The 558,286-nt window shown below is 36.4% G+C and overlaps 2 protein-coding genes, 1 non-coding gene and 3 pseudogenes across 11 annotated transcripts; 2 read left to right on the top strand and 4 right to left on the bottom strand.

Annotated features, from left to right (window-relative positions):
• Positions 1–54,775: 54,775 nt before the first annotated feature.
• Positions 54,776–75,453, bottom strand: PRDM8 (PR/SET domain 8). Of its 5 annotated transcripts, none has more exons than XM_031664542.1 (5): positions 75,118–75,453; positions 61,322–61,460; positions 58,801–59,021; positions 57,581–57,812; positions 54,776–57,182 (listed from the first exon to the last, which is right to left on the bottom strand). In XM_031664542.1, exons 1-5 carry the CDS (start codon positions 75,325–75,327, stop codon positions 55,561–55,563), a joined length of 2,424 nt encoding a protein of 807 aa, XP_031520402.1. In that variant the 5' UTR covers positions 75,328–75,453; the 3' UTR covers positions 54,776–55,560. The 5 variants fall into 5 exon arrangements, with proteins under 5 accessions (XP_031520402.1, XP_009205130.3, XP_031520403.1 ...); XM_009206866.4 differs by having other exon boundaries at positions 54,776–57,179; positions 75,118–75,450; XM_031664543.1 differs by lacking the exon at positions 75,118–75,453 and adding an exon at positions 61,878–62,106.
• Positions 75,454–97,365: 21,912 nt separating this feature from the next.
• Positions 97,366–175,109, bottom strand: LOC101025134 (annotated as a pseudogene).
• Positions 175,110–180,352: 5,243 nt separating this feature from the next.
• On the bottom strand, positions 180,353–184,194 carry LOC101025838 (annotated as a pseudogene).
• A 6,097-nt stretch (positions 184,195–190,291) lies between these two features.
• On the top strand, positions 190,292–344,576 carry ANTXR2 (ANTXR cell adhesion molecule 2). Of its 5 annotated transcripts, none has more exons than XM_021938473.2 (17): positions 190,293–190,414; positions 192,173–192,244; positions 194,325–194,396; positions 207,585–207,666; positions 208,134–208,241; positions 208,389–208,457; positions 209,257–209,337; positions 227,615–227,675; positions 230,088–230,186; positions 231,962–232,031; positions 244,974–245,052; positions 255,639–255,734; positions 277,801–277,845; positions 278,695–278,787; positions 284,512–284,679; positions 284,976–285,056; positions 342,689–344,576. In XM_021938473.2, the coding sequence occupies exons 3-17, from the start codon at positions 194,332–194,334 to the stop codon at positions 342,725–342,727; spliced, it is 1,236 nt and encodes a 411-aa protein (XP_021794165.1). In that variant the 5' UTR covers positions 190,293–190,414; positions 192,173–192,244; positions 194,325–194,331; the 3' UTR covers positions 342,728–344,576. The 5 variants fall into 5 exon arrangements, 4 of the variants coding, with proteins under 4 accessions (XP_021794164.1, XP_021794165.1, XP_021794163.1 ...); XM_021938471.2 differs by lacking the exon at positions 190,293–190,414 and adding an exon at positions 190,491–191,415; XM_021938472.2 differs by lacking the exon at positions 342,689–344,576 and having other exon boundaries at positions 190,292–190,414; positions 284,976–286,427.
• LOC116274382 lies at positions 206,425–206,540 on the top strand (annotated as a pseudogene).
• A 65,508-nt stretch (positions 344,577–410,084) lies between the features above and the next one.
• On the bottom strand, positions 410,085–410,219 carry LOC116274324. Its single transcript, XR_004182951.1, has one exon. It is a non-coding gene; the product is annotated as a small nucleolar RNA SNORA75 (small nucleolar RNA).
• Between the last annotated feature and the right edge of the window lie 148,067 nt (positions 410,220–558,286).

Raw genomic sequence — 558,286 nt, 5'->3', positions numbered from 1 at the left:
GGGCACTTGAGCTTTTCCATCTGTATCTCTTTCCAGTTGGAATTACTCTCCATAATATTCTGTGGGAGGAGCTGCCAGCCTGAATTCTTCCTCCAGACGGAGATTGCTTTTCTCCTCTGCCCCATTGTCTCTCACAAAGCCACTCTCCTTTCCTTATATTATTATTTTCCTAGTCTTTGGGGGTCTCTTAGCATTAAATACAAAGGGAAATTGTGGGTGGATGAAAAAACCTGTAGGCAGGAAGGAGGACAGGCAGGAGAAATCATTAAGAGAACTTCTAATCTTGGATTCATCCTTGGTTTTTCTTTTTCCTGCACTCTCTGTATGCAATCCATTGGAAACTCCTTTGGCTTTATCTTCCAAATATATCCAGAATCCAAATACTTTCTACCATCTCCACTGCAACCCTCATCACCTCTCACATGGATGACTGCAATAATTGGTCTCCTTGCTTTTGGCCTTGGGCCCTTAAAATGTATTCTTAATGCAGAAATCAAAATAATCCTTTAAAAAGTAAAAGTCAGTTTTTGTCACTCCTCTTTCTTCTTTTCTTTTTTTTGACACAGTATCCCTCCATCACCCAGGTTAGAGTACAGTGATGGAATCACAGATCAATACACCCTCAACTTTCCAAGTTCAAGCAAGTGATCCTCGCACCTCAGGCTCCTGTGTAGCTGGGACTACATGCTCCCACCACCATTCCCAGATATATATTTTTATGTTTTTTTTTTTAGAGATGGGATCTTGCTATGTTGCCCAGGCATGGTTCCAACTCCTAGGCTCAAACAATCTTTCCACTTTGGCCTCCCAAAATGCTGAAGTTACAGGCTACATGCATGAGCTACTGAACCCGACCCACTCCTCTTCTTAAAACCATCAATCAATTCTTATCTCTTTCTTTCTTTATTTATTGAGATGGAGTTTCATTCTTGTTGCCTAGGTTGGAGTGCAGTGGCGTGATCTCAGCTCACTGCAGCCTCCACCTCCCGGGTTCAAGCGATTCTCCTGCCTCAGCCTCCCAAGTAGCTTGGATTACAGGCATGCGCCACCAAGCCCTGCTAATTTTTATATTTTTAGTAGAGATGGGGTTTCTTCTTGTTGGTCAGGCTGATCTCAAACTCTGGACCTCAGGTAATCCACCCGCCTCAGCCTTCCAAAGTGTTGGGATTCCAGGCATGAGCCACCACTCCCAGCCAATCAATTCTTATGTTATTCAAAAGCTAAAGTCTTTCAGTGATTATGAAACCACTACCTGCTCCCCGGCTCACTCCTTTCAAACCATGCTTGCTTCCTTGCATTCTTCAAACTCAGCAGCTAGGCTCTCATCTATCCACATTCACAAAGGCCATGTCCTCTTTTGGGACTGCTCATTCCCGATATATTTGTCTGGCTAACTCCTTCTCCTCCTTAAGTTTTTGCTCACATGTTTTCCCCTCAAACGATACCTACACCCTCTATACAGTCCCTCATATCCATAGTGCTTATCTTTTAAATTTTTCCACAGCAATTCTTTTTGAATAAGCAGTTACAGAGTTCTTACTATAAGCCAGATACTCCAGCACTATTGTCTTGTCTATTTTATACGTCACAAGAATACGAGGCACAGAGAGGGTAAATAACTTACCCAAGTCACACAGTTAGGAAGTGGTGGGGCTAAGGTTTGAATTCAGACAGTCTGGCTCTAGGAGTAATGCTTTTATAACTTTGTTTTGCTGCACTTATCACCCACTAACCCACAAGGGAACATTCTTCTGTATGACATTTATTGCTTATTGTCTGTTTCTCCCTGCTAGCATGTAAGCTTCCTGAGGGTAGAAATCTTTCTTTTGTTCACAAGTATTTACCAAACACCGAGAATGATGCTTGACACATTGTTGGTACCCAATAATTAGTCTTTGAATAAATAATAAACTTCAAGATTGAGCTTTTGCTCTCCATCTTGAGATACATTGTTTCAGGTTCATTGTCCAGAACTTTCACTTCTCAGGAACCTCAGCTTTACTCCATGTGGCTTCAGGCAGAGTAGAATGAGGAGAAACAGCATTCTAATCCAGATGTTTTATTTCAGCCTATAATTTTTGAATGCAGGAAATTTCCTCAGAGGTGCTGCTCTTATTTCCCTCTGCTTTTATTGTTTCTTTTACAACTCCACCTATCCCTCTCTATCCCATAAATGAAGTAGGTAAATGTGATCCAGGAAAAAAAGAAGTAGTAGGGTGTTCTTACACACACCGAAACCACTTAACCTTTTAACGTCATTTTCTACTTGAATTTCCTAGTAACAACATCAGGCAGATAGAGAGATTTTGAATCAGAAAATTGGACTGTTTGCCAGAAATGCCGCTGGTTCTTTGAGGTACCCACAATTGAAAACAGAACAAAGAAAACCTCGTCATCTACATTTCCTGAAAATGCCAGCAGAGTCTAGTAGAAGCCTGTGGTGCTTCAAAACTTAGTTCATTTTGTAAAGACAGCACGGGGAATATAGAAAGTGCTAGTATAAACCACTATACATGAAGTCTAATTCTGTAGCCCACTGCCACATATAAACATACACACACACACACAAAGCAGCTGCATAGCCATGGTCAAATTCCAAAGCCTTATTTTTGTTCTTTGTAAAAATGGGAGTTGTAACTTTTACTCTGGTATTCTTTGTTGTGAGAAGAAAATAACACACGTGTGACTATGAATGTGAAATCATTACATAAACATAATTATGTGGTAAGTATGTCAAAATAATGCACCTTAATCTACAAAAAAGCCTAATGAATGAGTATAAAAGTCATTTAATCAGTTCATTTTGTCTTAGGGAAATGCAAACAGTAAAGCAAATGAAATTCATCATCTTCTTTGCTTTTTTGTGGCAGAAGAGTTTGGTCCTGTAGCTTTTTACAAGGTTGATATGATTCTCTATTGGCATTTCAGCAGCTGAAAGACAGTTCCAGTGAACATTTGTGGATTATAGAATGAATGAAATTTATCTACCTTATTTTGAAGGACAACACTAAAGGAAAGGAAAGTAATTAAAGAAGTCCATCTGCATTTTCAACCATCTTCTTCAAATAGTAGTATTGTTGTTGCTCTTGCCAGAACCATATAAAGGTAGCAAGTGTCACCAACCTGTCATCTCTTTTGACTCTGATCCATATTGATAAGCTGTAAACTCTCTAAAAGAAAGGTAGTTCACTTCAGGTTTCCATGTCAGAATACCCTTGTAGCAGATACCCTCATACCACGGTAGTTAAAGCTATGTGTCTTAAAACAACCTCACATTGATTGAGTTAAACTTTGCAGTGGCTAAGTTGCAACAAACTTTAACCCGTTTTCACCTCTGTTTCTCCATTAGTAAAACCAAGATACAACCTTCTCAACTTTGTTTTCCTCATATATGATTACTTTTTAAAGTTTTAAAAAGTACTTTCAGGCCTCTTCATCTACTATGTACTTTGATTTGTTGGAGAAAGATAAGCAACAGGACTGTATGTTTACTATAACAAGTCATATTAGTAAAAGTTTTGAGCATGGCTAAGATTAAAATTAAAAAGATTACATGTTTTAAGAAACAGAAGAATCATAAAGAGTCTAAATCAGGCTGGGCACAGTGGCTTGTGCCTGTAATCGCAGCACTTTGGGAGGCCAAGGTAGGCGGATCACCTGAGGTCAGGAGTTCGAGACCAGCCTGGCCAAAATGGCGAAACCCCGTCTCTACTAAAAATATAAATATTAGCTGGGTGTGGTGGCAAGCACCTGTAATCCCAGCTACTGCAGAGGTTGCAATGAGCTGAAATCACACCACTGCACTCCAGACTGGGCAACAGAGTGTCACTCTGTCTCAAAAAACAAAAAAAAAGTCTATATCAATGTGAAAGACCACCATTGGTTTGTTAGTAACATTTGAAATTGCTATTAAGAATTTGTGGCTGGATGTGGTGGCTCATGCCTGTAATCCCAGCACTTTGGGAGGCAGAGGCAAGAGGATCGTGTGAACCCAGGAGTTAGAGACCAGCCTGAGCAACACAGTGAGACCCCTATCTCTACCAAAGATTTTTTTTAAAAAATTATCCGGGCCTGGTGGCATAAGCCTGCAGTCCCAACTACCCAGGATGCTGAGGTGGGAGGATCATTTGAGTCCAGGGGTTCAAGGCTGCAGTAAGCTGTGACTGCACCTGCTGCACTCCAGCTCCAGCCTAGCCAACAAAGCAATACCCTTTCTCAAAAAATAAAAATAAAAATAAATAAATAAATTGTATTACTATTACCTTTTTATTTATTAATAAGGCAGAGGGAAACTCTTACACTGTTCCCTTGCAATTGTTTCATAGTTAATACACTGCCATTGAAAGCAGGATTATTAACTAAGCAAAACTCTGGGGACTCTTCAGTTGGAGCTCCTTAAAGGGAATCACAAAAAGCTTCTTACAGGGAATGTTAATGCTGAGAAGCAGGAAACACTAAGGTCCTAATGTGAATTGACACAAGATTCGAGCATCTGACAGGAAGAAATCAGCACACGTCTAAGCATCAGCACTGGCAGCTGCTTGGGTGAGCTATGCAGCATCATCCCTCTCCAGCAGCACACCCGACCCTAGAAGATAAAGCACGCGAGCCTCCGTGACATGCACAACTCTCAGAACACTTCCTGGCTCTGCCACCTGGAGCAAGTTTCTTGACCTCTCTGGACTTCAATTTCTGCTTTTGCAAAATTGAAACGCCAATAACCTCTGCCTCGGGGAGTACTGTTTCAATTATTGTTGTGAAAATTAAGGAGCTAATGCCCATAAACAAATCAGTACTGTCAATTTCTGGGACCTTGTAAGCCTCACTGTCAAAACAGAATGCCTCTTTCTCCCCCTTGGAGATTCTGGAGGAGGGAGGGATTCACATTTCAATGCAAGTCAACAAATGTATCCAAATGGGCTTTCCCTCCCTAAGTCAGATTTCTTCAATCCAGTGAAAGATTAAAAAATGCTGTTTAATTTGAATGGTAAAAAATCACAAGGTGTTTCCTTTGTCATAAATATCAGAGATAATGTCATCAGATGACATACAGTAAAATGACAGGCCTCCAATTTAACAACAATGGTACACAATTTTTTCAGGCTAGGAAATAATGATCTCTGGCATCTTGTCATTACTGGAGTGATGACTTTCTGGTACCTCCATTATGTGTTCTACCAGCAAGTGTAGCCATATCTCTTCTAGATAACAAAGGTGCCTGTCAGGTAGTGCCAGAATAAAGCCTTAAAATGACACTCCATTTGTCAAATCAGTATGTTACAAAACACATTTTTCTTTTGGGAATTTCCCTAGCCTGTCTACATATTAAAGCCATATTAAAGAGTCCCTTTTGTGTTTGAAATGGAAAAAATCAGACAAGAGCAAATATTTTAATAGCAAGAAGGAGATTAGAGTTTCCATGAAACACACATAATCCTGTGCACACTTATATTTTACTTGTTGCTTTTCAGTATGAAGCTGAAAGAGCAACTGGACAACAGTAGTCAATGGTGTAAACTTAATTTGTATTTTCTTTTATTTTGGTTTTATTTCTTTTCAAAATGTATATGTAGTAAATGTCATTCTTTTGGCATGTGGATCTGAGTTGGGAAAAATTCTCAGTCATGTAGCTATCACCACAATCAATATCTTAATCTGGTTTCAATTAGCGCTAAGAAATATGTAACATAATTTGAATGATAAAGTGTGCCTGGCTCAGTCCTTCAAATGGAAAACATGAAGAATGGGGAAAAATATCAGAGGAAAGTTCTGTCTTCTGAGATATGCTTCTGTCTTCTGCAATGAAGCATCCACTTCTCACAATTTTTTTATTCATTTCTTCTCTTTTATTTATTTTTCTAATATCTCAACTTAAAAGCCATTTTCTCACAACAGCCTTCCCTGACTCATCCCCTACCCCAAATCTAGACGAATCTACACCTAAGTTCTTCCATGATGTGTTTCTAAGTGTTCTCTTCTTTTTAAAGTATCCCTTATTACCACAATTATATCTATATAGATATGTATATGTGTGTATATATGTATATATATAGCTTTTGTTGGACAATTTGTCTCATGTCTGTCTCCCACACTGACTCAGCTAATAAAGGAGTTGAATATTCATTGGTCCTCTATTCTCTCTAAAGAACTCCATTTGTTTTAACAATTCTTTTAAGGTACTAGGTCAAAAAACGCCTAATTCTTTTCATTAAATTTTAAATTAACCACCCACCCACTTCTATGGTAATTAGATAAAAGCTGTGAGAAGTAAGAGTCAGAGTGTATAACAGCAAATCAACAGTGTGATTTATAAAGCATGTAAATGAAGTTACATGTGGAACCTTCTTTATATCAACTTATTGCCCAACTAACAAATGACACAACATCTGCCTCTAGTCTCACTCCCTCTAGAGTTAGCCTACAGTCTACTGCACTTTTTAGTAGCTTTTACTGGACAATATACTCTAAGCTAGGCTGGCCCACAAAAGTTGGCCTGGGTTCAAAAACTGGCAAGAGAGGCAACTCAGATAATAGCAAAGGTTTCTTTCATTTTGCTTTACTACAGAACCCACAAATAAGTAAAGAGCATGCATCATATGAATTTATGAAGGACTGCATGTGACTGCTTATTTCTTCCTAAGTTCTTCATATTGGTTGGTGTGTGCAAAGTATGTTGATTTAGTCAGTCCTTTAAAGTACTAATGGGGTAAGAGGAGCCAAAAAATAAAAATAAAAAACTGAAAAAACAAAAACATAAGACTACCACCGTGTATGTGTTTTAAGGGAAACAGGCCACATCAGCACTGAAGGTTCTATCAACTAGGAATTCTTGCTACTCCACAATGAAATGCTCTTGAATTCTTATTTCCATCATCATTGACATGTAGCAGCCCAGTCATGGCCTACTATGAACTTTATGCCATTGGAGACTCTATTTTGTTTATTATTTAACTGAATCCTCATTACCTAGCATAATGCCTGCAACAGAGAATGCACTCAAAATATTTATTGCATGAGTAAGCAAATGCACTTATAAGTCAGTGCTAGTTCTGACTCTGCCATTGATTTACCACGTGGTTGGGCAAGTTACCCTCTCCATGTGTCAATCTCATCTATAAAATGTAAAATATGTAAAAGTTATTATTATTGTTGTTATTGAGACAAAATTTCCCTCTGTCGCCAGTCTGGAGTGCAGTGGAGCCATCGTGGCTCCCTGCAACCTCCACCTGCTGGGCTCAAGCTATCCTCCCACCTCAGCCTTTAGAGTAGCAGGGACTACTGGCTCACACCACCATGTCCAGCTAATTTTTGTATTTTTTGTAGAAATGGGTTTTTGCCTGTTGTCCAGGCTGGTCTTAAACTTCTGGACTTGAGGGATTCTCCCACCTCAGACTCCCAAAGTGCTGGGATTACAGGCATGAGCCACCACACTCAGCTAAAACCTTTAAAAACTAGATAGAGGCCAGGCAGGGTGATCCACGCCTGTAATCCCAGGGCTTTGGGAGGCCTACGCAGGCAGATCACATGAGACTAAGAGTTTGAGACCAGCCTGGTCAATGTGGTAAAACCCCATCTCTACTAAAAATAGAAAAATTAGCTGAATGTGGTGGCGCACACCGTGATCCCAGCTACTCCAGAGGCTGAGGCACAAAAATCACTTGAACCAGGCGGCAGAGATTGCAGTGAACCAAAAAAGCACCACTGCACTCCAGCCTGGGCAACAGAGTGAGACTCCATCTAAAACAAACAAACAAAAAACTAATAAACAGGATAAACAAGAAAAAGTCACTTATGCCTCCTGTTAATCTCAGGGTTTACTGATCATATTAAATTGGTTCAATTAAATTAAACTGTATTAAATGACAGAAAGGGTGTGTTTTAGTTCTAGTAATGCTGATTATTGATATATGGCTTTGGACATATTATTTAAATTGCATGGACCTTCATTTTCTTATATATAAACCTAGGAGAATAATGAAGATATTTCTGATACTTTTCAACATCAACATCAGATTATTCCAGTTTCTTTTACAGGTTTTATTTAAAACTATGAAAATTCTTTAATTAGGCCAGGCATGGTGCCTGTAGTCCCAGCACTTTGGGAAGCCAAGGCAGATGGATCACTTGAGGTCAGGAGTTTGAGACCAGCCTGGCTAATGTGGCAAAATCCTGTCTCTACTGAAAGTACAAAAATTAGCCGAGTGTGGTGGTGCAAGCTTGTAATCCCAGCTAGTTGGGAGACTGAGGTGTGAGGACTGCTTGAACTTGAGAGGTAGAGGTTGTAGTGAGCTGAGATCACGCCATTTCACTCCAACCTGGGCAAGAGTCAGACCCCGTCTAAAAAAAAAAAAAGAAAATTCTTGAATTAATGTCTTTTAACTGTCCAATTTCTAATGATCCTTTTTAAACTTAAGTGAAATTAATCAGTCCTCTAAACTTTATGAAGAAGATACAATTCATAGAAAAAAATGTTTCTGAAAAATACAATAGAGGTAGGTATAAAACTGGGAGAAACAAAGCATAGGGGGAAAATGATATCCCAGGAGATGGGGATCATTGTGCTTGCAGGAGGATTAGTATAAGGAAACACGATCACAGCATCTACTAAAACAAAAAGAAGAGTACTCTAACTTACAAGAGTGGATTAGTCACCATTTTATCTTCCAAACTTTTCATTTTTGTTCTCTTTGAAACAACAATTTTGGATTTAAGTAGAACAATTTTACTTCTCCCCGGACACGAATGACAGCTTTCAGTTCTGCAAAGATTTCTTTTAGCCTTTGGAAAAGTGCCAAAGATCCAGGATGTTTTCCAGATTTCAACCACATTTCTGACATCGTGCATCAAATAAGATATGACACATGGACAGAATGGGTTCCTAGAGGTATTAAAAAAAAAAAGAAAAGAAAAGAAAAGAAAACCTACCTCTTTGTTATAAGAGTAAACCTCTGTTAGACTGACAAGACCAGGCTGAGCCAAAATATCTTTAAGATTTTTCACGTTCTATTTAAAGGATATTGTTTTTTTTTTTTTTTTTGATGAAATAAAGTTTCAGAGAAGGTAGATAACATATCATTATTATTATTCAGAGCAATTCTATTGAGAAGCAAATTAGGTATGGCCCTACGGCCAGAAACTCATGAAAGACAGAAGAGTCATTGAAAGAAAACTAGAGCTTTATATAGTCACAAATGATCCATTTGAGAAAGAGAAAGTTGAGGCATTTTAGACAAACTTTTTATTCAGTGAACTTTCTTAAGCTTTCTGACTTAAAAAACAAAACAAAACAAAAAACTAGCAAAACAGGAGAAAAAGCACAGAAACAATGACAAATGTAAATGAGTGGCAGAAAGCAGTTTCTGGAAGATGAAGAGCAGAATGGATCAAGAAATGGAAAAGACAACTACTTTTGAGGTGACACTAATTGATTTCTAACTTTCTGTTTTTAATTTCTTTTTTATTTTTTGAGACAGTGTCTTGCTCTGTCACCCAGGCTGGAGTGCAGTAGCTGGTTTATAGGTCCTGCAGGCCTCGAACTCCTGAGCTCAAGTTATCCTCCTACCTCGGACTCTCAAGTAGCTGGAACTACAAATGTGAGACATCACCCTAGCTAATTAATTTTACATATAGATATAGATATAGATATAGATACAGATATAGAAACAGGGTCTCGTTATGTTGTTGGGGCTAGTCTAGAACTCCTGGGCTCAAGCGATCCTCCTGCCTTGGCCTCCCAAAGTGTTGGGATTTCAGGCATGAGCCACCATACCCAGCCAATTTCTAACTTTCTAATGAACATCTTCAACTACATTTCCCAAAGATTCCTAAAACTTTGCATGTCCTAAATATTCCATATATTTTCCTTTTTTAAACTTTTATTTTAAATTCAGGGGCATTTGTGCAGATTTGTTACATAGGTTTATGTCGTGGGGGGTTGTTGTACAGATTATTTCATCACTCAGGTATTAAGCCTAGTACCCAATAGTTATTTTTCATAATCCTCCCCTTCCTCCCACCCTCCACTCTCCAATAGGCCCCAGTGTGTGTTGTTTCCCTCTGTGTCCATGTGTTCTCATCATTTAGTTCCCACTCATAAGTGAGAAAGTGGGGTATTTGGCTTTCTCTTCCTGCATTAGTTTTTTAAGGATAATGGCCTCCAGCTCCATCCATGTCCCTGCAAAGGACTTGACCTCATTCTTTTTCAAAGCTGCATAGTGTTCTATGGTGTATGTGTACCACATTTTCTTTATGCAGTCCATCATTGATGGGCATTTGGGTTGATGGGCATTTGGGTTGGCATTCCTGTCTTTACTATTGTGAATAGTGCGGCAATGAACAAATAAGTATGTGTGTGTGTCCATATAATATAATGATTTATATCCCTTTGGGTATATATCCAGTAATGGGATTCCTTGATTGAATGGTAGTTCTGTCTTTGGATTTCTGAGGAATTGCCACGCTTTCACAATAGTTGAACTAATTTACACTCCCACCAACAGTGTATAAGCATTCCTTTTCTTCCACAACTTTACCAGCATCTGTTATTTTTCGACTTTCTAGTAATAGCCATTCTGACTGCTGTGAGATGGTATCTCATTGTGATTTTGATTTGCATTTCTGTAATGATAAGTGATGTTGAACTTTTTCTTCATATGATTGTTGGCCACATGTATGTCTTCTTTTGAAAACTGTTTGTAGTTTTGATGAAAACCTGAGACAAAGATTGGGTGTATTAATATATATTTTATTTGGAAGATTACTCTAAGAATCAGGACGAAAAAAGAGCTTTCAGAGAATGAAACCAGAAATGGGGGAAAAAAAAAAGACAAAAAAGGCAAGAGTGGGGTACATTATTCAACTGGTTACCAGCAACAGCAGCTGGGGCTCAGATCCACTGGGACATATTGGGAACCCTGTAGAAATTGCCTGAAAGCATTACCCCCGTAGGATGGGGAAGTAGGAGCAATGATCCATTATTTCCTCTTCCTCCCACTTCCAAGCTGCATCTGTGTGTTGGTTTGGAATACGTGCGTCTTAGAAGAAAGCCCCTGAAATAGGAAAGCAATGATGCACATCTTCTCATTAAGATGGGACCCTAGCAATGTGCATGGAACTGCTTACCAGACAGTGCTGAAATCACTTGGGCAAAGAAGAGATGGTGCAAAGTACCACAGTGTCTATTATAACCTTTACTTCAGATTGCTCCTCCCCATATATATTCACATTTTGTTTTCTGTGTGTTTGTTGTTGTTGTTGTTGTTGAGATGGAGCTTTGCACTCTGTCACTCAGGCTAGAGTGTAGTGGTGCAATCGCAGCTCACTGCAACTTCTGCCTCCTGGGTTCAAGTTATTTTCCTGCCTCAGCCTCCTGCGTAGCTGGGATTACAGGGGCATGCCACCACACCTGGCTAATTTTTGTATTTTGAGAGAGAGTTTTTCATCATGTTGGCCAAGCTGGTCTCAAACTCCTGGCCTCAAATGATCTTCCCACCTGAGCCTCCCAAAGTACAGGGATTACAGACGTGAGCCACCATGCCCAGCCTCACTTTTCTATTAATGCAGTCACCATTATCAAGTTGCCCAAGGCAGAATGCTTTGAGTTATTGTGTGTTTCCACATCCTTCAATCCCTCACATCTGTATCAATACGTTTTGCTCCTTCTGCTTTTTAAATTGTAGTAGATAACACTTAACATAAAATTTCTCATATTATCTACTTTTAAGTGTATAATTCAGTAGTGTTAAGTACATTCAGATTGTTGTGAAATGGATATCCAGAGCTTTTTGTTCTTGCAAAACTGAAAATTTATACCTGTTAAACAACTCCTATCCTCCCCTTTCCTCAGTTTCTGGTAACCACCATTCTACTTTGTTTTTGTGAATTTGACTATTTTAGATCTCGTATACAAGTAGAATCATATTTGTCTTTTTGTGAGTAGTTTATTGCATTTAGCATAATATCCTCAAGGTTTATCCATGCTGTGGCATATGACAGGATTTCCTTTCTGTTTAAAGTCCAATAATATTCTACTGTATATTCATTCAAAGTCCAATAATATTCTACTGTATGTCCATTGATGGACATTTGGATTGCTTCTACCTCTTTGCTATTGTGAATAGCACCACTGTAAGCATGATTTATTTTAACAGGTAGGTATATTTTTCATGTAGTGGTAACCATACTGTATGTACAATATAGTTCCTTTCTAATTTCAACATAGTGAACATCATCAAATTGAAAATGGATAATGTTAAAGTCCTGCATTTAGGCTAAAAAAACACAAGTTGCTCAAAAACAAAATAGATAATAGAGGACTCAACAAGGCTGTGTTAAAACAACCACAATTACAATACAACAAACATTTGCTATACTATTAGTGTAAATTTCATTGAGATAAGTCTTCTAAAAATCAGTTGCAATATTGGTATACTTTAAGAAAGATATAGATAAATGTCTCCAAAGCAGAATAACATATCTTAAACTGGAACCAGAGAATGACAATTAACATGATGTAAAGGATCTGAGAATGTTTTGTTTGTTCGAAAGATGTTTAGCCTAGAAAATAAAATATTTGGGGAGACCTTACCTTTTCCTGCAGATATAACTTTTTGACATTTACTTAGATGTATTCTCACTTTTTATCCAAATATAAAAGTGTGTACTTCTAAAATATTAGAGGATTTATTGCCATAACTTTATTAAAGTTGAATAACTTTACTAAAGTTGAATAGCTATTAACAAGATCCTTAGTGATTAACGTATGAAAACCAAGGGTTTCTTGGGTATAAGTTTGTCTGTGACTAGAAAATGAGCATACAATTTTCAAACCACAAGAAATTTTAGAAGTAAATGTATTTTCATGTAGTTATGAAACAGCATAGATTGAGCTTTATTTTTAAAATGATTTACATTTTAAGTATTAGATAATTGAATTTTAAAAGAAATGCAAACTTATTCAAACAAAAGAGATGTATATTTTTAAAAATGTAATGGACAGTTAGCAGTGTGTACCATCCTCTTCCATGTCTTTTCTATGCTATTATCCCCAAATACATAATTGGATTGTTAGTTTTAAGAAACTGGATTTTATAATACACGTAGTTATGCTTTCCTCACGTAAAAATATACTAAGGGCAAACTAGATCAATACATATGGATACAGTTCTCTTTCTTAAATATTTGCTTTATGTTCAATAGAGTTACATAGAATAAATATATCTACATTTTATAATCATTCAAGTTGTTTCCAATAATTTTTTGCCATTTGTTTACAATGCATTAATATACATTGGTGCATTCAGATGTACCAATGATTGTATTTCTGTGACATAGATTCCTAAAACTGGGATAGCTGGGTCAAAGTTTATGTGTATTTTATATTACACTATATATTGCCAGATTACTTTTCAAAAAGCTCTCCACAAACCCCTTGAGCAATGCATGAAATTCTTGACTCCTCACTTCTAAAGGAACATGGCTCTTCTAGATTTTACAATTTCATAAAAGTGTCTTCAACTATTTAACGAGCTTTGCAAATGAGATTAGACTATTTTTGTGTCACTCAGTATGTAGAACTAGTATAAAGGAAAGTAGCTTTTGGCTTAGTATAATTTTTCTAGCATTAGAGCCACTCATTAATGACATAGACTGCCTTATTAATAAGTTATTTTACTATTTTGGAGGCTGTGCTTTGGAAATAACCTATTAATCATCTTCATATTTACATTATAATGTATTGTTTATAGAGAACATTAATATATCTTGATTTCCATTTATCTATGGATCCCCACTAATCTGTTATTTTATAGATATTTTAAAAACAATTTTAGTTTATATTGATATAAATAGAAAATTTATATTAATCCCAAAATATTCTCCCATTTTCTTTCTCTCTCTTTCACATACACATCACCAGTCTTGTCCTTGACGCTTTGGAAAAATAGAATATTATGGGACATATTATTTATCTAGAAGTATGTAATACAGTTACCAATATCCTAATTAGTTATCTTTTACAGATCATTTACCGACTTAATATTCGTGGTAACATGTAAATGTTTAATTCAGGCATACCTGTAAACATAAAAGAGAGCTCTTTGTTTTGATACATTTCTATTATCCTAGATAATGTTAGTGATGTTGGAACCAAACTTTTAACCACTGCATATTCCTCCCTCCCTCCCCCATAACTAAATTTTTGTATGACAATCAAAGGAGAAGACTTTGAAAACAAGACAATAGAATATTTAATGGTTAGAATTTATTTTAATAGAGGCTGCAGGTCTTAGCCAGGAAAAGAAGGTATTAGAACAGTAAACACAACAGAACCCAGAATTTGATGGCAAAATACCTTGGCAACAATAAGAGTATACACCATCTCAAGGACAGATGACTTGATATTTCCCAGATGTCACTGTTTAGTGTGTCACTGTCCAGCAGCAGCCACTGATTAGAAAAAGTCCTTTCTCCTCCTGAAGGAGCAGGGCTGGCATTGAAGGCAGTAGGGGAGATGTTGGCAAGGTACTGGAGCAGGTGGCAGCAGCAGGTGTGATAGGCTAGAGATGACAAGGGCACAGAGTGTGCTGTTGGCAAGCTGTCGGTAACCAGAGTTCAGGAACTAGTGATAGCAGAGAAATTGCAGAGACGGTGGCACGGGGATAAAGAAGCAGGGCAGAACAGACTGTCATAGCAGGATGATAGGTACTCCCCCAAACAAGCACAAACAGGGAACGTGATGAGAGTGGAAGTGGTGGCCTGCAGCCCCAAATTGGCTTGGGAGGATCACACCATGATGACAGGGAAGCCTGCAGTACTCCAGCAGACCCGAGAGTCACCTAGAGCTTATATGCCAGAAGCCAAGTGATACACTGCAGTCACCATGGAGAGTGGAAAACAAAGGGAAATGAATCTTATCAATATTTTATTTTTCATTTATTGTTGATGCTTTCCTCTTTTTCCACTTGGGGGACAATAATCCAAAAGAAGCCCTTGTGTATCCACAAATACTCTAACAACCCAGAGTTCTTAGCCTAGAAATCAGAGATTGAACATGTTGTTAGAGCCCCAATTCTACAGCTATGTTGAGACCATATATCAAGATGGTTAATTACAAATGATTGTAAAGTACTTCTGTCATATGATTCAATTGAGTTAATATTTACCGATGCCAGATTGCTGCATTAAACTTCTAACAAAATAGCAAGTCACTGAGGATTCCTGCAATGCTGGGTTTGGGTCCTGCCCTGACACTATGTAACAGTACAATGTGCAGATATTTTAATTCAATGTGATGGAATTCCATCAATATTTTTTTATGTTTGTCTTGACAAATTGTCTCACACAAGAAGGTAGTCCTCAAGGAGAATAGTATTCCAAAAGCGTCAGTCCTGCTCAGGGGAAGGTTGAGTTGCAAAGCAGAGTTTCATTTCATTACCTTATGATATGTTTTCTGAGACAATAATAATTTGAAAGCTGTTGTTTTTAAAATGTCAACTTATAATGACAAAATTTTTTAAATGTACTAAAAGTGTTTACTAAAATAATAGTACCCAGGTATGATTCTGGGGGCTGGAGATATGATAATAAATAACAATAACAACAAAACAACTGTGACCTTTATGAACTAAATTCCAATAGAGCGAGGCAAATGATAAATAAATCACTTTTTAAAAAAATCTAGCCTGGCATAGTGGCTCATGTCTGTAATCCCAGCCTTTTGTGAGGCCCAGGCAGGAGGATTGCTTGTATCCAGGAGTTCAAGACCAGCTGGGCAATATAGCATGACCCCGTCTCTACAAAAAATAAAAAAAATTAGCCAGGCATGGTGGCACATGCCTGTAGTCTCAGCTACTTGAGAGACTGAAGTGGGAAAGTTGCTTGAACCCAGAAGGTTGAGGCTGCAGTGAGCTGTGACTGTGCCCCTGAACTCAGCTGGGTGACATAGCAAGACCCTGTCTGAATAGAATAGAATAGAATAGAATAGAATAGAATAGAATAGAACAAAATATTTTTCATAGTAAGCAGGATGGAGATATCAGGTGGGAGAAGGAAGTGTTGTTAAATAACAACTGGTGGTCAAGGAAGGCATTTTTAACAAATTGCCATTGAACAGAAACATGGAAAGTGAGGAAGCAAGTTGCACAGCCATGGAGAGAAAAAAATGTTCTGGGAAAAGATAAAATGCTTGATGTAGTCCAGGAAGAACAAGGAAGCCAATGTGATTGACAAAGAGTAAGAGAGAACAAGATTGGTAAAAGAAGAGGTTAAAGGAAAAAGTGATCACTATCATGCGTGACCTTACAGATAACGGCAAGGATTGCAAGTTTTATTATGAAAGATAAGGGACACCAATGAAAGGTTCTAAGCAAAATTACATGGTCTGAATTAATTTTCAAAATGATCTCTCTGGAGTTGGGTAGAGGATAGACTGTACTGGACACAAGGGTGAAAGCCAGAAGTTCTATTAGGAGACTATGAAATAATCCAGTCCTAAGAGAATGCAGCTTTGACTGATGTATTTGCATTGGAGTCGATTGAAAGGTTGGATGTTGGATACATTTTGAAGATAGAGCAGCAGGAGTGACTGATAGAAAGTGTACAGTACAAAGGAAACAGAGGAAGATAAGAATGACACCAAGCTACTTTGCAGAATGGGTCCATTAACTTAGAAAGGACAGATTGCTGGAAGTATAGGTCTAGGGGATACAATTAGGAGTTCTGTTATGGCTACCTATTAGGTAAATCCATGACAATGTTAAATAGGTGTTGATTACAAAAGTCTGGAGTTAGAAATTGATCCTAGAGATATAAATTCAGAAGCCATCAGCATATAGATGAAATTTAAAGCCATGAGATTAGATGAGGTCATCCAGGAAACTAGTACAGTTAGAAAAGAGATTAAAACATTTTAAAGTTAAGCCATGAATAAAATGAAAGCAAGACACTGAAAATCCCCAGTCAGTAAGGTAAGAGAAAACTCAGAGAGGTGACCAGCAACCAAGAGAAAAAATTATTTCAAGAAGCAGGAAGTAATCAACCATGCTAAATGTTAATACTTGTCAGATGAGAACTGACCATTAAATTTGACAATGATATACTATTATTGTGAGTGATGAGAAAGTTTGGTTGAACTCTCTGAGCTCAAGAGAGAGCAGAAAGAAAAGATTTGGTAATTTCTTGAGCAGAAAATTCTCTCATTCATGAATTTTGTTTTTTATTGGGATCAGAGAAAGGGGGAGTAGCTAGAAGGAAATATGGCAATGAGAAAAATCTTTTTAAAATAGGAAATATCAACAGTATGTTTGTATGAAGGTAGAAATGATCCAATAAGAAGAAAACTTGGGGATGTAAAAGAGGAAGGGGAGAGGTGCTGTGGAGGGGCAGGTTTCAGTGCATTGTCGTTAAGACAGGGTTTCTTTGTCTTGGCACTACTGACTTCCTGGACCCTCGACCAGACAATTCTTTGTTGTGGGAGCTCTTCTCTATATTGCAGGATGTTTAGCAGTATCTCTGCCCTCTACCTACTAAATGCCAGAATCACCTGCTCCCCATCATTGAGTTGTAACAACCAAAAATGTGTCTAGACATTTGCCCTTTGGGGGACAAAATCACTCCCGGTTGAGAAACATTTGTGTATGACTTGCTCTTAGGTAAAGGTACAGAGAGTCCGTCTATCATATCAGGAGGAAAAGCAGGTAAAATGGTCATGGATACTGGTAACCTTGAAGATGTAATAGTGGGAATATATGAAATTACTTCTGATTGTTTCTGTTTCATTTGAGAATGAGAATGGAAAAAAAATGCATTGGAGATTGGAGAGAAGAAGAGCAGCATCTAGGAGAGTGGGAGGGTGAATAGTCTAGGGAGTTATAGTTCAATTGCCAAAGAGCTAAAGGTAATGGTAGTAAATTTAAAGTAAAAACCAGTCAGCACGCTTAAGGCATTATATCTACGGTTGTGGGTGGAGGACATGATCATCAGAAGAAAGCAGATTAAAAAAAACTGAGAGGCGATAGTACTGAAGGATATACAATATGGAGATGGAAATAATTATGAAGAGAAAAAACAGAAGTAATGAGGGAGAGAGAGAACCAGGAAATAATATATGTAAGAAATAAAGAGATTTGAGCATCTGTATTGTCCCCAATAAGGAGGGTAGCAAGTGGTATAATCTGATGGCAAGAGGTCTGAAGTTGGGGGTTTTAGGAAGAAGTGAGGGACAGTGGTCTGGAAGAATACTTACCCCTCTTCTGGCCTAAATGGCATAAGAAGCATGAGAGAAACAGCTGTGACTTGAAAGGTCTGTAGGGGAAGCATGATCATTGAGGGCGAGCAAGGATTAAGTTGGGACAAGACGATAAAGGGGCATTTTTCAATGTCACTGAATATATAATGGATTTTTCTCATAAGGAAGTGAGTTCCAGAAGGCACAGTGGAAAATGAGAGGGAAGAAAGGGAAAACAAGGGTTAGATGAGAAAATGCTCAGAATTATATGGAGATGAGAGATTTCTTATGATGATGTAGTAAATTGGAATGTAGGGCATGATGGGATGAGTCCTGATGGTTTCCTGAAACAGTGTCTTTAAAACAGTTTGCTTTAAGCAGTACATTGTATGTGACTTCCAGTGCACACTTGCACCAAGTAATACTTAAGCTAGGCATGTGTCATACATTTGATATATTCTATTTTCTTTTTTCATCTGAACTATTCTCTTTAAAATGTTGCAAGTTACTGATTTGATTTCATAACCCACTAATAGACCACGCTTCGCAGGTTGAAAAATATAATTTTAAACAGATTGCGTGCAGGTGAAATTGTGAATGGTTGGGGAAATATGCTTTTTCCTTAAACACGTTTCACTAGTAGGGAACTAAGTACAACTCTGTTGTAAGAAATAAGAATTTCCAAATTACAGGTGTGAGCAATGTAATTTTTAAAAGTTTATAATTGAGTAAATCCGGAGGGAGGGATGGAAAACCCAAGAGTGACTTATTAACATAACTTTTGCGAATCCAACATAATGAAGAATCAGAGATGTAAACTCAATGTTCATTGTTCTCTAATTCTTCATTATGTCAGATTGACCAGATATCAGTGAGTCTCTCTTGGGTTTTCCATCCCTCCCTCCAGGTTTGGGGCAAGCTTAAGGTAATTTAGGGGACCTCAATTATTAGCCATTTGTTAATATTGATTGCCAGTGGAATGGTTATTGTCCTAAACTATTCCTTAACAGTTATTAAACCTCTGCTATATGTGTACTGTATCTGCAGTAGGAATCTGCCAGACACTGTTCTCTGTCTTTTTCCTCTCGGACAAAGCTACCAGAGTTTTACAGCCCCAAGATATTTCTTTCTTCATATATTTGTCTCCTGACTGAATGATTCTACAATGTCAGAGGTTGTTCTTTTAGTTTGTGGGTGGAAGTTAGTTTGTGGGTTGTTTTTTTAGTTTCTGCTGTTGAGTCTTTAAGACACCCAACCGATATCTGTGAATCCCCTTGTCTCTTTGTCTTCATCCACAAACCCTTTAACCTCTTCTAAGTGTTAGGGTTTTAACCACAAATCCCAAAAATATTGTATGCTGCTCTTGTTTCTACACAACCATATAGTTTCTCTAACTCAATAAGTGAAGAGTCAGCCACTTGCTTGTATGGAGGTCACAGAAAGAGGAAATATAGGGCTAAAGGAATTTAAATTAATAGCTCAAGCTCTTATTCAGTCATATTAACAACCTATTTGTCACTAATTTCTAATGGTGAGACATTTCTAACAAGGACCATATTTGGAAAATTGTAAATACACTTTTCTCATTTCTTTCTGTGAGCCGTTCATCAAGCTTGCCCAAAATATTCAACTGCCTGGGTATGGGAAGTAATGGTAAGGATTTATAGAAAGGATGAGAGAAAGAATGAAGTAATTCAGCAGTATCCTCCGCCTCGTCCATAGTTTTGCTTTCCCCAGTTTCAGTTACTCATGGTCAGTCCTGGTCCAAAAATAGTAAAAGAAAAATTCCAGAATAAGTAATTCATAAGTTTTCTATTGTATGACATTCCAAGTAGTGTGATGAATCCCATGCCATCCTGCTCCATCCTGCCCGGGACGTGAATCATCATTTTGTCCAGCATGCACTCTGTGCATGCTACCTGCCCTTAGTCACTTAGTGCCTGTGTTTGAGCAACTCTTATTTTATTTAATAAAGGCGCCAAAGCACGAGAGTAGTGATGCTGGCAATTCAAATATGTCAAAGAGAAGCCAAGTATATGCCAAACAGAAGTTGTTAATCTCTTACTGTGCATCATTTATAAATTAAACTTTATCATAGGTACATTTGTATAGGAAAAAACAATGCAGTATATACAAGGTTAAGTACTATCAGCAGTGTCAGGCATCCACTGGGGATCTTGGAACATATCGCCCATGGATAAATAGAGACCACTGTATTTGGTTTCTAACATGCAAAATGGGATTAGGCAGCAGGACTAATTAACCAGGATATAGTCTTGATAAACCAGGGTATCTCATCCTCAGCACTACTGACATTTAGAAATGAATATTTTTTGTTGTAGGGTACCATCCTGTGTCTTGCAGGATGTTTAGCAGCATCTCTGGCTTCTGCCTAGTAGCACTGCACCCCAAATTGTGACTACCAAAAATGTTTCCAGAAACTGCCAAATGTCTTCTGTGAACAAAATTACACCTAGTTAAAAACCACTGTGATAGAAGGTTTGATAAATTTCTTTAAGTTCTATTTAAGCTATCAGGCCAGATCTGAAGGACTTTATGACAGGATCTCCCCTAGAACGGAGAAAAGACTCCTTTCCCTTAGAGTAGCTAAGCTATAGAAAAAACGATATAACCTAAAGATAGGGAAACATGTACAACTAGGCAAAATTCTCCCCCAGTTTCCTTATAGCAGTAAAAATATTCTTTTACTTTTGGTCCTATTGCTATCCTCTGGAAATAAGTTTAATTATTTATTTAATTGCTACTCCATTTCATAACACTTCAACTACTTGAAGACATGTCCTTCAAGTTCTTCTTCTTTTTGAATTAATCATTTTTAATGATATACTAGTGAATTTTTCTTGAGAATAATTTTCATGGGAGCCCAGGAGAATAAAGTATAAGATGTCTTTATCTCTGTGTGAGTTAAAGCAAGAATATACATCCTGAAGGCATCTTTAGGCTTGCAACAGACATGCTTCTTAAGGCATTAACAATTTCCACAAATATTGGATAGAACAGAAGAAGAGATGTTTCTTCCATGAATGCATAGTTTTTCTTTGTTTTTTGTTTGTTTGTTTGTTTGTTTGTTTTGAGACGTAGTCTTGTTCTGTCATCCAGGCTGGAGTGCAGTGGCACTATCTCGGCTCACTGCAACATTTGCCTCCCGGGTTCAAGTGATTCTCCTGCCTCAGCCTCCCATGTAGTTGGGATTATAGGTGTGCACCACTGCACCTGGCTAATTTTTTTTATATTTTTGGTAGACATGGGGTTTCACTATGTTGGCCAGGCTGGTCTCAAGCTCCTGACCTCATGGTCTGCCCTCCTCGGCCTCCCAAAGTGCTGGGATTACAGGCGTGAGCCACCGCACCCGGCCAATGCATAGTTATCTTATACGTTATTGGCATCACACCAAAAGCAGAGCACTTCCTTCTAGTTTGCATTTTGGCAGTAGAAAGCCAGAATCCACCATCATGACTCTTTAATATTAAAGAAGTATAAAAGTTTTGGAACTGCCTGGGGCTGAGGTTGCCAGTCTCCTGCCTAAGCCCCAGTATTAATGGTCAGTGTGACCTTTACTCAGTGAGTTTAATATCTGATGTTTCTTCTTTTTAACAATAATTGAATCTTTTAGCCTTTATTCTTCAGCTGTAACATCAAGAGTACCACATGGAAAAATAACTAGATAATGATTAAAAGAATTCCAGCAGCAGTTATGAGAAATTAGTAATGGGGAGAATGTGCTGGAAAAGAAGTTAACAGTCACAGAGAGGAAGGTAGGGGGTTTGGAGGTGGAAAAAAGGTGGGGTTGACAGGGTGGAGAGAAGTAGAAAAGGAGTAACAACAGGAAAGTTGTCAAAAAAGTATAGGGTATGAACGTGCTTTCTCCCTCTTCTCTTTGGGAATTGATGACTCCCAGTCAGCTATACCAACCGGAAGGAAGGAGCAGGAAGGGAGAGGGTATGGAAGGACCTGAGAGTAGAGAAATTGAACACCTGAGAGAGGAAAAGGAAGGAAAGTGAAACCACAGAGAGAGGAAGGATGGGTGTTAAAAAGTATTCCAGCTATTGGTGTGTCCTAGCTAAAGTTATGGAAAGTTAGCAGAAGGAAAAGAAATAGGAATTTAAAATAGAAATTGGTCATCAGAATAAAATTTAAAGAAGGCAGCAAGCAGTGAAGTGTTTGTTGAAATTTACCTAAGAATAGATAGCTGAGACTCTAACAAATTATTTAAGTATAAAGATATATTTATATATTGTGTATCATGTAATTATAGATATGATATGTTATACAAAAATAATTTCCAAGAAAGTTCAACAGGGGACACAGTCAGAATAAAACTATGTTTAGAATTCTGTGAGCTATTCTACTATGTAAACAGGGAATGTTGATTCACTTGATTAGAAGTTAAGGTTGAACTGTTCTCCAAATTCTCCTTGGATTTTACCATAGTGAGAAAAAATATTTTACAGCAATTCTGATTTCAAGAATGAGTATATATAATTTAAATTTTGAAGGAAGGTAACATATAAAATATTTTCGAGAAAATTGGGGCTGACTGTACGTCTGGAATTACATCTGTAATTCCAGCACTTTGGGATGCTGAGGCAGGATGATTACTTGAGTCCAGGAGTTTGAGACTAGCCTGGGCAACATAAGAGAGACCCCATTTCCACAAAAAAATTTTAAAAAATAGTTAGCCGGACATGGTGGCATGCGCCTATGGTCCCAGCTATTTGGAAGGCTGAGGCAGGAGGATCGCTTGAGCCCGAGATGTCAAAGCTGCAGTGAGCCATGATCATGCCACTGCACTCCACCCTGTCTCAAAAAAAAAGTGGGGCTTGGGTTTGGTTTTATGCTATTTTTGGTTTTGTGTTTTATAACATCAAAATGCTAAGTTTGCTTAGCACCAGAGGCCTCTACAAAAGGACTGAACCTAATTACTCAGCCTCCTCTTTTCCTGTACTCTACATTAGACTAGTATATAACACAGGGCAAATTAAAAATGTATTGTAATAAAGAATCATTTATTTTAAAGTTATTTAATTGTGATTATAGATTGTGACTAGCTGCAGTTGGCTACCAACTCAACTGACTGTAATGACTCTGAAATGACTATTTTATTTCTTTACCATGAAGGTTTGATATTCCCCTTTAGAGGCTTTTAGAAGGGAGACTAATGTATAATTTTCAAAGAAGTTCTAATAAAAGTTTAAACCTTAGAATGGAAGAAATGAACAGGTTAATATGCTATTTAATGTATTATTTAGTAATTTTAAGACTAAAAAATATTTGTAGATCAGTCCCAGGGTTGCCATAAGGATCAAATTTTAAAACATATGTGAAGTGTTTTGGTAACTATAAAAACACTAAAGAAACTTAAACTGTATTATTATTCATATTTCTCCTGAAATGAGTCATTGTAGATGTTCATCACTGATACTTCAACTAAACAAGAATGTCAAATGATAAAATACAGCTGAAGAAAAACAATTCAGTTCCTGCACATTTAGGAAAAAATATGAAGTTTAGTAAACACTGTGAAAGCACTATAAAAGGGAAAGCAAAGAAATGTTTATCAAAGTTTCAAGAGGCAAAATGTTTACTACTGTTACTTTTATAAGGAGACAATCACCCACCAAACATGAAAAGGTATTAGTTTACTCTGGATAAAAACTCGTGCAGAAATAACTTGTATTTGTAGGACATATTTCAGAAAGAATAACAAAAAACAGACAAGCAATAGTTTTGTTGTAATGTACAATGTTAAATACTTTTGAAAAGATTGGAAAGTGTGACAGACTGCTTCATACAGATCATATGACTGATGAATAATAATGCTAAAGAGAAATTAAGTAAAATTAAAACACAGCAGTATCAAATAAAAGGTCAGTAAGCGGTGGAAACTAGCAGTAGAAAGTTAGTGTCAGGTGTGAAGGAAGAGTTTCTGGATAAAAGCTTCTTGAAAGAATAAGGGAAAAAGAGAAGAGGTAACACAAAGTAGAACAGGTTTGTCCTGCTGCATAGGCAAGCCAAGTATTGGCCTAATTCTTTGATTTCAAGAACCTTTGAAGTAGGGTGAATTTCATGAGCATGCTATCTGTGCAGCGTCACAGGGTCCTAGGCTCAGAAAGACCTCATGTTAGGTTTAAAGCTCTGCCGTTGCCATCTTGAAATTTTAAATAAATTTATCTCTAACTTATGTTTTGGAAATGAAATCTAATGGGACAATGGAGCTAGGAGTGTGTGCTCACCACTATTCCTTGCTGCCACATTTATATATAGCATTTGTGATGCCCCATGAGCATAGAATTCCAGTGGACTCAAAATGTGTAGTAAGTAGTTCAGTGAGACATAAAGGTAGTATGAGGTCAGTTTGTTACATCTAAGATTGACTAAGGGTGGGGTGGGGTTGTATGGGGGACTCGCTGAGGTCCCTGGGAGGCCACCCTTTCAGGTTCAACTAGAACTTTTTTGGAACGCAGAAAGAAGGCAATGGTGTTGGGCTGCTTTTTTCATATTAGCCAACCACCTATGTTGAAAATAAGGACAGCAGAAAAGGGAAAGATAGGACAGCCCACAATTCCTTTTGCTTTCCTTCCTTCCTTATCAGTAAGCCAAAAGTAGAATGTATTGGTAGAATGTGTATTCTTTAAGAAAGGACAGAAAAAAACGTGTTAGCTTTGTGCGGATTTCTACTGTTCTGGTAACAATAGAATACACACAAAATACAAAATAGAACTGTAAAATTTTGGTGATTCTGCATACACGTCAAATGGTCTTATATTTACATCTAAAACTGGCATTGCACAATATGAAGATAAGCTGTAAAATTTGTGCTAATGATTTTAAACTTAAAAGATTTTCTACTTAGAACAAAATTAAATACTAATGAAAACAGTATAAGTTGAAAAAGAAGCAGAAATAGAAGAAAAAACTTCATATTTGAATACCTTTAATGGTACTCTTTTTCTATTTTTTTTTTTTTTTTTTGAAAAAGAGATCTCACACTTTTATTTTTGCACTGGGCCCTGAAAATTGTGTAACCAGATCAGTCTGAGATGTCTGCACCACTTCTCAGCTGTAGCCTAAAATACCCGTTCACTTACTGGGACCTCAAACTCTGTTAAGATAACACAAAACTTATCATTCAATAATTACCAAGAAGCTGAAAATGCTAAAAGAGATGTAATACAAATAGAAGTGGAATTGATATTGAAAAGAGTGATCAAGTTCTAGCACTGTCACCACATGTATCTGGGAAAATTATTTACATTTCCTAGCCCTTCACTGCCTCAACTGTAAAATGAGCTAAATTATCTATCTATAAGTCCCCCTCAAGCTCAATGGAATCTGAAACTAAATCTGTATAAAGCACACAAAAATGACTAAATTGTAGAACTCTTTAGAGATTTTGAGATTATTAGAGAAAAAGACTCTTGATATCTGAAAGGGAAAAGAATTGAGGCTGGAGGAGATGAATTGTTTCACTTTTTCACAGGACCAGTTCTACAATTAAAATCTTCTAGTAAAAGTTTAGGGAAGAAGTAAATGGAGGATAGAAAGCACTACTGTGTATTAAACACCTGCTGAGTATTGGATACTGTTCATGTTATTCCTCTAATTTCTCACAACCAGTTCATAAGGTATATGCAATAATTGTCATTTTAAGAACAAGAAAGAAGAAGCTTACAGATTAAGTAAATTTCCTGAAGTCACATTGTCAGTAAAGTGGCAGGATTTTGAATCTCAGTTCAGGTGCCAGCAAAGATTATATTATTTCCACTATAATAGAGGAAAAAAATGTTTTCTAGAGAGACTGAATGAAAATATAAGAAATAAAAAGTTCAAAAGTTAAGTGCACAAGTAACATGGAGAAGGAAACTTATATGCTCATTCTGTTTTCGCTTTCTTAGGTGATAAATTAGGAGTCACAAAACTACAGGTTAACTGCATTATTGATGATACAAATTATATAATTTTAAATGTTTTGAATAACGATTGAAATGAAAATATATAAAAATCAAAGTCAAAAGAAAATGTAAAATCTATATATACTTTTTGGTATTTTACAATACTCATTTTGGGTGTATATTCATGTTACCTCAGAAATGTTTTAAAACTTAGGGTTAATTAGAATAATAGCTATACTCATTTTGAATTCATTGAATGATATTAAAATAGCCTGATCGTGTTGTTATTTTTTTTTAAATTGAAGAAACTATCTCATCCTGCAATGTTTTCATTTATATTTCTAAAATCTGTTCTTTGTAAACCAGCCCAAACCAATTATGCTAATTTCTTAAGAACATTGGTTAATTGGGTTTTCTTCTAGCCTTTCAATCCTATAATCAATGCAAAATATAACTGGAAAAGTTAAAACATCTGTAATTTTTAAGAACATCCATAATTTCTTCATTTATGGTCAAGTGGAAAAATAAGGCAGAGGGAACTGCTTGCCTAAATTCTCAAACTGAGTCAGGAACAGATTTCTAAGTTTGGTGCTTCTTGTGTTACACTGATAATTATTTCTGCTTGCTCATTCAAATCCCAGCTATATATCCTGTGGCCCAATCCTGTCTGGTTGACATTCAGAATATTCAGGTGAGCCAGGTTAGCCATGATCGAGTGATGCTGCACATACTTATCCTTTGACTTATCCATATTCCCTGTGTCCTCAGCAACACAACTGTGAACACTGGCAACGCAATAGTTATTTATGGCTAAGTTACTCAGTCTTAGTTTGCTGCTATAATACTTCATGAAAGTTAACTTTTTTAAAACTTTGAAATAAAAAAAAATTAGGCTTCCTTATTTGTAATATACAGCAATGTTACTTAAACAAACTAACTCACTGTGTTGTTCTGAGGTTTGAATGAGATAGTATGTGAGGAAGGCATTTGTAAACGCTAAAAGAAGCATTTTAACACTAAGCAATGTCATGGAAAGCCAACAACATTGCATAGCTTACAGCTATATTTAAAATTATAAGCTTTCTAGAAACTATAAAGTTTATATATTTCATTGGTTTACAGGGATGAAGTAAAAATTGATATTTTCTGATAGTTTTAAGAAAAATAAGCTTAGGTAAACATCCTATTGTACTATTTCCTGTGGTCAACAAATAGTCACTATTGGTCTGCTGTGTTTTTCTCTGTGTATTTAAGCTAAAATCTTTCTATCCAGAAATAAAAATTTAATTTTGAAGTCTTCTATTGACTATTGTATCTCATCAGGCTAACATCTCTTTCTGTCCTTTCTTTCATCTTCTGAGTCCACTGTCTCCATTTTCCTCCTACCCATTCACTTCTCTCCTTGCAACTCTTCTCTCAAAATTCAGTGATAACTTCCTAATTGCCAAATCTGAATATTTTAAATCCAGCCTTGATATAATCAAGTTTTATTGACTATTCAATCTTTCTGGAATGTTCTTCATCCTTGTTTGCCAAGGCATTCTCTCATAACACTCCTTGAAGAAGTCTCTTTATATCTTCCAGAAATTCTTGCTTGACTCCTCTGCTTCTTCCCACCTCCAAGTGCAATTTTTCTCTGAACCCCTACCTTAGTCCTCTTCTCTCCTCCATTAATCTTGGTATAATATAGTGAGAAGAACTGGCTTCTGTATAACACTAAATTTTCCTCTCTATAAGGATGATATATTTCTTTATTTGTTTAGCCTTTCTTTTATATTTCTTGATAATGTTTTATAATTTTCCTATTAGAGGTCTTGCATAAACACTTTTATTTCCAGATATTTGATATTCCTTGATGTTCACTTTGATTCTTATAAAAGTGTCTTTTTGTTCATTATATTTTCTAGCTTTTGCTGCTTGTATATAGGAATACAATTGACTTTCTATATATTGCTCTGAAATCCAGTCATTTTGATAAACTCTTCTATTCGTTCTAGTCATTTATTTGTGGACTCTTCTGGATTTTCTATGTACATATCTATAGCTGACTAACAGATTAAGAATAGTTAAGATACTTCTGAAGAATAAGGAAGAGGAATTTGCTCTATTAGATAGTGAGATTTACTGATAAGTCATAGTAATTAAGACTGTGCAGTACTAGCCCAGGCATAGATAAATGAATCAGTGAAACAGAATAGAGAGACCAGCAGCACGTATGCGTATTTAGCTTATGCTCAATCCAATTCTACTTTCATTCCTAAAATACCACTGAAACTACTTGTAAGATCCCTAATGATGTCAACTTGCTAAATATAATGAACAATTCTCAGTCCTGGTTTTTCTTCCCTTTTCAGCAGCATTGACACAATTGATCATGACCTCCACATGGAAGCACCTTCTTCACTTGGCTTCCAGGATAACACATTGGTTTGCTTCCTGAGTCACTAGACACTCCTTTCCAGTTATCTTTTCTGGTACCAACTTATTTCACCAACCTCTTACTTTTGTCATAAGGACTATCTGAAGGCTTAATCATTGATCCTCATCTTGTCTCTAATTAAATATTCTTTGCTGATGAATTCAACAACCCTCATGGTTCCCAACATTTACCTATATGTCCATGAATCCAATCCATGCTCCTATATCCAATTGCATATCCATACTTGAATTTTTAATAGAAATATAAACTCACTATGTAAAAATTTTACCTCCAGTTTCATTTCCCAAACTTGATTGACCTGAAAACTGCCCCTTCTCACTCGATGGCGGGTCTATTCTTCCAGTTGAACAAACTAAAAACTTCGGAGTTTTTAAAAGATGGATTTTAAAATATATCCGTCTTCAGTGTTCAGAAAGTAATCTCTAAATACCATTCCTTATTAAAAGAACCAGAGCTCCTTAGAGACATGGCCAATTGAAGATCTGGAGCAGAAATTCTGCTATCTTGTTAAACCAGAGTGCAAGGAAGCTGTCAAAGACCATTAAAGACTTAGGAGCCAACTTGAAGGCATAGCTATTGACAAAACTCATCAATAAGAATTATATACACAGTGGACTGAAACCTACCAAATATGTTTATATTACCAGTTTATTATGGTACTTCAAAAAAGCACACACACATGGTAACACACCTTGGCCAGTCATCTGTAGAGGATGCTAGCAAATCAACTCATTATTTTGAAAGCTGGTAAAAATAAGAATGTGAGATCAGGTTTTATTTTCCTGTACCTCAAAATAATCAAATAGTTAATTGGGGAAATTTTCTTCTCATGCAAGTTTTTTGTACTGCCTCATAACCTCTTGCTTTACTTTCTGTTCTGGCCATTACTCAGGACTGCTTCAGGTAGCTGTAACCTAAAAACACATTGCCTCAGCTACACCACTAGTCTCTTTCTGTTTTCTCTGGGGAGACTCAGTCACTTCAGGGTGGAACACTTGCTGAAATCTTCCTGGCACTCCGTACATACACAACCTAGAAGAAAAAAAGGTAATACCCCATAAATTGGCTATTGGCTAATGGAGGACCAGAGCCAGAGGATAAATTTGCCTATTCTGTCCTTGAAAAGAAATGTGTGAAATGCATTCTACACAGAGACTCAGGAAATCCAGTAAGATTGTATCTCAGCTGCCCACAGTGGTGGCCAACTCAACAGCATACCATTCTGTTGGCCTTCCTTCCCTCCTCTGTTATTCCCAATATTGTTTCCTGGAATCACCTTTTATAATAAATTATCAGCATCCAAGTCTTTGTCTCAGGCTCTACTTTCTGGAGTAAATGAGGAAAAAATAGAAATATTCCAGCTAATAATCGAAGAAAAAAACGTTAGAAGAAGAAAATTCCCATTTTAAAAATATCTAACAAAATACTGAGTCAAGGCAGTGACCAGAAATGGTCATTACTGTTCCTAAAAGAGATAACCAAACATGTGACTGCTGATAGGTGTTCACAAAAACCACCTATGAAGAATTCTGGTCAAGTCTTTAGATATTTAACAGCCAATTAACAGGAACTAAAGTTAGCAGAGGAACATGATTTAATGACACTGTAATAAAGTAATCAGAAGAAATCCAGGATATAGGAAATTTCATAGGACAAATAGCCCAGTTTCTTTATAAAATAAATTGCAAGGAAAAAACTAAGAAGAGATTTGTAGATTTTTGAAGATTTAAGAGGCTTACAAATCAGTTACAATTTAGTTATTAATTCAATCTAATTAAAAAGTTAGTACAATATAAGACAATAAAGAAAATTTGAATACTGATTTAATACTTGATGTTAAGAATTTAATCTTACTTGAAAAATGTGGTAGTCTATTTTTGTTTTAAAAATGTTCCTTATCTTTTAAGATTACATACTGAAATATTTATGAGTGAAATGATTTGCTGTCCGGAACTTGCTTCAAAATAATCTTGTAAAGCAAGGAGTGGGAAGTCGTGGATTCAAAAAAAGAATTGGTCATAAGTAAATCATTATTAAAGTTGGAAGGTGGGTGCATACGGGTTTATTATTCTATTCTTTGTATTTTTGTATATGTTTGAAATTTTGCATTATAAAAAGTATCCAGAATTTAATCATCTATTGACACTACTTTCACTATCACCAGCCCAGGTGGAGCTACAATTATCTCTCACCTGAATTATTGCAATTGATCACACTGATTTCATTCTTGCCCCCTTCTATAGCCTATTCTCAGCACAGCTGCCAGAGTAACTATTTTAAATTTAAATCAGATCAAGTCACTGAAGGTAGAATAGGGTGGCAGCAGGAAGAAACATTAGAAGTTTATTATAATAATGAAAGCTTGAGATCATCATGGCTTAGACCAGACAGGTTGGTAATGTCAAAGATGTTGAGATGTGAATCATATTCGGATACATTTTGAAGCAGAATCAACAGAATTTATTGATGGATTATACGTGGAGTTGGAAAGAAATAGTAGAATCCAGAGCAATTTCAAGGTTTTGACGTAAGTGTGAGAATAGAATTTATGTTTATTTTGATGAGGAGAACTAGTGGCAGAGTGTGCTTGATAGAGAAAGCTGCAATTTAAGAATTATGTTTGCATCATGTCAAATTTAGTTGTCTATTAGACAACCGACTGAGATGTCAAATAAGAGTTGGATACACATGTGTCTGGACTTTGCGGAAGAGATCCAAACTGGATTTGTCCATCTGTGGACATGTTTTAAAAAATGGGGCTAGATGAGTAAATGGAGATATAGGGGAAGTGTGATGCGGGACGGAACCCTGGAACACTTAAGAATTCAGGGAGATAAAAATACTAGTAAAGCAACAAGGAACTGGAAAAATTTTGAGTGAAGTTAGAGGAGTACTCAGAGAGGGGTGTTCCAGAAGGCAAAAGAAGAACATGTCTCATGAGTGAATCTTTCTTTAATAGAAAAAGAAACACAACTCATATGTAGGAAATGACCTTCCAAGTGCCGCTTGTGATAGGCACCCATACACGGCTAGGAATTTAACCTAAGGAAACAAGAAGGTTTGAATGCCTTGTGGATGTGTTCATTTATGTCACAAAAACATAAGGAAGAAAAACTCATTACTTGTCAGCTAAAAAAAAGGAAAGAAAATGAAAATGTTTCATGAAGAAAGAGTATATAGCAATGTCAGTAGCTTAAGTTAATTAAAAGCTGAGAAATAAGCATTGGATTTTGCAATGTGGTATTCAATATTGTCCTTGCTAAGAGCTGTGTCAGAGAAGCGGTGTGGAAGAAAGTCTTATGCAATGGAGTTAAGAAAACATGTGGGAAGACAAAGTAAGTAAAAACTAGTATTTCAATGAGTTTTGTTGTAAAAGAAAGCAGGGATAAGGGACAGTAATTAAAAGGGGATATGGGCCAAAGGAATATTTTTTAAAATTTTTACTTTTGAAGGGAGATATTGTCACATTTTTGTTTGCTGATGGAAATAATCTAGGAGTGAGAGAAAATGTGATGATTAAAGAGCAATAGAATAATTTCAGTGGCAAGTCCTTGTGTCAGTAAAAGGGAATGAGAGGAGGACACATCTAGAGAGCTTGGCCTCAGAGAGATGCAGAGATAATTCATCAAAAGGAACAGCTACAAAGCAGGATATATGACCACAGATGCAGATGGTTTATCTGAGACAATGTGCATATGAATTAAAAACAGAAACATAACAGGATTGCTGGGCAGCACTTAAGCAACAGGAGATTAATAGTCCTGAAGTTACAGTGAGACCGGTCATCATGGTTGCATATTTTTTTCAAACATGTTTGGTTGTGCTTGTGCTGGCATGTAGTAAGTGGGGAGCTGGATTTAACCTGGGTTAAGATTTTGCCTGGTGAGTAAAACAAATGCCTATTTCAATTCTAGAACATGGAAGTGACTGTTGAATCAATGCCTCAGCTTTTCAGAAGCATAATTTTCCTCTGACATTCAATACAGTCATGCCCTACATAACAACGCTTACATCAGCAATGGACTACGTATATGATGGTGGTCCCATAAGATTATAATACAGCTGAAAAATTCCTATCATCTAGTGATGACATAGCCATTGTAATGTCATATAATGTTACATTAGCTTTTCTATGTTTAGAATGTATATGTTAGCTTTTCTATGTTTAGACACACAAACACCATTGGGTTACAGTTGCTTGCACTATTCAGAACAGTAACATGCTGTACGGGTTTATAGCCTAGGAACAATAGGCTATAACACATAGCCTAGGTGCGTAGTACCATATAGGTTGATGAATGTATACCCTGGGATGCTGCAACAATGATGAAATGGCCTAATAATGCACTTCTCAGAATTTATCCCCATCATTAAGCAACTCGTGACTATTTATTTTCTATTTCTGGCACAAAATGAGCATTCTGTAAATGTTTGTTTAATAAATTACAGAATCCCTATATTGTCACTGGTTAGAAGTATTCATTATAGCAATGTCAAAATCAATATTGGACTACCTATTAGTAAATCTTAAGCATTAGTCTTCTTAGGGAAAATTAGACAAAGTATTATGTAGTTTAAAAGTGCATTTTATTTGATATTTTAATCAACACCCAGGTATATTCTTTACACCTGTTGCAATATAATTCATTGACAAGCAATCTAGAAAAATTAATTTCAATTAAGAGAGAATCTAAAGGTTAGCTGTTTCAGCTGCATCTGAATTTATTTTAGGATTAGTCCCAGCTTTACTCACATTAGATATCTAATAGACTAATTCATATTGTATGTAATTTATTTGGAGTTCCAGGCAACAAAATAATCCATTATAGCTGAACACTTTCAAAATAGTAATTATCCTATTTGACAAGAATGATATTTTATTGTTATATGCAAATTTAAAGTTAATACAGTGTTCTCTAACTTAATAAACAGTAGTTGTCACAACAGTTCAGCAAAATCTTAATAAGATATTAATATTTTCCCATTAAAATCATTAAAAGACACAGATGCCCAATACTTCTTCTATTCAACATTTTTAAGGTCCTACCTAATGCAATAAATCAGAAAGGTTAAATAAGAGGCTTATATTTGAAGAATAAATAAACAAAACTGTCATTATTTGATGATATGATCACTGACATAAAAGAACTATCTAAGAGAATCACCCATCAAACTATTAGAATTAACAATTAGAATTAATCCATTCAGGTAGACAGATGAAAGATCAGTGTTTAAAAATCTGTAGCTTTCCTTTATGCAAGCAACCATAAGAAATGGAAAAAGAATAAAAGGTTCTATTTATAAAAACAACAACAAACAACAACAACAACAACAACAAAACTGTAGCATGACTGGGAATAAACCTGACCAGGCCTGACTCAGAAAAACATGTTAACTGAAGAACATATATGACATATAAGTTCAGAGATACATTATATTTGGTTGTAAGAAGACTCAGCATGCAATTTCTCCCTAAGATTAGTACATGAATACAGTGTAATTCTCACTTTCAATATAACTTAACAAGCTGATTCTAAAATTGCTTGGAAGAGTATATGAGAAAGAGTAGCAAAGATAATTTGGATAAAAATGAAAAAGAAAGGGTTTGATCTGCTAGTTACCAAAACAGGTATTACTTTTTTAATACAGGGTTACACAGAAATACAAAAACAACAGTAATAATAGTATATCTACTATAAATAGAACAATAATAATTAATAGCAAAATGCCCAGGAATGATTCTATGCACATAAGGAAAGTTCACATGATGATAAAGGTGGAATTTTAAATTAGTAATAAAATGTGGACTATTCATGAAATGGTGTCAGGAATATCTGATATTCATTTTGGAAAAAGAATAAAGTTACATTCATACCTCACACATGAAAATACATCTCAGAAAATCTAAAGATCTAAACAACAATAACAATACAACTGTAAAATAATTAGAGGAAAATATCAGAGGTACATCTGTTTTGAAGATAGGGATAGCCTTCTTTAGCAAGCTGTCAAAACTGAAATTATCGGAGAAAGAATTTATATGTCTGGCATTATCAAAATAAAAACTTCTTTAAGGCAGAGAAGTCATAAACAAAATTAAAGCTCAAGAGATGGATTGGAAAAGTATTTGCGTGAATATAACAAATGTCTTCGATATTCAAAATCTTTTAAAATTAGGGATTAGTAAGAAAAAGCAAATCTTGCAATAGAAAAAAGTAGGCAAAAATATGAATAAGCGGTTCACAGAAGAAATACATATACCCAATAAACATATGAAAAGAAGATAAAATTAACTAGTACTAATAACTACGAAAATGCAATTTCAAATGTGAATAGCATGAAAATAAAAAATTTAAAGCTTTATGCTGAATGCTGGTAAGGGTGTAGGTTGTCTGGTATTCTACAAGAACTGTTAGGTGCAACCACTTGAGAGAGTTATCTGACAGAATCAATAAAATAAATGTCTCTTCTTTATAATCCAGCAATTGTATCACAATATGTACTGTAGAGAAATGCTTGATCATGTATACAAGGATATACACAGTCACATTGTTTGTAAGAGGGAAAAAGTAGAAAGCAACTAAATGTTCTTCACTAGAAAAATGGGTTAACTATGGGTACATCCATCGTCAAAGACAGTATGTGTAGTTCAAAAAAAATGGGAGAGATTTATAGGAAACAACATGTAGATATCTCCAATATCTATTATTGAATAAAACCAAACACATAGGAGAATTTGTTCAGTGTTACGTAACATTTATTTAAAATACCTGTGTACACAAAACAACAAAATACTATGATATACATTCCAAGTGAATACACATTTGAATGTAAATGTTTATCACAAGGTCTGAACAGGTAACACTGTTAAAATTAGTTATTATTTGTATAACAGTTTAAAGTCCATCTGATGTTTTAACTCTTTTTTTCAGATATTAAATATATTCTTCAATAAGGTCTTTCCAAAAGTGGTATAAATTATGTTAAAGTAGCCTCTGTTATAGTGTATTTAGATAGACAAGTGATAGATGAATGACATAAAGCGATAGATATTCCTTGGAAGGTAAGAATAAGCCTCTGTATGTGATTTTCCTACTAATGCCCCTACTGTATAGATAAATGAGATATCATACTATTTTTGAGTTTTAAAAGGGCAATTTTGTTAAATTTTTTAAATTACTGAGAAAATACTTCAGAATCAATGTGGTTATGAATACAGGAAATATATGTGGGCATTTAGGAAGCCGGAACACCGTAACCTTATTCCAGATGGCTTAATAGTTTACACGCAAGACTGTTTGAAATACTACTTTTTATGCACGAGTAGTGAAACTAACAACGTAATAGCAGCTTATGAACATTTTCATGCTAGTCAAAACCTCAAATGTAAGGAAAAAATGATAACATGTCCTTTATTTATGTAAACTACATCAGGCATTCACACTTTAGAACTATTGCTTTTTAAAATGTGGTTCAAAACATAGGTCTAATGGATCACCAGGGAAATTAAATCAAGATGATGAAAATAGATATTCAATTCAACAGGTGTTCATGCTGGGCATTTTTCAGCAGTACTGGTGTTTGCAGCAAGAAATAGAAATTAAAATGATACTTCTAAGTCTTAAGAAGGCTGCACATCTTCTGGTTATTTCATACTAGTACAACATTGTAAAGTCCATTAAAACTTTAGGAAATAGAAGTTGCTAGTATTCAAATAATAACATTTAAGTGAGCAAAAATAATGTAGATTTCATTAGGTACTTAAGAAGGTCATTTGAAATGTGACAATAGAAATTATACTTAAAAGATAAGAATATGTGACTTCAAGAAGCTACGTGAGGTGGTGCGCACCTGTAGCCCCAGCTACTCCAGAGGCTGAAGCAGGAGGATCTTGAGCCCCCATTCAAGCCTGCAGTGTGCTATGATCATACCTATATGTGTTCTAGCCTGGACAATATAACGAGACCCCCATTTTGAAAAAAAATGGAAAAAATAAAATAAAATGTGACCTCAGGAAATAAGAAAGAGTTCTTAGGAGTACTATTAGAAGGATTTTAGAATAGAAAAGTTTGAGAAATAGCAAAATTTTTCTTTCTGGAAGGAAACAAAAGTTCTACCTCTGGGAACAAGGACATATAAGAAAGACTCAATGATGAGAATCGAGGTTGAATTTTTCAGTTATTAAGGAAAATAAGTTGAAAAAGTGACCTCTAGTGGGCTCTTAGCTTCACTGATAGAGTAGGCTCTTTTAGTTTTTGAATAAATATAAGTTTTTATTATAAATATAAATGGCTAAGGGAATAGAATCTGGATAACATATTTTAAAAACACTCTTAGTAACATAACGTGTTTATTTTGATTGCTTTCCAAATTTTAAAATCACTGCTTCGAAAGGATTTCACAAATTATCTTAATACGATCTAATATATTTAAAATAAGATAAACTTTAAAAATTACTTTTCACACATGGCATGATATTTATTGGTCAAAAATGCATTTGCAGTTGACCTATGACAGATACAGATTAGATTCCTGAGAAATGAGTGATGGAATCGCATCAGCACATGCATTTCTGGGACTGATGTTTCATTTCTTTTGCCTTTCATATAGCTGGTCTGTGGCACACCTCTCCAAGACTGACCAGACAGCACATGCTGGCTTCCCGAATTCTAAAATAAGATTAATCCTCTGCAGCAGTCCAGATCCTCTGCTGCTGAACAAGTGCCATAAACCAGCACCAGTTGCTTCCTCACTTCAGGCTCTTAAAGGAAATCTATTTAGAAAGCTCACGTTGAAAACAAGATTTTGATTTACGGTAGTGTAATGAAATAGTAAAAATAGAAGAGATCTTCATTAAGATAAAGATGCAATTTCTCTTAAAAGGCATCATAAATTATGTTGTTTTTTTTAAAGATAGCTGTCTTTTCCAAAGAGTAAAAAAAAAAGATGATATTTATTAAATAAAAAGAGAAATATATTCACAAACTATGTTTTCATTTAAACATAAAAATCCCATGCAAGTTCTAAAGAGCATGTGGAAATATGCTGAAACATCCTGAACTATCATTTTATTCTCTTCCTAACATAGGAAAATTGTCATAAGGTTAGGGAATGTTTTAGAAGCAGAACTTTATAGGTCTTCCCCAACTAAATATTGCCATTTTGTGGTATTAATGAGATTTCAGTAACTGTTGAAAACTTCTGCTAGTTCAGCTCCATTCTTATTTGAAGAAATATGAATATGAAATGGGGGTGTGTAAGCTTAGTATTACTTAGATCTATTTTTCATATACACTTCAAACTTCATTCAGACAGAGATTGAATCAAACAAGGATTAAAATTTACCCTATTCTGCATGATTTCTTTTACTTCACTCTGTTGTAAGAAAGAAGCTGCAAAACCAGGAGGTTTTTTTTTTTTGTTATTATTAATAGCTACTTAGATTTTGATTATTCTAGGTCCTTTAGAAAAGAGGAGATCTGAAAGATTACTTTCAGGGATTAGCTGGTTATTTTCCAAAGTCATATAGATATTTGAAAATATTTTACATAGAATCATTTTTAGGGCCTTCATAGGATAATATGTCTTTATTCTTTTAGAATACAGATTCCTTAGTGACCATTTGATGACATGTCTCACTAGTGTATACAACCGCTCAGAATGCATCTTGCATCCTTTAGTAGCCAGCTTATCAGGACCTCCCATGCTGCTCACTCCAAGCATGAGTGAGCAAACAGGTCTGGCTGTGTGCCCTAAAGGCCAGCATTCCTGGGCTCCACCAGACCACCAGGGAAGGGATCTCCTGAGTGCTGAGATTCCAAACAAGTCTGGGGGAATGGGTTTTTACTCAAGATGTTTGGGGAAAATAAGGACTCTATTCTGAGGAGTAGAGGAGTCTATGGTTCACACCCCAAGTTTATTTGTCTTAGTTAATTTTCCGTCTACCATTTTCATGAAAATGAACAAGCTGTATCCCAGGACATCTCCTTTCATAGTTTCCCAACAACATCCTCTTTACTGAACTGAAAGAACACGGGAAACACCTCTCTTTTTATTCACAAAAGAAACAAAAGGGTTTATAGCCCTAAAGTTGAGAAACCGCAAGGCAATAGAAAATTCACAAAGGCCTATAGAGGGAGATTATGAAAATAATACCTTTAATATATCTAGTGCCTATCAGCCTATCATGTGACTTGGACTTCCATATTTTATCTCTAGTCTTTACTACAACCATATGTAGTTGTCAATGTTCCAGTTTACAGGGAAGAAAACTGAGATTCACATAAGTAAGGTGGCTTGTCAACAGCACTCATTCCAACAGAGCACAACCACTGAATGGTACAAGGAGTGCCACGGTCTTTCTGACTCCACTGTACCTGTTTTTGCTCTACTTCCCAAGACAGTCTAGAGGGGCAAAGAAGGGAAGTGGTCACTCCTGAAGGCATCAGGACTCTCAATATCTGAATAATCATTTTTATTAGCTGCCTAACCAGTAATTCTGAACCCTAACTTAACAAGTTCTGTCCCACCAATGTATTATACTTCAAAGAAAACAAACCAAACCAAACAAAAATGTGCCACCTGTGACTTTTGTCAGTCTACCTAGAAGTCAAATACATCCACTCAAATACACAAAGATATTAAAGATATCAAATATAATTCCCAAATGAAAACTCTGCCTTTAATGTAGATATAGAAAGCTTTCAAGAGGCTTGTGTAGGTTGTCGATTAATATACTTTTAGAATGCAACAAAAAGACAAAGAATTGTTATGCTTTGGGATATTGAAAAAGAAACAAAAGGCTTTGAATCTCTGAGGCATTTGTTTGAATTTAGAACACTAGAATATCCTCGGCTGCTTGCCAAATAAATGTTTGGTTGAATATAAATAAGCTTATTATCATGCATGTTTTTAAGTGCATACAATACAATTGAGGATTAATGAAACATTTTACACCTAAGCAGACTGACATTTTACTGGGAAAAAAAAGCATTTTAGTATGCCTATGTTTCTTACACATTTTTCTTCTTAACACTTTCCAAATTCTGAGTAGCAGCAGCATTTCCAAAGTACTTCATTACACTACAGCTTCTTACTATTATAAGCCACAGAAAATACATGAAATTTAACATGTATAACTTCAGAAATCTCTTCTCATTTACTATGGCAAAGATCCTTTAACTTTCTAAATTCACCTTCCCTGAAATGTGTATCAAATGAATGTGCATTTGAGTAATAAAATGAAAAAAAAAAATAAAGTCAGAACAAAGTTACCTTTTAAAGTATCCATTCCACAGGTCTCCACTTAGAATGCCTTCTTTAACTGAAATGGAATATTTTAATTATAGGTTATGCTATGGTTTGAATGTTCCCTTCAAAACTCATGTTGAGACTCAATCTTCAATGTGGCAGTATTGAGAGGTGGGTCTTTTAGGCGGTGACTGGCTCATGAGGGTTCTGCCTTCATGAATTGATTTATCCAGTCATGGATTAATGGATTGGTGGGTGAACATGATAGGGAAACTGGTGGTTTATAAGAAAAGAAAGAGAGACCTGAGCAAGGACGTCAACATGCTCAGTCCCCTCACCATGTGACGCCCCACCAAAGACAGTCCCCACCAGCAAGAAGGCTCTCACCAGATGTGCCTGATCCACCTCGGACTTCCCAGACTCCACAACTGTAAGAAATAAGTTCCTTTACTTTACAAATAACCTAGTTTCAGGTACTATGGTATAAACAACAGTGAATAGACCAACACAGATTACTAGGTAGGGCATCATCTCATCATTATGCTTGTTATTTGGTACTGCTCCACTAAAATTTAAGGAAATAATGCTATCTTAAAGAGAATAATAATGGTAATCAGTTGACATATGTATCTGTTCAAGGAACAGATACACTAAATTATATTGAAATTTAAGACATAGGTCAATCTAAGAGGTTTTTCAAACCTATTGAAATTGTTTCTCTAATGACATGTGTGATGACTTTCAATTTGCTCTTGTCACATCCAACTGTTGTTTCAGGTATGTAGTACCTCTTTTAAATATATATATTATATAATATATATTTATTATATATTTATATTATATAATATATATTATTTATATGTTATTATATATTTATATATAATATATATACAAAAAATATATAAATTGCTGAAGCTACCTACTTGAGTACTTTGAATACAATATATAAAAGGCTGGTGCCACAGATAAGGAAAGTGATGTGAGGCAGCTATACAAGCTGATAGAAGAAAGAGTATTTCACATTATAAACAGAAACTTTTACTTCTGAAACCAGTTGAATCTGATGACCATATAATTTGTGTAGAAAATGCAATTGAGAGAAACAGTTAAATATTCTAACAAGGTGGGTAGTTTCCAACTTCATATTTGGGACTCTATTCCAAACTTTATTTTTCCAAACTTTATTCGGAATAAATGTAAACTGAAAAATTAACCTTTTTTTCTCCTTTTCCTTTTTTTTTTTTTTTTTTTTTTTTTTGTGGTGACGGAATAGAAGGAAAAAGTGAGAAAAGTTACTAGAAATATTACAATTAGCCTCCCTGTGTGCCTTATCTCTGGACAAAGCCTCAAACAGAAGTTTGATATCAATTTTTTCTAAGTACTCTATTTTATTAATGATCATGTATTATAATATGCAGTTTCTCACAACTAATCATTTAAAAGTTGAGTGCTGATAGCAAACTTGCTCTCGGTAGTATGTCAAGATACCTACTAATTTACCATACTTCCTTATTTTTATTAGACTTATTGACATTTTCACATTAAGTTCATTCCGTTTGAAAGGGAAGTCATTTGGTGACACTTCTATCTTAATACTGTACAGAAGGAAATTGTATCCAACAATTGGAGCGAGAACAATTTGAAACTTAAGCTCCCTGTGTTACACCATCTGAAATAAAACCTTTTCAGAGGACATGCACATCATATGGTTAACTAATTAAGGATTGTGACATTCTTAGGACATACCAAGGGCTACTAAAAGGGAAGTGTCTTTAAACTCCCCTTTCCTTTCCTGGCCTATAGTAAGAAAGGCTCTTATAGAATTACCAGTAGCTAATATCATCCTCTATATTTGCTAAAGGTCAACAGGAGTAAATCAGTTAATAACAATTTCCTAAAAGTTTAGGACAGGAAACAATAAAGGATGCTATATCCAAATAAAAGTTGCAAGGATAACTTAGTTGGATAGAGTGTAATTGCTGAAGTTAAAATTAGCCAGGTCACCTTACTCTCATGGAAAAAAAAAAAAAAAAAACTCTGGAAACCTGGCAACCAAATAAATAGATAGGAAGTTCTTTCCCATTAATAAACTTCTTTTTAGTTTTATGCTGAAGTGTTATTTCAAGGAAGTACACCGAATAATTCACCAATACTACTTTCTAAACCAAGTTTGATCACTCACCTATTACAGAGACATAAAATGTAATAAATATAAGTGTATATTATAACTACATAATCTAATTATATTAAAATTGAAAATATTTTATAAATCGTATAGTGTAATCCCATTGTTTTAGATGAGGAAACAGGTCCAGAGATGTGACTTGCCAATGTTTGGTCAGCTATGTTTACATTGGCTGTTCACCATACTACTGACATTCTGTGGGTGGTAAGTATTTTTTAGATTTACCTGTAAGTGCTTTTGTCATTCTAGCTCAATGTTTTTGAGAAAGACTCTGTTAAACTTTATGGCTCAATATATATATAGCAGCAGCATATACCTTTAAGTGATTGCTAAATATGTAACTCAAAAGTTAAAAGTGATTTAGCAGCTAAACAGGAAAGATATATTTTAAATAACAAAGCGTAATTACACACTATCAAAAACCGTTTAAAAACATTTCTTGTGCTAACCATTCTGTGGTTTGAAACTTGAATTACAAGCAGATGATTCTGCCTGTCTTCCACTAGGTGGCAATGTATCTTTTTCTTTAATAGTCTGTTCTTTCCCAGGGTCTGATTTTAAATTTATCTGAGTATTTTGACTTTGAATAGATACGATGAAAGTTAAGATTGAGGAAACCTTAAGGAAGACACCTAAGAAATTGGAAAATATGAGGAGAATAGACAGGGTGATTTTATAAAAGCCTGGCATCAAAACTAAAATAATAGATTCCACTTCATATATGCTCATAACTAAAATTTACATTATATCTTACAAGATAACATTAAACATTTGGTAGTTTTTTGTTGATTTAATTGAAATTGGGTTTGCTATTCATTATTGGTAGCAAAAAGCACTGAAATTATTTCTAGTCCTACTCCTTCTTAATCCTTTTATTTAAAACATCATGCTCAAGATTAGGTCATGGTATTTTAAAAGGCATTACTTATTTCCATAACCTGTTTTCCGTCATGACTTTGGGGGAAAAAAAACTACAAAATCACTTATTTTTGTATAGTTAAGCCTTTATTTTAGTGTATTTGTGTCCTTACTTAGAGATATGTTGTTTCTGAACTAATTAGATGAACATTATTTTCTTCAAAGCAAGATAGGTTTCAGTAAACTATTTGACTAGTCTATTAGTTTCTCAGGGCTGCCATAACAAAATACCACATATTCGGGAGCTTAAACAACAGAAATTCATTTCCTCACAATTCTGGAGGCTAGAAGGCCAAGACCAAAGTGTTGGCAGGTTTGGTTTCTTCTGAGGTCTCTCTCCTTGGCTTGCAAACGGTCACCTTCTTGCTGTATCCTCACATAGTAGCCCCTCTGTATTATCTGTGTCCTAATCTACTCTTCTTATAAGGACATCAGCCCTATTGGACCAACCAATAGCCTAATTTTAAAGACCCTAAATCCAAAACAGTCACATTCCAAGGTATTGAGGGTTAAGACCTCAACATATGAACTTGGATAAGGGGAGGGGCATAATTCAACTCATAATAACTAGCAAGTCTGCATACACAGCATACTCCACATTTATAACCGAGGTATTGTGATATAGAACCAAGAACGCTAGGTTGGAAATTAGAATTCAAAAGCTGAGAAAAGTTCTTATAGATTATTCAATCCACTGGTTCTTTTTTTTTTTTTTTTTTTTTTTTTGAGACGGAGTCTTGCTCTGTCGCCTAGGCTGGAGTGCAGTGGCGCTATCTCAGCTCACTGCAAGCTTCGCCTCCCAGGTTTACGCCATTCTCCTGCCTCAGCCTCCCGAGTAGCTGGGGCTACAGGCGCCCACAAAAACGCCCGGCTAGTTTTTTGTATTATTTAAGTGGAGACGGGGTTTCACCATGTTAGCCAGGATGGTCTCGATCTCTTGATCCGCCCGTCTCGGCCTCCCAAAGTGCTGGGATTACAGGCTTGAGCCACCGCGCCCGGCCAATCCACTGATTCTTGACCCTTGATGCACAAAGATTTTTTTGAGGCACTAGCAATGCCCTAACAAAATACCCAGACGTTATGATGAATTAATTTCGAGAGGCACCAGTCATTAGTATGTTTTTAATGCTTTCTAAATGTTTCTAATAGGATGACAACGAATAATCATTGATTTAGACAAATATTTCCCAGAGGTGGTTAGAGAATCACCCAGAGGGTTTATTAAAACGCAAATCTCAGGCCAGGTGCAGTGTGGCTCTTTCCTGTAATTCCCAGAACTTCTGGAGGCCAAGGCAGGAAGATTGCTTGAAACCAGGAGCTCAAGAGCAGCCTAGGTAACAAAGCAAGATCTCATCTCTACAAATTTACAATAAAATTATCCAGGCACAGTGACATGCACTTGTAGTCCCAGCTACTTGGGAGGCTGAGACAGAGGACTGCTTGAGCCCAGGAGTTGGAGGCTGCATTGACCTGTAATCATACCACTGCCCTCTAGCCTAGGTGACAGAGTGAGACCCTATCTAAAAAAAAAAAGAAAGAAAGAAAGAGGGGGGCGGCCTGGCACGGTGGCTCACGCCTGTAATCCCAGCACTTTGGGAGGCTGAGGCGGGTGGATCACGAGGTCAGGGGATTGAGACCATCCTGGCTAACACGGTGAAACCTCGTCTCTACTACAAATACAAAAAAGTAGCCGGGTGTGGTGGCGAGCGCCTGTAGTCCCAGCTACTCGGGAGGCAGAGGCAGGGGAATGGTGTGAACCCAGGAGGCCGAGCTTGAAGTGAGCCAAGATCGTGCCACTGCACTCCAGCCTGGGGGACAGAGCGAGATTCCGTCTCAGAAAAAAAAAAAACAAACAAATTCAGGATCCTAGCTACTGCTGCCCTCATTCTGAATCTCCAGAAATTAGAGCCAAGTCTATTTACCACTCTCTCTAGTAATTATTACAAATTCTGAAGTCGGAGAATCTCTGATCTCATCTAACCCTCTTATTTACAGATGAGAAGATTGGAGTTTAGAGAAGTTAGTTCATCCAAGGTTACACAGCTAGGGAATGGTGGAGGCAGAATGAGAATAGATGTTCAATCTGATATCTAATCTAATTTCTTAGCAGGATTCTCTGTGCTTATAAGCAACTGTGTGAACTTGAGACTTTATTTAGCAACTGTGTACTGTGGCCCCAGAATTAGAGAGCACCTACTCTTTCTTTCAGGCATGTGCTGACACATCTCGAGGGCAGGATCATCACAGCTATGTTTATATAAGGGTTGCATTCCAAGAGCCCTTATTGTGTTTGGAGATAATAAGGAACATCAGAACTGACGGGTGATTGTGAATACTGCATTATACCTGGTGATCCTTTGGCCCCCCCTCCTCAGACTCAGGCCTGAGTCCTAGGTGAATGGACACTGCAGTAGAAAGTTAAGTGACATGAAGTGAATGGGAGAGTCTGTTTCCCTAGTACCAGAAGTTTCTGCAGCAAGAGTCAGTGGCGTCTGAATCACTTGAGGCCTAGAATCACTCACCATCAGAAAGTGGCAGCCTCCGTGCAGTCATCAGCTGTCAGAGAAGCAGCAGTAGTTGACTAGCAGGATGGAGTTGAGAGCAAAATGGTAGCTCAAGAGTTTTCAATTCTGCTGTTACTATTCATTTGAAAAACATAGCTTCAGACAGCTCTTAGGAGCTTGATGTCAGAGCCTGAATTGCTGAAGTTCGTGAACACATACATACAAATAAGTTGTGAAACCATTTTAGAAAATGAATGTATAAAAATCCAAAAAAGTCCCAGCACTTTCGGAGGCTAAAGCGAGTGGATAATCTGAGGTTAGGAGTTCAAGACCAGCCTGGCCGACACGGTGAAACCCCGCCTCTACTAAAAATACAAAAAATTAGCCCAGCGTTTTGGTAGGTGCCTGTAATTCCAGCTACTTGGGAGGCTGAGGCAGAAGAATCGCTTGAACCCGGGAGGTGGAGGTTGCAGTGAGCTGAGATCGCACCATTGCACTCCAGCCTGGGTGACAAAAATGAAACTCCATCTCAAAAAATAAAAAATAAAAAAAATTTTAAAAAATTCCTCAGAGGGTGATGACAGATGGAAACTCTAAATTTTCCATAGAGTTAGCTTAAACGTTTTCTTAAATAGGTACTTGCTCATGCAATTACATTTTTCTTATTCTTACTAATGACCCTAACTTGAGTGGGCAAGGAGGAGTAAAATGTGAAAATCAATCTGAAACAAAGAGAACATAAATGAAGTTTTTAAAAATGTCTGTATTTACAAACAACATAATTCAGTTTACTCTCAACATTTCTGGAACATAGCTATTTTCTAGACTGAGGTACTCTTACATTTTAATCTAAGTTATCATAGGGCTAGTTCTAACGTCTCTTCAGTGTTTCAAAAAGTGAGGATCAAGAACCACCTACTCTAAAATCATCTGGTGCTGGTTGCTGAAAATGCAAGATTCTAGGTCCCACATAAGATTCATCAAGTCTCTGAGGGTGCCTATGGGAAACTGCATTTTTAACAGCTACATTGGTGATTTAGAAAGGTATGTGTGTGTGATCTATCTCTACAGTGTCCTATGGATAGTATTACTTTTTCTTTCCTTTGTGAGCTCTTATTATCTATGGTTTATAATAAAATTTTCTGAGGATGGAAGTATTGGGGGAAAATTATCTTCTTTTTGAGTCTTTATGGAGTCAATAACATGGTGAAGTCATTGCCGGAGGTCCCCTCTTTTTAGCATCCTTATCTGATGTTCTATTTGGCCATGCGCCTGGGTCTTGGAGCAGGCTGCTGTAAAGAGCCAGTATGACAGGCACTCAGAAATTGTACATTAAACTTTAAATTTCTTCTGAAATGTATTCAAAGGAAAGTCCCCATCCCAGAGAAAAGAGTAACTTGTGAATATATATATCTGAAATATATATATGAAAAATATATATATCTAAAATTCCAAGTTTCTATTTCTGAGTTGTTATAAATAAATGTATTTTGAATATTTAAAGGATTTAAGAAATTCAAATGTGAGCTGCTGGCAATCATATAACTTGATGAGACTTGTTTTACCATGCTATTAGCTTTACTATGCATGGAATTAGATTTTTGAGTGTTAGGTTTCCTAAATATCTCCCTGGTTTTAAGTTTAGACATGTTTGGAGGTTTAATAAATACTTTCAGATGCAGCCTCAACGTCAAATGCCTCTGATTTGGAAGGAATTTTAGGCATTATTACCCTGGTGGAGAAGTACCTCTGCATATTGATGCTTCATCTTTACTTAGACTGCTCCAAAATTAGAAATTAAGCTTTAAAAAGCAAATGCAGAAAAAAATACCTTCATGTAAATTCAAACTTTTCTTTTTTTGGTTGTTTATTCACATCCAAAAGGTGGCACTTTTGGATACTACCTCTTTGTTGGAGGAGATAGAACTCAAGGAAATCTAAGAGAGCCTAAAGGTAAGAGACAATTGAAAATGGGAGGTTCTGAGATGGAATTTAGACAGCAGATCGAATGTCCATGAAAATAAGTTTCATGGCATTCACCATTTATCCACCTAGCCCTGCTAAAGCAAATAGGTAAACTGGCAGTGTCTATAAAAGCATTTTAATGAAAAAGTCAATTTACACCTCCCTGAAGGCTGACTTTTATCTTTCCAGGAAAGACCTTGCAGGAATATTTCCTTTGTTTTCTTTCCTCCACCTTCGCTTAGCCCCGACGCTGGATCTCTAAGCCTAAAGAAGAACTGAACATTATGGATATTAAAATTTTTCTAATTACATGATTTGCATCCATTTGGGAGCTGGGTGTCACTGTTTGGCTATGTTTGTCTTTCTCAAAGATCCAGTGAAATTTTGCCAGAGTGTAAAACAGGTCTTTATTCATTTGTTTGGGAGAGAAAAAGTGGCTTAAAAAAAAAAAAAGTTTCACACTTCACAAAAAATAAGTTGCACAGGCAATAGTATAACACCAACATACCCACTCAGAGATGAATCCTCAGAGAAAAGTGCAATCATGGTATGCCTGTCCAGATTTTAACCCTAGAAGCAGGTGTGCACAAGAGATCTTAGTCAATGGTGGGACTGATTTATGGATATCTACTCTGAAACCCACAGTAAGGCTCTTCTCCAAAGAAAATGCCAAAAAAAAAAAAAAAAAAGCGTGAGAGGAATTTGGAATTGGTGGCTGGACATTTGTGGGAAAAGAAGTAAAGGGACAAAAAGTTAGATAAATTCATCCCATGATTATTTTTCTTCCTAATCTCTCTCTTCCTTCTTTCTCTCATTCCTTTCCTTTTCTTTACCCCCTCTCTCTTCTCTTCTGTTCTCCTTCCTTCCTCCCTCCCTCCCTTCCTTCCTTCCTTGTTTCTTTTTACCTAAATAATTTATTCTCTAAATAATTTGGGAAAACAAGATATTGTATGCATTCTTCAAGTCGCCATGTTTTAGCAACATTAGAGTTCTTTGTGATTTTTAAAGTCATGAATTATTATTATTATTATTATTTTTTTTTTTTTTTTTTTTTTTTTTTTTTTTTTTTGAGACGGAGTCTTGCTCTGTCACCCAGGCTGGAGTGCAGTGGCCGGATCTCAGCTCACTGCAAGCTCCGCCTCCCGGGTTTACGCCATTCTCCTGCCTCAGCCTCCCGACTAGCTGGGACTACAGGCGCCTGCCACCTCGCCCGGCTAAGTTTTTGTATTTTTAGTAGAGACGGGGTTTCACTGTGTTAGCCAGAATGGTCTCGATCTCCTGACCTCGTGATCCGCCCGTCTCGGCCTCCCAGAGTGCTGGGATTACAGGCTTGAGCCACCGCGCCCGGCCATGAATTATTTTTAAAGATGCATTTAAAAACAGGAAAAAGCTTGAACTGGAGTGAGGGATCCGTTTTGATCTGTAGAGGGAACATTGTCTTCATTAAGCACTGAGCACAGCGTAGCTTTCTAAGCAAGGTGCCATTTGTTACATAGTAAGTAGGAAAAGGGATAAGCTTCTCTCCTGCATTGTAACCATACTTTCTACAGCATGGCAAATTATATCTAGAATTCATTTTATAGCCTTTTTCATCCTTAGCATTGGGCTGACTTACGATTTTTAAGCACTACGAACGCACTGTATTTATAATTTAAGATTATTACTGCTAAGCCAACTAAAAAATATATATATAGCTATATACATATAACTGTATATATATATAGTTTTATGTGAGGTGCATGTGTGTGTGTGGTGTGTGTATGTGTGTGTGTATATATATATATACAAAATGAATGAACCTATAGGCTTACATGATGTTATGTATCAAACATTTTTTCAGTGACTCTCCTGTAAGCTTGAGGCACAGAGAAAAGTCCTGAGTAATTACATGAACAACCACAAAATCAAGCCAGTGATTACTCCCACCTCTGGTTAAAAACGAGCAAAGATCATGAAAGTAAGTCAAGGTCATAAAAGACTTCTTATAGAGGTACGAGAACATTTTGATCACCTGAGAAAGATAAGTTGAGTCTAAAAGCATATCTCTTTCACCAACATGGAAGTCAATCATATTCAATAGTATAAAAAGCTGCTACATGTAGAATTATATTTGCTTTTCAAGACACCGCTATGTGATAAGCCCACAGGTGGTATTATTCACATGCTCAAGTAAAGGAAGCTAAGATAAATAAATGGAAAGGCCACAAAATTTGGAACAGGTCTCCTGACATAAGAGCCACTATTTTTTCATTACATTATTACATTCTCATCTTTCTGTTTCAGGGTGACAACCATACCGACTATACAATTCTGAAACATGATGGAGTGGGATTCTTACTAGCCCTTGGGTAGGCTGTGAGAATTAAGGCAAGTCAACATATGAAAAGCACTTAGAATAACGCCTGCCAGTTATGTGCCTGAGTGTGGATTAAAATGTATACGTATGTTTGTATATATAAATATGTGTGTCAGTTTGTAATATATACTTACATATTTGAACATACAGGCACATGCCTGCACATATGCATAGATTTATATTCTAGTGCTCACACCATTGAAAAGAGTCGGTAAATAATAATCAGCATAACCAGGTTCGCTATTCAAGTAGAACACCTGTGCCAGACCTCTAATCCTAAAGATTAAAATAAAAGAATTAAAATTTTTTTTCAGTTTCTTATTCACTAGTCCTGGAGAATACAGGTTTCTAAAAAGTTCTAAGTTCCATATCTAAAGTGGGAAAAGCAGAGGTTGCCTTAGGAATATGATCCATGAAGCAGAGAGGCAAAGAGCTCCAGCTCCTGCCCCGTCAGGTTACAAAGCAAGAAGGCAATCATTCAGGCCCACCAGCCTGAGGCATATGTTTCTGCCTCAACGTTCTGGGCCTTCTGTCAAATAAAATGCATTTGGAGGAGGAAAAGAGAGTGGCCCACCTTCTCACCCCAATCCTAGTTTAGCTCTTGGGCAGGCTAAATTTTCCACACCCCTTTGAGGTCATATTTCACCTTGGAGAAGAAAATGAAATTTCCAAGCTGGGAGAAAGTGTTCAGGAGGCAGCTGGGTTGTGTGTGTGTGTGTGTGTGTGTGTGTGTGTGTGTGGGGGCGGTGTATGTGTGGTGTGTGTGGCTTTGTGTGTATGTGTGTAGTGTGTGGTGTGGGTGTGTATGTACTGTGTGTGTGGTGTGTGTGTGGTGTGTCTATGTGTGTGGTGTGTGTATGTGTGGTGTGTGTGTGGTGTGTATGTGTGATGTGTGTCTATGTGTGGTGTGATGCATGGTGTGTGTGGTATGTGTGGTGCGTGTGTGGTGTGTGTATGTGGTGTGTATGTGTGGTGGTGTGGTGTATGTGGTACCGTGTCATTAGTAATGTATACTCATATGGTGAAGTATGGGGTGTGTGGTGAGTGTGGGGTGTGATGTGTGGTGTATATGTGGTGTGTGTGTGGTGTGTGTGGCTGTGGTGTGTGTGGTGTAGTGTGTGTGTGGTGTGGAGTGTGTGGTATGTGGAGTGTGTGTTTGTGGTGTGGTGTGAGTATGTAGTGTGTGTGTGTGTGTGGTGGGGAGTGTGTGTGGTGTGTGGAGTGTGTGTGTGTGGTGTGTATGTGGTGTTTGGTGTGTGTGGTGTGCAGAGTGTGCACGTGGTGTATGTGGTGTGTTTGTGTGGGTGTGTCAGTGTGTGGTGTGTGGTGCGTGTATGTGGTATGTCGTGTGTTATGTGTGGTGTGTGGAGTGTGTGTGTGCATTTGAGGGCAGGAGGGCTTTGGCGCCTGCCCATCTCTTTCAATCCCTGGGTGCTGAGGTCATCCTGGTGCTCAGCTAATTGACGGCGCAGCAGTGCAGTCTCCCTCTGGACTGGTACCGCAACCTTAGCAGTCAGTTGCCTAGTGGATGGTGAAGAGTCACCAAAGGAACTTTTTTCCAGAAAGTTCCTTTGGTGATGAAAAGCTCCAGAAGTGCTTCAGAGACGGAAAAGTGTGGAGGTGCGGAGGATCTAAGGGAAGAAGAAATGGGAGCTGCCATAGAATGAGCAGAATTGATTCCAGGACATGGAATTGGGCAAAGGGAGAAGAAAAGAGAAAATTTAACACTTCCCTAAGGATGTTCGTCGCACTCCAAGCCTCCGCGGCGCTCCGCGTCCTGGCTGCATCTCTCTTCTGGTCCCAGCGCTTGAGCGGCGCACTGTCTCCTGCACCTGAGCAGGCTGCACCGCCCCAGAAGGGCGGAGGAAAGTCCGGGCGGACCGGCGGTGGAGAGAGAGATGGCAAGCGCCGGACCGCGCGAAGAGGCTGCCTCGGAGATCCTGCCCTTGGAATGGGAGCGGAGGAGGAGAACTGCATTTCCCAGCCCTTTTCTCAGTGTGACTGGCCCTGGGTGTTCAAAGTTTCCCCGATCAGGGTCATGTTCCCTGGGCAGGGCGCCTAAGAAAACAAACTTAAAGAACCGGCCACGCGGGCCAGGGGCCGGGAGCCCGGCAGTGAGGACCGCAGGAGAGAGACTCCCTCTCCCACACTGCGCACCTGTGCTTACAACTAGCCCGCTCACGACTGAGGCTGTAACAAGCTGGACTTTGGGCGTCGCACGGCCGCAGAGCTTATGAGTGGGTCGCTGGGACCTTGGGAACTTTCCCGAAGAGCGTCCGGTTTCCACCTTGGCTCACCAAGGCCTGGAAAGAAAGATGTGTGTGTCCCTTCCCAGGCCTTCCGGTTTCCACATGCCTGTGGGCGTCAGGGGTACCCTGCAAGCACATCTTGGGAAGTACAGGTGGCCCCCACCAACAAAGGCCTCGGAGAAGTAGAGAGGCAAATGAGGCCAGGGACTCGGAATCTTCTGGGCAGACACGCCTGGAGTTCTCTGACCCCAAGTGCAGCTTCAGTCCTGGACATTCTTCCACTGATTGGGATGCAACAAATGCTGGTGCAGCAACCGCTTGGCTTTCAATGTGCCGTCTTTAGGACCTACGGTTCGGGCACTGGAAGTCTGGCCACCTGCCTGGACATCGTGGGACCAACTTGGCTTCATGTCTGCATGACACTGTGACCTCATTTTCTCCTCAGTTGTGAGTGACCTCAACTAGTTTAGCAGACGGGTGGAGTTATAAAATCCTAGAAACTCCCCTCTGAGAAGGTTCAGACGCAGGAGAGGGTTATGATATACCTCTGAAAGCTTGAAAATGCAGCATTAAAATAAAACATTTCTGAGTTTGCCTTGGCTGAAGGCAAAAGTAGCTTTGGGCACCCTTCCTCTACTACTTCCCGCCAAAATGGTCTTGTGGGCAGATTGAACAGCATAGCTACCCAGCCCGAAAGTGTCTGCCACTAACACACCTACCTGGATCGCCTGGACAGTAGCTCAGCCAAGGCTCGGCTTTCTTCCTGATCCTATGATTAAGTTAATGACCGTACAAAAGAAAACACAGGGGAGGCTCACCGAGTGCCTACTCGTGGCAAAGCGTCTACATGTACTCTTGAGAAAATATGATTCCAGCCTATAACTAAGTCAATTTCAAAAAGCAATATTTACCTTTTTCTAGACCTCATTTCATCCCTGTCTGAATCCTCAGTGGAAAGTAAAGCTGCTTTCCTGAAAAGGAGATTCCAGAAGGATCAGATAGAAAGGAAAAGGGCATTCAAGATTTTTTTTTTTTTTTTGAAAGGCCTAGGATAAGCTGTATTTGTTTGCTTGTTTGTTTCTTTTTGAGAGATTTTTGCTCCAGAGATCTAGTGTCCCAGACATGGACAATTTAGTCTGCCTATCAGCCATTGCGATTTAAGGATCTGTTGATTCAATTTGCCTCCAAATTTGCCTTCAATTTGCTTCCTTACTTCTTGTCATCAAATATCCTTCACAATCTTGACCTTTCTCTAGAAAGACCTCTTTGTGTTCAATTGGAGCCTGATTAACTCATCAGGGAAAAAAAAATATTTCCCAGTGCTAGAAGTACTTTCAAAAAATAGTAGAACCTGCTTTGCTTATTTTACAGATGAGAAAACCAAGCTGCAAATAAATCAAATTATGTCAACAAAGATGCAGGGTCACACTAGTTGTGAATAGCAGAGGTAGAATTAGAATTTTGGACGGTTCTCACCACATCTTGCTGGGGATTAGTGTTTCTGATCATCCACATGTTACCTAGGAAAACTGAGAGCAGGCCTCAAAGAAACGTAGCAAAAAAAAAAAAAAAAGAAAAGAAAAAGAAAAAAAAATTGCATGATCTTAAAGAACACCACCTGCTTTTTTAGCAATCTAGGTCACATTCCCAATAGGTACATCATTTTGCTCTATACTTACTCTTAACCTGCTCCCTGCCCTAATCATAACTTGCTTTGTAGATGTCCTAAAATAATGAAGGCTTTAATATCCTGTTAGGGAAAACCATTGCAAAGCCTGTAATGAGACCTTGTATACAACTTCCCACGTCAGACCTTTTCACAAGTATCCATCTTCCTATATAGGGGAGAGTCTTCAGGATGTGAAGAAAGGGGGAAAAAAATGACACAACTCCTGTGATAGCTAAACCACTGTAGTGCCTGTTTCCAGAGTGACTATGAAGATGCCTATGGATTAAGTGCATGCTATCCTAAGGCCTAAAGGATCATTGTTCATTTGGTTTTATGTCTAATGGTTACTGGTCGCATCACATACACCTAGACTTTGTACACTCAATATTTAACTAAGAATTATTATCAGTATGTAAAGAGTACAGAAGTACTTTTCACAGAGGGAAGAGTAGAAAGAGGAGGGAAATTGTCAGGTTTTTCTGTATCATAACGTTTCAGGACACTTTTTTTGCAGAGGCTATGCAGTTGTCAATGCCTTTATAAGGAAAGCTGGGCCTTGCAATACATAGACCATGATCAAACTATGGCCATTTCACCTTGGTTTTTAGGGAAACTCCCCCACAGGATCTCTAAATAGATTATGACAGAATGCCATTGTAATGACATTAGAGTACAAGATACCCTTCTATGTAGCCATCACTAGTAGAACCTAAAGTGGGCTTTTCCTCTGGTCTCACAGATCCCAGCCTGAACATTGTTTGTCTCAGGCCATTTGTGAAGATACTAATTATCCTGCTGCTGAAAAGAATGCTGGTGTCCCAGTGACAGGTTAGCTGCATGGCAGGCATCTTTGTCTAAATGATTTGTCTTTGATCAAGAGGTGCAACACTTTCCAGCTAAATATTTTCGAAGTGATAATAAAAACTTACCTTCTTTTAGGCTCAAAATTGGCTTAGAGTAAATAAATGCAAATGGTGCCAGGTTTATCATTCCTCTCTTATGCTGTTTCTTCCCTTCTTTTCAGGAATTCAGTGAAAATAAATGACATTTACTCAAAGTATAGTCCTTAGGTACAACAATAAAATTTAAAAACTTTCCAAATATTTGCTTTGAAGAAAATAGTCATTTATTGTCAAAGCATCCAACATACTCCGATAAACTATAAAGTTTAATAAATATTTCCAGGGATAAAAGAAACACATAACTATTCAGACTCCATTTCACTGGCACAAAATTACACTTTGTATTAAAAGGAAATACATATTTACATAATTGATGACATTCTTCATTGAAGTCCATAACCATTTCATTATACATGCACTTCCCCCTGGAAACTCAAATTGAATGGCGACCCCTTTTTATTCATTTTGTTTATTTTTGTAAGAACACAAACTATCATCAAGAAATGCAGAAAGCATCTCGCCCTCCTCCTTTACTTTATATCTAAAATAAATTTTGCCCTTACATATAATTATTACATCTAAATCGTAAGTGCTTAATAATTTAAGTAGAAACGTATGACAAATGCATCAATATGTTGCAATATATGACATTTTAAAAAATGTACCTTTGTTTTGGGGAAAGTGAAAATGCGTGCATTCAAAAGAAAACCCCCTCAAACAACCCACCCAATCAAAAATCCACCATCCTGGCTCTTGTGTGTGTGTGTCTGTGTGTGTGTGGGTGGGTGTGTGTGTCCCGGGTAAATAGTTGAATGACGTTCCCGGAAGGGGAGGACGTGTGTGCGCGTTGGGGGGGAGTGGTGAATGTATGTGTCTTTGTGCAGTGTTTCGGGGTGCAAGGAAGCGGTGGATGTTCTCGCGTGTTTATTCCTGCAGGTGGCTTGACTGTGCGTGCGCGCGCGCGGAAAGCTGGGGTCCTTTCCGAGTCAATTATGCGAGGTCATGTGCCTGGAGAGGTGGTGGCGCTCCCTGAAGGACTCATTGCAGATGGGGCACTTGAGTTTCTCCTCTCGCCGACGCTTCACCAAGGGCTCCATCGCATACTCCTTTTTGTGGTGCGACCTCATGTGGTACACCAGGTCGGAGGTCATGCGGAAGGAGGCGTTGCACTTGGCACACCAGTTCTGCGCGGGCAGACACAGCGAGGTGAAGGAGGGCGGCAGCAGCGTGAGCGCCGAGGGCAGCTGCAGCTGCAAAGGCCCCGCGGCCGCCGCAGCAGCTGCGGCTGCAGCGGCAGCGGAACTCTTGGGCCAGAACGCGGTGGCGTACAGGAAGGGGCTCTGCTTAGGTAGGCCCCCGCCGCCGCTAGGCAGGGACCCGCAACCTCCGTTCAGGTCCGCGGCCCCCTGGAGCTTCACCGCTAGAGGGTCCGCGGCGGCGGGGTAGAGTCTGGTGGGGCCCACGCCGTCGGCGGGGTGGCATGGCTCGAGCGCGCCCAGCTTCTGGCCCAGCACCAGCGGGGACAGCTGCGAGAAGGAGCGTGCTGGCTGTGAGAAGGCGCTTTTGCGCTCGTCCGACGCGGCGCCCTGGCCCCCGCCCGCGCCGCCTGCGGCCCCGGCGCCCGTGCCGCCCCCACCGCCGGTGCTGCCCGCGCTGCCCAACTGCGACACCGAAGTGAAGGCGCTGCCCCTCGCAGGACTGCTGCCCTCGAGCCGGCTGGGCAGCGGGCCCCCGGGCCGCGGGGCCAGCAGCTTCTCGGCGCCTACCGGCGACGCGGCCGCGGGTGTGGAGGAGCCGCCGCCGCCGCCAGCGTCCTGGTCCTCGGAGGCGACGCCCCCGCCGTCGGCGGTCCCCTCCTCCTGCAGGCCGGCCGCGCGGGTCGCCTTCTTCACCTCCACGAAGGCGCTGCGCTTCGCCTCGCCCGTCTCGGGACTGGGCGGCGCGAAGAGGCGGCCGTTCTCTTCCAGGCCGAAGTAGCTGCCCGAGGCTCTGTACTGCTGCGGTGTGCACACCAGATCCTCCTTGGAGGCCGGGAGGGGCCGCTCTGCGAAGCGGCCCCGGCTGCCTACCAGACCCGCGCCACCGCCGCCCTCCGCCGCCTCCTCCGGGAATTTCCTCTTTCCTTTGCCGCCGCCCGTGGCGATGCCGTCGGGACTCAGCTCCGCCTCCTGGTGGCCGCCGCCGCCGCCGCTGCCGCTACCACTGCTGAGGCTCTGGGCTGGGGAGCAGCTGCTGCCTCCCCGGGAGTTTTCCAGCTCCCTGGCCAGGTTGTGGAAGTCTGTGGATGGTTTCGCGCTGCTGCCGCCGGCGGCAGCGGGTGGGTTGCTGCTTTCGGGGGAGGGAGCTGGGTAGTGGTGGAGGGGACCGGCTTTGCAAAACTTGGGACCCGGGCCTAAAGGTGCCTCCTGCTGCTGCTGCTGGTCTTTGCCACCGCCGCCGCCGCCGCCCCCGTGGTCCTTGGTGCCCACGCCGCCGCCTTGCTCGTCTTGGGGGCTTATATCAGCGCTGTGAAGTCTCTTGGGGCAGCGGAAACGCAGATGCGCCACATAGGGGAACTCAAACTGGAAACGTTGGCTGCATTCCAGGCATGTGTAAGGGGACGACCCTGCTTAGTGAGCAAACACCACACACACACGCACGCGCGCGCACACACACACACACACACACGCACACCACATGATTACTCAGCATCGCCCCCAAGCCAGTTTGCCACCATCCCCTTGACAAATCCACCTTCATTTCTCAGGGCCTGAGTGCCTGAGAAAAGAATGACCAACCTGATCTAACTTTCCCTCCTGATTTGGGGGGAATACAGCAAACAAGTCAAGTTTCCTTGCTTTATCTTCACCTATCTGTTTAGCTTCGTTCCGAACTATATCTCAGAATCTTCCTATGAGACACCCAAAGGGAAGAAAGACGCGCCAACGCGCCGGGTGAGCCCCTGCCGCTCCCTGCGTCTCTCCCCCGCTAGTTAAGGGCCCACACGCCGGTCGCGAGCCAACCTACCATTCATTTTGTTGTGGGATCTAGAGGGGCAGAGCAAGAGTAACTCAGTCAGTTCTTTCCCGTACCAAACTAGTAACTCCTCGTCTTTGGCAATCCTGCGAAGAGAGCGGTAAAACAGCTGTCCGTTTTTTATATAGGCTTCAAGGTTCTGCTCTTCCTTATCTCTGGCCGACTGGACCAACCGCAGCCACATGAGACCTTCTGAGGAACCATTTGCTGCTGAGGTGTCTACCTGCGGTTTGAAATAGATGAAAAAAGACAAGAAGGAGAGGGGAGAGGGACCCTCATGAGAGAATGAAATCGGAAGAATCAAGACCATTTCTTCTATGTTATTCTTTTCCAAAAATTATCTGAGACCACGCTTCCAAAAATTTGGCCTAAGCTGGGACCTGTCCTCATGTTTGTAACCAGTAGGCAAGATAACCATCTTTTGAAACACTGCATCAATCATACAGATCATTTAAGTCACCGTTTTTGTATATTGGTTGAATACTAAATGAGGAAATTTCTTCTTAGAATTTAGTGTTAACGTCTTGAGAGTTTACTTCTAAGTTATCCCACATTACAAAGGTATGGAGAATTTTGTTTGTTTCAGAAATAAAGCAAGCTTAAATCTTAGAAATTACGCTATGGCAATCATGTTCCAAATCCTGGCTCGAACAATTAATAGCTTTTCTTTGTAAAGAAGAATAGGAAATGAGAGGCCTTTTATCTTCCAATTCAGACATATGGATTTAATGATGCTTTACTATCAAAACCATTAACATTTTTACTTAAATACAAACTCTGGGCACTAGCTAATATTACCAAAGAAACTAATGTTTAGGGGATGAAGTAGCCTCCTCAAATGGAAGGCAAATGTACCCAATACTTGTCAAAGAACTTGCAGAAACTAGTTAGTATGCAAATAGCCTCCGCCCCAGTGAAATCTCCCAGAGTTTAGGAAGTCATGTTCATCACCAGGATAAACCAGAACTGAAGCACTGATTTAGATATTTCTAACATTCCAAATCAAATTTTGTCATTTATTCCAAAAAATCAGTTGACAATAATTTGAGTTTAATTTTCCTTTTCTAATTTTTGATGTGTGAAATGGATTGCTTGCTTTATTGCATTTTCCACAGGCAAAACCTATCTCCACTTGTCAATAGAATTATTTTTAGTCCATTTCCAACAGGACATTACCCTCATACACCTACACAGCTCCAGCGGAGACTTACCCGAAAGATATAAGGTACTGTTCTCTTGTCAGTAGACTTGAGAGCTATGAAAGCTATGCTGTCATATAGGGAAGTATGGCTCAGGACACAGGGACCAAATATAGCATTCTCAGGGATGTCGCAGGTGGTGTAAACGCTGGTAAAAATATCTGTCAGACATTGTTGGACAGCCTTGGCATCTCCATCCCAGATGCCTCGCTGGATGCCTGTATCCTCCATCACTGGAGATAGACACACAGCACAAGAAAGTGAGTTACAATACTGCTTCTACTGCCATTAACCTAGGCAGAACTGTTCAAATACTAGGCAGATTTTCCTTGCACCTGCCTGATTTTTGCATAGCTCTTATTTCAAAATTATAGGAGATAAACATGGCATATTTTAAAGATGAAAACTAAGAGATACTTGTTAAAATAATTAGAATAGTGGGAAATCTGGAGCTGACTGCTTGGAAGAAAGAAAAGAAAGGGCTGGAAAGACTAGATCATTTTTGCATTACCTTGATGTTGGATTGGGTAGGTTTTGGAGGTGAAGTTCAAGGCAGAATATATATTATATATATATTATATTTATATATTATATATATATTTATATATTATACACACACACACACACGCACATATATTTTAACCAGCCTATAGACTTCCCTTACTGAAAGAAACTTCTAACCCTTGGGGAAAAGTGCCTCTGCCTATGTATTGAACTGGGTGCCCGGGAGCTGATTTTTTCCTTTTCTTCCAAAGAGGGGAGCAGCGTTAGTGAGCAGGCGGAGACAGCGGAGCATGGCGAATGGATTTCAAGTGGAGTGTCAGGGCCACTAATTCTGTGTCAGCTAACCTTTCTCTGCAGCCTACAAGAAGGGACGTATGTCTGCTCATTACCATAATCCAACACTGTTCCTCTGAGGCTTTAATTAAAAGCAGCAAGCAGAGGTAATTTTTTTTCTGGACATGCTTATTTATGGATGAGAGTGAATCCCGGTTACCTTGTTATACAAGGGGGTGGATTGAGTCACATGTAGCTCATGAAGTGAGCAGGTACAGGACAGGCCTAAAGTGTCCCCAGTCTGAAATACTGTGTGTAATGACTGGTAAATTTTCACTCCCCCTACCCCATATGACCCTTTTTGGGCAAGAGGGGGCAGCCCTCCTTGAGCACTCCTCAGTGGGCTCTCCAGCTGTTTAATCCACAGCAATTTAGAAAGTAATGCCCCAATGGAGGGTTCTCTATTAAGCTGTCATAAAGGGACATTTTCCTTCCTCTGGACACCCCATACAAGACTTATCATTAAAAAAAAAGAAAAAGAAAAAAAGAAACAGGTGTTTAAATTTTTTAACTAGCTTTGAACTAGCTGCATTGCTTAGTATTTCAAACTAATCAAAAGATTCCTCCAAGTTTGTTGTTCCCTGATAATGTCACCGTTGGCAATTATTTATGTATGTTTTGTATAATTAAAGTAACAGGAAAGAGTAGATCTAATTCTTTTCCTGCAAAGCTGTTCATTATGGAATAATATCAGTGACGTCTGTTTTTATTTTAATTTATATTAACCAATGAACCTTACACGTGTGACTACAAGGTGTGCTTTTTTCCCCCCATTCCAGCTAACATAGCCTAAAACTTTGGTTCGTCTCATTTTGCATTCATCCTCTTGCATCCCCCAAATGTCAAGTGTTGGGCTGTATCTACCAGACAGCAGAAATAAGGGAAAATATCCATAAAGAAGAAACTTTATTATTCTACATCATCTATCCCTGGACATTTTTACCCCATACAAGGTAGACATCCTGATTTTTCATTTCAAATTAAAATACATTTTAAAAAACCCATAACCTCTCATCTCATTTTCAACGGAATCCTATTCTCCTCTTTTCAATTTCCTTCAATTCAGCGTTTTATGCCCCAATTTCTCTCTTCCTTTTAAAAATCTCTTTCACACAAGCATTTCATTGTGCTGGGAGGTCGCCCCCGTCACTTCGGGCAACAGCAGGGACACAGTCATTAAAATGCAGTTCTACCTAACAATACGGTGAAAAGGTCCTCACTCCGCCGCGCTAATAGCGGTCGGAGTCGCCGCGCCAGCCGCCACGAGCCTCAAGCCCATCACAATGACCGCTGGGCAACAGCCTAGGAGCGCCCGCCCGCGTGCGATCGCCTTTGCCACCCAACGTTTCACAGCTCCGTGCCCCGCTCTGGGCCCAGGTTCTTATCCGCCTGCCCTGGGAATATACCCCAGAGCCGGCGGGGCTTTCTGAAAGCCGGTCGCTGCTGCCCGCCGCTAGCCCGTCCCTCTAGTCAGGCATTGTCTGGCGGCCGCGCGCTCCCCAGTCCCTGGCTTCTCCGGCAAAGTGCTCCCCACCCGCTCCTCCTTTTGTACAATATTCCTGGCAGTAGAGAGCCCCTCAAGAATTATTTTTCTCTCTCTTCTGGATAATAAGGAGACGGAAGACAAAATTTTCTACTCTTTCCACCAAACTGCCTTCCTCCCATCCCCCTCCCACATCAATGCAAATAGACTTACCAGGAATAAGGTCAGTATAGACTCTACCAAATAAGGCCACCTGGAACCCGGAAGATGCAATCGAGTGTTTCTTTTTGCCTATTGTATCAGTGTATTTCCATGTCAAGAGGTGTTGGTGTTGCCGTCTTTTAGGCTTTTCCTAAAGAGATAAGAGAGAGATGGAGAGATGGGGAGAAAAAGATTGGGGGGTGGAGGGAGGGAGGGAGAGAGAGAGAGAGAGGGAGACGGAGAAACGGAGAGAGTTGTACAGATGGACCCGATGCAGTGACTGACTGGCACGCAGACACACACTTTTTGTTTGCTGCACATAATCTGCCCAATGACGCGTGACAGCCCACGTCCCCTCCCTTTAACTCTTTGCTGGGCCAGGAGCTCCCTCCGGCGCCGCCTGCCTCGCAGCTTTTCCCCCCGGCCTGCCCGCGCCCCGCAGATCATGAGCGCCTACCCCGGGTGGCAACGCCTCTCAGAGAGCGTCCCGGCCCGCCTCTTCCTAAAGCTCGGGCCCTCTGGGACGGCTAGGAGGGGAAAATCGTTTCAGGATTGGAAAGGAAGGTACCAAAAGGATTGGAGAGGGCCTTTCCCCGTTTCACTAGGCACTTGGAGAAGCTATGACAGAGAGCTGGACACCCAGCGCGTGCGGACCCCGAGCGTATTTCCCCGGAGTCCACGTTCCGTGAAAGGGAGAGGGGTGCGGTTAGCCCCAGGGATTCTCTAGCCCTGGAGCCACCGCTGATTTGCGCCGCTAGTTGCCTGAGGTTGATAAACGGGCGTCGTCTCTCTTCAGGAGCACCAACACTACCAAGCTTCCCCCTGCAAAATTCAGAAAGGATGCGCTTTGGTGAGAACTTGGCTCAGCCTTCCCATGGCTCGGGAGATGAGGTTGGAGTGAGAATGTCACCAGACCTCGGAAGGGGACGTAACGGTACCTCCTAGTCCCAGGACACGGGTACGTGGGCGGAGGTGGGGTGCCGGAGGTTGGTGGGAAGAGCGCAGGTTAGTGGACTCAAACAGTTCCTGTTTTTTTTGTTTGTTTGTGTGTGTTTTTTTTTTTTTTTTTTTTTTTTTTGCCCTCTGCTTCGTGCAGAATCTGCACAGCCCCAGAGGGAGTCCTATAATGGGTGCTGTTGGCACTCTGAGGTCTTGGGGTTGCGAGGCAAGGGTGATTCAAAATAAAAATGATTATCAAGATGGGCTCCGGAAAGCTTTTCGCATCCAGTGGGTGGTGGAGGAGGGGATGGAGTTGCCAAGGCCGTCTCGGGAGCCTCGTTTGTGCGCTAAGCCACTTAGAGGCGCTGACTTGCCCCTTTAGTGCAGCAGCTGATGCTAATGACTTGAGGTCTTTAACAGCCTGCAAGTTGACTCCTTCAACGGGGATGCAACACCATTTCGCTGGGGCATCTCGGGCTTCTTTTTCACAGTTCAATTCTCTACTCCTAAGGGAAGAAAGGCCTTTGAGTGGTATAGATAGTTTCTCAACTTCTTCAGCCCCACCCACACCACCACTACTTTGAAGTGGGCAATCTGTCAGCATTAGGATAAATCGGATTGTGCAGCTGGCTAAAGTGGAGGAGGTACAACCACAACTTAAGGAGACAGCCTCCTGGGTGTTGTTTTTCCTTGTTGTTGTTGTTGTTGAAATAATGTATTTGGGGAGTTGGCAAAAAGCAGCTTACCATGTTAGTTTGATCCTCTCCCAGCTTTGAGACCCTTCTCTGGAACTCAGTGGAGTATGGAGGCTTGGACAGCCCGGTGACTGCAGTCCCAGGAGGCCAGGGGAGAATTTTCCTGAGGAGAAACAAGTGCAAGGACTTTCCCATGACGTTCATTTTCTTCCTTGTTCTCCGTCTCTCTCTCTCTCTTTCTCTCTCTCTGTGTGTGTGTGTGTGTGTGTGTGTGTGTGTGTGTGTGTGTGTGTTTCCTTCTCTCTTCTGGTCAGTACCCCATGCAAGTTCTGAACTGCTGCCTAGAACTAAGCTGAAATTCACAGAAGGAAGGGCTGTCAAATCCCCATATTTTGAGAGAAAGTGGGGAATTCCTTAGTTTTCAGGTTAGCTACTGACTTTTCAAAGAAAGCTTCTTGAAGTGCAGTTTTACATACTTTGGCTATGTGCAATTTTATGTACTTCAGCTAAGGGTGACTCCTAATGATCAAGGCTTAGTGCAATGAGGGCTCTCTCACATGTCTGTATATAAGAATCTGCAGCTGTACTGAGCTACCAATTGTCTTATAACTGATTGCTCCACTGAATACTAGATTCACTTCTTTCTCTCTCTCTCTCTCCACACACATACACACACACACACAAGCATGGACACATTGTCCCCTAATACTTCTTTAAAGAATGGGTGGAAGAATTAGAAATGTGAAAATAATGTCTCAAACATCTGGAAAATAAACCTCAGGTTTGAAGAATAGTGGCCAGAAACGTAAGTTAATTCCGAGTAGAAGAAATAAGAAAAGTAAAGGGCAGAAGAGGCATGGTTGCAAACAACTTCCAGTTAATAAAGAAAAGTAGCCATAAGAGAGTCATGCGGTCCCTTAGAAACTACAGACTGATAAATGCAATATGGTGTGTGAGGAATGGTGTTTAAGAACATAATTTCATTAATCTGTTGAACAGAACACTCCTTAGTGCTTTCTTTTGCTGTTATTTAGAGCATTGGAAGTTTATCTTTCAGGAAAAGTCATCTGTCCATGCAAAGCATTAAAAAATTACCTTACATATTGTAAATATATAAGCCTCTACTCCAGAATGTGGACATTTAGAAAATAAACTCTAAATGGAAGGCATTTTTCTTGTGCCTGGCCTTTCTCTTATTAGCTATAGAGACCATTTAAACTATGTTTCTTTTGAGGTACTAAAACCTTGACTCCAGTTTGTATAAAATAATGTTTTTGATACTTAAGTTCAGGGTGGAACAGCTTGACCTTTTTAAGTCTCAAGCTAGAAAACAGCGACGATTTTATACATCTGAGAAGGGAGTGATTTATTGAGAAACTGGCCAACAGATGCTTCATTTCAGTTTTACTTTTTTAACCTCTAATTAATGTTTTTCCTACTGCTTTCAGATAAAGATCCTTAAATATCAGAATTTCTCACATTTTATGAATCTGACCTACCCTTCTTATTATGAGTTAAATAACTGACATAACAAAACAATATAAGTAAGATTAAATCAAAGTTCTTACTTGGAGAGTTTTCTAGTAATTTAAGTGGTACACATTTTGCTTGGTAATATAAATGTCCTAAATGACAATCATTAATAGGGGATAAAGAAAATCTACAAATTATTTTTATTCCTGTAGAAATTTATGGGCTAAAATGGTACATAAACTACTTTGAAATCACTCTGCATTAATACTTACTGGAATTCACTGATACTAAATGAAGGGTTGAGGCATTTATTCAGCCTCAGACAGTACTATAAAAATGTACCTAGTCAACAGTTTTATGTAATTCACATGGAACAATGGGTTTATGCATATATTTGGAGCTCTCTTCCCTAGGATTTTATTTCCAATTAAGTAATTAGAAGAATGACAATGAAGAGTGGGCATGCTCACCTTGTTCCACTTTAGCAAGGCTCTTTGGAGTCCTGGCAAAAATACACATGTAAGAAACTGTAGTGTTATTTTGGAAGAGTGGGCTGGAGAGAGGTTGATAAATGATACCCGAGGTGCCTTTTATGACCAAAGTGAGAGGGTGGAGGAAGGGTAAGAAAGGGAATTTTAATTCTTAGTGAGTATTAGAATGGGAATACCCTTTTTCTTCCCAGGGTTGAAAAATGGAGCCCAAAATATTTCAACTTCTTTGATAAGAGGCAGGTAACATCTCCAAGAATAATTCACACAAAGATTATTATCCTATGAGAATGAAAACACACTGATTTTCTTTTTCTATATCTTTCTAGGTTCTGGCTTACCCACCTCTAACTCTATTGCCAAAGCACTATGCCAGCAAAGGCTTGATTGTCAAAAGAGTATGGCAATTCATGGTGAAAGGGGGGAAAAAAACCCACACACTGGAAGATAAGAGGATGCCAATGGAGCAGACAGTGGCAGCTCCTTCCTAAGCTTATTAATTTCCCACAGGGAGGTCTCTGGAAGGGGCTGTGAGGGTTGAGGGAGGCAGAGAATAGATCTTCAAGGAGGAGAATTGCATTACCTAGCCTCACCATTCAAAATAAGGAACTTTTTAGGGGATAAACCTTATTGACTACTTGTACATGAAAGAGAAACAGAAATGATGGGCTGGTCAATTAAGAAAAACACCAGGCCTGTGCAAAAAATGTTGTTCAGAGGGTTGTTAACTCATTTTCTACCACTTTGCCTTTATCAAGAGAATGATACGTGGTGGGTTTTTTAAAAAGACCCAGAGGGGTTGGTTTGTTTGTTTGTTTGTTTTACATGTTGGTGAGAAGAGGCATGCTTCTTAGTTGGATAAACAATGATGTGAAGGAGTGGGGTGTGGGGAGGGGTACTTGTTTTTTATAAGTATACACTGCAAACTCAGTTTGGGTCTGTTCCTCACACTAAATATTGTAGTTGGCTCACTGGGTATTACATAAGCAAATGTTTTCCAGGCTGACCCTGGGAAAGCCAGAGACTTCGAGTTGGGTAATTTTGTAGCCTGTGAGGAAGGACTTCAGGATCCCAACTGTAGGGATCATTACTCCTGACTCACACTTTTCTCTCTTGGGCTTTTCCTCATAAATGGTCCAGCTTTAAATCCTGCTGCTCCTGTAGCTACTACTACCACCATTATCATTACAATGATAATCTACCTTTCTCAAGTTTAAAACTTTCTCTCTGAGTGTTCCCAAGTTTTACTTACACTTCTGTTGGAGTTCAGCTGAGAATGGGATAGTCTTTGAAAGCTATATGTTACTCTCTTCCTCTCCTGGATCTGGGTTGTAGTCAACTGGCTTAATGGCCTCTGACTATGACTTTTAGATGGGCTAGCAAACCGAAGTGACATTGTGCAAAACTACCAAGAGATATGAAATAAGTGCCTCATACTCATCTGTGTGAGTGTGACCTCTGAACCAAATCCAATATCCACTATTTTGACCCCCTGGATTCTCCCAACTTCTATACTTCTCCCAAGATGAGTGTATAACGATCTGGCAAGAAAAGACCTGGATTTTTATCAAATCCATAGGTTCCAAAGTCCTTCCTAGACTCAGACACCACACCCTTTGAATGCATCTCAGTGTGAGGGGGGTTGGCTGGTTGTAGCCACGTCTCCATCAGTCACTCTGAACCTCCTTACCCTCTGGGTCAGGCTTTTTAGGCAGACTGGGGATCAGGGGATGTCTAGCAGTCTCAAATTGGTGTCCAGCAGTCTCAGATGAGAATTTGAGAAGTCTAACTCTAGGCCTTGGGAATGTGACAACATTGAGAGGCTCTACATCAAATTTCTTCACACAGCCAGGAGAATGGACATCATCCCAAGATTCAGTAACTCTGTGCCACCCTTTTCCTCTCTGTTTTAGGTGGATTGTAATTCCTCAGTTAAATAAACAGGCAATGATAGACACACAGCATATATATCCTGGGCAGAATACACTTCTTGGCATCTAATCCCAGTTAGCTTTCTGAGGCACGGACTGTGAGAATTTGGGCTGCTGGGGAAAAAGCAGCAGACAGCATGGCTCTTCTGGGAAAGGGGTCTAGGCAGGGGACACAAATGTCCAGTACTTGGAATAAACCCATGGTACACTTTCCTGAGGCCCAAAGAGAGAGATGTTTCATTTTCTCAAGGAAGAGAGAAGCAAGACAAAGAAAGTAAAAAGAAAGGAAGAAAGAGAGAGACAGTGAGGATTTGAGAAGTATATACCAGTTAGGAGCCACAATAGTGATGATTCACATTGTATTAAAAAGTCTTGGAAATATGGTTCAATTTCTTCACAAATTATCCTCCCGAACTGCTCCCTTGCTCATATTGCCAACTGAACTCTGAGTGAAAACTGTATTATTTCAGTTCAATTAATCCCAGGTGTTCTATGATTTAATCCAGGGATATTAATTTAGCATCAATGGGGGATGTCTCCCAAAACATTATATGAAAAGCTGTTAGTTCTCAGAAGATTTTCACAAACACTTGAAAGCTACCAATGGCAGTCTTTCCTCACTGCTAATACTTGGAAACGTGGTCTCCTAAAAAAAAATCAAAGATCAACATGTCACAAATGCAGCAACATCATGACTACTATAAACACTTCTGGACTTATATTATGAAGTGGAGGCAAGAATAGGCAAGGATTGCAACATATGTGTTCTCTTGAACTTGCGAGTGAAAAGCTGCCTCCCAGGCTGATTTGATAGTATCTGTAATGTAATATAGTAACCATGATATTATTCATAATCTCCTTTTAAGGAAGTTTAAATGAAAACTCATATTTTTAAAAGAAATAATACCCAGAATTGCTAAATAAAACACTCATAAATTCCTAAGAATAAACATGTTGAATATAATGACCTAGATGGTGAGATTTGCTAGGCCTAGAATTTAACTTAGGCCTGAATAACTTTATACCTGAGCAGAAATGGTCCTCTATGCATATATGGGTATGGGTGTGTGTTGAAGAAGGTTGGGGTGAATGTTGTCAAAGGCATCAATTAAAAATAAGTTGTAGGACTGTCATTTTATTTGGATGCTTGTCCATTAAGAAGCCAGTTCTCTTTTTTGGATGTTTTCATGTAAGATGGTATCGAGAAAATAGTTTGTGTGAAATCATTCAGGACAGCAGTTGGTCCCAAGGGAGCAAATTGAATAGAGTTGTAAAGAATATATCCTGAGTATAATGTTACTATCTAATATCTTGTGTGTGTGATCAGCTACCCCACAGCATTATCTATATTCTAAAGTCAGTTTAAAACTGAAGTCCTAAGACATCTGTGTTCCAGATAAGTGGGGTTCCCCTGAACTTTTGAAAATACCCTCGAGAAAGCCAATGCCAACGCACTGAGTGCAACGAGTTTTATTTTTAACCTGCGGGACTGAATTAGTGGCTCCTCTTCAAGGCCCCACATAGCTGAGTTTGAGTCCTGAGTTTGGGAAGCAAGACAAGGCACAGAAGTGCCTGCTAGACTCGAACACTTCTTGATGTCTACATTGTCCGGTGCCGATGTCTTAGTGAAAGGTACAGCCACAGAACTAAGAGTGCAGAGAAGGTCAAATGAGGGACTTCAATGTGGGCAAACCAGGTTTCCCTGGGAGAGATCCAAGGAGGGCAACGCCCCCACAGTGTCAGGAGGCGCAGACACAGATCACATCATTTGAGCTGATTCACCAAAGAGTGCAGAGCCCTGACACAGGAGGCGACCAGGGCAGAACAAAACAAGTCATCATCTGCCCGGCGTCGCCCTTGTAGGGGCACAGTGCACAAACCGTGAATGTGGGGCAGTGTAGGGCCAAGCTGCGCGCTTGGTACGCTCCAGATGAACCCTGGGCGAAGCAGGGAGGAAATGCAGTTCCCAAAGGCCCGCCACATTTCCCTTGTTCTTTAGCCTTCCATCGGCAATTAATGCCATCACTTGCTTCCCGCTAGGTGACCACTTTACCTGCGGAAAAGCGTCCCAAGGGCGGGGTCTCCGGGAACCTAACACTCTTTCCACCACCCTGTCTCCCTGCCTCTGTGCACGACCTCGAGCAGCTGGTCGCCTGATCTCGTCTCGCGGGGCTGGAGCCTGTGTTCCCATTTTTTACTAGCTGGGCTGCCGGTGACCTATCTCAGCCTTGGTTTTCCTCCGGTTGAACTAAAGCTGGCAAGAGCTGTCTCCCGGATCGCAGTGAGGACTCTAAGGGAACGAGGGCGAACGCGCTTTGGAAAGCCAGTTGCTGAGCAGATGGTAAGGGATCACTTCCAAAAGCCAGGGCTAGTTTCATTTCAGTCTTGGACACGAGATGGTCTCAATGCTTTCATTAATGAACATTCTCCTTAGAAGTCTGGAGAACTGACCCAAGAAGAAGGACCAACAATTCAGGCTCAGGAAAGCCCACAACTCCATAGGGGAACCAGGACTGCATGGGTTCGAATCCCAGGCCCCCCCAGGTAATTTAACCGGACTATACTTCAGTCCTTCATCTGTGAACTGAGGGCATAAAAGGGACCCTTTTCATAAAATTAGGGCTGAGTTGATACTTAGCAAGCAGAGAACAAGTCTTGGTACATACTAAATGCCCATTTCAGAGCTGCCTATTGTTACTAACACTGCCTTTGCTTCCTTATTAGAAAACTGGGAACTGTATTGTCCACCCACTTTCCAAGTGACCCAGCGAGGGCTGAGGATTTCCCGAAGTTTCTAGGGCGAAACGGAAGGAAAGGCAGTCATCCCTTCCTTCCTTCCCCGCCCGCGCCGCGCACCTCCCACCCCCACCCCAGGTTTAATGGAAGAGCAATCAGTTTGCTGCGGAAGGCTGGCCTGGTAGATTGATATTTGACTTCCATCCTCCCATGCCCATCTTGCGAGTTCTTTCTTTAGGCCTGGTGGAGGTGCGAAGGGTCAGGGTCGCGGTGCCACGTTAGAAACGCGGGTAAGTCAGGGAGTTAAAGGCTCATCCGGGCGACTCCGTGGGATGAGAAGCATGTGAACACGTTAATGGTAAACTCCAGCACCGCGGCCAAAAGCCGAGGTCTGGGGGTGAGCAGAGAAACCTGGAGGACCAGGCCTCCCAATGCTGACCAGGGCTCTGGGCCTCCTACAGCGCGCGTGACCTCCCCACTCCTGTGAAGGGCTGTGGCTCAGATGCGGACCGGGTGGATGGCTCCAGCCCTCGCCTACACGCCCAAGTACTGGAGCTTGGCAGGACGAGGTAACTAGTGCCCGGAGGCAGCAGCTACATCATTGGCACTGGAGCTTCGTGCAGGGCGGGTTCCCCCTGTGGCTGCCCTCACTCCTTGTTCCAGCGCCCGCACGCTGGCTTCGAGCGGAGCACTGTGGGCCGCATGACAGAAGGAGCCCCCTGTCTGGCTCCCGAAGCCCAGCGGAGCCTCCTTCTACTAAACCACGCCGCTTCCGCGCAGGCGCAGCCCTGAATGGGAGATTTACATTTTCCCCACGCCCACCGTCTCACGTTATATGAAACTTTCCGCCCAGTCTAGGACTGGGAATCAGGTCATAGCGGTCAGTTGTGGGTTCCCAGTTGCTCTTCCTTCTGAAGGATCCAAGAGGCAGTGGTTAAGAGTTTGATATTTGGGATTTTGAACACTCAGGTCTCAACCCTGGGTCTATAATCTCCTACCTGTGTGTTGAGCAAATCACTTAACCTCTCTGAACTTTAGTATCTTCATTTGTAAAATAGTAAAGACAACATCTGTTTCATAGAGTGGCTATGAATATTGCAGGTCAAGCCTGGGTTCAGATCCCAGCTAGGCCACTTGCTTGAGTTAGTTAGCATCTCTATGCTTTTAGTTCCTGTGAAGCAGGGGGATCTGTGAAATAGGGATATTATAATATTTAACATCAATAACATCATACGTAAAGGATCAGCATGTGAATTAAGTGTGATGAGGCTGGCAGAGCATTCAGCCTAGCACGAAATAAATGCCCAAAGTTTAAAGCATCTCAGTGTCCTCTGCTTTGGAATGCTGGGTAAATAGAATTTTAAAAATCTCAGCTCTCTCCTCCCACTTTTTTTCCTCTTTGGAGAGAAACAAGATGCAAAGATGTATGTCAGTGTGTGGGGTGGTAGTGCCTGGAGAGTTGGAAGGAAGTAGCTTGTGGCAGAAAGTTAGGGGACCCTTGTGGAAGTTGAATGCCTGTCCTCCTGGCCTTTTCTCTTTAGTGTTTAGATACAAGGTAAAAGAATTGAAAAGGCAGAGAAAAGGGACTCGGAACATGGAAGACACTCAACAAATGTTTCTTGAACAGAAAATGACATTTCAAAAATCAAGGAGACAAAGAGTCTGTCTGAAATGGGAATGGAGACCCAGAGTTGGGATTGACTACCATCTCTTGGTGCCAGGTTGCCAGTAGGCATTTGGGGCTCTATAGGAGCATTTCTGTGTGACTTTATGTTATAGATCTCAGGAAGGGGGCGTGATATTACTCTAGAAGAAAAGACTCTGAGGACTGGAGGAGCCGGAGGTTGCATCCCCTTGCATATAGAGGAGGGGCACAACCCAACAACAGACACAGAGTAAACCTGACTCAAGAGAAGTTAGAGAAGTAAAACTCAGGTGAAGAGAAGAAAAGAGAAACGATATGCACTATCTTGGGGCGAATTAGGCCTCCAGTATAGGGTTGGACTCTGTATATTCCCCAAACCTTGGAAATTCAATTTGGAGCCCCAAACCCTAAATTCGCAGACATCCCCTGATTATCTTCACAGCTCAGAGCCTCTCAAAGTAGAGAAGCATACCTGCATCACCAAATGCCCCATCATTTCCCCCTCTCCTTCAACACCAGTATCATCCTTCTTTTCTGTTCTTCATAGATAATAAAATAATGGACAATGATATTTTACCCATCAACTAAGAGGACATCCAAGAAAACATGGCCTGAAACAGCATTCAAAATGATGTTCTTCTGCTTTTTTTTTTTTTTTTTTTTTTTTTCCTGAGGGCAGAGAATGCTGATACAGCCACAACCTGGGGTATTTCGTAAAGTTCTAGCTCTTAGTCCACTATCCTGACTAAAAGGTTCCATTAGCAAAAAGGAGAATAAAATAAAACCAATTCCTCAGTGTTCTACCCCGGGGGCAAAGGAGACATTGGTGAGAAGGAGCCACAACTTGGAAAAAGATTTATTTTTCCTGGCCATAAATCTCATCCCTTATTCCTCTGCCCAACGAAGCATAATAAAGTCCTTTTCCATAAAGTATTCAGTATTAGAGCCACAAAGCTCCCCCAATCAGTAGCCATCTGCTTCTACCATAACTGCTGCTCCCGAAGCAGGGAAAGCAGCAGCAGAGAAAGGGCACCACTGTTAGGCTGCTGGACAAATGAGGAGCCTGAATAGCTTTGGTTTTCCTTGTGTATCTGTATCTATAGAGACAGGAGAAGAAAGGCTGCATTATATTGATACAACAATTGTAAAACAAAACACGGAAGAGGCATCTAAAGGGCAATATCGCATGCATCAGGGGTCCCCAGATAAAAGGGCACTAACAGATTTATAGAAACCTTTAATTGGTTTTCAATTGAAAGCTAAAGAGGCCAGGGTGTAGCTGTGAAGAGTGGCAAAGTGCTCTCCTTCAGCCCTCTGGAGGCGTGATCGATTTCATGAAGGGAGAAAAGAGGAGACCCTACTCACCCAGAGCTGCTGCTTCTTTGAGGGCAGGGAGAACTCCACATTAGCAACTTTCCTTTTTGGCCAGGGAGTTAACTGATCTGATCTTAACAATCTCTCTCTCTCTCTTTCTCTCTCTCTCTCTCTCCCCCCCCTCCCTTCTCTCTCTCCCCTCTCTTCCTTCCTCCCTCATTTCTTCCCTTCTTTCTTCCCTCTTTCAGACCAGTAGGTAAGTGGAAAGAGGAAGGAAAGGATGCAAAAGTAAATCTAACATTCCAGTTCTGGAAAAAAAAAAAAAAAAAAAAAACAGGCTCCTAATAAGGCCCATACTTTAAACCTGTTTACCCACTAGTAGGGAGGCCTCTGAAAGAAACAGGAGTCTGACTCTTATCCTACCCCAGCCTTCCTTTTTCTCCATTATTATACCAAACCAGTCCTTCCTTTTCTATACCAAACGGGAAAAGCTAAGCGTCACAGGAGTCTCTCCACTTAGTGCAGTGAGAAGTTTTCCCTTGTGCCCACCGGGTTTATTTCAGAGTGGATCTCTCCATTCAGCCAGTACCAAGCGCCTTTTCCTTAACCCCTTCCTGCGCAGCGCCGCAGCGACGGTGGACCCGGCCACAGTGCCCACCCATGCAGCAACCTCGGACGTCCGTCTGTCTGTTCCTAAAGCTAATTTATTGGCCTGACCCTCCATTATCATTTTCGGCTTCCTAATTAATCAACGATAAAAGGCAATGACGCAAATTACGATTATGAGGGAACTGGAAGATGGTTTTGAATAAAATGGGAGAAGGGAAATGTGATTAATTGAACGACATGATAGTGAAATCTCAAGTGCGAGAAACAGGCCCCAAGAGATCAAACTCTGAACTCATCCGTATGGCAGGTGCGCCCCTCCAGTTGTCCTAGTGCCCTCGAAAGGGGACAGTCCCTAAATTAAGTCACATGGGTCCTAAGCCTTCGGAAGAGACAGAACTGGGTTCCCACTCCAGCTCCCAACCACACTGTGCCTGAGGCCCTTCCTCCAATCCTACCCCTTTCTCCAATCCCCATCACTCACTTTGCCGCCGCCCCTGTCGACCTTCCGGGCTCCTTGCCGGTGAGTCCACTCCACTTCAGGACTGCATTTTTATTGAAGTGCACCCTATTATTTCGCTAATGAGCCGCGGGTCTCCTCAGTTTCCCTTCTGTCCTTGCACATTCCTCTAGCGAGGCTAACTCTGTGAAATTGCAGGAAAACAAGTCTAGTAGGTCAGAGATCGCATTTGCTCGTGTAAGGGATTAATAAAGCTCTTGTCTGATGCTGCTTTTTAGAATTACGTTCGGGATTAAAAGACAGACTCAACACAGGCACACATTTTGCATCCGCTGGTCGTTGTGATTAATTTTTCCGAGGGGATTTGGGCCGGGAGCTTACGGAACGTGCTCTCTGGGTCTAAAACCCGACGACCTGGGCGCACGGGCGAGCGGAGGGTCTGGGGGCACTGTGGGCACGCGCCAGAACACTGGGGGATTAGAGAGGACATCGGACGGGCCCGGAGATGCCAGCCACTGCGGCCTTTCAATGTCCCTTCCCTCCCCTTCCCCAGCCCCAGCGCAACTGCTTCTGAAAAAAACGGTGAAGACTGTCCGGGGAGGCTGTCTTTAGGGTTCTGGAGAGCGGTAGAGAGGGAGAGAAAGAGACAGAGAGAGAGAGAGAGAGAGAGAGAGAGAGAGAGAGAGAGAGAGACTCTTGACTGTCATGACTTTTCGGTGGGAGAAAGGGGCTCAGTACTAAGCCACTGAACTTCAAGCATCCGTCTTGCAAGGGAAATCCCCAGCTCTGCATTCCAGGGAAGCGCTGCTCCAAATGCATAACTCACCCCCCAATCAAACAGTCGCCGTGCCCTGTCCCTCGAAAAGAATAACTTCTACCTCTGAGAGCTGCCATTCTCAGGGCTGCTTTCGCGAGCACCCAGGGAGGCACCTAAGGAGAGGAGCCAGAGCCAGAGTCTGAGTGTGAAACACGTCCATCCCCTCCACACTACCTCCCGGCAGGCGACAAAACCTCCCCCCACGCCAGTGATCAGAAAAGAGAAGGAAAAGTGCCGGGGTGCAAGCGGGGAGGGAGGGGAAAGTAAGACAACAAGGGCAGAGAGAAAGATAGAGAGACGAAGAGAGGGAGAGGGAGAGAGAGAGAGAAGCAAAAAGGAAACGAGAGAGGAGTACAGTTAGAACTGAGAAAAATAGGGAAGGGGTGGTAGCGGTGGGCGGAGGGCATTACCGCTTTCCAGCGGAAGGGGGCATCTGTGGGGCCTAGGGACCGTTCCCCGGGGCGGGGGCGGAACGCCCCGGCAGAGCCAACCCGGTAGCACCGGCCCCAGGGTGCTGGCGCCCCCTTCTGGCTGCTGTGCGGCCGCTCCCTGCTTCTCGCCGGTGCTCTGGTCCAGAAACTTCCGCCCTCCGCGCCCAGGATGAAGGGGCAGAGGGGAGGAAGGTCAATAAAGAGAGAGGGTTGGGTACCGGCACGCTCAGGCTCCTCCTTCCCCGCCCTGCGCCTGCCCCGCGGCTTCCTTACCTGGGGATTGTGGGGCTCCTTCCCCGTGAGCGCAGCTACTGCGGGCCCCTCGGCGGCCGCGCTCCCACCCCAATCCAAGCCTGCCGAGGAGCCCGTCCGCCTTGCGAAATGGCCCCGGTCTCTGCTGCAGCAGCTGAGAGGGAGGGAGCGACCGCCGGCTGCTGCCGGGCGGCGTCTGGGGGCCGCGAGCCGAGCGCAAGGAGCCGCCATCTGGAGCCTAGGCAGCGGGCGGGGGTGGGGGTACAAGAGAAGGGGCCAGGCGGCTCGGCCCCAGGCGGGCGCGGGGCAGGGCTCTGGCGTGGGAGTGGCGCCCAGTCGCCCCAAGTACTGCGTGTGTGTCGCGAGAGGGGTGGTGTGGCGGGTGGGGGTGGGGGTGTGTGAGGGTCATGGCCCCTGGGGAGGAGGAGCGGAGGCCTGCCCTTCTCAAGTCCCGCGGATTACAGGGCAGCCCAGTATCCGCAGGTTTAGCGAAAGAGAGGGGACCATCCTGGTAACCACCAGCCTCCTCCTGTCATTCACCCTCTGGGGATGGAGAGCTGGGTGGGCGAGGACAACCCAAGCACTCCTACACGCTCACACACACGCTGTCCATCAGAAGTGGTTTGCTCATTTTCGTCTCTTCCCACTTTGTCCATCCCACTCCAGGAAACATTCCTCCCCAAACGGTACGGATTTTTGGACGACTCCACCTTAAGACAGCTACTTCAGCCAGAACGTGGGACAGGCACTAACAGGATATCACCCTTGGGGATAAACACTCTCCCGTTTCCTGTGTACGGTGGAAGAGGAAAGAACAGAAGCTGCCAAAGGGGTGGGGTGTGGGAAGTTCATCCTTGCACATTCAGACTAGGGAAGAAGAGAATATTAGGGACGGGAATGGGAAGTGTAGTTTTTCCCCTTCCTTCCTTTCATTTCAGATCCCATTAGTGCTTTTATTTCTTTAATTTTGAAAGCTATTTCCCTTTCTTGAATCTGGATGCAGGCAGGGAGCGAACTCAAGGAAATGATGAGCATGGAGGAGAGCCAGAGGACAGGGGGTTATGTCCTGGGAATTCAACCTCTCCTGCTTCGCCACTGTCTCCGAGAGAGATGCCCTGAGCCTTGGCCCAATGTAAAGGGAGCTGACTGGGTGTATGGGTGGTGGCGGGTGGTCTGAATAAGAAGTAAAATAAGGAAAGCCAGATCTACTCCCATCCCAAAGCATTAGAAGACACCCCTCCCCACCCCCCAGCTGTCTTGTGTCCGGCAGAATGGCATTATGTAAAAGATCTGGCATGTCACCCAGTGGCACATCTGGTAGGTGTAGATGGCATTCATTAGCACGGGGCTTCTACTCTGCAGCATGCCAAAGCTCTGACAGAGATGCCCGCTGCCAATCATTCATTGGCTGCCAATCCCCAAGCGCGGCCGGGCGGGATGGCTTCCTTCCACCCTGGCACCAGGAGTGGAGGAAACAATGTGTTGAGATAGAAGAGATGAAAGTGGAGCTGAGGATGCGAGGCACCCAACAGATGTATCCCGTGAGGAGATAACGGTGCTAAGAGTCATTTAGCAAGAAAGCATATGCAGGATCTCAGGAGGGAGGCTTGGGCAGGGGGTCTGCTTGCCTAGGACTGAGCTGAAGGAAAAGCAGGGAGCCCTTTCAGAAACCTGAAAGTTGAAGTTGCTTCTCTAAAAACACACGAAGACCAAAACCTCAACCCCCTAAGTTTAGGATTTCCCTCTGTCTTTGGTTTGTCACTTGTATCTCTTTTTATCTAGAAACCTAACTACCTTTGTAAAGGTCAACCTTTGTCATGTTTTTTTTCTGAGGATCAAGATGAAGAGCACCTTCCGGTTTTAAATTTTGCATAATTCTCGTTAGCCTAGTAATTTGGGGGCTAAGGGGAGGAAGATTGTCAGGCTATCTTCAGTGTATCATAAAAGGCAAAGGTCTTATTTCCATTCTTAGATTTTCAGAGGGGTTACAGATGAACAAAGGAAAGCAAGGAAATTATTAAAATGGCAAAGGATGATTAAATACAAAATCCAGGATAGAGATTGTCTTTGAGGTTGTTCTTTTTCTTAGGCTAGGTGGCAATTAACAAAGTGTTCAGTGTATTGTTTTTCTTTGTGCCATACACATACTTTAGATTCCTTTTATCTTTTCACAATTTAACAAAGCAACAACAAAACTCAGGGTTTTGACAGTTTGTGGAATTTGGTGTTTAAGTTGACTCTAACTTAAGCTCTTCAGTTTATATATATAATACATGTTTGTGTGTATTACCTACACAATTATACTCTTTGTAGTATATGTTATAAATTATTTGGGACATATACTACAAATTTATTCGTACTTTATCTAAAATTGAAACTTTAGTGGGCCACTACATATATTTATTTGCTAAATCTAGCAACCTTGGATATGTTGGCTCATGGTCACAATATAGCTGCTGTAATTCCAAGCATCAAGCCATTGTTTTAAACATGAAGAAAGGAACAGGGGCAAAGAGCTGTGGTTTGCTTAATCAATGAAAGGCATACTCTCACTTTCATTAGGCAGACCTGGATCACCTGGCCACATATACAGGCAAAAGAGTCTGGGAAAATTAGCCTTTAAAGTATAAAAAGATAGGGATAAGGGACTGGGGATGGTTGTTGGGTTGCAATCAAGGGTATCAGACAAAGAAACTGAAGATCAAAGAAGAGTTCATGTTAACATCAAACAAGACTATAGCTTATCAAGTTTTGTCATTGTTTTAAAAAGAAGTTTTCTGTTTTCATTATAGTGATTAAAGGGATACTGTTCTTGAGTTTAGCAGTTTCTTTGTGACTTTTATCAAATATTTCAAAATAAGGGCTTGGTCTTAATATGTTCAGAAGACAGCTGATGTAAAATTTATCTTATATTTAGATGAAATTAGTATTTGCATTAGTAGTATAATTAGAATGCACTTACAAATTTAAATGAAACAAAGAAAATGACTCATGGTGTTACAAGGACTGGGATTTGAATTCACATTCTAAGACTCATTGGGTGTGTGACTTTGGGTATTTTATTTATCTAAGTAATATTTCCCCATTTGTAAAATGGGTTAATGTTGATGCCTTGGGGGGTTATCATGAGGTTTAGAAGTCATGATACACATAGAAGGTTTTAAAATATGGCAATTCTCAGAGACCCAAGAGGAAACAGATTTCAGCCCAAATGAATCATATTAAGAGATGAGTAGTCTCCCTGTATCTGTAGTTCTGTTTTCTGCAGTTGGAAAATAGGTGAGTACAGTATGATAAGATATTCTGAGAGTGAGAGAGAAAGGAAGACTACATTTTCATAACTTTTATTACAGTATGTGATGGTTAATACTGTCAACTTGATTGGATTGAAGGATACAAAATATTGATCCTGGGTGTGTCTGTGAGGGTGTTGCCAAAAGAAATTAACATTTGAGCCAGTGGGCCGGGGAAGGCAGATCCACCCTTAATCTGGTGGGCACAATCTAATCAACTGCCAGCAAATATAAAGCAGGCAGGAAAAACGTGAAGAGGAGAGACTGCCTGGGCCTCCAAGCCTACATCTTTCTCCTGTGCTGGATACTTCCTGCCCTTGAACATCAGACTCCAAATTCTTCAGTTTTGGGACTTCTTCAGTTTTGGGGTCTCCTTGCTCCTCAGCTTGCAGACAGCCTTTTGTGGGACATGTGATTGTGTAAGTTAATACTTAATAAACCCGTGTGTGTGTGTGTGTGTGTGTGTGTGTGTGAGGCAAGGAGTTTACTGACTCTATACGTAATACCTTTGACCATATGTGGACAAGGAACATAATGAAGGTGATTGGTTACTCCTAAGTTCAGTGGACAAAATGATGAAAGAAATGATGAACTCAGGGATTCTGTCTCCTGGCTTCAGAAGCAGATACTGAGCCTCAAATCTGCTAAGCTTGCACTAAGTGAGAGTCTTATCTCCTGTGGAGAAAGAGCTAAAATTGTGGAAAAACAGACGCAAGCTCTTATCATGCAAGTGACTGACCTGCAACGAAAGATGCATGCACAGCCTTGCCAGGTGTCTACTGTTAAAGTGAGGGCATTGATTGGAAAATAATGGGACCCCGGAACTTGGAATGGCGATGTGTGGGAGGACCCTGATGAAGCTGGGGACACTGAGTTTGTAAACTCTGATGAACCTTTTTGCCAGAAGAAACAGATTCCCTATCCACACTAGTGGCAACATCCCCTCCCTAACCCAGGCAGCTATCAGCTTTTCCACCTTTATCTGAGAAGATAAATCCTGCGCTGCCTGAGGCAACAGTGATGGCCTCCCCTGATGCAGTTATCAGACAAGATAATGTTGATTCTCCTCAGCAGCCCCTCCCAACTCTTTTGTTTCTAGACCTATAACTAGGCTGAAGTCCTGGAGGGCCCCTAGAGGTGAGGTTGAGAGTGTGACCCATGAAGAGGGACACTATACTTGAAAAAGAACTGTTTGAGTTCTCTAATTTACATAAACAGAAATCTGGAGAACAGGCATGGATATTAAGGGTATGGGATGACAGTGGAAGAAACGTAGAGTTAGGAGTTCAAAAGGTTCAATAGTTTATTTGCATGGTTAGCTGAAATATGGATTAAAAGATGGCCCACTGCTAGTGAGCTGGAAATGCCTAATCTCCATTGGTTTGACATAGAGGAAGGGATCCAAAGGCTTAGGGAGATTGGGATGATGGAGTGGGTTAGTCACTTTTGACCTACTCATCCCAGCTGGGAGGGTCCAGAAGGTATACCCTTGACCAATGCCTTGTGAAATAGATTTGTGAGGGCGGCACCTGCATCTTTGATGAGCCCAGTAATTGCTCTTCTTTATATGTCAGATCTGACAGTGGGAACTGCAGTAACTCAACTACAAAATTTAAATACGATGGGAATAATTGGATCCCAAGGTGGCAGGGGCCAAGTGGTAGCACTCAATTGTCAAAGGCAAGGTAGGTATAGCTACCGTAATGGACAGCAGAGGCAAAGCAGCAATCAGAATAGTCTGACTCATGTAGAGCTCTGAGCTAATTAATCACAGTGTTCCTAGAAGTGAAATTGATAGGAAGCCTACTGTGTTCCTATTTAATTTATACAAGCAGAAATCTTCTAGGTTGAGTGGACAAAAGACTAATTTGAATTATAAAAACAGAGAATCATGACCCCTCAGTCAATTTCAAGACTTGGGCCAGTTTACAGACCCAGAACTCCTTGAATGAAGGAGAGGCCAGATATCCTTGAGGAAGGACCCCACTGCATGACCAACAGTTTATGCAGTGAATCTTTCTCCCATCCTTCCCCAAGGAGACCTCCAGCCTTTTGCCAGCATAACTGTGCACTGGGGAAAGGGTAATGATCAGACATGTTAGGGACTATTGGACACTAGCTCTCAGCTGACGTTGATTCCAGGGGCCCCAAAATGTCATTGTGGTCCTCCAGTTAAAGTAGGAGCTTATGGAGGTCAGGTAATTAATGGAGTTTTAGCTCAGGTCTGACTTACCGTGGGTCCAATGGGTTCCCGGACTCATCCTGTGGTCATTTCCCCAGTGCCAGAATGCATAATTGGCATAGATATACTTAGCAGCTGGCAGAACCCACACATTGGCTCCCTGACTGGTAGAGTGAGGGCAATTTTGTTAGGAAAGGCCAAATGGAATCCATTAGAGCTGCCTCTACCTAGAAAATTAGTAAACAAAAAAAAATATTGCGACCCTGGAGGGCTTGTGGAGATTAGTGCCACCATCAAGGACTTGAAAGACGCAGGGGTGATGATTCCCACCATATCCCCATTCGACCCTCCCATTTAGCCTGTGCAGAAGACAGATGGACCTTGGAGAATAACAGTAGATTGTTGTAATCTTAACCAAATGGTGACTCCAATTGCGGCTGCTGTACCAGATGTGGTTTCATTACTTGAGCAAATTAACACATCTCCTGATACCTGATATAGCCATTGACCTGGTAAATGCCTTTTCTCCATTCCTGTCCATGAGGCTCACCAGAAGCAATTTGCCTTCAGCTGGCAAGGCCAGTAATATACCTTGACTGTCCTACCTCAGGGGTGTATCAACTCTCCAGCTTTGTGTCACAATCTCATTTGGAGAGATCTTGATTGCTTTTCACTTCCACAGGATATCACACTGGTCCATTACATTGATGACATTATGGTGATTAGATCCAGTGAGCAAGAAGTAGCAAACACACTGGACTTAATGGTGTGACGTTTGTGTGCCAGAGAATAGGGAATAAATCCGACTAAAATTCAGGGAACTTTTATCTCTGTAAAATTTCTAGGGGTCCAGTGGTGTGGGCTCTGTTGAGATATTCCTTCTAAGGTGAAGGATAAGTTGGTGCATTTGGCCCCTCCTACAACCAAAAAGGGGCACAATGCTTAATGGGTCTATTTGGATTTTTGAGGTAACACATTCCTCATTTGGGTGTGTTACTCCAGCCCACTTATCGAGTGACCCAAAAGGCTACCACTTTTGAGTGAGGTCCAGAACAGGAGAAGGCTCTGCAACAGGTCCAGGCTGCTGTGCAAGCTGCTCTGCCATTTGAGCCACATGACCCAGCAGATCCAATAGTGCTTGAGGTGTCTGGCAGATAGGGATGCTGTTCGGAGCCTTTGGCAGGCCCCTGTAGGTGAATCACAGTGGAGGCCTCTAGGATTTTGGAGCAATGCCCTGTCATCTTCTGGAGATAACTACTCTCCTTTTGCGAGATGGCTCTTGGCCTGTTACTGGGCTTTGGTGGAAACTGAATGTTTGACTATGGGTCATCAAGTCACCATGCAACCTGAATTGCCTTTCATGAACTGGATGCTTTCTGACCCATCTAGCCACAAAGTGGGTTGTGCACAGCAGCATTCCATCATCAAATGGAAGTGGTGTATATCTGATCAGCCTTGAGCGGGTCCTGAAGACACAAGCAAGTTACATGAGGAAGTAGCTCAAAGGCCCATGGTCTCCACTCCTGCCATCCTGCCTTCTCTTCCCCAGCCTGCACCGATGGCCTCATGGAAAGTTCCCTATGAGCAGGTGACAGAGGAAGAGAACACAAGGGCCTGGTTCACAGATGGTTCTGCACAATATGCAGGCACCACCTGAAGGTGGACAACTGCAGCACTACGGCCCTTTCTAGGACATCCCTGAAGGACAGCAGGTGAAGGGAAATCTTCCCAGTGGGCAGAACTTCGAGCAGCCCACCTGGCTGTGTACTTTGCATGAAAGGAAAAATGGCTAGATGTGCAATTACATACTGATTCATGGACTGTAGCCAATGGTTTGGCTGGATGGTCAGGGACTTGCAAGAAGCATGATTGGAAAACTGGTGGTAAAGAAATTTGGGGAAGAGGTATGTGGAAGGACCTCTCTGAGTGGTCAAAAACCATGAAGATATTTGTATCCCATGTAAGTGCTCAGCAACGAGTGACCCCAGCAGAGGAAGATTTTAATAACTGAGTGGATATGATTACGTGTTCTGTGGACACCATTCAACCTTTTTCCCCAGCCACCCCTGTCATCGCCCTATCGGGCCCATGAAGAAAGTTTCCATGGTGGCAGGAATGGAGGTTACGCATGGGCTCAGCAACATGGACTTCCACTCAGCAAGACTGACCTGGCTGTGGGCACTGCTGAATGCCCAATTTGCCAGCAGCAGAGACCAACACTGAGCTCTCAATATGGCACCATTCCTCGGGGTGATCAGCCAGCTACCTGGTGGTAGGTTGATTATATTGTACCTATTCCATCATGGAAAGAGCAGAGGTTTGTCCTCACAGGAATAGGCACTTAGTCCGGATCTGGGTTTGCCTATACTGTATGCAATGCTTCTGCCAAGACTACCATCTGTGGACTAACGGAATGCCTTATCTGCCATCACAATATGCCATACAGCATTGCCTCTGACGAAAGCACTCACTTTACAACTAAAAAAGTGTCACAGTGGGCTCATGCTCATGGAATTCACTAGTCCTAGCATGTTACCCATCATCCTGAAGCAGCTGGATTGACAGAATGGTGTAATGGCCTTTTGAAATCACAATTACAATGCCAACTAGGTGACAATACTTTGCAGGGTTAGGACAGAGTTCTCTAGAAGGCCATGTATGCTCTGAATCAGTGTCCAATATGTGATTCTGTTACCCCCATAGCCAGGACTCACGGGTCCAGGAATCAAGGGGTGTAGGTGGAAGTGGCACCACTCACCATCACCCTAGTGATCCACTAGCAAAAGTTTTGCTTCCTGTTCCCATAACCTCATGTTCTGCTGACTTAGAGGTCTGAGTTCCGGAGGGAGGAACACTGCCACCAGGAGACACAACAACAATTCCATTAAACTAGAAGTTAAGATTTCCATCTGGACACTTTGGGGTCCTCCTACCTTTAAGTCAGCAGAATAAGAAGGGAGTTACAGTGTTGGCTGGGGTTATTGACCCACACTATCATGATGAAATCAGTCTACTACTCCACAACAGAGGTAAGGAAAGAATATGCATGGAATACAGGAGATCCATTAGGGTGTCTCTTAGTATTACCATGCCTTGTGTTTAAGGTCAGTGGGAAAGTACAACAGCCCAATCCAGGCAGAACTACAAATGGTCCGGACCCCTCAGGAATGAAGGTTTGGGTCACTCCACCAGGAGAAAAAACATGACCTGCTGAGGTGCTTCCTGAAGGTAAAGGGAATACACAATGGGTAGTAGGAGAAGGTAGTCATAACTACTAGCTATGACCACTTGACCAGCTGCAGAAATGAGGACTGTAACTGTCATGAGTATTTCCTCCTTCTTTTGTTAAAAATATGTTTGTGCATGTATACACTTATACTGAGAAGGTATCTTCATTTTATTTCCTTTTCCTTTATCATGTGACATAAGAATAATTGACTTCATATCAGTATTTAAATATTGTTAACTTTATGTAATAGTATTTGGATGGGGGTATTGGTGCATTTCCAGTTGTACAAGACAGTTGTATTATTTTATGCGTAACTATGATCTTATTATTGTCTTTATTTGAAGATTATGTAAGATCTCAGGAGATATATGTGGGTTCAAGTTGACAAGGGGTGGACTTGTGATGGTTAATGCTGAGTGTCAGCCTGATTGGATTGAAGGATACAAAGTATTGATCCTGGGTGTGTCTGTGAGGGTGTTGCCAAAAGAGATTAACATTTGAGTCAGTGGACTGGGGAAGGCAGATCCACCCTTAATCTGGTGGGCACAATCTAATCAGCTGCCAGAAAATATAAAGCAGGCAGAAAAATGTGAAAAGGAGAGACTGGCCCAGCCTCCCAGCCCACATCTTTCCCCCTTGCTGGATGCTTCCTGCCCTCTATCATCGGACTCCAAATTCTTCAGTTTTGGGACTTGGACTATCTCTCCTTCCTCCTCAGCTTGCAGACAGCCTATTGTGAGACCTTGTGATTGTGTAAGTTAATACTTAATAAATTCCCATATATATGTGTATATGTATATGTGTATATATATATATGGGAGTGCAGAGTATACTGTTATACGTGTTCTATTTTATCTTAGTTATTGTTCATCTCTTGTGGTGCCTAATTTATAAATCAATTCTTTTCAGAGGTATGTACATATCAGCAAAAACATAGTATATACAGCATTTGGTATTATCTGTGATTTTAGGCATCCACCGGTGGTCTTGGAAATAATTGCCTCTTCCTCAGGTAAGGGAGTGCTACAAAGATGTGGACCAGGTGATGAGAACAAATGAGAGAGTGAGGGACACAAGAACTAGCATAACAAGAAGCTCTTAGGAGAGGAATTAGTGTTTCTACAGTCTGCTAAGGACTGGAACCTTGGAAGAAGGGCCCAGTGAGAGATCTAGAGAAACAGCTACTGCCACAGAGGCAACAGTGTAGCAAGGAGAGAACAGGGAAGAAATAACTCATCTTTTCTCTTCTCACATGCTCCGATTTCATGTTGATGCCTTCCAATGGCCTAACCCAACTGGAAACTAACTAACCAGCAAGGTTCTGGAGCATGCTAACGAATCTGCTTGTGTCAGCCGCTGGCAATATAGAGCCAGGAGAGAAGGATAGAGACTGAATTTTGGAGAGACGTATGAAGAATAACCATCACACTACTATTATTAGTCACAAATAGAATTATCTGAGAACTCTTTCTGAAAACATCTTTTTCATGTACAATTTCAACTGCAAGTAAAAACTTAATGGGCTTTGTAAACTTAAGCATCCAAGCTTTTAAAGAATCATTTCTCAGAGCCCTCTGGCTGGAACATTCCTAGTGGCATTTACAAAGGGTTTCCAGAAATCTTGGGAGGCTTTGCAAGCCAAAATCTGGAAGAATTTGAGAATATGCTTTTATTGACTTCCTTTTGGTATCCCCAGGTCTCTCATCATTTGGTGGTTTCCTGTGTCAGCACCAGTCTTGCTATGCCTGGTTAGCCACTTGCTGATTGTTTTCAAGGAAGCCAGCCAGGCTTCAACAAAGGGTGACTACCTCATAACAAATCAGCCGCACAGCAGTAAGAACTCCTACTAATGGCTTCCCTTGAATTCACAGACTGTGTAGATTTTAGATTGAAGTAACATTTTCTGTTTCCAACTTCGCCATCCTTATCTCTTCCTCGTGAACCTGAGCTAACCCATAGACCAAATAATGGAAGAGGACAGTGGTGGAGAAGAATGCTGTCTTCCCTGAAGCCTTAGATTAAAATTATACTCAAGGCCAGTTGTCATGGTTCATGCCTGCAATCTCAGTGCTTTGGGAGACTGAGCTGGGAGGATAACTTGCAACCAAGAGCTCAGGATCAGGCTGGGCAACATAGCAATATTCTGTCTCTACAGTAAGTAAGTAAGTAAGTAAGTAAATAAATAAATAAATACATAAATAAAATTATCTGATTGTGGTGGCACGTGCCTGTAGTCCCAGATACTTAGGAAGCTGAGGTTGGAGGATTGCATGAGCCTGGGAGTTCAAGACTGCAGTAAGTTAAAATTGTGCCACTGCACTCCAGCTTGGGCAAAAAAGCAAGACCCTAACTCTAAAAAAAAAAATTATAGCCAATATCAGAGTCTTGAGTATTCACTGTAAACAGCCCAAACAAAAGCCTCATTTCTAAATCTCCTGGAAACTAAGAGTTTTGAAACTTGAGAGGACTGATATAAAGTTGGAAGTCACTGTTTTAATGGAGAGAGACAGAGTTAACTATAGGAAAACTGAAAATTAGGAATGGAAAGCAAAGATGAGTCTTGTAAGTAACATATATAGCTAAACAATAAATACAAGTGAAATAGATTGACTTCTAGAATGGCAGTGTGGGAAACTCTGCTGAGCCACTTCTCAGTGAAACTGGTGAAAATTGTGTATAAAGAAACAACCACTTAAATGCTCTGGAAATGGTCCTAAGGGCAAATGGCAAATAAAGAAATATCTACTCAAGGAAATCTATGAACTGGCAAGAGAGGTGAGTCTATGACATTTGATCTGAAACTACTACTTTCCTTGTCCCTCCCAGCTCAGTGAGGCAGAGACTGTACTCCAGACCGCTGCAGGTAAGAATATGACTCTCTATATTCCCCAGGTGTCAGCTACAGGGCTTTCTTTGCAATAGGACATAACTTGAGCTTTTTTGGTTCTGCCCCTGGCTGCCGGTTGCTAAGGCTAAGTCTTAGGTGAATACAATTGGGAGGAGGAAGCTTCCTTCTCCCACGCAACCCTTTCTTGTAGAAAGGAAGTTCTACCTTGGGTGTGGTGCATTGAAAATGAAACAACCTTTGCAAAAATTATGACAGTGAGAGAAATGTAACCTAGCTGACACTGTCATGCTTCTAACTTAACAAGCTAACTGTGTTTACTCATTCCTGGGCGTAGGTGGAGCTAATTGTGGAAGGAATTTAGTTTATAGTTTAACTTTGAAGAAAGGATAATACTCTCTCTAAAAATCTGACTCCCTCTGGGGACAGAAACCACCTTTGTAAAACTAATGAAAGACCAAAAGCTTAGGATTATGAGTGGGGAATGGATTAAGCTAAGATGTAGATGTAGTTAAATGATAACCAGCCACAGTTCCAAAGGTGACAAGATTTGTAAGTTCTCTAATTGCCCTTATAGATAACAACAGTATTGTGAAAACTCAATATTGGTCTTTGACGTACTTTTCAGACTTTTGCATTTTGGCAGACCAGTTGATGCCACCTGGATCTGTGACTCATACCAGGGAACTGGCTTAACCAGTCCTGTGACCCCCTACCCTGAGACTGACTCAGCACATGAAGACCATTTTGGATACACCTATGATTTCATCCTGAACCAATCAGCAGGACTTAGTTCCTCACCCCCTGCCTACCAAATTATCCTTAGCTTCTGAGCTTTCAATACTTAAACTCTTTCTTTGCTGCAGTATCTGCTGTTTTCAGGGAATTGGTTTTTCTGGGCAGTGGGCAAGATGAACCCACTGGGCTATTACAGGAATACTGGATCCCTGGGAGCCTTTTCTTTGGCCTTTGAAGTACAGTTCCACACTATGAGTGGCAAGCTGAAAGACCTGCAAACTGCTGCTTCTCCACAGTCCTCTCTCACCCCATCCACCAAGCATTCAGCTCTTAGAGCCATGGTGCCACTCAGAGAGAAGCTTGTCATTGTTTCTACCCCCAACTCTGGAGCTCTAGCTCAGAAATTTTGCCTAGAGAGAGAATCAGGCCATAAAACAGGCAACTCCTTATCTCTCCCCAAGGGAGCCTACTTTATTCCAAACAAAGGGTAGATAATTTTAAACTTAAGGGCACTGTGAAGAACAGTAGAAGTTGTGGCGAAAAGCAATTGAGAAGAAATTTGGGGACCAAATGAAAATATAGCCTAGACTGTATGCCAGCTAGTTTGTAAGAGAGAACTGGGAAATAAGATAGCTGAGAGGAGCTCTCTTGGGGTTAATACAAATAGCAAACACTGATCTCAGAAACTTTCCCATATAAAGTGTCACAATATGATTAGATTTATTTGTATATCTTTTTTTTTTTTTTTTTTTTTTGAGATGGAGTCTTACTCTATCTCCCAGGTTGGAGTGCGATGGTGCAATCTTGGCTCACTGCAACCTCTGCCTCGTGAGTTCAAGCGATTCTCCTGCCTCAGCCTCCTGAGTAGCTGGGATTACAGGTGCCTGCCACCATGCCTAGCTAACTTTTGTATTTTTATTAGAGATGGGGTTTCACCATGCCGGCCAGGCTGGTCTTGAACACCTGACCTCAGGTGATCCACCCACCTTGACCCCCCAAAGTGCTGGGGTTACAGACATAAGCCGCCATGCCCGGCCAATTAGATTTATTTGTAAAGAAAAAATTATGTTCCAAGGCACTGTTGCAAACAATTAAGCAATAGGCCAGAAATTAGTAGAGTTTAACAGTTAGGTGTAATCAGGGAAAGGGTGGGAGAAAGTCTTACCAGTACCACTATCATCCCAGGATAATTGCTGGATACACTCAGAACTGTGCCTCCCTGATCGGAGAGTATCAGAGGCTTACAATGGTGTGTATGTTGAGAAGTGAGGGAACGGAAGCCGGGGAATAGACTTCAACTAAAATAACAAAGCCCTCACTAAACAAATAAACAAGAAAATAATAATAGTAATCCTAGAGGGGGCGGCGTACCAGTTTCCAGAGTTGCTATGACATATTATCTAAAATGTTCAGTTTCTAACAACAAATTATGAACATGCAAAAGAATGGAAAAGTATGAATTGTATACTGGATGAAATACATGCAACAGAAACTACTTATCAGAGTAAATTAAATCAAAAAGAAGAGATCATCAGACTTGATTTAAAAACATGATCTAACTATATGTTGTCTGCAGGAGAAACTTTATATTCAAAGACATAAATAGATTGAAAATAAAAGGATTTGAAAATATCAAAGACCAGGTGCAGTGGCTCATATCTCTAATTCCAGCACTTTGGAGGTTGAGGTGGGCAGATCACTTGAGGTCGAGACTTTGAGACCAGCTTGATCAACATGGTGAAACCCCATCTGTACTAAAAGTACAAAAATTTGCCAGACATGGTGGCATACACCTGCAGTCGCAGCTACTTAGGAAGCTGGGGCATGAGAATCGCTTGAACCTGGGAGGTGGAGGTTGCAGTGAGCCGCGATGGCGCCACTGCACTCCAAACTGAGTGACTGAGTGAGATCCTACCAAAAAAAAAAAAAAAAAAATTCAGGCAAACAACAACCACAGGAAAGCTGGAGTGACTATAATAACTAAGTTAAACAGTTTTGCAGGATACAAAATCACTCTGCAAGAATAATTTGTATGTCTATACACTTACAATAAATAATATGAAAATAAGTAAACAATTTCATTCATATTAGCATCAAAAAGAATAAAATACACAGGAAAATATTTAACTAAGGAAGTGCAAAATTTACACCCTGAGTTACTACAAAATATTGTTAAAAGAAATTACAGAGGATTAAATAAGGGGAAAAACATACCATGGTCATGGATAGTAAGACTTAATGTTGTTAAAATGGCAATATAGCCCATCTGATCTACAGATTCAACACAATTTTCATTGGAATCCCAGCTGACTTTGCTGACATTGATGGCTGACTCTAAACTTAATATGAAATTGCAAGGAACTCAGAATATCAAAACAAACCTGAAAAATAATAAATAAGGAGAGCTTATATATCTTGATTTCAAAACCTACTACAAAGCAATTGTAATAATGACAGAGTGATACTGGAACAAGACAAACATTTTTGTTTATTTGCGTAGGTGCCATAGCAGAATATAACAGACTGGATGGCTTAAGCAACAGAAATGTATTCTCTCACATTTCTTGAGGCTGAAAGTCCAACATCAAGGTGTCATCAGGGATGGTTTCTGGTATGAACTTTCTTCCTGGGTTGCAGATGGCTGCCTTTTCACTCTCTTCTCCTGTGTGAGCATGCACTTGTGGTGTTTCTTCCTCTTCTTATAAGGATACCTGTCCTATTGGGTTCGGATCCTACTTTTATGACCTCATTTAATCTTCATTACCTTCTCAAAGGCTGTATCTCTAAATATAGACGGGCTAGGGCTTCAATACATGTATATGGGGGGCAGGAAACACAATTCAGTCCGTAACACAATGCAACAGAATTGAGAATCCAGAATTAAACCCATATCTCCATGGCCAACTCATTTTGTGAACAGGGTCCTAAACCACTAATAGGGAAAGAATAATCTCCACAAATTGTTCTGGGACAATTGGATATCCACAGGCAAAAGAATGAAACTAAACCCTTACCTCATACCATACACAAAAATTAACTCAAAACGGATCAAAGTTCTAAAAACTGAATGTTCTTAGAAAACAACATAGAGGTAAAATCTTCATGATTTTGGATTTTGTAAAGAATTCTATTACATGACATTCAAATAAAAAGCAACAAAAAACACTGAGAATTTGCAAATCATATATTTCATAAGAGTCTTATAGCTACAGTATAGAAAGAGCCCTTGCTACTCTATAATAAAAAAGATGCAATTAAAGAAAGAGCAAAATAATTTAAATAGACATTTCTCTAAAGAAGAATTAAAAGTCACTAATAGGCACTTGAAAGATGCTCAACATTATTAGTATTGAGGGAAATTCAAATCAAAACCACAATAAGGTACCATTTCACACATACTAGGTTGGTTATAATAAAAAGGACAGATAATAACAAGTATTGACAAGGATGTGGCAGTTCTTCAGAAGGTTAAGTTATCTTATGATCCAGAAATTCTATCCTTAGATAACATATTCAAGGGAATTGGAAAGATATGTTCACACAAAAACTTGTATGCCCATGCTCATAGGATCACTATTCATAACTAAAAAGTGGAAACAGCCCAAATAGCCATCAACTGATGAATGAATGAACAGAATATCATATAAGTATACAATGGAATAATATTTACCCATAAAACCTAATGATATACCACCACATGCTGCGACAAGAATGAACCTTGAAAACATACTAGGGAAAATAAGCCAGATACAAACTGACAAATATTTTATAATTCTACTTGTATGAAGTACCTAGATTAGTCAAATTCATAGAGGCCAAAAGTAGAACAGTGGGGTAAGGAGGAAAGGAGAGTTATGGTTTAGTGGGTACAGAGTTTCTGTTTGAAATAATGAAAAAGTTCTGGAGATGGCTAGTGGTGAAGTTTGCACAACAGTGTGAATGTAGTTAATGCCACTGAACTGTACACTTAAGGAAAAGTGTTAAAATGGTAAATTTTATGTACGTATATTGTATCACAACTGCGCACATTATAGGTGACAGAATATTTTTTGATGGGGTAAAAAGACATAATATATCTATAGTCTATCTAAAGTAGTGAAATACTTATTCTAAGTAGACTGTGCAAAACTAACATGCTATCTTATAAACCCTAGTGCATTTGCTTAAAAGCTATACAAAAAGATACAATAAAAAACAGTGGATAAACATAAATCATGAGCTACCACTTCACAACACTAGAATGGTTGTAAGAAAAAAAAAATAATAAGTGTTGGTAAAGATATGGTAGGTAGTTCCTCAAAAAGTTAAACACAAAGTTACCATATAATCCATAATACTAAAAATGCTTAACCTAAAATAGGAAAGAGAAAACAAAAGAACAGAAATGAGATACAGTGAACAGAAACAAATCATAAAATGGTAGCTCTAAATGCAAACATATCAATAATTATATTAAATGCAAATATTCTAAACACACCAGTAGAAAAGGCAGGGAAAAAAACCACTACAAAACAAATTTATGCTGTCTACAAAATAGTATGTTCAAATATAATTTGATGTAGATCAATAGTAGAATGATAAAAATGAATACCTGAAAACATTAATCAATAGAGAGCTGCAGTGGCTATATTAATACCAATATAGACTTTATAGCCAAAAAAATACCAGGGATAAAAGGATCAGTATATAATGTGGAAAGAGTCAGATTATCAATAAGATAAAACCATCTTCAATCAGTTTGCACCTAGTGATAGTACATTAACTTACACAAAACCAAAATGGACGGAAGTTAAAAGGTAAATAGACTAATATACAATTATAACTGAAGACTAAAATACTATTTTCTCAGTAATAGAATCACTAGTAGACCAAAAAACCAAGCAGGATATAGAAAAAAAAGTATCACTATTGAGCAACTGGATCTAATTGGCATTTGTAGACCACTCCCCCAAACAACAGCAAAATATACATTTTTCCACATGTATATGGAACATTTACCAAGATACAGCATGTCCTGGAACAGAAAAAAAATTAAGAAATTTAAAATATTTGAAATATATGAAGATATTCTCTGACCACAGTGGTTATTAAACAAGAAACAAATATCAGAAAACTAACAGGAAAATCTCTAGACCCTTGGAAGTTAGATAACACACATTGAAATAACCCATGTATCAAAGCAGAAATCTTGAGAGAAATTAGAAAATATTTTGAAATGAAGAAAAATGAAAATACATAAATTGTTTTTGATGCAGCTAAGTCAGTGTTTGGATCAAAATTTATAACAAGATACATATATCAGAAAAGAAGAGGTCAGGTGCAATGGTTCATACCTATAATCTGAGCACTTTGGGAGGCCAAACTGGGCAGATGGCTAGAGTTCAGAAGTTCGAGATCAGTCTTGGCAACATGACTAAACCCCATCTCAAGAAATATACAAAATTAGCTGCACATGGTTATGCGTGCCTGTATTCCCAGCTACTTGGGGGCCAAGGCAGGAGGATTGCTTGAGCTTGGGAGATGGAGGGTGCAGTGAGCCCTGTTTGTGCCGCACTCCAGCCTGGGTGACAAAGTGAGACTCTCTGAAAGAAAGAAAGAGAGAGAAAGAAGGACAGAGAGAGAGAGAGAAAGAGAAGAAAAAAGGACATTCTCAAAAAAAAAAAAAAAAATCTAATCTCCCACCTTAAACTAAAAACAAGAAAAACAACCAAAAAACAGAAATAGTAAAAATAACCACATGAAGTAAATGAATAAAAAGCAGAAACACAATAATCAATGAAAACACAAGCTGATTCCTTTAAAAGATTGATATAATTTAGAAAGCTCTAGCAAGATTTACAAAGAAAAAAGAGATAAGACACAAATTTCCAATATCAGGAATAAAAGAAGAGACATCATGACTGACTTTGCAGGCTTTAAGAGGATACTAAGTTAATACTATGATAAATGCAACAAATCTGACAAATTATGGAAAATCAAATTCCTTGAAAAATCTCAAATTACCAATACTTACCCAAGATGAAATACATAGCTGAGCAGTGCTACAGCTATTAAAAACTTGAATTCAAAGTTAAACAAAAAAATCTTTCTGAAAAAGAAATCTTTATGCTTAGGTGTCTTAACTGTTAAATTTCACTAAATGTTTAAAGGAGATATAACACTAATGCTAGTTAAATTCTACTAAATTTTTAAAGGAGATATAACACAAATGCTAGTTAAATTCTATTAAATGTTTAAAGGAGATATAACACTAATGCCACATATTTTCTTCCAGAATATGGAAGAAAGGAGATGTTTCATAATTTATTTTATGAAGCCAGGAATAAAATTCAAACAAAGATGATACAGGAAAAAAATTCCAAAGACCAATATATTCCTCATGAACATAGACACAAAGTCCCTGGTAAAATATTAGTAAATTGGACACAGCATTATATAAAAGGAAAACAGGAAAACAGCACTAATGAAAAATGCAGTTTACTCAAATAATGCAAGGTTGGTTCAATAATTGAAAAGTAATCTGTGTAACTCATCATATTGACAATCTAAAGAAGAAAAGCCCACATTATATCAAGTGATCCTGAAATAGCATTTGGCAATAATTGATGTACATTTGATACAGAAATAGACATATAATTTTTTTCAGACAGTCTTGCTCTGTTACCCAGGCTGGAGTGCAGTGGTGTGACTACAACTCACTGCAGCCTCCACCCCCCAGGCTCAAGTGATCTCCCAAATCAGCCTCCTGAGTAGGTGGAACTACAAGTGTGTGCCACCATGCCTGTTTTTTATTTTATGTTTTGTAGTGACAGGGTCTCACTATGTTGCCAGGGCTGGTCTTGAACAGCGCAGCTCAAGCCATCTTCTTGCTTCAGCCTCCCAAAGTGCTTCGATTATAGGCATGAGCTACTGCACTGGTTTATATTTTTAAAAAGTTGTATTGTTTACATGTATGCAATGCAACATAATGCTTTGATATATGTATACATTTGGAATAATTAAATCAAGATACTTAGCATGTACATCACCTAAAATACTTGTTTTTTTGTGGTTAGAATATTTAAAATCTACTCTCTTAGCAATTCTCAAGTACACAGTACATTATTATTAACTATAGTTACCATTCTATACAATAGATCTTCAGAACTTCTTTCTGCTGTCTAACTGCAACTTTAAACCTTTTGGCCAGCATCTTCCCATACTCTCTCTGTCCCCAGCCAGCCCCTAGTAACTACCATTCTACTTTCTACATCTTTTAATTCAACTTTTAAAGATTCCACATATAAGTGAGATCATACAGTATTTGTCTTTCTGTGCTGGTCTAATTTTACTTAGAATAATGTCTTCGAGTTCCATCCATGTTGTTGCAAATCACAGAATTTTCTTCTTTTTTAAGGCTGAATAGTATTCCATTGTGCATATGCACCACATTTTATTTATTCATCTGCTGATGCACACTTAAGTTTATTCCATGTCTTGGCTATTGTGAATAATGCTGCAATAAACACGAAAGTGCAGATATCTCTTCCACACACTGATTTCATTTCGTTTGGATATATACCCAGAAGTGGAATTGCTGGATCATATGGTAGTTCTATTTTTAATTTTTTGAAAAACCTCCATATTGTTTTCCATAATTGCTATACTAATTTACATTCTCACCAGCAATGTACAAGAATTCCTTTTTCTCTGCATCTTCACCAACATCTTCTATCTTTTTTTAAACATAAAAGGCATTATAATAGATGTGAAGTGATATATCATTGTGACTTTAATTTGCATTTTTCCTGGTGATTAGTTTCATAAACCTATCTCGGCCTGTTAGCCCTTTGAATGTCTTTTGAGAAATGTCTATTTGGGTCCTTTGCCCATTTAAAAATCAGGTTATTTGTTTTCTTGTTATTGAGTTGTTTGAGTTCCTTACATATTTTCGATATTATCCTCTCATTAGATGTATAGTTTGCAAGTATCTTATCTTGTTTCATAGGTTGTCTCTTCACTCTGTTAGTTGTTTTCTTTGCTGTACAGACCCTCTTTAGTTTGATAAAATCCAGTTTGTCTATTTTTGTTTTTATTGTCAGTGCTTTTGGGGTCATGCTCAAGAAGTCTTTGCCAAGACCCATGTCAAGAAGCTTTTTCCTCTATGTTTTATTCTAGTAGTTTTGTAATTTCAGGTGATGTATGTATATGGGGTGATATAAGGGTCTAATTTTATTATTCTGCATATGGTCTGTATCCCATTCTTTATAAAGAATTTCAGGCTGGGTGCAGTGGCTCACGTCTGTAATCCCAACACATTGGGAGGCTGAGGTGGGCAGATCACGAGGTCGAGAGATAGAGACCATTCTGGCCAACATGGTGAAACCCTGTCTCTACTAAAAATACAATAATTAGCTGGGCGGGGTGGCACACACCTGTAGTCCCAGCTACTTGGGAGGCTGAGGCAAGAGAATCGCTTGAACCCAGGAGGTGAAGGTTGCAGTGAGCAGAGATCATGCCACTGCACTCCAGAAAAAAAAAAAAAAAAAGAATTTCAGCAAGCTAGGAATAGAGGGTGACTTCTTCAATCTGATACAGAATTTCTACCATAATCTATGCTAACATTTTATTTACTGGTAATAGAATGAAAGTTTCTCTCCTAAAAAAGTTTTTCTCCTAAAAAAGGCAAGAATCCCGGCCGGGCGCGGTGGCTCAAGCCTGTAATCCCAGCACTTTGGGAGGCCGAGACGGGTGGATCACGAGGTCAGGAGATCGAGACCATCCTGGCTAACACGGTGAAACCCCGTCTCTACTAAAAAATTCAAAAAACTAGCCGGGCGAGGTGGCGGGCGCCTGTAGTCCCAGCTATTCGGGAGGCTGAGGCGGGAGAATGGCGTAAACCCGGGAGGCGGAGCTTGCAGTGAGCTGAGATCCGGCCACTGCACTCCAGCCTGGGCGACAGAGCAAGACTCCGTCTCAAAAAAAAAAAAAAAAGGCAAGAATGTTCATTCTCACCAAAATTACTGAACATCATCCTGGAAAACCTAGCCATTGCAATAAATCAAGAAAAACAATAAAATTAAAGATGTATGAGATGAGAAGGAAGAAATAAACTGTCCTTATTTGTATATGACATGATTTCCAACATAAAAATTCCCAGGAATTTATTTTTTAAATCCAAGGATGAATATGTAAGTTAAGCAGGGTTACAGAACACAGAACACAGACCTTGTTGTTTACAAGGTCAAAACTCAAAACAATCATTATTATGCACACCAGCAATGAACAATTTGATAACACAATTTTTTAAAAAAAAATTACAGAACTCCCTACAGAGAAGAAATACGTAGTAATAAACCTAACCAAACTGCAATATCTGTGTGCTGAAAACTACAAAATAGTGATGAAGGAAATCAAAGAAAATCTGAATAATGGAAAGATATGGCTTGCTCATGGATTAGAATATTAAACAGAGGAAAGTTGTTAATTCTGGTAAAATTATAATTTTGTGCAAAATTCTAACGAAATTTTTCTGTGTTTTTTTGTAGATGTAGACAAACTGATTCTAAAATTTTTCTAGAGAGACAAATAAATCAAAATGACTAAAGCAGTCTTAAAAATTAGAGAATTAATAGCACCTGACTTTTAGATATACTAAAAAACTACAGTAATCAAGAAAATGGGTATTAGCAAAGAAACAGACTCATAAGCAGTCTAGAGTAGTCTTGGAACAGGATAGACAATCCAGAAATAAACCCATAGAGGTATAATTATTTGATTTTTGGCAAACTTGCAAAATAAGTAAATAGAGAAAGAATAGGTTTGGTTTCTTTGAAAAAAAAAAAAAATGATGTTGGAACAATTGAACATCCACATGCAAACAAAGCATAACAAAAGGAAAAGTTAAACTTTACACTTATATCTTTTTTTTTTTTTTAGAAACTGATTTTTATTTTTCATCAACCTTATTTCCATGTTGCTTAAGAATCTGTGCAAGAACAGCTTAAGACCATTCGGTGGTTGCTCCTACCCATTCAGTGGCCTGAGTGGTGGGAGCTGCAGATCAGTCTTCCGGGGTAGGCTGAGTGTTCCAGTCTTCAGCAGGGAACTGCTGAATAGGCACAGAGGGCACCTGCACATCTTTAGACCAGTCTGCAATATCAGACTGAGTAGCAGTGAACTCAGGAGCTGGAGCAGTCCATTCACATGGAAAATCCTCTTTAGTCACAGCTTTTTCAGCAGCAGCCTGCTCTTCTTTTTCAATCTCTTCAGAATCTCTGTAGAAGTAGAGATCAGGCATGACCTCCCATGGGTGTGTATGGGAATTGGTGCCACGCATGGGCAGAACTTCCCAGACTGGTATCCATCACATCAAACCCACTGAGTGAGCTTCCTTGTTGTTGCATGGAATGGCAACGTTCACATAGTGCAGAGGAGTATCTGTGTTACATAGAGCAATGGTAGGTAGGTTAACATAAGATGCCTCTGTGAGAGGCTGGTGATCAGCCCTGGGCTCAGTAACCACAAGAAGCCATGGCTCCCGGAAGGCTGCCTGGATCTGGTTAGTGAAGGTTCCAGGAGTGAAGCAGCCAGCAATTGGAGTGGCTCCAGTGGCAGCAGCAAATTTCAGCATGGCCCTCTGGCCAGTATTCCTAGAAGATATAACACTGAAATCAGCAGGATTTTCAATGGCAACAATGGCACTAGCTGCCAGCAGAAGTCACCCAGGTCCTCTTCACATTTACGACGTAGATGCCATCACTTTTCCTTTTACAGATGTACCGTTCCATTTGGAAGTCAAGATTGGCACCAACTAAGTGGGTTCCTGCTGCAAGGAACTTAAGAACATCCTCCTTCATTTGCAGAATATCAAGGGCTCCAGATATTGTGAAAGTTTCCCTTTAAGTTATGACAGCAATCCACAACTAGGCTGTATGGACCCTTCTGTAGGTAGCGCAGAAAGGCTGTATCACTATTAATGCAAAGTAGATCATAGTTCTAAATGTAAAACCTAAAACTATAAAGCTTTTAGAAGAACACATGAGTTGGAGTTAGGCAAGATATCAAAGAGTTATCAGACAGATATCAAAAACGCTATTCTTTTATAAAAAAGATAAATTGGATTTTAATAAAAATTTAAACTTTTTGCTCTCAGAAGGACACTGTTAAGAAAATGAAAAGATAAGCTATGTACTAGGATAAAATATTTTCAACGTATATATCCAACAAAGGACTTCTGTCCAAAATAGAAAAAAAACTCTCAAAACTCAACAGTAAGAAAATTAAAAGCTCAATTAAAATACAGGTAAATGATTTGAGCAGATACTCAACAATGAGGATATATGGATACAAATAACTCCATAAAATGATATATAATATCTCACTATAGATATGAAAATTAAAACCACACAATTTTCAATATTAGAATAGTTACATTTAAAAATATTGAAAATACCTATTGCTGATGATGATGCAGAGAAATTGTAACTCTCATACATTCTTTATGGGAGTTACACGGACCTTGAAACTGAACAAAATTGTCCCCTATGTACTTCAAAATTAATTAGAACTGGTGACTCTTTATCCTTTCCAATTTTTCCCTTTGGGAATGAAAAACTTTATACTGTCTATATTTAATGTCTGTGCCTGTCTCGCCATTGTATTTTGGATTCAGATAACTTGCTTTCTTGTTTTACATGTCCACAGAAAGACAACTATTTTTTCCCAGAATGGATCATACCTAGTGATATGATTTGGCTCTGTGTTCCCACCCAAATCTCATGTTGAATTGTGATCCTGACTGTTGGAGGTCAGGACTGGTGGGAGGTGATTAGATCATGGTTCAGGCAGTCTGGAATAGTTTAGCGATTACAAAAAAAAGTTAAACATACACTTACATAACCAAGCAATCCCATATTTTAGGTGTTTACCCTAGAGATATGAAACATATTCACAAAATCTTATTAACTCACATTCACAGCAGCTGTATTTGTAATTTCTACAAACTGAAAACAAGGATAATGTCCTCAGTGGATGAATTGATAAACCACTTTGGTATATACATATAATGGAATACTTTCTACTCAGCAAGAAAAAGAAATAAACTGGTGATGTATACAATACTTGGATGCATCTCAAAGGGATTAAGCTGAGTGAAAGAAGATAATCTGAAGAAGTTACACACTGTTGTTTTTATTTAAAGCAACATTCCAAACAAAACACTGTAGTACTGGAAGGTGGCAACAAACATCTAAAAATATGGAAGTGGATACTCTATTCTCATTGCCACTTGTTGGGAGATTCAAGATACTTATGGAGTGATAAAGAAAAGATATGGACATGGGGTGGTAGTACCACATGCAGGCTCTTTCAGGACAATGCCTTGAGAGATTTGTATATTAGGAGAAGTCTCTCACTGCATGAAACTGTCAGAGGCTATGGTGTGGAGGCCACCACTCTGAAGGGAAAGAAGGCAGGGTACTTCTGTGGGAGAGGGCTTAGGAGACAGAACTTATGTGTCTAGATGATGTCACTCAGTAGCCCAGTAGGGATTCTCCAGGTGAGAGGGTTCCAGAGCATAGCAGCATTCTGGGATCTTTACAGATTTGGAGTTTATCCTATGACTAGCAGATGCTGTGTGCACTTTCATGGGGCATGCAAAGCAAACAGGCTCTAAATGTCTAAAATATGCTGATTTGTGGAATATTTAAAGCAATGAGGTATATGAAAATTTGAGTTTGGCCCTAGTATGCTTATAAATTAATGGATCCTTGCCTGCTGTGAAGAAATAAACAACCGAGGGGCTGATATTTAGAGGTGACAATTAGTGTGATTATATAACGATTGGTTAATGGGTAGAGGCTGGAGGAAATTAGGGTACATAATAAAAAACAAAACAAAACACACTAGATTGCCTTGAAGAGACTGTGGGTAGAAATCGGAATGTCACAGTCAATTCTGTTAAGGAGTCAGGAAATGAGGAATGTGTTATCAACATTGAAAACATTTTATATGTAACTGAGGAATTGTTACATAGTGGCAGAAAACTTGGCTGTATTCTGTTCTACAGTTGAGGAGAAAACAGAGATTAGAAACAATAACATTGAATGGGTAGCTAAAATGATTTCCAAGTAAAGCATTGACAGAGTGGCCTATTTTTTTTCCTGCTTAGTAAAAAACACTGGGAAATAGATAAAGTAAGAAAGTTAAGCAAAAGGGAATTTGCACTTGATAAATTGGGAGGTTATTGGTCTATCCAGATTGTAAAGCATGCTAAAACGAGGAAAGTCACTGTCAGGAAAGTGTGCAATGGAGAAGAGGGCAAGGATATGGTTGGATAAACTTTTACTGATGCACTTAGGTGTGTGATTATTGGATCCACTCAGCCATCTCAGTGGAAGCCAGGGATAGCGATGGGGTTATCCAGGAAAGATCTATGGAGGACTGTCTTGTCTAACGCCATAGACCCTTGTGACATACACAGGAGACCCACAAAGTTATTGAGAATGTCATATCAGCAGGAACACTCCTAGCTTAGACTGAAAGGAAGAGAGAAAGGACAACATGAGAGAAAGATATTGGGCTTCCAAAAACTATGCAGGCAGGAACCTGCAACTGCAAACATGCACTCCCACTTAAGAAAAAGGAATAATAACTCTCTTTATTATTCCTTTAGAGGAAACCCTGCAGGTGGGACAGAGGCCTGTGGAACTGCCACAATTTCAGATGGCACAGCATCAAGGCACAGAGCATTATTCACAGGCCTTGAAACCTAACAAAATTGTCCCATTTCAAACCAAATTGGAACTGGTGACTCCCTATCCCTTCCAATTTTTCCCTTTTGGAATGAGAAAGTTTATACTGTCTATATTTAATGTCTGCACCTGTCTCACCATTGTATTTTGGATTCAGATAATTTGTTTTCTTGTTTTACATGTCCACAGAAAGAGAATAGTTTTTTTTTTTTCTAGAATGGATCATACCTAGTGACACGGTTTGGCTTTATGTTCCCACCCAAATCTCATGTTGAATTGTGATCCTGACTGTTGGCAGTCAGGAGTGCTGGGAGGTGATTAGATCATGGGGGTGGTTTCTAATGGTTTAGCAGCATCCCCCCAGTGCTATCTCGTGGTACACTTTTCACGAGATCTGGTTGTTTAAAAATGCGTAGCACTTTCCCCTCTGTTCTCTCTCGTCCTCCTGGTCTACCATGTGAAGAAGGTGCTTGCTTCCACTTCACCCTTACACCATGATTAGAAGTTACCTGAGGCCTCCCCAGCCACACCTCATGTACAGTCTGTGGAACCGTGAGTCAATTAAACCTCTTTTCTTAATAAATTATCCAGTATCAGGTAGTTCTTTATAACAGTATGAGAATGAAATAATACACTCAGAGACTAATTTGTACCTGATTTAGTTGATGAGATTGGGACTTTCGAGCTGATAATATTTAGATGGGACTTTGTACTTAGAATGGATGATATAATGGGTTGAGACTTTGGAGGATATGAGTGGTATGAGTGTATTTTTTATGTGGAACAGGTGTGAATTTTGGGGGGCCAGAGGGTGGACTGTAGGAGTTTGAATGATGCCATTCTCAGAAGATATGTCTATATCCTTACCCCCAGAACCTGAGAATGTGACTTTATTTGGAGAAAGGGTCTTTGCTGATGCAGTTAAGCATCTCAATATAAAATCAACCTGGATTATGTAAATGAGTTCTAGATCCAATGACTATTATCCTTTTAAGAGATACACAGGAGAGCAACACAGATGAGAATATCATAAGAAGACAGAGTAGAGGTGGGAGTTATGCAGCCACAAGCCAGGAAATAACCTAGAGCCGTCAGGGAAGAGGCAAGGAAGAATTTCCCCCTAAAGCCTTCAAAGAGAATGACACCTTGATTTTGGACTTCTGGTGTCCAGAACTATGAGATAACCCATTTTGGTTGTTTTCAACCACGGTTTGTGGTAACTTGTTATGGCAGCCCTAGGAAACAAATACATCTACTTTGTTACATTTTTAGATTTAGAGCTCTTTTAAGTGAAGATCACACTGGTATTATAGAAGAACCCTCATGTACATTTGGTTTCTTTGTGTAAGTTTGGGAGCCTGGGATTCTTGTTTTTGAAATGATCGTGACAGAAAATACAGCCCTAAGTTTACACAGACTTCTTAATAGCCCCATGAAGAGCAACTCTTAAGAAAGCATAAGATTCGGCCGGGTGCGGTGGCTCAAGCCTGTAATCCCAGCACTTTGGGAGGCCGAGACGGGTGGATCACGAGGTCAGGAGATCGAGACCATCCTGGCTAACACGGTGAAACCCCGTCTCTACTAAAAAATACAAGAAACTAGCCGGGCGAGGTGGCGGGCGCCTGTAGTCCCAGCTACTCGGGAGGCTGAGGCAGGAGAATGGCGTGAACGCGGGAGGTGGAGCTTGCAGTGAGCTGAGATCCGGCGGCTGCACTCCAGCCTGGGCGACAGAGGGAGACTCCGTCTCGAAAAAAAAAAAAAAGGAAAGCATAAGATTCTATGTCACATCCAATTTGGGGTCTCATTGGGCAGAATAGGATTCTACCGAAAAGGTATGTTGTTTTTAATCTCCTTCCAATTCGTAGCAGGATTACTTCTACAATGGGAGGTCATTTCAGTATGTAGTTAGGACACAAGGTCAAGAAGGCAACCTTTCTGAGCTGGTTTTCTTATCCGTGAAATAAGAAAGCATTTGGATCTAACTTGCATCATTGTTTATTTTACATGAGAAAGAATGTGAACATGCTTTTTAAGCTATAACACACCACACAAATGTACTTTAAAACTTATTGATATTGCTAGATGATTTTAAGCTGAAATATTACAACATTTACACTTTATGCTAACATGTTTTCTCCCCCATTCCTATTTTATTAAATTAATTCGAACACTGAGTCATTTATCTTGACATCTTATCAGTTTCCACAGTTTTGCATCACTTGGCTATTACACACCATCATCCAAATTCAGATTAGGAAGTTTGCCTCTAGTTTTTGAGGCTATTGTAACAATGTTTGGAATATTGCAAATGAGCATTTTTTTTCTGAAATTAATATATTTATCAAGTCATTCCCAGTGGGCCATCACTTACCTGTTACATATCAAGCTATCTAGCTATTTTGATAATTTTCTTATTGATAAAAGGTTGGCCATGAAATTTTTGCTTGATTTGAGAAACCTAGCTATTCAATTATTATTGATTTTAATGTTATAGTTTCCCTGTGTTTAAGAACACAAACAAAAACCGTAGATATTAACTGAAAATCACAGTTAATAACCTGAATAAATGTTGCAAAATAATTTCTTATATTTGAATTTTTCTGTTTTAAACAGGATATTATACATTGCTGACTATAGCCTTCATGCTAATTAACTTCAATCAAATGAAGACTCTGATTCTAGCAAGAAATGTCAGAAAGAATAAGGTAAAAATAATATGTCAGCTTTCACTCTTCATGCTGAGCCTTTAGCTCCAAAATAATAGAATGAAAAGCTATGGAAATTCGTTCATGCAAAACAATTACTTCCCATATTTGACTCATTACCATATAGCCATGTTAACTCATGGTGGATTCATTTCCTTTATTTGCTTTCTCTGAAGGCATTTTTTTCACTTTACTGTTTACTGCTTGTCCAATATTTTGTTTTTTCTACTATTCTTTGTTCAAACTGCAAAAATCTGAAATAAAAATATAATATAGAAGTATAGGCATCAGCTAACATTTTCTATGGCATATGGTACTTCAGATGCCATATGTACCAGTGTTTAGTGATTCTGGCAAAGAGGCATAGAATGGTGAAATCCAACTGCCAGGATTGCTGAAAACAAATATGTAAATGCTCCAGGGCTTTTGTTATTCATAACATACCTCTAACACAGCACATACAATATGCTGTTCATTCTGTAACTAGTATAACTAATAAACCACATTTTTCTCTCTTATTTTTTAAGGCTTCTCCAAGTCTGTATGGTCTTCTGACTCTGACCTTCAATCTCACTACTGAACTCTGTATTTCAGGAAGCTCCTATTAATGAAAGAGGCCTAGGGGAACACATTCATCCTTTTTCAAGGGCATTTATTTATTTTTCAAATTAAAATCCAAAGTCTTTTGCAGGCTTCTCTGTGAAACAAAGAAAATGCACTGGGTATGTTCTGTAGACAACATGCAGTCATGAGGCGAAAGCAGATAACACCAGGAAAGGCAAATTTTGGCAGAAGAACAGAAGTTTCTTTACCATGGAGTGTCCTGTGGTCTTCCCCACACTGACGTTCCATAGGATGTAATGTAAGAGGAGGTCTACGGATATAACTACTTTTAAAACGCTAAACAATGAGAATTTTAATAACTTTTAGGCTGCTACAAGCATTCAAGTCCATGTAAAAAAAAATCACAATTTTGAGATAATCATTATGTAAGAAATAAATGTCAGTCTTGTTTTGTTTTGTTTTCTCTGCTAACTGCACATAGCTGATGGAAAATAAGCTCCTCCTTTCTGTTTCATAGATGGGCAGTCGACACAAAGTGGAAAGAACAGCGAGAGTACTTAGAGGTCATTATGTTCCACTTGTCAGCAGACAAGCCGTTTAACCTCTTTGAGCTTGTTTCCATATGTATGATGAGGATAATATCTTCCCTGGGGATATTACTATGAGGATAATATGCTATAATCTTTGTGAAAGTGCACTTATCTAGCATTTTTATTATTAAAAAGAAAGCATCTGTGGATTTACTGGTAGTTTAGAGATCTAAGGAGGCTCATACTACTCACCACTATTTTTCAGTACACACAAAAATATGGAAGGAATGTTGGAGATGGAAAATGGTGAATGTACCAATGAGACGGTCAGTGATGAGAATGACTCCTTCTGGGTTTAATTCTTTTAGGCTGAAGCAAATTAAATTGCCATTTATATAGGTCAAAATGATCTAATGTAAGACAAACTATTTGGTCATCCTTAGCTGTTTTGGTGGATTCCCACGATATCGCACACACACATGCTCACCTTTTCCTTTCAAGTTTCTGCAGTAACTATTAACTAGAAGAGCAGTCTGATTTCCATTTCTGTTTACCAGCTTCTTCCCTTTTCATCACCCGATTATCAAAGTATTTGATTATAACTCTGAAATGGTTCTCAAATGTGAACTTTTTATGTCCACTGCCACTGCTGCAGTCCAGCTATTTCTTGCTAAGATTGTTGAAATATTCTCCATCTAATATTGAACCTAATAATTCTCTGTGGCAGCAACAATCATAATTTGAAGGATTAGGAAGAGGAGTAGGAATATAGTTGGCAAGGTCAGCAAATTATCTCCAGGTTTAGTCTGAGATCCAAGATACAATTATAAACAGATGTTAAAGACAATAACAGAATGTTGGGAGGAAGAACTGAATACTTATGAAGAGGGTACTAAGAGTTGTTCTAAAGAGGAAAATAAGATCAAGAATCAGGAAACTCTAATATAAGGTAACGAGGCTGGGCGCAGTGGCTCATGCCCATAATCCCAGCACTTTGGGAGGCCGAGGTGAGTGGATCACCTGAGGTCAGGAGTTTGAGACCAGCCTGGGCAACATGGTGAAACCCCATCTCTACTAAAAATGCAAAAATTGGCCAGTTGTGGTGGCTCTCGCCTGTAATCCCAGCTACTTGAGAGGCTGAGGCAGAAGAAACGCTTGAACCTGTGAGGTGGAGGCTGCAGAGAGCCGAGATCACACTACTGCACTCCAGCCTGGTCAACAGAGCGAAACTCCGCCTCTAAAATAAATACATAAATACACACACACATATATATAACATACACACACACATATATATATATAGAGAGAGAGAGACAGAGAGAGAGAGAGAGTAATGAAACTTGCATTAGAACAACTATTAAAGTTGCCTGCCCTGTAGTCTCATCGTCAGTAACTGGGGTTTGGGGATAAACCTCTTCTTACCTATAGGTGACAATTGTCTGGAAGGAGTGATTCTATGGTTTGACCTTTATATGGGAAAAGTAGATGGAGCTATGTTATAGGGGAGCTTACGAAAAAATCCCCAAATGGGGCCTGAGATCTCTGGAATGCTATCATGTAATAATAATTTCCTTCCCATAGGTACAACAAGACTGATAAATCCAACTGTTTTTCTTAAACAAGGTGACCTAAGTTTGCTGATCTCTTTTCTGTAATGTTCTGTCACTAAATTGAAAAAGAAAAATCCTTTATAAAAGCTCCTTTTGTTTTGAAATTATATCCTATTAGTCTTTTGTTATGTTTAGATCTACACATAAAATAGGAAAAAATCATGTCTCTGAGTTCTAGGCAAGACAAAAGGAAGTTACAATTGAGTTTCATCACAGGTGGAATAGTTCCAAATGCTGCCTGGAAAAAATAGTAAATAATAATAAGTGAAGAATACTTTTCTCCCAGGTATAGTAGATAGGAAAAAACCTACAGAGAATTAGCAATTACTGAGAAACCATGATGACAACTCAGGGACTATTAACAATTAAAATTTTTCATCTTCAGACAGAGAATATGTCTGACTTAGAGGGGAAAGCATTCTCAAACTCAGCAGAAACAGCAACAAATTACTGTCCTGATTTTATTTATAAACCCATGTCATTTTAGATTATCTGTTCTAACTGAGAAATCCTTCAGTAAGAAAAAAAAGTAATAGTCGCAACAAAAGCTTTCAAAATAGGTTATCTCTGATCATTAGAAAGAAACAAAGTAATACAGACACACTCCAGAGAGTGGCATCATCCACCATTGATGGTAACAATTCTCAAGTGAGACTGGATCATGACACAGCTTAAATTTTTGGTAAAGAAGACAGACTTCAAAATAGTTACAAGCTACTCTCATGAACTTCTAATAAACACATTTTTGAAAATTCAGAAAGGATAGAGAAAAGTGCTTCAGAATAAAGTAGGGCTCTCAAGAACAGCAGAGAATCCAAGACACACACATTAATCAATAGATTAATTAATCAACAAATCAATTCAGTACCCTAGAACCAGCTTCTATAAGAGGCACTGAGGATAGAATAAAAACATAGCACAGAATCAACTCTCAAGAAGCTTGTAATCTAGTAGAAGAGGAAGAAAAGACTGAAATACTATGCAAGACTCATTTTAATCATGGTATGAGAAAAAGAGTGATTCATTCTACTGGACTTGGTCAGAGGAGACTTCACAGAGGGACACATATCTAAGCTTGATCTTGAGAGATGAATAGGAGTCTGTTTTTTTGGAGAGGAAGGGAAGACATTCCAATTAAAGGGAACAGCATTTAGCGGACTTAGAAGATCTGAAAGAGTTATATCGGAAAGAGCAGGACACAGAAAAACAGAACTTATGGAAACAGTGGGCTACAGCAAAAATGAACTTGGCCAATGAACTAAAACAATAGAAATTTTGGAGATTGGGAAGTGCAGTATTACTAATTTAAGAGCAAGAGAATTATTGTTCAACCAACAACAGGTTATCATATATTTCTAATTTTCCCTACCTCCTTATCTCTTCATCCTATTCACCTCCTGATGACCACCTCACTAAATGTTTCTGTAGCTAGTCTCCAAGGCACTGTAGCATGGCTAAACCAGCTGAGGGTTTATAAGCAACTAGCACAAGCTGCTGTGCATGACTCCAGGAGTTATACCAGGAACGTTTCTTGGGTGCCCCAAAGTTGTTGGGTCATGGTCCTTACTCCAGCCTAGTTTTGCCCATTCTTGAAATGGCCAAAGGGAGTGAATCTTCTGGTGAATTCTGATGAAGAGCAAAATACAAAGAAGGGCAATGGTATCATCGCTCATTCATAAGCAGAGAGAGAAATACATTGAGTAAACATTTTGTTCATCAACTAGAATACAAGATTATTAAATTTTATTTTAAATCATATTTTATTTTTATTGTGATTGTATCTTTTCTTGTAAATCATCTCCTTCTGAATACACATAGAGTTGATGATGGGAAGTAAATTTTAAATACAGGTAAGTTCTGTGGTGAGGAGGTAGGAGCTCAACATTATTCCATCAACGTGATGCATTTGCTAAGTAAATGTTTACCATTATAATGGCACATACATAAAAACTCAGGTACAAATGTTGCCAATAAGGACTTCAGAAAGCATTTCTATATATCCATTCTATAAAATAAATATAAAATATTTTATGGAATACTTACAAATACATACATGTGCTCACACACAACATACTTTAGAAAAGAACCAAACCCCTTTATGACAAATCTGCCAACAGAATAAACAATCTTGACTACAATGCAAAGCTTGCCAAGTCCTGTCAGAAAGCTCTTGTGCCTCAATGTAATTCTCGAATAGTGAAGAACCACTAAAATAACCCTTTCACTCAGACTCCTGTGATTCCCTGCAGGGAGCTTTCACTGCAGTTGTCACTGTGCAAAAGCAATCAAATTTAACATATAGATACAGGGAAAGAAGGCGTGTGAGAGCATATGTGTGTGTGCTCTCACATATGTATGTATGTATGTATATAGAAGGACAGCTGATGTCTCTGATCTAATAAAATATATATGAATAATTGGCAAAGGGGTCTGTAGGACTTCAATGTCTTTAGTTTTTCACCCAGTAGACTTCAAATTTTATTAGAGCTAATGGAGATTTTCATTGAGTTTATGTTCATGGATTTTTAAGTCCATATACCCAGCAGGACAAAATTATCATATAGAACAGTATTTCTCAAATGGTAGGTTGCGATTGATTAGGAGGTTATAAAATCTATTTAAAAAGTTGTGATCAGCATTTTAAAGATTAAAGTATAATAGAACAGAAAACTACAGAAAAGTATTATATATATAGTAAATGTAATTTTTTTGTGTGAAACTTTTAGTGTGTATATGAATATGTGTGTTTGTAAGTGTGCATGTATGTGTTTTTATTGGGCGATGATCTCCACTTTAAAATCTGAATTGTAATTTTAAAAAGTTTGAAATTTACTGACATACAGTGTCTCTTTTAATTCTGTGTTCAGCACAGTATTTTCATCCTGGAAACAATCAACTCCCTGAAGGCAAGTATTGGATGTATTTCATCTTTATACCCTCCACAGCCCCTGAAGTGCCATGCACTTAGTGGAAGATCACTAAAGAATTATCAAACAAATGTTGAGAACTTCAGATGGTTGTATTTAAAAGGATAATAAAGATAATAGTTTGCATTGATACAGCACTTCATACTTTTCAGAATGCTTTCCCATCGATGATCTCATTGATAATTCAGAACTATTCTGTTGGAAGGATTGCATTAATAAGTTTAATTATCTCCTAAGTGTGCTTCCTATTTCAGTGGTACACAATAAGATATTCTTTAAGTAGACCTTAACATTTATGTTTAGGAAGGATCCAGGTTTTATGGGACCTGAAGCTTATAGAATTTTGGAGACCTGCATTAAGAACAAGCACACAAAATGAGGAATAGAAATTTAGGCAGAATAGTAAATATTTATATATAAGGAGAAAGTAAATTATAAAGACTAAAGAAATGGAAAAGTTGGCAACTATTACAAACTATTAAATCCAGAAAAATATAAGTAACATGAGTTTTAAATCAATGGCTGGCATCTCTGTAATATTTTCTTTGTCCTTTTTTGTTGCACCCTTTGGTTTTTCTTTTTGAGACAGAGTCTCACTCTATCACCCAGTCTGGAGTGCAGTGGCAGGATCATAGCTCACTGCAACCTCAGCCTCCCAGGTTCAAGAGGTTCTCCTGCCTCAGCCTAGTTGCATACATTTTGATTGCCTCTCTTGTCACAAAAAAGTTGTAGGATTGTTTTTAATAAAGATAATAGAATATTTATTTATCCTAGCTAATTGAAGTTACTTTTTATTTTTGACAGGTTAGATGCATAGAACATCATCTATGATTTCATAGTCATACTTGCTATTTGTAGTACTCCTAAAATCTGTGCCTTTTAAATACATGAATTCGTATGAATTCCAATCTCTGTTTCCTCAGCTCAGCAATGCTACTGGCCTCTGGCTCTTCCCTGACTGTGGACTGTAAACTTTCTGCAAGCTGTAATCTAGTACAAATGTAGGGTTCGGTTTGGTTTTTTCCCGAAGTTTCAGAGATCACAGTCCTGTTTGGCCTGCTGACTCCTGTCTGAAAAGTATTTTTTTCATATATTTCATCTATTTATTCATGTTCTTCATGTTTAAAGTGGGAGGGTAAATCTGATTTGCATTATTTCATCTGGTCAACATTGGAAATCTACAATACCATTTTTAATTTCTGCATAGTATTCTGTTTTATAGATATGCCGTATTTAAACTAGTGACCTATTATTGGATATTTATATTTTTCAATAAAGAAACTTGTTTTGCATAAATATTATGAAAATATTATGCAGATATATTTCTATATGCTTTCAAATATTTCTTTACACAAAATTTCCGGTCTAAGAGTACACAATTACCAAGGATTTTTTTTTTAAATAAATTATATAGTTATTACTTACCTATCTAAAATAAGTGCTGGGATTCCTTAGGAACTAACTAAATAACAGTCTTCCTGACTACATAATTTTAAAACAAACTGATACATAATAAAAAGGAATGCCAGCTGTAAGCCAAAATGGCACCTTTGTTGCGTAGAGAAGGTAAGTTAGGTGGTGTGAGGGCTAAAGAAGCCTGCCAACTGAACACAGGGTAAGTAGAGTTGCGCAAGGACAGATAATCCTGGACCAGGAGAAGCTTCATCATATTAATTACTCCTCCAGAGACAGAGTTTACTGTCTGAAACTCCCAATAAAAGGCCACTAGCAATAGTTTCCCAGTAGGAAGGAGGAAGAAACTGAGCTGACAAAACTCTTGTTTATTTTTCCAAAATCTTCCAATCAGATAAGTCATTCCACTTCCTGGGACAGATGGTAGTTGTGTAAAAGATGCCAGCAGTTGTGCTAATTAAGGTCTCTCAATATGAAAGAAAATATCAGGAAGGGATAAGAAATGTTTTCCTGCTAATAATAATAGTTATTGATAACTTACTATGTACCAAACAATGCACATAATTTCATTAAATCTTTACCTTAACCCTATGAAGTAGATACCATTATCCTTATTTTATAGAAAGCCTTAAGGTCTGTACTGAGGGAATCTGGAACTACTCAGTAAAGTTCACAGTACTTCTCAGTGTGTCTTACCACTTTATCAAAAGTACTTAGGAAACCTTTAAATTATAGTAGATAAGACCATTTCTTAAATATGTGGAAAAGTATAACTTTTATTAAGTTGTCATGTAATTGAATTTAATTTCTGCCTAGAGCCACTGTTCCCAATTGATGACAGAAAACTTAATCTACTCCCATTAAGTTAAACCTAGAAATTAACGATTATTCTCAATTCAGATTCAAACTTCTACTCCACCCTTGTTTCCTGAGGTTGTATCTAAGCTCTGGAGGTTTTTGTTTTTTGGTTTTTTTTTCATCTTTACTTGTCAGGAATTCTATAATCACATGGAATTCTATTCTCTCTCTGTTAGCCTCCTCTTCCTTGTCAGGGCTAAGGGTAGGTGGAGAATGGGGGATTATCTAGCCTATCCCTGAACCTATTGTTTATGAATAATCCTTGGTTTTGTTGTTCAAAATAAACATTTTTCCTTCTTTCAAAGCTGTAGACTTTGTGGAATTTAAAGGTATATTAAAAAGTAATAATTAGGTTCTTGTTCTTTTTGTACCTCAAAGTAATGCTGCTCCTGACCAAATAGGGGAAGAGCAACAGGAAAACTAGGTAATAGGTGTGAGAAATGAGGAGAGAAACCTGTTATCTCAAAATATTAGCCTCTTTTGCAAACATGAGAACCTCTGGGCATGGGGTCTGGGATAATCATTTTAGCAAATTTTTCAGTTTGGCCCTGATCTCAGATGGACCTTACAGGATTGGTTTTTTTTTTTTTTTTTTTTTTCCACAGAGCCTTGCTCTTGTCACCCAGGCTGGAGTGCAGTGGTGCGATTTCGGCTCACTGAAACTTCCGTCTCCCGGGTTAAAGCGTTTCTCCCCCCAGCCTCCCAAGTAGCTGGGACTATAAGCACCCACCACCACATCCAGCAAATTTTTTGTATTTTTAGTAGAGACGGGGTTTCACTATGTTGTCCAGGCTGGTCTCGAACTCCTGACCTCAGGTGATCTGCCTGCCTCAGCCTCCTGAAGTGCTGGGATTACAAGCGTGAACCACCATGCCTGGCCACTCCAGAGGATTTTGAGGAGGCTAGGAATGACCTGATAGGTGTCATAATGATGTAAATACGTGGATGCTTAGATTAGAAATAAAAATATACAAATATAAAAATATTCTGATTTATCAGAATGTATGTGCTAGAAAATCAAGGCACTTTCTGCAAAATGTTTAGACTTTCTATCTTCCTCTGTGCTTTTTGCTGGATTTCTAGGTTTTCCCCTGTATATTTAGTCTAATTTACCTTATGTTCCACTTCTCCCTCTCTTAGATGAGAGGACTGGTTTGAATGGGGTGAAAAGATTAGTAATTATTGGGTATCTATGATGTTCCTGAAACTTTATATGATCTCAGTTAATCTGTACAACATTCAGTTAATTCTCAGAAAGGTTAAATAAATTGCTCAAGTTTGCACAGGTAGCAGGTGACAGAGCAAAGATTAAAATCCAACCTATCTGGTATCAAAGTCAGGCTTTAATTACTTTACTTTGCTGCTTTCCTTGACAGAGGATTTAGTGATACCGCTTGATTCCCTCATTACCAACATTTCTTCTACTTCCCATTCATATGGATGGCCTAATCCTCATTCTTCCTTTCCCCATACTAATTATCAGATTGCGCCTGTAAAGGAAATTGTATATATGGTATTATCTTTTCTGTTTTAGATTTCCGATAACAATACCATTTTTTATATAAGCTTTGTAAAGTCCTATATAGAGTCGTGATTCAAGGCATTGTAACACTGACATGGATTTGAAGCTCAGTTTCACAGTTGTGTGAGCAAGTTAACCTCTGAGATCCTCACATTGCTTTTTCTGGTTTCTGTATCAGGATCCATTTTGTAATATTTAATTCAATATATTTTAATGATTTCAATATATGTTTTTTTTTCCCTGAAACAAATTTCTTTAGGCCTAAATTATCTAGAGTTCCCTTTTATGTGGGATTATCTTTCTTAATAATATTTTGGTTCCGAGTGGCTGAATTGGTAAGAGAAGGCATAGGATAGATACAGGAGAAGTGAGTGGGAGGACAAGAGTTCCCAGAAAGAGGAAAAGGGACAGAGAAGGTTGTTATCCGTTTTTGGCCTGCTTTCAGGTTTCCTGAGGTTTGGAATCCTCTAGCTCATGGCCACTCCTTTCCTGGTCTCAGGTCAGTGCAGCTGGCTGCATCCCAAGGACCTTTTTGTCTATGCAGCCTGCTGTGCTGATGCCCTTGCCTTTTTCTTTCTCTACATCTCCGGAAAGTCTCTGTGTACATGTGCACTTCTTGGTGTACTCACGGGCTACATTTTAAAATAAATTACTTATCAAAAGCATTTTTCCCATAACAAGCAAAGAAAAGCATGGATACAGTTATTTCTTTGAACACATTAAATCTATATATAGTGGAGGCGATATTCACGTGAAAACTTCCCCTGGAGCCCCCTGTGCTGGATGGTATGGATTGTGCAGTGGCAGAATTTAAACTTCTAGTTAAAATTATCTCACTCTTTTCTGCCTTAAAACAGTCCTATCAAATATAACTACTCAGACATCTCACAGTTCAGCTTTCTTTGAGAATTCCTTCTTCTATTCTGCTTGAAAGGTGACATCTGAATTCAAGAGGACGTATAGGTCTTCATGGTCATAGGAGCAGTGGGGTTGATTTCAAATGGGCTTTAGTTTCTCCCTGGCTTCTGGGAAATGTTCTTTGTCCCTCATAGTCAAGTAGGCACTCTTCTGGAATCACCTGCCAAAGTCTGCATCTGATGAAACTTGTGGTGGGGTCTCTTCGCATGGCCAGTGAACAGGGATCCTCCACTTACAGAACTGCCTCCCCCTTAACTCTTGGCAGCATTACCAATCCTCAGCAGTTTCAACAATGATGCCACCACGTTTCTCATCCCCCTTAGCTGGCCTTCTGGCTCTTAACTTACTTACTTTACATGAGAATTTCTAAATCTCTTACAAACCTCACAAGAGAAAGATTCAGCGGGTGCTATTCCTGGTCTTTTCTTTGTGCCTAATGGGCACATGACAGATTCTAATCTCCTGGACATTCTTTTGTTATGCCCAGACCGTTTATTCCCCGAAGAAGACCACCAGAGTCCAGAGTCAAAGCTAAGCAGCAAGGATCTTTATTACAGGTTCAAACCTGGAACTCTCCCTCGCTCGTGAAACGAGACGGGCAGGAGAGCTCCCCCACTGAGCTCCGCGCAGTGTTATATGGTCTAAGAAAAGTGGGCATAGAGTTATTATACAAATCAGATATATGATTGGCTAGTGTTTGAACAAGGCGATTTGGCTAACTATGATTGGTTCCCGCCATTTCTGATATTTCGGTTCAACCTTTGAGGCGGGAGAACAGGTTTATGGCAGCCAAGAGTTTATCTTACTTAAACACGTCTTGTGACCTTGTCTCAGAACTTACAAAATCTCTGGTACGTGCAGAAAAACAGGTACTCACAGAACTTACGAAATCTCTGGTATGTGCAAAGATTAGAGAGCAGAACAAAAGGGTGTAGCGGTGGGGGGGGGGGCAGGTACACATCTATCTTTGTGTCCTTTCACTTTGTTAATGACAGGCAATGTAGGTGATGATCATGACAGAATCCTAAATGAGAAAGGAAAGAAACTTTTTATTTTCCTCTCTGCTTACTTGTATATCTTAGTATGCATTCCTCCCTTGAAACAAACACTTGAGTGCAATTAGCTTATCTGGGAGATAATCTGTGGAAACACTGGTAAGGGAGTGGGGAAGTGAGAGGAGGAAGGAAAGAAAGCCTACAGAGAGTGTATTACTAAGCAAATTATGATGTGCTTTAATAAAGGACGTATCCTCTTAGCCCTCCTGTGGAATATGACTGGTGGGTTCTCTGGTCATATGTAATAATGTGAGACTTTGGCCCCGTCATCAATACTCTACCAAGGCAATTCTAACAATTTTATCTCATTTATTATAGGCCATTATCATCTTCATGCTTCAAGGACTATCCCAGCAGCAAGATAAGATTGACTCAAAACATCTTTGCTCCCAGGGTCCTGATCATGGAAGAGTGTCTGCAGATCAACATGCTCTCTTAAACAGCTTTATATCTGCCTCTCGCTACTCTATGCTCACAGATCCATATTTGGTCATGATCTGAATACAAGTTCGTCAGCTGCTATTGTTTTGTTTTGTTTTTTTGCGACGGAGTCTCACACTGTCGCCTGGGCTGGAGAGCAGTGGCACAATTTTGGCTCACTGCAATCTTCACCTCCCGGGTTCATGCAATTCTCCTGCCTCAGCCTCCCAAATAGCTGGGATTAGAGGTGCACGCCATCACACCTGGCTAATTTTTTGTATTTTTAGTAGAGGCGGGGTTTCACCATGTTGGCCAGACAGGTCTTGAACTCCTGACCTCGTGATCTACCCACCTCAGCCTCCCAAAGTGCTAGGATTACAGGTGTGAGCCACCATACCCACCTTCAGCTTCTGTGGTTTTGGGGGTAAATAATCTTTTTCTTTTATACCAGATACAGTACCTCCTTAGTCAGAGTTAGGTTGAAAGTTATTCCTGATTGTTGATCTAAGTCTGTGGTTCTCAAAGCATAGTCTTCGGACCAGCAGTAATGCCTGGGAATTTTTAGAAATGCAAATTCCAAGTCTCATCCCAAGCCTACTGAATCAGAAAATCTAGAGATGGGGACTCAGTAATCCATGATTTAACAAGCCCTCCAGGTGCTACAGATACATGTTAAAGTTTGAGAAACACTTAACTAGGAGCCAAGACCAGAAATGGGAGCAGATCTTCAGAAGGTCAGGTATCATCTTATGGGGCACCTGCCTCAGATGAGACCTTTTCATGGTCTCCAGGTAAGGAAAGGCTGTCCTCTGCCCAAGAGCAGAAAGTTGCTTCTCCTAAGTAAAAAGTTTTGGGAGATTTAGTCGTTCAGTATATTCAGATATTCTTATTTTAAACTTTAGTTTTCTATTTTTCCTATCAGGGCCAGGACTATAACATAGGGAATGCTAATGGATTGTACAGTTAGCCTTATTTGTAACTTTTACTTTCCCAGTAAAATCCATAGCCTAATTTAGCAGAGTCCGTCCTCTGGCTGCTGGAGATAAGGGTCTCTTTAAGTACTGTCACACCAGACCAATGGCTTCCACACTGTGTTCTGAGTTGATAGTTGAGTGATGTGACTGTGTGATTTACTCTTATCTTCCTTTGCCACTTTTATGGCCCAAGAACACACAAACACCTCCACAGATCTTACTGTTTCCTTATCTCTCTCAAACCCTTGAGATATTGCACATACCACATATCCTCTTTCACCTGTAGTCCATCCCAATTCACCGTAAGTAAGGCTTTTTGTGTTGCTGGAGTACTATAAAAACTATCACCTTTCTGTTGTTGCCTTACTTTGGTTTCCTCTAGAAAAATATTCTAAAATTGGCCGGGCCCGGTGGCTCAAGCCTGTAATCCCAGCACTTTGGGAGGCCGAGACGGGCGGATCACGAGGTCAGGAGATCGAGACCATCCTGGCTAACACGGTGAAACCCCGTCTCTACTAAAAAGTACAAAAAAACTAGCTGGACGAGGTGGGGGGCGCCTGTAGTCCCAGCTACTCGGGAGGCTGAGGCAGGAGAATGGCGTAAACCTGGGAGGCGGAGCTTGCAGTGAGCTGAGATCTGGCCACTGCACTCCAGCCTGGGCGCCAGAGCGAGACTCCGTCTCAAAAAAAAAAGAAAAAAAGAAAAATATTCTAAAATAAAGATTCAATTGCAAGTAGATTTAGCAACCCTTATCTCATTGTCCAGATGGTGTCACATGGCCTAATTGTGCTGGTGATCATTCAAGTGAGAATTTAGTTTTCTTACCTGCTACCATGTGAAGCAGCAAGAGAGAATGAGGATAGGAGTGAATATTGGCTCAGCCTGTTATGCCCAGACCGTTTGTTCCCCAAAGAAGACCACCAGAGTCCAGAGTCAAAGCCAAGCGGCAAGGATCTTTACTGCAAGTTCGAACTTGGTCCCTCCATTCCACAGCATACAAGAGGGCCCCGAACAATGCGAGTGCTTGCTTTTTTTTTTTTTTTTTTTTTTTTGAGATGGAGTCTCCCTCTGTCACCCAGGCTGGAGTGCAGTGGCTGGATCTCTGCTCACTGCAAGCTCCGCCTCCCGGGTTTACGCCATTCTCCTGGCTCAGCCTCCCGAGTAGCTGGGACTACAGGCGCTCGCCACCTCCCCTGGCTAGTTTTTTGTACTTTTTAGTAGAGACGGGGTTTCACCGTGTTAGCCAGGATGGTCTCGATCTCCTGACCTCGTGATCGGCCCGTCTCAGCCTCCCAAAGTGCTAGGATTACAGGCTTGAGCCACCGCGCCCGGCGGAGTGCTTGCTTTTTATAGCGGGATGTAAACAGGATATGTAAAGTTATAGGGAACAAGGTAATTCTCTCGGTTACAGCATTACAATTGGTTAACATTCTACATTTAGCATTCCTTATCGGAGATCTCCCAGGTGATGTTTTTCTGAAGTTTGAAAGAAATATGGAGGAATGTGTTTGTGCTGGGCTCAGGAAGTTGGGAGATATATGGGGGATGTGCCTCATTCCTTTCAAGCCAAATAGCATTGTTTGCCACAGAAGGTATGTAAAAAACATTACCCAACTATACATATAAACACACACACTCACACATGCATGTCACTGCATATGTGATTTATTCTATCTTCTGTGTATATAACAATGTTTACCCCTTAAAATGTAGAGAGAGTAGGGGGATAGTGGTTGGTAGAAGAGATGGCAGAAATTATAAAAGTAAAGAGATATATGTCTGTATTTAGGAGAAGTGTTAGAGATGGTAGATGTGCTTCCCATATTCTAACAATGGTTGATGACTTTGGAGACGTTCCATATAGATTTTTCTTTCTTTACCTAAAAGCAGTTTTAAAGAGGCATCAGTGAAAAGCTGCTAAATTATAGAGAAAAAAATCACAGGAATGCACATTTTGAGAAATAGTGAGGGTGCACACAAAGATTGCTCAATAATGTTTACTGAACTGAAATGAGTTTTACAATTCTGTTGACGTGAGTTGCTTGGACTAAATCAGGAAGTTCTTCATTTCCTCATTAGGAAACTGTCAAGTCTCTGAGCCCAAGCCAAACCATTGCATCCAATACGTATGACTTGCACGTATATGTCCAGATGGCCTGAAGTAACTGAAGAATCACAAAAGAAGTGCAAATGTCCTGCCTCGCCTTAACCGATGACATTCCACCACAAAAGAAGTGAAAATGGCCGGTCATTGCCTTAAACGATGGTATTATCTTGTGAAATTCCTTTTCCTGGCTCATCCTGGCTCAAAAAGCTCCCCCACTGAGCACCTTGTGACCCCCACTCCTGCCCGCCAGAGAACAACCCCCCTTTGACTGTAATTTTCCTTTACCTATCCAAATCCTATAAAACGGCCCCACCCTTATCTCCCTTCGCTGACTCTATTTTTGGACTCAGCCCGCCTGCACCCAGGTGAAATAAACAGCCATGTTGCTCACACAAAGCCTGTTTGGTGGTCTCATCACACGGACATGCATGACAGAAACTATGAATGGTGACCTTTACTTACCTGATTGCCTTTCATGTACTAGAAATTGTTAGTAGTCTGCAAAAACTCATTTTAAAAAAAGTAAAATAAAACAACATAATATTAAACATATTAGATTAGAAAAATCAACTTGAAACTTGGCTTTAAAAAGGTAAACTCTTTCTGTATCTTTTTCTAAAATTTAACAATTATTAGCCCTCTCTCTTACAACAGCATAAATGTGTGTACCACTAATGTCCAGAATTTTTTTTTCTGATGCTGTTTTTCACTGAAGAGAATCATGACTCCTTGGAGGGTCGTTGTTTCAATGACTTGAAGCAGGAAAAAGTGAGGATTTGAAGCAATATGTCTGAAACATGCAGTTTTTGCCAGGGAGAAAATATGTTTTTACAAATGTCAGGGGGTGAAGCCTGAAAGGATAAAGGAGCTATCTAATGAAAAATCTACTGTTTAAGTTATTAAAAATTGAGCATCAAATCACAACAATAATTAGTAATTGACATACATTGTGTGAAAGCCTACGAATTCATAATAACATATCAAAAAAAGTTGTAAGTGTGAACAATTTGAAAACAACAAAGCAAGAGAATATAGCAGAATAGGATTATGTTTCAAAAATAATTTTAATAAGTAGAGAACAGTTTCGCTCCTTCCAAAAACATATGAATTTTACAAATTATAGTGATATATTTTTTTCTCTGGGTAAATATGAGTAATACACAGAACAATGTTTAAAACAATGGTCCCAGAAAAATAGGAATAAACAAAAAGTACTGATCAGTACTGGTGGCTACCCACAATCAACACCACGAGTCAAATTCTCAATAACCACATAGAAAGAGGGTTTAATTGCATATGCTGAGGTAAGTGTCTTACAGAGGAACTTCATCTTCACATGATTTACCCTTTATCTCCTAGGACATAAGACTTCCTGATGACTCTACTAATTATAGTGAGATATAATTGGAAATTTAATGATATCTTGGACCCAGCTAAGCTGTCCCCAGATTTCTGACCCACAGAAACTGTGAGATAGTAGTTTTGTTTTAAACCACTAAGTTTCAAGAATAATTTGTTATGCAGCAACAGTAATTAGTACACCAAGAATGATAATGTTAGGGAAATGAAGTTTAGGTGTATCTTTGTCCCACATCCCAATCAGGAATCTGTTGACAGATAATACAGAATTTGCTGCTTAGGCTAGAAATAGAACTCTTTTTCATTTGTGTCTGTTAAGATTTGTGCTAGGACGTTTTGTCTGCTAACCTCACTGTAACCCATAGATAAGAATAAGAACAAGCAACAGAGTAAGAAGAGAGCTAATAAAGAAATAAAATGTAAATATGTGGATTTTAAATTCCAGAAAAAATTTAAAATGCTTTAATTTTTTTGGTTTTTGTATAAGTGCAATAATAAATTCAAATTATTGTTATTTTGATCATGTGCTTTGTCTATTTCTGTGTAAGTACCGCGCGCTAACCGATTGCGCCACTGGAGCTCCTGCTTTGTCTATTTCTTAAGGAGTTTAAGCATTAGAGCATCAGGAGATTATAATATAGTAGATTTGTCTTAAATTGAATTTTGCAGTAATACAAGCAAATAAGTTTGTAGTCAATGTTCAAATATTTGGATAAATGTTGATTTATTAATTATGCAAATACAGTGTAGATATTTACAGGAATGATAATTTTTAATGCTTGAAAGACTATTACATGTTCAATGTTTTCATTAGACAAGTAAACTGGACATTAAGGATACTCTTATTGATACATTAAAGCTCCTTGGACATCCCTATGTTGTACAGGCTCAATCCACTTTTAAAATATATATTTTATTTATTTATTTGTTTGTTTACTTTTAAAGACAAAATCTTGCTATGTTGCCCAGGCTGGAGTTCAGTAGCTATTGACAGGCACAATCATAGTGTACTATAACCTTTAACTCCTGGGCTCAAATAATCCTTCAGCCTTAGCCTTCAGAGTAGCTGAGGCCACAGGTGAACGCCACTGTGCCCGACCAAACCCACTTTAAGCAACAAATACTTTCTTTTCTGTAGAGAAACTAGAAGTAGAAAAATGCTGAGAGTTGTGGGAGGTTGTGGGATAATTCATCTGGTGACAGATCCATAGCAACCGCTGTCCAGTCTGCTGGGGGCTGATAGCTTGCTCTTTCCCCAGGCCTGAGTCTCATTCTACATGGAGAGTACTAACTAGTATGACATTCATGGCCTCTTCCCATGGTGACATTCATGATCCTCTTCCTTACTCCTCTGCTACAGAAGAAAGAGTGACTTATTTGAAAGCTAAGTTTGGAAGGAAGAACTAGGAAAGTGTATTTTAGCCCTCTCATCTCTTATTTATTTTGTGATCTAGCTGCACATAGCAGTTTGGTGTTATGCCCAGACCGTTTATTCCCCGAAGAAGACCACCAGAGTCCAGAGTCAAAGCTAAGCAGCAAGGATCTTTATTACAGGTTCAAACCTGGAACTCTCCTAGCTTCGTGAAGCTTGAGCCGGGCAGGAGAACTCCCCACTGAGCTCAGCTATATAGTCTAGAAAGTGGGCATAGAGTTATTATACAAAATCAGATATATGATTGGCTAGTGTTTGAACAAAATTTGATTTGGCTAACTATGATTGGTTCCCGCCATTTCTGATATTTGGTTCCAACCTTTGAGGCGGGAGAGCAGGTTTATGGCAGCAAGAGTTTATCTTACTTAAAACACGTCTTGTGACCTTGCCTCAGAACTTACAAAATCTCTGGTATTTGCGTGCAGAAAAGCAGGTACTCACAGAACACGGAGTCTGGTATGTGCCAAAGATTAGAGAGCAGAACAAAGGGTTTGGTGGTACCCATCTATCTTTTGTGTTCTTTCATTGGCTCCTTCTGGCATAAGTTTTACAGGGCAAACCTTCGATTTCGGGAGGCTTATGGTGGCCAGTTTTTTTCTGTGACTGAATGAGTAAATGTGAGAAAAGGCCTTGACCTGTGGGGCATTCAAAGCAATAAAGGAGATATTTAAATTTCTGTTCTTGAGTTCTTCAGATGATCCAAAATGGGGGCTATGAAAGAAGGTGCTATTTGTTACTCCCATCCTAACATTGTTGTATGTTTAAACCATAAGAACATAGCTTAAAATTTACAAGGTTTTTCTGATTTGAATGCAGTTACTCACAAATGACGACAATTGTGATGTTATGTAAGTTCTTGTCATGAATGTAGTTCCTCTTCCACAGTTTCACATCTAGAGTTAGATTTGCATTTTTTTTCACCACAACAAGCACATATTTTCACAATTTTGGCAGAACTGTGTTATACTTTTCATCATTCTATGATTTCAGCTCTTTACAATATCGTTCTTAATGGATGAATGCTGTTTTTCTTTTATTTGTTAATGGCGTTCATGATACCCATGGTTATCATTGCTAAATGCTATTATGATGACTTGTCATTTTTTTTCAGGTGGAAAAATATACCGTTGAATGAGAAGCGTGTTGTTAAATCTGATATACAGATACTGTATTAGTTTGAGTTTCCTTAAGAAGAGTCTGAGACATAACTTTGAATTATATCAGTTTATTTGGTAGCGGTGGGGGGGAATCATGGCTAAAAATGAGGAGAATGAGGCAAGAAATGATGGAAAGTTGATAAGTGATGTATTATTGTGTTGGTACATATAGCTGGAGCTTGATCCTACTGGGCATCTTCTGAGGAGCCATGTAAAATGCACTCACAATTATCACTTCAAAGGACCAGGAGACTGTGAGGACAGGGGACAGGGTCCTTATTCTATTGACTGTCCTCAAATGGTGGAGGGTTAACTTCCCCCAACTTCTGGGCTGCCTCCTGTGGCAGCATAATGAAGAAAGGTGGGTGGCAAGAGCAGAAGCTTGAGACAGGTAAAGATGCTTGCAGCTTGCACAGGATCTGTCTTTCCACCACAGCTGCAGCTGAAACCCACAGGTGAACTGACAGGTTGTGGTACAAGGCTTACAAAGCATCTGCTCCAAGTATGATTCAGAAAATATTAAAAAGAAGAAAAACACTTGCCATGTTCATCCCATCAATATGTGGCTTAACTGTTGGCCTGGTATAACTAAAGAATCATTTGCAATGCTTTCAAATTCCAGAACTGTCAGATATATCTGTACGTTTGTATTTTTATTTTAGTCTATATCTATTTTTACACATCTAATTTATTTTAATCTATTTATCTATGTATCTATATATGTATGCATGTGTCTATCTATGTATCTACCTCTCTACTGACCCAGTCAAAAACTTTCTTTATATTGCGCTGACTTTGAGGGCATTCCCCAGGGAGGAAACTGAATGTGAAAACTTAGGTTATTTAGGGGTGGATGCTAACAAGAACCCCTTTCTTGGAGGCCAGTCGGAATTTGGATGGGATGAGCAATTAAAGCTCTAGAGAAAAAAGTCATTATTTGTAGGCCAGATTCTCTAAGTCCAAGTTTTTCTGTGCATATTTTTCTTCTGTTATCCTCTGGCATTAAATAAAATCTTACTGAAATGTTCTAGTTTGTTCTCTATTGTGCTCATGGATATTGTAATAGATTTGATGTTCACAATTGGTTCGTAATTTTAAGGGACCATAGCACTTACATGGTGTGTCCTAGTAGTAGTTTAAGAGTAAGGGAATCTGCAAGAGGAATCTCAGATTCACTACTGTGGAGATGGTCCCTTTTTTGTCTCTTGTTGAGAAAGGTAGCAGTTTTCTACAGGGTCTCACCATGAATAGTTAAAGGTCTTTAAATATTGTTTCACCTTCTACAAGAGTTGATTTAGTTCATCCATTTTCTAAACCACATTAATTCAAAACTGTGTTATACCCTGAAATAATACATGTAAGGTTTAATTCTTCCCCATAAATTGTTTTATTTTAGTGATCTATTTAATAATTTAGCATCAGGGATGGGTTCAGAAACCGGTCTTATTAACATCTTCATAAACTGTGGAAAAGTTTCAAATGTTCACATTGAAATTCCCAAGTTTGCCAGTGACCCTAAGCTCTTCTGGTTGATGAAAATGCCAAGCTGATGGAAATAAACTGCAGAAAGACTTCAAAAATTGATACATGAGCCACAGAAGGGACAAAGATAAAATAATGAGCCAATGCACTTAGAAAAAAAAAATCCAAACTATACTTGCAGAGTAATGGGCTTGGAGCTATCTATTACAATACGGGGATCACTGTGAACTCCTCTCTGAGGACAGGGAGGAGTCCATTAAAGGTTGATGGAATTCTGACGATCACAAGAAAGGGAAAGGAAACCAAATAGAACACAATGTCCTCTTACAGAAAATCAAGGTGCACATGTGTCTGTTTTTACAGTTCTGATCACTATATTCAAGAATATGACGAAAAGGAAAGCAAGAGGGGTAAGACATCTGAAACAACCAGGAAGAAGGGCCATGCTGCCACGTTAAGTGTAGACTAAAAAGATTTAAGCTCCAAAATGGAATGGCGAAGTTTGAGAGAAAATAAAGCCCAAATCTTCAAAATTGTTAAAGATTTTGTTTTGTATGTAAAAACCAGGTAATTATTGTAAAAGAGGCAAAAGAAAGAATAAATTGAAAGAATTTTTATTTGAAAGATTCAGCGTACGGCCAGGCGCGGTGGCTCACGCCTGTAATCCCAGCACTTTGGGAGGCCGAGGCGGGCGGATCACGAGGTCAGGAGATCGAGACCATCCTGGCTAACACGGTGAAACCCCGTCTCTACTAAAAATACAAAAAATTAGCCGGGCGAGGCGGCGGGCGCCTGTAGTCCCAGCTACTAGGGAGGCTGAGGCCGGAGAATGGCGGGAACCCGGGAGGCGAAGCTTGCAGTGAGCCGAGATCGCGCCACTGCACTCCAGCCTGGGGGACCAAGCCAGACTCTGTCTCGAAAAAAAAAAAAAAAAAAAAAAAAAAACAAAGATTCAGCGTAGAGTAGATGTATGAAACTCATTTCTTAGAGAGATAGTACCTGATAAAAGTAGAATTTCCAGAAAGAATTTAATAAACTCTTATAGTATGCAATTAAGTTGTTATTCAAGAAAAAATAATGTTTATTGGATTTATCTCTAGCTTTGTAAGCTGGATATTAATAAATTCTCATTTACTATCTTTTGGTGTTCACCAGAAACAGAGGTAAAGAGCATCTCCTCAGGGCCAATAGCTTCATGAATTGAGAAGTTAAAAATGGAGACGTGTAATTATTACATGAGTTTCTGAAACATCTGTCACATCATATTGTTTAGTTATTATTGAGACAAGGCAGTGAACATCCAACAGATTTAATCTCTGCAAAACACAGAAACATTTCTCAATATTTTTCTCTCTTAAGCAAATCAGTTAATTCTCATCTCAGGGAGATTAGCTAATATCAGAAAAATCTCTGCTTAAAACCTCTTGGAAACTCAGGAATTTCTTTATGATTTGAGTTCATGTGTTTAAAGTAACTGGAATACTACTTAATTGTTTCAGTACTACCGATTTTCAATAACTTATTAATAGTACCCCAGGGTAGAATTAGTCAACTATAGTGTGATGGTACTTGATGTTATTCAAAAACAATCTTAAAATAGTTAATTTGGCAGCTATGTATAGACACAGTCCACTTCTAAGGAAATAATACTTTGCTGGTTACAATCTATTCTTACTCCTTTACTTGATTTTTATGAATGAACCATAGTAAAAATGTGTCTAATGTGGGGAGTCAGCAAATACTTTTGAAAAGGTCCGAACAATAAAAACTTTAGGCTTTTTGTACCATGTGGTCTCTGTTGTAACTCTTCAGTTATGCCATTATAATGTGGAAGCAGCCAGAGGCAATACATTAACAATTAGGTGTGGCTGTTTGTTCTAATAGAACTTTATTTACAAAAGCAGGCACAGGCCAACCAATAGTAAATACATTAAGTTAAAGCTTATATTTCACAGGAAGCACCTTCGGCTCAACCTGTGTATACAGTAGGCTTTTACGTTTAAGACCGATTCTCTGCTGAGGATTATGTGTTTAAAAGATAATAATATGTACAGTCAGAGGGCCTGTGTTCGTGACTGTTCTATTTGCTAACCCTATGACTTTGAGGAAAAGGCTTAACTTTTCTAAGTCTTGATTTTTTCATTCTAACATGATTAATTGTGAGAATTAAATAATATTATTGAGAAGGATTTTGTAGAAATATTCTACAAATACTAGTCACTGTTATCGGCTACTCTGGGTCATTGGTTAACACGTGCCATTTTCCTCTTTTGTGAACAACCCTATTTGCTTATTAACTCCGTGTACTTCCCCTAAGTGAGAAGTCAGTCCAAGGAGGATCTGATATAATCCACTTTACTAAAAAAATTTAAATTATCTGATAATTTTAAGATTTTATGAAATGCATGTTTATATAGGAAAAAAATTCTAAAATACGTAAAAAGAGAAAATTGAAGTTGTAGTAGATGACATAAATGATAATAGGAATTTAAGAGGAAAAGGATGAGAAATTAGAGAAAATGAAAGAAGTGGAAGATGAAAGATAAGAGGCAAAACCAAAATAGAGCCAATAACGGGAGTATAGGAGAAAAATAATAAGGCAAAGTTAATGAAAGTAGGTCTAGTTGAAGGTAGGTATCAGAGCCTACAGGCAATGAACTGAATAGGAAGCTTGCAGGCCTGAATGTGTCTGTTCCCATTACCGGGGGTCGATCTTATCTCCTACATTTTGCTTTAGTTATTACACTTGAGACCTTCCCATTTGTCTGTGTATTTACTGACAGATATCCAAAGATAAGGTCCAGGGAAGCATTTCAGATAACAGCCCTCGGGTCTATTGGCTCTGCATTTCTAATCAGAGAAAACTTCCTTGACAAAAATCATGCCCGTGTGCCCTGACTACAAAATGAGTGAAGATAAATGAAGATTAAATAACAGACTTGTTAATCAGGATTTGGGGTAGACTTAAATTTTCACAGTCCATTTTCTCACTCTCACTTTCTCGCTCTCTCAAGCCTGTATTCCTGCTTATACATTCTCACAACACACATCCACTCCCACGCACGCCTGTCAAACTTTCTCTACCCAGATGGATAAAACGGACTGAAGTTGGGTGCACCAATGTGTCTTTTATAATCAGTATTCAGTGCCTCAGAGTCAGGCAAATGAGGAGAAAATAAAAAGCATACTTTAAAAAATCATAGAGAAATAAACATTCCTATTTTTCTTCCTGTTGTGACTCATGCTATCCTACCTAGGTACCACACTCATGTTAAGTGGATATTCAGTTCCACCATCTGACAAACAGAAGGTTAAAAGTATGATTGCTTAAGGAGAAACAAACAAGAGGGTTTTATTTTCATCTCAAAAGGAGGTATTTAAAATATGTCTCCTTACCCCCAAACATGGTTATTTTCAGTCACTGAATTATATGTGGACTTGGCTATACCAGCAAAAATATAAAAACACACTTAAGAATTATATCTTTTGGCTGGGCGCGGTGGCTCACGCTTGTAATCCCAGCACTTTGGGAGGCCGAGGTGGGTGGATCACGAGGTCAGGAGATCGAGACCACGGTGAAACCCCGTCTCTATTAAAAATACAAAAAAATTAGCCGGGCATGGTGGCGGGCGCCTGTAGTCCCAGCTACTCAGGAGGCTGAGGCGGGAGAATGGCGTGAACTCGGGAGGCGGAGCTCACAGTGAGCCGATACCGCGCCACTGCACTTCAGCCTGAGCGACAGAGCGAGACTCTGTCTCAAAAAAAAAAAAAAAAATTATATCTTTTGTTAATTTGCAATTTTAGTGAATATGGAAGTTTGGACTTAACTGAGAAAGGAAGGACAGTTAGATCTGGGGAAAAAGCAGATCAGGAGTGGTTTGACAAGAAAAAGGAATTGATCGCCCGGGAAAGAAACACTAAAAATTTTATGAAACACTTTCTATAGCATCCAAAGGGAGGACTTTTCAGAAAAAAATTAAAAGCAAAATATTAATACTTATATATATATTATTTTCTAAGTTTAAGAATGGAAAGTAATGTGTTTTGGATACTTCCTAAATATCTAGGGGAAAAATATACATTCTGGTGGTAGTACCACCTCTCTTTGCTTTATTTTCAGCAGTTCAGGTATTATTCTATAATGAAAAGTGGAATTTATTAGATACTGCTCCCAGGACCCAAATCTCCTATTTTAATGAGGTAAATTACTTTGTATTCTTCTTTTACAGAACTTCTATTTTTTGTTTCTGAATCGAAAACTCACTTAAGCACCTTCTGGTCAAAGAAAAAAAGATTCCTAGAACTATGCTTTGAGTAGGTACACTTCCAAAGGACGTAAATAGTCTATCTAATGTCCTCTATTTTTAACCCAATAGAAAGAAAAAGCAAGAAAGGAGAGAGACGTAAGTGTTACGGGTTTCCCCAGAACTCTCCTCACTCCAGGTCAGTTATGGTTGCTACCACCAAATAGAAGTAGATAGCACAGGTATACACCTTGACCTTTTTATTTTATGATTACAATAGGTTCTCATCTTATCTCTACTGCCCCCACGTCACTCATAAGACAGCAGTTTCCAAACATACCAAGATCACTATTTTAACCTGAGACTAGAAGCATGGAATGACCTGAATTGGATTGAAATTGGTTTTCTCTAGATTGCTTTTTAGATAATTATAGATACCTGAATTAATCAAAAACATGCGCTTAAGCTTTGCAGAGCAGCTTGTCAAAGTCTGCTGCTTAAGAATACCCTGTTTTTGCTCTTTTTTAAAATTCACTACAGAAGAAACATTCTTCTATGGTAACATATGATGAAAGTGACACTGATTTGGAATGTAAATATATGCAGGGTGTTTTAAACCGACAGCATTTTGTATGAAAAAAATACTTTAAAACATGTATACTATCTTTGAAATGCAATTGACAGAATAAAACAATAACAGTAATTCTATTCTAATTTCTAAAGTGTATATTATAAGGAGATATTCACTCAAGGATATAATTTTTTTGCCTTGTAAGAAAAATGTCAATATTTTAGTTATGTTTTAGTATTTGACTAAGAAATGAAGCCAGTTGAAAAATTGACTTCTCTTTAAATCAAATAACACAAAATCATTGATATTTGATTTTTTAAATCACACAGAGGATAATTTCATGTAGTTCAATCTAAAACATGTCTTCTTCAAAGAGACATGTTCCCCCCCAGAAAGAATACTTTAAAAAAATCACAACTCTTGCCAGGTGCGGTGACTCACATCTGTAATCTCAGCATTTTGGGAGGCTGAGGTGGCCTGATGGCTTGAGGCCAGAAGTTCAAGACCAGCCTGGCCAACATGGTGAAACCTTGTCTCTACTGAAAATACAAAACTTAGTCACGTATGGTGGCATGCGCCTGTAATCCCAGTTACTTGGTAGGCTGAAGCATGAGAATCACTTGAACCCCAGGAAGGTTCAAGTAGCCAGTGGAGGTTGAACCCCAGGAAGGTTCTCCATAACCAGTGGAGGTTATGGTGAGCAGTGATCATGCCACTGCACTGCAGCCTGGGTAATAGAACAAGATGCTGTCTCAAAAAAAAAAAAAAAGAGCAACTCTTTTATGCTTTACATATTTTGAATAGCATAAGGTTTTAAATTCTACTACTTGTAATTTATTAGATATGTATTTGTTCAGGCAATTTCCCAGGCTGCTTTGTGCAAATTAGAATGAAATATTTGGAATCCATATGGATTTAAGGCTCTAGTTTAAACTAACGTCCTCAACGTTTTTAAGGTCTTGAATACAGCCATTGGTTTGCCAGGACAATTTAATGAGTTTTATTACATTTACGCATCCATGTATCCACCATCACAATCAAAATGTAAAATGTTTTCTTCCCCCTACCTTCTGTTCCTTTGCAGCCAATGCCTCCATACCCAGAGGCAACCACTGATCTGATTTCTATCCCTATGGATTAATTTCACCTTGTCTAAAACATATAAAAGTGAGATGATATAGTATGTATGCTTTTGTTTCTGCTTTCGACCAGCAAAGTATTTTAGATTTACCCATGTTATTGTATCAGTAGTTCCTTTTTATTGCAATGCTGTAGCATTCCATTGAGTGAATGTATTGTTATTTGCTTATCCATTCACCTTCAGATGGACATATAGGTTCTTACCAGTATGGGGTTATTATGAATAAAGCTGCCATGAATAACTGTGTGTAAGACTTTGTGTCCATTTCTCTTGGGAATGTACTTAGAAGTAGAATTGCTTGGTCATAGAGTAAATGTATGTTTAACTTTATAATATTTTATAATAAATTTATAATAAATTATAATAAATTATCAAATTATTTTTTAAAGGAGTGATACCTTGATTTTTATTCCATAATCTCTGGATTCCTTTTCTTGTTGCCATTATAACAAATTATCATAAATTTAGTGCTTTTAAACAACCTGTATTAATTATCTTACAGTCCTGAAAGTCAGAAGTACAAAATTAATCTTAGGGCTTGTTCCTTATGGAGGCTCTGAGGATAGAATCCATTTTCTTGTCTTTTTTAGTTTCTAATGGCTACCTGCATGTCTTGGCTCACGATCACTACAGCATGTTGCTTCTGTTTTCGAATTTCCTGCTGTCTCTTTCATCTCTGAACTCCTTCTTTTGTGGAGGAATCTCTGTGATTACCTTAAGCCTGACAAGATAATCCAGGATATTCCCTTATCTCAAGATTCTTAACTTAATCACATCTACAAAGTCCCTTTTGGCATATAAGGTAATAGTCACAGGTTCTGCGGAATAGGATGTGGATGTATTAGTGGGCCATTTTTCAGCCTACCACAGGCTCTGACTTTCTAATTAAATAGTTTTAATCAGAATGCCCATTTAGTCAAAACTCTGAGGTACATACAAAGTTTTTGGTATAACCTCCTTAGGCTTAATAGCTACTATTAATTGATGGTTACCACATGCCAAATGCTGTGCTGAGTACTTTGCACATAATCTTAATTCACACAACTATTCTCTTATATGGTTTTAAATGTTCCCAGCTTAAGATGAAAATACTGTGCAGACTTTTGTACAAGGTCACAGCATAACAGAGCTAGGATTGAAACCGGTTACAGCTTTACATAAGGTCTACACTGTTAACTACTATGATTCATTCCATTTATCTCATTCTGTGTTTCTTACAATCTTTTTCCCTTACGACTTAGCTTCATCTCATAGGCATGTTTTTAAAGACTTGTATCAATAGCATTTATTTGTAACACTCTTAGTATGAAGCATTACGGCAGATACTGTTAGTAAAGAAAAAGGAATTGATGTAAGCAAATTGGGAGAGTTAAGAAGTATAAAGTATAAAAATTACAATAATGCAATATTTAGTAAAAGTACACATAAGAGACAGAAACAGAGTTCTGAGACTTCAAAGTAGAGAAATCACATTTAGTTTTATATGGGGATGGTGGAGGAGGAGTATTGGGAATCTATGGGAAGGCAGAGGGTACTCATTAAGAAAAGCCTCACAGAGTACGTACAATTATGAGATAATTTTTTTAGATTCATTGAATCTGAATTTAGATAAATCTAGATACACTTGAAAAAGGTATAAACTGTTATCTTTTACTGGGTCCATTTTAGCCATCATAACAACTTGTTTGTGTTCAATACAGTCTAAGTGGTTGGTAGACAGTAGTTAGAAAGCTACTAGATTTAATTATTTATAGCAGAATGATATCTGTAAATATTTCCTTATTTAGGTTGTAGACAATTGCCATAAGATGAGAAACACAAGAGAACTCAGCAAGACCTAAGTCAAATTCTTGACTATTCAGCTCCAAAGTAATAATAATTTTGATAATTTTAATAGTAAAAAAACTGCTTACCATATGCCACATACAGTCCTAAACACTGTACTAAGTGCTTAGCTTATTTAATCACAACAATCCTTTGAGACAGGAACCTTTATTATGCTCATATTTCCAGATGAAAAAACTAGACAGGGGTTGATTTATGTAATGTCAGATAGCTAGTAAACATTTACACAGAGATTTGAACCTGGGCATTCTGGCCCTTGAAACCAAGTGCCTGATCATGGCATATTACTGACTCTAAGAGTAGACTAAATAGACTATTAGCAGTCTACATCAGAAACTGTCAGCAATCCAAAAGCCAGTGCTTTTGATATACATAAGCCTTCTTGAGAGACAATATATTTTTCCTTAAAATTTCAAGAGGTAGGTTTTGAACATAAAGAGGTTGCAGGATATGTAATTTATCCTGTACATTATAGAGTTGACAAAAACGCAGGATGATGTAGGATCAAGGTATTTTTGGGTCACTCAAAGGAAATGAAATTCTGATCAGCTGATGGGGAAAGAAAAATCTGAGAAGACCCTATTAGGGCTTTAATGGGTGCCAGAAAAGGTCCTGCTTACTTCCATTCTGTGTAGTCTAAACCTCATAGGGAGGGCAAAAGAAAGTCTGGCTAAGGGTATGGATCCATAGCAGATGGAGCTTCAGAAGGTGCAACTGTCAAACCGCAAAGTAAAAGACGTCCCAAGTCCAACATCATGCCTGAGTGACAATTGACCATGACTGAAGGAGGTGTCTGATCATAGGTCCGAAGACAGCCTCTCAGAGCCCTGTGTGCCCTAGAAGCAAGGGCTAAATGTAGGCTGGTATATGACAGGATACACTGTCCAAGCCAGGACAAGCATCAAGGGACAAAATGGTACCCAAAGCCTGAATGAACAAAACACTCGGATGATGGCATACTTTATAGACATTCCAGTTCTGATCCTGGAGACAAAAAGTGAGTCTCCTAGAATTCAGATTATCCTTAAGGGGAAGGGAAAGAGGAAAAACATGAAACAGTTTTAAACCGAAAGAGACTGAGATATATCTGAAAGCAACTGAGTCACCTTGAATTAGCAAGGTTAATTTTTCAATTAGAACAAACTTGAGAAATAAATAAATCATTTACAGAAAAAACAATAAAAAATGCATTTTAGAAAATCTTACTTTTGTTGCCTGAGAGCTTCACACTTCTTCCAGGGAGAGAAGGGAAAAAAAAAAAAAAAAAAAAACCTCAATAAAAAAAAGGAACACAGTTACTAGGCTTAAAAAAGACTATTTTGCTATAAACATTCTTTCCTCAAGATTTTAGACTTTTTTTCATAGGTCAGGAAATTTCGTCCGAGTATATTCCAAGAGATTAATCTTACAGGTTAAGTCTTCTCAAGATCATTGAGAAGATTGTAAGAGGTTATATGTATGAAAAGTTAGTGGAAAGTACTACCTGTAAAACACCATTGTTTTCATTTTTTAATTGGCAAAGGCATGATTAGTGGCAAAAACAGGGTCTGTAAACTGTATTTCATTTCTTTTTCTATAATATCATAAACATTGTCTTCCATTTCCTCGAGACAAATTTTCCTTTTCTGCCCCAACTATTATAAAATGATAGTATCAGATAACAGTGAAAAGGAAAGAATTCAGGTTCATCAGTCTTTAAGTCACACAAAACAAGGCAGTATTAGGTGTCTGAGTAGTTGTTAAAAGCAGCTTGAATATGTGAGTGTCACTGGGCTGTGAATATTTTCTGAAGTTCATCATGTTGGCAGTTTAATGTGAGATATTTTATAGGGGAGGGGTGGGTAGGAGAATATGCAGAAGATCTAGCTTCTATTTCCTGTTGATTGTAATCACATTTGTTATTCACCTGCTTGAACTGCTAAAACTCTTCAGGAGCCTGATTGAAGAAGCCTCCTGTTAAGTGGAAAAAAGTCTCTCCTACTTCTTAGCAAATCACAGTAAACATGTCAACACATTATGGGATGCGGTAAACTTTTGAATATATGAACATCTGATGAAAAGATCTTTTTGATCAGAGCTTTTATGTTGGTTCAATAGGCAGGACTAGTTATCCGCTTTGTTTACTTTCAGGTATCTGAGGCAGTTATATACACATGCTGGGATTTGGGGTCAGCTCCCTGTGAAATATATGGAAACACATTTAACACATAGGCTTTTGAGTCTTCCCTCCCCGCCGATCCTAGTATTTTAAAACGGGATGTCCTGGCTCTAGGAAAGTGCCTCGATATTCTAAAATAGATACGTTAAATAGAGTACAAAAATGCTGTTAAACTTTTCTTCTGGGTGTTTGTAGCACATTTGTGCAAGTTGTAAAAAAAATTGTTTTGCTGAATTTTCTTTAGCACATTCTTAGTGAGAGAGTAATATTTAATATCACTGACAAATATATTGGGCATCTCTAGTAAGTTTTTCTAATTATTTGGATTTGTAGACATTCAGAAGTTGTCATAGCTATAGATACTGATAATTTAGAAAAGCAATCATTGCTCTGATGACCTTAGTTATAAGAATAAATATTCCTACTAATAATAACCACTGCTACATTTATTGAGCACTTATTATGTTCTAGGCATTGTTCACAACGCTTTCCATGCATTACCTCATTAATCACAACAACCTTAAGAGGTAGGCATTACTATTATTCCCATTTTAAAGATAAGAAAACTGAGGTACTGAAACGTTAACTATCTTGCTCTGGGTTACATGGCTAGTGAGTATTAAAGCTGTAATGTGAACAGTTACTCTGACTCTACAACCAGTACTCTTAATCACCAGGCTAATTATATTCTACTTTCTTCAGTTTTTATTTTTTATTTTCTGTTTTTTTCATTAGCCTCTCCAAATTCTCTTTCTTGCTTATCCTCTCTCTTTACCTATATTATCACCATCCCCATTCTTTTTAAGGGTATCCCTTGCTGTTCATCCTCCCCTTCTCATCCTCTCTTTCTTTCTCATCACACTACTTCTTTTGTCTAGAATTTCATCTTCCAAAGTCTTCTTCATGTAAAAAATATTTCACTAAACAAATACAAGTGTTTGTACTTGAGGTTTTAAACGAAGGCTTTGAAGAAAAGAACAGGTTAGAATTGTGAGACCGTAGGTTCTAACATTAAGAGAAATGAGGGAGGAGACATTTTACCAACATTTGAGTTGAAGCTTCATCCAGAGGTATTTAAGGCATTGAGTTTCCATGGATATCCAATGTTGTGGCCGCTAATGTCTTTTCTCTTCCCTGTTTGATTTTTCCAGGAGAATTAGGTGGCTGGTGTGGGGTGGGGGTAGGGGCAGGTAAGGAGAAGCAAAAATAAATAAATAACAAGGCAGGATATAGAGGTGATTCACTAACTGTCAGGAAGTTTAAAGTGTGAACAAGACTGGCAGTAGGAAGTGACTCACTAACAGGCAACCCAGGGGAAACTTCCCAAGAGCGAAGAGAAAAGTTAGTTGAAAGAGAGTTGACTGTTGGGATAATTATTAAAGTAAGGTCTTCAGTAGACACAGTACCTTGGGTTTGATGTATAACAGGGAGAGGCTATCTGCCCCCTGATAGCTCCCTTGTTTATGCCAGAGGGTTTTTTTTTTTTTTTTTGTATTTATTTATTTATTATTTTTAGTAATTCTTTTCTTTATTTTAAAATAAAAATAAGCTATAAGAAATAAAGTTAATATTTATCCAGAAGTCCTATGCACTAGGTACTTGATACAAATCATTTTATCTTAAAAATAACTCTGTGAAGCAGACACAAATATTATCTGTATTTTCCAGATAGAAAAACTGAGAAGTTAAATTTCTTGGCCAAGAATACACAGCTAGGATGTGGCAGACGCAATATTAAACAAGACATCAGGCTCCAGAGTCTACCAGACCAACCACTTTGCAAGATTGCCTCCCGTTATTAATAAATGACTAATTTCTTAGTGAAGGCATGAGTAGATAAGACTCTTTTTTCCCGTCATTTATAGAAAAGCTCAGAGAAAGAATGAGAGAGAACAACTAGAAAGGAGGAGGGAGGAAGGTAAGAGAGAGTGACAGTTGAACAAAAGAAAAGCGTGATGATACAGAAAATAAAAACAATCAATAACATTTTAATGTGTTTCTTTTGTTTCTGTTCCAGAAACTTTGTTAGGCAACTGTATACATTACTTTATTAATCACTACAAACACTTTTATGTGGATGCTTTTATTTTACCTCCTTATATTTATGAAGATGTTGGCATGGAAAGTTAAGTAACTTGCCCAACATTATGCAGCTAATATATGACAGAGCTGGGCTTTGAACTCAGGCCAGGGATCCTTTTCCTCAACCACATTACTGAGCAGATTGAAAATAAAATCCTAATGGTGACTGGGGTGAGGCTAGTCCTCTGTAAAGGCACCAAATTGATCACTGTTGGGGTCTCCAATTTTTTCTCCCCATTTCATAATTATAGTCTAGATGATCTGAACCCCTCCTCCCTAAACTGTCATTGAGAACCACATGGTCAAGCTTAGATTAGGAGACAGTATGGAGAGCAGCTGTTAAAATTTCAGCAGTGGGGTCTTCAATTTTGTAATATTTGATAGCCTTAATGGCTGTTCTCCCATTCCTTCTGCCCCATGAGTGGGTAGCAGAAATTCCTGAATGAGAACTGCAAGCTAAGAGTCAGGAGGACTGCTCAGTTGGAGAGTGGGCAATAAGACCCAGTGTAACACAGCACGAAAATAATTTTGGGGGAAAAGAGATGTTGGAAACATACAAGCTTCAAAGCTTAGAGAGAAGAAAATGTAGATTTTTTGGGGGGCAGGAAACAGTAGCTGATAGTAGATGTGGTTATGATGTCACCAGGACTTCACTCAAATTAACTCTTCATGACTTTACCTAGTGCCATAGATGAAAGGAAATTAGATTATCAAAGACTCAGGATTAGAAGCCAAAAGCACTATTTTATTCTAAGCTGGATATGGAAACAAGATAGATCAGACCACAAGGGTCTGAGACCAAACTTCACAGGCTAGACTAAGGCCTGTTAGTTGAAAAAGCAATACCCTCAGCAGGGAAAAGCAGAATTATCTGAATCTTGTAGAGGCTTGGGTCATGTGCAGTGGTTTGCATCTGATGACCACTGAGAATCCCAGTTACAAATACTTTCAAGGCAAATTATCCTCAGGTGTCAGGAACATTTATTAATTTTGTTCATCAAACATTCATGTTCTTACAACATGCCAGCCATGGTGCTAGGTGCTGGGTATATAGTAGAAAATGAAACAAATGTAACCTCTGCTCTCATGAAGTTTGCCATCTGGTGGAGAAGCCAGCAATTGAACAGATAAATACACAAAAACAAGTTTCAAATTATAGAGAAATGAAGGAAAAGTAAAAAGTGCTTTGAGGAGAAGAAAGGCAGGGACATTGTACTGAACAGAGAGAAGATTCAGATCTTCCTTCAAGAAAAGACTCACTGAGAATTTTTGCATCTATGTTTATTAGTGATACTGGCCTGTAAGTTTCTTTTTCTGTTGAGTCATTGTCTGGTTTTGTTATCAGGGTAATGCTAGCTACATAGAATGAATTTATGAAAGTATTCCCTCCTCTTTAATTTTTTCAAGAGTTTGATTAAGATTGATTATTCAAATGTTTGGTAGAATTCAGCAGTAAATCATCAGGTCCTCAGCTTTTCTTGGATGGGAGACTTATGGTTTTTATTATATTACTCATTGCTGGTTTATTGAGGTTTTCTGTTGCTTCATATTTCAATCTTGGTAGGTTTTATGTGTTTAGGAATTTATCCATTTCTTCTAGGTTTTCCAATTTGTTGGCATATAGTTAGTTGCTCACACTAGTCTTGAATTATTCTTTGTATGTCTGAGGTCTCAGTTGTTATCTCTCCTTTTTTGTTTTTGTTTTTATATATTTATTTGAATCTCTCTTTTTCTCAGTGTAACCAAAAATTTGTTGATTTTGTTAATCTTTACAAAAAAACATTTTGTTTTGTTGATATTCTATATTTTTTTGTGTCAATTTTATTTATATCTACTCTAACCCTCATTATCTCTTTCTTTCTACTAATTTTGGGTTTGGTTTGTTCTTGCTTTTTTCTAGTTCCTTGAGATGTGTTTTTAGGTTGTTTATTTCTCCTTTTATGATACAGGTGTTTATTGCTTTAAACTTCTCTCTTAGTACTGCTTTTGATGTACCCCACAGATTTTGGTATGTTGTATTTTCATTTTCATTTGTTTCATTCTTAATTTCTTCATTGATCCATTGATCATTGAGGAGCATGTTATTTAATTTGTACATGTTTGTGCATTTTCCAAGGTTTATCTTGTTATTAATTTCTAGTTTTATTCTATTGTGGTAGTAAAGATACTTGATACGATTTCTATTATTTTGAATTTGTTCAGACTTGTCTTGTGGTTTAAGATATAGTCTATTGTGAAGAATGTTCCAGGCACTAGTGAAAAGGATGTATTTTTTTTCAGCAGTTGAATAAAATGTTATGTAAATATCAGTTGGGTCTATTAGACCTATTGTGCAGTATAGCTCCACTGGTTCTTTGTTGATTTTCTGTCTGGATGATCTCCCCATTACTGAGAGTGTGGTGTAAAAGTCCCTTACTATTATTGTATTGAATTCTATCTTTCCCTTTAGATCTTTTAATGCTTGCTTTATATACCTGGGAGCTCTGGTGTTGGATGAATATATACTTATAATTGTTATATTCCCTTGCTGAATTGACCCCTGTATCATTATATAGTGACCTTTCTTGTCTTTTTTTACATTCTTAGATTTGTAGTCTGTTTTATCTGATAGAAACATAGCTACTCTTGATCTTTTTTGGTTTTCAGTTGCATGGAATATATTTTCCTACTCCCTCACTTTCAAACTATGTGTGTTTTTGTAGGTAAAGTGGGTTTCTTGAAGGCAGCATATAGTTAGGTCTTGATTTTTTTATATTCAGTCAATCTATGCATTTTACATGGAGATTTCAGACCATTTACATTCTATGTTATTGTTGATGAGTAAGGACTTATTACAACTACTTTATTGCCTATTTTCTGGTTGTTTTCAGACTTTTTCTTTCTTACTATATTCCTTTGTGTTGAAGTAGCTTATCTGGTAAGATGTTTTAATTTGTTACTTTTTATTTTTAATGTATCTGTTACAGGTTTTTGCACTGTGGCTATCATGAGGCTTATGAAAAACATCTTAAAGGTATAGCAAGTTATTTTAAAGAGATATTTGGATCACAAATAAAGTAATATAAACAAACAAAAGCACACACACACACACAGACAAATACTAGCAAACTGAATTCAACAATGTATTAAAGGCTGGGGGCAGTGACTCACGCCTGTAATCCCAGCCCTTTGAGAGGCTGAGGCAGGTGAATCATGAGGTCAGGAGATCGATACCATCCTAGCTAACATGGTGAAATCCTGTCTCTACTAAAAATACAAAAAATTAGCCAGGCCTGGTGGTGGGCGCCTGTAGTCCCAGCTACTCGCAAGGCTGAGGCAGGAGAATGGTGTGAACCCAGGAGGAGGAGCTTGCAGTGAGTTGAGATCATGCCACTGCACTCCAGCCTGGGCGACAGAGTGAGACTCCATCTCAAAAAACCAAACAAAACAAAACATAACAAAACAAAACAGTGTATTAAAAAGGTTATTTGCCATGATCGAGTTGGATTCATTCCTGGGATGCAAAAATAGGTCAACATATGCAAATCAATAAACATGATATATCACATTAAGAGAATCAATGACAAAAACCATATGATTATTTCAATAAATGCCAAAAAAGCATTTGATAAAATTAAATGTATCTTCATGGCAAAAAACCTCATCAGAATGGGAATAAAAGGAACATACCTCAAAATAATATAGGCCATGTATGACAAACCCACAGCTAACATTGTACTAAGTGGGAAAGAGTTGAAGACGTTCTACTGAAATCTGGAACAAGCTAAGGATGCCTACTTATACCAGTTTTACTCAACACAGTACTGAAAGTTCCGGCAAGAGCAGTTAGGCAAAACAAAGAAATAAAGGGCATCCAAATTGCAAAATAGTAAGTAAAATTAGCCTTGTTTCTTTAATATGATCTTATATCTGGAAAAAAACTGAAGACTTTATCAAAAAACTGTCATAACTTGTTAACAAATTCAGTAGTTTCTGGGTACAAAACCAGCATACAAAAATCAATAGCATTTATATACACCAACTAAGATACTTGATATAATTTATATTTCAAGTATCTATTTCTATTATTTCAAAACAATCTGAAAAATTAATCAAGGAAGCAATTCCACTTACAATAGCTACAAATAATGTAACATACTCAATCTAACTCAATCTAACCAAAGAATTAAAAAAGCTAAACAAGGAACACTATAAAACACTGATGAAAGACATTGAAGAAGACACACAAAAATGAAAAAATGTTCCATGTGCATGGGTTGGAAGAATTAATATTGTTAAGATGGCAAGACAACACAAAGCAATCCCTGTCAAAATACCAATGACATTCTTCACAGAAATAGAAAAAAATCCTATAATTTATTTATTGATTTATTTGATTTCCAACTTTTAAGTACAGGGGTACATGTGCTACATGTGCTGGTTTGTTACATAGGTAAACGTGCAACATGGTGGTTTGCTGCACAGATCATCCCATCTCCTAGGTATTAAGCCCAGCATCCATTAGCTATTCTTGATGTCCTCCTTCCTCCCACACACTACCCTCTGACAGGCCCCAGTGTGTGTTGTTCTTCTGCATGTGTCCATGTGTTCTTATCATTCAGCTCCCACTTATAAGTGATAACATGTGGTATTTGGTTTTCTGTTTCTGTGTTAGCTTGCTGAGGGTAATAGCTTACGGCTCCATGTCCTGCAAGTTCCTTTTAATGGCTGCATAGTATTCCATGGTATATATGTACCACATTTACTTTATCCAGTCTATCACTGATGGGCATTCAGGTTGATTCTACATCTTTGCTATTGCAGATAATGCTGCAAGGAACATACACGTGCATATATCTTTGTAACAGAATGATTTCTATTCCTTTAGGTATATACCCAGTAATGGGATTGCTGGGTCAAGTGGTTTTTCTGCCTCTAGGTCTTTGAGGAATCACCACACTGTCTTCCACAATGACTGAACTAATTTACACTCCCACCAACAGTGTAAAAGCATTCCTTTTTCTCCACAACCTCATCAGTATCTGTTGTTCTTGATTTTTCAGTAATAGCCATTCTGACTGCCATGAGATGGTATTTCATTGTGGTTTTGATTTGCATTTCTCTAATGATCAGTGATGTTGAGTTTTTAAAATATATCTTTTTGTTGTTGCTGTTGTTTGTTTTGTTTTGAGATGGCATCTCACTCTGTTGCCCAGGCTGGAGTGCAGTGGCATGATCTCCGCTCACTGAAACCTCCGTCTCCCAGGTTCAAGTGATTCTCCTGTCTCAGCCTCATGAGTAGCTGGGGTTACAGGTGCCTGCCACCATGGCTGGCTAATTTTGCATTTTTAGTAGAGATGGTGTTTCACCATATTTGCCAGGCTTGTCTTGAACTCCTGACTTCAAGTGATCCACTCACCTTTTTTTTTTTTTTTAGATGGTATCTCGCTTTGTCGCCAGGTTGGAGTGCAGTGGCGTGATCTTCGCTCACTGCAACCTCTGCCTCCCAGGTTCAAGTGATTCTCCTGCCTCAGCCTCCTGAGTAGCAGCTGGGACTACAGGTGTGTGCCACTATGCCCAGCTAGTTTTTTTGTATTTTTCATACAGTTGGGATTTCACCATGTTGGCCAGGATGGCCTCGATCTCTTGACCTTATGATCCACCCGCCCCTGCCTCCCAAAGTGCTGGGATTATAGGCAAGAGCCACCACACCCAGACTTTACCCACTTTTTAATGGGGTTGTTTGTTATTTTCTTGTAAATTTGCTCCTTGTAGACTCTGAATACAAGTTCCTTGTAGACTCTGAATATTAGTCCTTTGTCAAATGGATAAACTGCAAACATTTTCTCCCATTCTGTAGATTGTCTTTTCACTCTGATGATATTTTCTTTTGCTGTGTGGAAGCTCTTTAGTTTAATTAGATTCCATTTGTCAAGTTTTGCTTTTGTGGCAATTGCTTTTGGCATCTTTGTCATGAAATATTTACCCGTGCCTATGTCCTGAATGGTATTGTGTAGATATTTTTCAAGAGATTATATAGCTTTGGGTTTTACATATAAGTCTTTAATCCATCTTGAGTTAATTTTTGTATATGGTGTAAGGAAGGGGTCAAGTTTCAATTTTCTGCACATGGCTAGCCAGTTCTCTCAGCACCATTTATTAAACAGGGAATCATTTCCCCATTGCTTGCTTTTGTCAGGTTTGTCAAAGATACGATGGTTGTAGATGTGTGATTTTATTTCTGAGTTGTCTATTCTATTTCATTGGTCTATGTGTCGGTTTTTATACCAGTACCATGCTGTTTTGGTTACTATAGCCTTATAGTGTGAAGTGAGGTACTGTGATGCCTCCAGCTTTGTTCCTGTGATGCCACCAGCTTTGTTCTTTTTACTTAGGATTATCCTGACTATATGAGCTCTTTTTTGGTTTCATATGTATTTTAAAAGTTTCTTCTAATTCTGTGAAAAATGTCAGTGATAGTTTAATGGGAATAGCATTGAATCTGTAAATTGCTTTGGGCAGTATGGTCATTTTTATGATATTGATTCTTCCTATCCATGAGAATGAAATGATTTTCCATTTACTTGTGTCCTCTCTGATTTCCTTGAGCAGTAGTTTGTAGTTCTTCTTGAAGAGGTCCTTCACCTCCCTTGTTAGCTGTATTCCTAGGTATTTTATTCTCTTTGTAGCAATTACGAGTGGGAGTTCATTCATGATTTGACTCTTGGCTTGCCTGGTGTTGTTATATAGGAATGTTAGCGATTTTTGCACATTGATTTTGTATCCTGAGACTTTGCTGAAGTTGCTTATCAGTTCAAGAAGCTTTTGGGCTGAGACAATGGGTTTTTTTTTTTTTTTTTTTTTGGATACAGGATCATGTCATCTGCAAACAAAAACGTTTTGCCTTCCTCTCTTCCTATTTGAATACTTTTATTTCTTTCTCTTGCCTAATAACCCTGGCCAGAACTTGCAATACTATGTTGAGTAAGAGTGGCTAGAGACGGCATCTTTGTCTTGTATCACTTTTCAAGGGGAATTCTTCCATCTTTTGCCATTCAGTATGATATTGGCTGTGGGTTTGTCATATGTGGTTCTTATTATTTTGAGGTATGTTCCTTTAATACCTAATTGATTGAGAGTTTTTAACACAAAGGAATATTTACTTTTATCAAAGGTCTTTTCTGTATCTAATGAGATAATCATGTAGTTTTTGTCTTTGGCTCTGTTTATGTGATGAGTTACATTTATTGATTTGCATATGGTGAATGAACCTTGCATCCCAGGGATGAAACTGACTTCATCTTGACGCATCATGTTTTTGATGTGCTGCTTGATTTGACTTGCTAGTATTTTATTGAGGATTTTTGCATCAATGTTCATTGGGGATATTTACCTCAAGTTTTCTTTTTTTTGTTGTATCTCTGCCAGGTTTTGGTATCAGGATGATGCTGGCCACATAGAATGAGTTGGGGAGGAGTCCCTCCTTTTCAATGTTTTGAAATAGTTTTAGTAGAAATGGTACCAACTTTTCTTTTTTACTTCTGGTAGAATTCATCTGTGGATCTGTCTGGTCCTGGGCTTTTTTGTTTGGTAGGGTATTTATTACTGTCTCAATTTCAGAACTCATTATTGGTCTATTCAAGGAGCCAATTTCTTCCTGGTTCACTCTTGGGAGGGTGTGTGTGTCCAGGAATTTATCTATTTCTTCTAGATTTTCCACTTTATGTTCATAGAGTGTTTGTAATATTCTCTGATAATTGTTTGTATTCCTGTGAGATCAGTGGTGATATCCCCCTAATCATTTCTGATTGTGTTTATTTGAACATTCTCTACTTTCTTCTTTTTTAGTTTAGCTAGCGGTCTATTAATGTTTTTAAACAGCCAATTCCTGGATTTGTTGGTTTTTTGAAGGTTTTTTTCTGTCTCTGTTTCCCTCAGTTTAGCTCTGATCTTTGTTATTTCTTGTCTTCTGCTAGCTTTGGAGTTTGTTGCTCTTGTTTCCCTAGTTCTTTTACTTGTGATGTTAGGTTTTTAACTTGAGATCATTCTTGCCTTTGGATACAGGCATTTAGTACTATAAATTTCCCTCTTAACACTGCTTTAACTGCATCTCAGAGATTTTGGTACATTGTCTCTGTTCTCATTAGTTTCAAATAAATTATTGATTTCTGCCTTAATTTCATTATTTACTCAGGAGTTACTCAGGAGTAGATTGCTCAATTTCCATTTCATTGTGTAATTTTGAGTGAATTTCTTAATATTGAGTTCTAATTTAATTGTGTTGCGATCTGAGAGACTGTTTGTTATGATTTCAGTCCTTTTGCATTGCTGAGGGGTGTTTGACTTTCAACTATGTGATCAATTTTAGAGCAAGTGCTGTGTAGTGATAAGAAGAGTGTATATTCTGCTGTTTTTGGGTACAGAGTTCTGTAAATATCTGACAGGTCCACTTGATCCAAAGCTGAGTTCAGGTCCTGGATATCTTTGTTAATTTTCTCTCTTGATAATCTGTCTAATGCTGTCAGTAGGGTGTTAAAGTCTCACACTATTATTGTGTGGGAGTCTAAGTTTCTTTGAGGGTCTCTAAGGACTTGTGATGTGAATCTGGGTACTTCTGTATTGGGTGCATATATATTTAGGTTAGTTAGCTCTTCTTGTTGAATGGAACCCTTTACTATTATGTAATGCCTTTCTTTGAATTTTTTGATCTTTGTTGGTCTAAAATTTGTTTTTTCAGAAACTAGGATGACAGCCCTGCTTTTTTTCTGTTTTTCATTTGCCTGGCAAATTTTCCTCCATCTGTTTATTTTGACCCTATGTGTGTCTTTGCATGTGAGATGGTTCTCTTGAAGACATCATATCAATGGGTCTTGGCTCTTTATTCAACTTGCCATTCTATGTCTTTTAATTGGGTCATTTAACCCACTTATATTTAAGGTTAGTATTGTTATGTGTGAATTTGATTCTGTCATCATGAGACTAACTGGTTATTTTGCAGACTTCTTTATGTTGCTGCTTTATAGTGTCAATGGTCTGTGTATTTCGGCATGTTTTTGTAGTGGTTGTTAATGGTTTTTCCTTTCCATATTTAGCACTTCCTTTAGGACCTCTTGCAAGTCAGGTCTGGTGGTAACAAATTCCCACAGTATTTGCTTGTCTGAAAAGAATCTTATTTCTCGTTTGCTTGTGAAGTTTACTTTGGTTGGATATAAAATTTGGTTTTGAAATTTCTTTTCTTTAAGAATGTTGAATATTGGCCTCCAATCTCTTCTAGCTTGTAGGATTTCCACTGTTAATCTGATGGACTTCCCTTTGTAGGTGACCTAGCCTTTCTCTCTGGCTGCTCTTAACATTGTTTCTTTCATTTTGACCTTGGAGAATCTGATGATTATGTGTCTTGGGGTTGATCTTCTCATGGATTATCTTACTGGGGTTCTCTGGATTTCCTGAATTTGAATGTTGGCTCTCTTGCGAGGTTGGAGAAGTTCTGCTGGATGATATCCTCAAGTATGTTTTCCAACTTGGTTCCATTCTCCCCATTTCTTTCAGGTACCCCAATCAGTCTTAGATTTTGTCTCTTTACATAATCCCATATTTTTCAGAAGTTTTCTTCATTCCTTTTTGTTCATTCCATTTTCATTCTCTTTTCTCTATTCTTATCTGCCTGTCTTATTTCAGATAGCTAGTCTTCAAGACCTGAAATTCTTTCTTCTGCTTGTTTTCTTATGCTATTAATACCTGTGATTTTATTGTGAAGTTCTTGTAGTGTGTTTTTCAGCTCTAACGGGTTGGTTATATTCCTCTGTAAACTGACCATTTTGGCTGTCAGCTCCTGTATTGTTTTACCATGATTTTTAGCTTTCTTGCATTGGGTTATAACATGCTTCTTTAACTCAGTGAAGTTTGTTATTACCTGCCTTCTGAAGCCTACTTCTCTCAATTTGGTCACCTCAGCCTTACCCCAGTTCTGAGCACATGTTGGAGAGGTGTTGTGGTCATTTGGAGGAAAGGGGGCACTCTGGCTTTTTGTATTCCAGCACTTTTGCATTAATTCTCTGTCATCTTTGTGGGTTTATCTACCTTTGATCTTTGAAGTTGCTGACCTTTGGATGGGGTTTTTGTTGGGTTTTGTTGTTGTTGTTGTTTTCTGTTTGTTTGTTTTTCTTTTTATAGTCAGGCCACTCTCCCACAGGGCTGCTGTAGTTTGCTGGGAATCTGTTCTAGACCATAGCTGCCCCAGTTTTTCCTGTACCTGGAGGTATCACCAGTGAAGGCTGTGAAACAGCAAAGATGGCAGCCTGCTCCTTCCTATAAATGCTCTGTGCCAGGGGTTACTGAATTATTTCCTGCCTCAATGCTCCCATAGGAGGTGGCTGAAGACCTCAGTTGGGAGGTCTCATCCATTCAGGAAGAACGAGATCAGGGATTCGTTTAAAGAAGCAATCTGACTGCTTTTCGGTAAAGCAGCTGCGCTGTGTTGAGGATAACTTTCAGCCCTCAATTGGTTTGGGCTCTCCAGGGCCCACAGGCTGAATGGGCTGAGAAGCCTGAACAGCCAAGTTGGTGGCCTGCCTTGCTTCTCAGGTACTCTGTCCCAGGGAGAAATTAGAGCTTTTTTGGTCCCCTAGAACACAGGCGGTGGTGGCCAGAGGCCCTGGCTGGGAAGACCCAGCTGGGAGGACCTGCCACAAGGAGTAGCAGATTAGGGTCCTCCTTAAAGAAGCATTCTGACCACACCTTGACACAACAACTGTGTCATGCTGGAGATCCGCCTCTGCCTCTGTTGGCTTGGACTCTCCAAAGCCTGTAGGTTGGAATGGCTGAGTTGTAATCGTACAACCAACCCAGGTAGTGGCCCTTCTCCCTCTCCTGGGCACTGCATCCCAGGGAGAGATCAGAGCTCTATCTGTAATATGTGTGGGTGGTGGTGGCTGGAGGGCCTGGCTGGGAGGCCCTGTCCAGTGAGGAAGAATGGATTGGGCCTGCTTAAAGACGCAGTCTGGCCAAAATCTGGCAAAGCTGCTGTGCTGCACTGCACTGCTAGGGGCACCCTTCCTCGTCTGGACTGTTTGGACTTTCCAAAGCCCACAGGCTGGAACAGCTGAGTTGACCAAACAGCAGAGATGGTGCCTGCCCCTCCCCACAGTGACTCTGTTAGGTCTCAGGCAGGCTCCACCCTATTGCTGGTGGCTGGTTGGAATTCCAAGCCAGTGTGTCTTATCTTTTGAAGTGCTGTGGAAGTGGGACCTGCAGAACAATGCTGCTTGGCTCCCTGGATTCTGCCCCCCTTCCAGAACGTATGTGCAGACCTTCTGCCTTGCCTAAGTTGTAGACACGTTTGTTGGAGATCTCATCTTGGCCCCTTAAAATCCTAAAATTTATATGGAACCACAAGACTGAATAGCCAAGGAAACCTTGCAGAAAGAGAATTGAGCTGGAAATATGAAAATATGACACTACCTGACATCCAAATTTACTTCAAATCTGTAGTAACCAAAATAGCATGGTAATATTATATAAACAGATACATAGACCAATAGAACATAATAGAGAAACCAGATATGAATTCATGCATCACAGCCAACTCATTTGCAACAAAGGTGCCAAGAACATGCAATGGGTAAAGGAGAGTCATTTCAATAAAGGAAATTCAATAAACAGAATTTATAAGGAGTTCAAACAATTCAATAGCAAAAAACCAAATAATCCAGTTAAACAAATGGCAAAAGATCTGAATGGACATTTTTCAAAAGAACACATAAAATTGGCCAATAGATATATGAAAAATGCTCAACATCACTAATCATCAGAAAAGTGCAAATCAAAGTCACAATGATATCATCTCCTTAGAATTAAAATGGCTTGTATCAAAGACAGGTGATAACAGATGCTGGAGAGGATGTAGAGAAAGTTGAACCCTCATATATACTGTTGGTGGGAATGTAAATTAGTACAACCACTATGGAGAACAGTGTGGTGGTTCCTCCAAAAAACTAAATATAGAGCTACCATATGATCCTGCAATTCTACCACTTGATATATATCCAAAGGAGAGGAAATCAATATATCGAAGAGATATCTGCACCTTTATGTATACTGCAACACTATTCACAGTAACCCAGATATGGAATCAACCTAAGTGCTCATTAGTGAATGAATGGATAAAGAAAATATGGTATATATACACAATGGAATATTATTTAGCCATAAAAAATAAAATTCTATCACTTGCAGCTACATAGATAGAACTGGATGTCATTTTGTTAAATGAAATAAGCCAGGTACAGAAAGACAAATATCACATGTTGTCACTTATATGTGGGAGCTTAAAAAGTGGATCTCTTTAAGATAGAAAGTAGACTTCTGGTTACCAGAGCGTGGGAAGGGTAGCAGGAAGGGGGATAAAGGGAAAAGGAAAGAATATAAATGTATTCTTACATTTAAAGACTGTTTTTAGAGCACCACTGAACTGTACACTTAAAAGTAGCAAACATGGTATATTTTATATGGATGCTTTACCTCAAAAAATTTTAAAATAAAGAAATAATTTGCTGGCCAGTTGTGGTGACTCACACCTGTAACCCCAACACTGTGGGATGCCGAGATGAGAGAATCACTTGAGATCGGGAGTTTAAGACCAGCCTGGTCAACGTAGCAAAAACCCATCTCTATTTTCTAAAAAATTATAAAATAAAAAAGAAATAACTTCCTGCCAAGACTCAAGGTGGGTGGCTAGCTGGTAATCTTCAGCTTTTAGCTTCATAAGGATTAGCTTCTGCTTTGAAGAGGTGGCTCTAGTCAGTGGCTGAAAAAAGCAGTGATGTAAGGGATTAGCCATTGCTATCCAATGTGAGACCCTTGCAATGGACAATCTTTGCTCCAGGTGTGTTGGCCGGTTTGGCAGAGACTGTGTCTTCAGCATCATTGTCTGAAGCTATCTCTTGCTCAATCTTGCTTTCTTGGCTTTCCTATTCAGGCGTTGTCCTTCAAAAACCATTCACACTCCTAATTTCATCTCAGAATCTGGTTCCCAGAGAACCCAAACCAACAACAGACTTCACCTAGATTTGTGGGGAAAGAGGAAATGGAAGTCAACTCGAAGAATTGATGTTTAAGAATTAGCCAGGTTATGGGTGGGGGAAAGAACACTCCAGGAAGGGTTGGTAGCATGTTTAAAGACCTCAAGGAAGGAAAGAGTGGGAAGAACGCTGATATGCCTGGAGCATAAAACATGAGGGGAGAATAACCCAAGATGGCTGGGGATGTGGGCAGGGGCCATGATGCTAAGAATCTGGATTTCATCCTAAGTGCAGTAGGAAGCCACTGAAGCGCTTCCCTGTAGACAGGAAAGTATCATTATCAGGTTTGTGGTTTTATAATATCAATTTAGCTGCTATGTAAAATGTGCACTAAAGTCTGCCAAGAGTGGAAAAGGAGAAACCAGATAGAAAATAATTTAATTTTCCAAGGGAGAGATAATAGTGGCTTGGACCAGAATGGAGTGGCTGCGAGGATGGAGAAAAGTGAACCTATTCAATACGCACTTTGGAGATAGGCTTTTTTGAGTACTTCACCATCCTTGGACTTGTAACAGGTTATTTGTCTTTATTTTATCTAAGTCTAAAAGACTTGGGAAGAAATTTTCCCAAACGAAGTAATTCTAAAATACCTCATTTTATTTATAATTCATTAAAAATGTATTATGATTGTTGTAGAGTTTTAAACATTTTTTTGGATTCTTTTTTTCAAGAGAATCTAATACAGCTGGCTATACTTAGGTTTATTTATTTACTTTCATTTAAATTTTTTTTAGAGACAGAGCCTCTGTCTGTGGTCCAGGCTGGAGTGTGGTGGCCCAATCATGGCTCACAATAACTTTAAACTTCTGGGCTCAAGGGATCCTCCCACCTCAGCCTCCTGAGAGTAACTAGGACTACAGGCGTGCGACCACGCCTAATTTTTTTTTTTATTTTTGGTAGAGATGAATTTTTATCATATTGCCCAGAGTGATCTCAAACTCCTGGCCTTAAGCAATATTCCAGCCTTCACCTTCCAAAATGCTGGGATTACAGGCATGTGAAGTTAGATGCAGTTTAAAATTTTACCTTTTTGTATTACATTAAATTTATTAATTAATTTAAAGACTTTTTTTAGAGCAGTTTTAGATTCATAGCAAAATTGAAAAGTACAGAGAGTTTTCATGTACACCCTGCCTCCATACGTCCATAGCCTTCCCCGCTATCAACATCCCCCACCAGAGTGGTATATGTGTTACATTTCATGAACCCACATTGGCACATCATTATTCCCTATAGTTTACATTTGGGTTCATACTTGTTGTAGTAAGTTGCATGGGTTTGGACAAATGTGTAATGACATGTATCTACCATTATGGTATCATGCAGAATATTCTCACAGCCTTACAGGTCCTCTGTGCTCTGCCTATTCATCCCTCCTAACCCCTGGAAACCACTGATCTTTTCACTGTCTTCACAGTTTTTCCTTTTCCAAAATGTCATATACTTGGAATCATACAGTAAGCAGCCTTTTTAGATTGGCTTCTTTCACTTAGTAATATGCATTTAAGTTTCCTCCATATCTTTTCATGGCTTGATAGTTCAATTCTTTTTGAGTGCTCGGTAGAATTCCATTTGCTTGGTGTACCACAATTTATTTGGCAGTTTTCCTACTGAAGGACATCTTGGTTGCTTCCAAGTTTTGACAATTATATATAAAGCTGCTGTAACCATCTCTTACAGGTTTCGGTGTTAGCATAAGTTTTCAACTGCTTTGAGAAAATACCAAGAAGTGTGATTGCTGGGTTGTATGGTAAGAGTATGTTAGTTTTCTAAAAAACTGCCTAACTGTCCTCCACAGTGGTGACAACATTTTGCATTCCCCCCAGCAATGAAGTAGAGTTCCTGTTTCTCCACATTCTTGCCAGCGTTTGGTAGTGTCAGTGTTCTGGATTTTGGTCATTCTAATAGATGTGTAATGGTATCTCACTGTTGTTTTTATTTGGATTTTTCTGATGACATGATGTGGAGTTGATGTTCCTTCATATGTTTATTTGCCATCTGTATGTCTTGTTTGATGAGGTGTCTGTTAAAGCCTTTGGTTCATTTTGTAATTGAGTGATCTCTTATTGCTGAGTTTTAAGAGTTCTTTATATATTTTGGAAAATGGTCTTTTATCAGATTTGCCTTCTGCAAATTCCAGTTTCTGGCTTTTCTTTTTATACTCTTGATAGTGTCTTTTACAGAACAGAAATTATTTTATTCTAATGAAGTCCAGCTTTTTGATTCTTTCTTTTATGGATTATGCCTTTGGTGTTGAATCTAAAATGTCATCACCAAACCAAAGATCATCTAGATTTTCTCCTATGTTATCTTCAATAAATTTTATAGTTTTGTGTTTTACAATTAGTTCTATAATCTATTTTGGGTGAATTTTTGTAAGGGGTATAACATCTGTGTCGAGATTCATTTTTTTTGCATGTGAATATTCAGTTGTTCCAGCACTTTTTGTTGAAAATATTTTATATTTATTCTCACAATTCATCTTAACATCTTTTTTTTGAAACATTTAGGGAAGGATAGACAGATAACAGGTAGGAGATGGATGACTATATTTATGTGTGTGTGTGTGTGTATACATATATTTTATATATGTATACAGACACAAACACACATAAAGAAACATATATTCTAACAGATTGTTATGTACTTATGGGGTAATAGAAGAGACTAACTGAAACCAAGACTATTCCCCCCAAAACCAAGGTGCATAGGTCTTGCAGATACATGGTCTATTAATTAGTGTGGTTCTCATCATGGCATGCCTTCAAGCCAGACTTTAAGTAATTTGAGGGTAATTACCTGTGTGCCTGTGGAGTTATAGCTTCAGAACTTAGCAGGACAACCTGGTTGCTACTTTAAAGTTTATTTAAGTGCCTTGATCAGCAGTGGATGTTAGACATAAGATCACATAATGAAAGAAAGGGTTAAATTAATTTTAAAAAATGGTGCTGGCAGATGGATTATAATGTAATGGCCTCTAATTTAAAAACATCCTACCTTCTGAAGCTTGCATGGTAGTAGTTAAAAAAAATTAGGCATTCTATGAGGGATCACATAGAGGATAGTGGTCTGTCTTTTGTAAGAAGGTTTTCAGTAGATGTGCATATTTTTTCAATTATTTGTGTTCACAATTATTAAAGTCCTAGAGATGGAGTTTTAAAATTTGAGGCTTCTCACAAATACTTGAGAAAGTCAAAGTTTAAATAATTATAAAACGGTAGGATACATGTTATGGTTGACGTGTGAACAAGGAGTATATGGGAACACAAAGCAAAGTGTATTTACTTAGGTGTAGGTGGGACATCAGGAAAGACCACAATGAGAATACTTAATACCTTCTTGAAGGGTAGCTACTAATACAAGTTGGTTAAATGGGAATATCATTTATTTCCCATTAATGTCACAAGAAATTGCAAGTAGAATTAAGCATGAATGTGTTTCAGAAACTACAAGTAGTTATTTCTGAGATATGAAGTGCAGGATAGAGGGTAGTGGAAAATGATACTAGATAGATAAGGACTACTATACCATTAAAGGCTTCTTAAACCATGCTAAGGCAAAGTGCATCACTGAGGAATTTCAGATTATCCCACTGACAGTAATGAGATGGAGAGAGAGAGAGACTGGAGGAGCTTAGACCAGAAGCAAGAGTACCAGGTTTTAAGATTAAACATGTAATGATTAAAATGTTTATTTTGTCAGTGTTATAGGTCATTTAAAGATGAAACATTGATATCAATTTTTTCATTTTCCTGCTAGCCAAATCTGTGACTACTGTTATTTTTTTCCCTTTCCTCACATGCCCTTTCAATATGCTGTGCCTTGTTTTTAAAGAATCAACTTTTGGTTTGGCTGATCCTCATTATGGTGTGTTTGTTCGCTATTTCATCAATTTTATGCTTCATTTTCTTTGGGCTGATCTTTTTCTTCTCTTGAAATGAATGTGTATCTCATTGAATTTCAACTATGGTTTTAAAAAATATCCATTTAAGATCATAAACTTTGCTTTAGCGGTATCCCACAATTTTGACAAGCAGTACTTTCACTATTGTGCATTTAAAATATTTTCTAATTTCAAAATTTAATTTCTTCTTTAACCCTTTGACTATTTAGAAGTTTATTTATTAATTTTCAAACACATAAACATTTTTCCAGTAATCATTTTTAATTAATATTATAGGTTTTTAGTTTATTTTCATTGTGGCCTAAGAACATATTTTGTACACAATGTCAATTTATGTCCCAGCATATGGTCCTTTTTTGTCAGTGTTCTCTGGGTATCTGAAAAGAATATGTAGTTTGCTATTGCTGCATGCAGCATCTACTACATGACAAAATTAGAGTATTTTGTCATTCATGTTGATAAGTCTTTCATATCTTTACTAATGTTCTATTTGCATATTCTATTACTTTTGGAGAGAAGTATGCTGTAATATTGCACTATGAGTGTAGATTTACTTACTTCTTTTAGTTCTCTCAATTTTTGCTTATCATGTTTAGAACTAGATCTTCTTGGTGAATTAAGCTTTTTCTATTATTATGTCTTCTTGAGTCCTAATATTGCTTTTTGCCCTAAAACCTACTTGGTTTGATATTAATATGGGGATATCAGCTTTCTTTTGATTAGTATTTGCAATATATACCTCATTTTACTTTATTCTTATACATTCAATTTTTTCTGTTTTAATAATTTAATTTAATTTAATTTAAAGTTCCAAGACACATATGCAGGACATGCAGATTTGTTACATAGATAAACTTGTGCCGTGGTGGTTTGCTACACCCATCAACCCATCACGTAGGCCTTAAGCCCTGCATGCATTAGCTATTTATCCTGATGCTCTCCCTTCCCCCATTTTTATCTGTCCTTATATTTGCATTATCTATTGTAGTAGGTGGGTAGTTGAGTTTTGTTTTATAAATTCTATTCTAATAATCCTTATCTTTTAATTGGAACATTTAAGCTAGCCACATTTAATTCAATTTTGATATATTTTTGTTTACATCTACCATATTGTTGTGTGTTTTCTATTCATCCCAACTGGTCTAGTTTTCCTTTTTGTCTTTTTTTTTTTTCTTTTCTTCTTTGGATTCATTCAAGATTTTCCAATTTTTCTATTTTCCCCCCTGCCTTATCTTAAAAGTCATGCATTGTTTTATTATCTTTTGGTGATTATCCTAGAAATTAGTGTGCATCCTTAAATTATCAAATAAATATAAATTAGTACTTTCTTTTTCTCAATAATAGAAGGATCTTAGAACACTTTAATTCCATTTATCTCCCTCACAATTTTTATGCTATATTGCCATCTATTTACAATCTTGGTAAATTTTAAACTTCAGAAGACATTATTATTATTGTTGTTTGAACAGTTAATATTTATTTAGAGTTACTCATACATTTGCCAATTTGTGTTATTTTCATATTGCATTTTTGAATTTCTATCTGGGATGATATTTCCCCAGTGTAAAGAAAACTCCTTAGAATTTCCTAAAATTTGATATGGGTTTGAAATCAACACATCCTCTGTTTATATTTGTCTTAAAATAATTTTATTTCTCCTCAGTATCTGGAAGATATTTTTCCTTAGTGTCAAACTCTTTCAGTAGCTTGAAGTCATCTTATGTTCTTCTGGCTTCCAACATTTCTGTTCATCTTCCTGATTATCTCTCTCCTTTCCTTCTTGGTTCTCCAATTATACATATGTTAGATATTTATTTGTTACTCTTCTATGATTTTAATATGTTTTTCTTTCTCTTTTTTAAACACTTTTGTCTCTTTATACTCTCTCTGAATCTCTTCTTCTGATCTACCTTCTAGCTCGTTAGTTTTCTCTTCAACTTATATAATCTGCTCTAAACTCTACATTGAGTTCTCAATTTTGTTTACTGCATTTTTTCTTTTTAAAATGTTACTTTGTTTAGAATAAATTCTAGTTCCCTGTCAAAATACTTTTATTCTCTTTAACTTATCAAACATAGTTTTTTAAAGCTTCTGTTGGCATCCCATACCTCTCCTTTTATTTTTTTCATGTTTTTGTTTTGTCTTGTTTTGATTAGGTTGTAGCTTTTTTCTTATTAATTTAAATTGCATGTCTGTCATTGTATATGAAATGTTGTAGACATAATTTGAGGCCTGAGAAAGAGTATCTTTCTCCAGAGAGGATTTACATTTGTTTTTCAAATTAAAGACATTTTGCTATGCCTTTAATTCAGTTGGAGATTTTGGGATCATTTGAAGTTGGACTACAAAAGATCTTTTTCCTTTTAGCCATCACTGACATTGTTCCAACATTCTGAAAACAATATTTTTCCTCTCGCTCCACCACCCACCCCAAATCTTCAATGACTATTGTCCAGAGACTAAACTTTAAATTTCAGTGCTGGCATTCACAATTCTCTTAAATATGACTCCTATCTAGCTTTCCAATCTTATGTTCCCTTTTTCCTCAAAATATATTTTCATTTTGTGAGAAAAATTTATCTAATGCTCCAGGGATGCACTTCTACTCACTTATTTATTTTAAACTTTTATTTTATTTTTAAGATTTTTGTTCAACAGTAAGATTTAGGTTTCTCCGGCCTGAAAAGCTCTCCTCTGTCTTCCAAATCTTCATTATTTTCATTCTTCTATACCTAGTCCAAATTTAATTTTGTTTATGAAGCTATGTTTTACAACCAAGTTCATAGCATTATCTGCTTCCTACGGATTATTCCCTCATCTTTTACTTAGCAAGTATAAAGCATTGACCGTACTACTAGTACAAAAGCAAGAGATTTATTTTCCAAACTAAGTGTAGGTTTCCTTATGTCAGATACTTTGACTTATTCACCTTATCATTTCTGCAGCATCCAGAAATTTTGCATGTAATGGTTTTGTATGTAATAGTTACCTGAACCATGTAAATCTACCCTAAGCCTTCATGGTCTTCTTAAAAGCTGGTAGGGAAATTGGTCCAGGGTACACATTACAGCCTAAGTTAACCTTTCTCAGATTTAAGTAATGTGGGGATTCCTTCTAAATGAAAAAGATTATTTTCCTTTTTTATATAATGTGCTCTCAAGTCCTACATTAAGTTCTTAATTTTATATGTTGTAGTTTTTCTTCTAAATGTACTATGTTTAAAATAAATTCTAGTTTAGTATCCAAATGTTACACACTCTCAATCCTTCATAAAATGCTATAGCTGATTGCATGCCCGAAAAGTACTATTTTAGATTTTGCATCTTATTTATTCCTAAATTTATGTTTCAGTCTTCAGGTGGAAGTTAATTTGACAATATAACCTGGATTTCTCTTTTCTGCTTGAACATATGGTTTAAGAATCCTGTTGGTAAGCTTGCAGCATTTCTCTAAGTTTGAACTGATTTTTTGGAGCCATTCAACTTTGGTGAATAGCCGAAAAGAGAAGTAACAATGCTTGAGATATTTGGTTAATTCAGTGATCAGAAGATAGTCTTCTTCGTGAATTCCAAGAATTCTGGAAATTTCTTCTAGTTTCAGTAACTAGAAGAATTATACCACTAATATCTTTTGATTTTCTTTTGTATTGGTGGAGCAGATGCCTTTGGTTCTTTGTGTCACATCCTCTCCACCAACCTTAAATTTTAGCTGCGGCTGCCACGTTTAGTTCCATGTAAGTTCAGACTCATTTCGTGTTAATAGTATCCACTATCCTGTCTTTCTACTTTCCTTGTCAGGGCCTTCTACAAAGCTTTGGGAACCTGCTTGTGCTATTGGAAGTGTAGGGATATTAACACTGTGATGGTGGCCCTCCATCATTGGAGCTCACAGATGAATCCTTCAACCTTTTGTTTGTCACTGGACAGTCTGGAATGTGTTCTGTACATTGTTAAGATATTTTGAGGGAGTCAAGGTCCTATCACCTGCAATGGCAATCTTGCTTATAAAACTCTACATTGGGTGTTTTTTTTGCTCCACACACTTCCTCATCCCTGCTTCTAGAGAATATTTTTCGTATAAACTACATCTATCTAGGCCCTTATCTCAGCCTTTTTTGGTTTTTTATATATTCTCAACTCCTACATTAAGTTCTTAATTTTGTATATTGCATTCTTTCTTCTAAATGTACTTTGTTTAAAAATAAAAATTAAGACAGGCAGGTAGCCAGCTTTGTGAGTTTAAGGATGGACTACAACTACATTTATTTAACAAAAATGTACTAAGCCTACAGTATCTCCAGGTCCACATTAGAGGTTCTGTTGGAAATGTAAGATAAAAGAAAAGGAAGAATTTTTCTTCATCAAGCTTACATTTGAGTGCAAATCACAATCAAGTTCTCTAAGTTTCTCCACAATGAAGAAATCTGGATTAGGCTTATGAATAGGAAAAGTAGATGGAATTTAGAGAAAATTGGACAGAAATATCTAAAGCATGGGTCACTCCCCGATTTAGAAGGGCCTAAGTTTCTTCCTCACACATGGAGCAGCAGGAAGGCACTAGAGCTCTGGGAGAGAGAGACATGCCATTTCAGTTCATTAAAAGTCTGAAATGGGAGGGTGCCAAACTTAAGCTTTGTCCCGTCACTAACTTTCATATAGATCAAGCCTAGTTAACAAATAGGTAGTTAATAAATGATTGATGATCTACATACAGGTCAAAGCTTAAGTCCTTGTTCTACTGTTTACTTTGAACGTGTAATATAACCTCTTTGAAATCATTTCTACATCTATAAATAAAAATATCAACAGTATTGAATTTATAGGATTGTTGTACAGAGTAAAAAGGAATTATAAGTGAAAAGCACATCTTAAATTATAAAGCAAATATGAATATTTGCAAATATGAATATTGGGGGATCGGAGCTGCAAAATAATGTATCTGTTAAAGTCTTGGTTAGCAAATGTTCCTATAAGCATACACGGCTCTTGTGGAAGGTTTTATGGCTCTATTAATTAATCACATTTTGCTTTTTACCCCTTCAGCTATCATACTATTAAGTTCTATGTACCTAAATGATCAAACTATTTGTTAATTTTGACATCTGATATGGTTCTTACCAGTTTTCTACAACTTACGGTTCATGCCTAATCAGAAACAATGCTGAGGTTTCCTTTTTCTTTTTCTTTTTTTTTTAGACTGAGTTTCCCTCTTGTTGCCCAGGCTAGAGTGCAATGGTACAATCTCAGCTGACTGCAACCTCCACCTCCCGGGTTCAAGCAATTCTCCTGCCTCAGTCTCCCGAGTAGCTGGGATTACAGGCATGCACCATCACACCCAGCTAATTTTGTATTTTTAGTAGAGACAGGGTTTCTCCATGTTGAGGCTGGTCTCGAACTCCTGACCTCAGGTGATCCACCCTCCTCGGCCTCCCAAAGTGCTGGGATTACAGGCGTGAACCACTGCGCCTGGCCAATGCTGAGGTTTTCTTTTTGTTGTTGGTAGTGACATTGTAAATGTAAACAAGTGAAATGAGAAAACTGGCCTTTGAAGAACAACCATAAAACAGTATTCCCTTAATTTGTAGACAGTGGTGGGAAAGTCTGTGCCTCACTGATTTTAAACAGCATGGCTATATCACTATGCATATTTTCTTTCTTTTTTCCTCTGTGTGCTTGAGAATACAAAAATTAACAGAAAGCATCCCTGTGAATTATTGTCTTCAGAACTATTAAGCAAACAAATGAGTATTTCATAGACTTAACGTGACAATGAATTACACATCCAAAACGGTTGTGTGTGTGGTTTAGCAAAACAAAATTAAGAGTCATTCTAGGGAAGGACATTGCCACAGCTTTGGCATAATTAGGAATCATCATAATCAAATACAGGAAATTGGCACATCTGCTTTTCAGGCTGTTGATCCAACTGTGAGGCTGCCTGTGCACACTGGCACGAGCAGTTCTAATGCAGCTCGATGTGTTCTGCAAAGCTGTCTTTGCATAAATATTTACATAATTTTCTCCAAACACCACTATAAGCAGTTGTTTTTTATCACTTTTTCTCCCTTGGGTTATTATTTCTTGCCATACCTACTCCTGGTGAAGGAGTGATCACTTCTTTTTTTAAGGATTCCTCTTTCTTCAACAGAAGTTTAGAGGAAAATCTTATAACCTGAAAATTTCATAAAACAGCAATGAGAAGGAAGCAGTGCTTTTCATTTGGTACATTTTTCTAAAAATGCAAAAACAACAACAAAAAATACGCCCAGCCCAGCTGTGGGGAAGACAGAGCAGAGAAGCAGAGACAGAGTTTGAGTAAGAATCCCCTCAAGGTTTGAGATTAATAAGCACAGAAAGTCAAATTAGGTGAAGTGGATAGCATGGCCTTAAAGAAGCGATAACCCGAACTTAGGCCATGCCATTTGCTTTAGTGATTAAAGTTAAAAAATCTTCTACATAGGCATTAATTGAGGAGTTCTTTCACTTTTAGTCACATAATCTGCTAGTTTTCTTTTTATAAAGTGATCTAAAGGATCTCTCAAGTTTTGATGGTTTATTTTACCTTGCTGAAACTGAAGCATATTTTAAAGTGATACATATTTTATACTTTAAAGAATACAATTTAAAGAATCTAGCATCTATAGCTGGGCATGGTGGCACATGCCTGTAATCTCAGCTACTCAGGAGGCTAAGCAGAGACGATTGCTTGAGGCCAGGACTTGGAAACCAGCTTGGACAATATAGCGAGGCTCTGCCTCTTAAAAAAAAATTAGTCTTTATTTTTCAAGCATTGTTTTGCATACAAATACACAGTTGTCCTATTTTTATTATTGTAAGTTGATTTATACCATCTAAATCAAAGCAGATACACTATTTCATAATATTCTAAATATTTATAAGAAATCTCCAGTGTGGAAGGCATATTTTTCTGTCTTAATATAAACCCTTTGCCTTTGATACACACACTTGGTTACATATCCTAGTGACCTTGGCACTTGTGAATTTCAGGGTAGCATGGGATACATTTTTATAACCAAATTATTGGATTGTTTACACGGGGAGAGGTATGTTTGTTCTCCTTCCAAACGCTTTTGAAAGAGACAATTTTTCAATGATTTGCAAATAAGAAGAAAGGAAGGATTCTAAAAAGAAATAGGAAAGAAGTTTCCCTTTATGACTAAGACCCCAAAGCAAACGCAACAAAAACAAAAATTAATATACTTTAATTACTATACAAATTACTAACATTGGTAATTACCAGTTAGATGTTGTTAGTTATAAGTATATATGAATGCTAGATTGTAAATGAACTATCTGTGTGAGGTGCTTATTTAAAACTTTTTAGTGAGATTTACATAGTTTGATTTTAGAATATAAATCACTTCTCTTCAATGAATTCTTCTGTTGTAGTAAACTATACTGAATCATAAGAACATTTTCAAGTGATAGTCAAAACCCTTTTTTCCTCTTTTACTCTGCCATCCTTAAAACATTGGCTTTTGTTCCCATAGCACTTTCTTATGGGCCCCAGGTGGCTGCTGTGGAATTGGGCTCTGTTTGAGGACCCATTTCTGCTTTCTTTTAATCTTCTTTCTCTTGACATTAGGTTGGTGCAAAACAAATCCCGGGTTTTGCCATTACTTTTAAGGGCAAAAACCGTGATTACTTTTGCACCAACCTAATATCTATCTTATCTTCCTTATCCTCCACTCCAGGCTTCTTCTCCCTTCAGTTTTGGAGGTGGGCTGATGGCTCTATATCAGTAAATGGGCACTGGCTTCTTACACTTTGCCTGTGGAGGACTCTGGGAACTTAAGTACTCAAAATGATTCAATGAGTCAGAGTCAGATTTAAGAATAAAATCATGTGTATAGTGTTTGAGTCACAGTAGACCTATATTGATGACTCATTTAATCTTTTATAACTTTATAGAGTTTGTCTAGGCAGAATATTTTTGTATAATGCACATGTATACCTGTGAATATTTTTAAAAGAGTTGTATATGTGTGTATGTGTGGTGTGGTGTGGTGTGTGTGTGTGTGTGTGTGTGTGCTTACAAATTATTGCTTTCCATCTATTAACTAGATGTTAAAAGTTTCCAACTTTCTCTTTCCTTCTAAGTCCAATAATTCTGAGTTTTTTCTCATCTTGTTGCCATGACCTGGAGGTAAACATCTATGTTATGTTAAGTGGTTAGGGTTATGATCTAATTTAAAAGCTCAGTAATTGTCACCAACTTATTTGATTATATCTATATATCACAGCTAGCAATTCAGAAACTTTTCTGCTTGTATTTATTTAGAGCAAGATTTTTAAACTCCACATATATCTTATCATATTTGCATCTTATGATTATTATCATGCCTATTTCTACTTAAAGTTACTCTGAAAATATATAATATATACTTCAAAGTTTGAGAGGCAGTGGTGTGTGTTGGAAAGAGCTCTTTACTGGCATTTAGCATTCATGTCCAGGAGCCCCATTTTCTCATCTCTAAAATGAGGAAATTACACTACAGAAAATTTTAGTCAACATTTATTGAACAATTACGATGTGACAGGAACTGTTGTAAGTGTTGGTGAGAAAAACAGAAAGATTCTCAGATGGAGTTTATGATATTATTGGAAGAAGAGTCAATTCATATCACAATAAATCATTAAAAATCTGTACCAGGGAATGCACAGAGTACTAGGGCGCATAAGGGATACATTTATCTTTTTTCCAGAGGATGTCAGAGAAAATTTACTCCATTTACTTTTGGAGTAAATTATGTTCAATATGAGAACAAATAAGACAGTACTATAAAGGAGGTGGAGGGATATTTAAGATAAATGTCCCCTGATTACATAAAAATTCTATTATTGGGTCATTTCAACTGAATTTATAGGACATCAACAGTTGAGAGAGTAGAATTACTGATCTTTCAGAAATGTAGAACTTTGGGCTTAATCTCTAATGATATTCTTAATTATTTTTAATTTCCTGGTATGTTTTTCTTCTTTAAGAACTCCCTCTGGGCCTGTTAGTTCAGAAAAGGGATGTTGGTAATTTGAGCCACATAATTGAAGTAATAGAATTTTCAAGCTTGAAGGAACTGGCAAACTTGTTCAGTCCAGCCCTCTGATTTTGCAGAATGTTTTTTTAGTTATGAGAGATTAAGCAATGTGTCTACTAAGTTTTCATAGTCAGTTAGTGGTTGAGTTTTCACTAAATGTAGTTTCTAATTCCTGGCTTAGTGGTGGTTCAACTACCTCAGGGTTTCTTTTCATAGCGTGAGGATAAAAAAAATGCACATTCCGCAGTTATTTTATTATTTTAAAAATTTAACTGACGGTAAGAACATATCCATAGTATTTTTCCCTAAGTACCAAGAGGAGAAAATTATAAAAAGGAGTAAAGGTGGAAATATAATGAAATAGGTTTTTTGTTTATTTTGTTTTGTTTTTGGTTTTCCGGTTACTAGTTTCATCATTGTGACAGTTATAAATCTTTAGGATATGTTTCAGTGTTATTTATAAATCTATGCTGGTATTTTCATTGAGAAATAAATGTTTTTTTAAACCGGAGCAATTGATACAGATCTAATTTTCTCTTTTTCTTAGTACATTGATTTTGCTGATATCGTCTTTTAGGTTACAGATTATTTCACAAATTCTGTATCAATTTAGTTGGCCAATATGATGTGGTTAAGAGTTCAGAGTCTGTATATACACAATCAACTAAAGAGGGATTAAAGACTTAAATCTAAGACCTGAAACCATAAAAACTTTAGAAGAAAACCAAAGAAAACACTTTTGAACATTGGCCTAGTCAAAGAATTTATAACTAAGACCCCAAAGCAAATGCAACAAAAACAAAAATAAACAAATGAAATCTACTTAAACTAAAAAGCTTCTGCACAGTGAAAGAAATAATCATTAGAGTAAACAGATAACGTACAGAATGAGAGAAAACTTTGCAAACTATGCATACAAAAGAGGACTAATATCCAGAATCTATGAGGAACTCAAGCCAACCAGGAAAAAAAAAAAACAAGTAATCCCCTCAAAAAGTGGACAAATTACATGAATAGACACTTCTCAAAAGAAGATATACAAATGGCCAACAAACATAAAAAAAAGTTCAACATCACTAATCATCAGGTAAATGCAAATTAAAACCACAATAAGATGCCACCTTACCCCAACTGCAATGGCCCTTTTTTTTTTTTTTTTTGACAGGGTCCTGGTCCATCACCCAGGCTGGAGTGCAGTGGTGTGATCCTGACTCACTGCAACCTCCACCTCCTGAGCTCAAGAGGTCCTCCTGCATCAGCCCCCCGAGTAGCTGGAACCACAGTAGAGCTGGGTTTTCACCATGTTGTCCAGGCTGGTCTTGAACTCCTGGACTCAAGCAGTCCACCCACCTCGACCTCCCAAAGTGCTGGGATGATAGCATTGCTCCCGGTCCCTAATAGTCATTATTAAGAAGCTGAAAAAAAAAAAAAAAAAAAAAAGATTTTGGCACGAATGTAGTGAAAAGGAAATGCTTATACACTGCTGGTGGGAATATAAATTTGTATGACCTATGTGAAAAACAGTATGGAGAGTTCTCAAGAATTAAAAATAGATCTCCCATTCCACCCAGCAATCCCACTACTGGATAGTTACCCAAAGGAAAAGAAGTCATTATATCAAAAAGACACCTGTACACCTGTACCTCATCTATATATGAGTTCAGGGTCTGGCATAATTCTGGGTATAATTCTTTCTCCTTCCTTCCCTCCTTGCTTCCTTCCTTCCTTCCTTCCTTCCTTCCTTCCTTCCTTCCTTCCTTCCTTCCTTCCTTCCTTCCTTCCTTCCTTCCTTCCTTCCTTCCTTTTTCTTCCCTCCCTCCCTCTCTCCCTCCTTCCTTCTTTCCTTCCTTTCTTCCTTCCTTTTTCCTTCCTCCCTCCCTCTCTCCCTCCTTCCTTCTTTCCTTCCTTTCTTCCTTCCTTCCTTCGAGATGGAGTTTTGCTCTTGTTGCCCAGGCTGGAGTGAAGTGTGTGATCTCCGTTCACTGCAACCTCTGCCTCCCTGGTTCAAGCGATTCTCCTGCCTCAGCCTCCCGAGTAGCTGGGATTACAGGCATGCGCCACCACACCCAGGTAATTTTGTATTTTTAGTAGAGATGATGTTTCTCCATGTTGGTCAGGCTGGTCTCGAACTCCCAACTTCAGGTGATCCTCTCCCACCTCGGCCTCCCAAAGTGATGGGATTACAGGCATGAGCCACTGCGCCCATCCAAATCCTATTTCTTTATTGGTAAAATGGAGATGAGATTGTAATGAGAATTTAGAGAGAGAGGGTATGTAAAATATTTAGCCTAAGCCTAGAAAAGTGCTTACTGTATGTCAGTTGTTATTATTGTTATGATTCATAAGAAGTTAAATTCTCGGTAAAAATAATGGTTGGGGGTGGTTTCCAGAAACACTGCTTGCAGGAGTACTTGTCAAAGCCAAAAAAAGCAAATTTTTATATTTGTAGAATGCACCAAACCAGTTTTGATATTGATGTTACCACTGCTGTTGCTGGAAACCAGATTTAGTTTATGGGTCTTGGCTGCCAGATGAATGAACCGGAGAGCCAAATTTGTATAAGTGGGCCCCGCATGATTCCTGGGAGTGTCCGGAATGTGAGGAAGGCGCAATGTGTGTTACTGTTGCAAATCTCTCTTCCTGCCAGGAATGACATTATCCGGATAGCTTGGCCCAGCCTGGTCATCCCACCCTATTGGCAGCAGGACAACTGTGAGACAGAAACAGACAGCCTGAGCTGGGCGAAATCAGCCCCTGGGGAAAATGGAAATGGGGTGCAGAGAGCTTGTGGAAAGACGAATAAGAACAAGGAAGAAGTTTGGGTAGAGATGTGATAAAATAAAAACTGGAATACGGCATTCTAATTAAAAAGAGTGAGATAATATTTCTGAGATATTAATCAAGTTTTTCTTTATATTCTTTTTTCCTTCCCACCATCCTTTCTCCTAAATTAATCCTCCACTCCCTCCCTTCTTTCAGAATAATGCTGGTTGGCATGTGGCATATGAACAGATGACACTGAAGACCAGATTCTGCTTGTTCTCCCTTCACTGGTTCCAGATATACATATATATGCCTGGTCACTGAGGAAACCCCTATAATTGTAGATAAATATTAGAAAAGGGAATGGGGGAGTCACAGGATTAACTGAAATGGTTTTATCACTCCAGGGACTTTCTGCTGCAGTAGAAATTCACTAGTTAGAACAAAATAAATAATATGAAATTCTTGAATATCTGAGTTTAAGGATAAGGTTCAAATATGAAACACTTACACATTACATGTATTTTTCCTCTTGTCTTGAATTTCCAGATTCTGTCTCCTATAGACTGAATGTTGTGTCTACTTAAAATTCAGTGTGGAAATCCCAAACCCCAAGGTGATGGCATTTGAAAGGTGGGGCTTTTGGCGGGGGGTGATTAGATCGGATTAGTACCATTACAAAAAAAACCCCAGAGAGCTCCCTCACTCCTCTTACTATATGAGGACACAGTGAGAGAGTAGCCATCTATGAACCTGGAAGTGAGCCCTCGCCAGACACTGAATCTGCTGGTGTCTTGATTTTGGCCTTCTCAGCCTTTATAATGATAAGAAACACATTTATGTTGTTTATAAGCTACTTAGTCTATAGTATTCTGTTATCACAGCCCAAATGGACTGAGACACCATCTAAAGTAAAAATCATGTAAAATATCTTGAGAAAGATTCATATTTTGTGATACTTGTAAACAAGGAAGTACACGGAATTTTCTCATGAGGTTTTCATTCCTGTTCTCTATAATCGTACTGCTAATATCGATGCAGTGCAACAAAGCTCCGTTTGAAAACAACAATGACAATAACCCCCAGATCTTTCTTGCTAAACTGAACTAAACCTCTAACTGAGGGATAGGTCTTAGTACTCATTCATTTCACAAACATTTACTGAACACCAATTATAGGTCAGGCAGCATGCCAGGTACTGGGAATATGCTGACAAGAAGAATATGTGATTTAGGGAGAGGAATTGCTTGCAAGAAGACAAGCTAAGATTCTATGTGAAATAAGAGTGACGGGAGCATAGTTCTTACAAATGATTTTTTGCATAAGGTTATTTAATTATAGACAAATGGAAATGGGATAATCTGTAATTTCCTCTCTCAACCAACGTTCTCATTCCCTAAATAGCTTTGGATGGGGCCAACACACCCAGAACACTGTGGGCAAGTGTGTTTTCATTGGTTGATCTGGCTTGCTAATTCAAAGTATATGACCTCACTTCTCAATTACTCACTTAACATTCCAGTACATTTTGGGAATAACTGATAATTTTGGAAGCTGCCAAGAAGATGGATGAATGGTAACTGACTTCACAGATCTAGGAAAGCTGAAACACAACCTACCGATAAGCTAATTAAAATTGCTGAGCTCTGGAAATGCTCGTGAATGGAAAGTACAAGGTGTTTCTGAAGGTGAGAAAGCAGGGTGTGGCTGAAAGCAGGAGGATAGGTGGATAGTGTTATAAGGAGGGGTTCCGATTTCAATAATACAAATGGGGAAAATATGACAGTTTACATTCTGAAGTATGAGACCCTCAGAACCCTTTGGTGTATTTAACGTCCACAGCACTTGGGGCAAATTTATATTCCTAAGGCAGGAGATTGTAGAATTGTTCTCTGGGCAAATAAAAGTCTATGAAAAAGACTTACAGCTATTGCTAGTAATAGAGATCTTCTGGGAAGATGGGGGAGGAAAAATGTTATTAATGAGTTAAATTTCCATCTTTCATAGCGTGTAGTCTTTAGTGAAAAATCAGGAAATGTCACAATAAATATGTTATTTGGCATTACATATTATTTGAAATAAAGAGATGATATAAGATGCTCCTAAAATACTTGAAAATAGCTTTATCCATTTTCTTCCTCTTATCAAAGATTAGGGGTGGAGTAGAAAAATGATAAACATGTGTTACATTATAAAAATTTGACAATAAAAGAAATCAGGATAGTACCATCGAGTCAAACATATTTAGGTTCAATGTTCAGCTTCTTGACCTATGAGTTTTGTAACTTTGGTCATGTTGCTTAAGTTTTCTCACCTTCGTAAATGGAAAAATAAGATCAAGCACACAAAAAGTACTAAAAAAAAATGAGGCCTTTAGGGTTATATTAAGTGAAATAATGTATTTAAGTACATAGAGTACTAAAGTAAGTTTAATTAATACTATTATGAGAATGCTTTGTGAAAGATGAGAAGAAAAATTAACTCAGAGTAAGGGGAGGAATGAGTATTTGACTCTGAGTTCACACACACGCACGCGTGCGCATGCACACACACACACTATATACACGGAAGGGGAGGGGTAAGAACAGTAAAGCTTCTAAGGGCAGTTACATTTGTCCTTTATATTCTCTATTTGTCTTAAACAAACTAAGAGAAGCAATGCCAATTCTAGCAAGAAAGAAGAGAGATACATTTGGGAAATAATCTTTTGTTGACTTGCCTTAACTCCTCTGTGGAACAAGGAGTCATATAAATAAATTCAAAGGATTAATTATCTACAATGTTCCTGATTAGGTGCTAGTTGTAATTGTAGAATTGTATGGCTATTACATTTTATACAAATATTCACTTTTATTCTTTCACTTGATTTTCATAATTGCCCTGTAGAATAGGTCAGATAATTCTTTACAGTTGCCTTTGTTAGAAGGTAAGAAATGAGGAAGACTCAGTTTTACCCTGGACTAAGTAAAGGAGAAAAAATAGAAGAAAGAAATGGAGAGGAGTGGTAAAAAAGAAAGAAAACTATAGAAATTGCCTAAACATTAGCATAGCTAAGGAAGCAAGACAGAGACAATAATTTAGTTATGAGTAACTATTTTTATAACTCAGTGTGAGAAATTTTGATTAATTTTCAGTGAGAAGTGTAACTGCCAGATAAACTGCAATACTGATGTCACCTGGTTTTTACATTCTCTCCCTTGTTAAAAAAAGTTTCCAGGGAAATTAAAATTGGTTAGTAGAAATGCAATCAGAGCACAGTTATGGGATGACCTTAATGGCCATTGTCATTAAATTATGGTGCATGATGTCCCCGAGCAAGCTCTGAGGCTGTATTTGCCAACCAACCAGAATACCCATGTCAGCTGGTTAAGGCACCTTTATCCCTGTGTGGTGCTGAAACTGCACTGACAGAAGTGTGCCCTTTGACTTCATGCAGGCCATCTGCTGACACTTATTCTCCAGCTATATTTCAACACAGTTGGTGAGGTTAAAGCCTTCTCTTATATCAAATCACATTCCAAGCATGCCTTCTTGATAAACATTACACATTTTAAATGAAATTCTGAAAACTCAATTTCTGCAAGGATTAAAAATGAGTAATGTGTCCATATGGTTTTCTAATATTTTCATAAGTACATTAAAAAACACCCAATAATTGACTAAAATGAACTTGACTTCATTTTGATAAGAATGAAGCTAAAGACGATTGATCTATTGGATTAAACAAATATGGCATCAGAGCATAGGTGCTAGTGTCAGAATATAGAATACACAGTCTGTGACATTCTTTATGATATTGTGTATACATTTAAGATACTACCAAACTCTTTTAATCACTACCCTTATGGTAGAAGCTTTGTTTGTCTTAGCTAGTGAAATGTCACTTCAACAAAACCCAAAGAATTAAAAAAAATTACCCACATGCTTAGAAAGCAGAAAATAGCAAAATGTGGGAAAAAAGTCATCTTTGCAAGGAAAGGTCGGCAGAAACATATGGATCCCAAGTGAAATTAAAATAAGGTTTCTGTACAGACTAGATACTGTGGCAGATAACGGTGCCACAGGCCAGACAGAAGGTTCCCAAGGCCCCAGGCTGCTTTCTTACTTCTGCTCTGAAGACTTTATCCAACATTATTTTGGTGATAACACTTGTTATACATCCTCTGGATCCTCAGATGCTAAATCATCCTGTAATAGACTTCATCCAGGAAACCTAAAGGCCAACCATATTTCATCATTTCTTAAGTTTCAGTGATTATAAAACAGCCATCTGTACATGTCTGGAAGCATATTTTTATTTGGGTTATTATTTGATAATGTACAGACAATTCAGTCTTCAATCCTCCAATGTGCCTAGTAAAAAAAAGTCCACAGGAAATTTTTATGAGATTATAGTTTTAAGATTCTATTAATGTACATATGACATCATTTATATTACATAGGAAGATCATAATTACATAAAATGATAAATAATATGTTTATTGAAAAAATATTTGACTATATTATCTTACCGCATTTTTTAATTTAGTAAATTTCCCATGTGCTTAGATTTGGAGATCACATATAAAAATTCTACACAGAAAGTTCTGTCCTCCTGAAGCTTTCCATCCAAAACTTGCCCTTTTAATTCTTGTTTAATATTGACATATTACTTCTCAGTTTGTGTCTAGTAGAAGTTTTTATATCACCAACCAGACTCAAAGTAGGGAGAGACTGAGTTAGGTGCTATAAAAGTAGCTTTGAAATTCAGCCATAGCCAACAATCCCTCACCTTAACTACAGACCTTTGAACCTCCATGGCAAAAATATCTGACCCTAAGGCACCTGTAACAGGTGTCTGGTGTTCTGCCATTAGATATCATTTGTGATGACAGCATACATTCAGATACTGTTGGTCATTTTAGAGACGGCATAGAAGGAAAGATAATACCTTAAATATTTACATCATGCATATATTAGTGTGAATGTATTTTTCATCAGATTGTTTTCTCTTTATGAGCAAGAAACAAAGGAATGGGTACTTTCGTGGAAGCAGGGGAGAGAGGAGGTGAGAAGGAGCGTGGTAGAAATGTGATGTAGGATTGGGAATTAGCAGAGTGTTGAATATTGTTGTTCAGGAGTGGGCTATTCCAATCATGTTCCCAACAGGAAACAGTTGGAAAATATTTAAATTGGATAATTTAATGGAAAGGTGATTTAAAGAATTGGGTGGGAACAGGTCAGAAACGAGTAGATCGTAGAAGCAGAGAGCTGTGTAAAGAGGGCTTCCTGATAGAAGCTGTGCCTTTGACAGTGTGATGTGACAGCCCGCCTGGGAAGACCCTGTAAAGCAAGGGCCAAGGAAGACCTAAAAACAAACAAAACAAAAACAAACTACGTGCTGCATCCCATCAATAGATTTGCACTGAAATTCCTGCTTTGCAGTGTTCTTGCTAACTCTTGTACAAGTCATTTGATTCTCTGGGACTCAGTTCTCTCAGCCAGAAGATATTATACCTTTTTCAGGAAGTAATTTTGAGAATCAGATGACCTCATTTCTATAGAAGCTCCAAGCACAGAGCTTCAGGTTGAAGGATATCTAAAGAAATGTTTAATCTGAAGAGGATGCAAAAAATTTTTTTTCTGAAGCCACATCCTATGGCTAATGCATGGGATGTGATTTTTGTTTTCTTCTTTCATATTTTATTTTAGGTTCAGTGGGTACGTGTGCAAGTTTGTTTCATGGGTAGATCGTGTGACACTGGGATTTGGTGTACAAATGATTTGATCACCCAGGTAGGGAGCACAGTACCCAATAGGTAGTTTTTCAATCCCCACTCTCCCCATCAAGTAGACACCAGTGTCTATTGTTCCATGGAAGGTGATTAATCTGCATATATGTGATCACAGACAGATGTTTTAGAGATACATGTGTGTAAATCTGGTGTTAAGTCAGCAAAATTAGAAAGACAGGGTGACAGAAAGGGAGAGAAAAAATACCAAAAAATAGCTCCAAAGCTTTTGCCCAAATCATTAGGATCAAGAATATTAAATATTAAATATTAGACACAATTACAGGGTCCACCCTCCTCATAAACTGTAAATGGAATAGCTCCCAGCTTTTAGCAAGGGGGTGTTTGCAAATATTTTATTGTATTTCTTCAGAAATTTATTTTAGACACATAATTTTTTTGTCTACACTGTTGAATTTCTTACTAAGCCACAAGACTTAAAAACATTTTTTGCCTTGTTTCCCAATGGAACAAGGTTTCAGTTTAAATCCCAGCATAAACTTATGTACAAAGAATGTCAATGTACTTTATCTCCTACAAGTTACTCATGTAAAAAAATTATCAGTTAAAAGGGACAATACATGTCTTAAGTTTGCATCAGGGAAAAGATAAATTATTTGTTTGATCTCATGAGTTTGGTATTGTGTTATGATACCATCTAATATGAATGCAGTTTAAAATTCTATGTGAAGTCCTTCTGTTTTGACTGTCAATTCAGGGTAGAAAACCATTTTGATAGAAGTGTCATGGAAATGATGAATGGTGAAGATATCAAGTTGGTTAGCTAATTGTTTTGACTGCCACATGATTCTTCTTGTACTATATCATGCATGAGCAAAAAAGGCATTAATTCAAAGATCAGAAATTCAATGAGTTTTAAACTAATCACTTCAAGGTACATTGAATTTATCTGCAATAGACTCTACATATTGATGCTTGGATCTACTTGGCTCCTTGGGTTTATATTTAACATTTGTACCACAAAAGAGAAATCATTAATGAACACCTTTAAAATGCAAATTCGTCAAGGTCAGAATTTCACAAACAGCAGCTGGTTGGTTGGACCATGCACTGCATTTTATTTCTCTTTATTATTTCATTAGATTATCAATCAAAAAGTTTACTATAATTTTAAAATAATTACAGTCATTTTCAGCCTTTTCTTAGTCTAATTGTGGTAAATGTGAGAGCAAAATCTTTTGGACAGAGAGGAGATGGGAATATTATCAGCATAAACAGTACAAATATTGTACTGTGGGGAACTGAGATGTCCCAAAAAACTAGCTTGTAAGTAGAATTTTTGGAAAGTAAATCTTGTTCTCCCAGTCATACTCTTCATAAACAAAGGGCCCCTCTTTTTGTGAAAGACACCTTTTGAGGAATTTTCCCAGCATATCATCTTTAGGAAATGTCCTCTCAGTGTCAGGTGTGGGGTCTTGCATTAGACTCCAGTCTCATCCACAAGTCCTTTATGACCCCTTCTGTGGCTTCCATGGGACCCTTTTAGCTTAGTAAGATGTTTCCTTTTGTATTTATATAGTTTACACTGGTATCTGTTATTTACACTGGTATCTGTTATTTACACTGGTATCTGTTACTAAAATCAAATTTCTTTCTTTCTTGTGGGTAAAACCTATGAATTGAATTGAAAACTTTGGTTTAGAAGTGGCAGGCTCATTATTTACTGTCATGACCTTGTGGGACACTGCTCCAACAATGAGATTCCCCCAGTGCTCTTCTGTCTCAGCCTTCCCATCCACAGTCTCATGTACAACCACCGCCCAGTCTCTACTGCTTTTCCAGGCACAGCCGACCTTCAGACTACGCACACTCCTCTGAGGCATGGAAATCCCCTTGCCTTCCCACCCTCAGTGTCATTCTTCTGATTCGGCTTTTAAATGTACAATTTTGGATCCTTCTAGGTTTTCATATTTCACTGAGCACAAAATAAAAAGCAATACAATAATAGTAAATTTTACATGTTTGAAATATAATTTTCAGTGCTCTCAGCTCCTCCTCGTCTTTCGTCTTTTATTTGTCTTGCCACAGCAACCTGATGATTCTTCTTAAAGAACAGCTCTGCTCAAACCCCTCTACCACTTAAATTTATTATTCTATCTATTTTGTCTACACAAAAATGTTTGCACACTAAAAGGTTTTTAGCTAAGGTAGACTTTGGTAAACTTTTAAATTAAAGGCTACCTAGTAAATATTTCAGGCTTGTGGGCCACATGGTCTCTGCCTCAACCATCCAGCTCTGCTACTGTAGCACAAAAGTGGCCACAGACCATATATGAACAAATGGGCACGGTTATGTCCAATAATAAATCTGTTTTTTTTTTCTTTCAAAAACAGGTGGTAGGCAGGATTGACCTACAGGCTCCTACAGATTGGGCCTTATCCAGGTCTGTCAGTTTTATTTTCTATTTCATCCTTCACATACTCAGGGCTCCACTGAAATTCAGGTTCTGTTTGTGCTCATTAGGTACTCTGTACATTCACTGCTCTATGCTTCTGTTCCCTGGGATGGGGCTGGAGGAGGATGTAGGAAGACTGGTGTTTCTCGAAATATAGTTTACATAAGAGATGTCTTTAGGTTAACTTTAAGGTAATATGTTGTCATGCTGCTTGTTAAGTGTATGATGGCAATATACAGGAAAAAGCATGATAAAATACATGATTAAAGCAATAGTAAGACTATGAAACAGGTAATACTATTATTAACTGTAGAGAGGTGAGAAAGTAATCAAAGGGGTGCACCTTTTTAAAAAAATACTCGTGCTCTTTTACCTATCCCAAATAACGATGCCATCCTTTCAACTCCCATCCTCAGATGGAAGTTGTTATGCTTTTTCTTTCTAGGGTGTTTTCTTTCCTTCACCTGTGATAATCTTAAAACCATGACCCATCCTTCAAGATGCAGATTAAATTCCCTGTCCTCTATAAACCCTTATTTCTCCAACTATAAGTGATTTCTCCCTCTTGAGAATTCCTACTGCATTCCATCACATCATTTCAATCTTGGTATTATGGTTATTTTAAAATGTAGCTTAGCTCAATAACTAGAAGATCCAACTATGATATCTCACTTGCTAGACTTTGTATATTCCCAAAAGCACAGATCAGTGCTTTGCAGAGAGCAGGCATTAAATGATTAATAAATTTTTAAAATTTGTAAAAAATGATTTTCTTCAAATTAAAGATACTTTTGTTTGATGAGGAAGTGTTAACTCTGTATAAAGATCAAGGTCAAAAGCAAACCCCTGATTAACTAATCTTTAAAAAATATCCTCAGGCACTTGTGGTTCAGTATTGTTGAACTTACGTTGGTATTTTTGCTAGCCAAATTTGCTACATATGAAACCCATTGGCCATTTGGGGATTGACAACTTTCCTACTGCTCCTTGCGAAGAACTTCCCAAGAAAACTGGGATAGATAATCTATGTGCCATATGTGCTGTTAAAATAAAGTTGGATATGCACTAATCAAGTGGTTTCCATGAGAAACACAAGGCCTCCAAAATATAAAAAATCTTTTTAATTGTAGTACTTATGGTAGTCACTCCAAAGAGCAAAATTACATTTCAAACTTTTTTATCTTAAAAAGGGAGTTAAATATCTAAAGCTTAAATATCTTGGAGCAGACAAACTGTGACTGTTAAAAATGTTATATAAACAAGTTAGAAATAAGCAAAAAAAAGTTTTATCTCTTTTATGCTGCCTACAAAGTCTTTAAATTAGTGCCTAGACTAAAGGAGATCTTTTTTTTTTTTTTTTCTTTTTGAAAGTGATGAAGACATAGTTACAGGGTTACAGGGTGTTGCTATGGTTTGGATGTGCATTGTTTTTCCTCACCGAATCTCATGTGGAAATTTGATTTCCAGTGGTGTTGGGAGGTGGGGCTTAGTGGAAGGTGTTTGGATCTTGGGGGTAGATTCCCTCATGAATGTCTTAGTGTTACAGGTACTGAGTTCTTACTCTTGCAAGACTGAATTGGTTCTCAAGGGAATAGATCTGTTTCTGCAAGAGTGGGTTTTTGCAAAGCCAGGACCGCCCCCTGGGTTTGGACACTCTTTGACTGTGTTTATGTCTTCTTTGACCTTCTCTTCTTCTCTTCTGTGTTTTGACGCAGCACAAAAGCCCTCACCAGGAGCTGGGTAGATGCTGGTGCCATGTTTCTTGGGCAGCCTGCATACCCATGAACCAAATAAACCTATTTTCTTTATAAATTACCCAGCCTCAGGTATTCCTTTATAATAACTTCAAATAGACTAAGATAGCTGCCCTTCTCCCATGGTAGATTTCAGGCAAAGGAAAAAGGATAGCCAACCTTGAATTCCCTTACCTGAATGCATTGGCTAGGACCATCGTCATTTAGGTACCATTCCCAGGATAACTCAGTCTTTTTATTTGTTTCTTTCTTTCGAGGCAGATGATGGATATGAGGAATTAGGATTGAAGACTGTTAATTTTTAAAATTGATATAAAATACTTGTATATATTTATGGGGTATGGGTAACATTTTGGTTCATGCATACACTATATAATCATCAAACCAAGGTAATTGAGCTATCCATCCCCTCAAAGATTTACCACTTCTTTTGAATACCATAAATTTTCAGTTCACTCAGCATCAAAATATAGTGGGTTATAAACCAAAAATGTGTTTATTAAAAAGACAATGTATATAGAAGCACCTTAAAAAAACTACAAATCGTCATTTGAATTTCTTTCTACTTTTATTTTCCAAGTTTTATGTGATCACAACTTATAAAATAAACATGTCTATTATAATTTAAATTCCTCTAATTTATTCTATATTGTAACCTATTAGAAGTAGATACAAATATGCAATTTATTTGTTTAATCTGGAGTGGGATACTGAAAGATTACTTATATCCTTTGCAATTTTAATCATTCTTAGCTGTAACTTGTTTTGTTTCCCTTCTGAATTGTCTCTTGCTATCTATAAACAATCTCATTCTTTGTTTTTTTTTTAAATTTAAAATCCCTACGTCTGTGTTCTGTGTTTAGGTAGCTGAAAAGATTTTTTCTTGTCTTGCAAAATTCTCAAAGAAATTTATTGAATCTCTGCCTCCTCCTCCTCCTCCTTCTTTTTCCTTTTAAATCTAATTTTGCTTCCCTGCCTCCACCCCAGAGTATCCAAGTTTACAAAGGAGAGGAATAATATCAAGCGAATGCTATGGATAATTTAAAAATACAGTTACTTATCTCTTCCCTTCAATTTATAACTTTTTATTGTAATTGTAACTGCTGGTAAAATGACTAATTTAAAGTTCCTAGAGATTATAGAACCTTAAGACGTGTCAATGTCTTTCAAAACAGAATCTCTTCTAGCTAACTTAAATGAAAGGAATGTATTAAGAAGGATAAATAACTCAGAGTCATTTGGATTGCTGAAGAAGAGTGAGGACTGAATTTCAGGAACAACTCCCCAAACCACACTCCAGCCCTTGGCAAGGGAGGTGCTCGCTCTGCCATGCACTGCCTCTGAAGCAGCAAAAAAGACCCTCCATACCCTGCCTCTACCCTCATGTAATTGGGTTCTGATTCAAAATCTGGCATGAGTATATATGGGTGGATTCTAAACGATGATGAAATCTACCTCTAGGGCAGTCTAGGAAATGCCCATTTTAAAGCTTTCTCTGACATGCAGAAAGTCATCCTAGAGGAGAGTTGTATCAGTATTAATGAATTCATCCACAGTGACCACCATTTAAGTCCAGTTCTTTTCTACTTTCTTTGTTACCTGCCCCACCCCCTGCTGGGATACTGATAGGCAGCAAAATGACTAGAATTTAAAAACTGGGTTATGAACCAAGTGGTGTCAAGATATCTCAAGGACCTATGAGAAGAATAGCTACAAGATACATTGAATATAAAGGAAAGACCAATGTGAGCTGAAACAATTAGGTAAGGTTTCATAAAGAATTTTCACCTTTCCAGAATCTTTAGACAGAATTTAAATACTCAAAAAAGTATTCCAGCCTTCTGCAATAACACAGCTCAGCCAATGTTTAGTAAAACCTCTATTATATGTTTCTAGTAAATCACAATTCTTCTCCTTAAGAAATTAGTAACAGATTGGTAATGACTATCTGAAAGTACTATAATGTAAATGAAACAAAAACTTTTATGGCTGAAATTGGGGGTATGGACTGGAGATAATACCAGCAGTAATGGTGAATTGAAAAAGTTATATGGAAGAGAGGATATATGAAATAGGCCTAGAAGGTGAATAGTATTCTGGCTACATGAAATGGAACTTGAAGCCTGAAAAGCTTTTTTTTTTAAAATAAATGTTTAATTACATTTAAATAAATGTAACATTAAACATTAAAATAAATGTTTAATTTTTTAAAAAAATAAATGTTTAATTTAGGGATAATTTTAGATTTAAAGGGTTGTAAATATACTACAGAGTTCCTGCATGGGTTGTAAAAGGGTTGTAAATACACTAGAGAGTTCTTTTTGCCATTAACATCTGACATAACCATAGTACATTTGTTATAACTAAGAAATTAACGCTGGGCTTGGTGCGGTGGCTCACGCCTGTAATCCCAGCACTTTGGGAGGCCGAGGCAGGCGGATGATGAGGTCAGGAGATCGAGGCCATGGTCAAGCCCCGTTTCTACTAAAAATACATAAAATTAGCCAGGAGCAGTGGAGGGCGCCTGTAGTCCCAGCTACTTGGGAGGCTGCGGCAGGAGAATGGCTTGAACCCCAGAGGCGGAACTTGCAGTGAGCCAAGATGTCGCCACTGCACTCCAGCCTGGGCAACAGAACAAGACTCTGTCCATCAGTAACAGACTGGATTAAGAAAATGTGGCACATATACACCATGGAACACTATGCAGCCATAAAAAAGGATGAATTCGTGTCCTTTGTAGGGACACGGATGCAGCTGGAAACCATCATTCTCAGCAAACTATGCAAGAACAGAAAACCAAATACCACATGTTCTCACTCATAGGTGGGAATTGAAAAATGAGATCACTTGGACACGGGAAGGGAAACATCACACACCGGGGCCTATTGTGGGGAGGAGATAGCGGGGAGGGATAGCATTAGGAGATATACCTAATGTAAATGATGAGTTAATGGGTGCAGCACACCAACATGGCACATGTATACATATGTAACAAACCTGCACGTTGTGCACATGTACCCTAGAACTTAAAGTATAATTAAAAAATAAAATAAAATAAAGTAAAATAAAATAATAAAATAAAATATAAAAAAATAAAAAAAAAGAAATTAACACAGGTACAATGCTACTCTAATAGTATTGGCACTAGTTAATACTATTACCAAAATCACTTTATTATAATTTCACCAAACTTCCCCTAAAATAGTTTCTGTTCCACAATCAAATTCAGGAAACCACACATTCTGTTGTCATGACTCCTTAGTCTCCTCTTCCTATATAAATTTTGAAACGATCCTAAATTTACAGAAAAATTGCAAGAACAAAGAAATGTGTTTCCTGAATCATTTTTGAGACTGAGTTGTTGACATAATGGCCCATCATGTCCAAGTACTTCAGTGCTATTTCATCAAAAAAGGAATTCTTTCATGTAACCACCATATTTTTCCAGTTGTCGCAATAAAGTCCTTTAGAGCAAAATTATCCAGTCCAAAATCACATATTACATGTAATTGCCATATTGCCTTGGTCTTCTTTAATATGAAACAGTTTTTCAGTTTTTCCTTGATACATTGAAGAATACAGGTCAGTTATTTTGTAGAATAGCTTTCGGTTTGGGTATACATGATGCTTTTTCATCCAACTATAGTGGGAATATCACCAAAGTGATCTTGTATTCTTCTCATTACAACCAATCAAACAGAACATAACTTAGTTTTGTACCAATATTGGTGATGTCAATTTTGATAACATGATTAAGATAATATCTGAGAGGCTTATCCTATGTGAAGTTACTTTTTTTCTCTTTGTCATGCAAAAGTATTTTGGGGAGATAAATTATGTAGTGTTCTGTTCTATATAAAACTTTGAATTTATTCATGTATTTATTTACATCAGTATGAAATCATGGTTTTCTATTTTACCCAATATATTATAATCTGTTTCTATTACCATTAATTTTTAAAAACTTTTAATTCAGAATTAATTAGAGATTCAAAGGCAATTACGAAAAAAAAACCCACAGGAAGGCCCTGTGTGTCCTTCATCCAGTTCCCCCCTGTGGTAGATCAAAACTGGGAAAGTGACATTAGTACAATTCATAAAACTTATTCAGATTTCACCAGTTTTACATGTGTGTATAGTTATCTGCAATGCTATTACTTGTGTAACTTCATATAACCATGAAAGCAATCAAGGCACAGAACTGTTCCATTAAACTGGGTTCCCTAGAATTACCCCTTTATAACCACCCCTACATCCTCTCCCCTGAAATCCAAAACCCCTGGCAACCATTAATCTAACTTCAATTTCTATAATATTATTTCCAGAACACTATATGAATGGAATAATAATGTATATAACTTTGTGAGATTAGCTTTTTATGCAGCATACTTCCCTTGAGATGGATCCCAAGTTGTTGCATATGTCAATAATTTGTTCATTTTCATTGTTGAGGAATAGTTTATGGCATGGATGTAGCACACTTTAATCACTTACCCACTGCTAGGGTTTGAATGCACATGTCTCTCCAAAATTCGTATGTTGCAAATTAAACTTTAAGGTGATGGTATTAAGTGGTAGGGCCTTTGGGAGGTGATTAGGTCATGAGGGCTCTTTCCTCAGGGAAGGGATCAGTTTCCTTATAATAAGGTTTGAGGGGGCAGGTTCAGGCCTTTATGCCCTGCTTTCTGTCATGTGAGGATGCAGCAACAGGGGTTGTCTTTGAAGCAGAGAACCCTCGCCAGATGCCAACTCTGTTGGTACCTTGATCTTGGACTTCCCAGTCTTCGGAGCTGTGAGGAATATATATATTTAATCAATTATCCAGTCAGTATTTTGTTATAGCAGCACAAATTAAGACACTCACTGAAGGACATTGGGTTATTTTTGGTTTGAGCATATTATAAATAAAGCTGTTATGACCATTTATATGCAGGTTTTTGTGTGAACCTAAGTTTTGATTTCTCTGTAATGTCCACTAATGCAATTGCTGGGCCATATGGTGAGTCCATTTTTAGTTTTTAAAGGAACTGCCAAACTATTTTCCAGAACAGCTGTACTATTTTGCATCCCCACTGGCAATGTATGAGATACTCAGTTTCTCTACATTCTCATCAGCATTTACTGTTATCACTGTTTTTTATTTTGGCCATTCTCACAGGCATGTAGAAGTATCTCACTGTGGTTTTAATTTGCATTTTCTTAATGGCTAAAAATGTTGAATGACTTTTATGTATTTATTTGTCATCTGTATATCCTCTTTGGTGAAATATATGTTTAAATATCTTGTTCATTTTCTAATTGAATTGTTTCATTTTGGTGCTCATATTATCCTAGATTTTTTGGATTGGAGCTTCTTCAATCTGACTTCTGCATCTTTTGGTCATGCCCCATCATTCTTCGAATACCTCTTACTTTCTGGGACAAGATATTCTAAGTTCATTGATTCCTGACTCACTTTGAATTTAAGCACATCTTTAAGAATTCCTAGTTCACTTCAGTGGAGAGTGACATTTAAAACCAAGAAATAAGCATCAGGTATGCCCATTGCTGCTGTGGTTCTCAGGCTATTTAAGTAGACAGAGCTATATATTTGCATATACATGTACACACACACACATACACACACACACACACATATACTGTGTATACTGTTTTACATATATATACATAGCAGTAGCAGTCTCTTTGGTTTTGCTTTTTGAGGTTTCAATTACCCACAGTCAACTTCAGTCTGAAAATATTAAATAGAAAATTCCAGAAATAACAATTCATATGTTTTAAATTGCACACTGTTTTGAGTAACCTGATGAAGTTGCACACTGCCCTGCACTATCCCTCTCAGGAGGTGACTCATCCCTTTGTCTAGCATATCCACCCTGTATATACTACCCACCTGATGGTCACTCAGTAGCTGTCTCGATTACCAGATCAACTGTCCTGGTATAGGGATCACAGTGCTTGTGTTCAGGGAACCCTTGTTTTATTTTTATTACAGTAAATTGCTGTAATTATTCTATTTCATCATTAGCTGTTAATCTCTTACTATGCTTGATTTATGAATTAAACTTTATCATAGGTATGTATGTACAGGCAAAACAAGTAAATACAGGGTTTGGTACTATCCATGGTTTCAGACAACCACTGGGGGACTTGAAACATATTTCTTGCAGATAAGGGGGAAGGACTACTGCACTTGAACATACACTCACATCTATATCTGTAATTATATATATGAATTCACACTTATATCTCCAATTGCAAGCTAGCACCACAGGATTTATTCTAGATTTTTATATTTCATTATTTACAGCTTTCTTCTCTGATGGTAACTCCCATTATCTATACTATTTTGACTTAATCCCTTGCTATTGTCTGAAAGTTTACATCTCCCCCAAATTCACATGCTGAAACCTAATTTCCAATGTCATAGTATCTGGGCTGGAGCCTTTGGGAGGATATGCAGGTGAAGCCCTCATGAATGGGATTAGTGTCCTTTTAAAAGAGGTCCCAGAGAGTTACCTTGTCCTTTCTGCCATCTGAGGACAAGATGGCTGCCCATGAACCAGGAAGAAGATCCTCATCAGATGTCAAATCTGCTCGCATCTTGATCTTGGACTTCCCAGCTTCCAGAACTGTGATAAATAAATTTCTGTTGTTTGCGAGACATATAGTTTATAGTATTTTGTTAGAGCAGCCTGAATGGACGAAGGCACTTCCTGAGTGAACCAATTTCTCATCACCACTGTTGCCCTCTCCAACACAAATTCTCTCATTTTGTTTCAGTTCTGACATGAGCACCACCTTGCACTTTCACTCAGGCTCTGGCCCCAGTCATGAGCTGCCTCTTCCTACCCTGGGTGGACATTCTCCTCATCTTGCTTGAATCTCTACCTGTAGCTTCAGGCTTTACATACCTTTTCCCTCCACGTCGAAGCCTTTCCTCCTCTCTCTCAAGCTCTGACACGCTGCACTTGGTTGCCACCTAGGCAACCCACCTGTGCTATGACACACGACGCTGGGTGTCAGTCAGTCAGTCAGTCATTCCTTTGACAAGCTTCTCCCTGTTCTGAAGCTCTCCTTACCCTGCTTGTGTTTACATACTTCAGCTGGGCTCTCTCCCTGACCAGAATTCCTCTTCAAATGCTTTGGTTCTTATACCCTGTGCTTTGCTGCAACAGCCTTACTCACTCCTCTCATGCTCTGGCATCCTGAGACAGCTTCTGCCTTCCAGTGTTGACCCGCTCTCTCCCTGTTTATTCTCTGACACCCTGCGTGGGAATGACCGCCTGCATGGAGGTCCATGTTTGGGCTCCAAATACTCCACAGTGAACTTTCCCCCATGCAGAAGTCCTCCTAATTTTTTTTTTTTTTGAAGTATGGACTTTAATGTTTATTTACAGGACACTGCAAGATATGAAATTCCACATAGAAATAAGAAACCCATTCAGAGGACAAGCTTCATACAGTATGTACAGTTGGAACTGCTCAAATATAGTTTCAGTGTAAAAAGTGCTACAATAAGAAACCACATTTAAAAAGAGTTCTTAGCAGAGAGATAGTAAGACAAAATACCAAATATAGTGCACAACAAATACATACCTCAGCTACATGATCTAAAAGTTAAAGGTTACAGGAGTCCCACACTGAACTTGGAAGGTATAGCCTTCAGAGGTAGTCTCTGTCACAACATTTTGATCTTCCTCTTCCTTTACTGAGAAATTCTTCTCAATTAAGCTTAACAAAGCCTTATACACAGACTCATTTTCATGGTTTTGTAGAGCTTCAATGTGTCTAAGCCTCCACATTCTTCAATCATACTAAGTTTCTGTTTCACACAGTTTCTCAGCAGCCTGAAAGATGTTTGAAATGGCATTCAGGATAACCAGAATAATCTTGGTATCTTTGGAAGCTAAGAGGTTCATCAGTGGTGCTATTATGCCACAATGAATGAGGTATACAACCTGTCCAACTGTTCCACCACTGGTATAGCTGGTCATGGCACATACAGCTTCCTTCTGTGTCTTAAAATCTGCCCTGGAGAGAATGTTGTGAGGAATGGGACTAATCCATGATTCACAAATTGCTGTATCTGGTCCTGATGGACAGCTGTGATGTTTGACATTGTCCATGTAACTTCCTTCTGAATGTTAGTTTTGGGGTTGATGAGCAGGCTGGGGAAGACGGCAAGTGCTCCTGCATTGATCACAACCTGAGTCTCTTCATCTGTATCAGTGACAATATTCCTTGTGGGTCTTAGTACAGGAGTCACAGTTGGCAATTCAGAAGCTCCTAGAAGCTTCACAAGTTGGGGCACAACTCCTGTTTTCAAGAACATGTCAATTCGTTTATTTGGACCATCAGTAAGGTAGGAAGTAGTCCAACAGGTATCTGCTAATGCTTCTGGATCATCATGATGCAGGAGCCGAACTAAGGTAGGAAAAATTTGCTCAACAGCATCTAACAGGAACAGGTATCTGTTAATACTTCTGGATCATCATGATGCAGGAGCCGAACTAAGGTAGGAAAAATTTGATCAACAGCATCTAACAGGGGTGCAGGATTATTGTAGCAGCAGACGATTGAAAGTGTCCAGGTAAGATGACATAAGTAACCACACACTAAAGATGACATATCGGGAACTGCAAGAAGAACCAAGAGTGGGTCAACTGCACCATACTTAATAACCAAGTCTCGGAAAACTAAACCATCACCTGCAGTGTTTCCTAGAGTCCATACTGCTTGTTCACTGATGTGAGCCTGGGGAGATGCCAACAGAGAAATGAATGCTGGGATGGCACCTCCATCTACCACAGCCTTAGTTTATTCTGATGTCCCAGAAGCAATGTTTGTGAGTGCCCAAGCAGATTCAAACCGAATAGGACTACAATCAGTTCTGCCCAAGAAGGACACAAATTTTGGAATCAAACCAGCCCAGATTATGTTGCCTGTGGGGGACTGTTTTTCTCTAGAAAGCAGTTTCACGGCAGCTTGAGTAGCTTGGAGCTGACTTTCCACATTATTGCTATTTGTGCTGTTGACAATGTCATCAACAGACCAATTTATAGTGCCCTGGTTTTTGAGGTTTTCCTCCAGTAGAGAAGCAGCAGCATCAGGAAATGAGCTTGCATTTCTCCTCTTGAGCATTTGGTCATCCTTCTTAGCTTTCCTCAGCTTCACATTGACTTCTATTCTGTGACACCTCATTTCTGTGCTGTCTTTTCACTTGTTCTTGAATCTGTTAAGTCAGGCAGCTGGTATATTAGCATTCTCGTTGGTAGACATGGTTATGAGACAAAGGAAGGAAAGCTGCAAAGCCGGCTCAGGGTTCCACAGGAAACGATGCAGGGATCGGTGGCTGTGGGGCAGCTCCGCTCAAAGCGTCCACTTCGACTCAGCTCAAAGACAGTGTTGTTCTCCTGATCTTAATTATGGTCAGAAACCTCACCTCCTTCCCACCTCCAGGTAATCTGCTCGCTGGCTTATTTCTCGACTCCACAGGCTGGGCCACCTTCCCAGGTAGACACTTTCTTCACCCTTCTCAGCCTCCAATGCTTCACGCCAGGCTGTCCTTCCCTGCACCATGGGGACACTCTCCTTTCCCTGCTTGGCTTTGGGCACATTGCTTGGACTACTTTACTGTAGCCGTGCTCCACCCTAGCATCCAGTGCTTGGCCCACCTAATGGCTTTTGACCTGAATTGTTCAGTAAGAGAATGGAAGGCAAGAGAAAGAGATAGCATTTGATACCTAGAACACAGTATCAGGGAAATGGGAGTACAATACGAGGTAAATCCAAAAGGTATACTTGTGCATAGGAGGGGAACAGTGACTCTCATGGTTTCTCTGGAGCATCAAGTATATGAAGGGACTAGACTTGTTCAAGGTAAGGATACAAAGCTAAGTTGTAATGCTATCATGGAGGTCCTTCCATTGTTAGGAAACCGTATTCCATTGCAGTAACTAGGTAGGTGATTAATACGATTGGTTTTATACTTCAGGTGATTAATTACATTGAAGTATGGAGAAGGTATAGGAAGAATAGAATACTATTAGAGTAATTCCTTTGAGAATTGAGAAATTGACCTGCACCAAGGCTAAGGTAGAGGGCATGAGAGAAGCGATGCAGTTACATGACTTTAGCATTCGAGGATGCCAATCCAAGCCTGAGCTGCGTTGTGAAGGTCTGACATTGCACATGAGATAGGACTTTCATCAAACTAGCTGCCAGGTGTCTTGGCTTTTTGTTTCTTTGGATATTCTGGATGCTGTAGTTGTAAGTGCTGTAGTTGCCTCACCTAGATTCCTCCTTCAGGGCTGAAACACTAATTTCCCCATAGCCAGGATTTTTCTGTTGACTGCTCACAACTCTCCTCATAACTGCCCCAAGCTAAAAGAAGCTGCCATTGTTTAAGGTTATGCCTTCCCCTTGAGGAGGGGAAGCCCACATTTAGTGAGTGATCCATGAGAGGAAACAAAACCCTGGCTCACTTGTCTCACTCAATTCAGGGCAACTATGAAAGGCTATCACAGCTCCAGAGTTACCTTTGGTGGTTGGCTGAAGCCTCCTTTGGAATTCCATCATGGTTCAAGTTTCCTTCTGACAATTCCTGCTTCCCTCATCCCTTCGTTGAGGCTTTGCTACATGCCTCAATATACCTCCTGCATGCAAATCTCCGAATCTCAAGTCTGTTTCTGAGAAACTCAGTTTGAGACACATTTGGTCCCAAATGCCGATGTTAGTAATCATTCTCTAACATTAGTTAGCACCCCCTATTGTCATACATGCAGATATTAATTTAGACGCAATCGCACCTTCCAAAAGCATTTTATTCACTCTCAGGAGCTAGTTCAGACATTGAGGAAATCTAGTTCTTTAATGACTATACCTGATAAAAGTTGAAATAAGCTTTATCACTTACAGGTAGTGAAAATTTATTTTCTTCCTCTGAATCACTGTAGACATCATATAATGAATCACTTCCCATGTGACATGAATATGAATCATTTTCAGTGTGGTACTCAACTTCCAGGAGAGTCACGTCTACAGTCGTGCATGCCATAAAAGATGTCTACTTGTAAATAATATAGATTATATAATTTTTTACACATAAAGAATGCTTTTATTGTTGTTGCTTATTTGCCTTTTTGTTTGTTTATTTGTTGGGGTATGGGGTGACAGAAATAAATTAGCGATAGGAGATTGAAAATACAAACTGCTTAAGAAACAGTTTGTGTTTAAAACATTACCAGATACACAGTAGGTATCAGTAAACATTCGTTAAATATAACAAAAGACTAGTAAATAAGTAATTAAATGTAATTTAGCATGTAGTCCACCGGAGCTCTGCAGGTAGGGAAAAAAAGGACAATGATAGGGGGTCTAGTGAAGACTTTAAATCATCAGGTGTCAATCTCAAGCTATTCTAACTGCATTAAACTGTATTTAAAATGTTTTGAGGTTCATTAGCATTTTTATTAATAAGGTGATACATTCTAACACTGAGTTAGCAGTTTGATTTAATACAAATAATAATTTTCAAAGAGTGGGGGCATTCATGGATTGTAAAGCCAAATAATTCAGTGGACATACAAATAATTCGACAAAAGAGAAACATTTTAGATTTATTTACCTACATAATGCAATATAGAGTCTCTCTTTCTCTCTCTCTTAAAAAATTTGCATTATCCCTCCCATTCTTAATGGCCCGAAGTAGGCGGATCGAAAGATCCAGGAGATGGGAACCATCTAGCCAACCGGTGAGAGCCCGTCTCTACTAAAAATGCAAAAATTAGGCGAGGCATGGAAAGCCTGTAGTCCCAGCTAGCGGGAGGCTAAGGGAAAGGAAATAAGCGTAGACGGGAGGCGGAGCTTACAGTAAGAAGCAGGTAGCCTGCTACACTCCAGCCTAAATGACTAAAAGCGGGGACTCTATCTCAAGTTAAACTGGGGTCTCAGCTGTGCTGTCACGGGTACAAAGAGTCAGTTTGGAGACTGCACGCGGCTGTTCTCAGCTGATACAATTCCTGGAGTACTCTCACTGATGGAGGAGAAGGGAAAGTACTGCTGTTGCTACCAATTCTTTTTCACGGCTTGGAGAGATTTTCATGTCTGCTTTTGCTTTCACCTTCCCTCATTATTGCTTAGGAAAAGAATGACCAACAGTTTTGCTTGCCAGGAACTATCCCAGGGACTGCCCTAGTTGTAGTGTGGAAAATCTCATGTCCATGGGACGGAAGACACCCCTCAGTCTGTGACAAATTAGGACAGTTGGTCGCCCCAGTAATTAATGATCTTCTGATTAATTTTTATTAAATGAAAGTGATTTGATTAGTTATTGGTCTGGGCCAGATGAGGCCATTTTTTTGCTTTGCTGTAGATCTTACGCGAGCAAGCCAGTGAGATGAAAAATGCTTCAGGACTGAGATGAATTCTTTACCCAAGCAAACAGATAAACAAAAGAGTGGTACTATTTTTTGGTATGTCAATAATCTCTGCTAGCCTTGTACTCAAGAAAGAAGAACTGAGTGGGGGTACTCTCAGAAGGCCTGAGAATCTTGAGGAAGAATGAGTTTTAAATTCGAGGTGTTTTGCTTTAGTTTGAGCCTAGGACAAGGTGGATTCTTAGAACAGCTTGGGAAGTCCCAGAAGATGAGCAAGAAATTAGTCAAGAAGCTAGGGATAAAGGAAACCAACAAATATGAGTTTCAAAATACTTCCTCAGGAGGTTAGAGTAAATAGTTAGGATCATGTCTCATATTTCTTTGCCTTCTGTCTCCTTCTAACATGAAACTAATTGTCACTTTTTTTTAGCATACCTTTTTTTCCCCAGATTTTATTCAATAACATGCTGATGTGGCATATAATGTCTTTGATTCTATCTTAAGATTAAAGTTGAAAATGGAAACCAATTTCAACCAGCAGTGAGTAAAAATCTTTCAAACTTGAATAAGCTGTTGATAGAAATTTCCTGAAAATGTCAGCCTGTTTCAGTTCTGTTATGGGAGGTCAAGGAGATTTATGCATTCGGGTTGGACCCAAATGTGAAATGAGAGGTGGCAACCCATACTTGGAGACTGGAGGGCTACAGAAGTAATCAGAATGTCAGACCCTCAAGAAAAGATGAAACCAAGGAGGACAGAATTAAGGTGCTTTAAGGACTTTCTTAATTAGTCTTAGGACTAATTAAGGACTTTCTTCTAGGGCTTAATTGTTTGAAAATTATATTTCAAACATATGAACGGAAGTTTCCTCCTTACAAAAGTGAAAGTTATCTTCCATCTAGTTAACCCCTTGCCCCTAAGTATCTTCCTCACTCCATCAGGTAAAAAGTGGCAGATTGATGCAGTTGATAGTGGTGGAATTTCCATCCCCAAGTGACCAGTCGGCAAAGAGTGAGAAGGGATGTTAGCCACCCTCCATTCAATCTTTGACATTTGTAGTGAGCATATTTTCAAAATGGAGGTCTGCCTGTATATACTGAAGTTTTCATCAATTCGTAACTCTCAGGTTAGCTGTTATAGTGATGATGGTCCAAGGTACCATTTCATTTTGCCTTTGTTAAAATAGAGATGATAAGACTGACAGAACGTACTCTGTGTCCATAAGACATCAAATTATAAAGAAGACCTAAGACCATGCCAGGCAAACTACCACTACACTTAAAAAAATAAACTCTATTCTAACTGCCACAAGGGTTTTCTTTTTCTCTAGCATCTAAACAAACACTGGCCTCAAGATAACCAATATTGAAACAATTGCATCTTACTGGCTGCAAGACACTAATTAAATAATCCTCCACACCTACCCCTGTTCTATGAGCCATAATTACAGCTTTGACTGGACAAGAGACTGATTTTAATAACTTTCTCCTGATAAGAGACCACTGACCACAGACTGGTTCTGGCCGGTTTACAGAGGCTGTGGCACTGAGCGCCTTCATGTCTTCTGTTTCACCTTTTGACATACAGGGCCTAAATATAATACATTTAATTGTTAAGTCTCCACCTCAAAGTGAATATGAGACATAGGCAACATGCATGTTTATATGTTTAAAAGCATGTTTGCTTACTAAACATGCATGTTGTATATGTCCCATGTTCACTTTGATGTGAAAACTTAACCCACCTGCTTCAGAAATATGCATAGCTCATGTACCCCTTGCTTCAGGAATATTCGTAGTTCCTCCTATAACCTGTTGAATATGTATATTTGGCCAACTCATTCAGCATAAATTCCTGTTCCACCCTTACCTCCCTCAGAGTGCCTGCTTTTTATCTCTGCCAGAGGCTACACTTCCCCGCCTGTCAAGAAGTCCAGCCTGCAGCTGTAACCCTTTATAAGAAATGAAGTTCTCCTTTCCAAATTTATGAACCTCAGGATTGTTTGTCTCCTATCACACTCAATATAAAATATCTGAATTCCTTATCTCAGTAAACAAAGCATCACATAATCTGGCCCTTGCCTATTTCTCTTACATCATCTTACCTGTAAAGCTCCAGCCACAGTTTTTTCTTTCTTTTTTGAATATGCTAAGCTAATGTCTATGGACCTTTGCAGTAACTTCAAGTGTTTCCTCTTAGAGCTCTTGGAATGACTGGGTCTTTTTTGTTAGTCACCGAGTCAGTCATTCTTTATCATCACAATATTTTAAGTTTCTGCAAGCCACCTTTCTAATATGGACATGTTTTCCTTGCTTATGTATTTATTTCTTATTGTCTGCTTTCACTCTTCAGCCAGACTGTCAGCTTCATGAAGGCAAGGGCTTGTTATCTTGTTCTGTGCACTAACCTCCATTTCTGGAATGGTGCCTAGCAAATAATAGGCACTCAGTGAATCTTTGTTAAAGTTATTGATTTTTATCTTCAAAGAGCTGACATATCTGGTTGTATATCAAATATAATAAATGAAAAGTTAAATACATACGGCAACAAACAGAAGAGATGTATATGTAAGTACTACATAAAGCATTGATTTTGTTACAAATGAAAAGGTAGTAGGTTCTAAAAGCCAGTTTTGACTAAGGGAGGGCGGAAGTCACCGAGGTGAGGGGAAGACAGAGGAGGGAGGGAGAGCAGAACTAGTAGACAGAGGATTTGTGCACCAACTTGAGTGCTTGCACAAGTTTTGCAAAGGAGACCTAGCTTGCCCAAAGCTGAAATTCTCCAAAACTGGAGCTTGCAGGGAATGATAGTGGGCTGAAATATTTTGAGGTACAACTTTCCACTCCCAAAGAGGCTTGCTATACCCTCCCACTCCCCACTCTGGCCTTTCCTTGGCTTGGCTTTTTTTTTAGAAAAAAAAAAAAAAAACCCAAAAACTAAGCAGGTTTCTTTAGAAAAAAAAAGAGGAAGTTCATAAAGAGTGTGGTAGTAGGGGGTGGGGTGGAGTGAGGAGTGAGGAGGCCGTCACCTCCCATGGAATCCTTAGTCTTGGATTTGTAAATCACGCAAAGGGGCTGTTTTAGCACAGCTGCTAAAATAGGCCAGGCCTGCAGGATATACGGGTATGTCTAGTTTCTACAGAACTTTTGTTTTTCTAAACTCTGTCTTCCTTTTCCCAAATCTGGCAAGCGTTAGTCATCTTCAACTCGGCAGAAACCCACAAGTGTGCGTGTGTAGCTCGGAGGCTTCAGCTGGGGCCCCGCCCTCGTCCCCGGGCGCACACTGACACACGCAGCCTAGACCTGGCCCGAGCGCGCTCCTGGCCTCGGCGTGGGTTCTCTCCAGCCGGGAGTCCCAGGGCCAGCTAGCCTCCTCCCCTAAAGGGGACGGCCCGTCAGCGCAGTGCCAGAGTCCAGCACCGGGAGGAAAGTTTCGGAGTGCGGAGGGAGTTGGGGTTGCCGGAGGAAGGGAGCGGGAGGAGAAGGATCTCCACTCCTAGTTTGTTCTGCCGTTGCCGCGTCCCAGGGACCCCTTGTCCCGAAGCGCACGGCAGCGGGGGGACTTCAGCTCTCCGGGCGGGGTGGGCTCCAGGTCCGGGTCCGAGGCGGGCGCTGGAGGCTCGGCCCGAGGCCGGAGAGGAACTCATCTCGCGAGCTGTCGCCGTGGGCCCGCATTGTCTGCAGGAACTCTCCGGAATCGGGAGGGGGAGGACTGGATTGCGCTTCCACTGGGATTCGTCAAGAGTTCCGGCGGCAGCTGCGGCGGTGGCGGAGACTGCCTTTGTCCTCTCAGGACCTCCCTCTCTCCCTCCCTCTGTCAGCTGGTGGGTCCCGTTGCCGCAGGCGCCGGCGCCTCAGCTGCTCGCCGCCCCCCACCCCAGAGTGCGTCCCGGGTGACTCCCGGCACCTTTGCGACCCTCCCGAGCTGAAGAGACTGCGAGCGGGAGGGATTCTCAGGCCCCCGGCCGCAGGATGGTGGCGGAGCGGTCCCGGGCCCGCAGCCTCGGGAGCTGGCTGTTCCCCGGGCTGTGGCTGTTGGCGCTCAGCGGTCCCGGGGGGCTGCTGCGCGCCCAGGAGCAGCCCTCCTGCAGAAGAGCCTTTGATCTCTACTTCGTCCTGGACAAGTGAGTGTGCGAGGGACGTCCAGGGTCTCCTGGTGACGGCTGCACTGGATCAGCTGGGGCTGAGGCTGAGATGCGTGTGCGCGCCCCGGGGAGTGGTGTTGGAAACCCACGGAGGGGTGCCCTGTTGCTGTCTTCTTCCAAAGGGCAAGCGGTTCGGATCTGTGTAGGCGGAGATCAGCGGGGTGGGAGGTAGTGATTGGAGCCGTGGGCTACTTGGCTCTTTGGGGAGTTAGGGTATTCACTGTTTGCCAGTCTTTGGGCCTCTTGGGAAATGGGAATGTGGCCTGTTGCGGGCCAGCTCCATCGGCCACTTAGTCCTTACCCACCTCCTCGACCCCCGCTCGTATGCAGGCTAAAGTTTGCCTGGTTTTATCCTAATCATAGCGCTTTCATTGGAGCCAGGAAAAGCCTAGGGTTAACATGCCCAATGTGGTTTGCATTTCCTGCGAATTAAGGTTTCTGTGTTTACTCTGAAGAGCTGGGTTCCACTATAAACAATTAGCAGGCAGGTATTGCCCCCAGAAAATGAGCGGACTACTACTACTTCTTTTTTTTTTTTTTTAGATGGAGTCTCGCTCTGGGGCTGACTTCTTTAACTCTGGGTAGCACCAAAGTTTCAGCTACAGATACCCTTACTTAGCTTGACAAAGAGGCCAGGTGCCCCCATGTTCGTGACACTGAAGAAGGAACCATTTCAACATGTTTACTTTTCAGTTCCGTGTTTTGTTTCTCTGATCAGTTCAATTTCATCTTTCAGGTCTGGGAGTGTGGCAAATAACTGGATTGAAATTTACAATTTCGTCCAGCAACTTGCGGAGAGATTTGTGAGGTATCTTTCTTATTTTACTTTTCTAGGCAGTGGAGAAGTAGAGCAAAGTGTAGAATTTCCCTTTTCTGAAACCTTTTATGGGAAAAACTTTTCCTGAAATGTTACTTTTAAGTGCCTCAAGGTCGTTATTGCACACATGGTGTTATTAGGACAGCCCTTCAATCCTTGAGGGATTATTTCATCTGGATCCCAGAAACTTGGCTCAGACTCCGAGGAAGCATCTTCAAATACTCTTCCAAATGTCTTTTTCTTTCCGAATTTTCATCTGTTTTGAATTTCAGTTATGCTTTCTCGTAATTTATCACATTAAAAAATAAATTTTATGCGAATAGTATCCATAATATATTTTCCTTTCCACACATTTCTTAGCATTATAGAAGTCCTCATTAAAACAAACAAAAAGTGTTGGAAAACTTCAAATGAACATGTGTTAATAACCCACTACCAGAAAAGGCACTTGTGTGTGTGTTTAAAGCAACGACTTGTGTTTACACAATGTGTGGGTGTGTGGTTGGTTTAAAATTTAACTGTTCTATATATGCAATAAGCATCACCAGGAAAGACTGGTTTCCTCTCCTATAAAAAGCATTACTGGTATGAAATCCAGCTTACTCTCTTATTTAGAGGTAACTAGGAATTAGTGGCATCTCCAATTTAAAAATAACCTCAGGACACTAGGCTTCTGAGGCGTTGTTTTCCTTCTTTTTTTTTTTTTTTAAAAGAAAAAATGCAATGAGCAAACACAAGTTTATCAAGATAATGGAAAGGACATGAATAGGAACTGTATCATTAAATATTGCTTCTTTCAGTCTTGTTAGCCCAAATGTTTTCTGTAAAACAGGCTTGGATGATCAAAACATTTTGAAAGTCATGTTGCAAGTAACTTCAAACAATCTGTAGAGGCCTAGGCAATCCTTGCTTTCAGTTATTGGCAGCAGTAAAGTTATCCCTATAAAAATGTATGCCTGTCCATGTTCAATCATCAGTCCCTTGCTTAAGAAGCCAAGTTTAACACTCATTTCTGGACAGGGTCTGAGGTAAAACTGTCTAGGAAAGAAAAACAAACAAGATCCTATATCCTTAAATGTCAAAGGCAGAACAAACAGTTGTTTATAAATTTTCTAATTTAATCCTTCAATGTGCAAAGGGTGTCATGTAGATTCTGATCAAAAGCAATGAATCACATCACTACAACATTTTAAAGAAGCAAGCTCTTATCTTACTCATTGATCTGGTTTTTAAGTTGGAATTCTATAATACACAGTTGTCTGGCTCAAGCCTAGTTGCTCAGTTACTAACAATATATTGTAGGAAGTGAATAAGGGGTGACTAATGAAGAGACTGACTTTTATAACATGTAGAAGCCTTTGAGAGCATTCTGGTTTTCAGTTTATAGATTCTAGTTTCATATCTTCAGTTTTGGACCTTAGTAATAGTTGCAGAGAGTGTCTGAGAAGCAAGAGCCATTCTGTGAGAGAAATGCCTAAAACTTGAAAGAAATAGCTGACTGGGGCACTTGTTGCCAATGGAAAATAGGATGCTTGAGACTTAGAAAATAAAAAATGCCTAAGCAGAAAGTGATTTATCAGTTTCTTTCACATTCTCCATGACTCTTTAAGTAGTCTTACTTCAGGATGACTTTTGTATAGACTCATATCACAGTTATGGTCATTAAGTCAAACTGGGTACTCTCCAGCCCTAAGTATTGATAACCATAATCACTTTGAAGGGCCTGGCCTCCTTTAAAGGAAATGTTGTAGAACACCAAGGGAAGAGGAATTTTCTATGAAAGAATTTTACATCAGCATAGAATTTATCTTTCCACTTAGTCTCTTTCTAAATGCAAGTCCTTATGGGTCATGGAAGAGTATGTGAGTGCTGGGAAGCACTGACTAAATCCAACATGACTTATGCAACAATGTTAAGCAGAGTTCGTCTATTTACTTAGGAAATGCCATTTAAAAGAAGACTGGACCATTCAGGGAGACCAATTTTAAATGAAACTCCGTAACTATACATCTGTATTGTATCAGTATTTCTTTTTAAAAATGTTTTAACTGCCTCTTTTCTTATTTTGCAGCCCTGAAATGAGATTATCTTTCATTGTGTTTTCTTCTCAAGCAACTATTATTTTGCCATTAACTGGAGACAGGTTAGTGCATTATCGTTTCACTGCAGGCTTTTAGTAGAGATGAATTTTAAAGGCGTGATTGATATTTCCAAGTGGTGATTCAGGCCTCTCAGTGGAATCGAGCAGATGCACAGACAATTCACTTCTCTAATAGAAGGGAAAGGAGGTATGAGTACTATAAAAGAGCAGTTAATCTGAAAATCAATATCATTTATAGTGGCTGTGGAATGTGCAGTGAAATCTAGATCCCTGTCTTAGTTGTATATTCACTACTTCCTACCTTCCCCAGCCTCTCTGTTACTGTAAGTAGTTCTGCATTTTTCTTGTTTAGACATAATGTATTAATCAACCAGGAATTTGAAGAACATTGAGGGGGAGAAAGATATGGATCCTTTTGGATAATTTCCTAGATTCAGCAGACATCCTGGATTTCTGGTCTTTTTCTGAGGTCCACTGATGCTGAAAGTATTCATCTTTATAAAGGAACTTAGTATATATCAATATGTATATCAATATAACTCCATTATCTATCTATCTATCTGATCTCCTTAGTGCTTTTTAAAAGGTGTCTTTTTCCAAACCAATGTCACAGTGTTTCATAAGACCATTTCTATGTCATTCAAACAGTGTCAATGACAAGTTAGGAATAGTCATTGACATATTTTATGTTCTTTTTATTGTTTGAGACAGAGTCTCATTCGGTTGCCCAGGCTGGAGTGCAGTGATGCTATCTTGGCTCACTGCAGCCCCCACCTCCCAGGTTCAAGCAATTCTCATCCTTCAGCCTCCCGAGTAGCCGGGATTATAGACACATGCCACCACACCTGGCCAATTTTTATATTTTTTTTAGTTGAGATAGGGGTTTTACCATATTGGCCAAGCTGATCTTGAACTCCCGACCTCAAGAGATCTGCCTGCCTTGATCTCCCAAAGTGCTGGGATTATAGGTGTGAGCCACCACACCCCACCTCACTGACATATTTTAAAGAATGGGATCCATAGTGGGAGGGAGCTTTCATTCTTCATTTTAATGTCTACTTTATTTAACACAGAGTATGTAAGCTAGTTTTTGGCCAATAAATTCTTGTTGAATGAATGAATGAGTGGTTTCCTGTTATTTTGAAATAAAATTTCTCCGAACTGTAGTTTTAGCAAGGGAAGCTGGTATACTTTGTTTTGCATAATATGTGAATTTCTGAAAAGTTAACTGTAAAAACAGTTTTTTTGTAAATTAAATTTTCCCTTGAAAAGGTCAAGAAAGATATTATGATATCTAAAGAAGCTGGGGGAGAGAACTTGTTTATAATTCACTTAATTGATTTAGAAAATTATCCATATAAGATTTTAATCTTTGCGCTTTTAGTTTTCCTTTTCCTAGAGAGGAAATCTCTGTGCAGATGCTGAGTGCAGCCTAGGATCTTGTCTTCCCATTGATACTTCTCCTTTCTTTCTTTTTTTTTAAATTTTATTTTATTTTAATTTTAAGTTCTGGGAAAAATGTGCAGGGCATGCAGATTTGTTACATAGGTAAATGTGTGCCATGCTGGTTTGCTGCATCTATCAACCCATCCCATGCATTAGCTATTTATCCTGATGCTCTTTCTCCCCTGCAGCCCCCACAGGCCCCAGTGTGCATTGCTCCCCTCCCTGTGTTCATGTGTTCTCATTGTTCAGCTCCCACTTACAAGAACATGCTGTGTTTGGTTTTCTGTTCATGTGTCGGTTTGCTGAGGATAATGGCCCTCCTTACTTTCTTGCGTGGATGTGAATCTCATCAGGAGCCTGAGCCATGGTAGTCCACAACTTATGTATGGCAGCTTTCTACACCCAGTGATTTAACAGTTCTTGCCTTTAGGAAAATAAATTTTCTCCATTGCCTAGCTTAATTTCCAAAGAAACAGCTTTGGATCCAGCCTATCCAAAGAAAAAAAAAAAAAAAAAAAGAACCATTTTAACATTTATGGCATTCCTATATATAGAAAAACACTTAGCACCATGCCAGACTTGTAGAAACTCTCAGTCATTGATAGCTGCAAACATTGTGCCAGGTTCTTTGCTAGACACTTTGCATACAGTTCCTCAGCACTTTGAAAATGAAGTGTAGGTCACTGGGTGACCAGATTGGTGTTGCTTAGACATGCATGGAAGGGGTTTAAATCTTTAACCTGCGTTAGTGATTCTTCTTTCATCAATGGTTGAATCTAATAGGGGAGACACTGAAATAGGTTACAGAAAAGGCCTTTCTTTCAAGAGGCAGCATAATGTTGCAGCTAAGAGTCACTAGACCGAATCTACCTGCGTGTAAATCCTGGCTTTCCAATTTACTAGCCAAATGGTTAAGGACAAGTTGTTTAACCTCTGTATGCCTCTTGTTTTTCCATCTGTGTAATGATGGCAATGATGAAGATGATGCTAGTAATACCTACCCCATAAAATTGTTACATGTATGAAGGTTGATGAATGTGAAGTATTTAGAACAGAGTCTCGTATATAAGTTTTCAAGAGATAAGGGCTTTATCACTATTATTATCATCTGGAGCTAGGCATTATACAGTATTTTAATGATCAGACAAGAATCATGCTTACATAAAGAAAATATTGCCCTGCTTAAAAGGATTTATAATATTCCAAGAGGAATTTAAATAACACTATTTGCAAATTGTTTTATACATAGTTGGTTCCTCTGTCTCTTCCTAAATATAAAAACTTGAAGTTTTAATAAATTTCGCTATTTGTGGCATTTTTAATTAGTTTGGGGTGGCAGAAAATAACACTGAGAATGCCTAGGCTAGAGTTCCAGTTTGCCACCGACTGATTTGTAAACTTGGGGCAAATTGTATATCAGTGTATCAGTATGTATGTCCATGAAGTGCAGGACATAAAATCTGCCATGTTTTCTTAGAGTTATTGTGAAGATCAAAATAAGATAATGCATATAAAGTTACTTTCTATAGCATAGAACAACCTCCAATAAAGGACATTATTTTCTTCTTCTATATTGCTGTTTTACTAATTTTATTTAATTAAATCAGTAACTTCTCAAGATTCTGTGGTCCTCTATATTTGGATATAGGGTCACTTTTCTTCCATTACACACTTCTAAGTGTGAAGAAACAATTTGCATGTTATATGCAGATCAGTAAACAGATGTTTCCACAACTATTGTGAATCTTTGTTTCAAAGCCTAGAAATTGGAATTCTACATACAAACTATTAATATCTTGATGTCATGTATTACCCTCACAAATAGATCAGAGTGTGTGAGGAAAGCAAAGGTTAAGCAAAGAAAACCAAAGGTTAAGCACTGCAGGTTTCACAATTTTGTTTCTAGCACTCATAATTCTTCACAATCTTGGTAAATAGGTAGCTCCTTCATATTTCTCAGAGTGTTGCTAAAGATTCTCAGTAGAGATGAAGCAAGATTAGAAGGTAGTAAATACATACCACAGGGCTGTGTCTTCTGTTACGCTTTCAGCATGGTATCCGGTACTATGTAAATGTATGAATAAAGTAATAAACATGCCAAGAAATGATGTTATGCATTTTATATACTCATAACTTAAAAACCTTATTCTTTTCAATACTTTAATTTGAAACACTCCCTTCTTTTCTCTTGCTCTCATGATTTTTACCCTCCATATATCTGTTAGGCCATTCATCCACCTACCCACCCACCTACCTAAAGACTTGCTTATCTTATATTCAATGCATTGAGTACTGTGGAACCTGGGGTACCACAAAGATAAGTAATCTAGTGTGAGTGTGAGTAGAGGGATACACACACACATAAATAGCCCAGGGATGTATTATAGGGTTAGGTAAGAGAAAAATGCTAAGTGTTGATTCAGTATGAAAATACCCAGCCTTTCAATGGTAGAGAATTTGGAATCAAGACTAATAAAAAAGTATTTTTAGTTATTATTTTGCATAATTGGGGATAGTGAATTAAATTCAGTTCTATATCATGCTAATACTGTAACAGAGATTTAGTTGAAAACATTTATTGAACAATTATTATGCATCAGGCAGTGTGCTAAATACTTTCCATGCATTGCTTCACTTAATCCTTATATGAACTTCATGTAATAGATACTGTTATTACCTCAACTTCACAAATGAAGAAATCAAAACTGACAATGAAAAAGCTGCTTGTCCAAGCACACACAGTTAACAAGTTGCAAGCAGTATATTGGCTATAATAATCTTTTAAAGTTAAAGCAGATATTCCACTCTCATGCTTAAAACAATCTAATCACTTGGACTGGAAAGCTAGTGTTTCCCAAAGGCCTAAACGCCCCATCCTGGTGCCCCAGCCAGTCCTCTCCTGCAACATCGTGTGGCACAGTCTAGCTCAAGTGGTCTTCTTTCCATTCCCTGAACAGACTGAGCTAGTTTCCACATTAGGACCTTTCTCTGCTGTAGATCTGCCCCTAGCTGGCTCATTCTCGTCATTTAGGTTTCATCTCACATGTCACCCTTTCTGAGAAGCCTTGCCTGGCCACCAGGTCTAAAGGAACCCCACCTCTCCTCCCCAGTAATCTCTTACAATACTGTATTTGGTTATCACATTTTCAAGTTGTCCTGTTAGTTAATTTATTTTTATCTTAATGACTCTAATGTAAACATGAAAGCAGGAGTCGTCATTTGTCTTGTTCCCTCATGTATTCCAATACCTAGAACAGAGCCTGATGCTCAGGAGATGCTCAATAAATATTCATTGAATGAGTGATTGAGCTGATATGACTTCAGAACCTTAGTTATAGGCTGCCATCATAGATTGTCTTTTTTGTGAGTGTACCACATAATAAATAATTTTATATTTGCTATTTTTCTTATTCCTACTCTTACAAATCAATTATAAATATTTACAACTCCCTTTCATTACACTTGCCCCCAAATTGAAAATGTCCTGTACTTGTTTGACCTGAGCACAATAATGAATTACTGGGGGAAAAAAATGTTCCATAGGCAAACTTGTAGGAAATTATAGAAAAGTCACTTAATTAATTTTGAACAATATACACATTTCTATTATTTGAATTTTTTTTTCTAATTTTCTCTAATTTCTTAATTAGAAATTTTTTTTTTCTAATTTCTTAAAAGCTGAATTAAAATTTTACTTGTGGAAAAATTGTTCTTTATATATAGTAAGTAACTTATTAATTGCTACATTCTTTTTAGAGGAAACTTGGTAGTTTCTATAAGAGTCTAGAAGGTTCCTATCAGTAAGTCTACTTTCTGGGACTAGGTCCTACTGAAATACTAGCATTAGCATGGAAAGGTAGGGCTATATACAAAATTGGATACTGCAGCATTGTACATAATAGTGAAAAACTGTATTCAATTTAAATGCTTATCAATTGATGATACTATAGTTAAATTAGAACATATACATAGGATGAAATACTATGCAGTTATTAAGAAATCAATACATATTTTCAAGAAAATCTATAGGAGATATATTAAGTGTAAAAGCAAGTTGCAGATACTCAGTATGATTTTATTATTATAAAATAAAAAGAAAACAAAATCCTTAACTGTTCATATGTTGGGGGGGTGTATGTGATTGAAGATGCATGAAAAGAAGTCTAGAGAACATACAGCAAATTGTTAACAATGACACTGTCTTAGGCATGATATTGAAGGTGGGAAAATCCTTCACAATTTTAATTTATATATATGTGGTTTGATTTTATTTCAACAAGAATGTATTATTTATAAAAAAAGAATGCTGAAATTAATGTTACTATCTTGGAATCAAAATGGAATTCACAGGTTGGAAACAAGAAGCATTCAGGAATAGAGCATATTCAACCATTACTATGGAGAGTCCTGAGGTTTTCTGTTAATGAAAAGACCGGGATTGGACCTTGGGCGGAACAGGCATAGGAGCTACATACTAGCTGTGTGACTTCTGACAAATTACTTAACCTCTTGCTGCCCAGTTCCTGGGCCAGTTAATAAGAGTGAATTATTCCTACCATACAGCAATCTTGAGATAAGGAAATGTGCATGAGAAGGACTAACTGTGGTTCTGACACGTAAGAAGAACACAATGGGTATTTATAACTTTATCAATTCACTTTTATTTCTTTGCTTCTATCACCTATCTGCAACTACCTTTTAATTTTTTCTCATTTATAGTTTTTCATTTTCCTTTTCTTCTTGTTGTTTTGATGATTGGATAGGAAGGAGGCCAAGGCTAACATGGGGTTTGGTAGTTATCAGTGGACACCATCCTTATTTTCATCATGATGTGCCAGGATTCGAACAGATGTTTAAAGAAATCAAAGGACTATGCTCAAAGTGACACTGCTAAGCAGCTAGAGCCGGGGTTCACACCCAGGCCTGTTCTGAGCATGAGCACTTCACCACCACACTGTACTCACACTCTCTAGGTTCCCCTTCTCCAGGTTTCACATTTGTCAGAATTTGTCACAACTCAAAAACATCGTCATTCCCTAAATTTATTCTATTCTTAAAAACTAGCGAGGGGGTGAAAAGATGAGACAATAGTTGGGTTAGCTTAAAAAAAAAAATTCCATTAGGGAAGTATTTACTCCTGTTTTTAAAAGTCTGTTTTGACCACTCCTTGTGCTAACCCTGACGGGTCCAGGCAGGGGAGCAACTCAGATTCCAGTGATGGACATGTTAGTGGTCACTTTCACTGAAGTCCCACATTGTTTTATGAGTATGTTCTAGAAAATTAAGTACACTGTTACTCATGCCTGGGAGACAGACCTGGTATATGGAAGTGGTAAAATGCAGGGGTCGATTTTTTCATGATTTAGTAAGGCAGTAAGTGGGAAAATGGAGTAAAAATATGCAAAATGCAGCAGGCCTGAACTTCAGGTGTGAACTGAGTACCACACTTTGGTAGGTGCAGGCCAAATTGGAGAACACTTCTGACAAAATTCGGATTCTACGGGGTATTTTGTGAGCAGATATTTCTGGATCTATGACTGCTACCTTGGATTCGCTGGTCTGGACTCTGGACCACAGAAACCTTGGCATATGTTGGCATTAGAATGACATGTTAAATAAACAAAAGCATATTTTTACATAAACTATGGTAAGATATGGCTAAAACCCATTATTTCCCAGGATTATAGAGTGTATTAGTAATGTGTATCTTTAGAAAAAATCTTTCACTCTTTGAAACCTTTAAACAAATTTTAAGTTGAGGAACTCGGTGAGAACAAATTACTTGTTAGAGGTTCATCCGTTAAGCAGTATGTAGTGCAGTAGTATATAGTAACACAGTTAAATAGAGCAGATATATGTGAATGAACATATTTCTCTTAATACAGTTTTTCTCTGTTTTTCTTGGGTTAATTTTGTGGTTTATTAATGGAAGGAGACAATAGAAGTATCAAAGTTTATTGAGCAGGTACTATATATTAGATATTTTACTAAATTCTTCATATGCAGTATCTCAGGTAAAGTACAATTGTAAGTGAATTCTAAGTGAATTATAAATGATTAGTAATTTTGTATAGTCATAAATAACATCTTGAGAACATTTTTGTTTCATATTCTACTCAATCTATTAAATTTTACCCTAAAAGAAACATTTCAATTGGATGCTATTAACTGACTAATTATCATAAAATCCTTATGTATTACTACATTTTGTTTTGGAATTACTGTTTATTTCAAGCACATTAAGTCTCTGGCTAATAATCTATTGAGAGTAATGAAAAGAATTTACTTAGGATATAAATACCTATAGCATTCCTGCAATTATATAAATTGGCATTTGACAACATGAGTGTGTGAGTCTTTTTGTTTTAGTGGTAGATTATGTCTTTGGTGGCTTCCAATAAAGCATAGAATACACACGCACGCGTGCGCGCACACACACTTTTTACTTTTTAAAATCTAGGGCTAGGCCTGTGATTTATTTACTTCAATCAGTAGAATGCAGCAGACATGAACATGAAACTGCCAGTTTCAGTTCCAGGCTTAAGATTTATTAAGGCATGGTGGTTTCCTCTATCGTTTTCTTGGAAACCATCTGCCATATGAAAACTTTGACTACTCTGAAACCACCATGCTAAGGAGAAGCCCAACCTAGCCATGTGGAGAAACCATGTGGAGGAGAATCAAGACTGGTCAACAGTCCTAGCTGAGCTCCTAGGCAATAGCCAGTATCAGCACTGGCACCAACTTGCTAACCATGCGAAGGCATTCTGCTTCTAGCCATTCCAGTGGCTCAACTGGTGGCATGTGAAGCCTGAGAACTGCTCATTCAATGCACAGTGCCATAAGAAACAACCAATTTTGCTGATACCACTAATTTTGGGGTACACTAGACTCCCCTTATCTGAAGGAGGTCTGTTCCAAGAACCCCAGTTGATGCCTGAAACAACAGGTAGTGCCAAACCCTATATATGTGGTGTATTTTTCTATACATACTTATGATAAAACTTAAGTTATAAATTAGGCACAGTAAGAGATTAACAACCATAACTAATAACCAAATAGGACATTTATAACAATATACTGTAATGAATCCTTACAGTGGCCCCATGGGGGAGAGATTTATATTCCTATTTTATAAATGAAGAAACAAGGTTGAGCTTGGAACTAATCTCTATTCTGTCTATAAGCTCATGTAAATCTTCATCCATACCATCCCAGAAACTATTCATGGTTTAAGAGATTATCCTATTTACCCAAAACTCTTACACAGAAGCAATGACTGGCAAAATAGGTAATGCAGAACGCATTCCCATAACACAAGAATGTTTTAAAATTAGGTTAGATCCGAGGTTCTTAATCCTGGCAGCACATTAGAATACTCTGGGGAGTTTTCAAAGGCCAGTGATAACGCTGACCCATCACAAACCAGTGAAGTAGAATCTCTTCAAATAGAGTCCAGAAGAGTTTTCAAAAATCCCCTCAAATGATTCCAGTGTACAGCCAGGGTGGAGAACCACAGTGCATCTATAGAGCTTTATGTGAGTGACTCCTGGACTGAGTGCGAGGAATTCTCACATCACTGTGTAGAATGACAGTGTTCACATATAACAGATGCTCAACAGATGAGTATAGACTCATTGACTGAAACCCTGAAAGAGCTTTGAAATCTGGAAAGTTAAGATGATGTGCATTGGAAAGTTCAAGTACTGTACAGACACATCATAGAAAGAAAAACTAGGAGATACTGAAAATAAAATTATGGCTTCATTGTTAGTTAGTCAATTCAGGATTCTCTGCAAACTATTTTATGACACCATGATTTCAGCCTATCTTTATTTTAGTTATAATGCCATGCATACCTTCCACATACAAAGTGTTTCAGAGAAAAGTCACTGATATAGTACAGTGCATGGCAGTTGTGGTGGCTATTTTCCCTTCCCTTCCTCACTCCTCTCCTCCCCTCTCCTTCCCTTCCCTACTCTTCTCAGCAAAGAAATTAGGGAGATACAAACAGAGCTGAAAGTCAAAATTTCATACATTAAAAAATTAGCCAAGGCTGGACATCGCGGCTGAAGTGTGTAATTCCAGCACTTTGGAACGTCAAGATGAGAGGATTGCCTGAGACCAGGAGTTCAAGACCAGCCTGAGCAATATAGTGAGACCGCATCTCTACAGAAAATTTAAAAGTAGCCTGGTGTAATGGTATATGCCTGTAGTCTCCACTACTTGGGAGACTGAGGTGGGAGGGTTGCTTGAGTCCAGGGCTTTGAAGTTGCAGTGAGCTATGACTGTGTCAGTGCACTCCAGCCTGGGTGACAGAGTGAAACCCTGTCTCCAATATATATAAAGCCTCTAAATGAAAACAAGGAAAACACCATATATATATGGCGTTTGTGTGTCTCCTCTTTCTCTTCCTCTTTTCCCCTCCAGTTGATAATGGAATTTGGTGCCCCGATTCTCAATTAAAAAAAACCCAGGGCTTTAATATAACATTTTGTTTGTTCAATTCCTGTCTCTTTCAAAAAAGTATTTGAGGCTGCATAGAAATTAATAGTGTTGCAGAAAATTAATAAAATATAAAAAGAAGAGTGCTAAGATTTTGGAAAAGGGGGTGAAACACTATGATAACCACAGGAACTTAACAGAATTGTGTGAATGAGTTGGAAATTTACTGTGGGCTTCCCCAGTAGTCAGTGCAAGAAATAAGTTTGCATGGTTGTCAAGTGCTGAAAAGAGGAAGTACATAGCAACTACTTAGGGGTGACAAAGAAATTTCTGCTTTGAGACGTTATAGGGAATGATGCGTGTCATGACAGCAATATCCTTGACAACTGCTTCACAACAAATACAAAGTAGTTTCAATATTGCTTTTCCGTGTAGTTGAAGACGTAACTTTAAAGCCGAACTCAGTGAAGCTGATCTTCTAAGATGTTGAATTCCAGGAGTTGAACTTATCTTTATAACATAACCTTTCTTTCTTCTTCTTAAAATTTTAGTCATTTTCTCCCTTGCTTTCATTTAGAGGCTTTTTTTTTTTTTTTTTTTTTTTTTTTTTAACATTACAGTGTGGATGAATGATTTCTGTTTTTAACCTACCACATTATTTTGCTTTTTGCCCATTAACTGTTTACCAGTTGAAAAACTTAATATTTATTTTTAGTTGCTTGGGATTCTTTGAGGGTCTGAGATCTGTCTTCCCTGTCTTGTTTTGACCTTTGTTTCCCCTAAAGTGACACCTTGTTGATTGATAAGAGGCTGACAGACTTCAGGTAGTTACCCTGAAGGGAGTACAAGGCCAGGACTCACATGTGTTTTTCTTGGCTATGGAAAAGGGGCACTTTCCTCTTAGGATCATGCAGCTGGCTGCAAAAGTAATGATGGGATTAAGTGGAGCCTGGAATCTTATGGTGCAGGTATAGGTATGGAGAGAAAAACCACAAAGTACTCTCTCCTCCAGTGTAATAAGCTAGCACATACCTGCCTGTACCGAAAAAAACCTTGAATCCACGTTTGGCAAGTTCCTTTAGCTTAAAGTCTTGTGCTGGTGTTGTCTGGGCCTCAGCAGCAATTGTGAGCTGATTTGAACTGAATGGAGAAGTCTGTCTTATGCAAAATCTGTTTGTGTAAACTTGCATTTCACTTGTTGGCAGCAAACATTAATGCTTGAGGACACACTGCCACTCATTTCTGAGAAGCACCAAATATTTGACTTTTATCTGCATTCAGACAGAATCAATTTCAAGTTGTTTCTGTAGCTACCAAACATAAATATTTTAGATAAAACAAGCTTATGAATTACATAACTTATGCTATCATATTATAATTTTTTTATGGTATATTGAAAAATTTATTGAACACTTACTTTGCAAATGACATTAAAATAAGTACAGAGCAGGGGAATACATCATAAATAAAAGACACGGTAATAGCCTAAGGTAAACTTTCGGCATAGTTGAAAAGGGAATATTTAAATTAAATTAAATTAGTTAAATTATTAGAAAGTTGAATGTTTTTAGGAGAGAACTTTTTTATCGTGGTAAAATATGAATATGAGTATGGCTAGAAAGCTTGGGGTGACTCAGAAAAAAAGAGTGTCATGAACTTAAAGAAAGGTTCAGAATAGGTGGACTTTAAACCGAGTATTTAAAAAGACAATTAACAAGAGTTAATAGAGATGAGTGAACCAGGAAAGAGAAGGATTAGGGTCATACCTTGAACATTGTCTTCTGTTTCCTGGAAACTTTATGATATGGAAAACTTGCCTGGTGATATTTTTTATTGCGATATAAAAATACAATCAAGAAGTTACTTGTAAAACATGTATAAGGCTCTGATAATGGATTATTTATTTCAATTATTTGAAACACAATATTGCCACATGACAAAATGTTTTGAAATTTTTTTCGACGTTTTATAACAGCATGTAATATAAATGTATGCACACATATACCTATACATATAAAATGTTGTATATGGCCCTAGTAAGTTCCTTGATGTTAAGATGATACTTCTTATACTTAATCTCCTTCATCTGTCATCCTCAGTAAGAGTGAGTACTCTTCGTGTGTTATTTAAAATTTTATAATTCAGTTTATCATTTCAAGAATTTTAAAATGCACTTCTTATCACTTCTCAGCCTTTTGGCTAAGATCAAGGGTAGTATCCATTCTCACCAGTTTAAAAAGGCATTTTTTTTTGCTTATATTGAAAAAGTCTTAAAATAATATCTTAAGATCTTTTCTGATCTTTTAAATTTATTATAAAACAAGTTTTGAATTTAGTTTGGATAATTTTGCCACATTATTTTACTTATCTCTTAAGATAAGTGGTTTTATTTATTTTCGAGGAGGTTTCAAATCTGTATTTTAAAAACTCTAAAAATTGGGTCTTCCCTTAACTCATACACATAAAATAGCTCTTAATAATATTGTAGTCATACCCCATTTGGACAAACTCAGTTGGGATAGTGAATTAGTCATGATGAAAGAAATTATTCTATAGTTTTTAGTTGTTTTCATTCATAGTGTCTATTCCAATAATTTCGTTCATGAAAGAAATTATTCTATAGTTTTGAATTTTTTTCATTCATAGTGTCTCTTCCAAGAATTCATTACCTTCTGATTCATCCATCTATCCATGCATTCATCCATCTATCTGTCCGTCAACTTATTTTTTCATTCATTCATGAAATATGTATTAAGTACCTACTGTGTTCAAGGTAATGTGCAGGTGTCTGGATGGGTGAGAAGGTATCACAAAAGCAGATAAATCATGAGACCTGTGACTCTGGGAGACAGTAAGAAAAAATGTTAATTTCTGTAAGTAAGGGCTAAATAATGTGCTTTAGCAATTCGCAGATAACAAGGAAAATTTCCCACTTTTAGGGAGATGGAGTGAGTGTTTCAGAAATGCTTTGTCATTGAAGCTGAGCTACTCGATTCTTGTGTTTTTGTGGATGAGGGAAGGTATGTTTTACTCCTTTTAGGAAAACAAGAGTGATTGAAGATAGCTGATCTCAGCTCAGAAGGCCTAGAATGTGCTAAGCTTTTTCAAGACATTGTTAGCACATCAGTGCCTATTTTTGGTAGATAATATACAAAAGTTATTAAATACTTACTAACATGACAAAAAGTATAGAAAGTTATCTGCTTTCAAAGCCCATGTTCTTTCCTCTGCTTCCTACTGAAGAAAGCTTAGTTAATAATACTGCCATGTTTTCCAAGAAGCGTTTATTGTTATCTTTGCTCTTTGCTCATTTTTTCTTGTGTTTAATATTACTTTCAGAGGCAAAATCAGTAAAGGCTTGGAGGATTTAAAACGTGTTAGTCCAGTAGGAGAGACGTATATCCATGAAGGACTAAAGCTAGTAAGTTCTTTTACATTTGTAAGTATGGGAGAGAATGCTTTCTGTGGTGAAATATAACCCTCTAGCAAAGCTCAATAACCTCATTACATATTTATCTTAAAGTTTTTTAAGTGCTTTTAGTTGTTCTAGAGATGAGACAAGTAGAAAAAATTATTTACTCTGGTGATGAGAAAAATTAAGATGGCATTTTGCCTTTTAAGGAAGTTTCCATTTCCCTTGGGCCCTTGTGGTTATATTAAGATTAAGCAGTCACAGTTAAAAATCTATATAATTTAAAACCAATAGTAACTACTCTGTAATGTGAATATATGCATATTTCAAATAAAATAGTTAACACAAATTACCCTGTTTTAAAAGCTAGCCAGTAATATTTTGATTTTGTCAGACTTACAAATTCAGCTTGATGGAACATGCTGGTTAAAAGTTAAAATTAAATTGTGAGTTGGATAATTATTCTTCATTTTCAGGCGAATGAACAAATTCAGAAAGCAGGAGGCTTGAAAACCTCCAGTATCATAATTGCTCTGACAGATGGCAAGTTGGACGGTCTGGTGCCATCATATGCAGAGAAAGAGGTGAGTATTGAACTGAGACTGTTCTCTACACCCCGCTGTACATTGCTGTGTGTCTCAGAATGTATAGCTTGATATTTGAATAATTCACTTTCTCCCTCTCCCCTCTCTCTCTTTTTTTCTCTCTCTTTCCTTCCTTGTTCTCCATAGGCAAAGATATCCAGGTCACTTGGGGCTAGTGTTTATTGTGTTGGTGTCCTTGATTTTGAACAAGCTCAGGTGAGTTACAAGAGATCTGCAAACTTTAATCTGAACCACATAATTGTCTTAAGGATAGTTTAACAAATTCTTTTCACTGATGACATTGTGACACTGGTCGATTGTTAAAGATTATTTTTAGAAGTGGCTGTAGGTTTTGAGTTCTACCTTAATAATGTAAGAATTTTAATAGATTTTGTTACTGAAAATGAAACTTTAAATCTCTCAGTTGTTTGGTTTGGTAAACTAATATAAGATAAACATTTGGCTTGAAATGATACACATATTTCTTTTTAACTAAACTAATGAAATGTTATATATATAATATATAGTCATTCTAATGTTAGAATTTCTATTTTATTTAAAATTTGACTCTCAGGTATGCAGGAATTTCAGAAGTCCATCTAATGGAAGTCTGATCATTTTTCTTACAAAACCATTTTTTTCATGAGATTTGAGGGTTTATATATTTGAAAATATTTCACTCACGAAGTTATTTTACATTTAAATTTTTGCATGAGCATGGTTTAGACTCCTGAGTCTTATGCTGTTGACAGCTATTAGAGTTCTGCACTGTTGTGAAATTGCACTTGGGGTCAACGTAAAGGTACTCTGACTGATCTCAATTCATTTTGTGGTAATACATTTAGAGTAACACTAGTATCATCACCTTCAATTCCTGGCCTTGAACACAGATCACACTGGTAAATTAATCCTGTGGAGTAATTTTTCAGATGAACATAACTGAAATGTAATGAAGCTTATACACTGTTGTATGTATCAGCCATTCCTTAATCAAGTCTTCCTCTTCTTTCTAAAGCTTGAGAGAATTGCTGATTCGAAGGAGCAAGTTTTCCCTGTCAAAGGTGGATTTCAGGCTCTTAAAGGAATAATTAATTCTGTGAGTATTTCTCTGGGAGCAGGAAGGGGTCAAAATTTTGTATATTTTTTTAAACTATAAGAAGTAATCTTAATATCCAGTGCAGGTGGTCATTATCTAGAGGAAAGAGGTTAGGAAAGAGATTTGTTTAGTATTGCAAACAGTGTAATTCTAAAGATCTGAATTTTGTTTGTAACTGACATTTGGTATTAATTCTTGCATGTTGGGCTCTGTGAGACTAGGTTTGTGGTTTCAAGTTTAAGATTTTAAGTTTCAGACACTTTCACACTTTGATTATGGAGTTAACTGCCTTAATATCCTGAAAGTTTTATAGGTTTTACAGGAGAAATTTAAAATAAAAATTTGGAATGAAATGTGTGATAACTCCCTTCTCCAAATATAGTATCTGCTAACTATATCAGTCAGGCAACTTGAACTAGTGGCTATTTGACTGCATTTGTTGTTCTTTCCATTTAAATGATTAATAGTTTCACTAGAGCCCATAATATTTCTGTTTGGAATTCAGTTGTGCTGTCTCTGGTGATCATTAGAATCTGGGCTATCCTAAACAGGGTTTGGGGAAGGAGAGTGATGAAATGCAAAGCAAAACTCCTGGGCTTTCATAGCGGAGGTTTATGTTTCATTTTACTGCCTTTTGCTACAAGCACTAGGAACAGTTGCTATTAAGTATTTATGATATTTTGGTAAACACCATCCTAAAATGGAAGTGAATAATATATATTCTCCAAGCCAAAGCATTAAAAAAAAATCTTTAGGGGAAAAGTGCCAGTTTCTTCTAACGTTTGGTTCTGGGATTTTAAATTTCTCTTTAGAGATCATGTTTTTTAAAAACACAAAGTAAGATTTATTGAATTTGTTTTTAGTAGCATGTAGGCTTTTAAAAAAATTAATGGAGCTTTTCAGAGAAAACATAATTTGGTTCCATCACATATCCGTACGTCTAGTGGACAAACCAAATGTAAGTGCAGAATGGAACAGAGATTCAATTGTTTTTGTAGTTTACATATATTGTTGTGTTTAGGTTTTAGGGAAAAATTGCAGTGTAAAAAATAGTAAATAATTTTATAGCTGAATTCAGGATAAGTAAAACTGATACAACTGTGATTTAAGTTTTAAAATACAGGATACAGTACTGACAAAGTAAAAAGGAGAATAATTTGACCCTCTAAATAAACAAATCAGTGGATTGCATTTTAAATAGAATTTTATTTTGCTCTGGGATTTGTAATGATGTTTATAATTATACTGGGAAGGAGAAAGGACCTCTCTGGGCTATTCCTTTGGAATTTTTTTTTTATATATAAAAGGTTTAGCTCAGAATTACCCAAATGATGGATTAGGTTTCCAAAACTCTATCTTTATGGGTAATAGCTATAGATTTCCCCTTCAAGGAATTAGTAGCTGAGTTCCAGAAGACATTGTGTCATTGTTTTATTGTTTGTTTGATACACTTAATTCTTCTATATTTATTAGGGAACCTTTAGAATGTCATTTCTAAGTATGGCCATTTTGCCTAAAGTTCTTGATGGACTTTAGCTTCAGTTATATTGAAAGATTTTGCACGAAATTAGGAAAATTTGCATTATTTTAGCCACAATTTGCCAAGAAAATCTCTTGAGTGTTGTTTGGAGGGAAAACATGGGTATAGTTTTCATGTCGATACAGTTAAATTTCAGCTATGTGCTCACAGAGGAAAGAGTAAATTATTCTTAGAAAAGTCACCTTTTGGGGAAACCCTGTAGTATCTGGCAGAGTTGGCAGGTAGAAAGAAGGAGCCATTACAGACAAACCTGGTTTCGTTAATGGTTGAGATTTTTATCAATGTGATGATAGTTTGAGATTTTTGCCCACTCTGTAGAAATTAAAGGCAATGTAAGCTTTCATGTATCTTCAAGGGCAAAGATTGCTCCATCCCTCATAGTTTACAAAAACTATAATTTTGCCTTAAATTTGAATTGTACTTTATAATTGCACAGTACCATCTGATTTTTAAAATATACATATTTGATCTTTAAAACCAATATAGTGTTTCTATCACAGGGTTAGGAGAGATAGAAGAGACTATATTCTGTTCTGTATGATTTATCAAGCTAATGGGTGAAATTATACTGTGGAATGTATTTATGTAACGCTAAATCAATAGAAGAAATAAAAAATAATTTTTTTCCAGCTACTTGTTTTTAAAATACATCCAGTCTCATTGTCAGTGCATTAATTTGTTTGAAGTTAATCCTTGAAAAAAATCTACAACATGGTTTTTATTGTTTTGTTTGTTCTCGCTCCCCTCTAAAATCAAATGACCAAGATAGTCTGGTCCCCTTAATGTGTGAGATATCATATATTGTTAAGACATCATTTGTCTAGAATTAATTTCTTAACAGCAAAGATTAAGAAAGTTTTATTTTGGAGCGTTTCTTCATTGTGGTTAAAAATAAAGAAGAAACACTGTAGTAGTTCTGTCTTTTACAACTCAAAAATCAAGGGGCTGAAAAAGGCCTTTGTTATGAATATCCTGCATGTTAAAATTTTAATGCCTCCTCTAGCATGTATTTGATTCAGAAAATCATTTTAAACATTCTATTTTAATTTTGGGGAAAATGCATTGTTTTAGTATTGTTAGATTTCTATTCAGGCAAACATGGTATGTAATATTTTGGGGGAATAGTGATATAATTTCCAATCTTAGCTAGTTGCATATGAAGGTTTATAATTCAATATCTCAAATATATGCTGGAAGAAAACATTTCTTCTTTTTCTCCTTTTTTTCTTCAATGAGCTCATTCTTTCATTAGTTTTTTTACTGAGCCCTTACTATTCTTAAGGCATTGTGCTAAGGTTAGAAGAAGGGATGTAAACTTAAATAACACATATTCTCTCTAAAGGGGCTTGAAATTAATGATTATTTGAGGTTTGGAGTGTGGCAGTCCCCTGAAAGATTTACAAAGTGTTGTGGACATTTAGAGGAGGAAAATTTCAGAGAGTCACCCTAGGGGATAAAAAATAATCTTATAATGCAATTGGTGTTGAATGCCAATGTGACTGTAGTGTAAGGTGACATAAAGACAGGATAGGTTTAGTTATACGAAGTTATGGGAGGCCTTTGTGAAATTTGAACTTGACTGTGACAATTGGGATAGACTTAATCAGAAACAAAGAGCATAGAACTTCAAGAACTATCTGGGCTGAGTAGCTGAGGTGTAGGCTGGAGTGTGGTTTGACTAGGATCATAGAGGGTATGGGGGACAAACATTGACAGGTCTCCTGGATCCAGATTATGGAGACTTTCACATACTTGTTTGGAGAATTGGCTCTTATTTCATAAATAAGTAGGAAATTATGGAAGATTAATTTGGAGCATGGGATTTATATAATGGCCATGCAGGTTTAGGAAGAGTACTCTTATAATAATGTACAAGATGATTTGGAAGATGATGATGTCTTATAAGTCTTTTGCCGTTATCCTTGTGAGACACAGTGAAAGGAAGCCCAACATAGTGGAGACAAAATGAAGTTGGGAATAGGAAAACCTGGGTGTGAATTCCAACTGTGTCTCGCCAAGTAATCTGGGGTATGTCCTGTAATGTAATTTCTCTGAGTTTTAAAACCCTCAGTCAAATGGAAATAGTGATTTCCATTTCATTGTTTTGTTTTTTAAATTAAATGAGGTAACAATTGAGAATGACCTAAGTCAGAAGGGCTTGGCATTAAAACATTTGGTAGGAAGCTAGGCATGGCAGGAAACTAACCCGGGGCTAGTGATGGGGCTCCTGATCCTTCTTTAGGGCAGTCCACTGAGAGAGCTGACCCCCAGTCTACTTGAACAAAGTCTTAGGTACAAAAGGACATGGCACTGACATGTAAGACGATCAAATTTAGCATGTGAGTCATGACAGCAAGGATTTTTAGATAGTGTAGCACACAAAGTCAAGCATGTGGATGTGCTCTGGTACTAAATCCTCAAGCCGTAGGATCAGGACCTAGGCAACAACTTGGAAACAAAATTCAGTATTCCCACGACAAAAGCTATGTAGAATTTCTGGACCCCACATTCAGAGGAGAGACACAATTCCTGTGGTGGGACTTATAGTACTAATTAGAAATTCAGAGAAGAAACTCAGTAGTCTTGAAAGAAACAATGGATCATCATAGTTCCTTAGGGATTATTCTTGGCACTGGGATCCTGTCTTTCGCAATGAAACTAGGTCAAGGATCATGAGGGAAGCACCTAATAACCTCTTTATTCTGGCAAGAATCATGTCAGGAACAGGGTGGGGCTAAACCTCCAGGTATAAAATCTTTGACTGTTGTTGAGCTGGGCTCCGAGGGTCATGTCAAATATTAGCTGTCAAATGTTAGTTGTTACTATTAGTATGGGCAGTGAAACTGGAAGTAAAACGTTAAATCTGGGAAGCGTTAAAATATTAGTAGGACTTGAGAGCTCCCTTGCTATAGGGTTTGAGAGAGAGAGAGGAGTCAAAAGTAACTTGGGCATTCTGTCCCTGACTAAGATGAATGACTAAGAATAGTTAGAGGGAAAACTTTTTACAGAGGGGCAATCAGGATATTGTACAAAATGGAAGAAGGCATAGGGCAGAGGGAGAAGTTGATTTGAGCTTGAAAACAAAAGCCCAGTGGGGGATATCCTTTAGGGAGTTAGAGGCCAGGTGGAATAGAAAGGTTAGAAAACCTTAGGACTGAGTCATTTTGCTTCCTCTTTTTCCTTCTCCCCTCCCATTGTCCACAGACACAAGCACATATATATTCTATTTTCCATTTTTCACTGCAGATTATCTTTAAAAACTTAGAATATTAAATTATTTTTGTGTTCTTGGAAAGGTGATTGTATGGCTTATATTTGAAAATGAAATTTTATTTGAGCTAGTAAAGGTCAGACTGAGACGTGAGTACCCTGTGGGTTCTAGTTCAATGTTTCATAATGCAGAATGTGGAAGAAAACATTAAAAGTAAAAGAAAACCACAGATTGGTGAATAATATGGAAAGAATAAAAATCAAAATTTTCTGTGCCTTTCCTCCCCTTTTGTAAAAACAGGACCGTGGGATGTTTGACTATTTGGAATTATTCCCACATTTTTTTTTTTTTCTGTAAGAATACCTCAGAAAGTATTAAGCAGAAAGAGATAAACCAGTTGTGAAGCATGTTTTATAAATAACCCTGGTCCAGAAGAATTGAGAACACTACATCTTGGGTGATGGTAGTTAATGCCAGAGTTTCTAAGTTTTTAATGGGAAAGTATACAAGCATAAATAGGAAGGGAACGATCATCGACACATTTAGGACATTTAAATAAAACTCAATTAGATAGTTTCTAAAGGGAAAAGTGAAAGTTCAAAAAGTAGCTTCATTCATAGTGCTGGAGATATAAGCTTCATTTCACTTTCAGAGTGAAATTTTTTTCTCAGTAATTTCTGTTGTTGTTTGTTCTTAGAAAAATATCTAAAAAGAAAAGTGTCTAACACTATATTTTAATGGAATGAGAAGACATTGCAAACACATTTTCTCTTAAGGCAAATCATTTTCATAGAAGAGAGTACCTAATAAACATGCTGATAATACCTTAGCTTAAGTGATTTTAGCACACCCTGCTATGAATGTTGACCACTTAGTTGTGAAAACTTCTATTTGTAAAATCATGGTTTGATGAAAAACTCAAAGTCTGAGCAACTATAAAGATACATTCATAGGAAAAACAAAACTGGTAGGCCTTACTCAAAACTGGAAAACAATTTTCAGGACTCCTGTTAAAAAGGACTGGCTATAATGTAAGAATAACTGTATATCAGATTATTCTAGGCTTCTCCTTGTCTAAGGATCATTAGTGCTGAAGGTAGATGAGGTGTTTCATTATAATAACTTTCACATTAATTGTAGGAAGGTTGAAACTGTATTGCCCCAACTCCTGTTTTTTTCTTTTTTTTGTTTTTTGTTTTTTTTCACCTAATGCTTAATATAGTGTTGGGTAAGTAGTCATTGCTTAATTCATAGCTTAATTCATATTTCTGAATTATAAGTAAATACAATCTATGCAAGTTTAAAAAAATATTCTTATATTTTTATAATATAGTTATGGTACATTGGAGCATTAAAAATTAACCTCTGATTCCATATGCATTAGATAAGTAAATAAAATGAATGAATAAAAATCTATGCAAGTTCTTAAAAATATTTTTATATTTTTCTAATATAGCTATGGTATATTTGAACATTAGATAACTAACCTCTGATTTCATATAAATTTGATTTCATCCTCATATTTGTGTTTCACTGTATTGAGACACTTTTGATTTCCCATGACAAGAACTCAGTTAATACTAGTTTAAGGAAAAGAAAAAAAGAATGTTACTGGCCTTTAACTAGGTGGTCCAGAGAGGGAAATTACCTCAGGTACAGCTGGATCCAGGGAATCAATCATGTTGTTAGGGTCTTCTCTCTTAGTAAGTTTTGCCTATGTTTCTGTTTGCCTCATTCCTTGTTTAGATGAATGGTGGTGAACTGTAATTGCAAAAGGAGGCTTACCTGGTCCTCAGCAAGTACATTGGAAAGTGAGGGGTGTTGTCTCTGCATCAGCATATAGGGTCCCAGATAAGACCTCTAATAGATTCAGTTGAGTCATGAGCTCATTCCTGTACCAGTTCTGTTGGAGGCAAGGGAGAGAGGAAGAAGAAGGTACTATGATTCACAGCTTCACTAGGACCACATGGAGTGGAAAACAGTTTCCCAAATAGAAAGGGGAACTATTCATAGAAGTGTAGGGGTGCAAAAGTGTCCAGGGTGGGAACAAAAAAATCAGTAGCGATGACAGCTCACTATATTCAAATACATTTAAAATATTTTGACATGTTTTCTAAGAAGACACCTCATTCCTTCTAAATCCCACTTGAAAATAAACATAGAAAGTTTCTTTTAAATTATTCATTTTATTAACTGATCTTATTTTGGCCTCTACTGTCCAAAGCTGTATTTGTATTTGCATGAAAATGTTCCCTGATCATATTATTCTTTCCTTTTTTAAAAAAATGTGGTTGGGATTGTAGTTTAAGAAAATCAAATCCACTTTGAATAAATAAGTACAGCTTTGTGATAGTTTGTGAGAAAACTAAACTAAACTGATGACATTTGGCTACACAGATAAAATTAAATTCCAAATGTTAATTTCTTAACATTAACCTGTTGGACTATAAAAGGAGATGTCCTATAGAGGCTTACCTGCTCTTAGAAGCAGATTCAGTTGAGTGGAGGGAAATTGAAAAAGTGGAGAAATGGTTAATATTTGTGACCAAATGTACCATTTGGTGTACATTATAATGAGGGAAAATGTATAATTTCTCAATTATACTTCATTTTCCCCAAATATAATAATTCTCAGTTTATTCAGAAGCGTTTGTTGGGTATTGGGCTGTGTTCAAGACACTTTTCTGTGTTTTGTGTTACCAAAATGGATATGGCCCCCAGACTCTTCAGAGCTTACAATTTTTAGGATGTGTGTTTGGAAAATTAATAGAAGAATTAATAAAACATTTTTTTTCTATTGTTGTTGCATAGGGGAACGTTTCATTTGCCATCCTGGATTTCTGAAAAATCAAATGGAATAAATATAGACTTAGACTGCTTGGCAGATATACTTCTTGTCTTAGTAAAACAAGAAAGTGGACAAATAGGGCTAATATAAAATAATGTTTGCATCAGAGTGAAAATTATGCCACGAACCAATTTCTTTAAATTCTGAAATACTCCATTTATTGTTATTTTATCTCATAAACTCAAGGCATTTTTTATAGGAAACTTATTTATGTTCCTAAGCTATAGCATTAATGGATTATTTTGAGTTTGTGGTGACCAAAGACAACAGCAACAACAACAAAACCAAAAAGTAGAGGCAGATAAACTTGTTTCCAATCACAACCTATCCATTTTTGGCACTCTTTTCCATATTGTAATGAAAGAACAAGACTGCTAATATGAGTTATTTTAATATTAGAATTGTGAGATGTGGAAGAAAGTAAATTTTTAAAAAAGATTTATCATGTGGGAGTATGTTCATTGACAGTGTAATCAGAACTATCCATCTGTTTTGTTTGGAGCTCAGAAGAGTAAAAGACGATGATTATGATTTACCTTCTTCCACAGATCTCTTAGGGTAAAAGTTTGCTTAGAAATTTGTCATGTGTGCTTTTATTACTTGCTTACTTGCAAGGCAGAAGAGAATCCATATTTAGAAACTGGTCAGTGTGGTGTGTGCTGTATTGAACAACTGATATTTTGAAGCTCTAAGCATTTTTAAGGAATGAACTCAACCAAAACATGTGATTATAAAATAGCAATTGTTCTTAGTTGAAGCATTACGTCTTAGAGAAAAATATATTTGCCTGGGATGTTTGAAAGCCATAGAAAAAAATAAAAATCACACATCTGAATATTAAAAGATAAAAAGGAAACAAGACAAAAGGATGAGAAACACCTTTCCAGTTGTTTTTGCTACTTATGTTATGCAGTTGGATGTCTAATAACAAAAGTTTCATTTTGTTGGTACTTTAAAACTAATACTTTTCATGTATTTTTCCCTGATTTAAACTTGAAATCTTTTTTTTTTTTTTTTTAAATCTTTTGTATTGGGGATGAATCCTGTAGTATTTAAAGCTGCTCAATGAGTCAGAAAAATAAAATCTTGCTTTTTTAGACTTTATTACCCTTAGCAATATTTTCTGACATGCTGTGGGTCATGGAAATTGGCAGTTTCTATCTGTTAAGGCCACACCTAGAACACTTGTAAATTATCTGTGAAGATCGGTTGCCAATGATGTTACAGATCCAAAATCAGTGTCAAAAAAATCATTGCTGAGATGAATATTTAGAAGTTTTAATAGATTTGTAAAAATTTTGGAGAAGTTTAGGTAGCATATGTGAATGTATATATAAAGAAATAATCTATTTTGGGGAGGAAAAAGCCTTACTATTTAGAGTTGATCTTAAAAAAAGTTATTACAGAGGAAATTAGTTAATGGGATTTAATACCCTTTTTCTCATTTCATATATTCTACCTAAAATAAGACTTAAAAAAAAAGATAACACATATCTTAAGTTTTTTTCTTATCATGTTGTTTGTGTTTTCATTATTTTTGCATCTGGTCCGATATGCCTTATAGGTACTATTAATTGCCAAAATTTGAATTTATCCAAATAATATTTTTTCATTTTGCATAACTGAAAATGTGATTTGATTAATTCAAATAGCTTCTCAGTAAGCTCTGTATCTTTTTACATGCATAATTCTTAGTGTTATATGCTCTGTTTTTTATCTTATAGTATAATGGCCATGCTTCTTATTAAAAAGTTTTGCATTTACTTTTTAATTAAATAGAATAAACATTCATTGAGCAGCTGCTATTCATAAGATATTGTGCTATGTACTTTTTATATTAGATTGAATTTTCAATATGTAGTATTACTCATTTTAAAAGTTTTTATTTCATTCTTCTGGAATGGGCTGCATTCTATTTTCCAGATATAGGATCCTTCCTGTTGCCACTTAGGAATTAGAAAAAAACATATGGATTTTAAAATATGTCTAGGCTTATGTTAATTGTCGGAAGTGTTTTTGTTTTGGTCAAGCTGGACGGTTGATCTTCAAGTCCTAAGGTCTAGCTCCTAGATTTTTCTCTCAAATTCAACATAAACTTCAAAGACAACATAGGTCCTAAATAATATTTTGATTTTATCTCCCCATCTTAATTTATTGCATGATAAATTATTATCTTGGATCGACACCAATAACAACTCTCCACAAATCCCGTATTATTTTAAATACCAGAAGAAAAGGTCATAGCTATATCCATTGTATATGTTTTTCAGGCCATGGTGTTGCTTTTATTATTTCTTATATGTCCTACGTTTGTTATTATAGCATGTGTCTATTATGTAAACATATTCAGGAACTTACAAGATCTCAATCAAAGTATGATTCCACATGAATCCTCTAAGAAAGAAGTAATTAAGTCAAGGTTCTCACAAAACTCATGCCTTCTGATGATTTCTGGTTAATTTTGCTATGGATGTTTCCTTGATAATACCAGCAGTTTGTCTTTACCATCAGTTATTATTCAGTAGTTATAAAAACTTGATGGTAACCATGTAGACAAGCAAGATAAGAAACTTCTTTGTAACCAGTTGGATTCTTGGCGTATTTGTCCCTCTGACTCAGCATTGGTTCTCATCCCCCAGCAAACCTTGCCAATTCTAATTCTAGAGTGAATTTCTGCTTCTTGTCACGTAGAAAGGAGATTTGGCCTACGGTGAAACCATGCAACCTGACCATATTACACTAGATATAGACTTGATGCAAATTAATTTGGGACATTCCTAGAGTGTCTAGGCTTAAACACTGTTCTGATGCTTCATTCAAGTTGGGCTTCAGAGAAGAGACAACAGTGGAATCTACTTTCATCTGCTGCTAAACATCTATAATCTCAAGGAGGCCAGCAGGCAGGGCAGTCATAGCTGACTCTTAAGGCTGGATCTGGACTTGCTGCTAACTGAAAACGAACCCAGAGGGATACATAAGCAACTTTATCTTATCCTACACTTCTCCCTTGCCAAATAGAAAAATGCCATGAAATTAGTTAGCAGTGTTCACTGAACTATTGAGAGTATTTTGCTTATCTGAATTGTAAAAATAATGCTTCAAAATTTTATATGATCAGTTTGAAGCAACAGAAAATGTCATTATAATTTATAAGGGGTTAATGTTATTCTTCCATCAGCAGTTTTATCCCAAAAACTCTGCAAAGGGAAAATACTTGGGTTTTGAGTTTCTCATGTTAATACATGACAGACTTTTTACCATACATTTTAAAGGAGGCATTCAAGACACATACATCTTAAATAGGAGAGAAGGTTTCAATGAGAAAGGATAGTGACTATTATTGCAGAGATCAAATATTTAAAACTATCTTTAGGCATTTAATTCATGGGCACAATAGGTTGGAATGCAGACTTTTTATACCAAATATCAGAATTTAGAACTCAATATGTTTTTTAAAATTTTGTATTTGTATAAATTTTTGGGGTACAAGTATAATTTTGTTACATGGATATTTTGCTTCAGGATGAAGTCAGAGCTTTTAGTATGGAATAAGATACATTGTACCCACTAAGTAATTTTTCACCCTTCACTCCCCTCTCTCCCCCATGCTTGTTAACTCTTTTCTATTGTATATTTTCAGCAGACTAAAAGCACAAGTCTTACAAATAGTATTGTGTATACCAATAGCTATTTTGCCTAGACAGATTCCTCCTGGAAGTTCATACCTTTATCTTCTGCCTAACCTGTGCCCTATGAGAACAACCATAGGTTAAAAAGGTTTCAGATACCCCCTGATTCACAAGTATGAGAGGGAAAGAAACTAAGAAAGGAACAACAGAGAAATTGGTCTTACAGGTAGACCTGTTTTTCCAATATTGGGATCCCGTTTTAGAAGATTTTCCCTCATGCTGCTCATATTTCTCACTTTAAAATTGTTAGACTGCCTGAATTTCCATGCACAGTTATTTTTCATAGCTTAACAAACATCATTTTGAGTTTACAATATTAATTCACATATTCACATTCAATATAAAGTATGAATGAGTTCATGAGATAAGAATAGGTACATTGAAATGGAGTATTTTGGGAGATAAAGCAAACCTATATAGAGAGCATATTTAGAAAAGAAGTTACTGTGTGTGTCTAACAACCTAGGTGAGATAGTGAGGGGGAAAGGACCAAAGGCTAACATTCCATATGAAAAATTTACCCAATGTCTGCTCCATGTCCAGAAAAAGTGTAGAGAAGGAAAGAAAAACACCCCCTAACTTCGGCCTCACATTTCTGAATGTCTTTTCTGTTCCCAATTCAGGTGAATTCTAAAATTTTAGAACTATAAAACCTAGATGTCATTCACATAGTTAGTGAAGAAAATGTGTTCTAATATCAAATAACAAATTTAATTTTTATAAGCAGAGTTTTGCAGTTTTCTAAGTGCTTGTTGCCTTCCCAAACCAGAGTTAGGGCTTGTGGTAGCTTGTTATTCTAGTATGACTTCTATTGTCTTTTAGGTTCTGAATGAAGCTAAGAAGTAAAAACTACGTGTTTTTATCTGTGCAAAACAAATTTGAGGTAGAAAGCATTAATAGAGGTAGAAAGCATTAATAGAGTAAGACAAGAAAGAAACATAATAATAAGAGAGAGAGCCTTAAGTATTTGGCTATCCTATAAGTTACAAATTCATAGAATGATTAAACATTTTAATTTATCCAAAGTCAATGGCATTAGGAATTTAAAAACAAACATACTTTCTATTACAAAGATACATGCATGCTTATGTTTATTGCGGCACTATTCACAATAGCAAAGGCATGGAATCAACCCAATTGCCCATCAGTGATAGACTGGATTAAGAGAATATGGTACATATATACTGTGGAATACGCTGCAGCCATAAAAAGGAAAGAGATCATGTCCTTTGCAAGGACATGGATGGAGCTGGAAGCCATTATCCTCAGCAAACTAATACAGGTACATAAAACCAAACACTGCACCTTCTCACTTATAAGTGGGAGCAGAACAATGAGAACACATGGACACAGAATGGGGAACAAGACACACTGGGGCCTGTTGGGAGTGGGGTGGGGAGAGGGAGAGTATTAGGAAAAGTAGCTAATGCATGCTGGGCTTAATACCTAGGTGACAGATTGATGGGTGCAGCAAACCACCATGGCACATGTTGACCTATGTAACGTGTTGACCTGCACATGTACCCCAGAACTTAAAAACAAATTTAAAAAAATTTGAGAAAAAAGGAAAAAAAATCCCAACAAATAAAAGTGAAAGCTTAGTGATATACTTTTGAGGATAAGGAATAAGCCAGATTTTAGATTATTTTTGGTAGCATTACAGGAGTCCAGACAAAACAGGCAGATACATTTCACTAGTTTGTTAAGAGTTAGATTTTGTAATGGTTAGATTATCCATCACAAACCTGGAGGGTGGTGGAAAGCGCTGGCTAGAAGAATGGGGTTTGGACTCAATCAAACCTGGGGACAACATAGTTAAGAGCTAATTGTTCTAGGGCAGTTAAAAAAATCTTTCTAAGCCCCAGTTTCCTCATCTATAAAACATGGATAAAATATTTATTTATTAGACTTATGAGGATTAACTGAAAAAAATCATAAAAAGCACTTAGCATCGTTGCTGGAACATAAGTGTCCAACGAATGGTTACCTATTATGTTCAAAATTCTTTTGAATTTTAGACTACTGATATTTGTATTTAATTAAGAAAATTTGACTTTTTGTCATCTATGTTAGTGTTTGAGGACTTAAAACTAGGGATTAGGTAATAAGGTATTTTTTTTATTTGTAAATACTCCTTAATACTAATATTACTTTTTGGGTGAACAGATGCTTTGATAGTATACTTTTTCATGGTGATATCAAGTTCTTTGCCAATATGTGTGTGTATGTGTCTATGCACAGGCATATATCCCACAAAATATCAAATGATGAAATTTAGCATTTAGTGTGTGCATGACATAAACTACCCTAGTTTTATTAAGCACTTGGTTTATCTTTAAATTTGATCTATTGGTCTATGGTGCTGTTAGCTCTCTCTAACGTCAACTAAGGCTATATTTAGTAGAAACTATTTTCTTTTACCATTGAAACATAATAAAGACAGATGACAGCATATATTAGAGGAAAAGTCCTTACAATTTTCTCTGTTTGTACAAGTGATGGAGTTGCAAAGTATTAAAGATAATTTGTCATTTATTGTGGATGGGACACCTGATCCAATGTTCAGTCAGTCAGTAATATTATTTAATTTGGCAAAAATTAACTAGAGTGTTTAGAACATTTCCCCTCTTTGTCAGTTGTATAGAGATGACAGTTTTAATATAATAGACTCATTTTTGTTTATGCTATTTTTTTTGTTTCCTTTTAATTTTTATTTTAGATTCAGGAGGTACATGTGCAGGTTGTGCAGGTTTGTTACCTAGGTGTATTGCATGATACTGAGGTTTTGGGTACAGTTGATCCCATCACCCAGGTACTGAATATAGTACCCAATAGCTAGTTTTTCAGCCCTCATCTCCCTTCCTTCCTCCTCCATCTAGTTTTCCCCAATGTCTACTGTTCCCATCTTTATGTCCATGAGTACCTAATGTTTAGCTCCCACTTATAAGTGAGAACATGCAGTCTTTGGTTTTATTTTATTGCATTAATTCACTTAGGATAATGATCTCCAGCTGCGTTCATGTTGCCTCAAAGGACGTAATTTCATCCTTTTTTATGGCTGTGTTTTATTCCATGGTATCTCTGTGCCACATTTTCTTCATCCGGTCCACTGTTGAAGGGCACCTAGGTTGATTCCATGGCTTTGGTACCGTGAACAGTGCTGTGATGAACATGCGAGTGCTTTTTGGTGGAAGAATTTCTTTTCTTTTGGATATGCATCCTGTAATGGGATTGCTGGGTCAAATGACAGTTCTAAGTTCTTTGAGAACTCTCCAAACTGCTTTCCACAGTGGCTAAACTAATATTACCACTAGCAGTGTGCAAACATTCCCTTTTTTCCACAACCTCACCAGCATTTGTTGTTTTTTTGACTTTTTAATAGTAGCCAGTCTGATTGGTGTGAGAGTGTGGTTTTAATTTGCACTTCTCTAATGATTAGCAACGTTGTGCATTTTTTTGTATGTTTGTTGGCCACTTGTATGTCTTCTTTTGAGAAGTGTCTGTTCACCCATTTTCGTATCTTGAACATTTCAACTTGTATAATTACTTGGTGGGAATAGATTATTAACTTTTGTTTTTGTAAAACTGTTCAAAAAATTCATGGTGTAAACTATTTGCATTCAGACATCAAATTATTTTGATTTCTAGTTATTGCTGTCTTAATATTGGAACATGGTAAACTCTAGATGGAAAAAGACAAATTTAGAACAAATTTTACTTTCTAAAAAGGCATAAATTCTCTTCTTACTCTTCTCCCTCCTCTCTATTTTTCATTTGGAAATGGTTTTGGTGAAGTTTGTTTGAAATTATAGATTTCTGGATTTCCAGCATTCATAATTTATGGAAGAACTGGATGCTTTATCACATAAATTAACTTTATCCTGGCTCGTCTGTGTCCTAATATGATTGTTGGTTTTTTAATAAGACATTTTTAATATCCTCATTAATTTTTGTGTTCAATGTTTATTCCGTAAGCACTTATTGGTTGTACTGAAGGCACAAAACATCGTGTAAGGCCCTGAATGTGCTGTATAGTGTAATGCAATCTCATTACTTTCCTCAAAAAGTTTGTTTTCTAGTAGAAGAGGTGAGTTATGCACTCAAATAATATAATTTAAGGTCCAAAGAGATTTTTAAAAAATAAAACAAACTTTAGAGAGGAGCACATACCATGGAAATTCAATTAGATAACATTACATTGTGACACCAATGTTATACTTGTGCTCTGACTACTTGCTTTTCAATGAATGTGTTACCTGGGTCACTTTTCCATTCAATTATATTATTTTTAGAAAAACTTATTTGATTAAAAGAATTGATTATGAATATTAAATTAATGTAAATGTATTGTTATTAACAAATATATGCTATACTGTTTACTGCAGGATATATCTAACATTAGCTATCCTTAATCGCTGCTTAATTTAACTTGATTTCTTTAAACTCAGACTTTAATGGAACATAAATTGCTGAATCATCCTGAACCTCTTCTTTAAAATTAAAATACCTTATAGGGGATATACAGGGCCTAGCTCCAAAGATTCAGATCATCAATAGTCCTTGAGGGTGTTTGTTCTTCAGCAAATCTCCTTAGGAGAATTGCTCATTTGACCTTGCTTTTGGAACTCTCATTTATTTAGAAATGTTTTGATGGATTGGATCAAATTAAAAGACCAAGTCAACATATGCACAATTATCTTAAATATTGTGAAATCTGATTGACTTATGGTCAGTACTGGTAGAAGAGAGAAAACAAATATAATGTTACAAATTCACTGAAGTCATTCTGGATGCATATTTTTTGACATGATCTTTAGGAAATCCTTTTGTAATTTTTTGATTTACTTTATTCTAAGGAATTGTAGAAAAATGGTTTCTGTTGCCAATAGATGTAATCTTTAAATGTCTCATAATTTTCCTGGGTACTTGAAATATTTTTTCAGTAATGCTGATAAAGCTATGGCTAAATAACTAATAAAGAGATTGTAAACTGAAAGATGCAATTAGTCTCCTTAATAGATCTGTTTTAAGACAAATTCCTTCAGGACTGATAACAGACAAAATAGATTTGGGGGTTTTGTGTTTTCCTTTGACCTTTCATTTTGATGGTTCACTGTTGTCACTGTTATTTCAGATGGGCCAAAGCTATAACGATAATGCCCATTTTTGTTATTTGGAACATTTTCAGCTTCATATTCCTTTGCAGATCTTTTCTATTCTATTTCATTTGGAGTCTTATTATCTGAATTATGTCCAAATTTTTAAAGATGTTAGTGATTTGAGATACTACCCTTCCAAGAGGGCACATTAACCTTTAACAAGGATTCTTAATTCTTGAATCCATAAAAGTGAATGTTGGTTATTGTAGATAAAGTAGCAGACCAAGAGGAGGTATTTGGGTGCAGAAAGGTCTTTGAGTGCCTATGGAATCTCTTTGGTCATTTCTGGATTTAAAATAGGCCTCATCTGCAGTTTCTCAGATATAAAATTTTACAAGGTTTATTTTCTAATCACAAAATCCTTAATCACTATGTGAAAAGTTGAGTTTATTGGAAAGTCATCTTAAAAAGTACAAATGATTCCCTGTTTTCAGAGATGTATATTCAGCAACAACGTTCCATGATTTGACACAGTTGATTTTAGGGGCTGAGAACTTACAGTTTTGCTGTTATTAAAGAAAGCATGGAAAGCATGTCTATTTCCTGCTACAGTCCTTAACTTCCTATTCTAGTTATGAACAGGAGATGCTAGAAACTGCTGTACATCATCTGTCTTCAACCTCTGCCAAGAAAGGAATGTCAAGAAAGGCATTCTGGAGATCATCTGGAATTTGTCTGACTGACAATATCGTGCAAAGCAGGTCTAAAAATAAAGATAGGATTGTTGTCCATGAGGAGCAGCTTATTTCATCATTGTTTTTCAGCTGTAGCCTTGTCCCTTGTGTGGTGGTTTCTGTTTCTCAGAACAAGCTAAGAAGAGCAGTTCTGTTCCTGTGTTCTGGGAGTGCTTGAGTACAGAGTCTGTGTTTTTGAAAAGAATATTGGCTCATACAAGGAGTCTATGCTCTGCAATTGTAATTTTTTATGCATGTAAGAGGGAATAGCACCCACAAGAATTAAGCCTGAGAAATGGAATAGAAATGCCACTGTCCAATGAAGAGAAGTGCTTTTTACATTTTATCTTTATTTTTATTTATTTATTTGTTTGTTTGAAACGGAGGCTTGCTCTGTTGCCCAGGCTGGAGTGAAGTGGCATGACCTTGGCTCACTGCAACCTCTGCTTCCTGTGTAAAAGCAATTCTCCTGCCTCACCGCCCCCCGCCCCGAACAGCTGGGATTATAGGCGTGAGACAACATGCCTGGCTCATTTTTTGTGTTTTTAGTAGAGACGGGTTTCACTATGTTGGCCAGGCTGGTCTCGAACCCCTGACCTCAAGTGATCCCTCTGCCTCGGCCTCGCAAAGGGCTGAGATTGTAGGCATGAGCCACTGTGCCCAGTCAGAAGTGCTTTTTTATTGATATTATATTGAGCCACCACACCCAGTCAGCAGTGCTTTTTTATTGATACCGTATTGGTCTTCTTAACAGAAAATGTAACAGCATTACTAAACAGGGGGTCTGATTTGTTACCTTGTTTTTGCTTTATTGGGAAGGTCAACATAGATTTTGTGGCAGCAGGAAATTTTAGTTATCTATTCATACTCAAAGGTCATCAGACTTTGAGACAATGCTTACTTTTCCTGTGCTTATCTGAATTTACTTTAATCAAATAAGGATCCTACAGTACATAATCTTAAGATATACCCTGAAATACACTGCAGAAGTTTCCTAAGAACTTGGTAGCTATATACGCTATAGTTAATAGATTTTCTCTGCGATCTGTTGAAGTATGGAGAAGACCTCAAGGTTATTACTAATCTTATAATTTACTTAACATTGTAATTTAGATCTATAGCTTGGTAATCTTTTTTTTTTTTTTTTCTTTTTTAGATACTAGCTCAGTCATGTACTGAAATCCTAGAATTGCAGCCCTCAAGTGTCTGTGTGGGGGGTAAGTGTTTAGAATTTAAAAATACCATGTAAGAAATTGTATTTTTTTTCCTAGCTAAAATATATGATATGAAACTCATGTTGGAAAAAGAATAGCAAAATTAACTTTTTTGGCATCTTTTTTGTGTAAGAATTTTTAAATAATTCCTTGAAATATTTCTATTTTAAATTCAAATTTTTAAGATTGGAATGTTATTTTAAATAATGAGCATATTGTGTGACAGGCTTTTAGAATCTTCTGTATATTTAGTTCACGTTTGAGACCTTTCTTATGGCAAATAAAATAAAATATGAAATCGTTTCTTTTGTCTGATTATACAAACAGTCAGATATATGTAGACTTTGAGCTCCATGCTCTGATGACCTGGCCAAAGTACAGAATCTGCCAGCTCAGGGCACATAAGGAAGTGACTTATGGATGGATGGCAGGAAGGAAGCAGGTGGCTTCATCAGCTGGTGCTAAGCACATACTCAGGTTTTCACACCTCCCAGCCATCCTTGCCCAGACAGAGTGTGATTCTTTCTGGCCTATTTTATTTCTTTTTCAAGCCTGACCTACAGTTCATTTTAACCTGACTTTACTTTAAAAAGGAAAAATATTGGGTCTGGTGGGGGAGAAAATATGTTGTGTAATTTACCACAGAGCCTCCCAGCCTGTTGTGCATGATCTCACACTGCATCTTCTAGATTCCCTAATGAATGAATATGGAGATGTTTAAGGGAAGTAGTGCATCTGAACATCCCAGGGAAGGATTATCTTTCCTAAAAGTGAAGGTTAATACATTTCTAGACATAACAAAGAAAAATAAATGGAAAAATAACATTAAAGTAGTAACTATTGTGTATTAAACTCCTGTTTTGTGCTGAGTGTATACTGGGTTGTTTGCATTTATAATTTTACCTAATCCTTATAACAACACCATTTGAAAGTTTTATACATCCCTGGTTTACAGATGGGGAAGCTGAGGCAGAGACAGGTTCAGTACTTGCTCCTGGTAATTACCCTGTTTGACCCTTGCCTGTCTGACTTTAATGGCCATACTCTTACCGAATCACATTTTAAGTTTTATCTGAACTTTATTTTAACTTGCAAGTAAAATTCCTTTCATAACACAGTAAATGAAAAGTGGGTTGGCAGTAGTTTCTTGCATAGTTAATGACTATATTATACTTGTATTATGTTAGATATGAGAAGTTTTAGAGGATTGGTAATGTTAAATTAAAATGGAGAACAGGCCTGAAGAAGCCCCAAGCTGGCAAAAACACTTAGGCCTCATAAGTAGCCTTAACCTTACTTGATTTGCAAATATAATTGGAACTTAATTTGAACTGTTTATTGCAAATGCCTATATTAAGAAAAATAGAATTTAAGTGCAACCAATCAAAAACAACTAACAAATTTATATAACTAGGGACTTTCCACTGGGATAGACCAAATAAGGCAACTGTGTAACTGTAACCCATCAAATATTTTCTTTGGTTTACTTTCACGCTGGTTTTATAAAAGCCTCCCCCTTGTACTCCCTTGGTAGAGCGGTCAAACCACTTCTGATTTGGATCTGTCTAATTCAAGAATTGTCTGCTCAAATAAACTATTTAAAATTTTATTTGTGCTTCAATTTACCTTCTAAACAAGTGTTAATTGCTATTAAAATAGTTGATATACTATCTTGCAGCTTAGCAGTAAGCATTCATTGTCAAGATATTTGATCAGTTAACTTTCATTCCAGCCTATTCTCTCACTCTCCACTCTCTAACATTTTTTGGTGCTTGCTTCTATTATAAATAATGGTACAGTAAGTTACATCAACTTTTGCGACTGGCCATCAATTATTAGCAATCCAAAATACATGATCTTTTGATTATTTATAAGTTTGAAGTAGAAAATGAATAAGGATTAGTAAGGTGAAGAAGTGGTTAAAGAAGAACTCTGTATGGAACAGGCATAGATTAAAGAAAGTACTACATATGACTTTTCTAAGAACAAAGAACATACATAATTAATTAGTTTTATTTACATTCCCAAATCTTAATACCTGAGAGTACGGAAAAATAATGTTTTTTTTTTTTTTTTCCCTGGTATTTTCCTAAGGATGGAAATTGAAGAGGTTTGTATAGTATCTGTCTGGGAATGACTGTTAATGCTTTCATTCACAGTCACTACTGGGAATCACTTTGTTTAGAAAATAAAATAATGCATCCCCATGTGGCAGTGAATGGTATCTTCACTACATTTACCTAGTGGGTCTAAGAAAGCCAGCATAGTTGGAAATATAGAACTATGTCTTCTTTGCTATTAACATTCATGAAAATAATTATTCTATGCGCCTTAATGCTTTCATTTCAGCTTGTCTTTTTTTTTTTTTTTTGATAAAGCAGTGATTAAAATGTTTATTTTTCCTTTTACTTCTAGAGGAATTTCAGATTGTCTTAAGTGGAAGAGGATTCATGCTGGGCAGTCGGAATGGCAGTGTTCTCTGCACCTACACTGTAAATGAAACATATACAAAGAGTAGGTCCCCAGTAATCTCAGTGTTGTCTTAATCTCTGCAAAGCACATCAGCATCAAATGTTTTCTTTTTTTCTCCAACTAAAGCTGTGACATATTTTTTAATCAAAGAAGAAAGAAATGAAGTCTGAATGATAATACAGATAGTAGTGATAATTACTTAATAGTTATTTAATAATGGCAATGTTTGTTTATAACTTAATAAATGCTGGACCCTGTCCTAACTACCCTCATTGAAGAGATGATGGTTTGTGGCTAAAAGAATGAAATTACTTGTATGTGGTGACACAGCTAATAATGGACAGAGCTGATATTTGAACTCACTTTTCCTGACTGTACTCTGTACCTACTGCGTCAACCACATGATTTAATTGCTTCTTTCCTCAGGCTTCTTTCTTGTCACACTTGCCTTAAAATCTAATTATCTTTGGCTTCTCTCCTACTTCTTCCTTTTTTTTCTTTTTTTTTTTTTTTGGTCACTTGTATTCTTTATCTGATTTCCCAATAATTTGTTAGTTTATTGAAGATAGTCTTTTTTTGCCTTACAGATTTTTGCATCTCAGATTCTCACCCAGCATAGTGTTGGTTGATAATTTTCATATTTATTGAATTGAGTTTTAATTTTCCCTGTCCTTGACTTTTAAAAAAGCCAAGAGTAAGTTTTTATTTTCATTCTGAAAAAACCCTCCCTCTTAAATAGATCTTAGTTTTATGAGCATCTTGGGTATCTATATAAACGTTTTTTCTTATTAATTATTATATTGTCCTTCAAAATTTATATTGTAAGGCAGACTTTATAACTCTGTAAATTCTGGTAGAGTTATTTTTTTACATTCATCTGCCATTTTGCTGTTTATCTGAGTGTAAACACTCCAATTAACACAGCTTTGGCCATACACACAGTACCTATTCAATATGTGTTTATTGAATTAAAATGGTGAGGATCTCAGCATAGTAAATATTATAATTAATTCCTTTCTTTTCTATTAAGATCACAATTTTAGTAAGGCAAAAATTTACAAACTCTCTTCATAGTAGGTTCCACAATTGAGTAGGACAAATAATTTTATTTTTATTCAGTTGTCATTTGTATCTAAGCATTAGCTTGGCCTAGCTCCTTTTGATTACATATTTGAGATCATTATAAAATAAACGTATTTCATGTTTAGCTACATAAGATTAAGTTTGTTAAAGTAAATCCTCAAATAAATGAAATTGGTATTTTCCTCTTTTAGATTCTAGAAGGATCAATTTGACTAAGTAACTTTTCTTCATGTTTCTAGTCTAAATCATTTTTCTTGTATTTTATTAAAGTTACAAGGGCGATTTAAGTATACAACTTCATAAAATGCATTTATTTACTGTAGACACAAATGTTTTATTAAACTTGTGAAATAAGTTCATTTTCCTTTGGACATCTAACTTTCATCTTCCTTCATCTTTTCCAAAGTGTGCCTTTAAAATAATACAGAGCATTTATTTAAAAAAATCTGAGATATTTAAAAAATTTAAGATAAAATATATTTTATAGTATCTAGAACTTAGTCTAAGTCAAAATAATCCTAACTTATGATTTACCAGAACTATATGTCAACGGAGCATGTAATCTTTCTTTCCATTTTTCATTCCCTTTTACTTCTCTTTCTTTAGTTGTTTTATGTTAATATATCTAGTATTCCACATTTGAACTCTGATTGAAGCATGCTGTTCATATTATTAATGAAACTGTGTGAGATGCATAAAACCCTTTTTTAATTCAGTGACATTTTATTTTCTAGGTGTAAAACCAGTAAGTGTACAGTTGAACTCTATGCTTTGTCCTGCACCTATCCTGAATAAAGCTGGAGAGTAAGTACTTAATTTTAAAACCATTTTATAACATTTTTAGTAAAAAATTATTTAGAAATGGTGACATATACACTGGTCACTTTATTCTATCTTTTTTTCGATATACAGAGCATTAAAAACTAAGCCTTGGGCAAGCCACTTAGTACTAGCCAAGCAAGTTAGCACTTCAGCTATACTCTTAGTAGGTTGAAAATGCTAAAATGTGTTTTATCTAGTTTCTTCAATACTGATTAAAAAGGCTCTATGAATATTTATCTGGATGGGTTTGAGAACTCTTATTAGAACCTATAAATAATCAGAGCCATAAACGTTATTTTAAACACACACACATACACACACACAGAGTTCAAAAGTGAGATTTTCAATAATTACTATAGTATTTAATAAATATTGCTATTAAAGAGCATCAAGAACATGGCTAAAAAAAGGCACACCTTGCACTAGGAAATGCTTGTACATTTGTATTAACTTGTGCTTTGTGTTCCATTTCTGTTAAGGTCTATTTTCTCATCTTCTTTTGTGTGGCCAAAAAACCACGATATCTGCTAAAAAGAAAAATATATTTAGTTTGGATGAAGGAGTCTTATTTGAACTGTTTATACACAAATAATTCTACTGGTAATTTAGTGTCCCCATTTGTGATGTTTTTTCAGTTCTATGATGAAACAAATGATTACAAATAGTTCAAATATTCTCTAGCCCAACAGTAGAGCATGTTTAAGATAGCTAATAGCATACAGTCTTCTACGATCTCTTTATATAGATCTGATACTGAAAGCAGGGAAAAATTACATATACAAGGCCACAATCCAAAATCTGGATTAGTATTTAGAGACTGAAGATTATATTTTCCTCTATGGAAACTAAGAAAATCATTCTAGCATTTTTAAGCTGACTTGAACATTTATCTTTTGTGGATGCTTAAGTATTCAAGATATCTATCGTACATCACTTTTGGTCATGCAAGTAAGTTGGAACAGTATCAGCTTTCTATTTTAAATAGATTCAAAGAAGCTGCACAAGATAGCTTACAAAACTAAGACTATTATTCATTTTCTGTATCATGTAATAATTTAGTCATAGGTAAATTAAATTGACATTGGAATTTGAGGCAAGTCAGTTTCTTGTGGAGTCATCTTAACCCCAAGCACACCATAGGACTCGATGGCTTTCTGAGTAATCGTGTCTGTATTAGCCATGATGCATCTATTGACTTAAAGTTTAGTCTTATTTTATTGAATCTGTAATTCCAGGTTGGTCCTCCTGATTACTCCCCCAATCTATCTCCCAAACTGTATTTTCCATTTTAGCCATTGGCAGCTTCATCATTTTTGTTGTTCAGGTAAAAATCTTTTGAGTCATTATTGATTTCTTTCTCTATCTTAGACCCAGTCTATCAACAAATCTTCTCAGCTCTAATTTCAAAATTTATCCAAAATCCAATCTCTGCTTTCTACCTCTACTGCTACCATTCTAGATAAAGTAACTGTCATCTCTTGCTTAGATTATTAGTCTCTCAACTGGTCTTTCTGTTTCCGTCCTTCACAAGAGTGATCTTGTTAAAACAGATCAGTTTATGTCATCTCTTCACTTAAGATTCTTGGTGATGAGTTCTTTACCCCACTCGAAGTAAAAGTCTAATTAGTGTAATACTATACCAGGTTCTACAGGGTCTTGTCTCTCACTCCCTCTCAGACTTCATCTTCTATTTGCTGTTTCTACTCAGTTATGGTCACACTGGCCTCTTTGCTGTTCTTGACCACATCTGTGCACTCCTGCTCCTGCACTTTTGTACTTCTTGTTGCCTCTGCTTGGATTGCTCTTTCCCTGATCTAGAACTGTATATGTGAACTTAGTCTAAGTAAAACAAAAAAATCCTAACTTATGATTTACCAACACTGTATGTCAATGGAGCACATAAACTCTTTCTTTGAGTCTAGTTTAAATGTCACCTTCTCAGTAAACCCTTTTCTGATCACTCTATTTAATCATGCAATCTTTCTCTTTTGAGTCTATAACCTGTATACCTTTTTCATGTTTTATTTTTTCTCCAAAGCCAGTTGTTTGTCTGTTATTATGTTTCTACTTCCTGCTAGAACATGTTTTATCTTGTTTCTTGTTGTATTACTAGCACTTAACACAATGTCTGATTCATAGTAGATTTACTAAATGTTTGGTGGATAAAAGGATGAATGAATTTTTCTCAAATATTCTTGTTTACCAGTTAACATAAAAATCTGAAAGAGGTAATTTGATTGCTGGGATCAGGTACCTGTACCAGGATGGAGGAAAATGGTCAGAATTTTATTTTGGGGGCCATACTATTTAAAGCAGCAAACAAACAAACAAACAAACAAACAAACAAAAAAAACCCACTATTTTAAATAATAGTGACTAGTTAACGAAAGTAACTTACTTTCTTCTCTGAAGTAGTTATAAAATGCATTATGCCTTTTTTATCCCAGGCACTGATTTTGTTTTCTCTAGAATTTGCCTTTGGGCACAGTCTTCTTTTGAAGAGAATACCATCGAGGCTAGTGATATACTTTAATTATTTGTAGATAGGTTAAATACCCAGGAGATACATTTTAAAATCACACATAGCATAATAAATATCAGACATGAAAAATCATCATTCATTTAGATTTTGACATTAATATTTCACCTACAAGCAAACTGAGAATGTTCTGGGACAGAGATGTGTCTAAAAGAATTACTTTTGCCTTTCTTTCCTGGACCAGGTACATGATACTACTGAAGCAAAGCTTTAGATTTTATTTGTTAATGTACTGGGGTATTTGGGGACATCATTATTTATTTTACTTAGTATGTTGCAAGTAATTTGGGCCTTTCCTATGCCTTGAATTTTCTTCAGACACTTTTGTAGGTGATGAACTCTCTTATGAGATTGGATCGAAATCAACGCAATTGAAACAGTTTAGCCTTGTAAGGTGACTGATGCTTAATATGTTTGCCTAATTAGCTTTTGGCTAAGGATTCAGACCCATTAAGTAGCTAGTTAGTCTATGTTTCAAATAAACACATCTGGCCCAACAATGAATGAAGGTTTTTCCTGTGTGAGGGTGACAGATGTGGTGATAGTTCCCCTCATTCTCTCACTTAAATAATTAACAACATGCTGGTGAAGTAACCCTAGACAGAGAGCCTCAAAGCCAGATGCACAGTCTCAGAGCTGCATCCATGGGCATGTGCCTCATCTCATTAGCCTGCTCTATCTGTTCTTTTCTTATCTTTATGTTATTTCATGAATTGCACTTTGCTTGAGGATTATTCTTGTAAAAACTTAAGGCTTGTGGATTTTGGTTTAAAAGAGCGTGTGGGAGATCGAGGACTAAGACTGTAGCCGACTAGCTAGGACACAGGTCGTCATTTGGAATTTAATGTTATGGAGTAAAGGAAAGTTAAAGTTATCTGAGCAAATCCTATCCAGGTATATCATTTTGAGCATTGTTCAGATGGATCTTTCAATAACTTTTTTTGATAGACCTGTCTGATAAATACAGAGATCTGTATTTATTAAATTTCTTTATTTGATATAGATATTTAGGCTAAGATGAACAAACTCTTAGTATTTAAACAGAAAGAATGGTCATAGTAGTGAGGTTGTTGTTTTCTATTTCTTTTGTTGAACATAGTTTACTTTTAAAATGGTTTATGATTAAACAAACTGTTTTACCAAGAAAAATCTGCAGATTATTTAGGAATTTATTTCTAAAAGTGGTTCCTTTGTGCCAAATTGTCTTCCTTAAATTTGAATAGGATGCATTCTCTGACATTCTTTGGATGTTCCCTAATCCAGGGCACTAGCCTCACAGTTTAATGTGCAAGTATTACAAGTATTTGCAACATGGGTTTATTCTCTGACCCTTGTTCTGTGAGACATCAACAATAGCACAGCTGTTCTGCAATACTTGAGATCTCAAACCTGTAATTTGGCAAGAAGAACAGAACAAATTGGGTAAATATACATAAACACATTGTGAAGAAAGAAAAACAGAACAGAATGAACCGGAGTCTTATCCTACAGTTTGTTTGATGGAGATGATTTAAGGAGGCATATGGTATAGTTAAATGTGCTTTCAAAAACATTGGCCAGAATCTTCTGGCAAATATGAAATAAATATCTAAATCAGATGAAACTGATAGTATTAGTTCTCTTAAAAGGCAGTGTGGGAAGACAGTTGACAGAGTGTTTTGAGTAAGAAGTGGTGGGACATCACTGTATGTGGAAAATTTCAAGGAAAACTGAAGGATCATTGAGATGAACAGTGTAGCAGAGTTGAGGTTAGAGCCTGGCTTCGTAATAGAATCTTTTTATTTTCTTCAACTTTCTTTTTCTGTGTTAAGCCCAATCTATTTTTTCCTGGAATAAAATTGATTAATTCTATTTCTCTTTCTTGGTTAGATAAATTCTGCCTTTACTGTAGTTTCTGTTCTTTCCAAAAGCATACTTACATCTGTAAGTGTGTGTGTGTCTATACAATCCCTAATTCTCTTATGTTAGTAGCAGGTGATACAACCACACATTATTCCTTTTGCTTCTTGTAAGGAATGAGATTTTATTTTTTTGAAAAATCATGGATAGTAAGACATTAGTTATGTCTTTATTTGAATATAAACACTAGAATCATGATGATATGGGTTAAAGCAAAAGGCTTTCTCTGTTTCTGTACCCCACACTTCCTTGGTGGAACATTTCTCTTTTCCTTCACATGGTGCAGTTTTCAGATTATATCTATCAATGTGATAAGTTCACCTAATCGCATTGCCTCTTCATCCTAAGTATTATATACAGTTCTGGAAATGTCTTTTAACACATGAACACATGGAGGGGTGGCTAATAAGATGTCACCACATATGGAAATGTTAAATGGATACAATTTAAAATATTGAAAAAAATACTATTCAGATGTGATGCATTAACTCTCAAGACATTGGAAGATCTGTCACATAACAGACAGATTTGACTTACTCTTTATCGGTACAGGAGGAAAAAGGGTGGGAGTTAAGGAGAAGCAAATTTCAGATGAAAATAAGGAAGAACTTTCTAAAATTTAGAATTATTTGGTAGATGTTTGGATCATGAAAAGTATTTAAAGATGGACACCTATATGAGGATGTAGAGGATATTCCTGAAATAGGTACTTAAATCTTCTTACATATCTGCTTCTAAATTTTATATTATCAAAGCTTTTCATTATTACTAAATGTATTAGTCCATTCTTACACTGCTATAAAGAACTGCTGAGACTCAATAATGTATAAAGGAAAGAAGTTTAATTGACTCACAGTTTTACATGACTAGGGAAGCCTCAGGAAACTTAGTTATGGCAGAAGGCTAAGGGGAAGCAAGGACCTTTTTCAAATGGTGGCAGGAGAGAGAAGTGCAAGCACAGGAAAAACTGCCACTTTAAAACCATCAGATGTGGTGAGACTTGCTCACCATCATGAGAACAGGATAGGGGGAACCACCTCCATAACCCAGTCACCACCTATCAGGTTCCTCCACATGGGAATTACAATTCAAGAATGAGATTTGGGTCGGGACACACAACCAAACCATATCACTAAGGCACTTAAAATTTTTGGATAAAATGCGCTAAATTTGATTGATTTAGGCACTAAATTGACTGGATGATTTTTTAAGTGTCTTTTAAGAATGTTATTAAAAAAACACACAACAAATAGTAAGTGCTTATTTTTAGTGCAATACTCAGAACAATTATAATACAGCTTTCCTGTGATGTCCAGTAAATCTCTGAATATAGCTCTTTTTCCTTCTGAAATCTAGAAATCTTGCTAACTGCAATTTTTGTTTTACCTATATACACATATTGAGATATACTAAAATAAGTCATTTAATTCAAAAATCTTTTAGCCACTTTTAAAAAAGTATCCTTAGTCAAAACATTAATTTACATATAAACTCATTACTAGAAGGGGTGCCTTTAAACTATTGCTGAATATGGAATCTTATCTTCCAACTTAAAATCTTTATCATACATAAAACTATCGTTTAAAAAGCACTGCAGAGCATTAAATAGTAGCACTTGATTTCAAAATATCTTAAGTCACCATAATTGTAATAACTTTTTGAGTAGTTGCCAGTTTAATTTTCAGTATGTGCAAATTGGAGGTAAATCATTTATTACTTCCAGCAAATGTCTTTCACAATTTTATTTAATTTTTTCATCCTTTTTAATGGATCATAAAATGACAATCTTTTATTGGATATGCATAAAGTCAGAAGCAAATGAATACTTTGCAAATAGGTTACTGTGAATTGAAATGTCAATCATAATTCATGGAGTATAACATTTCTCAGATCAGAGTAGCTTTGACATATGGCACTGAGCCATTCTCCTGTTTTGGAACAGTCATGCGTCTTTAGACATTAAATACAAGTATGTGACTATTAGGACTCAGTGAGTTTTATTTACTTAATTATATATCATAGTACTATTTAATAATTTCTCATGTGGAATGACTTTAGTACATTTGAATTTAATTTTATTACAATTAATTGTCAGTTGACATGAAAGTGTACTTCAGTCAATCTTTTTGTTACATTAAGTTGTTAAGCTTTCTTCTACCCTACTTTGAAAAAACATATTTTAATGATGGGGCAAAGCATGGATTAAGATATTTGTAAGAAATATTAAACAATGTAGAAACAATTTATAGAAAATTAAGTTGAAAGAGTTGCCATTTCCCAGCATTGTCTTCCCTTACTTCCCTGTATTATCTGCACCAGGTACCACTCTTGTCTCAGAAGGTTTTCCCTTGTCTTTTGTGACTTCATATTCTCACCCTAGCTGTTTCTCCTCTTTCTCCTCAGATATCTCTTTAGACTACTTTTCTTTTTACAGTCTCTTAACTGTCAGTGTTTTTTTTTTTTTTTTTTTTTGAGATGGAGTCTCACTGTCACCCAGGCTGGAGTGCAGTGGCATGACCTGACTCACTGCACTTTGGGCCTCCCTGGCTCAGGTGATCCTCCTACCTCAGCCTCCCGAGTAGCTGGGGCCACAGGCATGTACCACCATGCCCTGCTAATTTTCTGTACTTTTTGTATAGACAGGGTTTCACCATGTTTCCCAGGCTGGTCTCAAACTCCTGGGCTCAAGCCAGCCACCCACCTTGGCCTCCCAAAGTGTTGGGATTACAGGTGTGAGTCACAATGCCCAGTGTCCCCTCAGTTTTTATTGTGGTTGAGGATACTTGACTTATAAACTCACCCTTTCTATGTCTCCCTTTTTCTTCCTGATGAGCTCCAAATTTTCTGGCAAGATCTTTTTATTAGCTTTAAGTCTGCTGTCCAAATGTCTACTATCCAAATGTCTACAAAGCCACTGGGATTTTCTGTAGGCACCTTAAACTTGGAGGTCCCAAATTAAACTCACATCCTTCTGTTCAAACTTGCTCCTTCTGTGTTCCCTATGCAAGACTGCCCACCTACTTGTGTAAGACAGAAACTTTGAGGTCATCCTTTTTTCTTCTTCCTCACCTCCTACATCCAATAAATGTCCATGTCCTTTTTATTCTGACTCCTAATATGTCTCAGTTTTTGTTTTCACACTAGCCTCATTGCCACTATTTTAGTTCAATTCTACTTTGGTACTTATTTCAAGTACACTGAGACTTTCTTAACTGGTCTTTCTACTTTTGAAATTTATTCTTCAGACACCTGCCTTACACTGTAACAAGAATGACATTTGTAAAACACAATTCTAACTATATTTCTACCAAACTTAAAACTCTTGAGACGAATTCCAGATGTCTAAAGATGGGATCCAGGGACTCAATGATCTTTCCTCTGCTCCCCTTTTCAACCTGGAGCTATTTCATTCTTACTCTCACCCTCTTTTGTTACTGGAGTACTGAATCACTTTTACTTCTTTGACTGTTCTATCCCTGTCCCTTTCTTGCCTTCCACCCTGTCGGAGTGCTCCATCTGCGTGGACTCCTTTCTAATCTCTTTTCCTAACTTCTGATCATTCTTTAAGCTTCATCCTGTCATTGACTTCCTGCAGGAAAACTTTGCTAATGCTCTCATGCCAAGGCCAAGTCTGTTGTATCTCCCACATGACCCTCTAGAACCCCTGTACTTAGACCTATTTTATTAATATCATATTCTTTTGTAATTGTTTATGGGGCTTCCTTTTATTTACGTTGTAATTTGTATTATTTGTTACAGCAGCCCTTTTACCAATACAGCCCAATTATCATTGCTACTACAATCAATTAATAAGTACTTGTTCAATTAGCTAGTAATAAAATAAGTGACTGATTGAGTGATTTTACTGGCAAATATTCCTAAACCAATTTGGAGTGTGATTTTAGGCCTGAGGTTTAAGCACAGAGCTCAACATAGCTATAATGTTGGATTTAATCAAGGTCATGTTTTACAACAGGAAGAATATAGCGTTGAAAAAAAATTTTACATGAAATTTCCCGACATTATATGGTAGATATTTTAAAAATAATTTAGCTTACAATATTTTTATATGGCAGTAAGCAGAATAGAAATTTATTAAATTAAACAAAAGGTATCACATAATGATTTTATTCCTTCTGTATACATTGCTTCTTAGCTCGAATCTAAAAGGTTTATTAAAAAGTACCTTGATATTCTAAATCATCCATTAGATAAATATCCAGGTGTTAACAGTAATTTATGGAGTGCTTGTTGTGTCCCAGGCGTTGTGTTGTATATTTTATGTATATTATTTTACCACGCTCTTTTCCTCAAAACAACTTTGAAATAGGTACAGTTCTCCCCATTTTACACATTGAGAAATGGAAGATTAAAAATGGAGTGATGAGGGTTCAAACTCAGGACTCCAGATTCGCCAAAATCCCTTTTTTCAATATTATTAGATCCTTGGGGCAAATAAAAATGAACTGCTCTCTTGCCTCCCGTATATGTTTGCAACTAAGTAAACACAATGTTGTTTTAATACTTGGCCCATAAGAAAGCCTCTGTAACTGACAGTATGGTTTCCACTGTCAGAAACATACTAACCAGAAGTAGAAGTTATGTAATAGTAGGAATAACAATCCATAGATGGTAACATAAATGACATAAAATATGACAGAAAACATTAAATATGTATAATTGAGTCTTGAGGCAAAGAAAGCTCACAGAATTTGGTTTGGATTACAGGGGGTGGTTTTCTCAACCTGTGCCAGAAAAGGAGTAGCATAGCTTTGGGCAAAGGCACTAGCTTAATGATGGTGCCAATACCATCCCAATAATTTCGAAAATGTTTTTCTAAAAGAAGCAGCAAAGTTTAAAAGCTGATGTAACTGTGTTTTTCATATTTGCAACGCTTCTGAAAAATTTTCACAGAAAACATACATATATCTATACACACATATTCATAAATATATATAGTCACAAATAAATATATTGCTTTAGCATATAGTAAATGCCATTCTAGTTAACCATGAGAAATATGTGAATGTAGTAAAAGGCTGGAAGATTCAACTGAAATTCATTTTAATGAGAGAAATGTAAATATAAGACCCTAAAATACATGTGGAGGATTAAAGTAGTATGTTGTAGAAGTGAAAGCATTTTGAGTACAGAGTCAGTGAAGTCCAATATTTGGGCAAGTTACCTTTTTAAGCTTGTTTCTTCATTTACAAAATGGAGATGATGCTAGTGCTGACCTCAGTAGGTTGCTGTGAGAATTAAATGAGAAGATGAATTAATGTGCCTGGTTCTTAGTAAGAAATCAACAATTGCCTGTAATTGTGAGTGGTGTTTATGGTTACATTTTGATCACGCTGCTACTACTACTCTCAAAAAGAGGAAGATATTCTTGTTTCAGTTCCATACATCATATATCATCAAGTGGATTTCTATATCTGTGGAGACTTAACTCAGTTTTTTTTTTTTTTTTTTTTTTTTTTTTTTTTTTTTTTTTTTTTTTTTTTTTTTTTTTTTTTTACACCAGCCACATTATACTAGACTGAGATTTTCAGAGAATGCAGTTATTGTGGTCGGTTACAAGATCATATCAGCATGCATTTCTACTATAGGAAAGAGTAAACTTTGTTTTAAAATTATATATTCTGTTCTCATTTCATTTTGTTAAGCATTAAAAGTTTGAATGTTTCCTTCATTAGAGGACTTGTTTGTTTCTGGTGAATTTTTTTTTTTTTTTTTTTGAGACGGAGTCTCGCTGTGTCGCCCAGGCTGGAGTGCAGTGGCCGGATCTCAGCTCACTGCAAGCTCCGCCTCCCGGGTTTTTACGCCATTCTCCTGCCTCAGCCTCCCGAGTAGCTGGGACTACAGGCGCGTTTCTGGTGAATTTTAACTGTCCAATTATAAACAACTTCAGTCAATGTCTACTGATCCCTTAAAGTTGAATCAGTAAGATTACCTGCAAGAATCACATATTATTATGAATCAAAATTATATTTCCAAAAAAATAAAATCATGCCAACATGTCAGATGATTCCGGCCACATGCTTTAAAGTAGAGGAATTAAAAACTAGGAAGGACAATATTTTATTGATTATGCTTAGTCATTAAAAAAACAAAACAAGGCAATCATTTCTTCAGAATGAGCAATTAGGTTTAAGTTTTCTTTCTTAATACGCCACTTGGTCTTCTGTGTTGGAATAGTTCAAAAGTACAGTTAATTAGATGTAAACATCCAGAATTCTCATTGTTTTCTGGATTTAGCTAAACCTTTTTTTTTTTTTTTTTTTTTTTTTTTTTTTTTTGAGACAGAGTCTCGCTCTGTCGCCCAGGCTGGAGTGCAGTGGCACAATTTCGGCTCACCGCAATCTCTGCCTCTCGGGTTCAAGTGATTCTCCTGCCTTAGCCCCCCGAGTAGCTGGGATTACAGGCACGTGCCACCACTCCTGGCTGATTTTTGTATTTTTAGTAGAGACGGGTTTTTACCGTGTTAGCCAGGATGGTCTCGATCTCCTGACCTCGTGATCCACCCGCCTCGGCCTCTCAAAGTGCTGGGATTACAGACGTGAGCCATTGTGCCCAGCCTAGCTAAACCATGTTTTTAAACAATGTGTTTTGAAGTACATACTTTACAAAGAAATGTTTTAATAGAAGTATTTCTGTATTTTGATTGAATTTAGCTTTAACTTTGCCAGGAATATCCTTCCCAGTAGCTTTATTGTATGAATCCAAACCAAATAGCACATTGAGAAAAGAAACACATTAAGGACTTTGATTTCATCATTTAATCAAGCCTCTCTGGTATGATGGAAAGAGTTCAAAGTTAGAATCCTAGCTTTATTACTTTGGGTAAAGTTATTAACATTTCTGTGCCTCTTGCCCCCCATCTGTAAAACTGTGAAACTACTATTTACTTCAAGGGCTACTGTGAAGGGTTAAAATAGATAATGCCCATAAAATGCCTAGGATAGCATCTGGCATATGGTAAGAACTGAATAATATTTCTCATCTCCCCTTTCTGTCAACAGCTTGAGATTGTTTCTGGGAGTTTGTTTTTTGTTTTTGTTTTTGTTTTTGTTTTTTTTTTGACAGAGTCTCGCTGCGTTGCTGATGCTGGAGTGCAGTGGCTCAATCAGAGATGACTGCAGCCTCAACCTCCCAGGCTCAAGCGATCCTCCTGCCACAGCCTCCTGAGTAGTTGGGTCTATAGGCACATGCCACCATGCCCGGCTAATTATTTTTATTTTTATTTTTTTGTAGAGATGGGCATCTCACTGTTGCCAAGTCTGGTCTCAAACTCCTGGGTTCATGCAATCCTCCCACCTCAGCCTTCCAAAGTGCTGGGACTATAGGCGTGAGCCACCATGCTTGGCCTATGGATGGATGGCTTTGATTTGTTTGCAAACCAATCATTTGTAAACTGTTTTGGAAAAGAGCTCTTTCCGTACACACCCTCTTGTCATTTTTTTCTCCTTTGATATCTTGTTTTAGTTATTTTTTAAATAAAAAATTACTAACTCTAGGCTAACTAATCCCAAATAATCAATCTAAATTAATGAAATTTTAATGATTATTACTTGTTTTAGAATTTGAAATCATATTTTCAAAATAAGAACTATATTTTAACTATAATATTTATTAGCTAGGAACAAAAATTATTCTCTCTCCTTTGTACCTTCGTTGGAATAGTTTAATATCTTGGGACTATCTACAACAAATACCTGCAAATAAATCCTTCTCTCTTCTTTCTTTTCTTTGTCGCTGTCTTTCATATTCACTTTCTTTATATTTTATTTTTGACTGGTTTATTGCTTCCAGTTTTATATTCTTAGTAGTAATACCTAGAGACAGGAAAATAGGCTAAATGGGATCTAAAGCTTTTCTTTCTTTGTAGGTTTTTGTGAATCTGAAACAATCTCGGCATTTTTCTGGATTGAGAAATTTCTTAATGTCTGTATTTCTGTTACTACTTTGTAAAGAAACAATTAAACCACTTCATAAGTTTGCCTTACTAATACATAAAGACTAGAACTAAGGAAGAAAAAAGCTGGCATAATTTACCAAAAGCTGTGACTCTTACTCTTTTTTTTTTTTCTGGAAACCGAGTCTCACTGTTGTTGGCCCAGGCTGGAACGCAATGGCATGATCTCGGTTTACTGCAACCTCTGCCTCCCAAGTTCCAGCAATTCTTCTGCCTCAGGCTCCTGAGTAGCTGAGATTACAGGCGCCTGCCACCACACCCGGCTAATTTTTGTATTTTCACTAGAGACAGGGTTTCACCATGTTGGCCATGCCAGGCGTGGTGGCTCATGCCTGTAATCCCAGGACTTTGGAAGGACGAGGTGGGTGGATCACCTGAGGTCAGGAGTTCAAGACCCTTATTCTTTAAGTATGTTTTCTGGCTGGTTTTGAATTATGTAAGGAAATAAAAATCTCCTACTCCTCTGGTTTTAATTGTATATAAAATTATTGTTTCTTCATTTCTTTTTCAGAACTCTTGATGTTTCAGTGAGCTTTAATGGAGGAAAATCTGTCATCTCAGGCTCATTAATTGTCACAGCCACAGAATGTGTAAGTAAAAGTTTGCATAAAGATTATCTTTTAAAATTAATTCCATCCAGAAATAATCTATGGATCTTTGGTGCTGTTGCAGACTACAATAAAGGAGATGCAAACAATAACATTGGAGACCACTATAAGGAAAAATTTTGTATAGAATTTGTTTTGGGTGACATTGCTTTTTTTTATGTTCAGCTCCCTTTCATAGGAACTTTAAGGTAGTATGCATTTGATTTTGATATTTATAGAATTCAAAAGCCATATTTAAAATCAAGATAAGGTAAGAGAATAATTTGCGAATGAAGCACTTTTTTTCTTAAAACATTAAATATAGAAATTATGTTTTCTATAGATTCCAGGTTAGATTCCAGTATCTAAGACATTTATCATGGTTTGAAATCAAATTATTGTATCTTAATATGTGACTTTATTATTTTGTTCATTTAAAATATTGGTGTTTTCTGAATAAGAAGGTTGATTTTGACAGCTTGGTACTATCTTACTTTGTAACCACATCAAATGTATATTTTGAGATTACCGATTTGCATTGCCTAAATGCAGTATTTTGAAATATAAACTCCATTCAGTACACATTTTCTTCCTTTAATTTTGTGGATTTATAGAAAGTTTCAATACTATATTATTGAATATAGAAACAGGAAACATTAAATAAGGCTAACCACGTGGTTATTATTTCTGAGTATATTTTGTAAAATATATATAAATCAAAGCAAAAAAAGAAAAATTCCTGTCCTCCAAAAGACCAAAATCCTAAACCTAAACATTTTCTCACATCTCACGGTTTCATGGTTTTGTATTTTGATCTACTGATTTAGGAGACACCCTTCCAACAGAAAACAAAACAAAACAAAACAAAATAACAATTCAATGTTATCTGTATAGAGGTAGTTATATTTCTCATTGTAAGACAATGCTTCAGGTAAAAGGAATATCTTATGGACCCTTGAGTCACTTTTTAACTCCTTGGATAAGTCTTTGCCAACATCTACTTCTATTTTGAAAATAGCTAGGTTTTTTGTTTTTGTGTTTGTGCTTTTTGAGGAGGGTTTTTTCCCTCCCATTTCTAGTGCCTGTTGCATTTTGTAGGTTTTGGGGATGTTGCAGTTTGCTGGTTTTCTGGTCCCTCAGGATGTGGTTGAAATTACAAATATTTGTGGTTTGTAGTTTCTCAGTGTTTAGCTCACTGAAATGGCATTCCTTCCTCATCCGTCTTCCTATTCTACACCTCCAAACCGTCTTTTTCTTCCTTTCTTCCGTGCAAGCAGGAAAACAGGTCTTTGTTCCTACCCTATAACAATGCATGATTTTCACATGCAAGGATGCTGAAGCTAAATGAGGCGTCTGGGATGTATAGGTTGTGTGCTTTAAGGAACACTTTCTAGGTCTTGTTCCTGAGTGAGGGTAATATGTCTCAAATGGTTTAAGAGTGGGGAGATTCCAGAAAAAGGATCATTGGTGTGTCAGTGATGAAGTGAGGGGAAAGGAGCAAGCTGTAAAAGTCAAGAAGGGGTCAAGGTGATTCTCACTAAGAAGGAAGGCTTTGAGCAAAGACTTGAAGGTAAGGGAGTGAGCCCTGCAGACCATCTAAGGGAAGAGTGCTGCACACAGAGGGAGCAGCTAGAGCAAAGCCTGAGGTGACAAGTCTCTGGCAAGTTTCAAGAAGAGCAACCAGCCAGTGTGCTGGAGTGAAAGTAGTCAGGGAGAGTGGGAGCCTCCGGATAAGGAGGAGAGAGTGGCAGGAGCAGGGCAGATCTTGTAGGGTATGCAGTCATTGTCAGGACTTGAGCTTTTCTTCTGAGTGAAACAGGAAGACCTTGGAAGGTGACATTATTTGATTCACTGTTTTGAAAGGATCACTCTGGCTGCTTTATGAAAACAGACTTTGTGAGTGGCAGCAAACATGGAAACATCAAGCCCAATTCTGTGGCTATTTCAGCAATGCAAGAATCCTTCCCCACCCAGGGGAGGATGGCCCTACTGGGGTGATCAAAGTGGAGATGGTGAGAAAGGGTTGAATTAGAATATATTTTACAGGGGAAGTCCATGGGATCCCTAGACAGATTAGATGTAGGATGTGAGAGAAAGAAAGAAATTAAGAATAGTTCCAAGTGTTTTTGCCTGAGCAACTATTAGGTTTATGCAAAAGCAACTGTGGTTTTGCCAAACAGAAGGATGAATTGTCATCAGGCACAGCAGTTTCTGAACAACGAGGAGTTCAGTTGTGGTGGGGCTGAACGAGAGATGTCTATTGGACATCGCAGTGGAAATGTCAGGCCCCTGGATATGCAAGTCTGGAGTTCTGAGAGAGGTCTGGATTGTATGTACAAACTTTGGAGCTGTTAGTTGTTGATAAATGGATGGAATAAATTAGGCAACAAAATTCCACATAATATTTACTGGGAAATAATGGCTTCCAGGAGCTTAGAGCAAGAAGGGAAAGTGTACCAGAGAAAGGTTTTATGGTTGTGGGGGAACTAATTCAGACAGGGCCTTGAAGGGAGACTAGGATGTCAGCAAAGAAAGAGGACAGGGAGCATATTATAGAGAAAGAGCAAATGGGGTGGGAATGTGTTGATGAAATTGACAGGAGATGCATTTGACTGGAGTAGAAATAAGCGGAAGAAATGATTGGAAATAGAAAATTTAGACCAGATTATCAACAACCTAAAAAACTGAATTGAATTTAGAGTTTCATCTGACAGGCTGTGATTCCCAAATTCTACGGTGCTGAAACGAAAAAAGGAAAGAAAATGGATTATATTTTTCATATTATTAGATTTATTTAACTTGAAATAATTCTTTTATTTTGAAATTGTTCTTTGTCCCATTTTAATTTTAAAATATCCTTTGATTGAGGAAATATACTTAATTTGTCAGGACCGACCTCTCCCTCCTTTCCTTCCTTCCTTTATCCCCTCCTTCCTTCCCTCCCCCCATCCCTCCCTCCGTCCCTTCTTCCCTCCCTCATTCCATACTTCCTTCTTTCTTTTCTCCCACCTTCCTTCTCCCTATTCCTTCAGTCCTTTCTTCTTCCTTCCTCACATTCCTCTCCCTCCTCCTGCTTCTTCTCTTCTTTTCTCTTTTTCCTTGTATGCTGTTCTTTGGCAGAATTATTAGCTGGCAAGCCTATGTGAGAAGCTTTTTTTTCAGGTTTTATTGGCTTGAGAAATCACAAGGCCTGACTCCAATAAATAATAATATGGTTTTAAAGGGCTTTGGACACACATGTGATGGTGAAACATACTATTTTAGGAAGATTAAATCAGTAGTGACATGTAAGAGAAAGGACAGGAAAAGAAAAACAAGGCACAGAAAAAGCTTTTAGGAAGCAAATGCTAGAATATAGGCATAAAACTTTAGTTTCTAAATTGACTGATGGTGGTAGAAATAGTCCTAGAAATAGCCATATAAATTGTATTAATGAAGAAAGACATATTATAAAGTGACTTACTAGTGGTTATGGGGGAATGTTTGATTCCAAAATATTGAATCTCATGCGCTGGAAGAATGATGCTGCCATTGGAAACATCCAAAGCGAGAGGTGAATCTGGAGATGGGAAGAATTTTCACTGTAGACATGTTCTGTAAGTGAGGCTAGCAGTGTCAAGCGGGTACTTGTAGCTATAGTTTCACATCTCAGTGAGTGATCAGTGCTGGAAGTAAAAATTTAAGTTTTACTTTTGCTGAGGTTGTAGGAAGGGGAGGGAAAATGGGAGAATTTAGAGTTAATGTCATTTTGAAGTGGGGAGGCATACATAGAGTCAAAGAAAAAAAATGCACTGGACAAAATTAAACAGGCAAGGAAGACATTATTCAAGACTGTTGCAAGAGGGAAGAGTGATTGAATTTAACTGTGATCAAACAAAAATCTGGAGAATTTTCAAAGCTGGGATGGTGGGAATTATAGGCCACCAGTATCTGCTAATTGACATTACCTAAAGGAAAAGTAAACTTTCTCCTACCTTCCTAATAGGAGGTAGTGGCAAAACTTGGAGCAAGGTGCCACTGATATTAGGTTTCTCCCCTTCTACAGAGACCGTGTGATAGGGGCACTATCTCCCTTGATGATCTCAAAGGAATGGCTCCCAGGGCCTTGAGAAAGATAGTCTTCCAGGGTCTGTAAAACTGCTCAGAGTTAAAGGAGATTTAAATACCTTTCACTTTGGGAGGCCGAGACGGGCGGATCACGAGGTCAGGAGATCGAGACCATCCTGGCTAATACGGTGAAACCCCGTCTGTACTAAAAAATACAAAAAACTAGCGGGCGAGGTGGCGGGCGCCTGTAGTCCCAGCTACTCGGGAGGCTGAGGCAGGAGAATGGCATAAACTCGGGAGGCGGAGTTTGCAGCGAGCTGAGATCCGGCCACTGCACTCCAGCCTGGGCGACAGAGCGAGACTCCGTCTCAAAAAAAAAATAAATTAATTAAAAAAATAAATAATTATAATAATAAATGCCTTTCAAAAGGTAGAGAAATATTTTGTGATTAGAAGTTTTTATTTATTTATTTATTTATTTATTTATTTATTTATTTTTTTATCTATTTTGAGACTGAGTCTTGCTCTGTTGCTAGGCTGGAGTGCAGTGGCGCGAGCTCGGCTCACTGCAATCTCCACCTCCTGAGTTCAAGCAATTCTCCTGCCTCAGCCTCCTGAATAGCTGGAATTACAGGTGTGTGCCACCACGCCCAGTTAATTTTTGTATTTTTAGTAGAGACGGGGTTTAACCATGTTGGCCAGGATGGTCTCAGTCTCCTGACCTCGTGATTTGCCTGCCTCGGCCTCCCAAAGTGCTGGGATCACAGGCGTGAGCCACTGCACCCGGTCACAAATTTTTAAAAGTAGATTCTTAAAGAAAAGGGAGATCCGAGACCCACAGTCAGAAGAAACCTGATTTGATTGAAGTTTAAAGTTTAATCAAACTGAATAAATAGGTAAGGCTCTCTTGGTGAATAGAGTAAGTGAAGAAATAAGAGAAAGAACTGCTCAAGACTTGGGAAGACCAGACACCGAATGAAGAAGACAAAGGAAGTTAGAATTCCAAGGTGAAGAGAGGGCACCAGTAGGTGCCTGGGAGAGGCCAAGGTGAGCCAGGGCTGAGAAAAAGTCCGAGGGGTCACCGGTGATCTCCCTGTGTCCGCCAAAGCTGATGACTTGAAGCCTTCTCTTCTCTGTGACTTTTATTATTCCTCTAGTTATTACAGGATAATAAATACTGTAGTTCACTTTTTCATGTTGACAGTAATTATAGGATAATTATTTTTTCTCCTTAGATTTAACCATTGCTTTGTATTTAACCTCAAATACCTGTTGCCTGTGGGAGTAATATTACCATTTCATAGATATGAAAAATGAGACTTGTGCTGATGAGATGCACCTGCTGATTTGTGCATGGAATAGCTATTGAAAATAGAAGAGTATAGTGGGTAATATTATGATAAATACCTGGACCTTGGATTTAAATGATATTTAGTCTTTCGGTTGTATTTGCATATCATGAACAGGTGAAATGCCGTTAGTGATATTGCTCATTGTGAGGATAATGCTTTTTACTTGCTCAGGCATTTGAAAGCCAAACAAAGTAAAACACTATTATTCTAGTCATTGATTAGTCCTTGTTAAAATCCCACAAATAAAGAAGCTCTTCTGTCTGCTTCAGGAACATCCAGGGCTCAGTCCTGTTAAGGCCCTTAGGAACTGAGCTATGAGTTCCTGTTTGCTTCTGGGCCTTTCTTACCAGCCTTGAGATGTTGATGGCAGGGCTTGTGCTGTGCTCATTGCCCGTCTCCCACCACTGGTCCTTAGACAGAGCAAGTGCTCCAAAATTATTCTGTAAATGAATGATTGAAAGTAACCATATATGTAGTTTAAAATGGGGAAACTAAGTTTTAGATGTAAGAGATTTAAGATTAGAGTCTGAGGGGGGTTTGTATTTAGACAATCCTTTATCTTCATCTCTCCTCAAAAGATCTTTAAAATGGATCTCTGCTTTTTTTTTTTTTTTTTTGAGACGGAGTCTCGCTCTGTCGCCCAGGCTGGAGTGCAATGGCCGGATCTCAGCTCACTGCAAGCTCCGCCTCCGGGGTTCACGCCATTCTCCTGCCTCAGCCTCCCGAGTAGCTGGGATTACAGGCACCTGCCACCACGCCCAGCTAGTTTTTTTGTATTCTGCTTTTAAAAACATAATGGAGGCCGGGCGCGGTGGCTCAAGCCTGTAATCCCAGCACTTTGGGAGGCCGAGACGGGAGGATCACGAGGTCAGGAGATCAAGACCGTCCTGGCTAACATGGTGAAACCCCGTCTCTACTAAAAAAAAAAAACCAAAAAAGAAAAAACTAGCCGGGTGAGGTGGCGGGCGCCTGTAGTCCCGGCTACTCTGAAGCTGAGGCAGGAGAATGGCGTGAACCCGGGAGGCGGAACTTGCAGTCAGCCTAGATCGCGCCACTGCACTCCAGCCTGGGCGACAGAGCGAGACTCCGTATCAAAAAAAAAAAAAAAAAAAAAGATGATAATAATAATGGAAAGATGTCCTTTTTTTTCTCTTGAAATCACTGATCTTCTGACTCTTTTGCAATAACGATACCAAGAACCTGTTTGCTGAGCAGGTATTAAGTGCCAGACGCTGTGCTCAGCACTGCTGTATATGTGCTAAATCCTTTATGGCTTCATTTAACACTCACAATCCAAGAGGAGGCTGTTCAGATTATGTTAATTTTACAGATGAGAAAACTGGGGAACAGGAAGATACCTCCAATATTCAGTGCACATTTATCCAAATACATTAGAAGGTACTTCTTCTTATGTGGACCCAACCCTCAAAGAGGTACATGGCTTGATGAGTGTAACATCAGGTGATTTCAGTCCTTACTGTCCTTGCAAAAGGGATACTTGAAGCCTGGAGGCTCTGAAAGGTTGTTGCTTGCCCAGTTTTGCAGTCTGATAAATGCTAGAATTGAGAATTGAACTCACATCTGTCTCCCCTACCCCCTGACGGAACATTTCCACAGTCTGCCATTTTAAACCAGATTCTACATTGATTTATATAGGACAAAGGTTGGCAAATTTTTCCTGTAGAAGGCCAGATAGTAAACACATACTTAAGGCTTTGGGGGCCATATGGTCTCTGTCACAACTACTTAACTCTACCATTGTAGTGCAAAAGCAGCTATAGACATTATGTAAACGGCTGTGTTCAATAAAACTATGTACACTGACATTGGAATTTCTTGTAACATATTCTTCTTTTGATTTTTTTCAGCTTTATGTAATATTGTAAAAAAAAAAAAAGTTATTAGCTTGCTGGGGTCTTACCAAATAGATTGGCTGGATTTGACCCTTGTGCCATAGTTTCCTAATTCCTGATACCAAATATTCCAAAAAGAATCCAGTAAATGAAGTAATCATCTGTTTCATGACTCTATTTTCTTTCCCTAACTCTAAATTCATGAAACAAAATTGTGAAGGCCCATTTTCCCTGTTCTGTGTCTGTTTCATTGTAATGTGGCTGCTGGGAATTCACTATTTTCTAGATAGATTGCAGCAATAACAACTAATGCTCTTTTGAAACTTTCCAGTGATTCCTCTTTCCCATAGTTATGTTGCAAGGGCAGGAGTCACCCTGATTTGTTTTTAATACCTCTATGATTCTCTTCGCTAGAATTTTAGTTATATTTGGCAGAATAAAGTTTTTTATTCTATAACTGGCTTTTAGTGAAGAAAAGGAAATTAGATGCAGATGACACAGGCCCTGAATACACCAATCCCAGACATCAGCTCAGTTAACTGGGTACAAATTCCGGCTTTCCCATTGTGTTTGTTTTGATAGCCAGAGCCACTATCAGAGCAAGAAAGATGTTAGTCATGAAAGAAAAACAGTTTCATTTTGCACAAAACTTTATAAACATATTGAGGAAAGGTGGAACACACAGAATTCAGTCTTGTAATCAGATACCGTGTTGCAAACTATGGACTTAAGAGTCAGATGAGGAAGAGTATGAAACTAGATTTGACTACACATAGATCTGTATCATGAGCGAACCTGGAAGCTTCTCAGTTTTACATAGGCATGCCTCTCTTTAGAACTCAAAAAGTTCTAATAAATATTTACTACTCAAATGTCACTTTTCTTGAACAAGGTAGAAATGTTCTTAGCTTGCTAGCTGGAACTACAGGCACCTACCAACATGCCTGGCTAATTTTTTGTATTTTTAGTAGATACGGGGTTTCATCGTGTTAGCCAGGATGGTCTCGATCTCCTGACCTTGTGATCCGCCCACCTCAGCCTTCCAAAGCCCTGGGATTACAGGAGTGAGCCACCGCGCCCGGCCATTTTAAATTTTTTAAAGACAAATCTTTGGAATCAGTTGATATGATAATATTGTAATAATAAATGTATATTTGTATCTGGAGGTGCATAATATTTTGTCAATGCTACTAATGAAGGCATTTTTTAAGGGAAAAATCAGAAATTTTAAGTATCTATCAGGGCTAGCCCATCTACTTTATGTTCTGTCAGTGCAATTTTCTGATTTTCCTGTTCTTGGCACATGCATAGAAGAAAAAAACTAACCACTAAATTTTTAGCAGTTTCATGGCCTCTAGTTGCATGTCCTTATTTCTGAACACGGGTGTGAATTCTAAGAAAAGGGGAAACCAAATGTTCATAGAGCCCTTTTGAAAGTTGCATAGCACAGCCAAATGGTGTGCCATTTCTATGAGTGCTGTGACTGGATCCTCATGTGGGAAAGGCCTGGTGAGAAATGTATTCCTTCTGTACATGGACAGTCAAGTTAGAGGCTGTCTTACATAAGACCATATTTTTGAAGGTGAGATCAAGATTTATACATTTGACAATATTTCTCCCATAGGGTACCACAGTTTTCCATGCGTTTCTGTGACATCCTTTTTCCGTTATATTCTTGTTTGCCTAGATTTTAGAGCTTAATGTGTTTATGCCTGTGGATGGTAGCATGACTTATTCATGAATATTTAGAATTTTGTAAAGAAAGATGCACTTTGGAATGTTCTTTCTAAGAACAGGCTACTTAGGTATTTGCCTGAAAATTTCTATAAAGTATTAGTAGTAATCTTTCTCTTTTGCTCTTTTTCTTTTCTTCCCTGAATTTTTTCTCTTAAAACACACACACACACACACACACACACACACACACACAAAACAAAACATTATTACTGAGGATCCTAGAGATTAGGCATTTGGGAGATATCTCTTATTCCCTTGGGAACTATCTCTACAGTAAAAGTTCAGTAAACATTCTTCTTTGTATCCATGTCTTTTGCTGTCTTTTTTCTTTAGAGTTCATTCTCTCAGTGAGTAGTTTTCTTTTCTTTTCTTTTCTTTCTTTTACTCTGTCTCTCAGGCTGGAGTGCAGTGGTGCAGTCTCGGCTCACGGCAACCTCCACCTCTCAGGTTCAAGCGATTCTCCTGCCTCAGTCTCCTTAGTAGCTGGGATTACAGGTGCCCGCCATCACGCCCAGCTAATTTTTATATTTTTAGTAGAGATGGGGTTTCACCATGTTGGCCAGGCTGTTCTCGAAGTCCTGACCTCACGATCTGCCTTCCTTGGCCTCCCAAAGTGCTGGCATTACAGGCGTGAGCCATCCTGCCTGGCCTCAGTAAGTAGTTTTTAAATGCCAGACATGGAGTATACAGTGCTAAGTGGGCTAGATGTAGCCCCTGACTTCCTAGAGCTTACAATAAATCATGGTAGAAAATATAAATTAAACAAATAATCACAAAATTCACAATTAATTCATTGCATTGCACTGTAATAAGCACTAAAGATTAAAGTATAGAGAAATGTGAGTTGTTTATTCAAAGGGGCATTTATAGTCAAAGGGTCCAAGGAAGACTTCCATGAAGTGACTTAATATGAATCCTGTAAAATGAGTACGTTGGTTTTATATGAAAGGGTTTAAGAACAGATCCCAGAGTAGGTGCCTTAAGGCTGGAGGAGCTTAGTAGTTAGGAAGGGAAAGAACCACTGTGGTTTTTGTGTAGGTCATATTTCAGCTGCAGTGAGAGAACATCTGATATATGAATGCAGGAGATTACATTCTTGCATTGATGTATATATACCATTTCCTAACAAGAACCATTGTTGGTTTGTCATCTACTTGATAATTTTTTAAATATTCATCTTATTATTTAACTACACGCAATTGATTGTGTTTCACCATCAAAAAGTCTGGGTGATTCTGCCTAAATTCTGCCTATGGATAATTATGCTTTGAACCAAAATAATCCTTACATGAAAGATAGGGACCAGTCTAATCCTGATTCGTGATTTTTTCCTACGTTCCTTTCAGATATATTTGTAAAGAGTCTGCAGCATTTTGAGAAAGTTTATTATTGCCTGTCACAACAACATAACATAAAACATAATATATATTAAATAGAAGATAAATTTGTAGAATTTCAAGAAATTAAAATAACAGTTAAAATCTAGTTTGACATTATACTTTCTGCATTATTTTCTGGTGTTTCCTTAAAATATATATACATTTGGAATTTGACCATAAGCTGTGCTGACTGCTTTGTTTTTGCTCTTTGCCTACTTTAGTCTAATGGGATCGCAGCCATCATTGTTATTTTGGTGTTACTGCTACTCCTGGGGATCGGTTTGATGTGGTGGTTTTGGCCCCTTTGCTGCAAAGTGGTGAGTAAGAAGGATTTGCAACTCTACTTAAAAAAAATTAGAAAGATGTAAAGTAAGATCTGAAATGTGAATAAATGCCATGTTACTCAATAACAGCAAAGTTTCAGTTTGCAAAATGAATTTTGTCTTCACTACTATAATAAATTCTAGAAAACATGCAGGTCAGTAAATATTTATTTTAAAAAATTCATCTAAAAAGCACTTTAAAATCAGGTTTGTAGGAAGAGGGGAGAGAAAAATAAGGGAGGTAGTTGGGATAAAGGATATTTTCCTTCAAGTACAAGAGAAATTCAAGTAAATTGATGTTTTATTTTTGGTTCATTGAGAGGAGCTGATAATTTGTCAGTTTTTTTAAGTGCTCATTAAATTATTCATTTCCTCTTTGAATGATCTGCCATTTCAGGACCTTCTCTGTTTGCTATTGAAAAATACTTGTTCAGAAATTAGTCATGCACAATTGTCAGCTAAACTGCTACTTTTGGAATAATGACGAGGAGTTTCAGTTTGTGTCATTTTTGTGTGTTTGTATAAAGCCTGTGAAAGAATATGGGTGTATATCAGTTATCTATTGCTGCTGTAACAAATTGCCACACGTGTGTTGATTAAAAGCAACACAAATTTATTATCTAACAGCTGTCTAATCACAGCTTTCACATGAGTCTCACTGGGTTTACCTGGACTAAAAGGTGTTGGCAGGGATGTGTTTCTTTCTGAATGCTCTAGGGAAGAAGCCATTCCTTTGCCTTTTCCAGCTTCTATAGGCTACTCACATTCTTTGCCTCATACCCCCCTTTCCCCATCTGCAAAGCCAGATGTGTTGCATCTTTTCGACCATTTGTCTGTGGTCACATCTCCCTGTAACTCTGAACCCAGCTGGGAAAGGTCCTCCAGTTTTAAGGAACCATGGGATTAGGTTGGACGCACCTAGATAATCCAGGATCATGTCTCATCTCAAGATCCTGAACCTTAATCACTTCTGCAAAATCCCTTTTGCCATCAAGATAACATATTCACAGTACCAGGTAATTAAGTTATGGACATGTTGGTGGGGGGGCATCATTCTACACATTTCAAGCAAACCAATTTAGATTGTTCAGGTTTCATAGAAAAAAATTATCTTAAGGAAGCCCTCTTCCAAATCATGCCTACTACTTATTTTGAGAATATTCCTTTTATTATAAGCACATTATGTAGAACTTAATATTCAGTAGCTCATGGTTATGTTTTACATAATACTGCAAGACTGCCTTTTCCTCCCTGCTCTCGTGTTTACTGACTGATTTCATCATCCTTGCAATTTCAGATGGGCTTTGTTTTAGCCCTGCATTTATTATTAGTTGTACTTCAGTTTGCTTTCATGAGGCAACTTTACAATTCTTTATCTCAGAGCAGTTGGCCCATGGAGGAGGCATACAATTAACTCAGATAACAGTAGAGACAAGAAGCATCCTGTCTCTTTGCTGAACTAATCAGTTTCCTGCCATAGCAATTTATGCTCAGTTTCCTGTTGTGATCTTGATTATCTAGTTATGGCTATTTTAGGGTGACTAGCATTCTTGAGTATCACATTAAAAAGCAAAAAGATGCCCTAATGTAATTTGTCTTCCTTGGTTTTTTAATTTAAAGTTTGCAGTGGTGCATTCCCGCCCCCCCTTTTTTTTTTTTTTATCACTTTGCAGTTTCATTTAGTATTGACCAGAGGGCTCAGAAGTGTCAAAGTGTATGATTATTTTTTAATTTTTAAATTTTTTTATTATACTTTATGTTCTAGGGTACATGTGCACAATGTGCAGGTTTGTTACATATGTATACATGTGCCATGTTGGTGTGCTGCACCTAGTAACTTGTCATTTACATTAGGTATAACTCCTAATGCTATCCTTCCCCCTCCTCCCTCCCCACAATAGGCCCCAGTGTGTGATGTTTCCCTTCCTGTGTCCAAGTGATCTCATTTTTCAATTCCCAGCTATGAGTGAGAACATGCGGTATTTGGTTTTCAGTTCATGCGATGGTTTGCTGAGAATGATGGTTACCAGCTGCATCCATGTCCCTACAAAGGACATGAACTCATCCATTTTTATGGCTGCATAGTATTTCATGGTGTATATGTGCCACATTTTCTTAATCCACTCTCTCATTGATAGACATTTGGGTTGATTCCAAGTCTTTGCTATTGTGAGTAGTGCTGCAATAAACATACGTGTGCATGTGTCTTTATAGCAGCATGATTTATAATCCTTTGGGTATATCCCCAGTAATGGGATGGCTGGGTCAAATGGTATTTCTAGTTCTAGATCCTTGAGGAATCGCCACCCTGTTTTCCACAATGGTTTAACTAGTTTACAGTCCCACCAACAGTGTAAAAGTGTTTCTATTTCTTCACATCCTCGCCAGCACCTGTTGTTTCCTGCCTTTTTAATGATTGCCATTCTAACGGGTATGAGATGGTATCTCATTGTGGTTTGAATTTGCATTCCTCTGATGGTGAGTGATGATGAGCATTTTTTCATGTGTCTGTTGGCTGCATAAATGTCTTCTTTTGAGAAGTGTCTGTTCATATCCTTTGCCCACTTTTTGATGGGGTTGTTTGTTTTTTCCTTGTAAATTTGTTTGAGTTCTTTGTAGGTTCTGGAAATTAGCCCTTTGTCAGATGAGTAGATTGCAAAAATTTTCTCCCATTCTGTAGGTTGCCTGTTCACTCTGATGGTAGTTTCTTTTCCTGTGCAGAAGCTCTTTAGTTTAATTAGATCCCATTTGTCAATTTTTAAAAAAAGACATATGCAAAATGAAATATGCTCAAATATGGGTTTTGATCATCATTTTGGATATTAAGGAGAGGAACCGATCATCAGGTGACTAGATCAGAGACTAGGCACATGGGACTCTAAAGCCTTGGACTCTGCAGGTCTCAAATCATGGAGTTACTTTCTACAAGGCATAAAGGGGGCCCTTTAATGGTGGAGTATCAGGATGTCAGAAAGGCTTCCTATCCTCAGAAACATCCTGGATGTTTATTAATTTCCTGACCTTATTTAATAGAAGAGACCACCTTTATTTTACCCTTAGAAATATAGATTAAAAAGCAATTAGCCCTTATAAGTTCATATAAGTATGAACTTATATTTATACCTAGGTATAAGTGAATGATAGCTAATGTTTCCCAAAGTAGATTTTAAAGCAGGAAGAAAGGAGAGGTGAACTTCTGAATTTAGCCCTTGGTTAATATTGATTATGTAGTAGATGTCAGTACTGTGCTAGGAACTGGGGATACAAAAATGCTTATACTATGATATGGAAATTCACATTTTAATATGGAAACATAAAAATGTATGCAAATAAGTGTAAATGGAAGGTAATTGAAGTCCCAATAACGATGTGTGTAAAGAACCGTAGAAACGTAAAGGAGGAAGGGTTTGCCAAGACTACAGGGAGCATTTCAGAGAAACCTGGTTGACCTGATGACCCCCAATTCAGTTCTGAGTCATGAATAAGATGTTGGCAGTTCTTGAAGGACATTTCAGATGAAGTACATGTGGAATCATCAGTTATTCTGATTGCTTTTAGAAGTGCTAGGCTGAGACCTACTGTGCTAGGTGAATGATGGTTTGGGTTTTGGCATGAACCCATTGGGGAGGACCTACTATGTCTTGTAATAGAAAGTCTGATCTCTTCCCAGGGATGATGAGAAGCTACTGGAGAGATTCGACCAATCTAATTACCTGAAAGAAACTTTGCTGGCTTCAGAGTAGTGCTAAAGTCTAGTCCTGACAAAAATTATTTAAGACTGTATCCAACTGAGTTCCATTAACAATGGAAATGGAAAGGCAGTGACAGATATTGCACCTTAAATATGGCCGGAACAAAGGACTTCTAACAAAGTATAGATAGCTGGAATCTTAAGCTGAAATTAAGTGAACTAGAGAAAAATGAAGACGTGATGTAAAAAGGAGATAGTGTGATGATAACCTTGTGGAAAAGGATCTTGAGTTTTCAGAGGGTATTATAGTACAATTGCAGGGTGTTTATCTTATTTTGTTCCTTTTAGATTATATATTTGTGCAATGCTGAAATTAGGATGTGACCATTTAAGTAATTCTTAGTAGTGTTAAATTATTGGGGATCAATTTGACTTTGACTGTCATTCCTAGCAATGAACTTTTTAGTAGAAAATGAAATTCATCTTTTTCAACATGGTGTTGGGCAAATGTCTTTTTGCTTGAATGGGTTTTAAGAACTAGTGGCAAATATTTAAATCTAATCTTTCAACTGAAACATGACTAAAGAACTTAAAATGTCTCTTCTTAAGCACATTTATGGTGTGTCAGCTGTCCACCTCTGTGAGCGTCATATGCTCAGGAGCTCTTATCGATACAGAGAACATGGAAAGAAAACTCCCTGAACAGAAGTCTCAATATCTGTCACATATTCTTCATCCAGTCATTTCATATTTTATAAAATGCCAAAATGTGAAATACTAAGTCATATTTTATAACATGACTGAATCATTCATCATCCAGAGTTTAAAATCTCATAGACCTCTAATCAACGAGTCAGTGATGCCAATGTTACTTGTATTTTAGACAGTGATTCTCAGGTCTTTTTTTCTTTGTTTCTGCCTCAAATAACAGCAAGTCTTTCAGAACAGTGGCTGCCAGGTTTCCAATGGTGGCAATTCTCCCAGAGAGGAAGGGGGTTGGGTTAGACTGAGGCAACTCCAGAGGTCATGCAGTTGGGAAGAGCCTCCTTCAACAAAGTGGGTAAAGATCCCTAAAGACATTCAGATCTTAATCCCTGGAACCTTGTAATGTTACCTGATATAGCAAAAGGGACTTTGAAGATGGGATTAAATTAAAAATCTTGACATTATTCAGGGTGATCTAGATGGGTCATAAATGAAATCCAAGACTTATAAAAGGGAGACAGAGGGAGATTAGACTATTGATGGAAAGAAGGCAATGTAACCATAGAGGCAGAGATTGGAGCAATGCAGCCATGAGCCAAGGAATGCTGGCAGTCACTAGAAGCTGGAAGAGGCAAGAAACAAATCCATCCCTAGAGACTGCAGGAGGAATCAGCTTTGCCAACACCTGATTTTTAACCCTGTAAGACTCACTTCAGACTCCAGACTTCCAGAAGTATTAAAAAAATGTTTCTGTGGTTTTAAGACACTAAGTGTATGATAATTTGTTATAGCAGCAAGAAGAAACCTATGTATCTCTTGAATGTTTCTGATATTCCCCAGAGTTGGGGAATTTTTGTTTTCAGACAAACTCATTACAAAAAAGAAAAGAAAACAAAAACCCTGAACTTTTTATAGGGTACAAGCAATTGCAAAACGAGAGGCAATGAAATATTCTTCAAAATATTTGCAATGGTACCAAGGCTATTAAAACCAATATGCATCCTTTAAAATTAGAATAACACCTCTGTTTTGTAACTTCGAAGATAGTATGCATAATGCTTCATATACTGAATAGAATTTACTTACTATCTTAGAGCAACAAGGGATTTTTGGAAGAGACAAGTTTACAATTTTCAGAAGTGTCTCACGCATATATGTTATTAGAATCATTTGACAACAGAGATCAATGGACAGCTTTCTCGGGGTGAAATGATTTGCTAGAGGAGCCAGTACAGTTTTATTCATATTCAGATATTGAACTATTGAACCCCTTAAAAGCTAGAAATTGACCTTCACTCTATGAAGGAAAGCAAAAAGTTTGAACATTTGACTAATTACTGTGTCTGTGAAACTATGATATATACCTGGTTAGCTGTACCAGTTTTATATCAGGAAAAAGAAACATATCAAAGTCAGAAACATCCCTTCTATGATGTTTTATATTAAATTTTTAGCCAAAATTTTTATAACATTACCCTGTCAATTGAGCAAATGTTACCTTTTTGGTGATATTTAAGTAAAATAATAATTAGATAATGATTTATGTATTATTTGTTTAAAATCTCTCTCCCCTTATAGACTAATAATTTCATGAAGGCAGGTACTGTGTGTATTCTACCTATCATTGTAAACCAGGCATGTTGCATGGTGAATACTTATTATTGAATGCATCTTCTTGACCTATCCCAATTCTTAAAATTGAGAAAATTGATATTGCTTTACTTGGAAATCAAATTCAAAATAGAGTACCTTTTTGCTGGTTATAGTAAACCTGTCGATTATGGAGAAGTATTGTGCTTGAGAAAATTTATGATACAATCACTCTCGATATAATTTTCATTGACTTCATTTAAACTTTGTTCTGTATAATATATGTACAATGGGAAATGTGGCCTTTGTAATCATTTTTAGTAGGAACTAAGATACAACTACATAAGAATTTCTTAATTGTAATGAAACTCTGAAGTAGAAGCGGTTTAACTTTTGTCTAGTTGCTGCTACATATACCCCACAGGGGTGTCTCACCTGAGAATCATGAACTTACATGGAAAAAAAATACATCTTTCTTTTTCCTTCTAACTGCAATTCATCATTTTTTTCATTGATTAATTTTTTACCCTGCCCACAAAAATATTAACAGTTATGAAAACTGTCACCAGCAGCAATCACATGTATCCCATATCACATTTATAGTTGCTCAGATTTTTTTTTAAGAGTCAGGTTCTCTGTCACTCAGGCTGGAGTGCAGTGGCATGATCATAGCTCACTGCAGCCTAGAAATCCTGGGCTTAAGAAATTCTCCTATCTCAGCCTCAGCCTCCCAAGTAGCAGGGAATATAGGCATGCACCATGACTTGTGGCTACTGTTCAGGTGTCTTTGAAATGTGTTTTACAGGCATTGCTACTTTAAAACTATGATAGTTTCTAGATCTATTACAAGAGCTTATTGTTTAATGAGTTAATAAAGAAACATACATATTTCCATATCTCATATTTTTAAAAATAAATTTGAAAATTACATTTCAATATGATTGGGGTCCTTTAACTTAGGACCCTTTTAAATTCTAAGTTAAAATGCCTTTTAACTTAGAATAATGATTATGGGAACTGGTCCATAGATTCACCAGACTGCTAAGGACGATGTAGTAGTCCATTTTTACACTCCTATAAAGAACTGCCTGAAACTGGGTAATTTATAAAGAAAGCTTTAATTGACTTACAGTTCTGCGTAGCTGGAGAGGCCTCAGGAAACCTACAATCATGGCAGAAGGTGAAGAGGAATCAAAGACCTTCTTCAGGAAGAAGGAAAGAGAGGCCTAGTAAGAGCAGGGAAAACTGCCTCATTAAACATTCAGATCTCGTGAGAGCTCGCTCACTATCATGAGAACAGCATGGGGGAAACCACCCCCATGATTCAATCAGCTCTCACCCTGGTCCCTCCCTCAACATGTGGGGATTATAGGGATTACACTTCGAGATGAGATGTGGGTGGGGACACAGAGCCAAACCTTATCAAGGGGCATATAATAAAAAAGATTAAGGAAAAACTCCTGCCATAGAAGATCTCGTCAGACAAGATGCTTTTAATATGAGAATATTTTTAAATTTTAAATCTTTCAGTTCATACTAAAGACTGTTTTCAAGAATGACAGAGATGTGTTGTAATTTAAATGTTGCAGATAGGGTCCTCTGTGTGTCTGGGCTTTCCATACAAAAGTATAAATCTAAACCAATGATATTTGGAGACCTTTATCTAGTAAGCCTTATAAAAAAGGAGCCTTATGTACATTTGAATATTTAGGCACTACCGTTAATGAATGATAGATTGTGTTCAGTTTTCAAACTGTTCCATGAAGGGAAAAGTTCTCATTTTTTAAAAAACTATGTCTTAACATCTGTTTAAGAGTCTATATCCTGTTCATTGAGTATCCTTCCTTATATCCATCCTCTATAACTGCCTTTCTTTAACAAAGCCGTCATCAGCATCCTGTCTTTTTCCCTAGGTTAAAAAGGCAGGAGGCATTAAAACAAAACTTATCCTGTTTTGAATTGTTAGTTACATCAGAAATTATGGGTGTTTTCATCATTGTTTAGATTAGAGGATATTTTGAGGTAAGAGCAAATTTGTTTTACTAATCAGGATAGGAGAAATGACAGTCCTATAGTTGCATAGTTTGGGGTAACCAGACATTTCAGATGAATTACAGATGAGGTGGCAAACAAAGGCTTTCTGGAGTGTTGTCAATTAGATTGTGTTATACAGCTGCAAATAAATACCTGAATATGCTGAAAGTGACAAATATTCACTTGCTATAGTGTCCTTGGCCAATGTTCTGAGCCTCAAGGGAAAATTGCAAATTCATTTTTCTTTAGTGCATTTAAGACATTACATAAAGATCTCATAAATTTTAATTTAAAAGACCATTTACAAATGGTCTTTTTTATATTTTTAAAGCCCAATTTGCCTATAAGTAAGTTGATCTCACGCTATGAGGGTATGTCTAGCTGGAACTCTATAGAATCATTTTCTTAGCCAGCAACAGCTGTGCTGTTCTTTTCTAAATAGTAATAATGCTGTACATTGCACTTGTTTTTTATTGTTGAGGAGGGCTCCTGGTACCTTTATTGAGGTACTTTGAGAGCAGCCTGATTTCTTTTTTGGAATGCACAATAAAATAGAAGTAATTTAAATTTTAATATGCCTTCCTTATACCATTAATTAAAATGATTTATGTTTGGTTGCCTTCTTGAAATAGAGTGTGATGTTAGGTCTTACTGCTTTCATGGTGATGTTTTCCAACAGAGCATCTTTTACGAAATAGTATCAAACTCATCCTGGTCTCAGTTTATTTGCTTTGACAGAAGCACCTTTACTTAACTCCTGGCAGAATACACACTGTTCTTCTCAGTCCTCATTTAGCATTCTAAATTACATTTATTGTCCAGATTTCAGGCTACTTATTTACTTGTTCAAAGTAGAACTATTTGATCATTGATGAGTTTGTCAAGGAGGAAGAAAAAGCAGAGGAAGAGATAACTTGAATCATATTTTGGTCAGGATGTTGAAGGCTAGATGTTGAAGTTAGATACTTTGTGGGATTCAGAAAAGCAGGACCTCGCAAGCAATAACATAAGAACTATGTGTTTACGTGTGTCAAAAGAAAGGCATTTTACTTCCTCTCTGATCTTATCAAAAAAAAAAGGGAGAATGAAAGGAAGACCCCCATATATTTTAAATAAATTCTTGTAAATGCTAAGAATGTTTCTCTATTGTCTAGGTCCCTAGGCACCTAGATGACATTGCTGATAAATTGGGCATTTTTTTTGTCACTGGCAAAAATCAGTTCCGAAATACTACTTGGTCTACAGTCATTGTACAATATCTTTTTTTTAATCCAAGGCAATTCAATGTTGACAGTTCTTTTCACTCTTTTCTGAATATTGGAACATATGATCGCATCAAGCTGGCTGCAGGCTCCAGTGCTGACATTTTTTAGCGCAAAGAATGCCCATATCACTCGAACATTTGAAAAGTGTTAATGAGCAGATCAAAAGGACTGTTGCCTGAAGCAGCTAACTTTTTTTTTTTTTAAGAAATCGGCTCTCTTCCAAACTGAAATCTTCATTCTAGCAGCTAAGTAGATGAGATGTAATCCTCCCTGATGATGATAATAACAAATGAAAAAAAAATTGGAGAAGAATCAAACTCTGCATATGGTTCATAAAGTGGTGAAAGTGTTTTCCAGAATCTTCAATACAGAGCTGAAGGATGCTAAGTGGAAAAAATTCTGGCAACTAGGCAATATTATGCCTTTTAAAATCTGCAAATTCTCATAAAATATGGTGCATATGAATACATTCTTTTCTGAAATGAATGTGTATTCTTGCACTATTTGATATAAGAATGGGATTCTCATGACTCTAGTTTTTAATGTATTTTTACTAACAGTAAATCTTTCTTTTCTCCTGAACTAGTTTTACTGAAATGTAGGAATGTCAGTTGAACACAGATTTTTGCCATTTTTGGCTTTTGAGCCAAATGGCTTCAGATTATTTTCACCCTTCTTTGTTACTCATGAGGTTGTGTGGCAGAGTGGAGAGAGGGAGCATTTTGAAACATCACAAGAAAACCATTTTGTTTTTCATCCCCAAATTTTTATGTGGGTGACATTGGGCATATTAGCTAAATGTTATATCTATATAAAATGGTGATAAACTCTATCTTACATAGTTATTAAAAGTTTTAAATGTAACTATCTGTGTAATTATCTATCGTCTGTCTATCCATTCATTCATCCATCCATCCACCCATCCATTCATCCATCTGTATATCCATCCATCCATCCACCCATCCATCCATGCAAGGAAGTAAGAACTACTCAACAGATCATAGGCTTTTTCTTCTGCACCCTTTCCCTTTGCAAACTAAACCTTATTTTAAAAAGATGTCATATGGCAGAAGTTGAATTCAGAGTTTGGAGATAGGTGGACTTGGTCCTCGGTTTGAATCCTATTTCTGTGTTTTCTCTTTGTATGTATTTGGGCGAGTTATTGAAGTTAGAGCTTTCCTCTCCTTATATTTAAAATGAGGATAAACATAGTGATTACACAGAGTTATTATGAAAATAAGAGAACTATAGAGACAGCGTATGTGGCATCTGGCAGCACCAATAAAGGGTGGTTCTTGTTAATAGTGTTAACAACACACAGATGAGCCTTAGCTCTGGTTCAGTTTCTGAAGGTGCTGTTATTTGTTGGGATGGTGGTTGTGTCTCTTAATTTACCAGATCAAAATTTGATTTAGGTAGAGCTTTGAGGGCTTTGTTTTCATTATTAACAATGTAGAAAATATACTTGTCAGGACTTTATTTCACTTTAAATTTATAATAAGTCATGAATTATTCACACAAAAGAATAATGGCATGCTACTGAAAATAACTCTAATGTTCTTTTCTGGAGTAAGGTGAATACAATTGCATATAGACATATGACCGTATTTAACCATGGAAAGGCATAGAGACAAAAACCTGGTGGAAACATTGTAATATGTATTTTTTATCATTTTATAAGATTGTCATTTTGACAAGGACTTACAATTAATCCAATTTATTTCCCAGATGAAGAAACTTAGTATATTTCTATCTCCCCTTCTACAGTTGAGTTATCTGACTTTATTGATTGAGGAAAAAATTTAGTGCTTCATTTTCTTAGGGACTAGTAATACTTCGTTTCATGTAAATCTATCTGTTTATTATTTTTGTATATATTTCCTCAATATTTTACTTACACATTTGGAAACCAGCTATAATTTTTTGTGAACATTCTCAGTTCCATCAATTTCATTTTCAGTATATTTTTAGTACCTTCAGTATCTGCTGTGTGCAGAGCACTTTATTAGGCATGATGGCATGTGTAAATGTGGAGAAATGATTATTGCCATTAAGAAATTTGTAATTTTCAGTGATAATTTAAAAATGGCAAAATCAACATATAAACCCAAATTAATGAGGCATAAATGGTTCAACTGTGCAGCAACATATACTTTAAAAAGTTTTATGTCTTCTAGATGCAACAACAGGAAGTTAGTGGGCTACTCTGTGAAGGCTGGTTGGGATGTAACAGGAAAATGATCATTGTATTTGGGGGAAGCACCAGGATCATCAGGCTGGCTAGAGAGGAGGTGCATGCAGGGGGATGTTTGTAGGTACATGTTAGGCCTTAACTGTGGAGGGACTGACCCCATGCTGAGGCATTTTACCAATGAGAACAGAAAAACTGGCTCATGTTTATGTGCTGCAAAAGGGGCTTTGATACGTTATCTTGCAGTTTGTATTAGATAAAGGATCTCCAGTGAAGAGAAGGAATGTAAAGATGTCTCCCATGATACTATGTGAGTTTGACAACAGTGGTCATATGGGGATTTTAAATTGAAATTCAGTTTTCCCATATCATTGTTAAACTGGATGCTGTACGGGATAATGAATATGACATTTTAAAAAAGGAAGAGTTATGGAGAGGGATGTTGAGTAATTCTCAGGAGGATGTAATACAGAACAGGGTTGGGGATACTATTTATGTCCTCAGAAATTTATATAACAGTGCAAGATGTACATGTAATAAGAAGAGTAAATTTGAAGTCCTCACGATGAAATGAAAATGAGTTCAGATATATTATTCTCAGACTTAGTGGAATGGAAGGATGTACCTTGATCTTTTTCTAGTGAGAGAACTCCAGAGAGTAGTTTATGGAAATTCACAAAACTAAGAGTGGAAGCATTACTTGTAAGGCCTTTCCAAGAAAATTTAGTAATTTATTGATTCAAATTGTGAACACTGGGACTATTTATTCATTTTTTTACCAGGAAATGGTGGATTAAGCTTCTGTTAGAAGAATATTGACCTGGCTACATAGGTTAAAATGGGGAATCAGTTGGAGATAGAGAAATAAGTTAGATGTCTAATTTAACTACAAGTAGAGCATTTAGTCATTGATGCAAAATGGCTATGGTAATTACAACCATCAATAAATTTTGTGAATATAATTAAAATTCTTAGAATGGGGTGGTGAGAAAAGATGGGGATGCATCTCCTTTGTCTGAGCACCATTCATTTATTTCTAATGGCTCAGCCATACTTAAAATGTTATCAGTTCTAGAAACCACACTTAGAAATATTGATCAAATCAATATGTGCTAAAAAAAAAAATTAAAAAATAAAAAATAAAAAAAAAAAAACTGACCAAGATAACCAGATAACTCAGAACTATCTCATGAGAAATGTTTGATATATTTAGGTTCCAGATTGGTAGACTCAATAGATACATGGTAACTATCCCAGCATTCAAAAATAGGAACTGGTCTCCTCTGAAAGAAAGAGTGCGCGCGCGCGTGTGTGTGTGTGTGTGTGTGTGTGTATGTATGTGTGTGTATGTATGTGTGTGTGTGTGGCGTATTGCCAGACTCTAGGATCAAGATTAAAGACTGGAAACTACAGAGTGGGAAGTGCTTTGGCTTCATTTGGAGGAATAACTTTCAAATGATGTGGGTTCCTTGCCAATGGACTGAATTGCTTTGTAAGGTAGAGGATTTCTCTTTATTGCAGTAATTCAAACATAGTTAGACTACAACTTGGTGGAAGTTTTCAGAGTATTGAAGTTTTGATTGTGTATGCATTGGAGGAGTTGAAACAATGTTGTACTAGATACATTTAAGGTACAAAGAATCTTGAGAATATGCTTTTAGGAGTGACCGGGGAAGATGAAAAGAATCCCTTCTGCCGGGCGCTGTGGCTCAAGCCTGTAATCCCAGCACTTTGGGAGGCCGAGACGGGCCGATCACGAGGTCAGGAGATCGAGACCATCCTGGCTAACACGGCGAAACCCCGTCTCTACTAAAAAATACAAAAAACTAGCCGGGCGAGGTGGCGGGCACCTGTAGTCCCAGCTACTCGGGAGGCTGAGGCAGGAGAATGGTGCAAATCCGGGAGGCGGAGCTTGCAGTGAGCTGAGATCCGGCCACTGCGCTCCAGCCTGGGCGAGAGAGCGAGACTCGTCTCACAAAAAAAAAAAAAAAAAAAAAAAAGAATCCCTTCTTCCTTTGTCCTTCCCTCTGCAGTCCATCTCTTCCTTCCCTTTCTTCTTTTTCACTCTCTCAATTTGTTTCTTCCTCTCTTCTCTCCCTTTCTTCCTGCCCTTTTCCCTCTCTTCCTAATTTCCCTTTCTTCATTCTTCCCTCTCTTTCTTTGTCCCTTCCTCCCTCCTCTTCTCTCCCCTTCTCACTTCTTTCCTTTTCCTCTCTTCTTAACTTTCCTTACTTCCTTGAAGGTCTAATTTGTGCTAGACATTCTATTAAATACTAGAAAGGTAGTGAGGAGCAAAGCAGATGTAACACCTGTTCCCGTGCAACTGACTATTTCTTTGTAGATAAAATTAATAAACTTACCCCTTTTTTGGTAGATAAAATAATAAACTTGGATAAATTCTAGGAGAGAACAATGCATCTGTGCATATCAAGAGAATCATATATGCTTTGGGAAAATAGGGAGAATTCATCAGGGAGAAAGGAAGGTGGGGGATATTTCAAAGAATGTATTGGGCATGGAAATGGTTTGGTAAAGTCATTAGAAGGGAGAAAAGAGATTATGGATTATGCCAACTTTTTGAAGCTGCAACTGAAAAAAGTTACTCACTTGAACGGAACAGGGAAGATTGGAAGGAGTGTTAGCTTTTAAATGAAGATGGTTAGGGTAGCTTTGATTTTGTTATAAAATGCTAGCAGATTTGGTTTTCATTAATTGTTTTGGACATGCAAGTTCATAGTCATATGACATGCTTTCCTTTTTTATAGAATAAATATATCTGCAGTTGGATGAACTTATTTTGTTTTATTATTGTATTATTTTAAATCTTAATTCTCTACTGGCATTTATTTCTGGGCTAATTATAAAAAGTCATAAAGTTTTATCTTTCATGATTACCAAAATCTACTGGAATTTTGTGATTATTGAAAAAATAAAATTGAATTAAATAAAAGAATTAAATAGAAATAATGGCTTTTTTGTAACATTCAAAGGGAGATTCAGTCAAATTTAATTACTGTCTAGTTGTATCTGTATTTTCATCATTATTGTCTGTGTATTTTTTCCCTGAGGTTTGAATCTAAACTAAAATTTAGATGAGGAGAATATTATACACACAGAAAATTATGGGTCAGTTCTCTAAACATTATCAATAACATCAGTAAAAACCCTTTCACTATGGAAAATATCAAATATTTATGAAGACGGAGACTAATATACATACCCACAAAAATTAAAAATTAAACAAAATTTAAAAAACTAAGATAATGAACTTCCCACTGAGTCCTCATCACTCAGCTTCAATGATTCTCAACTTATTGTCAGTTTTTGTTTCAATTTTTATTTTAGATTCAAGGGTACATGTACAGGTTTGTTACAGGGGTGAATTATGTGTTGCTGGTGTTTTGTGTACAAATGATTTCATCACCCTGGTAGTGAGCATAGTACCTGATGGGTAGTTTTTCGACCCTCACCTTTTTACTAAGTCTTCACTTCAAGTAGGCCATGATGTCTATTGCTCCCATCTTTCTGTCAATTTGTACTCAATGTGCAGCTTCCACTTGTAAGAAATACATGTGGTATTTGGTTTTCTGTTTCTGTGCTAATTCTCTGAGGATAATGGCCTCCAGCTGCATCCATGTTGCTGCCAATGATATGATTTCATTTTTTAAAAAAATAGCTGTTTAGTATTCACTGGTGTATCTGTATCACTATTTTTTTTTTTTTTTTTTTAAGCCAGTCTATCGTTGATGGGCATCTAGGTTGATTCCATGTCTTTGCTATTGTGAATAGTGTTGTGATGAACATACAAGTGCCTGTGTCTTTGGTAGAATGATTTATATTCCTTTGGGAATATACCCAATAATGGGATTGCTGGATTAAATGTAGTTCTGCTTTAAGTTCTCTGAGAAATCTTCAAACTGCTTTCCACAATGGCTGAACTAATTTATATTCTCACTAGCAGTGTATAAACATTCCCCATTCTCTACAGCCTTGCTAACTCCTGTTTTTTTTTTTTTTTTTTTCCTTTTTAGTAACAGCTATTCTGACTGGTGTGAAGTGGTATCTTGTTGTGGTTTTGATTTGCATTTCTCTAATGATTAGCAATATTGAGCATTTTTAAAATAAGCTTGTTGGCCATGTATATGTCTTCTTTTCAGAAGTGCCTTTTCGTGTCCCTTGCCCATTTTTTTAAATGAGGTTGTTTGTTTTTTGCTTTTTGATTTAACTTCCTTACAGATTCTGGATATTAGACCTTTATTGGATGCATAGTTTCAAATATTTTCTCCCATTCGGTAGATTATCTGTTTACTCTGTTGACACTTTCTTTTGCCCTACAGAAGCTTTTCAGTTTAATTAGGCCCTACTTGTTTATTTTTGCTTTTGCTGCCATTGCTTTTGGAAACTTCATCATGAAATCTTTGCCAAAGCCTATGTCCAGAATGGTATTTCCTAGGTTTTCTTCTAGAGTTTTAGGTTTTATATTTAAGTCTTTAATTCATTTTGAGCTGGTTTTTATGTATAGTGAAAAGAAGGGGTTTAGTTTCGATCTTCCACATATAGCTAGCCAGTTATGCCAGAATCAGTTACTGAAGAGGGAGTTCTTTCCCCATTCCTTGTTATTGTCAACTTTGTTGAAGATCAGATGGTTGTAGGTGTGTGGTTTTATTTCTGGGTTATCTAACCTTTTCTATTGGTCTACAGGTCTGTTTTTGTACCAGTACCATGCTGCTTTGGTGTACTCTAGCCTTGTAGCATAGTTTGAAGACAGGTAGTGTGATGCCTCCTGCTTTTTTCTTTTTGCTTAGAATAGCTTTGGCTATTCAGGTTCTTTTCTGGTTCCATATGAATTTTATAATAGTTTCCTCTAATTCTCTGAAAAATGATGTTGATATTTTGATAGAAATAGCATTGAATCTGTAAATTGCTTTGGGCAATATGGCTATTTTAACAATATTTATTCTTCCTATTCATGAGCATAGAATGCTTTTTCATTTGTTTTTGTTGTCTCTGATTACTTTCAGCAGAGTTTTGTAATTCTCATTGATAGATCTTTTGCCTCCCTGGTTAGCTGTATTCCAAGGTTTTTTTAAATTTCTTTTTCTTTTTTTGACTGTTGTAATTGAATTCTTGATTTGGCTCTCAGCATGGACATTATTGATGTACAGCTATACTACTGATTTTTGGACATTTGATTTGTATTCTGAAAGGTTAGTGAAGTTGTTTATCAGGTTCAGGAACTTTTTGAAATAATATTTAGGTTTTTCTAAATATTGAATCATATTATCAGTGAAGAGGGATAATTTTGACTTCTTATTTTCCTATTTGAATGCCTGTTATTTCTTTCTGTTACCTGATTTCTCTGGCTAGGACTTCCAGGACTACACTGAATAGAAGTGGTGAGAGTGGGCATCCTTGTCTTATTCTATTTCTTAAGAGAAATGCTTCCATCTTTTGTCTGTTTAATAATAATGTTGACTTTGGGTTTATCATAGATGGTTCTTACTATTTTGAGGTATGTTATTTGATGCCTAGTTTGTTGAGAATTTTAATATGAAGGGATGTGGAATTTTATTGAAAGTCTTTTCTGAGTCTATTGAGATGATCATGTGGCTTTTGTTTTTAGTTCTGTTCGTGTGATGAATCATATTTATTGATTTACATGTGTTGAGCCAACTTTGCATGCCAGGGATAAAGCCTGTTGGATCATGGTGGATTAAGTTTTTGATACACTGCTGGATTTGGTTTGCTAGTATTTTGTTGAGGACTTTTGTGTCTATGTTCATCAGGCATATAGGTCTGAAGTTTTCTTTTTTCATTATCTCTCTGACAGTTTTGGGTATCAGAATGTTGTTAGCCTTATAGAGTGAGTTATGGAGGTGTCCCTTCTCCTCAATTTTTTGGAATAGTTTTGGTAGGATTGGTACCAGGCCTTCTCTATGTGTCTGGTAGAATTCAGCCACGAATCTGTCCTGTTAGGGCATTTTCTGGATTTTTTAAAATTACTGATCAAGTTTCAGAACTTGTAATTGGTCTGTTCAGGATAAATATTTCTTTGTTATTCAATAATCAGAAGTGTATGGTTTTAGGAATTTACCCATTTTTTTCTAGATTTTTTAGTTTGTGTGCATAAAGGTATTCATAATAGTGTTTGAGAGTTCTTGTATTTCTGTGGGATCTGTAATGTCCCCTTTGTCATTTCTGATTATGCTTATTTGGATCTTCTCTTTTTTCTTTATTGATATAGTTAGTGGTTTATCAATCTTATTTTTTGAAAGAATCAAATTTTGATTTTGCTGATCTTTTTTACAGATTTCATATCTCAGTTTCCTTCAGTTCAGCTCTGATTTTGGTTTTCTTTTCTTCTGCTAGCTTTGGGGTTGGTTTACTCATGGTTTCCTAGTTGCTCTAGGTGTGATGTTAGCTTGTTAATTTGAGATCTTTCTAACTTCTTCATGTAGGCATTTAACACCATAAACTTTTCTCTGAAAACTGCTTTAGCTGTGTCCCAGAGATTCTGGGATGTTGAATCTTTGTTTTTATTGATTTCAAAGAATTTTAAAATTTCTCCCTTAATTTCACTCTTTGCCTGAAAGTCATTTAGGAGCAAGTTTGTTTAATTTCCCTGTAATTGTATGGTTTTGAGAACTCTTCTTGGTATTGATTTCTATTTCTATTGTACTGTGTTCTGAGAGTGTGATTGGTATGATTTTGTTGTTTTTAAGTTTGTTGAGAATTGCTTCACAGCCAAGCATGTGGTCGATCTTAGAATAGGTGCCATACGCAGATGAGAAGAATGTATATTTTGTTGTTGGGTATTCTGTTGATGTCTGTTAAGTCCATTTGGTTAAATGTTGAGGTTATAGGTCTCGAATATCTTTGTTAGTTTTCTGCTTCAGTGATCTGTCCAATACTGTCAGTGGAGCGTTGAAGTCTCCCATTATTATTGTGTGGTTATCTAAGCTTCTTCATAGGTCTCTAAGAACTTGTTTTATGAATCTGGGATCTCCAATTTGGGAGTGTATGTTAGGAGAGTTAAGTCTTCTTGTTGACTGGAAACTTTTTTTTTTTTTTTTTTTTTTTTTGAGACGGAGTCTCGCTCTGTCACCCAGGCTGGAGTGCAGTGGCCGGATCTCAGCTCACTGCAAGCTCCGCCTCCCGGGTTCACGCCATTCTCCTGCCTCAGCCTCCCGAGTAGCTGGGACTACAGGCGCCTGCCACCTCGCCCGGCTAAGTTTTTGTATTTTTAGTAGAGACGAGGTTTCACTGTGTTAGCCAGGATGGTCTCGATCTCCTGACCTCGTGATCCGCCCGTCTCGGCCTCCCAAAGTGCTGGGATTACAGGCTTGAGCCACCGCGCCCGGCCTGACTGGAAACTTTTATCATTAAACAATGCCGTTCTTTGTCCTTTTTGATCATTGCTGATTTAAAGTCTGTATTGTCTGAAATACGAATTGCAACCCCTCTTAGTTTTTTGTTGTTGTTGTTTTCTGTTTGCTTGAAAGATCTTTCTCTATTCCTTTCCTTTCAGCATATATATATGTAATTTATGTGAGATGAGTTTCTTGAATATAGCATATAGTTGGGTTTTGCTTCTTTATCCAACTTGCCACTCTGTACCTTTTACGTTGGACACTTAACCCATTTATCTTCAAGGTCAATATTGATATGTGAGGATTTGATCTTGTCATGTTGTTAGCTAGTTTTTGTATAGAGTTGATTATATAATTGTTTATAGTGCCAGTGTGATATGTACTTAAGTGTGTTTTTGTGGTGGCAGGTCTTACATTTCCATGTTTAGTGTTCCCTTTAAGACCTCTTATAAACATATTTGATAGTAATGGATTCCCTTAGAATTTTCTTGTTTGAAAAGGATTTTATTTCCCCTTCACTTAGGAAGCTTAGTTTGGTTGGATTTGAAATTCTCGTTTTTTTTCCCCAAATTTCTTTTCTTTCAAGTTGCTGAATATAGGCCCCCAATCTCTTTTGATTTGTAAACTTTCTGCTGAGAGGTTCACTGTTGGCCTGATGGGATTCCCTTTGTACTTAACCTGGCCCTTCTCTGTAACTGCCTTTAACATTTCTTTCCTTTGTGTTGAACTTGGAGAATTTGATTACTAGATATCTTATCTTTCCCAGTATATTTTAAAGAGTCTCTGAAATTCCTGAATATGCATGCCTACCTGTGTAGTGAGGTTGGGGAAATTCGTGTGGACAATACTTCAAATATATTTTCCAAGTTGCTTGTTCTCTATCTCTTTCAGAAATGCCAGTGAGTCATAGGTTTGATCTCATCACATAATCCCATATTTCCTGGAGGTTTGTTTTTTCATTTTAAAAAATTCTTAATTTTTTTTCTGGCTGCATTGATTCAAAGGAGCAGTCTTTGAGTTTTCAGATTCTTTCCCAGCTTGGTCTATTTTGTTATTAATGCTTCCAATTGCGTTATAAAAGTCTTATAGCAAATTTTTAATTTTCAGAAGTTCAATTTTTTTTTATTTTTTCATAAAATGACTATGTCATTTTCCAGCTCTTGGATCATTTTATTAGTTTCCTTGGATTGGGTTTCAGTCTTCTTCTGTATCTCACTGGGCTTCCTTGACATCCAGATTCTGATTCTGTATCTGTCATTTCAGACATTTCAATCTGGTTAAGAATCATTTCTGGGAAGTTATTGAGGTACTATGTGGAGGTAAGAAGACACTCTGGCTTTTAAAGTTGCCAGAATTCTTGTGCTGGTTCTTTCTCATCTGTGTTCGCTGATTTTGCTTTACTTTTTGAAATTGCTGTCCTTTGGATGAAGCTATTTGCTTTTATATTCTTTGATGTTTTGAGGGTTTGAAGGCAGTATAAGTTGTATTTAGTTGATTGACTTCATTTCTGGATGCTTTCAGGAGGCCAAGGCTCAGCTTAGCACTCCTGAGCTTCATGCCAATGCCTGGGGGACTGGGACTGGGCATGTGGCTTTGTTCTTTGACCTCTCGAGGTCAAGCATTTTCTGCACTGGAAGGGCTGAGATGTTCCCAGACTGCTGGCAAAACACTCTGATGGGGGCTGTTGGCAAAAGTGCTCCAGTGGTGGGGGCAGGGTACCACAGGAGAATGCCTTGAAGGAGGAGGTCACCAGAGAGTGCACACTAGTGGGGTGATGGTGTGAGATGCACACAAGTGAGAACCAACAGGACAGTGGGGAACCACTGGTGTGTGTGCAGCGGTGGAACATTATTGTCAATCTTACTTCATCTGTATCTGTATCCAATTCCCAACGCCTAAATTATTTTGATGAAAATATCAAAATCATATCATTTCACCTGGAAATATTTGTGCATACCTTTAAAAGACAAGCAGTCTTTAAATATATATCCATGATCATAGTAACATACTACACATTAAAAATAATTCTTTGATGAGGAAAAAATGGAACCACATTTTCAAAGTTACTATTGTTTTAAACCTTTGAAAATTTAACAGCATAGTTGAAACATTTGACATCAGATGACATCAAGCTGGAACATTTTCAGTTTTGCCTCTTAATATAGAGACTTTGATGTGTACCTGAAGTGGCTGAAGCCATTGACACTTGGTCAAAGATTTTTCCATCATGATGGTGTGAATATCCAGATAGCCCAATACCAGTAAAGGTCATTTCAACTTAAGCCTTAGGCTCCATTCTATTCACGAGAAGAATTAACTGTATTGGGGCAGGTGGATCACCTGAGGTCAGGAATTCGAGACCAGCCTGGCCAACATGGTGAAACCCCGTCTTTGCCAAAAATACAAAAAAAATTAGCCAGACTTGATGGTGGGTGCCTGTAATCCCAGCTACTCCAGATGCTGAGACAGGAGAATGGCTTGAACCCGGGAGGTGGAGGTTGCAGTAAGGTGAGGTCACACCATTGCACTCCAGCCTGGGCAACAAGAGTGAAACTCCGTCTCAAAAAAAAAAAAAAAAAAAAAGAATTAACTGTAAAAGATTTCATGAGTAACGCATCATAGGAAAGGAATCTTGGCTAAGAAGCTGATTTGTTATAAGTAGCTTCAAGCAACAGTTTGTATACTTACAGGCTGTTAGGAGACTCTCAGTTGGCGTCTCATTGTGGTCAGGTGCCAGTTTGGCTGGAGTCATCTGGAAGCTCGGTGTGCCTGGGTGTCCAAGATGGACTTTTCTCTTATATGTCCCATATCTCCTCTCGAATGGCTGAAATAGCTGGGGATCAGCTGGTGTCTCCCTGTCACCACCCAGCCTAGATTGGTTTGTGTTTTCTCACAGCTTGATGGTCTTGGGGTAGATTTCTGACCTGACAGCAGTGTTCCTCAACAGTGAGTGTTCCATGGATGTTAGGGAAACTTAAGTTGTTTTGACCTGGCCTCAGAAGTCACATAATACCTTTTCTACCTTTTTCTGTTGGCCGAAAGCTAGTTATAGGCAATCCAAGATTCAAAGAGAGGGGCATAAATATTGGGTGGCAAGGTTCATTGGGGGACTTCTTTGCACCTACCACAGTATTTTATGAATCTGATTATTTTACACATCCTTACTATTTCCCCCCATGCCATAGAAATTTTTGTATTTGATATTTTTTGACAGGTTATCAAGGATCCTCCACCACCACCGCCCCCTGCACCAAAAGAGGTGAGTGCCTAAAAAAACTGATATGGCTGTTTTTTTTTTTCCCATATGCAGATACCTTATCCAAATTCGATTAATTTTGTCTGTTAGATAACTGTGATACCTATGTACTGACTTTTTAATTTATAAAAATCAGTGGTTATTTTTCATCCTCTTATGATTTATTTCATATGCTAGAGGAATGGGACCTTCATACATTGCTAGATATAAACTGACCATTGGAATCAATAGTATATAAAGATTTAATATACTTTTTATACTGCTATATCAATAATTCTGATGTCACTTAGGTTATTTACAAAAATGATCCAAGCTGACAGTTGAAAGATCCTATTACTTTTTTCAAAATTCTTGGTGCTTTTATATAATTCTGTTAGCCAGAATCATGTTAGGAACATGAAATAAGGAATGTGCAAGTATTGAATATTTTCAAAGCTCCTCAACTGCCTATCTTTTCAGTTCAAATTTCATAGAATCCAAACCTACACATACATTGATGCTTTAATGACTGTTAAAATGCTGTCCTAATTTTAATATTTTATCTTTCTAAATATGAAGTGATGAAAGATTTGAAATACCAAATGACTCCCATAGTTAAAGAGCAACTTCTAGTTACCTAGGGATGATGTAAGAGAGATTCCTAACATTTGAGGAGGGAAAGGAGTTCTCATATCCTGTGGAACTCCACTCGAAATTTATGCATGTAAGTGTAAATACATCCACATGTTCTATATATAGTTTTTTTCACATAGTAATGGAGTAATTCAGAAAAATATTTAAATATGAGCCAGTTCTGACTAAACAGTATTTTAAGAAATTAATTAAAAATATTTATAAAACATATTTCCACAGGAGGAAGAAGAACCTTTGCCTACTAAGAAGTGGCCAACTGTGGATGCCTCCTATTATGGTGGTCGAGGGGTTGGAGGAATTAAAAGAATGGAGGTTGGTATCTTAAAAAAAATAGAAGCTGCTAATCTGGAGTATGTATTCCTAGGACTATTAAGCCATCGTAACTCTCTTTTTCACAATTCAATATTATAATATCATCCGTGTGTGCTTAACACTGGGTCTTTTCTGGATACATTTTTTTTCTATGGAATCATCCTAGCCACTGCGAAGCTGGCCTAGAAGAACTGGTTTCCTTAGTCAAAGGATTGCATTGATAAGACCTCTGAATTCTAAGGGACAAAACAAAACTAGGGTTTTTCTTATTTTGGAAAAAATTACTGCATAGAACGTCAACTTTGAAGAAGCCAGCCACTTCAAGTTGCAACAATGTTCTTCTTTGTAAAGATCCGATAGTAATCTACTATTTGAGAAGAAAAATGTTAAAATATTCAATAGCATGGATCTGACCTTATCACAAATATAGAGAAAGCACATTTAATACTTTGTTAGTTGCCACTTATGAACTATTGTAATTGATATTATATATCATTTATAGAATGCATTGAACTTTCGGACTAGCCCAAAGTGTTGATTAACATTGAACTTTAATATTATATCTTAAAAATCAAATAAGATTTTCTTATCACCATGAACTATTTTTTCAAAGTGATATATTATTTAGTAATAAGCAATTATTACCAGCACTGAGCTCTTAACAACAGTGTAAACAGGCCTACATCCCATCCCAAGGAGCAATTCAAGGAATTTTTTTCATGAACACATTGACTTTATTATTAAATCCTGGCATTCCTTCCTTATTAGTTATAATTTTCCTTTCCAATTAGAATGTGTTTTATGCATTTTACCATTGTTGCACATGTTTCCTATTGTCATATCTGCTTTGTGCCAGCAAAAATTGATAACCTAATGAACAACCCCACAATTATTGCAGTTTTCTTCTTTTATACGTTAAAATAAAATTCAGATTCCCGAGGAGAGTTTCCCTTTTCAGAATAAATTTTGCTCTTCTCCAGAAAAAAGCCCAGACATACTGAACATGGTTGTCATTCCCAAAGTGTTTATATAGGTCATGTGACAGTGATTCTTACTTTTCTGGACCACATTAGATCTTGAAACAATGGACATTTTCCCTGAGAGCTTGCCCTTTATTGTTGAAATATCCTCTGAGACGGATACCTCATTGCCAATTATCCGTGGTTAAAGGCAATTGCTAGATGCAGTTAAGTTGGTCTTTGGAGAAGTTATTGCATGTGTTTTTGTGTGCTAGAAACTGAGAATCGCAAACAATATAAGAGAACATGGCTAGGCAAGTTCTTGTTGCTTGACACGGAAGGTTATTTTCCTTTCTTACCTTTGTTGTGTCATTCTAGACATGGAAAGGTGGGAAGAAAGTATATAGGATGTTCCCATATGTATAAAACATACACTTTTAAATAAAGCTGTTACAATCAAATATCCAAATATGATCTGTAACAACTTATTTTTAGTTGATTTCACCTCATTCCAAAATGTGTGTGTAAAAAGATCTGTATAACAGGGGAAAAAAAGACTTGATAGGATATACCAAAAATGTGAGTAGGTTTCTCTGGATGGAAAATTTTCAATCTATGCTATATATTTACTTATTTTTTAAATGTATTTGAGCATGTAGTAGTTCATATTCAGAATAATAAGCTTAATACCATTTTGAAATTCACTCATGTAAAATACTGCATGATAATAAAGTAAGGATATTAGTATGTGAGCCGTAATTGAATAAATAATATTCTTGCTTAAAAAAACTAGGAATATGTCAAATTTTTGTTAGTTCAATATTCCAGTGTTCCAAAGATTGAGGTCTCTTTCTAAAGGAAAGGAAATGTGTGAGTGAGATCCTGAATGGGTCCTGAGTTAAAAGGAACATTATTGGTTTATATTTATGAGAGCCAAGAGCACACACACATCCCTAACTAAGCGATAGTTCAAGTTTCAAGAGTTATTAACTCTTAATATGTGAAATTATGTTGCCCACCCATCCTTTTCAGTTGAACAAAATTTGAGACCAAAAACCTCAGCCTACTTGTAATAAATCTGGGTCCATTTTAGTTTTGGATAATTTTGACTACCTTGCATGAGGTATTCCATCAATAAGATGGAAATAAGAATGAGAATGAAGAAAAAAAATGGAAAAGCAAGTGTGGATGTTACAAAGGGGAAACACAATACAGGTTGAGTATCCCTTACCTGAAATGATTGGAGCTAAAAGTGTATTAGATTTTGGATTTTTTTCAGAGTTCAGGATATTTGCACATACTTAATGTGATATTTTGGGGAGGGGACCCAAGTTTAAACATGCAAGTTATTTTTGTTTGATACATACCTTATACACATAAGAGGAATATGTTTGACATACTCCTTATATACACATAAGAAGAATATGTGTATAAGGTGTATGTCAAACATAAATGAATTTAAAATATGCAATAAATACACAAACATAATGCACAAGCATAAATGCATGTTATGCTTATATATTTTGTAAACAAAATATACAAACATAAATGAATTTTAAAATAGAACAATGTTTTAAAACAATTTTGTGCATGAAACAAAGTGTTGACTGTGCCCCAACAGATGAGGTCAGGTGTGGAGTTTTCCTCTTATGCTGCTAAGTGGCACTCCGAGGGTTTCAGGTTTTAGAGCATTTTGAATTTTAGATTTTTGAACTATATGCAACCTGTATATAAAAATACACAATAACAATTGAACTGAGAATTAAGCATCATCAAACATTTTCAAACATGAATTTATTTAAATGTGGAGAGGGAAAATAGAAAATCACAATGTTTCATTTATCTGCTTATTTGTTAAGAAATCTGGAGTGGATGATGGGGAGTTCGCATTATGTTGCCCTGGCTGGTCTTGAACCCCTGAGCTCAAGCGATTCTCTCGATTCTCTCTTGTAGCTGGGGCTACAGGCAGGTGCCGCCATGCAAACAAAATTTGTTTTAAAAGCATGCTTATTCAAACCTGGAAGGTATTTCTCTTTTTTTTTTTTTTTTTAAAAAAAAGCTCTTAAACTAGGAAAAGTAAAGGAATTATAGAAATTATGAGCACATGTGAATTACAGAACACATTTTTATAGCTCAGGTTATTTTAAGCTAGTATAGGGATTTTTACCTAGAATATTTTTTCTTCCTTCTTCTTTAAATTAAATATTTAAACACTATGGTAATGGGAATTTTAGAAAGCTGGAACTGAGATGATGTTAATAACAGCTGTTAGCACAACTGATCCACAATACCTAATGACTTCAAATGTGTGTTTCTGCCAATTCAGTATGAAACTGTTTTTGTTTCTTTTCTCGATTCTGAAATTGCTCCTCAATGATATAACCTCCTAGTCATCCAAATATGCTCTGGAAATTATGGAATTTTATTGCTTATAATGAAAGCCAAGTGGAGTTGGAAGAATTTAGCTATCAAGCTTACACTTATTTTTTTTTTCCATCATAAAGCCCGATATATTAATTCTGCCAAGGCTTCCTTTAGCAGTCTATTCTTGTTATTCTTTTGTCCTTTTTCACTGTCTCAATGTGGTCAAATTAAAATATTAAAATGTATGCATACATACACATATACATATATATGTTTAATTGCTTTTAAGAGTTTGAAAACTCAAATAATTCCTAGTTTCAGACTTCGAGTAAGTGAGAGTTGTTTGTGGTGGTGTTTGTGGTGGTGATGATGTTAATGATGATTAAATAGCTCCCTCATGAACTAAAACTAATGAATTTATTTAATGAATCTTCTTTAGACCTCAGCAACTACATTTCTCAAGTACAGTCATTTGATAGTCTAGTACCTAGAAATGCCACGTTGGGTCAGAACTCTAGTTTAACTAGCTTCATTTTTTTTTTTTTTTTAATCTGAGAATAGTGCTAGTGAAACTTGAAAGAAGAATATGATTATCATGACCTTTGCAATATCAACTGTGAAACATAGGCGAGGGAGCTGTCTATGGTAAAGCCTATCATTTCTGAATGGATCTAAATTGTATCTACTTCTTTTTCTACCCTGAATGACTTCTCTAAGTTAGGACATTTGTGTCTTTACTTAATTGTGTATCTTTTTTTTTCCTTAAAATGGAGCCTGTACAACTACAAGGGTATGTGTCCTGATTTTAGAGTTTTTAGTACAATTTAGCTGTATCTGAATATTTTATAAGTGTTAGTTTATCTAGGTGATGACACTGTGATTGGAAAGAGAAGGTCATTTCTCTGGAAAGAAAGCCAACTATCTAGCTCTAAAGGTTTAATGGTGTTTAAAACAATTTTAACAACCTCATAAAAAACATTCTAGTATCATTGATCACACTGAAAGATATAGATACATTTTAATGACTCAACAGGGCCCACTTGAAATTGAAAGCCCATTCTAAAATTGTAGTAAAAAAAGGTAAAAACACCTAAGTAAGCCTTATCAAAAAGACTGAATAGTTCTTTCCATGGATAGTAATCTTCTCTATCCCTACCCACTAATTCAGATCATTAAAATGCTTTAGGAAGTCTTAGGATTTTTTTTTTCTTTTTAGAAATCACTTAACTCTGGTGTGTCATAGTGTGCCCTGGTTACGTCTTAGTATAGGTTTTTAGAGCTTCACTTCTCTGACCTTGCCCATCTTTGGTGATGTCCTTGGTTTTTGTAGGACTTTCCACTACTCCTGGTTGGACAAGCTCTTCTCCAGGGGCTGCATCCTATTTACATGCCCCGTTTGATTCAAATTTAACTCTTAATTTCTGCCTATTGAAAAATAAAGCAATCATTTGATCGTATGGTTTTTCAATGTCAAGATTTTTCAGAGGAGGAAATTTGCTGTAATTTGTGGAATTCTCTACTGATCCTGAACTTTTCGTTTCAAAGCAGTCTTTTCAGATTTGTCCTCCTCAATGAAAAAATCATATGCCACACAAGCATACTCGGATGAACTTGGGAACTAAAGGCTGAACACTACATTACAAAGCAGAACTAAAAAGTAAAGAAAACTCATATATAATTATTTTACTTTCAAAAACTAAATGTTCAGATCATACTTTTTGCCTTAAACAAATGTGATGAAAAGTTTGGCAGAAGCAACTCTTTTGTATAAAATACATTTGTAAAATTCAAACCCATTTGAAACTTATTAACCCATTTCTATCCATGTTCAGATCCATGCCCCGTCACTTACTAGCTGTTTGGCTCTGGGCACATCACTTAACCTCCTTGTGCCTCATCTGGAAAGAATAAAATGTAGTCTCTATCTCACTGCATTTTTGTATGGATTAAATGCAGACTGACACATAGTAATCACTCAGTAAATGCTAACTATCATCATTTTCATATATTTCTTCCAGTGTCATCACTACATATGGGTATGTGTTTAGCTAGCAGGGGAGCAAACCAAATTAGAGAACAGGATTACACACTGTCATGCATTTCATATGTAAACCACAAATGGACTCTTTATTTAAAACTATGGAAAAATGGTTGCTTCAAATTTAGTTGGCTTCAGATTTTTGCAAAGGGTCTTTTTGTTTTTTTGGATCTTAGTATTAAATACAGTAAGGAGTGGTGAGAAACCTATTCAGCCTCAGAAGAGGAGAAATTAGGAATTAGGATACCTGCTCATCTTCTTTTTTTACTCTGAGATGTGAACTAAAGGACCATAGACTCAATAAGAGCCTGTTCCTCTAGGACACTTTATGTCTTATAACAGTACTCTCTCTTTGTTTTACAGGTTCGTTGGGGTGATAAAGGATCTACTGAGGAAGGTGCAAGGCTAGAGAAAGCCAAAAATGCTGTGGTGAAGATTCCTGAAGAAACAGAGGAACCCATCAGGCCTAGACCACCGCGACCCAAACCCACACACCAGCCTCCACAGACAAAATGGTACACGCCAATTAAGGTACGTGTCCAAATTTTGTGTAATTTAACTGAGAACTTCTGGAGACATTGTAACATTTTTAGTACCACGTCTCGCCAACTACTTTAAAGAGGGTAGATCAAATTGCAGACGTTCATTGTACACTCTTAGCAGCTGAATACTTTCTTGGCAATAAGGTTTTTATTACTTACTAGTTTACCTTATGAAAGAAATGAAGGTAAAGATGATTTTATTTTCTTCGTTTTACGTCTTCATTTATTCAGTACATAGAGATTGAGTACATTCTCTGGGAATTCACAAGTCTCATTTTCCCTTAGGGTCGTCTTGATGCTCTCTGGGCTTTGTTGAGGCGGCAGTATGACCGGGTTTCTTTGATGCGACCTCAGGAAGGAGATGAGGTTTGTATATGGGAATGTATTGAGAAAGAGCTAACTGCTTGGGTCAGTATAATGAAGGCAGGGAAATAGTAATAAAAAATGATTTTAAAGCCCTATTGAACTTGAGGAAGGAAATACTGTCAAGTGTAGGTTTCTATTACATAGAGTTTTCTATAAAGTACCTGTTATTAGAATGCATCTTCAAACTACATTTTTACACCATTCCTTTTTCAAGTAATTCTTTACAATTCTGGTCATTTGTACACATACTTTAATAAGCACAATCATTGCATCAGCCCTTGACTTTGAAGACACAATGTTCCAACAGACTGGAATTTAGTAGCTGAAGTCCTTCTCTAGCATTTAGTAGCATTTAGTAGCAATAAGGCCTAGGGCAAAGGCCTCAGAATCTGTTTTATAGGTATAAGTATGTTCCCTGCCTTCAACAGTTGATGTTATCGAATTTCTTGACTATTATGTAAAAGTGTCTTTAAAGTTATAAAGCATTATAAAAATCTGTGATGGTGATAAACATACACACACACACACAATATGTATATGTATATATTTTTCCCCATCAGGGAAGTCTGTCTGAAGCTATATTTTTGTTTGGAAATGTGGCTACAATTCCTCTAGTTCTGTAATTTCTGTAATATACTAGTACTATTTTCCACTGTATTGATGTAAGAAAAATTGATTAAAACCTTTTCGTATGTAACAATGGTTAGATTTGGTTCAGAGACAGTACAGTTCATAACAGTAGTGATGCAGGGCAGGGGAGCCCCAAAATTGAAGCTCAGCCTGGGAGAGTTCTTAACTTCACCTAAGAAGGAATCTGATGCAGGGCAGGAGGGTTCCCAAATTGGAGCTTAGCCCCGGAAGTTTCCTGGCTTCATCTAGAAAAGAATTCAAGGGTGAGCCAGAGGTGTTAGCAACTTTTATTGAAGCGACAGTGCATAGCAGCAGCGGAGGTACTACTCCTTGCGGAGCAGGGCTACCCTATAGGCAGTGTGCCCAGAGGAGCAGCTCAGAAGCAGTTCTGTAGTCACATTGATATCCACTTTTAATTATATGATAATTAAGGGGTGGATCATGCAGACATTTCTAGAAAAGGTGTGACAACTTCTGGGTCGTTGGGTCGTTGTCATGGAAAGTGGTGGTAACTTCTGGGTGTTGCCATGGCAATGGCAAACTGACATGGCACCCTCGTCAGTGTGTCGTATGGGAAAGTGTTTTTGCCCCGTCCCTGTTTTAGTTAATCAGCAATTAGGTCTGGTGTCAAGCCTCACCTCCAGAATCCAGTACTGCCTCCTACCTCAGTAGAATTGGTTCATTGTGTGTCAACATGAACATTGCTCTGTTTTAACAAGGGAATAAGCTTCATGAACTTCAGCTTCAGGGGATTTTTTAAAAATCCAATTTGAGAAAATTTATTCCTGGAATTTTCCCAATGGATCATCATTTACTGTTTGCTAAGACCGTAAGTAGAGAGAACTAGTTGGTTTATAAAGCAGCCTCTTTCATTATCCAATCACTGTGGTTCTTCATAAAAAGTTTTCACATAATGACATTTGTATCTTTTAAAATTCATCTGTGATCCGGAGTTCTGTACTGGAACAACATGTACTAACTCTTCTTCCTCTTCTACATGCTACATGTTAACTTCACGTGTTTTAAAATTGTTTTCATGCATCATCTTAGTTTTTATTCCCCAGGTTAGACACTAGTTTATTTGTTCAATAATTTTCACTTTATTAAGTGCTGGGCATTGAGCTAACATTGAATATATACTAGCCAACAAAAACAGACAGTGGTCTCAGCTCTCTTGCTAAAACTTTATATTTTCTTTTAACTGTCATGATTGCAATTTAGTTTATAGTCTTTCATTATTCCTATTAATTTTGATTCAATTCAATAATTTTTGGATTATAAATATGTACAAGCAATGGCATCAGGTGATATCGAAGGGTAGAAACAAACAGCAGCCTCTGCCCTTAAGAAACCTAAACTTTGTTTGGGAAACAAGACATGTGCAAAAATAAGATTTATTCTGGAATGTGTTCTGGGTACTCTTGAGTGAATAGAAAAATAAAAACTAGCTCTCCCTAAAGAGAGATTAGGGAAAGCTTCTTCAAAAATATAGGTGCTCTGCCTTTGAATATAGGTAGGAAATAGCTAGAATGAGCATTTCCATAGATGTGGCATCATGAGCAAAGTCACTGAGGCAGTAATTCATGGTTTGCTAGATAATCTGGGATTCGGAAGTGAAAACCAGAAAGATTCACTGGGAATAGAAAAGAAGAAATGTGAGTTTCGATAAATTGGTATGTTTAGTTTTTAAAATGATGCATTATAGTCATTCATTCAACAAATATTTACGTAGTGCCTAACATATATCAGGTACTCTGTTAGATACGAAATGGATTTAACATTCTTCTTAAATTATAATGCTGTAATATTTCAAATGTTGCCCCAGCAGGTGAAATTATTTATTTTTTCATGTTTGAAGAATAATACTTCCCTTTCCATTATTTTGACCAAGATTTTCTTCCTTTTTCTTTTCTTTTCTTTTTTTAATCGATATGGTCACACTTTTGTCTAAGATAAGTCCAAAGCCTTTTTTGTAACTCTTGAGGTCATATTATTTCAAAATTCAGGATTTTTCTGATTTTAGGAATATGATATAGTCTATGTATCAAATATTATGTAAAGCATCATTTCCTAACCATATTATTCAGACATTTTTCTATTATATTTTAATATATATGAATTATAAAATTCATTGCTTCCAAATGAATTTTGGTGACAAATGTGGGATAGAACTTTCAGCTTTGAAAGATTCTGAACCTCAGAGGTATCGATAAAATATAGTTGACGTTTATTATGTGAGGTTAATTAAAACCCCACTTTTTCTACTCTACATCTATGCTATTTATGCCTTTTGAAAAATTTGTTTTTACTTAAGTACAGGACTTCAGGCTTAGTAAACATCAGTTGTTGATTCAATTAATTGATTTGTTTTTTTATCAGATACATATTATGATTCTATGTGTGCCTGATGCAGTCTGAGTTAATCTTTTATCGTCATACCTATTCATTTTAGCTTTAGTGCTTCTGATGTTTTCTTACCTGCAAATTTTTATTTCAAGCCAATGTTGAAACCTCAGTGTGGCATCCCATGAGAGCCCTTCCTCACAGATGGATGCTGCACAGTTAAGTGACATTACTATGTTAAAGCTAGGAACCTACCCAACAGTACAAATTCAGTTTACTACATGATTTACAAGGATATTTAATAAATTTTGTTAAATTCCTTGCTGAATTTAAGGTATAAGTGTATCTATCTATTCACCCATCCAACCAAACCCAACCACACATTCTTCACTCAAGAAAATCAGGTAAGCTTGGCATGATTTGCTGTTTTGCCTTTATGTTTCTTGCTAGTTTTTCTTTATAATATTTATTATTTTGTTTTAGACTGAGGTTTTATGTCAAGTCTGTAGTTATCAGCATATGACCTTTACCTTTTAGACAACTTGAGAAATCTTTGCCCCCACCCCCACAACATTTTTATTCCCCAGCTTTCCATTTTCAACGTTTCACAAAAAATTATTAAGAATATCCAAATGTGTCCAGGTGTGGTGGCTCACACCTGTAATCCCAGTACTTTGGGAGGCCAAGGCAGGTGGATCACTTGAGGCCAGGAGTTGGAGACTAGCCTGGCCAACATGGTGAAACCCTGTCTCTACCAAAAAATATAAAAATTAGCCAGGCATGGTGGGGCACACCTGTAGTCCCAGCTACTCAGGAGGCTGAGGTAGAAGAACCACTTGAACCCAGGAGGTGAAGGTTGCAGTAGTGAGCTGAGATTGCACCACTGCGCTCCAGCCTGGGCAACAGAGGGACACCCTGTCTCAAAAAAAAAAAAAAAAAAAAAAAAATCTGATTTTATGTCAACTCTACATCATCAACCAGGTCTTCTTTATTTCATAAAATTAACTCCCATTTAAATTCCCTATCCCACACACATATAAACCTTAACCTACATCTGTCCAGAGATTAGATCATAAAAATACACAGCAAGAATTATTCCACTACTTTAGTGAAATAGCTTTCTGTACATTATTAGGATAATTGAAGGGCCCAACATTTTTTAAGTTTACAGGATGTATTAAGAAATCGTACTGTTTTGATTTAACTGTCTCTAAAATGCTATCATACCTCCCTTCCTTCCCACCTCCCTTTTTCCCTCCCTTCTTTCCTTCCTTCCTTCCTTCCTTCCTTCTTTTTTCTCTGTTTCTTCTTAAATACATTTATTTCCACTATGCTTTCACTTTGTTTTGACAGTTTCTTATACTAGTTTATACATTTTTATGTTAATTTTCAGCTGGCTTCTTGTGAACAAATGAAGCCTTTAGTTGTCCTATTCTTATAGTCACCAGCACAGTAAATATCTTTATTGACAAAGGCAACTGTTTGACTCTGTGATACTTATGCCAAAAAGAATCTGCAGCAATCATAGGGCACTTAATCATGATAAATATTTCAGTGAATTTTAAGTCTCCAAAATAATGCAAACATAAAAATATTATCCAAAAGGTAATATTTAATTATTTGTTTAAGTAAAATTATTTTTGCATGGGGCAGTGATGTAATCTGTATTGAGACTCTAATATCCTACAAATTTTATTTCTATTTTGTAGAAAGAGCACATAATATTTCTTAAATTTCGGTTCTTTTTTGCTTTAGAGTTATCTTTCATTTGGGAACTTACAGTAATTTACCTATTCAGAAAATAATGACCCAGAGGCAGGAAGAGTATCAGGAATTCAGAGTATATTTGGCACAGCTAATTTTGATGCATGATATTAAAATAGGATGATCTGCTTTGGTAATGCTTTATGCATAAGAAGACATCCATAGCTCACCATTACCTTCTACTTACTGTGGTTGGTAAAAAATTAAAGTTACTAAACCTTATGGTTTTTACTAATTTAGTTTATATAGATGTGGTTTATCTCATGGAATTACATGAACTAAAGAAAATTAAAATTTAGGGAATTACAATGCCCAAGTGGTAGTATCCTCTACTTCTCTGGCTGTTCTTTGAATAACTGCCTATCCATCTACATTTATATTTGCTTGAAGAAAGGAGAAAATGAATTGACCTCAGAGTAGTGTATGTGTGTGTGTGTGTGTGTGTGTGTGTCTGTCTGTCTGTCTAAGTCCTAGTATAGTCATTCATTGAATGAGAAAAATTAGTCCTAGAGTTCTTTTGTTAGCTTTAAATAATCACACACACCTACAATTGGGCTCTAAACAAGGGTGAAATCCTATTATTTGCAAACTTACATCCCTAATGTCAATCACAATCTGATTAAATGAAAAACATTGAGCTTAGACCAACTCATGAAAGATTTTATATTTTTAAGAGATGTCCATTGCCCTTTGAAAGTGTGTATCACTTTTATATCAACAAATCTATCTTCTCAACAAATTATCTGATATTGGGAATATTAGGAAATTTGTAAATAACATTGTATCCGCTTAGATTAGATACACTGATTCCCTCTAAAAGAATTGTCTCTGCATTTGCAAAAAGTTCACTGGAACAAATGTTATTGTCTGTTAAAGTCAATTCTTTTAAAAATAAACTTTCTTATCAACATATAAATTGGTGAATATATTTTGCAAATAATTTTATCTTCCTGTGTTTTCTGTGCTCATAATGGTTTGTGTGTGTATAAATGCATAATATTTACTTTTGATTATGCTTCTTATGAAGTATTTGTACAGGTATACAAGTTCCATGTATGTGATTATAAAGGAATTTGTACACTTTAGAAATCAGGAAGACTAAACAATTTTTTAAGATAGAAATGGATGTAGCTTGATGTGTATTGTCAAGAAGTAAATGAGAATCCTTTCTCATATCTGATTTTTAAAGGAAGTGATAGTGACTAAAAAAAGGCAAAACAAACTTCATGCCACTTGAGAGACAATAAAACAGTTGTTTTCAGGTTGTGGCTAATGGTTCTAAATAACACTACCTCTGCCTAGTCAACAGCATGTTTTCTACCTAGGAAAACAATCATGTCATTTATTTATAATTGTTTACTGCAGATTCTGCCTCTGGAGACTCAGGTTTAGTTGTATAAACAAATCAGCGTTCCTAGAATTCAACCCAGAATCACGCACATTTACTATGTAAGTCCCATCACGGTGAATTTCTAGCCAAATGCGCCCCTTTTATGGCTCGGAGGTCGCACCGAGCTCGTTTGCGGAAGAATTCACTGCTGAATTGAAGTCCTTGATCAAGTAATTGAAGTTCAGGCATAAAGTATCAAAGCAGGCGAGCAGTCTCCCGCTCGGGCCCTCTCTCGCGCTCTCTTCCGCGCGCCAGCTCCCGCTGAGGTGGCGGGGTCCGTGGGCCGCACGCCGGGCCCGGGCTTTGATTGCGGCGGGAAGTCCTCCGAGTCATGAATGTTTCAGCGCGGCGCGCGAGGTGAGGGCCGCGCGTCCAGGTGTAAGCTAGCAGGTTGTCGCTGACATCTGTTTGCAGCGGCGGCAGCGGCCTCCCCAGCCCGCAGCGAGCGGCCGGATTGTCAGCGGAGGTAGTTGAGAGCGGCAGAACCGTTTTGGTCTCACTCTCGCTGCCTGGAGGCCTGAAACACCAAAGGTAGGAGTAGGGGTGGACACAGCTGCGCTCCCAAACTTGCCTTAGGCACAAATAAGAGATCTAATGTAGTTTGACTCCGTTGCGGTGGGGAGACGAGGACAGAAAACCACTTCAGAGACAACTTAACGCTGCAACATCTGCCGCCAAGTTTCCAGGGAGTGACAGGGGACAGCAGGTACAGATCGAAGTCTCCACATAAACAACCTCCATTAAGCCGTGGACTCTTTTGAAGGGCCTCCATCAAACATGCCGGAGTCCGCAGCAGGAGTTTGTTTGGTTTTCAAAGCAGTGTTTTGTTTTTCGCAGTAACAAGGTAATTTATAAATGATGCATTACCATGCGTTCTCCTTTTTGATTTGAAAAGAGAGAGTTAGAGAAGCAGAAAGGCAAAGAAAGAAGAAAGCGCAGCACTAGTTTTGGAGTAGTTCCACAAACCAATTAAATCTCCAAGGAGCTTCTTGGCTGTAATTGAGGTTATGTTAACCTTCAGAAGGCAGTCCCTCCTTCACCAGCAAGCAGACATAAAAGTGTGTATACAGCAGTTGAAGAATCCTAGTAACACTCGTCAAGTACATCCACCATTTGTTTTTAAACTTATAAGGTTTCTTATTACACGGAGATGAAATTGAATTAGATTTTTTTGCAGATGGATGTAATTTTTTAGTAAAACAAAATTTACAAAATTATATTGACTTTAATTGATTCCTATTCATAAAGACTTCATTCCTATAGTTGCATATAAAAAAATAAAATGTTAAGTCAGAAGTAAGCAAACATTTTCTTTATGGGCGATTCTCCTCCTCTACTACCTACATTCAGCTAGATACAAAATATTCAAGAATTTGTTGACTTTTCAATGGAAATACTACAAAAACTCCTTAATTTTGCACACGTAAATATGGCATAATAGAATTAGTTAAAATATTAGCCTGATACGAAAGAGATACTGGGAATGGTAAGACAATAAAGATTCTATAGTAACGTAAGCTATTATCATTTGTATAATTCAGGCTCCCTTTCTTGAGAAAAAGGATTGCTGCTGACTCAAAAGTATCCTTTGGAGAGGGAAGTAGCCAGGGAGCAATGGCCTAAGGGCAAATGGTAGTATGTGGCAAAGTTTTTATGTCTTGTTGAAATAAGCAACATAAATATTTTTCAGTATATTGAGAGGACTTTTGTCAGTTATGCAGATAATTTCATTTTTTTGAAATGATTGATGGCGGTTGCTTTCTCAAGAATATTCAGTCTGACAGAACACTGTCTCAATCCTCCAATTTTTTAAGTGTACAGCAAAACCCACAAAAATATCAGAGAAGGTAGGTTGCACAGGTCACTTAAAAGGAACCAGAGAAGCCTGATAACCTCAAAGGCAAAGGCTTTGGGTTCTACCTCTTGTTTACATCTCTAGTTAGACTTATGTTCGTGCCTTTCAGTCCTGCATCTAAATTTTCAGGCTCACACTGGCCTTGCCCTTTTTAATGGTAGCTTCTTAAGTGATTCCAGCCTTCTCAAGGATGGCTCTGTACTCCATTATGTTTACAAATCACCCAGTGCTTAGCACTCTTAAACCACGTCATCTTCAAGTAGAATAAACATCTGGATAGTAGGGGTTCTGCATCATACTGCCATTATGTTCCCAACACAGTTGCGAAGTGTAACCACTAGTGGGTCTTTCAGAGCAGATTGAAACCTTCACTCAATTGATTTGATGCTTCAAATGTCTTCAGTGCCTAGAATTATGCTGCTAATGACTGCATTCTTTAAAAAAATCATTAAAATATATTTACATTGATAGCCTGGGCTGGTCAATATTATTACCCCATAAATCATTGTTTTTAAAAACGACTACGTTCTTAGATTTAGTTTTTAGTTTCCATCCAAATATTTTGTGCCATATAGCTGAACTTTGTAACAGATTTTAGGGGCTTTAGAAAAAAAAAAACCCTTTATTGTAGCCTAATTGAGTCAGTCCTATCATACATAAAATGCCCATGTATTTTTATTCATTTCCTTCTACATGTTAAAGTGAGAGTAGAAAACGTAAAATGTTTAAAAAACTCTAAACCTTTTATTTATGTAAGATCTGAAATTTGTTATAGTTTTTTTTAGGGCAATTCTGATGCAACAAAGCTGGAAAATAATACCACTAGACTTTTCCGTTCTTTATATTATCTTTAATTATTATTATCTTTGGCCTTTACCTTTCGGGACATCTTTAAAATACCATCATATTCCGTTTAAATTAATGGAAGTAATTAACTTAAGTTTTTGCATATTTGAAAGATAAATTTTTACAAGAAAAATCCATCTCATGAACATGCCATTATTACTACTGTCCCACTGACTGTTTTAGGAGTGTGTGCATATAGCATGTTTATAACTATGTCTGTATTCTTATAGAACATATTTGCTCACTGTGTATATCATCAACTGTATCAGTGGAAAATAAATTCATGAAATAGAATGCTTTTTGATAACATTTCTTAGTTTCAATAAAATAATCTCTTAATTAGGCATATAAGTTGGCAAAGGTGTTGACTCAGTCTGGTTTCCTGAACTGAAATGCAGAATATGCAAAATTTAATCATTTAAATTACCAAAAAATTTATTTTTTTTCAAAGAACCTATAAACAGAACTTGGGTACTTGGTTGTCTTCCCTCCCCATATAGGCATTATTAGCTATTTAGTAGAATCATATACATTTTATGTATTAATTTCCAAGTTTAGATAAATATTTATCTTGATTAAAAATCAGCAAATTTTTGATAAACAAGAAACAAAAAATAATTAGTGTAAATACCGCTTCTCAATGCACTGATTTTAGAAATGTAACTTCTTTCCATCATCATCAGTGAGCTTTGGCACTCTGAAGGAATACTGTTCGCTGCGTGTGGGGCTTACACCTGCAATCCCAACACTTTGGGAGGCAGAGATGAGAGAATCCCTTGAGTCCAGGAGTTTGAGACCAGCCTGGGCAACATAGGGAGACCAAAAATTACAAACAAAAATTACAAAATATTAGCCTGACAGAGTGGAACATGCCTATAGTACCAGCTACTTGGGAAGCTGAGGTGGGAGGATTGCTTGAGCCAGAGATGTCAAGGCTACAGTAAGCCATGATCACACTATTGCACTCCAGCCTGGGTGACAAAGCAAGATCCTATCTGAAAAAAAAAAAAAAAAAAAACTTTTGAAATGTCTTGGTGGTTCAGGACTAAACACATTATTTTCTGAGGCTCAACATATGCCTGTGATGTAGAATACCTTGAAGACATGAATTAAATCATCCAACGGGGAGCAGAAATGTCAACACATACAATTTTAACCTTTTTTTCCCCTGTTTTTTGGTTACTTTGTGTATAGTTTTTATATACTTTTTATTACAAAGGCTTAAATATGTATTTAAATAAATTACTATAATTTCTAATAATTTACAAAAATCTACATGATTCTACATGCGTTAAATACTCATTTTTAAATTTAGAGCTCAGAAGACCCAGTCCGAGGGGGAATAAAGTGCATTTTTTTGTAGACAGTTTGTTGCATTATGATGGTGCCTTTATGTCTACCAGAACCTCATTTATAAGTTTAGTTTAAGGAAAGCTTTATAACTCAGTTAAGGAAATTGGCTTGAGTAGGAAGCTTTTATTGTCCCTTTATTCCTAAAAATGTACTTATAAATGCCTTTTTAACTTTGCTAAATATCTTTCATTTTTATTTATAAATAAAACACTAGGATTTGTATAACATAGAAACTAATATATAGTAGTATTCAATAGTAATAATTATATTCTCTAAGTAATTTCTTGACAAATTTTTCCATATCATTTTTATTTATATTTTCCACTGATTGTACTCTGAATCAAATTCCAACCTCACACATTTAAGAATTTTGAAACTGATATAATTTTGAGGTATAAAATAAATAATTTATTTTTCAAACTTTGCAAATAACAAAAAAAAGAGAAGGAAACAGAAAATAAGGAGAAATGAAAGAATACCCGTGGACATTTGTTTACCATTTTATTTTTTCTGACTTTGAGTTAACACTTTCTTAATTTCAAATAATTACAAGACTTTTTTCTCCTTATGCTTTTAAAAAACTTATAAAGTTGGGATAGTTTCTACAAACTCATTGCCATTTCACAATAATTTCATTCCCTAATATACATCATCTCTTTCTCCTTGAAGAGCTCTTTTTACTTGGAAAATGTGGCAGAAAGATACTTTAGGTTCCCATAATGCTTCTTAGCAAGCAGGTTAGTATACTGAAAATAATACACAATATATATTAAATTTCATAATCATATCCAGTACTAATTATACTTTTGTTTTGAATCATATTAGAGTTTTGTAATTTTTTTTTAAATCAAGCACTTTTGTTTCCTAGAGCCATTTCCTGACATGAATGATTTCTTAATAGTTAATTATGAATTCACTGTATTTTATTTAAATAGCTTTAAGGCCGAACCTAGTGCAGATTGGTGAGACACACACACACAGATACACGCACATATGACCATCTCAAATATTAGTTGCCTGAAAGAGTTAGTAAGTCTGTAAAACATTTCAATAAAACATTCAAATCGCATGTTTACATACATAGCATACAGATAAATTTCTGGAGTAGAGGAATTACTCTCCCATTATCATTCTCTAATTCTTTCATTTCTCTCCCTTGTCTGACTTCCTAACGTTGATTGAGACTTCCACTGCTTTGTCCTCATCATTAGAGACATCGTTAGACATCATTCTTAGACAATGCGACCTTCCCTCCTGAATTCCACTTGCGTGTCTCTGAGAGCTTATATGAATTTTCCGCTTCGACGCCCTGTTGTCACTACATTGTCTGTGTTTAATGGGACTTAGCCATTTTCCTCATGTATGTTTTTCAGATTGTAGTTATATAACTTTTCTCTCAATCATTTGCTCTATCCTTCACCAGATGTATCTAAACTGAGGCCCACGAGACTTAAGCACACCACTGTGGTTCCCACAGCTCCGTGAGCAGGGTCAAGATTTTAACTTTCTAATTCTGGTTACAGTGTCCTATGCCATCAGATAACATAATTACCCTGTAATATGCATGAGATATTGATTCGAGGAACAGAATTTTGTATATTAGAGTTCCTCTTAGTTTTATTATAATTAAGAGTATAAATTATACATTAATGAATATGTGCATTAGATCCTAGTGATTCATAAGAGGGATATCATTTGAATTTGTAGAATTTAAACATTTCTGTTATCTATACTTATTATTTTACTACTTATAAAATTAAGCTACTGAGAAAATTAAGACAGAACAATTCTGAAATTTAACAAGTTTGAATTATTTACAAAAATATGGCTGAGAATGCTGATACATAAAAATGTTGTTTATATGGGGCTAAAGTTAGTCATTTTGGATGATTAATTTTTAAATTATAATTAAATCTATTGAACATTTTCTGAATTATAAAAACACAACACAACTATTTTCCTTTAGGCTAAATTTTGAACAAATGAAGGCGTTTGATTTTTATTGTCTTTTTCAGAATTTTTTTTTTTTTGCTTGCGGTTGCGTTTTTTTCACTTTTTTAAAACAGATTTGATCTTTATTTCATATTCTATTTAAGAAAAATTTTCAGTGATCGGAATTCTTGTGAGATCTGTATTTGTCCTAGCCAAATCATATATTTTAATCTTAATTAATCTTTTGCATAATCATTTATGGTGCTGGCCTATATATGGCTTATGTTAACTCTGAGTGCCTCATTAGTCCAGTTTACAGAAATGCTGGCTCTTCTCAACAAACAGTGAGAAGAGAATTTAATTCAGTTACTACTCTCCAGAAGAGGTGGGACGGTTTTAACTGTCCTCTGAATCCAGATTTATGAACTAGTCTTATGCTCTTAACTAGATTAGTTCCTTTTCCATTAACTGCTTAAAGTAGGACAGCTGTCTGAACTGTTCGTTGTAAATTTGCCGATGACTACTTCCTTAATCTCAGATACAAAAAGCAGCAGATAACAGGATCAAAGTTTCAGGACCTTTGATTTTCACAGCCTGAAATGAGCATGGAGGGGCTCATGAACGGGAGACTGGAAAAATGTGAGGAAGTGTTACACTGGAGAAAAGGGGATGACTGTTGTCATTAATCTTAATTAATTGCTAAGAGTTTTAAATCTGAGTTATTAATACTGATGTTAAGCTCTTAATACACTTTTCATGCTCTGGCATCAGATGCTCTTTTATGAGATAAGAAGTTTAGGTAGGAGAGAAGTGTGTGTGTGTGTGTGTGTGTGTGAGATAAAATATTTTCATTTACATATTTCAAATATTTCCTTGGGTTAATATTCAGAACTTCACCTTTTGACAGTTACTGTAGGGTAGTTAGGAATGACAGACAAGTATCAATAAATTCAAATAAAATCGCTAGGTACAGCACCAGCAGTAAATCTGAATAATATTACTTTCATGTTTACCAGCATACAAAATACTTCACTGAAGAGGAAACATCAGATTATGAGTTGATATAGAAGGAGAGAGAATCAAGTGCTAGAAAAGGAGAAAGAAAAGAAAAAGAAAAAAAGATGAAGAATAGGGAAGAGATATTATTTTAATTAATAATTTGCAGGCAGTAGGAAAATGAAGTGTTATTTAAATAATAAACTATAAACTATGTTTTTAAGGTTGTATATTTCACTATTGCTGCCCTGAGCACTTGGAAGTAAACGGATTGAAACTTGAAATGACTAAACAGTCTTTTCTTAAAATTTTGTTTTCCTTCCCTTCCTCTCCCTGTTGCTGTTCCACTAATGTTTGTCTAGTTAATACTTTTTTATCATTAAGTCTATATTATTACTCTATGATATTTTTCAATGTAAAATTGCAACTAACCATATTGTTTATGAAAATTTTGACTACAGAAAAGTGTCTTGTAACCCCTCAAGGGGAAATCTTTAAAAAACAGGTAAGGCTCAAAACTTCAAAAATATGATTTCCAGATTATATCTCATATTCTCCATTTATTTGAACAAAATAAAAACAAAAGCTCTGTAATGAAAATACAGAGCACACTGAATTATTTTAGTTTTCACACATATATCTTACCTCTAATGACAGTGAAGTAAATTTCAGTAGTAAAATGTAAGCAGTAGCTTAGATATTCTAAAGTTTCTACAAATTTAAAATCACAAATTTGGCTTTGAGATATATTATACTTTTTGCAGCAGTGTTTTCTTCCTTTAATGATTATCTTTAAATGTAAGTAGGAAAACATACAAATGAAATAGTGTTCATTTGTTTCATTTATCAACCAATTTATTTTGTACCTATTAATTAATTATCAAAGATGCAAAAATCTGCAGATGTTAAGGATTTAGATTTTAATTTGTAGTCTGTGAATAATAACAGCTTTGAATTGGATAATAATGTGATGCAAAAGAAGTTAGAATTAGACTCTTGGAGAGTTCTCAAATTTGTAAAAGGAATGGAAATAATATGTGTTTTCCTGAGTAACTTAGCCCTATGTCAATGTTTCTGCCTGTGTAGATAGCCTTTCATTGTGGGTCCAAAAGGAATCACATAAAAATTAGGATATAGCAGGTCATATTATATGTGATATAACAGGTCAGATTGGTGGATTTGGTGGATTGTCAAGTGATCAAGTGGATTCTTAGGTGAAAGAACACTTTTTTCCTAATATAAATCCACTCTTTTTTAGAACACAAATTTAGGTTCATTAACTGAAAAACAGGGATTATTGGCTTCAGCTGTTTTTCTTGATTTGCAGGGGTCTCCTTCCTTGCTTCTCGGGAATAGAAGCTTGGGTTTCCAGTACTTCCAGTATTTCTATGAGTGTGTGTGTGTGCACGCACGCGCGCATGCACATACATATACTTGTGTGCGTGGTGATGTTTATGTGTCTAATGGGAGGTGGTAAGGTATTGTAGTCGTTGAGGAACTCATAATTTCAGGAGAGAGGAGTACACTTTATTTTTATAGGGAAGGTTCAGAACTCCAAGTCAGCTAACACTGAGCACCTACTATGTCTTATGTATGTTTAATTATGTTATCACATTTTTGTCCTATGTGTGCTGAGTTCGGTGTCATATTGTCCTCATTTAACAGATGAAGAGTTTGGGATCTAGAGATGTTTGGTGAATTTCCCAAGGGTACATTGCCAAACGTAACAGAATCTAGATTGAGAGTCAGGTTTTAAAATCCAGTGAGTGCTCGTTATTCCATGCTGTCATTTTACAGTGCAGCACTTGATTCCTCTGCCTATTCAGGCAATAACTGAATGACTTAGGGCAATTATACATGTAGGAGGCACTTTTGAAATGTCAGTTTTGAACCCGATGCTTCTGGTGCCTAAGTTATCAACTTTGTATCTATGTTTTTACTGATAAGTTACTTTGGCGTATATTCAGAATGCATGCATATTACTCTACAATACACATATATAATATACATTTAATTATATAGCACCTATAAATAATATTTAATATTTAGAAGTGACAATAAATTCTACAGCAAGTTTATACAGAATAAGGAATTTTTACATCACAAGGAAGCTTAGAAGTTGTGTAATTCAACGCCTTCGTATACTGCAACTGGCATCCCCACTTCAATTCTCTCCAAGAGGGACAAGTGTGTTCAAAAGCACAAGGGGGATGAACTAGCTTATATATTCCAGGAATTGCACATTGCTTTTCAAACTGTAGCAGGAGACTGGGAGCTGAGAAAGTGTGTTATGCAAGAGATTAGGAGCTGGGAAAGTGAGTTATATGAAGGAGGAAAAATTAGAGCCATTCCTATAGCCCTTGGTGGCATATTGGAAAGAACACTGCATTGGGGGTCAGGGACCTTGGGATCTCAATACTGTTACTTATCAGCTTCAGTCTGGCACAAATTTTCTAATCCTTCTGGTCCTCTGTTTTCTCATTTGTGTATAGAAAAATAAATGATCAAAAAGATCCCTTTGAATTCTAGCAGTCTTGTTTTTTAATTTCAACCAACCCACCTCTATGAAAATGAGATTCTTCCTATGCTCAAAAGGGTATCCCCAAAACCCTGTACATTGCCCTCAGAGAGTAGGCTTTAACAATATTTGAACAGAATAATTCATGCAGGTGGAAATTCTAGCTTATTGTTTAGGATATGTTTAAATTAATTCACACTTTTTAAAGTAAATAGACATTTCATGAGCCCAGCAATAATGAATAAATATATAAACATTTTACAAGTTACTTTAAGACTAAAAAATGACATATATTCTGCATAGTATTTGAAGACATATTCAAGTGACTATAAACACATTATGATTCTAGATCCATAATGGATATCTTGCTACTGGTTACACTTTAAAATAATTTGAAAATAACTGCATATGAAAGAGAGTAAGGGAAATACAGATTTTAAGAGATCTGTATATGTATTTAAATTTTATGCCAGTTTCCTGTCTTTATAAAATTTGCCTATTTCTCACTGATTTTCTTCTTTCAAAATAAGAAGAGATCAATGTGTGATATTAGATTATCTCCATTGTCATTTTGATATGCTGTATTTTACTGCCTTGTGTCACAACTGTAAAATAATTTAAACACAAGCTATCATTTTATTTAATACTGTTATAAGCAAATGAGTACTAATGTGTTCTTGTCATTAAATATATATGGATACATGGAGCTGTTCTCCCATTGGGTCACATTGAAATTGATTTTCCAACTTGACCTAACAATAATGGACAAATGTTAAATGAAAATCGATTACTTTTACTTAAATGAGCTAAAAACACTCATTTTATTAAGTGGTCTTTTTACCTACAGCTAACTAGATGACAAATAACACTTGTCTAGCCTCTGACCTCCAGCCTTTGACCTCCGGTCTGGCTTCTGAATGCATTTAAAAAACCTCTCAGTACAGATCTTGATTTTTTTCTTATATGACATATTCTTTATTAATTAGATGAAAGTATATTTCAGATATTTTTTATAAATAGAGCAAAATCCTGAATTAATATTATTTCAATCACAAATTCATTCTTTTTTAAATCTGGGGTCTTGCTCTCATCCAGGCTAGAGTCCAGTGGCACAATCTTGGCTCATTGCAGCCTTGAACTCCTGGGCTCAAGTGATCCTCCTACCTTAGCCTCCTGAGTAGCTGAAACTACAGATGCCTGTCACTGGGCCCAGTTTTTAATGACAAACTTTTAGGCGCTTAATATTTCAAATATTTCAAATACGTATCATGTTACGCTAATTCTCAAAACAGCTCACAGTAAAATATTTATATTGCCATTTTAAAGATAAGGAAACTGAGACTTTAAAATGTCAAGTAAGTCCAGACATGGTGGCTCATACCTGTAATCTCAGCACTTTAGGAGGCCAAGGTGGGAGGACTACTTGAGCCCATGAGATTGAGGCTGCAGTGACCCTGCACTTCAGCCTGGGCAATGGATCAAGACCTTGTTTCAAAAACAAACAACAACAACTATATAGAGATCTCAAGGTGCCAGATTCATTCAGGTCGGTAGGTAATAAGTGGTATTAACTCTAAACTTAAATATGTTAATGAAAACTTTAGTTCATGTAGATTTTGCTTTATGTTTCAAAGTTTATTGGTCAGTTTTACAGAAAATGCACAGCAGTTTAGAGTTTAGTGTTTTAGTTATGTTAATAAGTTACAAGCCCCAGGTGTTGAACTGAGAAAAATTTAACAATAAAATTAAATTGAAAAGGCCAACATATAAATGGGAAGTACTAGTGAAGTATTTTCATAACACAGGAATCACTAGTGAATATTTAAATATAATATATACAATACATAAATATTAAGTATCTTAGTCATATTATTGTAAATTTAGGACCAGAAAATTATTTGTGGATTTTTAAGCACCTACAGATATTGTCCAGAGGCCAATACTTAAGAATAATTGTAAAGTAGTATACTTTACTTACAAAAATGAAATATAATTAGTGGTAGAAAGTAAATCAACATGTTAGTCTTAATATTAAAATATTAAAATTGATTGTCATTTCTAACCTGTAAAATCAAAGCAAAAGGAGTTCTATCTGGAGGCTAAGATTATGACATAATCTCAAATTATATATTTCAAATATCAAAGCTCTCAGATTTACTATGGAAAAGGCATCACTTTTAGTTTAGGATACTGTTGGCACAGTCATAATTTATTATTTATAATTCCCTCTTAAAATCTAGTTTTCAGAATCTTTCATCATTTTAGACTTCCATTAAATTTACTTTGAATTTACTGTTTATTTCCCAGATCATTCTGAGAGCTTGAGCTCTTATTTTGATCTATGGGGCAACTGATTTCACTTATCAAATTTATTCTTTGATCTGTCTGAAAATAGTGTGCCCAAAATCATCTTACAAAAATTCAACCCTGAAATGGTTTTTAAAGTATTAATATCTTTTCAGGTACGTTAGTGAAAACTGAGGCAAATGGGCTGCCAGCCATTTTTTTAATGCGAAATCCTTAGTGTGTGAGTACTGGGAACTGAGGGTTGAGCATCAGAAGGTCGGCCTCCTCTTCAGTGTGCCTGCCTTCAACACTAGGTCCTGTGGTAGACACCTCAGTCCTTTCGTTCCTTATTTCACATAGAGGGGCCAGGGGTTCCCCATGATACAGCTGTCATAGAACTTGTTATTTTGATGAGTCATCTTGAAAGACTTTCATGTTGTGGCATGCTAATATTATATAATATATTGCTGAGAAAAAAATGTTTTATCAGATTATAAGAAATAGTAGGTCTCCTTTATTCCCAGGGCATCATTCTTTGTATTCCCTGTTGTATAAAATAATAATATTACTGTTATTAATAGTAATGACAAGACGGTTTTTATAACTGAAGGCGTAAGAAAAATATCCATATAAACTACATTTTAAGACTTTTTATACTCTTTATAGCAAACAGTTTTTCTAATCATTTATAAACATTTACTGCTTTGTTTCTGAAATCTTAGAAATAATAAACAAGTGAAATTTTGGATTAATTAATAGTGTTAATGAAAATACAATATATTCTCTATAAGATTACAGATGAATATTAAAACTGAAATTATAAGTGCTATAATTTTTGTTTTTGGCACGTTGGAACATTTAACATATGAGCATTTAAACATTTGTGACTTTTCTAAATTTTTGGTGAAAATATTTTCTAGTAGGATTAGACAAAGGAAAATAAGCTACAAGTTATCAACAGGTTCTCAGGAGAAAAAATTTTTTTCTTTAAAAAATCTAGCGAGTACTAGATAATCCTTACCTGCTAGGAATTTGTCATGGTCTAGATGGAGTGGGGGATAAAGTAAAACCTCAAAAATTATAACCCAAAGCAGAGCAAGCAAAATGCAATTAACAAATAAAAGCAGAAGATAAAGCCAGTTGTATAGTCGAGATGGATTCTAATTTCTAAATAGAATCTAATTAGAATCTAATCTAATTAGAATTATATATTATATATAATATATGATATAAAACATTTTATATCATATATAAAATGTTTTATATATTATATATAAAATATATTATATATTATATATAATATATGATATATATTATATATAAAATATATATCATATATAAAATATATATGTTATATATAAATATATAAAATATATATTTACATATAAACAGCAAATAGTTTATATATACCTATTATATATATATTTGAAAATGCCACAATTATAATTCCACATCAAATAATTTTGCTGGTTTGAAAAAATTTGCTAGAATTCGACGTGATAGGCATAAAATAAAATAAAATTAGCCATTTTTTCTTGAGTACTCACTATTTTCAGGCAGTCTTTGAAACCCCAAAATATTTAATACATAGTTATCCACAAGTTTGTAATTACTCAAAAGGGCAAGAATCCACATATACAATGTAAAATAATGAAATATTTAAACATCAATTCAAGGCAGTAACAGAAGAGATTACACAAAAGTGATGCCTAATTAATTTCTAAATGAATTGTCTAGACGTTAATTGCTATTTGAGTTATTAAGGAAGAATACTTCAGACCAAGAGGTAAGGTGAGGTTTTATAGAAGAGAGAGTTGAGTTAATCTTGAAGAATTTGTAGAGGTAGATAAAGTAGGAACATTTACATTTGTTTTGGGACAGTGATTCAATTGTTTTCTTCAGCAACTTCAGAGCTATAGGTGGGGAAATAATAGAAAATAAATCTAAGTCCCGTTTAGTTTTTTTAAAATTTGTTTGTTTGTTTTTTAGATAGTCTCTCTCTGTCCCCCAGGCTGGAATGCAGTGGCGGTATCTTGGCTTACTGCAACCTCCGTCTCCCAGGTCCAAACAATTCTCTTGCCTCAGCCTCCTGAGTAGCTGGTATTACAGCTGCCACCATGCCTGGCTAATTTTTGTATTTTTAGTAGAGACAGGGTTTCACCATGTTGGCCAGGCTGGTCTCAAACTCCTGACCATGAGTAATCCCCTTCCCTCAGCCTCCCAAACTGCTGGGATTATAGGCATGAGCCAGCCACCACACCCAGCAGAGTCCTGTTCAGTTCTGGAGAATCTAGTACATTAGACTAGCACTTAGCTATGAATGTCCAACAAATATTTATTGCTGTTTCTCAACTTTAAAATTTTAAATAAATCTGTGTCCCATCAGACCAAAATATTTTATTGAATTTTGTTTTCTTATTTTGTACTAAGACTTCATGAAAACAAGCTGGGTTTTTTGTTTGTTTTGTTTTGTTTTCCTATAAGTATTATCTTGGTGACAGACCGTATACTCTTGGAAGGACTGAAGGTAAGAGCAGAAGGCAACTGGGCTAATGCAGGAACCACCCTGTTAGGGCCCCCATGAGACAGTAGCACTCCATCAGAAAGGGACAATCTGAGTTGAAAGGGGGCTGCTAACAGGACTTGATTACTATGTGGTGCTAGGTGTGTAGCAGAGAAGAGAGGGAGAGGATAGAGAACCTGAGGCTGGTGCCACAGAGTTGAGCTTGAAAGAAAATATTGGAAATGCTCAGTAGAAAGTTAGGAATACTGGATTTGGCAGGAACGTCAGGCTTGGACATGCAAACTGAAGAGGCTCTTTTGATCATTGAAACTTAGAGTGTTTAAGGAACTGAGGATCAGTCTGGTCTACTTTAATAGTGGATATTTTCTCTCTCACGGGTCAAAAGTGGCATCTGTTTTGTTTGTTTGTTTGTTTTAAGTTTGAAATAGCATCTTGACCTCTTCTTGGCATAATGTTATTTTCTAATTTTTTGCCATTTTTGATAACATGGGATGTACAAAAACTGAAGTATCAGAATAATCCACAATGGGAGTGGAGAGGGGAGAGAATAAATAGTAGCTTTGGTTTGGAATGCTTTGAAGCTATTAACTTGCAGCAGCTATTTTCATAGCTTCTTTCTTTCAAGAGATATACTTTTGTAGCCACTGGAGATGTGGCCTTTTTTCTTCCAAAAATGGTGGAGGGTTTTGTAAATCGACAAGGGTAATAACTAAGAGATGAGGGTCTACAGGGTCTTATGGGCCATGGTATCTGAAAAATGGGTGTTAAATAAAATAATGACATTTGTGAGGAATAGCACAAATAGTAACTATTAAATTCTTAAGTAGACGGCAGAAAGAATATGAATAGAGATGATAAAGTACTTTTGGGCTGTATTTCTTCAACTTTTTAGGATTGATGATTCAGTGGTTTTAAGATGACTAGTTTAAAAGAAGTGAACAGATGTTGAACAAAATAATAAATATCGAGTCAGAAATTTTTAGAAATGGAAGTTTTCTAATAGTTTTATAGATTTTATTATTCAAAGACAATAACACTAATATGATAGCAGTTCTTGTCCCTTAATCATAACATTTCAAATATAATAATCAGTTGTATACTTTATTTTTAAAATATTGGATGATAATATAGTATTTGTAAACTGATGTATTTGCAGCAAACGTTTGCAAGAATGAAATTTATTTACTAACAGAAAGTAATTTCAGGCAAGATTTGATCAACTTGTTCAGGGCAGAACTTGGCTTAGGAGAAAACTAAAATTTATCCATACCTTCTGGTCACCCACCTGGGACAGTGACAGCTGCTGCAGCTGAATCCCGTCCTTGTTATCATTAATGACCTGCATTTGACACTTTATCCTAGCCATCCTAGGATGTTTAGTGTACAGTGTCTTGCATTGGAATAATTACTACCCGTCACCCTCTATTTAACAGATAACTCTTAGTCATCCCAGACATGTAAGCGTCATGTCACAATGTGCCAAACCCGTTATCTGTGTGTTCTCATCCTGTTTGTGGGTACTTGTGTCCTCTGTCTTTCCTTTTTTATAGTGTTCAAATACATTTTATACCTAAATTGATGAATTTTCATTCTGCCACTCATATTAAAAGGATTTTTCTTCTTAGTTTTGTAATAATAGCCAGACATTTATTAAGAGGTAATATTTTCTGAACATAAAGTATGGCCACTGGATTTAGAGTCTCTTTATCCCATTAAAAATATTGGAGAACTGAAGGAGAAATCAGAGAAAGGAATAATAGTGCTGACTCAAAGAAATGATGATGATGAAATTCAAAGTGTATAAATCATGTGCAGAATGTATTATAATGCCTACATTAAAAACTTTGCTTTAATTCAAAGATCTAGGTTACTTACAGAGACTTTTCTCTGTTTCTCTGTTTCTGTTTCTCCTCCTCCTTTCCCTCCTCCTCCCCTTCCTTCTCCTTCTTTGCATTTAGTTTGAAAGAGAGACAGGAGAGACAGGCAGGGAATTCACTAAGTTACTAAAGTGGAAATGGAAGAAACCTCCATCATGGTTTGAATCACGAATTTAAGTCATCATAGTGGTGTATATTTATTGAATGGGTTTAGAAATTCTTTGTCTCAGAGATTGAAGGTTGAAACTTATTTTTAGATTTGTATAATCTTTGTTTTCCTTAAAACCCTATTCATAGGCATCTGTTATGGTTTATTTTACTTAGAAGAGTTAATCTAAAATGTGCTTCTGAATTTCTGTGTATCTTAATTTGACACTTTAAGAAAACAAAATAAGTCATGCCTGAAATTTGGAGTAACACATGTGTTGTATTTATTATGCGACTTCAGCTTTATTTTCAAAAGTTCACATTCAAATGTCAGCTTTTTAATTTACCTGCTTGTTGGTTTTGATTGAGTTCTATAACCTGAGTCACTTTTTAACAGCATTTTTCAACCAAGTCCTCTTATCTGAACCACAGAACAGAGAAGGTAATTTGAGGGGTATTTTCCCAGTTCTCCAAAGGGTGCCACATAACTAGCATGAGGCTTTGATGAGAAGTTAGTTTTTAATATATAACAGACGGCTTTGAGCTCTCAGTCCTAATGTACTCATGGAATCCTGGTTAAGAAAGGCTAATAGTTTAAAAAATAATTCCATCTTACATATTTTTTTTTGCCACTGTTTCTATCATTAATTGAGAAGAAGTTCTGGTTTTGCAAGCTAGAAGTGAGTACAGTCAACTAGCAATTTATTGTATTACTCGATGAAAAGGAGATTTCTATGAAGTTAAAATTAATTTCTCAAATGCATACCTTCTGGATAAAGTATAATTTTATAATAGTAATGAAAAGGTAGGGTCAAAATCTGTTTTTACATGGGCTTATTCAAATCTGTATTTGTGAAATTAAGTTTATGAATACATTATGTTTGGGAAGAAGTCTTTTCCAGAGTTTTATAATATTTACTGACAAAGTACTTACAAGTGAATACTAATTATTGTGCATGTCTATACATTTTTGCAATAAGTTGTGCTATCACTCAAAAGTGACCTTGCTGGGTGAGGGGGAAGGCAAGAGAGACGTATAGTGCCTCTTGAGAGCAAGTGGAGTGATGCGTATCAGGAGAAGACACTAAAGATTTATTGTCTGTGGCAAAGGAAACACAGGTCTCTGCTTATGCAGTAAGTGTTTTTGACATCACCCACAGTAAAGGGTGATTGGAAGCTATAGGTCAGAAAATGTTCTGCTGGGACAAAATAAAAAACTTTTTTTTTTTAACATTATGAGTTTGTCTTGCTGTTTCATCTTTGTGGCACTTAAAATGTGAATGATGGTCATGCCAAACCAATCCTTGTTGTGAATAGGACCTTGCTACCCAAGTAATCAGATTTATTTCACTGAACTAACATGCAAGAACAGATTCAATTATAAGAGGAGGTAGCAATACAAAGCAGGATAATTACTTTTTTCTTTCAATTTCATATTTTGCTTATGAAAACTTTCTTTCCTGTTGACATGAGCTAGCTTAAAAACTGATAAATGGTTCATTTAGCCTGAAATTCGAAGGACAAACTATTTTAATGGGAAGAACTGAAGAACTGGGAGTAGCTTCTCTTAATGCTCTTAAAACAGCTTCATCTGACTGAGAAGTGAGGCCTTTGATTCATTTAATACAGCTGAGTTCCTGTTTGCTTCTGGCCAAAAGAAGCAGGTAGCTTAAACACAGAAGAGATTAAGAGCAATTTGTATTATTACCTACATGGGCATTTAAATCTTTAGTAAGAAAAGCTAAAGCATGGTTTCCCTTTTGTTTTGTATGGTATCTAGAGCCTAAGGTTTTAGGATTAGTACCCTTAACTTATAGGATATAAACTATATGGTATATATTTTTCTCTAACTTTAGGCAACAGCAACCATTCTAAACAAATAAATATCTCCAATTAAAAACAAAAACAGGGAGAATTTGTTGATTCATCACCTATTCGTTTTTTTCTTATAAATGTATTTTATTGAAAGTGTTTCGATTTTCTCGATTTGATGCAATATAACTGTAGTGGGTACTATGATGTGCTACCAGATAACCCTGCAGGATGGAGACACTCATTCCCTCAGCTGCCGGAAGGGTTGGCTACTGACAATTTGCAGTTAAGCTCCTCTTCAGGAAATTCCCCTGCACCCAAGATTACAGCCCCTGCCTGGGGCTGCCCATATTCAATGATTGATTGATGTGAGATTGCAATGGTTGGCCTCCTGCCCTAATTAGCATGAAAGGCCATTCCAGCTTCAGAGCTTACCTGGGATTGACTGAGACCTCTGTTACAAATGTGACACCATACAAATTCTCCTTTTGCCCAATCCTGCTGCATTTCACAGAAACAGGGGTTGTTCTGAAAACTTACCCCATGAAACCTCTCACACACAAATCTTCCTCTTAGAGTTTGTTTGCAGAGGTCCACGACATAACTTAGTAACCCATGTTACTATCTTGCCGTATCTAGATTCCAATTCCTGATTGTAATTTTTACTAACCTTGTGCCTTGAAGCAAATTTTCAGTCTTTCTAAACTTCCTTTTCTTCTTTTAAATATTTTAAATGGGGATTGTTATATATAACAACACTTACCTCACATGGTTGTTTGAAGATTAAACGAGATAATAAAGCATAAAGTTTAGTGACTAAAACTTGGAAGGTTTTTAATAAATATTTGTTATTATTAGTTTTACCATGCTTACAGTTATAATTCCAAAATTTGTATCTCTATTTCTCACTTTTACCTTCATCTTGCATTTTGCCATTTTACATCTTCTACTTTGAAAAAAACTTTCTCTGCTTTCAACTTTAAAAAAAAAATTAGGATCATTATGCAGTGAGCATATCTAGGGCATATATTTATTTGTAGGAACAAATATATTAAAGTAGGACCTATTGTAATGGCTAAAATACATTTGATTTAGATTCTAGTTGGTTTAATTTAGACTTTTCTGACTCTATGGGACTCCTTTATCCATTCTCATCATATCAGAGGTGGGATGACTAAATCTTCTAGAGAAAGATGTCAAATGAATACTATAAAAGAATTCTGAATGGCTGTGATACCAAGGTATCTAACAAAAACTACATATTTTGGTTTCAACTTGTATTGGAGCTCTCAAGTCAGAAAATACAAAATTTCTTTCTCAGCTTTATTTTATGTTGTATAAACTCCCTGCTTTATTTTTTGTGAAGTTTAGATATGTTAATACCTGTGAAACACTTAAAAGATTGCCTGGCGTAGAGTAAATGTATAAGAATTATTTTAGCCATTAATAACAATACATAAACAGTCAGTGAATTTCTTCTAATAAAATGATGTAAGATGAATGATGGTTGAAATGAAAATCTGAAAGCTGAAATTGGAATGGGAATTTTAAAGGATAAGATTATTCCAGGGTTAGGTTAACTATTGTTAAATATCAAATTTTGGGGCATGTTCCTAAAAAAGAGATTTCCATACTAGACTTTTGTACATATTGCTTAACCTACTTAGTGTTCTTCTATTGGGCAATAAATTGCTGCATATTTGCTTTCTCACCATTGCCTTTGGTGAACAATTTTTTATATAAGAAATGTGGCAGAAAGGAAAAGGCACATCATACTCATTAGTTAAATAACTCTGGTATAGAAGAATCCGTCTCCAATAAAGCTATTTGAAATCAACCCCAGATCTTGAGTTAAATAATTTGGGTAGTATTTTTAAAAACATAAATTTTTCTGTTTCAAATGCATTTATGCTTGATTTTAGAAAACTTAGAGTAGAAAATTGTGGTGTCATTAGGCAATTACAAAACAACTCTGTAATTTTAATTAAATTTCTTTATCTTCCTGTTTGCAGGAGTCACTTTGTATGCTGAAAGCTCAAACTCTAGGGAGAAAACATTGGGCTAGAAAGGAGATTCAGAAGGGCAGAAGAGTCTGCCAGCAGTGGTGGACATGCTTAATGTATTTAAAAGATTAATGGGCTATTGAAATTAAAATTGCCAACACAAAGCATGTTGTACCAAACTCAGAAATGTATGTGCACCAACCATATGGGTTACAGCTTAGGCCAATGGCTTACTTTTATATTGTGACAGGCATAGTATATACAATTTTTTTTAATTGTGAAGGCTGAAAAAAATACCATTTATTTGTCACACAAATTAGAAATATACACTTACGTATAACAACTCATGTTCACATTTTTCCCCCAAGCAGTGCAGTACATCATGTTTTTGGTGTGGTGCCAGAATATGAGACTGTAAAAATCTGAACATTTTTCTCCTACTACAGCAGTTTAAAATGGTCTCATGATTTAATAATTTTTAATGAGTATAACAGTAGTAATTATTCCTATATATAATACAATATATTAGTCACAATGGATAACAAAGTAGCAATACTTAAGGTAATGTGTTACTTTTTCAGCATTATTTAAATTTTTCTGTAGGGGCTGAATTAGTTATAGAGAGCTTGGCATGAAAATGCAGAAGCATTTAGAGTACATTTAATGGGCTTGAATTCTAGAACTCTCTCCTCTTTTCTGCCTTTCTGTCACTGTTCTGTGCTTCACAAAGATATCCTCTAGAGGAAAATATTTCGTAATTTGTATGAGCAGCACTACCAATGACATTAGGCTTTGCAAAGCCTTTGGCAGGTTTTAATTAGCTTGATTCAAACTCAGAAATGAATGACACTCTGCCTTCAGACTTAGCAAGAGAACTTGCCATTTTGTTCAGTGTCCTCCTTACCTTTTGACCACCTTCATCTAAATGGTCAATAATTATGTTTATAATCAAACTCATGATAACTTTTGCAAAGTTGTAATATCCAATTCCTAGAAATGAGGATTGGATAGGGCAGTCATTTATAATTAAAAACTAGATAAAGCAGTAACCAGACATCAAATATCATTTCTTGTTTTTGCTTAAAAGCAATCAATTATTTAGTATTACTAGGGTGTTTTAAAAACACTAGCACAGTGCTAGGTACATAACTGATGCTCAATATATAGTTAAACTTTCAAGTTGTTACCTTGTTAGTGACACATAACATCTTATGATTTATTTATTTCTAGTTTAGATAATGGAACACATCTGTTTGAGTATGGCACTATACCCTGATAGGCAGTACCTCTCTCAGGGTAGATACAAGTTGCAAATTAGAGTTGGGAAAAAGTGGCCCAAGCAAGTGGCACAAAAAGTCACTTGCAGATAAAAAGTTTTCTGTGAGTATGTTACAGTGAAACTTTCAATGAAGATAATGTCCAAATGCAGTTAATCAGAAATCAGCCAAACTAGCCTAAACATTTATGGATATTGCAAAGATTCTTCCAAAAATTTTTTTCTTCTGCCCAATTTTGTGCTGTTTTAGATGATTATATGTAATTAAGTTTCAAGGAACTTAGTTGAGCCAAATGTGAATCTTTTGAGGTTATCCTATTACTAGCAATTGCTTCATTAAGAATATGAAATAGCCACCTGGTTTTTTTAATGCTACTGTTGAGAATACAGTGATTGATTCCTATTTATAACTGAATTAAAAGCTTAATTAAGTTTGTGAGTGTTTTTAAAACTGTATAAAGTTAAAGCTAATGTATTTATTAAAAGTAAAAAATTATCAATACATTTTTTCTTCTTTGCAACAAAGATTAAAATGAAAAAATGCTTTAAAATGATTGAATTAATACATAATTATCGATTGCTTGCTGACTTTCTGCCTAGCATTATGCAAGTGATAGAAAATATAAGTGTAGTTTTTACCATTGTATAGTACAATGGTAAAGTGTAGTACCTTTAGTGTGGTACTACAAGTGTAGTACCATTGTACTAGGTGGGAATGATTATAAGTACAAAAAGGTGATTATAACCCATAGTGCAATGAATAATCAGAACTCAAAGTGAATTAGTTTAAATATTGTGCAATAATTTTTAAATTAATTGCTTTCTAATTATTTCATGTGTTAGTCTTTCCTTCTTCCCTTTTAGGTTTAATAAAGGATTTTTATTCCTTTTGCATTAGTTCCCAGTCCCTGAGACCAACTCGAATACTGTCGAAATATTTCACTAATTTCTCCCATCAACAGTTATACCTAAGCTTTTATGAGAACGTAAATTATTTTAAAAGAAAAGGAAACTTTTGTAGAATTAGAAAAACGTGAGAATAATTTGATTGTTCATTTAGGTTTTAGTTGTGAGATGAAGGAGAAAACTTGTGTAGGAAGTATCTAAGCAAAGTTCTAAAGCAGTGAAACCAGTTTTAGTGCTAGGTTGTGAAGGAGAATAGTAATGGTTTTGAAAGAGAGTAGCTAAGCTCTGATGACAGGTCTGAAAATAAGACAGTTAAATAGCATTATGTCACGTAAAACTTTATCTGAAGAGAGATTGATTAAATATTCTGCAAATAAGAATGCCCCTGTAACTAATTATATCATTTGTAGTACTTGTGTAATAGTGATGATTAAAACATCTGAACCTTTTTAAAAAGTGGTATTGTAGTGATAGTAAAAATAATGTGTAGTTACTCTCTGCATTGAGAACTACGGATAATATCTTGAGATTAGAGTATATGACCCCTGGCTAGTGATTGTACACTTGCTAAATCCTAATTAATTCCATGTCCTTACAACTTTGGAATGGAATCATAGTTTAAGGTGCTCTTTTTTTTTTTTTGGAACAGGCATTTATTGTTTCAGAAGAGAGATTCCACTGGGAGCTGAGTCATCTCCTGAGAGTACATCAGCCCAAGTGTCACTCTTTAATATAGTTATGCAACAGCTGGACCACAATAGAAATGTACTGTATTTTACTGCAATTAATGTGAAATATCAATGTTCCTTCCAAACACAAGTAGCCAGTGTACACACAAATGGGCACAGCTAACTGTTGCTAATTCATCTTAGATTTCCAAGTCCTTTGATTTAAGTATAGAAGTGTTTTAAAATTTCTTCACATTATAATATCTGTATCCAAAATAAATAAGACTTTCTTCTCACTATCCCACATGCCTTAGCCATGAAATTATATTGATAAATGTCAGTGTACTATCTTGCACTTTGCTTCCTCTTATTAATGTTTTGACTCAGGCTTCACCCTGCTCCTTCTGACATTTTCTCCAGTTTTATGGCCCCTTTTTTTTACCGTTCAGCTGGACTTTGAGCTCCTCTTTTGATTTTCAGTATTTTTCTCTAGACAATCTGGCCCCAAGTCTTTTGTCACTAATTTATTTTCATATTTGTGATCCATGATGTAACCCACAAGCTTTATATAATTTCAAGAATGCTGTTTATAGTTGAGCAAATTATGACCTGCATAAAGATGGAAACTGAGGGAGTAATGGAGAGGGTGGGGGTGGGGGGACTGCTGAAATCCAGCCTGGAGGAAAAGGTGCTTTTTCTAATTGGCCAATGGTAGTGCCTTAAAAAAAAAAAAAAAAAAAAAATGGGGGGGCAGTGACGTAATTTTTAAACTCTCCACCTTTGTAGAGGGCATGTACTTTAATTTTAAGGGCATGTTACAAACCTATCTAAAATTTCTTAGCTAAGGCCAGCACTGTTCAGTTATTTTCTTAACAGAAGGCCCAAAGTCAGTTCCTGAAAGCAGACAAGATCCCTTTCCAGTGACTGGTGTGTATCCTTCATGCTGAGTAGACAGATTTTTTTTTTTTGAAACTTGACTACTTGGAAGAGTTTTTTGTCCCAACATATATTTTAAAGTTTTATTTAAAACAAGTCTATGTATTAAACTATTTTCCAGTTCAGATCTCTTAGAAATAGTAGCAATGCATGGCATTTCTTTAATGTTTATCACGTATCTGGCATTAAGCGCCATGCATATTCTCATAATTCTCCTAGCAACCCTCTGGTAAACTGCTATTACTTTCCACATTTTATAAATGAGGAAAATAAGGCAAAAACATCAAGAGAGTCTTAAATGATAGGTTTTATTTTGTTTTGTTTTGTTTTTTCGACAGCATCTTGCTCAGTCACCCAGGCTGGAGTACAGTGGCATGATCTTGGCTCATAGCAACCTCTGCCTCCCAGGTTCAATGATTCCCATGCCTCAGCCTCCCAAGTAGCCTCTCAAGTAGCAGGGATTACAGGCATATGCCACCATGGCAGGCATGTATTTTAGTATGCGGGGTTTCGCCATATTGGCCAGGCTGGTCTTGAATTCCTGGCCTCAAGTGATTTGCCTGCATTGCCCCCACAAAGTGCTGGGATTATAGTCATAAGCCACCGCACAGGGCCAGATTTGGTTTTAAAAGAAAACCTGCATTCTTGACAATTCCTGTCATCCTATTCAAAAGCACTGATGGTCATTTACTGATACTCTTGTCACAGAAACTATTTTATTGCATTTTACATACACAGTTTTATATGCTACAACTTATATCTCAGAAGAAAACTCAGAATTATGAATGGCTATTCATAGTTTCTAACAATAGAAACAATTGGCTGGGCGCGGTGGCTCATGCCTGTAATCCCAGCACTTTGGGAGGCCAAGGCGGACGGATCATGAGGTCAGGAGATCAAGACCATCCTGGCTAACATGGTGAAACACCGTCTCTACTAAAAACGCAAAAGCAAAATTACCTGGGCATAGTTTCGGGCGCCTGTAGTCCCAGCTATTCGGGAGGCTGAGGCGGAAGAATGGTGTGAACCCGGGAGGCAGAGCTTGCAGTGAGCCGAGATCACCCCCTGAACTACAGCCTGGGTGACAGAGTGAGACTCCCTCTCAAAAGAAAAACAAAACAAAACAAAACAAAAACCAAACCAATATCTTTCTTCCAACAGTATCATTCAGTGGTGAGATTACAATGGATAAAAGGTAACTTCAGATTTTTTTCTGTGGAATGAGATGGGGTAAAACATACAGATAGCTAAGGTGGTATCTTTTCCTTTTTAAAATGCAAAACAAATACTATATAAAAGACAAATTGCAAAAGTTTCTGAAGGACAGAGGAGAAATAATTGGCACCTGATCTTTCCTGTGAATCTGTTTTTTGAACAGAATCTGTTTTTTAAAACATAGTTGAACCCATACAATGTAAATACTGATTTCTGTCCTACTTTTAAATTATTTCATTATTGGTTTTTATATTATGTGGTTTTCATGATAGCAGTCACCTAACATCTTACCAGATTTACTATAGTCCACTTAGCAGTCCTCTGTGTTCGGATGTTTAATAGTTTTTCACGGTAGGAGGGCACCATTATAACGAATGCAGCAATGATTACTTTTATTTTAAGTGAGGGTATTGTTAAGGAGAAAATAAATAGGTTTGTGATGGAAAATTTGGAAGGAATATCTTTTTCCAAGAAAAATGTATCACTCCTTTTTATGCCACTAAGGAGTGATGAGCCACTTAAATAATTATGCAAGGGAATCCTTTCTGCAGTGTGGTTGCTACCCTCCTGCAATGCCTCCTTCGCTAATCTTCTAGTTCTCTGTAGATTGAATCACATGCTTTTTTTTTTTTCTTTTCTTTCTTTCTTTTTTTTTTGAGACGGAGTTTGGCTCTTGTTGCCCAGGCTGGAGTGCAATGGCATGATCTCGGCTCACTGCAACCTCTGCTTCCCAGGTTCAAGCGACTCTCCTGCCTCAGCCTCCCAAGTAGCTGGGATTACAGGCGCCCGCCACCATTCCCAGCTAATTTTTGTATTTTTAGTAGAGGTGGAGTTTCACCATGTTGACTAGGCTGGTCTGGAACTCCTGACCTCAGGCGATCCACCAGCCTCGGCCTCCCAAAGTGTTGGGATTATAGGCGTGAGCCACTGCTCCCGGGCATCACATTCTAAATTTTTAACTCTTTTCTCTTCTTGCTGCCACTCTTCAAGAAACAAACTTTACCATGGGATAGATACAGGCAAGATTATGAACCAGAATTAATGTTATTAATATTTTGCTTGTATTTAAAATTTAACAAAACATGCATGTTTAAGGCCTTGGTTTGTGGTGGGCATTTCAATTAGAGTATGGTGATATGACTTGGTCAAAAAAAAGAAAGAGAAAATATTATCCTCAGGATAACATATCAACAGTATACAATAAATTCAAATGTATATTAGTGTTATTTAACATGTAAGCATATATTATTTATGAGTGCCTTTATTCATCCCTTTATTTTCTTTAATATTCATTTAATTGACAATTTATTACCAGGCACTGTGAGAGATTAGTGAACAAGATACATCAAGTCTCTCTTTTTGTCGGATTTACCTCTAGCTCAAGAGGCAGATAAAAAAATTCAGAATACCCATGGAATTTGAAGTAATTTGAAGAATGATATGAATGAGAGTATCTGTAGGAGGCGTATTTTGGTACATTAATGAGCAAATAATGATATCAGGTAGCAAGTACTATAGAGAAAAAAATAAGGAAATAAAGAATGGTTGGGCAGAGTCAGTAGCTATTCAGATATACATGAATACTTGAGTGTGTTCTGACAGTTGCACAAATCAAATTATCCATATTTGTAAGGATATATCATTTATCTGAATACCATCTAAATTTATGCATTTGTGGCAAATAAATTAAATATGCTCATTTGCTTGAGAATTTCTATTGTTGATCTGGGAACAGACAGTGAGCTCTCACAGTTGCAGCTTTAACCTTGCCAATCACAGACTTCCTGTAAGTGCACTGCGTTATTTGGAATCTTTTCGGGGTTGGCGTTGGCATTCTTTTACTAGATTACATTTATGCATTAGTGCCATCTGTGCCTGCTGCACCTTCTGTGAGTTAGCCCTGGCCAAATGACTGGCATTTATCTGGAAGTTGGAGTGGGGGGGTGGTGGTTGGGGAGAAAGAGAGAGAGAGATAGAGAAGAAGAAGCGAGGAAATCCTAGAACATTTTACTCACTGTTGGCACAAGTGGAATTTAGGAAAGAAGACACATTGGTAAGCAAAAATTATTTGCAGCTGGTGTCCCTGACTTAAACCCTTATAAAGCTAACTCTATTCATTTGCTCTTTCCTAAAAAATAAAATACAATACCTATTTATTTTTAGGCAGTGATATGCAAAAGAAGCTAAAACCAAACATTTAAATAAGGAAGTACAACAAAGCACATTTGCAAGATTTTCAAGTTGAGCAAAATTATGTACACAATTTGAATATGTGTGCATTTATATGACAAATATACTTAATGTGAGGTTTGGTTTAGGTGATTAGATTTGGTAGACCACTTGAATTGAACTTTGATAAATGTGCTGAAATGTAGACTTAATAATATTACAATTCTATTTAGGAAAATTATGGCTATATTCAACATATAATCAGGATACTGAATTATTCTGTAGAATCTTTCTGGGATTATATTATTTTAAATTGTATTGTAAAATAGATCAACAACTCTCATATCTATAATACACTCTAGAGCTGTAAGTGGAAATACATAGATAAATAATTCTCCGATCAGTAAAAATAGATGTTGAAAAGTTTCAGCTCGTTTACACTATATCTATTTTTATCTTATACCTACTTTTAGTATGCTTGATTATCTGGTTTCCATACTGCTTCCAAATTAGAGGCAGGGAAATAGAATTGGGGCAGAGGGGCTGCTAAAGATGGGTACTACACGTTAGTGGGATGTAATAGTTGCAAGGAAAAGAAGGAGAGAATGAGAGGACAGACACGCGACTCAGACAAGCACTGCAATATGGGGTCATTTAGTGCAAGAAGAGACAGCTTCTTATTCCCCAGTATGCCCTGACGGCTCTGATGGACCACATCCTGATAATCAATGTTCATAATTACAAAACTTTATCTTCAGTATGAAAGCATGTGCAGACAACACATTTTAGGAAGATGGAAATGTGAGTATGTTCTTGAAAAGAATTCCATCCAAAATGAAAAATATATACTTTTAGAGCCTAATGTAGCTAATCCGCAGCTTTCCTTGTGTACTAGCTTGTGTTGTACTATAGGTTTTAGGGATCAGAGTTCACTTTCTATGGTCTAAAATAGGTAAGGTCTCTCTTATATAAGTTTTCCTAATATATCTCATATTCATCTTCATAATACATTTCAGATTTAAATTATAATGTATTTAATTTCTGTATTCCCCCTGGATGTATGTTTAATAAAGGTAGGCTTTTCTTCCTGTTTTCATTTGATAATATTTTATTATCTCTAATGTAGTTTTAAAAGATCTATACAAATATCCAAGACAGAATTTCATTAGTGCTGTGGTGATTATGATTATGGGTGTTGGAGTTGATTCTTCTGTATGCAAATCCTGGACCTGCCATTTACTTGCTAGGAAGATTTGAGTAAATGACTTGCCCACTCTAAGCATCAGTTTCCTCATCTATAAATTCAGTATAATAGTACTTGTCACAGGACCGTTGTAATGATTAAATGGTTCCAGAGCTTATAAAGCATTTAGAGAAGCACTTGGGGTATAAAAAGGACTACATTGTGTGATGGTTAGTCATTAGTATTATTGCTGTTGTTGTCAGAAAACTATTATATACCTGTGGAACTTAGAAGATTATAGTTCAAATTATACTTTCAAAGATGTTTGTAACTGGTTTCCCTGCTTGACTTTTTTTTTTTTTTTTTTTTTTGTATATTTACATATATATCAGTTTGGAAAGGTCTTCAGAATCACAACGGTATTTGTTCTGTTAGCTGTAGGGGGAAAGATGCCATAATGTAAAATGCCTAGGGGCCTGTCTCATCTGAGAATCTTGTCCTTAGCAGCAACATTAAGAACAGCTAGCCACAACTTTATTCTTTCTCTTCTTTTGCTGACAACACTCAGAATCTTTCCTTCTTTTTCTTTAGACTGAATCTTGTTCTGTTGCCCAGGCTGGAGTGCAGTGGCACAATTTCAGCTCACTGAAACCTCCGCCTCCTGGGTTCAAGCAATTCTCTGCCTCAGCTTCCAGAGTAGCTGGGATTACAGGTATCCACCACCACGCCTGGCTAATTTTTGTATTTTTAGTAGCGATGGGGTTTTGCCATGTTGGCCAGGCTGGTCTTGAACTCCTGACCTAGTGATTCACCTGCCTTGTCAGGTTACAGGGGTGAGCCACTGTGCCCCCCCCTCGCCCGCCTCCCCCACCTGCCCCGCGCCTTTTTTTTTTTTGATGGTCAAGTCTGTGAGCCCAGTAGTGGTTATCTATTTCCACCAGAAATTGTAGGCAATAGACAGGGAGACTTGTATTAGAGCCAACTTAAAGGACTGAGAGGAGGGCCGGTGAGAAAACAGCAATTCTTTTGTCCCGCACTCTAAATTATTAGGATAATCATACCCTGAATTACTTCTTCTCTAATTATTACATAAAGCTAAGATTTTGTTGGACTCTGTTAAGCATTCTCTTGGGATTAGGATAATAATGTTTCTAAAATATAATTTTGAGTTACACTTGAGTTTCGAAATGTCAGGTATTTTCTTGGCTTTATGCCTTGCAAATACATACATACAAAGCACTAATTTCTTTGTACATGCCCTAACTAGTTTTGTTACATTAAAATGAATTGACTGCATGATAAATAACTATAATAACTATATTTGTAGATAACCATGCATTAGTAATTTATGAAAAAAGATGATCATAACTTTTAAAAGAATTTAGTAAATGTTTTTTTCTTTAAACACAAATCTTTCATACTATTCTTAACTTATTACTGCCATATAGATTTTTTAAAATTTGTATATATCTGGAATGTACCATATTACTCCATTTTATGAATTATGATAATTTTTCAGTTGATTTTAAAATACTATAAATAATGACAATATTTTTACTGTGGTAAAATATGTATAACGTAAGATTTACCATTTGAATAATTTTTAAATATATGATTCAGTAGCATTAAGTACATTCACATTGTTGTGCATCTGTCACCACTATCCATCTCTCTTTTTCATTATCCCAGACTGAAACTCCCTACCAATTAAACAATAATTCCCAATTCTTTTCTTCCCCTAATTCTTAGTAAACACTATTTTATTCTGTCTCTATGAATTTGAATGTTTTAGACAACACATATGAGTGGGATCATACAATATTTATCCTTTTGTGTCTGGCTTATTTCACCTGCCATAGTGCCTTATGGTTCATTCATGTTGTAATATGTATCTAAATTTCATTCCTTTTTCAGACTGAATAATACTTCATTGTATGTATATGACACATCTTATCTATTAGTCCATGGAGAGACACTTGAATTATTTCTACTTTTCGGCAGTTATGAGTAATGCTTCTATGAATATGGGTGTACAAATGTCTGTTTGAGTCCCTGCTTTCAGCTGTTTTAGGTGTATACCCAGAAGTGGGATTACTGGATCATGTAGTAATTCTATGTTTAATTTTTTGAGGAACTACCATTCTGTTTTCCACAATGGCTACACCATTTTACATTTCCACCAGCAATGCATGAGGATTTCAATCTTTCCACATTCCTGCCAACAGTTGTTATTTTCTTTTTTTTCTTGTTCTTTTGAATAGCAACCATCCTAACAGGTGCGAAGTATGATAATGGCAGTTCTTTTCAGCTTCTACTTTTTTCTATCTGTAAACAGGTAACATGCATTTTTAAAATTGTATTTTATTGCATATATTTAAGGTATACAACGTAATGTTTTAATATACACATACAGACAGTCTTTCTTATCTGTGGGTTCCACATTCTCAGATTCAGTCAACCATGGATTGAAAATATTTGGGAAAACTAAATAATACTATAATAATAAAAATAATACAATTTTCTAAAATATAGTATAAAGTATTTGCATAGCATTTACATTGTATTAGACACTATAAGTGATCTAGAGATTAACGTGTACAGGAGTACATAAGTAGGTTATATGCAAATACTATGCGATTTTTATATGAGGGACTTGAGCATCTGCGGATTTTGATATCTGCCATGTGGGTCTTGGAACCAATCCCTTGTGGATACTGAGAAACAACTGTATATAATGAAATGATTAATAACAGCAAAACACATCAACATATCCATCACCTTCCATAGTTACTGTGCACATGTGAGTGCATGTGTGTGTGTGGTAGGAGCTCCTAAAATCTACTCTCTTTGCTAATTTCCAGTATATAATACAGTATTTTAACTCTTTTTTGTTGTTTAGATATGTGAAATAAATAGTGCAGTATTTTTTTCTATATCTATTTTTGTTCGCTTACCACAGTATCCTTCAGATTCATCTGTTGTCGTAAATGGCAGTACCTCCTTTTTTTTTAAGGCTGAATAATATATATATACACACACACACACAGGAATAATAATATATAGAAATATATATTCCTATATATTTATATGCCACAATTTCTTTATCCATTTATCTGCTGATGGATACTTATGTTTTTTCCATATGTTGGCTACTGTGAATAAGACTGTAATCAACATCAGAATGCTGATACCTGTACAGTTACTGTGCATACCCAGCTCAGGCATTTTTGCTTGGCATAGGAATACAAAGATAAAAGACTTAGATAATAAGTTATAGTAACTTCACAGCAGATTTCCTACATAAGAAATGTAGTTGGACTTCTTATTGTATTTAAAAATACCTACAGATGTGATATGTTCAACTGTTTCCACATTTGATGAAATAGTTTTTTAAAAATAATAGTTACTTTAATATGCAAGTCTTTACAAATCTTTATAAATTTTCATTTTTCTTTCTAAGCTTAAAATCAGATTTCTTTACTTGCTTTGATATGGCAATCATCTTCTTCCTCATTCCACCCATGTAAGCTAACACAACCTGCTAGATGGAAACTTTGACCTGTGGTTTGGGAAATGGTAGGATTAGAGCTAGAGCCTTCTGACATCAACTTAGGCACATTCTTGTCTCATTGATAGCATGGTATAACAAACTTTTTTATAGAAATGGTTGGGATTGCTACGTTTTGGTAAATTGAATATCATGGTTAACTAAATTCCTTCAAAAACATACAAAAGAACATATCAACCAAAATAGGGTTTTAATTCTTAAAGATATCGGATACATATTCTTATTTAAAAGTATTTATGATTTATTGAACATAAACTAATCACTTAATTAATTCAGCAGGAATTTAATAATCTAGAAAGTTTGCCATAGCCATTATTTTGAATATCAATTTTGATGTACAATTATCCCAAGGTTAAGAGCATAGGACATTGAAGTCATTGTTTAAGGGTACTCTGATTGATGGTAGATATTTTCTCAGTCCACTTTCTTAGATATAGTTTGTCTTTTTCTCATAAATGTGAAAAGCAACCAAAGAAAAATGCGTTACAAATTCTTCATGTCTGAAGAACAGCTGAATGACATTAAAATTTTATTTGTCAGACTTCAGTTGCTTAAAACTTACCTTGTTCATAGACACCACCTCTGTGGTAATGCAATTAAGTAGATAGATGAACGTTGTTACACTGATAGTACTCAGTGGTTACTGCTAATTAATTTATTCACTGACTGATTTGTAAAGGTGTTATTTTTAATGTCACTCAATAAGATGTGACCCCAGTCATACAAAGAGAATGACTCTCTTGATATAACCTTTTAAAAACTGGAAATAAATTTTGTAGAACCTGAACAATGACAAACCAACTGTGGAAAATGTAGGTCCTGAAAATTAGTATTATTACAGCAAAGAGATTGTTTTTGTTAATTTTGAGTCTCAATAACCTGCCCGATTGAAGGTTACTATAAAGTAATACATTTACATGGTATTAGCATTTGAACCAGGGTTTGTGCCTGGAATTCAAATTTGCTTTTTCTTATTTCCATATGCTCTGTTTTAAACATATGTTAAATTGTATATTTAAAAATAGAAGTACCCAAGAAACCCACATAAATTTTTTTTATTATTAAAGGCTTTAATGCCATCATCATTCCAAAAAAAAAAAAAAAAAAACGAAAGAGTGACTCTAATTTAAGTCTGTAAAACAGACTTCTAATAGCACCAAATAGAATGAACAGCTGGCTTGCTTTTTGCAAGGTGCATTGATGTTGTCAGAAGAAACTAAATAAAAATGCTGATACAGTTGTCCAGGTTTGGGGTTTGCCAGCACAAGAATATTTTATTCATTCAGCCTTCTCTAAGTTCAAAAGATTGGTGTTGACTTTGATGAAAAAATGCAATGATATTTAGAATGACCGATCTTTCACGTTTACATCTAAAAAATGTGCTGCTGTGGTTGGATTTTTCTCAGGGATGCCATTCAAACAAAATGTTACATTGTCATCTCATATAGCTTTTCTATCTGTAATGATAGGATGTTAGGCGAGAGTATGACAGTTCAGCACAATTTTTATCATGGTATTGTACTGATACATGAATACTAGGAGCTTTTTTGTTTGTTTCAGTCACCAAAGATGTATTTTCAAGTGAAAAGATTTTGAAATAGAATTTTAGTTGTTTCACTTAAAAACTATAGCAGAGGCTAAATTTAAAGGAAGTAAGCTTTGTGAACACTAGATTTTTTGTAATTGCAGTTTTCTACACTTCCATGTTCCTAATGCTAAAGAATCTCTGTGTTCTAGTCCTGTCATGGAGTTAATAATTTTTCTAATAATCTCTTGCCAAAAGAAGAACAACTCTGATAATGCATTAGAGATTAAGAACTTTTTCATGAACTTTAAAAGTGCTATAGTAATTGAAATTGATTTATCAAGTTATGTTTCATTTCTATTTATTTATTTATTTATTTATTTTAGACACAGGGTTTTGCTCTATCACCCAGGCTGTAGTACAGTGGTGTGATCATAGCTCACTGCAGCCTCAGACTTCTGGTTTCAAGCAGTCCTCCTGCCTAGGCCTCCCAAAATTCTGGAATTACAGGCTTGAGTCACTTTGCACCTGGCCTTTTTCATTATTTTAAAGAATGTTCTTAACCCTTTAAAAATTCCAAATCTTTACTTGTTGATGAAGTACCCAGTACTTAAACTTTTACACTCGTCAGCAAATGCTATCAATTTTGAGAGCATTTAAAAAATATGTATTTGGGCATGGACATAGAAATGGAAGTAACAGACACTGAGGACTCCAAAAGAAGAGAGGGAGAGAGGAGGGAAAAGGTTGGAAAACTACCTGTTGAGTACTATGTTCACTATTTTGGTGATGGGTTCACTAGAAGCCCAAACACCAGCATTATGCAAAACACCCATATAACAAACCTGCACGTGTACTCCCCAAATCTACAATTGAAACAATATATGCGTGTGTTTTTGGAAATCTTCATGAATTGTGTTTTCTTTTCCAAATTTAATAATGTTAATAATCCATAAATTCAGGAGGATTCCTCCCTGATGCATGACTTGGTGTCTGGAGTTGTATCAACACAGATAGAGACAGCACATGTGCTCTGCCACTTGTGTGAAGAAAAAACATGCTTCTTCTTCAAATATTTATTTATTTGACAGGGAATAACAGAGGCATAAAGGAAAATAAATACCTATGAAATCAGTTGACTGTGCACTGATTTAAAGACTTTCACTACTTCATGATACGTGTACATGTGGTAATGACCACTTTTGCTTGTCAGAGTGTGTGTTGTATTTCGATCTAAGACTCACAATGGCCTTAGAATATATATTTCATCCCCATCTTTTCTGTCTCTTGGTAGCTTCAGCATGAAACAGACCCCACTTCCTACCATCTGCTTTCTCCTTGGAACTGATGCCAAGGTCAGCCCCTCTCTGATGCCTACTTGTTTCCTGGTTTAGAACACTTGCATCCTGCAGTTCAGCCACTTCCCTATTAATTACTGGGCCACACATACAGGAAGCAGGACATCTAGGCCTACTTGAATGCTCACGTGACTACATAAGCCGGGAAGACTTTTGCCTGTGGAATGTTTACCACTATCGTTTTGTTACATGTCAGTTAGCAAAAACTGAAATATCATTTTATAGTTTCATGTTTGTATTTCTAGACAAGTCGACCATTGTATTTTGTTTTATGGCTTGCTAGTCATTGTATTATTGCACTGAAACTTTCAATATTCATACAGATGCAATATCAATTATATGCTTTAGATAGCTATTGACTACCTACATTAAATTTAATATTTCAAGCCCAGTAGTGATCATTCAGCTAATATTTTTAAGCACTCATCCTATAGGATGAGCACTGTTTTAAGCACTTGTAAAATGATAGTGAAAAAGAAACAGGGAGCTTACAATCTGGGAAAAGAAGATGGATGTTAAACAAATTAGATTTGTTTGTTAAAAAAAATGAGAAGTGTTATTAACACTGAATCAACTTTGCTGTTATCCAAAGTCTAATTATATTATTTGATTTATCTAAGATAATAGGTTAATTATATTCTTTTTGTTTTAGAAAGCCATTTTGGCTTATAATATAATTTTTGCAGCTAACCTTATATTTGTATCTCTGTCTCTATATGTCTGTGTTATCTATGTATCTGCACAAGCTCTAGACCCAATATTTGACTTGTAGGTAGACCTAAATTTCAGTTTCATGTTCTTGGATTTATGTTGAGTTATTACCTGTATATGTCTTCAGCATTCTTTAGTTCACTGGATTAAGAAGCAAACTGTTCTTTGCACATAAAGGTAACTTAATACATACTAGTTTTTAGTCAATTAGTATTTTGAAACACTATCATAATTATGTCTCTACTTATTTGAATGTATCTGTATGCTTGTATGTGCTAAATGTTTAAACTTTGGAAGCTTACATTTTTCATTTCAATGGGATTAAGTATATCTCTAGAGATGGTTTAATATTTCCATAATTATTTTAAGACTTACTCATGTTAGTTGATATAAGTTGTTTAGACTAGGAATGCCTGTATTCATTAAGAACAAAAATGATGTGTGTTTAGTTTCTTTACAAACTGTGAGCAAGGAATCACCATTAAATGCCATTGTATATTCATTGATCAGTGAAATGACATCTGGGTCACAGTGGCATCTATGTTTACAATATAAATCCCTATGGATATGAATGAAAGGCTTGTTTAGACTTGCATCTGCACATAAAAGCAGGGATTTCATTCTGTTATCAGCCTAATTATAGTGTATACAATTTCACGTTTCCTAGAAGTTTTGCTCTGCATGGTGTAAGTTTAGCAAGAAATGTCATTTGTCTGCTGCTCTAGCAGTTTAGAATGTGGAAGTATAGTGTGCAGAGTTTTAATCCATATTACTTTTATGTTATTAAAACATATACATCATTTTATGTCATACATCTGTAATAAATTACATCTTATTATTAGATGTAATAAATGACCTAGGTGGTTGTTTAAAATTGTTTTTCTGAAATATAATAAAAATACCTAAGGCATAAATCAATTGTCCAAAAATTGAATATATATACGCACCTCTTCAATTAGAAATAAATATGTGGAATGTGTTCACTAAACACTTGCTGTGGTGAAAAAAAAAAAACAACAAAACACAGCATCACAGTAAATAGGTTTTCAGTTAAAGATTTAGGCAGATTTTTAATAAAAATTTTTATTTGTAAGCTTTCAGAAAGTAATCCATAATTGCCCTTCAAAATAAAGCTTTAAAAACTATACATTTCTACAAAGTCTTTTCCATAAAGTATCAGTTCAGAAACTTAAAGTGAAGTTTTTAAATATTTGTGCTAAATCAGTCTCAAATTGTATAGGAATTTAGCTGTTTGGCAAAATGACCCAAAGAGCTATGGACATTTTTAAGTAGAGACAGCTAATGAAAATCTATACGAATCCAGTAGAAGCTTTTAGTTATCAAAATTTTTACTAGGACAATATACATTGTTTTAGAGCCCAGGAAGTGAGGATTTAATTCTTAGAAACCTAAGTAAGGTAGGAATAAATCATTGCATCACTAGAGCCATATACATTAGGAAAATCTCAATAAATGTTTTTCAGTGTTGATATATAAACATTCAGAATTTCTCTTTAAATGTGCCAAGAGCAACTTGGTAATGCAAGTGGATTATCTTAATGCCTAATTTTCTAAGAAGAAATACATGAGTTGCACGTAAACTTTTTGCTGTGTGGTATTAACAAGTGAGGTTTAAAATTTTGAGTCTAGAAATACTCTAGCAAAAAATTACTATTTTCATACTAACATTCTTCCACTCTAAGCAAACTAATTTATTCTATTTCTGACCTGATAGTGATGTAATATGCCTTTCATTTGGATTTTTTTCTAAATGCGTGATTCAAATACAGATTTTGTTTGCAATTAGCCATTATTTGACATAAAGATTGTAGTTTGGATTCTTTAGTCTGATATTGTCTGATGGGTGTTTTTTGCTTGTTTTGTGCTTTGTGCATGTGAATCTTAAGAATTTGAAACGTAAGTCACTTATCTTACCTCCATCTGCAGTAAAAGAGATGAGAATGGATCTAGATGTTAATTTTGTATAATTAGTAATGTGCTTTAGATAAAGAAGATTTATAAGTGACTGCTACCTGACTTTGTATAGTAAGATTTCTGCCCTCTGTTTGACCTCATCTTCTACTTTCTCCATTGCTCTCTGTGTTCCTGCCACGTTATCTGTTTGCCTTTTCCACAGATATGACAAAGACATTTTTCCCCACAGCCTTTGCACTTGATGGTTTCTCTACCACCTATATACTTTTTATAAAATTGCAACTTCTCCAGCACTCATCCCCAACACATGTATACACTGATATTCTGTACCCTTTGATTCAGATTTGCCTTTTAATTTTGGCATAGATTATTCATAGGTGGTGCTATGTACTTTATATTGCATCACATAAGATGTTACATGTTTAATGATACCAAGATTGATCAGAGGAGGCAGGTAGTAAAAGCCTGATCCATCATATTGATTGCTATATATTTTTGACATGAAGCCATTAGTCTTTGATTAATTTCTTTCATTTTGGCATAATATGTCCCAGACGCATCTTTTACATTTTCTCTTCCAAAACTGGAATCAATGATTCAACTCCAAGGAGTCCTAGATTTGTTTTTAGTAGATAATGGTGTTTAGAGAAAACATTTTGAGTACTAGGGGTGCTCATTTTTACTCTCATTGCTTTTAGGCCTTTTCAGCAGGCAGAACTAGGAAATACAGTAGTTTTGGGAAAAAAATGGTGAGTTAATAGTGTATTTACAATTGCAGCTTAGCATTAAAGGATTTTACTGAATGTTTTTGAATTTATACTTGCATCTGTTTTCTCCAACATGAAAAATCTTAGTCTTAACAATATTAATGTAATTACTTATCTGCCCTATCATTTATATATATTATATGTATTAGGATTCTCTAGAGGGACAGAACTAATAGGATAGATGTATATATAAAAGGGAGTTTATTAAGGAGTATTGACTCACATGAGCACAAGGTAAGGTTCCACAGTAGGCCATCTGCAAACTGAGGAGCAAAGAAGCCAGCCCAAGTCCCAAAACCTCAAAAGTGGAGAAGCTGACAGTGCAGCCTTTAGTTTGTGGTCAAAGGTTCAAGAGTCCAAAAGCTGAAGAACTTGGAGTCTGATGTTCAAGGGCAGGAAGCATCCAGCATGGGAGAAAGATGTAGGCCAGAAGACTAAGCCAGTCTAGTTTTTCCATGTCCTTCTGCCTGCTTTTACTCTGACCACGCTGGCAGCTGATTAGATGGTGCCAACCCAGATTGAGGGTAGGTCTGCCTTTCCAAGTCCACTGACTCAAATGTTAATCTCCTTTGGCAACACCTTTGAAGACACACCCAGGAATAATACTTTGCATCCTTCAATCCAATTAAGTTGACACTCAATATTAACCATCACACCATATAACTATGAATTCATAATAAATATCAGTAAAATTGAGACTGGTGAATTAAGTGAAACATTTATTTGCTTCTCTATTTATCCTTAGTTCATATTCTAATGTTGCTATACAGGTAAAATACTGCATTAAGTCACTTGAAATATTTATTTTCTGTATGTGGTCTTGTGTCCAGTTTATTTGTTCCAGTTCTTAAGTTTATTGTATTTGATTTCTATTTGCCATATCCATTCTTTTTTCTTCTGTTCCTCCTTTTCATCTTTTAGATTAACATTAATTGTTTTTCTTCTATGTTCTATCTCCTGTTATCTTTATAGCCATTTCTCTGTCTTGTTTTTCATTGATTGCTCTGGAAATAACAATATGCTTTAATTTTCAGTATAACATCAAATAATATTAAAGTAGTTAAAGAACAATATGCAAACATTGCAGTGATATAATTTCCATTTTTTTCTTTCTGTTCCTTATGCTCTTGTCATGTATTCTACTGATACATATGTTATGAATTCATTATGTTATTATTTCTTCCTTTAAGTAATAGTGTCATAAAAATTTATTTTCTTTATTTATGTTACTTGTGTATTTAGTCACATATTTACTGTTCTGTTTCTCTATTTCTTCCTGCAAACCTGAGCTTCCATCCCCATAATGTCTTTTTTCTTCAGTCTCAAGAACTTTTTGCACTTGTTAAAAGCTATTGTGGATAAATGGTCTCAGATTTTGTTTGTCTGAGAATATCTTTATTTTGCCCACATTTTTAAAGGGTATTATCTCTGAATGTAGACATCTTAATTGACATTTTTCCCCATTTACTATTTTAGAGAGTTCCATAGCCTCTTGCCCTCCATTGTTTTTAATAAAAAGTCAAATGTCATGCTTATCACCATTCTCTATATCTTATTGTGGGGAAGGGGAAGGGGAAAAAGTTATGCTTTCATGATATTCTTGGTTTTCAGAAGTTTAACTCTATATTCCCTGCGTTTCTATGTATTTATCCTTCTCAGGGTTAACTGAGTTTCTTGGATCTGTAAGTTTGTCTTCCATCAATTCTAGGAGGTTCTGAGCATTTATTTTTTAAGTTGATTTTTAGCCCCATTTTTTGTCCTCTCCTTATGGGACACATTACTTATATGACAAACCATTGGATATTGTCCCATAGGGCTCAGATTCTCCTTAGTTATTTTTTTCTTTATTTTTTAATTTGAACATTATCTATTCTCCTACCTTCAAATTCAGTGAGTGTTTCTTCTGCTGTGTCCATTCTACTTTAACACCAAATACATTCTGTATTTCTGATATAGTGTATTTTCTCTTTAGTTTTGGTATCCTATTATTACAGTTTCTTATTTATAGTTTCCATTTCTTCTGATGTTCCCAATATCTTTATGCATGTTATCTACCTTTTTTGTCAGATGTTTTAATATTTTTATCATAGCTATTTCAAGTCCATGTCTATTAACTGCAACATCTAAACCATCTGTAGATTTGCCTATATTATCTGTGTTTTCATTGATTATGGGTCATACTTTTATGCTTCTTTGTGTGTACCGCAATTTGTAATTTTATGCAAGATATTGGGAATTAAAAAAGAGACCCATCTCGGTAACATTTACCCTTAGAAAAGTACATACCACCTCCTTTGTCATGTTGCTAATCTGTAGTTAAGTTTTACTCTTACTTATTTTTAGTTCACTAGTAGCTTTCATGAATTTGAGGATAGGATTAAGGATTTCCCTTCAGTAGAGAGTGATCTCATTCTCTCTCTCTCTCTCTCTCTCTCTCTCTCTCTCTCTCTCTCTCCATTATAGTTCATCTACAAGCTTCTAAAGTTGCAGCGGAGGTCTCTTTTCTCTCTAACTGCCACAATTCCCTTACCTGGCCAAACTTTCTGTAGCTTGGAAGACCCATTTTCAAACTGATTTTTCTGCCTGCAGACTTGGACTGGCCAGCGACTTGCAATCTGAGAGGGCCCCATCAGTTTCAGTGGGATATTTCTCAGTTTTGCTTCCAGGTTTCAGCAGGCTGCTACCTTGTGGTTGGGGAAGACTCTGGGTCCCTCGGGGCTATATATTTTTTCTTTCCTCTTGCCATGTTCCAGACCTTCAGTGGGCTGCTTCTATTTCCTTGGGGAAGGCTCCATGTGCCTTTGGAGAAGGAAATATTTCTCTACCTTCTTGTCTTTCTCCCAGCCTTCAGTTGACTACTTTTTTGCTCTCAAGGAAAGTCTCAGATACTGTGATAGGACCTCTCCACACCAGCTTTCCTGCCATATTCTGTGCTTTTGGCAGGCCTCTGCCTTGCACTTAGTGAAGGTTATTTTAATTTGTTGGAATTTCTTTTTATTGTTTAACTGTTTTTCAAAAGTCAAACATTTACATGTTTGTATTTAATAGCATATAACAAGATATATTGAAATTTATCTCATTTACATTCTTATTCAGTCTACTCTGTACCTCCCACCTGTTGCTAACCAATTTTATTTTCAAATGAATTATTTTTTCTTTCTCTTTAAAAATTAAGCATATATTAATGCCAGTGTATTTTTCTTTTTTGTCATATAAAAGATGCTATAGTGCATATACTATATGCTCCTTCATTTTAACCCGCTTCAGAAATCCTGTCCATCACTCCATGATGGTATATAGAAATTTTCCTCATTCTTTCTAACAGATATATATTATTTATAGCATTCCATTTTCTATCTATATCTTAGTTTATTCAACTTGTCTCTTACTGATGGACATTTGGATCATTTTCAATCTTTTGTTAACACCAGTAATGCTACAATATGCATATATTGCTTTCTGTTTTTTATTGCTTTAAGATTATATTATGAATAATTTTTTTACTATTGATTTAAGATCTATGAAATGATCTGTATTCTAATTGAGATTAGAAAGCAGAAAATAATTTCTGCATGATCTATTATGTGCCTCACAAAATAAATGTTAAGCAACTAAAAAGGTATACAGAATTCTGTCCTGATTATGTCTATATCTCTTTATTAATACTTTTGGGGCATCTACCTCCCATTTTGACTTATTAGGAAGCACAAAAGAAGGTATTTCTGGCCGGGCGTGGTGGCTCACATCTGTAATCCCAGCACTTTGGGAGGCCAAGGCGGGTGGATCACAAGGTCAGGAGATCGAGACAATGGTGAAACCCTGTCTCTACTAAAAATACAAAAAATTAGCCGGGTGTGGTGGCGGGCGCCTGTAGTCCCAGCTACTGGGCAGGCTGAGGCAAAAGAATGGCGTGAACCCTGGAGGGAGAGCTTGCAGTGAGCTGAGATCGCTCCACTGCACTCCAGCCTGGGCGACAGAGGAGACTCCATCACAAAAAAAAAAAAAAAAAGAAAAGAATGTATTTCCAACAAAGATTTTTATAGATATCTATATCTACATCTAGATATGTATCTTACTTGCAATTAATAATTTGGAAGCATCTATTTCATCTTATGAGGTGTGGTTTAGGTGTATCATTAACTGCCAACTGTATGCCTGAATTTCAACAAATATTTAAAAACATAGATATTTGCAAAATAAATATTGACCATATGTATAGAGTCACTAAAATTTTGCAGGTGCCATGACAGATTAAAGAGACTGAACAAAAAACATTTAAAGGTAAATTTTTCAGCCAAACTCAGAACTTCTCTTCATGACATCTACTGAATATCCATATGGTGCGTGGTCTTTACTGTAAAATTGGACATTTATAGGTTGAGCTTCCATTAGAAAAGAGTATGTGGAATTTATATTTCAGCTAAAAATTTTGCAGTTTTATTTAGAGCAAAGGATAGCACAGATTCTTTATATATATATATATATATAGAGAGAGAGAGAGAGAGAGAGAGACAGAGACAGAGACAGAGAGAAAGATGTGATACTATATGCCTTTTCTTCAGTCCTGTATCTCCATTTGCTACAGAAAATCTCTGCTTAAAATGCCTATTGTGTTCTCAAGTCTCTCCTTATATCAGCGATTTCCTGGACCTCTTGATTTGTCTCTGTGTCTATGTGTATGGGTGCTTTGTATACAATTTTAAATTTGAAACACTCTTACTGTCGTACGGAACATGAAGGTTTAGTAAGCTTTTTTTAGAAGTGATGTATAAATAAATCAACTATCTGTGTTTGAAAAGTCTAAACTAAAGTGCAGTTGTTTGCTTCAGCTTGTCAATGGATATTTATGAGGTGAGCATAATACTATAACAGTTATAGCAGTGAAATACATCCTGTGCAGATAGCTAGTAAAGGAGCTCACAAGCGTTAATGCCAGTGGAATTTTAATGCTCAAGAGATGGGAGACATGGCACTTGCTCTGGTTAATGCTGCTATTACCAGCTATGGTGAAAATGAGACAGTGAAGTCAGTTTTAAATATTGCGGTGGAGTTGGGGTCTCTATACCTAGGCAACAGCAAATATGTCAGTTCCTACTTTTGTCATATTTTCACCTCTTGGTTTATTTAACTGCAGAGTAGTAATGCAATATCAGACATTTTTCTTCAGGGCATCTCCTTTCCTTTCTTTCTTACTATGAGGCTCATGAGAAGGTTTTGCCAGCAATGACTTCTGGGAAAATGTCAATAAGCTTCTCACTCTAAGATATACTAATCATTGCCTGAAAATTATTTGAGTGAAGTTAAAGGTTCTGATTGTGAGTTTAGCCTTTATTATGATCAGACTTTTGTTTGTGTCATATCCTTGGTATATTCTGTTTCTTCTTATACAGAAGAAAAATTTGTAATAGAATAAAGCTTCCACACAGAACTGTAGTCTTTGTGATGAATTGAAACTGTTAATACATTCCAATTTGTAAAGAATTATATTGTGCTTACTTTGGCCTAGCAGGCAAAGAAAATGAAGTTTTCAGTCTTCAGACAGATGTATTATCATAGAAGAACCTTGGGATTATGTGAAGAATAGTACGGTTTCACCATGCTTGCTTGTATAAACTTCAAGTTCATATTAATTTTTCAACTTAGTTCAGGTTAAGTTCAAATTAGTGATAATTTGGCATCATCTATCCACAGAGTACCTCATTAAACTCTAAGAGAATAAGAAAAAGCAACATAGAAAGCATATGGTCTTTTTGCATAAGGTACAGGTTTAGGCAGTTCTTTATTGGAGGATTGTAGAGGTTAAGAGGGGTTCAGATATTCTCCAGGACTGAGAAGGTTAAGAATCAAGAAAGAAACCTTTATTAGTTGGCATTTGCTTGTACCTAGTCTACTTCTAAAGAAGTATTGAGAAAAAAAAATACAGTCAAACCTCAGAAGAATAAAAATAGGGAAATAATAATAAGCCAAAGTCAAGATATAGTTATAACAGAAAATGTACACTAAGGCTAGCAATTGCTTTTAGGACATCTTATAAATCTGAGCTTCCTAAAAGCCAAGACATAAAGAGAAAGAGGTTAAGTTGTATAGTTGCCATTATATATTAAAAGGGAAACGTATGAGCTTACCAGAATTGACAAACTTCTTCCTGGCTCTAAACACCAAGGAGAATTATTCCCTTAATATCAGTATCCTTAATAGCAATTTTCCAAAATAATAATTCTCTTCATATGACCAGAATTCATAGGGCTCTTCATATAACCAAAGAGAGAGAATGCTGTATTGTTTATGTAGATCTATGAGAAGATCTAAAGAAAAGAAATCAAGTCTATATATACAGATAGTTTACTAGTGATCTGACTTGACACAGGTGTGAAAATATCTGGACTATTAGTTATCAAACTACATTTTTAGCACAGACAAAATCTTATACTGAATTGCAATTTTAAAAGATAGATGAGAGTGGAGCATTAGATTTGAGAGGCTTGCAATTGTGCCTGCTTGTTCCCTTCTCATGCACTGCCCCAGCCACAGTGACCTCTGAGGCACCTTGCAGAAAAGCCACAGGACTTCATGGATTACACAATGAAAAAACTATTGACCTAGAGAAATAAATGGCTAGCATTCCACTTAGAGTCAACTGAGAGTAGTTTTGCCAACTGATAGGGAGAGAAAGGATTCTAACATTATTACAGATAAATACCTGAGGTATAAATATTCTATAATATTAATTGCATAGAGAAATTATATGCCCTAGATATTGGGTATGTGGTTAAAAGTTTGATGTGGTGTGAAAATTAAAGAGCCTCTCTTATATTTATTTCAATGTAATGAACTCCAGCATGCACAGGGCATAAGGTAGGTTGTACCTGTGTGCTGACATGCACTTATACACATATACACAAAAACATTTTTAACAATTAGATAGCCAGTTGTGACCTTGCCAAATGCTTTAACAGGCATTTTATTGAAACTCTTATAATTTTGTATAAGAAGAAAATGCTGACGGTAGATTATAAGATTTATTAATAAATCTTCTACCATATAAATGTGCTCTGAAGTCGAACTGCATTACAGTGGGTACACCAGGATAGTAATTGTAAAATACAACTCAAAGATGAGTAAAAGAATTAACTTATGGGCACATACAGTGCTGAAAAGCTTTGGCATAGCTGGAAGTTGGTGGTGATTCCAAAGAGTGAGTAGTTAGTAAATTCTTGGGCTGACTTTTAAAGACATAAATATAGATGTTGAAAAATGATTGCATGTTTGCTGAATGAATTCACTCTTTGAAAACTAATGTTACGTTTTAAGTTAGCAAATATTTGAATATGCAGAAAAGATAAAACATAGAATGCAAGAAGCCATATGCTGTCCCATTACCTGTAGCATGCTGGTGTATTGTCTATTAAAGTCTCTGCATAATTACAATCATATCATATTTTTAGTTACCATTTTTTTCATCTTTAGAAAGTTTCCTTATTTTAATGGCTACATAATAGAGTAAAATAGATGAATCTGAATTCATTCAACTAGTCCCTGATTGTTGGGCAGAAATAAATACAAATTGAGTATATTTTTGACTATATAAAAATCCTATAGTAAATATTTGAAATCTCAGTCTACCTATTTTATTAGGTTAGATTCCTAAAGTGAAATTACTGAGTCAAAGAATGTAAGTTTTTAAAGACCATTTTTTCTATACTATGCTTATCATATAGTTTTTGACAATTTTAATTTCCACTAGCAATGCACAAGAGTTCTTTTCTCGCCACAGTAACTCACTAATTATGTAATGTTTTCAATATAAGTTTGCATAAAACAGTATTCTTTAGAAGGGAGGCAGTTTTGTTTCTTTAAAGTCATAATTTATATTAGGCAAATAAAATGTTGCCATAAAAAGATCATAATTTAATGATTCAATTATTAATATATAAATGCACTTCTTATAGGCTATACAAATTTTAAGTTGGTAAACATACCCAGAGTAATCTTATTTAGATTAATTTGCCTAATTCTGTAATATATAAAGGTCAACTACAACATATCTGAATAACTATGATTCCTAAATTAATGTATTTTAAATGTATTTCACTATAGCATAAAGTCAGTGATAAAATTATCTTTATTCTGCCGAACCTTAATTTTTATAAATATTTAATAAGTTCTACTTCTAAATTTTTATGTCATGCAAAATTAATAAATTTAACAATGATTTTATTGAATCCAGAGTATTATATTCCCAAACCAAAATAAGGTAATATATTTATAGTTCATTTTAAACTAATGCAAATACTAATTTAATTCAATTTTATTTTGACTAAATGTTGTTATTGTTAAAGTTTATGATTCAGTGATTTATAAGGCATGATATCAAATTCAAGTTGGTTGTATTGATTCCCTAATTGAGTAAGTAGTGTGGGTGCTACCTAAAGCATTACAATAATAGTATATTTAGATTTTACTCATGATTTACATGCATGATTAGGGCATGATTTTAAATCAAGAAAATTGTTTAGAAAGAATATTTAATTAAATCTTCAGAAAATAGAGAAAATTAATATTTTCTTCATAATAATAACATATATTGCATGTTATATTATTCTCTAAACACTTATGCCACCTGAGTTCCAGTTTATCGAATTACTTTGTGAAATACAGGCATAGGCGGGGCGCGTGGCTCAAGCCTGTAATCCCAGCACTTTAGGAGGCCGAGACGGGCGGATCACGAGGTCAGGAGATCGAGACCATCCTGGCTAATACGGTGAAACCCCGTCTGTACTAAAAAATACAAAAAACTAGCGGGCTAGGTGGCGGGCGTCTGTAGTCCCAGCTACTCGGGAGGCTGAGGCAGGAGAATGGCTAAACCCGGGGGGCGGAGCTTGCAGTGAGCTGAGATCTGGCCACTGCACTCCAGCCTGGGCGACAGAGCGAGACTCCGTCTCAAAAAAATAAAAAAAGAAATACAGGCATAATATTATACATTCATTCACTTTAACTCTTGCTCATGGAAATCTTATGTTCCTCTATTTTGGCATATTAAAACGTTAGGATGGTTTATTTTAGAGGGTATGTAATCCTGTCACCTGATACTAGTATTAGCCTCTATATAGAGAATAAAGTATTAAAATAATAATAAATATAGGTCTATATGTATTCTTCTATATATTTAGCTTAAATTTAATAGTTTCTTATTACACCATTTAGTTAACTTGTTATTTTTAGCACTTGTATTAGTTGTTATAAAAGTGAAATAGTCTCAGAAAAAAGAAACATTAGGGACTTTCCATTCTGTACGGCTCTTTGATGAGTTGCATGTTCAAGCTATTTTATATGGCTTTGTTTGCTACCTTGATAACATACCTTTATTGTGTAGACATTATAAGCATGAGGATATGACAGACTTGTAAGCCTTGTCATATTCCATTTCCTGCAAATAAAAATTGCTCTGCAGTGTTCTGGCATTGACTTCTTGCTGTAGTATAAATGGCAGCCCAACATCCATGACCTTAAACATAATTAGCATTATCACTAATGTGTGCTTTGTAAGCTAGTATTGGGGATAGTTGAAGGACAATGCTATCTAATCATGGTCACTTACAACTGGGATGCGTTGCCTTGTTTTTAGAATTTTCCAGTAGCAGATGGCAGCAGCCAATATGAAATAATTGCCTGGAAGTAAGATTCCTGATGGAATAATGAATAAAATATTTCCCTCTAGCCAAAAGTTTCCATTTTTCTTGATTCTTCTTTCTTACCTTTTCCTCTTTTGTGCTACTCTCATGTATTTTCTCCATATTTTCTTCTCTCCTTTTCCACTATTTTTCTCCTTGGTAATCCTCTTTCTCTCCCTCAGATTCATACTTACTCTATCTTCTCATTTTTGAGATCTGGCTCCACCACCAGTGGAGGTCTATGTGATCGTGAACTCATTCATTCTTCATCCATCCATTCACTTGTTTCTAAGTACGAAATTATTGAGTCTGCTCTATATTAGACCTATGCAATGACATCATAGAGGGAATATGGATAATAACAATATGTTTTTTGTTTGTTTTTCTTTTTTTCTTTTTTCTTTTTTTTTTTTTTTTTTGAGACAGAGTCTTACTCCATCACTAGGCTGGAGTGCAGTGGTGCGATCTCGGTTCACTGCAACCTCCGCCTCCCGAGTTCAAGCGATTCTCCTGCCTCAGCCTCTGGAGTAGCTGGGACTACAGGCGGGCACTACCACACCCAGCTAATTTTTGTTTTTTAGTAGAGATGGGGTTTCACCATGTTGGCCAGGATGGTCTCGATCTCTTGACCTTGTGATCCGCCCACCTTGGCCTCCCAAAGTGTTGGGATTACAGGCGTGAGCCACCACACCCAGCCGACAATGTGGGTTTTTACTGAGAGTTTGCTGTATGTCAGGCACTATTTTCAGTGCTTCATACAGCTTAACAAATTTAGTCTTTACAACAGCCTTAAGAATAGGCCCATTTTTTAATCTTCATTTTACTGATAAAGGAACTGAGGTACACAGTAGTTAAATAAGTCACCCATGGTCACACAGTTAAGAAGTGGCAGAGGCTGGAAGATATACTCCATCTTTAGATTGCTGAGATTTAACCACTGTTATCTTTCCTTTTAGATATTTGAGCACACTATTATGGCATGATGTAGTACAGCTACAGTGGAGATGCAGTGGGATCTTTGGGATAAGGAGCCCCATAACTGGGAAAACTGGGAAATGCTTAACAGTGACTCTTGAACAGATTTCCCGAAGTCATCTCCTTTTAAATTTTTGAAAAATAAAATCACACCCAGACATTATCAACTGTTGATAAAAGTAAAAAGCACTGAGTCCATGATCAGAAGGGGGGAAGAGCATTTGCTTGTTTTTGTTAACGGGTGTGTGTTAAAACATATAGGTGTATATTGAATTTAATAGGTTTTTCTTTATGTTTTTGGTGCTTAAATCTAGAGACATTTGGCAGCTGATAATTGATACTTAATACCAAGCTTTGGAAGATTTGTAATAAGGACCTCAGAGTCAAAATCAACAGAGTTTTCTTCCTTCAAGTTTCCATATCTTTAATTAAACCACATCAAATGAAATAAATAATTTAGTTCTGGAACAATTTAGGTATTAAAGTGAATTTGAGAATTTGAGTAGATTGTGAATCTCACTTGTTAAACTATCCAATTGCTTCAAGTAAATTAATAATCTACTAACCATTACTAGTCATTACACACTAAAGTTAATATGGCATATAGAAAAGAAGTGGTCACAGAAGAATCCTTGTATCTATATCAATTTAATAAGTGATAAAACACAAGTGAAAATAGAGATTGATAATCAATTATTTTCAAAATTGTACAGAAGAGAGAAAACTATTACTTTTTGATCTACAAATACACAAGACAAATATGTCATTAATTTTTATCTTTGCTGTCATAATATCATTCCTCATATATTTGTTCAATTCTGGAAAATTGCCAGAAGATAATATTTTAAATGTTCATCACTGTTGAATTGCATAGTTCAAATCTATTTCTCATTGAATATATATACTACCGTGTTTTAGAAGCACTGCTTTTTTTTTTTTTTGGCTCAATTATTTATGTATGATGTCATTTTCCTACCTGTTCCTCTTGAAAAAGTATTTCTAACCGTGAAACCTGATGTGTGTGAAAATAACACTTTTATTGTTTTATTGTGTTTTGGCAACATACATAGCTCCCTTAGCTAATCTAGAGAACAGCACCTCTTCACTTAATATGCACTCTAAAAATGTTGTTTGAAAGTTCTAGGTAACACAAAAATACAGTCTGAGTACATGACCTATGACCTGCATCAGTAAGGAATTTTTACCTCATTTTAATCTGATCCTCTATCTGCTTTTTTCCTACTTCCTTTTGCACTGATGTGATTTGTAGACATTAACGCAGAGTAAGTAATAAAAATTGGCAATTGTAGTAATAATGTTGCCTCCAAAAGTATTTAAAAGACAGATAATGTGATGAATGTTTGTCTTTTAGAAAAAAACGAATGGAAATTCCTAGTTCTGTTTTGTTTTTGTGCTTTTCTGTTTCTTCATTAATTTCTGAAATTTTCAAATTTATTAAGCAGTCATTTTTGAGAGTAAAATGGACAAAAATTCTGCTTTTACATTCCAACCATTCTTTTTCAACAATGTTTTGTTCCTTTGGATTTTAGCATGTTTTGGATATTAAAAACAAACTTACATTTAGAGGGAAATAAAGAGACAGTCTAAAATCTAAAACGCTTTGAGAGCAGCTATTGTAAGAAATACAGAAATCTCAATAGGGTGATAATCCTGACCCTAATGTAGAAAGCACTATGCTAGCTTTTGGCTGGTTGAGGAATCTGGGAATGATTTAGTTGGTACAGTGGATCAGTAGTATCATACCAAAGAGATAAAAGGAAAGTATCTTTTATCACTCATTGGGAACTTTGTTTTCAAATATTTCCTGGATTATTTGCAATACACATGGAACAGTGTGTCCACACAACTTTCATAGAAGTGTTAAGAAATTAGAATGGCAAATTCTCTTTGGAAATGTGTAAGTGCAAATAGTCACCATTTGAAATGAACACATGATGGTGGTGTGCAGTGGTGAGAAATGGTCAGTAACAATAGACATGATTTTGCAAAAACCCTTCATGAAATGGAATTACAAAGAGATGACAATCCCTTTTTTGGGATTCCTCATCCTCAGTCTCTTACTGCTTACTAAATGTGATCTTCATATATGCATTTTAGGAGCACCAGCTTGCATAAGAGAATATTTTCATTTTAATTCATTACATAAAGAAGTATATCGGGTTGTGTCTTTGATATTTTTATGGCCTTGATAGTAATGCTGTATTTTAGATAATAGTAACAAAATCGTATTTCCATAATTGTTTTTCCATATTAATTATACCATACCATCTCATAGGTGAACTTACTGTGGAAAAGATCTGAATGAACCATCATGCTTTAAACCAAGAAAAAAAAAATTATGACTTCATGTCTCATGTTAACATTACTTTCCTTGGGTAATCGTTTATTATATCATGGTAGGAAAACTAGATGTTCTCATGCTTTTTTAATAATGGCTTCAATATTTCAATATGGACTTATTTCTTTCCTCAGGGCCGGTGCATAAACTTCTCCCGAGTTCCATCTCAGTAAAACGGAAGCAGGAAGACCAAGACGGTACGAAGATGGCACATTTTCACATAGCTGATTTTCAACCAAATGGAAAAAATCAAGTGCATTTCAGAAGCTTTTGGAAGAGCAGCTTAATTCCTCTCAGTCAGGAAATGTTTTCTCTGCCTTCTGCTTTGCTTGCACCAAACATTTCCAAACATTTGTTCTGCCATCTACATGGGAGGTGATGAAACTCAGTGGTAACTCATGATTTATGACATTGAAAATAAAGAGGAACACTGACCTGCAGACTATGGTTTGTACAAGAAAGTTTGTTTGAATGTGTAGAAGAGGAAAAAGCAACAACAGCAACAACATGAAGATGATACCAAAACAACTGGCCATGATGGAAGATAGGAGTTTTTTTACATGGAAACATGGCACTTGTGTTTTTATGTGGCAAGATCTTTATCCATAGGCAGAGTATACAATTTCCCACCAGGCTAAGTAAATAAAGAAGTCCATTGCCTTATAGCTATGTCAGATCACAGAATCCTTCCAAGTCCCCTATCACAGTGTGCCTTACGGGAAGTTTCTGACTGGAAAATCTTGTCATTCTAACACTGAAAAGTGCACACGCATGACAAAATGTAGACAAGATGCCTCAAGGTATTGGTAGCAAGCAAGATTTTGCCCTTTAGTTTTCGAAGACACCTTTCTTTCATTATGCACTCGGGACAAGAAAATTAATAGAGCGTTATTCCACAGAAAGACAGCCTCTAGCCAGAGATCTTGAGTGGAGTGCAAGGGCCTTGTGCTTTGCAAACTTGTCCCTATAACTGGTAGATTCCTCTTTTTCCTATGTTTAGGATTTAGTAGTGCATAAAGCATGAATAGCTATAAACATACCTAGAAGTTCGTTTTGCTTTTAATTTAAAGGAAGCAGTCACCACAAAGCTTCCGCTCAGGGTTTTTTCTTTCGTCAAGTCTCCAAGGGCTCTTCAGCGTCACAAGCCAGCAACTCTCTTTGCATGAAAATTTCAAAGTTTAATTAATATAATTAAAAGCAACAGCAAGCAGCAGCCTGTGAAGATTTTGCTCATCTTTTTTATGCCTTTTGACATTGAATGACCTATTACTGTATGCGCATTACTTGGATTTTGAGGGGCACTCTACCTTGGTTATGATTCAGTAGAGGAAAAAGACCTCCTTTCTTCAATTTACAAATTAAATCTTCAGGAGGATCGCCATCACAAAACATTGACGATGTATGTATTATAATTTTTTAGAAAAACCACCATTGTGTCACGTCGACGATGCCAAATTATGTTAGCGTGAGCAGAAACACTGTGGGGGAGGAAAGCAGCAGCTGAAGAAAAAAGCTCAAATGATCTAGTCACTTTCGATACTGTACTTCAGATGCGAAATGGATATTCGACTGGAAACCTGACAAAGTGCGCCTGCTTTGATGTGAACTGGTATAGACAATGACCAGTGGCTGGGTCAGTGGGATGTCTCTCTGCGAGCACAAAGGCTTATCAAATGACACTAAAAATAAGTTCAACAACCATCACATTGGAAGGGAGAAGGCGAACATTTCATGTTTGGCGGGCATGCGAGTGCACAAGATGGAAAGAGCGATTGGAGCATCCTGGTATAATTACCCCCATTGTGCTCTTAATGGAAATTTCAAAGGATTGGAGTATTCTGTTGGTTGGTGTCCAGGTTTGTGGCACTGTTCCAAGAGGCCTTACACACACACACAAATATATAATTTTCTATACATATATATCCTCTAGCTTGAAACTTTTGCTCAAGTTTATTTATGTCACTGGCTGGCTGGATCCAAAGTCATGTGTTCACACATTCATAAATAAAAATTTTACCTATGCCTGTGCTACCATTTCTTTAAGCCTACATAAAGCTAATGCCTTCTTGGGTTGAATATGCAGTTGTTCTGCTTAGTTTCAGGGTTGGAATTCTATTCAGTTCCAAAATGTCCCTCATGTTCACAGATGATACTATTGGCAGTAGCTGCATATGCAAGTATAACTTGGAAGCCTGATATAGTACACCCAACCCTTTCTGCAATGAGTTATTATATCCCTTTGTTCTGCATTTGCATCTGGAACAAGACTTAATGCAGCTTCCTTAAATGGGCACTTCATTTCTGATGAGTGCTCACCAATTGCTATTTTAATATCATTGAGAATACTACAGAAGCTAAAGCTATCTTTCTTTGGTAACTACTTTAAATTTCTCTAGAATTATGTAGCATACTTACATGGTGCTGTATGAACAATGTAAATTAACCTCTGCCTTTAAATGGAAAAATAACTTTCTGTAGATTATTATACAGCTACTATCAAGAGCTCTTAATGAAGAGGAAGTGGCAATGGTCTATATGTAGACTGAAAAAATACCATTAATAAAGTTCAAAGACTGATGGAATTTCATTGCCCTTAAAGATATGAACCAGATCTATTTTATACTTTTCTCCAATTATACTAACTAGCAATTGAAAACAATTTGTTTTAAAGAGTGTTATTTTCTTACCAAAAGACCAGATCAAAAATCCCTATACTTTTCAACCGAAAAAGATTAAAATAAAGCCGTTTCTATAAATTTAATGACATTTTATATTTTATATAGAGAAATAGCTTCTGTTTGATTTTCTGGACATCATGTCAGTCAAGATCTACTTTCTGTGTAAAAATGAATAAGTCTTGCACATAAACCATTCGTGTTGCATAAGGTTGCAAAAACAATTAAGTGGGAAATGACTCCTAACTTATGTGTCTACTCTGCCTAGAAAGAAAGTTTTGAAGGCATCTATATATATTTCATAACAATGTCTGTTCTTTATGGATTTGATCCATAAATATTTATCTATCTGAAAACTTTGATACTTGGAATGTTTTCCTTAGAGCATTTGGTGCTCCAAGAAAAAACATTTGGTGCTAAGAGTTGCAGCACTGATGCCTTTCCCCAAGTTAATTCTATTTTAAAAATTTATATTTCCTTCCCAATGAGATGCAGAGTAAAATTTGAGACCCTCCATTGACTAGGGAGCAGCATCTGTCATCTATGGTTAATTACTATTTTGACAAAAATATAGAAGGTTTAAACCCCCATGTATTTCAAATTGTTAGAGAAAGAAGAAGGTTGCTTATATTTCCCTTGATCTTTATTCTAACCATTTAAATAATAAATTATTCAATATTTGTTATAATAAATCCTTACTAGATATAAGATTTGGGTGTTTCTGTGAACTTAACTGTATTATCTAAGTATCACTAACCATTGTTTACTGCTTAGAGGCAGATACATTTATTTATTTTTAAATTGAAACAAATTCTATATTGTGGATAATTAGGTGTTTAAAACATTTTGATAGACCAGCTTATGTATGTTATTTTTGAAATTTAAGAAGGCAGAATGTAATCAGGTCACATTTACAAGTATAAGGAATTATAACTTCCTACTCCATGCATATATTGTATGTTGGTTAGCTTTTACTAGCATTTTCTATAGCATCACATTACTTTAGAAAGTTTTTGAGAGTTTCATTATTACTAGAAAAGTTTGGTGGGTATATGTACACAGGAAAGAAATATATGCATCATTTCAATATGAAAGGAAATACATAATCTAGAAACAGAATAACTCTTGATACATCTGTTACATAGTTAAGGAAAGAAACAGGCAGGTGAGCCTGGAGAACCGTTGTCTATTTGTAGGAAATAAAGTCAGTGCGGGCACACATTCTAGTTTCAGAGTTAAATTAATATTGTGCTTAGTGAATTTCTATGACATATTTATGAGAACACTTTAGTGTATTTCCACTCCTACTAGAATCTAATTCAGTTGATTGGATAAAAGAAAGACTTATTTTATTTTTTTGAAAATCCATAATGTAGGAGGTCCTGTGCTGGTTTTTTAGTGTATTTTATTTTTGTGCTCTCCTGCCAAAAGAAAAGGCTGATAAGTAAGTACACAGTACAACATGTAAATTTATATAAAAATATGCTTGTTTAGATTGCTCTACAATAACTATATTAAGGTAAATTTGTGTGTGTGTGTGTGTGTGTGTGTGTGTGTGAGACACAGAGAGAGAAAGATAAACAGAAGGAGAGTTGAAACTCAATGTGTTTTCAAAATGAGCCTTAGCTTAGGGATCAGGTGACAGAGAGGTCCTAGACCATAGACCCAGCCATCAACTAGCTTGCTGATGTCGAACAGATCAACTCTCAACCATAGACTGAAGATGGAATGAAGATATCAAAAGTTCCTTTCAGCACTGACTAGATTTTTTACTTTATTTTATTTTATTTTATTTTATTTTATTTTATTTTATTTTATTTTATTTTATTTCGAAACAGTCTCGCTCTGTCGCCCAGGCAGGCTGGAGTTCAGTGGTGTGGTCTGAGCTGACTATAACCTCCTCTTCCTGGGTTCAAGTGATTCTCATCCCTCAGCCTCCTGAGTAGCTGGAATTATAGGCACACAACACCACACCCAGCTAACTTTGCATTTTTAGTAGAAATGCGGTTTCACTATGTTGCTCAGGCTAGTCTCAAACCCCTGGCTTCAAGTGGTCCTCCTGCCTCAGCCTCCCAAGTGCTGTGATTACAGGCATGAGCTACTGCACCAGGGCTCTGACTACATTTCTATTAATAAGGTTAGGTTGGAGGTTGTAGTATTTATGTATCTCATATTTATATCAATATGACTGACCTCTTTATACATAGTGTGTGGTAATATTAGCTCTGTAAACTGTCAGTTGGAAAAAAAATCCTTGAACTATAGTGTATGTTGATAATTAGTCATAATAATGTCTTAGTTAATTTCTTACAACTAAAATTTGTCAAAGAAGCAACTTAAAGCTTATATCTGATGAAATCTTTAAAAAGATGGGTAAAACATTGGGAAATGTATCCATGTACTTCACTCTGGTTTCATAAGTTTAGCAAGAGAAGCACAGAAATTGTTATGAGATATTTATGCTACCAGTTTTAATAATTGGGTTACTTTCTATACTGCAGAAAGAAAAATTACTAAACTCCTCTCTTTTTAGTCAAAATTGGGGGAAAAAAAAAAAGTCTTAATTGACAGTTACTATGCCTGTGCTGCCCATAGCAAGTATTCAGTGGAAAATACTGAGTAATTTGAACACAGCTTAGAATCCATAGTATGTTACAATTGCTCGCCTTTCACAAAGTTTGCGTTGTCTTAATGTAGAAAGATACTGTGATCTAAGAATTCAAAAATTTAAAGAGTGGACCCTAAATAGGGTTTCCTAACTGCCATGAAGTTATTTGTATCTTAGATGAATTATATTTACAACATTGTAAATGTCAGTGGGTGGTCCAAAATAAATTGTTAAAGTTATTAAAATGTACATTTAAGTAAGTTTCAGTTTGACTAGAAATAATTGGCAAGAAGGCAAGAACTAATCTTCTAGAGCAGTGGTTCCATCCCCCAGGTCATGGACTGGTACTGGTCCATGGCCTGTTAGGAGCCAGGCCACACAGCAGGAAATAAGTGGGAAGCAAGTGAAACTTCATGTGTATTTACAGCCACTCCCCATGGCTCACATTACCACCTGAACTGTGTTCCCTGTGAGATGAGCAGCAACATTAGATTCTCAAGGAGCGCAAACCCTATTGGAACTGTGTGTGTGAGGGATCTAGGTTGCCCATTTCTTATGAGAATCTAATGCCTGATGATCTGTTGTCTCCCACCACCCCCAGATGGGACCATCTAGTTGGAGGAAAACAAGCTCAGGCTCCCACTGATTCTACATTATAGTGAGTTGTATCATTATTTCATTATCTATTACGATGTAATAATAATAGAAATAAAGTGCACAATAAATATAATCCACTTGAATTATCCTGAAACCATACCCACCCCCCACCCCTGTCCATGAAAAAATTATCTTCCATGAAACTGGCCTCTGGTACCAAAAATATTGGGTACGGTTGTTCTAGGGTGTAGACTATGAAAAAGATATGCATTGTCTCCATGAACTAAAAGACAAGGTGATTTTAAACAATTTAGATGCCAAACAAAGAAACTGAAAGCTTCCAAAGTCATAAATGATAGAGAAAGGAAATTGTTACATCATGTGCCAAATTAGAAGCAAATCTAAACTTCTTAGCATGCTTATGTACTCCACCATCTGATTTGTATAAGTAATTGGGGAAAGAAAAACTCACAATATAAAACAAGATTGACTAGTTCTAGCAGATGACACCTGTAAATAGAATTTTTACTAGTTGAAATTCTGATGTGAAATGAAGCCATTATTATTATCACAATAAAGTGTTCTTTTTAGTTCTTTTTTTAATATCCTCTAGTTCTGAAAGTCTCCCTTAATTAAACAGCAATGACAGACCTGCAGCTTCTGTAAATACTTTGTTTGTGTGAGGCTGTCACATGGAAAGAAAGATTATATTTTAAACAATATGTTCAAGTGTAAAAATTCTTCAACAAATTCTTAATGTTTTAAAAAATGGGGAAAAATTGTAGTAGTTTTAACATCTTGGAATTCTTCATAATAAGTTAGGTAGCTCAGAAAGTTTGAAAGGATTTTAAATAATTGTTTCAAAGAATATCAAAGACTAAATTATGACCTGGAATATTCAGTGTACTTTTTGTCATTTTGAGAGGTAGTGACATGATTACAATAACACAATACTAAATAAAAAAGAAAATTACAATGACATTATTGGTTGCTCAGCATCTCTGTATTACTGTCAACATTGAAAAAGCTCTGAGGTGGTGAATTTATAGGTAAATCAATGATTTTTTTAAATTCTAATTCAAAATGATAGAGAAAAGTCAATCTACAATTTATTTAAAAACTATAACATTTATTGAGCTGGCAGAGTAAAAATAGCATACTCCTCAAATTATTCCTTTAAAATCGTAAATAAAACAGAAGGTAACACTTTGCCTTAAAATATTTTCCTTAACTTCAAAAATCAGTCTGATAAATCTCAACCCAGGGTCATTACTGCATATGTTTATCATTTCTAACTTTTCAAGAACACTTTGAACATCAATTAAATTGAGATGAGAGGGCTTGTATTAGTTTCCTCTTGCTGCTGTAACAAATTACCACAAACAGTTGCTTGACACAACACAAATGTATTCACTTACAGTTCTGGAGATCAGAAGTCCAAAATCTGTTTCAATTAGGTAAAGTTAAGGTTTCAGGAGGACTAGCTCTTTCTAGAGGTTTACAGAGAAGAACTTGTTTCTTTGCCTGAAGTAGCTTCTAGCGGCTGCCAGTATTCCTTAGCCTGTGGCCCCTTCCTTCATCCTCGAAGCCTAGCACTCCAAGCTCTGCTTCAGACATTACATCCCCTGTTGTGGCTGCTCTTCTGCCTTCTTCTTATAAGGACTACTGTGACCACATTAGACCAAATTGGATTATCCTAGATAATCTTTCTGTGTCAAAACCTGTAACATAATCATGCCTGCAGAGTCCTTTTTGCTGTAGAAGGTAACAGTCAACAGCTTCTGGGGATTAGGATGTGGACATCTTGAGGGTCCATTGTTCAGCCCACAACAAAGCTTATAATCATTTTCATTTTATTGAATGTTTCCTTCTATCTGATACCATAAGAAGATATACAAGATGAATTCAGCTTTCTACTTTAGAACCTTACCTATCCAAATTTCTTGTTACACTGATTTTTTTTTTTTTTAAGTAACTCCATTTGTCTCCTTTCTACTGCTTTATATTTTACTTATGATTTTTCTCAGAAAAGGAAAAATGCCAGGGAATAAATACTTGGAAAATTTTTGCCAGATGAAAAACTTCGTCCAAAACTGAGAAACACATGTCGGGTTATTGTTGCCTCTGGAGCATTTACTTGGCCTATCTGCACATGCCCAGAAGTTAACCTAGAGTCAGTCCCTGTAGGATTTTCTTCTGTCATACTGAAAATCTACTTAGAAGGTATTGAAACATCACCAGCGACAAAGAACAAAAATAAGTTGATATTCTAATGTTAACATCAGTAAGAGACATATGAGTCTTAAAAAGCTTTCCCCACCTGCTAATGGTTTTTTCCAGAATTAAAAAAAAAAAAAAAAAGTGAAAGAAAGGAGAATGATTTTAAAGTCAATAAAACTAGGCCGAGTGTGGTGCCTCATGCCTGTAATCCCAGCCCTTTGGGATGCTAAAGCTGGTGGATTGCCTGAGGTCAGGAGTTCGAAACCAGCCTGCCCAACATGGCGAAACCCCATCTCTACTAAAAATACAAAAATTACCCAGGCGTGGTGGTGGACATCTCTTATCCCAGCTACCTGGGAGATGGAGGCAGGAGAATCGCTTGAACCCGGGAGGGGGAGGCTGCAGTGAGATGAGATACGCCACTGCATTCCAGCCTGGGCGACAAGAGTGAGACTCTGTCTCATAAAACAAATACAATAAAAAATAAATAAATTCAATAAAACTAGCACCCATTTTAAATATTTTTCAAGTAGTAATCTCAAAGAAGACATCAATAAAATTGAGAAACTCTAAAATGAAAGAAGTAAAAGGGATCAGATTCTCCTGGTAGATTTTCCCTAAAACATAACATTATATGCCATTCACCTTGAGTTCTTAGAAAGAAATTATTGTATACAGGCAATAGGGATAGTTTCCACATCTCTCATATTTTGGTACGTTACATAGCTACACACGCACACACAGACACTCCTTTCTAAGTACAATTACCTTTGAAAATGCTATGAATGACCCATAATATGAACTTTCATGCACTTTGTGATCCTAAGGCTATTCCTGATTATTCATGTGAAGAAATTTGACACCTGTAAATAATGAGTTCCTAACATGTTTAGAGAAAACCAGGCAAATCGCTTGATAACATTAATAACATATTATTTTATAATTTTCCAAAGTGTTTTTACAGATTTTTTGTTGTTTTTATTTAACAAATATATACCAGATGCACATGATGTATACAGTGCTAATTTGGCCAAGCTCTAGGCAAATTTTGTGATAAATTGCATTATAAGGGCATGGGTGGGGGGGTGAAAGGACCTTCTCTTGATACTCAGTAAAAAAGTCTTGTAGCATGAATCCTGAGTTGCCCATTTAAAAACAAACCTTGATCACATAAAATGAGATTTAATGCTAAATGAGGCCTGTTTTACACAGGCGCCCCTACATAAACTCTGTGCGGCTGAGAGTTTCTCATTTTGCTGCCACACAATTTTCAGTGTACATTAACAGCCTTCCCGTGAAATCAAAGTGCTTTTAAATCATTCTATTTGTTGCAAAACATTACTTTGGTCTATGTACAGATAAGTTAAGCCACATAAAAATTTAATATCCCCTAAGGGTAAACAAAACAAAACAAAATACCATAAAAATGATGAGGTTAAGAAGGTTTACATGATTCCTAGCCAAAAGGGGGAGTTCCCAGGAAATTATTTTCAGGGCTAGCTGAAGGAACTTTTGATAGAGATCATTGCTTTATCACAACTGTAGAAGCAGTTAACATTGGACAAGAAAGGGAAGAAAACCCGAGACAGTGAAAGGATAATTAAGAGTCTTAGTTTTAATTTCCAAGGATTATATGGTGAAGTGATTATTTCACAATGGAAAATTGAACAGATAGATTTATATTTTGCTGTTTTACCTTGTGATAATCAACTGTCCCAGGTATTTATTCCATTTTAACATCAGCATGTGCTCCTCATTTTACCAATTGATCCACACAAAGCAGGTAAAGAAAAATGTTGCTTTGGATGATACCAGGCACTTCAAATTTACAGCCCTCCACAGCTCTCTAATTTTCTGATAGCCCCTGAACAATAGCATGAATGATGTGTCTGGGGTGGAGTCCTGGAAGTTAGCTCTGCTTAATAACCAGAAGTGAAAAACCCTTCCAAATAAGCAAAAGATGATAGGTCAGGGAGTCTGGTTTTATTGCTGATAGAAAGGAGCCAAAACCTGACCAAGAAGGTCAGCAGTCATGCAGCAATTATACCAGGGATAAAGACCAACAGTAAGAACAAAGCAGAGAGAAAGGAAACTGCCTTGAATTTGAGAATTGATCAGTTTAATTAATGAATATTGGCAGATGCCTATCTTGTGCCAGTCTCTGCAGTAGACAATGGGAAACTAAGATAACTATTCTCAACAATCTTGTCTGCAAGTGAAGACAGACACTGATAAGATGCAAGTGTCATTAGTTCTGTAAAGTGGAAATTTAGAAGTGTGATGAGAACATGTAATAGAAAGGGGCTAGCCTGGCTAGAGTCTTTAGAGAAGGCAATGAAATGTTTGCTGAAAGTTTTCAGCAAAAGGGAAAATGAGTACATGTTTTCTTTCCTTCCTTCCTTCCTTCCTTTTCCTTCCTTCCTTTTCCTTCCTTCTTTCCTTCCTTCCTTTTCCTTCCTTCCTTTTCCTTCCTCCCTCCCTCCCTTCCTTCTTTCCCTCCTTCCTTCCTTCCTTCCTTCCTTCCTTCCTTCCTTCCTTCCTTCTTTCCTTCCTTTTCCTTCCTTTCCTACTTACTTAGCAACACACCTGGCAGAATGCCTGGCATACAATAGGCTCTTAGTAAATATATTGATGAGCTGGAAAATTATTTTTCAGACTTACGGTTTCTGCAAGAGAAAGTAGTCCCATTCTTACTAGGTCCTCCCTCTTAACAATGATAAAACGTTGTTGTTGGACATAACCCAACAACAACAACAAAAGAAGCCTCTGAAATGTGTCAAGACTGCTTAAGGTCCTCAGACATGAGGAACAATATGAAGGTGAATCCTGAGTTTCTTTATTGTTCCACATATTTCAGACAGGGTACTGCAGAGACCTCCAACAGGGAATGTCAACAGGCACAGACACTAGCATTTCCCTCGAGACAGAACCTATCTTGATGGGTACAAAGCTTAAGTAGGTGTATCTTGTCACCTGCTGTCCACCTTGAAACATGAATTAAACAACAGAGTTTGGCAGAGTGGATTAAAAAAAGATTCCCTAACAATATGCTATCCACAAGAAACTCACTACAAATAGAATAACATAGATTTCAAATAAAAGATGAAAAAAGATATACTATGCAAATATAAATTTTTAAAAAACCAAAAGTGATGATACTAATAATCAGATAAAATCATCTTCAGGACAAAGAATATTACTAGACATAAAAAGAGATATTATATAATGATAAAACAGTCAATCTTCCAAAAAGACATAACATCCTAAACATACACATGCCAAAAACAAAAAAAAAAAGTAGAGCCTCAAAATACATGAAGCAAAAATTGACAGAGCTGGATAGAGGAGAAATAAATAAATCCACAATTACAGCTCAACACTCAAATATACAAATTCCACCAATTGATAGAACTGCTAGATAGAAAAATCATAAGAATATAAAATTGAACAACACAACCAACAGTATTTAATTGACATATATATAGCATTAACTACCAAATAGCAACAGAATATACATTTTTTCACATGTCCATAGAACATTCATTGAAGCAGATCATTTCCTAAGAGGCTGCATTATCCCACATAGTTTGATATGCAGGGAGGGAAATATGTAGCACTAAATTCTTACATTAGATAAAAGGAATAGTCTCAAATCAATAAATTCCTACCTCTGGAAGCTAGGACAAAAAGAGTAAAATAAACTAAAAACAAGTAGAAGAGAGAAAGTGGTAAAAATAATAACAGAAAGCAATGGAATTGAAAACAGAAAAACAATAGAGAAAAATAAATGAAGCAAACAGCTGACTCTTCAAAAGAATCAACAAAATTGATAAACCTCTTGCAAGACTGACAAAGATTTTTTAAAAAGACAACAATCATCAATGTTGGAAACAAGATAGATGATGTCACTGGAGATTCTTCAGCCATTGAAACGATAATCAGAGAACATAATGAACTGCTTTACTTGTAAATTTCTTAATGACAAGCAATGGACCAATTCTTCAAAAACCAGAAACTACCAAAACTCAACTAAGATGAAACAGAGAATCTGAATAATCAATAACCATTAAATAAATTGAATTTTAATTACACCAACCCCCAAAATCCAGTTCTACACCCTTTCACTGGTGAATACTATCAAATATTTAATAAGGAATTGACACCAATTTTCACAATCTGTTCCATTAGAAAAGAAAGGAAGTACTTTCCAACTCATTTTATGAGGCTACAGAACCAGACCAAAAATGTACTTAAAAAAGACACACAAAAAGTAAACTATGCCATTATCGCTCATAAACTTAGGTAATAAATTGTCAACAAAATAATACATGTTGGACCCATCTATGTATAAAAAAACTATATTCCATGCAAAGTAGTAGTTGTTTCAGATGTGCAAGGGCCTATCAACATTAAAAAATTAATGTAATCCACCATATCAACGGGCAAAAGAAGAAAAACTATATGCTCATGTCAATTGATGCAAATAAAGCATTTAGCCAAATCCAATATTTATTACTGATGAAAACTCTCAGCAAATTAGGATCAAAGGGTAACTTTCTGAACTTCACAAAAGAGAATCACAAAAAAAAACTATAGCTAATATCATACTTAATGGTGAAAGACTGAATGTCTACTTAAAATCAGAGACAAGATAAGAATGTCTACTGTCAGACATTCTTCTTATTCAGCATAGTCTCAGCAAGAAAAATAAACAAAAGACATACACATTGGGAAGGCAGAAATAAAACTGTCCATACTTAAGAAGACACAATTGTCAATGTAGAAAATCTTAAAGATTCTATAAAAATACTCCTAAAGCTGATGAGTAAATTCACAGAATAAGTAGCTTCACAGCATACAAGATGATTATACAAAAATCAATTGTATTTGTATATATTAACAATAAAAATACGGAAACAGGAATTTGAAACACTATGTGATTTACAATTACTTCAATAAAATGATATACTTAGGTATAAAATTAACAAAATATGCACAGGCTTCGTGTATTAAAATTTACATAATACTAATGAAAGAAATTAAAGTCCTAAAAAATGGAAAGACATGTTATTGAATTGGAAGACTCAATATAGTAAAGATGTCACTCAATATAGTAAAGATGTCAATTGTCCCCACACTAATCTATGGGCTTAATACTATTCCTATCAAAATTCTAGAAAGGCTTTTTTGTGTGCATACAAAACCTTACCTAAAATTATATGCAAAAACACAGGCCCTAGAATAACTAAAACAATTCTGAAAAAGAAGGATAAAGCGAGAGAAGTTATTCTATCCAATATTAAGCCCTATTAGCTTCAGTAATCAAGATAATGTGGTATTGGAAGAAAGATAGATAACAAATGAATGAAACAGAATACAGAACTCAGAAATAGGCCTACAAGTATGCCTGGCTCATTTTTGACAAAGGTACAAAAGCAATGAAATACAGGAAGGAGATTATTTTCAATAAGTGGTAATAGAACAACTGACCTTTTTGCTTTGTGAAAGACCCTTTTAAGAAGATGAAAAAACAAGCTACACACTGGCAGAAAATATTTACAAAATTCACATCTGACAAAGAACTATTATCTAGAATATATAAGTAACTCTTAAAAGTTACCAGTAAAACAACAACAAAATCCCCACAACAAAGAAACTATCCAACTATAAAATGGACAAAAAACACAGACATTTTGGTCAAGAGGATACAGAGAGGGCAAATAAGCATGTGAAAAGACATTCAACCTCATTATTCATTATGGAAATGCAAATTAGAACTACAATGAGATGTTATTACACACCTATCAGAATGGTTAAACTAAAAAGCAGTAATAACATCAAATGCTGATGAGGATGTAGAAAAACTAGATTACTCATACATTGTGTGGTTTAATGTAAAATGGTAAGGCTCCTCTGGGAAACATTTTGGCAGTATTATAAAACAAAGCAGGTAATTACTATAAGGCCTGAAAATTGCACAATTGAGCATTTATCCCAGATAAATCAAAATAAATGTTCATAGCAGCTTGACTTGTAGTTGCCAAAATCTGAAAACAACTTAGATATCCTTCAGCTGGTGAATTTTTAAACAATCTGTAGTATAGTCATTTGGAATACATCTCAATAACAATAAAGGAATGAACTATTGGTACACACAGTAACTTGGATGAATCTCCAGTGAATTATATTGAGTGAAAAATGTCAATCCCAAAATGTTACATACTGCACAACAAAATGATAGAAATGAAAAAGTTGTTGCCAAGGTTAAGGGACCAAGTAAAGAGAGGAAGACAGGTGAGGCTATAAAATGTCAAAAGGAAAGATCCTTGAAACAATAATATTTTCTCTCTATTGTGACTGTCCTAGTGCTGACATCCTAGTTGTAATATTGTACTATTCAAAAACTATGGCTTTAGAAGATGTTACCATTAGATGCCTGATATAGGATATACAGACTCCCTCTATTATTTATGTATGAATATATAATTATCTCAAAATGAAAAGGTAAAAGAAACTCAAAAAATGATATTTCTAATGTTAAATAAACATTCTACTAATAAGTTTTAATGATATATTGCGTAGAAGACTAAATTTCATAGAATTATTTTTATTTTCAATTTTATACTATTTTTCACTGTAAAATATTGTTTTAAAATGTATTATAGAGTAATTTTGACATTTTTGGTGAGCATGTATGTGTGAAGTTCTATGAATCATAATATATTTATATAAACACAACTACAGTCAGAATACTGAATAGTACCACCCCCACAAAAGACCCCTTTTAGTCACAAACCCCTTTCCAAACCTGACAGGCTCTCCATTATTATAGCTTTGCCATTGTGAGAATGAAAAATAAATGGAATTATGTATTAATAGTATGGAAACTTTTGAGACTGATTTCTTTCACTCATCCAAGTTGCAGCATATATAAATAGTCGATGTTATTTATTACTGAATAGTATTCCACTGTAGGGATATGCCACAATTTATCTATTCACCTGTTAATGTACATATGTGTTGTTTACAGTTTTTAGCAGTTATGAATAGAGCTGCTATGAACATTTGTATACAAGCCTTTGTATGTTTAAGTTGTGTGAACATATGCATCTTGCTTGAGTAAATAGGAATGGGACAATGATAGATGCATTTTAACTTTTTAACAACTGCCACACTGTCCCCCAAAGGGATTGTAGCATTTTATATTTCAAACATTTTTGTTTGTTTCTGACTTGTAGCCCTTCAGTGACTCCAGTTTGTCCATAGGTTAAGAAATTCAAAGACTTTATGGTGACAGGTGTGTCAGTCAAGTTCTTTGTGGCATTCGATACAAATGAATTATATAAATAGCCCACAAGCCACCACTTCCTGAGCCTGCTTTTTTGACCTGGGTGACTGAGCCTAGCACAATCATATGAAAGGACATGAAAGGCACAGATACAGAGGAAAGATCAGAGGGTGGGGAATAAAATACCAGGTTGAGGAAGCAAACATATGTAGGAAATATTTGAAGTCAGATCTCTAACCAAAAAATTTTTAAGTAGACCAGTCTGTTACAGACACTGCTGTTGCCACAAGCAAACACATAGGCTGTGACTTCCACCTAGATTTATAAGGAGATGCAATTCCTGAATTATATGATTGGAACGCAAATGTTATACAACCAAAACTGTGATGAAATATTTGCCGGAACATATAATGTTTTTTGTAGTCTAGAGTCTAGCTCTCTGTCAACCTTGTCACTTATGATCTACATCCAAATCACACAATTAAGTATGTTTGAAATTGCTGCAACATTCAAGTGGCTTGATTACTTTTATTATTTTCACAACTTGACTGATGTTGCTGTTTCTCTTTTTTTCCATGAATTATAGCACAAGGGGTTAAGCTTTCCTTTGCAAAAGAGTTAATTAACACCTGTGTGTGTGCGCATGTGTGAGTGTGAGTATGTGTATGTGTGAACATTATTTTGAACTACCTGAACTTGTTAGTTTGATTCAACATTAAAAGGCCTCAAGGCCACACAGCTATAATGAGATTCACATTTTGGAGTTTACATTGGTATAGTAATACATTTCATGCCGTTGTTCTGTAATTTGCCTAATCAAATAAAATGAGATCAAGCATTACACTGGAATGGTCCAACCTCCCCATTCATACAAAGTTACATTTAGCTAATCACATAAGAAATTACTCCTTTCCCAGGGATTTGTTTGCGTTTGTAAGCTAGTTAGAAGGCTGAATTTAATCAGTGTATTCTATTCCTCTATTAATATCTACTGAGCCCTTGAGATATAGCCAGAGGGGCTGATAAACTAAATTTTCAATTTTATTTAATTTTAATTAATTTTAATTTAAATAGCCATATCCTGTGACTAGTGTCTACTGTATTGGACAGCACAGGTATAAAGGTCCATAAAGTCACTTCATTCATACATACGCTTAGTCACTAAAACTATAATTTGTATTTGTGACAAACCCATAGCCAATATCATACTGAATGGGCAAAATTTGGAAACATTCCCTTTGAAAACTGGCACAAGACAAGGATGCCCTCTCTCACCACTCCTATTCAACATTTTATTGGAAGTTCTGGCCAGGGCAATCAGGCAAGAGAAAGAAATAAAGGGTATTCAGTTAGGAAAAGAGGAAGTCAAATTGTCTCTGTTTGCAGATGATATGATTGGATATTTAGAAAACCTCATCATCTCAGCCCAAAATCTCCTTAAGCTGATAAGCAACTTCAGCAAAGTCTCAGCGTGCAAAATCAATGTGCAAAGATCACAAGCATTCCTATACGCCAGTAACAGAGAGCCAAATCATGAGTGAACTCCCATTCACAATTGCTTCAAAGAGAATAAAATACCTAGGAATACAACTCACAAGGGATGTGAAGGACCTCTTCAAGGAGAACTACAAACCACCACTCAAGGAAATAAGAGAGGACACAAACAAATGGAAAAACATTCCATGCTCATGGATAGGAAGAATCAATATTGTGAAAATGGCCATAGTGCCCAAGGTAATTTATAGATTCAATGCTATCCCCATCAAGCTACCATTGACTTTCTTCAAAGAATTGGAAAAAAAAACTACTTTAAATTTCATATGGAACCAAAAAAGAGCCCACATAGCCAAGACAATCCTAAGTAAAAAGAACAAAACTGGAGGCATCACACTATCTGATTTCAAACCACACTACAAGGCTACAGTAACCAAAACAACATGGTATTCATACCAAAACACATATATAGACCAATGGAACAGAGGCCTCAGAAATAACACCACATATCTACAACCATCTGATCTTTGAAAAGCCTGATAAAAACAAGAAATGGGGAAAGGATTCCCTATTTAATAAATGGTGTTGGAAAAACTGGCTAGTCATATGTAGGAAGCTGAAACTGGATCCCTTCCATACACCTTATACAAAAATTAACTGAAGATGGATTAAAGACTTAAGTGTAATACCTGAAACCATAAAAACCCTCGATGAAAACGTAGGAAATACCATTCAGGACATAGACATGGGCAAAGACTTCATGACTAAAACACCAAAAGCAATGGCAACAAAAGTCAAAATTGACAAATGAGATCTAATTAAACTAAAGAGCTTCTGCACAGCAAAAGGAACTATCATCAGAGTGAACAGGCAACCTACAGAATGGGAGAAAATTTTTGCAATCTATCCATCTGACCAAGGGCTAATATCCAGAATCTACAAAGAACTTAAACAAATTTACAAGAAAAAACAAACAAACAACCCCGTCAAAAAGTGAGCGAAGGACATGAACAGACACTTCTCAAAAGAGGACATTTATACAGTCAACAAACATAGCAAAAAAAACCCTCAACATCATTGGTCATTAGAGAAATGCAAATCAAAACCACAATGAGATACCATCTCACACCAGTTAGAATGGTGATCATTAAAAAGTCAGGAAGCAATAGATGTGGAGAGGATGTGGAGAAATAGGAACGCTTTTACTCTGTTGGTAGGAGTGTAAGTTAGTTCAACCATTATGGAAGACAGTTTGGCAATTCCTCAAGGATCTAGAATTAGAAATACCATTTGACCCAGCAATCCCATTACTGGGTATATACCCAAAGGATTATAAATCATTCTGCTATAAAGACACATGCACATGTATGTTTATTGCAGCACTGTTCGTAATAGCAAAGACTTGAAACCAACCCAAATGTCCATCAGTGGCAGACTGGATTAAGAAAATGTGGCACATATACACCGTGGAATACTATGCAGCCATGAAAAAGGCTGAGTTCATGTCCTTTGCAGGGACATGGATGAAGCTGGAAACCATCATTCTCAGCAAACTATCACAAGAACAGAAAACCAAGCACCACATGTTCTCACTCATAAGTGGGAGTTGAACAATGAGAACACATGGACACAGGGAAGGGAACATCACACACCAGGGCCTGTTGAGGGATTGAGGGCTAGGGGAGAGATAGCATTAGGAGAAATACCTAATGTAGATAACGGGCTGATGGGTGCAGCAAACCACCATGGCACATGTATATCCATGTGACAAACCTGCACGTTCTGCACATGTACCCCAGAACTTAAAGTATAATAAAAATAAACTCTAACTTAGGGGAAACCTGTAGTGTTCCCAGGCATAGATTCTGGAGATTCAAACTTCCAAAGAGTCTGATGGTAAAGAAAAGAAAGTGAGAGGTGTGCACAGGATGTTACAGGAGAATGAACAAATACCAAGTAGGTGCTGAGAAAAGACTTCTTGAGAAAGATAGTACTTGAAATGAGGCTTCATGAGTAAAGAATAAAGAAAGAAAAGAGTAGATGAAGAGGCGTATGTAAGGTTAATGAGCAAAAGAGAGCGTTGTTCATTTAGGAGGAAATCATGGAGGTACAGAGTAGCTGAAATCTTATACAAAAATTAACTGAAATTTGAAGTAAGGAAAATGTCATGAGATGAGCTTAGAAAGTCAGTCAAAGATCTTAATGTCATGGTTAACATTTCCCCCCCAATCTAAGGTATACAGAACATATTTATTAGATCATTGGCTAATAAGATTGTATTGTTTTGTATTTGTTTATTTTTTACGTGAAAGTGATATAACTGGATATTAAGGTAAGAAAGATTATAACATGCAGTGTGGAGAATACGTTGAAGGGTGCAAAATTTGTAGGAAAGTCAATTATTGCAATCATCTTATCCTAAAATGACAGCAGAGATCGAAAGTAAAATGGATTGTAAAAATGCATATTGTAAAGTTAGAATCAACAATATATGGTGATGGATTACCTGTATAAGATGAAGAGAGTCAGAAAATCAAGACATTTAATAGATTTCTGACTTTGGCAAATTTAGCTTGCAAAAGACTGGGAATGCCATTCATTAATGTAGAAAATGAAAGTATGTCTGAGAAAACTAACTTCTAGAAAATTCATGTTCCCACTTCCATAGTATGAAGTTGTGGGTAGGAAACAGAAAGTGTTACACTTCAACTTCTATTGTGTTAAGTGACTAAAAATTGCAGGCTTATCTATTAGAGCAGCTAATTTTATTCTAACTTACTTGTTAATGTTCTATTTTTACAGTAACAATTACCCCATATAATACCAAATTACCTGAAAAGTTATTGGCTTAATACAATAAACACTTATTATCTCATAGCATCTATGGAGTCAGACATTTGGAAGTGGCTTGGCTTGGTGGTACTGGCTTAGGATATCTCATAAGGTTGCCGTCATGTGAAGGCTTTACGGGGGCTATGAAATCACTTTTGAGATGATTCGCTCACATGGCTATTGGCAGAAGGCCTCAGTTTCTTGACATGTGAATCTTTTGATAGAGTTCTCTTAGTGTCTTCATGACATAAGAGGTTTCTTTCCCCAAAGCAAGTGAGAGAGAGAGAGAGAGAGAGAGAGAGAGAGAAAGGAGAGAGAACACTTTTTATAACCTTCAGCTTGGAAGTTATGCGTCATCACTTTCACCACACCATATTTGTTAGAGGGGAGTCACTAACTCTAGCTTACACTCAAGGAGACGGAATTAGCCTCCACCTTTTGAAGGAGAGTGTGTCAAAGAATTTGTGGACATATTTTGGAACTACTACCTTAATATAGGAGAAATGTGAGCCTGTCTACTACAGCAGTAAACTTTGCTCTAACAGAAAAAAAAAATGTGCTTAATTCTGGTCCCACTAGTTTGCCTGTGAAATATATAAGTGGCAATTTTCAGTAGGCTGTTATAGGCATAGTTTTATACCTCAGGAGAGATGTTGCTTGAAGCCATAAGAATGAATGAAATCACTCAAAGAAAATTTGGAGGGTGGACAAAGAGCACCAAGAACAGAACCTGGAGAGCTATCTATGTTAACAGGATATTAGCGAAATATTTTAAAAATTATATGTCAAAAATGTGTGAGGAGAACCAAGAGAGAATGATGCACACAAGCCAAAGGATCAGAATATTTTGAAAAAGGCATCAGTAATATTGATGTCAGGTTATAAGCTACTTCTAGAGAGGAAAATAATGGGGAAATAATGGGGATTTTTTAAGGTATTTCTTATTTTTTTAAATAAGCTAAAGTTCAAGCAAACATAGCAAAATGTCAATATTTGTTTTACCTGAATAGTAGGTAAAGAGTGTCTTTTAAAGCACTTGTATATTTGTATTTATTTGAAATACTTATTAATACAATTCAGAGGAACTTACCAACTTTGCGAAATCCTGCAGAAGGTCAAGTAGGGTAAATGCTGAAAAATGTCCATGTGATTTAGTAATAAAGTGGTCTCTAGGGACCTAACAGAAATCGTTTCAGTGAACTGAAGCTAGATTGATAGAAGCTGGATTGCAGTAGGCTAAGAAGTTAAATGGAAGGCTGGCTAAAAAGGTCAGCAATGGGACTTTGTTGGATAAAAAGAACTTATTATGCTTTTGTTATTACTTCCTTTCAAAACAAGGTGACTTAAATTATTAATATTTATAGATGCAGGGGGAGAAAAGCTAGTAGAGAGGGAAGGCATGCAGTGCTAGAATAAGACCCCCAGAGGGGCAGGACAAGATGCAGAGAGCAGATAGATGTCCTGATGCCCTGCCATGGGGCATGGACCTTTCGATTTCTTTTTGTATAGTGGGGGAAAATGAGGCCTGCTACATGGCTTTAATTTCAGCTTTCTAAGACCAAATCCTATGAATTGACAACCAAGTGAAATAGTCAAGTAAGTCACATATTATTTGGCTGACCACACGCACACACGTATGCACACACAAAAGCATCCTCTCTGTGTAACATAAACACCAATAACCACCTTTAAAGGCTAAGGCTGAGTGCATCTGTCTTTTCTCTTTATCTGGTGAATTCTTCAAGGGCGAGGACAGTGTCCCTTTATGCTCTGCCAGCCGTCCCTGGCACATTGTGAGCACTCAATAAATAATAATTAATCCAGTCCCTTAATAAATAGTCATCCATTTACTCAATGAATAATAATTAATGATAATAAAATTTCTGAAAAGAGTGGCAAAACTTGAAAAAAGTTACAAATGTGATATATCTGTTTGTACCTAATTAAATGCAATTTTGTGGAAGATATACTTAGAACTTGAGCTCTATGAACTTGATATGGTATTTAATGCCTTACATTTTAGGACACTTATTCTTTTAGCTCATATTTTCACCAGTGTCTCAGTCATATTCACATATATTTATATAAAATTTCATTACACACATATGGGTACATACATGTATATATAGCTATATACCTGTATATGGATGTATATATGTGTGTATGTATGTATATATATGTGTGTATACATATATATGTCTATATATACACATATTTGTATATGCATAAACATATTTTTCCATCCACCTCTATATATCACTGACCCTAGGCAAGTCAGTGAGACACTATGTTTACTATTCACGTTTGTGTGTGTGGCAAGGGAGGAATCCCCTCTACTTTGTACCACCATCCACACTGTGGTGCTTTATCTGTGCCATAGTGATTAAGACACAGACTCTGGATTTATGTTCCCTGGATTTAAATCCCAGTTCTACTATTTCCTAATTGTACCACTTTGGACAAATTGTTTAATACTATCTTTCAGTTTCCTCATCTGTAAACTGGGGATAATAATAATGATTACCCTCTGAGTGTCTACCTCAGAGGTGTATTGGGAAGATCATTTAAATTTACATACATACGGCTCTTAGGCACATGACTGACATAAAGTATATACTCTATGTGTTAGCTAATATCATTACTATCAGATTACTATTTAGCTAATCTCATATGCTGATTTGTAATGAGATGTTAATAGCTCAATGAATTACTTTCTTACTTTAATCAGGATCTTTGATACTTTCTCCGAAAACGTTCTTCACAGTTTGAAATACCTGTGTTGGAAATACCTGTGTTGGAAATACAGTTAAACAGGGATCCTTTTGGTGCTACTCAAATTATAATATATTTACATACTCTTGCTACGCATTTCAGATGGCAAGTGAAAAATAAATTCATCCAGTCATTTGTTTCCAAATATCTAGCTTTTTCCTTTAATGGATAAGACAACGCATATATTTATTTTGCAATGTTTACTTTTAGGTTGTACAAACACAGTTATTAGAAAATTAAACCAACTTTCAGGCTGGGCGTGGTGGCTCATGCCTGTAATCCCAGCACTTTGGGAGGCCCAGGTGGTTGGATCACTTGAGGTCAGGAGTTCTAGACTAGCCTGGCCAACATGGTGAAATCCTGTATCTACTAAAAATACAAAAATTAGCCAGGTGTGGTGGCAGGCACCCATAATCACAGCTACTCAGGAGGCTGTGGCAGGAGAATGGCTTAAACCTGGGAGGTGGGTTATAGTGAGCCAAGATTGTGCCACTGCACTCCAGCCTGGACAACAGAGAAAGATTCTGTCTCAAAAAACAAATGAAAAACCCAACACCAAACAAACAAAAAAGAAAGAAAATTAAACTAACTTTCAGAAGTTAATATGGTAAACAGAGGACATTAAAAATCACATGAAATGTTGTAAATCAATCCAAGTTGATATGACCACAATGATCTGCTAAATTTCCAGTTTGTTTTTCATTTGAAAGTCTTATCTGAGACTCTGAACTTACTTCTTCTTTCTCCTCCATACTTGCAGCTGAAACTAAATATTATTTATTTTATTCAGGATTTAGTATGTGCCTCTCAAAACACCTACTGAATGCCTGAAATTCTGGAGTTGATTTCATAGAGCAACTGAAAAGAGTGAACACCACATTAAAAGAACATCCATGTAATTCAGACAATGCTTTTATTGATGAGAACAATTTTGCTAAAGCATAAAAGCTTTTTAAAAATAGGATAATGTAAGAAATAGATGTAATAAAAGGAATGAGCCCTTTAGATGACAACGGGGTGATAATAAGCACTTGATGCCATGCTTATGAGTTATTTTGTTATTTTAGCCTAATGGCCTGGAAGGTCCTTTAAATCACCTGGGTGGATATAAATTATATGAGAATAATAGAGTAGATGGTTGTTTCCATTTGACTTTAAAATAAACTTCAAAGTCAAAGAACTTTTTCTATTATGTTGAATTGTTGAATTATGTACTTTTGAAAGACATTGTTTTCATATGCACAATGTTTTTCTAACATGTTACAAATTTTTCTTACTCAAAATGTAAAAACATGAAAATAAATACCTTAACTCATCCAGGAGAACTGGCTGAGGAGTCCTCTTAGGGAATAACTAGTCAACTCTGCCCCTGTAAAACTCACCTTTGTTTCCAATGCCTGAGCCATCACTGAAGATTAAAGACAGCATTCAAGGAGGGCTATTTCTCATACTTTACCTGCTCATTAAATGCCAAGATAGTTTTTTACTCAATTATACATCTGCCAACGAAAATAGTGAGCAAAGACAACATCAAGGCCATGTTTTCATTTCGATCATTGTTCCCTAGTGAATTACAAGGTTGTGAGTCTCCTACAACAATTTATATTGACCTAGGCTTCATAAATCTGGTACAGTAGACTGAGTTGCTGAGCTGTATGTTGTGATGATGTCTTTCTACTAACAACATTAATCACTTGCTCAAGAGGAAGTAGCAATTCAAGAGTGTTCTATCTCATGCTTCTGTCAGAAAGGACATCTTAAATGGAGTGCTTAAGTGTTTCCCTTTTCCATTAGAGGTTTCTATACTGAGCCTTCTCAATAGGTTTTCAAACTCTAAACTATCGTTTACACCTTATTAGACAATGTTAAAATGAATAATGAAAATGCAAATAATTGGATGTTTCATGAGAAATATACTGTATAAGCCACAAGTTCTAAAGATGGAGATAAAATTAAAAGGACATTAGATGCATTTGCACATGAAAAATTTATTTTTCCATATATAGATTCACTTAAAGTTACAGATGTGATTGAGATAAAATGACTTTTTTTGTTTTTTCATTGTGATAGACTATTTATAACTCATTTTTAAATGAATAATTTTCTCCATAAGGAAGTACTAAAGTTAAATGGAAACCAGCCAACACATCTGTCTCTGAAGTGTTCCAAGGCAAAGATATTAATGAGTTGGGTAGGTTATGCATCTGACCACCAACATTTGATGTAGAAAACTGGAGGACTATGACTAATGCAGGAAATAATGCAGGAAATTATGTTATTTAACACTATATTACATTATAGATTAAAACAAAACAAAAAATTAGGCTAGTAAGAATGAAATGAAATAAATGAGATTGTTTTAGGTATCACATACTACAGTTATACCATTTCTTCCCACGGTTTTGAAGGATAAACAGAAGCATAAATAATTTTTACTAAAAAATTACTTAAATGATTTTATGCCCTTTTCAAATCTGATTTTTCATTTGCCCTCCTATAACAGTTACTAGGTAACTCTTAGGGGATGTTTAATTTGGTTTATGTACAAAAAAATTTGTAAAGAAGTTCTTGACTATTTTAAAAAATAAGATAGATTTTGTTGATCACTGTTCTCTCAAACACTGTTGGCTAGCCCACAGAACATTTCTTTCTATTCTTTCGATCATTTTCTTAAACTGCCATGAAGTACAAAGTAGGGGCTCCGAGATTGCTCAGATTACATTTGTGAGCTACCATGCCCAGCCAGTTTTAATTCTTCATTAAGGGCAAACATGATGGCATTTGATTGGGAAGGAACAAAGAGAAGAGTTCTCAGAATTTATATTTAGTCTTACCAGTGAAAAGCATGTCTTACACTTTCAGTAAATGTTCCCATCCTTTTTTCTATCATTTTTCATAATTTTAGAAAATCATTTAAACAAGAGTTTAATTGTATACAATTTATCAGACTGATTTCTTTCATATAGCTGGCAGTTTTGATTATTGTTGATAATATTGACTTGCCAGCTATACTGAGTCTGAAAATAGGATGGTCAATTAAATTGACTTATTAAAATATATTAAATGATTTTCCAGCCCTTTGTACAAAGGACTAAAGCTTTAGTCTTATTTCTGCCACTAACTGGAAGCTTGTAAAGCCATGAATTCTCTTAGCTTTATCTGTATGATAAAGGCCATTTTTAATGCTACAGTTTCATGATGGATATAGAACCAGATTGCTGAAAGATTTGTTCACTGCTTATTAAGTCATCTTTAAAGCATCTGTACCTGAACTACATTTTGCTTACAATAAAATTAAAATGAATTATTGAGTAATAAAGACATTTAAAGAAATGTTGGATAATACAATTCAAAGCACTAAAAACAATACCAGTGCTAATATTATTTTGTACAAATGTAATGCAATATGATAGTAAAACCACTGTATCAATAATATGTCTTTATTTATATTATAAAAGAATACTCACAAGTCATAAAAGTACAGAAAATGTGAAGAAGAAAAAAGTCCCTCATAATCTTAAAGACCTTACTTAATGTTATTATTTTGGAATGCTTACTCCCATCTTTTCTTGTTCAGACACTACTTTGTAATGAATGTAAATTTTCAACATGGCTGTTTGTGGAATCCTAATCTATGTTGAAGCATTATGAACTAACTCCTCTTGCACACATAAAAATAATTTAAATCATGCAAAATATTTGAGAAAGTTATTTCAGAGAGCAGGTCTTTGACATTTTTTCTCCTCCTCGATTGTAAGCCTGGTTATTTCACAAGGCTAAGATCAAGGTCCTTCAATATGGAAATATCAGCTGGTCTCTGGAACATTCAGAGAGAAATTAAACAGTTAAGTGGAAGGATTGAAGTTGCAATAGGCATTTTGAAATTTTCATGCAGAAGATTTTAGACTCTTTTCTATAGGTGGAACTTGGAAAACAAAAAATTAAAGCAACTACCTCAAGTAATGGCATGGCAATTACCATAATATCAAACACTTGAGTTAATCCATCTTCAAAAAGGTAATCCAATTAGAAAGTGAAGAAAAAGTTTATTTAAGTACTTGAGCCACACTCTTCCTGAATCTTCTTACAGTATCACCCAGGTGCTAAAGAGTTTTAAATCTTTACCTCCAGTGTGGTCTCTCTTCTCACTCCAGGATAGTGCATCCATTTGCCCCTGAACCAATCATTTGGGTGGCTCACAGTTACCCTCTGTTCAGCATATCCAAAACTGAACCTAGAAAACTTTGCTCAAGCCAGAAAACAAGGGAAATTTCTCTTCAAACTCTAAATTCAATCAATAACTAAATTGTGTCACTGTACTATTTAAACATCTCTTCACTGATTTTGCTTCTCTCATTTCCATAGTGCCTCCCTGCTTTCAAACCACTGTCATCTCTCACCCAAATATGCTATAGTAGTCTCCTGGCTGACCCCCTGGTTTTCTTCTTCCTCTCCAATCCACTTTGCAGTAAGGCAGAGGCAGGGAGTGAAACTAAATGAAACGGATTTAGACTCATCCTTGATAAACATCTTTAAGCATTTTCTGAGTCTAAATAACTGAAAGTGGATTGCAGTCGCTCTCATGAACTAGTTCCTGCTTTCCTCCTCAGCACCATCTCTCAAAACTTTTAGCCTTAAACTGAAAGCCCCAAACTAACTGCAATACTATGCTTCAATGCAACACACTTCTCTCTTTTTTCATCTCTGCACATGTTTTTGCCCTTGCTTGAATATTATGTTCCACTTTTTGCCTGGCTAATTTCTACTCATCTTTTAATATCATCCCTCAAATTTCCTCCTGAATATAGCCTTCAGTGGACCCCAAGTCTTGACCAGATACTCCTTTCTATGTGCTTCCAAAACAACTGCTTCATCAGAGAACTTGCATTGGGATTTCTGGCTGCTTGTTTGGCGTAAGGGTCAGAATTGTGTCTTTCTAGCCACTGTGCCTTATACCTATATTTTCCAGATTTCTCCCAGTTCTACCATCTATGCACTTTGTCTCCATCCAGCTGGACTGTCCACGGTTTCATGAAACTTGCCCTACTGTCTTTCCTCTCTCTATTACTTTCCCTTGAAATCACTCACATTTACCTAAATCTTACTTGCTCTTCAAAGTCCAGTTCATTTGTCCCGCATTCATGAACACTTCCCTGGTTTCAAAGTGCAGAGCTCCTCAGAGCCTCTGTTACAATTGTGTGGCACCCACTGGCCTTGTATGTTAAATGCCTTTTTGCCTGTCTGCTTCTCTTCCTTATGGCACACAGATAGAAACCATATAGTATATTTCTGTTACCTTACATTCCACTAGTTAGCACCAGTACCTGAAAATAAGTATCCATTAGTCTCCAGACTTAGAAATTCACATGCCAGATGTACTAACCCTTGCCTTGGTATCTCTCTTCCTAACATAAGTCTTCTCTCTCTTTGCTCTGAAATCCATCTATTGTTTTCCAGATTTTCCTCCTGAAAGAGACATTTCAAACCTCAAATCTTCCAGGGAGTCTTCTTAAACTCATCTGTCAGATTCTGATTCTTCTCCCTTCCTTCTTTTCCTGTATGTTTCCTTAGTATTTTATTTTATTTCTTTTTGATATTACTTTGTGATTGACAGTGTGTAATTTTGATTGTTTTTGGGTAATTTCAAGGAGATTTACTCCATCTCTTAAAGTGTCTCGTAAACTCTAGAGTTGCTGTTTAATAGAACTCTGGGCTACGATAGAAATAATCTATATCTGTGCTATCCAGCAGAATACTGACTAGACACATGTAGTTATTGAGCACTGGAAAAGTGGCTAGCGGAACTGAGAAATAAAAAACGCAATTTTAAGAATTTGTATCAAGTTAAATATAAATAGCTACATGTGGCCAGTCATTACTGTATTGAACAATGCATTTCTCAATCCTGGAGACAGCATGTTTTAAATTACTTCTCTTCCTTAATGTGTCCAGTACCTAACAGAAAACAATGCCTTATAATCATAAGGTATTTTATAAGTAATATATGAAATATTATTGAATACACAGCCCCACTCAAGTTTTGAAATCGCTTTGATATAGGCTGGGCAAATATTTTTATACCTATTTTTGAAATGGTAACCAGAATGGTAGTAACTTATTTAAGATCATATGGAAACCACTGGCAGATTTTTATCTGCCCCTCTTTCCATCTTCTGTTATCCTAATTCTTACATTATTATCCTTTCCTTTTTAATGTCATTTTGACACTCAATACAGTCTATCAATAAACTGAATTCTTAAAGTAAGAAACTTATTTATATCACATAATTTTCATTCATTAATCATTTATTTATTTACTCAGCAAATAGTTATTGAGCCCTAATAATGAGCCAAGCATGCTAGATGCTAGCAATAAAATGGTAAATGTATGAATCTCTGATCTGAAGGGGCTAATTATGTGAATGTGATTGGGGGGTGGTAACAAATGTTAAATAAATAAATACTCATTGCATTAGTCCATTCTCACACTGCTATGAAGAAATACCTGAGACTGAGTAACTTATAGAGAAAAGAGGTTTAATTGACTCACAGTTCCCCATGGTTGGGGAGGCCTCAGGAAACTTATAATCATGGCAGAAGGCTCCTTTTCACAAGGCAGCAGGAGAGAGAATGAGTCAGCACAGGAAAAACTACCATTTATAAAACCATTAGATCTTATGAGAATTCACTCACTATCACGAGAACAGCATGGGGGAACACACCCCGATAATCTAATCGCTTCCCACCAGTTCTCTCCCTAAATTGTAATCTCCCTGGGGATTACAATTTAACATGAGATTTGGATAGGGACACTAAGCCTAACCATATCACACATATAGAAAAGTAAATGGTTACAAATGTGGAAAAATGGTGTGAAGATAATAAACTGGGGGTAAGGTAGAGAGTAACTGGGAAGACTCTTTGAGATAGGTTTTCAGAGGACAGTTCTCAGAGAAGGTCACATGTGAATTTAGATCTAAAGGACAAGACTTACAGGATGGAAAGACCTGGAAGAGAATTCTGGGCAGAGAGAATAGCAAGCTCTAAGGCTAGGAGGGATTTGATGAACTTAAGGAACAAAAGGGAGGCTCATGTGGCTGCAGCACGGTGAATAGGATAGGGAGCTATATTAGCTTGGGCTGCCATAATGAAATACCATAGACCAGGTTGCTTAGAAATAAGAATTGTATTTTTTCACTCTTCTGGAGGCTGGGTGTCTGAGATCAGGGTACCAGCATGGTTAGGTTCTGTTGAGGTCTCTCTTCTGGGTTGTAGACTTCCAGCTTCTCACTGTGTCCTCACGTGGCCTTTTGTTGGTATGTGTCTGTGGAGAGAGAAAAGGAGAGATCTCCTTCTCTTCTGCTTTATATAAAGCCACCAATTTTATGGGATTAGGGTCCCACCCTTATGAACCTCATTTAGCCTTAATTACCTCCTAAAAGCCCTCTCTCCAAATATAGCCACCTCGAGGATGAAGATTTCAATATATGAATTTATAGCAGAGGTATATGAAAAGATAAGGTTAGAAAAAAGAGTGGGCTGTATCATGCAGCACCTGGTAAGGAATTTGGATTTTATTTAGAGAGAAAAGAAAAAAAAATACAAAAATAGGAAAATCTCAAGTGTTAACCTAGCTTTCTTTCAGCTCGTAGAAAATGTATTCATTCAGGGTCCATTTATGAAGCTCCCATGTAAGACAGACACTATGCTCTACTCTAAGATTATAAGGATAAATCAATCATAGATTTTACCATAGAGGAGCTCACAACTGAGGAAGCATGGAATTGAAAAATAAACTCACGAGGGAAGACAATGTTTTTGATGGAGGGTGTTGAAGCAACTTTGACTCCTGCCTCACAGCATATACAAAAAGTGAATCAGAGATAATCATAGACCTAACTATAAAATCTAAAACTACAAAGCTTATAGAAGTAACCACAGGGGAATATCATCATGGCCTGGGGGTGGGTACAGAGTTTTTAGACAGGACAAACATGTATAATATAATGTATTACTTGTTATTTAAATATACAATACAATTCAATACATTAGATTAGTACAAAATTAATTGTGGGTTTTGCCATTGAAAGTAATGACAAAAACAGCAATTAATTTTGCATCAACCTAATACAATATAGTACAATGTGCATTACAATTATGATACAAAACAATACAATATGGTCCACAAAAGCAAGTAAATGAATTCTTCACAAAAAAGATATATGAATGGTCAATAAGCACATGAGAAGATGCTCAACATCATTAGTCATCAGGGAAATATGATTTAAAACCAGAAAGAGGTACCACCATATACCCACTAGAACTGTTAAAATAAAAATGACTGGCCTATATGAGGTATCTAAAATAGCTTTGAAAAGCATTTTAGTAGATCCTAATAAAGTTAAACATATACTTATTCTATAGTCCATCAATTTCACTCCTAGGTATTTACCCAACATTGAAAACAAGAGTCCACTAAAAATTTGTGCACACATTCCCACAGTAGCTTTTTTCACAATGGCCAATAATGGGAAGCAATCAAATGTCCATCAACAGAAGCATAGACACCAAGTTGTATTATATTCACTTGATGGAAAAATACTCAGTAATAAAACGCCTGATATATTCAACATCATAGATGAATAACAAAAATACGCTGAACCAATGAAAATAGGCATAAAAGTACAGATGGTATCATTGTATTTATAAGACATTCAAGTATAATAAAAACTAATCTATAGGGATAAAAACTTAAAAAAAAGTTTTAGGGAGTGATAAGGGTTAGGAAGTATTGATTGGAAAAAGATCTTTCAACTGGTAAAGAAAATCTCTATCTTGATTTAGTGTTGGTTACACAGATGTTCTATTGTTAGAATTCTTACAACTCTTATATGTAAGCTCTGTACATTTTACTATTCATAAGATATATAAATAAAAAATATATTTACTAGTAAAATGTGATGAGGAGCATAAAGAGGGAAATGCAAAAATAAGGAGTAATTATGCCTTTTAGTCTGACTGAAATGTTAAAGGGATCAGAATTGAAGTCTGTAATTTAATCTGACTCACTTGGGAGCCCATGTTGGGCCCAGACACAGAGGACTGGACTCGAATGACAACAGTATTTCACTCTACCAAGAGCATGGACCTAGCTCAATGACTGGATACTTCTTACTTTTTCAGTCCAAAAAATTGCCCAATAACTGTCAGAAAATTCTGACCTTAAGACTGAAATCTGTGATGAGGCATGATTCCCCCCATTGGTAGAACACATTGCCTTCATTAGGCCTAAAGTTTGAAATCTGCTAGAAGGGTGGGGAATCTTCAATTCTGGAGCCCATTTCTGTTGTTTTTCTGTTGCAGCCTGGGAATGCTAAACTTTAGGCCACAGGGCAAGCCTCATCTGTTTAGCCTCATTATTAAGGGAAGGGCGGTTCGGCTTTATAGTCTCTCTGGGAAGGGTGGAGATGCAATTCTTTTATGCTTTACTTGTTGATTGTAAATACAGGCCAGTGGTTCAATACTAGTTATAAATTCAAAATCAAATGTAACAAATTACAATGAATAACTCCAAGACAACAGATTGAGTAGTTTATAGTTTTTTGAGAGAGGTGCAGGAAAATAAAGAAAGATGAGGCCTACACAGACCTGGATAAATATTAGAATAAGCACTATCTTCTTGATATACATTTACATTTCTTTTTAAGGCCGCTTTATATCTCCCTGTGCTTTGGGCGTGCTTCCTCTTTGTCTCCTGAAATACTCATACCTGCTGCATTTCTGCTATTAAGAGCTCAATTTACTGAGCCCAAATATTAGCACATTACCGCTATAATATTACTGAACTTATATAATAAGTTACGGTATATGTACCATTATTATTTCTTATTTACAGATGAAGAAGCAAAGGCACAAAGAAGGTAGGTTGCTTGTTCAAAATTACACAACAGACAAGACTTGAATTTGATAATCTAATCATGGGAGGCTTAACCATCAAGCTAAGCTAATTGTCATCTCCCCACTCATGCCCCTTTCTTTTCCTTAAGCACCAACTTTGTAACCCTTTGCATATGGTGTCTAGTGTAAGCCTTGCAATGACTTTGAGAGGTAGGACTTCAAATCTCTATTTTATGGATTTAGAAACTTCCAAAGCACTAAGGTTGAAAGTGTTTGTTAACTTGCCCTAGATTTTGCAGCTAGAAAGTGGTAATGACGCCTACATTAGAACCCTTATCTACCACCATGGCTGTGAGTCTTTCAACCTAAAAGACAATCAGCATAGAATGTATTCCAGGGCTATTTGTGTTGAAATAAAATTTCAGGCATCTGAGGAAATTATTTGGGAAGATGGTTTAGGCTGAAGACCCCTCAGGTGACACTACAAAGTGGCCACTATTCCTCTTCTTGTGAGGCTGCTGCTGTGCACACGGAGTCTATGCAATGAAGAATTGAACCTACCACTCCTTCTACTTTCTCCTATGCACATTGCCCTGTAATCACTGTCTGCTTGACATATGGTGATGGTTATCTAAACTTAGCATTTTACATCTGATTGCCTGGCTAATTTATAACATCACATCACCACTAAATTCATTTGGAGATCCTCTAAATGTGGTTCTTCTTTAATCTGACCTAGACAGTTCAAACAAGGTGGCTCATTGACTACAGTACTATCAGTCTTCAGAAACTGCTGTATGAAAGGAGTTTTTAAATGTATCTTTGGAATCCATTCTGGTATATGATTTACCTAATTTGGTTTTACTGAAGCTAATTTTAAAATAGTTTGCATTTTTTGAGAAAATAAATGTACATGAGGAGAACCCAGAAGTGAGTTGGAAGTCAAGAAAGAGCCAGGTAGTGCAGATATCATTGAAATAGTGTGGAATTAACACATACTGTGTATATGTTTTTCAAAATCTTGAGATTTCATTACTCCTTTTCTAGTCAATATAACATTTTAACTTTCTGGAGGCCTCATTTTTCTTATTTTTAAAAATCAAGACAATGAGCCAGTTGATGTCTTAGTTCTTTTCCTGCAAAACATTTTATCCTTTCTATACTATAATATACTGTGCCTACATATTTTGAGGTTTTGAAATATATAGAACTGTGGTTTCATCATTTCATTCATTCATCTGATATTCATTTCACAAATCTTTATTGAGAACCTACTAAATGACAGGCACTGTGCTGGTTTGGGGAATGAAGAGGACAAAGTCCCTGCCCTCAGAGAGATCTATATTTAGAATTGAATAACACTGTAAAGATGGCTAATAAATATCTCACAGGTGACAAACTTCCTGGAGATGACAGATCACAATTGCTCTTGCTTTTATTACAAAATATACAAAAGGTCTCTTTATTTCGCAAGCCAACAAACACAAGTCTCCTCTAGCAGTGCTCTTACCTTTTGTGTGACTCCCTTGGAACTGGGAAGGTTTTTGTTTTTCTTTTTTTCTTCTTCTGCCTTTTTTTTCTTTGCTTTTCTTTTTTTTTTTTTTTTTTGGTACATAAAAGAATAATATAGAAGACAACCCATAGCCAGTTTGTATTCCCTGCTGTCCTTCCAAAGCTTCATAGCCCAAAATAAAGGTGCTGCGGAGGTGGAGAACCCAATTTCCATTCTAAGTTTCACACAGTGGGCTTCAGTCAATTAAAATTTCTGTTCCTAAGATACAGTTGCTTATGGAGGCAAGTTGCACCCACATTTTTTGGAAGCAATGATCTTGGTCTAGAGGAACCTTTCTGTCCCTAATACCTGTTGAGACCTCAGAGATTCTGTTCCGTTGCTGAGGGAATGTCATAAAGCCAGTTTTATCTCCTTTCCCAGGCATCAACTTCCCCTATTACCTGGATTTTGACTGTAAGCAACACAACAAACATCTTGGGTGGGGTGGGGGCAGGGGGGTAGACGACATGTTTCTTGTTCTCTTTATCCTTACTAATACATTGGAACTAAGCCATCTGGCTGCCTTTTGGGTAAATCCATTTTATAACAAGATTCTTTTTTTTGGCGATTCAGTAATTAAACCCCTTTGGATACAGTTCAAGATGGACCTGCCTTATGCTGAATTTCGCTTTGGAGCAAATTGTTAGTCATAGGTGCCAGTGAATGTATAAAGGAGAATGAGGAATCTCTAACTAGTTTTTGAAAACTGGTCATCTCTCAGAGTTTTCTTTGACCTTGGGTACACTTTTCTTCAGAGGTGAATAAGGTGAAAATGTGCTCAGAATTGCCCTCTGGTTTAGCATTGTTAAGATTGTTTTCTGCTATCTTTACCTAAAATCCAACCTCCTGAGGTTGAAATGTTAACAGTAAGAGTCCTAACGTTGTTACTCATGACTAAAGTATAGGCAAACACCTCCATAGATTTATTCATTCATTCAGTAAACATGTGCTACATGCTAAGTTAAGGGTTTAGAAATCACCAGAGAAGCTTGTGAGCTCAGCATCATCGTAAGAGACTTAATATTCATTCTAATGAATCTTAAGATTCATTAGAGACTTAATATTTCTTATTGTCATTGTTATGTTGGGGCTTCAAACATTAAATGTGGATTGTTTTATTATTATCTTTGGGATATTTTTCTAAGAATAATTCACTTATTTTGAGCAACTTACCTTTCTATCTCTTTACTCAAAAAAATTTAAATCAATACAAAAATGTGATTAAAAATCAAGTAATCAGTCATGTTTTTCTTGCAATGTTATGGGAAAAATTTTAGCTTCCAACCTAGTGGTGCTTCCAATTTATTTTGCCATGAATCATGGAAAGTTAATAGTCAGTTTGGGAATTTTCGTCTGGTCACGAATTCATATGAAAATCTCTCTTTAAAAACATCATCGATTTGGACTCTCACTCTTAGAAAATATTTTTAAAAGAATTTATATTTTTAGAGCATTTTAAGTTCACAGCAAAATGAAGAGGAAAGTACAAAGATTTCTCATATATTCCCTGTCCCAGTGCAAGCATGGCCTTCCCCTTTGTCAACAACCCCACTAAAGTCGTACGTATGTTACAACTGATGAACCTACATTGACACATCATTGCCACACAAGGTCTATAAATTACACTAGGGTTCACTTTTGCTGTTGTACATTCTGTGGGTTTTGACAAATGTATTATGATAAGTATCCATCATTATAGTATCATGGAGTTTTTTGACCTGCTCTGAAAATCTGCTATGCTCTGCCTATTTACTCCCACAACACCCTGGTAACAACTGATATTGCTAGTGTTTCCACAGTTTTGCCTTTTTCAGAATGTCATATAGTTGGAATTATAGAATATGTAGCCTTCAGATTGACTTTTTTTCATTAGTAATATGCATTTAAGTTTTCTTCATGGCTTTTCATGACTTGATAACTCATTTTATCTTATCACTCAACAATATTCTATTGTCTGAATATACTGAAGTTTATTTTCCATTCACCTTCTGAAGGGTATCTTGGTTGCTTCTAAGTTTTGGCCATTATGAATAAAGCTGGTGTAGACATTCTTCTGCAGGTTTCTGTGTGGACATAAGTTTTCAACTTTCTGGGGGTAAATACAAAGGAGCACAGTAGCTGGATTATTTGGTGAGAATATGTTTAGTTTCGTAAGAAACAGCTAAACTATCTTCCAAAGTGGCTGAACTATTTTGCATTCCCACCAACAATAAATGAGAGTTCTTGTTGCTCCACATCCTCACCAGCATTTGGTGTTGTCATTCTGGATTTTGTCCATTTTGATAGGTATGTAGTGCTATCTCATTGTTAAGATTGCTATCTGCTATTTTTACCTAAAATCCAACCTCCTACAGATGAAATGTTGACAGTTCTCTTTTGCATTTCTCTGGTAACATATAATGTGGATCATCTTTACATATGGTCATTTGTCATCTTCTTTGATGAGGTGTCTGTTAAGATCTTAGGCCCATTTTGAATCAATTTGTCTTATTATTGTTGAGTTTTAAAAGTTCTTTGTATATTTTGGACAACAGTTTTTTGTTAGATATGTCTTTTACAAATATGTTCTTCCAGTCTGTGGCTTATATTCTCATTCTTTTACATTGTCTTTTACAAAGTAGTTTTTTAAAAAAGATTTTTAAGGAAGTTCAACTTATCAATTATTTCTTTCATAGGTCTTGCCATGGTGTGTTATCTAAAAAGTCATTGTCATGCTCAAGGTGATCTGGATTTTCTCCTATGTTGTCTTCTAGGAGTTTCATAATTTTGCATTTTACATTTAGGTCTATGTCCATTTTGAGTTAATTTTTGTGAAGGATACAAGGTCTGTGTTTATATTCACTTTTTGTGGATGTCCAGTTGTTCCAGCACCATTTGTTCAAAACACTATCTTTGCTTTATTATATTAACTTTGTTCCTTTGTCAAAGATCAGTTAATTGTATTTATGTAAGTCTATTTCTAGACTCTGTATTCCATTTCTTTGATCTATTTGTCTATTTTTTCACCAATATCACACTATTACAGTAATTCTTAAAGTCTGGTAGTGTCAGTCCTCCAACTTTGTTTTTCTCCTTCAATGTTGCATTAGCTATTCTGAATCTTTTGCCTCTCCATATAAAATTTGGAATCAATTTGTTGATATCCATAAAAACTTGCTAGAATTTTGATTGGGATTGCATTGAAGCTATAGATCAAGTTGGGAGATTTTCTAGTTATTTTCCTGTCTTCATCCTTTCTCCCTTGTAACCACTTTTTAATTGGTCAGACGAACAATCTCTCAACATGCCTAAGTGTTTTCTTAGCCATGATCTAGTTACAATGTCATTTATATCAGCAGCGCTGAGGGCTTGTTTGACAAGGAAAGCAACCCCCTGTGTCAGTTAATTGGGTAATAATTCACTTTTATATCAAGTTAAATTGTTTGAATCTTTTAAATTGATAATGAGCTTGGAACTTCTCCTTAGGCACAAGAATAGCTTGCTTTGGGAGGAGTAGGCTATTTGCATTCTGGCGTTGTCCTTGCTTAGGCATAGATATGCTTTCTTTTTTGAGCTTGTATGAATGGTTACTGCAGGCTAGCCTCTTTTAGTGGAGACAAAATGCTCTCAAATTCCTGGGAATTCACCAGATGGTACCAGACGTCAGAATATAAGTGGTGACTTTCACCTCTTAAGTGGATCCTGTGTTGACTGACATAAACCACATCTCCATGATGAAATAGCTGATGTTTGTAATTAGAGAGGAAAATGCTGTATGGCTTATGTGCTGTATGGCTAAGATATTGACTCTGCAAAGACTAATGGGATAACTTAATGGATTTGGGGCATAAGACTCATTGTTTGAGTTACATTTGGGGTCACACTTGGGAAGATGTTTTTTCCTGTTCTCAATGAGATTTTTAAAAGCTGCTCATATGATTATAATTTATTTAAAAATTTTCTTTAAGCAATCTTTGTTGTGAGATTTTTAAGGCATCTTTGGATATACCTTTAAAATATTTTATCTCATTTCACACTGTCTTAAATTTGACTTTATAGTATATAAGGTTTTCTCCCAAATTATACCATTATGTAAGGCTTTGAGGTATGGATTATCAGCAGAATTCTTGGTGAATACAGTTTTGGAGATTCTTAGTCTCTTGGCAGCAAGAAAAAGCTTTCTGCAATTTATTAACAGAAACTGAGTAAAAAGATAAATAATTCTTTCATTTTCCTCCCATCCTAAACTTTTCACAGGGGTAAATTGAGTTAGTTTTGTATAAATGTATTAGTCAGCTTCTGTTGGCATAACAAAATATTCTAGACTTGGTGGCTTAAACAACAAAAATTTATTTCTCATAGTTTGAGGCTGGACATCTGAGATTAGGTGACTTGCATGCTTGGGTTCTGGTGAGACCTCTCTTCCTGGCTTTTAGATGGCCACCTTCTCGTTGCATCCTCACATGGTGAGAGAGAGAGAGCTCTGGTCTAGCTTTGTCTTCTTATAAGGACACTAATTCCATCATGAGTCCCTACCCTTATGGCCTCATCTAAATCTAATTACCTCCCAAAGGGTCCCCCTCCAAATACTGTCACATTTGGTTTTAGGACTTTGACACATGAATTTTAGGGGACATATATGTTCAGTCCATAATAATAAATGAGAGTTTCTCTCATTTTAAACATGAATGTGTCGTATTTCAGTGTTTTTTCTTGTTATTGGAAGAGAATAATCACGAGACATACATTTGTTCAATGTTATATCAGATCTTCTCTTTGATGCTTATTTAGACTTTTTCTTAGCAACAGGCCATTTTATACTTTCCAATCGGGATGACATGGCTAAAGCAGGAAGCTTTTATTTTCTTCGCCTCAATCATAGATCCCTATCGAATTTCTTTTTTACTGTTTTTCTTTTAAACAAAACTTAAAATACTGTATTTTACAAATGGACTAAGAAAGAGAGAAACTATTGCCTATCCTTTCAGTATGAAAGAACGGAAATAACATAATACCGAGAGTCTGCATAATAGTATCTAGTTTTAAAGTATTTCAGAAACACAAAAGTTAGGAGAGAAAAAAGGTCCCAATAAGCAGGCAGGTGGCTGTACAAGAAAAGACGCTTTCTAATGGCTTTTCTGAACACTTGAATTACTGCATAAACACACCCTTAATATGGCCGTAACAAACAGCAGGGAATGACTTAATGATCAAATATTAAATAACAAAGAAAAAAAATGAAGCTACAGGTGTTACATGGTGAAGCCCTGAACCGTGGAGCAGAGTTCAGCCAAGTAATTTTAGCAGTTCTGCAGGATTTTTAAATCTCTCAGTTGAATTCAAATCTTTCTATGAAAAAGAAATGTTATTTTTAAAAACTGCATTATTCAGATGTATTTTACCTGTAATATTAGAAATTATTTCTAGCTGGCTGATAATCATCCATTAAATTATTATTTATTTATTTATTTATTTATTGAGATGGAGTCTTGCTGTCTCCCAGGCTGGAGTGCAGTGGCACGATTTCTGTTCACTGCAAGCTCCGCCTCCCAGGTTCACGCCATTCTCCTGCCTCAGCCTCCCAACTAGCTGGCAATACAGGCACCCGCCACCGTACTCGACTAATTTTTTGTATTTTTAGTAGAGACGGGGTTTCACCGTGTTAGCCAGGAAGGTCTCGATCTCCTGACCTCGTGATCCGCCCACCTCGGCCTCCCAAAGTGCTGGGATTACAGGCGTGAGCCCCCGCACCTGGCCCATTAAATTATTTTTAACAAACCTTCACCGAGTGCCTACTCTGTGTAAAGCCCCATGCTAGGCACCATGTATGCAAAGATGTCTCACAGTTCATAGTCTAGTAGTAGAGATGGACGGTAACTTTGCAATTACAGTACAGGATGAGAAGCTCTGTGCTGGCAGGAAGAAGAGATGCTTTGTAAGAAGGGCCACCTAAACCCACCTGGAAGACTTTCAGAGGGAGCTAATATTGAGGCCACATGAGACTAATTTGGAAAATGGAGTGGGTAGAAGAGTCCTTCTAGGGAAAGGAAGAAGCACATGCAAAAGTGCTTGGCTCAACCAGTACTTTTTAGTTGAGTATAACTGGTACATAGCAAGTGCAAGAATTAGGCAGATAGATAATATTATGGGCCGGGCATGGTGGCTCACACCTGTAATCCTAGCACTTTGGGAGGCCGAAAAAATACAAAAAAAATTAGCCACGCATGATGGCGGGCACCTGTAGTTCCAGCTACTTGGGAGGCTGAGGCAGGAGAATGGTGTGAACCTGGGAGGTGGAGCTTGCAGTGAGCCGAGATCGTGCCACTGCACTCCAGTCTGGGTGACAGAGAGAGACTCCGTCTAAAAAAAAAAAAAAAAAAAAAAAAAAAAGATAATTATTATGAAGAGCCTTACCTGAAGTCACTGTGAGTGAAGCCATTGTAGGGTTTAGAAAATCAAAGTGGTAGCAGTGTGGCAGGTAGGTTAAAGGTGATTACAAGTACATATAGGAAGACCAGTTAAAAGGTTTTTATAGTAAACAAAGTAAGAACTAATAAGTTTCCAAAGGTAGTCAGAGTTGACATAGATAAGTGTCACAAATGTGAGAAACATTTTAGCAATAGAATTAATTGAGATTGATGACAAATTTGATAAGAGATGAGAGAGTAAAGGAAGGTGAGACGTCAAAGATGACATTTAGGTCTATGTTTTCAATGATGCCTATGGGTGCTGCCATTCACCTAAATAGAGTAGTCTGGGAAGAGACAAAGATTGGTAGGAAAACTGATGGGTTCAGTTTGAGTTGCATTCCATTTACAGTGTCTTTTTAGGCATTCAAGTGGAAATTCTCACAGGTAGTTTTATATAAAGGTAGTTACGTATGAAACTCTAGAGATGGGGAGGGAGACCTTGGCAACATATGTATATTTGGGAATTATTGCATACTTGGTAGTAATTGACACCATTAGCATGAATAGATTATCCAGAAGGATTGGCCAAAGGATAAACTTGTAGCACGAGTATCTCTCAAGAAGCAGGTAGAGAAAGAGTGGATAATAAATGACACTGTGAAGAAATAGCTGGTGAAGTGTGGGTCTGGTTTCCTGAAGTCAAGGGAATTTAAAGAAAGAACCTAAGTTATAGAGGCAATCGCTACAGCACAGCAAAGCAAGTTAAACGTTGGAAAGTGGAAAGGGTGATAATATAAATTATCATTTAAAATAGAAAAGATTTGAGAATGCAAATGATTGTTATTAATAATTGTGATAGGACAACAAGTATAAATGACGAGTCCTCCAGGCAAACCAGAATAGATGGTCATTCTATTTTTAGAAGAATTATTTCAGTGAAGCAGTAGAGGCAGTGGCTGTAGATAGCAATAGTTAAGGAGGAAAGTCAATGATAAGAAATTAAAGTCCTTGGGTATAGACAATTTTTTGAATTAGGTAATTTTTGAAGGGAAGAGACTGAGTGGTAGTTAAAGATGGATAGAGGGGAGAGGGTTAAGAGAGAATGTTTATCCTGACAGAGGCTTGAACAATCTTGTAGGTGAGAGATGTCGATGGAGAGGGCGAAGTCCAGAAATTTACAATAAGAAAGAATAAACGAACAACTTCTGGATGGGAGGGTGAGGGGATAGCAGGACTAGTTCCAGAAAGGGGAATAAAATCAATTTTTTTAAAGAGACAGGAGAAAAAATAAGCAGAAAGCAAATATAGCAAATATGTGGGTGGGTGGGTGTGAAATTGGGCAGGTTTTCAACTTATTGTCTCTGTTTTCTCTGTAAAATATGAGAGTAAAACTTTTGCTGAGAGTAAAGAATGAGATTAATGGATAGGAAATTTGAGAAAAGTGGGTAAAATAGGAATGGTTAGTCTGGATAGTAAGAGACAAGCTGAGTAGGAACACACAACAAGATTTTTTAGCTGATATTAAGGGTTAGTTTGACATCATTAACTTGCAGTGACACAGATCTGCTCAGCTTTACATTTTATTCCCACCTCTGTCATTTTAGATGGTAGTAATTGTAGTATTGGCCAGATTGAGGTTATGGTAGGCAGATGCAGCAGGAGGAGACAAAAGAATTGAGGACTAGTCAAAGGGGCGATTCAATGCTGGGTTATTGTCCACATGAGAAATGGGAACAAGAGGAAACTGATGAATGGATAAGAATAGAAAGGTGAGTAAATTCTAAGTCTCACTGAAGTTAGGAAAGAAGGATGTTAACAGTAGAAATGAGGCCGGGCGCGGTGGCTCAAGCCTGTAATCCCAGCACTTTGGGAGGCCGAGACGGGCGGATCACGAGGTCAGCAGATCGAGACCATCCTGGCTAACACGGTGAAACCCCGTCTCTACTAAAAAATCCAAAAATCTAGCCGGGCGAGGTGGCGGGCGCCTGTAGTCCCAGCTACTCGGGAGGCTGAGGCAGGAGAATGGCGTGAACCTGGGAGGCGGAGCTTGCAGTGAGCTGAGATCTGGCCACTGTACTCCAGCCTGGGCAACAGAGCGAGACTCCGTCTCAAAAAAATATAATAATAAAAAATAAATAAATAAATAAATAAACAGTAGAAATGAGATAGCTAGAAGTACAGGAATCTGTATTCAAAACAGTGGATAAGACTTTAAGATTTCAGAACTTTGATAGCTCTGGGTGTGATCTCTATCAGCAAACCCATTTATCTTACCTCCATCTGATATTTTATTCCTTCCATGGGCTTGCTGCAGGATCCTGTGTCTTATTGTCCTCTTGGCTTTCTTGACTTTATGGTTTGACTCTAATTCTTTCTCTATTAGCCCTGGAAACATCTTTGTTGGAGACAAGTAGCTCACTTCTCCAAGACTTGCTCTAATACCTTTAGAATGTGCATGACTCATGGGGAAGCTAGGAAAATCACTTCCAAACCTTTTACCACTAATTCTGGCCCGGCCTGCAATTTCCTCCTGCTGTGATCTTTTTGCTTTCTCACTTTAAAAATCCAGACCACAAACCGTTCTTGCTCACCTAAATAACTTTCCATGCAAGTCATTAAAATTCTCTTTTATTTTGCCAAATGGAGGAAGAAACTTGGATCCTTTCACTGTGGGAAACTGCCTTGATGCCACCAGTTCTCTCATTTCCCTCCCATCCATCAGTGAACTTTTTAGCCTTCTCAAAGCTTTGCTCCAGTGCATAGGATTTATGATTGTGGGGATTTCCAAATAATACAAATATTCAACATGAATATTTTAAATTAAGGCATGAGACATTTTCCCTAACTGAGCATAGCCATGAACCTCTCATGTCTGTTCCTCGTGTCACTTTGTAGCACTGAATACAGTAGCCCTCCTAAAAGTCCAGGCAGTGCACAGGTCTTGATATGATGAGGTGACAATGTTGCTATGGTGAATTTGCAGCTGGCCAAATAGTCACTGGTTGATTTTACCCAGTAGGAGTTTTTGCAAAAATTTCTTTGGTGAGAGTGAAATCAAACTCCTATTTTTTTTTCTCCTCTGCAAGCTGTAATTTAGATGGATTAATAAGTACTTTTAGATTAATTAACTCCGAAGAGAAAATGGGAGAAAAGTGAGGAAGGTTGTTGGCAGAAGTCATTGCTGGAATCCTTCTGAAGGGAGTACTCACATCACTTGCAAAGACGAAAGACTAGAAGACAACGAAGTTAAACTTGGCCTGTCTCTCATATGATAGATGCTGAGAGTACTGGCTCAGGGAAATTTAATTCTGTCATATGCATATTGAATTATGTGGTCATGGCTTTGTTTGGTACTAACCAGCTTTAATCAAATAAGAAAGTGCTTGATAGAGTAAGACTATAATGCCCTGAAAACTTGAAAAATTGTTGGTGCTATGTTGTTGTTCTAAAGACCACTGTGATATTAAGCAAAATGAGAGGTAAAATTTTACCTATTTTCTTTCTGCCACTTGAATTGTTTATTCAGGGTCCTCATAGTTATAAATATTAAATAATCTGTGAAAAAATCAGAATCCATGCCAGGCCTGTGTGATCATACCTGTTACTGCTCTACTTACTTAGGCATAAATGCAGTCTAGCATTAAAGATCCTTTAAAAAAATGTTTCCCAATGGTTAAAAGATAAGCTCAAATAAATGAACACTCATACATATGCCAAAATTGATGAGTAGATACATATTTCAGTAGGTAGTTACTAGCTTTCTGTGTATGAGTAAACATATGGGAGAAATTTAAAACACTAAAGTAGTCTCAGTGAAAGCATGGTATCCTATATATTAGCTTTTCAAAAATGTCTAATGAAGGAATGTCCAAGATATTAAGTCCAAGATGAATGAATGTCCTTATTCCTCTTAGAGTGCTGGGACATGGTTTTGCCTGAGAACCTCCTGTGAATTTTATATTTTACTACACATTACATCCATCTTAGACTTATACGTATAAGACATAAGGCATATCTTATGTCTTACATGTATAATAATCTAAGTGGTACAAAAAATAACGAAATATTTTCTTCCCCAAATTTTTGAGACAGATGGATTTTCCAGAAAGATGTGTTTAGTTTTTATCCTGTGGTTTTGTGTACCACCTGGCACACTAGAGTGTTGCTCTAATTCAGTGAGTTGTAACTCTGGGTGAACAGTGGAAATACTAGGGTACCTTTTAAAAATGCTAATGCCCAGGCCTCACTGAAGACAAATTAATCTGAATCTCTGTGGGTGGCATTGATACTTTTTATAATCTTCCCAGATGATTCTAGTGTGCATCTGGGAATGAAAACCATTGCTGTAGCTGCATACTTACTTTAGTTTGAGAAACATAGATGAGATTATATTAGGCATCAGCTATTATTGTACTTGTCTTCACATTTTATCTCTTTTTGAAAGTCCAAATTATTTCACTGGGACGGTAGAATAGTTGTTGGTACAATGATAATCTGACTGCAGAGAAATGTAAACTTGGTCCACCCTGAAACACAAGCATGGTATGTAGCTACATCAGATCCTGAATCAGCAGCATACCAGCTATTGATTCTAAAGTTGAGAAACAGAACTCGTATTTCTTAATATCTTGGATATTATTTTTCCCCATGGTAACTTCTTACAAATAAAGAAAGTTTTAATTTGACAAAATCCAAATTGTTGATTTGGGGAAGTATTTAATAATTACAATTTTATCAGTTTAAATTTAAAAACCCTACCAAATTCTTCCACAATATTTTCAGGATTTGCTGAAAGATGACATCCCCCTTGCCTTAATCATGTGCCAGATTACTCGTAAACCTGGACCATATGCCACTGCAATTTGCTGATGGGCCCAAGCTGTTTTGGTAGATAAAAAATCCAAAGGGATTAGAATGGCTCAGTCCTCACTGTGAACAGAGCAATGGTACAGGACAGCTGTATGCTCTCTTCTCTCTCCTTTGTCCACACAGCCCCTCTATTTTCTCAATTTAGGTCATTGATAACCCAGACCTGAAGTTCATATCAATGCCCACAAAAATGTATTTTGCTCTAAATAAGGCCTTTCTTTAGACACTTAGACAGAAACCAAATGTCAGAGCCACACACGTCATGCAAGGGATGGAATATATATTCTTGTTTGTAAAAGTAGTAAATGTTTCCCCAGTTTTGGCTTCAGGATGGTCCTGGGGTGAAAAACACTTTTAAATTGATGAGTGACATAAAGAACCTTTTTCCCTTACTTGACTCCTGTTTTCTGCTCAGCACAGTTAGTGGTGTTATTCTCTGTCACCAGTGTTTACATGACTACAAAGTTTTTTTGTTGTTTATAATAAAATGAACCTCTGTGACACTTGACTTGAAATCAGAATCAGATAGTTGATTAAATTATTAAAATTTAAAATAACCCTTGGGAAAATGTAGTTTTCTGGAAGACATTTTCCCATACTCCTACTTTTCCTTTCTAGTACAAGGAGATTTTCCACAAATAAGGAAGTCATTGTGATTTATTTCTTGTGTCTCAAGATCCATTTTCCTGATAGCAGCTATTCATTTTAAATGTCTGATATGGTTTCTTTAAATATAAAGCAATAAAACATATTGCACTGAAGTATTCTAGTTATTCATACTGCTAAGATTGCTTTATACAAATATCAGTAGGAAAATGCTAATTATTCAGAATTCTATGTTACTATTGAATAATTTGCACATTGCACAGTTATGTGTAGGTCTTGGAGGCTAGAATAATTGAAGTTTATAGTTGGAACCATTTTAGAAGTTCATCAAACCACATTTGAATTATCTCTGTGTTATCCTCCTGCTCAATTCAAGAATACTCTCTAAATTTTCCTAAAAATCTTATTGGAAACTTCTAGTGATGAGGAATGCAAGAGAAGCATTCTTATTGTTGAGTTTGAGCCTTCCTTCCTATAACTTTTATTCAATAGTTCTGCCTTTGAGAGCTCAGCAGAATAATTTTAATTTTGTTTTTATTCATAATAACCCCTCAAATACTTGTTTGAGAGGCACACCTCTAGACTCACAAATTTAACAGCCATGATGGCCAATTTTATAAATGAACTTGCCACTCACTCTATACAGGGAACAATTTGTCACTTAGAAGCCTAACCACATTATCACAAACGGGCCAATGTCCATATATGTGTCCCAAATTGTTGTTCAGTCATTAATGACTAAAAGTATCTTCCCAGCAGTTAAAAAGGGATTGTGTTCTCCTGTGAATCCTGCTTATTCTCTTTTTATTGAACATATAGTATAGCTTACTTAAAAGACATGGCATCGCATCGTAAAAAGGGACTCATATACCTTTCACATTCCCCATGGTGGAGAGTTCTTTCTTAATCATACATTAAATGCTTATATTGTCTCTTAGTCAAGTTTCTTTTTGTTGAAGTTGACATAAACATAAGAAATAAAGGGATTATTACTATTATTTTGTATTAACAGGACTCCAGTACAAGACTGACAGGATTCAAGCAGTGTAACCAAGATTTCTCTGGGTCTCTTATCTCTGTTGGTCTCATTTACTTTCACTCCAGATAAGCTTTCTTCATGTTGCAAATGATATGGTCATAAGCAGCCTCCTTGAGTTCATGTCATCCCATTTCAGTGACCTTATGGGAATGGAAGAGTTCCTGTAAGCCCTTGCATAAAAAATTACACATATATATACTATGGCCATAGGATGTGATGCCATGATTGATGAAGTCAGAATCACACGCCCAGATTGCACCCAGTCCCAGTAACTGGCTTCTTCTCTGGTCTCTCCATCCCTTTTGTCCTCTTCCGGCCCCATCTAAATGCCATAAATGCTGCCTTGGCTTCCTGCTCATTTCAGCAGTTTACTTTTCTGTATCTTTTTTCTTATAGTACGATTCTTACCAAAATGAGTAATTGTGTCTTTACTTTTCTGAAACTTAGTTCAACAACTATAAAGTGAGATAACAATACCTGTAAGTACTGTTCCATAGTAAATTGTTGAACGAATATAAGTTCTCACTTTTCCTTATATTAGGAAAAAGTTTTAAGGAAGGTAAATATATTGACATGGAAAGTGAAATTGTCTGATTAAATGTGCACATAATTAATGTGAATGCTGTGAGCTTAAAGTTTGAACTTTCCCAGTGATTTTTGGAATTTTTAAGTTGGAAAAATATATTTTTGAACTTATGATGCTTCTACTTTTGATTTCTGTCCCTAAAATGACCTAAAAGTTGAATATATTTATGAATACATATATATTTAAATTCAGAGATCAATTATATCATTACACCCACAAAAATATTTTGTTATATGGAAAGATTCATGGCAGACTCATTCATGATGATTAGAAAAGAAAACTCAGAATTTATGACGCATGATCTGAGTTACACAAAATTTTTTCAGCTACAAATTTAAAAGATTCCAAAGGATCTTTTTGTTAGATAAGCTTAGCATTGCCAAGCTGTACAGAAATATCTGTTTAGTTTTGATAGTTAAATAAAGTACCATTATTATTTTTTAAATGTTAAAACATCTTAAGCAATTCTTATAAACGATGTGGGAAGTGTGAAATCACAAATGTTTTTACTCATTAGAGATGACCTTTTATAGTTCCATTACTTATGAGTTATCAGGCAGCTGCAACTTGTAAAAATGATTTTCATATCATATTCCTAAATATTATGTATTTTCTCTTTATTTTTGAAAACATGTAAATATACAATGCACATATTGAGACAGATTTTTTAAAATATTTAGTTGGTTATACCAAATTGTTAAAATAGAGTTTTAACATTCATTTGTTATGACATCCCAACCACGGCATAACTGAACATGCTACCAAAATTATTTATGTTCTTGCTTCTTCACAAGAAAGGTCACCTTTGCAGAGGCATAACAAACTGGCAGGTTGGGGTATAGAGAAACATCAATAATGTCAAATACTTTTTTCACTTGTATACTGAAAGTATAGCAAATTGAACTTATATATATATTTTTTAACCAATGGGCTAGGTCAAAGGGAAATCTGTTTCAAAACTGTTTCCACACAATCACTTTAAGAAGTGCATAGAGGTAGTGTTTTCAATAGTTTGTAAGACCTAGGCTGGCTTTTGGTATGAAAAATTCTGTTGTGTCCATTGTAATCTGTTCTAGGGTGTGGCCTACCTCACATATTCTTAAGTCACATTTTTACTCCAGTCATGGTGGCAGGAACCAGTGCTGTGCAGTTGTAACCTGATAGGACTACACAGTAATATCTGTGCCTGCACGGAGTAGGGTGAGACAGAAAAGTTAGCTAATGCGAAGTGCTATGAAGGAAAGTAAGACAAGGAAGAGGAAGAAGAGCACTAGTGTGGAGAGGGGGTGGGTGCAATTTTCAAAAATGTGATTAGTAAAGACCTAATTGGGAATGTAATATTGCAACAAAGACCTGAAGGGAGACAGAGAGTAACCCTCTCTGAGGGAAAGAGCCTTCTAGGCATGGAAACAGTACAAAAGCTCTGATGCAGAAGTATGTCTGGGATGTTCATGAAACCAAAGGAAGCCAGTGCTCCTTCTGTAAGAGAGTTAGCCAGAGAGACAGAAGAGTGGGAAATGAGGTGAGAGAGAAAATGGTGCCAGGATATAGAAAGTCTTGTAGGCCTTTCTAAGGATGATGGCTTAGACTCTGATGAGACAGGAAGTCAATGGAAAATTTTGCAAGAAGGACTGACATGATCTGGTTGATGTGTTGGGACTAGACTGGAAGGTATGTGGACTTGTGAAAGTACAGACAAAAGTATAGACAAAGTTCTTCCTAATTATTCTTGCAATAATTCAGTCAAGAGATAATAGTGGCTTTGTAAAGGGTGGAAGCAATAGATGGAAGAAGATGGGGTGAGAATCTAGATATATTTAGCAGGTAGAACCAATAGGATTTGCTAGCAGGCAAGATGTGAGGCAACTGACAGAGAGAGGAGTGAAGGATAACTTCAAAGTTTTAATTGAGGATTGAGAAGGAACAAGTTGCTATTAACTGAGACTGAGAAGGCTTTGACAATTGGTAGGTTTGGGGATAAAATAAGTTTGAGATACCTGTTAGACATCAAAATGAAAATATAAATTAGGCAATAGTCTAAGTATATGTGTCTGGAGTTCAGAAGAGTTCCTGGAATGAATTGTAAGCTTGGGGAATCATCATCATGGAGATGGTACTTAAAGTAAAAAAACTGGATGAATCCTAGAGGTAGTATGTGTATGGAGAAAAGAGAAGACCTCTGTCTGAGGACTGAGCTTTGGGTCACTTCATTGTGTAAAGGTTGAGGAGGTAAGGAGAAACTTGCAAAGGAGCCAGAGGAGAAGTGGACATTGAGGTGGAGAATAACTGAGAGAATGTGAAATCTTGGAAGGCAGATGAAAAGAGTTTGAACAGTGTCAAACACTGAAGAGGGGGATGTGAGATGAATGTTGAAAATTAACCATTGAAGTTAGCAATGTGGAGGCCATTGGTGACCCTGAAGACCAATCTCAGTAGAATGGTACGGGAAAATGTCAGAAGGAGTTCAAGAGTTAGGGAAAAGAAAATTAAAAACTGTGGTTTCCAGCTTCATCCATGTCTCTACAAAGGACATGAATTCATCTGTTTTTATGGCTGCATAGTATTTCATGGTGTATATGTGCCAAATTTTCTTAATCCAGTCTATAATTGATGGACATTTGGGTTGGTTCCAAGTGTTTGCTATTGTGAATAGTGCCACAATAAATATATGTGTGCATCTGTCTTTATAGCAGCATTATTTATAATCCTTTGGGTATATACCCAGGAACGGGAAGGCTGGGTTAAATGGTATTTCTAGTTCTAGATCCTTGAGGAATCGCCACACTGTCTTCCACCATGGTTGAACTAGTTTACAGTCCCACCAACAGTGTAAAAGTGTTCCTATTTCTCTACGTCCTCTCCAGCACCTGTTGTTTCCTGACATTTTAATGATCGACATTCTAACTCGTGTAATCCTTTCCCCATTTCTTGTGAGATTGTGGTTTTGATTTGCATTTCTCTGAGAGCCAGTGATGATGAGCATTTTTTCATGTGTCTGTTGGCTGCATGAATGTCTTATTTTGAGCAGTGTCTGTTCATATCCTTCACCCACTTTTTGATGTGGTTGTTTTCTTTTTTCTTGTAAATTTGTTTGAGTTCTTTGTAGATTCTGGATATTAGCCCTTTGTCAGATGAGTAGATTGCAAAAAATTTCTCCCATTTTGTAGGATGCCTGTTCACTCTGATGGTAGTTTCTTTTGCTGTGCAGAAGCTCTTTAGTTTAATTAGATCCCATTTGTCAGTTTTGGCTTTTGTTGCTGTTGCTTTTGGTGTTTTAGACATGAAGTCCTTGCCCATGCCTATGTCCTGAATGGTATTGCCTAGGTTTTCTTCTAGGGTTTTTATGGTTTTAGGTCTAACATTTAAGTCTTTAATCCATCTTGAATTAATTTTTGTATAAAGTGTAAGGAAGGGATCCAGTTTCAGCTTTCTACACATGGCTAGTCAGTTTTCCCAGCACCATTTATTAAATAGGGAATCCTTTCCCCATTTCTTGTTTTTGTCAGGTTTGTCAAAGACCAGATGGTTGTAGATATGTGGCATTATTTCTGAGGGCTCTGTTCTGTTCCATTGGTTTATATATCTGTTTTGGTATGAATACCATGCTGTTTTGGTTACTGTAGCCTCGTAGTACAGTTTGAAGTCAGATAGTGTGATGCCTGCAACTTTGTTCTTTTTGCTTAAGATTGTCTTGGCAATTCGGGCTCTTTTTTGGTTCCATATGAACTTTAAAGTAGTTTTCTCCAATTCTGTGAAGAAAGCCATTGGTAGCTTGATGGCAATGGCATTGAATCTATAAATTGCCTTGGGTGGCATGGCCATCTTCGATATTGATTCTTCCTATCCATGAGCATGGAATGTTCTTCCATTTGTTTGTGTCCTCTTTTATTTCGTTGAGCAGTGGTTTATACTTCTCCTTGAAGAGGTCCTTCACATCCCTTGTAAGTTGGATTCCTAGGTATTTTATTCTCTTTGAAGCAACTGTGAATGGGAGTTCACTCATGATTTGGTTCTCTGTTTGTCTGTTACTGGTGTATAAGAATGCTTGTGATTTTTGCACATTGATTTTGTATCCTGAGACTTTGCTGAAGTTGCTTATCAGCTTAAGGAGATTTTGGGCTGAGGCGATGGAGTTTTCTAAATATACAATCATGTCATCTGCAAACAGGGACAATTTGACTTCCTCTTTTCCTAATCTAATACCCTTTATTTCTTTCTCCTGCCTGATTGCCCTGGCCAGAACTTCCAACAGTATATTGAATAGGAGTGGTGAGAGAGGTCATCCCTGCCTTGTGCCAGTTTTCAAAGGGAATGCTCCCAGTTTCTGCCCATCCAGTATGGTATTGGCTGTAGGTTTGTCATAAATAGCTCTTATTATTTTGAGATACGTTCCATCAATATCTAGTTTATTGAGCGTTTTTAGCATGAAGGGCTGTTGAATTTTGTCAAAGGCCTTTTCTGCTTCTATTGAGATAATCGTGTGGTTTTTGTCTTTGGTTCTGTTTGTATGCTGGATCACGTTTATTGATTTGCATATGTTGAACCAGCCTTGCATCCCAGGGATGAAGCCCACTTGATCATGGTGGATAAGCTTGTTGATGTGCTGCTGGATTCGGTTTGCCAGTATATTATTGAGGATTTTTGCATCGATGTTCATCAGGGATATTGGTCTAAAATTATCTTAATTCTGAGTAAACTATCACAAGGACAGAAAACCAAACATTGCATGTTCTCACTCATAGGTGGGAATGGAACAGTGAGGACACTTGGACACAGGATGGGGAATATCACACACCAGGACCTGTCATGGGGTGGGGGGAGGGATAGCATTAGGAGATATACCTAATGTAAATGGCGAGTTAATGTGTGCAGCACACCAACATGGCACATGTATACATATGTAACAAACTTGCACGTTGTGTACGTGTATCCTAGAACTTAAAGTATAATAATGATAATAATAAAAGGTTAAATATCTCCACACACACACAAAAAAATTAAAAACTGTGAACACAAACAACTTGTAAAGAAAAGACCAGAGTGGAGAAGCAGCTGTAAGGGGGCTCAGGAGGTCAAGAGAATTCTTCTGCTAATATTGGAGAGATAAAGATATGCATGTACACTGTTAGAAACTATTTAGCACAGAGGGAAAACTGTGATGCAGAAGAAGAGAAAGAATTGATGGAGCTATGTACTTGAGTAGGCAAGAGGTCATACAATCCAGGGTACAAGGGACCTTTGATAGGAGCAATTTGTACAAAATTTCAGGATGACAGGAATCTGGGAGGAATGTATGGGCATGGAGGCAGAGAGGTGGTTAGATGTGGTCATGCAAGCTTGTGGGAGCTATCTCTTCATTGTTTTTATGTCCCTTGTGAAATAAGAAGCAAGATTAACAGCCAAAGTAAACATGGGAGAGGTGATGCTGATATGCAAGGATGGAGAAGGAAGTTAGAAACGGTCCTCTAGAAATGTGGGAGAGTGAATAGACTCAGGAAATGTATGTGGTTTCTGAGCAACACTAGGGGCCCATTTGACAGTGGGGCATATACATTTAAGTTGGGTAATTTTTTCCAGCCATGTTCAGCTGAGTGTAGGTGCAGAGTAATCAGAATGGAAGGTAATCCAGCTGAGATTTTTGCAGCCTAAAATGATAAAATGAGAGAGGTGCAAGAGAACTGAGTCATGCACAAAAGAGTGATTTTCATAATAGTGGTTTTATATTAGATAGATACATGTTTTTGTTCAAATGAATTCTCTCATCTGATGCTAGGCTTTCTATTGGAGATATCACATCTTATTCATCTAACTATGAAATCCCAGAATCCTGTTTGTATATTTGCCCCCTTGTTATCCAAATACACTGAATCACCAAGCAGCAGCTGCCTTATCATGCCTATATTCATCAGTTTCACTGCCACAGAAGGTAAATATAGGACCTGACAATGCATGGTGGGAACAGTGTAAGGAAAGGTGAGAAAAGCAGTCTAGGATCACAATACGAGGGTTCTGGAATTCTGGGTTAAAGAATAGCATTTTTAATTAAATGGGGGAGCCCAGGGACTTCTTACATGGTGACAGTCTTCCCAAAGTGAGCAATCCTAGAGAACCAGAAGAAGAGGCATAGCCTTTTATGATCTAACAAAGAAATCTGGGTTAAAGAGTAATATTCTTAATTACACAAGACAGCATTGATTCTTTTTGATATGATTAGGCTATGTCTCCACCCAAATCTTACCTTGAATTGTAATCATCCTCATATGTCAAGGGTGGGGCCAGGTGAAGATAATTGAATTATGGGGGCAGTTTCCTCCTTACTCTTCTCGTGATAGTGAATAAGTCTCATGAGATCTGATGGTTTTATAAACGGGAATTCCCCTGCACAAGCTCTCTTGCCTGCCACCATGTAAGACGCACCTTTGCTTCTCCTTTGCCTTCCACCATGATTGTGAGGCCTCCCCAGTCATGTGGAACTCTGAGCCCATTAAATCTCTCTCCTTTATAAATTACCCAGTCTTGTGTATGTCTTTATTAGCAGCATGAAAATAGACTAATAATACTCTTTCAATAAAGTGAATCTTAGTAACACACATACTTTAGAAAAATTAATTTTCAAATTAAATGATATTGGGGAGAGATCAGAGGTATGGATACAAACAGAAGGTATGGATAAAAACAGAATTTGTTCAAGATAGGAGATAATACTAGCTAGAAATAGAGTAGTAGCATGAAAATGGAGAGAGGGTGACTGATGAAAAGATATTGAAGAGAAATAAGAGTCTTGACAGCTAGCTGAAGGTGAGTATCAGGGAGAGGAAGGAAGTTAAAACTGTCTCTCTGCATGATTGCCATACTTTGCTCATGAATTCCTGGTCAGGAATTTTTGGAAGGGCTTAGCTAGATAGTTGCTTTGAGTCTCTCATCCGGGGGCAGTCAGATGAGGACTGGGGCTGCAGTTACCTGAAGACAAAGTTGGGATAGACATCAAAGATAGCTCAACTACATGCTGGCTGCTGGCTGCTGGCTGCTGCTGGGAACTCAATTAGGATGGTTGCCTTTACAGACTATGTACAGTGTTTCTTGCATTGTTGGACTTCTTCCATGGCAGCAGGCTTCCTCAGAGTGATCGCCCATGAGAACCAGAAGGAGGCTTCAAAGTCTTTTCTTACCTAGCCTCAGAAGTGACACAGCTTCATTTCCATAATACTCCATTGGTCAGACCAGTTGTAAGCCCTCCTAGATTCAATGGGAGGAGATTATAGACCACCAAATTCTTGGGAGAAGTATCAAAGAACTATCAGTCATTTAGAAAGAAATGTCCCTCCTGCAGTAAAATGGGAATAGCTTATTACACTTGTCCATTTTGCTCTTTCCCCCAAGTGAATATTAACTAATTAATTATACCTAATTAATACTTTCATCCTGAAAACCTTAAATCTTGACTCTGCAACTTACTAGCTGTGTGAACTTGGAAAAATTATACAATATATCTATACCTCAGTTTTCTTCTCTGGAAAATGGGAATACAGTAGTGCCTACCTCATAATATTGTTGTGAGGATTAAATGAGATAGTCTTTATAAAGTCCTTAATTCATCTTATGGTAAGCACTCAGTACATATGAGCTGTTAGTTTTTCATGAGCATGGTCAAGCAGATTCAAATAGAGAGATTCTAATGGAATGTTTTCACCATTATTTATTAAGCACTAAGTATGAGTAAGGATTCCATGAATGCTAAAACATATTCCCCAATCTTCCAGTAATCCTTCAGGGTTGTGTTTTTATTACTGATTTACAAATGAGAAAACTGGGTCTCAAAAACATTACACAGCTCCCTTTATATTACACAACCAGTAAACCTACACAGTGGAAACTTGAAATTATCAAGGAAAGCATTAATGGTTTTGCAAAAAGCTTTACTCTAAAGAGGGATCAGCAAACTCCAGCCTACTGCCTGTTTTTGTAAATAAATTGTATCAGCACACAGCCACGCCCATTTGTTTACATATTTTCTATGGCTGCTTTTACACTTCAACAGCAGTGTTGAATAATTGCAACAGGAACTTTATGGCCTGTTTTTGCTATCTGGACTTTTACGGGAAAAAGTTTGCTAACTTCTGCTTTAAAACATGAAAGAAAGTGTCCTAAGTGGAAGTTTTTGAACTGATTGTGGCCTTTGCTGAGTAAACTGAACCACATAACATGTAATGGAAATCTATAATATTTACAGAGTGATATGAATAAAAAGGCCAAATTTCTCAGTGAAATCAGAGAGCAAATCTTACCCTTCATTCCCTACCTCCAGAGATGTTCCCTAAGACAAGACAAAAATACACGAACTGCACCCAGATTTAAACATTAATTTTGGGATGTTTGCCAGACCAGATGGTTAGAAAAGCTAAGTACCATTGATTTATTTCTTACCCTTTAGAAAGCAACGTTAGAGACAACGGACCTTATCAGAACAAATGAGAATAAACAACAGAATGCAGATCAGAGGAGAATTAAGAACAAATGCTATTGGATTTTATTATGCTATAATTAATTTTGTATGTAGAAAAAGCACTAATTATTAGCAAATTGTAAACTGCATCAACCAAGCTTTAATGTTGCATGTTACATTGTGACTATAATTTGCAGTACCCTGAGAATGTTCTCTTCTTGCAAATGCAATTAATCATCTATCAAATATATTTTTAGTATTTAGTAAATGTTAGAAGCTTGGAAAACAGAGATTAATAACACTTGATCTCTGCAAACATTATTGCTATACAGTAATGATTTCCATTGTAAAGGTGTGAGAGTGGCTTTTACATTCTCTTGGATCAGAGACCCTACTGAGAATATGATCAAAGCTGAAAATCCTATTTCCAGGAAAAAAAAAGTGTGCACTGGTACTTACCAAGAAAATATTACGTACAATTTCAAGAGGGTTTAGATTTCCTGCAGGTCATTCATGGAATCCATACAGGCTTAACCACATTTTTAGAATCTTTGTGGTATAGCATGGGCACAAATGAAAGAGTGAGGCAGTGTATATGTATTTAGAGAGAGTGTGTGTGTGTGTGTGTGTGTGAGAGAGAGAGAGAGTTGGGAAGGAAGACAAAGCTTCAGAAAGAAGTTGTGTCTTAGCTTCTTCTGCAGGAGATGAAGATGGAAAAATATTTTCTAGGTAGAAGGACTGGCTTATGGAAAAGTAATGAGATGTGATTTGGCAGGGGAATTCAGCAAATCAAGGCAGTTTAGTGTGAATGACACAACTTTAGAGTGAAAAAATAAAGCTTTGGAAGAAGAGGCTGGAAAGAGGCTAGAGATTGGATCACAGAAGTTTCTGAATATTACATCAGAATGATAGTCTTTTATTCTTGATAGATCACACAACCCTAAAGGGGATGCACACTGTAAGACACGCCATTCACCAGAGAAGATTTAAGGCCATATATTTGTTTCAGCCTGGTTGTTTATTATTTATTTTTTCTTTTCTGTGTTTCTTTTTTTAAAATTAAGTATGTGCTAATAAACAAAGATCCTTATGTGTAACATATGATAGAATTTGATTTAATTTTGTAGCAATCCTGATGAGTAGATTTTATTTTACCTGCTTTACCAGCAGGAAAACTGAGACCTATAGAGGTAACTAACAGGATCAAGCCCACATAGCTAAAAGTGGCAGAGCTGAGAATTAAATGTCTTTTTTTTTTTTCTGACTCTAGGTTCTATACCTTTTCCCCTGGGCTAAGATACTGAGCCTAATTTTTTTTTTTTCCATAAAAATTACTGATGATCTCTGGCTAACGTGGAACACTACCTTAGAGCCAGTCAGATTATTAATTAAAATCATACTTTAAATAAATCCAATAATTTTGAAGGGAATAGGATTTGTTTCTCTTTTCAGTGATCCCTTTACCCTTACCAGCCCTTATTTAGTTTTTTATTGTGGTAAAGAAAAAGTTGGAGGTAGGCTTATAGCTGGGGTTTAACTGAGCAAACTGGACACCTAGATTACAAGGTGCTAGGAATTTTTTTCCATCACAAATTCTAAGCAACTGACAAAATTGCAGTGCAATAGAGGGACAATAACTTAAGAATTTTTAAAAGTGTTTTAAGGCTTCTCCTACAGGAGTGAAAATATATAATTACATAACCACAATGTGAAGAAGGCATTGATGGCCAAGGAATAGCAAAATTTGAAATAGTTGCAAATACAGTCTTCTCCAGTATCAAGTATGGCTTGGAAGTCTCTCTCTTAGCTTTGCTTTTTGGCATAATCGATTATTTTTAGATGGCCTTCCCAACATTTGAACCTAGTTAGTTCATCAGTTCTTATTGAAACTACATGTCAATTAAATACCACAGATTTTGTGATGATAGTACAAGGAGGAAGCGGCAACGCACAAGTAAATTTCGGTTGGGATAAGATTTAGAACACTGTCATGAGGAACATCAGGCTGAGGCATGGCACAAGGCATGACACTTTAACATTAGATGAGTGCCACTTAAGGATATTCAAAATCTAATAGAAAAGGAAAAGATGATGATTGAAAGCATCAAAAGGGAAGAGCCTTCAGTGGATGATTCTGGCTTGGTCTGTAATTGTGTTCAGGGCCTGCTCTGATTATAATACAATAAGACTCATCACTTGGTAAAATAATTTATAATGAAGCTCATGGAATCATACTGACAAGAAAGGAGGGAAACATCAAAGACACCTCCTCATGTGCTATAAATGACAGGAAGAACATCTGGAACAGAACATGCTGGGCGCTGTTTGTGTGCCCTCTTCTGTGGAGGAGAACCTCTTATCCTGTTAACTTAGAGCCAGGCAAACCAGAGCTCTGTTTACATGGAAGCTGCTGTGACCTTCCCGGCATGCTTTCCTGTCAGCTGGATCCCAAGCATAGCCCCCTTTCACAGCCTTGCATCATCTTCTCGGAACACAGCCATGTGGAGAGGGAACAGCTGGGAAGGGATGGCTGAAAAAATCCCCAAGGATTCTACAGAGGGTCTGGTAATCCTCTTTTTACCAAGTAAACTTAAGGATCCTGAGATTACTTTTATCAAATACAATGGCAATGTGAGGAGAAAGAAAAAAAACAACAACAAAATGCAAGTTTGAGTGGTATGACCACATTGCAGGGCAAAACACTTTTGTAAACAAGGCTTAAAGTTTTGTATATTTTTTAACATTTGGTTATGTGATGATACACATGTTTACCAAAGCCTAAGAACAGATGCTCTTGATACAACAATAGGGCATAAAGTCCTGCAGAAAATACGTACATTCTCTTTGTGTTTTCATCATTGAAATCCATATTTTAAGGGTTCTTTCAATGGTTCAGTGTCATTCTTCACATTGCAACTCATTTTTTAAAAATCTCAGTTTTTAAAAAAATGACCCTTTAGAACTATTGATGTGTCCATAATACAAAATGAAAGTATGTTTCAGTTGTTATTTAATTTTATCTTATTCCTCTTTATTGAAATAGCCAATTACTAATGCATATCTCAGAAATACATGAGACAATTTTTTCCCCTCTACTTTGACTCTTTAAATGAATTTCATTGCTGCTTTATAATTGACAAGCTGGGTGTTATTGTGAAAATTTTTAATCTCTCTGTGCCTGAGTCATTGCACCTACAAAATGGAGATGATATCAGAGTCTACTTCATACAGTTGTTTGATAATTAAATAGAATAATATACGTAAAATACTTAGCAAAGTGCTTGTGACGTAGAAAGTCCTCAGTAAGTGCTATCTATAATAATCTTTATCATCATCATAATTCATTCAGATGAATATCATTTAAATAATGATAGCCTCTCTTCTAGTGGGTCAAGAATACACTAATTTTAAAATAAGTTTTATGTTTATGATAGCATTTAACTTCTGTTATTAATTTCACAGTTGTCACTACTATCTAGTTTGAGAACACAAAAAATGTCAGCACCCTCCAAATTTAGTTAGTAAGGGAGTTATAGATGATGAGGAGTTTTTGGAAAACTTATTTCAAACTCTAAAAATGTTCAGTTTTAACTTTCAGGCATGATAATATTTGAATTGTGACAAATCTGAAAATCTCAATAACTAAAGTTTGTTGATAATCATATTTGCAATCATATACTTCATCTAACCATTAAAACTAATATGTCAACACAGAGTTTTGAGGTTTTAAAATTTGTTTATTCAAAGAAAACCTGGAAGCATGTATGCCATTGTGAAATGCTCAAAAAAATGTGCCAAGCAGAGGAAGTTGAAAACAATGTTTGTGAACTCCAAATTCCTCTTCTTTGCTGTTTTAGGGGACCAGATTCTCAACCGTTTTGAGAAATGCTCAGAGATGAGTGGAAAGTGTTTTGAAATCAGAAATGACATGTGTCAGTGTCTATCTGCCATAGCAGGGAGACTTCCCTTTGTGTAAAGGGCAGCCAAGCATTGTCTTTGGCTCTTCATGCACGCATCCCAATGACATAAATGGGAGGGTCAAGTTGAAATCTTTCCAGACTTGGATACATCATGTGTTGAATTCTTTAGATCTAGATATTATGATAATTTCCAGGCTTAGAGTTAGATGTGATGAGAATTAAATGGCCTCAGTTACTTTTCTAAAAGTTTCAAACATAACTTAATTGGGCCAACTCGTGATGTAATAAACAAGGAAAGTTTCCTACACCCCTGTGTAGAAGTATACTGCATTAACATGATTAATATTTTCATGTTACAGAAATTCTTTTATTTTGGCTTACCATGACCTTAGATTCCCTAATAGTCACTTGTTTACTTATTTACATATTTTTTTCTATTTTAAATTATTTTATTTCATTTTTGTGTGTACATAGTAGGTGTATATATTTATGGAGTACACGGATGTTTTGATACAGGCATGCAATGTACAACAGACACATCATGAAGAATGGGGCATTCATCTCCTCAAGTATTTACCCTTTGTTTTATATCCAGTGAAATAATCCAGTCATAACATTCATTTGTTTTAGACATCCTCTGAAAGCAGTTTCTAAGACAAAGCTTCTGTAGAGGCAGTTTATTTATGAAGCAATTTTGAAAAGCAAGAAGTGGTGAAAGATTGAATAGGAAAGAGGAAAAGCAAATGCAATAATGCATTACTGAGTCCGCCACACCAGCAGTGCCCAGTTCTGTGGGTCACTGTGAAGCGCTTTATGGTATACGCTTTAGAATTGGTCCAAAAGGAGTAGAGAAGATATCCATCCTTTAGCTTCTGTGTCCCATTGGTCAAGGAACACCTCACTGATATTTACTCCCTTGCACTTCTGAATGATGCATAAGTTCTTGCAGAATTTCCATGCAAGCACATCAAAACCAAGCATAACCACCAAACAAACAAATCCCAGCTGGAATTGAGAGATATTTAACCGAGGCCTGAGTCAAGTACTGTCAGGTTGCACTTTTGGGAGACTAATTGAAACCTTCAAAGAACTGATCAACACCGCAGTCTTGGAGTAGGCTATAAAGAAGATTCTAGGTAGAGCCCAAGAGGTATCATTTCTTTTACCTACAGTTCATCTTTTTCACCTCTCAGTGATTCTTATTTCCTCCAGTCCTTCACAGAATCTTTTTCAAGATAGTGGCCAAACTTGCAAGGATTTAATAACAGAGTTGAACTAATAGTAGAGTTGAATGAACTACAGTCCTCACTAATCATAGCTAGTCCTAAAGCCATGATCAATATTTTCTCTCTTCCACCATCCATTTTGAATTTTCCTTATATTTGTCCAGTGGCTGGTCTAATTGTATGCCTCGTGGAGAGATCCCAGAACTAAGAGCTTGAAGCCCTACTTTCCTTGCCCTTGCTGGACTATGGTCGCCGAAGTTGCTGATTCTGTTATTACTGAGTGTAGAAGCTCCAAAAGACAACCCAGTGAATCTCTTCCTTTCCAGATATATTCTTGCATGATCTCAATGTATAACAGCAATTCTAATTCCTCATGGAAATCAAGGTCAATTATTACCCCCGGCATAGTTAACTCTTTGTCTGCTGATCCTCCAGCATCATGAGCTCAACATGACCAGTGATAGTCATAGCTTCAAGCATAGTAGAACTCTTAAAGTGATACACTGATGGAAGCATTCCATCATAGGAAATAGGACTTCTAATACAACCTAAAATGGCAGTGACCGGAAGCATACATTCTGAAATGAGTCACTGAGAGTTGTGGTGAAAATCACCAATCCCGCTTCTACCTTTGGTTTCCAAACCTGTGTACATTTTCTACTGGGGATACAGGACTTGCAATGGGCTATTGATTCAGAGTACAAGCCACATTCTAGGGGACTGCATCCCAATCTCACAAGATGTTATCCCTGAGCTGTTGTCTTTGCAAAGCCTCTTAACAGGATATCCTATTGTTTCATCAGACTAACTGCTTCTGGGTGATGAGGTGTCTAATAGGTCCAATGGATTCTGTGGATATTTACACATTCTTACATCTCCTTTGCTGTTAGTGTCTACTAGTGTGAGGCAATGTTGTATGTAATACCATATTAATGGTTCAGGTAAATAATAGTAGTATTGGAAAAATTTTCTGTAGGTATGAAATGAAAACCCACATTCCCATTGAAATTACACAGTTGGATGGTCTCCTCAGGGATGGTGTCACCTTGCTGCTAGTGTCAAGGCATTCTATAGTGGCAGCAACTAGATCATTTATGGTAAGCAAAAGCCCATGTTATTTAGTCCTCTATCCCCATTTAGTCCTGTATCTCATTATGTCGGGGTTATCCTGTATCCTTGAGTCAATAGCCATTTCATTCATGACTCATTGTGTCAGCACAACTGTGGCTGAAGTAGAATAAGAAGGCCCAGACTTTTACACCTCTTCAAATGCTAGCTTTTAAGTGAGCCATCTTTGACGAGGGGTCGTCTTGTCCAGTTGGTTGTTGGTTTCCTATTCTGTCGTGAATATTCTCCAGTGGGCATTAGTGCAAGACATGATATTTGCATATTTGTATACTTTGTGCCCACTTCCATTATTTTATCCATTTTCTTCTTTTGCAGACTTCTCTTCCTCTGATCTTTGATTATTGTTCCTTCAGGTGCAGGAGTCAATGCCTGAAATAGGACAAGAGGCCCAGACTTTTACACCTCTTCAAATGCTAGCTTTTAAGTGAGCCATCTTTGACACCAAGTCCAGTTGGGCTTTCAGATGATTGCAGTCCCAGCTGACATCTGAGTACAACCATTTCAGAGCCCCATAGAGTAAATGGTCTAGCCAAGTCCTCGCCTAACAAATGAGGAACAAAGTAAAGCGTTTGCTTCCATAGGTTGGGGGTAATTTGTTAGGCATCAATAAAAACTAGAATTAGTTACCATGTGCCAAGTACTCTGCTCCACCTCCATGCATTATCTCAGTCAACTTCCTTACTCCTGACAACATTGAAAAGTGTTATTTTCATGTTAGAGATGAGGAAAGTGAGCTTTGAAGAGGTTAACATTCTTGCAATTCCATGCAGCTAAGAAGAGAAAGAGTTGAAATTCAAATCTAGTCTAACCATTACCTGAGAAATAAGATTAAAAGAAAGAAATTTATAGAGTAATGCACTCTCTTTAAGCAGGAAAAAAATTGGCAACATACATGATATTAATTGATTTAGAAATACCCATATTCAATAAAATAATTACAACATTTTCTAGAGATTAGCATGTGCAAGCTGGAAATGAAAAATTTGGCTGAGAGGGCCCTAGTGAAAAACAAATTTAACTATTACCATATGAATGTTGTTGCCTGAATAGTGTTGATGCCAAATTGCTGAGCAAAAGGTATTGGAAATAATCTGTAACAATTTTTGTAAAGATGTTTTGGCATGAAAATGAGGAGCCATTTTATTTTGAAATACTGAAAAGCACGAGTGAAAACATAATTAGTATCTATAAAAAGTGAATAAGTATAGTGCTTTGCTTTAAGTGACCTTTGATGAATTCTAGTTCTTTCGTTCTTTATATATTTTTTTCTTTTTGAAACAGTGTCACTCTGTTGCCCAGGCTGGAGTACAGTGGCACATGATCTTAGCTCACTTCAACCTCTGCCTCCTGAGTTCAAGCGATTCTCCTGCCTCAGCTCCCAAGTAGTTGGGATTAAAGGCACGTGCCACCACACGTGGATAATTTTTGTATTTTTAGTAGAGAAGGGGTTTCACCATATTGGCCAAGCTGGTCTTGAACTCCTGACCTCAAGTGATCTACCTGCCTCAGCCTCCCAAAACGCTGGAATTACAGACATGATTCACCGCGCCTGGCCAAATTCTAGTTCTTTAATATGCCATTACCTATTTAACCTAACCCCCCAAAAGGAGGAATCAGTTTCTTTGCTTATCATAGTTTATAGGTCTACTTTATTATGCTTTATAGGTCTATTGTCAAAACAGAAATATCAAATTTCTTCAGTGGTTCTTTCCTATGTCCTTCTATATAATATTTGGTACTTAGGGAATAGGTTGGATGTTTAGGGTAAATTTATTAGGATTTGATTTGTTTGACCCATGGTTGTCAAATATGAGAGTGCATAGAGTCATCTCGGGATGCATAATAAAAACTGTAAATTCCTGAACCACATTGCCAGAGATTCTGATGGAAAGGCTGCAGGTTGATGCCCAGAGGTCTACTTGTAAGGAAGACTCTTAGAATTTCTTTTGCATATGGCCTGAGTATCACATTTGGACAAACATTGTCCTAGATATTATGCTAGTAATTTCATTAACTGCCATCAGATTATAGGATGCCATTCACCATAAACTGCCAAATGTGTAGAGGTCATACATTTAAAAGTATATGCTTTCTTAAAAAAACCAGAAAAACAAAAACAAAAAGTTACTCTACCTTAAAAAATATTCAAAATAAATTAAATCCCTAAAGTATATATAAAATGATTATTATAACTATATGGAATATTGCTTAAAGTACAGTTATATTAAGAGTTAAAGTTGTGCAACAACCTTAGCACAAAATGTTTTCTTTATCATATGGATTATATTTAGGTATGATTACATATTAATATGTAGTATATTACCTATGTCATAATTATATAGAAAATATAGCAGCCATATTACTATATATTAAGTAAAATAATTATTATTTAGTTTAACTCTGCTATCACCTTAAAATTGCATGAAAACTTGCAAATACAGGTAATAAAAATTAGTCAAGGTTTAAGCCATTATCTAGTACTCGCAGGCTGGCTATTTATTTATGTGTTCTCAATTGCCTAGAAGTATCAAAAGTCAATATAAAGTCTATGGATGTTTTTATTGCCTTAATAGCTCTTGGACTTGATTTATCTTTACCTATGTATCCTTGTCTTTCAGGCTTTCCCTCATGTAATTCTACATAGAATTTCCCTTTATCATCTGGGAAAGAGTTATGCCTTATCTCAAAATGATCACCACCTGAAATGGAAACTAGAAAGGACGGAGTCTTAAATTTTTCCCTCAAGAATTCAATTTTGTATTAATTCAACAATGAATCTATTAAGTAACCTTTATTACTAGACAGTCCCTCAATACTAAGAATATAAAACAAAACAAAACATCTGCTCTCTAGAATACCTGTTAAAATAGTCCTCTGCACCTCAAAATCTTGAGTAAATTATCACAATGTTTTTTTGAAGTAATCAGTTTCCTCTTGTATCTTCTTTTGCTATTAAATGAACTAGTATAATACATTAACAGAAGGGGCTTTGAAGTCTGCATTTTTAAGAACTCTATTCAAATCTTCTCCCAGCAATGACTTGTACTATAGAATAAAAACAACTTTCTCATCTATAAACAATTTTCTCATCTATACAATAAAAAAAAATGTTTCATTCCCAAAGATTTTTTTGTCAACGTAATTCAAAGACTAATATATCTATCTATCTATCTATCTATCTATCTATCTATTTTTTTGAGAGTCCCACTCTTTTGCCCAGGCTGGAGTGCAGTGGTGCTACCTCAGCTCACTGCAACCTATGCCTCCTGGGCTCAATGAAAAATATACAGAAAGTAAAGAAATATTAATTTTAAAAATCTTCTAAGTCTTGGCAAAAGCAGTAAGAGCTTGTGGTATTTGAACCAAGACGCACTCCCCACTTTGCCCTCCCATGTCAGCAAGATGCAAACTCCACTCCAGATTTGTACAGCTAATAACACAGGGTTGTCTCTAATCCTTGCTCCAAGTCAGAGTGCTATTCTCCTAGGAAGAGCAGGACATTAGCATTTCTTATCCTGCTTATAGCTACTTGTTCTGAGGTTAAATTCTGTGTAAGTATAATTGAGTGATGAGAGCTCCTTCCTTCCCACCTCCACAACCTCAAACCCCCCATGCGTGGAACAGAGACTCTTTAACTCCTTGGGCATAACTCCACTAGAATATTGGAGCCTGTCTTTCCCTTGGCTTGTAAGCTAGAGATTCCAGGCTAAGAGAGGCAAGCTGAGAATACCTGAAGCTACTGCCTGTGCCCTTCTATTTAGTATTCAGCTTCCAAAACAGTGGAACTGCTACTCAGCGAGAGAAATGCACATTATCCCTATGCCAGGTCCAGAACCATGGCTCACAGATTTTGCCCAGGGTGGGAGAATCAGGCTATAAAAACAATCAGAATCTCTTCAGAAGAAAACTGACTTCATTTGCAACACAGTGTGGAAAAATTTAAGCCTAAGTGTGATCTCAAAATAGTGAAGATTGTAGTGACAGGCAACTGGGAGAAAAGCGGTAGATTCTTTGGGGATATAAGATAAAATGTTGACTGCCTAGTTTGTCAGACAGAGCCACAGAAAGAGACAGCATGGAGGAACACTTCGTAGGCCAGACCAAATTTCAAACACTACCTCTGAAGCTATTCCTTCAAAGAAGTCTGCATCTGACTGGATCAGTCTGCTGAGAAATTCATACTCCAGCACATTGCTGAAAACAATAGAACAATAATCTGGCAATTATTGGGCTTAACAGCTGGGTGTGGTCAGGAAAAGAGTCAAAGGGATATCTGTCAAAACTATTGTCATTCCAGTGTGATCATAGACTCTTTAGGCCAAATATCAGCATTAGAAGCTTCCTGAAGCAGGAAGGGGTGTGGTAGGTAATATACTTCACTAAAATAATTCAGTCGGTCACTAAACAAATAAAAATCATTAACAATTTCAAGCCCTGGAGGGGATGAACAAATACCCTAAATTGCTATATTATCTATATTGTGATTTGCAACAAAAGTTACGAGACCTACAAAGAAAAAAGAACATATGATTCATATGCTGGAAAAACACCTCACATACTATAAACTACCTGTGTAAATGGCCAGATATCAGGTTTGACAAAGATTTCTAAATAGCCATTATAAATATATTCAAAGAAAACTATGATAAAATAAGTAGGAAGGTGTGATGATAATGTTGCAAGAAATAGAGAATATAGAGACAGAATTTTTTTTTAAAGGAAACAAATGGAAATTATGGATTTGAAAACTTAATTACTGAAATAAAAAATTCACCAGAAAGGCTGAACAGTATATTTGAACAAGCAGAAGAAAGGATTAGCAATATCAAAAATAGATTGATAATGCAATCTGAAAAACAGAAAGAAAAGAACAAAAAGAGTACTTGAAGAAACAATAGCTAAAATATTGCCAAATTTATTGGAAAACATTAATTTATGCATCTAGGAAGCTCAACAAATTTCAAGTAGGATAAATGCAAAGAGATTCACAGACAAGTCATAGTGAAAATGCTGAAAGCCAAAGGCAAGGACAAAAATCTTGAAAGCACCAAGAGAAAAATGACTCATTATTTACAAGGGAACTTCAAGAAGATTAAAGGTAAATTCTCATCAGAAACAATGGAGGCCACAGATGGGAAGGGAGGTAAAGAAGGGATGGATAGCACAATCAAAGTACTCAAAGGAAAAAACAAAGCTTTCAACCAAGAATCCTATGTACAGCAAAACTATCAAAATTGAAATGGGAAAATGACATGAAAAGATAAACAAAAAGTGGACTGATTTGTTGTTAGTAGACCTACCTTACAAGAAACACCCAGGAAAATTTTTTAGGCTAAAAGCAAGTGACCTCATTTTTCTTTTCTTTGATTTCTATTTTTTTTTTTTACCACAATATCTCACAAAACAGCCAAATATACTCCTGTAAAGACAGAAAGCAAAAGTAATGCTAGTTCTGTGAATTTTCTCTGCTCGTATGAATCCATAAGCTTCCACCAACAGACAGAAAGAAGCTCAGTGAGAAGTCTGACCTCATTTTTTGAATCTACACATATAAACAAAGAGTACCTGAAAAGGTAATTATGTGATCACAAGAGTATAAACACATATTTATTCTCTTAACTGATTTAAAAGGCAACTGGATGAAACAAAATAAAATGTATACAATGAATATAGGAATGTAATACATTTGCCAATAACAGCACAAAAGAAGTGGGTGGAAACACAGCTCAATTAGGCTATGAAAATGACTCCATATGGTAACTCAAATCTACAAAAACAAATAGATCCAGAAATGATAAATAAAAAGACTAGTATAACAAAAGTTATAAATATATACTTGCTCTCCTCTCCATTAATGTCTTCTTTAAAATGCTTAAATTGTATTGAGTAATAATTATACTCATGAAATGTTGAACTTGAGACATTTATAGAATGAAATATGTATAACAATAGTATTACAAAAGAGGAAAGAAAATTGTGCTACAAGAATAACATTTCTAGATCATATTGAAATTAAGTTAATGTAAATCTGAAGCTAATTCAAATAAATTAAGATATATATGGAACAAACACTAGGGAAATAACTCAGTATGTGTAGTAAAAAATCATTTAAAAATAGTATGCTACATAAGAAAATATTTATTTAATGCAAAGAACATAGTAAAGGTGAAATAGAGGAGCAAAAACAGTACAAAACTGAAAACAAAAATTAAAATGACAGATGTAAACCCAACTATAGCGATAATGACATTAAATGTAAATGGATTAAATAATCCTATCAAAATGCATAGATTGTCAGACTGGATTTTAAAAACTAAGATCTAAGTTTATGTTCTCTACAGGAGACACACTTTAGATTCAAAGATGCAAATATATTGAAAGTAAACGGATGGAAAAAGATGTCATGCAAAGAGCAACCACAAGAAAGCTACAGTGACTATAGTAATGTCAGACACAATTGATTTTAAAACAAAAAATATTGCTAGAGATAAAGAGTGAAATTTTATAATAAGAAAAGTGTCAATAAATCAGAAGACTATAATAATTATAGTCCAAACCAACAACCTAAACTTTCACCTTAAGACACTGATAAAAAAGAGGAAATTAAGCCTAATGCCAGAAGAAGGAAGAAAATAATAATAATTGAAGTGGAAATTAATAAAATAGAAATACAGTAGGAAAAATCTGTAAAACCAAGAGCCAGTTATTTGAAAATATCAATAATGTTGACAAACCTTATCAAGATTGCTCAAGAAAAAAGAGACTAAGAGAAGACTGAAATTACTATAATCAGATTTGAGAGGGGACACTACCATCAACTCTACAGAAATAAAAAGGATTATAAAAAAACTATAAAATATTGCATGCTAATAAATTAGACAACTTAGATAAAAATGGACACATTCTTAGAAAGACACAAATTGTGAAGACTGACTCAAGAAGAAATAGACAATCTCAATAGACCTTTAAGTAAAGTGATTGAATTAGCAATCTAAAAACTACCCACAAAGAAAGGCCTAGTCTCAAATTGCTTCACCAATAGATTCTACAAAATATTTAAAGAATTTATAGCAAATCTTCACATACTCTTTCAAAAAATAGAGTATCAGGGAACACTTTTCTGTTCATTTTGTGATGCCAGCATGATACTGACACCAAAACCAGAAAGAGACATAAAAAGCAAAATAAATTACAGACCAGTTTCTTTTATGAATATAGACACAAAAATTCTCAACATACTACCAACAGCCTAAATCCAGCAACATATAAAATAAACTATACACCATAACTAAGTGTGATTTATCTCAAGAATGTAAGTTGGTTTAATATCCCCAAATCAATTAATGTAATATACACCATATCAATTGAATAAAAAATGAGGCAAATGTTAATCTTAATAGACTACATAAAAGCATCTGACAAAAATCAACATCTTTTATAATAATAACACTGAACAAACTAGGAATAGAAAGAAACTTCTTCAGCATGATATAGGGCATGCTGTATAGGGCACATACAAAAACCCACAGTCAATATTACATGTAATGGTGAAAGAATGGATGCTTTCCCCTTCAGATAAGGGACTAAACAAGACTTCTACTCTCACAACTTCTAGTCAACATTGTGCTAGAGGTTATAGCTAGGGCCATAGAAAAGGAAAAAAAAAATAATAAAAGTCATCTAGATTGAAAAGAAAAAAGTAACCTCTATTCGGAGATAAAATTATCTTGTATAAAAAGATGCTAAAAAATCCACCAAAAAAGATAAAAACTCTTTTAGAACTAATAAATGACTTCATCATAGTTGTAGGGTAGAAAATTAACATACAAAAATGTATTTTGATATGCTTGTGATGAGCAATCAAAAAATAAAATTAAGGAAAGTCTATTTGTGATAACATCAAAAAGAATAAAATATTTAATAATTAAATAAAATAACAAAACATGTGCTCTGAAAACTATAAAACAGTATCAAATTAAATTAAATATCTAAATCAATAGAATAGCATTTCATGTTCCTAAACTAGAAGACCTTATATTATTAAAATGGCAATACTCCTGGTTACTAGCTGAAATGTGTTTCTGGCCCACCTTCCCACCAAATTTGTATGTTGAAGTCCTAGATCCCAGTACACTAGAATGTTACTGTGTTTGGTTATAGGGCCTTTAAAGAGGTAATTAAGTAAAAAGTCATATGGGTGGGCCCTAATCCAATATGACTAGTGTCCTTATAAAAAGAAGACATTAAGACATGAATGCTCACAGAAGGAAGACCATGTGAAAACAGGGAGAACATAGCCATCTACAAGCCAATAGGAGAGGCTGCAGAATCCAAAATATACTAAGAATCTAAGCACATCTTGATCTTGAACACCTGGCCTTCAGAAATGTGGGAAAATAATTTCTATTATTTAAACCACCCAGTCTGCAGTACTTTGTTATGGCAGTCATATTGAACTAATATAACTCCCTAAATTTATCTACAGATCAAAGCAATCCATATCACAATCTCATTTGGCTTCTTTGTAGAAACTGTCAAGCTGATTCTAAAATTCTTGTGGAATTACAAAGAACCCAGAATAGTAAAACAATGCTGCAAAAAAACAAAATAGGACTCACCACTTCTCCATTTCAAAACTTGCTATAAAGCAACAGTAATCAACATATTGTGCTACTAGCATAAAGGTAGGCATAAAGATTAACACAATATAATTGAGAGTCTAGGAATACATTCATGTGCCTATACTCTAGTTTTTAACCAGGATACCAAGGCCATACAATGGAGGAAAGAATAATTTCTTCAAGAAATAGTGCTGGGACAACTAGATAGCCACATGAGAAAGAACGACATTGGACCCTTACCTCACACCATATATACTAATTCACTCAAAATGAACGAAAGACTTCAATGTAAGAACTAAAAATATAAAACTCTTAGAAAAAAATGTAGGGATAAATCTTCATGGCCTTGAATTTGGTACTGAGTTCTAGGTATGCAAATGACAATAAAAGAGATAAACGACTTCATCAAAATTAAAAACGTTTGTGTTCCAAAGGACACCATCATGAAAGTGAAAAAATAATCTACAGAAGAAGAAAAAACAATTTGCAAATCATATATCTAATTAGGCATTTGTATAAATAATACATGAAGATAGACTAATGGAACAGAATGAAAGTCCAGAAATAAAGTCAAATACTTATATCCAACTGATCTTTGACAAAGCAAACAAAAACACAAAGTGGGGAAAGGACACCCTATTCAACAAATGGTGCTGGAATTATTGGCAAGCCACATGTAGAAAAATGAAACTGGATCCTCATCTTTTACCTTATACAAAAATCAACTCAAGATGGATTAAGACTTAAATGTAAGACCTGAAATCATAAAAATTCTAAAAGATAACATGGGAAAAATTCTTCTAGACATTGGCCTAGGCAAAGAGTGGATGACCAAGAACCCAAAAGCAAATGCAACAAAAAACAAAGATAAATAGATGAGACCTAATTAAGCTAAAAAGTTTCTGCACAGCAAAAGAAATGATCAGCGGAGTCAACAGACAAACCACAGAGTGGGAGAAAATCTTCATAATCCATATATTTGACAAAGGACTAATATACAGAATCTACAAAGAACTCAAACAAATCAGCAAGAAAAAAGCAAGCACTCTCATTAAAAAGTGGGTGAAGAACATGAATAGACAATTCCCAAAAGAAGGTACATAAATGGCCAACAAGCATATGGAAAAAGTGCTCAACATCACTAATTATCAGGGAAATGCAAATCAAAACAACAATGCAATAATATCACCTCATTCCTGCAAGAATGGCCATAATCAAAGAATCAAAAAATAATAGATAGTGGCACGGATGTGATGAAAAGGGAACACTTTTACACTGTTGGTAGGAATGTAAACTAGTACAAATATTGTGAAAAACATTGCGGAGATTCCTTAAAGAACTAAAAGTAGATGTACCATTTGAGCCAGTAATCCTTCTATATCCAGAGGAAAAAAAAAAGTCGTTATATGAAAAAGATACTTATACATGCATGTTTATATTAGCACAATTTGCAATTTCAAATACACAGAACCAGCCCAACCCTCCATCAAGCAACAAGCAGATAAAAAAAAATGTGTTATAAATATACCATGGACTACCACTCAGCCATTAAAAGGAACAAAATAATGGCATTTGCAGCAAACTTATGGAGTTGGAGACCATTACTGTAAGTGAAGTAACTCAGGAATACCTAACAAAACATTATATGTCCTCACTCATAATTGGGAACTAAGCTATGAGGATGAAAAGGCCTAAGAATGATACAATGCACTTTGGGGACTCGGAGAAAAGGGTGAGAGGGGGCCAAGAGATAAAAGACTACACATTGGGTACAGTGTACACTGCTTGGGTGATGGGTGCACCAAAATCTCAGAAATCACCACTAAAGAACTTATTCATGTTGTCAAACACCACTGTTCCCCAGAAACCTATTCAAATAAAAAGCAAATTAAAAAAAGAATATATGAAGAAGTTTTAGAATTCAATAATAAAAGGCAATCTGATTAAAAAACAGGCAAAGAATCTGAATAGACATTTTGCCAAAGAAGATATAAAAATGGTTAGTAGGCACATGGAAGGATACTTGGCATCATTAGCCATAAAGCAAATGCAGACCAAAATCAGAGTGAGACACTACTTGACACCCAACAAGATGGCTAAAAGTTTTAAAATTCAGGTAATAACAAGTATTGAGAAGGATATGGATAAATTGATGTCCTCATACACTGCTGGTGGGAATATAAAATAGGGCAACCACCTTGGAAAATACTCTGACAGATCCTGAAGTGGGTTAAATACAGAGTTACCATATGATATATGGTATAACTCTGTGTTATATACTATATAACATATGGTAACTCTATGTTTAACCCACTATATATACTACTACTAAGTATATATCCAAGACAGATAAAAACATATGTCAAAGAAACACAAGAACAACAAAAACTTGTACCAAATATTTATAGCAGCATTATTTATTTATAGTAGCCATAAGGTTTAAATGATGTCTATCAACTAATAAAGTGTGGGATAGTCATATAATGGAATATTATTCAGTCATAAAAAATAATAAAGTAGTGATATATGCCATAACATGGATGAACCTTAAAACCTGCTAAGTAAAAGATGCCAGTCACTAAAGAGCATGTATTATATGATTCCATTTATATGAAATGTCAAGAATAGGTAAACCTATAGAGGCAGAAAGTAGATTGATAGTTGCTTACGGCTGGAAGGCCTGGAAAAATATCTAAGAGTTGTAAGATTTCTTTTGGCCCGTGCAGTGGCTTATGCCTGTAATCCCAGCATTTTGGGAGGCTGAGGTGGGCTGATCACAAGGTCAGGAGATTGAGACCACCATCCTGGCTAACACGGTGAAACCCTATCTCTACTAAAAATACAAAAAATTAGCCCGGCGTGGTGGCGGGAGCCTGTCGTCCCAGTTACTCAGGAGGCTGAGGCAGGAGAATGGCGTGAACCCAGGAGGCGGAGCTTGCAATGAACCGAGATCGCGCCACTGCACTCCAGCCTGCTGACAGAGTAAGACTCCATCTCAAAAAAAAAAAAAAAAAAAAAAAAAAAAAAAAAAAAAGGAAAGAAAGATTTCTTTTGTAGGTAAAAATATTCTAAAATTCACTGTGGTGATGGTTTCACATATCTTTAATATACTAGAAACTATTGCATTGTCCACTTTAAATGGATGTATTGTATAGCATATTAATTTTATATCTCAATAAAGCTGTTTTTTAAAAAAGAAAAAAGATAACATAGGTAAATTTCTTAAAAAATAATTTTGTTGTCTATTTCCAGTAATATTTCCTTGCAGCCTTTGGAAGCGGCACCTGATACAGGTGGTTTATTTGCTGTCATAGGGATACTATATAGGGACAATACTAGATAGACAAAGTCAAGTTTTCTTCAGATCCTCTCTCCAAGCTTATTTGTCATTCCTATATTTCCTTTTTCCTGCTCCAAAAAGAATGCTTGTTTCTTCCTTTCATTTACAGATTAGAAAAAATTGTTAGTGGATGAAAACTGTTGATGATTTCTATAATCTGTCCTTGCCAAAGGCAGTACTGATGTTACATACTCTGTTTCTCATTCTCTCCTGGCTTACAAACTATTTCCTGCTGTAGTATGCTTTTCTGATGCAGAATTAGGAGGAAAATAACAGAAAAAGGACAAGAAGCATGAGTCTGCAATCATCAAGGGACCCATTCACCTAGTTTCCCAGAAAGAGTGAAGCCAGGGAGAGTTTGTAGCTGTATTATGTAAGAAAAGAGGAATTTAAAAAGTATGGTGATAGAATTACATCATGATATTCAATCAATTTAAGTAAAAAGCTTGAGAACTTATTTTGAAATTAACTTTTGTTTGCTGATTTGATCTTTTGATTGATACCTTTCTGAGCTATTCTTTTTTAAGGAAAATATGTGTCCAGCAGACTCTCTACTAGCTTTTTGTATGCCTGCTTCAAGTCTTTTCTGGTTTTTTTTTTTTTTTTTCATACTGTATTTTGGACATTTAACCACTTGGTTCAAGTAGTACTTTTTCTTTTCAGATAAATAGTGTTAACTTAAATCCTAGCCAAAAAAGAGACAGTGAGAAATAGAAAGAGTAATTGAGTGAGAAATCTGTGTTGTAGTACAGTTTTTACATAAATATCCTGGTGTCTTTGGACTATCTGCTTAAATTCTTTGAGTATCAAGCTTCTTACCTGTTATCTGAGAACGATTTGGTCAGGGGTTGCCTGAATAGACCTCAGCAGGTATATGAACAACCAGAAATTTTATGCACAATTATCTCAGGACATATATTTATTTTTTAAAAAAAATATTAACTAATTTTTAAATTAATGTATAAAAATTAAACATATTTATCAAGTACAACATGTTTTGAAATATGAATCCATTGTGAAATGGCTCAGTTGAGCTAGTGTATATATGTCTTACCTCATATAGTTATTATTTTACAAAGAGTACCCTTAAAATCTATATTTTGGCAAGTTTCAAGAATACAGTATATTGCTAGTAACTATTGTCACCAAGTTGTACAAGAGGTCTCTCGAATTTATTCCTTCTAACTAAAATTTTGTATCTTTGGACCAACATCTTTCCAACCCACTCCCCCTACCTAGAGTCCCTGGTCACCACCATTCTCTTCTCTGCTTCTATGTATTAAACTTTTTAAAGCATATAAAGAGTTCAATCTACATGTGAGTGAGATCATATAGTACTTGTCTTTCTGTGCCAGCCTTGCATATGGTTTTTTTAATCAAGAAAGAGACTGTATAGCTTTCAAATGATTTTCCAGTAGGAAAATGAGTTTCTTAAAAAGACCAAAAAAACAAAAACCCTCTGAACTAAGTGTTCTAAGGTCTCTTTTAATTGTAAAATCATAGTACCATTTACTAAACTACATTTTTTTCAGTCTCGAATATTATAAATTGCTTACCTCTTGCCACATAAACTGCAATTATTTCTCAATTTATGCAATGTTGAGTTGACTATAAAAGAACTGGTTAAAAAATTACAAACTTCTTGTTGGAATCTCCTATTACTTATTTCTGTCTGTATACTCCTTCATTCACAAAGGATTTGTAATTGCTCGTGTACTGGTATCAAAAAAGAAGCACCATTTAGTTCTGTTTTTTCAGTTGTGTGTATCTGTACACAGTGAAAGAGTCATAATAGATCATTCAATTTAGCCCTGAATGTTGAAAATAAGGAAATGAAAATAAACTGGCCATTTCACTGACTTATGTAAGACCGCACTGGGATCAGTACTCATTCCACCAATCTTTCTGGCCCATCTAGGGCCTTGTTTTTCATTCTGCTCACAGTTTATAGTTCTATCTTACACTTGGATTGTCATTAACTATATTGTCAGAGAAAGTAGAAGACAGTGGAAAATATGATAATATGATTCACTTTCAGTAGTGGGATGATATGAGAAAAAAAGATTCATTTCAAAAGCATTTGTGCTGGTATAGCTTTGAAGTTGTTTCATATCTGGTGATGTGGTTATTTAAATGAATCTTCTCTACTGACTGATACCCAGATTATATTTGTTAAGCCAGAAAGCATAGACTGTGATTTTAGTCACAATTGAACTATAATTCCTATCTGTAGTGTCTTAACTAATACTTTTTTCTACAGATGTTTGGGATGTGACTCTACACAAAATAGGGAAAGTAGAAAGGTCATTGTATGTGTAATGGTATTACATTGGTGGAAAAGTAATTGCAGTTTTTGTCATTGTTTAATGTTATACCTTATATTCATTACCTTATAGTCATTGCTATACCTTATATGCCATTTCTTAATGGCAAAAACTGCAATTACTTTTGCACCAACTTAAATGCAGAGGACACACTTTTTTTTCCCCTTCATGTCTGTGGTTTAGTAAAAATTACCTCAAAGTTTGAAGACCTTTATTTTTCTCAGGTAAAATCTAGCCAGATTGGGTGAGTTGTGCAGAAAACTAAACCCATTTCTCCAGTGAGACATTGTGGGAAAATATACTGTTTGAACCTTGTTTATAGGGAACAAGGGAGTGTTTTCCAGATGATTGTTTCTGATATAAGCAAGAAGCATTCATAAAAAAAATCCACATACATAAGTAACTTTTATACGACCAGTTGTGGAAGGACATAGAAAATTTAAAATACTCCTGGAGCCTTATAAAGGCATATCAATCAGTATTCTGTCAAGAAAAATAAAATAAAACAATTTTTTAAGACTTTCAAATAGAAAAAATTCAATACAAGGAGTTGATACATGACATGGAAGAACTGAAAAGCTTAAGGTTGAGGCAAGTCAGAGATTAGCCACAGCCAGGAACCCTTACCTTCTTAATGGATAGATAAATCACAAGAAGAGATGTTATCACCAGAACCCAGAAACTGGGACATCTGGTGAGAGGTAGAGCCATGGTACAGACTGCCTGGCAGGAGCTACAACCATGGATAAAACACAATTGCTGCAGGAATAGCCACTGCAGGCAGAAATATGCCAGCTTCTCTCCTCCTCCCTCTTTCTAATTTTCCATTAATTTCTCCCTTTGATAAACGTATTAGAAAGCCAGAGAGTAGAAAGCCTCAGAAATGTAGACCAATATAAAAGAGGACAGAAGAGGGAAAGGCTGGTGAATGAGTCTGAGAGCAGATAGGCAGAAGGCAAATACTGGAAGACCTATGTGTAGACACAATGCCAAATGCTAAAATATTAGATGGAAACATCAGAAAACATGTAACCAAGTGCTCAAAATTATACAGATGGAAACTAAAGCAGAAGTTAAGACATGAGAGATGTCTCTGGTTGGAAAGGATATGGGCGCAGAAATCAAGAAAGTGGAGATGAGAGAAAACTTGTGACTTGATTTGACCAGGAGAGAAAGCAGGGAGATATTAGAGGGTAGAGATATAGCATACGAAAAGGCAAACATAAAAATTATCCTAAAGTATGAGGTGAGGATGGAGAAGGAAGGAAGTAGGTGGGATGGTCATTCAAGAAGAACCGAAAAATAATTCCTTCCTCTCATCTTCCTTCTTCCATCCTTAATTTCTTTCTCCACTAAATCAACAAATGTTGATTGAAAACCTTCTATTTGCCTGGTACCAATAAGTAGCCTGTAGAAGGTACAGGATGTACAGTGGTAAACAAAAATGTCTATCTCTTGCCCTCGGAAAGTTTACAGTTTAGATGTAGCCGAATAGAAATAGAAAAGAAATAAAAAATAATCAGTAACAAACAAATAATGTAATTTCAAATTGTGAAAAGGGTATAGAGGAAACCAACAGGGTGAAGTCAAACAGAATAATATTCAGTAGTCAGAAGGAGACCAGGGCTTTGACCCCTCATGTATAAAATGTTAATATTTTGGTCATATTTCCTGGTACTGTAAAAAGTGATTCATTGCAGATTTTTGACCAAGGAAGTGACAAGAAAAATGATATTTTTTTGTTTTTCTGATAGGCTTCCTGGACTCAGTATATTAGGTGGCCAGCAATATAAACAAAAAGTGAGTTTAGATTGTCAGAAGTTGTGGTCAGAGGGAGAAAACAAGTACCTGAAATATCTTAAGACTTAATGACAAAGTTGAAACTAGGTTTAACCCTTTTCCCCTTTAGAAAAAAAAAAAAGTGCAACTCACTGCCAGTGCTCATTTAATTTTACATAAACACACTCTTTGAGGCTGAAACAAAGCAATAGCTTTTCGATGTGAAAATGAAATATAAAAACTGATCTTGGAGTTATTTGTAAATAGAACTAATATCAAAATCGTCTCAATCATCAGAATTGTCTATTTTGGAAAAATAAGATTCATGAAATGAATCTTCTGGCAACAGCTGTTTGGGAACGATATTAATATCACATACCTCCAAAAGAAATCTTGTAACTCTTAGTTATCCTGCCAGCCCCCCACCCCGAGCCCTAAGCAACCACTAATCTACTTTCTGTCTCTGTAGGTTTGCCTATTCTTGCCATTTTATATAAACTGAATCATATAATTCATGTTCTTTAGTGAATGACTTCTTTTACTTAGCATAATGTTTTTAAGATTCATCCATGTTATAGCATGCATTAGTACTTTATTATTTTTTATGGCTGAATAATATTCCACATGGATTTCCTCTACTTTATCAGTTGATAGACATTGTTTCAACTATGTGGCTGCTATAAATGTTTGAAACAAGTTATGTTTTTATTGTTGGATATGTACTTAGGAGTAGAATAACTGGGTCATATGGCAACCTATGTTTAACCCACTTGAGGATCCGTTGGACTGTTATCCAAGGTGGTTGCTCTATTTTATATCCCCACCAGCAGTGTATGAAGGTACTAATTTCTTCACATTTTCACAGTGATTGAGAATTACTATATTTTGTAAATGGAAAGACCACTATTAAAAACATAATGCTGTAAGTAGAATGATGCCTTTTGTTTCCAAAGTTGAAATACTAGAGCAATGTAAAAATAATAATAAGAGTGAGATATTTTATGGCAAAATTATCACAGGGTGAATACTATAGCCACAAGCACCATCAGTGAGTATTTTAGGGGCAAACAGGAAAAGGACTGAGAAGAAAAAGTTTAATAAATTTGAGAGGCCAGAATAATAGTAATGCCACTAATAAAGGAAGAGAAGTTGGGAAAAGAGGCTATAGGGGAAAATAAATCATTTTTGAACACAATCTTAAAAATGATGTCCATTGAAGACAACTGTTGACTTAGAAAAGCGATGCAGCTGATTCTGATGTGATGGATCCATTCGCAAAGTTAATAAGGAGAAGCTGGACATAGTCAGGGTATTCTTAAACACTGAAGTTACATAATATCATGCTTTCAGAGCAATGACAGACAAAATAAAAGATTGGATTGTTTTCATTCAATATGATAATTTGTTATTTTTAAAATTTCTGTAATCTTATCACAACTTCCACTGAAACCTGAGAAGTATGTTACTAGATTCTCAGAGATTATTCCTGGACCACAGCAATACTCAAACTCTTTATTGATGATTGATTATTTGAATTGTGCAGATCTCTGGGAAGGTGAAGATACTTTTCAGAAACATTTGGGCACTGAGTCTTTCTTTCCCTGGATGGTATGTGGCCTTGTAGATGCTGAACTTGATACAAAATCAATAAGAAATGTAATCTGTTAACATTTATTTAAATAAAAGTGCATAGATTAGGAAACTGTTGCAGATGCTGTTACTATTCAACCCATCTCTCGTCGGGTTTCTTTGCCGTTGTCATGTAAGCTCCCAGTCAGCTTTCATTCCTAACAGCCAACGCCTGTGTCTCTTGGTAGGTGGATGCTTTCAAACTTTCAGATTCAATTTTTTCTACATGCATGGAGATCTAAAATTGCCTAGGAATTTACTCCACTACCTCATCACCATGGGTGGTGTGTAAGCAATGTTTGGTCAGAGATGAATAACTCAATCTTGTTGCCATTTGACTTTGGAGAACTGACAAATGACCCACATTTTCTCCAGAGCTTCCCTATGGTATTAAAAATATTTTCTTTAAAATTTTATTGTGGTAAGAACACTTAACATGACATCCACCCTCTTATCAAAATTTTAAGTGCAAAATGTACTATTGTTGCTTCATATAGGATTGAATCTGAGTCCTGCATGAAACAGCATGACTCGGCACCCATACCTGGCCTCTTTTCCTTCCTGATCTCATTTTCCTACTTCCCTGAACAATTTTTCCTGGGAACACTTCCTACTAAAACACTTTCACATGAATCCTCATTTCAGAGCCTAAAACTAACCTAAGTCAGAAGGTTTATTAGTTTTTTATTTGCTGCTGTAATCGGTAACCACAAACTTGGTGGCTTAAAATAACACAAATTTATTAACTTGTAGGTCTGAAGTCCAATATGGGTTAAAACCATGTCACTGGACTAAAACTAAAGCGTTTCAGAGGTGCATTCCTCTTACAAGACTCTGGGGGAAAGTGTGTTTCCTTACCTTTTCCTGGTTCCCAAGGCCATCCATGTTTCTTAGTTCATCACCCCTTTTCTCCATCTTCAAAACCAGCAAACGGTAGTAGATTTCACAACACATCACTCTGACTTCCTCTTCTGCCTCCCTCTTTCACTTTAAAGGCCCTTCGTGATTACATTGAGCCTACCTGGATAATCCAGGCCAATCTCCTTATCTTCAATCAGCTGATGAACAACTTTAATTCTATCTGAACCCTACTGCTCCTTTGCCAGGATACTTAACATAGTCACAAGTTCTGGGGATGAGGACATGGACATATTTGGGGCTGAGGACTCCTAACTCTGCCTATAGCAGTTGATAAACCCCAAATATAAAAGGCTTGTCATACTGCAAATTCGATTATTTTCTCATATCAGACATTATCCTATTCTGGAAATGTGTTAGTTTCTGCCTTTTTAGGGAATTACAGGCCGAGGAAAATTCAGATCAAGAGAGGTTATATCTATTTCTAACTGGCTCCTGTTAATTATTTGTGTCCTTGACTAATGAAATCAGGAGTTTAATCTGTTTATATTTGGGGAGAGTGGAGAAATTTCTGCTTGCCAATCCACAACCAACACAAAAGACCAGAAATTCAGCAATAACTTTTCCAACTTGGAAATTAAGGATTAAGAGCAGGAGCAGTGTTCTTTGCTAATGAATTCCATTTCGATCCCAGTATTCAAGAAGAGAGTGAGTGTTATTGTTAAGGATATTGCAATAAGAATTAAAAGTATGATGGGGATTAGACTAGAGTGTGTCTAAGATAAATTCTGTGGTATGTTTTATTATTGCAATTATATCAACACAAGGAAGATTGGCAGAGATTTGGAAACGGTCTTTATATCACAGTATAACTCAGCCAAGTCACCATTAGCAGGGCAGTTACTGGAGACTGTATCTGCAGCAGAAGCTGCCCACATTCTGACCAAAGAAATAATAAAAAACAAATTGGAGAAGGATGGAATTCTGAGTCACCTTAAAAAGGAAGCTTTTGCATGTCCAGGGATGTTTGGAAAACTCTCCTTGGGGGACACAAGTAAGGTGCACAAAGCTATGAATTAAGTGCTCATGTGAAAAAAGAGTTTAGAAGCCAGAAGAAGATGGATGTTTAAATATGCTTATGCTATTTTATTTGAAGCCAAAAAAGGAGACACTAGAATTGTTTGTCATATCTGAACTGTTGCTGAGAAACTAAGAAAGGTATTTCCAAAGTAGGATGCCAGCCAACGCTGAAAAACCTTGGAGGCTGCTTGCCAAGACTGTAAACTCCATTTGTCACAGAGCCTGTGTAGTACAGAGTTTCTTCTAAATTTATCTTCTCCATTTGTTTTTGTCATAGAATTATAAACAATGTGAGGTTAGACACATGAAATTGCTATATGTGTTGCTTCTTTTAGCTCTGTTAGAAGCAGCTTTGTTTAATATCAACTACGCTGCTAAAATCTAGGAGGACTCAGAGTCCATTAGATCCTAAACTTTTGAGGGTTAGGGATGATGTCTTTCTCTTTTATGTATGCTCTAAACTGCCCCACTTATTGGTTATTTCATACTAAGTATTAAGTATTAGCTCAGACTTGTGGGAAAATGAATGAATGAAGAAAACGAATGATTTATTGACTAAAAATTCAATATAGAGGTGTTTCTTCAGTTTTGTAAAATACTATATTGAGCAAACATGGTAAAATATAACCATATACAATTGTTGATGTTTTAATATTTTTAGTCTATAGAAATGACAGTGCCTAGTTGGTAGGTCAACTCTCTTCCGTCCCTCCATATATCATATTGAAAATAAATGATACTTATTAGGTCCTTATTAAGGACTAGGTATTCAGATATTTGTTTTTTTGTGTCATCTTATTTAATCCTTAAAACAACCCTGTAATAGACAAAATTCTAAAATGTCCTCCAAGATTTCCACTTTCTGGTGTACATTTTGATACATTGTCCCTAGGACTGTGAATCTCATAGATTTTTTAAATTCTTATAATTAGATAATGTTCTATGGCATAATTTTTAAAAAGATAGATTATCTGGGTGAGCCTGACCTATCTCATGACCCCTTTAAATCTGGCTGTAGAGGTCAGACACAGAAGAAGTCAGAGATTTGAAGCATGAGAGAGATTTGATGTGAGACAGACCCTCTGTTGCTGGCTTTGCAGATGGAAGGGCCACATGGCAAGAAACCATGGGCAGCTTCTGGATGTTAAGGGTGGTTGTAAGCCAATATCCAGCAGAAAAGCAGGAGCCTCAGTTCTACAACAAAAAGTAATTCTTCCAATAGTGCTTTAAAGAGGGCCCTGAGCCACAGATGAGAATCCTAGACCTAGCTGACACCTAGATTTCAGCCCCGTGAGACCCTAAGCAGATAAACCAGTCATGATGTTCCCCCAGCCTGTGATCTACAGAAACTGAGAGATGTTAAATCTGTGTGGTCTTATACCCCTAAGCTTATGATATTGGTTACACAGGAATAGAAAATAAACATAAACTGCTATGGTTTGAATGTTGCTTCCTCCAAAACTTCTGGTAAAATTTGTCATTATAACAGTAGTAAGAGGTGGGACCTTTGAGAGTTGATCGGGCCATGAGGGCTCCACCCTCAAGGGTGGGATCAGCATTGGTATAAAAGGGTGAGCCTGGCCTTCTCTTGCTCTCTGGCTCTCCGGTGTGCTTTCTTGGCCCTTCTTCTTGCTCTTTGCTGTGGGATGATACTGCAAGAAGGGCCTTGCAAAATGCTGGAAACTTGATCCTGGACTTCCCTGCCTCCAGAATTGTATTATAAGAAATAAATGTCTTGTTCCCTATAAATTATCCTGTTTCAGGTATTCCGTTATAGCAGCATGAGTAGACTAAGACAGGAAATTTGTACCAGAGAATAGAGGTGTTGCTGTAACAAACACCTGACAATGTGGAAGCAGCTGTGGAACTGAGTGATGAGTAGAGGCTGAAAGAATTTGGAAGGGCAGGTGAGAAAAAAAGGCTACATTACTATGAATGGAGCAGGCAGAGTGATTCTGATGAGAGCTCAGAAGAGGAGAGCTGTGGTGAAAGTCTGAAACTTCTTCAAGATTACTTAAACGGTTGTAATCCAAATATTGGTGGAAATATGGGCAATAAAGGCCATTCTGATGAGATCTCAGATGAAAATGAGGAACAAGGTTTTGGAAATTGGAGGAAAGGCCATTCTTGTTACAGTGTCCAAGAACTTGACTGAACTGCTACCAGTCCCCTAGGACTTTATGAAAGGTGGAATTTCAAAGCAGTGTGCTAGGCTATCTGTCAGAGGAAATATCCAAGCAGCAAAGCATTTAGGGTGCTGTGTGACTTCTTTTAATCGCATATAGGAGAATGAGAGAAGAGAGAAAGGGTTTAAAGACAAATTTAAAATTAAAAAGAAAACAGAATGTAGGGATTGGAAGAATTCTCATCCTAGCCCTGTGGTACAGAGTGAAAGAGAATTTTCAGGAGAGGAAACCAAGGATGTGGCCAAGCAACCATTGGACAAGAAGATTAGCATGGATAGAATGAAGCGAGAGGCTATGGATCAAGACAATGGAAGAATGATCCTAAAGGCACTTAGGAGATTCTCCCAACAGAGGCCCAGAGTGCTGAGGCCTGGGGGAGGGAAATATGTCAAGAGGAAGGCCTAGAGTACCCTCAGGACCTTGGGGCTCACTGCCCAGCACTGCCTCAAGTCTCAACTCCCTGCATTCCAGGCCAGCCCTTCTCAGCTGCCTCAGCCATGGCTCAAACAGGCCCTGAATTTGATTCAACCCAAACTCCAGAAGGTACAAACCATAAACTTTGGCAGTCAGTGTGGTGCTAACTCTGCAAGCACATCAATTCCAAGAGCTGGTGGGACATGACTTTCTTCACCTAGATTTCAAAGGATGTCATAGATAGACTGGCAGCCCTAACAGACTTGTCATAGGAGCAGAGCTACTGCAGAGAGTCCCCACTAGGGCAATTCCTGGTGGAACCATGGGGACAGGGCCATCTTCAAGATCCTAGAACTGTAGAGCTACCAGCCTACAATACCAGCCTGGAAGAGCTGCGGGCATGGGATTTCAACCTGTAGAAGCTGCTGCATGGACTAAGCCCCACAAAGCATAGGACCAAGTCTGCCTGAGGCCTTGCGGTTCCAACTCCTGTGCAAATGTGCTGGAAGACAGGACATGAAGTCAAATATTACGCTCAAGCTTTAGCACTTAGTGTTGTTTGTCCTGTTGAGTTTTGAACTTGCTTTGGACCAGTTACTACTTTATTCTTTCCTGTTTCTCCCTTTTGGAATGAAAATTGTCTGTCCTATGCCTGTCCCACCATTATATTTTGTGGTTTGTAGCAACTTTCAGAGTTCATGTAATTTTTCCTTATTTATGTTTTCTTTTTTGAGTAAACAGCATATCAAGAACAACTTTTGATCAACTGTTTTTTTCTTGTAAGTCATATTATGCAATTTTGTGATATGTTGCTATGTTTCCTATGGATCTCTAGAACTAAGAAAAGCAGCATATAGCAAGATAACTGAATAGACTCTGTATTATCAAACAATGTGTGTGTGTGTGCACATGTGTGTGTAATACCATTCTGACATCAAAACCTATGCGGTTTGCTTAGACATTCATTATTTTTTAAAACACATTTTACTGTTTTATTCCTTTTGGCAGGTAATAGTCATATTTTATATAAACCATGTAGTTAAGATAAGTCGTAAGAAGACTTTTGAAGTTACTCACAGAAATATTGTATTTAGAATTTTCACAATTATCATTACGGAAAAGAATAGTCTGGTTTTTTTTTTTTCTCTTCATATCCTTTTCAGTTAAGTATAAAAATTATCTGGGACTCATAAAATAATGTGTCTTTTTTTTAATTTCTGAAATAATTTGAGAACCTTCTTTTTTCTTAAAATTTCGGGATAATTTACTGGAGAACAATCTGAATTAAATACTTTCTAATGAAAACATTTTAAACAATGAATTCAGTTTCTTTAATACATTTAGCATTATTAATATTATCAATTTCTTTTGGGGTCAAAATTAATCCTTTGCTTTTCTCAGGAATTTGTTTATTTTAACTATACTGTCAAACTTGTTGGTATAAACTAGTTTTACTATAGTCTCTTCTTTCTAAGTTATATCTAAGATTTCACTGTTGTATATTCTTTCATCACTGTTACTGGTAGTTTGTGTTTTCCCTTTACTTTTTGGGCACTCCTGTTAGCATTTTATCAATTTAATTAATCTTTTCTAAGAATTGCCTACTAAATTTGTTGATTTGTCCCTACCATAGTTATTTCCCTATTCATTGATTTCTGCTTTTCTGATTTTATTTTTCTTTCCTTTTACTTTTTTTTTTTTTTAGTTTGATTTGCTCTCCTTTTCCCAGGTTCTTAAGGTGAAATATTAGGTCATTGATTTAGACCTTTCTTCCTTTTAAATCTAAGCATTTAAAGCAATATAGTTTCATGACTTTAACTGCAGCCAACAAATTCTGATATTTTCTAATTAAAATATTTTCTAACTTTCTAATTTATTTGCTATTTCTTTTTTGACCCAGGGTAACTTAGAAATGTGTTGTTTCTATCTGTGCTTCTCTAGGAATCATTGTAAGCAATCTCTTATTTAATTTTACTGTGTTAATAAAAATCACTCTGAAAGATTTTAGGTTTTTTGATATTTATTGAAATTTGTATCTTGACTCAGCATATGGTCTATCTTAGTGACCATCTCCTGTGCACTAAAAGAGAGCAAATATACTCCGCTTGTTGGGTTAAATGCAAGTAAAGTAAGGTGTTTGATAGTAGTATTCAAATTTTCTCTAGACTTTTTGAGTTTTTCACTACTTGTTCTGTCAATTGCTGACAGATTGGTGTTAGAGTTGCTATGAAGCTGTGCTCAAGTATTTCTTCCTTTAGTTCTGTTTTTCTCCCATGTATTCTGAATTCTGTTATTAGGTGCACATATATCTGTGATTTTTATGTCCTCTTGATGATTTGACTATTCTACCATAAAATATGTTCTCTTTATCTCTAATAAAATTCTGTAAAGTCAATTTTTATACTAATATAGGCATGCCAATTTTGTAATGCCCATTGTCTTCATGGTATGTGTTTTCATATTTATTTATATCTATTTGTCTCTTAAGATGCATCATTTATGGAGAACTTACAGTTGCATCTTACTTTTTATCCAGTCTGACAATTTCTAACATTTAAATGGAATGTTCAACCATTTTACATATAGTGTAATCAGTTCATTTAGTTGAAATTAAGTCTACCATTTTGCTATTTTCTTTTTATTTGTTCTTTCAGTTTTTTGTTCTATCTACTTTACCTTCTTTAAGGGTAACCAAACACTTTTTAATATTGCATTTCAATTTCTCTATTGCCTTTTTAGTATAATTTTTGCAGTATAGTTTTAGTAGTTGATGTAGGAACTCACATTACAAATCATTAATACAGTTAATGTTTTACCACATAACATAAAACATGAAACTTTGCAATAGTATAACTCCATTTACCATCCCATCCTTTGTGTTATTGTCAAACATCTTAACATAAATATGCATTATAACCCCTGAAATATAATGTTGTAATTTTTGCATTAGTCATATTTTTTTAAATTGGCAAAAGAAAAATACATGTAATAATCAGTCCCAGTGTTCCTTATTTATTTCTGTAATTCTGAGTTTTCATTTGGTGTCACATGCCTTCAGCCAAAAGAACTTTCAGCGTATCTTGCTAAAATTCTCCAAGTTTTCATTTTTCTAGGATGTCTATATTATGCTTTCATTTTTTGAAAAAAAATAGAAATGAACATCAAATTATTTCAGTACTTTAAAGATTTTATTTTATTGTCTTCTGGCCTCTGTTATTCCTGATGAGAAGTCTGCTATCATTTCCATTATTGCTTTTCTGTAGGTAATGTGTTGTTTTTCTCTGGTTAATTTAAGTATTTTTTCTTTTTCTGTATTTTTTATTAGATTGCTTGGTTTCATTCAGCTTTCTACATCTGTAAGTTGATGTTTTTTACCACATATTTTTGAAAATTGCTAGTATTTAAAAATAATTTTTCCTCATCCACTCTCATCTTCTGAGGCTATGTTACATTTATAATTGATTTCTTGATATTGTCTCGAAGGTCATTGAGACATGCTTTTCCCAGTCCTTCTATTTTTCAGATTGAATATTTTCTATTGATCTATCATTAATTTTACTGGGGCTATTCCCAAGCTGCTCTTAAGCCTAACCAGTGAATTTAAAATTTCAGATATTTATTTAGATTCCAATTTTTAACTTGCTTTTTAAAAAATAGTCTCTAGTTCTCTGTTGAGGTAGTCCATCCATTAATTTATTGTGACTTTGTTTTACTTGATTTTAGGCAATATTTGTAATAATTATTTTAAATTCCTATATACTAGTTCTGACATCTGGGTCATCTAAGATTTGGTTTCAATTGGCTGATTTTTCTCTTTATTATGTGAACATTTTTCTGGTTTTTTTCTTTTAAGGTTTCATAATGTTTATATTATACTAGACATTTTAGGTAATATGTTGTAGAGACTCTAGATTTTGTTACCTTCCTCTGAAGAGTACTGTTTCAGTTCTAGCAGGTAGTTAACTGGGCTTGACTCAAACTTTCAGCTTTGTCTCTCCTTCCCAGAAGCAATTAAATTTCTACTTTGTTCTTTAAGCTTTCAGCAGTGTTTCCTTCTGCTCTCTTTAGAGTCAGTCTATTTATTTGCAACTTTGAGTTAACCAAAGATTTAATCAGAATTGGTAGACTAATTTTTATATTTTCTTTTCTGAAATTTTGTGGCAGCCCTAAATTTGGTCCTCTGATTCTTCAAGACTATGAGTTTTTGTTTAAGTTTTAGATTCTTTATGTTATTAGAACTGGGAAATGCCCTCAGTTAAAAAGCTGTGTTAAATGTATATATAGCAGTGCAGTTCTTTATTCTTTTAAGATTCCACTTTCTTCCAGCTTCTGCCTATTTCTAGTCATTCCAGTAGCTCAAAATGTTGCTGTTAATGTTTATATATATTTTTTATAACTATTTTACATGGAAAGAGTTAATTCAATACAAGGTATTCCTGTATCACCAGAAGTAGGATCTCTATAAGATCTCTTTAAATGTCATTTTATGTGATTTTCTCTATCTTATCTATCACTTCCTACATTTGTATTTTGTGGTTGTATTTTGTGGTGGTTGTGTTTAATGTGTTTTTCTTCTCTCAATGTATTTGTTTTTCTCTTACAATTTGTCTTCAAGGTCTGTTGGTTCCAATTCAACGTCTTGATTTTGAGTAATTTCATCTTCAAAAAAAATGTAGTTTTTCTTTATTTTTAAAAATACAACACCTACAAAGAACTATTCTTACAGTTTCTTTTCCTGTTTCCTTGTGTATTTACTCTTATATCTTTCACCTGTATTTTCCTTGTGTTCTGATTCTTCTTTATTTATCCTCTTGCCCGCCTAAAGAGTTTCATACTAATTGGATTGTCATTATTACTTTCAATGAAGCTATTTGTTGAAGAATCACTTGGGGAGGAATAGAAACAGTAAAATGAGCCAGTCAGCACCTTCTTGGAATTGCTGTTGCAAGTATCCTCAATAAGTCTATTTTCCTTTGTCTGGGGGGCAACTTTCCAGTCCTTGTTACTGTTGTTAATGTAAGAGGTTTATTGAAGACAGCTTTTTGGGTCACAGCTTTCTGTGCTACTATCACTTTGTACTTTTCTTCCTTGATCTGCTAACACAATGAACATACAACTTCGTGATCAGCACAGTTTCCCTTTCAGCTCCATGTTCATTTGTATTTTGTGATCTCAGAAAAGGTTTATACAAGGGTCTTATCCATTCTCTCATGTGATACAGATATATTCCTAGTTCTTGTCTCTACAATCAAAGGATATTCATATAGGCCATTTAAGACAATGCTTCTTAATTTTAAGAAAAGTCAGCTGGGTGTGGTGGCTCATGCCTATAATCCCAGAACTTTGGGAGGCCAAGCCAGGTGGATCATCAGGTCAGGAGTTCGAGACCAGCCTGACCAACATGGTGAAACCCTGTCTCTACTAAAAATAAAAAATAAAAATAAAATAAAATAAAATAAAAAAAAATAGCCAGGTGTGGTGGCATGCACCTGTAATCCCGTAATCCCGTAATCCCAGCTACTCCAGATGCTGAGGCAGGAGAATCGCTTGAACCTGGGAGGCAGAGGTTGCAGTGAGCTGAGATTGCATCACTGTACTACTCCAGCCTGGGTGACAGAGCAAGACTCTGTCTCAAAAATAAAAAAAAAAGAAAAGTCTGAGAAATAAATAGGTCAAATTTCACCTTTGCCTATATATTTCATATACCTGATATATATAGTATATAATTATATATATATAATTATACATATACATAATTTTTCATGAGTTTCAAAGAAAAAGAATAAGAAAATAGACCTTTATTCTCCTATAGTTAACTAACAGTTCAACCAGTACTTTTTAGAACTTTCAATTTATATTGCACCATTTTAGATAAAGGTGATAAAAATACTGTGATGTGAAAGATTCCTGCTTTCTTTTCTCCCAGGTGTTTTAGGATTTCTTGACTCCTCCAGTACAAATTTTAGGGTATGTAAAGTAAAACCTTCAACTCAAGCTGCACTTATTCATGGAGATAGCCTAGTAAAGAGATTAATACCATGTTCGGAAGTTAGACAGATCTGGGTGAAAGTTATATCTGCCACACACCTGTTGAATTATAATTCAGAAAATTGCTTAAATTCCCTAAATCCTAATTTCCATTTCTGTATGTTGGAGATAAAAACACCTACCTCACACAGATGTGGTAAGGATTAACTGAAATAACAGAGAGTGAACAATTGGTACAGAGTTATTGCTGAATAACAGTAGCAATTATGATGATTAATCTTGGTTGAGTCAAATTATGATACTAATTGTCATAAAGTTTTTTTGAAGAATTCTACCCTCCATAATCTTCCGGTGGAATAATATGTATAACTATGTCCCCACAAATAAAATACTTAGTTGGAGAAACAGGAAAATGTTTAACAATGGTTGGTATGTGCTAGGATCTTAGTGTCTGAGGGTTAGGCTTGCTGGGAGGAAAGTTTTGCTCATGGAAGTTTGTGCCAGCTGGTGGCATGTTATCTTTTGTCTTGACTATACCCTGACCTTTCAGCTTTATAACTTCCAAATGTTTATGTAATGAGAACTGCCCTTTTAAAATTGACACAGTGATTAAAATTGAAAATGAGAGCTGAGAGTGTTCTCTAATAAATAGACTGGATCTGAGCATACATCTGTCCAGCAAAAATCTTCTAACCAAGCCGGCACACATTTCTTTGCTTGTATCAAAAAAGTGAAGGTGACATTTATACCGTTTAATAATTTTTCTCTCCATCTGTTTATTCAGTGGTGAGATTTAAGTTGGCAAATGCTACACTCACATTGATTCTTCTCCTAGCTATCTCTCAAATATTCAACTAGATGAATATTTAGATGGATGCCTCTAAAGCTTTGTTGAACACATAGAAATTTCAATTCATAGGAAAAATGAAAATATAGTTCTCTTCTTTCAAGAAGAGAACTATAATCAAAGCAGAATGTTACCCTACTCTAGCAGTTCATCTTGCCAACAGACTTGACAATTCTATCAAAGTCCCTTTTAACAGTTTTTTCCTTTTAGCTATTTTCTTCACTTTCAATCATTCATATATATCTATATCTATCTATCTATCTATCTATCTATCTATCTATCTATCTATCATCTATCTAATCTATCTATCATCTATAACTCATGATTCTGAGTGACTAATGGGGAAGAAAACTGAAAGACGAATAAAACAGTCATAGTATGCCAACTTGACACTTTTCAAAGAACATAGATTCTTAGGAAAGATTTAATAGCCACAAAATATTTTTATTCAAATATGATTGAAATCAAGTCACAAATATGAACTGAATAGAGAATTTCATTTGTTTTCTTCCTCAATCTGTTTTCCTTCACATACATTTTAATCACAGTGGCCTTCTTGTTCCTTGGACAAGCTAAGGGAGTTATTTTTTATTAGTTTCAGGACCTTTTTCACTAGCTGATCCCTTTATTTGGAATACTTAGTCTCAATATTTTTGTATAAATTCCTTTTCAACTCAATTCAACCCTTCCAGGGGGCTTTCCTGCCCATTACCCTTTAACCCACTGCCCTGTATTCTTCAGAGCACTTAACTCTATGTAAAATTGTTTTATTTGTCTTTTAAAATATCTTCTTTCTTTACAATGTAATCCACATAATAGTAGGGACTTGTGTTTTTCCGCTATCTTCCTGTGTGTAGAAAAGTGCCTGGAATAAAGTAGGTACTCCATAAATAGTTTTCAAGTAGACAAATAAATGAATAAATGAATAATATTTCCCGCCCAGATTTTAGATTTCTGCTAAGCTTTATTGAAGTTTGAGTCCACCACCTTTTGTTTTAAGCTGAGATCTAAAAGCTAATCACCTTAAATCATGATGACCAAACTTAACTTAAGCGTGCTTTGCTCTTCTGGTAGATAGAGGGTGGCTTCTTTGATGTCAACAACATAAATCTTCTACTTGTCCTTCCACTAAGTCCTGTATTTAAATTTGAAGGTTGCATATACTTTTTTTATTTGCATAGAAAAGAACATTAATATCACTGAATTAAATAAATGTGACTCACTGTTCACTTTCAAGTTGTTCTAATTGACTCCCTCCTTTGGGAGATAAAATGATTGTGATATCTGAATATGCCAATTTAAAATATTCAAACATCTAAATATTTGAGTAACCATAACAATAGTTTTTCTATCATTCAGGTATTTACAAAAATTCAGAGAAGATGAAAAATTATCTTTGCTATATAAATGTACATTCTTATTGAAGCATGACATCATTTTTTATACTTTAAGAAAGGATACTACAATCTGCACGATGTAAGGGAAGGAATCCTAAAAACCAGCCAGTCCAACTACTCTTCCAAATGCTTGTATTCTCTACACAAGATGTCTTCTAAGTGATTGTCTTGTGTTGTGAGTCTATATCTGAATATCTTCATTAGTAGTGTCTACATGATGAAATATGATCATTTCCATCTTTGGGCAATTTTAAGTGTGAAAAATGAGTGCTCTCACATTAAGCAGTAAGTATTTTTCTGAAGTGTCTTTCAATTGTTCCATTTATATTCAATGGTACATACTGAACAATTTTATTTCCAAATACCAAAATAATTTTCCTTTTAGTATTTGTATTGTGAAAATAATACAGGCTCATAATAAAAACGTAATGATGTAAAAGTATATAAAATAAAAAGTATCACTTTTTAACTCCATCCCCTTAGCTCTAATCTGCAGAGGTGGCCACTATCGAAATTTTATTGGAGATCCTGTGAGAAATTCTCACCTAAAAACACGTGTATCTGCTGACATAAAGCACAAGTTGGAACATAAAATACACACTATTTTGGCTTATTTGAAATTTTACAACTGATTTATGTTTTTCTATAAAATGTATCTATGTACTTTATTCTCTTTTGTAATTTCAGGGTGTTCTATTAGAGAAATCCTGGTTGATTTAAATTTACATGCATGCTGAGAATATGTGTAGAGTAAGAGTTTTAAAAAGGAATTATTTGGTCTGTCTTTTATTTCTGAGCAAACATTTTGCTTTCTTAAAAAAATTCTTTGTCTAAAAAGACAACACAAGTTTTCTTCCCAGTTTCTCCTCTTTGATAGTAAAAGGCATGAAACACTGGCAGCTCCAGTGAAAGAAAATAACAAAGAAAAAGAAAAAAGCATGTAATAACTGTGACTGAGATTAAACTTCTTTCAATTTTAGGAGAACAAGATGAGATTTTCAATACTGTCTTTAATTAGTGCCTTTGAACCCAGCTTAAGCGTACGTGAGCATGTGTACACACACATGCACAAACACTGTTTTTCACATATAGCAAGTGTTTATAGTAAAAGTGTGAGTTTAATTGTTGAAGTGGCATAATTTTCTTTTATTGAATTTCAAAGATAAATTTCTAGAAGTACATCTACTTACATAATTTTTCTATAGTAAGTTTTAAGAACCTTTTTATTTTAAAATAAGTTTAGACTTACAGAATACTTGCAAATACAGTACAGAGTTAATGCATAGCTTTACCCAGATTTCCACAGTGTTAATAATTTACAAAATCATAGTACAATTATCAAAACCAGGAAGTTAACATTGGGATGATACTGTTGGCTGAGCTACAGACCTATTCTAATTTCAGTTTTCCACACACACACACACACACACACACACACATATGTATATGTATTCCATAATCCAGGTATTATGGATTCCTGGATTCTACCTTGCATTTAGTTGTTATGACTCCTTAGTTTTTTCTCATCTGTGACAGTTTTTCAGTCTTTCCTTATCTGTCACTACTATGACACTTTTCATGAGTACTGGTCACTTATTTTATAGAATGTCTTTCAATTTGGATTTGTCTGATGTTTTCCCCTCATTAGAATGAGGTAGTATATTTTGGAAAGAAAACAACAGAAGTAATCCGTCTTTTTCACTGCATCATAACCAGAGGAAAAAGATTTTCCCATGTGTGAATTATCACTAGTGGTATAAACCTCTATTACATGACGAAGGTGATATTTGCTAGGTTTCTTAAGTATAAAGTTACTATTTTCCTTTTTTAATAAACAAATATCTTGAGGGAGATATTTTGGGACTTTGTGAATATTCTATTTCTCTGCCAGTTTTCACTCATTTATTCACTGATGGATCTTGGTTGGAATAATTATTAACTGTCATGTGTACCTAATGATGAATTTATGTTCCTTCATTCCTCCTCTGGTAAGAAAGGGCTGATACTTCTCCATTTATTTGTTTGCTCAATTATTTATTCATATCTATATAGACCCATGGGTATTTATTTTATACTCTGTGTTATAACTAAATGCTACTAATAATTATTTTGTTTCTCATTGTTCCAAATTTGGCTATTGGGAGTTTCTTAGTTTGGCTTCTGTATCTTTTTGACACGTTTCCATCTTTTGTGCAATCTCTGTCTTGCTTTTGGTGCTATAAAATATTCCAGGTTCATCTTACAGTTCTTCCGCCCCAGCCCTGGGATCGTTGATTTTTCCAAGAAGCTCTAGTTTCCTTTATTAGAGAATAGTATTTAGAAACCTAGATTTAAGTACTAGCTATAGTCATTGCTTTAGGAGCATGATCGCTCCTAGGTTCTTTCAGTAGACAGAAAAAAGAAATATAAATACACCAACTCACAAATTATATATACAAACCTATTTGATTTCCTGTATCTGTCTGAATACATATTAAAAAACCATGAGTTCACACTGATGCTTTTTATCTAATTAAACTCTACAAGGTTCATATTAGATCTCACTTTTTACTTATATATAAACTGTTTCTCAAAGAGAAAAATCCCCATCAATATATGCAACATATTCACTGTTAAATTTACACACACATGCACACAACGATTGTATATAAATACACACACACTATGTATATATACACACTCTACATATATATAAACACACACTACCTCATATATACAGTGTGTATGTCTGTACATACACACACACATGGATTAAATTATATAGAAGTATATGAAGTAGTTTATATTTTACAAAATATATTAAATCATATATATACACACACACATATATATGTATATAGTAGTTTCATGATTTTTAACCTACATCCCTATAGATTCACTTTTTATTGTTCATATTCCCTTTTGGGTTCAGTATATAATTTAATTAAAATTTTACCAAACAAGTTTGGACCCACTTACAGTCTCACAAACATTATTGAAGAATTTATTTTCCTGCACATCCACAAATCCTGTGCATTAACTGAAAAATTTTTTGGCAATATAATGTGTAAAAATTAGAATCCTATTGTGTTTTATATTGCTTTTATTTACAAGTAAGATTAGGTATATTTTCCTGAATTCATAACGAATTTGTACTTTTTATGACCTTATTCCTTATGCCATTGGCCATTTTAAAAAAATGAATTTCAGGATACAAAATCAATGTGCAAAAATCACAAACATTCCTATATACCAACAATAGATAAGCAGAGAGCCAAATCATGAAGGAACTCCCATTCACAATTGCTACAAAGAGAATAAAATACCTAGGAATACAGCTAACAAGCGAAGTGAAGGACCTCTTCAAGGAGAACTACAAACTACTGCTCAAGGAAATCAGAGGACACAAACAAATAGAAAAACATTCCATGTTCATGGATAGAAAAAATCAATATTGTGAAAATGGCCATACTGTCCAAAGTAATTTATACATTCAATGCTATTCCCATTAAACTACCATTGACATTCTTCACAGAATTAGAGAAACCTACTTTAAAATTCATATGGAAAGAAAAAAGAGCCCATATAGCCAAGACAGTCCTAAGCAAAAGGAACAAAGCTAGAGGCATCACTCTACCATGACTTCAAACTATACTACAAGACCACAGTAAGCAAAACAGCATGGTACAAGTACAAAAACAGACACATAGACCAATGGAACAGAATAGAGATCTCAGAAATTAGACTGCACATGTACAACCATTTGATCTTTGACAAACCTGAAAGAACAAGCAATGAGGAAAGGATTCCCTATTTAATAAGTGATTCTGGGAAAACTGGCTAGCCACATGCAGAAAATTAAAACTGGACCTTTTCCTTATACCATATACAAAAATTGTCTCAAGATGGATTAAAGAGTTAAATGTAAAACTCAAAACTATAAAACTGTAGAAGGAAATCTAGGCAATACCATTCAGGACATGAGCATGGGCAAAGATTTCAAAAGCAATTGTGACAAAAGCAAAAATTAACATATGAGATCTAATTAAATTAAAGAACTTCTGCACAAAAAAGAAACTATTATCAGCATGAACACACAACCTACAGAGTGGGGGAAAATTTTTGCAATCTATCCATCTGACAAAGGTCTAACATCCAGAAGTAACAAGAAATTGAAACAAAGTTAGAATTAAAAATAACAAGCAATCCCATTAAAAAGTGGGCAAGGGACATGAACGGACACTTCTCAAAAGAAGACGTTAATGCGGCCAGCAAATATATGAAAAAAAGAGCAACATCACTGATCATTAGAGAAATACAAATCAAAACTACAATGAGGTAGCATCTAACTCCAGGCAGAATGGCAATTACTAAAAAGTCAAAAAACAACAGAGGCTGGTGAGGACATGGAGAAATAGGAATACTTTTATGCTGTTGGTGGGTATGTAAATTAGTTCCACCATTGTGGAAGACAGTGTGGCTATTCCTCAAAGATTTATAACCAGAAATATCATTTGGCCCAACAATCCCATTACTGGGTATATACCCAAAGGAATATAAATCATTCCATTATAAAGATACATGCATGTATATGTTCATTGCAGCACTATTCACAATATCAAAGACATGGAATCAACCAAATTGCCCATCAGTGATAGACTGGATAAAGAAAATGTGGTACATATACACCATGGAATACTACACAGCCATAAAAAAGAATGAGATCTTGTCCTTTGCAGGGACATGGATGGAACTGGAAGCCATTGTTCTTAGTAAATTAACGTAGAAACAGGAAACAAATACTGCATGTTCTCACTCATAAGTGGGAGCTGAACAATGAGAACACAATGCAGGGAGGGGAACAACACACACTGGCAGGGTGGGCAGGGGAGGGAGAGCATCAGAATAAATAGCTAATGCATGTGGGACTGAATACGTAAGTGATGGGTTGATAGGTGCAGCAAATCACTGCGGCACACGCTTACCTATGTGACAAACCTGCATGTCCTGCACATGTATCCTGGAACTTAAAATAAAATAATATTACATTTTAAAAAAGAATTGTTAGTGGATTTTTACCTGCTTTTTTTCCCTACAGTAAATAAGGAAATGAGCCTTTCTTTCTCTTGTATATGTCACAAAAAGTCCTCAACTATTCACTTAGTTTTTTGAGTATTGAAATTCATAGTTTTTATGTGTACATTTTGATAAATTAATAGAAAGAAACATATAGAACATTTTAATTGCCCTTTTATTTTTCATTAAATTTAGAGCCTTATGAAAGCTTTCAATTTACCAATGTATTCTGGTTAGAGACTTGGGTTTACGTTGTTTATAAAAAATTTTTCTACCATAGGATTATTTCTAAAACTTTTCTTATGCTTTCTTCCAGAATTTTTATGATTTGTTTTTATATGAAAATCATGGCTTTTTAAAATGTATATCTATGTGTTCGATAAGATAAGAATTTTGATGTGTTGAACAAAATACAAATCTAGCATTATTTCTTTTTTTCTTTCTTCCTCCTTTTTAAAATGACTGCTTAGTTTCCCAGCATTGCTAAGGAAACGGCCCATCTTTTCTCCACTGATTTGAAATGCCATGTTCATCACATAACAATGTATCTATGTTTGAGTCTGATTCTGACAGTCTCTTCTGTTTCAGTGATCTGACTGTCCATGAGCCAATTCCAAAATAATAGCATTAGAATATATTTTCACATCTAGTAGTTTTGATTTCTCTTTCTCATACACATTCCTTTAGGATTCTTTGCTTGCTTGTTTGTTTTTCAGAATTTTCCTGGCAAATCTTACAGCCTATTTCTTATTAGGAACTTTAAAATTGGTTTGTCAGGTTAAAATTATTCTGTTCATATTTTTATCAGTATGATATCAACTTTCTAGATTAATTTAGAGAGAAATGACACCTTTAAATATTGAAAATTCCTATCCAAGAAAAAGGTGTGTATTTCAATTTACCATACTCTTTTTTCCTGGACCTCGATAATATTTTACCTGCTTTTTTATAATGGCAAGTTTGAAACATACATAAAAAAGACAGCAATTAACATAATAAATTTCTATGTTGCCACCACTCAGCTTCAAAAAATATTAATCTGTGGCAAAGTTTCTTTTCATCCGTGCACCTCCCTTCAGGTCATAATAGAGGAACATTGCAGAGATATAGCATTTCAATATTAAATGATTAGCATGCATGCCTAAAAGATAAAGACTTAAAAAATAATAATATTGTCATTCCTAAAGTTAATGATTCTTTCATATCATCAATTATTCTTTATTGTTGAGATCTCCCTAATTATCTCTAGACATTAGGAAAAGAATATATTTTAAAAAGCAATTATTTCTATACAAAAGTAAATTATAAAAATTCTAGAAGAAAGCATAGGGAAAATTTAGAAATAATTCTATGGTAGAAAAATTTTATATAAACCAGACATAAACCCAAGTCTCTGACCAATTTTAATTATAATTGATTTTTCAAATCAACATTTAAATAAAGTCCACACATTGTATTTGCTTGGTAATGTCTTCTATGTCTCTCCTTCAGTAATAATTGTAGTGAGATACACTTTATATTATAAAATTCAACCTTTTAGAGTGTATAATTCAGTGTTTGTTAGTATAGTTATGGTGTTGTTAAATTATCACCACTCTAATTTTAGAACGTTCTCATCACCATACAAAGAAACTTTGTACCCATCAGCAATCATTCTCTACTCTGTTCTTCCCCACAACCTTGGCAGCAACTAATTTGCATTTTGTCTTTTAAGACTTTTTAAACTATAAGTTTTTAATCTCAATTTTCCTCTTACTGTCTATCGCTACAGTAAACTGAGTTATTTACCCTATAGATTTTCCTCATTCTTAATGGAGTTATTCATATGCTCCTCTGTCTCAGTGTGAGCTAGAGACATAGCTTTATGTGGTTTTCTTCATTGTTGTTGTTTGTTTTGCAAGAAAACTTTATAGGTGATTTTTTCATTTCCTATTATGTAATATCAGTAGGTCCCAAATATCTCATAATCTCTCACTTCTTATTTTAAAATTAAATGGTGAGTTTGGTTATTGTCACCCTGATTTATATATTGTAAGACACTCATTGCCATTCACATAATGATGACTCTATCCTAGATTAGTTATGATATTCAGATTTTTGACGTGGTGATACTACATGAAACTGTCATCCCCTGTTAATTTATTAGATGAAAGTTTTCTACATTGAAATTGCCCTCATCAATTAGATGATTAATGAGTACAATTTTAAAAATGCATGATACATTCTTAATTCTGCCATTTTGGGGGTCACTTTTCAAAGTAATTAGTTGATTTCTTCACATAATCCAAAAATGAATGATGGGCATTACATCTTTCTCATTAAGTATTGTTAGAAATTTATGAATGTTAATACTGTATATTGATGTATGTTGATCCATTGTAGATAGGACACTCTTTCATGTTGAGTTGTCTATCTGAAGACTGTCTTTGACCAGTTGTCCACCTGAGGGAACTGTTTTAAGTTAAGACTCTTTTTTTTTTTTTTTTTTTTTTTTTTGATTTAGCTTGAGTAGGTTTCAATAGCCTCCTTGCTTGCTGTAAGACAATTAGGCTTATTTTGTATATTTCTTGCCACAGAGCTGGAATTAGCCATTTCTTCAAAGAGTTCTGTTCTTTTTTTTTTTTTTTTTTGTAAGAAATTATATTAAGAGACCTTAGTAGGCTCTCTAAGAATGATCAATCATTGTTTTGGGGTTGGTCATTGTTTCTAAGCCTTTTCAGTGGACATAGCTAGAAAATATGCATTTCAAAAACCATGAGTTCATTCTAACAGTTTCTATAAAAATTTTTTTTGTACATTGACCTTGAGATTTTTGGGATTTCTGTGTAGATGTTAATGTTGCTTTGAAAAGAGATAGTTTTAATTCTTTCTATACCTTGATCTATGTGATTTTTCTTGCCTTATTACACTGGCCAGAATTTTAGTAAAGTGTTGAATATGAATGATAAGAGGCTCTGCTTGTCTTCTTCCTAATTTTAGGAAAAAAATGTTCAAACTTTCACTACTTATATAATGTGAGTTTTAGTTTTTTGTTGATGTTCTTTTCAAGTTCAGGAAGTTTTCTTTTAGTCTTCATTTGCTAAATATTTCATCATCAATGAGTCCTATTTCTCTACTAAATTGAGATTATCATATAGTTTCTTAAAACGCCAGTTAATATGATTACATTCATCAGTTGATATTCAATTATTAATTCCACTATGCATTCTTAGAAAAACTCCACTTGGTAAAGATATATCATCCTCTTAATATATTGCTGGATTTTGTAAGTCATAATTTAGATGAGGATTTTTTTAATCTATGTTCATATGGAGAATTAATCTGTGTTTTTCTTGTAATGTCTTTGTCATATTTTAGTATCAGAGTAATGCTGGTCCTATGAAATGAGTTTAAGAGTGGTCTCTTTTCTGAAAGCTTTTGTAGAGAGTTGATATTATTTATTCTGAAATGTTCAGTAAATGTCAACAATAGAGCCATTTTGATCTAAGGCTCTGTTATAGGAAGATTTTATCTGAAAATTTAATTTCTCTACTATATAGGAATCTAATCAGTTATTTATTTCTTTTTGAGTGAGTTTTGGAAGTTTGTCTTTCAGGAAATTTGGTATAAAGGTAGTGCATAATATTCCTTTATCATGCCATTCCTAATAGTAGAATCTGTGGTAATGTTTCCTTTCATTCCCAATATCGGCAAATTGTGTCTTTTCACTATTTCTTGATCAGGTATATTATAGTTCCATCATTTTAAATAATCTTTACAAAGAACTAACTTTTAATGTCATTGACTTTCCCTATTGTTTGTCAATTTTCTATTATATGATTTCTATTCTTATGTTTATTAATTTCTTTCTTTACTTTTAATTTACCTTTTTCCCCTAGTTTCTTAAATGAAACTTAGAAATTTGCATGTGCATATGTGTGTGCATGTTTCCTGGGGTCACTTTAAGTAACCTGAAAGAGTTGCTTCCTTTTGGGTTTTGCTTTTATATTTGGTAAGGCAGGAACAGACCTGCGCTTAGGGCTAATTTTCCCCACACTGAAACAGGAATCTTCTGAGTATTTTGTCAGATATCACATAAGTTACGAAAATTGTTATTTTGGCTGGTGGGAATGGAACTATTACTGACCATTTACATATATGGGGGTTGCTCGCCTTAATGCTTTCCAGTGCTTCTTTCCTTAGCTTTGTTTTCTCTCATTTTTGCACTGACCAGTACTTAGCTGAAAATGCTAGAGAGACCCTCTGCAGATTTTCAGTTATCTCTCTATGTAACTATCTACTCTCTGATAGTCTACTCCAAGGACTCTGCCTACCTAGGTTTCTTGGGACTCTCAGCTCAGTCTCTTTAACTTAATGAATCTATCAGACCCTAACCTTTCTGTGCAAACTTATTTTCCCCGGGGACACTCTCTGCAGACAATAAGTTGTGGCAACTATCGTGGCTATCACATTTATTTGCTTTCTCTAAGGGATCATTGTCATTCATTTTCTGTATTTAATATCTTGATAACCTTGTGGTATATACCGTATTCAGTTTTTTAGATGTTTCATGAAGGAAGATAAATCCATTCCTAGTTACTCCATCTTGACTGTAATAAAAGTCTACCTTTGTTAGGTTTTGGTAATAGTAATATTCTGGCATTATAAAAAATTGTAAGATTATCTTCTCTATAATTTGCAACAGTTTAAAGTGTGTTTGTATTTTTACTAATTAAAAGTTTGATAAGATTTGATAAAATATTCTTCATCATGGCTTCGGGGGTGGTGGCTCACACCTGTAATCCTAGCATTCTAGGAGACAAGGGTGGGTGGATTGCTTTAACTCGAGAATTAGATACCATCCTGGGCAACGTGGTGAAACCCCATCTCTACTTAAAATACAAAAATGCCTATAGTCCCAGCTTGTTGGGAGGCTGAGGCAGGAGAACCACTTGAATATGGGAGATTGAGACTGCAGTGAACCAAGATGACACCACTGCACTCCAGCCAGGGGGACAATGTGAGACCCTATCTCAAAAAAAAAGAAAAAAGAAAAAAGAAAAGAAAAAAGAAAAAGAAGAAGACAGAAAGAAAAAATTTTTCATCAGTGTCTCTTTGGAATAACTCTGGCTAGTCTCTCAGTGCCTTCCACAAGTAGCTATTTTTTATGAAGCTAATTTTTTAAATTTATATTTCCCTAGCTAATCATAAACTTTTTTAAGAATTTCAAATTTACAGTCCCACCAAGAGTGTAGAAGTGTTCCTATTTCTCAACATCTTGTCCAGCACCCTATTATTTCCTGACTTTTTAATGATCACCATTCTAACTGGTGTGAGATGGTATCTCATTGTGGTTTTGATTTGCCTTTCTCTGATGGACAATGATGATGAGCATTTTTTCATGTGTCTGTTGGCTGCGTAAATGTCTTCTTCTGGGAAGTGTCTGTTCATATCCTTTGCCCACTTTTTGATGGGGTTGTTTGCTTTTTTCTTGTAAATTTGTTTATGTTCCTTGTAGATTCTGGGTATTAGCCCTTTGTCAGATGGGTAGATTGTAAAAATTTTCTCCCATTCTGTAGGTTGCCTCTTCACTCTGATGGTAGTTTCTTCTGCTGTGCAGAAACTCTTTAGTTTAATTAGATCCCATTTGTCAATTTTGGCTTTTGTTGCCATTGCTTTTGATGTTTTAGACATGAAGTCCTTGCCCATCTCTATGTCCTGAATGGTATTGCCTAGGTTTTCTTCTAGGGTGTTTATGGTTTCAGGTCTAACATTTAAGTCTTTAATCCATCTTGAATTAATTTTTGTATAAGGTGTAAGGAAGGGATCCAGTTTCAGCTTTCTACATATGGCTCGCCAGTTTTCAAAGCACCATTTATTAAATAGGGAATCCTTTCCCCATTTCTTGTTTTTGTCAGGTTTGTCAAAGACCAGATGGGTGTAGATGTGTGGTATTATTTCTGAGGGCTGTGTTCTGTTCCATTGATCTATATCTCTGTTTTGGTACCAGTACCATGCTGTTTTGGTTACTGTAGCCTTGTAGTATAGTTTGAAGTCAGGTAGCGTGATGTCTCCAGCTTTGTTCTTTTGACTTAGGATTGTCTTGGCAATGCGGGCTCTTTTTTGGTTCCATATGAACTTTAAAGTAGTTTTCTCCAATACTGTGAAGAAAGTCATTGGTAGCTTAATGGAGATGGCATTGAATTCATAAATTACCTTGGACAGCATGGCCATTTTCATGATATTGATTCTTCCTATCCATGAGCATGGAATGTTCTTTCATTTGTTTGTGTCCTCTTTTGTTTCATTGAGCAGTGGTTTGTAGTTCTCCTTGAAGAGATCCTTCACATCCCTTGTAAGTTTGATTCCTAGGTATTTTATTCTCTTTGAAGCAATTGTGAATGGGAGTTCACTCATGATTTGGCTCTCTGTCTGTTATTGGTGTATAGGAATGCTTGTGATTTTCACACATTGATTTTGTATCCTGAGACTTTGCTGAAGTCGCTTATCAGCTTAAGGAGATTTTGGGCTGAGAAGACGGGTTTTTCTAAATATATAATCATGTCATCTGCAAACAGGGACAACTTAACTTCCTCTTTTTGTAATTGAATGCCCTTTATTTCTTTCTTCTTCCTGATTGCCCTGGTGAGAACTTCCAACACTATGTTGAATAGGAGTGGTGAGAGAGAGCATCCCTGCCTTGTGCCAGTTTTCGAAGGGAATGCTTCCAGTTTTTGCCCATTCAGTATGATATTGACTATGGGTTTGTCATAAATAGCTATTATTATTTTGAAATATGTCCCATAAATACCTAGTTTATTGAGTATTTTTAGCATGAAGAGCTGTTAAATTTTGTTGAGGCCTTTTCTGCATCTATTGAGATAATCATGTGATTTTTGTCTTTGGTTCTGTTTATATGCTGGATTACATTTATTGATTTGCAGATGTTGAACCAGCCTTGCATCCCAGGGATGAAGCCTACTTGATTGTGGTGTATAAGCTTTTTGATGTGCTGCTGGATTCGGTTTGCCAGTATTTTATTGAGGATTTTTGCACTGATGTTCATCAGGGATATTGGTCTAAAATTTTCTTTTTTTGTTGTGTCTCTTCCAGGCTTTGTTATCAGGATGATGCTGGCCTCATAAAATGAGTTAGGGAGGATTCCCTCTTTTTCTATTGATTGGAATAGTTTCAGAAGGAATGGCACCAGCTCCTCTTTGTACCTCTGGTAGACTTCTGCTGTGAATCCATCTGGTCATGGACTTTTTTGGTTGGTAGGCTATTAATTATTTCCTCAATTTCAGAGCCTGTTATTGGTTTATTCAGCTATTCAACTTCTTCCTGGTTTAGTCTTGGGAGGGTGCATATGTCCAGGAATTTATCCATTTCTTCTAGATTTTCTAGTTTATTTGTGTAGAGGTGTTTACAGTATTCTCTGATGGTAGTTTGTATTTCTGTGGGATCGGTGGTGATATCCCCTTTATCATTTTTTATTGCGTCTATTTGATTCTTCTCTCTTTTCTTCTTTATTAGTCTTGCTAGTGGTCTATCAATTTTGTTGATCTTTTCAAAAAACCAGCTTCCGTATCCCATTACTGGGTATATACCCAAAGGATTATAAATCATGCTGCTATAAAGACACATGCACACATATGTTTATTGTGGCACTATTCACAATAGCAAAGACTTGGAACCAACCCAAATGTCCATCAATGATAGACTGGATTAAGAAAATATGGCACATATACACCATGGAATACTATGCAACCTTAAAAAGGATGATTTCATGTCCTTTGTGGGGACATGGCTGAAGCTGGAAACCATCATTGTGAGCAAACTATCACAAGGACAGAAAACCAAACACTGCATCTTCTCACTCATAGGTGGGAATTGAACAATGAGAACACTTGGACACAGGGTGGGGAACATCATACACCAGGGCCTGTCGAGGGGTGGGGTAGGGGGGAGGGATAGCATTAGGAGATATACGTAATGTAAATGACGAGTTAGTGGGTGCAGCACACTAACATGGCACATGTATACATATGTAACAAAACTGCACATTGTGCACATGTACCCTGGAACTTAAAGTATAATAATAAAAAAAAAAAAAAAAAAAAGAAATCAGAAGAGTGGCTACTTTAGGAGGGAAAGAGAACTGTGATCTTTAAAGGATGCCTGGACGGTTTTGGGGTGCCAGCGATGTTCTATTTGTTGACCTGCATTATAATTACACGTGTATTTGCTTTAGGACAATTTGTTAAATTGTTCATGTACGTTTATGTACTTTTCTGTTTGCATATTTATAGTTTATAATAAAAATATTTTTTAAATCGCCAAAAAGAATTTTAAATTTAATTGCATAGAATTAAGCAAAGCATTTTATTTATCTTCTTTTAATTTTCTCTGTACCCAAATTCATTTCTCTGTTCTCATGACCATTGTGTGATTTCATGCTTTCTCATTTTCATATTTTACCTTTTCTAAGAAAAAACTCTGTTCTAATAGTATAGTCATTAAGAGTAAAGGCTTTGGAGTCAAACTGCCTGTTTTCAAATATCAGTTCCACTGTGGCATGACCTTGCATAAGTTATTTAACACCTATATGATTTGGTTTTCTCATTTATAAAATGGAAATAATAATAGTTGTCTACTTTATTTGGTAATCAATAAGATTAAAAATTTTAATAAATGATTTACATACTTAAAAGAACAGTATATGTGTTTCATGTTATTATTGTTCTAGTTCATACTTTTCTGGATTTTGTTTTTGTTGTTAATGGCTTTTTTTCTGTTTTGCTTTTGTTTAGTCCTGTTTTTTTTTCTTTAGCTTCATTCAAATCAATTTTTTCTCTTTAAAAAGTGTTTTAAAATTTTAAGTCGTTTCTTAGTGTTTTTAATGTTATAAAATTTCCTATGGAAACTATATTAATCATATACCATAGCTTCTGACATATATGTTATAGTTACAGATTTTTGGCATATTATACTTGTTCTTTCACCAGTTTTAGTTTAAAATAATTTTATTTCCCAACTTTTAAAAGTTTTGGTTTGTTTTCTATTTTTATTATTGATTTCTTGTCTCATGATCACAACATGGATTATTTGCTATATAACAATTTGACTCATATTAGTATTTTTATTGGAACTAATATATGTCAGTTTTGAAAAGTGTTGTTCACTTAAAGGAAAATTGTATGTCTTTATGGAAATGTATCATCTTTGTTTATGAAAAATATGAGAACAATCTTTCTCTTAATTCTCTTTTTAAATTTTTTCTGCATAGATTTATAAATTATTCTTTACTTTCCCAAGATACACTTTGGTTTTGATTATTCCCTATAATTTTTTTCCTGAAACAAGAATTGCTAATTTTTACTTTGCATTTGCATGTCCTAGATTGATCTATTCAGTTTTCTCGGTTTCTTTAGAACCACCAATTATAAACACGTGGCTCTTCTTTGTATGATTTCTATATCTTTTTTTGTTTTACCTCAATCATTTCTAGTCACTTGCTGTGAGTTATTTAATATTGCTGTGTGTTCAGGTTTATATTCTGCATATGAGTGGGTATTTTTACCAGTATATGTTTGTCTTTTTGATATCTGTAATTGGGGTTTCATTTTCTGTAGTTGTTGCCTTTTTCATCTTTCCTTGCTAATTTTTACATTCCATCTGCTTTCCTATTGTAATTTCATTGATTGTTTTTTCTTGTTGCATATTGAAAATTTTCCATGTTTAATATTTATGAAAGTTTAAAATTCAGATATCCTTTTACCCAGCAGTTCTACTGCTAGGAATTTACCAATGAGTACTCTTAAAAATAGCTCCCATGATATATGCATGAAAATGCTCATTGAAGTGTTTATAATAGAAAAAATTGAAAACACCAAAGTCTTTTAGTAACAGAGTATTTAACTTGATTGTGGAATACATTGTTGTTTAAAAGAATTAGGTAGACCTATATATACAAAAAAGAAAAATTTCTAAGATATAATAATAAGTGAAAAAGGCAAGGCACAAAAAATTATGTATAGTAATATATCTTTATGTAATTTTTAACAAAAATTAATGAAAAGATTGGTAGGTAGATATATGCATAAGTTGTTTTTAAAAGAAATCACAGAAAACTCTTAGGATTAGTTGTGGAAGTGGTGACTGAGGCAATAGAAAAAGCACTTTTTTTTTAACTTAAATGTTCTAATTATGATCTTAACTTTTTCAAGATATTAAGAAGGGTGAATTTATAGTCACTTTTTGTCTTTATAATTCTTTGAATTAAGAAAGACCCAATCATGCCATAAGAATGGAAAATTCTTATTGGATATCTACTTAGATATGAAGAAGATTTCTTTGTGACTACTGCTTACTTTGAATTATGGCTATTCTATTTAGCAATATGGCAGAAGTTGTAATCAGTACTTGGTTAAAAGATGTATCAATGGAAAGCTTCAGTGTAGTTATCCTGTCTCACAATGCCTTCACACTCTCTCTACCATGTACCTTGCTACCACTGTGTCTTCTTTTGGAATTAGATATAAGTGGCCTAGAGAAAAGCCCTGCGATACCATAGGTTTTGGCTTCATTATATTTTAAATTCAGATTTAGTGTTTGTATTAGTTTGCTGGGGCTGACATAACAAAATATCACGAACTAGATGGCTTAAACAACAGAAGTTAATTTATCACAGTTTAGGAGGCTGAAATCCAATATCAAGGTGTCAGCAGCTTTGGTTTTTCCCAAGGCACATCTCTTTGGCTTTCAGATTGCCACCTTCATTCTGATTCCTCACGCGGCCTTCCTCCTGTGTACGTGCATCCTTGGTGTCTTTCTTCTTATAAGAACACCAGTTAGATGGGATTAAAGCCCCACCGGTGACCTCATTTAACCTCAATTACATTCTTAAATAGCCACTTTCCAAATATAGCCACATTGGAGGTTAGATTTTCAACGTATAATATTGGTAGGGGGTGGGAGGACACAATTCAGCCCATTTATCTTTGGTTGACTTTGATCCACAGTCAAAACTGGCTGCACTCATGACGTGTCCTTCCACTCTGGCACTCTGCCTCTGCTAGGGCTGTCATGTCTCCCCAGTTCCTCATTCTGCCCTCTTCCTCTGCTTCTCTGTAGTGTGAAATAGCTATGGTGATACTCCCACACTTTTCATTTCTCCTGACATTCTTATTACGGGAAGAATCACTAGTTGAGCTCCTTGGGCTTGGCTAATCATAGGGAGACAGTATGATGTGAAAGATTGATAGGTGCTGACATCCTCTCAGAAAGCTTTCTTAACTTGGTATGAATTCCATTGGCTTTGGCAGCTCTCGTTCATAGTTTCTGATTTATTTGTGCCTTCTATGTTTTATTGTGGAATAAATTTTCTCCTCTGTTTTTCATTTTCTTTGGTTTTAGGTGGCATCAAGAAGAGTGGGGTGAAATACCTTCATTTTGTCATTACATTCAATTTCAGATAAATTATTCAGGATTATTATTATTATGAGAGTTCTAAAGAGACAACTGTGGATGTTATATACTGAAAAATCTTTAGTCTTTCCTCAAAATATTTGTTTGTACTAAATATAATAATAACTATATTAATAGCCGCCAACATTTATTGAGCTTTTACTGTGTGCCAGGTGTTATAGTGCCTACAAGGTAAACTAATCTGTTCCTTAAAACCACTCTGAAACAGGGACAACGGCATTACATTTTACAAATGTAATGATACTTATTTAGGACACGCAAATGGTAAATGTTGGAGCTGGATATAAATGCCTCTTCTCAGCCACTATGTTGTAGAGATTATCTTTGAATGAAAAGAAACAAAGACAAAGAAATAAATACAAAAGAACAACAGCAACAACAATAACAAAACACATCTCAGCATTTTATAATACTATATTCTTCCTGATAATTGCATTTCTAATAACATCCTTGAAATATATGTTAACTCACTTTATGCAGGTACCCATAGAGTAAAACAAATACATACTTGTTATGGCTATTTAGATAATTTCCATTGGCAGAAGGAACATATTGCCTCTACTGTGAGTAGCCTATTTGTTTTATAGTTATTTACTTCTTTATACACCAAATCTACTCTACATAGGAAATAAAGCCTTGGCACTGCTCAGTTTACACTAATATAGCCAGTACAGACTGATGCAGTTTTCTCTCCATGCTCAAATATCTATTAACATGGAGAAAATCTGGATTATCTGGTACTGAATGTGCAAAAAATGACTTTAGCATTCTGCAGTGGATGATTGAATACATCCTTGGATCAGACTATCAAGTTTTAATTGAACTGCAAATCCAAGCATAATTGTAATAGAACTCCAGTCCAACACAGGACAAAAATATTTTAAGCTTTAGTTAATGAACAGAGGCAAATGGTAACTTCTGCTTATGTTATGGCATCTTTTGATGATAGTGATTAAAAAATACGTAATTGTAATTAAAATTAAATTTAAAAAATTAAAATTAACAGTTGCATAGTAGTAACTATATAGTAGCCATTTCATTTGTCCATAAATGAGTAAATTGTAACAACAAAATATTTTAAAATAACTTAAGTCTTTATCTGTATTTTAAGTTCTTCAGAGCTGGATTGGTTGGCCGTGAAGGCTTGCACCTGTAATCTCAGCAGTTTGGGAAGCCAAGATGGGAGGATCACTTGGTGCCAGGAGTATGAAACTAGCCTGAGAAATATAGCAAGACTCCAACTTTACAAAAAATAAAATTAAAATTAGTTGGGCATAGTGGTGCATGGCTGTGGTCCCAGCTACTCAGGAGGCTGAGGAGGGATCACTTGAGCCCAGGTGTTGGAGGTGCATGAACCATGATCATGCCACTGCACCCCAGCCTCAGTGACAGACAATAACCCCATCTCTTAAAAAAAAAGCTAGAAGTCAAAGAGAGAGAGAGAGAGAGAAGGCAGTCTAGTGTGTACAGAATACACTGACAACATTATGTCAAAAAAAGCTAGAAGTTTCTTCATACAATATTAACACAGTATTAGGTTTCTAGTGGCTGCTAAATACATGTTTTATTTGCATGTATGAATGGTTACTTTTTGGAGGAAATAGATTAATAGATGTGTTAGTTCATTCTGCATTGCTATAAAGGAGTACCTGAGACTGGGCAATTTATAAGGAAAAGAAGTTTATCTGGCTTATGGTTCTGCAGGCTGTATACAAAGCATAGTGCTGGCACCTGCTTGCGGTGAGGTCTTCAAGAAGTTTTCACTGATTGCAGAAGGCAAAGAGGAACCAGTGTGTGACATGGTGAGAGTGGGAGTAAGGGAGAGAGAGGGAGGAGGTGACAGACTTTTAAATAACCAGATTTGCAGAAACTCATAGTGTGAGAACATACTCGTTACCGTGAGGGCAGCACCAAGCCATTAATGAGATTCTCCTCCATGACCCGAACACCTCCCACGAGGCCCACCTCCAACATTGGAGGTCACATTTCGACATAAGATTTGTAGGGGACAAAACATTTAAGCCATATCAGTAGATAAGGTATATTAGATTCCATTCATTGTAAAGGTCGTATCAACTGATTTTTTAAAATAAGGTTTACTTACTGAAATAGAGAACATATAGTAGTTAGTACTGCAATACTTTATCTAGTATATTGCATGAACTAATTGGTTTAGAATTACCAAAATTAAGACACACTCATATTCACCGAACATTGACTGAATCTCTGATAAGATTTGATAGCTGTGATGTTTATTTCTGAAATATTTATAAAAGTGACATTACTTTAAAATTCACATTTGCAAATGCATAAAAACTAAAGAGAAAAATAATTGAGTAAATTACTATGACAAAATTATAGAGATGGTGAAGAGATTAGTGGTTGTTAGGATTTTGAGATGAGAAGAAAGAGAGAGGGAGTATGGCTATAAACATTAGCATGAAGATTTCATTGTAATGGGATAGTGCTGTATCTTGATGTTTATTGCACAGATCTACACATGTAATAAAATGACATAAAGCTATGTATATACATTATAACAAATATCAATTTTCTGGGTGTGATATTGTTCGGTAGTTATGTAAGAAATGGGAAGAACTGGGTGAATGATACGTAGAACCTCTCTGTACTAGTTTTGCAACTTCTTGTAGACCTATAATTATTCCAAAGTAAAAGTAGAAAAAATGATCAGAGTTAACTGACTTATAAAATAGTTATATTTTTCGCTCAGGATTTACATTTAAATGTTTTCTACAATCCTAGTTTGAATGATGCTATTTACAAGCTGTACATAGTTCCGTTTTTGACAAGCAGTTGCAGGTGCCACATCAGCTCATCAAATGCATCATGTACTCTTGTTTCTAAGTGGTGAACACATGGAATTCAATGATATTTTTCTTTGGAGGGCAGAATTTTTTAAGTGTTTTGGTTGAAACACTGTTGTGACACTTGCTTGTTTCTACCTTTATTGCAAATATGGTCTTATGTATTTCACCAGTACAATAAAAAATGTGAAGTATTGGAGTTGTCTTCATTCTTTAGTTTCTCTGTAATGTCAAGTGTTCTTTGAAACAATATATCAATATTCTGTTATCCACAGACTCTTTCCTGTGTTTATATATATTACACAGAGAGGAATGGTGTAGAGCCTCCTCATGATATATAAATAATGCTGCAAGACATATCACTGGTATCTTAGTATGTATGTATAAAAGTGTACAAGAAAGATGTAAGAATTCTATTGTCCTGCCTGTCTCTGTCAATGCTAGGAAGCCTCAACAGGAAAATTTTAATCATGCAATTAAATTAAATCTATGTCGTTGGTTCAATTTGCATTTTGCTGAAAGCCAGTGAAATTGAGTATTTCCATGTTTATTTCCAGCAGCGTTACTTATTGTATAAATTGTCTCGTTGTAGTGATTTACTTATTTTTTCCATGTAGATAATCGTTGTTTCCTGTTTGATTTAAAGAGTTGCTTTTATCTAATTATACAGAACTTTTTATTGTGTATGTTGCAAATATTCCTCCTTAAGGTATCTTCAGTGGCAGGAGAATAAATAGTAGCTGACTGACTGACAGATAAACACCGCCATAAACAGATAAATACTTCTAAGTGAATAGTTGCCATATATTTAAAGAGGCAGTATCAGGTCTATATGTGTATAAACTGAAGATTAAATGAATGAGAAACATAGCAAAAATGTAATAGTAAAAATGTTTTTCTAAATTGTGAGTTCTCCAAATAGTAAAGAAAGTCCAGTAATTATTAAAGTATTCCAAATAAAAGTTTTATTAAGTAACTTTACCTCACAAAATGAGTGTTCTTCAAAGATTATAAACAAATGAATTTTTATAATTTCAAATCTTTAACCTGCCCATCAATTATTGTTTTCTTTATTTCTTCTACAAAACAAAAACAAAAACAAAAACAAAACAACAAAAAAACAACAAGATACATGTGCAGAAAGTTCAGGTATGTTACATAGGTATACGTGTGCCACAGTGGTTTGCTGCACCTACAGACCCATCCTCTAAGTTCCCTCCCCTCAAACTACCCCCAACAGTCCCTAGTGTGTGTTGTTCCCCTCTCTATGTCCATGTGTTCTCAATGTTCAACTGCCACTTATAAGTGAGAACATGTGGTGTTTGGTTTTCTGTTCCTGTGTTAGTTTGCTGAGGATGATGGCTTCCAGCTTCATCCATGTCCCTGAAAAGGAGATGATCTCATTCCTTTTTATGGCTGCATAGTATTCCATGGTGTATATGTACCACATTTTCTTTATCTAGTCTATCATTGATGGGCATTTGAGTTGGTTCCATGCCTTTGCTATTGTAAATAGTTATGCAATAAACATATGTGTGCATGAGTCTTTATGGTAGAATGATTTATATTCCTTTGGGTAGATACCCAGTAATGGGGTTGCTGGGCCAAAAGGTATTTCTGGTTCTAGATCCTTGAGGAATTGCCATACTGTCTTCCACAATGGTTGAACTAATTTACATTCCCAACAGCAGTGTAAAAGCATTCCTATTTCTCCACAACCTTGCCATCATCGATTGTTTTCCTGACTTTTTAATAATTGCCATTCTGACTGGTATGAGATGGTATCTCATTGTGGTTTTGATTTGCATTTCTCTGATGATCAGTGATGAGCTTTTTAATATATGCTTGTTAGCTGCATAAATGTCTTCTTTTGAGGAGTGTCTATTTATATCCTTTGCCCACTTTCTGATGGGGTTGTTTGCTTTTTTCTTATAAATATGTTTAAATTCCTTGCAAATTCTGGACATTACTTTTTTCAGATAGATAGATTGAAAAAATTTTCTCCCATTCTGTAGGTTGCCTGTTCACTCTGATTATAGTTTCTTTTGCTGTGAAGAAGCTCTTTAGTTTAATTGGATCCCATTTGGTAATTTCGGCTTCTGTTGCAATTGCTTTTGGGATTTTTGTCATGAAGTCTCTGCCCGTGCCTATGTCCTAAATGGTATTGCTTAGGTTTTGTTCTAGGGTTTTCATGGTTTTGGGTTTTACATTTGAGTCTTTAATCCACCTTGAGTTAATTTTTGTATAAGGTGTAAGGAAGGGTTCCAGTTTTAGTTTTCTGCATATGGCTAGCCAGTTTTCAGAGCACCATTTACTGAATAGGAGATCCTTTCCCCATTGCTTGTTTTTGTCAGGTTTGTCAAAGATCAGATGGTTGTAGATGTGTGGTATTATTTCTGAGGGCTCTGTTCTACTCCATTGGTCTATACATTTGTTTTGGTACAAGTACCATGCTGTTTTGGTTACTGTAGCCTTGTAGTATAGTTTGAAGTCAGGCAGCGTGATGCCTCTAGCTTTGTTCTTTTTGTTTATGATTATCTTGGCTATATGGGGTCTTCTTTGATTCCATATGAAATTTAAAATTGTTTTTTCTAATTATGTGAAGAATGTTAATGTTAGTTTGAAGGGATTAGCATTGAATATATAAATTACTTTGGGCAGTATGGCCTTTTTCACAATATTGATTCTTCCAAGACATAAGGATGGACTATTTTTCCATTTGTGTTTTCTATTATTTCCTTGAGCAGTGATTTGTAGTTCTCCTTGAAGAGATCTTTCACATCCCTTGTTAGCTGTATTCCTAGGTATTTTATTCTCTCTGTAGCAATTGTGAATGGGAGTTCATTCATGATTTGGCTTGCTGCTTGCCAATTGTTGGTGTAAAGGAATGCTTGATTTTTGCACATTGATTTTGAATCCTGAGACTTTGCTGAAGTTGCTTATCAGTTCAAGAAATTTTTGGGCTGAGATGATGGGGTTTTTAAAATATAAAATCATGTTGTCTACAAACAGAGGCAACTTGACTTCCTCTTTTCCTATTTCATTACCCTTTATTTCTTTCTCTTGCCTGATTGCCCTCGTAAGAACTTCCAGTATGTTGAATAGGAGTGGTGAGAGATGGCATCCTTGTCTTGTGCCAGTTTTCAAAGGGAATGCATCCAGCTTTTTCTATTCAATATGATACTGACTGTGGATTTGTCATAAATAGCTCTTATTATGTTGAGATATATTTGATCAATACCTAGTTTATTGAGAGTTTTTAACATGAAAGGATGTTGAATTTTATCAAAGGCCTTTTCTGCACCTATTGAGACAAACATGTGGTTTTTGTCTGTGGTTCTGTTTATGTGATGGACTACATTTATTGATTAGCGTATATTGAACCAGGCTTGCATCCCAGGGATGAAACCAATTTGATCATGGTGGATTAGCTTTTTGATGTGCTGCTTGGTTCAGTTTGCCAGTCTTTTATTGAGGATTTTTGCATCGACGCTCATCAGTGATATTGGTCTAAAGTTTTCTATTTTTGTTTTGTCTCTTCCCAGTTTTGGTATCAGGATGAAAGGCATCAAGATGACAGGATCAAATTAACACATAACCCGGTGTGTGATGTTCCCCTTCCTGAGTCCAAGTGATCTCGTTGTTCAGTTCCCACCTATGAGTGAGAACATGCGGTGTTTGGTTTTCTGTTCTTGTGATAGTTTGCTAAGAATGACGAGTTGATGGTGCAGCAGACTAACATGGCACAAGTATACGTATGTAACAAACCTGCATGTTATGCACATGTACCCTACAACTTAAAGTATAATAATAATAAATAAATTTAAAAAAATAAAAAAAATAAAAAAAAATAAAAAAAAAATTAACACATAACAATACTAACTTTAAATGTAAATAAGCTAAGTCCCCCAATTAAAATACACAGACAGGTAAATTGAATAAGGAGTCAAGACCTATTGGTGTGCTGTATTCAGGACACCCATCTTATGTGCAAAGGCACACACAGGCTCAAAATAAAGGGATGGATGAAAATTTACCAAGCAAATGGAAAGCAAAAAAGCAGGGGTTGCAATCCTAGTTTCTGACAGAACAGGTTTTAAACTAAAAAGATAAAAAAACACAAAGACGCGTTACGCAATGATGAAAGGAACAATTCAACAAGAAGAGCTTTCAGTTATAAATATCTAGGCACGCAATACAGGAGCACCCAGATCCATAAAGCAAGTTCTTAGAGGCCTACAAAGAGACTTAGACTCCCACACAATAATAGTGGGAGACCTTAACACTCCACTGTCAGTATTAGACAGATCACTGAGACAGAAAACTAACAAGGATATCCAGGACTTGAACTCAGCTCTGGATTAAATGGACCTAGTAGACGTCTACAGAACTCTCAACCCTAAATCAAAAGAATGTATATTCTGCTCAGTACCACATGGCACTTATTCTAAAATCGTCCACATAACTGGAAGTAAAACATTCCTCAGCAAATACAAAAGAAAGGAAATCATAACAGTCTCTCAGACCACAGTGCAATCAAATTAGAACTCAGGATTAAGAAACTCACTCAAAACCACACAACTTCATGGAAATGGAACAACCTGCTCCTGAATGACTTCTGAGTAAATAATGAAATTAAAGCAGAAATTAAGAAGTTCTTTGAAACCAATAGGAACAAAGAAACAACATACTAGAATCTCTGGGAAACAGCTAAAGCAGTGTTAAGCAGGACATTTTTAGCACTACATGCCCACATCAGAAAGCTGAAAAGATCTCAAATCTACACCCTAACATCACAATTAAAAGAATTAGAGAGGCAAGAGCAAACTAATCCAAAAGCTATCAGAAGACAAGAAATAACTAAGATCAGAGAAGAATTGAAGGAGCTAGAGACATGAAAAACTCTCCAAAAAAATCAATGAATCCAGGAGCTGTTTTTTTGTTTTTTGTTTTTGAAAAAAATAACAAAATAGATAGACTGCTAGCTAGACCAATGAGGGAGAAGAGAGAGAAGAATCTAATACACACAATAAAAAATGATAAAGGGAATATCACCACTAACCCCAAAGAAATACAAACTACCATCAGAGAATACTATAAACACCTATGTGCAAATAGGAGAAATGGATACATTCCTGAATGCATACAGCCTCCCAAGACTAACCCAGGAAGAAGTGGAATACCTGAATAAACCAATAACAAGCTCTGAAATTGAGTCAGTAATTAATAGCGTACCAACCAAAAAAGCCAAACACCAGGCAGATTAACAGCTGAATTCGACCAGAAATACAAAGAGGAGCTGGTACTATTCCTTCTGAAACTATTCAAAACAATTGAAAAGGGGGGACTCTGTCCTAATTCATCATAAAATGACTTAGTCATCAGTTACTTTTTAAATAATGAAGACAGTGACCTTGCAAATATTTGTGATATTTCTTGAGAGGGGGTATATAAGGAAACAGCCTAGAAAACTGATTCGCTTTAAAAAAAAAAAAAAAAGGGCAAACTATATGAATAGACATTTCTCAAAAGAAGACATACAAATGGTCACCAAGTATATGAAAAAAATGCTCATCTTCACCAATCATCAGGAAAAAGCAAATCAAAACTACAATAAGATATCATCTGACTCTCATTAGAATGGAAATCATCAAAAAGAAAAAGTAACAAATCCTTCAAAGGATTTGGAGAAAAGGGAACTCATACACTATTGGTAGGAATATAAATTAGTACAGCAATTATGGAAAAGAGTATGGAGGTTTCTAAAGAAAACTAAAAATAAAACTGCCGTATGATTTAGTGATCTTACTACTGGGTATTTATCCAAAGGAAAAGAAATCAGTATATTGAAGAGATATCTGCACTCCCATATTTATTGTATTTCTATTCAAACCTAAATGTTTATCAATAGATGAATGGATAAAGATAACGCTGTACATATACAAAATGAAATACTATTCAGTTATAATTGAAATGAAATCCTGTCATTTGCAGCAACATGGATGAGCCTAGAGGACATTCTGTTTAGTGAAATAAATCAGGCATAGGAAGATAAATATTGCATGTTCTCATTCATGTACAGGAGCTTTAAAGAAGTTGAACTCATAGACTTTATAGATACAGATATTGGATTGTTGCTATTAGGGGCTAAAAGGATAAAGAGGAGAGGAGGAAAGGGAGAATTTGGTTAACAGCTAAAAAGTTAACAGCTAGATGGGAGGAATAAGTTCTGTTGTTCTGTAGCAATGTAGGGTTAATATGGTTCAAAACAATATACTGTATATTTTCAACAAGCTAGAAGAGAGGTTGTGAATGCTCACAACACAAAGAAATCATAAATGTTCAAAGTGATGGATATATTAGATACCCTGATTTGATCATGGTATTAGCCTGTTCTCACACTGCTATAAAGAAATACTAGAGATTGGGTAATTTATAAAGAAAAGAGGTTTAATTGACTCACAGCTTTGCATGGCTGGAGAAGCCTCAGGAAATTTAAAAATATGGTGGAAGGGGGAAGTAAACATGTCCCTCTTCACATGGTGGCAGGAGAGAGAAGTGCTGAGAGAATGGGGAGAAAAATTCCTTATAAAACCATGAGATCTCATGAAAAACCACTCACTGTCATGAGTACAGCATGGGGGAACCACCCGCATGATCTAATCACCTTCCACAAGGCCCCTCCCCCAATATGTGGAGATTACAATTTGGATTATAAATCAAGATAAAATTTGGGTGAGGACATAGAGCCAAGCCATATCATTCTGCCCCTGGCTCCTTCCAAATATCATGATCTAACATTTCAAAACACAATCGTGCCACTCCAACAGTCACCAAAATCTTAACTCATTCCAGCATTAACCCGGAAGTCCAAGTCCAAAGTCTCATCTGAGACAAGGCAAGTTCCTTCTGCTTATGAGCCTGCAAAAGCTAAAGCAGTTTGGTTACTCCCTTGAAACAATGGTGTTACAGACATTGGGTAAATACACCTGTTTCAAATGGGAAATATTGGCTAAAACAAAGGGGCTACAGGACCCGTGCATGTCCAAAATCCAATAAGGCAGTCATTAAACCTTAAAGCTACAAAATAATCTGCTTTGACTCCGTGTCTCACATCCAGGTGATGCTGATGCAAGAGATGGGCTCCCATGGCCTTAGGCAGCTCCACCTCTATGACTTTGCAGTGTACAGACCCCTCCCAGCTGCTTTCATGGTTAGTGTTGAATGTTTGCAGCTTTTCCAGGTGCACAGTGCAAGTTGTTCGTGGATCTACCATTCTGGGGTCTGAAGGATGATGGCCCTCTTCTCACAACTTTGCTATGCAGTGCCCCAGTGGGGACTCTTTGTGGGGTTCCCAACCCCACATTTCTCTTCCACACTGCACTAGCAGAAGTTCTTTATGAGGGCTCTACCCCATGTAGTAAACTTCTGCCTGGACACCTAAGCATTTCCATATATCCTCTGAAATCTAGGTGGAGGTTCCCAAACCCTCAATTCTTGACATCTGTGCACCTGCAGGCCCAACACTGTGTGTAAACTGCCAAGGATTGGGGTTTGTACCCCCTGAAGCAATGGCCTGAGGTGCACATTGGCGCCATTTAGCCACAGCTAGGAAGGAGGGCACCAAGTCCTGAGATTGTACAAGGCAGCAAGGCCCTGGGCCTGGCCCATGAAACCACTTTTTCCTCCTAGGCCTCCAGGCCTGTGATAGGAGAGGCTGCACAAAGGTTTCTGACATGCCCTGGAGACATTTTCCCCATTGCCTTGACAATTAACATTCAGCTCCTTATTACTTATGCAAATTTTTACAGCCAGCTTGAATTTCTCCTTAGAAAATGGAATTTTTTTTCTATTGCATCACCAGCCTGTAAATTTTCCAAACTTCATGCTCTGTTTCCCTTTTTCAAACTGAATGCCTTTAACAGCACACAAGTTACCTCTTGAATACTTTGCTGCTTAGAAATTTCTGCCACCAGATACCCGAAATCTTATATCTCAAGTTTAAAGTTCCACAAATTTCTAGGGCAGGAGCAAAATGCACTACCAGTCTCTTTGCTAAAATGTCTTTTGCTCCAGTTCCCAACAAGTTCTTCATTTCCATCTCAGACCATGTCAGCCTGGATTTCATTGTCCATATCATTATCAGCATTTTGGTTGAAGCCATTCAACAAGTCTAGAGGGAGTTACAAACTTTTCCACATTTTCATCTTCTTCTGAGCCTTTCAAATTGTTCCAACCTCTGCTTGTTACCCAGTCCCAAAGTCACTTTCACATTTTGGGGTATCTTTTCAGCAATGTCCCACTCTACTGGTACTAATTTTGGATTTTGGAGTTGCATGGGGCCTGTGGCCCCTTTATTTTGGCCAATTTCTCACATTTGGAATGGCCGTATTTACCCAGTGCCTGTACCTTTATCGTATTTAGGAAGTAACTCACTTGCTTTTGATTTTACAGGTTCATAGGTGGAAGGGACTTGTATCGTCTCAGATGAGATTTTGGACTAGGATGCTACTTGTGCAATAATGCCCATTGTTCATTAACACACCATTTGAACCTCTGTCAGAAATAATTATGTGGTAAAGTACAACAACATCTATTCCCTCCAACTTTTCTTTTAGTTTCTCCACTTAACTCATGACTGGAAAATTTAGTATTCTTCATAATTTCCTCCTCCCTAAAATTTCTCTTTTTTTTCCCCCAAATTTCTAGGCCTTCTAACCCAAATCCTCATTTGATTAGAACTGCTAATATTAGCTAGAAATTGATTTAAAAAATACACACCAACATGAGACATTCATATTTTCTAAGGTATCTGCATTTGTGCAAATAAAAAATATAAATGTTATTGATCTTATTTTATAGATTGGAGTGACAAAAGGGTTCTACTGATTGGCCAAACAAGATTATGGAGAGGGCCACAGTTAAAATTCAGGAAAAATTATCTTCTGAACAGTTAAATCTGCATTTTCAGAGATCTGCCAACATAAAATCCTCAAACCTGTCTTTTTAAGATGTACACAAATTATCAGAAAAGTCCCAGACCCAGAGAGATTTGTGTTACGTGTTAGATTGACTTTAAACTGTGACCCACAGGTTAAACTCCATAGCGGAGCCACCTGATATTGCAGATGATAATAAAGTCAAAAGAACAGTAAATAAAAAAGTCCTATGTAGTCAGACACAGAAGCCGGATCACTTAAGTACCTGGGCTAAAATATGGTAAATGCCAGAAATCGGTGCAGATAAATGTAGAATACTGCATCTTGAAAAAGAAGAAAAAGAGGCAATGTTGGCAAAAAATAAAAAAAAAATACTGCAGCATATTGCTTGAAGAACAGATTTTGGAATTATGGAAAAATTCTCTAAAGTGTGCAATGCATTGTGTAGCTTTGCAAAGATGAAGGCAAAAAGAACAGTGACACACATTTGTCTCTGAAATACAATATAAATCACAGGGAATAGGGAAGGTTTTCAGACACTCTCCAAGGAAGTAACTGAATCTCTGGAGTACGTTGCTAATATTATTAGCCAAGTCTATGAATGGAAAAGCATGGGAAGCAGACAAGACATCATAGACAATTTTAATGGCCCAGAAAATTAGAATTTAACTTTCTTCCACCACTTTTGTCAAAACAGTTTTATGAATTCCTCTTAGGCAGTGAACCAAATATCAAGTTAAATAGCTTGGGTATCTGTAAATAACTTTGCTGTTTAAAAGAATCAATATTTTGATGTAAAACTAATCTTCTTATCCAATACATTCTTCTCAAAATAATGAGAAAAACACTATTTTAAAAATAATTCCCATTGACAAATGTTGATTTTTTTCTCTCCTTTATTCCATCTTTTCTTCTTTCTTTTTTTTCTTTCTAACAGCAGTTGATAGAAAAATGCATTTTTTCTTTTCCCTAACTCTGTATTGTTTTTATCTTTTGCCAACCACAGAAGGGGTATCCTAAAAACATATGCCTTAATTTTTCTTCCTTATATTATTAAATTATTTGGTATCTTTGCTAGATTGAACACACAATTAACATTTTGGTGATTATAAAATAAATTTTACAAGGTCAATAAAGAGTGATAATCTTATAAAAATTATTCCATGCTGACTGTGTGCCAGGCATTATTTTAAATATATTATTGTAAGTTTTGGGCACAATTTTTTAAGATAAATCCTATAAATACCACATCTGCAAAGAAGAGAACTGAAAGTAAGTGGTAAAGACGATGTTCCTGAAGGCAGAAGTGTCTAAATCTAGAGGACTTCCTATACTCCACCATACCATTGCTCCGTAGGTCCTGCAGACAACACTTAGCTCCTGTGGGAAGCTTCCAAAATGGCTCAAGGCATTTAGGAAATAACAGTACATTCCGTGGTTCCATGGTAAGTGAGGAGCTGCATCAAGTCCTGGGAGAGAGACAGTGATCCATCACTCTGCCTCGTTCTTCTCATTTCCTTATATGTACCTGTTTGTAAAATCAAATAAGAATATATTTCATGAGAAACTTGACTTTATAAGGAATATGTGCAGCCTGCTGGTTTCATAGTTTTCCCGGACTGTAATATAATCATTATGACTTATTTACTTTTTTCTATTTCTGTGAATAAAAGCAACCAAATTGAAGCTCAGTCTTCATCTTTGTCTCCCAGGTGAAACTGTTTTATCTACCAGAAAAGGCACATCCAGCTTTGCCTCAAAGGTCACCTGGGAAACTATCAAAGATACATTACCATTAGGATGAAGGATTTGAAATGAGTATAAAATTACTAAATACATGACATGGTCATTAGAGGAGTCCTGGGTAGAAAGCAAGAGAGGATATAGGCAAAGCCAAAACGATTGTGTCATCTTGTTTCCTCAGATGTCAATATCCTGAGAGCTGGTCCTTTAATTAGAATTTTTTATTCTATTTAAGCTCAATACAAAAAACTAATTGCAGTCACCATAGCTAAAAACAGAGTTGGTTAGAACAAAAAGAGCTGTTCTGAAAAAAGAGAACCATGGTTATAACAGTTCAGATATATAAATATGTACATGGACTATCATTTTTTTGTAACAAATGGTAAAATGATAGGCTGGTGACAGTGAGAGAGTCGTGTGGAGGGTCTGCTTTATCACCTACCACAGACTATGTTTCCCAAGCAGCACTCTCGCCAGTCCTCAGCACCGGGACATCATTAGTCCTTGCACATGGAAGCAATGAAGGTGTCTCTTAAAGTAAATCATTTGAGGATTTTTATAATCTCAAATAAAATTTTCTAATATTTTTTCTAAGTTTTCCAGGTTTAGGGTTTTAATCTTTTATTATTTATTGTCCAGCAGTTTTGAGGAGTGTGATGAGAAGCCCTGGATAAATAGTTGGATGGCAAAATCTGTGCTGTTCAATGCTCTATTAAAAACTAATGAATTCTTTCTTTTTCATATTATCACTGTTCTCTCCTTCGGTGCCTAAAAGTTAATAGCATGTGGGTTTATAAACCTTTGGCTGTCAATCAGTAAAATTTCTGATAAATATCCTTTAGAGACTGCATGGGAAAGAAAGTCTGTATATAAATTTTTTCTTCAATCATCAGAAAGACCGTAGGCATCCATTTCAACTGAACATATTGTCCAGTGTTTCTTTTCTTTTAATTATGTTAAGACAAAAATTACATATCAAAAAACACAAGACAAAAGAAATCTACTTCAAATAGCAACTTTGAAAATTAATAAGAAAAGATATTAATAAGGCAGGTGCTGTGGAATAAAGGTAAATATATCTTACTTTGTTAGTAATAAGTATTTGATAAAATAATCATTGCAAATTTTTTTGGAATCAATCATAATAAAGTTAAGGGGGAAAGTACACTGTTCCAAATTCTTTTCTGAAAGTCTTAAGTCTCTGTATTTATTTCTCATATTTGAGTATAATTGATTTGCCTCTGCCTGTTAAGACTTAGATATGGACATAGAAGATTGTGAAACCTGAAATGGTCTGACCCTTATCTAATGAAGGAAAACTAGACAGCAGACACACTAAGGATCACTGCAAATGTAAGATCATGGACATTGACTACTGAATTATTATTCCTGTATACACATGCATTCAGAAGTCCAACACACATAGGAAGGCAGGAAGAAGAAAAGGAGGCAAGAATGAAAGAAGCAATGTAGAAAGGAAAGGAGGGGATGCAAAAGAGAGGTAGGCAAAAAAGGAGGAAGGCCAATTATTACTGTTGAGTGTGTGATGAGAACAGAATTAAAGGTAAAATGGCTTAAGCCCTCTGATGCTTTCTAAACACAATTCTAGCCATATGTTTTCCGAGTATAGAACAAAATATCATATCTATTCTTTGAGGAGTGTGATGTATTTGAAGATAAGTATTATTCCTGCTTCTCTTATACTGTGATTGATTGTAAAAAGGACTTACTCTAGTTTTGGATTATGTATGCCATTTGGACCTTCAATTTATTCGTGGCAGCAAGCACTCTGATGAGTGTACTGTTTGTCCTATAACTGCCATCTTCCAGTGAGCATTTTGTTCCATTATGATCTCCTAGAACATTTTAATCTTGAAAAGACGTGGCACAGACTGATTTTTCATTTTAAGAATTCCCCTTTAACTTCTCCAGGTTTAAAATTTAAAAATTACTTTTTGAATAATAAAAAGTGGAAAAAATAATCAGAACTGGGACATATGCAGAGTCATGCAGAGTTTTAAAGACTACCAGTTCAAGTGTTGGGTTTTTTTAAAAAATGATAAGTAAAGAATAATGACTTTAAGAGTGTTATGTTATTGGCCCCAAGCCATCTTTGTGATTTTTAAAAATGATCAGTGAGTTATTAGGAGAATGTGTACCTTATTTTAAGTACATTTAAGTCATATTAATTTTTTATGAACATTGGTTTTAGGCCCATGTGAAAGTATCTCGTGAGAAATTACTATAGAAATAATTGCTCAAAATGCACATAGTCTTCTAAAAAATGGTCTGAGGTAACTTAACACAAGAGTTGCAGGCAAGTTATAAAGAAAGTTAAATAGAGAGGTCCAAATACATATTGTTCAACAAAATATGGTTGTTGAAAAAATTATAACAGGAACATACGACAAGACACTTCAATTTAGATTTACATATAGCTCTGGGATTCCTGATTGTCAGGTCAAAATAGGAGTACATTTCTCATTATATGACAAAAGAAAACATATCCAATCTTCTGAAAAGAAAAGGTAGAGTATCACCACGCAAATAATATGGTAAATAGTTCTACTTGGAAGAAGACAGTTTTGAATACACAATGTAAAGATAAGAATTTCCTAGATGTTTTTGGGAGGAGGAGGGGACATGATTGCTTCCCATTTCTATTAATTTTTTATATCTATTTATATACCTATTACATATCAAAATTGTATGTAGTGGGGTGAGCACTTCCAGTTCTGTACCTGAAATGCTGTCCTTTTTGACTCTGCTGTATTTAGGTAACATCTACCTATTCTTGAAGCCTCATAGCAAACTTCTTCTCTTAATGGGTTTCCCTAAGCATCCCTAAGCTTTCTCATAACACTCAGAGTATAGCACTTTTTATTCTGTGTTGTCATTGTTGATTTACTTCTTCCCGATAGATTATTACCTTTCTGAAGGCAAGAAATATTTTTGTTGATATTTTATTTCCATTATATAACATGGTCTTTAACACCTGGTAGATGCTCAATAAATCTTTGGTGGATAAATAGATGGGTGAATGGGTGAATTGAGGGTTGCACTGGGGAGTCTTGTTTAAATGGGTTTGAGGTAAAATGGTGAGGTAAGTGAGAAGTAAATGAGGGGAAAGGAAGCATTATATATGGAGGGGGTGGGTGTGTGTTCTTTGCATTAGAGTTCATATTTTACCTACTTCCTTGGGCAGTTGTTAAAAGTCAGTGTGAATATGAATCTTCATGAGTGCAACTTGGTAAATGACAAGAAAGGGTTTTGTTTAAAAGCTTAAGCTACTGTGAACAGAGAAAATCTTGATCTAGCTCTAGTCTATAAAATGGATTTTCTTATGCATTCATTCTTAGCCATGTCTTAATCATATTTGTCTTTGAAGAAGGCAATTTATATTTAGCAAGAACTGCTATTAATTAGTATTCATGGGCATAGCCTTTCTTTCTGTTTGTTCCAATGTTCCAAAATTGCAAGGAAAAAATGCCTGCCGTTTAATTTTATTAAATCAGTTATGTGAACAACGGAATTCTGGCGTCAAGGACTGTATAAGCAAATTGTGCCAATTAGAAACACACAGCAAGTACCATGCACTTTCCTTTTGCATTAGTGGCTTTTAAATCATGTTATAGTGGCATAGTAACAAACACAGCTAGCATGGTATGACTGTCACATTTTCTACACGTTCATTTTTAGCTACTTTGCCTTTTAAAGAAAACATACAGTATGCTGTAGGTCTACACATAAAATGCTTCCCAAAATATAAGAGATAATTATATGCTTAAAGGGTAATATGCAAACACTCTCCTTCAGATAATTATGAACACTTACTTCTCTACATGGGAAGCTAGCCAAGAAATAAAGATATGACACACTTTGGGAAGTCATCCATTTTTAGTACATGAGGCAGTGCCCCATCAGATACTGTGAAAAGAAAGTTATCTGATTTTTTGTGATCAAATGAATGAAAAAAGTAAAAGGAACTTCCAAAATGACAGTTAATATCAATCACATAATGCCCCATTAAAAATCCTATAAGAAAAAATCTGCTATAAGAATAGGTGTCGTCAATCATAAAATATTCAGTTTTTAATAGATTCTAAAGATATTCGTATATATCTTCAGGAATATTTTTAAAAAAATCAATGGAAATTGAAAAATGAAAACAAATTTATGCGAGCTATACTCTGTATTTACACTTAAGTAAATTTTGATTAATTATGGTAAAATGTGATGGTTATAGCATTGAGTGAAAAACCTACATAATTGAAATATACATGACACTAAGTCATACTTTTGGCCATAGCTTAAGCATTCTAAAATATAAAATTGTACCAGATCTCCCTTAAGATTTTAAATAGTCTAATTTGAGTATCAGGAAACTTTACATTGGAATTTATTCTTGGGAAATTTTATTTATTTAAAGGTAAAATAAATTAGTGATTAATTTTTAGTTTCTTTTAAAGTATTTTTAATATATTATCAAGAATTCTCTTATTTAAAAATGTATATGTAACAAACCTGCATGTTATGCACATGTACCCTACAACTTAAAGTATAATAATAATAAATAAATTTAAAAAAAAAAAAAAATGTTTACTAATAGTGCAATATTATCCTCTAATTTTTTAAAAGATTCTTTTACTAATTTTGATAAAATTTACATAGAGTTAAATTCACAGATTTTTAAGTGTGTACTTTGATAAACTTTGACAAATTCACACAAATATGTAACTAACATCCCAACCAAGAAGCACACTGCCATAACCCAGCAATTTCCCTCATTCTCCCTTGCAATCAATGCCCATAATCTATAGGCAAACATTGTTCTGATTTCCATCACTATAAAATAGTTTGGTACATTATTGAACTTCAAATAAATGAAATTATCCAGTATGCATTTATTTATGCTGGTAATTTGGGAGGTTTTTGTGATCTACTGACACATGCAACCAGCTAGATAAATCTCAGAAATCTCCCAAACTCCTGGCATAAATAAATCTAGATAGATTTATCTAGATTTAGGTAACCTAGATAGATAAATCCATGTGGATACGGATCTTCATGAGTGCATACCCACACTGATTTATCACTTAGTAGCATTACATTGTATGTATATATAGTAATTTGTCCACCCTCTTTTTGGTATACAAACGGATTATTTCCAGTTTGAACTATTACTGAGTGCAATGTAAATACTTTTGCAAGTTTTATACAGACATTTAAAATTTTTCCTTTGGGTAAATACTATCAGTTGAAATCTTAGGTCACAGGTACAGTCAGTATATGTTTAAGGAAGTGCCAAACAGTTCTCCAAGTTTAGGTCAGTTTACACTCTCTCTATCACGATAAGAGGAATCTAATTGCTCTGCATTCTTGCAAACAGTCTATGTTATCAGTGTTTTTACAAGTGTGTTGTTTAATTTCTAAATATTGGAGGTTGTTCTAGATATTTTGTTGATTTCCAGTTTTACTTCATTATGGCCTTAGAATATCCTTGTGTGATTTCTGTCCTTCTCTCTGTAGTAAGGTTTGTTTTATAGCACACAACTTACCTATCTTGATGAAGACTGAAAAGAATATATATTCTGCTGTTGTTGAGTGGACCTTACATCAATTACGTCAAGTTGGTTGATAGCGTTGCTCAATTCATCTGTATTCTTACTAATGTACTGCCTCCTTTTTCTACCAATTTCTAAAAGAGAGGTGTTGAAATCACCAACTATAAATGTTGATTTGCTTACTTTTCTTATCATAGTTATCAGTTTTGAATACTCATCGCAAACTAATTTGAAGCTCTCTATGTTAGTCTGAATAGTATCCCATTTAGTGTTCTTTATGTCTTCTAAATGAGAAAACTGTCCTGTTCTATTACCTTCTTAGTGAGTTTCTATTTTATCCCTGATAATGCTATTGGTGTGAAGTCTGCTTTGTCTGTACAATTGATACTTCAGAACTATATTACATTTCACGTAATCAAATCTTTGTGCCCTTTGACCAACTACGTATCATTTCCTCCATCCTTTGAATTTTGCAACCACAATTTCAACCTACATATCTAACAGTTTGAATAGTGAGTATTTCACATTGTAGAAAGTATACAGCTGAGTCATGCTTTTTTCTCCCTTTACTGCCAAACAATTCAGTGCATTTCCTAAGAATAGGCATCTGTTTTTAGGAACTCTTTTACATAACTACACTTCAGTAATAATACTTTAGAAAATTTAACTTTGGTAGAATACTACCCTCCAACATACTACCTTTATACAAATTATGTACATTATGCTAATAATTTCCTTTTATGAAGAACGCTGCAATGAACATAAGAGTGCAGATATTTCTTCAAGATAGTGACTTCATTTTGTATGGATATATATGGATATATATATCTCTCTCTCCAGCAATCATATATATGATACACATATATACATATATGATATACACATATGAGATATACATATATACGTGTGTGTGTGTGTGTGTGTGTCTATATACACACAGACCATATGATTGCTGGGTCATATGGTATTTCTGTTTTCAATTTTTTGAGGAATCTTCATACTGGTTTCCAAAATGATTTTTCACCAAAAGTGCAGAAGTGGTCCCTTTTCTCCATATCCTTGCTAACGCTTGTTATCTTTTTTGTTTTTGATAATAGCCATTCTAACAAGTGTGAGGTGATATCTCATTGTGTTTTTGATTTGCATTTCTCTAATGATTACTGGGGTTTAACACTTCTTTGTGTATTGTTGGATGTTTGCATTTCTTCTTTTTATAAACATCTATTCAGACCATTTGCCTATTTTTTAATAGGGCTTTTATTTTGCCATTGAGTTGTATGAGTTTCTTACATGTTGTAAATACTAATCCCTTGTCTTATATAGAGTTTGACAATATGTCTATATAATCCATTGTCTTATATAGAGTTTGCCAATATATCCTCCCTCTCTGTAGGTTGCCTTTTCACTTTCTAAATTTGTTTTTCAGTTCTGTTTTCTTGTTATTGTTGTTGTTGATGTAGTTGATTGTTTAGGGTTTTCTATATAGAGGATCATGTCATCAGCAAAAGACATAATCTTTCTTTGTTCTTTCTGATTTAGATGCCTTTTTTTTTCTTATCCAATTGCTCTGCCTAGGACTTCCAGTATTTTGTTGAAAAGAAGTTGCAAGAGTGGTCATCTTTGTATTGTACTTGACCTTAGTGGGAAAGTTTTCAGTTTATCTTCTTTAATTATGATGTTATCTATGAGCTTTTCATCTATAGCCTATATTGTGCTAAGGTAATTTCTTCTACAACTATTTTGTTGAGAATTTTAATAATCATAAATTAGTGTTTACTTTGTCAAATATTTATCTACATCTACTGAGATGATGATGTGATTTTTTCCTTTTCATTATGTTAATGTGATGTATCAGAATTATTGATCTGCATATATTAAATTATTCTTGTTTTCAAGGATAAATCTCACTTGGTTGTGGATTCTGATTTTTTATAGTGCTGTTGAACCTGGTTTGCTATTATTTCATTGTGAATTTTTGCATATATGTTCATCAGGAATGTTAGCCTGTTGTTTTATTTTCTTATGGTGACTTTTTCTGGTTTTGGTGCTAGGATGATACTGGTCTCATAATATTTTGGAAGAGTATTAAAAATGTTATTAGTTTTTTGAGTGTTTGGTAGAATTCACCTGTGAAACCATCAGGTCTTGGACTTTTCTTTCTAGGGAAATTTTTGATCACTGATTCAGTCTTCCCCAAATCTGGGAACTTTTCATCCAACAGTTCTTTATATAAACTTTCTGTCTCGCTATATCTCTCTTCTCCCTCTTGAATTCTTAGAATACACATCTTAGTTCAGTTAATAATTTCCCTTAAATGCCATAGGCTTTCTTCACTCTTTTAAAATCTTTTTCTTCTTCTCTGACTGCATAATTTCAAATTATATGTCTTTTAATTTGAAGATTTTTTTTTTCTGCTTGATTGATTGTTAAGGTGCTCTATTGCATTTTTTATTTCATTCATTGTGCTTTACTGCTCCAGAATATCTGTTTTTTAAAAATAATTTCTAATTCATCATTACATTTTTAATTTTATTTGTGTACTGTTTCCTAATTGTATTGATTTGTCTATCTCTGATCTCTTGTAGCTACCTGAACTCCTCTAAAACAACTCTTTTGGTAATTTTGAACTCTTTGGAAATTTATACATCTTTATTTCTTTGGGGTTAGTTACAGGAAATTCATTGTGGTTTTTGCTTTCTGGTGGTATCATGTTTTCTTGATTTTTGTTTTCCTTGTAGACTTGTGTTGATTTATGCACATATGAAGGAGCAGTCACCTCTTTCGGATTTATGGATTGGCTGCAGTGAGGAAAGATCTTTTCCTACAGGTAGGTATGAGGGCACTGGCTGAGAGGAGTGTGGAGGCTATGGGGTTGCAGGGAGAATTCAGTGGCTCTGGCCCTGGAGAAGTTCAGTGTTGCCTAATGCAGTCATTTGGGGTGGCAAAAGCTGTGTGTATTTGTAAAGAAGGTGAGAGCTGCTGAGATCTTCAGTGGCAAAGTCTGCTGGGGACCTTTTGCTCTTTCTTTCACTCACAGCGGGAGATTGTAGCCAACAGGATCAATCTATGTGACAAATTGTGCTGGGCTAGGGAAGCACTTATGCAGGTAAAATGTTTCATTTTCTTCTCTATGCAGCCATTCTTTATGTGCTCCATTGGATGTTGCAGTTTCTTCACTGTAATCCAGCGTTCTCCCAGAGCTATTTTTGTTGGTTGGTAGTTATTAAATTGTTTTGTGTAAGGGACATAAACTGGAACTTCCTATTCTGCCATCTTGCTGTTGTCATTCCCCAGGTCATGCTTTTTTAACCAATCTGATAATCTTTGTCTTTTATATTGTGTGTTTACACTATTCATTTTTACAGGGATTATTGATATGGTTTCATTAAAACATACCATCTTGCTAGCTATTTTTCATTAGTTCCATTTGTTCTTTATTTTTCATCCTCTTTACTTTTTGCCTTTTCTGGGCTTATACTTTTTAAAAATAATTTCATTTTCTCTTCTCTATTGAGCTATTATTTATATTTTTCTTAAAAATAGTAGTTGTTCTTAGAGTTTGTGTTCAAATAACATTATACCACCTTCATATGCTAATGACCTGGGATGTGCCTTTATATTCCTAATTCTTTCCTCTCGTTCTTTATGGTACTGGTATCACATATTTTTACACATGTACTGTAAACACACAATACATAGTTACAATTTTTGCTCCAAGCAGTTATAATCAAAAGAGTAATTAAAATCAAGAACCTCATACATTACTTTACCTTAATTAATTCTATTTCCAGTACTTTTCTTAAGGTAAATTCAAATTTATTATATTATATTCTTATGCCTGAATGTTTTAAGAGCCCCTTGCTAAATTCAAGTTCCAGTATCAGAGTGACTAACAACCCTGCTTTAACATAAAATGAAGGACTGCTGGATGTGAGTGTTCTTGGTGTGCCTTTCATTGGATGCTTTTTTTTTTAAACCTGGTAGATAACCTAATAACACCCACTTGTCCAACTTATGATGGGGGTTTCCTTCACACAGGAAACTTGCTTATGGTTATCCTTGTGGCTCTTGTCTGACAAGTTTCTAGTTTATGCCTACCTGATCATCATTCTGGCAGTGAGTCCAAACTTGTGTTCCCTCAGCCTAGGGAAACTCTTAGTTCTTTAGATGGAAAGTGCAAATTCAATATAACACCAAAAAAGGAAACAAGTACAAAAATCTTTATGTACAGATTCTGGGAAACTGCGGTGTGGTGAGTCAGAAGGGCAACCCTCTATCTTAGGTCATGAAAGGCAGGAATGAAGAGTTAGATGGAGAGAGAGAGAATGAAAGAGAGAGTTAGAGAGAGAAAAAGAGAGAGAGAGCCCAGCAACTGGGAATGTATATGAGGGAATATGTGTGGGTTACTTTAAGTTGGTGAGCAAATGGCTGAACAGTCCATTTAAAGGAGCTAGTGGGAAAGCAAGGAGCCCAGTCTGCTAGATGGCAGAGACACCTCTAAGTTCTTATCTGTGGCCACTGGCTTTAATTATTTGGATGTGGCATACAACTGGAAACTGTGTGCTTCTGGTATGAGAAAATTAAACTTGTATTCAGAATAAGCTAAGGCAACATAAAATTATAAGAATTAATTACATTGAAGAGCATTCTCTAACATTTCTACATTTCTTTTGAAAACATCTTCCAATAATAAATCATTCATTTTTTGTTTACCTAAGAAAATCTTTATTTTTTCCTCAATTTTTGAACGGTATTTTACTAGGTATAGAATTCTGGGTTGACAGTGTTTCCCTACCAGTGCTTGAAAAGACATCACTCCATTGTATACTTTCTTGAATGCCTTCTGATGAAAGATCTGCTGTAATTCTTATCCTTGTTTCTTTGTAGGTAATATGTCTTCTTCCTCTGGTTACAAGACTTTCCCTTTGTCTTTAATTTTTAGCAAATATCTGCTGGGGTTGTTTGTGTATTTATCAATTACATATTTTGGATACAAGTTCTTTGTCTTTGTCTTATAGATGCATTGCAAAATTTTCTCCCTGGCTATAACTTACCTTTTCACTTTTTAAATTGTGTCTTTTGATGAGATGAAGGTTTTAGCTTAGATAACATTTAATGTTTATAATTTTTATAATTTTTATAATTTTGTTGTCCCTGAAAAAATCACCTATTCCAATAACAAAAACATTCTCTTACTTTTCGTAAGCACCTTGTAGTCCTAGATTTTATATTTAAGTGTATGATCCATTTCAAATTAATTTTTGTGTATGGTATAACGTAGGAGTCAAGATTAAATTGTTTCCTCTAAAGGCATGTGTAGTTGTTTCCAGCACCATGGGTTGAAAAGTCTATTTTCTCCTGGCGAATTATGTAGAAACCTTTGTTGAAAAGTTAGTCAGCCACATGTGTGCCTATTGCTGGACTTCACATTATTTTCATTGATATATTTGCCTATCCTTAGGGCAACATCACACAGACTTCATTACTATAAGTGAAAGGTGTGTCTTTGTTTGTTTATGAATTTGGACCTTTTTATTTTGTGATGAGAGGAAACTGCTGGATTCATAAAATTTGGAGTCTTGAGTCTGTTTGAACTACACTGGAAACCAAGACCTTAAATCTAAGACCTTCTATCATCTCTCCTTCTCTCTTTCCTTTATTTATTTTCTTCTCCATTTCCTTATTTTAGAAATTAAAAATATAATATATGCCTTGCCTACACATCATGCAAGAATGCTTTGAAAAATAATATTCTATATAAACTTATGGAGAGTTTTGTATTTACATGATGTGAAAAGACAATTCTTATACTTCTAAATGTTGACATGTGTACATGTAAGCTTTGGATTTCAGAGAGCTCATTAGAAGTCTTGGATATTTTGTTTCTAATTTTGACTTAAAGACAAGGAGAACTGGGAAGATAAAGTCATAGAAGAATGACTGTTGTATTTCAGCTAAAATAGGACCTCTTTCCTCTCATCACCCAACACCTCCATCTATACTCAGGCAAAACCCAATTAGCTATTAATTGATGTGCATTAAAATTCATTAACTTTGCATGTGAGGCCTAGGCTATAATTAACTGTCTTTCTTACCTTTTGTTCTGAAATCTCTAGGTAAAAGATCTCATTGCTAATAAGAAGGAGAGAAATAATTTTGTGTAGTTAGTTAGACACAAGGTCTCCAGAAGGCTGGGTGACTGAGTGTCCCAAATGTCTGATCATAGCCAAGTAGCATTGCCAAATCCCTGAAATTATTTTCCTAGGTGAAATTTATTTTTGACATATTTGCAAAGGGAAAAAAAGTAGTAATAGTTGTAATAGTTTCTGTTACAATGCTATAGTTGGATTAATATACTTGCACATTTAATTACACTTCGTATACGTCCTCAATCAAATCAGAATCTAGATTTAAACTTTAGATCCAAAAATAAACTTTCCGAATGTGCAATTTTAAGTAAATAGTTCAGAAAGTAGATCAATTTTAATCTAACAGTATTGAAATCATTATATATATTTTTAAAAAGTCAACTTACAAATAAGTGATAGACAAAATAAATTTTTACCTCAGACTAAACAAAAGTTAGAATTTTCCCAAATGGCTTGCATCTGGCTTCCAAACATGATATTTGAATAGATTTACAGTAAGAGTTATTTTAGAACATGAGTATATGGGATCTACAAAAATCCCTATGATCTCAAGTTCCTTAAAAGTTGGCTATGAGAAGAATTATGTACAAACTTTATTTAAGTGAATATTTTTAACCCATTTTGCAGTTGATTCCATCCATTAGTAGACATAAAAGAAAGGAAACAGTGTCCAATAAGAAATAAAGAAACTTTTTTTAATTAACCATTTTTTAATTTAAAATTATTATTTATTTATTTTTTAATTTTACATTCTGGGATACATGTACAGAATGTGTAGGTTTTTTACATAGGTATACGTGTGCCATGGTGGTTTGCTGCACCTATCTTAATATTCATAAAATTTACAGAAAACCATTAAGAAATTTTAGTCTCTCTACTCTCCATTCTGCAATTTGGACTACTGGGGCCTTGTGATTTAAATGACTTTTCTAAAGTCATGATTCTGGTAAGTGCCAGAATTGTAAGACATATCTGTTTTCTACCTAATTCATAACTAGTTCTTTCCAGTACATAATGAGCTGAACATTTAATTCACGCCTGACTCTAGAAATTTATCCCATATTTGTACATTAATCTGGATATACCATAGGTGTTTTAAACTCCCAGAAGATAACTATATGTTCTACTCATAGCTAACATTTATTTTAGTGCTATTATGTTATAGACACTGTTATAGACAGTTCTATTATTGTTATCTTCATTTAACAGATGAAAACATGGAGATTGAGAGAGGCTAAGTAACCTGCCCAGGGTCTCAGCTTCAAAGTGAAGGTTGGTGCTTAAAAAGCCTATGCTCTTAACCTATGCATACTAACGTTTGTGTATAATAATGGCCCATGATGGCTAGAGTAATACATAAGTCCAATTCTACAGTAATCAGCAATAATAGAGAAGTTTTCTAAACTTTAAAAAATGTTTTCAAATAATTGCCTATTGAATTACAAATTGGACAATTTCCTCTTAGGTCTTGCTGTTTTGTATTCTCATCAGTACTGAGGTGAGATAAGACTGAGGAATAAATTCTGTTTCATTACCTGTATATTTTAAATGTTAAAACATTGTTGAATAATTTGTATCCTGATTCTTCTCAGTTTCTACTGCCTGCTACTCCTGTGAGTAGCTTCTCAATGTCAGTTGTCCCAGATCCAGACTCTTGGCCACTCTTCTTCTTCCACCTTCTGTCATAGATATTTTCATTCATTTATTGAATTTTCAACCCATATATAGGCCCAGGAAAACTAAATTTCTATCTCTTGTCATAGCCACTGAGTTCCAAATTTAGATATGTTTTTATTTGTTTTTTTGGCATATCCGCTTGAAATTCCAATAAAAAGCTCAAATTTAACACAGTTGAAGTAGAACCCCGTAATCCTTTCTGCCCTCAAACACAGAGCAGGAATGAAAAATAAAAATAAAATCTGCTCTTAGCTCAGTATTTTCCATACCAGTTAATACTATCCCATCCACCTAGTTGTTCTCCCCCAAATTAGAAGTCATTCTTAACCATTTACTTCCCTTACACTCTGCATTAGCCCTTTAGCACATCCTCTCAACTGTACTTTCAAACCATTCTCTCTTATTTGTCACCTTCCCTTCTTCTTCACTGCTATCATTCTAAGCCAAACCACATACATCTCTTGCCTGAATTACTTGGTAGCCTGTTATTTGGTCTCCTTGCTTCTACTCTCCCCCCTTTATAATACATTTTCTATATACCAGCTACAGGTGTATCTTTAAAAGGTAAATCTCAGTGTGTTGCTCATATCCCTTTCCTGCTTAAAGACCTCCAATGGCTCCAATGGCTATTCACTGCATTTAGAATAAAACTCAGATCTTCATCATAACCTCAATGGTTTATGTGATCTCAGTCTTGCTTACCTGTCTGATTTCATTGTTTGTCACTCTCCCCTCACTAATTACACTCCAGCCATAAAACTTTGGTTTCAGTTCCTTGAATAAGCCAATCATGCTTGCCTCAAGAATCTGTTAATAAATATTGGGAGTTTAAGGAAAATTAGGTTAAAAAGTGCTGATGTGTTGTATATTGCTTCAACCACTTCTCGAGAAAGTAACTCTGAAGATGATTCAAAGGTCATTAGGACCAACACTTTGGTTACAAAAGGCTGGGTGAAATCTGTTCAAAGATTTGGGGATGGAACTACTCTGTAGAACCTTGGGCAGTGGGAGCCCTGCCTAGAGTCATTGGGTGATGCTGCCACCCCCAGTGGGCCAAAAATATGAGACATGGAGCCAAAGAGAATTATTTTTGAAACTGAAGGTCTGATAGAATTTGCCTAGCTAGATTTTGGACTTGTTTAAGATCTGTCACCTTTTTCTTCCTTTCTATATTTTCCCTTTTCAATGGAAATGTCCATCCTATGCCTCTCTCATCATTGTATTTTGTGGGCAGATAATTTTCAGGTTTCACAGGCTCACAGCTGATGGGGAATTTGCCTTGGGATTAATTGTACTTTGAGTCTCATACATATATGACTTATATATTATTTAGCTAAAACTTTGGACTATAGATTTTACAGTTGATGCCAGAAGGACTTAAGACTTGTAGGGCTTTTGGTGTAAAATTAATGTATTTTACAGACAAGAAGTACATGAATTTGGGGGGATTGGAAACAGAATGTTACAGACTGTGTTTTCCCCAAAATTCATATGTTGAAATTCTATTCATCAATGTGATGGTATTTGGAAATGGGGTCTTTCGGATATACTTAGGTGTAGATAATGATGGGTGATCATGATGGAATTATTGCTCTTATGAGAAGAGATACCACAGAACTCTTTGCTCTCTCTCTGCCATGTGACAACACAGCAAGAAGGCAACCATCTACAAGCCAACAAAAAGGCCCTCACCAGAAATTGACCAAGATGGCACCTTAATCTTGGATTTATAGCCTCAGAAACATGAGAAAATAAGTGTTTAAGCCATAAAGTCTATGGTATTTTGGTATGGCAAGCCAAGCTGACACGTGGTTTCCAATTTACTAACAAAAAGTTTTCCCAAGAGAAAAAAACTATTTATTTACACTTGCCACATTTTTTAAAACTAGAAAGGTACATACAACGTTACTTTTTCCACCTAATCCCACCTCCCTTCCTTGATCGATCTGAGACTGAAAGGGCAACTAGGGTTGGGAAGAAGACTGAAGAAGAGAGAGTGCAAAGGAGAGAAAGGAACTGGATAAACTCTCCCTCTGTCCTCGGGATTCTGCGACTGACTTAGGCCCAAGCTAGAGAAGAGAAGTTTTAAATTGGTAACAGATTAAAGGTTTTTTAAATTTATTTTTAATTTTTTAATGGTACTGTGCTTTTTGATATATGAAAAAGGTTTTTTAAATTTTGTTTTTATTTTTCCATAAGTTGTTGGGGTACAGGTGGTATTTGGTTACATGAGTAAGTTCTTTAGTGGTGATTTGTGAGATCTTGCTGTCCCCATCACCTGAGCAATATATTCTGCACCATAGGTGTTGTCTTTTATCCCTCGTCCCCCTCCGACTCTGCCCCCCAAGTATGTGATATCATTCTTATGCTTCACTTAAAACATACAGAACCACAGAATGGATATGAGGAAAAATATTTTTTTAAATGGTGAGATGCACTCAAGATTTAATTCATTGTCAAGAAAGAACTATTTGACAAAGTTAGTTCAAAGGGATAGTGGTAAAATAGAATAAAGTTGCTTTCTGTTTCTTCTCCACAAAATACAGATTAACTAACCATATACAGAAGTAAAATAATATGATACCTATCACAGGAAAGCATAAAAATGTCGTAGAGGAATTCATGGAAATCGTGGTAGAAGGCAGGGAGCAATTCATTTTGCCTGTTGGGTCAGTAAGGCTAGAAAGAGAAAAGAGACTTTGATCTGTGCCTTTAAAAAATGAAGATAAATGCAAATCAAAACCACAATGAGATACCATCTCACACCAGCTAGAATGACGATCATTACAAAGTCAGGAAACAACAGGTGCTGGAGAGCATGTGGAGAAATAGGCACACTTTTACACTGTTGGTGGGACTGTAAACTAGTTAAACCATTGTGGAAGACAGGGTGGCGATTCCTCAAGGATTAGAACTAGAAATACCATTTGACCCAGCCATCCCATTACTGGGTATATACCCAAAGGATTATATATCATGCTGCTATAAACACACATGCACACGTATGTTTATTGTGGCACTATTCACACTAGCAAAGACTTGGAACCAATCCAAATGTCCATCAGTGACAGACTGGATGAAGAAAATGTGGCACATATACACCACGGAATACTATGCAGCCATAAAAAAGGATGATTTCATGTCCTTTGTAGGGACATGGCTGAAGCTGGAAACCATCATTCTGAGCAAACTATTGCAAGGACAGAAAACCAAACACCACATGTTCTCATTCATAGGTGGGAATTGAACCACGAAAACACTTGGACACAGGGTGGGGAACATCACACACTGGGGGCAGTTGGGGGGTTGGGGGCAGGGGGAGGGATAGCATTAGGAGATATACCTAATGTAAATGACTAGTTAATGGGTGCAGCACACCAACATGGCACATGTGTACATATGTAACAAACCTGCACATTGTGCACATGTACCCTAGAACTTAAAGTATAATAAAATAAAATAAAATAATAGAACATTCTAAGACATAGGGTAGCAAAGAGTGGAACATTCCGAAAGGAGTAAATAACATGGGAAAAAGAAGGGAAACTTGAAAGTCCTTGAGAGCTCAGAGAATGGCACTTAGTTAAGCAAGGCTGGATAATAGAGCGTTTGTAGGAGAGAAAAAAAGGCAATTATTCTAGAAATGTAGGCTAGTACCTCATGTGCCTTTTTAAGTAATTAAACTTGCCACCAAAAGATTTTTAAATAAAGAAATGCCTGAAAATTATGTGCATGTAATCAAAGAAATTACTAATGGGACATGTAGAAAGGAACTATAGTGGAGAATTTAGAATGAAATCTGGAGAAAACACTCATAATGAGTGAACAGAGAAAGAGGATCCAATGAAAAGTCAAGAAGGAACAGGTAATGAGAAGCAGGTGTTAAGAAGGGGGTAGCCAATTATTATTTGGCAGAGAGATCAATAGGAATAGGGACCACAGGTTTCAAAGTTGTGTTTTCATTTCTCTATTTAGAAAGTAAAGGTGGTACTTTCGATAGTTGAGATGTTGCAAAACGAGCGACATGTAACCACACAACACTAAAGTATTACAATTAGCAAACCAAGATTGTAAAGGGATGAATAATAAAAATAGATTATGTTTTGCACTGTTAGAGCATTTTATCAAGTTTAGGTCTCCTAGTATACTGTGAAACTCAGGAGTATTTTTACATTGTTTTAAAGAGTTATCCCCAGAATTTGGTAACTGATGATCCAATGATCTTTTAAAAAAATATTTATGTAAACGTGTGCCATTTCACCAAAAGTTACATTAAAATGGTCAAAACAAAGGCTTTTCTTTTTATGTGAACAGACTGAAACATTAAAGCTGGGGGCCTTGGGTAATATCTGGCGTATTCCCCACTGCCTCCATTTTGCAGATGAGGAAACTGAAGTTCAGAGGGGTCAAATGACTCCCTCCATGCTACTTGAATAGTTATTGGCAGAAATGGGAATCAAAAGCAAGTCTCACGACACCTTTTTAAGAGTGTATTTTCACTGTATCACACTGGTGCTTCTTAAAAATTAGTGACTGGAAAGTAGAAAATGATCATTAGCAATGGGATGAATCCCAAGCAGATGCTCTAGTGAGGTAAAGCTTATGGCATGGAGCAGAGACACCATTAACAAATACTGCTAGATTTGCCATGAAGGAAGTGAGTTTTATGACTCAAAACAAAACCCCACAAAGGAGAATTTTGGCAGTCTCAGGTCAACTTTCAGCAGCCCTTGCTTGAGACTCAGCTTGCTTAATGGGCTGAGCTACTCTAGGACCTCCTGGGGCTCATTATACAATGACTATGGTCTTTAGACCTTGAGATTTGGAGCTTAAGCTGCTTGTCTTGTCAGAGACAGACTAGCAATGAGTGTTAATATTAAAGAGCAATAGATCACTGGGATTTGAATTAGGGGAAACAATTCAAGTTCTCTTTGGAGGAAATAGAGATATTATGCAGGAAAGCATAGAATAAAAAGTATGTTGTCAACTATGTTTTAGTCACAGAGATTTGAATAAGCAAAATTGTATGTGAGCTATATCTTCTCATGGTGTTGCCTCTTAATTCCAGGTCGCACGAGTAAAGTTACTGCTTTCTACTTATTGACAAGAGATAAATGTCACATTGAAATAAAATGTACAGTAGCAATAGAGAGTTCTTTGTTCTTCTGGGTGGCACAAATAATGATGAAACCAAAGCAAAATCTAGCTCACAAATCTACAGGACAGGACAAATTCCACATAATTAATTCAGGCAGTTCTTCTAATAGTTGCTACTAATTTGACATTCAAACAACAGTACCTTAAATTTATGGCTTTCTAATCAAGACCTCTAGAACTTGTGGAAAATTAAATTATAAAATCTAAAAAATTTGGAAATGTATTCTTTAAAACACAGGAATATGTGACTCAATGGACATATCTTTCCCCAGCCTCATAGCAACTGGTGGCAATGAAACATTCTGGCCCTATGAAGGAGAAAGCGTAACATGGGGCTTACCATCATCTGCATAGATGAACTTTCCTTTCATCCAGTTGAAAGACATTTTGATGAACAAATTTCACTGTCAATGATACTTTTGAGACTGGGTGCATGTACCGATTGTGCTTTCTTTTGTTCCTCAAAGGATTTGTCCTTACGGGGCCTGCATTAGTCTGTTAGAAAACATTGCAAAAAATGGTATTAATTCAGGTGAGGGTGCATTTTTTGAAAAGGCCTATGAGAAACTTGGACTGTTCACATTTCAATTTTAAACTGAAGATGAGAATAAACATAAATGAGAAGATGGGGCTGAGCCTTGCTGAGCTTATGGTGAAGAAGACTGGAAAGGGTGGGTGCCCTAAACCTGTTGACTACTGATGTACTTCATTATGTAAATCTCTCATCCAATGGACAGCTTGCTGAACCAAGAGTTTGCTGCCTCTATGAAATTCTAACTTTCATTCTGTTGGGGAATTTTCACATTGGACTGGGATCAATATTTTGTCCTGCCAAAAATAATCACTATAGACAGTGGTGCATACAGATCTACAATCTCCTTGCGCTCGAGATTGTATTTAAAAACGCTTTTGATATTTTCTATTAAGTAATCTATCTTGTATTCACAGTCTTGAAGGGTAAAAAATATACTATTGTGGGAAACACTGTGAAAATGTACAGCTCAATAAAAGTCTTCATTTTTATATATATATGAATATATGTGTGTATATGTATGCATATATACTTATATATGTATGTATACATAAAAAAGCACACATATATTTGTGTGTATCTCATTTATATACATGCATGTATAGTTATCCTTATTTTCCTAGTTATGAGTTTTCTAGCACTACCTGTAATTTCTTCCTCCTTTATTACGCAGAAAAGAGCAAGCTAAAGTTAGAATAGTAATCAGAAAAGTGATGAAGTCCATAGTTTCTCATAGGTCACTAGAAAATATACTCAACTCTTTCTATCTCTCCACCATTTTTAAAGCTGGGAGTTACAAGACAAAGGAGAGTCTATATTAATTTAGTAGCTGGAAGGAAATGATAGGACAGCAATGGGTATGAGTTTGCCATGGATGGCCAAGCAGAGCGCTCTAGAACAATGGCTTCTGTCCGATGTTGTGTTGCTGTTCAGCATGATGTCCTCAACTTCTATTCCCAAGTTAGTTTTGTTGCCTATAAAAACAGTGATGAATTATTGGCTCATGTTAATTGCTCTTCATTTACTTTGAAACATGTTTTACTAAGTACAATTTCCAAACTGTTAAATTATATTCCACCAGAGGTAATTCTAAAAAGTCACCCCGTTTGCAAGATATCATGAGTGTAGTGGGAAGGAAGAAAAGGGAGAAAGGGAAAGTCACAGTGTATTACACCATGGTTCTTTGAGAAATAAATTTGCTGCCAACACATGTCACTGTGACAAATTCCTAAGCACATTTTACAGCTTCTTAGAGATGTTTAAGAGGTTGTATTAGTCAGCAGCTATGAAGATCACCAATGAACAGCTGAATGATTCTCTGCTTAAGTTAGTATAAACCCAGTTAACAGAAAAATGAAGAAAAATGAAAGAACAGGGCATTGTGCTTTATTGGTTTTTACCCATGATGCTTTATGGGTTATTAAGACACCCTGTGAAGACAAAGAAGGTGTATAGAGAACCATACTCTTGTCATTATTATCTCTAAACAATGAGCAGCCCAAAATGAAAGTCTCCTTCTGATGGGGGGGGGGGGGCGGGCGGAACTTAGGAAATGAGTTTTCAGAGCAGTGAAGCACTGTCATTGCCCAGCATTTAAAAAAGAAACAACCATAGGTAATAAGTATTGGTTATTCCAAGTTTGAAGAATGCAGAGGCTATACATTACTGACTTGAGGCAGAAAAGTTTTCTTCTTTTATGAAATCAATGACCCCCAAACTCTGTCATTAGTAACAATAATTAAAAGGTGCTCTAAGAAGAAATGGATGGATGATTGTCACTAAGAGGCACATTCTTATTAATTTATTACCAATTTTTAACTTTGCTTTATTAGGACATGTCTGTTGAAGGCCATTTAGGACTCAGGGGATATGCCTGCACTTCATATTGCCTCCATATTGGTTCCAGGAGGGAGGATCATTCCAGTTTGTTGTCCTCCATGGACCTATACATGCAGAGAGGTGGAGAGAAATCTATTGCCTTGTAAATTTTCCAATTAGGTAAGTGGTCAACTTCTTTAGGATGTTCTTGGAACTGACTGAGTAGGCTTTTAAGAGTCAGTTCTGGAAAACAATCATTAGTTAAGCAAACTGTAAAGCAGTCTGCATCTTATTTATGCCTCTGCCTCTGTGAGAAATAGCAATAAAACTTGTCCCTGTCTTAGATAAATTATAAATGTGATCTGAGGATCCTGAAAGCACCCAAAGCTTAAGTTCCCTCAGTGTATTTTGCTCTCTGTGTTTCAGTTGTCACATACTTCATGAAGATTGCCTTAGGGGGAGAGGATGAGCTCTGAAGATGTCTAATCTTTAGAGCCATTCAGCAGGTACCACTAGATTTCATAGCATAGGGTTCAGCCCAGAGATGTTTTCTAAATGAGCTCACTTGGCAGGAGAGTTTTTCTACTTTTTAAAACTACTTCCGGTGAAATACATTATTCCTATTATCTCTCTGCCTTAGGGATAAACATACAGATCTATGTCTCTTGGTTTCCCCATAGGTATCTCTTGTGATGGAGCTGTAAAGACATAAATTGATCTATCCCAGAGTGGGCAATCACCAAGGACAATGGAATTAGGCATTTGTTGACTTTCTGTAGCGTAGTTTACTAGAGCTTGTCTTTGTCTCCTATAGAAAAGCAAGTGACATGCCAAATGCCCTTGAACTTTATCTGAAAGGATCAACTGTTTAGGAGTCTCTAGGGTGAAATTTTCCCCATCGTTACCATTGCTTTCATCTCCACAAAGCCTAACACAAAACCTGGCATAAAGTAGAAATTGAGTAAATGAATAATTGAATAAAATGTTAATTCATGCCATGAATGCAATAGCCTTTTATATGATTTTCCTCCGTTGTGCTAAGTATAGAGAATATGACCTGAGATCATTTGAAATAAACTCATGAATAAACACTGGAAATTGTGTCTGCTTTAGCTATACAACTAAAGAAAAGATTTTATTTAATTTGACTGAAAGCTTGAAAATCTGAATTGTGCTTTCAGGAATATTTTAACAAACCTATTAAAGACAAGAGAACCTCAAATTGCCTTGGTAAAAATAAATGCACAAAATGAATCCATTATCTAAATTCATAGACCACTGTTTACCAATAATTAACAAATCCAATGGTTATTAAGAACTTAGCCCCCTCTAATGGAGCAGACCATAGGGAAATATCAAAGAAGTGCTAACAGCTGGCTTGTTAATATTCTCATTCTTTTTTCTTTTACGAGAAAAAAACAAATGGGAAAGCACAAGAGCAATTATACAGTAGTGCTGCTTAAGATAAACCAGAAGAAGTAAAGTGCTAAATGAATTGATAGCATAACTATATCGCAGATCATAAATGCTAATATTGAATCACAAATACATGAAATGCTACGAGCTTAAGAAATGCTAATATACAAGAAATTGATTTTATTCTTTGGTAAATACTTTTTCTGAGAGAAAGATCCAGCCACAAATCCTAACTTGGGGAGGAGCATTTATCTCATTAAGTCACTACTACATGCCATCTGTTTCAAGTCAAATCCACAGAAATGAGCCTTTTAAAGAGCAAGAAGACCAAAAAGAATGCCAGCTTTCGCCTTTCCCTCATATATTCTTTTTTATACCTTTATTTGTAATCATTGTGAATGTATCAGAACAAGTGAAAATGAAGGCTAAATACAGAGTTAGTCTTTTCAAGAGAAAAGAGCTATTCCATCTTTTTTTTTTTTTTTTGAGACGGAGTCTCGCTCTGTCGCCCAGGCTGGAGTGCAGTGGCCGGATCTCAGCTCACTGCAAGCTCCGCCTCCCGGGTTCACGCCATTCTCCTGCCTCAGCCTCCCGAGCAGATGGGACTACAGGGGCCCGCCACCTCGCCTGGCTAGTTTTTTGTATTTTTTAGTAGAGACGGGGTTTCACGGTGTTAGCCAGGATGGTCTCGATCTCCTGACCTCCCGATCCGCCCGTCTCGGCCTCCCAAAGTGCTGGGATTACAGGCTTGAGCCACCGCGCCCGACCGCTATTCCATCTTTTGGATTCCCTCTGCCCTTCCTCAACACCTCCTGGCCACTTAAATAAGGTCTTTTCTGAGAAGTCACTTGGTCAAAGATGTCTTTCCTGACTCATAATGGAAAGCTCTTTGGCCACATATATTGCATATTGCCTGGATCTTAACACTCATCATATTAATACTTATGTTCCCAGGGTGCTAAAACAACATTTATTTCTGGCACAGTTCTACTCTTTTCAGTACTCAGTAGAGTGCTGGAAACATGGTAAACATTCAATCCACACTTGTTGAATAAATGAACAAATAAATGAATGAAAAACTTAAATGGTAAAGGTGGATTGTTCCAACATCACCCTCAAATTAAGTAGAGATTTTCAGATGATATTTTATGGGTATCAATTGGGAAGGTACATTTAGTCATTTAGAAACATTTTTTAATGTTTCTTTTTGCTTATTAAGACTGACATAAGTATTCTATATTAGATAATGAGTCCAAAGACATGTCTATCTCAGTAGTGCCCAACTCATTTAATATTTTTATGTCTCTCTGTCTCTCTCTCTCTCTCTCTCTCTCTCTGTGTGTGTGTGTGTGCACGCGCACGTGTGTATGTGTGCTTATGTTGTGGGTGGAGACGTCAGGTGAATCTCTCCACAATTTCTTACTTTAAGATACTCTAAGTTCCTAAAGATTTATTTATAGAAGATAAGCTTTTGAGTTTTTGTAGCTTCCAGTTCTGAGACACTGCTTGGATCTGAAGTTTTAGACTTAGGCTTAGATCTGAAGAGAAACCAACTAATTATTATGAATCTGGAACCCATCCTTTGGGCCACTTCATTCCAGCTGCTTATAGTAATAGTTTTCCTATTGCTATAGTCATATCAGACTACCTCACCTCACCCAGCAACTTACAGTGGGACTCAGGACCTAGGCTGAAAGAATCGATTACATATATATGCACATTGAGGCTATGAAAGTCCAGCAAATAAAACTTAAGGCTAAAGAGTGGTAAAATCAAGTTGTACTGAAAGGAGAAGCAATATGATTTATTACCTTATACTTTGTGTGGTAATCAAACTGTTTCAGCTTAAGTATGTCTGAAGAGAGTATATAAAAACCAAAATTAATGTTCACACACCTTCATGAATACTAACTACAAAATGGCTAAGACAGTAAAATAACACCAGAAAGAAGAAAAAAAGGTTCAAAATACCATTAACCTTTACTTCAATTTCCTTACTTGAAGTCAGGGGCATGCTTGGTGTAGTTTCCAGCTTTTAGTCGTTTTTGTTTTTGAACATTGATAGTGTAATGAGTTAAGTTGCTGCGAGACATCTTGCTAGACTTGTTTTGAAATAAGCAGAATTTACATTTAATTTCACAAGATTGAACTTCAAAATGTTTTAGTGTTTTAAAATTGCTCCTCAACTTTTTAATTTCAAGAAAATAATATAAACTTTATAAATTTGTCAGCATTGTGTTTATGTGTATGTATAACAATTTCTCTTTTGTTTCATCTTAATTTTTGCATTTATGTACTAATGTATGTCAATCAACAACTTGCGAGTGATAATTGCTGTTTCTATTTATTTGTTTTTTAATTGACAGATAAAATTCAATGTATTTACTGTGTACATCATGGTGTTTTGAAGTAATAAACATTGTGGAATTAATTAATGTAGCTGATTAATGTATTCATTACCTCACATAGTTATTATATTTGTGATAATACTTATCCATTTCTTAGCATTTTTTAAGAGTATAATATATTGTTATTGGTTGTAATATTTTGCAATAGATCTCTTGAATTTATTCCTCCTATTTAACTGAAATTTTGTAGCCTTTGATAAACACCAAGTCTCCTCCCCCTTCCAATAGCCCCAGGCCCTGGTAACCACCATTCTATTCTCTAGTTCTATGTGATCCAATATTTTAGATTCCATATATGAATGAGTTCATGTAATACTTCTATTCGTGTGTCTGCTTTATTTTATATAACATAATGTCCTCCAGGTTCATCACTGTTGTCACAAATAGCAGGGTTTCCTTATTTTGTATGGCTGAATAGTATTCCATTGTGTATGTACACACCACATTTTCTTTTTCCATTAGTTTGCTGATCGACAGTTAGGTAAAATCTATACCTTAGCTATTGTGAATAATGCTACAATAAACATGGCAGCACAGTACTTCTTTGTGATATTGATTTCATTTCGTATGGATATATACCCAGAAATGGGATCACCAAATTAAAAGGTAGTACTGTTTTTAATCTGTTTTTAATTTTTTGAGGCTCCTGCATACTGCTTTCCATAATGGTTGTACTAATTTGCATTCTTATCAACAGTGTTCAAGGAATCCTCTTTCTCCACATACTCTCCAACAATTGTTATCTTTTGTCTTTTGGATAATACCAAATTCTAAGTAGTATGAGGTGATTTCATTCTAGTTCTAATTTGCATTTCTCTGCTGATTAGTAATGCTGAGCAATTTTTCAAATACCTATTGGTAATTTTTATGTCTTCTTTGAAGAATGTCTATTCAAGTTCTTTGCCTATTTTTCATTTGGGTTATTCATTTTCTTGCTTCTTGATTCTCTGTCCTAGTCTATTGGTCTATGTGTCTGTCTCTTTTTATGCCAGTGTCATGCTGTTGTGTCTACTATAGCTTTGTAGTATATTTTAAAGTCAGGTAGTGTGAGGACTAAAGCTTTATTCTTTTCTATCAATTTTTGGAGGTCTGTTTGAGGTTTTTTATTGTTCCGTATAAATTTTAGGATTTTTTTCTATCTCTGTGAAGAATGTCATTGTTATTTTGATAAAGATTGATTGAATCTCTAGATTTCTCTGGGTAGTAAGGGAATTTTAAAAATATTAATTTTTGTTGTTGTTGTTGTTTGGAGACAAAGTCTCACTGTATCACCCAGGCTGGAATGCAGTGGCACCATCTTGGCTCACTGTAACCTCTGCCTCCCAAGTTCAAGCAATTCTCATGCCTCAGCCTTCCAAGTAGCTGGGATTATAGACATGCACCATCATGCCCGGCTAATTTTTGTATTTTTAGTAGAGATGGGTTTTTGCTATGTTCGCCAGACTGGTCTCCAACTTCTGGCCTCAAATGATCTGCCCACCTTGACCTCCCAAAGTGCTGGGATTTACAGGTTTGAGCCACTGCGCCCAGCATCAATATTAATTATTTCAGTCTATGAACATGGGATATCTTTCCATTTATTTGTGTCTTCTTCAATTTCTTTCATCAAGGTTTCATAGTTTTTAGTGTAGAGAACTTTCACCTTGTTGGTTAAATTTATTCCTCAGTATTTAAAAAAACTTTCAGTAGCTGTTATAAATGTTGTTTTTTCTTGATTCCTTTTACAGGTAGTTTGTTGTTAATGTACAGAAACATTCCTAGCTTTGAATCTTGATTTTTGTATCCTGCAGCTTTACCAAATTCATTTATTAGTTCTAACGTTATCTGGTGGAGTGTTGAGGGTTTTCTCAGTATAAAATCAAGTCATCTGCAAACAGGGGCAATTTAACGTCTTTACTTCTCATTTGTTTGCCTTTCATTCTTTTCTTTTTCCTAATTGCTCTGGCTAGGTCTTCCATTACTATTTTAAATCCAAGTGGTGAGATATCAGAGAAAAAGCTTTCAATTTTTCCTTGTTCGGTATGGTAGTTCTGAGTTTGTGATATATGGTCTTTATGAGGTACATACTTTCTATACCTAAATTTGCTGATGGTTTTCATTATTAAAGGATGTGGAATTTTGACAAATGTTTTTTCTCCATCTACTGAAATGATCGTATCAGTTTTTCCTTCACTGTGTTAATGTGATGTATTACATTTATTGATATACATACGATGAATCTCACTTGATCATGCAGAATGGTATTTTTAATGTGCCATTGGATTTGGTTTGCAAGTAATTTGTTCAGAATTTTTACATCTATGTCCAACAGGAATATTGGCCGACAGTTTTCTTTTTTGTAGTGTCCTTGTTTGGCTTTGGTAGCAGGGTGATGCTGGCCTCAGAGAATGAGTTTGGAGGTGTTCTGTCCTCTTTAAATTTTTTGGGCTAGTTTGAGAAGAATTAGTATCAGCTTTTCTTTAACTGTTTGGTACATCCCAGCAGTAAAACTATTAAGTCCTAGGCTTTTCTTTGATGAAAACCTTTATTACTGAGTCAATCTTCTTACTATTGGTCTGTTTCAATTGTTTATTTCTTTATAATTTAATCCTGATAACTTTCATGTTTGAAGGAATTTATCCATTTCTTCTAGGTTATCCAATTTATTGGCATATAATTGTTCATAATAATTGTTCACATAATTGCTCTCTCTTATGATCTTTTGTATTTGTGTTGTATCAGTTGTGGTATCTCCTTTTCTTTTTATGGTTTTATTTATTTGAGTCTTACCTTTTTTTTCTTAGTTAACATAGCTAATGACTCATAAATTTTATTTTTAAAAACCCAACTCTCAGTTTTGCTGACCTTTTGTTCTGTTATTTTCTAATCTCTATTTCATTTATTTCTGCTCTGATTTTTATTTTTATATTATTTCTACTATCATTGGACTTAATTTGTTCTTTTTTTTCTAATCCTTGGGGTGCAGTGTTAGCTTGTTTATTTGAGATCTTTCTTTCTTTTTCTTTCTTTCTTTCTTTCTTTCTTTCTCCTTTCTTTTTCTTTGTTTCTTTATTTATTGCTATAAATGTACCTCTTATAACTTCTTTTACTGTAACCCATAAGTTTTACTATATTGGGTTTCTATTTTTGTCTTTAGGTATTTTTAAATTTCCCTTTTAATTTCTTCATTGATTGATTAGTTGTCCAAGAGCATGGTTATTTAACTTCCTTGTATTTGTGAACTTCCTGAAGTCCTTTGTGACACTTATTTTTAGTGTCATGTCATTGTGGTCAGAAAAAATACTTGATATCATTTTAATCTTCTTAAATGTTTGAGACTTTTTTGTGGTCTAACAGATCCACTGTGAATAATGGTCCATGTGCAGTTGAGAAGAATATGCATTCTTCAGCCTTTGTTTGGAATGTTCTGTATATATCTCTTAGGTCTGTTTGATCTACAGTATAGTTTGAGATTCACGTTTGTTTATCCATTTTCTGTGTGGATGATCTGTCACTGATGAAAGTAGAGCATCCTCCTATGCTTATTTTACTGTAGTCTTTTCCTTTAGATCTATGAATATTTGGTTTATATATTTAGATACTCTAATGTTGAGTGCATATATATTTACAATTGTAGATCCTCTTGCTAAATTTACCCCTTTATTATTTTACAGTAACATTCTTTGCCTCTTTTTACAGATTTTGACCTAAGGTCTATTTTATCTGATATAAGTATAGATATTCCTTCTTTCTTTTGTTTTTCCATTTGCATGGAATATCTTTTTTCATCCCTTCACTGTCAGTCCATGGGTGTTCTTCCAGGTGAATTGAGTCTCTTTTAGGTAGCATATAGTTGAGTCCTTTAAAAAGGTCATTTAGCCGGGCGCGGTGGCTCACGCCTGTAATCCCAGCACTTTGGGAGGCCGAGGCGGGCGGATCACAAGGTCAGGAGATCGAGACCATGGTGAAACCCCGTCTCTACTAAAAATAGAAAAAATTAGCCGGGCGCAGTGGCGGGCGCCTGTAGTCCCAGCTACTCGGGAGGCTGAGGCAGGAGAATGGCGTGAACCCGGGAGGCGGAGCTTGCAGTGAGCCGGGATTGTGCCACTGCACTCCAGCCTGGGCGACAGAGCAAGACTCTGTCTCAAAAAAAAAAAAAAAAAAAAAAAAAAGGTCATTTAGCCACTCTGTGTCTTTTGATTTGGGTTATTTAGTTAATTTACATTCAAGGTAATTATTGATAAGTAAGGACTTATTGCTACCATTATGTTAATTGACTTCTAGTTGTTTTGTCTATCTTTGTTCTTTTCTTTCTTTCTTGTTATCTTCCTTTGTAGGTAAGCAATTTCCTCTAGTTTTATGTTTGACTTTTTGGTTTTTGTGTATATATTGTACATTTTTGCTTTGTGGCTATCATGAGGCTTACAAAAACATCTTATAGTCATAACAGGTTATTTTAAACATACAACAACTTAAATTTGATCTCAACAGAAACAAAAATACTCTACAGTTTTACTCCACTACCTTCCCAACATTTTACATTTTTGATGTCACAATGTACATCTTTTTATATTGTAAAGTCCTTAAAAAGTATTGTAGCAATTATTATTTTAGTAGTTTTGTCTTTTAAGCTTCATGCTAAAGATATAGTGATTTAAACACCAACATTACAGTATTAAGAGCATTATTAATTTGACTGTGTATTTACTTTTACCAGAGATTTTTATCTTTTCAGATTTTTATTTTTTTATCTGAAAAGACAGAAACAAGTTTTCCTGTTACTTATTAGTGTCAATTTCTTTCATCTTAAGCTCCCTTTCAGCATTTCTTGCAAGATAGGTTTGGTGGTGATAAACTCCCTCAGCTTCTCTTTGAGAAAGTCTTTCTCTCTCATTCACTTTTGAAGGACAGTGAAGTGGTGGGGTAGGCCCAAAGCCTTGGGCTGCTGTGGCCAGAAAGGTGTTGGGTTACACCCAAAGTTGGAGTCCACTGTGGCCAGCCTGCATGTCACTGGGGGAGCTGGAAGCTCAAGGCCACCAAGGCCTACCAGGCACTGAGAGCTGTCCACTTCCTGTCACTATTAAGGACATACTGGAGATTGAGTCTACCTCACAGGCCTGAAGCCTGAGTCTGGAGGGGTCCTACCTAGTGTGAGGGCAGGTCTGGAGGCTCAGCCTTTGGGTACTGGCCTGGATTCTGGTGCTGTGGGGCCTACCTGTTGCTGGGTTTTGCTGTGGCCATCCTAGTGTTAGGGCGCAGGCAAGGTCCTGTGCTCAATTTCCTCTCTTTGCTGACATGGACAGTATTTGTTGCTGGACTTTGCTGCCTAGGATTGGAGACGGGCAATGTGAGTAATATAAGACTATCCCTCCTATTCTCTTCAAAATTTCTTTCCTTATTGTGCTTCAAACAGTTACTATAATCTCTCACCTGATTTCCTTAGCTCTTGTGAAAAAGTATTTTAGTGCATGGATAATTTTTCAAATTAATGTCTCTGTGGAGAGTCCCATCTTACCATTTTGCTCTGCCCCTCTGATTTTGCTTTCTTTTTTTATCTTTATTTCTTCTGCCTCTTTTATCCTTTCAGACTACGAAATCAAAATAAGTAAATGTAATCAAATGTTATCAAAAAAGGGGTCAAAATCAAGCCTAATTTTAAAGCAATATTATTAGTTATATTTTTCCCATTTATATTTTTAATGTGTAATACTTAACATAGATTTGGCATTTTTTAACATAGTGTTTTCAATTTATATTATGACATAAGAAATTACTAAGTATAGAGACTCATGCTTCTATTCTACTCAATCTCATATTTTTCATCTTAAATGTAGGATGACCCCTAAAGAAAAATTGCAACGTATCACAGCATCTTTGCACTTCAAATGCCAATCACTGGAAATGCTATGTTGTAGCAATATATAATATAGTCAATTTTAGTAAGATTTACATTTTTTTCCTGTCATTAATAGTCAAAGTTTTGCTCTCCCAATACACATGATATCTTGGTAATCTCTCAGCTAAATTCTGGAAGGATGGATGGGAGAGGTGTTCGCATTGACATGGGTTGAAGTCTTTCAGGGTGTGTGTAGCAGAATGCAAAGTGGATGAGATTATTGAGAATGTCTATAAATATTGAGGAAAGATTGAAATGTGTGGGTGACGAGAGAAGAAAGTAATTCAGGAGGAGTCAATGGATTAGGAAAGGTCTCTGTTAAGTCTAAGGCCTAATACAGTAGAAGTAAGGGAGTGAAAACTGAATAAACAACAGTATTTTTAAAGTGGCTAATGAAACTTTCAGAGGTGGGACAATTCCCAGTGATGATTACATAAGAGTGAAATCACAAGGACGTGCTGTGGAAATGGAGAAGTGATCGTGGAACTTCGAATCTACTTAATTGACAAAATTGTAACTAAGATTGTGGCAGAAATTGGGGCTCAAGTAAACCTATGACCTGAATGCCACAGTTATCAGTGAACTGGTTAAATCCCTCGAATGTAGGTAAAACTGCAAGTGGATAGAAGGCAAAAATCAAATAGGCAGAGCTCAAAGAAGAGAGACTTCACGTCTAGTGAGTTAGAGCAATGAACTTGTAATCTGGAAGCCATAAATCTTTCCACAGTGAAGAACTATAGAGAGCCATTTTTGTCACAGAGAAAAAGTAGGCTCCACTGAAGAGAAATGTGCTTTCTTTGGAGATAGGCCAAGTTTCCAAAATGGAAAGGAGGTGGAAGGAGTTTCTTGTGAAGAAAATGAGGAAATAGAAGATACTAACAGACACTGTTTGTACTCCACTCAGATCCCACTCAATCTCTCTTACCATTTTTATGAACCTCCATTGCCCATGTCCCAGTTCCCATGTCCCCACCTTCACAGCCCTAAGTGTGAAAGCTCAGCAACCCTTAGGGTTCCCAGATTTACTAATCAAAACACAGGGTGGCAAGTTAAATTTGAATTTCAGGTAAATGGCAAATACTTTTTTTAGTAAAAGTTTGTTGCATACAATACTTGAAACATACTTTTACTAAAGAGAATTCATGGTTGATCTGAAATTCAGATTTAACTGGATGTCTTATATTTCATTTGGCAACCTTATGATGGGGACAAACTTATATGTGTAATCTATGCTCCCAAACTCTGTGACAACAGGTGAGGCCAATCCATTGATGGTTGCCTTCTTCTCTCTCCCTACCTGTTTCCCACATCTTCTTGCAGGTCTCTCCTAGCAATTTTTCCCTAGTGAGTCACTTGTACAGGAATCTTTGTCTCAGGGTTTGCTTTGCTGTATCTGAATTATGATGGAGAGTATATTTAAAGAGAGACCAAGTATATTATTGAAAGAGTTTCATGAAAGATTAGCAATGACACCATGGGGTCAGGAATAAGACAAAGAGAAGGAAACTACTCCCAGTTTTATAAATGAGAAAAATTGTCACTTGGTAAAGTTTAACTTGTCAAGCTAGTACAATTAGAAAGTGGCAGGGCTGAGTGCCAAAGTCTGTGCGTGTTTCCATACAACATTCCTTCTGTAAAACAAAAGAACAACATCTATGTAAGGAATGGATTGAGTGCAGGGTATTTTCAATATACCACTTAGCTCCATCCACAGTGCACGATATGCTGATGTTATGGAAAAGGGCCTGGTTTATATTTTGCATGAGCTCTTAAAGAAATAGAGATCAGAGCAATGGATAAAATCAAATGACTTCAAGACCTGAGACCTGAAATGACCATGTTGGTAAGTTGGAAGAGTACAGAGCTCGGAGGCTGCCGGGTGTTTTCTGGGTGCTGAAACCACCAGTAGTACTTTCCAGTGGCATTGGTAGGGCCAGAACAGGAGGGAAATCAGTTTTCCAAATACCCTTAATGTAGCACATACACATAATTTCAGAAGACCTTCCAATATGAATCGCTTCAATGTTTATATGCACATTATTGTCCCTTATTATTTACATTTTAATTATGAAACATATTCAGGGTTAAAAATCACAAACATTTTTGGGTGAAAACATGAGGACATTATTTTAAAAGTAAAATGTAGTTGCTTAAAGATACGTTAGTGATTTATGTATCATTTTCATTGTGATTTCTTTACTATGACCTATTTTTGCTTTTATTTCCATTAATACACATTCCCTAAATATGAAATATTAGCGATGTTTAATAAATAATAATAAGTGCTTTCAATTGGGAGAGAGTAAAAGTTTGTTGTATGTGTAGCTGGGAGAGGTAGAATATATCTTTGGCATTTGGACAGCTGTGGCTCCAAAATTTGAAGTTAAAAGGCAAGCAAAGAGTGTTTTATTGCCAGTATCTAAAACAAATTTTATTGGAAACTTTTATGTTTGTAGGTTTGAGTAGTTTTTATAGTGAAGAGTTCTGAAAACTGCCATAAAATTTTGCTTTGGGGGTTATGATTACATTTGTATCTTTCCCAAACTTATATAAATAAAAAAGACAGTTTTTACTGTGAAAACTTAAAAGGTTAGGGAGGTATTTGGTCTGTGATGAACCTTTTATAGGTTTGATGTTATCAGAATTTATTTTAAAAATATCAATAAAAATACAGCTTTAGAAGTCTTGATAAAGAAATTGCAAAAAACTTGAAGTTTCCTTTTAAATGGACTCACTAATTTAATGAATTTTCTGTAGTTTGAAAATTATCTTTAATATTAGCTGATCCTACAATTTTACATGGTCTGATACATAATTTATAATACTTATTGATGGCTGGATAGTATTAGGGGTAGAATTTTCCTTGGGAGAGCTGTTTAAGCATAAGCTGGACAATAACTGTGCTGGGAAATTATAGAGGATATTGAAACATCGTAGAGGAGACTGGATGAACCCTAAGATCACTTTCCAAACCAGACAGTGTAATTTTTAAACTGTACAAGGAGATATTTTAAAATTAATATGTGGATATGTTCCTCTTTCTTCTTCTTCCTTTACACCTTCCTTTGCAAAAACACATTCTAAATCATAGAGGAAGAAGAGAAGGAAGTGGGAAAAAAATAAGGAGAATGGGGGGAAGGATGGAGGGAGGAAATTTTTATAATGTAAATATGTATCACACATGATCTGAATAACTGTGAAAAGAGGGAAACATTTCTTTATTTTCTAAATGATGTAACTGAGTCAATGCAGAGCTAGAATTCAAACCTGAGTCTTCCTGATACCCAAGCTTGTACATTTCTCCATTATACCATTAAAAACATTTTATTACTTAGCATGAGAGGTGATGTGAGAAGTGAGAAAGTGACATGTTATGAAGCAGCTTGACAATTCATTATGACTCTCAGATAACACGGATTTGTGCTTCAAAAGTAGTTGTCTGTATATTTCTGGGTCAGTCAGTCAGACAATGTGAAAATATCTCTTGGTCACCTATTATGTGTGAGACACTTCTAGTCTCTGTAGATATAGCAGTAGACAAAGTAAATAGAGTTCTTTCCCTTAGAAAGCATACCTTCTAAGTCATAAGGGAAAATGAAGGGGAGACCAACAATGAACATAAATAAGACCGATCCAGACCTCGATAAATGTTTAAAAGAAAAAAGAGAGAGGGGGAAGAGAGAGACAACATCATGAAAAATGATCTTTTGTTTTGAAGGAAAAAAAAAAAAGAGGTCATGCCATGAAGGCAGCTTTAGATGTGATCAGGGAAAGGCTCTCTAAGGGGTGTCCTGTGAGTTGAGATCTGTATTAGCATGAGAAGATCTAGATCAAGTCATTTCCAACTGGGGGAAGAGCAACTGCAAAGGCTCTGTGGTGAGAACATCCCTGATGAGTCCACAGGACAGAAAGTGCAGCCAGTGGTACAGGAGGGATACCTGCAAGGAAGTGGCAGCATTCAGTGAGTAGTCTGGGGCCAGTCATTTACATCTTATAGATCACAATGAAGAGCGTAGATGTTATTCTAATTATGATCAGAAGGCTCTGAAAAAGTTCAAGAATGGGAAAAATCAGGAATTTGTATTTTTGAATGATCATTCTATTCTGCAAAGAATAGGCTACAAAGAGGCAGGGATAGATTTATGGGGAGCAAGTAGGTGCATGTTGCAATCAATTATCCAGGAGAGAGATGGACCAGAGAGGTTATAAGAGGGTTGTGAGTAGCAGTCAGATTGTGGGATTATATTTTGAAAGAATAGTTGACAGGAACCAGCGATATATTTTCATATAAGGACTGGAGAAAAGAGAGAAATTAAAGATGACCTGTAGATTTTGGAACCTAATTCCATTAGTTTTAAAAAGTGACATCAAAATGGAAAAAAATATAAAAGAGGAGAGAAAAGACAATTGGAGGATGATATGGAAATCAACAGTTCTGTTTTGGTAGAGCTAAGATTCAGACAAAGACATTTTGTCTTTGAAGCAAAAAAGTAAAATTTGGTTTGGCTATGAGTGGAAAGGGCCTTGGATGGTATACAAAAGGTTGAGTGTAACTTGTTCAGGGCGTTAGAAACCATGCTTTATCTTATGGGAAGTGGGGGATATCACAAGAATTGCTTTCAACAAAATTACATGATTACATTTGTGTTTTAAACAGTTGCCTCTACCAACAATGTGAAGACTGGGATGGAGGCAGAAAGAAAAATTAAAAGGCTCTCATTGTCATTCAAAAAATTCAAGAAATAATGAGGAAATTACCAGGGCAATGAGGATGGAGAAGGCCAATGAAGAACAGATTTATGAACATTTCATGAAACATAAGAATAGGATTAGTGAATGGATATAGGGACGAGGAAAATGGTGAGCTGCACAGAGTCTGGGTTTGCAAGTCTTGGGTCCTTGGCCGGGCACGATGGTTCATGCCTGTAATTCCTGCACTTTGGGAGGCCAAGGTATGTGGATCACCTGAGGTCAGGAGTTCGAGACCAGTCTGGCTAACATGGCGAAACTCCGTCTCTACTAAAAATACAAAAAATTAACCAGGCGTGGTGGCAGTCGTGTGTAATCCCAGCTATTTGGGAGGCTGAGGCAGGAGAATTGCTTGAACCCAAGAGGCAGAGGTTGCAGAGAGCTGAGATCGTGCCATTGCACTCCAGCCTGGGTGACAGAGCAAGACTCTGTCTCAAAAACAAACAAACAAACAAACAAACAAGAAAAACCCAGCTGTCCTTGTCTTAGAGAGGTGAAAGATATAGAAGGAGACAAGAAGAGGAATAAGACATTTTCTTAGAGATCCTAAATTTGATTTCAGACTTGCTGAATTTAAAGCATTGTTCAGCTTAATTTTTTTCAGTGGGCAGCTGGAAATATAGTATTCTTAGAGAGGTTGGGTCTGGGGATGATAATTATGAAGTTAGCAGCTGAGATGTGTTAACTAAAGCCACGGGAGTGGATTGAAGATGATGCTGCAAAATTTAGGAGAAATGGATGTTGGTTATGCAGTAAGAATTATCTGTGATTATCATGCTTTTCTCTGGGTAATATTTTTACAGACTAAAATAACCAAAGCTACTCGCAAAATACAGCAAACAAAAGAAATTTCTACGACGTCTGCCCATGTCTTTCGTTTCCCTATTACCACTTTTCCCCTCCTCTCACTCTCTTGCTTTACCCTTTTACCATTCAACGTATTAAAATGAATTTTCCCACTTCCCTCTTCTCTTCAATATCATTCTCTCCCTCCTCCACATGTATGCTACTTTGCACTTGGATCCAAAACACTATATAAGATATTTAGCCTTTTCATTTTTTGTTGGTGATAAAAATAACTCTTAATCAAATAAAATTAAAGTTATAGGAAGAAGAATGCCCTATACAGTATTGACCTTGTACAGACGAATAGGAAAGTTAACACTGTGTACTGGAAAGGTCAGGGAATGTGCTGCTGAAGAATCTGGGTTTCACATCCAGCATTTCTACCTACTAATAAATGACCTAAGTCATTTATGTTAAGCCTTTTGGATTTCTGGTTTTGGTATTCAATGTTTATATAAGAGTTTATCTGTCTGGTGTTAGGAAAACTGAATGTCCACAGGCAAAATAATGAAATTAGACTCATATCTTATACCACAATATCACAAAAATTAACTTAAAGTGGGTCAAAGGTCTCACCTAAGATCTGAAACTGTAAAACTCCTTGAAGAAAACACAGGGGAATATCTCCTCATAAGAATACACACCTCACGGGATTGAAACAAGTATTAAATGGAATGATATATGTGAATGTGTTATGTAGAGAGCTGTACAGATTTTAGATTTTCATCTACTGTCTTGCTTACTCAATAAATGTTTGTTGAATGAATGATCACCTCTATTAAGAATTCTTGGATATGCTCCTATAGATCTGTCGGTTTACAAAATTTTGTCTTTAAGCATTTGTAGCTATAGGATTTCTGGCCTTAGATATGCCTTTAATACTCTTCTGTATTTTTTATTCTACTGGCTTAAGTAACACGTGTATTAAATTATTATATGAAATGTATATAATATAGTAATTAGTAAATTATACTAACAGTAATATTCACTTTCTTCTTATTGATTCCACTTTTTCAATAATCTTGATTTCCCTTTTTCTGTAAATCTTTTTCATTCAATTCTCAACTATTTACAAAGGACATAAAAATATTTAAAGTACTCTATAAAACTAAACATAAATGTATAGGAACAAGAGAAGGCTATCATTTAGTTAAGTCCCCATTCAACCATGATTTTTATACGTCCTAGTAAATCATGTTTACCTTCTAACATTTTTCCTTATTGTAAAATATTCAAAATTGACTTGGAGGCTTGTCTTAAAAACTCAAAACTTAAACCATGATTATGTCTTAGGTCTTCTTATAGACCTGTATATAATTTTATGACCTCAAAAAGAGCATTGCACTACACAGTCTGTAGCTTTCTTTCTTTTCTGTCAAATACAGTAAAGCCCCATTCCACGCTCTGCTATTAAATTTGGCTAGACTGTAGTCAAAATTTAGCATAAATAAACTATAAAGATTAATAATGATGAAAATGTAATACTAGACTATAGGTTTTATGATAGCAAAGAAAATTTCACATATTTTAAATATACTTCCAAAATCTAGCACAAAAGTTACCCGTAAAAGCTTATGTTGAACTAATGTATTTTGTGTGCAACTACTTTTAGACAATGATTTCATAAATGTTGTTTCATGTAATTAAACATTTATTTCTTACTAATTTAGAAAGCACACTCATTGTCCACTGGCTTCTTGCTATTCTTTCAACATGCCAAGTTTGTTCTACTTCAGGATCTTTACCCTAAATATTTTTTCTTCATGGAATACTCTTCCCCTGTAGACTTTTATACAGTTTGTTCCCTCACTTGGTTCAGGTCTCTCCTCAAATGTCCTTCAAAGCGTCACCCCTTGAACACATTATTTAAGTAGTGTATCCCTACCTTGGCCCTTGTTACCAATATCTGTGTAATTTTCCTAACATATTTTTATTTATGCCATTTATCACTATAAGAAATTAAACATTTCATTTTGCATTTGAGTGTTGTCTGTTACTCCCACTAGAATGTGAGATCTGTCTATGTGGACAGGGATCTTGTCTGTATGGATCACTGTTATATTCCCAAAGCTTTGAAGAGTGGCTGGAAAATATTAGGTACTCAATAAAAATTCATTGAATTCACAAATGCATTCCTGATATTTTTATTTGATTTATTTCCCAAGAAACCTGTAACATCTTTGAGAGTAGAAGTTAAATCCTGTATCTTACTAGAATCTAAGTAACTGAGTAAATATTTACATTTACTGGGGCCTTGTTCTAATTCAGGCACTTGTATTTTCACATTTAGTCCTCCCAAAAACTTTCTGAGGTGGTTATTATTATCTCCATTTCAATGATAAGGAAAAAGATTCAAAGAAGTTAAGGAATTTCTTTAGAATTATTCAGTTAGTAAGTGGCAAAGCTGATATTCAAATTGTTTATTTTGACTTGAAATCCTATGCTTTCTGTCACTCACCTATGCTCTATTTAATATGGAAGCCGTGAGAACATTCCTGAATAGAAACATATTGCATTTCGTTTCTATTTTACAATCCAGTAGCAAAAATGTCCGTAGTTTACTTAATACTAAACTTGCAATTCCATGCTGCACTCAACAATGCTGTCATACTGGGAACATCCTCTCTAACCTCTAAACGTCTTCCTTCTCCAAAATAGTCTCTCTGAACCTAATGGCTCCCAAATTTTCTTCTACTATAATTCATTCATTCAGATAACATTTTACACCAAAGCTTAACACCTGAGTGAATCTCATCTATCTGCTCTCTCATCACTTAGGATCATATAAATGCATTTTGTTAGAATTGTGTTACTAATATACTGAGGATAAAATAATTTGATGTACAGCAGAAGTTGTTAATCCATTACTAACAAAAATAAATAGTAAATATTTAAACAAAAAATTGGACTCCAGGGTACAAAATCAAAGAAAGAATTGTCAAAAATAATTGCATGAGTTAAGTAAAACAAGCAAAGGAAGACTTTATTCAAGAGTACTGAAACAGGGAAAGAGATTTAACTCAATTCTACTGTAACAAAAGGTGAGAGAGTTTTAAGCGCTGGGATGAGCTAGAAAAGAAATCCTGGAGGGTATCAGGGGAATTTGGTCAATGTGATTGGGCATCTGTACTTGCTTATTGGTACTTATTAAGGTTAGGCTCCTACCCTCCCTTAGTGAGGGAGAGATAGGAGCCCTATATTTCTTGATAACTCCATTTCAAAAGGACAACCCTCAGGTCCTTGAGAAAAACATTACTGTATTGCAGAACTGGCAAGAGGTTGAGAGATTTACATCTCATAAGAACAGAGAAGGATTTACAAGTTTTCTGAAGTAAATATTCTAAGAAAAAGGAGGTCAGAGGCCTATAGTCAGGAAGAAGCCTGTCTAAAATTTAGTCAAACTCTGAGAAATGTTAAGGCCATTTTGATCAACATAAATAGGTGGTCATCAACATATACAATGTATTCATAATAATTGTGTCTTCAGCTAATATCAATACATGGCATTAAGTTTTTCTTTTGAGTTTGGCTTACAATGTGATAATTCTTATAGCTTATCAGATGAAATAATCTTTTACAGCATTATGAAGTTTCCTTCCCTCCATTCCAGAGATTATTATCCAGTGAGAACTCTTTGTTAGACAATACCCTCATCTTCTTAACTAGCCAAAAAGGCCAACTTTGGAGTGAGAACTTCAGATCTTCTTTATGAAACATCTATAAATGGAAAGGATATTTCAGAAACGTAAAAATTTAAACACTTCACAAAATAGCATTTGTTATGGTATTCAGTAGCTGTGTTCCTGTAAGTTTTGAATATAGAAATTCTGACAATTTAATCATTTTAAATCTCCTATGGAATTTATTCATTCAATAAATACATATTAAGTGTATTACCAACTATATGTCAGTCACACTTCCACTTCCAGGCACTGAGGATTTATCAATAAAATGAAAATGACTGCCTTACTAGAGCTCACATTCCAGGTGGGCAGTGGGGAAAAACACAGTAATCAATAAAGTTAATACATAAGTAAATTATATAGAGTATTCATGTTGGGTACTAGGGCAAGGTAAAAGGAATTGAGAGAACAAGGAGTAGTACAGGGACAGAAATAGGGTTTGTAAGGGCAGGTCTCATTGAGAGGGTAATGTTGGACAAAATGTCGCAAGAGTTAAGGGAGTTAGCTCTGCAATATCTGAGGAAACAGTGTTGTAATCAGAGAAAACAGTAGCCCCATGTTCCAAAGACGGGATCATACTTGGTATTCCTGGAATGACAGTGGTTCATTTCAACGTGGCTACAGACCAGGGAGAAAGAGGGGGAAGTGGTAAAGTTAGAAAGGGGGCAGTGAGTCCTGTACTTTAAAGGGTCCCATAGACCCTAGAGGGCAACGTCAAAGCACGGGAAACTTAGCTGGTCATTGAGGTAAATCAACTTTTAAAGCAATTATGTATTAAAAGAGCAAATCATATTTTGTACATGGATTACTTCTTAAACGATATGTTTATTAGTTTGAGTTTTGGTAAATTATATTTCTGTATGAAAGCTTATCTGTATGGTATTGAGGAAACTAGATATCCATAATTAAAAGAATGAAATCAGACTCGTATCTTACGTCACACACAGAAATCAACTCAAAATGGACTAAAGACCTAAACCTAAGACCTGAAACTCCAAAACCCCTTCAAGAAAATGTAGGAGAAAAGCTTTTTGATCTTGAACTTGACAATGAATTTTTGGATACCACACTAAAAGCTCTGATAACAAAACCAAGTGGGACTATATCAAATTAAAATCTTCTGGCCGGGCACGGTGGCTCAAGCCTGTAATCCCAGCACTTTGGGAGGACCAGACGGGTGGATCACGAGGTCAGGAGATCGAGACCATCCTGGCTAACACGGTGAAACCCTGTCTCTCCTAAAAAAATACAAAAAATTAGCCGGGCGAGGTGGCGGGTGCCTGTAGTCCCAGCTCCTTGGGAGGCTGAGGCAGGAGAATGGTGTGAACCCAGGAGGCGGAGCTTGCAGTGAGCTGAGATCCGGCCACTGCACTCCAGCCTGGGCGACAGAGCGAGACTCTGTCTCAAAAAAAAAAAAAAAAATTAAAATCTTCTGCAAAAGAAAGGAAACAATGTAAAGAAAAGGCAGCCTACAGGTTGGAAGAAAATATTTGCAAACCACTTATCTGATAAGGGGTTACTATTAAAAATATATATGGAACTCATGTAATTATATAGCAAAATAACAAATAACTAGATTTTTAAAATTTGGAAAAGGATCTGAATAGACATTTCCCCAAAAAAGACATTGAAGTAGCCAACAAATATATTAAAAAGTGTTCAGCATCACTAATCATCAGGAAAATGAAAATTTAAACCACAGAGAAATATCACCTCTGTGATATCACCAACACAGAGGTGTTAGGATGGCTATTACCAAAAAGATCGGCAATAACAAGTGTTGGCAATAATGTGAAGAGAACCCTTTTACATTGCAGGTAGAAATGTAAATTGGTGTAGGAATTATTAAAAACAGTAAGGAGATTCCTCAAAAAATTAAAAAGTAGAACTACTATATGACCCGGCAATCCATCTTCTGGGTATATACCCAAAGGACATTAAATCAGCACCTTGTAGAGATACCTGCACTTGCATGTTGATTGCGGCATCATTCACTGTAGCTAAGACATGGAAACAATCTAAGTGTCTGTTGATGGATAAAAGGATAAATTGTGTGTATGTTTGTGTACGTGTGTGTGTGTGTGATGAAATAAAATACTGTTCAACCTTAAAACAGAAGAGGATCCTGCCATTTGTGACAACATGTATGAAACCGGAAGGCATTACGCTAAGTGAAATAAGCCAGACATAGAAAAAACTACTGCATTGTATTAGTCTGTTCTCACACTGCTATAAAGAAATGCCGGAGATTGGGTAATTTATCATGAAAAAAAGGTTTAATTGGTTTGCAGTTTCACAGGCTGTACAGGAAGCACAGCTAGGAAGCCTCAAGAAATTTACAATCATGGTAGAGGGTGAGGAAGAAGGAGGCATGTCTTATGTGGCTGGTCAGGAGGAAGAGAGGGAAGGGGGAGGTGCTACACACTTTTAAACAACCAGATCTCCTGAGAACTTACTCACTATCATGAGAACAGCAAGGGGGAATCCGCTACCATGATCCAATCACTTCCTAATAGGCCCCTCTCTAACATTGTGGTTTGCAATTCAACATGAGATTTGGGTGAGAATACAGAGCTAAACCATATCATATATCATCTCATTTACATGTGAAATCTATTTTTTTAAGTTGACAACATACAAACAGAATAAGTTATAAGGAGTGGGGTGGGGGAAATGGGGAGACATAGGTCAAAGGGCATATGCTGCAAATATGTAGGATGAATAGGTCTCGAGTTCTAATGTACAACATGAGGACTATGATTACAATATTGTACTAAATGCTGAAAGTTTGCTAAAACAATAGATTTTAGGTACTCATCACAAAACAATTGATAACTATGCAAGGTAATGGAGGTGTTAATTTGCTTGACTATAGTGACTGTTCCACTGTGCATATCAAAACATCATGTTGTACACCTTAACTATACATAATAAAAAGAATGCTAATAAAAAGAAAGACTTAGGAAAAAAAAAGAGCTCACTGGTGACGTCAGGGTTTTGATGAAAGCTGCAGGTTAACTCTAAATGAAACAAAATCAAACGCTCAAATCATAATAATAATAAGCAGTCCACTTTTAGAAAAAAACAGATTTTAGTAAATTCTACTTTTTAACTAATCGATTTGTCATCCTATGATCAGTCAGACAGATGATAGGATGGTACCTATCATCCGAGGTACCTATAATCCTTCATAGGTACCTATGATCCTTGGTACCTATGAAAGTTGTATGTACCTGCGTTTCCCAGAAAAGGCTCAAGAATAGTTGTTTGTTTTTTTTAATAACCCTATGCTGTTATCCCAGAAAAAATACAAAGCTACTGATCTATAGCAGAGGCATCATTGTTATCCAGATATTTGGAGAGAAATGCTCAGTACTTGCTGACGCCCACCTATCCACACTTTTTGACTTCATAATATGACACCTAATTCTAAATTCATATCTATTACTTATTTTTGTTAGTAATGAAAGAACATTCTTCTGATGTTCAAGCACATTAATTCCAGAGCCTCTTGTGAAATCAGAAGGACGTATTTACGTGAATCTCATGGGATCTACCAACATCCATTTCTGTAATTCAATGACACCCCTGGACAAGACATCATTTTATAGTAGATATGCACAATGGAATGAAAATGATTATCCTCTTGCACTTTGCTGGTTTTAATTACCTTAGAAACCAAAAAAGGAACAGAAACAATTTTCATATTATTCCAGTAATTTGTTGTCAGTATCTCAAGGAAGCTATTTGAATGAAAAAATATATAAAATCCTAAGAAATGTCCTCACTCAGTTAATGTCAAATATTCTGTTGTGTCTACTGTTTGAGTTGTTCAAAAATTATCTTATTATATAAAGAGAAAATTGAAAGTTCTCAGTTCCAGCTTTACCAATTTCAAGGGTAGAGCTTTTTTCCTTCAGCTCTGATGTATTTCAGGTAACATACCTCTGCTTTAGATACTTAAAAATATGACTTTTGTAATATCCTAAAATAAGACTTTGATATCCAAATAATATGATATTTAAAAGTCCAATATTTTTGCTTCTTGACTTCATCATTTGATATACAGAAATTTGTTGTTGTTTTAATATTTAAATCCTTTAACTCGCTAGAATGGTGGTCCTTAAACTTCAGTGTACATATGAATCACCTGAAGAACATGTTTAAATGCAGCTTAGTGCAGCTTATCCCTCACATCAAGGAATGATAAGACTGATGAAGAACCCAGGGAGCTGTATTTTTAACAAGATCTCCCTTGATTCTAATGTAGTTCCACACACTAAGAACAATAGTTTAAAAACATAAACTATGTGTATTTTATGTGTATTATAGAAGCATAATACACAGAAGATAAATGTACATGTTTTAATTATACAGCCCAAGGAGTTCTGAAAAATGTATAAACTGATGTAATATACCATCTGGTAAGGTTTGGCTCTGTGTCCCACCCAAATCTCATCTCAAATTGTAATCCCCACGTGTCAAAGGAGGGACCTTGTGGGAGGTGATTGGGTCATGGAGCTGGTTTTCCCCATGCTGTTCTCATGATAGTGAGGGAGTTCTCATGAGAGCCGAGGGTTTAAAAGTGGTAGTTTCCCCGGCACTGTCTCTCTCTCCTGATGCCTTGTTAAGAAGGTGCCTGCTTCCCCTTCACCTTCCATCATGATTGTAAGTTTCCTGAAGCCTCGTTAGCCATGCAGAACTGTGAGTTAATTAAAGCCCCTTTGTTCATAATTTACCCAGTCTCAGGCATTTCTTTACAGCAGTGTGAAAATGGACTAATACACCATCCTAATCAAAATATAAAATATTTATATCACCCTAAAAAATTGCCATGCACTCCATCCCTGGCAACCAAAGATCTGATTTCAATCACTATAAATCAATTTTTTTTCCTAAAACATCACATGACTAGAATTATACAGTACATACTCTTGTGTCTACTTTCTCATTCAGCATAATTTTGAAGTTCATCCATGTTATTGTGTGTATTTGCAGTTTATTCCTTTTTATTGCTAAGTTCATTATCTCAATATACCACAATTTGTTTATCCATTTATCTGTTGATGGACATTTTTGTTGTTTTACTTTTAGTATATTATGACTAAAACTACTATGAACATTTGTGTGTAAGTCTGCGTGGATCTAAGTCTCTCTTGGGTAAATACCCAGGAGTGAATTGTGCCAATGGTAAATGTATGGCTACCTTTATTAGAAACCGGGAAGCTGTTTCATCCTTTAGTGGTTGCATCCTTTAACATTCCTACTGGCAAACTATGAGAGTTTCAATTGTTCCACATCCTCTACCAATACTTGGGATTTAGTCTCTTTAATTAGCCATTATAGTGTAGATAAAGAGGGGGTATCATATTTTGGTTTCAATTTTCGTTTCTCTGACTAATGGTGTTAAACATCTTTTTATGTGTTTATTAGTGATTTGCCTATCTTCTTTTTTGAAGTGCCCATTCCAAGTCTTCTTTTCATGTTTTAATAGAGTTGTCAACCTCATTGCATTGTAGGGGTTCTTTATGTATCCTGAATGCAAGTTCTTTGTCAGACACATGTATATCAAATTCTAAAAATAACCTATTTCTATTTTCATTTTCTTGATGGCATATGTTAAAGAGTAGAAGTTATTAATTTTGATGAAATCCAACTTGTCACTTTTTTCTTTTATGCTTAATATTTTTATTTAGGTATAATCTAAGAAATACTTGCCTAACACAAAAGGCATGATTTTCTTTAGTGCTTATACCTGGAAGTTTTGTGGTTCTGTTGTGTAAATTGTGATCTATTGTCTATTATAGATTAATTTTTGAGTTTGATGTAGGGCAGGGATTGAGGTTCACTTTGTTCTATTCACACTTGAATTTCTTGAGAACACCAACATCATTTGTTGAGAAAACAGTATCTTTTCAGGGTTGAACTGCCTTAACATCTTTGTAAAAAAAAAAACGTAGTTTGACTGTATATATGTGAGTCTATATCTGAACTCTCTGTTCTATTGAACTCTCCTTTCTTTCTTTCTTTCTTTCTTTCTTTCTTTCTTTCTTTCTTTCTTTTTTTGAGACAGAATCCTGCTCTCTCGCCCAGGCTGGAGTGCAGTGGTGCGATCTCTGCTCACTGCAAGCTCCGCCTCCCAGCTTCAAGTGATTCTCCTACCTTAGCCTCCCAAGTAGCTGGGACAACAGGTGAGTGCCACCACGCCCGGCTAATTTTTTGTGTTTTTAGTAGAGACAGGGTTTCACCGTGTTAGCCAGGATGGTCTCAATCTCCTGACCTCGTGAGCCGCCAGCCTCGGCCTCACAAAGTGCTGGGACTACAGGCGTGAGCCACCGTGCCCGGCGTGAACTGTCTTTTCTTATAGCCCTATTATGATATCTTAAATACTAAGTCTTGAAATCAATGTAAGCTCTTCACCTTTGTTCTTGTTCAAGATTTTTTTCCTATCCTAGCCCCTTCATATTTTAGATCACTTTGTCAATTTTAAAAAGCTAATGGGATTTTAAACAAGGCGACATGGAATTTATAGATCAATTTGCAGAAAATAGGCACCATAAAAATTCATAAACTTTATGTATCTTTTAAATGTATATCTTTCGCCTGTCTGTTCCTTAGTTTCTCACAGTAGTTTTTGTTTTCTTTTGTTTTTCAGTATAGTGATTTATAGACTTTAGTTAAAATTTTTTAACGTAAATATTTTAAACATATGATACTATTGAAAATGATATTTAGTTGCATTTTGCTGTTTGCTGCTAGTCTATAAAAATACAACTAACCTTTTATATTGATTACATAACCTAAGGTATTGTTATATTCACATAAATATTAGTAGCTTTTTTAAAAAGATTCTTTAGGAAATTTTATTTAGATATTATTTTGTCTAAATAAATGTTTTTTGTTATGAATAGAAGTTCTCATTTTCCAGTTTTTACAGTTTTAACTTCTCTTTCTTCCTTTATTGTACTGAATGGGACTTCCAATATAAAATTTGCTACAGAGTGGATGTCTTTGGCATGCCTCTTAGGGAAAAATATGTGATATCTCAGCTTTACATATGATAGTAGCTATATTTTTTCTAGTTTTCTGAAAGTATGATGATTGAATATTGTTTTTTTCCAAGTGTTTTTTCCCAAACATGTTGAAATAATATGATGTTTTAACATTTATTCTGTTATGTGGTTAATTATATTGCTTGATATTCCAATTTTGACATAACCATGTTTTCACAGAATAAATTCCACTTGCTTAAGGTATGTTATTCTTTTTGCATATTTATTTAATTTATAATGATAGTTTGCTGAGAGTTTTTGAGACCAGTATTCATGGAGAGGATAATTTTCTTTCCTTATACTATTTTTGTCTGGTTTTGGTATCATGGTTATTCTAGCTTCCTAAAATGATTTGATAATATTTCCCCATGTTCTAAGATTTTATTTTAACATTTAAAAAATATTAAACCTTTAAGTTAAGGGCTTAATTTTTAATTAAAAATTTAAATTCTTTAACTGAGGTTTAACATATTAACCTCATTTATGAGTGAGGTTCAGGTATTTTTTCTTTAAATCTTTAACAGAATTTACTAGTAAAACCATTTGTCCTTGAGTTTTATTTGTGACAAGATTTCTGATTATGAAGTCATTATCATAGATAGATTCTGGCCTAGTCATATTTTTCCAAGGAATTTGTTTATTTCATTTATGACTGAATATTTTGTCATATAGATTTTCAAAATATTTTATTGTTACTTATGTAATATATTTAAGATCTGTAGTGATATCACCTCTTTCATTTATGTTCCTAATCTGAGTTTCTTTTCTCTTATGCTCGATTATTCCTGCTAGATTATAAACTTCATTATTATTTTTAAATAACTAATGTTTAATTCTGTTCATCTTCATATTATCAGTCTGTTTCAATTTAATTGATTCATATTATCTTTATTTTCTTTCTTCCAATAACTTAATTTATTTTAATTTATTAAATTATTAATAATTTGCTTTACACCACTCTAACTTTCCTTTACATCCATCTAATTTGCTGTACACCCACTCTAACTTTGTAAAGTGAAAAACTCGATAATTAACTTCAAATGTTCTTTTTTTTTTCTTTTTTTAAAAAAAACAGGGTCTTGCTCTATTGCCCAGACTGGAGTGCAGTGGTGCAATTTTGGCTCACTGCAACCTCTGCTTCCTGGGTTCAAGAGATTCTCCTGCCTGAGCCTCCTGTAGCTGGGATTACAGGCGTGAGTCACCAAGCCCAGCTAATTTTTGTATTTTTAGTACAGACGGGGTTTCACCATATTGTCCAGGGTGGTCTCGAAGTCCTGACCTCAAGTGATCCCCCTGCCTTGGCCTCCCAAAGTGCTGGGATTACAGGTGTGAGCCACCAAACTCGGCCAAATGTTCTTTTATAATATAACTGTAAAAGTAAAAAAATTATTTTCAAACATAGGTTTAGCTGTACTCATCCTTCAAATTTTGACAGGATATGATTTTATTATCATTTACTTTAAAATTTTTTAAAATTTTCTTTGTGATATCCTCTTCAGCACATAGATTATTTAGATGTATGTTATTAATTTACATTTTTTTGTTTTTATGTATTTTATTATCATTCACTTCTAGTTTAGTTCTGTTGGGGTAAGATAAAATACTCTAAGATTTTCATCTTTTGAATTCCCAGAGACTTAGGCCTAGAGTATGGTCTATCTCATAAAGCATTCCATACGCACTTGAAAAAAAAACATATTATTAATTCTTGGGCACCATAGTTTTCTACAAAATTTGTTAAGGTTGTTGTACTAGGGTTCTCTAGAGGGACAGAACTAGTGGAATATATGTACATATACATATCTATATATACATATATATATAAATACACATATACATGTATATAAATGTGTGTGTGTGTGTGTGTGTATATGTGGAGTTTATTAAGTAGTAACTCACACAATCAGAAGGTCCCATAATAGACTGTCTGCAGGCTAAGGAGCAAGGAGAGCCAGTCAGAGTTCCAAAATTGAAGAACTTGGAGTCCGATGGTTGAGGGCAGAGGCATCCAGTATGGGAGGAAGATGTAGGCTGGGATGCTAGGCCAGTCTCTCTTTTCACATTTTTCTGCTTATATTCTAGTCATGCTGGCAGCTGATTAGATTGTGCCCACCCAGATTAAGAGTGGGTCTGCCTTTCCCAGCCCACTAACACAAATGTTAATCTCCTTTGGCAGTACCCTCACAGACACATGCAGGATCAATACTTTCTTCTTCAATCCTATCAAGTTGACACTTAGTATTAACCATCACAGCTGTATTGCTTGTGAGTGTAATACATTTATTTACTATTTTTTCATTTATTTATTCTACGAGAGAGGGGTGTTAAAATGTATGATTGTGGATTTGTCTGTTTCTCCCTTTAGTTCTGCCAGATTTCACTTCATCTAATTCATCATCTGTCATCAGGTACATTCATATTTTGGCTGTTATGTCTTCTTGATAAATAATCTTTTGTTATTATATAATGTCCCCAATAATATCCTTTGTCTTGAATTCTATAATTTTTATATTAATATAGTCAGTCATACTTGCTTTTGTAATGTATGGCATTTATTTTTCCACTTTTTAAAATGTTTAGCCTTTGTATCTTTATTATTTTAATGAGTATCATATATACAGCATATAGTTAGAGCTTCTTTTTATAGTTAGATTTTGTTATATACTCTAATAATGTCTGCCATTTAACTATTTTTATTCACATTTAATATAATTATTTATGTAGTTAGATTTTTAAACAATGTTTTGTTGGAGATGATTTGTAAAAATTCCAAGGAAATCCCAAACCCTTATAACTTGGCAGGTCAAATTTTTAACTTTGCCTTCAATGCAGTCATTGTCAAGCTTGTTTTTACAATTTGTTATATTGGGTCTGGAGTAGTCCTTATTCTGGGAGCACCTAAATCTAAATCTTGGCTATTCTGGCATCTTAACTGGCTGCTTGAAATTTTTAAAGTCTTTCACCTGTGGTAGACTAGGACTTTAAAAATCCCCTGGCATTGTCTTACCTTAGTATCCCCATTCTATAGTCAACCTAATAGTGACTGCTCTCTAGTAAACCTTGTGTAATCTTGTCTTGTTCACATCAAGTCTAACTCTTGTCTAAGGACTGTGAGAAGTCTCTAACTCTTGTATAAGGACTGTGAGAAGTCTCAAACAGACTTCTGGTCGCCCTCCACACTTGTGGTGCCACCTTTCCACCTCGTGTTCTGCTTTGCTGAATCTAGGTATTTTATCAGCTCCAAGGTGTGATCTCTGTCTCTTTAGCCTGTTAGGACATGAGCTCCATAGTCCTATGCCATGATGCATATACTATCTACATGCAGAGAGCAGAGGAAATATGGGGCTTAGGGATCATAATCCTGTACAGCCTATTGTTAAATATATAAAAACATTTATCTCATATATAGCACAGTTTTATTGCTGTTTATGGAAGAAAGGCTAGACTAGTGCTCTCTCATAGAACAAAGTAGAAGATGTCTCAGAACAGCAATTTTTAACCTTCTTTTAGGGCACTTTAATAATATACTGAAAGCTACAGACTGTTTCCTCAGCATTAACAGTTAAATTATTTAGATTGTTTATAGGTGATATTTTTACCTCATTGTTTGGGGGAAGGTAGCAGAAGAATTGGAAGGAGTGCTTAACTTTTACTTATATCTTAAGCAATTTAAATAAAGTGCAATTTGGTGGATACAGTTTCCTGAAATTTTCACTATGCATCATACTCCTAGTTACTTAAGAAGGACTTTATTGCATTTATGTACAGCCATCTTTGTCAAATATTTATATTGCAACCTTTGTTCTTTTTATTGTACTTTAAAAAATACATTTAATAATTTTATTACTGTTGAGGAAAAGAGTCAAACTGTGTAAAATATTTCAAGAGATTTATTCTGAGCCAAATATGAGTGACCGTGACCATGACACAGCCCTCAGGAGATCCTGAGAACCTATGCCTAAGGTCGTCAGGGTACAGTTTGGTTTTATATATTTTGGGGAGGCATGAGATATCAATCAAATACATTTAAGAAATACATCAGTTTGGTTCAGAAAGGCGGGACAACTCAAAGCAGGGAGCTCCAGGGTATAGGAAAATTTAAACATTTTGTCGTTGACAATTGGTTGAGTTTATCTGAAGACCTGGGATGAAAGGAAATGTTCAGGTTAAGATAAAGGATTGTGGAGACCAAGTTTTACTGTGCAGAGGAAGCTCTCAGTCTTCAGAGAGAGCAAGCTGAAAAATATTTCTTATCAGATTTACAAGGATGCCTGGCTCTTAGTTGATTATTTCTTGGATCTAGAAAGGAAGGAAAGAAAACAAAGGGGAAAGGGGGATTCTCTATATAATGTGGATTTTTCCCATGAGAGACATTGCTGGGCAATTTCAATTATGGATGAGAAACATGTTTTGGGGTAAAACATTTTGATTTTCCTCCTCATTATACCAGAGTCAGATTAGAAAGTAACTCATAATATAGAGGGTTAAATAAAACCCATCTGATGAGAATTTATGGTTTGTAGGGCATAACTCCCCAGACCACTTAGATAGGAATTTGGGCAAGATAAATATATAATATTTTATCAGAGCTTAGTCCTCATTACTGTTAGCACAGAGGGAGAGACAAGAAGGAAGATGAAATGAGAGAGTGGCTCAACAGTTGAGACAGATTTATTGAGAGTAAACCTGATAAGGGCTTCCGGCCAGCAGGGTCAGGAGCAAACTTCTCTTATAACCTGAACCTGTTTAAAAAGGCCCCAGTGGAGGAAGTATGCTCTAAAAGAGGTTCCTATCGGGGAGGGGTTGGGAAAGTGTTGGCTGGACTTCAATAAGCTTTGTTGTGATTAGGGTCATTATGTTCTGTTGAAGATATGGTCAGGGTCGACATTTGCGATTTGATCAGGTGGCAATGGACAGTTCTGAAAAATAAAAACCTGATACTTTAAGATGGTGGACTCTTGTTAAGATGGCAGTCTCTTGTCCTATCAATTACCAAAGATCATTCTGAGTCTCCTTTTAGGTAGGTCTGTAGCATATAGTTATAATGAGACTTTCTTATATTTCTTTTATCCATTCCATGTAATATGTGAGTTTATTACATTTAGATCAATCTTTGAAACAATATTTTAATTTCACTTCTGCTATCATATTTTTGGTTATTTTTGTGTGTATAAGGGTTTGTTTCTTAAATTATTATCTAGGCTTAGTTATTTTGAGTAATTAGCAAAAGATGTAGCTCTGTTTTTAATTCTAGTAGAGGTTATTGTTATAAACTTAATAATGCTAAACCTTATATTTCTTAGTCTATCACCCTCAGAAATGAGGTAATATCTAATGAACACCTACTATGAAATATGAACAGATTAGTACACTTACAGTCACTTTTACATCCTCCCTCTTCTCTGTTTCCCAAGTTGTGTTAATTTACTCTGAGATGTTTTTCCTCCCAGTCCATTTTAACAAACGTATTACAATTGGTCACATGGCTGCTTCAATGATAGCCTTAGGTCCATGTTTAAAGAGATCCAATGAGTCCTGATACTCTTTCACACCATACCTCATGGTTGGTTAATTTACACCCCCAAGGTAAATTGAAAAGATAGTCTATTCTGGGCAATGTGCCAGGAACTAGGGATCAGCAATAGGTAGGGTAGCAACGAAGTACTCTAACAACAGCTCTCAGTGTAGTAACTGGAACTTTCAAATTAGGAAAGAAAAGTTACTTTACTTTTCTTATAGTTTCAATAATGTTCATTTAAAAATCTCATTCTTTTACTTTTTGTTGAGATCTCAGTTGATATTAGGGAACTCTATGGGCACTCCCGTCTCATTATTTTATTTATGTTTCCAGGCATGCATGCTTGATGTTTTAAATTGCTATTCTATTTAATTCTCATTGCTTCACAAGCATTATCTTCAGTTTACCTCTGAGTAAAGAATTACCCTGTCTCGTCTGTTTCATTTACCCTCACATATTTGTTTTGAACATTTCAATTTGTGCTTGTTCCATGGCATGTGAGTTTGAAATGCTGGGGGAAATAATTGGACAATGCAACCCACTCAAAGTTTAAAAGCTTAATTATATGTCTAATGTTATTTCAGTTGTCAGAAGCCCATTTTGTTGAATCCCAGAAAGTTAACAGGAAGTTCCTGTTTCTTGAAAAGTATCCTGGGAATAAATTCTTAAAGCATTGTCTCAACTCATTTCCTTACAGTTCCCTTTCCATTCACAAATCATTACCACTGCCTTCCCAAGCTATGTTGTGAGAAGGGATTCCCTGAGACATGGATTTATTTTTTTTAAGGGTATCTACATTATCAAATGAGAGTGAAAGGGAAGTTCTAAATGGTAGGAAACTGTTTCACTTCTTAATCAGGAGTCCCTACCTTTCAATGGAGAGCTATGAAATTATTTTACTAATTTATATCTTGGGGAAAAGAAAGGAGGAGACGGAAAGGTTACAGCAGTTACCTTCAAACCATCCTCCTGATATCTCATGGGAATATCAAGGCCTGAATAGCTCACTTGCAAAAACATCTTGAAGGAAGTGTCACCTACACTTCCTTCAGTAAACTACATATATATATAAAGTTCCATATAGAAATATCTTGATAAAAACTTCATTTTGCATTTCTGAAAGCTTCACATTAATATAAATTATTTTACTACATCATATGAAATATAATAAAAGTAGTTTTATTGAGCCTCTCTTTTTCCAAACTTAGTTGACTTCATTTCTCCACAAATACCCAGTAACATTTTGTTGTTGTTCTAGAAAACACAGTTTGGGGAAACTTGCCTTAGGAAAATGCTTTCCTTGAAATCTATAGCTTTGAGATTTGAGTTAATAGTTTAAGAAGGAATGAAGTGGGTGGCAGGAAACACTTTTATTTTAGACTACATTCTTGACCAACTGGCACACACAAACACAAATAAATTCATATAGAAATAATGTTTCATTTAAAAATTATGTTTCAAAGTTTAACCGCTTACCCACTGTCACACAGTATGGCCAAGACAGAAGCCAAACCCAGGTAGTCAGGCTCCAGAATCCACCACTCTACAGTGACTGGGGATAGAATTTTTACCAAAACATTTGGGAGACTGAGGCAGGCAGAACACTTGAGGTCAGGAGTTTGAGACCAGCCTAGCCAACGTGGTGAAACCCCGTCTCTACTAAAAATACAAAAATTAGCTGGGTGTTGTGGCACATGCCTGTAATCTCAGCTACTTGGGAGGCTGAGGCAGGAGAATTAACTTGAACCTGGGAGGCGGAGGTTGCAGTGAGCCAAAATTGCGCCACTGCACTCCAGCCTGGGTGATAGAGCGAGACTCCGTCTCAAAAAAAGAACTTTTACCAAAACAATAGTGATTTTCTTAAAAAAAAAAAAAAAAGGAAAGAAAGAAAAGAAAAAGAAAGAAGAAAAGAAAAGAAAAAAAAGGTCACCAACAAAAATAAATGAATAAATAAAAATTCTGTTTCTATTCTTAGGCTCAACTCTAGAAGCAAGATGAGTATGTGGCTTCTTATCTCCAAAATATTAGCCACAAGACCTTATCATTTCCAAATATTAATACCATTCCATATTATTTTAATGCTTAAAAAAGTAACCCCATTTATAATATTTAAACTGAAATATTATTGGAAGTAAGTTTATTCTAAAGGAGTGATTGTTGAAAAAATTCTTATTTCTAAAGGGATTACTTAAATCAAGAGGTAGACTTGAACACATGGTGAGATCATGAAGAACACGAACAACTCTGCTGGGGCTTGAAAGTGGAAATTTGAAATTGCCTCAAGGCAGAGGTTGAAGGATTGCTACAAAGATAAACTTTGCTAATCGCACAATTGCCCGATTCTACTGAAACAGAGTAGGTCTATTACCTATTCTAGCTACACTATGCAAAACTGTACCCAAATGCAGATTTTAAAAGGGATTTCCAAAAAGAATGTTCCAATTATTATTAACAGTATGGTACACTAGACATATCTTATTGTACCCTTGCCAACATAAAATATTAGATTTTTTTATCTTTACTAGTTTTATGTGGAAAAAATATTTTATTATTTTTCATTAAAAGTTCTTTATTGTTAGATTAAATATATTTAATTTTTCTGTGAATTATCTCTTTATATATTCTCATGAAATATATTGATGGGGACAGGAGACAGATAAATTCTAGGCAGAAAAGGGCGGGTTCCCTGATGAAGACCCACCCTCAAGCCGAAAAGCCTGAGACCCTGGCACTAAGTGAGAACTTATATCCCTCTTTCTTTTCCAGCTTGAATGTTGCCATCCTATACATATAAAGGCCCCAGACTCAGCCAGCAGAGGAGAGAAGCAGCTGGACATCAAGGACCATGGCTAGACACCACGAAGAAGCTGCTTGACAGCGTAACTTCGGAGAAGAATCTGGCCCGAGACGGCCGGATTTCAGGGGAAGATTACCTTCCCTCCTTGTCCTTTTTATTCAGCCCCTCTTTCTACTGAGAGCCACTGTCACTGGCAGTAAAATCCCCTGCGTTTACCAGCCTTCAGTTCGTTCACGTGACTTCATTTTTCCTGGACCCTGGACAAGAGCTCGGGAGCCACGAGTAGGGATACAAAAAGGCCCACTGAGCTGTTAACACTGAAGCCATTCACAGATGTCACAGCTAAAAGAGAACTGTAACATGCCCTCTGGGGCTTCATGGGTGGCAGGTACCCTCCCGGATGGTGCTGTGGGGCCTGCATGGAGTTTCCTACTGCTGGCGCCCCAAAGCACTCGCCCTAGCTCCAGCACTCACTCACCTCCCGCGAAGGGTGGAACGCAGCGAGTCTGAGTGAGTGGAGTTCGCTCCGGCAGGTGCCGAAGCAGCTAGGTGGTTCCAGAGCTCATGTACTCCAGCTCCTGCCTCATTTACTCGTGTGCTCTCTCCTGTAAAGAGTTGAGAGTAGCGGGATGAGTAAATGGGGCACCCTTGTCACGAGTCCTGAGAAAGGGTCAGGGAAATATCCTGCTTCAATATAGACTATCTGGGGCTAACGATTTAAACTATAATAATTCTGGCTTTTGTCTCATTTCCTTTCAATTATTTGCTTTATGAACATATTGAGTGAGGCTGACTTATAACTGAAACCAGTTTATTGTCTCAGTAACCATGGGGTGTGATTTGATTATAAAGTTGCTCAAAACTGAGATAAGACTACAGCGAGATTGTTTATATATTTTATTTACCTTGTTGCTTTTAAGATGATTAAATATTATGAGTGTCAGAAAGAAAAGATATCTGTGATCACCTTTATTTGTTCACCTTTATTTGTTTAAAAGATCTAGTCATTGTGATATAACAAGAAAATAAAATTATATAGTTATTAGAAATAAGATAAACTATCATTTTAAAATGTAGATATTTGTGTTAAATTATGAACATCAGTGGAAAATATTAGAAATAATAAGAATTATATAAGATGACCAATAAAAAAACAGAGACAAATCAGTTCTTCTTTATATATCTATAATAATGAATTTGAATATAAGATTAGGAAAAATTTCACAGTAGTTAGAAAAAACATTGAACAAGAGTAACAGTATGTAGGAACAGAGAAGAAAAGTCTGTAACTGCCAATAAACATGAATAAAGTTTTGAATTGAGGAATAAAATTATTTTGTGCAAGACATTTAAATGTTTACTGAAATTATGCTGTGCAAGATATTGAACTATAAGACAAGAGTGACTAAAGTTATATGATAAAACAGAGAAAACTGACCATACATGCTTATTTATCACCTGTTTATGTTATATATGAGCAGATATCATGGAAGAAAAGGCCAGTTACTCCATAAATAGAACTGATATTAAAATAGAAATCTTCTGTACATCAAAAAGATACCTAAATTAAGATGAAAAGACAAATTTTAGACTGGGAAAAAATGTTTGTAATTGCTAAAACTAATCAAAATTTAGTATGACAGTTTTAATGCACACAACTTTTATAAATCAGAAGTAAAGTGACACAGGAATAAAAATGGGAAAGGATATACAGTTTTTAGAAGTAGAAGACTGAATGACCAATACATTTGTAAACAGATGTTCAGCATCACTTGTAGTCAGATAACTAAAAATTAAAATATCATATTGCAAAAAAATGAAAATGTTTGTCAATACCAAGCATTAGAAAGCCTTGAGAGCCCTGGGAGTCTCTCATATAAGTCTCCTTGTGAAAAACTTTGTCAATATTCAGAAAAGTTAAAGAGGCACATATGGACTTTATAACCCAAAAAACATATACATATGTGTGTACATACATAAAATATACATATGTCTTATAGAAGCTGAGTGATAAGACATAACTTGGATTTACAAGTATCACCTTTTATGGCCTTTTATGACTGCCTGTAGGGAGGGAAGGACTGTTTCCTGGGGTACTTCAATATTAATAATAATATCTAGGGGACAGGATATCATGATTATTATTTTCTTATTTGTTTATTTTCTAAATTTAAAACAATTTTTTGTAATAAAGCACATAAGTACATAAGTTATAGACAATGGACAAAACAATCAATGTCTTTGGCCATCCATAAAACTTAAAAAATAGAAACATGATTGAACTTAAAACTATTTCAAGGAGAAATAATTCTCAAATATTCTCATATAAATTATTCAGATAATATATATAATTATTTTAAAACATCTTCAAATAATGTTTAAAATTAATATGACTAGAACTCCATAAATAGTAAGATATTCAAGTTTGTCAAGACTTTGGCTAACACATTCATTCAGGCTGACTAAGCACGCTGAAATGCATTAATTTAGGCCCTGTAAAACTCAGTAATTATTTGATCATAAATTTGAGCCTAATATAGCCAAGAAATATCTATGTGAATTTTTTTTTCTGGGAGGAAATAGATTTTAAATACAAATTATTCAAATTGTTTTTACTTAAAAAGAGATGCTTTTAATCTTTAAGATTGCTATATTATATTTTGTAAATATTTAAATTTGCATATTTTATTATTCATCACTTTAAACTGAAGTGGCAAGTTAGTCTTAACAGATGATAAAGTAACTGTAGCTAAAGTACAGAAATATTCTTGATTTCATATTATAGGCAATGAGTCTTGCGTAGTTCTTTCCAAGCAAAAGCAAGTTTCCAGGCCTGTGTTAACGCTGTCCTGTGAAACAAAGTTTCTTCTTTTGAATAGACACAATTTTTGGTTTAACTTATAAACAGTTAGTTGAATGAGGACTTTTAGAAATAACTCCTGATGCTAAAAAATTTTTTGCAACAATAAAAAGTAACATTTGGCCGGGCACGGTGGCTCAAGCCTGTAATCCCAGCACTTTGGGAGGCCGAGGCGGGTGGATCACAAGGTCAGGAGATCGAGACCATCCTGGCTAACACGGTGAAACCCCGTCTCTACTAAAAATACAAAAAACTAGCCGGGCGAGGTGGCGGGCGCCTGTAGTCCCAGCTACTCGGGAGGCTGAGGCAGGAGAATGGCGTAAACCCGGGAGGCGGAGCTTGCAGTGAGCCGAGATCGCGCCACTGCACTCCAGCCTGGGTGACAGAGCAAGACTCCGTCTCAAAAAAAAAAAAAAAAAGTAACATTTATTGGCATTTACCATGTGCTAGGCACTATCCATATTATCACAAACATGATGAGATAGGTGCTGTTATTAGATTCACAGGATAGCACAGCTAGTATACAGTATTGCCAGTGTGGAAACCCTGGCCTGCTACCCACTCTGTCGCCCTCTGTTTGATGTTATTTCTTCTGGAAAACCCCTTATGTCTCTCTATATGGTCTCTACATCCCTCTTATTGAGGGTATAACATGATGACCTCTCCTAACATTATGCATTTATTCTGTTCATAGCATTTAGCTCTGTGCCTATCAACCTTCCAAGACAGCATCTGTATCTTACGCATCACTGTATTTCACAATCTAACATATATACTGGACATTGTAGATGATTTTTAAAATTGTGAAAAAATGAATAATCCTCCAAAAATCTTTAGATATCTTGGATTGTGTGTATCACAGGTTTTATAAAAAAAGAAAGCCTGTCTTTCCTCACAGAAAAGACACCATTTATCATTTTCCTCCTTGTACTAAAATTTAGATGAAACCCTGGTGAATTCTTATACATAGGAAATAAATTCTAATTTCTCAGTATTCAGGGAATATGTATTCAGTCTTATTTAAGGAAAGGCTCACTGGTAGAAACAGTTTTCATATAATGACTTATTAAAATAAAGAGTTACCTGCAATTTTTAATAATGTGACCAAAGAAAAGGCTCAAGCCAGGTGTGGTAGCTCACACCTGTAATCCCAGCACTTTGGGAGGCCAAGATGGGAGGATCACTTGAACCCAGGAATTTAAGATCAGCCTGGGCAACAGCACGAGACCCTGTCTCTATAAAAGTATAAACATTAGCCGGGCATGGTGATGTGCATCTGATGCCCCAGCTACTTGGGAGGTTGAGGCAGGAGGATCACTTAAGACCAGGAGGTTGAGGATGCAGTGAGTCACAAGTGATCGCACCACTGCACTCCAGCCTGGGCCACAGATCAAGACCATGTCACACACACACACAAAAAAAACCATCAAGACTGATAATTGGATATAGTTGTTAAACTGGTATTTTTGTTTTACACTGATAATATATATGTGGCCACTTTTTGGACTTGCCCTGAATAGTCAAAATATTCCATACTAGAGACATGGAAAAGCATGAGGAGGAAGAAGAAAGAAATTAGGACTGTTGCAATTGTTAAAGGAATTTGTGAGACGTGGAAATGAGAAGGATAGAAATATTTAATGACATTAACAGTTAAAATATTCTACTTAGGCCGGGCATGGTGGCTCATACCTTTAATCTCAGCAGTTTGGGAGGTTGAGGCAAGTGGATCACTCGAGGTCAGGAGTTCAAGACCAGCCTGCCAACATGGAGAAACTCAATCTCTATTAAAAATACAAAAATTAGCTGGGCATGGTGGCACATGCCTGTAATTCCAGCTACCTAGGAAGCTGAGACATGAGAATCACTTGAACCTAGGAGGCAGAGTTTGCAGTGAGTGCAAATGGTGGCACTGCGCTGCAGCCTGGGTGACAGAGACCCCATCTAAAAGAAAAAAAAATATTTAGTATTTGCCAGGTATTTTACTAAGTGCTTAACATAAAATATAAGTTTTAGACTTCACAACATATTTATGAGGCAGGAGATATTTCTATTCCCAATCATGTGAATAAGAATATCCACAGAGAAGCTTATTGAAGTGAAATGTCTTTTCCAAGATCAAAGAGCTTAACAAAAGAGATGCAACTGGAGCACAACTCATGATTTAGAAAATTGGAAGGTTTTTTTTTAATTACAGTTGTATAAATATGTAAATTGATTTATATATAAATTTAAAACTCAAGTCATTTAACAAGGCATCAAACAAACTAAGAAAAAATGTCATTATCTACCCTAAATCTGAAATCCTACTCCCAAACTCCAACTCTTCAATTCTTTTATCTGTATTATTTGGTCATGTACCTCTATATTTCCAAATAACAGAGGTTATATCACTATTTTAATAAAATAAATTTACTGAGCTATAATTTATATCACACAAGATGTGCAGTTTAATGAGCTTAGATATGTGTGTACAGCCTTGGCCTCACCATCCTATTCAAGAAACAAAACACTGTGATTGCCCCAGGAAGTTCCCTGTGCTCTTTTTCAGTCAATTCTTCTAGCCCACCCTGACCCAAGGCACTGATATCATTTTAATCAGCATACAATTACATATTAGTTTTATAGTAAGTCTTCTTTTGTTTCTCGCTTCTTTTGTTCAGCAAAATAATTTTGAGATTTGTTCATGCTGCTGAATGTATCAGCACTTTTTTCCTTTGTATCAAAGTGTCATATTCAGCTGTGTGGATATGCTACAAGTTTTCAAATCAATTTTTCGTTGGTGGATATTTGAGTTATTTCCGGTGTTTGACTAGTAGAACTAAACTTGCTATAAATATTTGTGCAAAAGTCTTGTGTGGACATATGTTTTCATTTATCTTTGTAGTGAAATGATTGGTCATGCAGTAGATATATGTTTAACTTAGTGAGAAACTGCCAAAACACTTTTAAAGTTGTACTATTTAAACTCTCACTAATAGTGTATGAGAGTTATCTAAAGTAGGTTCACTAATTACCAATCCCAAGGTTGCATCAAGAGTAGCAACATCATCGTTATGCCCACAACCAAGAGCAGAAGTTCTAATACTGTGCCTACTGTATCCTGGGTTACTGTTTAGGTCCACCATGCACTGGCTTCCAATTTGTCTAAGTCCTATGAGACAGAGCACATTCACACATAACAAGACTTATGAGGTGGGCTTATTACTTACAGGTAGGCAAGGGAAGTCTCAGATCCACTGGGAGCCAGTCCCAAAGGCTCAAGAAAGGTCCCTAGGGCAGATAGAGTGTTGACTTTGTGTGCCCTGCTTGCATTTCGGCTGAATGACCCTGAAAAACAACCTGCCTTGGGTTTGATAGTTTTGGGGCAACATTAATCACTTGGCAACACCTTGAAGAACATCCTGCTTCCAGAGGAGAGAGCACAAAGCCTCAGCTGTCTTGGTCAGTTTTTCCTTATCTCAAGATTTCTCAGCATGGTCAGGAACAGGACCCGGGCTGTTTCAAGCAGTTTCCCCCAACTTATGATACTGCATTCCCAGCACATTCTACGGTTACTCTTGAGAACTACAAGCAAGAAAGCGGGGAGAAATGGGTTGGTACAAAGACACGGAAGAACTGTCCTGCAAGTTCCAGTTCTATATTATCACTGACACTTGTTTTTGTCAGTATTTTCAATTTTATCCATTATCAAGAATATATAGTCATATCTCATGGTTTAATTTACATTTTCTTAGAAAGTAATCATTTTGAACATCTATTCATATGCTTCTTGGTCATTCATATATTTTCTTTTGAGGAACAAATACTGATTTTGTTAAAGGCCAATTTATCATTTTAATTATTTTATGAGTGCTTTTTGTTTTCTGAGAAATCTTTGCCTACCCTAAGTCACAAAGATTCTCTACTATTTTTTCTTTCAGAAGTTTTATAGTTTTAGTTTCTCATTTAGGGATGTCAGTCATTTCAAATTAATTTTTCAGCATAGTATGAGGTATGATCAAGAACTATTTTTCTGTACTGATATTAAATTAACCCAGCACAACTTTTTTTTTTTTTTTTTAAAAAGCCATCATTTCCATAAAATTATTTTGGCACCTTTGTTAAAAATCAATTGACCATATATATGTGGGTCTCTATCCGGAGTCTCTTTTTAGATTCATGAATCTATTTAAATATTTGTGTGTGTATAGCGCACTCTCTTAATCACTATATCTTTAAATGAGTCTTAGGTAGTATAAGCTCTCCAGACTTGTTTATCTTTTCAAAATTATTTTAACTATTCTAGGTCCCTTTGCCACTACTTTTTGATATTTCAGTTTTAGACATTATGTATTGACTACTTAATTATCAAAATGAAAATTTGGTAATTTGTTATTTTCCCCAATGTAATTAATTCATCAATTTTTTTGTTAAATTAGTATTTAATTTATTGCTTAGTTATTATAAGTGTGTTATATTATTTACAGATGATTCATGTGGTGTACAATAATTTACATTATTTTTCTTTCAAAGAAAAATTTTACAAGGTAATTTTATTTTCCCTGGAGTTTTTATTTGCCTTATCTTTACATTTCTTTAATCTCAGATGTAGCTATCTCAAATTCTTCCCTAATCCTATGTCAGAAATTTAAAACATTTTGCAATATGTTCAAATATAGCCTGGTACTCCACCACCTTCCTGTTTTAATTTTTAATGATTTTTCTGTAAGCTTGATATACAGTTGTCATCCCAGAATTTTTGATCCCCATAAACTCTGGAAATCTTCTTGATTTACCTCCTGTGTTTGATAAGAGTTTTCAGTCTCCTGTATTTTATAACTTTTTTTTTTTTTTTGAGACGGAGTCTCGCTCTGTCGCCCAGGCTGGAGTGCAGTGGCCGGATCTCAGCTCACTGCAAGCTCTGCCTCCCGGGTTCACACCATTCTCCTGCCTCAGCCACCCGAGTAGCTGGGACTACAGGTGCCCGCCACCTCGCCCGGCTAGTTTTTTGTATTTTTTAGTAGAGACGGGGTTTCACCGTGTTAGCCAGGATGGTCTCGATCTCCTGACCTCGTGATCCACCCGTCTCGGCCTCCCAAAGTGCTGGGATTACAGGCTTGAGCCACCGCGCCCGGCCTATAACTTTTTTTTTTAACTTAGTATAGACCATATCCTCCAGTGGCTAAGTCAGAAATGTTTCACAAAAGCTACGTTTTTTGAGGACTGTGTGCTTGAAAAAATGTCCTCGTTTTTCTCCTGACTGACAATGTGAGTGGATATAAAATCATAGTATGATTTTCCCCCCTTCAGAATTGCTTAGGTATTTGCTTCATTTTCTTCTAGCTTCCCATATTTCCATTAAGATCTGAATTCATTCTGAGTCCAGATCTTTTTATAATTGTGTGTGCACACACATACATTAGAATATTTTAAAGATTATTTCATTTCCATTTATCCGAAATTGCTTGATATAATGCCTCATTGTGTCTCTATTTTATCTATAGTGGTAAGTACTTTTAGTGCACTTTTAATCTCATATGCACGCTCTTCAGTTTTGGGATATTTTCTAGTATTCTTAATATAATTATCTGATTTTTGTTTGTTATTTTCTGTTGGAATCCCATTACTCAGTTATTGAATTACTTGAAGAGATTTTCTAATTTTCTCATCTTTACTTTCCTATATTTTATATCTTGGTGATTTTATTTTAATTTCTGGATGTTTCCTCAAATTTATCTTCCAATTTTTCTTTTGTATATTTACTTTTGCCAGAGCTCTTTTTTTCTTGAAATTTCCTTTTGAATATATGCGGGGTTTGTTCTTGTTTAATGTATTAAATAGTCTGATGATAATAATTTCAGTTTCAGTGTGGCATGAAGTTTTCTTGCCTGGTGAATGCTTGGTTATCTGTCCATATTTACAAAGTAGGTAGTAAAATGTTGTTTGGAGATTTTGTATGTGAATAAAGTTGTTGCACAGCAGCTACACTGTAGGGGGATTTGCTGGGAATACAACCTTTCGTTGGTGGTATACTCGAATGTTAATACTTAACTGTTTTTTAGCCCTTCTGGGTGATATAAGACTGGGGGCCAACAATCACTCAGCTGAGTGTGACAATTTGAGCTGGGAGGTTGGAATGTTTCATTTTTGTATGTAGTCTTTTACATAACCCCTAAGTTTTTGCTATAATCTCTATACCCTAAGCTGAGCTGGGTGGTCCTATGCCCAGAGTCCCCTTGGTTTGACAGACAGTAAATTCTCCACTTTATGCTGTAATGAAAATAAGGGTGGGGATGGGTAAAAGTTGCTTTGCTGTACGGTAGATGGGCAGGACCTAGGGTCTCCAGTGATGTTCTTTATTGCCTATAAATACTGAGTGATATGATTTGGATGTTTCTCGCCTTCAAATCTCATGTTGAAATGTGATTTCCAATGTTGTTGGTAGGGCCTGGAGAGAAGTGATTTAATGATGACAGTGGATCTCTCATGAATGGTTTAGCACCATCCACTTGGTGATCAGTGAGTTCTTGCTCTTAGTTCACTTGAGATTTGGTTCTTTAAAAAAGCTGGACCTCCTTCTCACTCTCTGTCTCTTGCTCCCACTCTCACCATGTGACCTGCTGACACCCCTTTGCTTTCCATCATGATTGTAAGCTTCCTGAGGCCCTCACCAAAAGCAGATGCCAGCACCATGCTTCCTGTGCAGCCTGCAGAACTTTGAGCCCATTAAATCTCTTTTTTTACCCAGCCTCAGGTATTTCTTTATGTCAATGCAAGAACGGCCTAATGAGCTCAGTAAATATTCATTGGACTGATTGATCTTGTCTTTCAACACTAGTGAACTGATTGCTGGACTGAGGAATAGACAATTTGGACCAGAAGAGTACAGGAAAAATTTAAGCAAAAATTGATACTGTTGAAAATGAAAGTTACCAAATTGTTAGATCTCTGAAATTTCTAACTGTAACGTATTAATGAATGTGAATAGTATGATTTCCTCACAAAGCCTTAAAAAAAAACCCAGAAACATTACAGAATACATGTCCACAATATTTAAAACTCTGCAGCCACATACAGAGAAATTAGAATTTTAACTGGACAATTTTGGAGGTGAAACTGTTTAGTTTTTGCAGGTAGAATGCTAAATCTATAGGAAAACAGTTGAATTTTCCTGAATAGCTCATCATTTTTCTTCTCGGGTTTTTCACGTAAGCTATTTAGGTGAATATTAAAAGTGTGAATAAAAATATTGTGTACCCATGATGCTACAGATTGGCATCTTCAAAAGATGAGAGACATTGCCAAGTCTATTGCTAATCAAGTTTCATAATTTACAACCTGTGCAAACTGTGGGCTGAGAACTACAGCAGTTGTGCTGAGCATTTCTGGGACATTACCATCATCCCAGCACCAATTATTAAAACCTCTCACACACATTAAAGCTATAAAGATTAAAAATATAGCACACTTGTCATTAAATATGGATGACTTCATGTAATATGCATTATATACAAAAACAATGTCCTGCCACTTGAGCTTTATCATCACCCTACGGAAAATCCACAAACCCAGAGTCCCACATCAAAGCTCATTTTGGCAAAGCCAAGGAACAACTTCCTCATGCAAAATAAACACAGATGTTCCACACTCAGGCAACTGGCTAAGAGGAGATAGTGCATATGAGGACGCACAGCTCAGTAACAGATAATGCCTCCTTGCATACCCTATGTTCTGCTCTGTAGAGGCTTCAGACGTTGTTTAAAAGGACCAATTCTGCTGTTTTAAACATTGCATTTCCTGACTGTAGAGCTGTGAACACATTGAATTAGTTCAGTATGTACACAGAGGTGTGTAAATACTGAAGACGTCAATTTGGATGTCTTTGAGCTTTCATGAAGAACTAAATTTCACATGCATCTTAAGCAGTACCTGTTTTGTCAGTGATTTATTGATTTCTGGCTGTGAAGTATAATATTAATAGCCATATTAATTATAAGAAGGTCTGAGGAAGCAAAAGTTTCTAGCCTCTTCCATTAGCTGACAGTTAATGCTGCGAGGTTCCAAATGACCAGACAGCTGTAATTGACTTCCCTTTGTTTCTTTCATTCTCAGCTAATTGCAATAGAATATCTTTGCTAAACAAATATTCCTGGGGCTCAAATACATTTTTCCTAAAAATTAAAACACAGTTGCAAAAGATGAACAACACATGTTTAGAATTTTTTATATGCATCCTAGAATTACGTTAATATTCAGTTATAGCCTATTCAAAATATCTATTCAAAATCGAGTTTCCCTCTTTCCTCATACCGTCATGTAATTAATTGCCAAGGATAGGATAGGGTAGGATTAGAAAGAGAAGAAAACGATTTGAGTGTTAATTGTTAAGCCTCTGCCTTAAAATAGTTTCAGTATGAAATACATCTGAATCCCATGGAGATGAGGAGTTGTTAAAAGGACAACAAAGTCTTCTTGTATTTTTCCAGCAATGTTGTCTTGATTCTAATGGGAAATGGATCCTGGCAGTCATATTTTAATTAGTAAAAGCAAATGTACAAAAAGTGTCTTCGGAAATAAGTAAACTCTTGAGAAAATGAAGTCTTGTTTATCATTTTCTACCATCTCATATTTTAAGTATCGTGCCTTAGGTGTGACAAGCAGAGTTGTTAGCCTCTGCCCTGTTTCCCTGTCATGCTACAAGTATTTGTGTTTACTTCTGCTCTCTTTATTGCAATGTCTTTTACATTTTTCTAATAGTGCACTCTTATTTATATTTTAAGCATACATGTCAAATATGTATTATTTATTGTTTTATGAGTTATATATCAGTACTATTAGACCAATATATACATTTAAGGTATACTGAAAAATAAAAATTAAAGACAGATCATGCAAAAATAAAAAGTTAAAGACATTTTAATTTTATTTCTTATTATTGTTTCAAAAACCTTCTTGTATTATAATTTTATTTTGGATTCCAAAATAAAAGACTGAGAGCAATGCAATCAATGTAACTAAATGTGCTTTTCATATCTGGTTTGAACTTTGTAATACAGAAATTCAAAGCTCTGGTTCTTAAGTACTATTTATTTCCATATGTGGTTGTAATAACTGCCATGGTTGAAAAAGAGACTTTATAGAAATACATTGAGCCAAATGTGAAGAGACATTTTTGGTTGTGATTACTAAAACATCATGTAATTTTGAAATCCCATCCCCCATTAAAGTAAACTATCTTTATTGAAATTTGACTAATAAATGTTCACCTTCCCTGATGTCAATTACTTTTCCTTGTGAAGTAATCTGAAAGTACTATATTAATGTTAACAAACTACTTCAAAATCCACACTTTTTTCCTAAATTTAAAGCATGCCCAGATTTGAAAATCTTATATATCTTTATTTATTTTTGGCTAAAAATAATCACTTAATAATGGGGACATTTCAAGATGCCCTCTCCATTATCCAAGTTACTTTATTAGTTGTTAAAGTGCTACCTTTACCTTGAAGGGATATGTTTGAAAATTTCCCCAAAATATCTGCTAGTTAGCATCCTCCTGTCAGCCACTTGTCATCACAGAAAAGGTCAGTAAATTCGGAATGCTTTACTCTTCATAAGAGAAGAATGAATAGCTCATATTTTAATTCTCAGAATTGTTTGGGCATTACCAAGAGATAAGTAGTGAACTTTCATGGGCTTATAAAAAAGCATGATTTCTTTCTGCTTAATAAAAGATAATGCAATTATTCTATTATATTTAAAATATTCTGATATAATGACCATATTATAAAATATCCAATAATTTTTATATTTCTCATTTCAACTTCTTTTCTGCAATAGATAAAGTGATACAATGCATACATTTCATGAAGGTACTATTGATCAATGTAATTCCAGAATCTCACTTCAATTTCATTTGGAGCAACTACTCAGAGTTTGGACTTTCAAAGTTGGACTTACATCACATATTGGTTTTGGAAATATTTTATTTAAACTGTCAATACTGTTAAAGTATATCTTCGCTAGCATAGCTTTACTTTAATAGTTAATAAAAACACTTATTTATATGTTTCTTTATAGAAAATACTATAAACCAAGATACCTGTTAGCAGGTGATTGCTGAAAAGGTAACTTGAATGAAATTCCTTCTTCTACTTCTGATTTCCAGCTGTTTGTCTCTCTGGTCTGAGAGGTACTGGGACCTAGATACAGCTGGGGTTGAGTCTCGAGACTGTGTTGTGCTTGTATCGGTTCTAGGAGAAAGAATAGCGAGTTGTTGGTGAGCTTCCACCTCATCCCTGCTGTGCCCCATCCATGTGTCCCTTCCAGGTCCCTCAGCAGGGGCTGACAGCTTGCCAGCTTCCACAAAACAGGGTCACAGAGTTAGAGACCTTCCATGATATTTATACTCTTTACTACAGTCCCAGAAAGTAGAACTAAACCCTACTAAGCTGATAAAGAAAAACAATAAACCTCATAAGTGGTTCAGTAGTTAGAGAGAGGAAGAATAGTCCAAATAATTGGTGTCAGATTCAGTGAAACAGAACAGCTTGGGGACACAGAAGAATATAGTAATTTAAAAAAGAAAGAAAAAATACAAAAACATGCACACATGCAATTTCTTAAACTAAAAATTCAGTAGATGAAGTGAGAGCAGATGATCATTGCTGATACCTGTATTAAACATACTGTTATCCATAAAGGAAATATCAATTTTTTAAAGTAGGAATTACACAAGTTACTCTCTAGTCGTAATTCAATAGAATTAGGAATAAAAAATTAAAGAGTATGATTAGTCTTACGTACATAGAAATTAAGAAATACATTTAAGTCAAAGAGCAAATAAAAAGCAAATTCTAATCTTGATTTAAGGAAATGCTTTTATGAAAACATATGATAACAGCAAAAGCTATAGAATACTCACAGAAAATTTCATATCTTCATTATTAAAGATGGATGGCCCAAAGGGAAGACACTGGATACATTAGAAGTTGGAAAAAAAGTCTGTAAAACACATCAAAATAAAGTAAAATATGGAATTGTTAAAGATAAAATCTGAAATATTTTAAACTGAAAATCAAGAAATAGTAGAAGGAATAAATAAATCCAAAACATAGTTGTTTGAAAGAGATCATGAAAGAATTACCTCAGGAGGAAAGGTGAGAGAGCAATTATAATGATAATAAAAAGCTATGAATAAGAAAGGAGATACGATTACAGATGTAGAGGAGATTTTTAAGATTTTGATTATTCAGTGTGCAAAAATCAGTAGCACTCATGTACACCAACAACAGTCACAACGAGAGCCAAATCAGGAACATAATCCCAGTCACAATTGCCACACACAAAAAATACCTAGGAATACAGCTAACCAGAGAGGTAAAAGATTTCTACAAGGAAAACTACAAAACACTGCTCAAAGAAATCAGACATGACACAAGCAAATGGAAAAACATTCCCATGCTCATGAGTCAGAAGAATCAGTATCATTAAAATGGCAATACTGCCCAAAGCAATTTATAGATTCAATGCTATACCTGTTAAACTACCAATGATATTCTTCACAGAACTAGAATAAACTATTTTAAAATTCATATGTAACCAAAAAAGAACCCAAACAGCCAAGGTAATCCTAAGCAAAAAGAACAAAGTTGGGGGCATTACACTATACCAACTTCAAACTATACCATAGGGCTACAGTAATCAAAACAGCTTGGAACTGGTATAAAAACAGACACATAGACGAGTGGAACAGAATAGAAAACCCAGAAATAAATCTGCAGAGCTGCAACTATCTGATCTTCAACAAACCTGACAAAAACAAACAAGGGGTAAAGACTCAGTATTCAATAAATGGTGCTGGTATAACTGGCTAGCCATATGCAGAAGATCGAAGCTGGGCCCCTTCCTTATACCATATACAAAATTTAACTCAAGATGGAATAAGACGTACATGTAAAACCCAAAACTATAAAAAGCCTGAAAGACAACCTACGCAATACCATTCTGGACATAGGAACGGGTAGAGGTTTCATGATGAAGACTCCAAAAGCAATTGCAACAAAAGCAATAATTGACAAATGGGATCAAATTAAACTGAAGAACTTCTGCACAGCAAAAGAAACTATCAATAGAATGAACAGACAACCTACAGAATGGGAGAAAATTCTTGCAATCTATGCATCTGACAAAGGTCTAGCACCCAGCATTTATAAGGAATTTAAACAAATTTACAAGAAAGAAACAACATCATTAAAAAGTGGGCAAAGGACATGAACAGACACTTCACACACACACACAAGACGTGGCCAGTAAGCATATGAAAAAAATCTGCAACATCATGGATCATTAGAGAAATGCAGATCAAAACCACAGTGAGATAGCATCTCATACCAATCAGAATGGCTAGCACTGAAAAGTCAAAAAATAACATGCTGGCAAAGTTGCAGAGAAAAAGGAATGCTTTCACTCTGTTGGTGGAATTGTAAATTAATTCAAGTATTGTGAAAGACAGTGTGACAATTACTCAAAGACCTAAAAATTGAACTACTGTTTGACCCAGCAATCCCGTTACTGGGTTTATACTTAAAGGAATATAAATCTTTCTATCATAAAGACACATGCTCATGTATGTTCATTGCAGCACTATTCACAATAGCAAAGACATGGAATCAGTCTAAATGCCCATCAAATAGACTGGATAAAGAAAATGTGGTGCATATAAATCATGGAATACTATGTGGCCATAAAAAAGAATGAGATCGGCTGAGCGCGGTGGCTCAAGCCTGTAATCCCAGCACTTTGGGAGGCCGAGACGGGCGGATCACGAGGTCAGGAGATCGAGACCATCCTGGCTAACACGGTGAAACCCCGTCTCTACTAAAAAAAAAAAAATACAAAAAACTAGCAGGGCGAGGTGGCGAGCGCCTGTAGTCCCAGCTACTCGGGAGGCTGAGGCAGGAGAATGGTGTGAACCCGGGAGGCAGAGCTTGCAGTGAGCTGAGATCCGGCCACTGCACTCCAGCCTGGGCCACAGAGCGAGACTCTGTCTCAAAAAAAAAAAAAAAGAAAAAAAGAATGAGCTGGGGGTGGGGCCAAGATGGCTGACTAGAAGCAACAGCATTCAGAGGCTCCCACTGGAAAAAAAAAAAAAAACCATAAGCAGGTGAATTCTTCACCAGCAACCAAGATATTCAGGTTCTCTCATCAAAATTGACTAGAAGACTGGTGTGACTCATGGAGAGAAGGAAGAACAGTGTGATGCAGCAGCCCACCAGAGAGCCATACAGGGAAGTGGAACCCCCTCTCCCCAGCCGAGGGAGGCAGTGAGTGAGCATGCTACCCAGCCAAGGAAACTGCTTTTTCCATGGAACTGTGCAACACACGGATCAGAAGATCCCACTCGCGAACCCATGCCACGGGGTCCAAGAGTCCCAACCCAACGTGCAGATTCTTACAGCGTCTCAGCTGCAATCTGCTTAAGCCTACCAAATTCCCAGGGTAAGGGGTGTCCAGCACCTCTGCCTGCTGTCTAAGCCATTTGAGCTCCTTGGTGGAGGGAAAGCAGCTAGCACTGGGACTCACAACTGCCTCACACACTAAGCTCCCTTTGCGGAGGGGAGGGCAGCATCCATTTCTAAAGCTCCAGGCTGCACTTTTCCCCTGCTGGAGACAGGGAGGCTGGACAGCTTGATCCCAAGAATTAAACTCACAGCTCAACACACCAACTGTGGCAGTCTGTGGCCAGAGTACCTCTTTAGGCCTAAACCTGACCTATCCTTAACTCATTGGGTGGGGCTTCCCTGAAGGATCTCCAATAACTCCAGCCAGAAACTCAGGGACAGAATTCGGATATCCTTAGGCTTGAGCCTCTAGGAGTAGGGTTAGCTGCAGTCTCTGTGGACCAGCAGACTTAGCCTCTCCTCCTGGTAGTTCTGAGGAATCCAGGCATCCCAAATGAGTGGGTTTCCCACCAGCGAAGCACACCCTCTCCACCAAGGTACAAAGTGCTTCATTAAACTTGTCCTGCTCCCCATGCCACCCAAATGAGTGAGACCCTTCAACAGGGGTTATCAGACACCCCATACAGGAGCAATTCTACTGGCACCCTATACAGGAGGAACCTACCAAGTTGGTGCCCCTCTAGGTCAGAGGTCCCAGAAGAAGGAACAGGCACCCATCTTTGCTGTTCCCCAACCTCCTTGAGTGACATCTCCAGGCACAGGAACAAATCAGATGAATAGGGCCTGAAGTGAACCCCCAACAAACTGCAGCAGCCCTACAGAAGAGGTACCTGACTATTGAAAGAAAAACAAACAAGCAGAAAGGGACAACAGCATCAACCACAACAACAACAACAAAAAAGGCCCCCACAAAAACCCTATCCAAGGGTCAGCAGCCTCAAAGACCAAAACTAGACAAGCTCATGAAGATGAGAAAGAATCAACAAAAAATGCTGAAAACCCAAAAGGCCAGAGTGCCTCTTCTCCACCACATAATCACAATGTCTCTCCATCAAGGACTCAGAATTAGATGGAGGATCAGATGGACAAATTGACAGAAGTAGGCTTTAGAAGACAGTTAATAAAAAACACTGAGCTAAAGGAGCATGTTCTAACCCAACGCAAAGAAGTGAAGAACATTGATGAAACGATAGATGAATTGCTAACTAGAATACCCGGTTTAGAGAAGAACATAAATGACCTAATGGAGCTGAAAAATACTGCATGAGAACTTTGTGAATCAACAGCCAAACTGATCAAGTGGAGAAAGGATATCAGAGTTTAGAGACCACTTACTGAAATAAGATATGCAGACAAAAATAGAGAAAAAAAATGAAAAGGAATGAACAAAGCCTCCAAAAAATATGGGGCTTCATAAAAGACTGAACCTAAGATTGATTAGAGTATCAGAAGGAGACAGGAAGAATGGAAACAAGCCGGAAAACACACTTCAGGATATTATCCAGGAGAACTACCAAACCTAGAAAGACATGACAAAATGCAAATTCAGGAAATACAGAGAGCACCATTAAGATACTGCATGAGAAGGTCAATCCCAAGACACATAATCTTCAGATTCTCCAAGGTCAAAATGAAGGAAAACTGTTAAGGGCAGCCAGAGGGAAAGGGCATCAGACTAACAGTAGACCTGTCAGCAGAAACTCTACAAGCCAGAAGAGATTGGGGCCCAATATTCAATATTCTTCAATATTCAGTATTCAATAATTCAATATTCTTTTTTAATTTTTTTTTGTTATTATTATACTTTAAGTTCTAGGGTACATGTGCATAATGTGCAGGTTTGATACATATGTATACTTGTGCCATGTTGGCGTGCTGCACCCATCAACTCGTCGGCACCCATCAACTCGTCATTTACATCAGGTATAACTCCTAATGCAATCCCTTCCCCCTCCCCACTCCCCATGATAGCCGCCAGTGCATGATGTTCCCCTTCCCGAGTCCAAGTAATCTCACTGTTCAGTTCCCACCTATGAGTGAGAACATGCGATGTTTGGTTTTCTGGTCTTGCGATAGTTTGCTGAGAATGATGGTTTCCAGCTGCATCCATGTCCCTACAAAGGACACAAACTCATCCTTTTTTATGGCTGCATAGTATTCCATGGTGTATATGTGCCACATTTTCTTAATCCAGTCTGCCACTGATGGACATTTGGGTTGATTCCAAGTCTTTGCTATTGTGAATAGTGCCGCAATAAACATATGTGTTCATGTGTCTTTATAGCAGCATGATTTATAATCCTTTGGGTATATACCCAGTAATGGGATGGCTGGGTCATATGGTACTTCCAGTTCTAGATCCTTGAGGAATCGCCATACTGTTTTCCATAATGGTTGAACTAGTTTACAATCCCACCAACAGTGTAAAAGCGTTCCTATTTCTCCACATCCTCTCCAGCACCTGTTGTTTCCTGACTTTTTAATGATTGCCATTCTAACTGGGTGAGATGGTATCTCATTGTGGTTTTGATTTGCATTTCTCTGATGGCCAGTGATGATGAACATTTTTTCATGTGTCTGTTGGCTGTATGAATGTCTTCTTTTGAGAAATGTCTGTTCATATCCTTTGCCCACTTTTTGATGGGGTTGTTTGTTTTTTTCTTGTAAATTTGTTTGAGTTCTTTGTAGGTTCTGGATATTAGCCCTTTGTCAGATGAGTAGATTGCAAAAATTTTCTCCCATTCTGTAGGTTGCCTGTTCACTCTGATGGTAGTTTCTTTTGCTGTGCAGAAGCTCTTTAGTTTAATGAGATCCCATTTGTCAATTTTGGGTTTTGCTGCCGTTGCTTTTGGTGTTTTAGACATGAAGTCTTTGCCCATGCTCCGTGGGCGTGGGACCCTCCCGGCCAGGTGTGGGATATAATCTCCTGGTGTGCCCGTTTGCTAAGATCCTTGGTAAAGCGCAGTATTGGGGTGGGAGTTACCCGATTTTCCAGGTGTTGTGTGTCTCAGTTCCCCTGGCTTGGAAAAGGGATTCCCTTCCCCCTTGCACTTCCCAGGTGAGGCGATGCCTCGCCCTGCTTCAGCTCTCGTTGATCGGGCTGCAGCAGCTGACCAGCACCGATTGTCTCGCACTCCCTAGTGAGATGAACCCAGTACCTCAGTTGAAAATGCAGAAATCAACTGTCTTCTGTGTCGCTCGCGCTGGAAGCTGGAGACTGGAGCTGTTCCTATTCGGCCATCTTGCTCCGCCCCCCCCTCAATATTCTTAAGAAAGTAATTTCCAACCCGGAATTTCATATCCAACCAAACTAAACTTCATAAGCAAAGGAAAAAGAAAATCTTTTCCAGACAAGGAAACGCTGAGAATTTTGTTGCCATCAGACCTACCCTGCAAGAACTCCTGAAACAAGCAGCTCTACATATGAAAAGGAAACCTGGTACTAGCCACTGCAAAAACACACCAAAATATAAAGACCAATGACACTACGAAGAAACTGCATCAACCAGTGTGCAAAATAACTAAATAACACCATGATGACAGGATCAGATTGACACATAACAAACTAACCTTAAATGTAAATGGCTAAATGCCCCAATTTAAAGACACAGACTGGTAAATTAGAGTCAAAACCCATTGGTGTGCTCTATTCAGGAGACACATCTTATGTGCAAAGACACACACAGGCTCAAAATAAAGGGATAGAGGACAATTTACAAAGCAAATGGAAAGCAAAAACAAGCAGGGATTACAATCTCAGTCTCTGACAAAACAGACTTTAAACCAACAAAGATCAAAAAGGACAAAGAAGGGTATTACATAATGATAAAGGGAACAATTTAACAAGAAGAGCTAACTATTCTAAATATATATGCACCAAATAAAGGAGCAACCAGATTCATAAAACAAGTTCTTAGAGACCTACAAAGAGTCTCAAACTTCCACACATTAATAGCAGGAGACTTTAACATCCCACAGTCAGTATTAGACAGATCAACAAGACAGAAAATTAACAAGGATATCCACCACTTGAACTTGGCTCCGAACCAAGTGGACCTAGTAGATGTCTACAGAACTCTCTACCCCAAATCAACAGAATATACATTCTTCTCAGTGCCACATGGCACTTTTTCTAAAATTTACCACGTAATTAAAAGTAAAACACTCCTTAGCAAATGCAAAAGAACTGAAATCATAACAAACAGTCTCTCAGACCACAGTGCAATCAAATTACGACTCAAAGCCACACAATTTCATGGAAATGGAAAAACCTGCTTCTGAATGACTCCCGGGTAAACAATGAAATTAAGGCAGAAATTAAGAAGTTCTTTGAAAACAATGAGAACAAAAAGACAATGTACCAGAATCTCTGGGACACAGCTAAAGCAGTGTCAAAAGGGAAATTTATAGCACCAAATGCCCACATCAGAAAGCTAGGATTATCTCAAATCAACATCCTAATATCACAATTAAAAGAACTAGAGAGGCAAGAGCAAACTAATTGAAAACCTAGCAGGAGACATTAAATAGATAAGATCAGAGAAGAACTGAAGGAGATAGAGAATGAAAAACCCTCCAAAAGATCAACAAATCCAGGAGTTGGTTTTTTGAAAAAATTAACAAAACAGATAGACTGCTAGCTAGACTAATAAAGAAGAAAAAAAGAGAAGAATCAAAAAGACACAATAAAAAAATGATAACAGGGATCACTACTGACTCTACAGAAATACAAACTACCATCAGAGAATACTATAAACATCTCTATGCAAATAAACTAGAAAATCTAGAAGAAATGGATAAATTCCTGGGTGCATACACCCTACCAAGATTAAACCAGGAAGAACTGGAATCCCTGAATAGATCTACAACAAGCTCAGAAATTGAGGCAGTAATTAATAGCCTACCAACCAAAAAAAAAAAAAAAAGGCCCACGACCAGAAGGATTCACAGCTGAATTCTACAAGAAATATGAAGAGGAGCTTGTACTATTCCTTCTGAAACTATTCTAAACAATTGAAAAGGACGGACTCCTCCCTAACTCATTTTATGAAGCCAGCATCATCCTGACACCAAAACTGGGAAGAGACACAACTAAAAAAACGTTCAGACCAATATCCCTGATGAATATCAATGTGAAAATCCTCAATAAAATACTGGCAAATGTATCCAGCAGCACATCAAAAAGCTTATCCACCACAATCAAGTTGGCTTCATCCCTGGGATGCAAGGCTGGTTCAACACACACAAATCAATAAACATAAGCCATCACATAAACAGAACAAATGACAAAAAGCAAATGATCGTCTCAATAGATGCAGAAAAGGACTTTCATAAAATTCAACATCGCTTCATGTTAAAAACTCTCAACAAACTAGGTATTGATGGAACATATCTCAACATAATAAGAACTATTTATGACAAACGCACAGCCAATATCATACTGAATGAGCAAAGCTGGAAGCATTTGCTTTGAAAACTGCCACAAAACAAAGAGGCTCTCTCTCACCACTCCTATTTCACATAGTATTGGAAGTTCTGGTCAGGGCAATCAGGCAAGAGAAAGAAATAAAGGGTATTCAAATAGGAAGAGAGGAAGTAAAGTTGTCTCTGTTTGCAGATGACATGATTGTATATTAAGAAAACTCCATCATCTCAACTCAAAAACTTCTTGAACTGATAAGCAACTTCAGCAAAGTCTCAGGATACAAAATAAATGTGCAAAAATCACAAGCATTCCTTTACACCAACAATAGGCCAGCAGATAGCCAAATCATGAATGAACTCCCATTCACAATTGCTACAAAGAGAATAAAACACCTAAGAATATAGCTAACAAGGGTTGTGAAGTACCTCTTCAAGGAGAACCACAAACCACTGCTCAAGGAAATCAGAGAGGACACAAACAAATGGAAAAACATTCCATCCTCATGGATAAGAAGAATCAATATTGTGAAAATGGCCATACTGTCCAAAGTAACTTATACATTCAATGCTATTCCCATCAAACTACCATTGATATTCTTCACAGAATTTTAAAAACCAGTTTTAAATTTGATATGGAATCAAAGAATATTCTGTATAGCCAATAAAATCCTAAGTGAAAGAATGAAGCTGGAGGCATCATGTTACCTGACTTTGAACTATACTACAAGGCTACAGTAATGAAAACAACATAGTACTAGTACCAAAATCGACATATAGACCCATGGAGCAGAACAGAGACCTCAGAAATAACACCATACATCTGCAACCATCTGATCTTTGACAACCCTGACAAAAGCAAACGATGAGGAAGGGATCTCTTATTCAGTAAATGGTTCTGGGAAAACTGGCTAGTCATATACAGAAAACTGAAACTGGACCCCTTTCTTACACCTTATACAAAAATTAACTCAAGATGAATTAACGACCTAAATGTAAAACCCCAAACCATAAAAACCCTAGAACAAAATCTAGGCAATACCATTTGGGACATAGGTATGGGCAAAGATTTCATGACAAAAACACCAAAAGCAATTGCAACAAAAGCCAAAATTGACAAATAGGATCTAATTAAACTAAAGAGCTTCTGCACAGCAAAAGAAACCATCATCAGAGTGAACAGGTAACCTACAAAGTGGGAGAAAATTTTTGCAGTCTACCTATATGACAAAGGTCTAATATCCAGAAGTGACAAGGAAGTTAAAAATATTTACAAGAAAAAAAAACAACCCCATCAAAAAGTGGGTGAAGGATATAAACAGACACTTCTCAAAAGAAGACATTTATGCAGCCAACAAACATATGGAAAAAAAAAAATTTCAACCTCACTGATCATCAGAGACATGCAAATCAAAACCACAATGAGATACAATCTCATGCCAGTCAGGATGGCGATTATTAAAAAGTCAGGAAGCAATAGATGCTGGCGAGGCTGTGGAAAAATAGAAATGCTTTTACACTGTTGGTGGGAATGAAAATTAGCTCAGCCATCGTGGAAGACAGAATGGCGATTCCTCAGGGACCTGGATCAAGAAATACCATTTGACCCAGCAATCCCATTACTGGATATAACCCAAAGGAATATGTCATTCTATTATAAAGACACATGCACACATATGTTGATTGCAGCACTATTTACAATAGGAAAGACATATAACCAATGCAAATGCCCATTAATGATAGACTGGATAAAGAAAATGTGGTACATATACACCGTGGAATACTATACAGTCATAAAAAGGAATGCAGTCATGTCTTTTGCAGGGACATGGATAAAGCTGGAAGCCCTCATTCTCAGCAAATTAACACCAGAACAGAAAACCAAACACTGCATATTCTCACTCATGAGAGAAGTTGAACATTGAGAACACATGGACACAGGGAAGGGGAACAACACATACCAGGGCTTATTATGGGGTCAGGGTTAAGGGAAGGGAATTTAGAGGATGGGTCAATAGATGCAGCAAACCACCATAACACACATTACACCTATATAACAAAGTTGTACATTCAGCACATGTATCCTTTTTTTTTTTTTTTAAGAGAAAGGAAAAAGTCGGGGAGGGGTGGAGAAAGAATGAGATTATATCCTTTGCGGGAACATGGATGAAACTGGAGGCCATTATCCTTAGAAAACTAATGCAGGAACAGAAAACCAAATACCACAAGTTTTCATGTATAGTTGGGAGCTAAACAGTGAGATCACATGGGCACGTAGAGGGGAATAACATACACGGGGGCCTATTACAAGGTGGAGTGTGGGAGGAGGGACAGGATCAGGAATGATAACTAATTGGTACTAGACATATTATCTAGGTGACAAAATAATCTGTACAACAAGCCCCCATGAAACAAGTTTACCTATATAACAAATTTGCATATGTATGCTGACCTTAAAATAAAAGTTAATTTTTGAAAAAAGAGTATGCATTTCTTAACAGAAATAGAGTAGACTAAAAAATGTACAGAATCCGTTTTTAAAATTTTTTATGAAACTCATAAAGTGAATAAATGGATAATAAATTAAAACATAGAAATTTTTAAAAACTAAAAAATAAAATTTTGATATTTTATATATGATTTTGGGTCAGATCTTATCAGATGATCATTGTTTTTCCTTCTAATGTAGTCATAAATAAATTGCACTAAGAGTAAAAGTTTCCCATGCTTGTCTTTTAGAATTCTTTTTTCAGGCTCTCCTAATCCTATTCCAACTGAGTCCCTTCACATCATTGAAACTCCACTTGTCAACATCACCATAGCTTTGTGCATTATCTAATCCTACTCCACCTGCTGTCTTCCTCATTTCCATCCTTCTGTTTGCTCAGATAAATATCATTGGCATTCCTTTCAACTCCTATCTTTCTCTAGCATCACATGTCCAATTTGTCAGAAAATCCTGTTGTCGTCCTACTTTCAAATGTCCTATTTTCAGAAACAATATACACTGCTACCATCCTGGTTCGAGACATCATTAGCTCTATTCTGTATTATTTTTGGTTTCCTTATTTCTACTCTTATCCCTTCATGATCTGTTCTCAATACTCCATCCAAAGCGATTTTTTAAAAAATATAAAAGTGTAACTCAAATCTCATGATTCTTCTGCTCAAAACCTCTAATAGTCTTTTGAGAAATATAACTTGTATGTTCATCTTTGATTAGTCTCTATTAGGAGCTATATCAAATCTGTCATATATTTATACATTGTATACTATATACATTCTATAGGTGCAGTCACTAAACAATGCAGTAAATATCAGCATAATTGTATGAAAATTATCTTCAATTAATACATCTTACCTTGGAAGGAAATGTATGGATTACAACAAAGCATGTAGTGTGTATGCTAAAATTAATTATGATAATATAGGAAGAGTATATTATAAACCATGATATCTTATGCAAATATGTGAATTCATTAATTCAACCCAATTTATTGAGTACCTGTTAAGAACCAGATGCTGTTCCAGATGCTGGAGAAACAACAACACAAGATAAAGTCCCCGTGTTTATTATTTAGTTCAGTCTTCTCATTTTACAAAAAAAGGCAAGTTTGTCTAGCACAAAGTAGAAAGCTACTAAAATAAAGAATGTTAAGAAGTATAATTTCAGGACTTTTATGCACGTAGAAATACATATATAGCACAGTGTCTGTCTCATAGCAAGCATTTAATATGGTAGCTCTTGTGCTGCATATTTTCTCAATTAGTTACTATAACAGACCTATGGATGAGTTCTATTATTTTCTTAATTTTTTACTCATAAAATGAGGCTTGGAGAGGTCAAATCATTTGGCCAAATTCATTATAACCCCACAACAATGTTTAAATGTTCCCATTAGCCTACATCCTCTCCAGTATTGGTTCTGTCGGGTTTCTCAATTTGTGTCAATCTAGTAAGTACAAAATGGTATCTAATTGTAGCCTTATTTTTGCATTTTCCAAATTACTAGTGAATTACATATGTTTGCTCATATAAAAAGCTGTTCAATAATTTATCTTTGGTGATATGCCTATTCATTACTTTTGTCAATTTCCTGTAATGCTGTTTGTCTTTGACCTTATAATTTTGATTAGCTATTATGAATGTTACATAACAAATATAAGGATTGGCATATACCAGTATTTTGTCCATTATATTTCATGCAAATATATTTTTCAAGTTTGTGTCTTATTTTTTAAATTTAATATAGTCAATTTAGCAATCTCTTTTTATGAATAGCACTTCTTAAATTTAAGAAATCCTTCTCTAATCTAATCTCAGAATGATATGCATTGTCTTTTAAATTTTTAAATTTTGCTTTTCATTTTTGAGTGCTTAATTTATCTATAATTGTACATTGTGAGGTAGAGATATAATTATATTTTTTACATATGGTCCTTGCTTGTTCTAACAGCATTCGTTGAATAGTCTCTCCTACATACACAGATACGCAATGCTTCTTATCTAGACCAATTAGAGGTCTGTATCTTTATGGCTTGTTGATAGACTTTCTAACTTTTTTTCATTTCTTATTTTATCTTATTTCTATTGGTTAAACTGTCTTAATTATTTGAAAGTTTTGACATCCTGTATTATAAACTCCTATTCTGAGTTTCCTTTTCAGGAATATTCTGGCTAGACTTAGCCAGTTGTTCTCCTTTTAGCTTGTCAAATTTCATGAAAAACTCTTTGAAATCTTCATTTTAATTATGTTGAATCTATGCATTTATTTAATACAAAGCAGCATCTTTGTAATCTTGAGTTTTAAAAAACAATTTGGGTTATCTCTTAATTTTTAAAAATATTTTAATGTCCTCTGCAAAAGTTTTACAGTATTCTGGATACAAGCTTCATGCATTTTTAAGACTTTTTCCTTCATGATTTTTAAGTATTTTGTTGTTATATTAAATACAAAAGTATTTATCTCATTAAATCTTCTATTTGTTGCTACTATATATGCTATTTACCTTAATAATATCTTATTTCTAAAAATTTATGTATAGATTTTTCAGATTTTTAGGTACTATCATCTGAGAATAAAACATAATGTCTTCCTAACCAATCATTAAATCTTAAATTTATTTTTCTTGTCTTAGTATATTAATTAAAAATACAGAAGAATTATCAAATAAAATTGGTGATCATAGTCATTCTTATCATTCCCTTATTCTGAAGAGAATGCTTCCAGTATTTTCCCATTATTGATTATATTTGCTCTAGGCTTTTGTGTGTGAGTATGTGTGGAGGGGGCAGTGGTAGAGAATTAAAAGGTGTAACTTTGAAGGTTAAACATGTGGTGATGTCATTAATTAATATCAGAAACATAGGGAAATGAGAAATATGAGTAGGGAGTAGAGGGAAGAAGTTCCACTGGTGATGACATGCAAGTCCAGAATTGCACTCTTTACCTCTACTCAGTACTCAGATATGTTCATCCTTCAAATCCATTGTACAGCATTCTTAGATTCCCTCAGGAAATCTTAGACTCATCTTTTTCTACATGTCCATTGAACTCTGCATACATTAGCTTTGCAGCAATCATAGCACTGTGCCGAAATAGTGTATTTACATGCCTATTGGCCAAAATTATATCAGGTATTCTTTTTCATTTTATCAACCTCACATCCAGTCTCTCAATTAAAAGTCCTGTCAATTTATCGATAAAGTAGGCTTTGAATGTATCTATTTCATCCTCATAGTCAATTGCTATATTGCCTATGTGTTTAAAAGATTGCTAAATTGACTACTTTCGTTCGGTCTAAGCCCCCATTGCCTCTCTCCTGAACTGGTATCATAGCTTCCTGTATTCTCTGCTTTCACTCTCATCCCACCAGTCTGTGCTCCATAGAGCAGCCTTGGTGATCAATTAAAATAGAATTAAAATCATGCCACTTCTTAGACAATGGCTTCTTATATATTTGGAACAAAATTCAAACTTCTTACCTTGGCTTAACAATACCTATATTATTTGGCATCATTTTACTGAATGCCAGAATTACTGGCCTTCTTTCAGTTGTGTAGGCAAATCCTGCTTCTCTTACCTTGAGGTCTTGGTAGGTAATATTGTTTCTCACCAGAATCTTCTCACTGATCTTCTTATGGCAGACACTCTTCTGTCACTCAGATCTCAACCCATTACCACCTAAGAGGCCTTCCCTGTTTATTCAATATAAAGCAGATAATCACGTTTATCATATTATGTAATTTTCCATTTTAGTTTTCTGCATAGCAATTATCACCATCTAATATTTTTCATGTTACTATATGTTTTATTGTATTTTCCTTTTATTAGAATATAAAATCAATGAGAGCACAAACAGCCTATTTTTCTTCAACGTTGAATCTCTTATGCCCTGGTGAATGAAAAGGACTATGTAAACTTACTGAATTGACCTGATGTGTATGTATGTCTGTCTCCTCCCCAAGCTGTGAGAATTCATGAAGGTGGAGTTAATTTGCTAACTTTTAGGCAAAAAAACACTTTGCAAAATTTCTAGAATAATTCCAAGCCCCCTGATGTATACTATAACATTCTTCTCTCACAACTATACCTACAAAAAATCTGCTTGTTCTATAAAATTTTTGAAGATTCCTTATCTTTCTCTTAGTAATTCTTCTCACTTCTGGGGTCTCCCGTATCTTTTAGTGGATAAAGCAAAGGCTCTGCTCTCAGCACTGATGGTCCACTTCGTAACAAAACAAGCCAATGAAAACCAAACCAAGACAAAGTAAAGAAAAAGTACTGTTGACAAAATAGTTTAAATCCTGGTGCCTAAATTCTCTTTGTATGATCTAATGATTTTAAAAATTTTTAGTCAGTGCCTCATTAACAAAGTCAAATATATGTTCACATACACACACACACACACACACACACACACACACACACACACACACCTCTAACTTGACTTTTTGTCCATCTAGACAGTAAAATAATGAATCACAGTTGACTGATAGAAAGTTTATTGTTTATAATTCTAATTTTTCCAGTATATATTATATATTTAATTAATCTTTGTATAACTTCTGAATAAGAATATTGTCCTGAGAATCTTTCACTTTTTCCTTTAAGTCCACTTTCTACCAGTTTTTCACTCTCCTATCTTTTCTGAGAGGCTGGCCGGTATGGATTTTGAGAGGTTCTCATGTCTTCTAACGTCCCCTATGTTCAGCCAATGGGGAGCCCCAGAAGTTTAGAGGGGAGTTGCAGAATGAGGTCAGGGCATTACTTGCCTAACTCTCTCCCTGCAAAGTAAGCTGACCTTTGTCCAGGTCACTGTTCTAAATTCTCTGTAAACTAATCTCTTCTCTCTTCTCTTTACTAAGTCTTAGATTGCGACACAACCTCTCGCGGTTCCCCTATACTTAACACCTCTGTAACTAGGTCCTTTGTAGATGCACCCTCCTCCAGGTGCCTTATTTGGAGTGTGCCATCTGTTTTGTGTTGGCCTGTTGACTGATATAGGTGTTGGAGGACTGCGTAAGTGGTATCCAAAGCATATTTTTGTTAATGATATGAGGACAGATTCCACATCCTAAGCCAAATTTTATTTTTAAAAACTTTCATTTTTAGAGCTTCAGATCTCTACTTTATATACTCAGATAAGTATTCAAAATATTCTTGAAGGGCTTTGTGACAACTTTGTGTGCATGTATATGTGTATATGCAGGGGTGAAGATGAGAGGCTGAAGAAAAGATGGGGGTTTAGGAGGAAGATGACAGATAGGAGACAGGACAATTGTGTAGCTCCCACTTGGACAGACAGAACAGTGTGTGGAGACTCACACAATGGACAGACGGAACAGTGTGTGGAGACTCACACAATGGACAGACGGAACAGTGTGTGGAGACTCATACAGTGGATTTTGCTCCAAGAACCACCACAGGAATGTACCAAGAAAACTGAAATAATTCACAGATTCTTTGAAAGAAGCAGCATGCCTCTGCAAATTCCATGAGACAGGAGAAAAACTGTGAGTTACCAAGGGCGAGAGGGGAAAACCTGCCTCCAAACACAAAACCTTGCCATTCACGTCCGTGTGAAGAGACCACCAAACAGGCTTTGTGTGAGCAATAAAGCTTTTTAATTACCTGGGTGCAGGCAGGCCGAGTTCAAAGAGAGAGTCAGCAAATGTTGGTGGGATTATCGTTAGTTCTTACAGGTTTGGGATAGGAGTGGAGTTAGGAGCAATGTTTTGTGGGCAGGGGATGCATCTTACAAAGTACATTCTTAAGAGCAGGGAGAATATTACAAAGCTCCTTCTTAAGGGGGGAGGATATTACAAAGTACCTTCTCAAGGGTGGGGAGGGTGTATCATACAAAGTACCTTCACAAGGGTGAGGGAATATCACAAACTACATTATCACAAGGGCAGGGAGGGTATATTGTCACAAAGTCAATTGATCAGTTAGGGTGGGGCAGGAACAAATCACAATGGTGGAATGTCATCAGTTAAGGCAGGAACTGGCTATTTTCACTTCTTTGGTGGATCTTCAGTTGCTTCAGGCCATCTGGATATATACGTGCAGGTCACAGGGGATATGATGGTTTAGCTTGGGCTCAGAGGCCTGACAATCCTCACTGGGGAATCTGAAAAATCCAGATTACAGGATAAGGATTTAACCTTACCTAGAGCTGAAACAGATTTAGCATGAACTATAAAAGTAGAAGCAGTAGCAAGAAGAGCCTTGTAGGTACTCCTATTCTCCATCTCAAACTCAGAGAAGCCATCCCTGACTATATCTCACAGGGGCCCTTGGGGGAAGGTAGCCAGAAGAATTTGGGAGAGGTTCAGGGTGAAAGAAGCTTCCAATTGAACATTGTAATGATTTCAACTGATGCAGACTCTTTTGAGCAGAATTGGATATTGAATGGTAACTGCTGCAGAAGGAGTGCACGGACCTGCAGCCCACAGTGTGGGCAGTGGGCGGTGGGGGGGGAGGGTGGTGTGGCCTGAACACAGTGTTTGCTTTCTCAGCAGGGAAGCTTTTAGCCTGGGGCAAGGTCTGAGTCCCATGGACAAGCTACCTGGAGGTAAACATGGCAACTTTTTGTTGCCATGTCCAACTGTTAGCAGTACACTTTGGGAATGAGACTAGCCTCACCAACTGTGTGGGAGCTAGATGAGGCCTATTGCTAGCTGCTTTCCCCCACTTCCCTGGCTACCAACCCCATTGGCTAGAGAACCACCCCACCATCCCCCTTAGTAACCATGGCAAGCCCCACCCAAGGAGATTCTGAGCTTAGATCTGCCTAAATCTGCCCCTACCTGATGGTATTTCTCTAGCTGCCCTGGTAGCCCATTACAAAGACATAAATTATTGGTAAGCTTTTATCCCCTTTCTACTATCACAACTGTTGCTGTCCTGAAAACATCACCTCCTGCTGGATGCCAATCAACTCAGGACATGATAGCAACTGATGACAGAATAACCCTGTTCCAAGGAAGAAAAAAATAATAGCAAATTCCACTGCCTGCAACATCCTGACTAACAAGAGGTCCTGCGTCTGTCCACATGGCAACCTCATTGCTATCATAACCAGCATTCAAGAAAGCCAGCACACTAAACATATCTACAACCAAGGACTCTCATGGAGTCTACTTCACTCCTCTACCACCTCTACCAGAGCAGGTGCTAGTATGCACAGCTGGGAAACCTGAAGTGGATCACATCACAGAAATCATTGCAGACATTCCCCAGCACCAATCTGGAGACTGGTAGCTCCACCCACTGAGTGGCTAGACCCAAAAGAACAATAACAATCACTGGAGTCCAGCTCTCAGGAATCCCCATCTCTAGGGGAAGGGAAGATCACCACATCAAGCAATGACACTGTGGGATAAAAACATCTGAATAGCAGCCTTTGAGTTCCAGATTTTTCCACTGAAATAGTCTACCCAAATTAGAAGCAATCAGGAAAGTAATTCTGGTAATATGACAAAACAAGTTTCTATAACAGCCCCAGAAGTCCAAACTAGTTCCTCAACAATGTATCCATACCAAAAAGAAATCTCTGAATTGCCAGATAATGAATTCAGAAGGTTGATTATTAAGCTACTACTCAAGGAGATACCAGAGGAAGGTGAAAACAAATGTAAAGGAATTAAAACACAATACAGGATATGGATGAAAACTTCCCCAGAGAAATGGATATCATAAAGAAAAACAATTACAACTTATGGAAATAAAAGACACATTTACAGAAATACAAAATGCACTGGAAAGTGTCTCCAATAGACTAGAAAAAGTAGAAAAAAGAACCTCAGAGTTTGAAGACAAAGCTTTGGAATTAACCCAATCCAACAAAGACAAAGAAATAAGAATTTAAAAAAATAAAGCCTCCAAGAAATTTGGGATTATGTTAATAGCTAAACTAAGAATAACTGGCATTCCTGAGGAAAAAGAGAAATCTGAAAGTTTGGAAAACATCTTTGAGGGAATAATCAAGAAAAACTACCCTGGTGTTGCTAGAGATCTAAACATCTAAATACAAGAAGCTCAAAGAACACCAGGGAAATTCATCACAAAAAGATCATCACATAGGCACATAGTCATCAGGTTATCTAAAGTCAAGATGAAGGAAAGAATCTTAAGAGCTCTGAGACAAAAGCCTAAGTTAACATATAGAGGAAAACTTATCAGATTAACAGCAGATTTCTCAGCAGAAACCCTACAAGCTAGAGGGATTGGGAACTTACCTTTAGCTTCCACAAACAAAATAACTGCCAGCCAAGAATTTTGTATCTAGCAAAACTAAGGTTTATAAATGAAGAAGACAGAAAGTCTTTTTCAGATAAACAAATTCTGAGAGAAGCTACCACTCCAAACTTACCACTACAAGAAATACCAATAGAAGTTCTAAATCTTGAAACAAAACCTCAAAATACAACAAAATAGAACTTCCTTAAACTATAAATCTCACAGGGCCTATAAAACAATAATACAATGAAAAACAAACAAACAAACAAACAAACAAGGTATTCAGGCAACAACTGGCAAAATGAATAAAACAGTATCTCACACCTCAACACTAACATTGAATGTAAATGGCCTACATGCTCCACTTAAAAGATACAGAATGGCATAATGGATAAAAACTTACTAACCAAGTATCTGCTGTTTTCAAGAGACTCACGTAACACATAAAGACTCACATAAACTTAAGGTAAAGGGTTGGAAAAAGATATTCCATGCAAATGGAAATCAAAATTCAGCAGGAATGGCTATTCTAATATTAGGCAAAACAGACTTGAAAGAACAACAGTTTGAAAAAGACAAAGAGATAATATATAAAGATTAAAGGATCATTCCAACAGGAAAATATCACAATCCTAAATATACATGCACCTAACTCTGCATAAATTTATAAAACAGGTATTACTTGACATAAGAAATGAGATAAATGGCAACAGAATAATATTAGGGAACTTTAATACTCCACTAACAGCACTAGATAGGTCATCAAGACAAAAAGTCAAAAAAGAAACAATGGACTTAAACTATATCTACAGCAAATGGACTTAACAGATATTTATAGAACATTCTGCCCAACAACTGCAGAATATAGTTGATTCTATTCATTAACATATGGAAAATTCCCCAAAATAGATCATATTTGATGGGCCATGAAACTCGTCTCAATAAATTTAAGAAAATCAAACTTATACTAAGTATTCTCTCAAACAACAGTGGAATAAAATTGGAAGTTAACTCCAAAAGGAACACTCAAAACTATACTAATACATGGAAATTAAATAACCTGCTCCTGAATAATCTTTGGGTAAAAAATGAAATCAAGATGGAAATTAAAAATTCTTTGAACTGACTAATAATAATGACACAACTTATCAAAACCTCAGGGATACAGCAAAAGCACTGCTCAGAGGAAAGTTCATGGCATTAAATGCCAATATATCAAAAAATCTGAAAGAGCACACATAGACAATATAAGGTCACATCTCAAGAAAGTAGAGAAACAGAAACAAACCAAACTCAAACCCAGTAGAAGAAAAGAAACAACAAAGATCAGAGCAAAACTAAATGAAATAAACAAATAAAAATACAAAGGATAAATGAAACAAAAAGCTGGTTCTTTGAAAAAATAAACAAAACTGAAAACCATTAGAAAGATTAACCAACAAAAGAAGAGAGAAGATCCAAATAAGCTCAATTAGAAATGAAATAGGAGATATTACAACCAATATCACAGAAATAGAAAAGATCATTCAACATTACTATTGAGACCTTTATGTGCACAAATTAGAGAACTTAAAGGAGATGGATAAATTACTGGAAATATACAATCATGCTAGGTTAAACCGGGAAAATATAGAATCTCTGAACAGACCAATAACAAGTAACAATGTTGAAATGGTAATTTAAAACTTGCCAACAAAAAAAGGTCCATGACCAGACAGATTTTCAGCTAAGGGAATAATCAAGAAAGATTCAAAAAAGAGGCCTTCAAAAAAAGAGTTGGTACCAATCATACTGAAACTATTCCAAAAAACAAAGAAAAAGGGAATCCTCCCTGAATCATTTTATGAGACCAGTATCACCCTAATACCAAAACCAGGAGAGGACATAACAAAAAAAAGTAAACTACAGAACAATGTTCCTGATGAATGAACATAGATGCAAATATCCCCAACAAAGTATCAGCCCAATAGCATATCGAAAAGATAATACACCATGATCAAGTGGGTTTCATATGAAGGATGCAGGGATAATTTAACATACACAAGTCAATAAATGTGATACATCACATAAACAGATTTAAAAACAAAAATTATATGATCATCTCAATAGATGCAGAAAAAGCATTTGACAAAATCCAGCATCACTTTATGATTAAAACCCTTAGCAGAAATCATCTTAGAAGGGACATACCTCAAGGTAATAAAAGCCATCTATCACAAACCTGCAGCCAACATTCTACAGAATGGGGAAAAGTTAAAAGTATTCCCCCAAGAACCACAACAAGGCGAGGATGAACACTTTCACTGCTATTCAACATTTATTGGAAGTCCTAGCAAGAGCAATCACACAAGAGAAAGAAATAAAGGGAATTCAAATCAGTAAACAGGGAGTCAAATTGTTGCTGTTCACCAACTGAATAATCTTATACTAATAAAACCCTACAGATTCATCCAAAAAGCTCCTAGATCTGATAAATAAATTCAGTGAAGTTTCAGGATACAAAATCAATGTACACAAATCAGTAGTACTGCTATACCCCAACAATCACCAAGCTGAGAATCAAATCAAGAATCCACTCCCTTTTGCAACAGTTCTAAAAAAACTAAAATAAAATACTTTGGAATATAACTAGTCAAGGAGCTGAAAGATCTCTACGAGGAAAACTACAAAACACTGCTGAAAGAAATCATAGATGACACAAACAAATGGAAACACATGTTCATGGATGGGCATAATCAATATTGTAAAACGACCATACTGCCAAAAGCAATCTACAAATTCAATGCAATTTCTATCAAAATACCATCATAATTCTTCACAGACCTTGGAAAAGCAATCTTAAAATTTATGTGAAACTAAAGGGTGTACACATAGCCTAAGCAAGACAAAGCAAAAAAAAAAAAAAAAATTGTGTGTGTGTATATATATGTGTGTGTGTATATGTATACATGTATATATACATATATATTCATTCAAATATATATACATATATACATATTTGAATGCATATGTATTCATTCAAATGTATTCATTCAAAAATATGTATATATGTATATACATATTTGAATGCAAATATATATGTATATATGTGTGTGTATATATATACACACACATACACATACACATATATAAAGACATTACATTACCCAAATTCAGACTGTACTACAAGGCTACAGTTATGAAAACAGCATGGTACTGGTATCTAAATAAGCAAAAAGAACAAATCAGGAGGCATCACATTACCCAACATTAAACTGTACTACAAGGCTGTAGTTACCAAAATAGCCTGGTACTGGTATAAAAATAGGTATGTAGACCAGTGGAACAGAATATAGAACCCAGAAATAAAGCCAAATATTTGCAGCCAAATAACCTTTGACAAAGCAAACAAAAACATAAAGGTGGGGAATGGACATCCTATTCAACAATTGATGCTCAGATAATTGGCAAGCCACATGTAGAAGAAAGAAACGGGATCCTATCTTCCACCTTATACAAAAATAAACTTAAGATGGATCAAAGACTTATATCTAACATCTGAAACCATAACATCGAAAAACTCTTCTAGCCATTGACTTAGGCAAAGAGTTCATAACCAAGAACCCAAAAGCAAATGCAACGAAAACAAAGATAAATCGATGGAACTTAATTAAACTGAAAAGTTTCTGCACAGCAAAAGAAATAATTAGCAGAGTCAATAGACAACCCACAGAGTGAAAGAAAATATTCACCAACTATGTATCCACCAAAGGACTAATACACAGAATGCACAAGGAACTCAAACAAATCAGCAAGAACAAACAAAATAAACAATCCCACAAGAATGTGGGAAAGGACATGAATAGACAGTTCTCAAAAGGAGACATACAAATGGCCAAACATATGAAAAAATGCTCAACATCACCAATTATCAGGGATATGCAAGTCAAAACCACAATGCAATACCACCTTACTCTTGCAAAAATGACCATAGTTAAAAATTCAAAAAATAACAGATGTTGGTGTGGATGTGACAAAACAAGGAACACTTTTACACTGCTGGTAGGAATGTAAACTAATACAACCACTATAGGAAAGTAGTATGGAGATTCCATAAGTAACTAAGTAGAACTACCATTTGATTCAGCAATTCCACTAACAAAGTCATTATATGAAAACGATACTTGCACACACATGTTTATAGCAGCACAATTTGCAATTGGAAAAATATGGAACCAGTCTTAATTCCCCTCAACCAACATGTGAACAAAGAAAATGTGGTAGATATACACCATGGAATACTACTCAGCTCTAAAAAGGAATGAAATAATGGCATTCACAGACACCTGGATGGAGTTGGAGACAATTATGTATTTTCATTTGTAAGTGGGAGCTAAACTGTAAGGACACATAGGCATAAAGATGTCATAATGGACTTTGGCAACTAGGCAGGAAGAGTGGGAAGCAGCTGAGCGATTAAATACTAAACATTGGGTATAGTGTACACTGCTTGGGTGACGGGTGCACCAAAATCGCAGATATCACCATGAAAGATCTTTTCCATGCAAACAAACACCACCTATTCCCCCAAAACTGTTGAAATTTAAAAAAAAAATTGTCTGCCAGACAAAACAAAGTAAAACATAAAAAAAGAAAAGGAAAAGAAAAAGAAAAGACAGTGTCCTTACTCTCATGAGTTTATAGCCTAGTAGAAAATATAACACAAAAAATAAGTTCCTATAATACAGCAGGTTCATAGCAGGCTTAGAAATAATCACAATGTAAGAAATTTCTCCAAATATTATATAATTAAAGCATAGGCTCAAAATAAAGCACATGGATAATGGATATTAAATTTTGACTCAGTCATTCTGGAGGGTGGTCTGAGTATTTTTTGTTGTTGTTTTTTAAGTTAATTGAAATTCGTTTAAATTTAATTGATTTTAGTGTTGGTGATTCTGATGCAGACCATCCACAGAAAATACTTTGAGAAATATCACATTAGAAGTTTAAAGGAGGAAGAGCAACTGACATGAAGTTAGGAGGAAAAGCCTGATAGAGAAATGCTATAATCTGCATTTAAAGGTGGTTTGATTTTATATGACTAGGTATGAAGAAAAAAAATATCATTTCAAATGGAAAGCAAAGGAGTGTAGATTTTCATGACATAATGGTTTCTGGATTAATAAGAAAAAGTATTAAGTATATTCTAAATCACTAAAAAATTAAATTTTAAGGTGTCAGGAATACTCACATATTATCAACTATTTCTGCACTATCGGGTAAAATGTTTTTTTGCATTTCAGGTATATTATAATCATGTTATTAGCTACTGTAAGAGAATGTCAGCCTGGTGCCCTGAATTCACTTTCATCAGGTCATAGAACAACTAAGGCTGTAAAAATTATG

This window comes from Papio anubis, chromosome 3 (assembly GCF_008728515.1).
Source record: "Papio anubis isolate 15944 chromosome 3, Panubis1.0, whole genome shotgun sequence".
Classification (NCBI taxonomy): domain Eukaryota; kingdom Metazoa; phylum Chordata; class Mammalia; order Primates; family Cercopithecidae; genus Papio; species Papio anubis.
This window is presented reverse-complemented; position numbering and strand designations above follow the sequence as displayed.

What these genes read in the sequence shown, in the direction of transcription:
- PRDM8 (XM_031664542.1), bottom strand. Translation starts at nt 75,327, where the DNA reads ATGGCGGCTCCTTGCGCTCGGCTCGCGGCCCCCAGACGCCGCCCGGCA. An exon ending in AGGAGCCCCACAATCCCCAG is followed by an intron (nt 61,461 to 75,117) that starts GTAAGGAAGCCG and finishes TTATCTCTTTAG; the next exon opens with GAAAAGCCTAAAAGACGGCA. An exon ending in ATCCCACAACAAAATGAATG is followed by an intron (nt 57,183 to 57,580) that starts GTAGGTTGGCTC and finishes TTGCTCACTAAG; the next exon opens with CAGGGTCGTCCCCTTACACA.
- ANTXR2 (XM_021938469.2), top strand. Translation starts at nt 191,264, where the DNA reads ATGGTGGCGGAGCGGTCCCGGGCCCGCAGCCTCGGGAGCTGGCTGTTC. An exon ending in TTGATTTTGAACAAGCTCAG is followed by an intron (nt 208,458 to 209,256) that starts GTGAGTTACAAG and finishes TTCTTTCTAAAG; the next exon opens with CTTGAGAGAATTGCTGATTC. An exon ending in AAATGAAACATATACAAAGA is followed by an intron (nt 230,187 to 231,961) that starts GTAGGTCCCCAG and finishes TTTATTTTCTAG; the next exon opens with GTGTAAAACCAGTAAGTGTA.